This window comes from Lithobates pipiens, unplaced genomic scaffold, assembly GCF_037356315.1.
Source record: "Lithobates pipiens isolate NorthernLeopardFrog02 unplaced genomic scaffold, aLitPip1_a1.2 Scaffold_23, whole genome shotgun sequence".
NCBI lineage: Eukaryota > Metazoa > Chordata > Amphibia > Anura > Ranidae > Lithobates > Lithobates pipiens.
Window position 1 is genome coordinate 80,174,787 of NW_027507785.1, and position 576,716 is coordinate 80,751,502.

The window sequence follows — 576,716 nt, forward strand, 5'->3', positions numbered from 1 at the left end:
TGTGAATCGGTTCCCGAGAACTTTTGTTACAAGCTGGAACACTGAGTTTTTAGTGTCATTACATTTGAATAAACAGATTTACAGTTTTAGACTATGTTGGCGTTCTTTATATCTTTCCTATGGGCCTTGAGAGGGAGCGATCTTCACCGCCAGTCATCAGTATAACAGAGGGAGAGGTCCTTTAGTCTCATAGGACAGTCAGAAAACTTCTCCTACAACCTTTAACCAGTGCTTGGCTAGACACTGGTAGAAGTTAGAAGACTGCTCTAACTGCTGATGAGAAATGGTATTTAGCAGTTTATATTTATTAAACTATTGCATTTCCATGTTCTGTGTACTGTGGGAGACCAGATATAGTGAATGCAGGGTGCTGGGTTTAGTAGCACTTTAAATCATTAAAGTTTGCTACCTTATGTCCAAATAACCATGACTGTATGGCTCATTCATTCCACACAGTGTGCGTTATTGTGCGTATAATGCGTATGAGCTTGTGCCGTGTAAACGCACGCTGCCGCCCACAGCAATGTGTTTATAAAACACTTTGCAGTGATTTCTTCTTTTCCCTTTTTAACTCTTACATATATGCGCCACCTGAATCACATTGTAACACATTATCGTGCGCTGTATTGCGTGTTTGTTATTACATTTCCCCAAGTGTACAACAATAATGCTCTGACTCTATAGACAATAGCGATAGCATTGGCTTGCGTTGAGCCTGTGTTGATTAACACAGATTTGAACACGCTGAACCTGATTATTCCAATACTTTTGTTTATGATACAAATTTGTTTCTGCTCATCCGGGCAGAATTATATCTTTCCTGGTACAGTACATTGTAAATGTGAAATGGGAACATGAAGGACATAAAAACTGAGAAAATTCATTTCAGTCTGCACAAGCAATTATTTTTCAAGTGAAAGAGATTGAGCACCCTCTTGTGACAGAATTCATGAATTACAATTAGCTGTTTTCTAAATTATTAGCCTGGTACAAGCCTGCAAATTAGAAAGTCAGAAGGAAGTCAGGCTCATCTGAATTGCTCATCGGTCCAGGTAAGTAATTCTAGAAAATACTGAAGCAATTGGATCAGCATAGCAGCCAGAGAACCAGTATTTTAACCTTGTCCCACTATATACATTGGCACTGACAGTATGCATACCTCCAAACTGTCCCTGATTTGTCCCTCTGTCCCTCATTCCTCCTCATTTGTCCCTCATTTTGGTCTGATCTATATAGTTTTATATAAAATACACTTTTTATCTTTCAAAAAGTATTTCCCAGTGCTAAACCTTCCGTCCAAACTCTAAAATTGCTGCATTTGTCAACTTTAAAAACCAATATAAAGGAATATTAGTTGTAAAAAAATGCCCTTGTGGATTTAATTAACCTTTTTTTTTTTTTTTTGGTTATGTCCCCTTTAAGTTGTGTGGCAGGGGGCATGTCCTATGCCTGCATACATTTGCTAGTAGGTGTCCCTCGTTCCCATCTCAAAATGTTGGGAGGTATGTATATGCATTGACACTGACAGTATGCATACCTCCCAACTGTCCCTGATTTCGAGGGACTGTTCCTGATTTGGAGCAATGTCCCTCTGTCCCTCTTTCCTCCTCATTTGTCCCTCATTTTGGTCTCATATATATAGTTGTATATAAAATACACTTTTTATCTTTGAAAAAGTGTTTCCCAGTGCTAAACCTTTCATCCAATTTCTAAATTGCTGCATTTGTACATTTTAAAAGCCAATATAAAGGAATAGTAGTGGTAAAAAAAAAGCACTTGTGGATTTAATTAACTTTTTTTTTTTTTTTAGTTATTTCTCCTTTAAGGGGGTGTGGCGGGGGTGTGTCCTGTGCCTACATACATTTGCTAGTAGGTGTCTCTCATTTCCATCTCAAAATGTTGGGAGGTATGAGTATATGTGTTTAAGGGGGTCCAAGGTTGTGTGCGCTCCCAGCACACTGACTGAGCCAACAGCTTTAAGAGACAGTTGGGAGATTTCCTAATCATGTGACTAGTGTTTGATCCAATCACGGTGATCATGTGATATTGCACAGCACGTATGAACTTTCTGAACCCCCCGATTAGTAGGGTGTCGGTCCTCGGGCCTGCCCTGAAAGTCTTGGAGAGGAGGGAGCATTGTCTTCTGGTCAGGTTCTCCCCCTCCCATAGGGTCTCCCATCGGGGGAGTCCCAACTAGAACTTGGTCTGTTTTAACAGACCTCCCAGAGAATGGGGTCCGCCTGGTTTCAGTGGGTCAGTGAGTGCCCCAGTCCCTGTCCGGAGTCTTGCACCCCAGGAGATCAGGGCAAAGGTCCTTTCTCTTTGGAGAAGGACCATGTGTACACCCCGTGCACTTTTTTGCATTCTTGCTTTTTGTGTGCACACTTTTTTTTTGTTGCACCGGGTGTTAAAGTGATTGTAAGGGTTTTTTTTTTGTTTTTTTTTTAATAACAAACATGTTTTATTTCCCTGCTCTGTGCAAGGGTTTGGCACAGAATGGTCCCGATCCTCCTTTTCTGGGGGTCCCCGGCAGTGCTCTTGGCTCCCCCTCTTCATCTAGTGCCCCCCATGGAGAGACGATCTTCATGGGGGCACAGAAAGCAGGACTTGGGTCCCGCCCCCCGACTCCTGTGTCACTGGATTTGATCCACAGTAGCGGGAGCCAATGGCTCCTGCTGCTATCAGTCTGTCCAATGAAGACACAAGACAGCTACTAAAGCTGCTGGGCTTTGTGCTCGTCACTGGAACGATCAGGTTCAGGCAAGAAAAAGGGGGGCTCTGGGGGGACAGCTGCAGCACAGAAGGTTTTTCACCTTAATGTTTAGAATGCATTGGGGTGAAAAACCTTGAGCGTTTGCAACTCCTTTAAGTTGTTGAGTGTGTTTCATGACACCACGGGACTTCAAACGAAACAAAATGTGATAGAGACACCAAGTAAAACTTTATTTATCAGTTTTGGATAGAGTTAAGATGGATTAGAACCCCAGCCAGGCTGTTGTCTGCGGCCCCGGTAGGGAGATTCACCTTTTCTATTTGTTCACATTACTTTTATTACTGGGAGGTAGACATGTGCACACTGCAAATGTTCATTTCATTTCAGATGCATTTGCTAATTGAAGAATTTTGTTTCGAATGGATTCCTTAATTGAACCAATTTGTTTTCTTAATTCATTTCGTATCTTCATCATTTGTTACATTTCATTTGGAAAAGCTGGTTGTTAAGGAGCAGGAGGCTGCCGAGTCCATAACAACGATGATGATAAAAGGCAGTGCAGCACTAAAACATATGTACATAATTAAAACAAATAAAATATGGTTCATAAACTTCATAGGCAGCAGAACACGAGCACCAAGAGAGAGTGTCCAAAAAGTGCTTCTATGTATGATCATAAAGGTGAATGTGTGCCGAGCCTCCATCACCACTAAAGATACTAGCAGCTCACTTCAATGAGTGGACCCCTGAATGAACGTTCACTCAACTGAGCAGACAGGAAGGATCCCTCGATCTGCGCAGTGGCGGCTGGTGCTTTTTGGGGGGGTGAAAACAAACTGAAAAATTCTGGAAAAAAACCCCATCAATTGCAGCCTCACTGTACCATCAATCGCAGCCACTGTGCCCATCAAATGCAGCCACTGTGCCCCATAAAATGCAGCCACTGTGCCCATCAATTGCTGCCACTGTGCCCATCAAATGCAGCCACTATGCCATCAAATGCAGCCACTGTGCACCATAAAATGCAGGCACTGTGCCATCAAACATAGCCACTGTGCCCATCAATTGCCACCACTGTGCCATCAAACACAGCCACTGTGCACCATAAAATGCAGCCACTGTGCCCCATAAAATGCATCCATTCTGACATCAATTGCTCTCAATGTACCCATCAATTGCTCCCACTGTGCCCATCAATTGCCGCCACTGTGTCCATTAATTGCTCCCACTGTGCCCATCAATTGCCGCCACTGTGCTCCATCAAACGCAGCCACTGTGCCATATCAAATGCTGCCAGTGTGCCCCCCCATCTGCCGTCTGCACTTACCTGTCTCGGTGGGACAGCTCCTTGATGTCTTCTCCCGTCCTCTGCTATGATTGGATGCCTGACATCCAATCACAGTGCATGTCGTTTCAGCCAATCAGGTGACAGGTAACAGATCCGAGCACCTGATTGGCAGAGAGGAGGTTTAGTGTTAGGAAAGCGAATATTCATTCACTTTTCTAACACAGCTGAGTGCAGCCACTGTGCCCATCAATTGCCGCCACTGTGCCCATCAAATGCAACCACTGTGCCATCAAATGCAGCCACTGTGTCCCATAAAATGCAGCCACTGTGCGCATCAATTGCCACCACTGTGCCTTCAAACACAGCCACTGTGCCCATCAATTGCCGCCATTGTGCACATCAAATGCAGCCACTGTGCCATCAAATGCAGCCACTGTGTCCCATAAAATGCAGCCACTGTGCCCATCAATTGCCACCACTGTGCCATCAAACGCAGCCACTGTGCACCATAAAATGCAGCCACTGTGCACCATAAAATGCAGCCACTGTACCATCAATTGCTCTCACTGTACCCATCAATTGCTCCCACTGTGCCCATCAATTTCCGCCACTATGTCCATCAATTGCTCCCACTGTGCCCATCAAATGCCACCACTGTGCCCCATCAAACGCAGCCACTGTGCCATATCAAATGCTGCCAGTGTGCCCCCCATCTGCCGTCTGCACTTACCTGTCTTGGTGGGACAGCTCCTTGATGTCTTCTCCTGTCCTCTCTTCCCATCCTCTGCTATGATTGGATGCCTGGCATCCAATCACAGTGCATGTCGTTTCAGCCAATCAGGTGACAGGTAACAGATCCGAGCACCTGATTTGCAGAGAGGAGGTTTAGTGTTAGGAAAGCGAATATTCATTCACTTTTCTAACACAGCTGAGTGCAGCCACTGTGCCCATCAATTGCCGCCACTGTGCCAATCAAATGCAGCCACTGTGCCATCAAATGCAGCCACTGTGTCCCATAAAATGCAGCCACTGTGCCCATCAATTGCCACCACTGTGCCTTCAAACACAGCCACTGTGCCCATCAATTGCCGCCACTGTAACAATGTCGGCTCCACGAGCGGAGCGGGGAACGAGGGGGGGTTCGTTCCCCCACATCGCTGGACCCTGGGACAGGTAAGTGTCCGATTATTAAAAGTCAGCAGCTGCAGTATTTGTAGCTGCTGACTTTAAATTTTTTTTTTTTAGGGGCACCCCACTTTAAGTCAAAGTGTAACTTTTTAATTTTTAATTTTTTTTGCTCTTAACCCTTTAAAGTCCACATTTTTCAATGAGTTAGCGTGACTCAAAATGTGCGCTACCAAACGGAGGAGCAGAACGTTAAAGGGTTAAGGGTAAAGGAGAGATTTGGGGTCTTTTTGACCCCAGGTCTCTCAATAAGGAGAACCTGTCATCCTTTTTTCTATTGAAAGGGATGTTTACATTCCTTGTAATAGGAATAAAAGTGATAAAAAAATAAATAAATAAAGGGACAGTAAAAATAAAAAGTAAAGTAAAGAAGAAAGATTTTTTTTTTTTAAAGTGCCCCATCCCTCTGTGCTCTAACGCAGAATGGAACGCATACCATACATAAGACGCGCATATGCGGATATGCAAACGGTGTTCAAACCACACATGTAAGGTATCACCGCGATCATTAGAGCGAGAGCAATAATTCTAACATAAGACCTCCTCTGTAATGCTAAAGAGGTAACCTGTAAAATTTTTAAAGCACCGCCTATGGAGATTTTTAAGTACCGTAGTATGTCGCCATTCCATGAGCCTGCACGATTTTAAAGCATGACATGTTAGGTATCTATTTACTCGGCACCATCTTTACATTAAACTAAAAAATTGGGCTAACTTTACTGTTTTGGTTTATTTTTCATTCATGAAAGTGTATTTTTTCCAAAAAACATTGCGCTTCAAAGACCGCTGCGCAAACACAGTGTGACATAAAATATAGCAACAACCACCAATTTATTCTCTAGGGTCTCTGCTAAAAAATATATATATATATGTAATGTTTGTGGGTCTAAGTAATTTTATAGAAAAAAATACAGATTTTTACTTGTAAACAACAAACATCATTCTAAGACCCCTTTCACATTGGGGCATTTTTCAGGTGTTTTTGAGGCACTTTAGCGTTAAAAAAAGCGCCTGTAAAGCGCTTAAAAGAAGCCTCATCTGCAATCCCAATGTGAAAGCCCGAGTGCTTTCACACTGAGCCGCTGTGCTGGCAGGGCGTCCAAAAAAGTCCTGCAAGCAGCTTCTTTGCAGCGCTTTTTTAGCAGTGAATACACCGCTCCTAAGGCCCCTTTCACACTGGGGCGGGTTTGAGGCGCTACAGCGCTAAAAATAGCGCATTTGTTGCGCCTGAAAAAAACGGCCCCTTTCACTCCAGTGTGAAATACGGTTACAAGCATTCTCCTGGAACGGATTATGCTTGTAATTCAAGGTTCCACTGTATTCTGTTTATTATTTTTCATCTGCTGTATAGAAAGCCATCCAGGTGGGTGGAGTTTGACATATAAGTGGGTGGGGCTTACCTTCATTGAAATTTTATACACTGCATTATGACATTGGAATGTTCTGCTTATATGAATATAAACTATAGAATACATAATAATAAAAGTAATAATTATAATAGTAGAGCGTGTTTTACAGGCTGACTGAGTTTCTTCGACTCATAAAACATCTCCAGCAGAGCCTGTGATAGGGAATGAGAAGTAGAGCATGAAAATTATCTCCTTCATATCATTGCTAGATTTTAGTTTCTTCTCCTCCGCTCTTCCTGCGAGGCAAATCTTCGAGGTCTTGCTGAATATTTTGCTGTATTTTCAGGATGAATGTGGAGCAGTTAGCTGCAGACAGTAGGTCACTATTAAAGGGAAACTTCAGTTTTGCAGAGAAAAACAAACCTCAGAGGCGGCTACGTTTATGGCAAAGATTTTATTACCAGTTTTAGCGCAGACTTTACCTGATGGGATTCAGTAAGTGCCAGAAGGGTTCATTCACACTGTTATTGCCGTCCCTTGAAAAGCGATCTGTGGTGGATTGCTTTTTAGAGGGGGTTTGACAGGCAGTGAGGAGGCGATATGTCACCCACTGAGTGCCTTTTTTAACCTTCAGAATGCCCACCAACCGTGCATTGTACACAGTGGAAAAACACAAACAGGAGGGCGAAAAATGAACAGAAAAGCCAAATCCATCTTCACACAGGAGAAAAAGATGTAAGAATTGTATCACACCGATAAAAGATTGTGATGATGTCACTCCATCCAATGCACCACAATGCTAGGAAGCTAATGCGTTTCGGGGGACGCATCACCTTCCAAGCTAATCCCAGCAAAAATGAACATCCTCATATTTCGAAGGGGAAAACCAAAAACATTATATATGATATAATAAATATTATATACGTATATCCTGAAAGCTGAGGACCTGTAGAATAAAATGTAGACTAACATGGTGATGGCTGGAATTTTGTGTGTCACACGATATTAGCACAACTGTTTATTAAACCCATATTTTCAGTAAGAAACTACACTTTAACCAAGTGGAGGGCCCCCCTGAAAAACAAAAGTACATTAAAAATGAGCAAAAAATCAGAAAAAAAAATGAAAAAAATATTTTTTTTAAATTTACCAGAAATGCCTGTTGCTAGGCATATCATCCTAATCTGCCTTTTCCTCCTCCGCAGTGATGTTCTGTCTTCTCTCCTCTGTGCAGTGTCTTCTGGGTAATGGGTTGCGCTGTGTTCTGGGAACTGTGTGTCCCAGAACACAGCGCGCCCCTTTCACAAAGCGCTGCGTGACTCGCGCATGCGCAGTAGGAAATGGGCAGTGAAGCCGCAAGGCTCCACTGCCTGTTTCCCTTAGTTGAAATGGCGGCGCCGGGACCCAAGAGCCGAGGGACGGGTCAGCCTCGGGCGGCCAACATCATGGGCGCCCTGGACAGGTAAGTCTGCTTATTAAAAGTCAGCAGCTACAGTGTTTGCAGCTGCTGACTTTAAATTTTTTTTTTTTAAAGCTGGCTCTCCTCTTAAGCCCCGGACCAATTTGCAGCCAAAGGACCAGGCCCCTTTTTGTGATTCAGCACTGCGTCGTTTTAACTGACAATTGCGCGGTCGTGCGACGTGGCTCCCAAACAAAATCGGCGTCCTTTTTTCCCACAAATAGAGCTTTCTTTTGGTGGTATTTGATCACCTCTGCGGTTTTTATTTTTTGCGCTATAAACAAAAATAGAGCGACAATTTTGAAAAAAATACAATATTTTTTACTTTTTGCTATAATAAATATCCCCTAGAAATATATAAAAAAAAAAAATTTCCTCAGTTTAGGCCGATACGTATTCTTCTACATATTTTTGGTAAAAAAAATCGCAATTAGCGATTATTGATTGGTTTGCGCAAAAGTTATAGCGTTTACAAAATAGGGGATCGTTTTATAGCATTTTTATAAAAAATTTTTTTTACTAGTAATGGCGGCAATCAGCGATTTTTATTGTGACTGCGACATTATGGCGGACACATCGGACATTTTTGACACATTTTTGGAACCATTGTCATTTATACAGCATTCAGTGCTATTTAAATGCAGTGATTCCTGTGTAAATGTCACTGGCAGTGAAGGGGTTAACCACTAGTGGGCAGTGTAGGGATTTTGTATGACGTTATGTGTTTTTTTATTGTAGGGGGGCGTGGCCTGGCATGTGACGTCACTGATCGTCCTTCCCTATTAAAGGGAAGAGACGATCGGTGACAGCCACACAGGGAAGCACGGGGAGAGGTTTGTTTACACAGACCTCTCCTCATTCTTCAGCTCTGTGACCCGATAGCGGGACACCAGTGGTGATCGGGTCCACTGGTCCCAAGGTCACGGAGCACAGGACCAGGTCCTGAGCGCGCCGCCGGCGGCGCGCTCCCGACCCACGGCTGGGCACTTAAAAAGCAACGTACAGGGACGTGCTTGTGCCCAGCCGTCCCATTCTGCCAACGTACATCGGCGTGAGGCGGTCCTTAAGTGGTTAAAGAAGAAGTAAACCCTGATGGGGTTTCTTGCTTCTCATATGAAGCCATAAATGTTTAATAAGGTGCAATGGGGGTTATTTACTAAAGGAAAATCCACTTTGCACTACAAGTGCAAACTACAAGTGCAAAGTGCACTTGAAATTGCACTGAAAGTGCACTTAGAAGTGCAGTCGCTGTAGATCTGAGGGGGACATGCAAGGAAAATAAAAAACAGCATTTTAGCTTGCACATGATTGGATGATAAAATCAGCAGAGCTTCCACTCATTTCGGATCTACTAGATTTACAACTGCATTTCAATTGCACTTTCAGTGCAATTTCAAGTGTACTTTGCTAAGTGGATTTGCCTTTCGTAAATAACCTCCAATGTGTGTATATTTGATGCTTTAATTTGTATCTTTCTTAGTTTTTTTGTTGCACAACTAAAGTTGTCAGATTATAGGTTCTCATACTTAAATAAACAAACCATCACGTTCTTTCCCGAAGAAGCCATATGGCGAAACATGTAGAAAAAAATATGGACGTGACTACAGTAAATCACAGTCATTTATAGGATGTTTTGCACACATCTTTGGCTATGATTATATTGTATGTACTGTTTTTATGACATTGTTCATTTACTAAAAATTGTATATATCTATTTATTCATTTTTTATTCATATTTTGTCGTTTTTGCACCTTTAAAGTCCCACATCTCCGAAATGTTTCCATTTAACCTGTTAACGTTTACAAAACTGTAATGCCCTATACACACGGTGGGACATTCTGACCACCAAATCCGTCGGATTTTTTCCGACCACAAAATCCGTCTGATTTTTTCCGACGGATTTTGGCCGAAACTTGTCTTGCATGCACACAGTCACACAAACTTGTCAGAAAATCTGATTGTTCGGAAACGAGGTGATGCTATACACGTACGACGGGACTACGTAGAGGCCAGTAGCCAATAGCTTTCGTCTCCAAATTTTTTCTGAGCATACGTGGCACTTCCCAATTCGTGGCAATTCCCAACACATGATCTGAAAAAGTCTGATCGGATTTTGTTGTCGGGAAAATTTTAGATCCAGCTCTTAAACTTTTCCCGTTGGAAATTCGGACAGAAAAAATCCAATAGAGCCCACACACGATCAGATTTTCCGACAACATAATCCGATCAGACTTTTTCCGTCGGAATTTCCGACCGTGTGCATTTGGCATAATAGTAATTTAGTGTGGATTAAAGCGGAGGTCCACCCTAAAGTGAACCTTCCGCTCATCGGAACCCTCCCCCCCTCCGGCGCCACAATTGGCACCTTTCAGGGGGGAGGGGGGTGCAGGTACCTGTACAGTACAGGTATCTGCACCCACTTCCGGGATAGCTCTCTGCGGAAAGGGGTGTAGAATACGCCCCTTTCCGAAAGTCCCCCCGCTGCCTGCTGGGAAACACACAGATCCCAGAGGCAGCGGGTCCATCCTTATTGCGCAGCGCGACTCGCGCATGCGCAGTAGGGAACCGGGAAATGAAGCCGAAAGGCTCCACTTCCTGATTCCCATACCCAAGATGGCGGCGGCAGCACCCGAGAGACGATCGAGAGATCGGCTTCGGGTGCCGACATTGCGGGCGGGCTGGACAGGTAAGTGTCATTATTTTAAAAGTCAGCAGCTGCAGTATTTGTAGCTGCTGGCTTTTAAAAAAAAAAAAAACCCCGGAGTCCCGGCGGACTCCCGCTTTAATGTTAGATTGCATTCATGTATGGTTTGGAAAGAGCTGTTTGTAGTTGTGCCTCTGCTCAAAGATGGAACAGGTGCAATAAATGTTCCAATATTTGTTCACAAGCTATGGCTTCCAGACATCGCTATGAATACACGCCGCATTTCGCGCTCATCGTGCCATTGTTAACGTACATTTTAAAGTGCTTTTCTCCTATGAAGTGCTCTTATGGTACAATGCGCAGATTACCATGTTTATGTCAAGATTTCTTCCCCTCGCCGTACATTAAACTTGAGCTCTCCGAATGTTTTTGTTACTCTGTAATGAAAGCCCGGGCCCGTGTCATTTTAAGGCAATATGCTTTTGCAGCTTGAGTGTGCTGTAAAGGAGCAATGCACTGCGGCCTTCACACTGGGGTGAACCGAGACGGTTTTACATAATTGCACATTCCATATGGGCTCAGCTATACTTAATGCACGCTGAGAATGACTCCGCTCGCTGACATACACAAACCTGTAAATGATACGAATGGAAGATCACAAGTGCCGTCTAGTGTTCAAAAATAGAAACGATGTTTAGAAAAAAGATTTTGATGAAAACTGTACTGAAAGAAATGCAGAGGCTGACAATGATGATACATAGCTCCCAACTGTTCCTGATTTCGAGGGACTGTCCCTGATTTGGAGCAATGTCCCTCTGTCCCTCTTTTCCCCTCATTTGTCCCTCATTTTGGTCTGATCTATATAGTTGTATATAAAATGCGCTTTTTATCTTTCGAAAAGTGTTTCCCAGCGCTAAACCTTTCATCCAGTTTCTAAATTGCTGCATTTGTACATTTTGAAAGCCAATATAAAAGGAATAGTAGTGGTACAAAAAAGCCCTTGTGGATTTAAAGCGGTAGTAAACCCGCACATTTATTTATTTATTTTTTTAAACCTGCAAAGCAAAAGGCATAATGAGCTAGTATGCACCGCATACTAGCTCATTATGAAATACTTACCTTAGAATGAGGCCCCGACATCTGGCCCGATCCACGTCGAGGGAGCTGACATGCTCCCTCGGCGTTTCTTCCGGGTATCGCGGCTCCGGCGCTGTGAGTGGCCAGAGCCGCGATATCGTCACTCCCGCGCATGCGCGCGGGAGATTTCATTCCGGCCGGCCGACCACTGCCGGATTTTCAGGCCGAGAATCCCCTTGTGCGCATGCGCCGCTGCGGCGCATACCGAGGGGAATATCTCCTAAACCGTACAGGTTTAGGAGATATTTTTTTTACCCACAGGTAAGCCTTATTATAGGCTTTCCTTTAGGTAAAAGTTTAAAAATTGAGTATACAACCACTTTAATTAACTTTTTTGTTTGTTAATTCTCCTTTAAGGGGGTGTGGCGGGGGCGTTTCCTATGCCTACATACGTTTGTTAATAGGTGTCCCTCATTCCCATCTCAAAATGTTGGGAGGTATGGATGATGTCCTCCTGAAAATGTCAACAAGCTGGCTGCCTCTGGGATTGATACATCGTTACTAGGACTGTTACTGATTAAAATTTTCATGTTTGATTAATCGATTTTTTTTAATCGATTAATCAACTAATTTCGATTAATTATAATGCACATACGGATCCAACTACTTTTAGCTGATCTCCTTGCATTGCAACTCTGCATTAGTCAGTGGTAAATGTGGTATACACTATATACAATCACAATCCATGACTTAAAGAGGAGGTAAACTCTCCCACCCTGAAGCTTCTTTTCATTTAGTCCATTATAATAAGTAATTATCATACTATAGCCACTGTCACCCAGCCCAAATTGCATATTACTTACTGTTTAAAGAAACTTTAAAAAAAACTTGTTTCCAGGGGTTAGGCAGCGCCTTAAGTATTGTTTTCTGAGTCCACAGTGGAGTGTATTTCCGCCGTTACATTGAGCACTTCCTGTACTCTTAACCATGCCTCATTCTCAATCCAACATTTCTATGGCAACCCTGCTTCCCTGTTCATAGCTGACTTGTTTTATTTCATAGTATTTACTTGTGCTGATTACCTAGTGTTTGCCGGTATGAGTCCTATCAGCTTCAGCTGATAAGACTGCAGTACTGCTGTCCCATTCCCTGGTTTACACTGTATGTGAGGTCACATGGTGTGTAGGAGGAAGCTCTGAGTGATTTTGAAGTCTCCTGGGATATCAGTGGTGTGCCGTAGGAAGTCCTGATAACAGATAGATAAGACATAGAGAATGTGCTGTAAATCAGGGGAGATCTGGGCATGCTCAGTGACATTTTTCTAAAGAACAAAAAGGATTACAACAATACTAATCAAGTAAGGAGATATCTACAAGCAGTGTTCATTGGGGTTTTTTATGCTGATTTACATGGGACAAAGTTGTGGGGGAGGGTTTACAACCACTTTAACTTCACAGTTCACACAAATGCATTTTAAATTCAAACTGTAGCACTGAGGTAAGTCTTTTTTTTTTATTAAACTTTAAGAAAAATGAAGATGGTGAAAGTCATTGGGTGCCAGACACTTCTTGGATGTAAAAGAGGTTTTATTTCTTTTGACAGTCCATTTTATATATTTTGGGGGAAAGAGGGTTAGGGCCAGGACACCCTTAGATAGTTGCAAACTCCAATTGGCAGACTCTGAGACTTCAATAGGAGAACAGCTGTAGAGGGGAAGGCCCCAAAAAGGCACCACTTCTCCATGTGCAGATTGCTGTCTCCTAAGGTAACAGACCTTTAACAAATCCTAACTCAAACATATCAGTTTCTTCAGCTCTACTACAACTGCTCCTTGCAGTTCTTCAATACTGAGCTCCTGGTCTCTCACTAGACCCACCAATTTACTGAATATGAATCCCTTGAGCTACTCCAAGGTTTCTAGTGGTATCCCCTCAAGCATCACCCCCGCTTCTCTGCTGGGTCCCTAGCTTGGCCCTCCAGATACTCTTCAAGCTTTGCTTGCTTCAGTTACTCACTGTGGTCCCTGGTAAAGGTGATTGGTTCCTGCATGGCAACAGCTTCCCTTCTACCTCCGACCACTGACAGGTTGTCCGGCCGGCAGAGCCACCACTTTTGGTTGGACCGTAAAGCAGTCCCAACCCTGCGCTGCCCTCTTATTTCTGTATAGGCCCTCACACAGCCTGACAGCCAGATGCCCCTGGGATAGGCCCAATCTTGGCCCTAGCAGCCCAAGGCAGATGACACATGTCCACCCAGACAACAGTCCGGGTGGCACAGAACACAGATCACCTGACCTCACCCGAATATATAGGCTCTCCCAGCAGGCCAAGGGATTAAAGAAAACCCCTGCCCATTGGCTGGCACACCCACATACCCATAACCTGACCTTGGGTTACCCTTCTCATATCTAGTACCCCCACGTACCCGGCCACCTAGTGGTAGAAGAGAAAAATGCAATTGACCAAGATAACTACTCTTGACAAGTATGTTTGTGAGGAGCTGCCTGACTAAACGCCAGGGCGCTACACACAGTGGGGTTGATTTATTAAAGGCAGAGACTGAACTTTGCAAAGTGCAGTTGCTCCAGAGTTTAGTAACTAGACTAGAAAAAGGAAGTTCAATACCCAGTAGCTAATAGCTTCCATCTCCTAGTTGAATCTGAGCATGTGTGAGTTTTTGCGCGTCGGACTTGCATACACACGATCGGAATTATCCTTTGGAAAAATTGAGAACATGCTCTCAAATTTTTGCTGGCGGGATTTCGGGGCAGCTAAATTCCGATGGAGCATACACACAGTCGCTGTCTCATTGGTCTTTTGCTGGCCAAAATTCCGATCGTGTCTATGCTGCATTAGAAGTTGCTAAGCCATTGGTTGAACCTGTAGATTCACTAATTAGGGCCAATTTAAAAAAGCAGCAGTATGACCATACCCTAGAAAAAAAGTCACAGAACCAGATTTCCCCCAACCACTGAGGTCTTTCTGCTGCATTAGGCAGAAAACTTTCAGTGGACTACCTTAAACTCCACGAAATTTTATGAATGGGCCGTAAAATGTACCCACAGTGGTTATAAATGGAATCCTTACAGAACATGTTCCAAAACAATATAAACAAGGAGCCAGTTCAATGTCTTTCAGACTTTAGATGGACCAGATTGTGTAGGAATTGCGTGTGTAGGAAATGCTCCACTGGCAGTGATCATTGGGACTTGGGAGTAAAAAACATCCTAGGCTTGGTGGCCAGTGGGAGAAAAAGTGCCTTTCTCAGGTATTTGGTCAGTAGAAGTACAAAAAAATTAGCAAACAACTATTCTGAGTGTGAACATGCACCATTGTTGGTGTCAGTAGGAGCAATAACGCCCATTGTTGTCAGTGTGAAAAATAGTGCCCATTGTTGGTTTTATGGGGAGGAATTGTAGCCAATGTTGATGTCAGTGGGAGGAATTTTATATATTGTTGGAGTCAGTAGGAGGGATTATGCCCTATTTTTTATGTCAGCAGGTAAAATGATGCCCCATCTTCAGTATCAATAGAGAGAACATTAATGATGTCAGTGGGAGGAGTTGTATCTAGCCTTGGTACCAGTGGAGAGAATTGTGCCCAATCAATGGTGTCAGTGAGAGGAATAATGCCCAACATTGTGCTGGTGTAAGAAATGGTGCCTATTGTTGGCATCAGTGAGCGGAATTAAAAACGTTGTTGTCAGTGGGAGGAATTGTGCCCATCAATGATGTCAATAGGAGCAGTTGTACCCATTGTTGGTATCAGTGAAAGGAATTGCAGCCATCATTGGTGCCAGTTGGAAGAAGACAGATACCATCATGTTATAGCCATGGTGGACCACTTTTCTGGGGCAGCAATGACCTGCAACCAGTCCACCGAGATGGAGTGGAAGCACTTATGCCTTTCTTATGGCTGTCAGCAGAACATGTTTTCATACCAGGGATTCTGTTTTTTGAAAGTGTCCTTCCAAGAATTGTTCCACGTACTAGCCATTAGGAAGTCACACACTACCCCGTACCACCCACAAGGTAATGGGGCATGTGGCAGGATCAGTCGCACCCTACTACAGCTGCCTAGAGGCTTAGCTCATGAGAAACAATTGAAATAAACCCATTACTTAGCCAAGTGGTCTGGAAATACAAACATTCAATACATTACTTGACAGGCCACCTGCCCTGTCATGTTATATTTGGCTATACTGTTGGGAGAGCCACAGTACAATGGTTTATAGTTGACCTAAAAAACATTTGATCGCACTCCGACTTGCTGGATTCAGGAGTAGAAATGACACCTGTCCAACAGTTTGTAATGACTGGAGAAAGAAGAGTTGGAAGCATCAGACTTTGCTGAGGAAGAAGTGTTAACCCAACTTAGACGTGCACACCAGCAAAGGAGATTGCAAACGCCATGGGATGCCATGCAACAAAGTGGCATGTTATACAAAGCCAAGGGTTATCATTATGCACCATTATGACTTTCTAGACACTGGCATCCTAACAACGAATGAGGTCATTAGTTGAAGTGGAAGTAAAGTCCACTATACATTTTTTTTTTTTTTTTTGGAAGGCCCCTGAGGTGGGTTATGCCATAATGTACTAGTATGCACGGCATTATAATGTACTAGTATGACCGACTTACCTGTCATATGATGTCCTCCAGCACAGCGCTGGGACCGATCCGGTGGACCCCTGGCGCTTCCATCTTTGCCTGCTCTCCCTTCTGGGTCCCATGCCTTTGGCCATAGGATAGGCCAGGCCACGATGATTCCACTCATGCCCATGCGTAGGGGCACGGATTGGGGCCATAAATGTACGCTGAGCTGCGCATGAGTGCAGCTCAGTGAACATGACAGCTGACAGACGGAAGGATGCATTTATGGCAGAAGAGACCAATAGGGTCTCTTCTGTCATAAATACCCCGCCTGTCAGCCATTTGATTCAACAACTTTTGATTCAAACACTTCAATGAGGAGGATGTCTGTTGCCTCCACAGCATTCTTGTTTGACCCTCCTGTACCCCTCTCCCTCAGCACTGGGGGACATTAGCTGACTGATGGAGAGAAATTGAAGGAGAAGAGAAACATTGGAATACTAGTCAGTACCAGTGTGCAAAAGTGTGTTTGCTGTGGAAGAATAAATCACCTCTAATGTTGGGTGTCCTACGTGTATGGATATTACTGCATTATGTAAAGCTATTAGAATAGTTTTTTACATTTTAGAATGGGGCGCCTCGAGACTGTTCATAATTTTAAAGGGTGCATTGAGATTGTCTATAAATGTAAAGGTTGAGAAACACTGGTTTAACCACTTCAGCCCTGGAAGATTTGGCTGCTGAATGACCGGGCCATTTTTTGCGATTCGGCACTGCGTTACTTTAACTGACAATTGCGTGGTCGCGCGACGTTGCACCCAAACAAAATTGACATCCTTTTTTCCCACTAATAGAGCTTTCTTTTGGTGGTAACAACTTCTGCATTTTTTATTTTTTGTGCTATAAACAAAAAAAAGCGACCATTAACCCCCCTGACGGTATTCCCGAGTCTGGCTCGGGGTGGAATTTTTATACCAAAAGCGGTAACCCCGAGCCAGACTCGGGACCGCATCGCTGGATCCAGGAGGACGCTTACTCACCTTCTCCCTCGGATCCAGCGATGTCCCCCCGCTGTACGAGCGAGCCGTGTCTCGCTCGATCTATCACAGAGCTGATCTCCGTTCCCTGCGAGCGTTGCGACGCACAGGGACGGAGATCGGCGCCAAATTCAAAAAGTGAAACACACAGTATACATACAGTATAATGTAATCTTACAGATTACATTGCTGTATGTAATAATTTCACATCCCCTTTGTCCCTAGTGGTCTGCCCAGTGTCCTACATGCAGTTTTATATAATAAAAACTGTTCTTTATGCCTGGAAACTGGAGATTGTCCATAGAAACCAAAACTGTCCCTTTACATCAAAAATGGTTTTAGACCAGCTAAAAAACAGCGATAATAAATTGTAATTACTCGCAGAATTGAGCGATAGCGATTTGTGGGGAGATCCGTCATCAAATATTGAAAAGTAATGACAGTGACAATTCTGCAACTGAGCAAATTTCAGTGTTTTTGATTTTATTACATTATTGAATAATTTCTATTATTGTTATATTATTATTTGGTACAATTATTTATAATTATTTATTATATTATAATTTATGATTTAATTTTTCAAACTTTATCATACCCGGGATGTCTGCTAGACTCTGGTTTGGACAGATTTAAGTGAGTTATTGCTAAGAATTACAGGACTACAATATAAAACGCTAAATTTTCATGCAAAATAATTGTACCGCTTTTAGCACCTAAAATCCGAAATAATCATACCGCCAGGGAGGTTAAAGAAAAAAAAATGTTGTACATTTTGCTATAATATCCTCCAAAAATATATAAAAAAAAAGAATATTTTCCTCAGTTTAGGCCAATATGTATTCTTCTACATATTTGTGGTTCAAAAAATTGCAATAAGCGTATATTGATTGGTTTGCGCAAAAGTTATCACGTCTACAAAATAGGGGATAGTTTTATGCCATTTCTATTATAAATTTTCTTTTTTTACTAGTAATGGCAGAGAGCTGCGATTTTTATCGGGACTGTGACATTATGGCGGACACATCGGACACTTTTCACAAATTTTTGGGACCATTGGCATTCATATAGCGATCAGAGCTATGCAAATGCACTGATTACTGTGTAAATGACACTGGCAGGGAAGGGGCTAACCACTGGGGGTGATGAAGGGGTTAAGTGTGTCCTAGGGAGTGATTCTAACTGTGGGGGGAGGGGCTACCTAGGATATGACAGCGATCACCGATCCCGATAACAGGGAGCAGTGGATCTCTGTCATTACGCAAGGCAGAACAGGGAAATCCCTTGTTTACATCTCCCCATTCTTCCTCTCCACACCGCACTCACGGGCCGCCAGAGAACATCGAGTTCCCGGGACCCGCGGGCGCATGCACGAAAGGCGGCAAATTTAAAGGGATGTACCTGTACACCCATTTGCCTGCCTGTGTCATTCTGCCGAAGTACATCTGTGTGCGGCAGTCGACAAGCGCTTAAAGCCTCTTAAAAAAAAATAAAAAAATACACCCTGCAAGGCAAAGGCATAATGAGCTAGTATGCATAGCATACTATCTCATTATGAATTACTTACCTGAGATTGAAGTCCCAGCATCGGCCCTCGTTCACCTCCTCTGATGCCGCCATCTATCCCGGAGTGACTTCCGGGTATCATGGCTCTGGCGCTGTGACTGGCCGGAGCCGTGATAACGTCACTCCCCGCATGCGCGTTGGTGCCGCCACTAACTACATGATCGCTGTTAGAAACGGCATGCTCAGTGCGCCTGCACCCGATGTGCTACAGAGCATGCACCATAGACATCTGTGCTGCTATTCCTGCAGGTTTGGGAGATATTTCTTGCTCCTACAGGTAAGCCTTAATCTAGGCTTACCTGTAGGTTAAAGTGGTTGTAATGGGTTTACAACCACTTTAACCAGTAGAGACCCGTGTTATAGCCAAATGACGGCTACAGCACGGACCTCCTTTGCCGGGACAACGTCTATTGACGTCGTCCCTTGCACGAGCGGCGCGCTCTGTGATCGGCGAGTCTACGAGACTTGCCTGATCACGGATCCGAGCAAGGGGTCGATCCGGACCCCTTACCACCTGATCAGCTGTCAGCCAATGACAGCTGATCATGTGATACAACGGAGCCGGTAATCGGCTATAAAAAAAAGAGCCGATCACCGGCGGCCGTAATCGGGACATCAGTCCCGATCACGGCCAGCTTACCAGTGCCCACCTGCCCCCTGCCAGGGCCACCTCTGTAATAAAAAAGTGCCCCCCATCAGTGCCACCCATCAGTGCCCATAGTGCCACCCAGCAGTGTCCATAGTGCCATCTAGCAGTGCCCACAGTGCCACACATCAGTGCCCACAGTGCCACACATCAGTGCCCACAGTGCCACCCATCAGTGCCCACAATCTGCCTCAACAACGGTGCTGCACCCCAGTGCCACATATCCGTGCCCATCAGTGTCATCTACCAGTGCCCATCAGTGCCGCCCATCAGTGCCCATCAGTCCCATCTATTAGTGCCACCCATCCGTGCCATCTTATCTGTGCCCATCTTTGCCCATCAGTGCCACCTTATCTGTGCCCATCAGTACTGCCTTATCTGTGCCTATCGGTGCCACTTTATGTGCCTATCGGTGCCACTTTATCTGTGCCTATTAGTGCCGCCTTAACTATGCCTATCAGTGCCCACCAGTGCAGCCTATCAGTGCCCACCAGTGCAGCCTATCAGTGCCCACCAGTGCCGCCTGATCAGTGCACTTCAATGAAGGAGAAAAATTACCTGTTTGCAAAATTTTATAACTATCTTTTTTTGTTTGTTTAGCAAAAAATAAAACTCCCAGCTGTAATTAAATACCACCAAAAGAAAGCTCTATTTGTGGGAAAGAAATGATAAAAATTTCATTTGGGTACAGTGTTGTATGCCCGCGCAATTGTCATTCAAAGTGCATCAGTGCTGAAAGCTGAAAATTGGTCTGGGCAGGAGGGGGGTTTAAGTGCCCAGTAAGCAAGTGGTTAAAGACTATGCTACGCACCCACAAGCCCTGCTTAAGTCACAGAGACATTTTTGTGAAGAATCCATGTTTGTTCAGCTTTTATTATCAGTTTTGTAGTATTCTGCACCCATAGGTCTGCGCAGCCTATTGCATTAGGGTGTGCACCCCAAATTTCAAACCTACATGTGTGTATGTATGTGTGTGTGTGTGTATATATATGTGTATATATATATATATGTATATACACACACAGACACACACACATATATATATATAAATGTAACTAAATATTTTAAAATGTATTACAAAATGTATAGTGTCAGTAGAGCAGTTGATGTGTCAGTAGGGCACAGGATGATGTCAGTCGTAGGATCAGGGGTTGGTATCAGTTAGGCTGGATTCACATCTATGCAGTTTTAGCGTTTTTTGCATTTCGCAGATTTGTACTACAGTCCATTTAACATGGTTTCCTATGGAACACGATCTGTAGTGCAAATCTTCAAAATGCAAAGCACTAAAACTGCATAGGTGTGAATTCAGCCAAAGACAGTGGATGGGGTCAGTCAGTAGGGAAGAGGACAGTGTCAGTAGGGCAGTGGACGGTGTCAGTCGTTTTTTAAATTTTTTTATTTTTTTACTTCTTTTTTTTTTTCAAATTTGTTTAACCACTTAGCAGAGATCAGTGTCACTAGTTGCTAGGCAGAACAGGGAGATACTGTTTACTTCCTCATCTCCCCGTTCAGCCTCCCCGTGAGACGATCGCGGGTATTCCCACGGCGATCGAGTCCGCGGGACCCGCGACCGGACTCACGGCGGGTCCCGACCGGCACGCGCAAGCAATGGCAGGGTGGCAATTTCAAATGGACGTACCCGTATGTCAATTTGCCTGCCCGTGTCATTCTGCCGACGTACATCGTGTGCCGGTCGGGAAGTGGTTAAGGAGCCCCATTGGGCAGCTTTGGTAAATATCAGTATCAGACAGAAGGGGGAACCTGCACCACACAGGGTGATTAGGGTGTGCCCAGGCACACCCCCCTGCACATGCCTATGTCTGCACCGTATGCATGAACTGCTTTTGCATTATTGCTTCTAGCTTTGCACCTCTTTAGTAAACTGCAAATTACAGTTACAGTCCAATCATTTGGCTGATTACCTATTCTGTTGAATAACTACAGCAGAGAAAGATTAGCTCTCCTGCTCTGTGATGGGTGGCAGAGCTATGTAAATCTCAGAACTGGATAAACCTGAATACAAATCCTTGGCAAATCGGTAAAACGGTTCTCATATACAGTATGTATTTAATCTTTGTATTTAGCTGTTGGCCTGAAGTTCAGCTTTAATGCAACCCCGTCCACTTTTTTTATTCCAGCCATATTCATCTGGACCTAACAAAATATTTATTTGCTATAATGGGCTGGGAATGTATAGTCTTTAGCTGCAGGCTGATTATCGGTGCTGGCTGTGATGCAGATCCTTGGCACATTGCAGTAACACTTCATCATCACTCTAATTTTTACCTCTCTGTAGTGATTAGAGGCAGCCCGTTACTGAGAATAACAGCTTTGGAGCGTTCCGCAAGACGCACAGTCACACCGCACGACCTTGCCAAGAGGAAGGACACTCCATATAATCCACACTGACCCATTTTCACAAGCGCTCTTTTCCTTCCTTTGCTCTTCCTAACGTACGTTTAGCTTTGCGCTCGTCTCGGAGTTGATATGTTAAAATGTCAGTGATTTGATTAGCGCTCTTTTGGTATGGGGGGAGCGGCGCGGCCGGCTTCTGCATGACTCTTTGCACATTTAAGCAGTTTGCTATCTTTTGCTTTCATAATTAGAGCATCTTGAATATTCATTAAGTACCGTCTTGATTAAATGCAGATACTGGATGATTAAGCACCAGTGGATAATTTTGGGAAACAACTACTTGGCAGGATTATTATTTTTTTATTCTTTAAGATGTTATGTGTACAATTAGGAGGCAGGAATTAATAAAATAAATAGATTGATGTCTGATTAGCGCCCAAGAATTCTGCAGATAAATGTGGGGCACTTTTGCTCTCATATTTGCTGAAGTAAAACCTATTTATTTTCAAAAGCTGTGTATTTGCAAAGAAGATTTGGGGATCAGCTTTATAAATAGAACTCTACATAGTTAGTAAGATTGAATAAAGACACCAGTCCATCCAGTTCAACCTGAGTGAGTGTGTACAATAGTCCCTATCCCTGTACATTGCACACACGCATCGGTCCCTACCCTCAAGCAGCCCACAATCCAAGGTCCCCATTCATATACTAGGGCCAATTTTGGACAGAAGCCAATTAACCTACCTGCATGTCTTTGGAGTGTGGAAGGAAACCAGAGTACCCGGAGGAAACCCACGCAGGCACAGGGAGAACATGCAAACTCCAGGCAGGTAGTGTCATGGTTGGGATTCAAACCAGCGACCCTTTTTACTGCTAGGTGAGAGTGCTAAACACTACACCACTGTGCCGCCCATATTGGGGTCAGTTCACTAAGCCCCTGCCCTCCAATCACCTTGTCCCCGGAGGCCCTCAAGCCATATATTTTAGCTTTATTTTTTTTTAGATTTACCCTTTTCTTCAGGCAGGTCATGTGATAGACAGGGTTTTTTTACCACTTTTCTGCACGGCAGCGGGGGTTTTTTTTTGAAGCACCTGATTAGAGCCATAGGCTCTAATAAGCTTAAAAAAAAGTGAATTGCTAGCGCCATGCTGGGCGCTCACAGGTCACTCAGCTGTGTTAGACAAGCGAATGACTATTCGCTTTGCTAACACTAAACCGCTTCTCCGCCAATCACGTGCTTGGGTCTGTTACCTGTCACCTGATTAGCTGAAATGGCAGGCGCCGCTATTGGGCGCCTAACAGGAGGAGTGGACAGGAGATGAGGATGGCAGGAGGTGCATGGAAGACTCCGCTCGTCGCCGTCACCCGCTGCCCCACCGTGACAAGGTAAGTGCCGGGCAGATGGCGAGCAGTCGGGGATCACACTGGGGGGCATTCAAAGGCACACTGGCAGCATTTAATGGGCACACTGGCAGCATATGATGGGCACACTGGCAGCATTTGATGGGCACATTGGCAGCATATGATGGGCACACTGCCAACATATGATGGACCCACTGTCAACATTTGATGGGCACATGGGCAGCATTTGATGGGAACACTGGCAGTGTTTGGCACAGTGGCAGCATTTGATGCGCAGTTTGCGCACAGTGGCAGCATTTGATGGGCACAGTGGCAGTGTTTGGCACAGTGGCAGCGTTTAATGGGCACAGTGGCAGCGTTTGGCACAGTGACAGTGTTTGATGGCACAGTGGCAGTGCTTGAAGGGCACAGTGGCAGCATTTGGCACAGTGGAAACATTTGATAGTACAGTGGCAGTGTTTAATGGGAACAGTGGCAGCATTTAACTGGCACAGTGGCAGCGTTTGATGTCACAGTGGCAGCGTTTGATGTCACAGTGGCAGCGTTTGAAGGGCACAGTGGCTGCGTTTGATGGGCACAGTGGCTGCGTTTGATGGGCACAGTGGCAGCATTTGATGGAACAGTGGCAGCGTTTAATGGGCACAGTGGCAGCATTTAATTGGCACAGTGGTTTCAATTGATGGCATAGTGGAAGTGTTTGGCACAGTGGCTGCAATTGATGGCATAGTGGCAGCATTTAATTGGCACAGTGGTTTCAATTGATGGCATAGAGGAAGTGTTTGGCACAGTGGCTGCAACTGATGGCATAGTGGCAGCGTTTGATGGCACTGTGGCAACGTTTGATGGGCACAGTGGCAGCAAATGATGATTTTTTAAGAAAAAAATTGTGCCCCCCCTCCAAAAAATTTGGAGCACCAGCCGCCACTGTTTCTTACCCAGCTGGGGCACCATTTTTTTATTATTTATTATAGTGTAGGGTTTTAACTGTGCTTTATCACATAGTTGTTTTTTCATTTGCATGTGAAATCCTTATCTTTTTGTATGAAACAGCTGTTCACCCGCTGCAGGAACTTATTTCTCATGAATTTTTATTTTCTCACATGAATAATTTGTCTTTCCTGTTCAAATGGCTCCTTCTTTTGCTCTCCTTAGTAGAATATTCCCTAGAAATTAAATGGCTGTTGATGGAGTGGGGAAGGGTTAAGCCCCGTACACACGAGAGGACTTATGTCCGACAGACTTCCGAAGGAGTTCCGACGGAGTTCTGATGGACTTTTCGGCGGAGCGGACTTGGCCACACACAATCACACTAAACTCCGACGGATTCGAACGTGATGACGTACGACTGGATTCGAATACGGAAGTTCATAGCCAGTAGCCAATAGCTGCCCTAGCGTCGGTTTTAGTCCGTCGGAATAGCACACACACGAGCGGAGTTTTCGAAGGGACCCGGGTCCGGCGGAGTTCCGTCGGGAAAATTTGAAGCATGTTCCATATTCTAAAGTCCTTCGGACTTTGGCGAGTCAAAAGTCCGTTGCAGCCCACACACGATCGAATAGTCTGACGGACTCAGTCCGTCGGACTTTGGACGTTGAAAAGTCCGCTCGTGTGTACGCGGCTTTAGACCCTTGGCCAAAGTTTTATTACCATCTGTGTCCCCCCTGGAGAGATTCAGCTTTATTTGTCCTGGTGACCATTGCCACCTAAAGTCTTACATTCAGGGATCATTCACACCATCGGGTTGCAGGAATATGCGCAAACTCAGGCTTCCCCTTTGCAGACACGTGGCAGTGCCATTCATTTTTAATGGCTCCCCGTGCATTTTTCAAAGGCACTTTCCAAACGCATGGTACTGCTGTCATTTTTTGCACACTTCCAAATAGGGCAGCCCATTGAATGAAAGTGGAATTAAAGCCTTGTTTTACTTGTTATACTTACCTGCTCTGTGTTAGCCCTTGTACACACGGTCCGACATTCCGATTGAAAATGTCTGTGTTGTTAATCCAACTGTCTGTCGTCTGTGGGCTCCATCGGACTGTTTCCGTCAGAATATCCGACCGACAAAGTTTTAGAGCTGGGCTATAAAATTTTACGACAACATGTAGAGAATTTCGATTGGACAAAGTGCCACGCATGCTCAGATCAAATTACGAGACCAAAGATATTGGCTACTAGCCTGAACGTAGTCCCGTCTTAACGAAATAACGTCATCACGTTACGAACAATCGTAAACTTTGTCCAACCGTGTTTATGCAACACCAGTTTCGGACAAAATCCGTCGGACAAAATTCGACGAATTTTGTTGTCGGAATGTCCGACCGCACTGAGCAGCCAGCATCTGTCTCTTCTTGGATCCTAGGCTGGCGCTCCTGGCCCCGCCCTCCTGCTGGATGCCCCTACAGCAAGCAGCTTGCTGTGAGGGCACCCAAGCAGGCGTTTTACTGAGCCGTGGCTCTGTGTGTCTGTTTACCTTCATAGAATGCATGAAGGTAACAGTAATTTTATTTGGGTACAACGTTGCACGCCTGTGCAGTTGTCAGCTAAAATAATGCAGTGTTGTATCGCAAAAAAAATGGCCTGGTCATTCAGGGGGTAAATCCGTCTGGTCCTTAAGTGGTTAATGTGCCCCACAATTTAAAAAAAAACCTTGTGGCTTTACAACCACTTTAATGAGTGAAGGAAGATCTTCCAATGGGGACACTTGTTCCAGTGACATCTGTTAAAGGGGTTGTAAAGGTAATTTTTTTATTTTCTACAGAGGTTCCTTTAAAGAGGAAGTAAACCCTTCCAAACAACTTGGACCTACAGGTAAGCCTAGATTAAGGCTTACCTGTAGGTCCAAGCAATATCTCCTAAACCTATATGGTTTAGGAGATATTTGCCCGAAAATGGGCACCGCTGTCTACGGCGCATGCGCCGTAGACAGCGGCGCGCAGGCGCACTAAATGCGGCAAATCCATGAATGGATTTGCCAAATTTGTCGACTCCCGTGCGCATGCGCGGGAGTGACGTCATCGCGGCTTCGCCGAGTGGCAGCGGCGGAGCTGCGAGACGCGACTCCCGTGCGCATGCGCGGGAGTGACGTCATCGCGGCTTCGCCGCTGTGATTCGTCGGAGCTGCGAGACGCCACCAGCAACATGGATGCGGCGGACTACAGGGATCAGCGGCGACTTCGCTGGCTCCTGTGTCAGGTAAGTGACACATAATGAGCTACTATGCGATGCATAGTAGTCCATTATACTTTACCTTTGCAGGGAAAAAAAGAGGAAGTAAACCCATCAGGGTTTACTTCCTCTTTAAGCTAGTGCATTGTTGGTTCACTTACCTTTTCCTTTGATTTCCCTTCTAAATGTTTTTTTGCTTTGTCTGAATATCTCACTTCCTGTTTCTCCTCAGTAAACTTCTCACCATCATCCGAGCTGGTGGTTAGTCAGCCAGAACAGCTTACTGAACAGCTTACTGAGGAGGAACAGGAAGTGAGAAATTCAGACAAAGAAAACAAAGAAAAAAAAACATTTAGAAGGGAAATCGAAGGAAAAGATAAGTGAACCAACAATGCATTAGCTTAAAGGAACCTATGTAGAAAATAAAAAATGTACCTTTACAACCCCTTTAAGGATGTAAATTCTGCTCATTTTGGGGAAATTTCCTCTAACTTCCTGTTTGTTGCATCTCTAAAACAAAAAGTAAAGGGAAATCTCTCTGGCAGGACCTAGACAACATAAAATAACCTGGAAGGGAAAGGGCACTTATTCTCAAACGCCAAACCACATGGTGCCACAGCACCATGCAGTTCTGTGTGGCACGATTTCAAAAAAGGGTCAGGGACTTCCAGCGGGTAGGGCAGCCCATTGAAGTAAATGGGCTGCTCCACCTGTGCAAACATGCATGTACACACAGTATCTCACAAAAGTGAGTACACCCCTCACAATTTTGTAAATATTTATTTTCATGTGACAACACTGAAGAAATGACACTTTGCTACAATGTAAAGTAGTGAGTGTACCGCTTGTATAACAGTGTACATTTTCTGTCCCCATAAAATAACTCAACATACAGCCATTAATGTCTAAACCGCTGGATACAAAAGTGAGTACACCCCTAAGTGAAAATGTCCAAATTCGGCCTAATTAGCCATTTTCCCTCCCCCATGTCATGTGACTCCTTAGTGTTACAAGGTCTCAGGTGTGAATGGGGAGCAGGTGTGTTAAATTTGGTGTTATTGCTCTCACTCTCTAATACTGGTCACTGGAAGTTCAACATGGCACCTCATGGCAAAGAACTCTCTGAGGATCTGAAAAAAAGAATTGTTCCTCTACATAAAGATGGCCTAGGTGATGGCGAACCTTGGCACCCCAGATGTTTTGGAACTACATTTCCCATGATGCTCAACTACACTGTAGAGTGCATGAGCATCATGGGAAATGTAGTTCCAAAACATCTGGGGTGCCAAGGTTCACCATCACTGGCCTAGGCTATAAGAAGATTGCCAAGACCCAGAAACTGAGCTGCAGGATGGTGGCCAAGACCATACAGCAGTTTAACAGGACAGGTTCCACTCAGAACAGGCCTCACCATAGTCGACCAAAGAAGCTGAGTACACATGCTCAGCATCATATCCAGAGGTTGTCTTTGGGAAATAGACGTATGAGCTTCAGATCTGCGCTTTGCCAGGAGTACGTCTATTGATGTCCTCCTGTGCCTGAGCGGACTGCGCACCCCCTGCAGGGCGCGCGCAGCATGCTTTGTGACCAGCAAGTCCATAAGACTCGGCTGATCACAGATTGGAGTAAGGGGTTGATCCTGACTCCTTACCACGTGATCAGCTGTCAGCCAATGACAGCTGATCACATGATGTAAACAGAGCCGGTAATTGACTATTTTTTCTCCTCGTGCTGACAGTATGAGGAGAAAAAAAAGCCAATCACTGGCAGGTGTGAGAGGGACATTGGTTCCGATCCAGGAGATTGCTCCAAGCTCATCTGTGCCCCCCTGTGCCACTTGCCAGTGTCACCTAGCAGTACACAACAGTGCCACCTACCAGTACCCACAGTGCCACCCATCAGTGCCCACAGTGCCACCTATCAGTGCCTCATCAACAGTGCTGCCCATCAATGCCACCTATCAATGCCATCTATCAGTGGTACCTATCAGTAACACCCATCAGTGCCACCCACCAGTGCCACCCATTAGGACCCATCAGTGCCATCATATCAATGGCCACCAGTGCCGCCTTATCTATCCCCATCAGTGCAGCCTTATCTGTGCCTATTAGTGCCGCCTTAACTGAGCCTATCAGTGCAACCTATCAGTGCCCACCAGTTCCGCCTCATCTGCGCATATCATATGCAAAATTTTATAACAAACTATGAAACGTGATTTTTTTTTCAAAATGTTCCATTTTTTTTGTTTGTTTAGCAAAAAATAAAACCCCAGCTGTGATTAAATACCAGCAAAAGAAAGCTCTATTTGTGTGAAAAAAATTATAAAGATTGAATTTGGGTACAGTGTTTTATGACCCGCGCAATTATCATTCAAAGTGCATCAGCGCTGAAAGCTGAAAATTGGTCTGGGCAGGAGGGGGAGTTTAAGTGCCCAGTAAGAAAGCTGTTAAATTAGTTGCAAAGGCACAAAGGTTTTTTACCTTCATGCATGTAAAAATCTAGAAGCCCCAAAAATTATATATATTTTTTTAGCAGAGACCCTAGGGAATAAAATAGCGGTTGTTGCAATATTTTATGTGACGCGGTATTTGCGCAGAGGTCTTTCAAACGCAAGTTAGCCCTTTATCACGGTGCTGGTGTCATTGCTGTATGTCACGCTGCTGATGTCACTGCTCCCTAGAGGTCGACCGAAAAAAAAAGGGCTAACTTGCGTTTGAAAGACCTACTGGATTTTTACTTGTAAGCAACAAGTGTCAGAAAAGATTTAGTCTTTAAATGGTTAAACTGAGAACTTCTACACATGGAGTTCAGCTCATTGAAGAAGAAGCATTGTATAATTTTGTTCTTTTCTTGGCAGTCTGCCCAGAGAGGATGAAAGTCCTTCACTGATGTCTTCAGGCAATTTACATTGACTTCTATTACAGAAGTCTTCTGCAAGTCATAATAAGCATAATGAGCAATGTTTTTGCCTTTAAATTCATCGTAAAGAACGTTCGTACACGTTAACGACAATTCATATTTCGTACGAAACAGAACGGAATTTCGGACACGAAATACGAAGTACGAATTAATTTTATTACGAATCGAAACGGAACAGAACGGAACGAATTTATTGACGGCGCCCATGTCTAGATTTCACCCTGACTTCTCTCTCATACTTTCACAGGGTCAGGAATGTTAGACCCAGGGGACTGCCATGTAGGCAGCTAGGATTTTCCAAAGTAGACCATCAATGGCAGTAGACATATTTCTCACAGGACAGGTTCCTTTTAGGTGATCTAACCCCCGTTTATGCCATTCTAGTCAGCCTGTGTTTTAAAGCTTGCCTAAAAAAATGGGGATTACTATAAACAGCTACAATATCGCACAAAGAACCGAAATACGCAGTGAGCAGTAAATTGCTGAAGAGCGTGGTGGACGTTAACCCTTTCCGCAGGAGCGATCGCCAACAACGGAGCCACGGGGACTCCACCTTTCTATAGGAAGGGAACACTTCATTAGCTTTTCCTTCTGCCTGATATCTGCTCACGCTAATTACACTGCCCCAGAGAGACATGATGATTCTGCTATCTCAACCTCACAGATGGCACATTAGAATGGGTCTAGTCATTTCATTCTCATGGAAATGAATGGACGAAATAAATTGCAGCCTTATGTTCTAAATGTACTGTATGGAGCCTGGAAATATACTGTACGGGGAACGTCCATTACCACACTTAAAGCGCTTTGTCAGATTTGAGATGGCAGCCAATGTTTACAGCCATGCGGGTTATCATTCATAGCTCCCAGCACAGGCAGTGTGCCATGAATGCAAAGTGAGCTGTGGGTACATAGGTTTGTCACCTGTCCGGGTCTGGAATCATGTGTCCGGGTTTCAAACTGTCTGAAACCCGAACACATTATTCAGACTAGACTATGGCTTCCCAGCAGGGTTGCTGGCTGCAGTTTTCTAAGCCGAGAGTGTCTGTTATGCCCCGTACATACAAGCGGATTTTCCGTTCTAAAAAAACTTGGATGGTTTTTCCAACCGAATTCCGCTCAAGCTTGGCTTGCATACACACGGTCACACAAAGTTCTCTGAACTTTCAACCGCCAAGAACACGGTGACGTACAACACTACAACGAGCCGAGAAAATGAAGTTCAATGCTTCCGAGCGTGCGCCGAATTGTTTCCGAGCATGGTTAGGAATCTGTACAGACGATCTGAATTTCCAATCAGAACTTTTTCCGACCGGGAAAATAGAGAACCTGCTCTCAATCTTTTGCTGGCTGGAATTCCGATGGAGCATATACACGGTCAGAATTTCTGATCAACAGCTCTCATCAGACTTTTGCTGGCGGGATTTCCGATCGTGTGTATGGAGCTTTACACTCAATTTCACACTGCCCATACCAAGCACTAACAATCCACCCCGCCCATACACATAGACAGGAGAGGAGAGAGGGCTCTATTTGCTCCTCTTCCTCCCATCCCTACCCTTCTGTGTCTGCCCACACTCCAATCCCCGACACAGTGCTTCAGAAAAGGAAAGCGGAGGCTGGAAATTTGAAGTCCAGCAGCTTCAGATACATCTGGATGAGAGGTGCTGACTGCCAAGGGGTGAGTAACTCACCATCCATCTCTGTCTGTGACTGGACTCTCCCCCCTTCTCTTTCCTGCCTCTGAGTGAGTACACTAATGCCGCGTGCACACGATCGGACTTTGCAGTGGAGGTCCACCGGACTTTCTGAACGAGCGGACCTGCCCACACACGACCATACTATGGCGGGAGTCTGCCGGAGTTTTGAAATGAACGGACTTGCCCACACATGGAGAAAAGTCCGTTCATTTTGAACGTGGCTCCAGGTAGATGGAACTAGCGAAGGAAGTGAATGTCGCTGCCTCCATCGGCAAGATTGACACCTCGCTAGCCCCATCACCTGTTATGGATTTAAAGGGGAAGCCCTATGCCCTACACCGAAAAAACAGCGTGGGGGTCCCCCCAAAGTCCATAGCAGACCCTTATCCGAGCACCTAGCCGGCCAGGAAAGGGGGTGGGGACGAGCGAGTACCCCCCCCCCCCGAACCAGGTTGCGTGCCCTCAACATGGGGGGGTACTTTGGGGAAGGGGGCGCCCTGCGGCCCCCCACCCCAAAGCACCTTGTCCCCATGTTGATGAAGACAAGGGCCTCTTCCCGACAATCCTGGCCGTTGGTTGTCGGGGTCTGCGGGCGGGGGGCTTATCAGAATCTGGGAGCCCCCTTTGATAAGGGGGCCCTCAGATTCCAGCCCCCTACCCTATGTGAATGAGTATGGGGTACATTGTACCCCTACCCATTCACCCGGGGAAAAAATTTACATAAAAAAAACACAACACAGGTTTTTAAAATACTTTATTAGACAGCGCCGGGGGTCTTCTCTTCTTCGTCTCGGGGGTCTTCTCGGACTCCTCTGCTATCTTCTGCTAGCTCCTTTACTAGTGGAGGAGCCTGGCTTTCTCCTTCGTCGCTACCACCATCCGGGGGTCTTCTTCTGACTTTGGGGGTCTTGTCCTGCTCTTCGGGGGTCTTTTCCCGCTCTTCGGTTCTTCTTGCCGGGCCTCCGCTTTCTTCTTCCAGCTCTTTTACTAGCGCTGGCTCGGTCTTCTGTTGCCGTCGCCACCGCCGCCTTCTGTTTCTTCTTCCTTCTTCCAATGTTGACACGACGCTCTCTCCAGCTTTAATGGCAGGGATGCGTTGTGCGGTGACTTATATAGGGACAAGGGACGGGGTCACTGGGTGATGTCACATGGTGAACCCGCCCCTTATGATGTCACAGTCCCAGAATCCTCCGGCCACAGCTACAGCCTTCCCACTTATATCAGAGTACTCTCCATGCATCAGAGTTCTCAGTGTTCCCCCTTAAATGAGGGTTTCCAGAGCATCCCTAATGTTAGCATCCCCAGAGTTCTCCCTTACAGAGTCTGAAGAGTCCGCCCTTACAGTGTAAGGGAACTCTGCGGATTCAGATGTAAAAAGGGAACTCTGTGGACTCTGATGTAAAGGGGGACTCTTGTGATTAACTTCATATGATTAGATATGCTATTTAACCGCTTCCCGACCACCTCACGCAGATATACTGCGGCAGAAGGGCACGTACAGGCAGATTAACATATCTGTATGTTGCCCTTTAAGAGGCAGCTTGTGGGCGCACAACAGGAGCTCCGTGACCGCGATCGTCTCACAGTGAGGAAGAACGGGGAGATGCTAATGTAAACAAGCATCTCCCCGTTCTGCCTTGTGATAGTGTCACTGATCTCTGCTCCCTGTAATCGGGAGCAGTGATCAGTGTTGTGTCACACACAGCCCCTCCCCCCCGCAGTTAGAATCACTCCCTAGGACACACTTAACCCCTACAGTTCCACCTAATGGTTAACCCCTTCACTGACAGTCACATTTACACAGTAAGCAATGCATTTTTAATCGCACTGATCACTGTATAAATGTGAATGGTCCCAAAATCACGGCAAAAGTGTCAGATGTGTCCACCATAATGTTGCAGTCACAATAAAAATCCCTGATCGTCACCATTACTAGTAAAAAATTATCAATAAAAATGCCATAAAACTATCCCCTATTTTGTAGACGGCATAACTTTTGCGCAAACCAATCAATAAACGCTTATTGCGATTTTTTTTACCTGAGGAAAAAAAATGTTTTTTTTATATATTTTTTGGGGGATATTTATTATAGCAAAAAGTAAAAAATAATGAATTTTTTTTCAAAATTGTCGCTATTTTTTTGTTTATAGCGCAAAAAAATAAAAACCGCAGAGGTGATCAAATACCACCAAAAGAAAGGTCTATTTGTGGGAAAAAAGGGACGTCAATTTTGTTTGGAGCACGTCGCACATCTGCGCAATTGTCAGTTAAAGCGACGCAGTGCCAAATCGCAAAAAGTGTTATGGTCAGGAAGGGGGTAAATTCTTCCGGGGCTGAAGTGGTTTATTGCAAAATTTAGGTATAGTTTTGTACCATAAAAAAGATTGCTGTGCGCCGCTAAAGTGTTCAGGTTTGACTGAAGAAAAGATGGCAACCCTACGGATACATGAGTGACATCATTGGCTTAAGCCGCCATATAAATCTTGATAACGGTGCAGTTTTAGAAGATTTTCAAGATACTAACAAGAAACACAAAATGTTTCAATATATGTAAAAGAAAAACTGTTGGGTTTAAGGCTAGGTTCACATATCTACATATTGCAATGAGTGCAAAATCGCACACTTTCCCGACACTAAAGCCGCGTACACACGGGCAGACTGTCTGGCCAACTTAGTCCGTCGAAACACATTTCAGCGGACAGTCCGCTCGTGTGTGGGCTTCAGCGGACTTTTTCAGCGTGCAGTCTGGCGGACTAAGTATTTCGGAATTTCCGTAATACTGTCCGTCATACTTTGGTTTCAGCGGACAATCCGCTCGTCAGTAGGCTAGTTCGACGGACTAAGTATGGCGCATGCTCAGAAAGGATTTACACGGCGAAAGGTTGCATTGCTGTGTATTGGACTTCCTATTTCTAGTCCCGTCGTACGTGCTGTACACGTCATCGCGCAAGCTTTCAACGGACTGTTTGTGGATCCGTGTGTGGTCAAGTCCGTTCATTCGAAAGTATGACGGACTGTCCGTCGGATTGTCTGACGGACTAAGTTGGCCAGACAGTCCGCCCGTGTGTACGCGGCTTCAGAGAAACGCACTGCACTTTAGCAGATGCACAGGGGTGACATTAATTCTTAAACTGCCAGTGGTAGACATATATGCAGCCTCTTGGCAGGTGAGCCTTAACACAGAGAGGTCGCATATACAGCATCTCACAAAAGTAAGTACACCCCTCACATTTTTGTAAATATTTTATTATATCTTTTCATGTGACAACACTGAAGAAATTATACTTTGCTACAATGTAAAGTAGTGAGTGTACAACTTGTATAACAGTGTAAATTTAATGTCCCCTCAAATTAACTCAACACACAGCCATTAATGTATAAACCACTGGCAACAAAAGTGAGTACACCCCTAAGTAAAAATGTCCAAAATATCACGGCCGTCCGCGATTGTTCCTCGCAGTGACAGAACGGCATAGCTCCCAACTGTCCCTGATTTCGAGGGACTGTCCCTGATTTGGAACAATGTCCCTCTGTCCCTCTTTCCTCCTCATTTGTCCCTCATTTTGGTCTGATCTATATAGTTGTATATAAAATGCACTTTTTATCTTTAAAAAAGTGTTTTCCAGTGCTAAACCTTTCATCCAATTTCTAAATTGCTGCATTTGTAAATTTTAGAAGCCAATATAAAGGAATAATAGTGGTAAAAAAAGTCCCTTGTGGATTTAATTAACCTTTTTTTGGTTAATTCATAGCATACAAGCTCATTATGAATTACTTACCTGAGATCGAAGCCCGTGCAGCAGTCCTCGTTCACCGCTCCGGTGGCCGACATCGCTCCCGGGGCTTACTTACGCAGCTCTGGCCAATCACAGCACCGGAGTCATGATGATGTCACTCTTGCGCATGCGCTTGGGACCTGCCGGTAACGGCACAGTCTAACTGAAGCAATGGCATGTATGTGTGCGCATGTGCCAATGATGCAAATACAGGGGATATCTCCTAAACCGTTCAGGTTTAAGAGATATCCAGTGTAGCTACAGGTAAGTCTAATTATATAGGCTTGCCTGTAGTAAAAAGTGGTTGCAAAGGGTTTACAACCATTTTAACAATCGTTGATATTTTATTGTTAACATAAAAAAGTGTTTTGGTCTGACCTCATATTATATGGTTTTGGCAAAACTAAAGGAATATTGTACAAGAGAATTGTTTAACATATGGCCAGACTTATTCTGTTTTTTAGAGAGTGCTTGGTGGACATAGGTATAGAAGGTAGGACCTGACTTATTTCCACATATAGAGGGTCTTCAAAAGTCACACAGCACTGTTAAGTACAGTTGGATATCAATGTAGACTAAGCCTGCCTTCCTTTGGCTGGTAGACATTTATGACAAGTACCGGTACATCAGCCATTTTCTTCAGATTAAATTATTAGATGAAGATGTTGATCTGAAGCTACACTTGGGCATGGCCCTCTAGCTCAGGGACCACTTTTCTCCCACACAAACATTGCAACAACAGCATGAGGATTAGTAGGACCCAACACATTGGTGAAAATTTCTCATTGAGCTTTACTGTATGTTGATGATGAATGCCAAAAAAAACACATTCTCGTTGATGAAAGAAACAATTTGACCTTTCTGCGGTCTTCAAAAGATCATATCTGTCTGATACATTCCACAGCTTTAATCGTCGTACTCCATGTTCTAGTGGCGGGATAGAAAGCTTTGCTAATCCACATCTCGGAGATGCTCAACCTTTTATCATATTCCTGCAGGCAGCACAAAGTGGATACTTATCACATAAAAAGTTTAATTATAGGCGCTCACGTCTTCCTTTTCTGCAGTCAAGGTCCTCATCCTGCTGTTGACAAAGAAAGAACTGCGTTGTCATTTATAAGCACTTCAGCTGCTGCCTATATCCCCTCAGTCTATCCTATTTTTTAAAGTACAAGCTAATTGCCTGGAGATTAAGCAGTGTTTATACTATGTAAGAAGTACATCCACAGTGAAGTTTTTCATCTGAATGTTGAAAGACATTGGCACATAAAGGATATCTAATTTTTAGAGCATTAGAGACTGTGCATGAAGGATTGTACAGGGTATGCGTTCATTCTAAGCCTATTAGAGAGTCACTAAAGTTCCATTTGAAAGGGCTACTAAGCCTCTAAGTACACATAGCAACAAGATGATTGTCTTCAGCTATAGTCAGTTTTGGTCAGTTGGACTACCTGATCGTCCGGTTTTCCCCGATGGATCACAAGTCGGAACTGAGGATGGAAATAATGTATGAAAAGTCTCGTATGACAAAGGCTTTATTTTTTAATTGTTTATTGTTTCTGATCATGTGCAGTCTTTCATATCTGTTCTTGTACGAAAACATTACACATTAAACAAAAGTCATTCGTTCTCAAGAAACATTTTGGAATTTGTCCCTTTGGAAATTTTAGTTTGAAAAGTCTAATTTGGATGTCGAAAGATGTGTACACACAGGGCTGGTGCAAGGATTTTTGACACCCTAGGCGAAACCTAATTTAGCGGCAACCCCATGGCTCTGCCCCTGGCTCCATCCCCTTTGCCCTGCCCATGTGACAGGAGACGGCGCTATACAGGAAGCATCGGCTCTACTTCCTCTAGTGCCGGCTCCGTTCTTCACTAGGGATAAGCTGAACACCCCCCGTTTCGGTTCACACCAAAACCTTCGAACGGACCTAAAATTCCATGAACTTTAGAACCCTATTAAAGTCTATGGGACTCGAACGTTTGAAATCAAAAGTGCTAATTTTAAAGGCTAATATGCAAGATATGCACCAAACAACACCAGCAATAAGGGGTATATTCAGGTGTATACTGTGCTGGAGGCACACAACACCCACTTTAACTCCTGCAGATGCCTGTATTGCAGAACACCAGCAATAAAGGGTAGATACAGGTGTATACTGTGCTGTGCTGGAGGCACACAACACCCACTAACTCCTGCAGATGCCTGTATTAGAGAACACCAGCAATAAAGGGTAGATACAGGTGTATATTGTGCTGGAGGCACACAACACCCACTAACTCCTGCAGATGCCTAAACAGCAATAAAGGGTAGATACAGGTGTATACTGTGCTGGAGGCACACAACACCACTTTAACGTTAAGATGCCTGAGAAAAGAACACACTGTCCCTGCCTATCTTGCTCTTTCCCGACACACCGGAACACACTACACAAGGCTGCCACGCTGGCAGCCTTATATAGTGTTGGGCGTGTACTAAACCCCCTGAGCTATAATTGGCCACAGGCATCCTGCCTGTGGGCAATTATGGCTCTCCTCGCTGGCGGCGCTGTGATTGGCCAAGCATGTGGGGTCATAGTGCATGCTTGGCCAATCATGAGCCAGCAATGCACTGTGATGACGTAGTGCATTGTGGGCCGTTCGTGCCACATGAATTTGGTGCGAACAGTCCACAAAGTTCTGAATTCGCCGAACATGCGAACGGCCGATGTTCGAGTCGAACATGCGTTCGAGTCAAACACCGAGCTCATCCCTATTCTTCACACTGATGCTCGGGGATGCCGATTCGAGAACCCGCAATCTGGGCTTGCCGACCCACCATCCCAGAGTAGGAGGTGGCAAGCCACATCAGAGGGCCAGTGGTTGGGCACCCCTGCATAAGGAATGAATTGTGTGTAAGGCAGAACTGGCTGTACTGGGACGATCACCAGAGAGTCTCTGAGAGAGACAGATAGGTCAGTCACTGATGATCATAGATGCATGCAGCGGCAGGGAATGTTTTCTTCCATTCTGTTTTGGAGACTCGGGGAACAGGTCCTCCAGGCTCCAGTGCTGTGCTGTGCTGCTCCTCTAAATACACTACATAGGATGCACTAAGGTGAAAAAACACAAGGGTTTACAACCCCTTAAAGAGGAAATCACCGGCTGCAAATTTTGATATCGGGATGATGCTTGTAGCTGCAGGCATCATCCTGGTATAACCAATCCATGGACGTCCTATGGGCAGGAAGTGGTTTAGCTCAGCATTTAGAGACAGAAAAAAAAAAACCTTCTGGTTTGTGTTTTTGAGAGCTTTTCTGGCGAGTTTTCTGGCAAAAACAAAACGCTAAACGCTCCTAAGCGTCTTTTTCTGCTAAGGAAACTGGCTCAGTGTGCATGGACACTGAATATTACTTTTGTGCTACTTTTTATTCATACGGATGCGAGGGAACATTTTTCTTACAAAATAAAAATGAAAGAATTGGTAAGTTCTTATGCCTTGTAAACACGACCAGTTTTTCAGTCGGAATAAACTCTGAAGGTTTCTACGACAGAGTTCCGACGGAATTCCACTGACGCTGTCTTGTGTACACACCAAAGTCCGACCGTCAAGAACACGGTGATGTACAACACGTACGACGGGACTAGAAAAAGGAAGTTCAATAGCCAGTAGCCAATAGCTTCCATCTCGTACTTTCTTCAGAGCATGTGCCATTTTTGGTCCGTCGGAACAGCATACATAGAAGCGGTTTTCCCAACAGGAATTGGTTCCGTCTGAAAAATTTAGTCCGTCAGAATTTTGGACATAAAAAGATGAAGTATACACACGATCAGAATATACAATGAAAAGCTCCAATCGTACTTTTTCTGTCAGACATTCCGCTCGTGTGTACACTTCAAAGTTTTTCTTTTACCTTAATGCACCGATATGCAATTAGCGGACCTCCAGCTGTTGCAAAACTACACGTCCCATCATGCCTCTGTCTCTGGTGTCATACTTGTGGCTGCCAGAGTCTTGAAATGCCTCATGGGACTTATGATTATTATTATTATTATTATTCAGGATTTATATAGCGCCAACAGTTTGCGCAGCGCTTTACAATATGAGGGCAGACAGTACACTTACAATACAAATCAATACAGGAGGGATCAGAGGGCCCTGCTCGTTAGAGCTTACAATCTAGAAGGGAGGGTCAAGTTGAAACAAAAGGTATTAACTGTGGGGGGATGAGCTGATGGAGAAAATTAAAATACAGTTAGGTGTGGGTGGGGTAGGCTTCTCTGAAGAGAAGTGTTTTCAGGGATCGTCTAAAAGCTAATAAAGTAGGAGATAAGCGGACAGATTGGGGTAGGGCATTCCATAGGATTGGGGAGGCTTTGGAAAAGTCCTGGAGGCGAGTATGGGAGGAGGGGATGAGGGAGCTAGAGAGCAGGAGGTCTTGCGAGGAACGAAGAGGACGAGTAGACTTATTGTTCTGAAACAGCTGGAAGTCCGCTAATTGCATATCTCGGCCTTAATGCATTAAGGTGAAAAGCCTTCTGTGCTTCAGTTGCCCCCAGACCCCTCCCCTTTTTCTTACCTGAACCCAGCGACAAACATGAGCCCAGCGGCTCCAGATGCTGCCTCGGGTCCTCATTGGACAGATTGATAGCAGCAGGAGCCATTGGGAAATCCAGAGTCCTGTGTCAATGGACACAGCAGCGGGACTTGTAAGCGTGCCCACACGGGTGCCCCCATGGAAAGCGGCTCTCCAAGGAGGCACCCGATGAAGGAGGAGCCAGGAGCGACGCCGGCGCACCCCAGAAGAGGAGGATTGGGGCCGCTCTGTGCAAAACCCTTGCACAGAGCAAGTAAGTATGACATGTTTGTAAAGGTTTTTTTTTTTTTTTTTTTTAAATAACAATCACTTTAAGTTGAGCTTTAGATTGAATTAAAATGCCCCATTGCCATTTCTCCTGCTATCCAATATAACAGTACCCATTTATAAAGGCTGTAGAAAGCTCTCCCTGTAGAAATTTCTCCCTGTCTCACAGTGACGTCAGTAGTGGGTGGATTTTGGGGCTATAGCTCTGAATCTGGGGCCCATAGCCCCCAGTCTCTGCAGAGGTCTCCAAGGGGAGGGGGACGCTCTGGGGACCCTGATATAAGGGGGGCTCTCTGGGGATATATATATATATATATATATATATACACACACATATACACACACTCTCTCACACACACACGTATATTATATACATGAGTATGCCCACCCAAGCGTATGACTTTCTTTACTACGCTGCTATGGGCTCTAGCCCCAGATCTTTTGTAGACCTAGCAACGCCCCTGCTGTCTCATATCACAGCTCTCTAGTAATCTCAGATCAAGGGAAATCTTACCTATACATATACAGTACTGTGCAAACGTTTTAGGCAAGTGTGAAGAAATGCTGTAAAATAAGAATGGTTTCAAAAAGGTATATGTTATAATTGTTTATTTTTAATAATTTACCAAATGCAAAGTGAGCGAATAGAGGAAAAATATAGATCAAATCAATATTTGGTGTGACTACCCTTTGGATTCAAACCAGCATCAGTTCTTACACTTGCACACTTTGTACACTTGCACAAAGTCAGAGATTTTTAAGGATTAGTCAGGTGTATGATTGAAGAATATGTAAACCCAACATTTCTTATTCCTGATATGTGCCTGCTGTACCATGTAGTTTTATGAGAAAGTATCCTGTGCTCTTTGTCTTGCTTCCTTTGTGTGATATCTTTGGTGACAGTCTCTCTGCTCTCCTAACAAAAAGTGACCACACTAAGCAGGAGTACACATCATGGTCAGTTTTCTAGCCGTGTGCGGAGCTCTGCTACTCTCCTCCAATGTTCAGACTTTTCCAGATTCTACCCCCCCCCCCCCCCCCACCTTTCACTGGAAGATCTGTGTGCTGCTGTTTCTCCTTCCTCAGCTTTTATGTTCTCAGCTTTTTTTAGCTGAGAACAGAGGGAATGTAATAAAAAAAAAGGAAAAAGGTATTTATAATGATTTTATATATATATATATATATATATATATATATATATATATATATATATACAGTGCCTTGTGAAAGTATTCGGCCCCCTTGAACTTTTCAACCTTTTGCCACATTTCAGGCTTCAAACATAAAGATATAAAATTTAAATTTTTTGTGAAGAATCCCCAACAAGTGGGACACAATTGTGAAGTGGAACGAAATCTATTGGATTTTTGAAACTTTTTTAACTAATAGAAAAATGAAAAGTGGGGCGTGCAAAATTATTCGGCCCCCTTGCGTTAATACTTTGTAGAGCCACCTTTTGCTGCGATTACAGCTGCAAGTCGCTTGGGGTATGTCTCTATCAGTTTTGCACATCGAGAGACTGAAATTCTTGCCCATTCTTCCTTGCAAAACAGCTGGAGCTCAGTGAGGTTGGATGGAGAGCATTTGTGAACAGCAGTTTTCAGCTCTTTCCACAGATTCTCGATTGGATTCAGGTCTGGACTTTGACTTGGCCATTCTAACACCTAGATACGTTTATTTGTGAACTATTCCTTTGTAGATTTTGCTGTATGTTTGGGATCATTGTCTTGTTGGAAGATAAATCTCCGTCCCAGTTTCAGGTCTTTTGCAGACTCCAACAGGTTTTCATCCAGAATGGTCCTGTATTTGGCTGCATCCATCTTCCCCTCAATTTTAACCATCTTCCCTGTCCCTGCTGAAGAAAAGCAGGCCCAAACCATGATGCTGCCACCACCATGTTTGACAGTGGGGATGGTGTGTTGAGGGTGATGAGCTGTGTTGCTTTTACGCCAAACATATCGTTTTGCATTGTGGGCAAAAAGTTAGATTTTGGTTTCATCTGACCAGAGCACCTTCTTCCACATGTTTGGTGTGTCTCCCAGGTGGCTTGTGGCAAACTTTAGACGAGACTTTTTATGGATATCTTTGAGAAATGGCTTTCTTCTTGCCACTCTTCCATAAAGGCCAGATTTGTGCAGTGTACGACTGATTATTGTCCTATGGAGAGACTCTCCCACCTCAGCTGTAGTTCTCTGCAGTTCATCCAGAGTGATCATGGGCCTCTTGGCTGCATCTCTGATCAGTCTTCTCCTTGTCTGAGCTGAAAGTTTAGAGGGACGGCCAGGTCTTGGTAGATTTGCAGTGGTCTGATACTCCTTCCATTTCAAAATGATCGCTTGCACAGTGCTCCTTGGGATGTGTAAAGCTTGGGAAATCTTTTTGTATCCAAATCCGGCTTTAAACTTCTCCACAACAGTATTACGGACCTGCCTGGTGTGTTCCTTGGTCTTCATGATGCTCTCTGCGCTTTCAACAGAACCCTGAGACTATCACAGAGCAGGTGCATTTATACAGAGACTTGATTACACACAGGTGGATTCTATTTATCACCATCAGTCATTTAGGACAACATTGGATCATTCAGAGATCCTCGCTGAACTTCTGGAGTGAGTTTGCTGCACTGAAAGTAAAGGGGCCGAATAATTTTGCACGCACCACTTTTCAGTTTTTTATTTGCTAAAAAAGTTTAAAATATCTAATAGATTTCGTTCCACTTCACAATTGTGTCCCACTTGTTGGTGATTCTTCACAAAAAATTTATATTTTATATCTTTATGTTTGAAGCCTGAAATGTGGCAAAAGGTTGAAAAGTTCAAGGGGGCCAAATACTTTCGCAAGGCACTGTATATATGTATATATATATATATATATATATATATATATCTATACACAAATGATTTGCTATTTCTATTTTGAAGGGAATGGGTTGTTTTTACAAGGTGAGGATTTACAATCACTTTTATCAATTATACCAAGCAAGTGGGTGCTAATCATTCACTCAGAAGTGTGGATGAACTGAGGAAAAGATCCAGCTTAAACTGACCTGATATAGTCATGGTGTATTGCTGCTCCAGTCACGCCCCTGATGTGTTTGCCCCGCCCACTGGGGCTTAGTCACAAAGGACTCTCTGTGACCAAGCCCCAGGGGGTGGGGCAAAACCCAATGTAGGGGACGCCACTAAAGTGCAGGGTGTCTCTTTTTTTGTTGTACATAACTGTGTATATTAAATCTGAGAGGCAGGAAGAAGCAGGTATGACAGAAGAGACCAATAGGGGCAGTTCTGTGATAAAAATCTCACCTGTCTGCAGATTTATTTTTGAAGAGTTTAAGTTCATTTTTAAGAGGAGAGAGGCATGCTGGCAAATGAGAGGAAAAATAGGCCTGCCTTTCAGGAAAACAATTTCAACATGCTCTCAGACTCAGGTATAAATGAAAAAAATATTTGATGTGAAATTTAGTCAATGTACGTAATTTTGTATGCATTCTGTATGAGTATGGAGCATTAATATTTAGCTAAATACTAAGAACTGTTTTTCCAAAAACATGTTACTGTTTTTATATTGTTGTAAGTAAGCTTTTTAAAAGTGTTGTTTTAGACATTTTACACATATTGTACATTTCTTCTGCTCTACTGTTCCCCTTCAATGCCTGTTAATAGGTGTCTTATCTGGAAACTTATTTTATCTTAGCAGTCATGTCTAGTAATGGCCGCACTGTTCAAAATAGCCACTAGAGGGAGACTTTATAACTGTGTCTACATGGCACCCCATTATGAAAAGAGCAATGGAGAAGAAACAATTTAGCCTAAACTTTGTTTTATTTTTATTTTTTTTATAGGAAATGGATAAAACCCCAGTCGTTATTTTATTTCTAATCTAAATCTCATTGGGAAAACTTACCTTATTTTCCTGTGTTGTAGACACAACAGAAAGAGAGATGATATCTCTCCAAAGTAAGACAGATCTCAGCAGTATTGGTGTCCCCTCTGGAAGATTTCCCCTCAAATTGGAAGATCTCCCCTTAATTCTGTGAAAATGTTGGATTTTTCCTTCAACTTCAGTCTTAGTGGCAATGATCAGGCCTAAAAATAGACAGGGTGATTTTTCCCTAATGGTGACACAGCAATAGAAACTTGACAGGGTTATAACCCTCCCCTTTTCTATCCAAAACTAGAAAAAGCGTCTTCTTTTTCCTACTTAAAGAGGCAATTTGGTCTGGGCATAAAAAATTAAGACACCAGCTTCAAAAGCTCTAGCTGCTGACTTTTAACATAAGGACACTTACCTGTCTGGGGATCCAACTATGTCCTCATCCGGGATAGTTCTTCACTAGCCTTTGGGTTCCCGGCGCATCCTAACTGTGGGCAGCCGGCTATGCAGTTTTCGGCTTCACAGCTGGCTGCCCACTGCGTATGCGTGAGCCATACTGAGCTTTGTGAATGGTCCCGCAGTCTTCTGGGACCTCTGACATGTCCCAAGAGTCTGTGGGGAGGGAGGGAGGAGGGAGAACTTCCACCCAGATCGCCAAGGCAATTTAAGTGGTACTGGGAGCAGGTACCTGTCAAAGCTAGGTACCCCTCCCCCCCACGCCAAACAAAAAATAAAATGGAAAATATGGTTTGTAGATAGGGATGAGCCGAACACCCCCCGGTTCGGTTCGCACCAGAACTTTCGAACGGACCCCAAATTCGTACGAACGTTAGAACCCCATTGAAGTCTATGGGACTCGAACGTTCAAAATTAAAAGTGCTAATTTTAACGGCTAATATGCAAGATACTGTCCTAAAAAGGGTTTGGGGACCTGGCTCCTGCCCCAGGGGACATGGGTCAATGCATAAAATGTTTTTAAAAATGGCCGTTTTGGCGGGAGCACTGATTTTAATGACGATTAAAGTGAAAAAAAAAAGTGAAATATTCCTTTAAATATGGTGCCTGGGGGGTGTCTGTAGTATGCCTATGAAGTGCCACGTGTTTCCCGTGTTTAGAACAGTCCCTGCACAAAATGACATTAAACGGAAATAACACCATTTAAAACTGCTTGCGGTTTTAATGTTATATCTGGTTCCTGCAATATGGTTGAAAATCATTGAGAAAAATGGCATGGGTAGCCCTCCCTGTCCATTACCAGCCTATTTGGGTCTTGTACGCATATTAAGGGGAACCCCGTACCCATATTAAAAAAAGGAAATGCGTGTGGCCCCCAGGCCCTATATACTCAGAACAGCAGTATACAGGCGGTGCAAACAAGACAGGGACTGTGTAGGTTTGTTGTGTTAAGTTGAATCTGTTTGTAATTTTCAACTGGTACATTTTTAAAGTGTAGCTCCAGTCAAAAAAACTATTTTTAAGCTTTTTGGAAAACATAGGGAAGGGTTATCACCCCTGTATAATTTGTTTTGTCGTCCGTCTTTTTTCATCTCACTTGCTGTTGTCTCCTTCCGTTTGCAAGTAGGAGATGTTTGTAAATTGGATGTTTGAAAGTAGGGGCCTGCCCTATATGCTCTGCAGAAATGGCGGAACAAGGTGTTGGTTTTGCCACAACATTGTAAGCCCTCAAAGTGACTCTTGGTGGGCGCTGGAGCGCCCTGCTGTGAACGATTATATCAAGAATTGTAATTACATGCCATTGTTGAACAGTGGTAGAAAAATTGACCTTTGGTGGTTGTGGTGCTGGTGCCACAACACTATAAGTCCTCACCGTTACTCTGGGTGGGCACAGGAAGGGGCCTTCCTGTGAAATATTATATCAAGAATTGTAATTACATGTCCCTGTTAAACAGGGGCAGAAAAATTTGGCCTTAGGCACTGGTGCTGGTGCCACCACACTGCAACCTCTGCCATATACTCTAGTTTTATTGCAGGAATTAGCCCTGCTGCAAAGCATTGCATCAAAAATTGTAATTAAACGCCCCTGTTAAACAGGGGCAGAAAATTTGGGCCTTAGGCACTGGTGCTGGTGCCACCACACTGCAACCTCTTCCATATTCTCTAGTTTTATTGCAGGAATTAGCCCTGCTGCAAAGCATTGCATCAAAAATTGTACTTAAACGCCCCTGTTAAACAGGGGCAGAAAAATTGGGCCTTAGGCACTGGTGCTGGTGCCACCACACTGCAACCTCTTCCATATACTCTAGTTTTATTGCAGGAATTAGCCCTGCTGCAAAGCATTGCATCAAAAATTTTAATTAAACGCCCCTGTTAAACAGGGGCAGAAAAATTGGGCCTTAGGCACTGGTGCTGGTGCCACCACACTGCAACCTCTGCCATATACTCTTGTTTTATTGCAGGAATTAGCCCTGCTGCAAAGCATTGCATCAAAAATTGTAATTAAACGCCCCTGTTAAACAGGGGCAGAAAATTTGGGCCTTAGGCACTGGTGCTGGTGCCACCACACTGCAACCTCTCCCATATACTCTTGTTTGATTGCAGGAATTAGCCCTGCTGCAAAGCATTGCATCAAAATTTGTACTTAAACGCCCCTGTTAAACAGGGGCAGAAAAATTGGGCCTTAGGCATCACCCAGAACCAGAAATGTTCTTCCAACATATCAGCGGAGGAGGAAGAGGATAGACAATCAACATAACAGGACAGTCACTCAGCATCAGCATAGGCAGTCTTGAAGGGATGTGATATTTCAAAAAAAATTATTCTGTTACATCAGCTTCAGGTGCTTGGTAGCTGTGGGTGATCCAAGACTGATTCATCTTGATGAAGGTCAGTCGATCAACTGATTCGGTGGACAGGCGCACCCTGTGATCGGTAACAAAGCCACCAGCAGCACTGAAGGTGCGTTCCGAAAGAACGCTGGATGCAGGACAGGCCAGTAGCTCAATTGCATACTGTGCAAGCTCTGGCCAGTGATCCATCCTCAAGACCCAGTAAACCAGAGGATTTTCGGTGGGAAAGGTGTCCAAGTCTGACCTTGCCCCTAGGTATTCCTGAACCATGTAAATCAGACGCTGGCGATGGGTGCTGGAACCGATCATACCTTGGGGCTGCGGACTAAAAAATTGTCTGAAAGCATCAGTCAGACGGCCACCTTCTCCACCGCTCCTTCTGACCGATGCCATAGCAACACGTTGTCCAGGACCAGGAGTTTGTAACCTCCCAGTCTCTGGGAACGCGTTGCACAGACCTTTCTGCAAGGCCTCCTGGAGATGTCTCATCCTCTGCTCCCTCTCCGATGGCAAGATAAGGTCGGCAACCTTACCCTTGTACCATGGATCAAGGAGAGTGGCTAGCCAGTAATGGTCCCTCTCCTTGATCCGAAGAATACGAGGATCCTTCCGCAGGCTTTGCAGGATCAGGGAGGCCATGCAGCGTAGGTTAGCTGAGGCATTCGGTCCGGAGTCCTCTGGGTCACTAAGGACAACATGATCCGCAGCTACCTCCTCCCAGCCACGTACAAGTCCACGTGTTTCTTGGGACTGTAAATCATCCCTACAAGACTGCTGCTGCTGCTGCTGCTGATGCTGAGTTCCAGCCTCCACCTCCATGCTGACACAATCATCCTCCTCCTCCTCTTCCTCCTCCTCATCCTCTTCCTGTGTGATGGGTGGCACAGCAGGAACACTGTCTGGATAAAGGGGGCCTTGAGAGGCAAGGAAGTCCTCCTCTTCCTGCCTCTGTTCTGCCTCAAGTGCCCTGTCCATTATTCCACGCAGCGTATGCTCCAAGAGGTGGACAAGAGGTACAGTGTCACTGATGCATGCACTGTCACTGCTCACCATCCTTGTGGCCTCCTCAAACGGTGACAGGACAGTGCATGCATCCCTGATCATGCCCCACTGGCGTGGTGAGAAAAAACCGAGCTCCCCTGACCCTGTCCTGGTGCCGTAGTCGCACAGGTACTCATTGATGGCCCTCTGCTGCGTGTGCAGCCACTGCAGCATGGCCAACGTTGAGTTCCACCTGGTGGGCATGTCACATATAAGGCGGTTCTTGGGCAGGTTCAACTCCTTTTGGAGCTCAGCCAGCCGAGCACAGGCATTAAATGATCGGCGGAAATGCACACAGACTTTCCTGGCCTGCTTCAGGACATCCTGTAAGCCGGGGTACCTGCCCAAGAACCACTGCACCACCAGGTTAAGGACGTGAGCTACACAGGGCACATGGGTCAGTTGTCCCTGTCGGAGGGCGGAGAGGAGGTTGGTGCCATTGTCACAAACCACCATTCCTGGCTTAAGCTGGCGTGGCGTCAACCACCTCTCGGCCTGCCCCTGCAGAGCTGACAAAACATCCGCCCCAGTGTGGCTCCTGTCCCCCAAACAAACCAGCGCAAGCACGGCATGGCATCGTTTTGCCTGCGTACTTGCGTAGCCCCTGGAGCGCCTACGAAGCACCACTGGTTCTGAGGACAGAGCACTGGAAGAGGCCATGGAGGAAGAAGAAGAGGAGGGGGTGGAGGAGAGAGGTGTGTCACAACCAATAGTAGCATTTTGGAGGCGTGGTGGCGGAACAACCTCCAACACTACTGCACCTTGTGCTGCATCCTTCCCAGCTGCCAGAAGAGTGACCCAATGGGCCGTGAAAGACAGGTAACGTCCCTGTCCATGCCTGCTGGACCATGAGTCAGCGGTAATATGCACCTTACCGCTGACCGCCCTGTCCAGCGAGGCAAGGACATTGCCTTCCACATGCCGGTAGAGAGCCGGAATCGCCTTCCGTGAGAAAAAGTGGCGTTTGGGGACCTGCCACTGAGGAACCGCACATTGTACAAACTCACGGAAGGGGGCCGAGTCTACCAACTGAAAAGGCAGCAGTTGAAGTGCTAGCAATTTAGCCAAGCTAGCATTCAACCGCTGGGCATGTGGATGGCTGGGAGTGAACTTCTTTCGCCGGTCCAGCAGCTGGGGCAGGGACATTTGCCTGCTATAATCGGACGTGGGTGTACCGCTAGCAGAGTTCCCGGAAGCACTTGGCTGTGACACACCTAATTCTACACCTTCATTCCTCTCAGAGCAGGTTTCAGAGAGGACTGAAGGTCTAGTGGGGTTGGAGATGCCAGCTGATGAGGAGCAAGGAGAGGTCCGCTTTGTTCTTTGGTGTGGGTCTTTGAGGTACGCTTGCCAACGAGCTGCATGGCAGGTCAACATATGTCTGGTCAAGCATGTGGTGCCCAAGCGGCTGATGTTTTGGCCACGCGAGATACGCTTGAGACATATGTTGCAAATAGCAGCGGTGCGATCTGATGCACTCGTCTCAAAAAAGGCCCACACCAAAGAACTTTTAGAATAACGCGCAGAGGCAGCGCCCTGCACAGGCGGAGCTCTGCGGTGTGATTCAGTCGGTGTGCTGCCCCTAAGCTGGCCCCCGGAGGGCATCCTGCCTCGTTGGACATGTGCCTCCTCCTCCTCCTCCTCCTCTCTCCTTCCAGGCACCCACCCCACATGGAGTCAGTGCCCTCATCATCCCCTCCCTCTTCATCGCTGTAGCAAACCTGGCAGTATGCTGCAGCTTGTGGAACATGACTGCCAGATTGCTGTCCTTCTTGAGCATCCCCTCTCTCTGCGCTCACGCTACTGCCTTCCTGTAGCTGAGTGTCATCATCAGAGCCCACAAAACACTGGGCATCCTCCTGGAGCATGTACCCAACACTGTGCTCAAAGAGTTCAGGAGACTCCTCAGGAGGACGTGGTGGGTCTAGGGAAGGAGTCACTGATGATGACATTGAGAGGAGGGAAGACGATGCGTTGGCAGCTGCTTTGCTAGTACCCTGAGACTGGGTGAGAGAGGATGAGGAGGATGAAGAGGGCTTGGTCATATATAGCGGTGTATACTGTGGTCAGGGCACACAGACAACAACCACTACACAACAGCAAGATCGAAAATCGGCCGAAAACGATCGGTGTGTACTGTGTTGAGGGTACACAGAACACCCACTAACTGCTTCAGACGCCAACACACTACACTAGGCCGCCGCGCTGGCGGCCTTATATAGTGGGGGGCGTGTACTACACAGCCTGAGCTATGATTGGCCACAGGCATCCTGCCTGTGGCCAATCATGGCTCTCCTCGCTGCTGGCGCTGTGATTGGCCAAGCATGCGGGGTCACAGTGCATGCTTGGCCAATCATGAGCCAGCAATGCACTGCGATGACGCAGTGCATTGTGGGGCGTGAGCGCCACACGAATTTGGCGCAAACGGCCCATAACGTTCGCAATTCGCCGAACGGGCGAACAGCCGATGTTCGAGTCGAACGTATGTTCGACTCGAACACGAAGCTCATCCCTATTTGTAGATTTCCCCACATCCAATTTGCATGTCAGGAGATTATGACCAGCTCTTTATGGAGCGGGTTCACACAGGGGTCCTGTGCGTCTTCTGGTCCGTTTCAGGTCTCAATTCAGACAAAAATTCGGCTGAAATCGGACCTAAAACAGTGAACAGGGATGCACCGGACCCCTGCTGTGATTCGCTTCATGTGGCAGTGTGAACCCAGCCATAAAGTGGAACTCCTAGAACTGTAGAGGGATTATGCCGCATTCACACAACCGGACTTTCCGGCAGACTAGGTCCGACGGTCTTCCCAACAGACTTTCGGCAGGTTCCAATGGACTTTCCGAATGAACGGACTTGGCCACATACAATCACACCAAAGTCCGACGGATTCAAACGTGATGCCGTACGACTGGACTAGAATAAAGAAGTTCATAGCCAGTATCCAATAGCTGCCCTAGCATCGGTTTTCGTCCGTTGGACTAGCATACAGACGAGCGGATTTCTCCATAGGAACTGGGTCCGGCGGAGTTCCGGCAGAAAAATTTGAAACATGTTCTATTTCTAAAGTCCATCAGATTTTTGGACAGCAAAGGTCTGATGAAGCCCACACACGATCGAATTGTCCGACAGATTTGTTCCGTCAGACCTTTGCTGATGAAAAGTCTGGTCGTGTGTACGCGGCATTAGAATACCTGTCAGGTTTTCACCCTTCCCATTTGTCCTATTTACCGTTATCTTTGAAGGTGAAAGTAAAATAAAATCCCAAATTTTGGGTTGACATCAGAACACTAATAAAGGGGAAATCTTCCAATGGTGACACACCAGGATTCCTTTACTTTGTGGGGATTACCTCTCATTTCCCAAGACAGGAAGTGAAGGAAAATCTCCCAAATGGGACACAAAAAAAACCCTGATTGGGGATAGAAGTCTCCCTTTCTCTATCCAAGACGTTTGGCTTTTGGTTACACTTTAAGGCCCAATTCCACTCTCCATCCCCCCAAGTCCTCCACCCTGGAAAATAGAAAAAAACATTTATTTATGTACCAAGGTCTCCATCCTGCTTCGGTCTAATGAGAACCTTCAGGGCCAGAGATAGATGACATCCTTCTGTTTGTAGTGGGTTGTGAGGCATAGTGGGTGAAAAGATGGTGCAAGTCATTGGGTGCAATGTGTGTGACAGGCCCTCTTTATAAGGAGATATGGGGTCTATTAGACCCCACATCTCTCCTTCAGGCTGGAAAACATAAGATCAAAAGAAAAAATTAACGATCCCATGCTTTCCAGCTGCCATCACGGCTTTGTTTACAACCGCTGCCCGGACGTGACGTCATAACTTCGCACCCGGGCCTCCGACAGTCATAGAGATGACTGGTGATGATCTGGTCACCGGAAATCTCTTTGCTCGTCATCCAGCAGCGGAGGATCCTTTCCCTGGGTCCCCGATAGCACGGGAGAGCCCGGAGAGGCGGCAGGAGGGGGGGGGGATCTCCCTTCCCATCGCCTGCAAGAACGATCAAGCGGTGCAACTGCCACTATGATCGTTCTTACGGTGCACAGAATCGCTGGCCCTAAAAGATGATGCCTGTAGCTACAGGCATAATTCAGATATCCCCACTGAAATTCAAAGACGTTATATAACTAATCTGTCAGATTTTATTGTTGTCTGTGCCCCCATTATAGAGATTTCCCCTCTCTATTTGCCCTGTTTACCATTATCATTAAAAGTGAAAGTAAAAGAAAATCCCAAAAAACATTGCTGCCCTGACCTGTGGAGAGGTGAAAGGGGCACAGGAGGAGGACACAGCACACTGATGATGTGGAGAAGTAATATGATGGTGGACAGAGGAGGAGGCTACGGTGAGGAGGACACTATCATGTCTGCAACCTCTGTCCCCCTCCTGCAGTATGTCCGCAACCTCTGTCCCCCTCCTGTAGTATGTCCACAACCTCTGTCCCCCTCCTGTAGTATGTCCGCAACCTCTGTCCCCCTTCTGCAGTATGTCTGCAACCGCTGTCCCCCTCCTGTAGTATGTCTGCAACCTCTGTCCCCCTCCTGTAGTATGTCCACAACCTCTGTCCCTCTGTCCACCTCCTGTACTGCCTACCTCCTGTAGTATGTCCGCAACCTCTGTCCACCTCTTGTAATATGTCCGCAACCTCTGTCCACCTCCTGCAGTATGTCCGCAACCTCTGTCCACCTCCTGTAATATGTCCGCAACCTCTGTCCACCTCCTGTAGTATGTCCGCAACCTCTGTCCACCTCCTGCAGTATGTCCACAACCTCTATCCACCTCCTGTATTATGTCCGCAACCTCTGTCCACTTCCTGTAGTATGTCCACAACCTCTGTCCACCTCCTGTATTATGTCTGCAACCTCTGTCCACCTCCTGTAGTATGTCCGCAGCCTCTGCCCACCTCCGGCAGTATGTCCGCAGCCTTTGTCCTCCTCCTGCAGTATGTCCGCAGCCTCTGTCATCTTCCTGCAGTATGTCTGCAACCTCTGTCCACCTCCTGTAATATGTCCGCAACCTCTGTCCACCACCTGTAATATGTCCTTGGCTTGCTCTGCAAAGGTTGTGCAACCTTATCCAGTACAGCAACCAAGTGGCTAAAGCAGGTTATAAGGAGGCGTTGTATTGCCTCATCACATAACCTGCTTTAACCCCTTGGAGCCCTAGACCTTCTCTGTAACTCAAAACATGCAACCTGTATAATTTTTTAAACATTGCATATAGAGATTTTGAAGGGTAAAAGTTTGTCGCCATTCCACGAGTGGGCGCAACTTTGAAATGTAACATGTTGGGTATCAATTTACTCAGCGTAACATCATCTTTCATACTTTAAAAAAAAACAGGCTAACTTTACTGTTGTTTTATTCTTTAATTCAAAAAGTGTATTTTTTCCCAAAAAAGTGAGCCCTTGTACACACGGTCGGAGAATCTGTCGGAATGAGTCTTATCGGACCGTGTCGTCAGATAATCCGACTGTGTGTGGTATGCATCGGACTGATTCCGTCCGAATCTCCTTCCGACCCAATTTTCCAACATGTTGGAAAGATTTCCCGACCAACTGGGCTGGACGGACCTAATCCGATCATGTGTAGAGCATTTTCATCGGACCAAGTGCCACGTATGCTCATATCAAATTCCTACATCAAAGCTATTGGCTACTAGCCTGAATGTAGTCCCATCGTAACGAAATTACGTCATCACGTTCTGAAAGATCGGATTTTTCGCCAACTTGGCCCGATCGTGTGTATGCAACAGTTTCGGACACAATCCGTCTGACTAAATCCGACGGGCAAAATCCGACGGATTTGGTTGGCAAAATCTCTGAATGTGTGTACGTGGGCTAAGACTTCTGCGCAAATACAGTGTGACAGAAAGTATTGCAACGACCGCCATTTTATTCTCTAGGGTGTTAGAAAAAAATATATATAATGTTTGGGGGTTCTAAGCAATTTTCTAGCAAAAAAATAAAATAATGATTTTAACATGTAAACAAGTTTGAAAAATAGACCCGGTCTTAAAGTGGTTAATCATGCTCCTGTAAGCCAAGCCTAATATTTAGCACATTTCAGCCATGTCCTTTATCAGTGCAGAACGCACTGCATGCCTTCTCCATTCCAAAGTGTCTTTCTCAATTTCCAGAGTTAGAATTCATGGTGGTTAGTGTATTGGTTGCACAATGCAGCAAACTGGAGAGGTATAAATGGGCCCAGAATCCTTTGTGTCAGTATGACAGCCAGACAACTAGTATTGAAAGGTTAAGCAATAGCGCCCCCTATGCCAGACTAGAAATATTAAGTTTTCAATTGATGATTGTTTTTGGAAGGTGCATGTTGCAAGACTACCATCCTGAACATTCCTTCTGTATGTAGACAGTCAAGGACAAGAAAAAAGCCTGGGCATATCAAACACCCGATATGCTTGAGCCAGGTCTGTGACACACCAGGTTAGCCAAGGGTCAAGATGATGGCCTTGGAACTTGCACCTACAAAACAAGTGTCCAAAGGCAAGTCCTATTTTAGTATTACATTTTTCTTCTCAGCTGAGAAATACCCCAGTACTTAATTATGTGACTAAATAGGCTTGCTTTTTCTGCTTTTAAAAATCTGCAGAGAAAGCTTTGCCCGTGAAATTCTCAGTCCGATTCCCCTTCCTCGGTGCTCCTTTGTAAGCTTCTACTTGGCACTAAAACCATCAGCTTGCTGCTACTGGTCTGGGATAAGCTGATTTCGTGGCAGCCACTGCAGAGACAAAGCAAAATTTTCAAAATGGTTCTATAAAGAGGAAAAATAAACCGAACAAAGCAAATATGTTATATATGGAAATTAAACAAAGCCTTCCAAGAAATACAGGAGGACTTTTAGATTGGGATCAAAGAGCGTGGATGGTGATGGGAGCTCAGCAACACATTGGAGACAGTCATGGAAGAGCAATGATTGTGTTGTCTGGGTGTTTAACAAATCAGCCTTGTGGGCAGCACTGGGTTTCTCTAGTGTACTGCAGTGTAAATTAAGCTGGCATGTTCTTCCAGAGTTAATATGTTTTATCCTGCAAATTAAAATCATCAAAGAAAACCCCTAATCAGACTTGCTCAACCATGGTTCCTTCAGAGGCAGCTACAGTAGGGTGACCAGACGTCCCCGGTTTTCGGGGACAGTCCCCGGATTGAGGACACTGTCCCTAGAGCCCATCTGTTCGGTTTTGTCCCTGGATTCAGGGACGATCCTGGGCAGGTGCACCACAAACTGGTGCAGGGGGGGGGGGGCGCCCAAGGCTGGCCCTATCATGGGTCCCGCTGGCCTGTCTCGGACAGGGAGGGGTTAAGCGCCACTGGATTATACAGAGCGGGAATCTCCCGCTTACTTGGCTGTCGGACGAGGTCCTGCCTCCTATGATATCCTATCATATGAGGCGTTACTTCATCTGAGGACAGCGGTCGTGCGGGCTATGCACTATCACAGGTAAGGCTGGGCTGCTGGGTACTGAACAGCCTGGACACTCTTCAAATGTTCTTTAAAATGCATGGTTTTCCCTTTTATGTACAAGAAAATATTGACTTAATGCGGTTGGGCTGGTATAATATTGCTATGGGGCTGGTATGAAATGATTTTCAGAAATAAGGTATATATCATACAATCATTCCATAAACACATACCACATACATAAAATAGTTTACCATTTGAAAAAAAAAAAAAGTCCCCGGATTTAATTTTTAAAAATCTGGTCACCTTAAGCTACAGGTCCCTTGAGCAATGACAGTTTGAGTTCCCACCTGATGGTACCTATATAATTCCGTCACATATCACTCAGCAGGGTCAGTGGCAAAGAACCAGTAGAGACTCTCCTCTCAGGTAAGTAGCCAAAGCACACTTTCACACTGACCACTAATGTAAAGAATCCTTTTACCACTGACCACCAATGTAGTAGGGTCCTTCACTAACCACCAAACGAGGGGGGCGCTTTTCCCACTGACCGCCAATGTAAGGAAGTGCTTCTCCACTGACTACCAATGTAACAAACCCAGCCTCAGCTAACTACCATTGGTATGAGGACCCTTCTCCACCCAACATAAATGTAAGTGGGAACTTTTCCATCAGTCACCAAGGAGTAAGGAGGCACTTTGACATTGACCACCAAAGTAAAGACGCTTGTTTTCCACTTACTACCAATGCAAAGAAGCGCTTTTCCAGTGGTCATCAATATAAAGTGGCCCTTCTTCCACTAACCACTAATGTCAGTGGGGTATTAGGGTCCTAGGTACCTGTATAATCCTGGACTCTGACATTTCCTTTCAGCCCGACATCCAATGACTTTCCAAATCTTGCCACCTTACATTTCCAAAACAAGTGACTTCCAAACCAACTACCCCACCTAATTCACTTACTTGTTATCTCTTGTGTTAACTAGTGCAACTCCCTCTTCATGGGCACTACATAAATTATCCCCCCTTCAGTCTCATGAATGCTACTGCCAGACTCATCCACCTTACCAACTGCTCAGCATCTACCACCCCTTTCTGCCAATGCCTCCACTGGTTTCACATCACCCAATGAATAAAGTTCAAAATAGGAGCCATGACAAAGCCATCCACAACTCTGCCCCCCGTTACTTTACCAACCTCATCTCCAAATATCAACCAAACTCTTCACTCCTCCCAAGACCTGCTGTTCTCTAACTACTCACACAGTCCACTGATGTAGGGTGGCATTTCTCCACTGACCACCAATGTAAGGGGACCCTTATTTCACTGACCATCAATCTTAAGGGGCATTTTTCACATAACCCACTGATGTAAGGTGACATTCCTCCACTGACCATTATAAAGAGACCCTTCTTTCATTGACCATCAATGTTAAGGGGTATTCTTCACACTGACCACTAGTGTAAGAAGGCATTCCTTCAATGACCATCAGTGTAAGATGGCATTCCTTCAATGACCACCAGTGTAAAGGGTCACTGCAATTTTCAGAGTCTGCTCGTCATTATTTTTTTTTTGTTGTATTCCATGGTTATTACTTGAAAGAAAGTTGTCATTTAGAGCAGAGGGGTGTTAAAGAATGATCCCTGCTGGGTATTATAAATCCTGGCTACTCAACGCTGCCTATCCTTTTATTCATTGCTAAATCTAAAACTTATTGTACCACAGGCTGTAGCTTTAATAATTTCAGTAAGGATTCCCTGAGACATAAAAAATGATTATACTTCCTTGCTAAAAAGTTCAAGAGAAGCTTCCCCCGGGCCGACCTTGGCTGTGCCTACAAGCTGTAGTGGGTGTGAATATTGTAGTTTTTCCTTACAACATTGCAGAATACGGTGAAGCTACATGAAGTTCTAACAACCATTTTCCATCCTTCACAAAGCAGCATGTCACTTCATTCATGTCTACTTCAATGTGAATCTGTCACATGGAAAGCACAATCCCAGTGTCAGGTTGAAAACTATTTTGAAATTTTTTATTTTTTTTCCTTAACAGATTAAAACCCCTTCACTCTGTCGTAATGGAAATATACGGCCTCGGCTTGAAGGCATCACCCCGGGACCGCTTTTCAGAGCCGATGGTCGGCTTTCTGGACATAACAACCGATGCAGCTAAGAAGCCGCTCGGCTGTTATTCCAAGCAGCAGGGGGGACATTGCCTTCCGCCGCTCGCCCAGGCTCTCCCGCGCCACCGTGAGGCTCGGACGACCATCTGACAAGTCCGTCGGCTGGCGGGAGACCTAAACGGGGCCAGAATTGGCTTTGATCGTGTCTCGGATCTAGTAACCCAGAAGTGATGTCATGACACTTAGCCCTTGTACACACGGTCGGAGAATCCGTCGGAATGTGTCCTGTCGGACCGTGTTGTCGGATAATCCGACTGTGTGTGGTATGCATCGGACTGATTCCGTCGGAATATCCGTCGGACCCAATTTTCCAACTTGTTGGAAATATTTTCCGACCAACTGGTTCAATCGGACATACTCCGATCATGTGTAGAGAATTTTGATCGGACCAAGTGCCACGCATGCTCAGATCAAATTCCTACATCAAAGCTATTGGCTACTAGCCTGAACGTAGTCCCATCGTAACGAAATTACATCATCACGTTCTGAATGATCGGATTTTTCGACAACTTTGTCCGACCGTGTGTATGCAACAGTTTCGGACAAGATCCGACGGACAAAATCCGACGGACAGAATCCGACGGATTTGGTTGTCGAAATGTCCAACCGTGTGTACAAGGGCTTAAAGGTGCCAGATAAAAAAAATTACAGCATTCAAAACAGCCAAACTTGGAGGGTGCAAATCTAGCACCCTTTTTGTTGGCAGGGTTGCTAACAAATTTAGTTTTCTAGGTGGTAACTAGCCTGGCTAATTGTTAGGGGGATCCATTGACTTTTTTTCTAACTCTGGATTTGATGCACCTCTCTCTTTTGTCACTAGGTGGCATTGTTGCCTGTGGCGTTAGAATGACAAGGGCATAGTGAATTCAGACTAGGAGTGGATGGGTTGTCTCAGCCAATTGGCAGGGGTTTCTTTGGCCCCTTGGCCTGCTGGGAGAGCCTATTCATTCGGGAGGAGTCAGATGATCGGGGTTCTTTGCCACCTGTATGGCTGCCTGGGTGGACGTGTGTTTAAAGGCTCCAGGTTGCTAGGCCAGAAGCCCTAGGCCTATCCCAGGAGAACCTGGCTGCTAGGCTGTCTGAGGCCTATCCATATTTGAGAAATGCAGCACAGGGTTGGGGCTTCAGGCCGGATGCCCAACCAAGTTGCAGAGGTTCCGCCAGACAGGGAACTGAATTTATGCCAGCGGTGAGGGAGAAACAGTTGCCATAAGGGACAACCATTCCTGTCACCAGGGGCAAGTAAGGATCAAGGCCAGAGGTAAAGGGGAAACAGTCACCACCAAGGGACAACCACTTGTGTTATCAGAGGCCAGTGTATGGAAGTCTGCCAGAGCAACATTTTTCACCAGTCGGGGACGGTGAAGAAGTGGGAAAACTTCAGTAGAGCATGTAGCCAGGGACCCAGCAGGTTAGCAGGGGTGAAGCTTGAGGGGTATACAGTGGGTTAGCTGTGGAAGAACTCAGGGGATCCAGTGACTTCTTGGATCTTGAAGTCTAGTTTGAGATCGGGAGCTCAGTGAGTGAAGATCTACAGTGGGATACTGTGCGATGTGAGAGAAGATCTGTAATGGGTTACCGTGAGTTATCTGTAAAGATCTCTATTGACCGTTGAAAGTTCATTTGCCATAGATGACAACAGTTGCTGCATCCAGCTCAAAGGCCTGCCACCTGTATAACTGTCTGCCTATTATTTTTGCCTCTGAGTCTGTCAATTGCTATTGTATCTGCCTAAGGGTGCCCTGGCCCTAACCCTCTCTCCACCAGCTCTGTTTAAGAGACAATAAATCTCTTTTTCTTGCATTCAAAAAGTGACCGGCGCCCATGTTTCCAACTTGCATTACACCCACCATGCCTAATAACCCACACTTTGAGGAAGGATTTCATCAGCTCTCCCTGACTCTGGGGGTCACCATTAGGCCTTTAGGGGTCGGGGACACTGCTACACAAAGAAGGGATTTGGGGTCTTATAGCCCCCAGATCTCTCCATAAACAGTACCTGTCACTGCCTATTACTGTCACAAGGGGTGTTTACATTCCTTGTGACAGCAATAAAAGTGATCAGATTTTTTTTAAAGGGACAGTGTAAAAATAAATTAAATAAAATAAATAAGAAAAAAAGAACAATTAAAGCGCCCCATCACTCCGTGCTCATGCTCAGAAGCGAACACACACATAGGTCAGGCCCGCAAATGTAAACGGTGTTCAAACCACATGTGCATCGCCGCGATTGCTAGATTGAGAGCAATAATTCTAGTGCAAGACCTCCTCTGTAACACTAAACTGGTAGCCTGTAGACATTTTTAAATTGTCACCTATGAAGATTTTTAAGTACCGTAGTTTGTTACCGGTGCAATTTTAAAACATGACAAGTAAGGTATCTATTTGCTCAGCATAACATCATCTTTCACATTAAACAAAATTGAGCTAACTTTACTGTTCTTTTTTTTAAATTCATGAATGTGTATTTCTTCCAAAAAAATGCATTTGAAATACAGTGTGACATAAAAAAATATTGCAATGCAATATATCGCCATTTTATTCTCTGGAGTCTCTGATAAATAAATATATATATATATATATATGTTTGGGGGTTCTAAGTAATTTTCTAGTAAAAAATATGAATTTCATCTTGTAAGCAACAAATGTCAGAAAAAGGCTTAGGCCTGAAGGGGTTTAAGGAAATTTCTTCTTAACCACCCCTGCGCAAAATCACGTACCTGTATGTGATTTCGTGCATGGGGTCTGGGGCGTGTGCACGTGCGCTGCCAGCGACCTGCTTCCGCTGTGATTGGACACAGTGGGAGACAATCAGCGAGTCCAGTGGAAGCAATGTCTGAGGAGAAATGTAAAAAAGGCAGATCACCATTCTGCCAGAGGGGAAAATGGAGATCTTGTGTTTCTGCTAAGCAGCGAAACGACGGGGAGGGGGGGGGGGTTCCTTGTCTGGGTTGGCTGTGGGAGATTGCCTTGGAGCCATTGCTGGATGGATCAGAAGGTCGGTGAGTGAGGCCACATGGGCGGCATATACCAAGGTATGGTGGGAATGGTTGGAGTTGGTGCAGAACACAGAAGGGGTTCAGCAGGAGTCGGAGGTAGGGCTGATTGTCCTTTGCTATCTTGCAGGCCATTTTTGTGCAATGGGCACCATCTGTACTTCCAGGTATGAGGTATCCTTGTTTAACCACTTCCCGACCAGCGCACGACGATGTACGTCGACAGAATGGCACGGGCAGGCATATTGGCGTACAGGTACGTCCAATATTCAATGCCGCCCTGCCATCGGGAGCGCGCCGGCGGCGGCGCGCTCCCGCGCTGGTCGGGACCCCCGTGAGTCCGGTCGCGGGACCCGCGGACTCGATCGCCGCGGGCATCCCTGCGATCGTCTCACGGATCGGCCGAATGGAGGAAATGCTGTGTAAACAACATTTCTCCATTCTGCCTAGCAACTAGTGACGCTGATCTCTGCTCCATGTGATTGGAGCAGAGATCAGTGTTCACTAAATGAAAGCCCAACCCCCCCACAGTTAGTAACACACCCCTAGGAACACTTAACCCCTACACTGCCACCCACTGGTTAACCCTTTCACTGCCAGTGTCATTTACACAGGAATCACTGCATTTATATAGCAGTGATTACTGTATAAATGACAATGGTCCCAAAAATGTCCGATGGGTCCCCCACAATGTCGCAGTCACAATAAAAATCGCTGATCGCCGCCATTACTAGTAAAAAAAAATAATAAAAAATTATTAATAAAAATGCTATAAAACTACCCCTATTTTGTAAACGCTATAACTTTTGCGCAAACCAATCAATAATCGCTTATTGCGATTTTTTTTTTACCAAAAATATGTAGAAGAATACGTATTTTTTGGGGGATATTTATTATAACAAAAAGTAAAAAATAATGAGTTTTTTTCAAAATTGTCGCTCTATTTTTGGTTATAGCGCAAAAAATAAAAACCGCAGGGGTGATCAAATACCACCAAAAGAAAGCTCTATTTGTGGGAAAAAAAGGACGTCAATTTTGTTTGGGAGCACGACCGCGCAATTGTCAGTTAAAGCGACGCAGTGCCGAATCGCAAAAAGTGGTCTGGTCTTTGACCAGCAAAATGGTCCAGTCTGCAAGTGGTTAAGGGGCTTTTTCTTTGGCATTTTTGGGGCGTTCTGGATCAGGGTGCAGGTATTGCTACACAGGTCAAAGACAGACCAGGTGGGCAAGGGCGCATGGGTACAACCATTTCAAATGGCAGGTTCCATGGTGTGTCCGGTGGGGGTTGTAAGGTAATTCTTGGATGTGCGTCCGGGTGTGGTGCGGCCCTTTCTGTTACAGGAAAAGTCATTGGGCGGCGGATTTGGAAGAAAAACGGTGTGCCTTGCACTCCTTCCGTATCAGGGAGGCTACAGAGGCTGCTCATGTGGGCTGTACGAGGTGGCTGTGAGGAGGATTGGTAGGTGGGACTCAAGGAGATTTCCTACCTACATTCTTGGGGGTGGCCGATAAAGGATAGGTCACTGTGGTTCTTGCATGTGGGTGAGTCAGTCATGGTGGTCTTGGTGCTATCCTGTGGTTCTCGTTTCTTTTCATTTAGATGGAGTGCAGATACGCCTCATCTGGATTTTGGGCCACTCATACTTATTTTGGGGGGCTAGGTGAGCTGATGTTAAGTCGGATGGCAGGCAGCTAGGTATTTCAAGGAGGGAGGCGTGTATTCGCTGGCTAGGCGTGCCAGGGATGATGTGGAACAGGGTGGTGCTGGAGGGGCATCGTTTTGCGTGCCTTGACAGGTCACCTGACATTGTAGTGCTCCATGTTGGAGGTAACGATCTGGGGATTCATTCCAGAAGGGAGCTTATCATGGATATCAAGATAGATTTCCTGCGGCTCCGTAAGGCCTTCCCCGATATGCTGGTCTTGTGGTCTGACATGGTGGCTCGGACGAGTCGGATACCAGGCTGTATCTAAGGGGGGATAGTGCCCATCTATCAGCGGTGGGGATAGATATGTGGTCCCTGGGGTTTCAGGATGGGATTCAACGTAAGGGTGTGGAGGGCCCCTTAAGGGTATGGTATCACCCTTACGAGTGGTAGCGGTAGTTTAGTCTGTGACGGTTTAAGAAATTACTTACGAGATGGAAGTGTGGGGGACTCATCAGTGGTATGTGCCCCTCTGGTGGATTCCAGTTAACATGGTTTAGCTGGAATAGGGTAATGGTTGCACTGCAGGTAGTGAGGTTGTCTCTGAGCTGGTGTGTCACGGCTGGAGGTCATGACACGGCTGGAGGTCCCGCAGTGTAGCAGTGGAACATGTTTTGGAATTTTGGGGTTGCCATCATAGACCAACAGGTCTAAATGTTATTTAAATAAGTGTTTGTTAATAAAAAGGCTGCTATGGCCTGGTTTCGTTGATTTAGGTAATGAGAAGGAGTGGGGTGAGTATTTATGGTCGGGCAGGAAAAAGGAAAGTTGGGGACATCTGATCTACACTGATCATGTAAAAACACTACAAATGTTCCACAAACATGTCACAAACACCCCTTTGGCATTTACAGTGAATTTGAGATGCATTTATAAAGTGTTATAACTGAAATGATACATGCAATCAAACACCAACACAGTGGAGGCGTCTGGAATGTTTTATTGAACGCAACGCAAACATGTCAGAAACACGTGCAAAACACATCAATAACATATCTTAACATGATAGGGGCATTAATGGACGTCTATGATATCTAAAATTTCAAAGTGCATCTAAATGAGGCCTTAGTACATTGCTGCACTAACAAACACTCTTTAGGGGCTCATTCACAGCTGCTTTGCTCTCTGAAGAGCGACCTGAAGGTAGGCATTTGACAAGCGCTAAGGAGGCATTGTCACCTCAATGCCTGTGTTAACCACCTAAATACCAGACAACCACACCGGAACCACTCGCCAAGCACGACGTGGGGTATCATTTCTACCCCGATAACCAAGCGAAGCTCCGCCGCTGCAGCATGTTTCCACCCCTGGCTGTTGTCTCTGCAGTAAAAACGGGAGCAGTTTAGGGGTGGTAAAAATGCAACTCAACTGCTGGGTGTTAACGACCCCCAAATTGCAAGTGTAAACGAGTCCTAAGCTTAGGCTAGGTTCACACCAACGTGGTGTGGAAAACTCAGAGATCCGTGCGCAATTACTGCACCACAATCAGATCATACCATCCTTGCGATCTGACGTGGGTGTTAGTGCAATCTATACAACACCCCAAACGCAGTGCCTTTGCTGGCACCGGATCGCATGATCGATTTATAACATGCGATCTGCAGTGTGGTTCCAGTGCGGCTGCGTGCGCGATGCGGGGCAATTTGAGCCCATTCAAGATGAATGAGCTCAAATCACACCGCACTAAAGTGCATGTGAATTGAACAGGAATGCAGTACCGTTCCTGTGCGATTCACATGCGTTTCATAGTGTGAACCGAGCCTTAAGCCTCGTACACGTGATCAGATTTTCCGGCAGGAATTGTGTTGACAGACTGTTGGCCTAAAATCCAGTAATTTGTACTCTCCATCGGACAATTGTTGAATGGGAAGCTTATAAATTTTCCGCGGACAAATGTGTGTTGTAGGGTTTTCCGATTGTGTGTACACAAGTCCGTCAGACTAAAGTCCAAAGTACAAACATGCATGCTCAGAATCAATGCTCACCAAACACAACATTAGCAGAAGGTGCCCAAAGGGTGGCGCTAATGAGATGAAAAGCCGCATAGTACATCACTATGTTTGTGTTTGTTGGCCAACAGTTGTATGCCGTTTGTATGCAAGACAAGTTCCTGGCCAACGCGCTTCGGACAAAAGTCTGACGTCTTGTCTGCAAAAAATTAGATCGTGTGTATGAGGCTTAAGGCTGGATTCACACCCATGCATTTTTTGTGCTTTTTGTATTTTGCATATTTGCCCTACAGATTGTGTTCCATAGGAAACCATGTTAAATGGACTGTAGTGCAAATCTGCAAAATGCAAAAAGCACTAAAACTGCATATATGTGAATCCAGCCTAACTGAACTGCTGCACCAACAAACACCCTTTAAGGCCTGGTTCACACCTATGCATTTTTTAGTGCGTTTTCATTTTTGCAGAAACACATTACAGTCCATTTAACATGGATGTAGTTCACATCTGTGCATTTTAAGGACCAGGGACTTTTTTCTGGTTTTTGGTTCCAAAGACTTCACAGGATCAAATACGTGTATTGAAAAACGCAAAATGCACTTGGGATATACAAACATAGGTGTGAACCCAGCCTAAGTCTAGGTTCACATCTATGTGGCTGCACTTGATGCATTTTTCAGGCACGTTTTGCAGTGCGTTTTACGTTTTTAAACCCTCGTTTTTTTAAATGCGTTTTTGCATGCAGTTTTCATGCATTTTGCATTTCACAGTTTTTTTTTTTTCCTCTTGCAAAATGCATAGATGTGAACACGTACCGTAGGAAACCATGTTAAATGGACTGTGCTGGGTTTCTACAAACTTTAGATATGCTTTGAAATTTTAGATATTGCGGATGCCCAATAATTTGCACACCGTGCTTGTTTAGGTGCCGTTCATTTTCAATGGCACCTAAACGAGGGTGCAGTTCTGCTCGTTTTGAAATGTTAGATATTGTGGACGCCCATTAATGTGTCCATGATAATGGGCACAATAAAATAAAATCTTGGTCAAATTGCGGTAACATCTCTGTAAAATCTCTGCAAAATTGCATGCGTTTTCGTCACCATTATCGCTACCTTTTTCTGCCAACACCATTTTCAGCCGATATGTTTCGGCCGCATCTCTATTTATTATTGCTTTGTTTTTCACTCTAGTGCTAAATGACGCTTTCCAGGCGCTTCCTCTGTGCTGGCTTTCTAAACGCATCTCAAACGCACTGTCAAAAAAGCCATAGAGGTGTTTTGTGGCACGTTCGCAGCACGTTTACATTGACATGAATGGAGGTGTTTGGGGAGCAGTAGAGCCAACAAAATGCTACATGCCGGGTACATTTTGGCGTGACGCAAACACAATCGTGTGAACAATGCTCTCCACATAATTGAAACAGAGCGTCGACCGGCGTTCCCGAGGCTTCACTTAGCCAGTGAGCGCCTTTCAACTAATCAATTATTTGTGGCCCAGCCAAGTATCTCTTCTTTTTTCAGGAACGCTGAGCCGGGGCGACATGCAGCTCCCGTAAGCTCTGCGCCTGACACCGCTTCCTCTAGGACCCAGAGGGATGTTGGACTTTCTCCGTTCGCTCTGGCTGTCTTGCTGGCTGTGTTGGAATAAAAGTGTACTATCAGCGCAGCCTTTCATTGAGTGTATTGTTGAAGCAACTGAGTGGGTGCCTTTGTATTAGGAACATTTAAACTTATTTGCCGGGAGTTTGGCGAGGATGGACATCTTCGATCAGGTAAGGGTCCCTTCCTTCCTTTTAAATCTGTTGTGTCTTTTTTTTTGGAACCTATAATGTGTGTTAAGATGTCAACAAATGGTGTCTGTTTTTGTCCCCTTTTTTCCCCTAGCTTGTAGCATCTGGCTCTTTTCGGATAATTAAAGAACCCCTGGCTTTCCTTCGGACCTTGGAATGGGTGAGTTACCGGTTAGACCCCCCCCCCCCCTCCTTTATTTTTTTACATTTGCAGCCCGTTGAACGCCTGGGGTGATATTTGGTAGCTCCTGCTGTCATCATTGAATAGTGTTCCTCTCCGTTGAAGAAGGTGCTGTAGATGGTGACATCTTACATCCATCTAGGCTATAGACCATGATGGACCATCCTGTTGACCATCCATGGTGGAGGTATATAGGGGTTGTGTTGTGTACATCTTACTATGAGCCCCACCAGTGTTGACCATCCGTGGTGGAGGTATATAGGCTGTGTTGTGTACATCTTACTATGAGCCCCACCAGTGTTGACCATCCCTGGTGGAGGTATATAGGCTGTGTTATGTACATCTTACTATGAGCCCCACCAGTGTTGACCATCCATGGTGGAGGTATATAGGCTGTGTTATGTACATCTTACTATGAGCCCCACCAGTGTTGACCATCCATGGTGGAGGTATATAGGTTGTGTTGTGTACATCTTACTATGAGCCCCACCGGTGTTGACCATCCATGGTGGAGGTATATAGGTTGTGTTGTGTAAATCTTACTATGTGCTCCACCAGTGTTGGCCATCCATGGTGGAGGTATATAGGTTGTGTGGTGTACATCTTACTATGAGCCCCACCAGTGTTGACCATCCATGGTGGAGGTATATAGGTTGTGTTGTGTACATCTTACTATGAGCCCCACCGGTGTTGACCATCCATGGTGGAGGTATATAGGTTGTGTTGTGTAAATCTTACTATGTGCTCCACCAGTGTTGGCCATCCATGGTGGAGGTATATAGGTTGTGTGGTGTACATCTTACTATGAGCCCCACCAGTGTTGACCATCCATGGTGGAGGTATATAGGTTGTGTGGTGTACATCTTACTATGAGCCCCACCAGTGTTGACCATCCATGGTGGAGGTATATAGGTTGTGTGGTGTACATCTTACTATGAGCCCCACCAGTGTTGACCATCCATGGTGGAGGTATATAGGTTGTGTTGTGCACATCTTACTATGAGCCCCACCGGTGTTGACCATCCATGGTGGAAGTATATAGGTTGTGTGGTATATATCTTACTATGAGCCCCACTGGTGTTGACCATCCATGGTGGAGGTATATAGGTTGTGTTGTGTACATCTTACTATGAGCCCCTGTTTGTTAGCATGTGTGCCCACTTCTCAGTAGCTTTTGTTGAACATCAAAGCCCCCCTGATCCGTCACGTATGGTATGGTACACATAGATAGCGTCAGCTACTTTTATCTCTAGCCAAGCAGGCACTTTCTGCTGGAAATAGGTTAGGAGAACATATAAAGAATCCGAGAGATGCTCAGCGGTTCACTATATACATTCACATGACGTCATCCCAGCTGAGCTTCAGCAGCACAGACAGGTGTCGTTGGGGGGTATAGAGAATGCTAACAGAGCAAGAGGCTGTGTTGTGAAGAGTGCAGATGCTGCAGAACCTCTTTGAAGGCTGTTGGCAGCAGATTACGGTCAGGTAATAGAAAATGATCAGCTAGTCGTTGAGTGAGGTTCTCCTACTTCTGACATACACATGTGCAATGTATAGCAAAGTAGAGTATGATATGGAAAAATCACACAGTCTCGAATTTGATTATTTTTGTTAAACCAATTAGCCCCGGTTCACACCAATACGGTGCAAATTGGGTGCGACTAGATCTCAATGTGAATTCTGCTTAGCATGTGCGGTTTCCATGCGAACTTAAGCCTCGTACACACGATCAGATTTTCTGAGGGGAATTGTGTGTTGACAGACTGTTGGCCTAAAATCCGACCGTTTGTACGTTCCATCGGACAATTGTTGTCAGATTTTCCAAGAACAAATGTTGGATGGTAGGCTTTTAAATTTTGTGATTGTGTCTGTCAGACAAAAGTCCAAAGTTCAAACACGCATGCTCGAAATTAATGCTCACCAAACACAACATTAGCAGAAGGTGCCCAGAGGGTGGAGCTAAAGAGCTGAAAAGCCATGTAGTACATCACTACGTTCGTGTTTGTTGGCCGACAATTGCGTACCGTCTGTATGCAAGACAAGTTCATAGTCAAGTCTAACACCAAAAAATTTGATTGTGTGTATGAGGCTTAAGTGTGATTTTTTGAGCGTAGTGGTCACATCTGCAATTTTATTTTCTATAAAATCTAGGCAAAAAATAAAACTATTCGCAGTGATGTGAACAAAGGACTGCGATTTCTATCCGGTCCCATAGAAGTCTATGGAGCTGAAATTCGCACTAAACTCGCATTATTTATTTATTATTGAACTGGATGAAATTGGCCTTGCATATATGTGAACAGCCTTCAATGGAAACAATGCTTTCTTTTATATGAAAAATGTGAATTTATGCTTTTCGAAACGCATCTGATCCGCATAGAATTCGTTATAGGCATGCGCACAGGGTCACCTAATAACCCAGTATTGCGCAGATTCCCCCTAGTTAGACCCTTGTTTTTTCACCAAAGCCACCTAAGAGGGCTCCTAAAAACAATTGTAAAAAAAATAAAAATAAAATAATAAAATTGTAAAAAAAATTAAATAAAATAATAAAATTGTAAAAAAATTTTTAATAAAATAATAAAATTGGAAAAAAAATAAAAACGACTAACACCGTCCACTGCTCTACTAACACCAATCCCTGCTCTACTGACACCGGCAGTATACACATGCGTGCGTGCGCTCACACACACGCATGTGTGTTTGAGCTTTAGGGCGCCCGCCCTAATGCAATAGGCTGCGCACACCTTTGGAATTCCTGTGAACCAGGGCTGAATCTACACAGGCAGATGTATCATCTAAAACTGCCGGTGGGAAGATCTGTATCACAAATAGGGGGAGATTTACTAAAACTGGAGCACACAGAATATGGTGCGGCTGTGCATGGTAGCCAATCAGCTTCTAGCTTCAGCTTGTTCAATTACGTTTTGACAATAAAACCTGGAAGCTGATTGGTTGCTCTGCACAACTGCACCAGATTCTGTGTACACCAGTTTTAGTAAATCTCCCCCATTGTGTGTTAATTGCTGATATAGATAAAGGATGGTAATGGGGAGCAAGCAACAGAGGACACATGTGTGGAGTAATGCTGGTTATAGATGGATCAACATTTGACTGGTTCAGTGGGGACCGGACTAATTTTTGATCCATCTATAGCCGTTCCCGCTCGACAGAAGACAATCTGACGGACGACTTTCGTTGAATATGATGTTGGAAATGTTTTATTTGATCAGCAGCTTCAGTGCTGATCAGTGTATTCTGACAGCGGAGGAGTCCCTGCTGTCAGAATACAATAAACACAGCAGGGGGGGATACCTCTATCCACTTCACTTGTGTAGATCTGGGGAATTCGATCCATCTATGGTCAGCCTAAGTTTTGTTCCCTTTTTTGCGCTGGAAGGAAACGGTTGGCTATCGCTTAGGTTGGCCACTTCTAATGACTACTGGCAGTAAGCTATAAAACAAATAGCGTGACATTTACTGATATAGGTAAAGGATGGCAATGGGGAGCAAGCAACAGAGGGCGCCTCATCTAAGTGCAAATTATATATACAAGTGAGATTATAAATGGAAATATTGTAAGGGTCAGTTCACACCATAGAAACGCAGTTCGGATGCATTCCAGAGAATTGTGTCTGCATGCGTGTTTTTGATGCAGTCCAATGCCTTTTTCCTCCTTTTTTTCTTAACCTTAAATAAGAACATGTGCGTTCCAATGCATTTTTGATGCATTTTACAGTGTACCAGTACAGTCCAGTCCAGGAAAAATGCAGCATGTTCTACTTTTTTTTCTGGAACTGGAAGCACTGGTGTGAACTATGCCATTAAAAACCATACGACCTACTTTCCAATGTGTTTTTGATGCAGAAAAAAAACACACTGGACTGCATGTGGTGTGAACTGGCCCTCAATGTTGGTAGTATTGATATCATCCCTAAACCTCCAAGGAGCTGCACACATCAGCAGGTGAGCGCCTGGTGTAGACAGAGTTGTGCTGGATGTCAGACTGCATAGGCGTGCGCAAAGGGTGTGTCGTATGTACATTAGCACACCCTAATCAGCCCATGCAGCACAGATTCCCCTTGCTGGACCCCCCCCCCCCCCCCCAGCTCTGCTGGCTTCCCTCCTTTCCTCTTCCGCAAGCTGCTGCTGCTACTGATCGCTCACTGTGTTCATCCAGAACTGAAGCCCAGTAAACTGTGATTACTATACTTCAGTTTGTGAATGATCAGGAACCCGCTCAGCACAGTACTGTCCAGTGCAGATGAAGCTGGGGGGGGGGGCTTCAAATCTAAAAAAAAAAAAAAAAAAAATTATAAAAATTAATAAAAATAAAAAAGATATTGCAAAAAAGAATGAAGAAAAAGAAATTTGTAAAAAATTATTAAAAGTAAAATAATAAAAATAAAAAACACTGACACTAACCATGTTTTAATACATTTTAAAATGTGTGTGTGTATATATTTTGGGGGTTATTTACTAAAGGAAAATCCACTTTGCACTGCAACTGCACTTGAAAATAAAGTAAGTAAAGTCGCTGTAGATCCGAGGGGGACATGCAAGGTAAATAAAAAACAGCATTTTAGCTTGCACATGATTGGATGATAAAATCAGCAGAGCTTCCCATCATTTCAGATCTACTCCTTAGATTTAGAGCGACTGCACTTCTAAGTGCATTTCCAGTGCAAAGTGGATTTGCCTTTCATAAATAACCCCCTTTGTGTATATATATTTTATTTATATATATATATATATATATATATATATATATATATATATATATATATATATATATATATATAAACACACAAACACCCATGTGTGTCTGAGATTTGGGGTGAACACCCTAATGCAAATAGGCTGCACACACTTTTTATCAGACTGTCGGTATGTCATGTGGATAGCAATGAACATATGTGGTGTCATTTTTATTCCCAGCTGAATAGAAAACAATTGGCTATCGGCTGCCCAGAGATTTTCCAGCATGCTGGGAAAATCTCATTGTGTGACAGCAATCACTTCCAACAATTACTAGTGGTAAGATCAACATCACAGACATAGGCATGCACACAGGGTGTGCCGGATGTGCCCAGGCACACCCTAATCACCCCATGTGCATTAGTGTTATGGCTCTGTGTAGCAGCAGGAACATGGGAAAGATCTCCCTCTTACCGGCTCTACCATAAGAGATGTGTCTACGCTCTTCTCTTTCACTGTGCCGGCAGGGAGACCAATGTGCCGGGGTCATATATATATATAATCACACACATACATGTATGTTTGAGGTTTAGGGTGCACACACTAATCCAATAGGCTGTGCACACCTATGATCACAAGTAGTGCGCTATTTGCTGATATAGGTAATGGACGGTGATGCATACGAGTGGTGTAAGTTTTTTTTTTTTCTTTTAAATTAAAGAATTGTCTGCATAAAGATTCTCCAGCATGCTGGGAAATCTCATTGTGGGAGAGCAATTACTTCTGATTGCTGCCAGCACATCTAGACCAGATCCGCATGTGCAAAAGGGCTTAAAGTGTTTGTTACCCCAACATTTCATATTCCTGATATGTGACTGCTGTACCATGCAGTTGTATGAGAACGTTTCCTGTTCTCTTTGTATTGCTTCCTTTGTGTGAAATCCCAGGTGATCCGGCCAGTCCCTCTGCTTTCCTACTATAAACTGACCACACTAAGCAGGAGAGAACACCGTGGTCAGTTCTCTAGTTATGTTCAGATTTTTCCTGACACCCCCCCCCTGCTGCACAGCCATTCACTGGGAAGCACAGTGTGCTGCTGTTTCTCCTCCCCCAGCTCTTATGCAGCTGAGAACAGGGTATGTGATCACTTATAAAAAAAGAGAAAACACGGTATTTATAATTAATTTTTTATTTATTTATATCTATACAAAAAAGTTTTGCCTTTCATTTCAATTTTAAACTGAATGGGTTGTTTTACAAGGTGATTGTTTACAATTGCTTGCTTTTATTAGTTTGTGTATATAACCATCTCTGTGATGTGGAGTGAAATGGGAGGCCATTTTTTTATTGTTTTAAAGGAAACTTGTTATAAATGAAAATATCTTCTTTAGAAAAGGCCAGTTTTCTGGCTGTCAGGCTGATCGAATGGCTTCAAGTGCTTCTGGGCCAGTTCACACCACACGCAGTCCTGTGCGTGACTGGTCTCAGGTGATAGAGAGGAAATAAATCCTCCTACATAAGTTGTACCTGTCTATCTGCCACCATCTCTTCTCTATATCCAGTCTGAATTATAAAGCTTGTCTGAGAGTTCAGAAAAAGTGGGTGGAGAGCTGGTTACACTCTAAGGTGCTCAGTGAGGAGAGCTCTGAGAGCTGATTGGAGGGAAGGGACCCCCCCCCTTCACACAGGAACAGAGAAATCAGCTATAGATCCCTCCCCTATCACCTTTTTTCTCTTGGTGTCAGGAAAATTTGTCAGAAGTGATTCCTATTGATAACAGCAGACAGAAATTACACTTTGTGCTCTTAATAGTACACACTATAGAGAGATATGCTTTATTCATATTTAATGTCTGAGGTTTACATATACCGGTACATAGCCTTTCCAGATTTAATGCTATTTATTCATAAAAAAAAAGTTTTTCTGGAGAATACCCCATAACGGGCACTAGATGGAGCTTGTGACAGGAAATGAATACATATTTGCTATGACTGTCAGCTCCATCTAGTGGCCATAATGAGGTATTTTCTTGAACCACTTTTTTTAATGAATGAATGTCATTCAACCTGCAGAGGAGATAGCCTGAGAACATTTGATCAAGCTGGGTATAGGAACACAGTGGCTTTATATTTTGTTATATTAAGGATTAAACATCACATATATTGCAATATTAGGCAGATTGTATTCTTCTTTTAATTGTTATTTTTATATTAGTGTTATGTATTGATGTTGTGCCCTATAATATTTTTGGCTTTTCATGCTTTTCTACTGTTTTTATTAGGGTTTTGTAGCAGATGTATAATTCTGAGCCCTCTGTACACAAGGAATATTTCACCCACTTACATCCCTGAGAAGTTGCTACTCCTATGACACCATAGCCAAATGAATGCCCAATACTCTTCTGACCTCTGCTAAGCTGGCTGCTATTATTTTATGGAGTGCATGGACAGTAAGGGCTTGTTCATACGTGTGATCTGGGGTGGTAAAAGGAGGTGGTTGAGCCACATTTTTACCAACCCTAACCACCTACCTATGAAATACAGCCACTCAGGGCTGTACCCATGACAAACACTAGTTGGAGCTGATAATAGCAAATAAATGCATATTTGCTATGACTATCAGCTCCATCTAGTGGCCATAATGAGGTATTTCCCTGAACCATACTTTTTTGTGAATGAATAACATTTAACCCGTAGAGGTGTAATCGCACACAACAGTTGTACGTACAGTTTGAAAAAAGTCCTTAAGATGGCTATTCATGTTAGTTCAGGTTTATGCATGTGTTATTTTGCTGCACCTCTGAAAAACAATCCGCGTTTGGGTTGCTTTTCAGAAGAGTTTGACAGATGGTAAGGAAGCAATATGATGCATTGCACATGGTTGTGGAGTGTTTATAGCACATCCCTTTGGGGGGACAGGCAGGATCATTTTTTCTGCAGCTGCAAAGGAACCTGACTGCGGCATGTAAACACCCCTATCCGCTGTCTTTGCTGCTTAAGGGGGCACTAAAAATGTGGCTCAATTGTGTGTGTGTGTTTTTTTTTTTTTTAACATCCCCAATTACAAGTTTAAATTAGCCCTTATAATTTTCTGCCGGCTGAACAAGAAAAATCTTTTGATTCCCCCATCCACACTAAACGGCGTGGATGGACGACCCTACAGTGCCAACTATTGTATTCTGACAGCCACAGCAACCATGGCTGCCTGAATACCCAAAAAAGAGTGCCTGCATCTGATTGGGCGCAGCCGAGAAATTTCCAACCGGCTTGTTTTCCAAAAGTTTCTTTGATAAATTTTACTTTTGTGAAGTCGGGGGTGGCCAATAGGGCCACCCACAGAAATAATTGTGGGCAATTCAGCAGGAATCATCTGAAAATCCATCCGTATAATAGCCAGCTTTAGGCTGGCCATACATTATACAATTTTCTTGTACAATTTTACTTCAGATTTACCAAAATCATATAATATGAGGTCAGACCTAAACACTTTCAATTGGTATATAATCAGGCAGGACCTGGTACTACATAGTTGAAGGTAAATCTAAAAAAAATTGAACAAGAAAATGGTATAATGTATGGCCAGCTTTATTAGTGTGATGAATTTGATGATAGATTCATACATATGAGATAGATAGATAGATAGATAGATAGATAGATAGATAGATAGATAGATAGATAGATAGATAGATACAAAGAGATAGATAGATAGATAGATAGATAGATAGATAGATAGATAGATAGATAGATAGATAGATAGATAGATAGATAGATAGATTGATAGATAGATAGATAGATAGATAGATAGATTGATAGATTGATAGATAGATAGATAGATAGATACAAAGAGATAGATAGATAGATAGATAGATAGATAGATAGATAGATAGATAGATACAAAGAGATAGACAGATAGATAGATAGATAGATAGATAGATAGATAGATAGATAGATAGATAGATAGATACAAAGAGATAGATAGATAGATAGATAGATAGATAGATACAAAGAGATAGATAGATAGATAGATAGATAGATAGATAGATAGATAGATAGATAGATAGATAGATAGATAGATACAAAGAGATAGATACAAAGAGATAGCGCTGATCGATAGAGAACGCCGGTAGATTTTTATGAGAAAGATATAAGGATTAGATTGATAGAAAATCTTTTCTTATTCCTATAATTACAGAGGGATTTGTTGGTAGACCTCCCTATAATTATTTGGTGTGGTGCGTCTATTACGGCAGAACAATGAAGAAGATATGTAATTGGCTGGCTGAACAATGTCACTGTTTATTTCTCTGATCTTTATCCGTGGTGATATCTGCAGGTCACATGACTTCCATCGCCAGTAGGGCTGAAGTCCCGCAGAATGCAGCTGAACGGAAAGTTCAGAGCACGTCATATGGCATTAATCAGACTTTCTTAGCTAGGGACATACTGGATATCTACAGGGTGGGATGTGGAAATAGAGCAAAGCTGTGTATAGGAGCAAAGTGGTTTTATTTATCTTATTATTTTATTGGAGATTACACATCACATTTATTGCAAGATTAGACAGATTTTATTCTTCTTTTAATTATTATTTTTATATTGGTGTTAGTTTTTATATTAGTATTATTATGTATTTAAGTTGTGACTTATGATATTTTTGTTATACTATGTTATGCTGTTTTATTAGGATTTGGCAGCAGATGTATAATTCTGAACCCTCTGTACACAAGGGATATTTCACCCACATGAAAACTATGAAACCATGGCCAAATTAATGCCCAATACTCTTCTCACCTCTGCTAAGCTTGCTGCTATTATTTTAGGGGGTGCTCGGACAGTAATCGCTTGTTCATACATGCAGTCAGGGGTGGTATAAGGAGGTGGCTGAGCCACAGTTTTACCACCCCCAACCACCTACCTAGGAAATACAGCCACCTAATGTGGCTCATTCATGTAAATGGGGGCCACACTGCAACTGCCCAACAGCCATGCACATGGTTGCAGCGTGGTGGGTCAATAGTTTGAGGGTTGAAGTACGCAGTGGGGGGCCCTGCAATAAATGCTTAGAGGCCCCAGCTCAGTCTGACAAGGTCGGATGAATATAATGCTGCTGACTGGTGGAGAAAGGTTTGTCCAGACCCAAAGCACGCAGTAGAAGAGATAGCCCAGTCATCGCACACCTCACCCAGCCCGAGTGGTTAGCAGATAAAAGCAGCCTCAGCTCAATTCATCCAGGCCATGTCCTCAACATGTTTCACCCTGCCCCCATGATTAAGTCTAAGGGCGGGGTGAAACATGTTGGAGGCGTGGTCTGGATAAATCAAGCTGAGACTGCTTATAACTGCTAACCACTTGGGCCGGGCAAAACCCACGTGAGGAGGCAACATATCGCCTCCTCACCACCTGTCAAACACCTTCTGAAAAGCGTTCCATCATAGATACATTTTTAGAGGGGCAGAAGTATAGCCACACATAGTAACAAGCCCTAAAGAGGACTACATTAAAGTGGTTGTATACTCATTTTTTTTACTTTTACCTACAGGAAAGCCTATAGTAAGTCTTACATGTAGGTAAAAAAAATATCTCCTAAACCTGTACGGTTTAGGAGATATTCCCCTCGGTTTGCGCCGCTGACTGCAGCGGCGCATGCGCACAAGGGGATTCTCGGCTGAAAGTCCGGCAGTGGCCGGACCCGGCCGGGATGAAATCTCCCGCGCACAGCGATATCCGGCGCTGTGAGTGGCCGGAGCCGCGATACCCGGAAGAAATGCATGTCAGCTCCCTCGGCGTGGATCGGGCCAGATGTCTGGGCCTCGTTCTAAGGTAAGTATTTCATAATGAGCTAGTATGCGGTGCATACTAGCTCATTATGCCTTTTGCTTTGCAGGTGGTAAAAAAAGAAATAAAAAATTAGTGGGTTTACTACCGCTTTAAAGGATATTCAACCATAAAAGGTCAAAAGAGGGACATTTTTTGTGTTTTGAAGGCATCTCTGCAACCTTGGTCTTATTTCTAAATGCACACCTCCCAGTTTTAGAACTTAAAAAAGATGGACACCTTGGGACAGTGAAGACAGGCAGCACACCGCATCAAAAATGGGCCTGATTGAATTGCTCTTTATCATGTGGTATTTTGACAGTGACAAATGGCTATTCTTAAGGACATTCACCCATAAAGTTGTTGGAAGATGGAACGTGCGAGCGCGAATTTAGAAATTGTTAGAAAATAAAGAAACCAAACAAAACGAAACTAATCTTTCCATTCTGCACACGTCTAGCGACTTTGTAGAGCACAAACAAAACAATCACATTTGTCAAAGCCAAAGTTGTAACAAACTCACATTAAAATCACATCAAAGTCGCATGGTAAAGTCGCAATAGAAATTTCATGATATTTAATTCGTACAAGTGTGAATGGACACTTATAAAGACTACAAAGTTGTTTTAGAGGGCTGTCAGAAAATTTAGGCTTTTGCAGAGAACTGTTAGCCCTTGTACACACGGTCGGAAATTCCGACAGAAAATGTCCGATCAGACCGTGTTGTCGGATAATCCAACCGTGTGTGGGCTCCATCGGACATTTTCCCTCGGAATGTCCAACCAACAAAGTTTGAGAGCTGGATATTAAATTTTCCGACAACATGATCCGATAGGACTTTGTCCGATCGTTTGTAGAGAATTCCGATCGGACAAAGTGCGAAAGTGGATTTTCCGACAACTTTGTCCGACCGTGTGCATGCAACACCAGTTTCGGACAAGATCCGTCGGAAAAAATCAGTCGGATTTTGTTGTCGGAATGTCCGGCATGTGTACAAGGGCTAAGAGATTCTGGGCATGCTGCAGACAGCCCTGGAGATTTTCTGGGCCACTAAGGCAGTCATTAACAAGGAAAGGTACATAGGCCATCACATCAGTCTAAGAAATGAATCAAATCCTATATGTTCTCAGGTGTTTCTGTGACTTCCTTTGACTTGCTTCGGAGTTGCTTCAATTCAACTCTGCAGTATTCAAGTCATTGCTTTATATCGCTTCTGAATTGTTTTTGTAATCACATTGACTTATATGGTAAATGTTAAGTTCGAAAGCCCTTAGGTGCCTGCCTTCACTTCCTGCGAACGGTACCAAGGCTTTGGTTTAAAAACCCCATTTGTGTTTAGTGGGTATTTTCTATAAAGTCTAGTGCAGCACTAAAATTAAAGAACAAGTGCATCAAACAAAAGAACCATAATGAATATGGTGCAAAATAAAAACCTATAAATAAAAATTATGAACAAAAAAAACACTGTAAGCAATTCAAAGGTATGAAAAGTGATTCACACAAAAAATATCTCAATATTCCAGTACAAAAAAATGGACATAAGTGAAAGATTTAATAATTGGATAACCCAGTAAGCTGTAATATTGCTGTACAGAATGAGTCCCAAAAAGTATCAAATTGGTATCACTCGTAAAAGAATATCAAAGAGACTACACCACCAAAGTGTAAGGCTAGTGCCCTACTGCCCATCTGGTGTCCTATTAGACACCAGATGGTGTCTAATAGGACGAAACGTGTTGGTTAGAGTTTGTGTATATGATGTCACTGTGATTTGCTTGTTTCTTTTTTTTTTTCAAATTCTTTATTTATACAAAAATGGAAGCAGTAATAACATTATTACATCACATTCCAACAGGTACATACATAAATCGTTTCTTATAACCTCATTGTTTTAGGGCGGGATTAATATTCCTCAGGTTGTAAAACTATACCTTTTTATCTTTGTTTATCCCTGCCTGTATATCCCTGTTCCTCCCCTATATTTTTTATTTTTTTTACCTAATACCCCTAAAACAAAAACAAATCCTTGTTTATATTGATATTCCATGGTACATGTGGATTAACAGCAAGCACATAGTGTAAAACTGTTTAAAACATTTTATTTAAAAAAACAGGTGTACATTTACACAGGTTCACTTGTAAACAGTGCTGAGAATGTATACCAAATCCAAGGAATATCAATAGAAACCAGCAAATCGCAGTGATGTCATTTACACAAACTTTACCCAATGCGTTTCGTCCTATTGGATATCATCTGGGGTGTCACACCCCAGATGATATCTAGTTTTTTTATACTTGTGAATTGGGAACTTTTCTGATGAGGGTATCCAAATGCGGGGAGCCTGTCCTTTGAGAGGTGGTATCTTCCAACTTGATCTGACATCCATACCAGCCATCACAAGTGTTTTTGATCCTGTTGGAGTGATTTAGATCCTCCACAACACTTGACTCAATACTTTGGTATATGAGTCCACTAATTCTGGTAAGCACATTAGCCTTACACTTTGGTGGTGGATTTTCTTTGATATTCCTTTCACGAGTGATACCAATTTGATTCTTTTTGGGACTCATTCTCTAAAACAGTCCTCAAGGCGCACCAACAGGTCATGTTTTCAGGATTTCCCTCAGATGAAAAGGCTGTGGTAATTACTAAGGCAGTTAAAGTTGATCAAATCACCTGTGCAAAATAATTCAAAGCCTGAACACCTGACCTGTTAGTGCGCCTTGAATACTGGAATTCAGAAACACTACTCTACAGCAAGATTAATGCTTACTTTTCACTTATGTCCATTGTTTTGTACTGGAATATTGAGATATTATTGTGTGGATCACTTTTCACATCTTTGAATGGTTTACAGTGTTTTTTTTTTTTTTTTTGTTTTTACAATTTTCATTTATTGAATTTCCTTTGCCTTTCCATATTCATTATAGTTCTTTTGTTTGATGCACTCATTCTTTAATTTTAGTCCTGCATTATATTGTATATTTATGTTTGATGCACTATTTGTCTAGTGATGTGCTAGCAGCTATGTATATTCTCTAAGCACAGTTTCTGCACAATTTCCAGTGGGTATCGCCTATAGCAAGCAGAATGCTGCTGTATTTATTTGCCTGTATTTATATTTAAGTAATTCTCCCACGATTGTAAAGTCTCTGCTCAAATGTGATTGGGTGCTGTGATGTTCACCATCATGGTGGTCTTAACAAGGATAGATAGTTATGTAGAATCTTCTTCAAGGTCTGGAATTGGGTGTGTCAGAAATGTCTTATTGACTTATGTAAACATGAAATTGCAGACCACTCTATAATCCTCACTCACTGAACCTCTCTTCCTATGAAAGCCATCTTTCTGAAACCTGCTAAATCAGCATTTCCGAAGTGAGAAGGATTTTTACTCTCATCCGGTTATTTTATATGGACACAAAGCTGTACCCAGATGAACATTTCATTGCTGCTTGTTCACTTATTTAGACCAAAGTAAAAAATCCACCTGGCTACTGAAAAAAATCTAAACAAACCCCACTTAAAGAGGAAGTAAACCCATCCATTTCAAAAAGCGTTACATTTCCGGCACGTGCCAGAAACGTAGCACTCCCATTGGTTGGGCTCTCAACCAAACTGTCAAACCATCCAATGGCTGGTGTCATAACTGATCACATGTGCAGCATCATGGTAATTATAAATTGCAACAGAGTCCAAGATGGCAGCTTCCTTGGCTGAAACCGATAGGAGAGTTTACTTCCACTTTAAGTCTTCATTTTGTTTAAACTGTATTCACAGACAGTTTAACTCTTTAATACGACACATAAGTTTATTCCAGTTTAGTTTTATATCAAATAAATGCAGTACAGGGGATGTTTATCCAGTGTAGGAGGACAATGACTTTCTTAAATTATGCTTGGAAAGTGCAATTGGAGTGAGAGGTAAGGCGTGTTTAGCGAAAGACTAAACTAATTTGCCTCAAACAGGAGGGCAAACAAGGGAACATACCAAGTGCACAAAAGTAAACAGGCTTTGTCATAGCTTTGCTATGACTATGGTAGCTGTGACTGCACTACTTACCTTGTTCCCAGCACTGCACACCCCATAGTAGCTCCTTGAATAAGGGATGTGCATAATTCTGAGGTTACCGTCCTAAAACCGTACACCCTTTTACTTCCTTACCAACCTTTGACCAGACAACACAAATTTTTGGAGTCGAATGGCCATAGCAGCCCTTTTTTATTACAACAAATAGAAATACAAAATTCACATTAACAAATAACTTAATGCATATAATACATTCTTACATAACCATATAATCAAATACAAATCAGTTTATTAAACCTTCCTGATCTAGAGGTCTTTGAAGGCAAATTATATATACAACCAAATCATAGTTACATAGTTACATAGTTAGTAAGGTTGAATAAAGACACCAGTCCATCCAGTTCAACCTGAGTGAGTGTCTACAATTGTCCCTATCTCTGTACATTACACACTCACATTGGTCCCTACCCTCAAGGAGCCCACAATCCAAGGTCCCCATTCATATACTAGGGCCAATTTTGGACAGAAGCCAATTAGCCTACCTGCATGTCTTTGGAGTGTGGGAGGAAACCGGAGTACCCGGAGGAAACTCACGCAGTCACAGGGAGAACATGCAAACTCCAAGCAGGTGAAAAAAAAAATTGTTGTATCGGTACACTCCATAAAGGCCCCACGCCGTGTATTACGCAAACTCAGGGACCACCAGTTACTTCCTTCCAGATACAACCAACTACCACCATTGTTACCCCTTTAAGGGGAAGGAAGCCCATAGCTCCACCCCCCCTAAACCTCCATTATTTCCAGCATCGCCTTCAAAGACCCCACAGACCTACTGCTGCTACAACAATATAACAAACCCACAAAATACACCAAGAACCCAAAACACCACCTGTATCAACCACCCCAGGACCCCCATCTCAACCCAACACCACGTCCATAAAATTAGGGAGGGAGGGTGGGAAAAAAACTCCGGCCGGTATGTCCCTGCTCCCGCGACTGCCCGCCGCCTAATGCTACCGCCCCCCTAGCATACTTTTGAAACTTCCCCCACCTGGCCGACCCACCAATCCCCGCTCACCATTGCTCACCCGTGACCACTCCCCACTCCTGACTCCACCTCAATGCCAAACCCCAGTCATGCTGGCCCTCCTCCAATCGTCCCTCTCGCTCCGGGCCACTACCTTCCAAACCTAGATGTTTAGTCTTTCAGGTCAAAGGATATTCAGTATTTTTCAACTCAGAAAACTTAGGACATCCTGTGAGTATGTAATATTATGAATCCAGCCCTAGTTGCTTTGCACTTGCATAAATGTCACCAGGCTTTGGACTCGTGTCACTGGGCAAATGCAACTTGTTTTCTGGTACATTCTGCTTGTATTTGAAATCAACTTGAGGTTCTTCTGAGGTCATTCAGTGTTCAGTGACTGGTGTAGTAATGCCAGTGTTGATATGCTTTGAGCTGCAAATGCAGCATTCTTTAACATCACTTCGCAAAGCTTGAAAGAACATTCAGAATTCACTACAGGTGCATTACCTGAGTGCAATTGCTGGGCAGCATTTAAATTGTTCATCCATGCAGAGAGTTCTAAACAAGCACTACATTTATTCTTGCTGGAGAGGAGACGCTTGAGAGGGGATATGATAGCCATCTACAAATACCTCAATGGTGATCCCAGCATAGGAAAAAAACTTTTCAGGACACGAGGCCACACAATGAGATTGGAGGAGAAACGGTTTAACCATCTTGAACTGCTGTAATATTGGGGGACGTCTAGCTCAATGATGAATGCATTTTCAGTGAGTTCACAGCCAACAGAAACTTCAGTTTAAGGGCATGGTAGCCCACTTTTATTGAAAGTAACAAAAAATAAAAGTTCATACATGCACGGGTTGCCCACACAGGGGTTCTTCTCCCAAAAATGACAACAAAAACAAAATCGCCAAGCCACCTGGCTCTCAAGGCTCACTCAGCCTTGGCCGCAGTACAAAGCTGCGCAGGCCCACTCCTGGCCTCTAGGAAGGGGCTCTCCTGACACTCCAGGCTTTCACACTCCTCCAAGACTCACGGTCCCCTCTGGTCCCCAAGACTCTCTCATCCAGTTGTCTCAGCTATGGTCTCCCCGACTCTCTCAGCTGGCCCAACTCTCTCAATCCACTGACCTGGAACCTCTTCGATATAGCGTGCCATCTCAAGGGTATTGCCTAGGTCAGGGGTCTCCAAACTATGGCCCTCCAGTTGTTCAGGAACTACAATTCCCATCATGCCTAGTCATGTCTGTGGATGTCAGAGTTTTACATTGACCCATGGGATGTGTAGTTCCGCAACAGCTGGAGGGCCGTAGTTTGGAAATCCCTGGCCTAGGTTCTTAAATAGTAGCACACCTCCCTCCTGGCCGCAGCAACTGCTCCAACACCAACTCCTTTCCCACCACCTCTGAGCTATGCTCAGCTCTGCCTTATAATGCGTGTGTGCACCTGGACACACACAAACCTGCAGAACTTCTGGAAAGCCCGGACACATGACTGAAGACCCCCTCTCTCCCAATGCTCTCTGAAGTCTTCAAGTTTTCAGCCCCAATGCAGATTTACAAAATCCAGAGAAAACTTAAAGCATAGCTTTCTCTGCTCACAAATCATCTGCTGGAACTTCTCAAATTGCCTCTTTGAGAGTCCTATGTCCATTTTACCCTCATTTTCACCGAGACAGGGGCTCTCACTCTCACACCGAGTAGGGCGGTTTTTCACTGTCAGGGCAATAAGGATGTGGAACTCTCTTCCACAATTGGTGGTGGCAGCGGGGAGTATGGATATTTCTAAAAGACTCTTGGATGTGCATCTGAAAGAACACAATGTACAGGGATATGGGAATAATTATAGACACAGACACAAGTACACCTAAACAGGTTGAACTGGATGGACTGTTGTCTTTTTTCGACCTTACCTACTATGTAAAATGTAATGCATTGCCACAGTGCTATAGCGTGAATGTGCCCTAAGTGAGGTTTCTGTTCCTTTAGGAAATCAAGGTTTGAAAGGGGCTAAGATGACATCAGTGTATTCACCTTAACCACCTGGCGTGGTGTCTGTTTAGATTTCATCATTCTGTTTTGTGGCCGCTGTAACATTTGTCTTCCTAATATAAAAGCTGCATCATCTGAATGTTCCAGGAGTCAGTCTCCTCTGTAAGTCATTCATGTGTGAGTGTGTTGCTGCACATAGATCATCGCCTATGATGAGTCAGTGGGAATTCTGTCTGTTCAGGGCAGCACTGAGGTGTGATGTGTGCGAATATCAACAGCTCGATGATTCAAGCGGCTGTAACCTCAGATACTTCCTTTACTGAATTCATTCTAGCAGAGGGAAGCATATCTGTAGAGTTGTGTGCAAATTAAAGGGTCATTCCACCCAATGATTTTTTTATTTTTATTGGTAGATGCTTGACCCCTCGCTCCAGCCAAAATATATATATTTTTTTGCTTTGAATAGCTTTTTATTTTTGTCTGTGATTAAACTGGGGAGATTTTTCCCTTACTTCCTGTACCTGTGACACCAGGATGAGAAATGGAAACATTTTCAGAGGTTTAACTCGTTTCCACATTACTTATGTAGCACCCTCTAGTGTGTGCTACTAGTAGTGAAAGTAAGAAAAACAAAAACAAAGCTGGCTCTGGCTTAGACTTGAGTCTTAAATCTGGGTCAGGATCGCTAGAGGCCAGGGCTGGATGACTCATCCTGGCAGCTCTCTGGTGCCCCCCCCTGTTATCTGGAAAATTGGAGAATGTTCTGGAACTAGTGGGCGAAGGTATGGAGGAGCTGCTCTGGATATTTATATGGGCCCTTAGCCAATCCCCAGGTGTGGGCCTGGTAGGTAACTAAGGAAGCCCATTAATAGACATGAGCCATGCCAGCAGGGCAGTCTAGTGAAAGATGGAGAAGCAGTGCTGAGCAGAGGCTGTCGGATGCCCTTGAGGGACCCCTCCCTTGGAGGGACCCCTGCCGGGCTGCAGCTTGGAAGGATCTCACCACAGGAGTCAGTGGGAGGGATTCATGCCATGGAGGCAGTAGAAGAGAACAAAGAAATAGTAGCACACCTCCCTCCTGGCCGCAGCAACTGCTCCAACAGATCAGCATGATGCAGGGACACAATGGGAGAAACTTCAGCTGTAATAGTGCTCTTTTGAAAACTGTATAAAATAAATACTGTCCCGCGATGTCCATTCATCTTGGAACACAGCATCCAAAGACCCGATTAAAAAACAAAAACAAAAAAATGTAAAAAAACTCTGCCTTCTTGGGAGGCTCCCGCTGACTGAAGCCTCTTTGGATGACAAAGATGACCTGGAGTGCCTGGTATAGATTTTGGGGGGACCCCTACACAATTTTATTTTAAAATTTGGGTGCGATTCTCCTTAATATCCATACCAGACCCAAAGGGCCTGGTAATGGACTGGGGGGAACCCATTCCATTTTTTGCAGTGATTTTTATCTATATTGCAGAGACCCGACAATTGATTAGTAGGTTGAAATTACATTTTTTTCCTTTAGAAATGTCATTTTGCTGTGGTACTGTTATAAACACAGGAAAGATGCGCTACTTTACAGGCATACTAAGGACTGCCCCCAGCCATGATATTTAAAAGAATATTTCATTTTTATTGTTTCACTTTAAGCATTATTAAAATCACTGCTTCTGAAAAAAACTTCAGTTTTCAAAACTTTTTTTTTGCATTGATACATGCCCCCTGGGGGACCAGGTCCCCAAACACTTTTTTTATGGCAAGAACTTGCATATAATCCTTTAAAGTTAGCACTTTTGATTTTTCATGTTTGTGTCCCATAGACTTTGACAGTGTTCGTACAATTTTTTTGCCTGTTCGCAAGTTCTGGTGCAAACTGAACCGGGGGGTGTTCGGCTCCTCCCTAGTGGTTTAGAGCCATGGTCTCCAAACCATGTCCCTGGGGCCGGTAGTGGCCATTTGCTTGCCTTTATCCAGCCCTTGAAGCATTATGCTTGCCACTGACGCCAACAATGGAGCCCTAATTCTTCTACTGACACCCACAATGGGGCATAATGTCTTCCACTGACTACAAAAACAGGGCACTATTCCTCCCAAGGACACCTCCTCCTAATACCAAAGATCAGGCATTGTTTACTCCCACTGGGCACACTCTGGCCCCCCTAAAATCTGAATGACCTTAAACTCGCCCTTTCTTAAGAAATTTTGGAGACCCCTAGTTTAGAGGTTACTAATTCCCTTCAACAATTGCTGCCTAGTGGTTCCGAGAAGCAAAGCAGTTGTTGACCTGGGTAGTGCCAGTGACCTGCCAGCTGTCCCTGTGCAGCAGGTCATGGCAACCCCTGGTGCACCCTGGTGGCATTTAGGATGCATGCATAATTTGCTCTAAGACATTTTGTCTGAGAACAAGAGATCGGGGGATCAAGTAGCTCTAAGCCCTTGTACACACGGTCGGAGATTCCGTCGAAATGTGTCCTATCGGACCGTTTTGTCGGATATTCTGACTGTGTGTGGTATGCATGGGACTGTTTCCGTCGGAATATCCGTCGGACCAAATTTTCCAACTTGCTGGAAATATTTTCCGACAACCTGCTCCGATCGGACATACTCCGATCATGTGTAGAGAATTCCGATCGGACAAAGTGCCACGCATGCTCAGATCAAATTCCTACATCAAAGCTATTGGCTAATAGCCTGAACGTAGTCCCATCGTAACGAAATTACGTCATCACGTTCTGAAAGATCGGATTTTCCGACAACTTTGTCCGACCGTGTGTATGCAACAGTTTCGGACAAGATCCGTCGGACAAAATCCAACGGATTTGGTTGTCGGAATCTCCGACCGTGTGTACAAGGGCTTAATCTGTTGGGCCTGGGACAACTGAGCGCCCAGGACATAAATGATGAAAACACTGAACAAGAATAGGTTGCTTATTAGTGATCAGCAACTCATACGAATCACGAATGGGGTGACGTGCCCTTCATGTTCCCTCCCATTTAAACAGAAACCAAATCACTCAATTTGTTGGGTGTTGGGCTGGTGAAGTAACATTGTCACTTTTGCCATTCTATTTGAAGCCAAGAATACAGTGATGAAACAATAAAATGGGATGTGGTCTCCAGTGTGTCCTTCAATGTGTGGTGTGTAATCAAGAACAATCTTTACAGTTCCATTTTCTTTTAAATCTTTTAGAAAATTACACCATATTATCTTCGTTATCACACCTGTGTCCCCAATTACGGATCATTTAGGGAATTTGATGTTTGGATGAAGATCTTATCAGTTTATGAAGCCTTCAGGGCATGTTGGAGCACCGCTGCCAGGAATATGTGAATTTTTAAGACATCTTGGATCTCCTGTGTCTAAAAATGATGCAGCTTAATTAAACTGCTTATGTTTTTTTTGGTGTAGTTTTTAGAATTATTAGTTATGGTAGTTAGCAATTTTTATTTGTTATATGTAGTCTTCTGGAAGCATGGTGTGTAGGAAGGTGTAATTTAGTAAGAGGATCCCCAACATATATATATCAAAATAGATAACATTTCATAGTCTTGACAAATCACAAAAGACTTCAATTGATAACATAAATTACATGGAGCAGAAACACCAACCATATTGGCATGGGTCAGCGAGGCAAAGACCAAATGGTGTTCAATGATAAATTTCCTAAAACCTGACACAGTCGCTGATAGCCCTTCGGACCGTCTTGTCGGATAATCCGACCGTGTGTGTTGGCTCCATCGGACTGTTTCTGTCGGAATATCCGACCGACAAAGTTTTAGAGCCGGGCTATAAAATTTTACGACAACATGATCCGATCGTTTGTAGAGAATTCCGATCGGACAAAGTGCCACGCATGCTCGGATCAAATTTCTAGACCAAAGCTATTGGCTACTAGCCTGAACGTAGTCCCGTCGTAACGAAATAACTTCATCACGTTCCGAATGATCGGATTTTCTGACAACTTTGTCCGACTGTGTGTATGCAACACCAGTTTCGGACAAAATCCGTCGGACAAAATCCGACGGATTTTGTTGTCGGAATGTCTGACCGTGTGTACAAGGGCTTAGAGATATTTGGCAACCATAAATGTCATTTTATGTTATTTCTCTGTACTTGTTAAATTGTGTCTGCTTTGTGTCTGCTTTCTTGCAGTTGATAAACAAATAAAAGCATGGACATACCCATAGACGTCTTGTACGTCACCACGTCCCCACGTTCGTAATTTTTGGCCAACATTTGTGTGTATGCAAAATAAGTTGGAGCAAACATCCTTCGAACAGAATTTCACGGTTTTGTTGTCGGAAAGTCTGTGCGTATGGGGAATTAGAGTAACTTTTATATTTTAGAATGGGGTGCCTTGAGATTGTCCATCATTTTTAAAATGTGCCTTGAGTGAAAAAAGGTTGAAAAACACTGCCCTAAAGTAATGATTAGGGTAGCTTCAATACAACAGCCCCTGAAAGAGTAATAACAGACATTTCTGAATGGATTCCCTGTTGTTAAAGCGATGTTGCCATTTAAAAAAAAAAAATTAAAAGTCAGCAGCTACAAATACTGCAGCTGCTGACTTTTAATAATCAGACACTTACCTGTCTAAGTGTCCAGCGATGCGGGGGATTGAAGCCCTGCTCGTCTCCCCCTCCGTTCGGCGGCGCCAGCATTGTAACTGTGGGCGCCCAGCTGTGGCTTCACAGCTGGGCACCCACTGCGCATGCGCGAGCCGCAGCACTTGCCGTGAGTGGCTGCGCAATCACCTGGGACCTGTCACGAATCCCAGGTGACTGACAGGAGGGAGGGGGCAGAGCTGAGCCCTTCCTGCGCCGAGAGGAATTGATGTCACCAGCCCAGGCACTGAAGGAGGCAGACTACGAGGGACCCGCTAGCAACAGCCATTTAGAGGTGAGTTAAAAAAAATTCCAAATGTTTTTTTTTCTTTTTTTTTTTTTTAGGAACATTCATGATTTTTTTTTTTCTTGGGTGCAACTCTACTTTAAAGATGACCACTTTATGGGCTTTGCAACATTATACCCATCCCCTCCTTCGCAATAAAAAAACCTTTTGGTTTGTATATTTACCTTTTTTTTCCTTTCGCCTTCCTCCTGCTGCTATTCTTGCCTAGGCTTCCCTAAACCATATCTCCCAACTTTTTGAGACGTGGACGAGGAACACCTATTAGCAAACGTATGTAGGCATAATTCTAAAAAATTTTTTTACCACTACTATTCCTTAAGTCTCCTTTTACACTGCTAGACGTGGCGGTGTTTGTGGTAAAGTGCCTCTAGTTTTAGCGCCGCTTTACCGCTGTTATATCGCCACTTTTCTGCCGCTAGAGGGGTACTTTTAACCCTACTAGCAGCCGAGGAAAGGGTTAAAACCGCCCGCGAAGCTTCGGCAGCGCCTCCTGTTGATTTCAATGGCAGGGGCGGTTTAAGAGCGGTGTATACAGCACTCCCACACCGTCCCAAATCTGCTGCTTGCAGGACTTTTTTTTGTGAAATAAAAAGGTTATGGCGCTAAACCCTATTAGTGATGAGGTGAGTTGACTTATCAAATCCTAGTGTTTGATTTTTTTATATAAAAAGAGAAATAAAAAGAAAAGAGCTGTTGGTGATACCGTGAAAAAAAAATATATATCCTAAAGCAATTTCATCCAAAACAAATTGTGTGTGATTAATGTGGAGTCAGCATTCATGTTCCATTATATAAAAAAACAGAAAATGAGTATTAAATTATCATATACGTATCAGCCTGCTAAAAACATGTAAACCTTCATTAAATGTGCAAATTAGTGGAAATAATGTTAATATTCAACAGTATGTTAGTGTAAAACAGATTGTGCAAACATGTGCAAAAAATGTACAAAAAAGCAACTAAAGGTCAGAACAACCAAGGATCAGAAATAATTTAACCATAAAATCGCATGAAGTCGCTAAATGTGCGAATAGACAATATTTTCAACCAATAATCGCATGAAGACGCATCTGTGTCCAATATAAGTCCAAAATTAATATTTGGCTTGGTAGTGCTGCCTCTTCAGACTATTTTTGTAATTGTTACAAAAAGTCAATGGGGGGTATTTGATTTATTCGTGCAAATAGTGCGGGCTTTCAATTAGAGAACTTCATCCCCGGTGCGCCACTCTGTGCTATAGTATGTGAATGCTCTCACCAGAGTTAATGCCCCTGTGGGGCTGGATGGACCTTCACAATGTAAGCCACTGTGTCGCTCTCTGGCTGCTGCTGGTGCACTGGGTGAAGCTTCGTTGTTCCGTCCGTATGGTATCCAACGTTAATTATATAAGGGAAGACATATCCATAGTGTAATACGTTCTTAACCAAATCGTTCGTTTATTAATATTAAAATCTACTCACATTTTACATTAAAAGCATGTGCATATAGGAAAAAACTCCGCCGTTCGTCTCAAACGAGTGCACACAACGTGGCCACGCCCTACGCGTTTCGTCACTACGACGTCCTCTGGAGCGGCCATATTGGTGCACCTTATTGCTTAAATAGGGTGCAGTGCTCCACTACGCCTGCGCTAAAATAACAGCGCCATTTTGGGTGTGGGATGCCCTTACTCTACTGGGGATGAATGCCATTACTCCCCCTAGTGTCCTTAGGGAAGACTGATATACTTAGCCTTGGAGCACTGCAGCCTACCCATAAACCATACTCAGTTTAGATGACATTCTTTAGTATTTCCCATTTAACCGGACGTTTATAATTAAGAGAATAAAAATAAAAATAAAATTAAATGATACTAAAAATACATTGAATAAATGTATGTATAGGAATACATACATAAAATTCACGTATATAAAATTCATACATATAAAGAATTCTTACATAAAAATTCATGCATAAGAAGGGGGGTATACATTAATACTGAAAAAACGCATAAATTTGTAAAGATTATAAAAATTATAAAAATTATTTAAGAGGTTTTTTAATATTATTTGATTATTTAAGGGGTTTTTTATGTTTAAAAAAGTTTTTTATGCATACTAATATGTGAATGTAAATGGAGAAATTATTCCAAAGGAAAGTTTTCCAAGAGGAAAGTTTTTTTGGGAAGGAATTAAAAAAAATGAAATTCTTAGGAAATAGATATATATGAAGGTGCTAAGAAGGTCTGTTTAACATCGTCCTATAGGTGATTGTAGTGTTTGTGACTGTATGTTTGATTCCTACAGGGGAACTTTTAGATAATTTTGATCAGTCTTGTTGTAATTCCGACACGTCCAATGTATTTTGAATGAATAACATTCGACCTGAACCCGAAGGTGTGGGCCATGTGATGTTAATATTGGGGTAGATAGGTTACTTATATATGTGGTTAGATCTTATCGGGATCCTGTAGTGTTATGTATGTGTATGGGTAACATTCGACTGCGGAATGTTCGTCCAGCATTATCTAATGCTGAGGCAAACAGTTGACTGTTAAAAGTTAGTTAAGAAGCAATTGACTATTAAAAGTTAGTTAAGAAGCAATTGAGGTCTAATTCTATGTTCATTCCCCTTGGCTGGAGGGTGTCTAAATTAAAAATCCATTTCGTTTCGTTCCTGGATATTTTGATCGTTTTGTCTTCCCCTCTCCAGTGGCCTCTTATTTTGTCTATTCCGTAGAAAATCATTAGTCCAGGGTCCCGATTGTGGAAATCCCTAAAGTGTTTGGAGACACTGTGTTTCTGGAAGCCTTTTTTGATATTTGCAATATGTTCCCTTATCCTGACTTTTAACTCCCTGGTGGTCCTTCCCACATATTGCTTATGGCAAGGACATTCAATGACGTAAGTAACGTGGGAGCTGTTACAAGTAATCAATTCTTTGATTTTATATTCTTTCCCATTAGAGGTGGAATTAAAAGTAGTTTTCTTCTTTTCTGTCTTTTTACTATTTCTGCATGGGAGGCAATTTCCGCACTTGTAGAATCCTTTTAGGGTTTCGGAAATCTTTATTTGTTTTGGTGGGTCCACCACATTTTTTACTAGTTTGTTTCGGAGTGTTGGAGCCCTCCTGTAGATGAACCGTGGTTTGTTCGGCAACATGGCCTGGAGTGAGCTGTCTGCTTGTAAAATCGGCCAGTGTTTTTTGATGATACGCTCTACATCTTTATGTTGTCTGTTATACCCTGTAAGGAACGCGATGTCATGGAGATTTTGTTTTGGTTTTACTTTCTTGCCTTCAATTAGTTTTTTCCTATCCATATGTTTTACTTCATTTTTTAATTTACGGAGATTTTCTTCTTTATATCCTTTCTTCCTAAACCTTTCGATGACTATATCCGCCTGCTTATCAAAGTCGTCAATTTTGCTACAGTTCCTGTATAGCCGTAGAAGCTGGCCTTTGGGTATGTTCCCTAGCCACCTGGAATGGTGGCAGCTGTTTGTGGGGATGTACCCATTGCGATCCGTGGTCTTGAAGAAGGTGCGGGTGCCAAGATTTCCTTCATGTTTGTAAATTTGGAGGTCCAGATAATCTACAGTCTGGGTGTTAAACTTTCCTGTGAATTTGATGTGATATATATTGTCATTGATTTCTCCAAAAAAGTCTTGCAGTTGTTCTACCGTGCCTCCCCATACCAATATAATATCGTCTATATATCGACGGTAAAATTTCAAATTTTGCCTATGCACTCCATAGATTTGTTCTTCCTCCCATCGGTTCAAAAACAAGTTCGCCACACTTGGAGCGTACTTTGCCCCCATTGCCACGCCTTTCGTCTGTGTATAGAAAGTTCCATTGTACCAGAAATAGTTCGAAGTCATTGCCATCCTTAGGCCTTCAATGATGTATCTTATTTGTTCCTGTTTTAAATCCGATAGTCGTTGTAATGCCCACTCGACACTACTGATGCCATCCTCTTGTTTTATATTTGTATATAGCGATTCTACGTCTATTGTCACCAATATGTCACTTTCACTAATGGGGATTCCATTCAAGTCCTCTAGTAATTGCTTACTGTCCCTTAAGTATGACCTTCCTTTTGTCACCAGGGGCTGTAGGAAACCATCCACATATGCCCCCAACCTGGAAAACAAAGAATCGATTCCACTTATTATGGGTCTCCCAGGTGGGTGAGTTTGATTTTTGTGGATCTTAGGGACGTGATAAATAACTGGGGTCTTTGCCGCCTTTGGAAATAGGTATTTCACCTCTTTTTTATTCAAAATTCCTTGGTCTTTGCCTTTTTTGATATATTTCTTAAGTTTAGTTTCATATTCTGATTTCGGGTTTTTCTTCAGCTTTTTATATGTGTCAGGTATATTTAACAAGTTCTCCATTTCTTTCTCATAGTCTTGTTTATCCAAAATGACAAGGCCGCCTCCCTTGTCTGCGGGTCTGATGATAATCCCCTTTCTCTTTTCAATTGATTTAATGGTGTCCCATATTCCTTTTCCTTTGGTTTTTCTCACCTCTATATTCCTTAGGTCATATTCGACCATCTTTTTGAAGACCTTAATGTTTTCATCCTGCTGGACTTTGGGATTGAAGGTTGAATTGTTTCTTAATTGCGAGTGCTGGTAAAATGTGTTAGTGTCTTCCTTCATATGTGGATTCTTGGTTGCAAAGAATTTTTTGATGTTAAGTTTTCTCACAAATCTTTGGAGGTCTATATATGTTTCAAATTTATCTAGTCCCTTATCTGGGGCAAACTTTAAGCCCATGTCCAGCACCCTGAGTTCTTCCTCCGTAAAAACCGCCTTACTTAAATTATAAATGCCCTCCCCTATTGTTCCCTTCTTCTTTTTCTGGAGGCCTCCTCTCTTTCCTCGTATGCGTTTTCTGCTCTTCTGTCTTGTATCCAGTGTATTTCTTCCCCTCTTTGATTCCGATGATGGCCGTTTCCCCCGTAGTTCCTCCTCGTATTGTCTTCTCTGGTCCATCTCGGGTTCCATCCACCATTTCTTCTGGGGGGCCCGTACTGTTGATTCCTTATTGGATATCGAAATGGTCTCCAATCTCTCTGGGGACCATGTCTCATATCTCTCGGGCCTGGTGGTCTGTGTTCCTGTCCCCTGGGAAAAAAATCTCTTTCAAACCTCCGGTTTCTAAATGGGGTGTATTGGGGGTATTCCCTTAGAGGAGAGTATCTGTTGTGATGTCTCGGAATATTTGGTGTATAGGGAGTATGATTCCCCCTATATCCGTCTTGCTCATATTCCCCTACTGTCCTCCCTTCGGGTCTCCTATACCCTGGTGTGTGTGGAATGTCATTTCTTACTGTTCCATCTTGTGTGTGTGTGGGTTGGTTCCACTCCTGTTCTGTGTTTTGGGTTGGGTTTTCCCTGGATTCTTCCATTATGGATAGTTCATTGTCTTCCTCGTTATAGTTACCCTCTATTTGCCATTTGTAAACCTGCTGGTTTTTGTAATCCAGCACATCCCTCTTGAATTTTTTTTGCTTCTTTTGTTGTATTTCCTTATCATACTTTTTTATGTGTTCTTGTAAAATCTTTTCCCTATCTATATATTCTGCTGTTTCTTTAAATGGTATGAGTTGATCCCTGAGTTGTGATATCTCTGTTTCTATGTTTTTCAATTTATGTTGGCGTCTGATCACTATTTTTTGTAGGAGTGCTCTTTCACTCTGATTGAAAAACTGATACCACTCTTCCATAAGGTGCCTATCGCTTATTGCATCATTTGGGGAGACATCCCATCTTAATCTCCTGGGTGTAATTTGTTCCGCTATATACTTTTCAAGAATGGCCACATCCCACCATACCCTCAATTGCTTCTCAAGGCTATGTTTCAGGTGTTTGAATAAACTATCCAAGTCCTGCTTAATGACCACATGTTCTTGATTAAATACCTCCACAAGGTTTACCATTCTGCTATTAACATATTTAAAAATATCCATTGCTGCAACTTTGAATTAGGGTCCGATAGGTCCCTTATATATAGATGAATAAATAAATAAAGTCGCGCTATGGAAAAAAAACAAATCTCCTAAGTGATAGAAATATGTGAAATAAATTGAAAATAAAAATATACTGGGTTAGAGCTGCCTAGAGCTGAAGTGAGGGCTTCAGGCAAAGGCAGCTCTAACCCAGTATATTTTTATTTTCAATTTATTTCACATATTTCTATCACTTAGGAGATTTGTTTTTTTTCCATAGCGCGACTTTATTTATTTATTCATCTATATATAAGGGACCTATCGGACCCTAATTCAAAGTTGCAGCAATGGATATTTTTAAATATGTTAATAGCAGAATGGTAAACCTTGTGGAGGTATTTAATCAAGAACATGTGGTCATTAAGCAGGACTTGGATAGTTTATTCAAACACCTGAAACATAGCCTTGAGAAGCAATTGAGGGTATGGTGGGATGTGGCCATTCTTGAAAAGTATATAGCGGAACAAATTACACCCAGGAGATTAAGATGGGATGTCTCCCCAAATGATGCAATAAGCGATAGGCACCTTATGGAAGAGTGGTATCAGTTTTTCAATCAGAGTGAAAGAGCACTCCTACAAAAAATAGTGATCAGACGCCAACATAAATTGAAAAACATAGAAACAGAGATATCACAACTCAGGGATCAACTCATACCATTTAAAGAAACAGCAGAATATATAGATAGGGAAAAGATTTTACAAGAACACATAAAAAAGTATGATAAGGAAATACAACAAAAGAAGCAAAAAAAATTCAAGAGGGATGTGCTGGATTACAAAAACCAGCAGGTTTACAAATGGCAAATAGAGGGTAACTATAACGAGGAAGACAATGAACTATCCATAATGGAAGAATCCAGGGAAAACCCAACCCAAAACACAGAACAGGAGTGGAACCAACCCACACACACACAAGATGGAACAGTAAGAAATGACATTCCACACACACCAGGGTATAGGAGACCCGAAGGGAGGACAGTAGGGGAATATGAGCAAGACGGATATAGGGGGAATCATACTCCCTATACACCAAATATTCCGAGACATCACAACAGATACTCTCCTCTAAGGGAATACCCCCAATACACCCCATTTAGAAACCGGAGGTTTGAAAGAGATTTTTTTCCCAGGGGACAGGAACACAGACCACCAGGCCCGAGAGATATGAGACATGGTCCCCAGAGAGATTGGAGACCATTTCGATATCCAATAAGGAATCAACAGTACGGGCCCCCCAGAAGAAATGGTGGATGGAACCCGAGATGGACCAGAGAAGACAATACGAGGAGGAACTACGGGGGAAACGGCCATCATCGGAATCAAAGAGGGGAAGAAATACACTGGATACAAGACAGAAGAGCAGAAAACGCATACGAGGAAAGAGAGGAGGCCTCCAGAAAAAGAAGAAGGGAACAATAGGGGAGGGCATTTATAATTTAAGTAAGGCGGTTTTTACGGAGGAAGAACTCAGGGTGCTGGACATGGGCTTAAAGTTTGCCCCAGATAAGGGACTAGATAAATTTGAAACATATATAGACCTCCAAAGATTTGTGAGAAAACTTAACATCAAAAAATTCTTTGCAACCAAGAATCCACATATGAAGGAAGACACTAACACATTTTACCAGCACTCGCAATTAAGAAACAATTCAACCTTCAATCCCAAAGTCCAGCAGGATGAAAACATTAAGGTCTTCAAAAAGATGGTCGAATATGACCTAAGGAATATAGAGGTGAGAAAAACCAAAGGAAAAGGAATATGGGACACCATTAAATCAATTGAAAAGAGAAAGGGGATTATCATCAGACCCGCAGACAAGGGAGGCGGCCTTGTCATTTTGGATAAACAAGACTATGAGAAAGAAATGGAGAACTTGTTAAATATACCTGACACATATAAAAAGCTGAAGAAAAACCCGAAATCAGAATATGAAACTAAACTTAAGAAATATATCAAAAAAGGCAAAGACCAAGGAATTTTGAATAAAAAAGAGGTGAAATACCTATTTCCAAAGGCGGCAAAGACCCCAGTTATTTATCACGTCCCTAAGATCCACAAAAATCAAACTCACCCACCTGGGAGACCCATAATAAGTGGAATCGATTCTTTGTTTTCCAGGTTGGGGGCATATGTGGATGGTTTCCTACAGCCCCTGGTGACAAAAGGAAGGTCATACTTAAGGGACAGTAAGCAATTACTAGAGGACTTGAATGGAATCCCCATTAGTGAAAGTGACATATTGGTGACAATAGACGTAGAATCGCTATATACAAATATAAAACAAGAGGATGGCATCAGTAGTGTCGAGTGGGCATTACAACGACTATCGGATTTAAAACAGGAACAAATAAGATACATCATTGAAGGCCTAAGGATGGCAATGACTTCGAACTATTTCTGGTACAATGGAACTTTCTATACACAGACGAAAGGCGTGGCAATGGGGGCAAAGTACGCTCCAAGTGTGGCGAACTTGTTTTTGAACCGATGGGAGGAAGAACAAATCTATGGAGTGCATAGGCAAAATTTGAAATTTTACCGTCGATATATAGACGATATTATATTGGTATGGGGAGGCACGGTAGAACAACTGCAAGACTTTTTTGGAGAAATCAATGACAATATATATCACATCAAATTCACAGGAAAGTTTAACACCCAGACTGTAGATTATCTGGACCTCCAAATTTACAAACATGAAGGAAATCTTGGCACCCGCACCTTCTTCAAGACCACGGATCGCAATGGGTACATCCCCACAAACAGCTGCCACCATTCTAGGTGGCTAGGGAACATACCCAAAGGCCAGCTTCTACGGCTATACAGGAACTGTAGCAAAATTGACGACTTTGATAAGCAGGCGGATATAGTCATCGAAAGGTTTAGGAAGAAAGGATATAAAGAAGAAAATCTCCGTAAATTAAAAAATGAAGTAAAACATATGGATAGGAAAAAACTAATTGAAGGCAAGAAAGTAAAACCAAAACAAAATCTCCATGACATCGCGTTCCTTACAGGGTATAACAGACAACATAAAGATGTAGAGCGTATCATCAAAAAACACTGGCCGATTTTACAAGCAGACAGCTCACTCCAGGCCATGTTGCCGAACAAACCACGGTTCATCTACAGGAGGGCTCCAACACTCCGAAACAAACTAGTAAAAAATGTGGTGGACCCACCAAAACAAATAAAGATTTCCGAAACCCTAAAAGGATTCTACAAGTGCGGAAATTGCCTCCCATGCAGAAATAGTAAAAAGACAGAAAAGAAGAAAACTACTTTTAATTCCACCTCTAATGGGAAAGAATATAAAATCAAAGAATTGATTACTTGTAACAGCTCCCACGTTACTTACGTCATTGAATGTCCTTGCCATAAGCAATATGTGGGAAGGACCACCAGGGAGTTAAAAGTCAGGATAAGGGAACATATTGCAAATATCAAAAAAGGCTTCCAGAAACACAGTGTCTCCAAACACTTTAGGGATTTCCACAATCGGGACCCTGGACAAATGATTTTCTACGGAATAGACAAAATAAGAGGCCACTGGAGAGGGGAAGACAAAACGATCAAAATATCCAGGAACGAAACGAAATGGATTTTTAATTTAGACACCCTCCAGCCAAGGGGAATGAACATAGAATTAGACCTCAATTGCTTCTTAACTAACTTTTAATAGTCAATTGCTTCTTAACTAACTTTTAACAGTCAACTGTTTGCCTCAGCATTAGATAATGCTGGACGAACATTCCGCAGTCGAATGTTACCCATACACATACATAACACTACAGGATCCCGATAAGATCTAACCACATATATAAGTAACCTATCTACCCCAATATTAACATCACATGGCCCACACCTTCGGGTTCAGGTCGAATGTTATTCATTCAAAATACATTGGACGTGTCGGAATTACAACAAGACTGATCAAAATTATCTAAAAGTTCCCCTGTAGGAATCAAACATACAGTCACAAACACTACAATCACCTATAGGACGATGTTAAACAGACCTTCTTAGCACCTTCATATATATCTATTTCCTAAGAATTTCATTTTTTTTAATTCCTTCCCAAAAAAACTTTCCTCTTGGAAAACTTTCCTTTGGAATAATTTCTCCATTTACATTCACATATTAGTATGCATAAAAAACTTTTTTAAACATAAAAAACCCCTTAAATAATCAAATAATATTAAAAAACCTCTTAAATAATTTTTATAATTTTTATAATCTTTACAAATTTATGCGTTTTTTCAGTATTAATGTATACCCCCCTTCTTATGCATGAATTTTTATGTAAGAATTCTTTATATGTATGAATTTTATATACGTGAATTTTATGTATGTATTCCTATACATACATTTATTCAATGTATTTTTAGTATCATTTAATTTTATTTTTATTTTTATTCTCTTAATTATAAACGTCCGGTTAAATGGGAAATACTAAAGAATGTCATCTAAACTGAGTATGGTTTATGGGTAGGCTGCAGTGCTCCAAGGCTAAGTATATCAGTCTTCCCTAAGGACACTAGGGGGAGTAATGGCATTCATCCCCAGTAGAGTAAGGGCATCCCACACCCAAAATGGCGCTGTTATTTTAGCGCAGGCGTAGTGGAGCACTGCACCCTATTTAAGCAATAAGGTGCACCAATATGGCCGCTCCAGAGGACGTCGTAGTGACGAAACGCGTAGGGCGTGGCCACGTTGTGTGCACTCGTTTGAGACGAACGGCGGAGTTTTTTCCTATATGCACATGCTTTTAATGTAAAATGTGAGTAGATTTTAATATTAATAAACAAACGATTTGGTTAAGAACGTATTACACTATGGATATGTCTTCCCTTATATAATTAACGTTGGATACCATACGGACGGAACAACGAAGCTTCACCCAGTGCACCAGCAGCAGCCAGAGAGCGACACAGTGGCTTACATTGTGAAGGTCCATCCAGCCCCACAGGGGCATTAACTCTGGTGAGAGCATTCACATACTATAGCACAGAGTGGCGCACCGGGGATGAAGTTCTCTAATTGAAAGCCCGCACTATTTGCACGAATAAATCAAATACCCCCCATTGACTTTTTGTAACAATTACAAAAATAGTCTGAAGAGGCAGCACTACCAAGCCAAATATTAATTTTGGACTTATATTGGACACAGATGCGTCTTCATGCGATTATTGGTTGAAAATATTGTCTATTCGCACATTTAGCGACTTCATGCGATTTTATGGTTAAATTATTTCTGATCCTTGGTTGTTCTGACCTTTAGTTGCTTTTTTGTACATTTTTTGCACATGTTTGCACAATCTGTTTTACACTAACATACTGTTGAATATTAACATTATTTCCACTAATTTGCACATTTAATGAAGGTTTACATGTTTTTAGCAGGCTGATACGTATATGATAATTTAATACTCATTTTCTGTTTTTTTATATAATGGAACATGAATGCTGACTCCACATTAATCACACACAATTTGTTTTGGATGAAATTGCTTTAGGATATATATATTTTTTTCACGGTATCACCAACAGCTCTTTTCTTTTTCTTTCTCTTTTTATATAAAAAAATCAAACACTAGGATTTGATAAGTCAACTCACCTCATCACTAATAGGGTTTAGCGCCATAACCTTTTTATTTCACATTTTCATTTCCCTCTCCTCCCCAATAAGGAAGTGAGGGCTTCAGGCAAAGGCAGCTCTAACCCAGTATATTTTTATTTTCAATTTATTTCACATATTTCTATCACTTAGGAGATTTGTTTTTTTTCCATAGCGCGACTTTATTTATTTATTCAGGACTTTTTTTTGGTCTTGCAAGCGCACCGCCCCAGTGTGGAAACACTCACGCTTTCACACTGGGGGGGGGGGGGGCTTTAGAGGCACTTTTCAGGTGCTTTACAGGCACAATTTTTAGCACTACAATGCCTGAAAGACGCCTTCAAAGTGAAAGGGGTCTTATTTTGGCTTTTGGAATTTACAAATGCAGACATTTAGAATTTGGATGAAAAGTTTAGCACTGGGAGACTCTTTTTTTTAAGAGATAAGTAGTGCATTTTATATAAAACTGTATAGATCAGACCAAAATGAGGGACAAATGAGGAGGAAAGAGGGACTTTGTTCCAAATCAGGGACAGTTGGGAGCTGTGCCTAAACTACATATATTGCAGTATTGGGACGTCTGCCTTGACATGCACATGAACTTTGGGATCACAAATGGGCTTCTGGAAGAATGGTCAAACATTCCCATAGACACACTCCTAAACCTTGTGGACAGCCTTCCCAGAAGAGTTGAAGGTGTTATAGCTGCAAAGGGTGGGCCAACTCAATATAGAACCCTACGGACTAAGACTGGGGTGCCATTAAAATCTATATAGTGTATGTAGGCACAATCAAATGGAAAGCAATTCAGCCACAGCTCAAGGAACGCTCACAACCTCTGGAAGAATCCTATGGTGCTACGGAATCCTGGTTGATTATGGCTGCCTCAGAATGTTCCTAATTCATATCCCCCCACCCCCCCCCCCCCCAACACACACTTTCATTTTCCCTTTCTCTTTCCTCTTCTACTTTTTTTTCTCTCCCTTTGCCTATCTTGCTTTTTCATTCTTCTGTCCTCCATCATCTGCCTATCTCTGAGTGAGGTGATAACAGAATCCCCAGATCTCTCATGTTCCGGGACGGCTCTGATCAGAGTCGAGCGAAAAGCCAAGAAAAATATCAACAGACTAATTATTGCATCTAAATGTAGGAAAATTAGTGAATGTACCCGGTTTCTCCAGGGAGGATTCATCTATGTATGCTCTATTTCAGAAGTCTTCTGCAAAAAAAAATTAAAAGCTTATCACCTTGGAAACATATGGCTCTGGCACACGCCGGCTTTATTGTAAAGGCAAAAACTTGCACTGGATCTCTAGACTGTTTTCTGTGCCCAGGAAAAGTGTGTTTATGAGTAGCTGAGTCTTTGGAAAAACACAATTTATACCAAGAAGCAACTGAAGGATACAGTCCTGTGCTCTTAATAAAGGGAGACTACACTAGTAGTTATTCTAAAGCCCATCTCCAGGCAAAATTTTAAGTTTGCTACCGTCTGATTCCCCCAAGTTTATTTCCAGCTGTAATGTGAACCACCGCAGCTCCTCTTTCAGGACTGATTACCATTGACCCAGTCTTGGGTCTTAACCAGTCTTGTTGCCGCCCCTCTTTGTGAGATCATCACAGCACCCCTGGAGTCTTCAGGAGCTGTGAGCACACTGTCAATGGACAATCTATGGGAGATGTTCTCCATGCAGTGACGGGGCACTGTGACAGACCTAACCAAGACAGGGGCTTTTGAAGGGAACTGCAGGGTAACCTCTTGCTTACTGACTATAGGCCCTGGCTTTTGATAGGGCTCTATTCTAGGAAGGTGTGTGCCTGGCGGACCCTTGGAGTGGTCTTGCTTTGGCTTCAGGTCCATGTCTCCCTGAAACACACAGACTCTGGGAATCTAAGACCTGGATACAGATGTGGGGTATTTGTGCCCAAACCAACAATGATTTCTTTGGACTGTGAGATATTAAAGTGGTTGTAAACCCTCCCCCACAACTTTGTCCCATGTAAATCAGCATAAAAAACCAGAATGAACACTGCTTGTAGATATCTCCTTACTTGCTTAGTATTGTTGTAATCCTTTTTGTTCTTTAGAAAAACATCACTGAGCATGCCCAGATCTCCCCTGGTTTACAGCACACTCTCTATGTCTTATCTATCTGTTATCAGGACTTCCTACGGCACACAACACTGAACTCCCAGGAGGCTGCATAATCACTCAGTGCTTCCTCCTACACACCATGTGACCATGTGACATGACATACAGTGTAAAGCAGGGAATGGGACAGCAGTACTGCAGTCTTATCAGCTGAAGCTGATAGGACTCATACAGGCAAACACTAGGTAATCAGCATAAGTAAATAATATGAAATAAAACATCAGCTATGAACAGGGAAGCAGGGTTGCCATAGAAACGTTGGATTGAGAAGGAGGCTTGGTTAACAGTATAGGAAGTGATCAATGTAAGGGCGGAAATACACTCCACTGTGGACTCAGAAAACAATAGTTACAAGGGTGCTGCCTAACCCCTGGAAACAAGTTTTTTAAAGTTTCTTTAACCACTTCCCACCCGGCCAATGCATATATACGGCCGGGTGGGAGCCGTCTACTCCTGATAGGCCGTTCAGGAACGTCCTTCAGGAGTAGCGGCGCGATCCCGATGTGCTCGTGTCACCCGGACACGGCACATCTCAGATCGGCAGGAGGGCTCTGTGATTGGCCCTCCTGATCACATGACGGCCGTGTCCAATCACGGCCGTCATGTGATGTAAACAAACAGCCGGTTGCTAGGCAATCGGCTCTCCTCTCCTCACACGGAAGTCACCGCTGAGGAGAGGAGAGCAGAACGCTGCAGCCGGCTGATGATCAGTGAGTATGGGCTGCTTTTTACAGCTTTTTACTCACTGATCATCAGTGTAGTGTAAACACACAACACACCACACAGTACAAACACAGTCCCCACATATGTCCCCAAAACACACATGTCCCCAAAACATACATGTCCCCAAATAATAAAAACACATGTCCCTAATAATAAAAACATGTCCCCCACATATGTCCCACTAAAATCACATGTCCCAATGATTATCTGCACACATATGTACGTGATCACCTGCACACATATGTACATGATCATTTGCGTACATATGTCCGTGATCACACAAACCAATTATTATACACTTAACGGAATTTTTTTTACCAAAAACATGTAGCAGAATACATTTTGGCTTAAATTTATGACAAAATTTGATTTTATTGGATTTCTTTTCAAATAGAAAAAAGAAAATATTGTTTTTTTTCCAAATTTCCGCTATTTTTGCGCTTATATCGCAAAAAAAAAAAAAAACGGAGTCGTGAATAAATAACACCAAAATAAAGCTCTATTTGTGCGAACAAAATGATAACAATTTCATTTGGGTACAGTGTAGCATGACCGCGCAATTGTCACTGAAAGCGCTAGAGCGCTGAAAGCTGAAAATTGGGCTGGGAAGGAAGGGGGTGAAAGTGCCCTGTATTGTAGTGGTTAAACAGTAAGTAATATGCAATTTGGGCTGGATTACAGTGGCTATACTTTGATAATTACTTATTATAATGGACTAAATGAAAAGAAGCATCAGGGTGGGAGAGTTTACTTCTTCTTTAAAGCAGATATTAAAGTGGAGTTCTGCCCCCCCCAGCAAAAAAATTAAAAGTCAGCTGCTACACATACTGTAGCTACTGCCTTTTAACAATAGGACACTTATCTGTCCTGGAATCCAGCAATGTCGGCACCCCAGCTGATGTTTCCATCGGCTCTCAGGTACTGTAGCTGCCATTCGTGGTAAGGGAAACTGGCAGTGAAGCCTTTCAGGTTCACAGCTGGTTCCCTACTGCACATGCGTGAAGCGTGCTGAATGGGGGGAAGGAGGAGGTGGAGCAAAACTTCTGCGTGATCTCACCGCAGAGAGATCTCTCAGAAATGGGGATGGATACCTGTCAAAAATACCTCCAAAGGTGACAAATGTGCCACCAGAGGGGGGCCTTAGATAGATCAGCGGAGCTTTCACTTTTGGGTGGAATATAATCAGCTCAAAACAACCTGATGCTTTAGTCTCCTGCTATAATGCTATAATCTTTAAGGTGTCTTCCCCCCATGGTATAATTTCCCCATTGTGTACCTCTGTGGCATGTATTCTAATTGGTAATTGAGGCACCTATTGTTTCTGTCTGTCTGCTAATCCTTTATAGCAGGGGTCTCCAAACTATGGCCCTCCAGTTGTTCAGGAACTTTAATTCCCATCATACCTAGCCATGTCTGTGAATGTTAGAGTTTTACAATGCCTCATAGGATGTGTAGTTCCGCAAAAGCTGGAGGGCCTGAGTTTGGAGATCCCTGCTTTAGAGATTTGGACAGCCTGAGATCTTCTTACTGAGTAACTGGTGCCAAACGGTCTGGGTGGGAACTGGGTCGACTAGGCTTGTCTAGGTGACTAGGTAGCTTACTGTTTAATTAGGTATGTTAATTTTCTTACTGTTTGCATAATGTGATCAGGCTCTTATCATCTGATTTTGTGTGGTGTATATAGTCTGTGTGAGTTTACAACAAAGTGAGTTCCAGTTTGCACCTAAGCTAGTGTAGTTTAGTCTTTGGGTGCTCGGTTATAATAACTGGTTCCAGAGTGGAGGAAACTTTACCTTGAAGGATGCACCCAAGCCGAGTACCGGATGGTCCATCACAGGCACCAAAAAAGGAACCTCACAATTTGCAATCAAGGAAAAAGGCTAATGGAATCCATTAACGCTTGATGCACCTAAATGCATGTGTAATATGCAGATTTAGTGCATTTTTTAGCACCATTTTCCTGCTAGGAGTTCTGGTGTTCAGAGGAGCTTTTACAGATGCCCCATGATGCATGAGGCCTAACTGTGAATGTGTTTTTTGTTTTGGAAAAATACATCTCGGATTCCATTCAAATGGGTCTCGATGAAATGTTAAGGGCTCTGAAATTAAATTAGTGGTGGCAAGAAAGAACATATAAGAATGTTCTGATGAGAATTTTTGTATGAATGTCCGTACAGAATTTTTCCTAGTGTATGGCCAGCTTTAGGCAGCCCACAGATATGTCAATTTTTTTCGTTCAAACAGTGGATTGGACACAAAAAACAGACCCAATTCCCCCATCCACACATTTGAGGTGGATAAGGGAATCCTCCCTGGTATGTCTTTGTATGCTGACAGCATGGAGACATCCCCGATGTCAGAATACACTGTGTCCTGCTGTAGGCAGTGGCGTCGCTAGGGGTTGCTTCTGGGGCTATAGCCCTGAATCTTGGGTCCATATCCCCGAGTCTCTTACCGGGTGTAGAGGTGCGCTCTGGGATTTTTTCTTTTTTTTCTTTACAAGAGCAGCATCCGGCGTTGCCCACTCGATTAGAACTGGTGCCTGGTGGAGTGATATGCTTTGGAGTGCAGCGCCCACACTCAGAGGGTGAGGCTATCCAGCGTGGGCAAAGTGAAGGCTGAAGAAGTGAACTAATCCCTGCCTGCAGCCGCTGCCGAGCCTTACACTATGCTTCACTTGCTGCAGTATGTAGGCACCTGCTAGCTAGTAAAAAAAAACAAGGCATGCTTCTCTCTCTCTCTCCACAGCTCATGATCTCCTGTACCATGTCCACAGCCCATGTCATCTCCTGTACCATGTCCACAGCCCATGTCATCTCCTGTACCATGTCCACAGCCCATGTCATCTCCTGTACCATGTCCACAACCCATGTCATCTCCTGTACCATGTCCGCAGCCCATGTCATCTCCTGTACCACGTCAGCGGCCCATGTCATCTCCTGTGCCATGTCCGCAGCCCCTGCCATCTTCTGTACCATGTCCGCAGCCCCTGCCATCTCCTGTACCATGTCCGCAGCCCCTGCCATCTCCTGTACCATGTCCGCAGCCCATGTCATCTCCTGTACCATGTCCGCACAGCCCATGTCATCTCCTCATCTCCTGTACAATGTCCACAGCCCATGTCATCTCCTGTACCATGTCCGCACAGCCCATGTCATCTCCTGTACCATGTCAGCAGCCCATGTCATCTCCTGTGCCATGTTCGCAGCCCCTGTCATCTCCTGTGTCATGTCCACAGCCCATGTCATCTCCTTTACCATGTCCGCAGCCCATGTCATCTCTTGTACCATGTCCGCGGCCCATGTCATCTCTTGTATCATGTCCGCACAGCCCATGTCATCTCTTGTATCATGTCTGCAGCCCATGATCTTCTGTACCATGTCCGCAGCCCAGTACCATATCCACAGCCCATGATCTCCTGTACCATATCCACAGCCAGTCCACATGTCCTCTAGGACAGTGGTCATCAACCCTGTCCTCAGGGCCCACTAACAGGCCAGGTTTTCAATGCTAGAGGAGGGGCAACTCTGTGGACCCTGATGTAAGGGGGGGGGGGGCTCTCTGGGGACACTGAAGTAAGGGGAGGCTCTCTGGGCACCCTGATGTGAGGGGGGGTCTCTGGGGACCTGATGTAATGAGGGGGGTTCTGTGGACCCAATCAATAATAACAACCCATGGGATGCGCTCTCAGATATGTAACATCATATTATATTTTATATATATATATATATATATATACACACGTGTATATTATATATATGTGTATGCCCACCCAAGCGTATGACTTTCTTTACTTCACTGCTATCGGCTCTGGCCCCAGGTCTTTTGTAGGCCTAGCAACGCCCCTGGCTACAGGCTAAAGCCTGCAATGCTGATTGAGCGGCTAAAATCCAACAAGGTAGTTGAACAGAAGTCAGTGAGTAGATCAACTTCTGTTCAACCACAGCAGCCATGCATAGATCGGCTGCAGAACTGTCTGGATTTCGATCCACAGATGGCCAGCTTAAGTAGACTTCCCAAATTGATTCTAAAAGAAAAATATTACAAACATGTTATACTTACCTGCTCTGTGCAATCATTTTGCACAGAGTAGCCCCAATCCTCCTCTTCCTTGGTCTCCTGCTACTGCTCTTGGCTTCTCCCCCTGAGTGGCCACCATGGGGGCATTTGTGCGTGCTCGCTCCCAAAGCGGCTCTGTGCATCCATTGACAAGTTACAAGCTATTTCTGAAAACATTATAACATATAACATTTATTAACATCAGTATAGGGGTTAGTTCACTAAGAGATAAATATCTCATGAATTTTTGAGTTAAAATAACTTATTTCGTGTTTATCTCAATTGAGGAACAAATATGCGTTTTTTTAACAAATGCTTTCAATATTTATGTTTTGTGATATTTAGCTCCTAAAATTTGTGTTATGTTGATGTTGTTTATTTGACAACTTTTTTTAACATACTAACACTGCACCATATGATAATTCTGTAAATAAATGCACACAAAAATATTGTGAAACTGTGAAAATATTCTAGAATGCTTTCATTCCTGAGCTCAGGGTAGAATATTTCCACACTGACAGATTGTATACTTTTAGCCCTGGTTCACACCAGTGCGATTTGTCATGCGATTTGACAGTTCAAAATTACATGATAAGCAATGGAACTGTTCAAATTGTTGGGACTCAAGTCGCAGCAACTTTGGAAAAGGTTCCTGCACTACATCTTTGCGATTTCATTGCGACTTGCATTGAGTTCTGTTAAATAAAGTCGCAAACCACAATAAAAATTGTAGATCCAAGTCTCAACGATCGGGCAGCTTTGAAATCGCGCTGAAGCAGCCTGATTTTAAAGCCGCACTGGTGTGAACCAGGGCTTAATTTACAAGCCAGTGCAGAGTTCCCTTCATGGTTTTGTGCATTACTAAAATACCGGCTGCTTACTCCAGGTGATAAATATTGAATGTAAGTGTTTTTTTAGGCTCCATTCACCCTTCACATTTTGGAATCGCATGCCGATCGCTGCACAATTATCCCTTAATGGCACACCAAGTGTAATGCAATTCTGCCACAATTGCCATGTGACAGGAACATGTGGCAATTGCAGCATACCGTGCCTTTAAAAATTGCATGAAGCTTGTCGCCCCAAAAAGGAGCTGGAGCTTCTTTTCGGGTGACAAACATAGATAGCAAAATCGCGTGCAAATAGCTTAAACAAAATTGCATGTGGGATTGCTTGTTTCCACTATGCAAAAGTGTGAATACAGCCTTAAAGTGGTTGTAAACCCTTATAACCAACTTTGAACCTACAGGTAAACCTAAATTAAGGCTTACCTGTAGGTACAAGAAATATCTCCTAAACCTAAACGGTTTAGGAGATAGTTACCGAAAGACAGGCACCGCTGTCTACGGTGCATGCGCCGTAGACAGCGGCGCACAGGCGCACTGAGCATGCCGCGGTCAACGGCGATATGGCGCGAGTGGAGGCTCATGCGCGGGAGTGACGTCATCGCGGCTTCGCCGAATGACAGCGGCGGAGCAGGAGACCCACCGAGAAGATGGATGCGCCGGACTACAGGGGACAGAGGTGACTTCGCTGGCTCCTGTGTCAGGTAAGTGACACATAATGGGATACTATGCGATGCATAGTAGTCCATTATGCTTTACCTTTGCAGGGAATGAAAGAAGAAGTAAACTCATCAGGGTTTACTTCCTCTTTAATGATTTCTCTTTTCTTGCTAGAGAGGTTGTGTTTTTTTTTTGGGAGGGTGCATGTGATCAGCACAGGGCCAATCAGCACTGTCCAGGCAGAGGGTCAGGGGTCATGCAGCCTCACAGGACAATCAGAGGAGAATAAAGACTCCTTCTACAAGTGTTAACCAGTGTTCAGCTGGACACTAATAGAATTCACAAGACTGCTACATACTGCTGATGAGAAAAGAAATGTATCCCGTTATATTTACTAAGATAATTGCATTTCTATGTTCTGTGTACTGTGGGAGACCAGATATAGTGAATGCAGGGTCCTTGGTTTAGTAAACCTTTAACTTCTTGACATCCGCACTATAGCCGAATGACTGCCCCCCTGTGCACGCTCCCTGCGCGTGCCCTATAGGGCGCGCGCGGAGCACACTGTGATCACTGAGTCACTGAGACTCGGGTGATCACCAATCCGAGGAAGGGGCCAGCTCCAGCCCCTTACCATGTGATAAGCAGTCAGCCAATGACAGCTGATCACATGATCAAAACAAAAGCTCAGTGATCGTTTTCTTTTTCTCCTCACGCTGACAGCGAAGGAGAAAAAAAAGCCAATCACTGGCAAAAATGCCTCATCTATGCCACCTGCCATTGCCACCTGACAGTGCCCACAAGTGCCACCTATCAATGCCCACCAGTGGTGCTAATCAGTGGCACTTAGAAGCGCTGCCTATCAGTGTAACCGATCAGTTCCCATCACTGCCACCTATCAGTGCCCATCAGTGCTGCCTCATCAGTGTACATCAATGATGGACAAAAATTGCCTGTTTTAAAAAAACATTTTATAACAAAATTATTTTTTTATTTTTTTAAATTCGGTCTTTTTACATTTTGTTAACAAAAAATGTGGGGACAGTGTAGTATGACTGCGCAATTTTCATTCAAAGTGCAACAGCTCTGAAAGCTGAAAATTGGTCTGGATAGGAGGGGGGTTTAAATGCCCAGTAAGGAAGTGGTTAAAGAAAACTTGCCAACCTCCTTCTGAAAATGTGAGTTACCTGGAGGTCTGTAACCTCAATATTTTCTAAACCAGTGGTCCTGGGCAGAAAGTGAATTCAGAGCAAATCCAATACTGCTTAACCAGCACTCCGCCACCTACCATTACCTAAGTAAGGACACAAGACACAGGCTGGAGTTTAATAGCCACAGCAGCCCTTTATAATTAAAATAAAACAACATATTAAAGTGGTTGTAAATGCTGAAGGTTGCATGAAGGTTAAAACCGTCTGTGTGCAGACCCCCACCCAGCCCCCACTAATACTTACGTAAGCCCCATTGCGATACAGCGATGTGCACAAGAGCCTCCGGTCTCTGCAGACTCTCCCTCCTCATTGGCTGGGACAGCAGAATCATTGGCTCCCGCTGCTGTCAATCACAGCCAATGTGGAGAGAGAGGGGGTGGGGCAGATCAGCAGCTCTGTGTGTGAATGGACATGCAGAGCAGTGGCTTGGGAGCACGCCTGCAAGCTGCTTGCTCTGGGGGCACTCAGAAGGAGAAAGAACCAGGAGCGTCGTCATCGGACCCGAGAAGAGGAGCATCGGGGCTGCTCTGTGTAAAACCATTGCACAGAGCAGGCATAAATAACATGTTTGTTTGTTTTTGTTTTTTATTGCCTTTAATATCACTTTAACATTCAGTACAGTATGATGGGAGCCCCAAGGTCCTTGTGGGCATGTACTTCAAGTACTTGTATAACAAGCAAAAATTAGGCCTCTAGTCGCAAAAACATTGACTCAGAGACAAACCAATACTCGCAGGTACCTCCAAGTAGAATAATGGGAGCCTTATCCAAGACATGACCCTACAAATCTACATATTTTACCTATAATAAGACACATAGAGGGACCTTGCACCCTGCCAGCTACCATGACATGACCACACAAAAATGTCCGACGCAACATACCAAAAGGCAACACAAATAACAAAGAATGGAGGGAGTCTTCTAACAAAAGACCCACTTCTGAAGCTCCACCAATCCGGTAAGCACCATTTTAATCCTGTTTACTTTTAAACCCCCAGAAGACCCCCCCCCCCACCCCCATTGCCAAACCCCTATAACTCAGTCATGTTGGCCCTGAGTCTAGGCTTCCCCCTCTCTTACTTTAGGTCTTACTTTATATACTGTGTGATGGACCATCCAGCACCCAGCTTGGGTGCCTCCGTCAAGATAGAGCTTCCTCCAGTCTGCACCAGGTAACCAGGTATTATAGCTGAGCACCCAAAATCTAGATGAGACTAGCTTAGGTGCAAACTGTAATTGGAACTGGCTTTATTGTAAATTCACACAGAATATATACCATGCAAGATCAGGTAAGAGCTTGATCATATTATCCTACACAATTAGCACATCTAAGGAACAGCCAACACAAATATACACAGTATGCTAAATAACCACAAGCTTTTATTAGTCAGGGGGTGCCCAGACAATCCAGCAACAAGCCCACAACCCTGGATACACAAGTGTAGCGAAGTCCCTTTAGCTTAATGAACACCTCCAGAGCCAGGGGAGGCTGACATCCTTCTATATAGTGTGGATTACCAGGCATGGTGGGTGTAATGCAAGATAGATTCATAGGCGCTAGACACCTCTTGAATGCAAAGAGATTTATTTTTCTATTGAACAGAACTGTGGGAGAGAGGGTTAGGGCCAGGACACCCTTAGGTAGTTGCAATATTAATTGGTAGATTCTGAGATTTATATAGGTAGACAGCCATGCAGGGAAATGCATCCAGCAAGACACCACATCTGCATGTGTAGGAGCGCTGTCTCCTATGGCAACAGTCTTATAACAGTTTCCAACAGGAGTTGTAACGAGCTCCTTTACTCCTCCTGCAATCACCTCTTGTAGATTCTTAGCCCACTGAGCTCCCAGTTCACTGCCACTGAATTCCGTGAGCTCTTCCAATCTTCTTACTTAGTAAGCATCACCCCCACTTCCCTGCTGGGTCCCTGGCTTGGCACTTCATATACTCCTCAAGCGTCACCCACTGGCTGGGTCCCTGGCTTGGCACCTGCTGCAGTTTCCCCATTTTTCACTGTCTCTGGCTGGCGAGAATACTGCTCTGGTACTTGCTTTAGCTACTCACTGTGGTCCCTGGTAATAAGGTGGATGGTCCCTTAGTGGTGACAGGTTCTCCGGCTAGCAGAACCGTCACTTCTGGTTGGACTGCAAGCCACAGTCCCAACCCTATGCTGCTCTCTTGCTTCTGGATAGGCCCTCAGACAGCCTGGCAGCCAGATTTATCTGGGATAGGCCCAAGCTCTGGCCTACCAGCCCGGGCAGCCAACAACACGTCCACCCAGACAGCTGTCCAGGTGGCACAGAACAGTGATCACCTGACTCCACCCAAATATATAGGTTCTCCCAGCAAGCTAAGGGGCCCAAGAAAACCCCTGCCCATTGGCTGAGACACCCCATATACTCCTAATCTGTCCTTGGATCGCCCTTGTCCTATCTAATGTCACCAGGCACCGGGCCACCCAGTGACAGAAGAGAGAAGTGCAGCAAATCCAGACTTAGAGGGAAATCAATTGATCCCTAACAATTGGTCAAGGCAACTATACCTGGCAGGTAAGTTTAGGAGCAACCCTGCCTATGCTTTAGGATGCTACACAAAGTACCTTTAGTATTACCATAAACATAAACACATAACATCCCACAATGGTTTGATAACCAGATAAAGTGGACACAATACTAATCACATCTCCAAGAGATGAGCAGACAGACAGAAGCAATAGGTGACTCAATTAACAAAGGGAATTCACACCGCGCCTTCCTTTTTTTGTTTTTCCTTTACTAATAAAAATATGCACATAATGCGTGTGAATTGACCTCATTGTATTACATGGTGGCTATCGTAATGGGCCCAATTCATAGAAATATAAAGATTATAATGTATTAATAATTTCCTGGGTTTTGTAGCTTTTTGTCCCTCGCAGAGATGAGTCGGTTTTATCTCGGTTTATTATTTTATTTGCTTTGGACTGTATAAACGGAATCGTTGCTGTCACATTTGTTTAAGCTTAAATGGAAAAGCCTTAGAGAAAAATGCATTAATAGGGCATTGAAACAGAGGGATCTGACAGCCCCGCTGCAGATGCTGTGTGTAGTGTAATACAAAACAGAATCACCTTAGTGTTTGAACTATGACTGATTCCAACACTGTCTGTTAGTTAATTACTTTTGTGAAGGCATGTCAGCTCACATTAGCAATGTTTATCCAATCAAACATTACAGGACAGCGGCCTTCACTCCCATGCAGATGTGACTGTGCAATGAGAGGTTGGGTTTTTGTTTTGTTTTTTGTTGATGAAATTTATCAAGCTGCTCTAGTGGACATAACATCAGATATATTTTTTGAGGCTAAGTGTATGTATGCTAAATAATGTCCCTGGGGTCAATTTATAAAAAATCTTAAGTCATCACAAATATTCCCTGTAATTTGCTTTATATGTTTTTTCCTATGATCACCAGCTCCATCTAGTGGCCATAATGCTGTATTTTCCTATATATATATATATATATATATATATATATATATATATATATATATATATATACACATATATATATTGTAAGCATGCTATGTAATGTCCAAATCTATTGATAAAAAGTGTCCCAAGCATTCACGCAGTCATCATGAGCAATCCCTGTAATTTTTTTTATATGTATATTCCAATGATCATCAGCTCCATCTAGTGGACTTAGTGATGTATTTTCCTGATTGAGTTATTTCAGGATAATGCTGCATTAGGGCCACTAGATGGAGCAGACGATCAGCTTCATCTAATGGTCAATAAAACATTACAGGACAGCGGCCTTCAGTTCCATGCAGATGTGACTATGCAATTAGCGATCAGGTTTATTTTGTTGATGAAATGTATCAAGCTCCTTTTAGTGGATCTTGCATCAGATTTTATATATATATATATATATATATATATATATATATATATATATATATAATTTTTATTTATTTTTTTCATTAGTTTTTATTGTATTAAAGATTGTAAAAAAATACAACAGATACAGTGAGGTGGATGTACTCCCAAGGACCTACCATTGATATTAACAACAGTGACAGACATATGGCCATAAGCAGTTTGTCAATACAAAGTGCTCAGGTTTCTATGTTATCAAAGACATTTGGGAGTGCCAGCTTAAGAAAAAGAGAGCGAACAAAGAGGAACGTAAAGGGAAGCCTACGTTTTGCAATGGATTTTGTAACAGGTTGTGGTCTGATCAAATATATGATACCAAAAATTTCCAGGTGTATATAGTAGTTAACTGAATAAATAACAAAACAGTTATAGTTGTAAGGGGTGACATATGCAGTGACATAACAAAATGTGTTTAGTGGTTCTTAGTCCGCATATTCCATAGGTTCCATCGATAATCAAATCTTTGTTTGCCGCCATGTTTGTAGGCCAGCCAGCTTCCATAAGTGTAATTTTGTTTCTTTTCCAATAGTATTTATTGGTTTTAACAGGTTTTGAAAATACAAGATACATTCTGAAAACACTGAAAATAGAAACATATCTTGGCCAACATGGCCTACGAGGTATTAGGAAATTATTATGCAAACTCAAATATCACAATAGTTAGTGTACCATGGGTGATTAAGAAACTACATCCAACTTTGACTTAACTCAACCCAAACATGGGTAGGCATTATTGAGAAAATCATAACTTGGAATTATAACTATTTAGGAATATATTGTCCCTAGGATTGTCACAGCATAGCATGCAGGACAAAAGAGGGTAGGTGAGAGTCCCACCAGCCACCCCCTATGGCAGGGATATGCAATTAGCGGACCTCCAGCTGTTGCAAAACTACAAGTCCCATCATGCCTCTGCCTCTGGGTGTCATGCTTGTGGCTGTCAGAGTCTTGCTATGCCTCATGGGACTTGTAGTTCTGCAACAGCTGGAGGTCCGCTAATTGCTTATGCCTGCCCTATGGGATCACGCTGTGGCCACCTCACTTATCTCTTTTCCAATAGTTTTTATTAACATTTAAACTGGACAAATTTTCAAGGCAAAATATTGTTTGCATGGGATCAGCCTTTCCGTATACACAATGTCTTAAGACACTAAATATGTGAACAGTTAGGTATACTCTACCATAGATGATTGTTATGTCTCTTATCGGTCTATACTTCAACTTGACAAACTACATGTCATGTTCTTCCCTCCTTTCCTTAGTAAGTTCTCTCCTCCAGAATCCTGTATAAGAGATCAGTAAGCGGAAAGAGCCCACATGGTCACATGGTACGGAGGTCCCCCTTCTTTAACTTAACGAAGCCTAAAGAAAGGACAGGGACCGAAGAAAGAGATAACCCAGTCCCCCCCCCCCTTTTTTTATTCCTTTTTTGAGGTTCTCTTCCTTGTTCTATGCCGGTTACTTTTCCTTGTCTCTCATTACAAGCTACAAGTATACCAGTCAAGCCGCGGTTTCCACGTTTTGTCAAAGGCTGATAATGCACCAGAGTGCATAGCCAGTGCCCTCTCATGAGAATAATGCATGTATGTGGTACGCATAGCTTTTGAAGGATTAAGGGCTAGGTTTTTTTCCTGGTGATGGGTGATAGCTAGTCTTGCTGATAGAAATGGACTGGCATCAGATATATTTTTTGAGGCTAAGCATATGCATGCTAAATAATGTCAATGAGGTCTATTTATATAAAATGTCTCAAACATTCACACAGTCCTTATGAACAATCCCTGTAATTTGCCTAATATTTTTATTCCTATGATCATCAGCTCCATCTAGTGGCCATAATGCTGTATTTTCATGATTGAGTTACTTCAGAAAAATACCAAATTATGGCCACGATATTCGGTATTCAATCATAGTATATAAACATAATAGACAAATTACAGAGATTATTCATGGCGGCCATGTGGAGCGACAGTCACACAATGATTTTTTTCAAATGTATTTATCTATAATATATATTATATATTTATAGTTATATTAATTTCTTTCTCCTGTGCTTGATTAATTGTAGTGGAGTGCAGAGGTTACATCAGGGGGTCTAATAGATGTCTCCAAGTAGAGTACCTGTCACTTGCCCATCCATCACACAAGGGGGCTTGCTAGCCTTCTTCTAATAGCAATAAAGTAAAAAAAAAGTGTATAAAAAAATTCAAAAAAACATAAAAATAAATAAATAAAGCAATCCCTTTACCCCGTGTACACATGCGAATGACTGCAAACGTGCCCATACAGCGCATGCGTGTATGTAAACAGCTAGTCTGAGTGAAAGCAATCCTTCATAGGGCCATTATTTGCTGTTAACTCCAAACTGATAACTTGTAGTGGCTTTTGAAATGTTTCTATGGATAATTTCTGGGTACTGTAGTTTTTCACCATTAACATGCACAAGTGTCATTCATCTCAGCTTGGAAGTAGGGGACATTATTTTAAGCAATGCATACAATAAGTTTTTTTTTTAGGTTCATACCTAAGCATGACAAAAAATGCAGAAAAGAGTATTATTAAGACAGGAAAACACACACTACAATAAAAATCTTAGACCCCTTTCACACCAGGGCGTTTTGCAGGCGCTATAGCGTTAGAAATAGCGCCTGCAATCTGCCTTAAAAAAGCTGCACCATTGTCTGTAGTGTGAAAACCCCGAGGGCTTTCACACTACAGCGGTGCGCTGGCAGGACGTCAGGGAAAAAAGGGCCCGTTTATGAATAGTGAATGAATGAAATACTTGTATAGCGCACAATGCGAACTGAACCGTCCTTAAAATTTTAGAGGGGCCAGACTGTGGCCAGTGGGAGAAGAAATGCCCTGGCATCAGTGGGATTAAACAAGGCCGCATGATTGGTATTAGGGGGAGTAATAGTGCCCCATCATTGGTATCAATGGTAGGAATAGTGACTTCGTTGGTATCAGTGGGAGGAATAGTGCCCCATTGTTGGCATCGATGGGAGGAATAGTGCCCCATTGTTGGTATCAATGGAAGGAATAGTGCTCCATTGTTGGTATCAGTGGAAGGAATAGTGCCCCATTGTTGGTATCAGTGGAAGGAATAGTGCCCCATTGTTGGTATCAGTGGAAGGAATAGTGCTCCATTGTTGTGTAGCGCATGTAAATTTAGTTTTTGTCTCAGAACAGTAGGGGTTCTGAGGGTTAATTATGTAGGTTAGGCCTTAAAACCAGTCTGGCCAGGCTGTGTTTGGAAGTTCTGCCTGGTCATGTGAACGGTGAGGTGCACATGACAGGCCAGAACCAGGTCTGGTTGGATGTTTAGGTATCAGCCTTCTCTGAGCCAATCAGTGGGAGTTCCGGGGCCCGCTGAGGAGTCTGGGAAGGGGTACTTAAGAGGTGTGGGTCACGTGTTCAGAGAGAGGTGTTCGTGGGGCCCGTGTGGTCTGTTCTGGTTCCAGGACCAGGGTAGCCCCGTGAGGGGTCCCGGTCATGGGGTGTTCGACATCCCGCAACATGTTCCTGTTAGTGGCCCCTGATAGACCTGCCTGGTCTGGGGTAGAGATCGGAACTTGCTGGTCTGAGGAGCAGTAACCAAGGGAGGATTCAAGGTGTCCGGGTGTTCTCTCGGCTTGGAGAGGCACCACAGCTCGTGGAAGTAACTCTGGGCTCTTCAGAGGAGGGCCGGCAAGTGGCATCCTGGGAAGTGCCTGGTTACCGAGTTGGGAAGAACATTGACAAATTCATGTTTTTCTAGTACCATTGAGGAGACAGGAAACATTCCAGGTACAGAGCAAAAAGGTTCCTGTTCACCCTTAGTTACAACTTGTACATGTTCATAGGATTGTTCTGAGTCAACGTGCTGACTGCCATGATCTCTGGCTAGAGATCTATTCAGCCTTGAAGTACCGAGCTGCGAGTGGCTACTCACTGGGTGGAAATAGAGACTTTGCTAGACCTGCAGTTCAAGGTGCCTGAGTTCTTCACCCGTGCCCTCTGTTCCCTAAGAGACTGTGTTATTTGAAAGCTCTTACTGCAAAATAAAACCTTTTAAAGAGGACTTCATCTGTGTCAGCATTCAAGTTGTTGGGTATCAACCCTGGGAACCCCTAGACGTGGAAGAGCAGGCCAAAAGAAAGTAACTGGTAAGCCCAATAAGTCAAGGCCGCCCTGCAAGGGTTGTGACCGCTACAGTTGGTATCAGTGGGAGGAATAATGACCCATCATTGGTGTCAGTGGGAGGAATTGTGCCCCATCATTGGTATCAATCAGGAGAATAGTGCTTCATCGGTTCATTACTCCCATCGGTGTCAATGCGAGTAAAAGTGCCCCATCTTTAGTGTCAGTGGGAGAAATAGTGTGCCATAGTTGGTATCAATGGGAGAAATAGTGCCCAATCATTGGTATTAATGGGAGGAATAGTGCCCCTGTTTCATCATACATGGCGACCCATCACAGTTGGCTACCCGCTGGACTGCACATGCGTGACGACGCTGCATGCGTTCCACCTTTGAGTCCTGGTTCAAGCCCCACCATCCAAGTGGACATAGAGCTTGATTATATTTATGCTGAGCGAAGCGAGGCTGTGCCCAAAGCATGGCGACTGAAGCGAGCCCGCGAGAGGCCCTGTGTTGGAACGCATATGGCAGTGTCGCACATTCGCTCTCCAGCGGGTAGCAAAATGTGATGGGTAGCCGAATGTGACGTGACACCCCATTGTCAGTGTCAGTGTCAGTGACAGAAACTATACCCCACTGACTAGAGATCTGTTCAGCCTTGAAGTACCGAGCTGCGAGTGGCTACTCTCTGGGTGGAAATAGAGACTTTGCTAGACCTGCAGTTCAAGGTGCCTGAGTTCTTCACCCGTGCCCTCTGTTCCCTAAGAGACTGTGTTATTTGAAAGCTCTTACTGCAAAATAAAACCTTTTAAAGAGGACTTCATCTGTGTCAGCATTCAAGTTGTTGGGTATCAACCCTGGGAACCCCTAGACGTGGAAGAGCAGGCCAAAAGAAAGTAACTGGTAAGCCCAATAAGTCAAGGCCGCCCTGCAAGGGTTGTGACCGCTACAGTTGGTATCAGTGGGAGGAATAATGACCCATCATTGGTGTCAGTGGGAGGAATTGTGCCCCATCATTGGTATCAATCAGGAGAATAGTGCTTCATCAGTTCATTACTCCCATCAGTGTCAATGCGAGTAAAAGTGCCCCATCTTTAGTGTCAGTGAGAGAAATAGTGTGCCATAGTTGGTATCAATGGGAGAAATAGTGCCCAATCATTGGTATTAATGGGAGGAATAGTGCCCCTGTTTCATCATACATGGCGACCCATCACAGTTGGCTACCCGCTGGACTGCACATGCGTGACGACGCTGCATGCGTTCCACCTTTGAGTCCTGGTTCAAGCCCCACCATCGAAGTGGACATAGAGCTTGATTATATTTATGCTGAGCGAAGCGAGGCTGTGCCCAAAGCATGGCGACTGAAGCGAGCCCGCGAGAGGCCCTGTGTTGGAACGCATATGGCAGTGTCGCACATTCGCTCTCCAGCGGGTAGCAAAATGTGATGGGTAGCCGAATGTGACGTGACACCCCATTGTCAGTGTCAGTGACAGAAACTATACCCCACTGTTGCTGACAGTGGGGAGAATTATGCCCCAAGGGCCGGATAAAAGCAAGCAAGGAGCCACATCCCGCCCAGAAGCCATAGTTTGGAGACCACTCTCCTAGGCTGACAACACTCCATACAGTACAGATAGCGAGTGTTGTCACCTCAGGAAATATATTAATGACAGAAGCACCAGGTGAAATAGACTTTTTGTTCTTGGATTTAGGTACACTTTAACTGTAGTTGGGCTTTCAAGAAAATTGCAGCAAACATGCCCAGACCATTACAAATGAAGCTCAAATCATTCACATTGCTTCTTAAGTTCCACCAATCTAAAGACAACATAAACCATCCTATATTATAAAAAAATATATATATATATGTATTTACTATTAATATGTAAGAACGTTTCTTATATATGTTCCTAAAGCTATACCGAAGGTAATTTCTCCATACAGCAGTGAAAATGAAGATTGTAAGTGGAATATGAATTATTTCTCACCCAGTTAGGATGTAAGCTGGCATTGCACAATGACTTACAATAAGCCGTACAGAATTCCAGGGGAAAATGATCTCCGTAGGGATACAAAAGGAGGAGATTGAAAGATGTCTGGAAGAATTAGCTGCAGACTGAAACAAAAGGGAAACTGATAGGGAGAAAAGTAAAGTGAATATATGATGTCGGATGGCCGGTCATGTAGAAAGTGGCCATAGTGGAACGGCAGTATGATATGTGCATAGTCAGTAACTATGTCTAGGGAGACCAGGCAGTGATAGATGGATACATTACAGCTGGATGTGGGTGTCCTTCTCACACTAGACCTCATGATCAAGTTGCCTGAGGGAAAAACTCTTCTTATGGTCACGGAAAACCAATTAGGCTATCATATTCATGTTTCTAATGCACCATGGTGATGGTAAAGCAGCCATTCTCAACAAGGGTTACGTGGAATCCCTCCGAGGTCACTAGAGTTTCCTTGAGTTGTGGCTGATTGATCTCTCCCCTTTGATGGTGCCGGTGTTCTGGCAGATAGTGTCCTGCCATCATATAGTGTCCGCCCCGTACTGCGCATGCGCAGTACGGAGCAGAAGAAACTTCGGAAAATCTCCGAAGATGAACGGCGCCTGCGCCGTGAGTGGAGGTGGTAGCCCCACCATCCAAGCGGATATAGGGTTGGGAAAATTAGAGGGCCCCTCGTGGGCTTGCTTCGCTCGCCACGCTTCGGGCTCGGCCTCGCTGCGCTCGGCTCTTTTATATTCCAACTCTATGTCCACTTGGATGGTGGGGATAGAACCTGGACTCACGGCGCAGGCGTCGTTCATTTTTGGGTATTTTCGGAATCTGTGTGTGCTGTGTACTGCTCATGCGCAGTACACAGCGGACACTATCCGATGGGGGACAGTATATGATAGGACACCGGTATAGTTTTGCAGAGCCAACAACATGACACCAATGATCTTTTTTGCTGTACATCTGGGGCAATTTTGACATTTTTCACATACATGTTAAATGTTGTTGTTAGAAAATTACTTAGAATGCCCAAACATGATATATTTTCTGAAAGGAGGAAGTCAGGGACCCAACCAGCAGAGGAGACGCTCGCAGAGCAGCCTTGTGTGTCAAGCCAGGGACCGAGCCGGTCAGCAGGGGTGAAGCTTGAGAAGTATCTGGAGTGCCAAGCCAGGGACCCAGCAGGGAAGCGTGGGTGATGCTTGAGGGTGATACCACCGCAAAGATTGAAGGAGCTCAAAGGATTCAGAGTCAGTGACTCATAGGGTCTAGTGAGAGACTAGGAGCTCAGTGTTGAAGAACTACAAGAGGCAGTTGTATCGAAGCTGAAGGAACTGTTACTTTTTAGTTAGGAACTGTTAAAGACTGTTGCCAAAGGAGACAGCATTCCTGCATGTGTAGATGTGGCGCCTTGTTGGGGGCTTTCTTTGCACGACTGTCCGCCTATTGAAGTCTCAGAGTCTGCCAATTGAAAATAACCACTACTTAAGGGTGTCCTGGCCCTAACCCTTTACCCCCAAAAGTATAACAAAGGACTGTTACGAGAAATAAAACCTTCTTTTACATCCAACAAGAGTCTGGCGCCCAATAACTTTGTCCACCTTGCACCCACTATGCCTCACAACCCACCACATACAGAAGGATGTCAGCTATCTTTGGCCTGGAAAGTTCTCATTAGATTGGACAAGGTCAGAGACCTTACATAGTTACATAGTAGGTGAGGTTGAAAAAAGACACAAGTCCATCAAGTCCATGTCCGTGTGTGATTATAGGTCAGTATTACATTGTATATCCCTGTATTTTGTGGTCGTTCTGGTGATTATCTAATAGTTTTTTAAACTATCGATGCTCCCCGCTGAAACCACCACCTGTGAAAGGGAATTCCACATCCATGCCTTACCCTCTATGCAGTTTAAGGTTAAACCTCCTTTCTTCTAATTTTGTAAGTGGCCATGAGTCTAGTTAAACTCCCTTCCGCAAAAAAGTTTTATCCCTATTGTGGGGTCACCAGTACGGTATTTGTAAATTGAAATCATATCCCCTCTCAGCAACTTTTGCCCTCTCTCTGGTGACCCTGCGGTAAGGAGGGGCTCTCTGGGGACCCTGATGTACAGTATCTCACAAAAGTGAGTACACCCCTCACATTTTTGTAAATATTTTCTTCTATCTTTTCATGTGACAACACTGAAGAAATGACATTTTGCTACAATGTAAAGTAGTGAGTGTACAGCTTGTATAACAGTGTACATTTGCTGTCCCCTCAAAATAACTCAACACACAGCCATTGATGTCTAAATCGCTGGCAACAAAAGTGAGTACACCCCTAAGTGAGCACATAAAAAGATATAATAAAATATTTACAAAAATGTGAGGAATGTACTCTCTTTTGTGAGATACTGTAAGTGGGGGGCTCTCTGGGAACCATGATATAAGGGGGAGGCTCTCTGGGAACCCTGATGTAAGGAGGGGCTCTCTGGGGACCCTGATATAAGGGGGTTTCTCTGGGGACTCTGAGATAAGGAGGGGCTCCCTGTGGACCCTGATGTAAATGGGGAGGCTCTCTGTAGACCCTGATGCAAGTGAGGGCTCTCTGGGTCCCTGATGTAAAGGGGGGGCTCTCTGTGGACCCTGATGCAAGGGGGCTCCCTGGGGACTCTGAGGTAAGGAGTGGCTCTCTGGGGACCCTGGTGTAAGTGGAGAGGCTCTCTGTGGACCCTGATGCAAGGGGGAGGCTCTCTGGGGACTCTGATGTAAGGGGGGTTCTCTGGGGACCCTGATGTAAGAGGGAGGCTCTCAGGGGACCCTGTTGTAAGGGGGGGGGGGTCTCTCTGGGGACTCTGATGTAAGTACTGTAAATAATAAAAGAGGTGAGTGAAGACTCCTTATGTTATGCTACTTATATTTTTTGCGCAATTGCGAATAGTTTATATACTGTTTTTATGCGTGTTTGCAAAGTTAAAGTGGACCGTCTGGATTAAGTCCAGGGCCAAATTTTTGTCCCAGTCCAACCTTGCTTCTGTCCTAGGTTGACAATGCTCACTCACCTACTGCATCTATTGAGAAGCAGCACTCTCAGAATAGTACAGGACTGCAAACACCTCCGCCTCTCTCCTTTATCATAACATAGAAGGAAGGGGGTCTGTCACCATAGATAGCTGGGAACAATGTAACTGATAAAGGCGCATTATAGGCAGAGATCACAGAGGTTATCAGCTAACGAGATTTCTGGCAGACTCAACAATATCTTTTGAACTTACCGTAAAAGAGAAGTATGGCCAAAGCTTTTTTGAGTCACAGGAGTACAACAATTTTTGTCCTTTTGTGACCCAGAGTCGGTCTATTACCCCTTATCACCTGACGGAGCAGAGCCGCTCCAGGCTTGGGAAGCATCCCGACAATATTAAACCCAAGATAATATTTGTCCGCTTGCAAAAAAAAACTGTAAAGAGAAGCCTCATATCCCCAGACGATGCTGGTTACAAAGAAACGCGCACGTTGGGAGGGGCCTCACACGTGACGTTATTCCGCAAGTTGACCTGACTGCTTAGACCTGCTGGTTGTTTGTATTACATGCTGTGTAATTCTTTCAAAACTGTAAGTGTGATTTTATAATTTTATTAAAATTATGGTGAAAATACTACACTATGTGGATTTTCCTCTGTATTTTAACTTCCTCCATGGAGTCTATCTTGGCCTAGGAGATCATGGAACCTTTGCATGCAAAATCGTGGTGTATATGGCTGTAGTGCAGCAAGGCTTCTGATGGTATCCATGTGGGATCAGAGCAGCTGGTAAGGAGCTAATTGAATTGCTTGTGAGCAACTATCGAAGTTTACAAATTCTGAGCACCGTTTTGCACCATATATACATATTTCTAAGCCCTTGTACACACGGTCGGAGATTCCGACAACCAAATCCGTCGGAGTAATTCCTGCGGATTAATTCCGGAAGAGGTCCGGAAGTGATGTTGTGTACACACGGTCGGACTAAGTTGTCGGAAAATCCTTGTGTACATAACGTGATGATGTTATTTCGTTACGACGGGACTACGTTCAGGCTAGTAGCCAATAGCTTTGGTCTAGGAATTTGATCTGAGCATGCGTGGCACTTTGTCCTTCGGAATAGGTTACACATGATCGGAGTTTGTCCGATAGGAGCATTTAGTCGGAAAATTTTACCCGCAAGTTGGAAAAATTGGTCCGATGCAGACCACACACAGTCGGAATATCCGACAAAACGGTCCGATAGGAAACATTCCGACGGAATCTCCAACCGCGTGTACAAGGGCTTAGAATATATTTTTTGTACACTTTATATGGACTTTGCACAGGTATGCCACTTTAGTATTTAGGAGTTCATCATATATTTAATGCACTTTTATTGTGTCTCTTATGTGATTTATTAACTTATCCCTAGCACAAGAATCCCTTTTTGAAAAAGCCCATGGCGTGCAAAACACACCCAAGGGGCGTGGCCTAGGCATGCAGGAGTGAGGACGCTTTCTCCCGGAGCTCCCGGTCCGTGACCCCTCCGCACGTCCATACCGCAGGTCGATCGCATATTTCGGCATCGCCGACATCCCCGCACGACGGCGGACCTCTGCCAGCCGAGTGACACCCTCCGCTATTGCGATGGACAAGTATCTCGTCCCGATGCAGCCCCCGGTCTCCACGCCGGATCCATCCAAGATGGCGCCCGCGGCCTCCGGCGCTACAGGACATGCAGCACAGAGAGAAGGTGAGCGGATGGCTGTGCAGGGACACGACCTGCCCCCGTTCTCCCCGCCGAGTGACCTGTCCCCATGTCTCCCCCGCTCACTATCCATGGCCTCACTAGACAGCCCAGACCGCAGCAGCCTGCCACCCTGGTTCCCCCATAATTCACAGCTGTCTCAGAGACCCTCTCATAGTGGATGCCTCACCCCCGGACCGCATGATCAGGCTGCTCATGCCCCAGCCACACAGGGGGCCATTCAGATACCTGCTGCACAGGCATTCTTAGGGGACAGGGCCATTTTGACTTTGCTGCAAAACCTCCCCACTAAAGATGATTTTAGTTGTATGGCAGCCCGGATTGAAACAACTCTGCGACATGAAATCGCAGGGGTCAAACGTGATGTGTCGGCTACGAACGAGCGGGTGACCACCTTGGTTACGGATGTAACCTCCCTGACCACCAATGTTTCTGACCTGAAAGTCGCTCATGATATCCTTGCTGACAGAGTCGCACAGTTGCAACTACTAGTGAATGACCTTGAGAATCGCAACCGCAGGCGTAACATCAGGATAAGAGACTTGCCCGAAGCCACGGGCCAAGCAGACCTCAAAGCCACAGTTACTGCTATATTTAACGCCTGTCTGGACCGCGCTGCTGACACAGTAATAACCATTGATAGAGTCCACAGAACCCTGGGCCCCAGGAACCCCACGGAGAACCGGCCACGTGACGTTTTATGCTGTCTCCACAATTACTCGGTTAGGGAGGACATCCTGCAAGCGGCGTGGCACAAAGGCAGCATTGATTTTGACGGGGCCCAAGTCACCCTTCTGCCGGATATTTCTCGCAAGACCCTCCAGATGAGACGCTGTCTGCGACCCCTCTTGGAGCACCTAACTGAACGGAGGATACCGTACAAGTGGGGTCATCCGTTCCACCTCATAGTGCGCAGAAATGGGAGACCCCTTGCGCTACGACACCCTTCTGAGGTCCCGTCCTTCCTGGAGGCTTTGGACCTGCCCTCGGTTCCGATCCCCGACTGGTTGGCTCCAGTTGTTCCCCAGGGAGCCGCAGCCCAGACGAGCAACCCCTCTAACAGGCCACAGAGAATGAGACGCCACCGTAGATCCCAACGTCAAAGATCGCAGGCCCCTCAAGATCATGAACCGTGAAAGGAGCACAGTAATCTCCCGCTGTACCTGTGTTGCACCCCTTTTTCCTTGTTGTTCTCTTTTTCTCTATCAATATAGGTAGTTGGAGCGTCCAGCTTAGTGTTATACACCTTGCAGCGGGTCATCGCCCTCCGACGACCCCACACGGGGAGGGGCGGGACATTGCACGGCCAGTGATGGACACGGTGCTTGCTGGACAGGGCCCTGGGATGCTGGCGGTACTGTTTAACATTCTAGACACTGTTTCTCTATGTTTCTCTACAGGAGCCCAGGTCTCGGAGTTCTTTTTGTTCTTTTTTTTTGGACTACCGGGGGATGTCCCCCGGATGCCCCTGGCCGGTGTTCCTGCTCCCTCCCCTTCTCCTCCCCCCCCCCCTTTTTTTTTTTTTTTTGGGGGGGGGGGGGGGGGCGGGTAACCTGGGTGGTGTAGTGTTATCTCTACTCTGTGTTGCAAGGTTAAATATGATGGTCTAATTATACACTGTTCTACTGTTGTTGACCTCCTGATACTAGCTAATAGATAATGTTATCTATACTCTGTGTTGCAAAGTTAAATATTTTGGTCTAATTCTGCACTGTTCTACTGTTGTTGACTGCCTGATACTAACTGCAAAAATGTACTATGATGTGTTTGATGTCGAAGTTACGATGCCAAAGAAGCTCCGTGCACGCCCAACTGTGGCTGCATGGACCATGGACTGCTGGAGGGGTACTGCACCGACGAGTTCCTCCCTCTGCAGTGCCTTACCTCTTCCCCCACTAGGCCTTTCTGCCCTAACCGGCAGGTTCTCTCCGATAGGAGCATTAGCAACTCCCCGACCTACCCTCCCCCTTTATACCTTCTCCATCCCCACTAACTACTGCTTTTCCTCTTTCTTCTTTTCTTCCCTGGTGCTTGACCCCTATTTCTACTTCTGACTTTGGTGGGGTCCTCCGGCCGGGTACCGCTGCCGTCATGGCCCTGAAGCTGGTTTCCTGGAATGTGAAAGGGCTGAATGTACCTGAAAAAAGGTCCAGCTGTCTCACTGAATTGTGGCGGCTGAAGCCCCAAATAGCTTTCCTTCAGGAGACCCATTTAAAGACAGGCCAAATACCCCGGCTTTATAGTAAGCACTTCCCCCTGGCTTATCACAGTACGTCGCCTACCTCCAAATCGAGAGGAGTATGTGTTCTTCTTGCTAAAAATCTGCCGTGGCGCCTGCTGGCTGTCCAAGCTGATAGTGAGGGGAGATATCTCTTCATTAAGGGAACTCTTCATTCGCAAACCTTTACTCTGGCCAATCTGTATATGCCGAATGTGGACCAGCTGCCGGCCTTGGAAGCATGCTTGGATGCTCTGGCTGCATTTTCAGAGGGTACTCTGGTCGTGGGGGGAGACTTTAACCTCACCCTAGACCCCCGCAGAGACTCCTCTTCGGGCACTTCTGCGATATCTGCGCGAACGCGTTCGCACATAAGAGACCTGCTACATTCTTACCGACTGATTGATGTGTGGCGTACGCTCCACCCACAAGATAGAGACTATACGTTCTTTTCCTCAGCTCATGGTTCTTACTCACGTATCGATATGTTCCTAGTCGCTCACGACGCTATCCCGGCGGTCACAGACGCTCAGATAGGCCACATAGCCCTGTCTGATCATGCTCCGATCTCTTTGATGCTGCAGCTGCAACAGGAGTCCCGTAGTCAGTCCTGGTGGAGACTGAACGAGTCTCTCCTGAAAGACCCTGAGACCCATGCAGACCTACTTAGGGAATTAGAAAGTTACTTTGAGCATAACCGTGATTCCGTTTCCAACCCCCTCATGTTATGGGCAGCTCATAAATGCTACATTAGGGGCATTCTTATTAAACATGGTCATAGACTTAAAGTGGCCAAAACTGAGGCTCTCTCCAACCTTATTGCCAAACTACATGCATGTGAACGACGACACAAATCCCAGCCGACTGCTGCATTGGAAGGAGAGGTGAGGGATCTTAGAGAGCAAGTCAGGGATTTCTCTCTCTTTCAGGCTAGAACCAGACTTATGTGGGTCCGCAGGACGTACTATGAATATGGAGACAAGTGTAGTAGGTCCCTAGCGAACTCTCTGCGCACCCAACGCAACGCGTCCTTCGTTCCGACCATAGCTTCCCCTACGGGGGTTAAGCTACATGATTCCAGAAAGATAGCGGAGTGCTTCCGATCTTTCTATGAAGCCCTTTATAACTTACACCCCCGGGACTCAGGGGACGCTCCCCAGGCAAGCACGACGGCCATTGACGAATACCTAGCTTCGGCAAACCTCCCGTCACTGACTCAGGAAGAGATGGAGCTTCTCTCGCAACCAATCTCACCGGAGGAATTGTCGGCAGCGTTAAAAGGCTCTCCCAAGGGCAAGGCACCAGGCCCGGATGGGTTTACGGTCCCTTACTATAGGGCCTTCCTCTCTCTGTTGTCCGCGCCGTTTGTGTCAGCTTTTAAAGCCCTATTGGAGGCCCAGACCTTCCCGCCAGAGCTGTTACAGGCCAGCATATCGGTCATACCCAAACCGGAGAAGGATCCTCTTCTCTGCGCAAACTACAGGCCCATTTCCTTATTGAACTGCGACCTCAAGCTCTTCACTAAGATATTGGCGGAGCGGTTGGCGCCCATTCTCCAACATCTGATACCTCTGGACCAGGTGGGGTTTGTCCGCAACAGGGAAGCCCGTGACAACACGACCAGGACAATCAATGTTATAGAACGCGCCAGACGCCTTAAACTGCCAATTATGCTGCTCTCTGTGGACGCCGAAAAGGCGTTCGACAGGGTGAGCTGGCCTTTTTTGCTAGCCACCCTGCGAAGTCTGGGTGTGCCTCCCCCCATGCTTTCATGGATTACAGCCCTCTACTCGTCTCCGACGGCGGTGGTTAGGGTCAATGGATTTGCCTCGTCGCGTTTCACTATTGGCAATGGAACGAGGCAGGGGTGCCCGTTGTCCCCCCTTTTGTTTGTCCTGTCGCTTGAACCCTTACTAAATCATATCAGACAGAACACAGACATCAAGGGATTGGACACACCCTCACATCACCACAAGGTCGCAGCTTTTGCTGATGACCTCTTGTTTTATGTCTCAGAGCCTCACATTACATTGCCGAATCTTTTAGCGGAAATAAGACGGTATGGCACCCTGTCAAATTTTAAAATTAACTTACAGAAATCGGAGGCAGTCAATGTCTCCCTGTCTACGGACGCCCAGACGCGTTTAAGCTCTAACTTTCCCTTTCGTTGGGCTACCGAAGCCATACAATATCTAGGTACCAAGATTCCCCCGGATCCACATCTGATTTTTCAGTTGAATTTTCAGCCGCTCCAAAATTTTTTTGCCATAGATCTAGAGAGGTGGTCAAAGTTGGCGACCTCCTGGTTTGGGAGATGTAACGTGCTCAAAATGAATGTAATGCCCAGACTCTTGTACCTATTACAAGCCCTACCGATAAAAATCCCCCAATCATTTTTTAAAGTCATGCGCACCGTCTTTATTCGCTACGTATGGCAGGGCAGGCCTCCAAGACTCAGCAGAACTTTACTGCTTAGACCAAAAGACAAGGGAGGGATTGGCCTCCCAGACCCGGCGTGGTATTATACGGCGGTGCACATGAACAGAGTAGTCGACTGGTGCAGACATCTGAGGGATAAGCTATGGGTTCGACTGGAACGTGAATCCGTACCATTTCCACTTGAGGGTCTGCCCTGGAGTGGTCCGAGCTGGTCGGGAGCAGCACGAGCGCACCCTCTCATTGAGCCAACGCTACAAGAGTTGGACAGATACTTTAAGCTGACGGGCGTACCCAGTTTCCCTTCGCCCATGACCCCCATTATTGGACACCCACGCTTGAACCAGGCATGACAGAAAAATCGTTCCGCCTCGATCTTGGCCAGGACTTGGTGCGGGCCTCTTCTTTTCTTGGCCCTGGGACGTGGACAGCAGTCTCCACTATGTACGAAGTGTTAGCAACCACGGCCCTGGGACAGTGGAAACTTGCCCAACTCTCCCACTTCTTGAAATCCCTGCCGAACAGTGGTGAATTCCGCAGACCCCTAACATCATTTGAGGAGCTGTGCTCGGGGGAGGGACCGACCCGAGGGTCTCTTTCCCTGTCATATTGCATCCTACTGGATCAACTCTCCCAGGGGACTCTGGTTTTCTTGGACAAATGGGAGCGGGACCTTCGTATCCGGCTTTGGCCGGACCAGAGGTGTCGCGCACTTCTATTTGCGCACAAATCATCCCTATGTAGTAAATACCAGGAAATAGCTTATAAGATTCTGACCCGATGGTACAGGACCCCCACTGTCCTGGCAGCTATGTTTCCCGGTCACAGCCCTTTGTGCTGGAGATGCGGTGAACAGACTGGCACGTTACTACATATCTTTTGGGAATGCTCACAACTGACCCATTTCTGGAGACAGGTTCTCGCTATCATTTTTGACCTCACAGCTGTCGATCTTCAGAACAACCCGGCGGCAATTTTCCTCAATCTGACCCCACTCTCGAGCAGGAGGTACCACAAGTCTCTCTTAAAACATCTTCTGAGTGCAGCCAGGGCATGCATACCTAGCGTGTGGAAGCAGCAAGCCGCTCCAATGGTGTCTCACTGGTTTGCGAGAGTTTGCGACATCTGCCGTATGGAACAGCTCACTTCGGCACTGGGCGATAGGGAGGAAGAACACACTGCTCGATGGTTGCCCTGGAGCATGTTCAGGTTTTCCGACGCTTACAGATCCTATCTGTAGGCTCTGGCACGTATACGGGGGGGGGGGCCCCGGCCGTGGGAGTCCATCGGAGTCCTCCTTCTTTCTATCCCTTCTCGTACTCCACTCTGATTCACTTTCTCCTATCTGATCCGTAACACTCTTAACCCCCCATAACTTTCACTCTTTCTACCCCCATCCTCTTCTCCTCACTTCTTGCTCCCCCCCCCCTTTTTTTTTCCTTTTTTTTTTTTCCCTGTCCCCTAATTCCCCCATATAGTTAAAATACCAGGTGATTGCACGAACCTGCCCTTTTTGTTTCCTCGATTTCCCAGCCAGGAGTTGGTGACCCTCGGTGGGGTCCCGGCTGAGTTTTTTATTTTTTGTTTTTTGCCGGACAAACTGGAAGGGACTGATGTCAGAAGCCCCTCGGCCTGGGCCTGGAGGGGCATCGCCCCAGGGTTTGCCCTGATTTCTAAGTGGTCACTGGGGTGCCAGAACATTTGACTAAGTAAACGTGATGGTTTAGCCACGGCTGGGGCCACGGCTGTCGCAAGCTGATAGGTTTCCCCTGACCCCCCTCAAAGTGTTGGTTGACTATGTACGTTTGTTAAACTGGAAAACTGAGTGATCTATGTCTTTTATAGTTTATCTTTGTATTACGTGCAATCCGTAAATAAAGAATTAAAAAAAAAAAAAAAAAACACACCCAAAAAACTTTCACCCGGTGCATAAAAAAAGTGCACACAAATAAAGAGTGAGACACTAAAAAGTGCAGACGGGTGTCTGATGTCCTCCACTAGGAAGGACCATACCCTGATCCCCCGGGGCGTTAGGCTCCAGACAGGGACTGAGGTACCAGACTCATCAGTGGTCGTCTAGCCGAAGCCAGACAACCTCCTTTCCCCGGGAGGACTGCCGAAACAGAACCTCCTAGGTACTTGGTACTATGGGGGCTTCCCCGAAGGTAGGCCCCCCCAATGGAGATTGGACCAAGCCAAAAGGCATATGTCCGCTCTCCCAAAGACTTTCAGGATTGGTCCGAGGACCGACACCCTACTCATCACACGTGCAGTGACAAACGTGACAAAACACACACAAATAAAATAAATAAAAAGTGAGGAAGGGATAGTGGAGAGGAGAGTGAAAGTGTGACCATTGTGTAATACTGTGTAATAGTGCACTTTTTATTGTTTGGTTGGATCCCAACAATATTGTAGGGATCTACCCCATTGCCTGATTGACAGCTGGCTCAGTCTTTCAGCTTCTAACTGAGAGCCAGAGCTGTCTTTCTGGCCCCCTCTCTAGTCTGGTGCTCTACTGAGCGCTGGAGGGGCAGAGAGGAGAGTGGTGACTGTTAAATAGCTTGCTGAGTAGTTAGAATGGCTGTGCATTAAATGCAGAGTAGTTAGGATGGCTGTGCACTAAATGCTGAGTAGTTGGGATTTCTCTGCATTAAATGCTGAGTAGTTAGGATGGCTGTGCATTAAATGCTGAGTAGTTAGGATGGCTGTGCATTAAATGCTGAGTAGTTAGGATGGCTGTGCATTAAATGCTGAGTAGTTAGGATGGCTGTGCATTAAATGCTGAGTAGTTAGGGTGGCTGTACATTAAATGCTGAGTAGTTAGGATGGCTGTGCATTATATGCTGAGTAGTTGGGATAGCTGTGCATTCATATGCTGATTAGTTGGGATTACTGTGCATTATTTTCTGCACATTCGGTATATCAAACTACAGTTTTCTTCAAGTAAGGCACATTTTCCAGTATGGTGTATCTACTGACAGCAGGAGTTTTGCCATGTTACTTAATTACACAGTGAAGATGATTATTAATGGAATTAGCATAAGGCATGTAGCTACATAAAACGAGACTGATAGGCCTCATCTGATAACAAATATTTATTGCCTACTTCAAAGGAATCCAGGAAATCAGATCAGGATTGCAATTAACTTCTCTCTCATAATAATTTTACACTGAAGTCGGTCTGAAATGTTAACTGCTGAAGAGTGATACTTGATGCAAACAGATTTTTACAATGGTCTAAAAACACAACATATGGCTATTGGAACATAGGGACACAATTCTTCTAGACCTATGTTAGTGGGCAGTGCTGCCTACCATCCGGAAAAGTAATGTATGTTTATTGATAAAAAGAAACCTAAAAAGTTCATATATGTAATTCATAGGTTGAAGCAGCGCTTAAAGGTGATATAAATAACCACCGAATGGTGATAAACAGCCCTATGAAGGGCAAGTTCAGCAAAGACTTCACGGAATCCTAAAGAGTGTTCATATGGGATCTCATCAAAAAGGGTGACAGGCCTTCACCGCACCACGTGACACCGCTCCCCTCAAATTTGACGCTCACCCGAAGGATCTGATAACACAGCTTTAGTATATAAAGGGATCTTTAGCCAACTCCACTTCCTTGAGTCCGTATTTGTAGTCACAAGGGGTTAGTGCATCATTCCCAATAGGTACGATCAATCATCAAGGATTTCCACATACAGGTTAATTGCTGGCTTATTGGCTCATAAGGAAAAATAAACAATCCTCATAGCGTGAACCTGTTATAGAAGTTTTATTTCCAGAAAAACAAACCCCTCTTTAAGAATTACACTTACAAACTGTTAGATATAAGAAAGCATTTCATGGTATAACCATCTGGTCTGTGCAGCACAGCACGATACTCTCTCACCGTTCATGAGATTTCTCGTCCACATTGATGCCTGGGTGGAGATCGTAGCTGCTGACAGATACAACCAGCCGTTTGGTCACGCCTAGACGCGTTTCGTCATTACGTCTTGCTCAATTGATGCCTATTGAGAAAGACGTAATGGCGATAAACGTCTAGACGTGACTAGGCAGCTTTTTGTATCTGTCAGCTGCTACGATCTCCACCTGGGCATCACCATGGATGAGACATCTCCTGAACTGTGAGAGAGTATCATGCTGTGCTGCACAGACCAGATGGTTATACCATGAAATACTTTTTTTTATATCTAACCATTTGTAAGTGTAATTCTTAAAGAGGGGTTTGTTTTGCTGAAAATATAACTTTTAAAACAGGTTCACGCTATGAGGATTGTTTCCTTATGAGCCAATAAGCCAGCAATTAACCTGTATATGGAAATCCTTGATGATTGATCGTACCTATTGGGAATGATGCACTTACCCCTTGTGACTACAAATAACGACTCAAGGAAGTGGAGTCACTGCTGGCTAAAGATCCCTTTATATACTAAAGCTGTTATCAGATCCTTCCAGTGAGTGTTACATTTGAGGGGAGCGGTGTCACGTGGTGCGGTGAAGGCCTGTCATCCTTTTTGACGAGATCCCATATGAACACTCTTTAGGATTCCTTGAAGTCTTTGCTGGACTTGCCCTTCATAGGGCTGTTTATCACCATTCAGTGGTTATTTATATCATCTTTAAGCGCTGCTTCAACCTGTGAATTACATATATGAACTTTTTTAGGTTGCCTTTTATCAGTAATAGTTTATTATAGCAGCAGCTCACATATTAATTTATTTCCTGTTTTAAAGTGTCATTTGTCTAGAAGCTAGACATGTGCAAAAGGAAAAAATTTGTTTAGTTTCGTTTCGTTTTAATTCCTTAATTCATTAATTTCGTTTAGTTATATTCGTTAACTTCCTTAAATTCGTTTTCGGATTTCGTTTAGTTTTCTACCGAATTCGAAAAATCGGCCACATTCGAAAATATTTCAACCAAATTCGAAAATATTTCTACCGGATTCAAAATGATTTCAACATGATTCAACATTATTTCAACCGCATTCGAAATGATTTCAACATGATTCGACATTATTTCAACCACATTCGAAAATATTTTGTGACCCGACTTTAGGGCCATGTATCTCGGGGTCACTTAGTGCTAGAAACTCCAAATTTGGATATGTTGTAGTGCTAGTACTATTGTGTTTGCATACCAAAATCGGGTTGCAAAATGTCATTCTCTGCTCTAATAACATTTTGCAACCCGATTTTGGGGCCACATATCTCGGGGTCCCTTATAGTTAGAAACCCCAAATTTGGTATGCAAACACAATAATACTAGCACTACAACATATCCAAATTGTCTAGCACCAAGTGACCCCGAGATACATGGCCCTAAAGTCGGGTCACAAAATATTTTCGAATGCGGTTGAAATAATGTCGAATCATGTTGAAATCATTTCGAATGCAGTTGAAATAATGTCGAATCATGTTGAAATCATTTCGAATGCAGTTAAAATAATGTCGAATCATGTTGAAATCATTTCGAATGCAGTTAAAATAATGTCGAATCATGTTGAAATCATTTCGAATGCAGTTAAAATAATGTCGAATCATGTTGAAATCATTTCGAATGTGGTTGAAATCATTTTGAATCATGTCGAATTTATTCGAATTCATTAGTTATATTTCTTTCGTATTCGTTGTAATTTGTTATTTTTTTTATTCGGACATTCGGATGCATCCGAATGTCTGAAAGATGCAAAATTCGGCCGAATTTCGATTCGTTACGAAACGAATTGCACAAGCCTACTAGAAGCACTAGATCGGCTGATTATGTTTGCTTTTAATTGATAATGTATGTTTATTGAGAGCTGCAGACAGGATACAAATGGCCAAAATTAAAAATCTCTTAAAGACCAACTCTGAGCATCATTTTAATATCTTTAAGTGGAACTTCACCCCAAAAGCGAAATTCAACCTTAACACCACCTTCCCCCCTCCTCTCCCACTTTTGGAGTTTTTTTGGGGGGAGGGGGAAATCAGGTACACAGTTCTAGCAGGTACCCACTTCTGCTCTACCACCTAGCAGAAGTTCTCTTCCCCCCCCCCCCCCCCTGCCTACAATCTTCTAGGACATGTCAGGGGTCCCAGGAGGCTGTAGGATCAATCACAAAGCGCAGTAGGAAGTCACAGCTGGCTTCCCTTCCCTTAAAGCGGTTCTTCACCCTAAAGGGAAAGTTCCGCTAGTATTATCCCTCCCCCCTCCGGTGCCACAATCGGCACCTTTCGGGGGGAGGGGGGTGCAGTTACCTGGATAATCCAGGTATCTGCACCCACTTCCGGCCAGACCGCCGCATGGCTCCGCCCACCCCCGCATGGCTCCGCCCCCCCCCCCGTTGTGTTCTGGGAAACACACAGTTCCCAGAGACACAGCGGGGGACCATAAGAGAAGCGCAGCGCAACTCGCGCATGCGCAGTAGGGAACCGGGCAGTGAAGCCCTCATGCTTCACTTCCCGATTCCCTGACAGAGGATGGCGGCGGTGGCTGCAGCGAGACGAGCGATCGCTCGTTATCTGCCGCCGACATCGCTGGAACCTGGGACAGGTAAGTGTGATATTATTAAAAGTCAGCAGCTGCAATATTAGTAGCTGCTGGCTTTTAATATTTTTTTTTTAGGTGCAGCTCCTCTTTAAGTTTAACACAAACAGCTCCTGTAATGGACAGCAGGATACACAGGTTCCCACATCACCTTCTCTTATCAGCAGTGTCACCTGACTCACCTAACACGTGTCATCACGGTCACATGACTTCCTCAGGGGTATCCATTCAGTTGGGATTTTTTTTCACAGTACACAGTGGGGGTTATTTACTAAAGGTAAATCCACATTGCACTACAAGTGCAAATTACACTTGAAAATGCTCTGAAAGTACACTTGGAAGTGCAATTTCAACTTGTAGTTTACACTTGTAGTGCAAAGTGGATTTGCTTTTCGTAAATAACCCCCATTGTGTTTCTCATTTATAATCACTGCATTAAAGTATATCTAGGAACCAGTGTTTGATTTTATGATATAGATATTTATATATGATCCACTTTTATTTGTGTGTAGTACTGACTCCCGAAGGAGAGGCTGGTTTGATTTGGGCCTGCACTCTTATAATAACACCCCACTAACTTGGCTCTCTATCCCCTTGACACAGCTGTGGTGCAATACAATACAGTACAATATAATACAATGCAAGGTACTTGTATTATAACCTCAGGATCCACTGGCTCCACCTGCTGGGAGAAAACAGTGCGCCACACAACTGGATGCGTAAACAACAGTGTATTTTTCTGTGAAAATATTCAAAGGGGTGATTACAGTAATTGCGCTGTCATCCCAACATAGGACAGAAAAAATAGAAAAAATCTGCGCTGAACACCATAACCAGGATACTGGGCACAGAGAAAACAAAAGAAACAAAGTGCAGCGCTTGGCCACTAAATGTGAATGTGACCTGATAAAATGTGCAAAAAAAAATATATTAAAAAAAAGCTGTGAAACCAAATACACAAATACTGTGAAAAAATATTGTGAAAAAAATCAGTGGTGTTTAGAGGTGAAGGGTCCACATGGTCAAGTACTATTTCATTGAATAACCAAGCTTTAGTTATTTCTACTTTATATATACACTGGACATGACATTTGAACTCACAACTTGTTGTTTTATTATCTCAGTTTAATAAGATTTTTTTCACAATATTTTTTCACTTTGCACTTTGTTTCTTTTGATCCCAACATAGGACGACAGTACAATGGAATTCAATATAAACAATATCAAACAATATACATATAGATAAATACCCGGGAGCTCCCCTTACTTTTTAAGCTAAGCGTGAGATCTCACTTAAAGTACTTGGTCTTTGGTCTTCTTGTCTTCGCTAGCTAAAATAATTCCATGTGATTTATAATCCACAGGTTAAAGTGAATTAAGTTGAGGTAAAGGTGCTCCTGATATAACTTCAGTACTTATACTACAATGATTGGGATATCAGAGTAGGTAGGCCTTAAGCCTGCTCAGTGTCAATTGCTCTGCTGCTCCTCCGCGGAACTATAAATCCCAGTGAGGCCTGTGTATGAGGCTAACTGCATGTGAAAGTTAATAAACTGTGGGCCGTAACCCGCTCACCAACTGGATCGGAGCTCCGTGTAGTAGCTTTGGTCCGGTGACTGCAGCTTGATTCTCCGTCAGCTGGGCCCGTCGCTCCGTTCCGCTCCGCTGGATGAGCTCGGTCCTCCAATGCTCAAATGAGTGTCTCTGGATCTCTTCAATCTGGTCACTGTCTCTCTGGCACCATCAGATCACTCGCACAAACAAGCGAGATTTGCTTTCCGCAAAGGCTGTGGGCCCTGTCTCCGGGAGGACCTTCACACAGATCCTCACAGGCTGGCCATGCGATCAAAAGAGACCTAAAATGGGCGCTCGGGTTCATTTTATGTCCTACCCAGCATGCACTGCTGTAGAAAGTGTTCATGGGTAGGTCATCAAGCCTCCTGCGTAAAAGGGTCAATCTTCTGATCAAAACAACAGTCACTTCCTGTATAAGTCTTTTGTGCTGTCTTCAAAACAATAAACATCCAAGTTCAGTACCAGTATTTGGCCGCTAGATGGTGCCAAATACTAAACCAAAGAAATGTCCATAGGCTTATGTTTATAGCCTGCAAACACACATTAATAAGCAAGGATATCAGCGCTACATGTGTATTCACCAATACTAGTTACCAAGGACACTAAGGAGGAAGATTTTAGACTTTGTTTTCACTTTATAATTAAATACAATTCTTTTACTGACACTACTAAGCACACTAGGCGCAACAACACACGCTCTTATTAATTGATCAGTGGATGTTGAACAGCATGTAAACAGCTTACCTAAGTTTTAATATAAGAAGGAGAGATGAGGCAGGTTTTATCTCAAAATAAACATTTGAGTGTATTATCTGAGATACAATAGCCACAAATATTGCATAGTGGCTGGACAATGCCGCTCCAGATAGCAGTGGACATCAGATGCTATCTGGATCAGAATAAACAAAGCTACACTATAACCACCTCCAAGTGGATGAGGGGCACAGAGGAAAGCGGTGGAAGAGCAGTGCTTGACTGTACTACTGAAAATTGCACTCTGTACAGTGGGATGTATGTTACATATTTTTGAGCCCTTCTGTGCTTCATTTTACATACTCTTTATCACTGCATTCTGCAGGCTGGGATGTATGTTACATTATTCTGACCACTGCATTCTGAGCACAGAACCGTACATTACATAATCCTGACTACTTCACTCTGTTTGCAGGTCTATATATTAATATTCCTCACAATTCTTTGTTAGGAGTAGGTAATGCAGCACAGCTTACAGAGTATAGTGGTCGCAAGTATGTAGCACACAGCCTAGTGTGAAGAGAGCAGGGGTCATGATTAAAAAAATGTATAGAACAGTATAAAGGGGTAATGGTCAGGAGTATGAAATGTGGAACACATACAGTTTGCAACCATCAGGATTGTGCAATATACAATGTAGAATACATACTCCTGATTATAATCTGAATGCTGTGCGGTGTGCTACACACCTTTTTTTTTTATTGTTGAATTTTACATACTTATAGCCACTGCACTCTGTACTCTGGACTATAAATTATATAAATTAAAGTTAGATAAATTGTATCATCACAGGGTGGTATATAGATAGACGTGTGCCAAAGTCCTAGCTATTGTGAATTTTTTGTACATTTATTGAAAATGGACTTTATAGGCACACCCATACACATCATATCACCTAAAATAGCTATTTAATAGCTTGAAAACAAACAAGCCTTTGCAGACTCTGTATGGCAATATTGGTTACTTGATAACTATAACTTCTTATGGATCATCTACCTTTAAACCTATATCATCTTTGGATTTTTTTGTTTGGGTGGTTGTTTCCACCGTCGTCCTAAAGGCTAAACATACTGGCTGTATACTTTTGACACTAGTGTACAATGTTTTGGTAAGTGTATACATCATTATTACATCTTATGATATGTTCATGGCATAAGCTATTGTCTACAGAGATACTAGCTGTGCTGTATACATATAATATACACAGAGATACATTCTATTTCTCTTATAGCTGTATTCTATAATTATCTCTTAAGACATTTGGACAGCTGTGGGATCGTGGTCCTGTGCTATCTGTTTTTATCCCTTACTGTTGACGTTATTGCATTGATTGCATTGTAAGTGTCACTTTTTATTCTACATTACCTATATCATTTATGGGTTTAAATTGGGAGAATAATGTTACATATGCACCCATAACTAGGTTGTGCTTCTTTCTGCGATCGGGCCCTTTACACATTGGGTTATGGACAATCATCATACAACTTACTGGTTTTATTTATTGTTTGTTTTCTTATGCTCTAATAAATGTTAAACTCATTACCTGTTTTTATACATGATAGATTCTCAAGCTCCTGAAGAAGCGCTGATGCGCGCAACATGTAGAGCAAACCTACAATATGCCTCAACCATAATCGCATCAAAATACTTGGAACACCATTTGTCCATTCTTAGGACACTTCATTTCTGTATATAGTACTAATTGATGTAATTGGTGGCATGAGTGCTATGTAGGAAAATTGTCATATGATGATTTTCTAATTATATGTATACATATGTTGTTTTTAACAATAATTGAATAAATTATATTTTAAGTATAATGATGTGTACAGGCAGGGCTTTTTTTCTTAGACAATAGGTGCAGGAACTCCCCCTTTTCTGAGTCACCCCTTTTCGCTGCCCCTACCCACCTCCAAGCACCATCCCTTGGTTCCATCCCCTACCCGCCTCCTGGTACCATCCCTTTTAGACAATACAGAACCAAGTATCATTTTGTGGTGCTAAGTAATTTGTATAGAATTTGGTAATGATATCAAGAAAAGCAGTAAAATAGATCCCCTTCAGCCAGCAACAATAGATCCAGCAATGTACCAGCCACAACAAAATTCCCCCCCAGCAACAATAGACTCCCCGCAGCATCAACAGATCTCTGCACAGCCAGCATTAATAGACTCTCTGGCAGCCATCAACAATAGACCCCACCCCAAACAGTAGATCTCCTTCAGCAACAACTGACCCCCTAGCAATACAGAACCAAGTATCATTTTGTGGTGCTAAGTAATTTGTATGGAATTTGGTAATGATATCAAGAAAAGCAGTAAAAATAGACCCCCTTCAGCCAGCAACAATAGATACAGCAATGTACCAACCACAACAAAATCCCCCCCCCCCCCCCAGCAACAATAGATACAGCAATGTACCAACCACAACAAAATCCCCCCCCCCCCCCCCAGCAACAATAGACTCCCAGCAGCATCAACAGATCTCCGCACAGCCAGCATTAGAAGACTCTCTGGCAGCCATCAACAATAGACCCCTCCCCCAACAGTAGATCTCCTTCAGCAACAACTGACCCCCCAGCAACATAAGACCCATCCCTAGCAACAATAGGTCCCCCACCAGCAACAATAGACCTCCTCAGCAACAATAGACCCCCCTGCAAAAATAGATCCCCTCCAGCTAGAATAGATCCCCCAGCAGTGAGCATCAATACCCTGCAGCACACCCCAGCACCCCTTGCAATTATATATAGTCAGTTCCCCCGCTTTCCCACTGAAAAAAAGCCCTTTGTACAGGAATGCATTATATACCCCTGACCACTGCAGTCTGTATGCTGGGCAGTATATTACATACTGTACTTCAAACCACTACACGGTGTACATTATAAACTCCCAACTCCGCACTCTATATGGTGTGTTGTAGTTACTCCTGACCAGTGTTCTTTGTCTCAACAGTTGCTGGTTGCTAGTTAGTTCTCAACTATTTTAATAAAGTCCTTCCTTTAGGTCGGTTCTGCAAACGTTTTAATTCTATGTCTGTATTGTATGTGCAATACAATATGTAATAGAACGTTTCAGTTTTTTTTTTTAATTATTGTGCTGAAGTTTATGTGCGTGGTTTATGTGGTTTATTGTGCTGAGGTTTATGTGCGTCTTGCTTGTGGCAAAATATTTAAAGTATATTTTGAAGGTATAAGGTATAACTGTGGCATATGTATTCTGTGCATTCAGTGAGTAGGTTCAAGCTCTATTTAAGTATGCCCCTTGAAGACCCTACCAAATGAATGAGGAAATGCATGTCTCTGCACCACGGAGTTCAGTGAGAGCAGCACATGTTGTAAGACAAGTCAGCAGCAAAAGGCCCAGACTCCTCCTCCTCGTTTCTCACTGTGCGCATCCACCCCTCCTCCAAAACCTTTGCTTGCTGCATTTGCCTCTAGTGACAGGGAAGAAAATCTTACAAGGAATTTCAGAGACTTACAATATCCCATGTCAAGCAGGGACGATTGTCATGGACCATGTTCAGGAAGGTCATGCGAAGGCTTGAACCTCATCAGAATGCTCCTACACCCATCCAGTCATCTCCAGCAGCATGCTTCCCAAGGCATGATGACGCTGGTTCCTCTCTCCCCTCTGTGTACAGATCTGTACAGTGGAGGGGAGAGATCGGATGGCAGCGCTGCTCTGTGACAAGTGCAGTCACAGCCATCCCTCCATACCCTGCCAATACTCTGCAATACTCTGCCATACCCTGCCAATACTCTGCAATACCCTGCCAATACTCTGCCATACCCTGCCAATACTCTGCCATACCCTGCCAATATTCTGCAATACCCTGCCAATACTCTGCCAATACTCTGCCATACCCTGCCAATACTCTGCAATACCCTGCCAATACACTGCCATACCCTGCCAATACTCTGCCAATACTCTGCAATACCCTGCCAATATTTTCTATGGTAATGGTCACTCTGCATTTACTATGGTAATGGTCACTCTGCATTTTATGGAAAATATTTTAGTACAGCATTTGGTTCAGAATATTTTTTTTCTTGTTTTCAACCTCTAAAACCTAGGTGCGTCTTATGATCAGGTGCGCCTTATGGAGCCAAAAATACGGTATATATCATGAAGACCTTAATAAAAGATTTCTGAGACTTTATGTAAAGTCCTAAATTATTGAATCTCAGCTGAAGACAAGCAAATCCTGGAATACAGTTTAAAAACCTGGTTTGAGAAAAACTTGGTTTGAGAGCGTTTTGCAAGACAAGCTAATTTTTTTAAATAAATTTTGACTTGATATTCAAGAGATGTCTTGATCTACAAGTAGCGTCAAGTCACAAATGAGTATAAAAGAGAAGAGGGGTGCCTCTAAGTGTGGCAATATGGTTACATTTAACGAAGGTACAACATTTAGCAACTCACATCCTCTCAACTCATCCCATGCACCACCATCAACATCATCCCTTCCAAGCTGTGCCACAAGCTCTTCAAGCCTTACTTTCAGATCGCTCTACTGCAGGGTAGTCTTCCCAGTCACCCCTGCAGATTGACAACGTTGAGAGCTGGCGGTGCGGAGGACGGTCTATGTGGACAGCTTTACCCCAGATGCCTGCATACTTGGATGTGCCAGTTTTAATCATCAACCATGTGAGTTGCTAAATGTTGTACCTTCATTAAATGTAACCATATTGCTACACTTAAAGGTGCCTCTCTCCTCTTTTATACTCTAGCTCCTGCTGTATTTTGTGTCTAATCCCCTTGTGGAGGCTTCCATTTGTAAATGGACATTTTATGGTTACACAACCTATCACATTGTTATGATCTTTTTATATGGACTATAAACTGAAAGACCTATGAATAAATCATTGTGGAATGAATCATCTTGCTAGAGTTTCCATTATTTCTTATAGGGAAATTTGATATACGAGTGCTTTGGATTATAAACATGTTTCTGGAACAAATTATGCTTGCAATCCAAGGTTTTACTGTACTTCTCAAAGCAGTTCTCAAACAAGAGAAATATGCATTTCTGCTACTGGGAGGAAAGGTTCCAGTTTAGTTTGCTTGTGGGCTCCATCTTGTACCTCTTAGGCCTCTTTCACACTGATGTCCCGTTCAGGCCCGCCTGTCAGTTTTTCAGGCGGACCTGAACGGGTGCTCCATAGAGGTCTATGGAGCGTCGGATGTCAGCGGTGACATGTCCGCTGACATCCGACCCGCTCAGATCCGAAAAAGTGTAACGGAGGAAAAAGCTATTTTTCCATCCGTCTGCGGATCGGATCGGATGACGACGGGCACTGCGGTCCGTCGTCATCCGATCTCCCATAGGGGAGAGCGGCGCTGTGACAGGTCCGTCCCTGCGCAGTGTGCAGAGACGGAGCTGTCATCTCCCTGCTCAGCGGGGATCGGCGGAGTGATCCCCGCTGAGCAAACGGATATCCACGGGGCGGATCAGAACTGATCCGCCCCGTGTGAAAGGACCCTTACAGTTGGGTGATTGTTGGGATACAGTAGATGATAGTTTCCGTCCTCCCAGGCCCTAATAGATAGGTAAGAGGGAAAATTTGTCAGACAAATTAATTTTTTCTTTATAACCTTATAAATTAATCCTAATCATGTTCTCCACCATCAGAGCAAAATGTTTCCCTATAGTTTGGTAAGTAAATTGGTTTTTCATCTACTCTTCTCAGTAAAATGGAGAAACCAACATCTAGAGTTTGGAAACATTTCCACAGTGCACTTTCTACTGAGAGGAAAGCTGCAATTTGCAAATATTGTAAGAAGGAATATTCTTTTCCAAATGCTACAAAGATTACAAAACACATCCTTGCATGCCAGAGGTGTCCTAAAGACATAAAAAATACTTTATGGAGATCTCAGTCCAGAAACGCTACTTTTGCTGCTTTTGGATCATCACAAAGTGTTTCTTCACCGGCAGCATCTTCTCAAGTAAGGATTTGTTGCAAGCCACGGTCTCCCAAAAATACACAATCTCTTAATTTATAGATAAAATGACACCTAAAAATCATAAAAACATTGATCAAGCTCTTGCAAGAGCAATATATGCTTTTGAAACAGCAGTGTCAATAACTGCAAATGCATATTGGCTGTAAGCTTTTACATTATGTGGGGAATGGGGGGGGGGGGGGGGGGGTACCTGTTCTCATATATAGGGGAAATGTTCTTAAAGGGGAGGGCCAACGGATTTTTTTTTTTTAAACTCAGCAGCTACAAACACTGTAGCTGCTGACTTTTAATCAGCAGACTTACCTGTTCAGGGCGCCTGAATGTGCGATGTTGGCCACCTGAGCCCAAAACATTCCTTGGCTCTCGTGTCCCAGTGCCGCCATTCTATCTAACGGAAACAGGCAGTGGAGTCTTGCGGCTTCACTGCCCGTTTCCTACTGCGCATGCGCGAGTCACGCAGCGTTTTGTGAATGAGGTGCGCTGTGTTCTGGGACACACAGTTCCCAGAAGACATAGCGCCCCATTACCCAGAATACAACGTGAGGAGGAGAGAAGACTGAAGATCACCGCGGAGTAGGAAGAAACAGATTAGGATGATCTGCCTAGCAACAGGCATTTCTGGTAAGTTTAAAAAGATTTTTGCAACATTTTACTTTTATTTCAAGTATAATACTTTTATATACACTACATTTCACAATCCCAGTGTAACAAAATTACTTTCTGGTATAATAACTTTTATTGGGTGAAACAAAGCCAAATTGCAGGCTTGAGGAGAAAGATGGCAAAAATTATCCCACGCAGGGGAACAAACATCAAATTGCTTGTGAATACAAACAAAGCACATTTGCAATGTTTGCATCCGGCACTAGTGTCAGAGGTGGTAATGAGTAACTGGCACGGGGCCCCAAGACATGGTGAGGCAGCTGGGGTGGAATTGTCGTCCTATGGTGGAGGAGAGGGGGGTAAGGGAAGGATAAGAAAAGAGGGGGGGTGGGATGGGGAATAGGGAAGTAGAGGGTGAAGCAGGGTGAAGAAGGAGCAAAGTTGCGAATCAAGTGGAATAAGGAAAGAGATATGGGTCTAGGCAGGGGGAGACAAAGAGATGGTTAAGACAGAAATAGAAAAGGATGTAGGCTTAGGCTGAAAGAAAGAGTGATGTCTGCGGGTTAGATGGTATAATAACACGGTCTGGAATACCCAAACTGCCCAGGGGCAAAGTGGGGAGAGCATATGACCACCAGGGATTCCACACTTTAAGGAACTTAGCACGAGAGTCATGATGAAGTACACTGGTCACCTTCTCATGCAACATGAGGGTAGTCAGAATGTTTTTCACCTCTCCACCATCAGAGCAAAATGTTTCCCTATAGTTTGGTAAGTAAATTGGTTTTTCATCTACTCTTCTCAGTAAAATGGAGAAACCAACATCTAGAGTTTGGAAACATTTCCACAGTGCACTTTCTACTGAGAGGAAAGCTGCAATTTGCAAATATTGTAAGAAGGAATATTCTTTTCCAAATGCTACAAAGATTACAAAACACATCCTTGCATGCCAGAGGTGTCCTAAAGACATAAAAAATACTTTATGGAGATCTCAGTCCAGAAACGCTACTTTTGCTGCTTCTGGATCATCACAAAGTGTTTCTTCACCGGCAGCATCTTCTCAAGTAAGGATTTGTTGCAAGCCACGGTCTCCCAAAAATACACAATCTCTTAATTTATAGATAAAATGACACCTAAAAATCATAAAAACATTGATCAAGCTCTTGCAAGAGCAATATATGCTTTTGAAACAGCAGTGTCAATAACTGCAAATGCATATTGGCTGTAAGCTTTTACATTATGTGGGGAATGGGGGGGGGGGGGGGGGGTACCTGTTCTCATATATAGGGGAAATGTTCTTAAAGGGGAGGGCCAACGGATTTTTTTTTTTTAAACTCAGCAGCTACAAACACTGTAGCTGCTGACTTTTAATCAGCAGACTTACCTGTTCAGGGCGCCTGAATGTGCGATGTTGGCCACCTGAGCCCAAAACATTCCTTGGCTCTCGTGTCCCAGTGCCGCCATTCTATCTAACGGAAACAGGCAGTGGAGTCTTGCGGCTTCACTGCCCGTTTCCTACTGCGCATGCGCGAGTCACGCAGCGTTTTGTGAATGAGGTGCGCTGTGTTCTGGGACACACAGTTCCCAGAAGACATAGCGCCCCATTACCCAGAATACAACGTGAGGAGGAGAGAAGACTGAAGATCACCGCGGAGTAGGAAGAAACAGATTAGGATGATCTGCCTAGCAACAGGCATTTCTGGTAAGTTTAAAAAGATTTTTGCAACATTTTACTTTTATTTCAAGTATAATACTTTTATATACACTACATTTCACAATCCCAGTGTAACAAAATTACTTTCTGGTATAATAACTTTTATTGGGTGAAACAAAGCCAAATTGCAGGCTTGAGGAGAAAGATGGCAAAAATTATCCCACGCAGGGGAACAAACATCAAATTGCTTGTGAATACAAACAAAGCACATTTGCAATGTTTGCATCCGGCACTAGTGTCAGAGGTGGTAATGAGTAACTGGCACGGGGCCCCAAGACATGGTGAGGCAGCTGGGGTGGAATTGTCGTCCTATGGTGGAGGAGAGGGGGGTAAGGGAAGGATAAGAAAAGAGGGGGGGTGGGATGGGGAATAGGGAAGTAGAGGGTGAAGCAGGGTGAAGAAGGAGCAAAGTTGCGAATCAAGTGGAATAAGGAAAGAGATATGGGTCTAGGCAGGGGGAGACAAAGAGATGGTTAAGACAGAAATAGAAAAGGATGTAGGCTTAGGCTGAAAGAAAGAGTGATGTCTGCGGGTTAGATGGTATAATAACACGGTCTGGAATACCCAAACTGCCCAGGGGCAAAGTGGGGAGAGCATATGACCACCAGGGATTCCACACTTTAAGGAACTTAGCACGAGAGTCATGATGAAGTACACTGGTCACCTTCTCATGCAACATGAGGGTAGTCAGAATGTTTTTCACCTCTGCAAACCAAACTGAGGGCTTCCTCCAGGGTTTGGCAATAGCACACTTTGCAGCAATGAAGAGGTAGGTGGCCAATTTTTGTTGATATGAGAAAAGGACTGGGAGGGGGCAGTGAAGAAGTTCATGCTGGGTTTCCTTATGGAAGGATACATGAAAAAGTGTCGAAAGTAGGCCATAGACTCTGTACCAAAATCCCACCAAACGTGGGTATGACCACCAGATATGGATCTCGTCTCCCCATTGGCCACATCCCCTAAAACATCTATCATTGTATGACAAAATTACTTTCAATTTGTAGAACTACTCCACACTGTATTTTTTATTTCAATTTTTCAGAAAATTTCAATTTTTCTTGGAACGTTTTTTTTTTTTTTTCCCATGGCTTTAAAATATACAGAAATTTTACATCTCTAGGAGGGGACACTGTTTGTTAGTGTAGCTTGTGATAGACCAGGCTCTAATTTAATCAATGTTTCATGCTTTCTCTTCCTTCTTGAAGAAAGTTGTAGGAAATAGCAATACATCACAGATTTGTGAATTAGTGATGGGAATGTACTAATTGCAGCAGTGCTAGGGTGTAAGTATTCATCATATTGCAGTTTAATGGTGTCTACAATTTCAGCTAAAGAGAATCATTAAGCATCTATGCCCCTTCACATTTCTTTTGGCCCATCGCTATAATGGATGACCTCATTGGCCAATAGAAATGTGCAGAAGATAGGAAGAAGTGACCAAATTTCAGCAAACCAACAGACTGGCACTTAGCCATATCAGTCTGTTTTTTAAGCTCCTGCAGATACTTATAGGCATACTTTATATCTATCTCTGTACACAGTCTCTTTAATTTGTATGATTGTTTTTGCAATTGAAATCTAGTTGCAAGTGGTGAAAATGCTATAAAATGTTTTGTGTAAGATATGAACATCATTAGGGACCTCGTAAGGAGCCTGTCCAATCTCCTCCTGCAAGTCAAGAAAAATGTATATATCTTCCCTTTAGAAGGCTGCTGTTCTGTGTTTGGGACTCACATTTCTTTCAGATGACATCTCGCCAAAAAGAGCCGTCAGATCTTTTGCAGCAGTTTCCTGCTTTCTGGCCTGTTTTAGCTCCCAGCAGGTGCATTGTTTTAACCACACAGAGATGTGCAATTATCACTCAATTATCCCACGATGATGGAGCCACTTGCTCGAGAGCCAAATCAGAGGAAACCATTATGAAGGCCGATGCCTACTAATTACGTCTTCTGCTGTTAAAAATAACTATTGATCCCTTGGATGTGTTCACATGTTGGCAGAGGTTTAAAGGGAAACTGGGGGGGTGTTTTTATTACACATTTGAGTTGTTGTTCAACCTATCGGAAATGCATTTGTCTACTGCAATGGTTCCCAATCTGATTCTTCAAGTACCCCCAGCAGGTTATGTTTTCAGGATTCCCTTTAGCTTGCATCTTTAATTGCCTGTTAATAATTTGGCATTGGACATATATGTATCACTAACCTTGTAGGGGTTGCAAATGGCAGGGTTCCCCACTGCTGCGCAGCCAGGCACACAACAGCTTCAGCTTTCATCCAAACACGTGAACAGTCTAGAACTTTTGTTTTTGTGTTTTTATTAGGGTTAATAACTTGGATGGGGATAGGAATTACCAACTTGATAGTAACAAAACCAGGGACAACATCCTCCCTATTTACAGCTCCAATCGATTCTTCTCCGTTACTCTGTACAACTCCAACGGATTCCTCCTCCTTGGTCTATATGGCTCTGATTGATTCCTCATTTAGTAGCTAACAGTCTCTGTTAGATCAGCAACCGCTCCTTACAGGCTAGGAACTCTCAGTCCCTTAGAAAGTAGCACAATATGTTATGAACTGCATCCTGGAGCCCCTCACTTGTGGACACTGGTCCCAGCTCTACCACTGCAGGAATTGCTAGCCCACCTGGCTGCTTCTCCACCAGTCCACCTGGCTCCTTCCAGTCTCTGGAAATCTCTCAGGGCAAGGTAGGGAAGAGTTAAGCACACCACTGTCTTCCAAAGAGACCTGCTACATGTGGCAGTCTCTCCCCTTGTAGGTCCATGCACTGTGCTGTAGTACTCACACTATCCTCCTGGCTCCTGCTGCCTCTCAGGAAAGACTCCTTCCAAACTTCAAAATTAAAAAAGACGGAGTGCTAGTGCAATATGAAAATAGTTCCAAAGTCCAGGTGTGCCAGTAGGCAAAGTTCATTTATTGCTGAGACCAGACCAGGGTTTAGGGGTTCTGGTTTGTATCAGTGTGGACAGCCAGCTGTAAAGAGCAGAATCGACTCTGTGGATATGGGTTAGAGAGAGAGAGGAGCGGCGCCACTCTGAGTGCAGTATGTCAGTTAAAATGCAATGTTTATTAAAAGTAAAATCAAGTCACAGTTTGGTGAGATATATGAACATGAACTTTAATGGCATCCCAGTCTTAGTCTGCAGGGTTCAATATTGAGTTGGCCCACCATTTGCAGCTATAACAGCTTCAGCTCTTCTGGGAAGGCTGTCCACAAGGTTTTGTAGTGTGTCTATGGGAATGTTTGATCATTATTCCAGAAGCACATTTGTGAGGTCAGGCACTGATGTTGGACAAGAAGGCTTGGGTTCCAGTCTCCGCTCTAATTCATCTCAAAGGTGTTCTATCGGATTGAGGTTGCAGGCCAGTCAAGTTCCTCCACACCAAACTCGCTTATCCATGTCTTTATGGACCTTGCTTTGTGCACTGGTCCAAATCATTTGGTGGAGGGGGGATTATGGTGTGGGGTTGTTTTTTTAGGGGTTGGGCTTAGCCCCTTGGTTCCAGTGAAGGGAACACTTCAGGTGTCAGCATACCAAGACATTTTGGACAACTTCATGCTCCCAACTTTATAGGAACAGTTGGGGATGGCCCCTTCCTGTTCCAACATGACTGTGCATCAGTGCACAAAGCAAGGTCCATAAAGACATGGATAAGGGAGTTAATCTTTTTGGACAGCCTTCCCAGAAGAGTTGAAGCTGTAAGCCCCTGTACACATGGTCGGACATTCCGACAACAAAATCCGTCGGATTTTGTCTGACGGATTTTGTCCGAAACATGTGTTGCATACACATGGTCGGACAAAGTTGTCGGAAAATCCGATCGTACGTAACGTGATGACGTTATTTTGTTATGACTACCTTCAGACTAGTAACCAATAGCTTTGGTCTAGGAATTTGATCTGAGCATGCGTGGCACTTTGTCCGATCGGAATTCTCTACACACAATCGGACAAAGTCCGATCGGATCATGTTGTCGGAAAGTTTTATAGCCCAGCTCTAAAATTTTGTCCGTCGGATATTCCGACGGAAACAGTCCGATGGAGCCCACACACAGTCGGATTATCCGACAACACGGTCCGATCGGACATTTTCTGTCGGAATGTCCGACCGTGTGTCCAAGGGCTTATAGCTGCAAAGGGTGGGCCAACTCAATATTGAACCCTATGGACTAAAGCTGGCCATACATTATACAATTTTCTTATTCAATTTCCTTTAGATTTACGTTCAACTATGTAGTGCAAGGACCTGTGCCTGCTTGCATACAAATTGAAAGCGTTTAGGTGTGACCTCATATTATATGGTTTTGGTAAATGTAAAGGAAATTTGTATAATGTATGGCCACCCTAAGACTGGGATGCGCGTGTAAAGGCAGGTGTCCCAATACTTTTGGTTACATAGTTGTAGCAAGGTCCTGGGCCTCCAGAAGCCTAATGGTGACCTCCAGAGTCAGGGAGAGCTGACATCCTTCTATGCAGAGTGGGTTACGAGGCATGGTGGGTGTAATGCAAGGTAGATTCATGGGTGCGTGACACTTCTTGAATGCAAATAGATTTATTGTCTCTTAAACAGAACTGTGGGAGAGAGTGTTTAGGGCCAGGACACCCTTTAGTAGTTGCAATGTTAATTGGCAGACTCTGAGACTTCTATAGGTAGACAGCCATGCAGGGAAAGGGACCCAGCCAGGCACCACATCTGTATGTGTATATATGCTGTCTCCTATGGCAAAAATCGTGAACAGTTTCTAACCAATCTCCTATTGTAGATCTTCACTCAACTGAGCTCCCAGTCTCTCTCACTAGACTTGCTGATCCACTGCCACTGGATCTCCTGAGCTCTTCCAACCTTCTCTCTCAGTATCTTCCTCAAGCGTCACCCCTGCTTCCCTGCTGGGTCCCTAGCTTGGCATCCAAGATTCTCCTCAAGCGTCACCTCACTGGCCTGCTCGGTCCCTGGCTTGGCACACAAGGCTGCTCTGCAAGAGTCACCTCTGCTGGCTGGGTCCCTGGCTTGACACCTGCTGAAGTTTCCCAATTTTTCACCATCCTCGGTTGGCAAGAATACTGCTCTGGTACTTGCTTCAGCTGCTCCCTGTGGTCCTTGGTAATAAGGTGGATGGTCCCTTAGTGGCGACAGTGTCCCTCTACCTCCGACCATGACAGGTTCTCCGGCTAGCAGAACCATCACTTCTGGTTGGACTGCAGGCCGCAGTCCCAAACCTACGCTGCTCTCTTGCTTCTGGATAGGCTCTCAGACAGCCCAGCCAGTATGGGCCTCAGGCTCTGGCCTAGCAGCCCGGAGCAGCATAACACACGTCCACCCAGACAGCCATCCAGGTGGCACAAAACCCGATCACCTGACCTCACCCAAATAAGTAGGCTCTCCCAGCAGGCCACAGGACCAAAGAAGATCCCTGCCCATTGGCTGAGATGCCCCATCTATTCCTAATCTGTCCTTGCAATGCCCTTGTCTTAGCCAATGCCACCAGATAGCCGGCCATCTAGTGATAGAAGAGAGAAGTGCAGCAATTCCAGAATTAGGGTGGAATCAACTGATCTATCAATTGGCCAAGGCGACTATACCTGACAGGTGAATTTACTAGCAACCCTGCCTAAACATCATGGTGCTACATCGCGTATATGCAAATTACACTCGTAAACAAGGTTTTAAAACATTAGCACAACCTGATATTATCATTTAGATCAAGCTGATCTCAATTTACATGTATCTCTAAAAAACATTTAAAAAAAACAACGTATTCCCCTTTAATAAAATACATCTGGAATAGGATTACATCATTTTTTCAAACCCTGAAATAGCATTGTTTGTCTTGCACTGATGGTTTCCAAGTCTCCCTGTCACAAACGCTGAGATCATTCTGGAGAAGACCTGCAATAATTGTGCCCTATGATGTGCCTGGAGGCTGCAGGCTGTGATTCAGATAACAGATTCATGAAAAGTTTCTCCTGGTGCTAAGTACAATTGCCTCTTTTAAGGGCTGCTTCAGCTTTAATGGGAAATGTCTGCTTCACTGTGTTATTTTCCAGCTTCCTCACAATACAAAAAAAGACAGTGCTAAAATAAAAAGAACATTTCTCACTGCAATACTCACCTCCTCTCTGGCACTGTCATCTGCAGACTTACCGCCACCCATGATGTAAGCTGCGCTTTTGCATTAATTCACAGTGAGTGCAGGGTGCCATAGTGATGCCCTCTCAAGTGTAGGGTCCATAATGGGATGCTGGGATTATAGCTCTGGAGAGGAAGTGAGTGTGGCAGCCAGAGCTCGGGACCTTTCAGAGGAAAAAAATAAATAAAATAAAATAGCTCAAAGTTGGGCTTCAAACCACCGCAATACGTATATATACGTTGTGGTTTGCAAGAAGCTATCAGCCATAACCCTGGTATTGTTTTTTACAGCTGGCTCGCCGGTGTTTCTCTGGCTTACAGTTTCTGCTGGTTTGCCCAAGAAACAATCCGAAGGTGCCACCAGCTGGTCACAGAGGCGATCAAAGAGAACATCTACTTTGATCGCCTCTATAGCCTTGGAGGACCGGAGCGACATCTTCAGGGTCCTCATCAGAGTCTCCCTGACATCAGAGTCCCCCGTTACATGGGGGGATTTGAAGCAGAGACCATAGGCAGCCTATGCCCACCTTCATCCTCAATCTGTGTGTAGGGTACACCACTGACCCTAGCTGAGATTAGGCAGGGCCTAGGAAAAATGTACCCTACTTGGGAGAAACCACCACAAAGTCACATGGACACTGAATTCATCTTGTATTGCTTTGAACAGGATTACAACAGTATTAATAATGCACTGATGAGAGGGGCACAATAGAACAACTATAACAGAATGCCCGTTTGCTTGGATTGTTCCAGTTACAATTACCAGAGTTCTTTCACTGGAGGGTAGGTAATATCAGACTATGTGGCTGACAACACAACTCCGTGATGTATGAGGCTGTCCACTTTTAATGTCTCATTGTCCAGAGTGTAATATACACATCAAAAGGCCCTGTCCTGTCCCTGTCCGCAACCTCTCCCTACTCTATCAATCCTGACCCTAGGGCTCCATTCCTATCCTCACACACGCTCCAGGAGCGACCACTGACATGGAGGCTTCCTTTTATCAGGTCTCCATGTCAAGATGGCCACCAAAGATCTTGCAGGATTTTAGCATAGAGTCTGTCAACCATCCCCCCCAAGATGGCTGCTGGAGCCCACAAGGGGAGAAAAATCACTTATTGAAGCCCTCTTCACCTCAGGAAGAGGCGCAATGCCACCTGCAGCCTGTACCCGCCTGTACCTGCCTTCATGTGGGCCATGGGCCATAGTTTGGAGACCCCTGCCTTAGACCACTTAACCAGTTCTAGAATGAACCAGCCCCCCAAAAATACCCAAACTTATGTTTGTAAATGCTGATTTCTGCAATCTGATTTGCTGTTCTAAAAAAAAGAAATAATGTGATTTGGTAATGCTGAAGTTTGTGAGGATTTTAGTTTTAGCCCATTTTGACTTCCTCTTTCACAGCATTGCTAGCAAAATGGATACTAAATGCCATATTTTTGCTACTATAGTGCAGCTGTTTTAAGGGCTGCATCTCGGAGACCCTCTCCATTCACTGATGTGCAGTCATTGCCTCACAGCAGGCGTCTTTCTCCAAATCTCTCTGTGTATTCCACAAGAAGCTGATCGCCGTTTGCCGTGGATCAAACTGTCTGAGAGCACCATGTGTCTGCCTTCAGCACTTCTGTGAAACAATTCCCCTAATTGCATTTAGTGTATTTTTTTGTTACAGTTGCAGATGTTCATATTGAAAGAAGTATCAAACTATCAATTTATTCTAGATTGGCACAAGATGCCGACAGAGGCTGCATTTTTTTTTTCATTATTCTGTGATTTTAAAGAAACAGAATATCCTGTTTTATAAGTTCTAGAAAAGTAGTTGTTAAGGCATGAATGCATGAAGCAAAAAAAAAAAGAAACTCAGTATGCAGCTCCCCACCCATACTTACCTGAGCCCCATCTCAATCCAGCAATGTGCACGAGAGCGGCTACTGTCCCAGCTCTCTGCCTCCTCAATGGCTCAGAGACAGCGGCCCCTGCTCCTATCAATCACAACAAGTGAAGGAGGAGCAGGGGGCAGGACCGAGCCCCGCTCTGTGTGTCTTATGGACCCACAGTGCGGCTTGCTATGGGGGTGCTCGGCAGTGGGAAGAAGCCAGGAGCATTGGAGGGGGACCCAAGAAGAGGAGGATCAAAACCAGTGCACAGAGCAGGTAAGTATAACATGTTTGTTATCTTTTTTTTTTTAATGTGCAGTTCCAAAGCCAGCCTGGTTTAGGAAAACTTGTCCGAACTCAGCTCAGCTCGGCTGTGTTTGCAGTGGCGTGTGCCTTTTTATGAACAGCAGCCAGGGTAGGAATGGAGGGGAAGGAGCCAGGATTTCGGAGTGGGAGTCATCTGGGCTGACTGTGATCAGGTCAATGGTTACGGTGCGTGGGGACTGGAGAAGCAACTTGGAGCAAACATGGCATAAGAAGTACAGTGCCTTGAAAAAGTATTCATACCCCCTGAAATTTTACATATTTTGTCATGTTACCACCAAAAATGTAAATGTAATTAGGAGTATCAGAATAAAGGGGGTTGGATACAAATGCACGCCACACTTTTTTCAGATATTTATTTGTAAAAAATTCTGAAAACCATTTATTATTTTCCTTCCACTTCACAATTATGTGCCACTTTGTGTTGGTCTATCACAGAATATCAAAAGAAAATACATTTATGTCTTTGGTTGTAACATGACAACATTTATGTTTTTGGTTGTGACATGATAAAATATAAATGGGGTATAAGTACTTTTGCAAGGCACTGTAGGTGGACAAAGAGGACAAGGGATGGCTAGGCATATCTGTCTGCAAGATGACAGATATGTTTTTTTTTCGGTATTTCATGCAGCTCCAGCCTCCAGTGGCCACACAAGGTCTGTGGGGTGGTTGATGGGTAACTGATGTAAGGGGGAATGAATACACCAAGGTAAGGGGGGACAACAATGGAACAAGAGTCATTGCTTCCTTAGACGCAGAGAAGGTGTTTGACTTGGTCGAGTGGGGATACCTTTAGGAGGTGATGCGTAGATTTGGGTTTGGGCCTAGTTTTCTCAGATGATTGCGTGTGCTTTAACGGGCACTCTGCATTCATATACATACAAATAGTAGAGTTTTTGAGGCCTTTCCTTTGCAATGGGGGACTCATAAGGGTTGTCCCCTGTCTACCTTCCTTTTCACTCTGGTTTTGGAGCCTTTGGTCATCTTGGTTCGGAGCTCCCAGCTTGTTGAGGGGCTGTAGGTTGGTCCTGTGGAGGAAAAGATTTCACTTTATGCCAATGATGCCTTTTTATACCTAAATGATGCAAATTCCTCCTTATGGGCTACACTTGCACTCTTCGATGAGGTTTTTGGACGTCCAAAACAGCTGGTTGAAGTCCGTTCTTTTCCTTCTCGATCTCTAGGTGCAGGAAACTGTGGCAGCCACACCGCTTATGTGGGTTGATGGGTTTAAATACCTAGGTTTCTGGGTTAAATGGGATCCAATGATCGCATAGTCTGTGGGATGCATCCGGGGAGGGGAAATTGGGAGGGGGTGGGTTTTTTTTTTCCTCCTTCTACTCTCTTCCCCCTGGGGGGGGGCATAGTGGAGAGATGATTGATGTCATTAAAGCAAGAGGATAATTTATAATGGCAAATTAGGCACAGGATAGGTAACATGTAATGAAAACCAGACAAAGAAGGGTGGATTGGAATATTGAAATGAAAAGGGGAGAGATATATGAAGTAGCAGGGGGAGGTCATACTAAATAAAAACACCAAATATAATAAAACACGATAATGGTAATATGAAATGATATACTTTTTTTTGTGTCTGTTTGTTTTTTGTAGATTGATTGATACATGTAATAGGGTGCTCCTTCTTAAATTATATTTTGAATAATGTGTTGCACGAAATTAGTTTTGGTTCTGAATAGATAAATGGGTGTGGGATCACTGTTGGGAGTTACTGTGGTTTGTGTTCATGAAAGGATTTATATAGATACCTTGTACAATGTGTACCTTTATGTAATATGTTGGAATTTGTCTTAATAAAGAAAAAGTGATTACAGTATTTATCGGGGTATAACACGCACCGGCGTATAACACGCACCCCAAGTTTAGGAGGGCATTTTAAGGAAAAACGTTTTAGGAGGGAAGTTTAAGGAAAAAAACTTACATTTAAATGCCCATCAATGCAGCCTTATCAGTGTGCATCTGCAGCCTTGTCCATCATTGCAGAATGATCAGTGTCATTTGCAGCTTGCCCAGCGCTGTTTGCAGCTTTGCAGTCATTTGCAGCTTGGCCAGCGCCGTTTGCAGCCTTGCCCATGTTTAAATTTCCCGCCGCCGAGACAGACCGAGCGAGCTCTGCTGAAAAATACCGAGCGCCGCCGAAAAAGACAGAGCCGACTTGCTCGGCTCCGCTCGTAGTCCCGCCTCCCTGCTGTTTCTCTAGCGAGCGCTGCCGAAAAAGACCGAGCCTGTGTATTGTGAGTACTGTGTATTCGGCTGGGCTCCGCTCGCATTCCCGCCCTGTATGTGCGGGACTGCAGGCCGAGCCGAGCCGAGTACACAGTACAGTTGGCTCGGTCTTTTTCGGCAGCGCTCGCTCCAGAAACAGCAGGGAGACGGGACTACGAGCGGAGCCGAGCAATCAGCTCTGTCTTTTTCGACCGCGCTCGGTATTTTTCGGCGGCGCTCGGTATTTTAGACTCACAGACAGTGGGGATCGGCGTATAACACGCACCCACGACTTTCCCCCGATAAATACGGTATAAAAAAAGGGAAAAGAATCCCGCATTCAACAAATTTCTATGACCTTAAACTGCAACTATTACTTCTGCAGTTATGTTACAGATGCTCCTCTTGGTGTATTTTTCCAATGAACCTGATGGGACTTATAGTCTCCTCAAAATGGTCTTTCTCCCCAAATTTAATCAAGATAGATCATTGTATCAGCTTTTTCATCTGGTGGGGGGCATTCTCCCTCACCTGGCTAAATCTACCTTATGTCTTCCTGTGCAATGTGGGGGGTTGGTGTTGCCTATTTACCTGGTATATCACTGGTCTGGTTGGTTATTTTGGTCTGAGTTTGCTGGCAGTTCATGGGCTCCCAGGTCTTATCGGAATCTGGAAGCCCACTTTAACAAGGGGGCCCCCAGATCCCGGCCCCCCACCCTTATGTGAATAAGTATGGGGTACATTTTAACCCTACCTATTCACATAAAAAAAAGTATCAAAAATAAAAACAGTACACAGGTTTTTGACAAAGTAATTTAATTTATTAAAGCAGCTCCGGCGTCTCTTCTTCTGATTTCTTTTCCCTCCGGCGGTGTCTTCATCCTCTGATTCTTCTCCATTCACTTATGACATCTTCCTCTGGGTCGTCTCCCTCCGCTGATGTCTTTTTTCACTGCCAGGTCTCCTCTCTCTGCTGTCTTCCCCCTCTGTTCTTCCTTCGATCTTCTCCCGACGCCTCGCTCCCCCTGTAATGCTAGGTCCACCGTGCCATTACTTATATAGCCATGGGGCGTGGCCACCTGGTGATATCATCCCGATGGCCCCTCTCCCTTGTGACGTCACCGCCCCATCATGTCTGGTATTGTCAGGATCAAAATCGGATCATGTTCATTGAAATCAGATGGAAGTCGGACTTCAAGTCGCAGGACAAAGTCGGATCCACAGTCGTACGACTGTCATGTCGTAACAGTGTGAACCCAGCCTTAGCCCTTGTACACACGGTTGGACATTCCGACAACCAAATTCGTCGGATTTTGTCTGACGGATTTTGTCCGAAACTGTTGCATACACACAGTCGGACAAAGTTGTCAGAAAATCCGATCGTACTTAACGTGATGATGTTATTTCGTTAGGACGGGACTACGTTCAGGCTAGTAGCCAATAGCTTTGGTCTAGGAATTTGATCTGAGCATGCGTGGCACTTTGTCCGATCGGAATTCTCTACACATGATCGGACAAAGTCCGATCAGATCATGTTGTCGGAAAATTTTATAGCCCGGCTGGAAAACTTGGTCCATCGGATACTCCGACGGAAACAGTCCGATGGAGCCCACACACTGTCGGATTACCTGACAACACGGTCCGATCGGACACTGTCCATCGGAATGTCCGACCGTGTGTAAAAGGGCTTAGGGTCACATGTGTAATTTTGTGTTGGGGGGGGGGGGGTGAATATCGTCAAGAGCATTTTTTGAGGTTTAGGGTACAAGTTATATGTTCAGGTAATGGTCAACACTCTTGCCTTACAGCAATAGAGTCCTTGGTTCAGATCCCAAGGGCACTATCCAAAAGGAGTTTGTGTGTTCTCATGGTGTTTGTGTGCATTTCCTCTGGGTACTCCAGTTTTCTCCCACACTCCAAGGACATGTTGGAGGGTAATTGGCTCTTGTCTTGGTCCCAGTTTGTTATGTATGTATGTGAGGTATATTGTAAGCTCCTTGGGGGGAAAGGACTGATGTGAATGTACAACATGTAAAGCTGTCAAATGTTAGAGGAACACTTTAGTGCAGGAGATACTTTTACTATTAGATAGTAGGGTTGTCCTGATACCGAGCATTTGCCCGAGTACTTGTAATGCTCTGATGCTTCACCCGATACCTTGACAATCAGCGGTGATCTGTGCGTGGTGGGAGTTACAAGCACCAATCACCGCTGTATAGATATCAATAAAACCGTTTCTCCCTTCCGTGGCTTTCAGCTGCTCTAGTGAAATCTATACAGGGTGATCAGTGGTTGTAACTCCCCCCATGCACTGATCACCGCTGACTGTCCCCGCATCCTCCTCCAGTCCCCCACTGTGTCCCCCTCTGTTCTGCTGTCCCGCTCCGTTCTTCCTCCATGTCCCCCTCCGTTCTTCCTCCGTGTCCCCCTCCGTTCTTCCTCCGTGTCCCCCTTCGTTCTTCCTCTGTGTCCCCCTCCATTCTTCCTCCGTATCCCCCTCCATTCTTCCTCCGTGTCCCCCTCCGTTCTGCTGCTGTCCCCCTGCAGTTTTCCTCCATGTCCCCTTCTGTTCTGCTGTCGCCCTCCATGTGCTCCTCCTTCGTTTTTCAAATAAATGAGTCAGTAATCACTGACACTGTTCATTCACATAACTGAAACATTGTAACCTGTGATTACGATGCTTCCGTTTATGAATGAACAGGAGCCACTGTCTCCTCTCCATTAATTTTCAGTGCAGCTGAGGCTGCTGGGAAAGGGAGTGGGGACTCTCTATCCTCAGTCTCTTTCTCTGTTTCAAGGGGGAGATATCATCGGCTGATAAAACAAAAGCAGGGCTGATAAAAAAAAAAAAAGAAAGAAGAATTGCAATAAATAATATAATTAAAAAAATGAATTGTAAAATATAATAAAAATTAAAATTAAAAACACACAGACACCCCCCCCCCCCAAAAAAAAGCAAAAAAGCAAAAAAGCATTGTACAGAAAAAAAAAGAAACTGTAACAAAAAAAAAAATTATAAAAAAAAATTAAAACTACTGATACATGTGCCACTGTCACATGACATTAAAAAGAAGTATCGGTAATCGGAATCGGTGAGTACTTGAAAAAAAGTATCAGTACTTGGTCTTAAAAAAGTGGTATCAGGACAACCCTATTAGATAGTAAAGCGCTGTAGTCTTGTGCTGAAAACTACCAGCACTGTACTGCCGGCTCTGAGAACCCATCCATACAGCAGATGATAACAAATCGCATGACTCATTTTAAACCATGCTTCTGGATATTTTCCAGTTGCTGCACATCAGCAGTTGATTGAAGGAAGACACATTTCATACACTTTAATAAATAATTTCTAAAAACCTGCCTTCTCTATTACTCATCTGAGAAGTTCAGCTTTCAGCCGTGGTAATGTCCTACAGATTGTTGGCACGGCACATCTTTTCTATAGACCGCTGTTGCTTCGCCTTTTGACATTCCATGTGAAAGGTGCTCATTACCCAGAGACTGTGTTTGTCTGGGGCAATGCATTAAGAATTCCTGTTATTGTCTACCAGAGTTCTCCCAGGCTCTCTGGTATCCATTAGGAGTTAGCACTGTGGCACCAATAATTCTGTCACTCGTGTCACCTCTTTTAAAAGCTTTCCATTAGTAGCTCAATAAGTGCAGCCTCCTGTCTGCCCCCCATTCTTGGTAAATTTAAATGCTGCATGGAGCACCGAAGCTGATTTTATTATGTATTTTTTTTAAATTAAGGTTTATTGTAAATTTGCGCGTAAATAGGACCAGCTTGATAATCTGATATGCATGTAGCACCGTGGTCCTAAACAGGTCTGCTAATAAATCTAGTTGTGCAAGGTGGTAACTAGCCTGGATAATTGATAGGTTGATCCACTGATTCCTGTCCTAAGTCTGAGTTTGGGGTAGTCTCTCTCTTCTGTCAATAGGTGGAACTGTTGCTTTTGGCATTAGAATGATGGATTACCATAAATTCAGGTAATAGGTAACTATGTTGTTTCAACCAATCAGCAGGTGTTTCTTTGACCGCTGTGTATGCTGGGATAGACTATATATTTGGGAGGAGTCAGGTGATCGGTGTTCTTCCTGCCCAAGGCTGCAGCCTGGGTGGGTGTGTCTTGAGAAGCTCCTGGTTGCTAGGCTTGAAGATGGAGGCTTATCCAGGAGATATGCTGTCTGCTAGGTGCACTTGAGGCCTATCCAGCACTTCAGGGTTCCACAAAAGAGTAGAAGCCAAGGTTAAGCCTGAAGCTTGGGGCGGAACTGGGTGTGTTAGAGGCTCAGCCTGTTGTTGGAGGTAAAGGAGAAGCAGTTGCCACAAAGGGACGACAACACAGCCATAATCTTCCAGTGCCCTGTGGATTAATGCGAGCCATAGGGCCTGTCATATGCTATTCAAGAGTTGCAACTATACTCACCCTCCATTCACAGAAAACGTACTATCAAGAGGAGGCGGACCTTTCATTCATCCATTCATAGAGCACTTTTCAATTAAAGAGGAAGTAAACCCCGGATTTGTTTTAAATAATATCATGCAACGATGTATAAAGATGTGTTCAACATTAAAACGTCACAAAAACGCAAATTCCTTTCTTTACTACTGATTTCTGGCTCTTTTGTGGCTGTCATCTCCGCCCTTCTTTTCTTTCCTTGTCTAAATCTAGCGCGTGCGCGTTCACGTGTAGCCAGGAAGGTGAGGCGGAGGGGACACTATTGCGAGGCCTCCTTTCTGCGCCGTTTTCAGTGAGAGGTAGTAACCCGGCATGCTGAGTGAGTATATAGAAACGGGACACATAGCATGCAGTTAACGAAAGTATGGACTGTGCATGCGCCATCATTAAACATTCCTGGACGGATTCTGAAGAGACTGTAGCAGTAAGTAAAAATTCACACCCAGCAATCAGCAGCTTTATCTATGTAGATTAGAATGAGCTTACAACCACTTTAAAGCGGTGTTCCGCCACAAAAAAAAATATTAAAAGCTAGCAGCTACACATACTGCAGCTGCTAGCTTTTAACAATAGGACACTTACCTGTCCTAGAGTCTGGCAATATTGGCACCGCAGCTGATGTTTTCATTAGCTGTCAGGTGCTGCTGCCACCATTGCGGGTAAGGGCACCCAGCACTGTAGCCTTACGGCTTCACGCCGGGTACCCTACTGCACATGCGCCAGGACCGTTCCTCTCTCCTACTGCTCCGGCGACAAGGAGAGGAGGAGGAGGGAGGAGGAGGAGGGAGGAGGAGGGAGCCCCGCGGTAATGTCATGGTCCACTTTAACCCCCATTTACTCTTCTGGACTTCCTGAGAAGCCATTGACACTGTTAGCTTGAAAGGATTGGGCAGGCATTTCACCTGAACGCTGCATGGCGTCCGCCAGCAGATGTGTGACACCGTGCTATAGATCAGCACCGTGCTATAGATCGGGACATACATACGAATGCACAAAAATTATTCATTTGATTGATTTGTTCTACAGCAGATATATAGGCTTATTCACTAAGACCATGCAAAAAGCAAAGACGGTGTACAAAGTGCTTTAACCCATAGGCAAGCAATCATGTATTACTACACACCTCATTTCAATTGGCACTTATTAATTGAATAATCTGATGGCATTTATACCTGAGATACCATGCCTTGTCCTGTACAGGGCAGCTGTTAGAAATCTTGGGGCCCCATACAGCGAAATGTCATGAAAATGAAGAGTCACGAAAGTGACTGAGGACATAGATTTATCAGTCCATTTCTCCACAGCCTCCGCTGCACAGATGAATGAATAGGAAGCACTCTGAGGCTTTCTGCTCATTCACAAACTGAAGCATAGAAAACACAGTTTACTATGCTTTGGTGATGAATAGACACAGGGGTGATTGGTACCAATTGCTCACTGTGTTCATTCAGGAAAGGAAGGGGCCAGTAAATTACACCTCCCTGTAAAGTGTAATATCTTCAGTGTTGTCACATGAAAAGATATAATAAAATATTTACAAAAATGTGAGGGGTGTACTCACTTTTGTGAGATACTGTGAATATGAATCTAAAAACAAAACAAAAAAACATATATGAGGAGTATAAAAAACAGGTGTGTCTTGCCTACAGTCAAGCATGGTGGTGGGAGTGTCATGGTCTGGGGTTGCATGAGTGCTGCCAGCACTGCGGAGCTACAGTTCATTGAGGGAACCATGAATGCCAACATGTACTGTGACATACTGAAGCAGAGCATGATCCCCTCCCTTCGGAGACTGGGCTGCAGGGCAGTATTCCAACATAACGACCCCAAACACACCTCCAAGATGACCACTGCCTTGCTAAAGAAGCTGAGGGTAAAGGTGATGGACTGGCCAAGCATGTCTCCAGACCTAAACCCTATTGAGCACCTGTGGGGCATCCTCAAAGGGAAGGTGGAGGAGCGCAAGGTCTCTAACATCCACCAGCTTTTTGATGTCTTAATGGAGAAGTGGAAGAGGACTCCAGTGGCAACCTGTGAAGCTCTGGTGAATGCCATGCCCAAGAGGGTTAAGGCAGTGCTGGAAAATAATGGGCCACACAAAATATTGACACTTTGGACCCAACTTGGACATTTTCACTTAGGGGTGTGCTCACTTTTTTTGCCAGCAGTTTAGGCATTAATGGCTGTGTGTTGAGTTATTTTGAGGGGACAGCAAATTTACACTGTTATACAAGCTGTACACTCACTACTTTACATTGTAGCAAAGTGTCATTTATTCAGTGTTGTCACATGAAAAGATAGAATAAAATATTTACAAAAATGTGAGGGGTGTACTCACTTTTGTCAGATACTGTATATATGTGGATGCAGTATCATCCGATGCTGCATCTGTCCCCCGCTGACTCTACACTGAGAACCGAGCGATCGAACACTGTTGAGTGCTTGGTTCTCACAGCTTTGTGAGGAGAGAGCTGTTGACAGCGGCTCTCTGCTCTACACCCCTGCTCTCACTGGAGTACTGCGCTTTGGATGGGGCGGGAGCAGCTGGCTCAGGCTCTCAGCAGCTGAGATGGTCTTGATGACTCGCTAGTCTGGACTGACACTGTGACGCCAGCAGAGAGTGGACTTCAGTTCGCTCTCTGCTGAAAACGGGTCACAGGAGTGCAAAACTAATTTCACTCCTGTGATCCACAGGAGAAGTACAGCCAAACAAGCTTTGGCTGTACTTCTCCTTTAACATCAACTAGATGGCACAGGCAAACACCTAAGACAAGCACTCATGGCTAGGAATTAGGGCCAACTGAGAGTTGGTCATAAAATTGAGGAAGCATCCCTCGTTCACATGGGGCATGTGAATCTGTGCCCCATTTTGACAGTTGTGTTCTGTGCATCACCGTAAATGCAGTCCTATTGCTGCTGCACAAACAGCCGATGCTCCCAATCTGACATCTGTGCGGGTACATGGCCCCAGATGCACACTGGGTGCATCCCAATTGATAGCGGAGCCTCTGGGTTCAGTCCTAGTTGGATGGGAGAGCCCGGGAAGGTGGCACGAGATGGGGGAACCCCCTGCCGCCACATCTAAATGCAATCCAGCTGCTTTTTAGCCACTAGGATTTCTTTTACATGAAAACGCATCGCCAGCAGAAAAAAATGACTGCAGCTACAGCCATGGCCACAGTATAAACGCTTTAACCAGAGGATGTACGGGCATGTCCTTTTTGAGGAAGTGGTTAATCTGGTTCAGTGTAGTATAAGAAGAGCACAGATAGGACTGGGCTGGCATGTTATTATACATAGCTCTCTAATGTCCATTATTTGGAGGGACTGTCCCTCCTAAGCCACGTACACACGGGCGGATTGTATGGCCTACTTAGTCCGCCGAAACACATTTCAGCGGACAGTCCGCTCGTGTGTGGGCTTCAGCTGACTTTTTCAGCGTGCAGTCTGGCGTACTAAGTATTTCGGAATTTCCGTAATATTGTCCGTCATACTTTGGTTTCAGCGGACAATCCGCTTGTCAGTAGGCTAGTTCGACGGACTAAGAATGGCGCATGCTCAGAAAGGATTTACACGGCGGAAGGTTGCATTGCTGTGTATTGGACTTCCTATTTCTAGTCCCGTCGTCCGTGCTGTACACGTCATCGCGCAAGCTTTCGACGGACTGTCTGTGCATCCGTGTGTGGTCAAGTCCGTTCATTCGAAAGTATGACGGACTGTCCGTCGGATTGTATGACGGACTAAGTAGGCCATACAATCCGCCCGTGTGTACGCGGCTCTACTTCTTAAGTTGTCCCTCTTACTGCCCTGATGTTTAGCCCTCTATAAAAAGCAACTATTTAAAGGGTAAGTTCGCCTTTTCATGAAATACAAATAGATGAAATACCTGCAAATATTCTGGACACCCCTCTGGGCCCCGCTGCAAAAAGTGACCACAATAGTCCATACTGCCGATGTAGCGGTCCGTACACCATCACATCACCATCATCAAGTATCCATCACAAAGCTCACAATGGCATGCACTCTTTGGTCAGCGACCATGTGGCCTTGTTGACCAATGCAATGTCTTGCCATTGACATTTTTTTATGAAAGGTGAACTTACCCTTTACCTACCATATAAAAACTTAACCTTTACCTATCATGATGGTTATATTACAGTAAACATTTTTTTCCAACCTCTAAATTATTATATTTACTATTTTAAAAAGTTTACATAAAGTAAAATGTGGGGTAAAAAAAAGCAATTGTGGGTTTAACAAATCGTATTTTGCATACTTATTTGTCATCGTTTTTATAAATAGGGTGTAGCAGGGGTGTGTCCTTTGCTTTATACTTTGTGCTACAAGGGGTATTTTTTTTCCCATCTCAGAACATTGGGAGGTACACGTTACCCCCATGGACCCCACGGTACAACTGTAACAGTTGCAACCCCCATTCATTAGACATGTGCGGGTTTTCGTTTCGTACGAATCAAAAATTTGCACGAATTTCCGAAAATTTGTATATTCAGAAGCATCCGAAATACGAATTTCTATGCTTTCCGAACTGTATACGAAAAATACGAAATTTTGTTGACGAATTTCGGATCCAAATTCCGTTACAGCGGAAACATGACTGGTGTTTTGTTGACCAATCAGAGGTTTTCTTCTGCTGCCAAGTGAGGGTTGGGAAAATTACCTTTTTTAATATGGGTGTGGGAGACTGGTACTGGAGTAGATTCAGGATCGGACAAAATAAGAATGTTTGTTAAAGTGGTTGTATAGTCATAAAAATGACTTTTACCTACAGGAAAGCCTCGTTCTAAGGTAAGTATTTCATAATGAGCTAGTATGCGGTGCATACTAGCTCATTATGCCTTTTCCTTTGCAGGTCAGAAAAAAAAACGTCAGCGGGTATGCAACCGCTTTAATATCATTTTATTTTTGTCATAATAATTAGGATTAGTCGTTATGATGAAGTTAAAATCCCAGGAAGTCAGCACAGTACAGGGATGGTGGAAGCCCCTCATAATGAGCACAGTACAGGGATGGAGGGAGCCCCTCATAATGAGCACAGTACAGGGATGGGGGAGCCCCTCATAATGAGCACAGCACAGGGATGGGGGGAGCCCCTCATAATGAGCACAGCACAGGGATGGTGGGAGCCCCTCATAATGAGCACTGCACAGGGATGGTGGGAGCCCCTCATAATGAGCACTGCACAGGGATGGTGGGAGCCCCTCATAATGAGCACAGCACAGGGATGGTGGGAGCCCCTCATAATGAGCACTGCACAGGGATGGTGGGAGCCCCTCATAATGAGCACTGCACAGGGATGGTGGGAGCCCCTCATAATGAGCACAGCACAGGGATGGTGGAAGCTCCTCATAATGAGCACAGCACAGGGAGGGTGGGAGTCCCTCATTATGAGCACAGCACAGGGATGGTGGGAGACCCTCATAATAAGCACAGCACAGGGATGGTGGGAGCCCCTCATAATGAGCACAAGGATGGTGGGAGCCCCTCATAATGAACATAATGAGTCGACAACTGCCATATGAAAGGTATTTTTTGCTTTTTAAATTCATCATAACGAACGTTCATAATTGTTACGAAAAGTTAACGAACTTAACAAAAATTTTGCATTTCGTACGAATCCAAATTGAATTTTGGACACAAATTACGAAATACGAATTAACGGCTAATACAAAACGGAATGGATCTAAGCAAAAAAATGTATTGACAGCGCACATGTCTACCATTCATGCCCCATTGGAGTATTTGGCTACCATTATCCCTAACGTTGTCCCAATAAGTGGCATCTAACTAAAACAAAAGACAGGAATGGCTTCACGTCTCGGTGTTGACTTGCTGTATATCTGCATATTTTTTGACATTGTCATAATAAAATCATCTCTCATGATGTACAATGTACTGCTGTGATTGCTGCAATTAGTGCAAGCAAGTTTAATTGTTGCTCGAGCATCTACAAACGTCAGATTCTTTTTAGTGGAGACATATTAGCTATTGTTTAAAATAAATCCTTAACTCTCTAGCTGAAGTGTACAGGCACATTTCTTATAATTTATCTACTGTCTATGGCACCCACTGATTCTGTAGCGCTGTACAGGATACGTCAACCATTCACTGCAGACCGTGTCTCGCCTTCTGTGTCCATTAACTTTTGACATTTTTAGGCAGTGAAATAGGAAGTAATGCTGTTTTATAATGACAAATATATAGATATAATATATCTTGAAAAAGTGCATGAGCGCAAAGCCCGGTTGCATTGCTTTATTGTGATATGCAAATGTGTGTACTTGGATATACAAGTAAAGAGAACATTCCCTATATCTGTACTGTTATGCCACGTACACACGACCGGACTTTCCGGCAGACTAGGTCTGATGGAATCAATCTGTCGGACAATCCGATCGTGTGCGGGCTAATCATTTTTCGTTGGAAAAATCTGACAGACCTAGAAATAGAACATGTATCAAATCTGTCCGACGGACTCAATTCCCCATCAGGAAAACCGTTTGTCTGTATGCTGGTCCGTCGGACCAAATACGACGCAAGGGAAGCTATTGGCTACTGGCTATTGAACTTTCTTTTTTAGTCCCGTCTTACGTCATCATGTTCAAAACTAACTGACTTTCGAACGGACTGTAGTCCGTTCGTGTGTGGCCAAGTCCGTTCATTCGGAAAGTCCGCCGAAAGTCCGTCGGGAAGACCGTCAGACCTAGTCTGCCGGAAAGTCCAGTCATGTGTACGTGGCATAAGGGGTTGATTTACTATCTAAAGGATACCCAATCACATGCAAGGAATCATTATCATTATGTTCATTACATTCCTTCACAGAAGCAGTAAGAATGGAGCCTGCTTGATTTGGAAGTCCAATTCTGTTACTTGAATTACACTTTTTTTATACCGTTTTTATGTGTATCCTAATAAACAGACATTTATTATCTCAATATTTTAAAAAAATATTTCATTCTTTATCAGTAAAAAAAAAAGAATTAATTGTTGTTTTGTATTTACCATTTGCAGCCACCAGGTGGCAGGAAAGGCATCCTATACTGACGGAATCTGCCCTCTACTTTCGCCTCTTGTCATGTGTATCCGATTGGCTTCATTCAACATTTTGATTTACTAACTCAAACAAGATTTCAGACCAGGATTTCTGACTTTACGCCGCGTCTTGCATAACAATTCAATGCAAAATTGCTGGTACATTCCTTTGGTGCAAATGGGGAAACATCAAATGTTTAATACTACTTAAGGGCCTTGTTCACACCTATGCATTTTTTTTTTTTTTGTGCATTTTCAGTTTTGCAGAAACACACTACAGTCCATTTAAAGAGGAAGTAAACACTAATGGGTTTTACTTCCTCTTTTGCTCGCTGAAAAGCCTGCAAATGAAAAGCATAAGGAAAAGCATAATGGGCTAGTATGCATTGCATACTAGCCCATTATGTGGCACTTACCTGTAAAAGAATCCTGCGATGTCCCCTGTTTAGGCAGCATCCATCTGCTGTGCGCGGGAGCTGCGATTAACGGGCTAGGGAAGAAACTTCACTTAGTTTCTTCCCCGCGCATGCACCCTTGGAATTTTCGGCAGACTTCAAGTGAAATATCTCCTAAACGGGGCACGTTTAGGAGATATTTCCACTACCTTTAGGTATCTATAGATAAGCCTTATTCTAGGCTTACCTATAGGTAGAAGTCCAGAAAGTGGGTTTACAACCACTTTAACATGGTTTCCTATAGGTCACGTTCACATCGGTGCATTTTATGGAAAGGGCCAGGGACTTTTTTCTGGTCTTTGGCTCCATAGACTTCAATGGATCAAAAGCATGTATTAAAAAACGCAAAATGTACCTGGAATATGCAAACTACAACCTGCATAGGTGTGAACCAGGCCTAAAGCAGTACAGTTTGGGCCAGGCCACTCCCCCAAACTGATCATTGGTCAACAAAAGATCAGCGGTATACTGCTGAGGTCAGGGGCGAACTGACCATTCGGCCACTCGGGCACTGCCCGAGGGCCCCGTGCCATTGGGGGCCCCATCAGGTTTGCTAGCCTCAATAAAACCAGGGACAGTATGTAAAAATCTTAGTTTTTTTCTACATCTGTCTCTGAAATGTCCCTTAGGCCCCTTTCACACTACCGATCCGTTCAGATCCGCCTGTCAGTTTTTCAGGCGGACCTGAGCAGATGCTCCATAGAGCTCTATGGAGCGTCGGATGTCAGCAGTGACATGTTCGCTGACATCCGACCCGCTCCGATCCGAAAAAGTGTGATAGAGGAAAAAGCTATTTTTCCATCCGTCATCGGATCGGGTGACGACGGACACTGTGGTCCGTCGTCATCCGATCTCCCATAGGGGAGAGCCGCGTTCTGACAGGTCCGTCCCTGTGCAATGAGCAGAGATGGACCTGTCATCTTCCTGCTCAGCGGAGATCGCTCCGGTGATCCCCGCTGTGCAAGCGGATATACACGGGGCGGATCATCACTGATCCGCCCCGTGTGAAAGGACCCTTACCGACATCCTTTTGGTCTAAAAATCCTGAGATTATAGCTGCCCCATTTCTCCAGTACCTTCTCAGCCAATAGAAACATGCCTGTGTATACTGTGTGATTGTATACTGTGTGTGTGTCTACTGTGTGGCCCCATAATCTCTGATTGCTGGGGGCCCCATGATCTCCTATTGCCCGGGGGCCCCATGAGTTGTCAGTCCGCCCCTGGCTGAGGTTCACTCTCTGTTCTCATGCTGTATTGAAAAAAAAAAATGATTTAATTAATAAATAGTTGCTCTTTTATTACTATTATTTTTGCTCTACAGCAGCCCTGTAGGTTGGAAGTGCTCTGTCTACAGTTTTATACCTATCCCAGCCCCCCCCCCCTCCCCCATCCCATCCCCCATCATTCCACTCACTACATGCCAGTCTGTATTAGTTTCTACTCTTACGGTCAGGATAGCAATAAACCAGCAGGTGAGGATTTTTCACATTTGTAGGGAACAAATATTCTCTGTAACACAGTTATTATAACACAGCGGGGGTGGATTACTGACCTCAGGACAAGACCGGACATGTTACATTAATCCACTTGGTCTGCTTGTTAGTGTTGTCCAATGACCTTCTGAATACATATTTTGTAAGTACAATGCATGTCTGTTCTGCAGACACTCAGCAGAAGGCCTGAAGATTACCTAAAACTCCCCAAAAGTATATTTTATCTGAAAGCAGACTCCCTAGAGAATAAAATAGTGGTAGTTTCATTTTTTTTAAGTCACATGATATTAGTGCAACAGTTTATGAAATGCAAAATTTCTGTATAAAAAAAACAGTAAGGTGAATTTTAGGGCACATAAACGCAGCACAGTACCCGATTTTCTGGTAAAACATGAAAGATAAGTAAATAGGTACCAAACATGTTAAGAGCACTTTCACACCACACCGCCCATAGCGTCAGCGGTAAAACGCTGCTATTTTTACAGCGTTATTAGAGCGTTTTTACAGCGTTTTTGGGGCGCTAGCGTTAAAATTACTGCAACGCTGTGGGCGTTTTTACAGCGTTTTACAAGCGTTTTACAAGCGTTGGGCGTCAAAGAGCCACCTCACCTCCCTACATCACTTCCTGTTTACTTCCTGGGATCTTGTGAGGTGACAGAGGATACAGAAAGAAGATGGAGTTCATGGAGCTGTTCTTGATGTTTGTGCTACTGTATTGGGAAAATATCCACCAACAGAGGCAGCAACGTCGGTATTGGGTTCATCCCATCCTACAAACACACAGCTCTATCGGGCAATTTGTGTTGCTATATGAGCACCTAAGAGTGCACCCAGACAAATTCCGAAACTATACTCGAATGAGCATTGGAACGTAAGTATCTATATCCTAATCCCGCTCCCACTGCTCCCAAATCTCCAACCATAATCCCACTCCCACTGGTCCCAAATCCCAAATCTAGAACCATAATCCCGCTCCCACTGGTCCCAAAACCCAAATCTAGAACCATAATCCCACTCCCACTGGTCCCAAAACCCAAATCTAGAACCATAATCCCACTCCCACTGGTCCCAAATCCCTGGTCTCTTTCAACCTCCATCTTCTCTTAGCTCCTATCCACCTCTACAAACAGGATTTCCTGATTTACCAGCATCCTACGCTTCAGTGAGATCATGTTACCCCCCCCACAGCTAGTCCTGTTGCTGTGGATGCTATCTTTTTGTTTGCATGTTTATCTTTTGTTTGTGAGATCATGTAAAAACAAGCGGTTTATATAAAGTACATGCAGTGTCTTGTTTTACTTCAAATCTACATTTTTCTACGATTTCTTTGGCACTTTGATGGCTTGGAAATCATTGTGACCTTTCCACAATTTCAGTCCTGTTGTTGTAGATGCTCTCTTTCTACTTGCATGTTTACTTTTTTTGAGATCATGTGACTTTTTCTACAGCTCAGGGCGGATTATAGGCGTTTTTAGGGCGTTTTTACAGCGCTTTCAATTCATTCCAATGGAGAGGAGCGTTTTTGAAGCGCTTTTTTTAACGCCCAAAAGCTGCTCCAAAGATGCTGCTTGCAGGACTTTTCTCAACGCTCAGCCAGCGCAACGCCTTGGTGTGAAAGGGTCCATTGAGATGCATGGAGAGCGTTTTATGAGCGTTTTAATAGCGTTATTTTTAACGCTAAAACGCTGCAAAAACGCCCTGGTGTGAAAGGGGTCTAAACCTTAAAACTGCATTTGCCCATGAAACATACCCTATAGTTATTTTCCATAGGTGATGCTTTAAAAGCCCCTACAGGTCATCAGTTTAGAGTGAACTGTAAATAATGGGTCTAGTGCAGTGCAACTGACCCCAGATGTCTCACCTGTCCTTCAATGACTCTAATGCAGTGCGATCTGCACTGCATTTAGATTTCTTCCCTAGCTATATTGGCTGGGGAAAGTGACACGGGGACCCAGAAGCGACATTTTACACTCATTCCAAGCTTGACGATTGGGCGTGTGGAACCCGGGATATATGGTGGGGGTGGGGTGATGGGCAATTGTTGCTAGGGTGTGGCAGTAAAATAGTTGAAGTTGAAGTGGCCCAAAATAGAAAGCTTACTTGGTATATAAATTTTTTTTTATTTTTTTTTGCTTAAAGTGGTTCTAAAGGCAGAAGATTTTTTTCCTCTGAAGGGAAGTTGGGGGCGAGCAATGATGGACGTCACACTGGTTCAATTCCTGGACAAGTGGAGTCCATCATAGGAGCCGGTCCAGGAGGCGGGACTTTGTGTGACTGCAAGTGGTGGGTAAGCTGGAGTTCCCTGCTCTGTGTAAACCAGTGGTTCTCCTCTTCCCATGCACTGATGGGCAATGGCAAGGCTGCGCTGATGGGCACTGGTCAGGCTGCATTGATGGTCACTGATCAGGCTGCATTGATGGGCACTGGTCAGGCTGCATTGATGGGCACTGGTAAGGCTGCATTAATGGTCTCTGATCAGGCTGCATTGATGGGCACTGGTAAGGCTGCATTGATGGGCACTGGTGAGGCTGCATTGATGGGCACTGGTGAGGCTGTATTGATGGGTAATGATCAGGCTGCATTAGTGGGCACTGATCAGGCCGCATTGATGGGCACTGGTTAGGCTGCATTGAAGGGCACTGGTGAGGCTGCGCTGATGGGCACTGATCAGGCTGCACTGATAGGCACCAATCAGGCTGCATTGATGGGCACTGATATTGCTTCATTGATGGGCACAGGTAAACATACCTCCCAACTTTATGAGATGGGAATGAGGGACACCTATCGGAAAAAAGTATGCAGGCATAGGGCACACCCCTTGCCACACCCCTAAAAGGAGAATTGCACAAAAAAACAAGATTGGTTAAACCCACAAGTGCCTTTTTACCACTACTATTCTTTTACATTGGCTTTTGGAATTTAGAAATGCAGCAATTTAGGAATCTAATAAAAGGTTTAGCACTGGAAAACACTTTTTGATAGATAAAAAAGTGCATTTTTATATACATCTATATAGATAAGACCAAAATGATGGACAAATGAGGAGGAATGAGGGACAGAGGGACATTGCTCCAAATCAGGGACAGACCCTCAAAATCAGAGACAGTTGGGAGCTATGGGTAAGACTGAGCTGATGGGCACTCATCAGGCTGCATTGATGGGCACTGGGGAGGCTGCGTTAATGGGCAATGATCAGGGTGCATTGATGGGCACTGGTGAGGCAGCATTGATGGTCATTGGTGAGGCTGAGCTGATGGGCACAGATAAGGCTAAATTTGTGGGCACTGATGAGGCTGAGCTGATGGGCACTGAGCAGGCTGCATTGATGGGCACAGGTAAGGCTGCACTGATGAGCACCGATCAGGCTGCATTGATGGGCACTAATAGGGCTGCATTGATGGGCACAGGTAAGGCTGAGCTGATAGGCACTGATCAGGCTGCATTGATGAGCACAGGTAAGGCTGAGCTGATGGGCCCTGATCAGGCTGCATTGATGGGCACTGGTGGGGCTGAGCTGATGGACACTGATGAGGCTGCATTGAAGGGCACTGATGGGGCTGCATTGATGGGCACAGGTAAGGCTACACTGATGGGCACTGGTGAGGCTGCACTGATGGGCACTGGTGAGGCTGCACTGATTTATCGGCACTGGTGAGGCTGCATTGATGGGCACTGGTGAGTCAGGCAGCAACCAGCAAGTGAGCCTAAACACTCCCCCACCCCCCCCCCCATGATGCCAGGCTTTAAAATGGGGAAGGGGTTATCAAATTCACCTTTGGGCTGAAGCCCCTGGTCGTTTTCCCACCTAGCAATAACTCTGCCTGACAGGGGTTCTAACCTTTCCTCAGTGTATCCATATTGAAATGCACTTTAACTAAAGTAGAATTATATTTTTCAATTTGTTAAATAACATCAGAACCATCACAATAAAGGGCATAAATGTCATAAAGGTCAGAGGAAACCTGCTGATCCTGCCAATGACTGGGACTTCCTTCAACAGGATGACAACATAAATTTCCTTGTAATGAAATAGTGTTGTCACCCTGTCTAGTGCTATGCTATCATGAACATACAGGAGGAGGAGCCCCAGTCCTCCACAAAGCCAATCATTGCTGACCATGCCTGTCCCCCACCCAAACTCAATGGGCCAGAAAGGCACAAGGCCTATGGACAGGGTCTCCAGTGTCCCTGTGCTACAATGCTGCAGGCATCAAATGGTTCAGGGTGAACAGTCTAATAAAAATATTTTTGACTATACTTGGACTTAAAGGAACTTTAAAAAAAAAAATGAAAGGCAGCAGCTACACATACTGCAGCTGCTGACTTAAAAATCAGGTACTTACCTGTATATGGAGCCCATTGCTGTCTTCCTGCAGCCAGCCCTTCTCACTAATAAATAATAATAGTCAACTGCGCTAGTCTCTTATATATACCAATTAGGGATGAGCTCAGGCGTGTTCGCATGGACCACGTGCAGAGCCCGCCAAGAAGTCAGTGCAGCGCTGCGCTAATCACAGGCAGTGAGACATTGCCGATCTCTGCAGCCACGCATCGGGGCAATGTCTCACTGCCTGTGATTAGCGCAGCGCTGCGCCGACTTCTTGGCGGGCTCTGCACGTGGTCCATGCGAACACACCTGAGCTCATCCCTAATGCCAATAACTACCTAAATTAGCATAAGAGAAATTTCATATGAGGTGCTTAGAAGCTCTTAAATATCACAATACAAAGGGCAAAAATACATAAATTGGTGTCCACACTTAATAATATCAGAAAAGATTATTGTCCAATAAAACGTCCCAAATGGTTTAAAAAGCCCACTGTGCAAGTACAGGAGCTCTGTAACATAAGTGACTTTGGTGCTTGATCCACTTTGTGCATATGGTGCCCCATACCAAATTGCACCCACCAGAATCTGTTGACCAACTATCTCTAGTTTGGCCATGCTTGCTTGTCGGGCATGTCCCCTTTAAATTCATTGTCTATGTGTGCTGGGTTAGGGCTGCCACCTTTTCTTCAAGTCAAACCTGAACACTTTAGCAGCTTGCAGCAATTTTTTTTTTTATAGTATAAACTATACATATGTTTTGCAATTAAATTAAATTTCTAATCATATGAAGTTATTAATAACAGTCCCCCTATACATCTGAATCCTCAGAGTTCCCCTTTTAGATCTGAACTCGAATAGTTCCCTAAGGCTTCTTTCTCACAGGACGGATCCATGATGACCTGCCTTGTGAACATTCGATTGCTCAGCGGGGATCGCTCCGTCGTTCCCCGCTGAGCAGGAAGATGACAGGTCCGTCTCTACACACTGCGCAGGGGCGGACCTGTCAGAGTGCTGCTCTCCCCTATGGGGGATCGGATGAGGACGGCCCGTCACCCGATCCGATCCTCAGACAGATGGAAAAGTAAGTTTTGTCCTCCGTCACACTGTTTTGGATCGGAGCGGGTCAAATGTCAGCAGACATGTCACCGTTTAGGTCCACCTAAAAAACTGACAGGCGGACCTGAATGGATCGTTCGTGTGAAAGAGGCCTTACACTGTAATGGGGAAATCTGCAGACTCTGATGTAAGGAAGAACTCTGGGGACTATAACATAAGGTATGCTCTGGGAACCCTTATATAAGGGGGAACACTGAGAACTCTGATGTAAGGGGGAACACTGTGGCCTCTGGTGTATAGGGGAACACTGATGTAAGGGGTGCTCTGAGAACCCTGATTTACCTTAGTGTACTCACTCAGAGGCAGGCGAGAGAAGGGGGGAGACTTCAGTCACAGAGAGGGACGGATGGTGAGCTCACTCACCCCTTGGCAGTCAGCACCTCTCATTTAGATGTATCTGAGGTTGCTGGACTTCAAATTCCCAGCCCCCACTTTCCTTTTCTGAGGCACAGTGCTGGGGATTGGAGTGTGGGTAGACAGAGGGGTAGGGGTGAGAGGGAGAGGAGCAGATTGAACCCTCTCTCCTCTCCCATCTGTGTGTGTGGGGGGGGGGGGGGGGAATTGTTAGTGCTGGCTTTAGGCAGACACTCTCAGCTTAGACAACTGCAGCCAGCAACCCTATGGGAAGCCATAGTCCAGTCTGAATAATGTGTCCGGGTTTCAGGCAGTTTGAAATCTGGACACAATTCCAAATTCGAACTGTCTGGGTGAATCCCAGACAGGTGGCAACCCTATGCTGGGTTCATCTGATACTGGAGATCCAATAGTACCACTCAGAGGGAAATTATAAAAGGAAGCCCATAGTGGAAAACAATTTGAAGTGTATTTTTAAAAGGGCAAATATTACACTCCCCTTTATGGTGCCGGTTAGAACTTGGTACCCGGTGTCTGCAGCATTGGTTGTTTTGCGGGGCCCACCGTATTGCTCTTGCACTTAGGAGAGAGGCTCGGGTCCCTGTTCAAAGACTATGCCTGGTGGATTTTACGTCACAATGATGGAGGCAAAGCTCTGTTCTTCTCACTGCTGAGGGTCCCTGGAGCCACCTTCTTGGATTTGGTTGCTGGCTTTGACTTTATGAGGAATTACAGCTGACTGCCCGCTGTGCATGCGCAAGATCGGCATGAGTGCTGTGAGACTGGTCCTGCAGCCTCCTAGAAGGTGTGAAGTGTACCTGGAGGCTGCGGATGGGGCACGTGGGCATGGGGAGTCCAAAGCCAATGTCATTCTCACCTTGGCAAGAGCTGAGCAAGTGGGAGCAAGTACCTGGCAAAAGAAAAAGGTCCCTATATAAAAAAAAGGAAAAAATCAGAATTGTTAAGGGCAGGGGTGGGGAGAAGAACAACGGCACTTTCAATTTAAGGTTTAAGGTTTTCCTTGTGTGGTGAACTTGTAATTCAAAATGTCAGTTTGCGGTTGGCAAGAGGATAATGAACACCTCTCTGCACCCATCAGATATGCACAAGCATTTTTTTTATTATTATTTTATTATAAATGTGTTTGTATTTTGTTAAAAAGATTAATTATTATGTTTTTATTTTTATTTTACCTTGTATTCGTTCACAGTTTGCATGGATAGAGAAATACATGCTTGCTAGCTGCAGTTATGATTATGTCCAGCAGATGTCAGTAATGTCTTATAAATGTTCAGCTAGTTCTCTGTGAAGTCTTCTAATGGTACATTTAGGATCAGACAGAAAGATGAGAAGATGAGTGTGACACATTTGTGACATCAGCCCCCGTACACACGGTCAGACATTCCGACAACAAAATCCGATGGATTTTGTCTGAAACTGGTGTTGCATACACACGGTCGGACAAAGTTGTTGGAAAATCCGATTGTTTGGAACGTGATGACGTTCCTTCGTTGCGACGGAACTATGCTGCAGCTAGTAGCCAATAGCTTTGGTCTCGTAATTTGATCTGCAAATGGGTGGCACTTTGTCCGATTGGAATTCTCTACAAACGATCGGAAAAAGTCAGATCGGATTTTGTTGTTGGAAAATTTGAGGTCCTGCCCTCAAATTTTTTCCGTCGGAATTTCCGACGGAAAAAGTCCAATAGGTCCCACACACGATCGCATTTTCCGACAATATAATCCGATTGGATCTTTTCCGTCTGAATTTCCAACCGTGTGTACAGGGCATAAAAGTTTAAAGCCGTAATAAACCCAAAACCAAACATTAAATATATTGCAGCTTACCAGTCATTAGATGTAGTGGCTGCATTGAACACTCCCCTTCCCTAAGATAGACAATGCTGCTCTCCAAAGGTCCCCCCTGTGCTCCTTCATCCAGAGTAGGGGCACACAATAGGTAAGCTACTGACCAGATCACCAGATGAAAACAGAGGGGAAACAAGCCTAAAAAACTAAAAACTAATGCAGCCACCACATCTAATGATTGGTAAGCTGCAATATATTACATTTTAGGTTTTGGGTTTTTAATACCGCTTCAAAGCTTTGTGGAGCAGACCTTGTATTGGGGGCATTAGACTGTAAGCTTCTTTGAGGACAGCAAATTCAGTTTATATTCTGTGTACTTTCTAATACAAGAAAAGAAAGGAAAGGCGCACCTACCATTTTGTGGATGCAGAACTGTGTGCTCATCTTTGGGTGGCCCGCATAGGGCAGAACATTCATTTCATTGGGCTGCCCTACATGTAACAAGTGCACCAAAGTCGCTCACGTACCTTTTGTGGGCATTGAGCATGCTGCATTTTTTTTATCCTGGAATTTTGCAGAGTTTGATACGCGGTTTGGCACATGTAAAAACACACATCTGCTTACCGTGTTTGGGGTGCCAATAACAATGAATGGCAATGACAAGTGCGGCACATATTTTCCGTGCAGTTTGTGAACACGAGCAAAAACATAAGTAAAATAAAATAAATAAGTGCAAAAAACACCTGTTGATCCTGCCAGAAATCTTGTGAGTTGATAACTTCCTGTGCTCTTTGCCTGAGCTGCACCCAAGCCCCCCCCCCCCCCCCCCGCCCCCGAGAAAGTGGAGAGGGTCCTAAATCGCTTCCTAGGGTGACAATATTGCTTCCCCATAGGCTAAGTTAATTGATCATTGTTACCCTAGGACTAGACATGTGCGTTTCGTTTCGTTCCAAATTAATATTCGGCTAAATTTTTTGACAATATAAACACATTTTGCTCTGAATAACTAAATTAAATTTGTCCGAATTTCGGAAATTCAGACTGAAATTCTAATCCAATTTTACATCAAACTCCAGTCGAATTTTAACTGTAACTCTAATATTTGGACAAATTGTCACCCTAGAACTAGACATGTGGGGTTCGTTTGGTTCCGAATTAATATTCGGACAAATTTTTGGACAATATAAACAAATTTTACCGAATGCTCCGAATAACAAAATTAAATTTTTCCAAATTTTGGAAATTTAGGCTGACTGTCCTATGCCATGCTGACCCCATGCTCTGCCCTATTGACCCCTGTCCTATACCCTGCTGACCCCATCCTGTGCCCTGCCGACCCCATCCCCTGCCCCATTGACCCCATGCTCTGCCCTATTGACCCCTGTCCTATACCCTGCTGACCCCATGCTCTGCCCTGCTGACTCCATCCCCTGCTGCCCCACTGACCCCCTGCTCTGCCCTACTGACCCCTGACCTATACCCTGCTGACCCCATCCTGTGCCCTGCTGATCCAATCCCCAACCCCACTGACCCTATGCTCTGCCCTACTGACCCCTGTCCTATACCCTGCTGACCCAATGCTCTGCCCTGCTGACTCCATCCCCCGCTGCCCCACTGACCCCATGCTCTGCCCTACTGACCTCTGACCTATACCCTGCTGACCCCATCCTGTGCCCTGCTGATCCAATCCCCTGCCCCACTGACCCCATGCTCTGCCCTACTGATCCCTGTCCTATACCCTGCTGAACCCATGCTCTGCCCTGCTGACCCCATCCCCTGCCCCAGTGACCCCATGCTCTGCCCTACTGATCCCTGTCCTATACTCTGCTGACCCCATCCTCTGCCCTTCTGACCCCATCCCCTGCTCCGCTGACCCCATGTTCTGCCCTACTGACCCCTGTCCTATACCGTGCTGACCCCATACTTTGCCCCGTTGACCACATGTATGTCCCTTGGATGAATCATGCCTCAAGTTCTGATGAGAAAGCCACTGCTGTTTACTGTGAATGGATGCAGCTTCCTCATCAGACCTTGAGATGAGAACGGTATACTGCAGCTGGGGTAGGACAAATTTAGATGGAGGCGCCCGATTTTAGTGTTGCCTAGGGCAGCACAGAACCAAAATACACTGCCTTACATGTGTTTTATAAAAGAAAATAGTCAGTTGTGCATTAGCTAGTCAGCTTATAAAATGCTTTTGCACTGGAAACATGGACTCAAGATACATGATCATAATAATTCAGTTTGTTTAGTAATTTGCACTTTGACTTAGCATTACTGTGACTTTGCAATGGTGTTGTGCACAACATCACCACAAGAGGGCAGTGAAGAGCTGTATTTGTGCCTTCATAGGTTATCACTGCTTCAATTCAGCATAATTCATTTTGCAAATAAAATGGGAAAAAGATGAAATACCACAGACAGAATGCCATTTAGAAAAAGAACAGGTTACAGTATTAAGCCATTTTTTCTGAGTATATTTCTTATTTATTTTAGGAATGTCAAACTTCTAATGTCGCATACACACAATCGGACTATCCGGCTGACTTTTTCGCCTGTGTGTGGGCTCCGGCTGACTTTTTCTTCCCAAAAGTCCAGCGGACTTAGAAAGAAGTCTTGACTCAAAATTGTCCGCCGGACTCGGAAGTCATTGCGCCGCCTCCATCGGCAAGATTGACACCTTGCTAGCCCCGTCGCCTGGTATGGATTTAAATGGGAACCCCTACGCAAAAAAACAGCGTGGGGTCCCCCAAAGTCCATACCAGACCCTTATCTGAACATGCAGCCCGGCTGGTCAGGAAAGGGGGTGGGGAAGAGCGAGTGCCCCCCCCGAACCGTACCAGGCCGCGTGCCCTCAACATGGGGGGAGTTTTATGAAAGGGGGTGCACCCCCCAAACCCCCTTTTTCCCATATTGATGAGGACAAGGGCCTCTTCCCGACAACCTTGGCCGTTGGTTGTCGGGGTCTGTGGGCGGGGGGGCTTATTAGAATCCGGGAGCCCCCTTTAATAAGGGGGCCCCCAGATCCCAACCCCCCACCCTATGTGAATGAGTATGGGGTACATGGTACCCCTACCCATTCACCTGGGGGAAAAAGTGTTGATAAAAAATAACAACACAGGTTTTTAAAGTAGTTTATTAGACAGCTCCAGGGGTCTTCTTCTGACTTCAGGGGTCTTCTCGCCGGGCTCCTCCGCTATCTTCTGCTCTTTTACCACTCTTTTACCAGTGGAGGAGCCCAGCTTTCTTCTTCGTCGTCGCCGCTGTCCGGGGGTCTTCTTCCGACTTCGGGGGTCTTGTCCCGCTCTTCGTTTCTTCTGCCAGGCCTCCGCTATCTTCTTCCAGCTCTTTTACTAACGTTGGCCCGGTCTTCTGTCGTCGCCTTCTTCTTCTTCTGCTCTTATTCTTCTTCCTTCCAATGTTGACACAACGCTCTCTCCGGCCGCAATGCTAGGGATGCGTTGAGCGGCAACTTATATAGGCATAAGGGCGGTGTCACCTGGTGATGTCACATGGTGACCCCGCCCATTATGATGTCACAGTCCCAGCATCCCTCTGGGCTGTGGCATCATAAGGGGCGGGGTCACCATGTGACATCACCTGTTGACCCCACCCGGTGTCAGCTGGTGTCTGCTGGAAAAGTCCGGTCCTGTGTGGGTGTGTGTGGGCAAGTCCACTCCTTCGTAAAGTGTCAGCTGGTGTCTGCCGGATAGTCTGATCGTGTGTACGTGGCATAAGATGCAGAGTGCCAGATGGGATAATAGTAATGCCCAAGGAAATTCGACAATTCCACTGGGAGCTGAACCCACTAGGGGCACCATCAGCTTTCTGGGCACTCCTGATGGGCAGGACAAATGCAAAATCCACTGCAATTTGGCAATTGAATTCATTTTGTGGTTAAATCAATTTTTCCAAATGTATTCCCTAATTTAAAAAAAATAACGGCACGTGTAGCTAAAATGAAGCATTGATCAATGAATGCTGTTTTGCTGCTCCAAAGGTAGATTAGAGCTCAGTAGGTTGCTGTATAAGGTCATACGGTCGTTGAGTAGTTGAGTAGTTGTACTGCCCGATCGAATCTCAGCCTGTTCAACAGGGACTGGCTGAGATTCAATCCATCTATGGGCAGGCTGGTTGTACTGAAGTCAGTCCCAGACTGTGCCATAAAAGTGCTTCCGCAGTTTTCTTTCACTGTGCCGGTGAGGAGATCAATGTGTCAGCACCTTTAATATATTATATATATATATATATATATATATATATATATATATATATATATATATATATATATATATATATATATACACATACATACATATGTGTGTGTGTGTGTGTATATATATATATATATATATATATATATATATATATATGTATATGTAAATATGCATGTGTAGCTTGCAATAGGGTGCCTCCTTTGGGGATCCCCGACCTACAGTGCCACACTTTTATTATATAGTTAACCTTGTAAGTATGGTAGAGAGTGGGTTTTTATACTTGGTTTTATTTTATTTAATTTTTTATGAAATTTATTTTTTCCTTGGGTAGGATCAGACCATACAGCAACTCCTATTCTTTTTATCATTTTTATTGAACTCACGGGAATGCTCCTGAAGATTGGATCAATCCACTAAATGCATAGAGCTGTTATATGCCGTGCCCCTATTGCCGCGTACACACGTAGCCAACTATCCGGCGGACTTAGTCTGACGGACTTTCCGCCGGACTGTCCGCCGGACTTTCCAAACGTTCTACTTACCCACACACGGCACTTTTTCAGTGGACTAATATCCGGAGTGCGTATCCAGGTAGCCGGGGCCAGCAAAGGAGGCGTCGCTGGCCCCGTCACCTGGTATGGACTTAAAGGGGAATCCCTACACCGAAAAATCGGCGTGGGGGTCCCCCCCTAGGTCCACATCAGGCCCTTGTCCGAGCACGCTACCCAGCCGGCCAAGAAAGGGGGTGGGGACGAGCGAGCGCCCCCCCCTCCTGAGCCATACAAGGCCGCGTGCCCTCAACATGGGGGGTGCCTTGGGGAAGGGGGGACTGCGGCCCCCCCACCCCAAAGCACCTTGTCCCCATGTTGATGAGGACAAGGGCCTCTTCCCGACAACCCTGGCCGTTGGTTGTCGGGGTCTGCGGGCAGGGGGCTTATCGGAATCAGGGAGCCCCCTTTAATAAAGGGGCCCCCAGATATCGGCCCCCCACCCTATGTGAATGAGTATGGGGTACAATGTACCCCTACCCATTCACCTGTGAAAAAAAGTAAAAAAAAACACAACACACAAGGGTTAAAATAGTTTATTGCACAGCTCCGGGGGTCTTCTGTCCGTCTTTGGGGGGTCTTCTCGCCGGACTCCTCCGCTATCTTTTGCTAGCTCTTTTACTAGCGGAGGAGCCCGGCTTTCTTCTTCGCCGCCGCCGCCCTCTTCTTCCGACTTCGGGGGTCTTGTCCCCCTCTTCGGGGGTCTTGTCCCCCTCTTCGGTTCTTCTTGCCGGGCCACCGCGCCTTCTTCTAGCTCCTTTACTGGCGGTGGCCCGGTCTTCTGTCGACGCTGTCGCCGTCTTCTGTTCTTCTCTTCAGATGTTGCCTCGTCGCATCCTCTGCTCACAATGGCAGGGACGCGGCGTGTGGCGACTTATATAGGGACATCACCGGATGATGTCCCTGCCTATTATGTTGTCACAGTCCCAGCATCCTCTGCGGCGTAGGGGTTCCCCTTTAAGTCCATACCAGGTGATGGGGCCAGCGACGCCTCCTTCACTGGCCCCGCCTACCTGGAGACGCGCTCAAAATGAGCGGACTTTTCTCCGAGCGGGAAAAGTCAGTTCATTTCAAAAGTACGGCGGACTGGCACACACACACACGGCCGGATTGTCCGCCGAAATGCGAGTCCGAAGATTGGAGTGCAAAACTACTTTCTAAGTCCGCCGGACTTTTGGGTAAAAAAAGTCCGCCGGAGCCTACACACGGGGGGATTGTCTTTTGACTTTTCCACTGGATTGTTTGATCGTGTGTACGCGGCATATGATTCAATTCATATCTGTCAGTATGTATAATTTTTTATATTAATCGTTAATAATCATGTGGTAACCCATCTATAGTGTATGTATAGATATACATTTTTATGAATTGTACCAGTTATTATAACTGTATTGGATATACACTTATGCCCCGTACACACGAGCGGATTTTCTGTCGGAAAAAGCGTTTTTTTCCGACGGAATTCCGCTCAAGCTTGGCTTGCATACACACGTTCACACAAAAGTTCTCTAAACTTTCGACCGTCAAGAACGCGGTGACGTACAACACTACGACGAGCCAAGAAAATGAAGTTCAATTCTTCAGAGCATGCGTTGGATTGTTTCCAAGCATGCGTAGGAATTTTGTGCGTCGGAATTAGTACAGATGGTCCGAATTTCCGATCGGAACTTTTTCTGACCCAAAAATTTACAACCTGCTCTCATTCTTTTCCTGGTGGGAATTCAAGTCTGATGGAGCATACACTGGTCAGAATTTATGACCAAAAGCTCACATCGGACTTTTGCTCGTGGAATTTCTGATCGTGTGTACGGGGCATCACTCATGATTATGTGTTTGTATGTTAATTTATATAATAAACTGAATTCTTTATACCTGCGTGCGCCATTCAAAGTCCCAATCCCCTTTCCTCTCCTTTTTGACCTATAGATAGGGATTACCAGGTCACTGCTTCATATAAATTCCCAACTGTTCTCCCCTTTCCTATTGTGCGGGCTTTGCAGGGTTAAAACAGGCTGTGAGGAGGCAGTATATCACCTCCGTCTAATAAAGGTATTTTGCTCCCCCTTCTGGGCATACATACCCATGCCACCCGAGGGTATCTACGCCACTTTCCGCCCCCTCCCCCCCCCCCTGTCTTCTGGGATATACATCACATGGGTCCCAGAACACAGCAGGGACTAGTGGGATAGCACAGTGCGAGTCACGCATGCACAGTAGGGAAGCATAAAGTGAAGCCACAAGGCTTCACTTCCTGATTCCCTTAAAGAGAATGGCGGTGGCAGCACCCGACAGCCGAGGAACAGATCAGCTTCTGGCGCCGACATCACTGCTCCCCACCCTGGACAGGTAAGTGTCCTTATTTTAAAAGTCAGCTGCTGCAGTATTTGCAGCTGCTGACTTAAAAAAATAAAAAGAGGCGAAACTCCGCTTTAAAGGGATTGTAAAGGCTCGTTATTTGTTTACTTTTAAATAACAAACATGTTATACTTACCTCCTCTGTGCAGTTGGTTTTGCACAGAGCAGCCTGGATCCTCTTCTCAGGTGCCTCTTTGCTGTACCTAGTCCCTCCCTCCTTTGAGTGCCCCTTAGCCAGCAGCTTGCTACAGGGGTCACCCAAGCTCAGAGCTCTGTGTATCCATTTAGCCACGGAGCCCCGGCCTGGCGCCAATAGTGCCGCTGCTCTGTCTCTGCCATTCAGGAGGAGTGTACTGGATGGCTGAAGGGATCATGGACATCGCTGGAGAGAGAAGGAGCTCAGGTAGGTAATTGGGGGATGCTGGGGGGGCTGCTACACACAGAAAGTTTTTTTATCTTAATGCATAGAATGCATTAAGATAAAAAAATTCTGCCTTTACAACTCCTTTAACCTCCCTGGCGGTATGATTAGTTCTGGTTTTAGGTGCTGAAAGCGGTACAATTATTTTGCATGGAAATTTGGCGTTTTATATTGTAATCCTGTAATTCTTAGGAATAACTCTCTTAAATCTGTTCAAACCAGAGTCTAGCAGACATCCCGGGTATGATAAAGTTTATAATGTAATAAATAATAATAAAAATGATTCAATAATGTATTCAAATCCTAAAACACTGAAAAAGGGACACTTTCTGGTTGCTATGGACAATCTCCAAATTCCAGGCAGAAAAAACAGTATCTATAATATAAAAGTGCATGCAGGGCACTGCACAGACCACTAGGGACAAAGGGGGTGTGTAATTTTTTTTATACAGTGCTGTAATCTGTAAGATTACAGTACTGTGTGTGTTTTCTGTACTTTTACTTTTTTGAATTTGGCGCTGATCTCCGCTCCCGTGCGTCGTAACGTCTCAGGGAACAGAGATCAGCGGCATTCGGGCACTGTGTGAATTGAGCGGAGGACAGCTTGCTCACACAGCATGGAGGACATCGCTGGATCGAGGGGACAAGGTAGGTAACTCTCCCTGTGCCCTCCCTGTATCCAGCGATGCGATCCCGAGTCTGACTCGGGGTTACCGCTCGTGGAACTAAAATCCCAACCCGAGCCAGACTCAGGATCACAGCTAGGGAGGTTAAATGTCACGTAACGCACTGAAATATATGGCGTTAAATGGCATGTAACGCACAAAAATATACTGCGTTAAATGGCACGTAACACACAGAAACATACTATGTTAAACAGCACGTAATGCACTGAAATATACTCCATTAAACAGTACTTAACGCACCGAATTATACAGCGTTAAAGGGCACATATTCTACATTGACAATAGAATCAGAATAGCACACTATAGCACACTAACTGCCTAATAGCACTGAATAGAGCCCTGTTGTATCTCTCTCCATGCTGATATCACACAAAAAATGTCCGCTATTGAAAGAATACTTTTATAGTGTGGGGCGGGACTAAGAGCAATGAGCCATGATTGGATCATCATGATAGTGTCCAATCATGGCTCTTACATTGCTCTGTGCCCTGATTGGGCAAAGCTTTCATTGCTTCAGGTAATCAGGGATTCCAATGCACTGTGCGTCGGCGCAGTGCATGGTGGTCATTCAGCGGGCCGAACAAACAGTCAAACGCCCCGATAATTTGGGTATTCGTTGAATGGGCGAACAGCCAATGTTCTCCCGAACTCAAGCTCGGGCCGAACCGTTCGCTTATTCCTACACAGCACATTCCTACTTGGCAGGATGGGGGACCTGATCTTTTTCTGTTGCTGTTTTACTTTCATTTACATTTTTTCATTTTCCTTTCCTGTGATTGGACAATGAAAGGGAAGCAGCACCCTGCTTTATTTTCCTGTCCGCATGTTTCTTTCACTGCAGAACAATTCAATTGCTCCTTGTGCTGCTTCTCGCTTGCCAATCTGAGTTCTGCTGTACAAGTGCATTTATATAATACATATATAGAAAGGCCCGGAGTCAGAAAAGAAAGAGAATGAAAGCAGGGCCAGCATGACAGGGTTAAAAAGGGGTTTGGTATGGGGAAGGTGTTTTTGGGCAGTTTAGCATTATTAAAACAGCCCTTACATGATTGGTGGAGTGGGCGGTAACAAGTGGGGCTGCAGAAAGGGGAGATCTGTAGGAGGTCTTCAGTCGGAGAGCATACTTGAGACAAATGCCCACCCTCCGCCCCCTTACTGTGTTCATTGGTTTGGGTCAGAGGTTGGACGGCGATCTGGCGCCATTGTCGTGGCAGCAGGCGGGGTGCAAGGTACTTATATGGGTTTGATTATGGAAAATATATTTTTATGTATTTGTAGGGACCCATCCTCAGTACTGCTCCCATTATTATGGTTGGGACCCGTCCACAGTATGGCTTCTATAATTATGATTGGGACCCGTCCTCGGTACGGCTCCCATTATTATGGTTGGGACCCATCCTTAATACGGCTCCTATTATTATGGTTGAGACCCGTCCTCGGTGTGGCTTCCATAATTATGGTTGGGACTCGTCCTCGGTACGGCTCCCATTATTATGGTTAGGACCCATCCTCTGTACGGCTCCCATTATTATGGTTGGGACCCATCCTTGGTACGGCTTCTATTATTATGGTTGGGACACATCCTTGATACAGCTCCCATTATTATGGTTGGGACCCGTACTCTGTACGGCTCCCATTATTATGGTTGGGACTCATCTTCGGTACGGCTCCCATTACTATGGTTGGGACCCGTCCTCGGTACGGCTTCCATTATTATGGTTGGGACCTGTCCTTGGTATGGCTCCCATTATTATGTTTGGGACCCATCCTTGATATGGCTCCCATTATTATGGTTGGGACCCGTACTCGGTACGGCTTCCATTATTATGGTTGGGACCCGTCCTTGGTATGGCTCCCATTATTATGGTTGGGACCCATCCTCTGTACGGCTCCCATTATTATGGTTGGGACTCATCTTCGGTATGGCTCCCATTACTATGGTTGGGACCCGTCCTCGGTACGTCTTCCATTATTATGGTTGTGACCCGTCCTCTGTACGGCTCCCATTACTATGGTTGGGACCCGTCCTCGGTACGGCTTCCATTATTATGGTTGGGCCCCGTCCTTGATATGGCTCCCATTATTATGTTTGGGACCCATCCTTGATATGGCTCCCATTATTATTATGGTTGGGACCCGTCCTTGGTACAGCTCCCATTATTATGGTTGAGACCCGTCCTCGGTACGGCTTCTATTAATATGGTTGGGACTCGTCCTCGATACAGCTCCCATTATTATGGTCGGGACCCGTCCTCGGTACTGCTCCCATTATTATGGTTGGGACCCATCCTCAATATGGCTCCCATTATTATGGTTGGGACCCATCCTCAGTACGGCTTCTATTATTATGGTTGGGACCCATCCTCGATACAGCTCCCATTATTATGGTTGGGACCCGTACTCAATACGGCTCCCATTATTATGGTTGGGACCTATCCGCAGTATGGCTCCCATTACTATGGCTGGGACCTGTCCTCGGTACGGCTTCCATTATTATGGTTGGGACCTGTCCTTGGTATGGCTCCCATTATTATGGTTGTGACCCGTCCTCTGTACGGCTCCCATTATTATGGTTGGGACCCATCCTCGGTACGGCTCCCATTATTATGGTTGATGGTATCTGCGAGTGGTTGTTTGTCTCCGAGTCAGTTTGTTGCAGCTGGCAGCCTAAACATTTACAGTGGTTACACATGCCTAGAAGTAGATGCCCATAAGGACCTTGTGACTCCTATCTGGATGTTCATATGTTGCATATGTTTATAGGTTCATATGCTTATATGTTGATATGTTATTTTTTATGATGTTAATAAAAGTCTGCTACAGCCATTAAACTCCATCTTGAGTTTAATGTGTTTTTCTTAAGCAAAGGTTAGTGGTGGAGTGGTAGTCCAGCAGTCAGTAGAACAAAGAATCTTTTCTACCCTAGTCATGGTGTATTAATAATGTGTGCTGTATTATCTTGTACCATTTATATCTGCCTGGAGTTCAGCTTTAATATTTATATACTACATTCTAATATATTTTTTGACTAGCAACATCTGTTGTGGTTCTTGATGAAGGCAGGTAATTTACAGGGCTGGTAAATGCTATGGCTGGAGCAATTAAAAGAGCTGCTTTTGATCTTCCCAGCAAATGTAGGTCATGTTTTCTGTCATGTCGGAGGTGTAAGGAGATCTCCGGTTATATATAATTTAACATGTAGATGTTGATAACACCTAACAGAAGATCTTGTAATGCCTTGTTTGTGTATGTTATGAATGGCGGAGCTCCGTGTGTGTCCAGTTCACTCAGATTACCTCCCTAATACCAGGCTGGAAAGAGTTGCCAATGGCATTGCAAGTGTGTGCAGAGCTTGTTTTGTTGCTTTGATTAAGTTTATAGCATGCCAACCAATGCCAGTCCATTGACATTTACTTCTTGGTAGGCTCCCCTTGGGGAAAACTGTTTTATATCTGGGTAGAACACCGTCCAAAGAAACACAATGCAATGGATGCCAATCTGCGTTCATTGTGCAGTTCATGTTAGTGTATAAGGGGAAGCCAATCATTTATAGGAAAAATGTACAAAAACAAAGGATTTTTTTCTAGCGTGAACGACTATTGAAAGTGAACTCAACTTCATCTTATCCACTAACATTTATTTTGCATATTGAACACAATACTGTTTTAGTAAATCCACCCCGATGTGTCTAAAGGAAGAACTGTATTATGGTCCTTTTTTGCAATCGTTCAGTTTTGTTCTTAATTCAATTCTTTGGTTCTTTGGTACAGTTATTGACTGCTATGATATATACAAAATGTGTGTGTATTTCAACTGTGTCATATTCTTTAGGGTCGGTTCACACAGGGGCGACCCGTCAGGCGACTTAGCCGCCTGACAAGTCGCGTCCCGCTCTATGCTCCGACTTAGAAAAAGGTTCCTGTACGACTTTTGGGGCGACTTGCATTGACTTCTATACAGAAGTCATTTCACAAGCCGCCGCTAAAGTCGGATCCCGGTCGCCTGAGGCAGTCGCGCTGCAAGTCGTGCTGCCTCAGTGTGAACGGGCTCTTAGTGCAGATGTTGACTGTAAAGGCCGGTACACACAATCAGACTTTTTGACAACAAACATGTAAATTAGCTATTTTAAGGCAACATCCGACCGTGTGTACGGGCCTTTACAGTCTGCACTAAGAGCCCGTTCACACTGAGGCAGCACGACTTGGGTTTACAGAGAATGGTCCAAAAAAGAGAAAATATCCAGTGAGCGGCAGTTATGTGGACAAAAATGGCTTGTTGTTGTCAGAGGAGAATGGGCAGACTGGTTTGGGATGATAGAAAGGCAACAGTAACTCAACAAGCACTCGTTACAACCAAGGTATGCAGAATACCGTCTCTGAATGCACAACACATCAAACCTTGAAGTAGAAGGGCTACAGCAGCAGAACACCACACCGGGTGCCACTCCTGTCAGCTAAGAAAAGGAAACTGAGGCTAAAATTCACACTGGCTCATCAAAATTGGACAATAGATGATTGGAAAAACATTGTCTGTCTCAATTTCAACTGTGACATTCAGATGGAAGAGTCAGAATTTGGTGTAAACAACATGATGCCTGGGTCCATCCTGCCTTGTATCAATGGTTCAGGCTGGTGGTGGTGGTATAATGGTGGTGGGGGATATTTTCTCGGCACACTTTGGGCCTCTTAGTACCAATTGAGCATTGTTTAAACACCACGGCCTACCTGAGCATTGTTACTGACCATGTCCGTCCCTTGGGTACATCTTCAGATGGCTACTTTCAGAAAAATAATGCACCATGTTACAAAGCTCAAGACATCTCACCACTGGTTTCTTGAACATGACAATGAGATCCCTGTACTCCAATGACCTTCACAGTCACCAGATCTCAATCCAATAGAGCACCTTTGGGGTGTGATTGAAGAGTTGCATCATGGAGGCACAGCTGACAAATCTGCAGTAACTGCGTGATGCTATCATGTTAATAGGGACCAAAACCTCTGAGGAATGTTTCCAACACCTTGTTTAATCTATGCTAAGAAGAATTAAGGCAGTTCTGAAGGCAAAAGGGGGTCCGACCTGGTACTAACAAGGTGTACCTAATAAAGTGGCCGGTGAGTGTATATAGCCATACATACTGTATATATTATTCATTTGTTTTTTTATCAAGCAGTAAAGTTTCACTTTAACACACTGGAGAGGTGAAGGCTAAAATAAAATGAGTGGGCCTGTTCTATAAACCCAGGTGACATTTTGTTTAAGAAGCACATGTCAGCTTTCTCCGACAGATAATAGTATGTTGAGATGTTCGGATGACACGGGGTGTTGGTTGGGTTTTTCAGATTTGTGGGGGAAGACAATCCCTTAATTAGCACTGTAAAGGTTTTAGACTGGTAAAAATAAGATTTTTATTTTATGTGTGCAGCCCACAGATAATGCAACCAATTGCTCTAACAAGTTTTAGATAAGAGTATATGTTTGCATCGGGAAATGTGCGTACTGCTAGAGTGGAAGGAATGCTGCAGACAACGGTCACATATAAAGTATACTTGATTACCAGCCATTGAGCAGGATGGAAGCCAATGTCCGAACAAGTCCTGTCAGGCCGCGTACACACGCGGGGACTGTTCGCCCAACTTTGTCCGCTGAACAGTGTTTCGGCGGACAGTCCGCTCGTGTGTGGGCTTTCAGCGGACAGTTTCAGCGAACAGTCCGCTGAACAAGGTTTTTCGGAATTTCCGAAAAACTGTCCGCTGAAACTTTGTTTCCGCGAACAGTCCCCTCGTGTGTAGGCTTGTTCGTCAAACTAAGTTCCGCGCATGCTCAGAAAGGATTTACACGCCGAAAGTTGTAATGCAGTGTATAGGACGTCGTATTTTTCGTCCCGTCGTACGTGCCGTTCACGTCATCGCGCACGGTTTCAGCAAACTGTTCGTTCGTCGTGTGTGGCCATGTCCGTCCATGCTAATTTTGAGCGGACTGTTTGCTGAAACTGTTTGACGGACAAAGTTGGGCGAACAGTCCCCGCGTGTGTACGCGGCCTCACTAAACTCAAAATATTTGCAGTTCATACAGTATTGCAGATGACATTGCTCCTGTGCATTCACCAGTTATCTTGGCATTCAGAGATCAGCACAGCGCTGAAAGCAGAGCAGTGCATGTGCAGCTCAGTTTACCAGGCTGGAGAAGACTAACAGGCAGATAGGGGCATTTTATTGCATGTCTTCTGTAATAAAAGGCTGTCTGTTCTCTGTTATTTACAGTGAAACTTAAGTTCTGCTTTAACCACTTCAGCCCCGGAAGATTTTACTCCCTTCCTGGCCAGAGCACTTTTTGCGATTCGGCACTGTGTCGCTTTAACTGGCAATTGTGCGGTCAAGCGACGTTACGCCCAAAGAAAATGGATGTCCTTTTTTTCCCACAAAGAGAGCTTTCTTTTGGTGGTATTTGATCACAATTACAAGCGACAATTTTGAACAAAAACGCATTATTTTTTACGTTTTTGCTATAATAAATGTCCCCCCAAAATATATATATATAAAAAAATGATTTTTTCCTCAGTTTAGGCCAATAATATTCTTCTACATATTTGTGGTAAAAAATCACAATAAGCGTATATTGTTTGGTCTGGGCAAAAGTTATAGTGTCTACGAAATAGGGGATAGTTTTATGGCATTTTTATTTTTTATTTTTTTTATTAGTAATGGCGGTGTGATCTGCGATTTTTAGCGGGACTGCGACATTATGGTGGACACATCGGACAATTTTGACACTATTTAGGGACCATTGTCATTTATACAGCGATCATAAAAATGCACTGACAACTGTGTAAATGACACTGACACTAGGGGACGATGAAGGGGTTAAGTGAGTCCTAGGGAGTGATTCTAACTGTTCCCACAAAGTTGGGGGCATGAAATTGTCTTCACTGGAAATAAGGGGCCAAGCCCAACCCCTGAAAAAAAACGCTACACCATAATCCCCCCGCAACCAAAAGATTTTGACCAGTACACAAAGCAAGGTCCATAAAGACATGAATTAGCTAGTTTGAGGTGAAGGAACTTGACTGGCCAGCACAGGGTCCTGACTTCAACCCGATAGAACATCTTTGGGATGAATTAGAGCAGAGACTGTGAGCCAGGCCTTCTCATTTAACATCAGTGCCTGACCTCACAAATGCGCTTCTGGAAGAATGGTCAGCCATTCCCATAGAGACACTCCTAAACCTTGTGGACAGCCTTCCCAGAAGAGTTGACGCTGTTATAGCTGTAAAGGGTGGGCCAACTCCATATTGAACGCTACGGACTTATGCCCCATACACACGGTCGGAAATTCCGACGGAAAAAGTCCGATCGGATTATGTTGTCGGAAAATTTGCTCGTGTGTGGGCTCTATCGGACTTTTTCCGTCAGAATTTCAGACGGAAAAAGTTTGAGAGCTGGATCTAAAATTTTCCGACAACAAAATCCAATCGGACTTTATCCGATCGTGTGTATGAATGCCGACGCACAACTCCATATTGAACTCTACGGACTTATGCCCCATACACACGGTCGGAAATTCAGACGGAAAAAGTTCGATCGGATTATGTTGTGGGGAAAATTCGCTTGTGTATGGGCTCTATCGGACTTTTTCTGTCGGAATTTCAGATGGAAAAAGTTTGAGAGCTGGATCTAAAATTTTCCGACAACAAAATCCGATCGGACTTTTGGCTACTGGCCTCTACGTAGTCCAGTCGTACGTGTATAACGTCACCTCGTTCAGAACGATCGGCTTTTCTGACAACTTTGTGCTACCATGTGTATGCAAGACAAATTTTGGCCAAAATCCGTCTGAAAAAATCCGACGTATTTTGTGGTCGGAATGTCCGACCGTGTGTATGGGGCATAAGACTGGGATGTCATTAAATTTTATGTGGGTGTAAAGGCAGGCGTTCCAATACTTTTGGCAATATAGTGTATGTTTAGTCTGGAGTTCAGTTTTGTGTTTCTATTATATTGAGTAGGGTTCAGGGCTGGACTGGGACAGAAATTTGGCCCTGGACTTCATCCAGACCGGCCCACTTACATTATGAGAATCCCATCAGCACTCCCTTACATCAGAGTGTCCCATCACCAGCCCCCTTACAACAGAGTGTCCCATCAGCACCCCTTACATCAGAGTGTCCCATCAGCACCCCCTTACATCAGAGTGTCCCGTCAGCACCCCCTTACATCAGAGTGTCCCATCAGAACCCCTTACATCAGAGTGTCCTATTACCAGCCCCCTTACATCAGAGTGTCCTATCAGCACCCCCTTACATCAGAGTGTCCTATCAACACCCCCTTACATCAGAGTGTCCTATTACCAGCCCCCTTACATCAGAGTGTCCCATCAGCAGCCCCCTTACATCAGAGTGTCCCATCACCAGCCCCCTTACATCAGAGTGTCCCATCACCAGCCCCCTTACATCAGAGTGGCCCACTGAGCCATCGGCCCACCGGGAAACTCCCGGTAGTCCCAATGGCCAGTACATGCCTGGTAGGGTTCCTCCAAAGGTTGGAGGGGTTCCATGAGCAATTTCTGCCTCTTTATTAAGTTCCCACTGACACCATTGATCTTTTTATCTCTAAGAGGGTAATTTTTCCCAATGACCACAAGTGTTATGCCGCGTACACACAACTAGTGATGGCCGAACGGTTCGCCCGGCGGTCGTTTCGCGGCGAATTTTGGCTATTTGCGGTCCGCCCCTTTCGGCGGACTATTGGCGCCGTTCGCCTGCCGGACTTCCGAGTTTACTGTGTAAAAGAACTTTGACCTATGATGACACATCCATCATGGGGTACAGGACAGCCAATTGAGACATTACAGCACATGGACACTTGGACATTCCCCCTAACCTATAAATACACCCGATCCGGCGGCCATTTTACATTCTTTCTTCTGTCACTATAGGGAGAGGTTGCTGTGTGGAGCAGGGAGAGATTACAGTGACCCAAATCGCTAGCTATTATAATATTCTTTCTTCCAAATATAGCAAGAATATTATACTTGACTGCTGCCCTTCTGCTGCAGTCTGCTAATCATTCACAACCCACTTGTTCCACAAAGCTCCTTATAAGGACTGGTAACTTGGTCTGGGTGCTACAGTACATAGGGTTGAGTGAAGTACAGTCTGCCATTCTATAAGGACTGGTATCGGTCCACAATACATAGGGTTGAGGTGCACTACTGCTGACCGCTGCCCTATACTGCAGCAGTCCTTCATCGGTATAGGGACTGACATACAGTCTGCTAATCACTCACACACAACCTACTTGGTCCACAAAAGTCCTTATAAGGACTGGTAAGGTATAGGGTGCTACAGTACATAGGGTTGAGTGAGGTACAGTCTGCCATTCTATAAGGACTGGTATAGGTCCACAATACATAGGTTTGAGGTGCACTACTGCTGACCGCTGCCCTATACTGCAGCAGTCCTTCATCGGTATAGGGACTGACGTACAGTCTGCTAATCACTCACACACAACCTACTTGGTCCACAAAAGTCCTTATAAGGACTGGTAAGGTATAGGGTGCTACAGTACATAGGGTTGAGTGAGGTACAGTCTGCCATTCTATAAGGACTGGTATAGGTCCACAATACATAGGGTTGAGGTGCACTACTGCTGACCGCTGCCCTATACTGTAGCAGTCCTTCATCGGTATAGGGACTGACGTACAGTCTGCTAATCACTCACACACAAGCTACTTGGTCCACAAAAGTCCTTATAAGGACTGGTAAGGTATAGGGTGCTACAGTACATAGGGTTGAGTGAGGTACAGTCTGCCATTCTATAAGGACTGGTATAGGTCCACAATACATAGGGTTGAGGTGCACTACTGCTGACCGCTGCCCTATACTGCAGCAGTCCTTCATCGGTATAGGGACTGACGTACAGTCTGCTAATCACTCACACACAACCTACTTGGTCCACAAAAGTCCTTATAAGGACTGGTAAGGTATAGGGTGCTACAGTACATAGGGTTGAGTGAGGTACAGTCTGCTACTCTATAAGGACTGGTATAGGTCCACAATACATAGGGTTGATGTGCACTACTGCTGACCGCTGCCCTATACTGCAGCAGTCCCTCATTGGTATAGGGACTGACATACAGTCTGCTAATCACTCACACACAACCTATTTGGTCCACAAAAGTCCTTATAATGACTGGTAAGGTATAGGGTGCTACAGTACATAGGGTTGAGTGAGGTACAGTCTGCTATTCTATAAGGACTGGTATCGGTCCACAATACATAGGGTTGAGGTGCACTACTACTGACCGCTGCCCTATACTGCAGCAGTCCTTCATTGGTATAGGGACTGACGTACAGTCTGCTAATCACTCACACACAACCTACTTGGTCCACAAAGGTCCTTATAAGGACTGGTAAGGTATAGGGTACTACAGTACATAGCGTTGAGTGAGGTACAGTCTGCCATTCTATAAGGACTGGTATCGGTCCACAATACATAGGGTTGAGGTGCACTACTGCTGACCACTGCCCTATACTGCAGCAGTCCTTTATCGGTATAGGGAGTGAGAGTTTTGTCACAGGGTCATTTAAAAAATGACAGGCAGAGGAAGAGGCAGGCCCTTCCGCAGGGGATCTGCACCCTCTTCTTCACTCTCTGCTATGTGCACCCCCAAAGACACTACCACCAACAACACCACCACCACCACATACCTTCCGCTTGAGTCACAGGAATTATTTTACGATCCATATCAAGAGGACATTTCTGATGCGCAACCACTCTTGGTATTGGATCAGGAAGAGGAGGTAGCAACAACCGCTACTCAGCAGTCTGACGACAGTACCCAGATCAGCCCAAGGAGGAGGTTGGTCCCCGGTGTTGCTGCCTACTCCGAGATCTCTACTTATAGCGATGGGGAAGGTGACGTTGATGATGACATGTCTAGTGATGTCACGTGGGTGCCCACAAGAGAGGAAGAGGAGGGGAGTTCAGAGGGAGATATGGACCAGCAGATAGGGAGGAGAAGCAGGAATAACTTACATTGCACAGGAGGGACAAAGCAGACTGCAAATGTATCAGGAGCGAGTCATCGACCATGTACGGTCACATCTGGCGCTCCCAGGACACCGGCATATGGCTCCGCAGTGTGGGCTTTTTTTAACGTGTCCGCTGCTGACAATAGCGTTGCCATCTGCAATCTTTGCAGTCAACGCATTAGGAAGGCACATGAGCAGCCATCACCGAGCCGAGTGGGAGCAACGGAACACACAAAGCCACACTGCAGGCTTTCACCGTCCAGCCTCGTCTTCTACTTCTCATTCTCCTCTCTCCTCACAGTTGTCCTCCACTCCACCTTCCATCACGCCAAGCTCACATTTTTCTGCAAAAAGGCAGGCTTCCGTGGGCCTAATGTTCGAGCGTAAAAAAATGATGACGCCGGATAACCCTCTTGCCCAACGGTTGATGGCTGGCTTGTCAGAACTCATAGCCCGCCAACTACTGCCATATAAACTGGTGGACTCGGAGGCCTTTCGCAAATTTGTGGCCATTGGAACACCACAATGGAAGGTCCCAGGAAGGAAGTATTTCTCAGAGAAGGGCATCCCAGAGCTATATGGCCATGTTCAGAGGCAAGTGAATGTATGTCTGGCACACAGTGTCGGTGCCAAGATACATCTGACCACAGACACGTGGTCTGGAAAACACGGGCAGGGAAGGTATATCACTTTTACTGCCCACTGGGTGAACCTTCTGACGGCCGTCAAGCATGTAACCCGTGGTACCCGTGTAGATTTGGTTTTACCGCTACGGATTGAATGCAGGCCTGACTCTTCTTCTCCTCCTCCTCCTACTCCATCCTCCTCCCTCTCCTCCTCAGCTGACTCCTCCTTTTCCGCTGCTAGCGTCTCTTCCGCTGCGCCGCCCAAGCTCCCCAGAACCTATTCGACATGCCAGGTGAGACGTTGCCATGCCGTGCTGCGTCTGTTGTGCCTGGAAGCCAAGAGCCACACTGGCCCGGCACTCCTTTCAGCTTTGCGTTCACAGGCAGATCAGTGGCTAACACCCCTCAATTTGACAGTTGGTAAAGTGGTGTGTGACAACGGTGCCAATCTGCTTAGCGCATTGAAACAGGGCAAAATCACGCACGTGCCATGCATGGCACACGTCTTAAACTTGGTCGTGCAGCGATTCCTTGTCAAATACCCTGGGGTCCAGGACATATTGCGGCAGGCAAGGAAAATCTCGGCCCATTTCAGAAGATCTTACACGGCCATGGCTCGCCTTGCTGACATTCAGCAGCGACACAATCTGCCGGTCAGACGTCTTATTTGCGATTGCCCGACGCGATGGAACTCAACCTTCTATATTCTTGATAGGCTGCTCCAGCAGAAACGTGCAGTTAACGTCTACCTGTATGAACTCTGCGGCAGAACCGGTTCTGGGGAGCTGGGTTTTTTTTCACCGCACCAGTGGCTGCTCATGCACGACGCATGCAGACTTCTGCGCCCATTTGAGGAGATCACCAAACTGGTCAATTGCAGCCATGGCGCCATCAGTGACATGGTTCCTTATGCCTTCTTTATGGAGCATGCATTGCGTTGTGTCATTGATCAAGCTGTGGAGGAGCAGGAGCGGGAAGATGAGGAAGTCGCAATGCTGGATGAATTCCCAGGGGGGGCTACTCTATCTGAGACAAGTCAACAACAGGAGTCTGAAGAGGAGTCAGAGGAGGATGGTGCCGGGGCGGATGAGGAGGAGCAAGAAGAGCATGCTTTAAACCTTTCTGGGATCCCTGTTGTGCGTGGATGGGGAGAGGAGAATGAAGAGGACGACATTATCCTGGATGATGAGCAGGAGCCAGGCCACCACACCGCTTCCACTTTAGTGCAAATGGGGGCCTTCATGCTCCAGTGTTTTAATAGGGACCCCCGTATAAAAAGCATAAGGGTCAAGGACCAGTACTGGGTGGCAACGTACTTAGACCCCCGGTACAAACACAAAATGGCGGAAATGTTACCGCCATCACAGAGGGCTGTCAGAATGCAGCACTTCCAGGCCTTGCTTCGAGAAATGCTGCATTCGGCTTTTGCGTGCGCTGGCAGAGGAGCAATTCCCACTCCCAGAGAAGGAGTTGCGGGTACCAATCCAACAGCGCCTGCAAGAAGAGGCCGGTTTGAAGATGTGTTGGTGACTTCGGATATGAGGTCATTCTTTCAGCTGACCCATCGACAGGTGTCATCCGGATCCAGCATCAGGGAACGCCTAGACCGTCAGGTGTCCGACTACATCGGGTTAATGGCCGATGTGGACGCTCTGAGGAGTAATGAACCCCTGGACTACTGGGTGGGCAGGCTTGACCTCTGGCCAGAGCTTGCCCAATTTGCAATCGAACTGTTGGCTTGCCCCTCATCCAGTGTCCTGTCCGAAAGGACGTTCAGCGCAGCAGGGGGGATCGTGACCGATAAGCGTACTCGCCTAGCTCACGACAATGTTAACTACCTCACATTTCTAAAAATGAATGAGGCATGGATCTCGGAGGAATTCAACACATGTGACCAGTAGACCATGTATATGTCTATAAACAATTTTTTTAATCGAGCACAGAGACCTTATTTCTTCATTTGGCTCACTTCCTTGTCCACAAAAAGCACACTGTACTAAATGCCCGTACCCTCCTCTTTGAAGAGGTTGAGCGGTGTCATATTTCTACTGGGGGCTGCTTATTATGAGGGGCTCCCACCATCCCTGTGCTGTGCTGACTTCCTCCTGGGGCTGTACCTCTGCTGTGCATATTTTGAGGTGCTCCCACCATCCCTGTGCTATGCTCATTATGAGGGGCTCCCACCATCCCTGTGCTGTGCTGACTTCCTCCTGGGGCTGCTTATTATGAGGGGCTCCCACCATCCCTGTGCTATGCTGACATCCTCCTGGGGCTGCTTATTATGAGGGGCTCCCACCATCCCTGTGCTACGCTGACATCCTCCTGGAGCTGCTTATTATTAGGGGCTCCCACCATCCCTGTGCTATGCTCATTATGAGGGGCTCCCACCATCCCTGTGCTATGCTCATTATGAGGGGCTCCCACCATCCCTGTGCTATGCTGACTTCCTCCTGGGGCTGCTTACGGTGCAGGTGTCAGTGCTGTATATCACGGTGCTGGTGTGAGTGCTTTATTTCACGCTGCTGATGTCAGTGCTCTCTATCACGGTGCTGCTGTCAGTGCTGTATATCACGGTGCTGGTGTGAGTGCTTTATGTCACGCTGCTGATGTCAGTGCTCTATATCACGGTGCTGCTGTCAGTGCTGTATATCACGGTGCTGGTGTGAGTGCTTTATGTCACACTGCTGATGTCAGTGCTCTCTATCACGGTGCTGCTGTCAGTGCTGTATATCACGGTGCTGGTGTGAGTGCTTTATGTCACGCTGCTGATGTCAGTGCTCTCTATCACGGTGCTGTTGTCAGATCACTCTATCACGGTGCAGGTGTCATTGCTGTATGTCACGCTGCTGATGTCAGTGCTCTCTATCACGGTGCTGCTGTCAGATGACTCTATCACGGTGCAGGTGTCATTGCTGTATGTCACGCTGCTGATGTCAGTGCTCTCTATCACGGTGCTGCTGTCAGATGACTCTATCACGGTGCAGGTGTCATTGCTGTATGTCACACTGCTGGTGATCATCTCCTGCACCCTCTTCTTTGCCTACCCTGGTCCCTGACCTTCCCTCTCCTCCATTGCCTTCATGCGCTCCACAGTCCTGAATTGTCACAACAATTTCCCATATAAAAAAAGAATGCTTGTAGTTGTCGATCCCAGATTCACCTCATACATGTGTTATGTCATTGGCCATGTGGTGGGACTATGTTTGCATAGCTATTAATTATTTTGTGGCTGCAAACAGACTTTTCGAGGGACTAGGTCCGACGGTCTTTCAAACGGACTTTTGGCGGAGTTCCGACGGACTTTCCGAATGAACGGACTTGGCCACACACAATCACACCAAAGTCTGACGGATTCGAACGTGATGACGCACGACCGGACTATATTAAGGAAGTTCATAGCCAATAGCTGCCCTAGCATCGGTTTTTGTCCGTCGGACTAGCATACATACGAACGGATTTCTCGGTCCGGCGGAGTTCCGGTGGGAAAAACATGTTCTATTTCTAAAGTCCGCCAGATTTTTGGTAAGCAAAGGTCCGATGGAGCCCACACACGCTTGAATTGTCCGACGGACTCGTTCCGTCAGACCTTTGCTGTCAAAAGGTCTGGTCGTGTGTACGTGGCATAAGAAACACTCTTCCCACTGACCATCAGACTAATGTATCATGAGTTGTAGATATAGTCATTTTTAGAAGGGGTTCCCTAAGACTGGAAGGGTATTTCAAGGGTTCCTCTGTGTTGAAACACTAATGCCCCGTACACACGAGAGGAATTAAGTCTGATGCCCCGTACACACGAGCGGACTTAAGTCCGACAGACTTCCAAAGGAGTTCCGTCAGAGTTCTGCTGGAATTCCGACGGAGTTCTGACAGACTTTTCGGCCGAACGGACTTGGCCACACACAATCACACTAAACTCCGACGGATTCGAACGTGATGACGTACGACCGGACTCGAATAAGGAAGTTCATAGCCAGTAGCCAATAGCTGCCCTAGCGTCGGTTTTAGTCCGTCGGAGTAGCATACACACGAGCGGAGTTTTCGAAGGGGACCGGGTCCGGCGGAGTTCCGTCGGGAAAATTTGAAGCATGCTTCATTTCTAAAGTCCGTCAGACTTTGGTGAATCAAAAGTCCGTTGCAGCCCACACACGATCGGATAGTCTGACGGACTCGGTCCTTCGGACTTTGGATGTTGAAAAGTCCGCTCGTGTGTACGGGGCATGACAGACCTCCAAAGGAGTTCCGCCGGAGTTCCGCTGGAGTTCCGACGGAGTTCTGGCGGACTTTTCGACCGAACGGACTTGACCACACACCATCACACCAAACTCCGACGGAGTCGAACGTGATGACGTACGACTGGATTCGACGTAGGAAGTTCATAGACAGTAGCCAATAGCTGCCCTAGCGTCGGTTTTAGTCCGTCGGAGTAGCACACACACGAGCGGATTTTTCAAAGGGGACCGGGTCCGGCGGAGTTCCGTCGGGAAAATTTAAAGCATGCTTCATTTCTAAAGTCCGTCAGACTTTAGCTTTGCTAAAGTCCGTTGCAGCCCACACACGATCGGATAGTCCGCCGGACTCAGTCCGTCGGAGTTTGGATGTCGAAAAGTCCGCTCGTGTGTACGGGGCATAACACTTCACAAAGGAAACACTTGAAAAAAGCCGATCTAGTTGGTAATATATTTTTTATTTGGCACTGTTTAGGTAATATTTGATATGAGCCCCAGCCAAGTTCATATGATAAATAAGAATTATGTTGCTATCCTATTATTCTCTAAGCTGCTATATAGGAGATATACACAGGACAATTGGATAGCATGCAGCCTCCAGCTCAGTTCAAAGGATTTTATCCCCCACTTGTACATTTTATAGGAAGTTGATCATCGCTCATTATCACTGCTAGGCTGATTCACCATAATTCCAAGTGAAAACCTATTATGTGCCACAGATCACTTAGCTATAAAATGGTAGACTTTATCACTGCAATTATTAGTATTAAGTGGAGCTGACAGCTTGTAAAGGACTGTGAGCATTAAAATATCTCAGAGCACCATCAGACTTTTAAAATAATCACATATTCAACTTCATCCTCTTAAAATATGATTCCCTGATCCCTTAAAACATAATGATAAAAGATAGACACGTTTTAGTACGTGTAGTAGAATAAAATGTATAGATCACTCAAAATAATGCAGTTTTAATTTCTTAGAAGTGTGCAGGGTTATCTATGCAGGTTTTATATTTTTTCTATTATGACTCCAGGCTCTGGAAGACAGAGGTGTGCAGTCATGTGTGAAGTATAGAAGTATCGCTCTGCCAGATGTTTGACTCCATGCTGATTACTGATTATACTCACCATATCACATAAAAGAGCCCTTTAATTAAAGCCGATCTCAAGATTCTTTTTTTTTTTTTTGCCTCCTCCACCACTGGTTACCATTCCTCTTCTGGTTTAAATGACACTGAGCATCGTTCAACCACTTCCAGTGAGCCCATGCTTTCATGGACACATCCTCTGGGGACTATTATCATGCAGCCTGGACACATGCAGGAAAATGCTGCATAGAATGGCGCTCATACATCACATAGGCTGAAGGTAAAGAGGAAGTCTCATGATGGCCAGAAGACATCAAGAATTTAGGTGTCTATGTATTAGAAAGTCTGTATACAGAATAGCCCTACAGAACAGACAGTGCACAGTCCACATGAACTTTGCTGCTTAACTGCAGACAGGAAACTTTTTATTCAGGAAAAAAAGACATAGAGCATACCGAAGAGGCAGCTACAAATTTATTAGCACTGCCATCTATTGGTTTAAGTATATATCTCTACTAAATATTGATGTACAGTAGTTGTTGCACAAAATACAATTCTGTACTCCAACACTATGGTTAAAAATGGTAGAACAATGCTAAAATAATTTTAGGATTTTATATATGCTCCCAAGGAAATCCAAGGAACCCCTGAAAAATATTTTACAATAAAATCTAATTTCCTGACAGACTACATGACAGTCTATGGGTGGGTTAACCCTGCCTCCTCTCCAATGCTATAGGACCCCACTCCCATAAATTTGAGCTCACAGCCTGCGTTTTTTGTCCTCCTCTTTGGACTTACAAATGATGCACTTACATTTACGGATGTTCAAAAATTGATCAAGTGGTGGGCATATGCTTCCAGCCATGACGCTATAGCTCAGGGTCCAGCCACTGCACAGGTGCAGATGTGGGCACGGTGGTGATGTCATTACGGCGGGGGATTTAAACCCCTGCTAGGACCCATCAACAGAGGAGATGTTCCCATTCCTCCTGCAGACACCGCACCTACTGTCACAACAGATGCTCTGATCACAGAGCCTGCTGGTGATGTGGGACCTGAGGCCGAAAGGCAATTCCTTGTGTGATCCATGTTATGCCCTGGTGGTTGGGGAAAAAGAGACCGAAAGCCGACAGATAGAGTCACTAGTTAAGCGTGTGGTGCAGCAATCTCTGAAGGAGTGGGGCACATCTATCTGGCTCCCTGGCTGACAAGGCCCAGGAGGATCCAGGCCCATCCCAGCCTTATGACGCATCTCCCGGGTCTTCAGAGAGTGAGCTAGAGGAAGACAAATTTGTCGGAGGATTAGCCAAACATGTCACTCTTCCTTTAGAGGACGCTGTATCCTTTAAGGACAGGCTTGAAAGGAGAATAGATCAAGACCTCAAGAGGATATATGTGCTGGCCAGTATGGCTTGTAAAACCACTTTGGCCCTTGCCCTTGCGGTCATGTCGAAGGCAATGGAAGCCCGGATAGAAAATGTGGACTCTGTGCTCAACAGCATTTCAGAAGAACTGGCCTGGACTCGGCAGTCCAGGAATTGAAGCTGGCAGTGGCCCTGATCCACCTGTTTGCCCGGACTATGCTATCCTCGGTCACGGCTAAGTGGGCCTTATGGTTACACCCTTGGCTCCCTGATCCAGCATCTAAGCACGCCTGGTGTAGGATCCCTTTTGAGGGGCTCTCTTTGGTAACAGGCTGGATAGTGCCATAGCCTGGGCCACAGGTGGGAAGTCAGGCTTCTTTCCTAGGATAGGAGTCTGCTCAGCTAGAAGAGGCCCCAGCAGAGAAGATGCAGTACTGAGCGTTCAAGGGAAGCACACACTTACAGGCTCTGCCGAGACTTCAGAAAGAATTGGAGCAGAGGGCAGATATCCTTCCAAAAGCCTGCCAAAAGCCAGACGTCCAGTGGATGTGAGCTAAGTCGTTTTGAGATTGGGCCCACCCAGTGGAGTCGGGTTGGGGCGCGTCTGCTTCTCTTCTGGCACGTCTGGGTGGCCTCAATCTTGGACTACTGGACCATCAAGATGGTCTCCACCTTCACCAGTACTCTTCCCCCCATATTTATTTCTACCCCGCTACTATGGTCAGAAGAAAAGAAGCAGGTGTTACTGTCCTACGTGGATTCGCTATTAGCACAGGGAGCCGTGGTGCAGGTCCCAAAAAGGAGAAGAGTTCCATGGTGTATACTCCCCTCTCTTCTTAGTGCAGAAGAAAAACTGTTCATGGCGCCCTGTGATACACCTAACTTATCTAAACAAGAAAGATTCAAAATGGAGACTCTGTCTACCATCCAGCAAGCCATGCAGCCAGGCGATTGGCTAATCTCAATCGACTTAAAAGATGACTACTTCCACGTGCCTGTGGCAGAAGAACTCTGCAAATACCTCCACCTGAGGTTCGGACAAGAACATCTACCATTCACCTGCCTCCCTTTCGGGATGACAACCTCACCCGAGTCTTTTAGGAGGTTCTTCTGGACGTGATGGCCCTCATCAGAACCAAGGGATAAGCTTGTACCACTATCTCGATGACCTCCTGCTACTATCCCTAGACAAGGAGCAGCTGCTGATCCACAGGGAGCAGGTTATCCCCCCACTGCTCAAATTCCACTCCTAAACCTGGAGAAAAGCTATCTGGAACCAGTCCAGCGCCTAATATACTTAGGGGCCCAGTTCAACACGGTGGAAAGTACCATCTCTCTCCCAGTGGAGAAGATCCCGGTCATTTGAGAGAGAATTTCACGGGCCTTGCGCTCCTCACACCTGAGGCCCTCACAATGCCTAAAATTTATCGGCACAATGGTCTCTATGACCCCCATGGTCAAATGGTCTCCATGGAGGTTACACCCTTTCCAGACAGGGTTTCTCCAGCAATGGACCTCAGGGGACAGTAATCAATCCAGTCACATAACATCAGTGATGAGGAACAGCCTCTTTTGGGGGCTTCAGTGCATAAATCTGCTCACCTGCCACACCATTGCCCCGTCTCATGGGTCACGGTCATGACCGAAGCCAACGGTGCTTGATGGGAGCCCTTTGCAGGTCAGAGCTCGCACAAGGCAGGTGGGATGCCCATCTTCACAACCTGGGCTCAAACATCCTGGAATTTCTGGGGCCTGGTATGCCCTTCAAACCTTCGCTCATCTCCTGTATGGAGAATCCGTTTTATTGAGAATGGACAACACCACAGTGGTCTCCTATGTTAAGAGGCAAGGGGGCACCCGGAGCTCCACCTTGCTCCAAGAAGTCGAGCCTATCCTGGGCTCAGAAAAACCTTGCCAATATCTCTAAAGTCTTCATTCCCAGAATCCAGAATGTCCAAGTGGACTTCCTGTCTCGCACACAGATAGACAACAGTGAGTGGTCCCTTCATGTGGGGATGTTCCAGTGGATCCTGTCCTTAAGAGTCGATCACGAAGTAGATATATTTGCATCCCCCTAACTTCAAATACAGGAAGTATTACACTCTGGGCCATTGCAGCCAGGCCTTTGGAATAGATGCCCTAACAGATTGTGGAACTTCAATAGGGCATATGCCTTTCCCCTGTTCCTGATCATCCTCAGATTTTTACGGAGACTAAGCGGTTGAGGTGGTGGTGGTGATAGCACCTTACTGGCCAACCAGGCCATGGTTTCCCCTCCTGACCCAGCTCAGCTACTGTGACCCGGTTCATTTTCCTCTCAGGCTGGTGTTGCTTTCTCAGGGGTCATTCCTGCACCCTTGCCCGGCATTACTAAGACTGATGGTCTGGTTCTTGAGAGGGAGAGGCTGGAAACTCTCGGGTGTACGTCAGGGGTGATTTCAACCCTCATGAGCTAGAGAAAGACAAGCACGAATAAGGTCTATGGGAGAATATGAGCCAAGTTTGTTGAATTGTCATCCTCTATGGGTAGATCATCCAGAGATCCAGGAAACCAGGATATAATCGGCTTCCTTCAATCCTGTCTAGATGTGTCTCTATCCATCAGCTCTCATGGGGTCCAAGTCTCAGCCTTGTCGGCTTTCTCCGGAATATTGTGGGCCGTTCACCCCCTAATCTGGCAGTTCTTCCACGGGGCAGAAAGACTCAGGCCCCAAAGAAGGCCAGGATTCCCCAAATGGGATCTTCCCCTTGTTCTTGACTCACTGACTGGACTCAGTACAGCAGAATTTGCTCTGCTCTCTATCAAAGACCCTTCTGCAAAAGTCGCCTTCCTAGTAGCCATCACTTCGGCCAAAAGGGTTTTCTTGGGTCATGAAGAACCATTCGTGACTTTCTTCCCAGACCGGGGTGGTTCTCATCCCTATGCTCGGCTCAAACCCGAAAGTTACTTCAGTGTTCAATGAGAACAAAGAAATTGTCCTACCTACATTCAGGGCCCCAGGGTCCACTGAGCTCACCCTCTGGATGTAGGGGAAATACTGAAGGAAGTTACTTCCTCCTTTAAGACGTTCTGACTATCTGTTTATCTTGCACTCAAGGAATAACAAAGGAAAGCGAGCATTGACCAGAGCAATAGTGGCCTGGATCGTTCAAGCCATCCAGCAGGCTTTATAGGGCTAAGGGCTTGGCTGCTCCAGAGGCGATGATGGCAAATTCCACCAGGGGTATGGTGGCTTCATGGGCGGCAGCCGGGCATGTGGCTCCAGATGTCATCTGCAGAGCGACCTCGTGGGCCTCCATTAATACCTTTATGTCACATTATTGCATAGGGCCTGCTTCACTATCTTCTGTGAACTTTGGTTGATGGGGCAAATTACATTTATTTTTGATCAGCATACCCACCCGTGTGGTTTGGCTAGTTATTTCCCACATGTAGACTGCCATGGAGTCTGTCAGGAAAACTGAAAATGTATTATCAAATACTTACCGTAATTTTCCTTTCCTAATGGGCTCCATGGCAGAGGGAGTTCCCACCCATTGGTCAAGAGTTGGCTGGTTACAGAATGCAGTCTCTGACTGTGAGCTCAAATTTATGGGAGTGGGGTCCTATAGCATTACGGTAAAATACGGTAAGTATTTGATAATAAATATTCAGTTTTTCATTAAATAGAAATCTGTAAGCTTCGTAAGGATTTACCCCCTTAAAGACCAGACCATTTATTGCGATATGGCACTGTGTTGCTTTAACTGACAATTGCAGGATCATGTGACGTTGTACCCAAACAAAACTGATTTCCCTTTTTCCCACAAATGGAGCTTTGTTTTGGTGGTATTTGATCACTTCTGTGGTTTTTATTTTTTGTGCTATAAACAAAAAGAGACCGACAATTTTGAAAAAAAAAATTTTTTTTTTACTTTTTGCTATAATAAATATCCCCCCAAAAATAAAAAAATAATAATTTCTTCATCAGTTCAAGCCAATATGTATTCTTCTACATTTTTTTGGTAAAAGAATCGCAATAACCGTATATTATAGGGGATAGATTTATGACATTTTTATTATTTTTTTTTTTACTAGTAATGGCAGTGATCTGTGATTTTTTTAGTGGGACTGCGCCATTGCGGGGGGCAGATCAGATACTTTTTGACACTTTTTTGGGACCAGTGACATCATTACAGTTATCAGAGCTAAAAATATCCACTGATCACTGTATAGGTGACACTGACAGGGAAGGGGTTAACACTAGGGGGCGATCAAGGGGTTAAGTTGTGTCGTAGGGAGGTGTTTCTAACCGTGGGGGGAGTGGACTGACTGAGACCACTGTTCCTAATCACAAGGAACAGACAATCACACTGTACTCCCCTGACAGAACAGGGATCTACTTTGTTTACATTGGCAGATCCCCATTCTGCCTCTCTGGGGAGCGATCGCGGGTGGCCAGTGGATATCATGGCCGCTGGTCACGTGCATCAGCTCCGGCACCACGCTTCTATTACATGAAGCGCCACACCGGTACGGGGATTCGCGCAATTGACTCGCCCTGCCACAGTATAACTGCGGCAGCTGGTTGGCAAGTATTTGTACCTGGTTTACTAAATTATTTTTCTATATATATAGATTATTGAATTGTAGATTTTGAGATCATTATTGTATGTCCTAGTCCTGAGGAAGTGGCAAGCCCATGAAACACATCAACAAATTTTAATGCATATTTGTATACAGTCCACAGAACAGTGTTCATATACATGTCTGACATATATTTTTTATTTGTGCAGGACCTTCTCCTTGGCTGTTTTTATTATTTATTAATTATTTAAGATTTTACTGTAAGGAATATTTTTGGGGGGTTATTTGGATTTTCCTGAGAGTACATATAAATACATATAAAGTCCTAAAGTTGGTCGAAGTGGATTCACTAGTGTCCTTTTTTTTAACCAGACTGACTATTTAAAGGTATTTTAGCATTGTTCTACTTGTGAGTTTTGATGGGCTAGTGCCAATAGGGAAAGAATTCTGCTAAAGGTCAGAATCAGAATGTTTCAAATTTACCACAGGAGGGGTTCTGGGAGGGAGGACCTACATAAGGTAGAGCCTAAACCTAGAGAGGAGGATGACTTGGGCTTTATTGAACTGTTATGGCTACTTGGGAGCTAAAAGACAATCCAAGGAATTCAATAAGGCACTTTTCTGGTAGTGTTTTCCATTAGAACTACCTGTGCTTAATTTAGGCAAGTATTTGCACTAGTTTTGGTAACACATGCACCAGATTCAGGCAGTCCTATGATGGCAATGACAGCTTCTTCAAAAGAAAAAAATAAAGAAATGGATTTTTAAGGCTTCAAATATTTAAATAAAATTTTTTTATAAATTCCTCTGGATATGGCAAGCAAGTCAGGAGTCTACATTTGCCAACCTACATATGCTGTTACTCAGATTAGACATGGGGAAGTGTGACGGATAAAGTTTGCAGCCCGCTGGAGGCATTAAATTGGCGGTCACACTCAATCCGGAAGAATTTCTCTTTATGTTACAAAAGTATCTTAGATGACCATATATAATCTTGGGTCGCTTCTACTTATGTATGGATATTTGATTTCAATGTTGCTTTCCTAATTTGTACTGAACTATTATTATTTCAATAAACTCTTTAATACAAAAAAAAAAAATTTGAATAAAATAATCTTTTATTATATATACAGTATCTACTAAAAAGATCAGCTTCCCCATATGTAAACCATATGACCCTAACGGTATCCACGCTATCCAGACACCAGCACAAGGGCCACATCTTCAACAGCCATGTGACCAGCTCTGAGCTCCCTCTGGGAGGGGCATGTCTGTGATGGAAAGTTGTCATGAATGTGGCAGCTTCCAGGAGCAGGCTCTATCTCTCGCACAATTTGTTAGTTGGCCAGGGAAGCTATATGTGAACAAAGGGACTGGGGATAGTGGACAATGCCCATATTTAGAAAATTACTTGAGTCACCGGCTGGGAGGAGCCTGATGCTGAATTGAGGTGATGCTTATTTCCCATTAGGTCTGCCTTACTTTAGATTAACAGTGTTTCAAAAACTGCTATTGGACTGAATAGCGGTGAGGGATCCACCCATTGCCATGTGCTTGTAGGTTGCCTACTATATTTAGTTAACCAGCTTGACTGCCCAAGCCAGGGGGAAGAGGTTCATGTTTTTGCCGCCTCTTTTGGGTCCCCAGGGCGTAGATGGGATGAGAACAATTGAAGGAGGTTGCTGGGACCTGTAGTCCACATCATTGGGACCCCGTGGTAATGGACACGTCCATCCTGGATTCTCCAATTATATTCTTTACCCATAAGGACTTCACCTGTGCAGGTACACTTGGGCAGCCACAATTAGAGATAGCTTGGAAAAGGACGTTTTACCCTGTTGTATTGGGTTATTTCAATTGCCTGGTCTGAAGTTATTCAAGGAGTGCATGTTGGGTCTTGGAATAGTCCTAAAGAACCTGGGTCTGTAATAGCACTATGGGGTATGTGTAACACTTCTACAACCGAAGGCAAAGGTAGTTGCCATGGGTAACCGAAGGGAAGAACAGCTACAGCAACCAGTCCTTTGGCGTGGTACCTGGTTAGGTGACAGGTCCTCTGGTGGCGAGGGTATCAGTGTCCTTACTCCCTCCCTAGCTGTCTGTTTACTCCAGTCACTGAACAGACTAGCATTATGGAGATCTAAGGCCTGACCACTAGATACAGGAAGGAAAGAATTTATGAGCATATATGGGGCCCACTATGTGCCTGCCGTGACTACTTTCTGTTACTGAGAGTGAGATAACAGAGGTATGCTGGACTGGTGGAGTGGCCAAAGCCTCTGCAACTCCTCCTAATGCAACATACTATACATTAGTTACAAGTGCGTAGTGTCATGGGATAAAATATCTCACTGAAGAACTCTATATATTATTGCTGCACACAAATGGCTCATCTTTGAATCAGGGACTGCCTTAATGTCTGATTTCTCACATGACCGCAGCCTCCACTTGGTTCGGGGCATTGGTGAGCATGCCTTGGGGCAAGGTGTTACCTCACCTGCACGGGTGCACATGTAGGCAATCATCAGCAAGGAGGACCTTATGGGGAATAGTTCTTTCAGTTCGCCATCAGGCTTCATCCACTACAGTACAAAATGAATTGGTCACACACCAGTTTGTACGAAGGGAGCAGTAGGCGATGAGGCAGCACACTAAAGGAGTGGCCAAGAAGGATACTCCAATATGTGTGCTGGCCTCCTACAGATTCAAGAATCTGGCACAAGCACTGACAATTTTTTGGGTGAAGGCCTCAAGGAATTCTAAAGAGTGTCCAAGACACTGCTTATGAATTCCCCCAGTATGCATTATCAGCAGGAGGACAGACGGTTGACTGGAAAAATTAGCCAGACCTTTAGTAGTTCCCATCTGCATCTAAGGACTGGAAGGGGTGAAAAGGACTAAGCGGGGGCTTACATATCAGTAATACAGTAATGTGTTCTACATCTAAAGGACTGTTGGTGGAGCAAGGCATTTTTATTCACTGATGGAACTATCGATGATCCCAACATCTAAACAGCTATAAGAGCAGCAAAGATGATAACGCTGCAGTCATTTCACTGCAGAAGGAAGAGTGTTGTCACTCTAGTAGGTGCCTCTCCAGTGATGCTAATAGCAGGAACACTAGGTCTTTACGAGTGTTCCAGGGAGTATTTAGAAAAACAAAGATCCCAGTCTTACTAGTCAGCCTACATCGATTTTATAGTCCCAATAGGTCTACCTTAAAGAGGACCTATTTTCTATAGAGACAGGGTGAATAAATACTCTCAAGCTCAAGCCATTTAAAAAAAAACAAAACAAGCCTAAGCAGTCTAATAAAAAGAGTGCATCCTACAATTTTCCACACTATTCTGTAAAATATTTAGTGCCTTTTACCATGTTTCTCTAATGTTGGGGTCACTGACAACCAGTGAATAATGGCGCGATTTGTACGTAATGGGATGGAGATTGCACAATTAGCAATGATGCAGAGACAGGCGAGGGAGATGCATGGTAAAAATCACTAACTATTGTACAGCGCCAATGTGTCCCTTCATCAGCAGCCAGCGGCACCCGCTGTTCACATGACCCAGCTGCCACCATGACCATCCAGCTGGCTTCTTCCTATATTGTTCCTGGAACGATGCGAAGGCAGGAATAAGCTGTATAATCCGATGCTCACAGGCGGAAGCACAGTCAGTTCAAAAAGAGGGAAGGGAGTGTGGGGGGGGGGGGGGCAGTGAATCATACTAATTAAAGCAGAGCTCCAGTCATGATCATGAACATTTTTAAGTCAGCAGCTACAAAGACTGTACCTGATGACTTTTAATAAACAGAAACTCACCTGCCCAGCGTTGTGCCCACCTGAGTGGATGCCGGAGAACCCTTTTAGATCCCAGACGCCCAACCTGCAGCCATTTGACAGCCCCTGCAGATACTAATCTGTGGTTTGCTATTGGCCTGTATTAGTAATGATTTCCAGCAGCATCATGTAATATGTCTCCAGTCTATGACTGTGTACTGAAGCATGTCCCCAGTCTCCAGCCACTCCTATAGCATAGGTGTGCGCACAGGGTGCCTGGGCACACCCTGATCACACCCTAATCACCCTCAGCTCAGATTCCCTTGCTGCCCAACCTATTTACCGGCCCCTTCCTTTTATGAATGAACACAGTGAGTGACCAGTACTGGTCACTCGCTGTGTTCATTCTGTTATATTCTTAATATCTAAATTTTAATTGGCTTATTATACTTTATTCAGAATATAATATTTTTCATACTGTGTGAAAGAACTTTGAGACAATAATTTCTATGTTATGACTTGCGATAATTGAAGAAGTAAATATTTAAAATCTGTCAGGATTTTGAGGAATAGTGTATATTTTATATAAGCTTTTCTTAAGTGTAATGGAGGTTTGCATAGACTCTGAAATTCCCTTCCCCCCTTATATCCGGTCATGGTAGACTGTGGAGCTGCGCTTTAAGTGGTAACATATGTCAGCTCTGTTGTAACAACCACTCTCAGCCCTCCCACCTTTGGAAAGGAGGAGTTATCTTTCGGGCGGAAGATTTGAGCCTGTTAATATAGTAGGAAGTTTCAGGAGACGTTCTCTTGAATCTTACACACAGAAGGAGGCAGATGTCTCTTGGAAAGCTCAGAAACATCTCAGCTGCTTCCAGCATACAAAGGGTTATTCGGCCATTTTAGATAGGCCACATGGCATAACCTTAAATCTTTCTAAGACAATTTTTAAAGATACAAATGATATATTGAATAAGAAAGAAAGATACTAATTATTATTACTGTACTATTTTTGTAAGCATCCTTTTGTATTTAAATGTGTACAAATAAATACACATTTTTGAATTACGCTGACTCAGATCTAATTAAGGAAATTCGTCTCACAAGAATTGATTGATTTCAACATATACTTAAGACTTTGAAATATCGTAATTATTTCATATTTCATATATTACAATTGGCGAATTCCAGCCAGTTCAATCATAAGTCGGAAGTTTTTTTTTCCAAACTTCATCCTTTGATCAGAGGGGAATGAATTGATGAACAGAGATTAAACTTCGCAAAGATTGAAAAAGAACCTAGAAGAAAAATCGATCGATTGATTGTGAAAGACCGGAGAATTTCCAGGAAAAAACTGACGGGTTTTTTATTTGGTGAGTAGAAACGTAATTATGGAATTTGTAGCTGTTTTAGCTGATGAAAGTACATTAGAATTTAAAGGTTTATCGAAACAGGTCTCTGATGCTGTTTTATGGAAATTAATGTATGATCAATGCTTTCAGGCAAATGCTGACATTGAGAAGGATAGATTCTCATTAGTTAAAACAAAGAAAAAAGTACGTAATGTAATGAAACTTGTTAAAAGTTATAATGATATGGTGTTTGATATGCCAGGAAAACAAAGTCAAAGTGTAACTGAAAATGTACTTTTTGAATCTAGTTGTTCAAGTTGTGAGACTTTTTGTACATATATTGAAAATTTAGAGAATGAAATAGAAATTGCAGCAAAGCAGGAGAAGAAATATACTGAACAATTATTGACTGAAAAAATTGAATTGGAACATAGAATTGATGCATTATTGCAATCTCTGAAAGAAAATGAAAATCAAATTGTTTTATTGACCCAGGAAAAATTTGAACATGAAAATATTCTAAATATACTTAAGACCCAATTACTGCAAGCTGAGGTTTTTGCACATGTTCAGTGCTCAAGGATGGAGGATGGTGAACATGTTACAAAGGCAGATGTGAACGTCATATCCTGTAAAGAGTCAAATGTTAATATTTCCTCAGACAATGAGAGTGGGAAGTCAGTTGACTTCAATAATACTGATATTAAGCAGAAATGTAGATTTTCATCGCCATATGCTCAGAGGAAAGTCTATAAAAAGTTGAATAATAATAATACACAAAAGAGGTTGTATTATCCGAAAATTTTGCCCAGGCGTCAAGAAGTTTATTCTGTACGTTGGCACAGTAATCTGAGGTATAGAGGTCATAATAAGCAAATTCATTTTTCTTCTAAGAACCAAAGACAAAGATTGCAAACTGAAAATAGTCCATTAAGACAGGAAAGGTTTAATTATGTAGCATATAACACTCTGAAAACAGTCAGCAGTCCTTAAATTAACTGCAGATATGGTAAGAATTTTCTGGTTGACGTTTAATGGCTATGAATAAGGATTGATATGAGTTTAAAAAATTTTTTGGTTTTGACGTTTGGAATATTATTGAGGACTTTGATATAATTTTAATATTTTCAAGTATAATCTATTGGATTATTATTTTTTATCTATGTTTCATTGTCATGAGTATTAAGTTTTTATTTTTGTTTTGTTCTGGCTGAACATTGAAAGGACTTGAAAAAATGGTTTTAAGAATAGTTGTGTATTCAGTAACTGAAGACCTTTTCAGCATGGTACTCAATTAGCAATTGAATGAATAGATAACAAGGAGAGACAGAGAAAAGTGATGAGCTTGTATTTGTTGATTTAAACCGCATTGAGTATTGACAAGGAAGAGAAGTAAGGTTCACTAATGATTTAGAGTGATAGTTCATATGTTGTATGTTATCTATGTAGAGGTTTTGTGGATTCATCCAATAAGACTCTTGTGCAGAAAGAGACATTAGAAGTAGTTTTTGACCTTGCAGAGAGTAATTCTTTTGCATATGTTATTGTAAAAATTCCATCACATAAAAAGATAGTGAGTTATCTGTAGGTAACAGAACAGCAGAATTCATTGGCAAAGGAAGCAGCTTTTGCATGGAGAGTTAGTAATTCAACCTGGAATGGTATCTATTAATGTTGTGAAAAAATGGACACACAGATTCCTTTAATTTCAGAGGGAAAAAAGGTCACAATCTTTTTTATCCTCATAGGGTGCCACAGAGTTATTATTTGGGTCATTAGACCATAAGTTTGTGTCATGACAAAAAAGGATTTTCGTGTTTTTATATAAATCACAACACCTTCAGGTGGGATTCACTAATGATGATGCTTTAACTATTGTTTAGAGGTTGAATAATCATGTTTTTCTAGTTTGGGATATATCAGCAAACTTCAGTTGTGACAGAGGATGTGTAATATCAGGGAATAAAAACAGAGATTTCATGTATGATAACATTCACAGTTTGTAGGTATTATTGTGAGGATGTATCGGATAATTAAATCTAGGATTGATAAATGTTGTTGGACAAAGGAAATATTTGGGTTGATGTTGTTCCAGTTATTTTTAATGGATGTAAGAAGCACAATTTCTGATGCTACAAAGTATTCTCCTTTTGAGTTTAAAAGAAAAAGTAAAATGGCGTTTGTATCGCCTCGTGGAGTCATAATTGGTTGAAGAAGAGATACAAAATGGTTTCTCTAAAAATTTTCAGTTGAGAAAATAAAATGGAGTTTGTGTTGCCTCGTGGAGTAAGAAGGTATACAAAATGGTTCCTCCTCATATTTCTAAGTTTGAAAAAGAAAGTTAATTCATGATAAAAAGTGTCTTTGTTAGTTAAAAATATAAGTTTTTATATTACAATGTTTCTTGATTAAGAGATTAAGAAATAATTTGTATATATATTGATAAGGTAAAAAGGTTTGTGTATGTTTAAAATGATTTTTTACAAAGGGTTATTCATAGCAACCCTTAGGAATTTAGAATGAGACACCCATTGTTTTAGAAAGGTGGGAGGGAAAATACTCATTCTGTGGAACAATATAGCCCAGCTGAACTTTTAAGCTAGTCTTAAAAAGAAAAAAGGTGGGAGTTGGTGTTTAGGAGTAGAATTTTGTAACAAGAGAGGAGACAGTCAATTACTGGAGGGCATACATTCCAGGGAGATTTTTTCTCCAGCACACACAAGACACATATATATCATGAAGGATTGTTATTAAATCCATGCACATATCGGATTTAATCTTCAGAATAATCTATTTTTTGATATTTTACAATTGATATTGTTTTTTGTAACATTGTGTTATTTTGTTGTTAAACCAAAATTATCTTTTGTATAAGATAAGTGGTCTATTAAGTAGACCAGGAACAGAAAGGTTTATTTAAGATAAAATTAGATATTGTTGACACAAGTCTAACACAGAAAAGATAAAAAAATGATTAAAGAATTGTTACATGTGAGGCCACACCCAGAAATGCACCTCACAGAGTTTCAGGAGTTGAAACATGGAAAAGTAATTGGGAAAGTCTATGGACATTTTGGGATGTTCAAGGGGTACAAATACTTTCTTAGTTCAGTGAAACAAGTATGCAGAAAGAAAAATGTGGGTATAACAAATTTTATATTCCAAGATAATGATGCTGCCTTTATTTTTTCAGGAATTAAAAATAAAAATCGAACTTGAAGAAAGTGCGTATTCCAAAAGAAAAAGATGTCAGCACAACAAATGAAAAGTTTTAAAGAGAGGAAGTGTATCATCACTACAGGATGCATCTTTTCCCTAGTGACAATTTTATTTGTGATAAGATATATCAAGAATTGCTCAAGTTATATAAAGACTAACAGGAATGAAGAATTACACAACAAAGATCATATGTTATTCAGAAATAAGAGAGATGTAGACATTGATATCAATGCAGATGAACTGAAAAATAAGAACATTGATATCATTACAAAGGACAAAAATGATAGAGTTATTGATATTAGTGCATATGATAAAAATCATAATTTTAGAGATGTTGATATTAATACAGCAGAAGATTTGTATGGATTTTTGTGTATTGGAGATGGATATCTTTGTTGTTTACAATTGTATTTCATTCACAGCAATGATATTGACATCAAAGTTAAAATAGAATCCAAAACAAAGTTTGTTAAAATGCAGGGATCTTATAGACTAAATAACAAAACCGGAACTTTTGAGTGTAATATATTGTTGAGGAGTTTCTGGTCTATATTTTTAAAGGGTAATGAGTCAACAATTTGGTCTGGAGATGTTACTAATATTATGACAAGATCTGGGAAAATACTTTATTCCTTTGATCAATTTTATTATCTTTTTCAAAGTTTTGTAAAGATATTAAATCCAAAATATTTAAACATCATTGGAGATGAAAAAGGAGACGTTGTAAGAACATGGGATTTTAAAGTTATAAGAAAATTTACTGAAATAAGGGTCAAAATCGATATCTTTATAGTTGATAAGATTGTTCCAGAAATTAATATTTTCCCACAATCTTTGAAAATTATGGAAGATAAAGATAATTTGCATTTGATATGTGATACAAAAATATCTTTACCTCAAAATTCATTGTTGACTTGGAAAAGGAATGGTGAGTTTTTGGGTAGTTTTCTTTATAGTTCAACTATCATAATTCATAAAGGAATTTTTGGTAGTGTGAATTGGATCAATGATACATTTGTTTATCAACAAATGAGAGTATCTTTGAATGATACTGGTATATATGAATGTTGCATATCAATAGAAAATTATCCGGTGAAATGTGCAAAGGCAAGTGTTGTTGTTATGTCTCCAAGGAAAACTCCATGTGTCAATAAGAAAAGTTTCTCTGCAAGTCCTTTTCAGATTAACCATTTCCAATCCAGAACTCTTTTGAGAGAGGGAAAGTTTGTCATTGTTTTGTGGAACTTTAATGTTTCAGAATGGAAAATTTCTACAAGGTTTCCACAATGTCAAGGACATCTGGTTAATATGGAATTGGGTATTGAGAGATGGTTTGGAATTAATAATAGAAATTATAACAGGAATAAGCGTGGTATTGTTGAAGGTATTTTAGGAGGGATTGGCACAATCGGGAGTATAACAAATAGTATGGATATTAGTACTTTAAAGTCTGATCTAGAAACCGCTGGTTTAGTGGGAAGTAATGGTATTAAAATACAAAGACATTTAAATCAGATTTTAGAAAATATGGTAATTAAAACTGCTAATATAATGGGTCCATCTATTTTACATCTTCAAAATATTACTCTTGATCTGATGAGAAGTGAACAACATTCTCATATAGCCAGAGCATGTTTAGAAATTCAAACGGAATATTCCACTAATTTTAAAATAATTGCGCAAGCATTTCAGAGTGGAATAACTCCTCTTGGCATTTTACAGTATTTGCCCAAAGAATATTTATATGCGATAAATCATACAGATTTATGGGTAAATAAATGGATAGGATGCAAGCAGGACATATGTTATAGTTCTTCTATGATTCCAATAGCCGGAAAAGAACAAATTTTGGTTCCAATCACTGTTTTGGGATTACCTGTCAGTAATACACAATTATTATACTATAAATTACAGTATACAGATTTTGTATTTAACAATGAAAATTCTGAATTAGAACAATTAGATTTGTCATCATGTTTACAATTCCAGTCTAAAATTATATGTTTACCTAATCAAGATAAAAGCATATTTCATTCTTGTTATCATAATCATACATTATGTTCAGCAAGAATTGAAAATAAAATTAATTCTGAATTAGTTACTCGTGTAGATAAAAAGAAGGTTTGTTTTCAAATTATGTCAGATACAGAAAGGGTTAAAACTTTTTTCTCTTCTTGTACAAATACAGAAAACCTAAATCAAGGGTTGTATTGTATAGAAGGAGATATTGTTGCAATAAGTATTAATGGATTGAGAACAAATTTAACAAATATGTTTATGAAAAATATTAGCGCTCTACCTACACAGTATAATATTTCCCAAATAGATGAATTTCCATGGGAAAAATGGGCAAATATAATTCAAAAGGATCAAGGTTTATTAATAGCTTTGGCTAAGGAATTGCAGAATGCAAAAGTATTGTTTAAACATGAACAAGGTAATTTGCAAGAAATATCACATCAATGGTCAGAATTTTCAGGAAGTAATTGGTGGAAAAGATTTAGTAATAGTGTATCCATGTGGGGAAAAACTTCGATAACTTTAGCGACAGGAAATATTTTATCACATCCTATTGTAATTATTTTTATTATTATCATGTTATTCCTTATATTCCAGTTATGTTTAATGTTTAGAATGAAAAAATTATATAATCGAATTAGAAGTGATATTAAGAAAGGAGATGATTTGTTACAAAGTAAATTAAAGAGGAAAATTAGGTTTTGAAGGTATGAATCCAATTGTGCAGGACAAAACATTTGGAGTTATTGAATCAAAGTTTGTTTGAATGTGACATGAATGATGATGGATGAATTTTTAATCTGAAAAATATGATTGGTATTCATATTTCAGAGGGGAATGTTATATTCTTAATATCTAAATTTTAATTGGCTTATTATACTTTATTCAGAATATAATATTTTTCATACTGTGTGAAAGAACTTTGAGACAATAATTTCTATGTTATGACTTGCGATAATTGAAGAAGTAAATATTTAAAATCTGTCAGGATTTTGAGGAATAGTGTATATTTTATATAAGCTTTTCTTAAGTGTAATGGAGGTTTGCATAGACTCTGAAATTCCCTTCCCCCCTTATATCCGGTCATGGTAGACTGTGGAGCTGCGCTTTAAGTGGTAACATATGTCAGCTCTGTTGTAACAACCACTCTCAGCCCTCCCACCTTTGGAAAGGAGGAGTTATCTTTCGGGCGGAAGATTTGAGCCTGTTAATATAGTAGGAAGTTTCAGGAGACGTTCTCTTGAATCTTACACACAGAAGGAGGCAGATGTCTCTTGGAAAGCTCAGAAACATCTCAGCTGCTTCCAGCATACAAAGGGTTATTCGGCCATTTTAGATAGGCCACATGGCATAACCTTAAATCTTTCTAAGACAATTTTTAAAGATACAAATGATATATTGAATAAGAAAGAAAGATACTAATTATTATTACTGTACTATTTTTGTAAGCATCCTTTTGTATTTAAATGTGTACAAATAAATACACATTTTTGAATTACGCTGACTCAGATCTAATTAAGGAAATTCGTCTCACAAGAATTGATTGATTTCAACATATACTTAAGACTTTGAAATATCGTAATTATTTCATATTTCATATATTACACATTCAAACCTGAAGCATACTGTGTTTACTTTGCTTCAGTTGAATGAACAGGATGCCGCTCAGCACAGAGCACTTCCCATTCATTCATTGTCCAATGGAGCTGAGGCTGCAGAGAAAGGGACTCGAATATCTCTATCCCTTTCTCTGTCTCAAAAAAAAAAATGTAAAAAAAATTGTAAACAATAATAAACAAATAGGATGACAAAACTCTACCGACACCGTCCACTGCCCTACTGACACCAATCTCTGCTTTGACATCCACTGCCCTACTGACACCATCCACTGCCCTACCTTTATAAGAATGTGTTTGTGTGTATGTGTGTATACACACACACAGACACACACACACACACACGTATGTTTGATCTTTGGGGTGCACATCATCAACTATGTCCTATAGCATGTATGTAATAAGGATCTCCCACGCTCCAAATAACAAAGAAAAATTTACAACCAATGAGTCCAATAGCAGTCCTCTTTATAGAACAAAAAAATAAATTTGATGATATTCCCAGTGATGTCCTAATAAAGAAAAAAACACTGTAAAGTATCCATCACCATAGTGTCGCATTAGACCAGCTCCCATCAGGTGGAAACTCACCAAATATATTTGCCTACCACTCTCATGGTTCAGCCAGAAAGCCATAAGAATCAGTTGTTTAAAGATTCCTTAATAAGCCAATCCACTTCTCCACAGTTCGTAGTAAAAAGGTGCATATCCATGGGTACATGAAAAAGAAAGGCTCCACAAGTTTGTATCCAGGGAAACGCCAGTCGCTCTCACAATGTTAATGTACTGATTCCGGTTGCCGTCCAACATTGTGAGAACCATTGGCGTTTCCCTGGATAGTCGCCAGCCAGCGTGGAGGTGGTGAGAGCGAAGAGGATCGTTCAATCATGTTATGAGCTATACAATGTTTGATATAAGATGTTTTAAATGTGAGTGGACTGCGTATTGTTTTTAGATTACAGATTGAGCTTTACAATATTACACTAGTGTAGCCTTTCTTTTTCATGTACCCATGCATATGCACCTTTTTACAAGGAACTTCGGAGAAGTAGATTGGCTTATTATGGAATCTTTGAACAACTGATTCTTATGGCTTACTAGCCTAACCATGAATGGTAGGCAATTTTATTTGGAGAGTTTACACCCGATGGGAGTAGGTCTGATGCGACACTACGGTGGTGAAAACTTTACGGTGTTTTTTCTTTGTTAGGGAATTATCACTGGGAATATCATCACATTTTTTTGTTGTATAAAGAGGACTGCTATTGGACTAGTTTTTTTGTTTTTATGCCATTTTAATTTTATTATCTTTTAGATAATTTTTAATATTTTCTTTGCACGTGGAATATTATATATGTCTGTAGCAGCCATAACCCTTGGCAGGGCGGCCTTGACTTTTGGGCTTACTGGTTACCTCCGCTTGGTTTGTTCTTCCACATCTAGGGGTTCCCAGGGTTAGTACCCAACACTTTGGACGCTGACACCATAAAAGTCCTTTAGAAAGGTTTTTTATTTGCAGGGGTAACATCCAACAAACACAATCTCGTATGGGAACAGAGGGCAAGGTTGAAGAAACTCAGGCACCTCGAACTGCTAATTATCAGAAAGTCTCTAATACCACCTGGAGAGTAGCCGCTCGCAGCTGGGCACTTCAAAGCTGAACAAATCTCTAGCCAGAGATTATGGCAGTCAGCACTTTGATCCAACACTTGCGAAATCTTTGACCTTGAGTAACTTGTAACAAAAAGTGAACAGGAACCTTTTCCTCAGTACCTGGAACCTTCTCTGTCTCCTTGGCAGTACTGGAAAAGCGTGGATTTGCTGAGGTCCTTCACAACTCAGCAACCAGGCACTTCTCGGGATGCCAGCTTGTTGGCCCTCCTCCGAAGAGTCCTCCCCCGGTCACTTACACGAGCTGCGGTGCCCCTCCAAGCCAAGAGCACACCCGGACGCCTTGAATCCTCCCTCAGTTACTGCGCCTCAGACCAGCCGATTTCGAGACTCGGGAACGAACGGATCCTTACCACAGACCAGACGGGTCTATTGGGGTTAAGCATGTTGCGGAGCGACGATCGCTCCCGTGACCGGGACCCCTCGCGGGGCTACCCCGGTCCAGAATCAGGAACAGGCAGCTATGGCCTCACGAACAAACCCCGAACACGTGACTTCAACATCTTAAGTACCCTTACCCAGACTCCTCAGCAGGGCCAGGCGCACCCACTGATTGGCTCTGGGGAACGCTGATACCCAAAGCGTCCAACCAGGCCTGGTTCTAGCCTGTCATGTGCACCTAACTGTACACATGACCAGGCAGAACTCTAACACAGCCCAGCCAAACTGATGTCAAAGTTCAACCTACACAATTAACCCTCAGAACCCCTTTACTGTTCTGAGGCAAAAAACTAAATTTGTACATGACAGACACCTTGTCCAAAGTGTCATCGCTACATGTCTGATCATTACATTTTTGTGTTGAACACTGAATTAATTAGATGTTTTTTTATTGCACTGTGAATTTTGCTATATATATACACTTTGGTATATATTTCATTTTTACTGGTTTTCATATGTCCTATAGCATGTCCGCAGTCTCTATCGTTCTGCAGTTTCTGACCATCTCTCGTAGGGATGAGCTTGATGTTCAAGTCGAACATAAGTTCGACCCGAACATCAGGTGTTCGCCCGTTCAACGAAGAGCAAACATTATGCGGCATTCGCGGGAAATTCAATTGCCGCGGAACGCCCCATAATGCACGCCGATATCGCCGTGCATTGCTGTATGATGATAGGCCAAAGCACACACCTGATCTGCATGCTTTGGCCAATTCCAGCGTTCTGTGATAAGAGAGCCATAATTGGCTGAAGGCAGGGTTATTTGGTTCAGATGATGTAAAGAGTGTGTGGTGGCAACAAGGTGAGGAGTACAAAGACAAGTGTGTCTTGCCTACAGTCAAGCATGGTGGTGGGAGTGCCATGGTCTGGCTCTGCGTGAGTGCTACCAGCACCGGGGAGCTACAGTTCATTGAGGGAACCATGAATGCCAACATGTACTGTGACATACTCAAGCAGAACATGATCCCCTCCCTTCGGAGACTGGGCCACAGGGCAGTATTTAAACATAACAACCCCAAACACACTTCCAAGACGACCACTGCCTTGGTCTCTAACATCCACCATCTCCGTGATGTTGTCATGGAGGACTAGAAGAGGACTCCAGTGGCAAACTGTGAAGTTCTGGTGAACTCCATGCCCAAGAGGGTTAAGGCAGTGCTGGAAAATAATGGTGGCCACACAAAATATTAACACTTTGGGCCAAATTTGAACATTTTCACTTGGCTTGTACTCACTTTTGTTGTCAGCAGTTTAGACCTTAATGGCTGCGTGTTGTGTTATTTTGAGGGGACAGCAAATTTACACTGTTATACAAGCTGTACACTCACTACTTTACATTGTAGCAAAGAGTCATTTCTTAACTGTTGTCACATGAAAAGATGTAATAAAATATTTACAAAAGTGTGAGGGGTGTACTCGTGAGGGGTGTACTTATGTCCAATGTCTTTCCTGACAAAGAATTTGTATTTATGTTCTTCCCCTTCCTGATATTTATACAGTCATCCCACATCGTGCAGCCAAACTGGTGACCTGACTTTAAGTCACTTCCCTATACTCCCCATACACTTCGCCAAATAGCCTGTGATTGAACTAAAAAGCAACAGCAAGAGGCAGATGAGGTCATCTCTCTGCTCCCTCCTATTGTCAGCCTATTCCTTTTCAGCACGTGTCTGCTGAACACCTGATTGGCCACAAGGGTTCCCCTCAAGTCTAAGTGCTACTACAGGGAATTGTAAAAGGCTGATTCCAAATAAGACTCAGTGAACCAGTTACAGGAGGAGGCGGATAATGCTTCAAAAATCAACCATAGCATGCTGTGGACCAGGGCCTTTTTTCTCAGATAATAGGCGCAGGAACTCCCCTCTTCTAAGTCACTTCATATCTCTGCCCCCTACCCACCTCCAAGTACCGACCCTTGGTTTTGCCCCTACCCACTTCTGAGCACCAGCCCTTGGTTCCACACCCTACCCAGCACCCAGTATGGTCCCTTTTAGAGAATATAGAGACAAGTATAATTTTTTTTGTAGTGCTAAGTAATTTGTATAGATGTTGGTAATGATAACAAGAAAAGCAAAAAAATAGATCCCCTGCAGCCAGAAGCAACAGACCCCCAGCAGCAACAAGAGATCTCCTAGCAGCCATTATCGATAGACTCTCCAGCAGCCAGCAACCGTAGACCCCTCCCTAAACAGCAGCTCCCTTCCAGCAACAATTTACTCCCCACTAATAAAATATCCCCCACCAGCAACAATAGATTGTCACGCAAATATAGATCCCCTTCAACAACAATAGAACCCCCAGCAGCCAGCATCAGTGGACGCTCGATCACACCCCAACAGCCCGGCACCCCTTGCCGTTGCATACATTCCGTGCTGGAGGTGCTGGAACTGCGTTCCCGCTGAAAAAAAGCCCTGCTGTGGACAAAACCAGTTATGTATGATATATTAATTTAAAACAAAACTAAAACTTTCCTTCAAAGCCAGATGCAAGTGTGATATTCCATCATTTGGTCATAGGTCATTCAGTTTGAACATCCAGCACAAAGCATAGGCTGTGTTATTGATTACCGTATATACTCGAGTATAAGCCGAGATTTTCAGCCTCTTTTTTGAGGCTGAAAGTGCCCCCCTCGGCTTATACTCGAGTCATCGCTGTCTGCCTGCTCGATCAGCGTGTCGAGCAGACAGACAGCGGCCATTCTATAATTCAAAAGCCGCGCCTCCGGCTCCGCCTTCGCCTGTGATAGGCGGAACACTGAATTTCCCAGCAGCCTGTGTTCCGCCTATCACGGACATCGTCTCATCCTCGTACTACGGACGAGGATGAGACGATGTCCGTGATAGGCGGAACACAGGCTGCTGGGAAATTCAGTGTTCCGCCTATCACAGGCGAAGGCGGAGGCGCGGCTTTTGAATTTTACAATGGCCGCCGAGGCGCCGACGAAGAGCGGCGATCCTGGCAAGGCACGGGACGGAGGCAAGGCAAGGCAAGGCACGGCACGGCACGGCACGGGACGGGACGGAGGCAAGGCACGACACGGGACGGAGGCAAGGCACGGCACGGGACGGAGGCAAGGCACGGCACGGGACGGAGGCAAGGAGGCAAGGCACGGGACGGAGGCTCGGGACACAGGTAGGCTGGACACACACACACACACACACACACACACACACACACACACACACACACACACACACACACACGGACACACACACACAGGGATGGATGGATGGAGACACACACACACAGGGATGGATGGATGGATGGATGGAGACACACACACACAGGGATGGATGGATGGATGGAGACACACACACACAGGGATGGATGGATGGATGGAGACACACACACACAGGGATGGATGGATGGATGGAGACACACACACACAGGGATGGATGGATGGATGGAGACACACACACACAGGGATGGATGGATGGATGGAGACACACACACACAGGGATGGATGGATGGATGGACACACACACACACAGGGATGGATGGATGGATGGACACACACACACACAGGGATGGATGGACGGACACACAGGGATGGACGGACACACAGGGATGGACGGACACACACACAGGGATGGACGGACACACACACAGGGATGGACGGACACACACACAGGGATGGACAGGCATGTCTTACCCTCGGCTTATACACGAGTCAATAAGTTTGCCAGTTTTTTTGGGGGTAAATTGGGGGCCTCGGCTTATATTCGGGTCGGCCTATACTCGAGTATATACGGTAGTATGTTGAACATTTTGAACACCCTGAATGGCGAGGCCTCATTATGGTCCAGAATTCTGGTTGTTAATGAATTTCTTCCTTCTCAGCGGTCCAAGGAGGGGAGAGGCACATGAGAACTGAGCATTGTCATGTAGACTGTTCTTATTTACGGCTGGAACTCTCTGGACAGCTTCAGACTGATAGAATGTCAGGCGGTTCACCAATCTGTCTCAATTTGATCAACTTTCTTACCTCCACTGAGAAAACCTCGACCTATCTCCTCTCCTCCCAGCATAAAACTGAACAAGCCATGCAGAAAGAGTGGAACTAAAATGTCATTCAGTGTCAGCAATCATTTTAAGCAGAATTATAGTTCAATAACCATCCAAGACAAAGCTGACACATCGCTACAACTCAGTCAGCTGTATGTACATTGTATAGTGAGAAAAGTGCACGTCTTCCAGTAAAATAATTGACCCCCTACTGCCGAGGGCAAAGCTGGTGGGCAAGTGGCCTTTTGAGGCCGACGTTTTTCATTTGACTGTGTGATATGAATATTAAACTCCCACTCCAGAGGAAACTTTTCTTTTTTTTTTTGTTTTGGATAGAATGGAGATGAATAGGGCACATAGGTGGACTATATTTACTAACTATGTGACTTCTGAAGGCCATTGTGCTCCATAGATTTTAGTTAGGGCAGGGGTATCAGAGTAAAGGGAGCTGAATACAAATGCACGCCACACTTTTCAGATATTTATTTGTGAAAAAATGTGAAAACCATTTATCATTCCACTTCACAATTATGTGCGACTTTGTGTTGGCCTATCAAAGAAAAAAAAACACAAAACTACATTTACGTTTTTTGGCTGTAACATGAAAAAATGTGGAAAACTTCAATGGGTATGAATACTTTTTCAGTGCAGTCTGTCACATCCATTTTAGCAAGGGAGGAACCCTTCCTAAAACAAATTAATTGGGAGTCAATTGGAAAATAGTCCCGTACATTGGGAAGAATGCAACCTTTAAGCTGCGTACACACAATCAGAGTTTCCGAAGGGAAGTGTTCGATGACAGGCTGTTGGCTGTAAATCCGACCGTGTGCATGCTCCATCGGACAATTGTTGTCGGACTTTCCACCAACAAATGTTGGCTAGCAGGTTTTCAAAATTTCCGCGGACAAATGTGTGTTGTCGGATTTTGTGTACACAAGTCCGTCAGACAAAAGTCCAAAGTACAAAAACGCATGCTCGAAAGCAAGGACGAGCCGGAAGCGGTCGGTCTTGTAAACTAGCGTTCGTAATGGAGAATTAACATTTGTGATGTGGCAAATTATGAAATCTCCAAATGCAGCGCACAATTCTCTTCTTCTTTAATGGGATAATAATGAAGCTGCTTTGCTGGTGATACTGATGGAGTTATTGCAAACACATTTTCAAAGGCTTTTTTTTCTAGTGATAGCAAGAATAATATTATTATGCTTTTTATTTTTTTTATTTACCACAACACCATTATCCCATAGTTTTTAAGATCAAAGATACAACTCCCGTTTTCTTTGGAGGTCCCCCAAGGTTCTGTCCTTGGACCTCTACTATTCTCGATCTACACGTCCTCCCTGGGTCAGCTGCTAGCCTCCCATGGCTTTCACTACCATTTATATGCTGATGACACCCAAATCTATCTCTCTGCCCCTCAGCTCACCCCATCAATCTCCTCACACATTACTGATCTACTAACAGACGTATCAGCCTGGATGTCAAACCACTTCCTCAAACTGAATCTATTTAAATCTGTGCTCTTAATATTTCCTCCCTCAAATGCCCCTTCGCCTGACTTCTCTGTCAAGATCAATGGCACATCTATCAGTCCGTCCCCACATGCCAGGGTGCTAGGGGTAACCTTAGACTCCGAACTGTCCTTTCAGGTCCACATACAAGCCCTGTCCAAATCATGCCGCCTTAGCCTCCGCAACATTTCCAGAATACGCCCCTTTTTAGCTAATGACACCACCAAGCTCCTAATTCACTCCCTGGTTATCTCTCGCCTCAACTACTGCAACTCCCTCCTCATTGGATTACCTTTACATAGACTATGCCCCCTTCAGTCCATAATGAATGCCACTCCACCCCTCTCTGCCAATCCCTCCACTGGCTTCCACTCACCCAACGAATAAAATTCAAAGTACTAACAATAATTTACAAAGCCACCCATAACTCTGCCCCTAGTTACATCACTAACCTGGTCCCAAAATATCAACCAAGCCGCTCTCTTCAGTCATCCCAAGACCTCCTGCTCTCTAGCTCCCTTGTCACCTCCTCCCATGCTCGCCTTCAGGATTTCTCCAGAGCTTCTCCCATCCTTTGGAACTCCCTACCCCAATCTGTCCGACTGTCCCCTGATCTATCCATCTTTAGACGATCCCTGAAAACCCTTCTCTTGAAAGAAGCCTATCCTGCTTCTAACTAACACTGTTTTACTTCCTCCATTAGCTCATCCCCCACAGCTATTACCTTTTGTATCAATTGACCCTTCCTTTTTAGATTGTAAGCTCTAACGAGCAGGGCCCTCTGATTCCTCTTGTACCAAATTGTAATGTAACTGTAATGCCTGCCCTCATGTTGTAAAGTGCTGCGCAAACTGTTGGCGCTATATATAACCTGTATAATAATAATAATAATAACTATGTTGGTGTCCCTTGTCAATTTTACATTGCATTTTTTTAAAAATGTAACTGCCTACTCCCAAACTGTCATTTGAAGTATATTCTCCACACTTTTTTTATTGTGCATTAAAAAAATAAAAAAATAAAATTAGACATGCTACCTGCCAATAGAACTTAACCAAAAAGTGCATTCTATGCATCCAAAAATATAGAAAATATACCAAATCAAATCATTATCCAATCAAAAAAAGGGCAATAATAAATAACATGTTATCTCTTCTGATTCCACATGTCTGATTGACGAACGGCAGTTCAGAAACTAACTGAAAAGCTCGAACTGAAAAGCACTAAATGAAAAGAAAAGCGCGAATCAACACTCACCAAACTTCTACTAACACGAAATTAGCAGAAGGAGCCCAAAGGGTGGCGCTCAAGATTTCATAAACCATGTAGTACAGTACGTCTAGTATGTCACTAAGTTTGTAATTGTTGGCCAACAATTGTGTGGCCATGTGTATGCAAGACAAGTTTGGGCCAACGCCCTTCGGACAAGATTCAACTATTTTGTTGGCCAATAATCTGATCGTGTGTACAAGGCATTACAGTGCTGGTCAGGATTTCACCCTTACAGGCAGATTAGAAGATAATTAGTGATATGCAGCTTTTTTTGCCAAGTAGGGTGGGTCTGGACCTATGCTAGCACCACCAAATGGGAAGTCAGTTAACCACGGCTCAAGGAACCCCTAGCAACCTGTGGAAGAACCCTAGGTTGTGAATGACTAGTCAAGGATAGAGGGTGGTCATGTTATGTTCCTCACCTAGGAAGTCTGTTTAAGCAAAATGGCTAATTGGTCAGCTCTGCCTCTCAGGGGCTTTGTAATTTCCAACAAGGTTACTCAACCATTTTCACAGTCAGGGCTCCATGGAGTGGTTGGTCCATGGTGGAGAATGGCTGGTCTAAGGTGGAGAATGGCTGATCCACGGTGGAGAATTGCTGGTCCATGGTTGAGAATGACTGGTCCATGGTTGAGAATGACTGGTCTAGTGTGACTAGGGTGGGGTGGTCAAATTAACCTCTCCATCCAGGAAGTCTGTTCAGGTAAAGCTACTGATTGGTTGGCTCTTCCTGGTCAGCAAATAAGTGGCTTTGCCTGAACTCACCGTATGGATTGCAACAGTGCTCAAGTAAACCTGTGGCTAAGGCCAACATTTACTTCCTCATTGGAAGATTTGCTGCTGTTCCTGTTATTTTTGCATTTTCCATCACTTTTTATCTTGGTGACAATGGACTCCAGTACAATAGAGAAGGTAAGTGTGTCCAGTGAAAACACAGACAGCAAAAAAAAAAACACTGCACCGGTTCTAATCCTTTCCTAATCCATTGAAAATTGAAAACAAAATGTGGTTTTAATTGCACTTTAATACTCCCAAAATACAAGATAATTTCCCCTTAAATAATACTAAAATCCAGCCTGCAAAGTTCACCCGTAACACTGTCACTGTGAAAACGAGCAGCACGGTGCATTAGCTTTATAGCGAAATACTGGAGGTTTCTTCAGCTGAAGTTGCTGCGGGAAGGAAGCTGAATGTTAATTAGATGTCAACAGTAATTACAGTGATTATGTCGTTGGGAATAGCTTGTGAATGACATGGTAATAGTGTTATAAAGCAGAAGAATGGTCTGTCTGAGAAAATTATAGTGAGAATATAGAACAATGTGAGGGCTTTCGTAACAAAAGAAGAGACAAAATCACTATGTTATAGAAGTCCACTCTTCACTGTAATACAAAAATGTCATCAGCATGAGCAAATGAACTCCGCCATCTAAATATTGGTATTATGTCACAGAGTGATGGCTGCTGAGGACTTTGTGTTGCACTCTTTAACCCTTGATTAATAACGGCAGAAGGCACCTATCTCACAGTACTAGTCATTTCGGAAGCCACCAGCTGGTTTAAAGGCATATGAGGGCAACTATTGAAATATTTATTGGGGCATGAAAAGGTAACCCAAATGTAAATGTCCTTTTTTTGACACAAAGGTTGGGATAAAAATGGCCGTTTAATGGCCCCTTTATTAAAGTAAACAAATAATTAACAATGTAAACAAAAAACAAAAAAAAACAAGGCATAATCTTTTTGTTTGCTGATCCTTGGAGGCACTACATATCCATATCTTTTCCTTATATCTGCTTAAACACTTAACATGGTATCTGCCGCATTGCACCGACTTGGGGACTAACCACCTTCAGCAGATACACCATTCTCACTCCCAGTTAAATCACCATAACTGGCATTCACCGGGGATCCATACCCCAGATGTGTCCCATCAAATTCCAGAAGGTTATTTACCAATGCCTCCAAAGACCCAACCACACCTCCTAGGAGAAAACAAAAAAGGGGGAAAAAACCAAACCATACAACCAAAAAACAACAATTCTATAAAACGTACCCAAGCTTAAAAACCAGTAGGTGGGAACTTTTTCTCTCCTCATGTGCTGACCGGATGTCTGCACCGTGACCTATATGCCGCGTACACACGACCGGACTTTTCGGCAGACTAGGTCCGACGGGACTAAAAATCGGGAAAACCATTCGTCTGTGTGCTAGGCCGTCGGACCAAATACGACGTAAGGGCAGCTATTGGCTACTGGCTATTGAACTTCCTTGTTTAGTCCTGTTTAAGTCATCTCGTTCAAAACAAACAGACTTTCGAATGGACTTAGTCCAGTTGTGTGTGGCCAAGTCCGCTTGTTCACAAAGTCCGTCGGACCTCCGCCGAAGGTCCATCGGGAAGACCGTCAGATCTATACACTGCAATGCCTTCCCCTACTGACTGCTCTGGCCAATCCCCTACCTTCACAACTTACACTGCCATACTGTTAACCCTAACTAGCCCAGCCTACCTGGGTACACTTATCATGTAGCTCTGCGCTTCTTTTTATTTTTTGCTATGCGCTTTGCTAAACAGGGGGCTGATCCCTTACTTAGGGCCTTTTTACACAATGTGTTGAGCGGTGTTGGCCAAAGCAGTCCCAATGCATAGACATGACAATTTGAATCGGTTCAGTTCATGTAAAAAAGTAGGACATGCTGCATTTCTATGGAACTACACCACATCGCGACTTGTTAGTCAAGTCTAATCTAAATCTGAAAGTGCATCTAACACTCCCCTCCCCCTAGACTGACAACGCTGTCATCCAAAAGTTTCTCTACTGATCCTTCATCCAGAGTGGAGGCACCCTAAGGATAAATGTATATGAGTGTAATATTTTTACTGATCTTATTATGCAGCGATGGCCCATCCAGTAGGGGTGCGTGGGCGCCGCCCCCTCTATCCATGCGTCTGACCCCCTGATCTACATGTAGGGCGCCAGACCATGGATTTCAATGTTGGGGGGGTTGAAGCACATGATTAGAGCCTGAGGCTTCAAAAAAAGGGTGGGCTTGGGCGCAGAGCACTGTGCTGTGCTCCTAGCCCACCCAGGTATGACAATAGCGAATGGCCAATCATGAAGCGCGATTCACCCGATTGGCTGAAATAACAGGCAATCCTATTGGATGCCTAGGAGGAGGAAGGAAGCTGTTGTGATGCAGAAGAGGAGGAGAAGACACAGGAGCTGATGCCCTCCGCCGTAGGAACACCCGCAACATGTCCGCGGCCCTCTGCCTAGATGGGGTAAGTGCCGGGCTTGGTGACCGATCGTCCGAGGGGGGGGGATGCAAGTCACCCAACCACCGACCAACCTACCTACCTAGACGGGGGGGGGGAGGTTTACCCCCCCAAAAAAAAAATACCCTGTAGGCAAGTGGTTAAGGCAGGAGTTGTGTTACTGGCTGGATCACCATGTGAAACTAAAAGAAAAATTCTGAAAAAAAAGAAGCCTAATGCAGCCACCGTATTTAATTACTAATTCGATTATGTTTCTTTAAACTAAAAAAATGATATAACTCGAGTTACCCGGGACATCTGCCTAGAGGACATTGTTTGGATCGATGTACTAAATTTAGAAAGGATAAGATAACGCAAAAATGATGGAAAATCTTTTCTGTCTGGAGTTTGTTAAAGGGAATGCAAAGAAAAACAGTACATAGATTGTGACTTTGTAATGAGCTTTAGATTGACCAGTACTGCTTATTGGCATAGGCTGTAAGACACTTTGAAGGCATGTGCCATGCAAGATTACATGCACTCAGGGCTGGGCTGAGGTATAACAGACACCTCCTCCGGGCGCCATTCTGTAGAGGGCGCAACTGAGTTGGGATCCTCGCCCGCCTCTGCATTGCCATCCTGTACTGTGCAGGACTGAGCTGTCAAACTGACAACCCTGTCCTGCAATTTACACTGGGAGATTGCGGCTCTCCCTGTGTAATCTGTGTGACACCCCCTTGCTCTGCATCAGAGTTGCTCTGTTGTCCGAAATCGCGTACCTGTACGTCATTTCATGCAATAGCCTTTAGGGGGCACACGCGTCACCAGAGACCCGATTGGACAGAGTGGGAGCCAATCAGATGTCTGCCAACCAACCATGATCATTCTTGAAAGAGGCAAAATGGCAATCTGTAAACAAGGCAGATCGCCGGTCTGACAGGGGAGAAGATAGAGATCTTGTGTTTCTGCTAAGCAGGAACACCAATCTCTGTCTTTCCCCAGTCAGAGCCCCTCCCCCCAGTTAGCAAGCACTCCAAGGGAACACAGTTAACCCTTTGATCGCCCCTGATGTTAACCGCTTCCCTGCTAGTGTCATTAGTACAGTCATAGTGCATTTTTTTTTTTTAGCACTGATCACTGTATTAGTGTCACTGGTCCCCCAAAAAGTGTCACTTAGTGTGAGATTCTTCGGCCGCCATGTCACAGTACTGCTAAATAGTGATGGACGAACTTCCGACGGGACGTTTCGCGAACGCGAAACGCGAACGGGCACAAACGTTCGCGAAAACGACCGTTCGCCGCGGGCTCCATTGACTTCAATGGGAGGCGAATTTCGCAAACCTTTAGGTCGAATTTGCGGCCACGGGGTAATTATTAGGGGGTAGCACGTAGTCCCACCACCTGGACAATAGCATAATACATGTATGAGGTGAATTTGGGATCGATAACTACAAGCATTTTTTTTTTATTTGGGAAATTGTTCTGACAATTCAGGACTATGGAGCTAATGAAGGCAATGGAGGAGAGGGAAGGTCAGGGACCAGGGTAGGCAAACAAGAGGGTGCAGGAGATACAGAGCACTGACAGCAGCACCGTAATACAGAGCACTGACATCAGCACCGTGACATACAGCGCTGACAGCAGCTCCGTGACATACAGCGCTGACAGCAGCTCCGTGACATACAGCGCTGACAGCAGCTCCGTGACATACAGCGCTGACAGCAGCTCCGTGACATACAGCGCTGACAGCAGCTCCGTGACATACAGCGCTGACAGCAGCTCCGTGACATACAGCGCTGACAGCAGCTCCGTGACATACAGCGCTGACAGCAGCTCCGTGACATACAGCGCTGACAGCAGCACCGTGACATACAGCGCTGACAGCAGCTCCGTGACATACAGCGCTGACAGCAGCTCCGTGACATACAGCGCTGACAGCAGCTCCGTGACATACAGCACTGACAGCAGCTCCGTGACATACAGCGCTGACAGCAGCTCCGTGACATACAGCGCTGACAGCAGCACCGTGACATACAGCGCTGACAGCAGCTCCGTGACATACAGCGCTGACAGCAGCTCCGTGACATACAGCGCTGACAGCAGCTCCGTGACATACAGCGCTGACAGCAGCTCCGTGACATACAGCGCTGACAGCAGCTCCGTGACATACAGCGCTGACAGCAGCTCCGTGACATACAGCGCTGACAGCAGCTCCGTGACATACAGCGCTGACAGCAGCTCCGTGACATACAGCGCTGACAGCAGCTCCGTGACATACAGCGCTGACAGCAGCTCCGTGACATACAGCGCTGACAGCAGCTCCGTGACATACAGCGCTGACAGCAGCACCGTAAGCAGCCCCAGGAGGAAGTCAGCACAGCACAGGGATGGTGTGATCCCCTCATAATAAGAACCCCCAGGAGGAAGTCAGCACAGCACAGGGATGGTGTGATCCCCTCATAATAAGAACACCCAGGAGGAAGTCAGCACAGCACAGGGATGGTGGGAACCCCTCATAATAAGCAGCCCCAGTAGAAATATGACACCGCTCAACCTCTTCAAAGAGGAGGGTAGGGGCATATAGTACGGTGTGCTTTTTTGGGTCAGGGAAGTGAGCCAAATGAATTAAGAAGGTCTGTGTGCTTGATTCCAAAAATTGTTTATAGACATATACATGGTCTACTGATCACATGTGTTGAATTCCTCCGAGATCCATGCCTCATTCATTTTTAGAAATGTGAGGTAGTTAACACTGTGGTGAGCTAGGCGAGTACGCTTATCGGTCACAATCCCCCCTGCTGCGCTGAACGTCCTTTCGGACAGGACACTGGATGAGGGGCAAGCCAACAGTTCGATTGCAAATTGGGCAAGCTCTGGCCAGAGGTCAAGCCTGCCCACCCAGTAGTCTAGGGGTTCATCACTCCTCAGAGCGTCCACATCGGCCGTTAACCCAATGTAGTCGGACACCTGACGGTCTAGGCGTTCCCTGATGCTGGATCCGGATGACACCTGTCGATGGGTCGGCTGAAAGAATGACCTCATATCCGAAGTCACCAACACATCTTCAAACCGGCCTCTTCTTGCAGGCGCTGTTGGATTGGTACCCGCAAATCCTTCTCTGGGAGTGGGAATTGCTCCTCTGCCAGCGCACGCAAAAGCAGAATGCAGCATTTCTCGAAGCAAGGCCTGGAAGTGCTGCATTCTGACAGCCCTCTGCGACGGCGGTAACATTTCCGCCATTTTGTGTTTGTACCGGGGGTCTAAGTACGTTGCCACCCAGTACTGGTCCTTGACCCTCATGCTTTTTATACGGGGGTCCCTATTAAAACACTGGAGCATGAAGGCCCCCATTTGCACTAAAGTGGAAGCGGTGTGGTGGCCTGGCTCCTGCTCATCATCCAGGATAATGTCGTCCTCTTCATTCTCCTCTCCCCATCCTCGCACAACAGGGATCCCAGAAAGGTTTAAAGCATGCTCTTCTTGCTCCTGCTCATCCGCCCCGGCACCATCCTCCTCTGACTCCTCATCAGACTCCTGTTGTTGACTTGTCTCAGATAGAGTAGCCCCCCCTGGGAATTCATCCAGCATTGCGACTTCCTCATCTTCCCGCTCCTGCTCCTCCACAGCCTGATCAATGACACGACGCAATGCACGCTCCAGAAAGAAGGCATAAGGTACCATGTCACTGATGGCGCCATGGCTGCGACTGACCAGTTTGGTGATCTCCTCAAATGGCCGCAGAAGTCTGCATGTGTCGCGCATGAGCAGCCACTGGCGCGGTGAAAAAAAACCCAGCTCCCCAGAACCGTTTCTTTCGCAGAGTTCATACAGGTAGACGTTAACTGCACGTTTCTGCTGGAGCAGCCTATCAAGCATATAGAAGGTTGAGTTCCATCGCGTCGGGCAATCGCAAATAAGACGTCTGACCGGCAGATGGTGTCGCCGCTGAATGTCAGCAAGGCGAGCCATGGCCGTGTAAGATCTTCTGAAATGGGCCGAGATTTTCCTTGCCTGCCGCAAGATGTCCTGGACCCCAGGGTATTTGACAAGGAATCGCTGCACGACCAAGTTTAAGACGTGTGCCATGCACGGCACGTGCGTGATTTTGCCCTGTTTCAATGCGCTAAGCAGATTGGCACTGTTGTCACACACCACTTTACCAACTGTCAAATTGAGCGGTGTTAGCCACTCATCTGCCTGTGAACGCAAAGCTGAAAGGAGTGCCGGGCCAGTGTGGCTCTTTGCTTCCAGGCACAACAGACGCAGCACGGCATGGCAACGTCTCACCTGGCATGTGGAATAGGTTCTGGGGAGCTTGGGCGGTGCAGTGGAAGAGACGCTAGCAGCGGAAAAGGAGGAGGCAGCTGAGGAGGAGAGGGAGGAGGATGGAGTAGGAGGAGGAGAAGAAGAGTCAGGCCTGCATGCAATCCGTGGCGGTAAAACCAAATCTACACGGGTGCCACGGGTTACATGCTTGACGGCCGTCAGAAGGTTCACCCAGTGGGCAGTAAAACTGATATACCTTCCCTGCCCGTGTTTGCTAGACCACGTGTCTGTGGTCAGATGTATCTTGGCACCGACACTGTGTGCCAGAGATACATTCACTTGCCGCTGAACATGGCCATATAGCTCTGGGATGCCCTTCTCTGAGAAATACTTCCTTCCTGGGACCTTCCATTGTGGTGTTCCAATGGCCACAAATTTGCGAAAGGCCTCCGAGTCCACCAGTTTATATGGCAGTAGTTGGCGGGCTATGAGTTCTGACAAGCCAGCCGCCAACCGTTGGGCAAGAGGGTTATCCGGCGTCATCATTTTTTTACGCTCAAACATTAGGCCCACGGAAGCCTGCCTTTTTGCAGAAAAATGTGAGCTTGGCGTGATGGAAGGTGGAGTGGAGGACAATTGTGAGGAGAGAGGAGAAGGAGAAGTAGAAGACGAGGCTGGACGGTGAGAGCCTGCAGTGTGGCTTTGTGTGTTCCGTTGCTCCCACTGGGCTCGGTGATGGCTGCTCATGTGCCTTCTTAAGGCGGTCGTCCCTAGGTGAGTATTGGGCTTACCGCGACTAACGCGTTGACTGCAAAGATTGCAGATGGCAACGCTATTGTCAGCAGCGGACACGTTAAAAAAAGCCCACACTGCGGAGCCATGTGCCGGTGTCCTGGGAGCGCCAGATGTGACCGTACATGGTCGATGACTCGCTCCTGATACATTTGCAGTCTGCTTTGTCCCTGCTGTGCAATGTAAGTCATTGCTGCTTCTCCTCCCTATCTGCTGGTCCATATCTCCCTCTGAACTCCCCTCCTCTTCCTCTCTTGTGGGCACCCACGTGACATCACTAGACACGTCATCATCAACGTCACCTTCCCCACCGCTATAAGTAGAGTAGGCAGCAACACCGGGGACCAACCTCCTCCTTGGGCTGATCTGGGTACTGGCGTCAGACTGCTGAGTAGCGCTTGTTGCTACCTCCTCTTCCTGATCCAATACCAAGAGTGGCTGCGCATCAGAAATGTCCTCTTGATATGGATCGGAAAATAATTCCAGTGACTCAAGCGGAAGGTATGTGGTGGTGGTGGTGGTGGTCGTGTTGTTGGTGGTAGTGTCTTTGGGGGTGCACATAGCAGAGAGTGAAGAAGAGGGTGCAGATCGAGAGGATGAGGAGGGTGCAGAAGAGTAAGGCTGAGCGAGCCACTCAACCAAGTCTGGTGCATCCTTTAAAGTAATTGAACGCACCTTCTGCAACTTCCCACTTTGGCTCAAGCCTGTTGCTCCTGCCCTACCCCTACCACCCCTGCGGAAGGGCCTGCCTCTTCCTCTGCATGTCATTTTTTAAATGACCCTGTGACAAAACTCTTAGTCCCTATACCGCTGAAGGACTGCTGCAGTATAGGTGAGCGGTCAGCAGTGGTGCACGTCAACCCTATCTATTGTGGACCTATAGCGGTCCTTACAGAACAGCAGACTGTACCGCACTCAAGCCTATGTACCGTAGCACCCTATACCAAGTTACCAGTCCTTATAAGAACTTTTGTGGACCAAGCAGGTTGTGTGTTAGTGATTAGCAGACTGTACGTCAGTCCCTATACCAATGAAGGACTGCTGCAGTATAGGGCAGCGGTCAGCAGTAGTGCACGGCAACCCTATGTATTGTGGACCGATAGCGGTCCTTACAGAACAGCAGACTGTACCGCACTCAAGCCTATGTACCGTAGCACCCTATACCAAGTTACCAGTCCTTATAAGAACTTTTGTGGACCAAGCAGGTTGTGTATTAGTGTTTAGCAGACTGTACGTCAGTCCCTATACCGCTGAAGGACTGCTGCAGTATAGGGCAGCGGTCAGCAGTAGTGCACGGCAACCCTATGTATTGTGGACCGATAGCGGTCCTTACAGAACAGCAGACTGTAACGCACTCAGGCCTATGTACCGTAGCACCCTATACCAAGTTACCAGTCCTTATAAGAACTTTTGTGGACCAAGCAGGTTGTGTGTTAGTGATTAGCAGACTGTACGTCAGTCCCTATACCAATGAAGGACTGCTGCAGTATAGGGCAGCGGTCAGCAGTAGTGCACGGCAACCCTATGTATTGTGGACCGATAGCGGTCCTTACAGAACAGCAGACTGTACTGCACTCAGGCCTATGTACCGTAGCACCCTATACCAAGTTACCAGTCCTTATAAGAACTTTTGTGGACCAAGCAGGTTGTGTGTTAGTGATTAGCAGACTGTACGTCAGTCCCTATACCAATGAAGGACTGCTGCAGTATAGGGCAGCGGTCAGCAGTAGTGCACGGCAACCCTATGTATTGTGGACCGATAGCGGTCCTTACAGAACAGCAGACTGTACCGCACTCAAGCCTATGTACCGTAGCACCCTATACCAAGTTACCAGTCCTTATAAGAACTTTTGTGGACCAAGCAGGTTGTGTATTAGTGTTTAGCAGACTGTACGTCAGTCCCTATACCGCTGAAGGACTGCTGCAGTATAGGGCAGCGGTCAGCAGTAGTGCACGGCAACCCTATGTATTGTGGACCGATAGCGGTCCTTACAGAACAGCAGACTGTAACGCACTCAGGCCTATGTACCGTAGCACCCTATACCAAGTTACCAGTCCTTATAAGAACTTTTGTGGACCAAGCAGGTTGTGTGTTAGTGATTAGCAGACTGTACGTCAGTCCCTATACCAATGAAGGACTGCTGCAGTATAGGGCAGCGGTCAGCAGTAGTGCACGGCAACCCTATGTATTGTGGACCGATAGCGGTCCTTACAGAACAGCAGACTGTACTGCACTCAGGCCTATGTACCGTAGCACCCTATACCAAGTTACCAGTCCTTATAAGAACTTTTGTGGACCAAGCAGGTTGTGTGTTAGTGATTAGCAGACTGTACGTCAGTCCCTATACCAATGAAGGACTGCTGCAGTATAGGGCAGCGGTCAGCAGTAGTGCACGGCAACCCTATGTATTGTGGACCGATAGCGGTCCTTACAGAACAGCAGACTGTACTGCACTCAGGCCTATGTACCGTAGCACCCTATACCAAGTTACCAGTCCTTATAAAAACTTTTGTGGACCAAGCAGGTTGTGTATTAGTGTTTAGCAGACTGTACGTCAGTCCCTATACCGCTGAAGGACTGCTGCAGTATAGGGCAGCGGTCAGCAGTAGTGCACGGCAACCCTATGTATTGTGGACCGATAGCGGTCCTTACAGAACAGCAGACTGTAACGCACTCAGGCCTATGTACCGTAGCACCCTATACCAAGTTACCAGTCCTTATAAGAACTTTTGTGGACCAAGCAGGTTGTGTGTTAGTGATTAGCAGACTGTACGTCAGTCCCTATACCAATGAAGGACTGCTGCAGTATAGGGCAGCGGTCAGCAGTAGTGCACGGCAACCCTATGTATTGTGGACCGATAGCGGTCCTTACAGAACAGCAGACTGTACTGCACTCAGGCCTATGTACCGTAGCACCCTATACCAAGTTACCAGTCCTTATAAGAACTTTTGTGGAACAAGCAGGTTGTGTGTTAGTGATTAGCAGACTGTACGTCAGTCCCTATACCGCTGAAGGACTGCTGCAGTATAGGTGAGCGGTCAGCAGTGGTGCACGTCAACCCTATCTATTGTGGACCGATAGCGGTCCTTACAGAACAGCAGACTGTAACGCACTCAGGCCTATGTACCGTAGCACCCTATACCAAGTTACCAGTCCTTATAAGAACTTTTGTGGACCAAGCAGGTTGTGTGTTAGTGATTAGCAGACTGTACGTCAGTCCCTATACCAATGAAGGACTGCTGCAGTATAGGGCAGCGGTCAGCAGTAGTGCACGGCAACCCTATGTATTGTGGACCGATAGCGGTCCTTACAGAACAGCAGACTGTACTGCACTCAGGCCTATGTACCGTAGCACCCTATACCAAGTTACCAGTCCTTATAAGAACTTTTGTGGAACAAGCAGGTTGTGTGTTAGTGATTAGCAGACTGTACGTCAGTCCCTATACCGCTGAAGGACTGCTGCAGTATAGGTGAGCGGTCAGCAGTGGTGCACGTCAACCCTATCTATTGTGGACCGATAGCGGTCCTTACAGAACAGCAGACTGTAACGCACTCAGGCCTATGTACCGTAGCACCCTATACCAAGTTACCAGTCCTTATAAGAACTTTTGTGGACCAAGCAGGTTGTGTGTTAGTGATTAGCAGACTGTACGTCAGTCCCTATACCAATGAAGGACTGCTGCAGTATAGGGCAGCGGTCAGCAGTAGTGCACGGCAACCCTATGTATTGTGGACCGATAGCGGTCCTTACAGAACAGCAGACTGTAACGCACTCAGGCCTATGTACCGTAGCACCCTATACCAAGTTACCAGTCCTTATAAGAACTTTTGTGGACCAAGCAGGTTGTGTGTTAGTGATTAGCAGACTGTACGTCAGTCCCTATACCAATGAAGGACTGCTGCAGTATAGGGCAGCGGTCAGCAGTAGTGCACGGCAACCCTATGTATTGTGGACCGATAGCGGTCCTTACAGAACAGCAGACTGTAACGCACTCAGGCCTATGTACCGTAGCACCCTATACCAAGTTACCAGTCCTTATAAGAACTTTTGTGGACCAAGCAGGTTGTGTGTTAGTGATTAGCAGACTGTACGTCAGTCCCTATACCAATGAAGGACTGCTGCAGTATAGGGCAGCGGTCAGCAGTAGTGCACGGCAACCCTATGTATTGTGGACCGATAGCGGTCCTTACAGAACAGCAGACTGTACTGCACTCAGGCCTATGTACCGTAGCACCCTATACCAAGTTACCAGTCCTTATAAGAACTTTTGTGGACCAAGCAGGTTGTGTGTTAGTGATTAGCAGACTGTACGTCAGTCCCTATACCAATGAAGGACTGCTGCAGTATAGGGCAGCGGTCAGCAGTAGTGCACGGCAACCCTATGTATTGTGGACCGATAGCGGTCCTTACAGAACAGCAGACTGTACTGCACTCAGGCCTATGTACCGTAGCACCCTATACCAAGTTACCAGTCCTTATAAGAACTTTTGTGGACCAAGCAGGTTGTGTGTTAGTGATTAGCAGACTGTACGTCAGTCCCTATACCAATGAAGGACTGCTGCAGTATAGGGCAGCGGTCAGCAGTAGTGCACGGCAACCCTATGTATTGTGGACCGATAGCGGTCCTTACAGAACAGCAGACTGTAACGCACTCAGGCCTATGTACCGTAGCACCCTATACCAAGTTACCAGTCCTTATAAGAACTTTTGTGGAACAAGCAGGTTGTGTGTTAGTGATTAGCAGACTGTACGTCAGTCCCTATACCGCTGAAGGACTGCTGCAGTATAGGTGAGCGGTCAGCAGTGGTGCACGTCAACCCTATCTATTGTGGACCGATAGTGGTCCTTACAGAACAGCAGACTGTACCGCACTCAAGCCTATGTACCGTAGCACCCTATACCAAGTTACCAGTCCTTATAAGAACTTTTGTGGACCAAGCAGGTTGTGTATTAGTGTTTAGCAGACTGTACGTCAGTCCCTATACCGCTGAAGGACTGCTGCAGTATAGGGCAGCGGTCAGCAGTAGTGCACGGCAACCCTATGTATTGTGGACCGATAGCGGTCCTTACAGAACAGCAGACTGTAACGCACTCAGGCCTATGTACCGTAGCACCCTATACCAAGTTACCAGTCCTTATAAGAACTTTTGTGGACCAAGCAGGTTGTGTGTTAGTGATTAGCAGACTGTACGTCAGTCCCTATACCAATGAAGGACTGCTGCAGTATAGGGCAGCGGTCAGCAGTAGTGCACGGCAACCCTATGTATTGTGGACCGATAGCGGTCCTTACAGAACAGCAGACTGTAACGCACTCAGGCCTATGTACCGTAGCACCCTATACCAAGTTACCAGTCCTTATAAGAACTTTTGTGGACCAAGCAGGTTGTGTGTTAGTGATTAGCAGACTGTACGTCAGTCCCTATACCAATGAAGGACTGCTGCAGTATAGGGCAGCGGTCAGCAGTAGTGCACGGCAACCCTATGTATTGTGGACCGATAGCGGTCCTTACAGAACAGCAGACTGTACTGCACTCAGGCCTATGTACCGTAGCACCCTATACCAAGTTACCAGTCCTTATAAGAACTTTTGTGGACCAAGCAGGTTGTGTATTAGTGTTTAGCAGACTGTGCGTCAGTCCCTATACCGCTGAAGGACTGCTGCAGTATAGGGCAGCGGTCAGCAGTAGTGCACGGCAACCCTATGTATTGTGGACCGATAGCGGTCCTTACAGAACAGCAGACTGTACCGCACCCAAGCCTATGTACCGTAGCACCCTAGACAGACCAAGTTACCAGTCCTGATAAAGAGCTTTGTGGAACAAGTGAGTTGTGAATGATTAGCAGACTGCAGCAGAAGGGCAGCAGTCAAGTATAATATTCTTTCTATATTTGGAAGAAAGAATATTATACGTGTACAAGCCTATTACCGTACCACTGATACCAGTCCTGAAAAGAACCTTTGTGGAACTAATAGTAACAGCAAGTCTTTAAAATTATCCTCACTGCCTGACACACTGCTTCCTGCCTGTCCCTATACAAATTGGCAAAAAAGAGTAGGCTGGAACGATTAGCTGGAACAGCTCTTTTGTGGACCTGATAGTAACAGCTAATGATGATGATGATGATGATGATGAAGAAAGACTAATCTGGCTGAGCTGTCCCTAAAATAGCAGCATACAGCGCTCTGTCCCTTTATCTAAACTGACAAAAGAAACTCAGGCTGCTGACCTAACACCTATACCAGTCCTGAAAAGAACTTTTGTGTACCAAATAGCTAGCGTTTTCTCTGTCCCTACTCCACACAGGATCCTTTCCCTACAGTGACAGAAGAAAGAATGTAAAATGGCCACCGGATCGGGTGTATTTATAGGTTAGGGGGAATGTCCAAGTGTCCATGAGCTGTCATGTCTCAATTGGTTGTCCTGTAACACATGATAAACGTGTCACGAAAGGTTAAAGTTCTTGTATACATTAAACACGTAAGTCCGCCGGGGCGAACGACGGAAAAAGGCGTTCGAACCCGCGGACGGCGAAAGTCGGAAATTCGCCGCGAAACGACCGCCGGGCGAACCGTTCGGCCATCACTACTGCTAAAAATTGCTGATCGCATTACTAGTACAAACATTTTTTTTTTTAATTCCATAAATTTACCCCATGGTTTGTAGACATGATAACTTTTGAGCAAACCAATCAATATATACGTTTATTGTTTTTTTTTTTTGTTTTTTTACCAAAAATATGTAGCAGAATACATATTAGCCTAATTTGATGAAGCAATTAGATTTTTAACTTTTTTTTTTGGATGTGTTTTTTTTAGCAGAAAGTAAAAAATATTGTTTTTTTTTTTCAAAATTGTCACTCTTTTGTTGTTTGTTTATAGGGGGAAAAAATAAAACGTCAGGGGTGATCAAACACCACCAAGAAAGCTCTATGTGTGGGGGGAAAGGACATACATTTTATTTGGGTACAGCATCGCAAGACCGCACAATTGTCAGTTAAAATAATGCAGCGCCGTATTGCAAAAAATGGCCTGGTCAATAAGGGGGTAAATCTTCTGGGGCTGATGTGGTTAAATAATCCATGACTAGATTTTGGTATATCTAGGGCCAACTGTCTAATCCAGCCGTGACAACTGTCTGAAGGGGGGTTTCCCCTTACATTGGAGAAATTTCCTTTTGCTTCCCACTGTAGCTCAGGGACAAGAAATGTGAACCTCTCTCATATGAGATATATATATATATATATATATATATATATATATATATATATATATATATAAAAAAATCCCAGAGGTTTTAAAGCAATATTAAACCCAAAAGCAAAATGTTATTATATAGCAGCTTATCAATTATTAGATGTAATGGCTCGAATATTTCATTTATTAGGCTTTTATTCTATTTTCATCTGGTGATCCAGCCAGTAAGTCCTTTGTTGTTTTTTCTTCTTCTTTTTTTTTCTTTTTTACAAGCTCGAGTTCTCCAACAAAATATATCAGTTTACCTGGATGAGACAAACAATTTAATACTGTCAGGGGTGTATAAAATGATCAGCTGGTACCTTTTCATGCAAAACCTTTATCCCAAAAGGAAAATTGAACTATTTGCTATAACTGATTATAAAGTGTTAGCTGGAGTATACAGTCCCTTGCAAAAGTATTCACCCCCCTTGACATTTTTCGTGTTTTGTTGCCTCACAACCTCAAATTAACATGGATTGTTTGAGGATTTGCATCATTTAATTTGCAGAACATGCTCACAACTTTGAAGATGTTTTTTTAATTTTGAAGCAAACAACAAATAGGGCAAAATAACAGAAAAAGTCAATATGCATAGCTATTCACCCCCCTAAAGTCAATACTTTGTAGAGCCACCTTTTGTGGCTATCACAGCTCCAAGTCCCTTTGGATAAGTTTCTATGAGCTTGCCACATCTCACCACTGGGATTTTTGCCCATTCCTCCTTGCAAAACTGCTCCAGCTCCTTCAAGTTGGATGGTTTGTGCTTGTGAATCGCAATCTTTAAGTCTGACCACCGATTTTCTATTGGATTGAGGTCTGGGATTTGACTAGGCCATTCCAACACATTTACGTTTCCACTTAAACCACTCAAGTGTTGATTTAGCAGTGTGTTTGGGGTCATTGTCCTGCTGGAAGGTGAACCTCCATCCTAGCCTCAAATTACACACAGAGTGAGAGGTTTTGCTCAAGAATATCCCTGTATTTATCCCCATCCATCTTTCCTTCAACTCTGACTGCTCAACTCAACTCTGACTGCTGAAAAATATCCCCACAGCATGATGCTGCCACCACCATGTTTCACCGGGTGGGATGGTGTTCTTTGGGCGATGTGATGTGTTGGGGTTGCGCCAGACATAGCGTTTTCTTTGATGGCCAAAAAGTTCAATTTTAGTCTCATCAGACCAGAGCACCTTCCTCCATACATTTTGGGAGTCTCCCACAAGCCTTTTTGCAAGCTCAAAACTTGCCATTTTGTTTTTTGCTGAAAGTAATGTCTTTCTTCTGGCCACTCTGCCATAAAGCCCAACTCTATGGACCATACGGCTTATTGCCGTCCTATGTACAGATACTCCAGTCTCTGCTGTGGAACTCTGCAGCTCCTCCAGTGTTACCTTAGGTCTCTGTGCTGCCTCTCTGATTAATGCCATCCTTGCCCAGTCCGTGAGTTTTGGTGTGCGGCCGTCTCTTTGCAGGTTTGCTGTTGTGCCATGTTCTTTCCATTTGGGTATGATAGATTTGATGGTGCTCCTAGGGGTCTTCAAAGATTTGGATATTTTTTTTATAACCTAACCCTGATTTGTATTTCTCAACAACATTGTTGTTTGGAGAGTTCCCTGGTCTTCATGTCAGTCTTTGGTTAGTGGTGCCTCTTGCTTAGGTGTTGCAGCCTCTGGGGCCTTTCAAAAAGGTGTGTATATATAATAACAGATCATGTGACACTTAGATTGCAGACAGGTGGACATCATTTCACTAATTATGTGACTTCTGAAGGTAATTGGTTGCACCAGAGCTTTTTATGGGCTTCATAACAAATGAGGTTAATACATATGCAGATGCCAATTATCCGTTTTTTATTTCTGAAAAATTGTTATTTATATATATATATATATATATATATATATATATATATATATATATATATATATATATATATATTGTAGACATGTCACTGGAGAAGTGATCGAGGGGGTGTACATCTCACCTAGGTTGCTACACAGTGTGAGATGGTAAATCCAGGATGGATCAGTTTCTCAGCAGCGATATGCTGCTGAGTTGTTATTTAATTTTGCCGGGCCTGGGTTTATATGGAATGGCAGGTAGGTTTGGTAGAGGGACCTGTCATTCCACATCCCCCGATCCAGTTCTGGGTTTGGGATCAGGTGAGCTTTGATCCTAATTAGCCTGGGAAGCTAAAGGCTCTGTAGGGTCTGCAGGTGATTGCTCTCAGCCAGGGAATGAACAATCTGTGTGTTGAAGGAAGCTGCAAGCACAGCCACTGCTGGAGCTAAAACTCACCCTGCGATATCCAGGCGAAAGACGCTGTGTTTGTAAGTGTCAGATAGGTGAGCAGAACCTGTTAGTAAGCGCCCAGCCGGGCTAGGACTTTTATTTTTGTTGTACTTAGAAAGCACGGTGTTGCTGTATATTTTGTTTGCTGGACTGTTTGTACCACGAATAAACGCCAAGATCTGCTTTATAAATTCCAAGTCTGCTGTGAACTGTGTCCAAACACACCCTACCCCGGGAAGATCCCTTACAATTGGTGTTCGAATGCGGGCAAAGTCGGTTGCTAGGGGCAACGGTGTGGACAGACTTGGCTACAGCTGCTTATGTCTTGGGTGAAAGCTGCAACGACACTCCAAGAACAGTCCAGCAACATGGAGGAGATGCTGAAGCAGTTTATGCAAGTGAGTTTGCAACAACAGCAACGACATGAACAGTCCATGGCTGCACAACAGCAGGCTCAGATAGAGGCCAATAGACGACATGAACAGTCCATGGCTGCACAACAGCAGGCTCAGACAGAGGTCAATAGACGACATGAACAGTCCATGGCTGCACAACAACAACTTATCGAGCACCTGATAGCAAATCGAGAGGCGCCTGTGGTGATGGGAGCCGCTCCAGAGATTTTTTCTGGGAGAAGGACTGTGCAGAAAGCGCTGCAAAAGATGACTGCTGAGGACGATGTTGAGGCCTATCTAACAGTATTTGAGCGCGTGGCTGAGCGAGAGAAGTTACCAGCCGCTGAGTGGGCAGAGGTAATTGCACCCTATTTAACAGGTGAACCTCAAAAAGCCTACTATGACCTCAGTGAGCAAGAGGTTAAGGACTATACTCGGCTAAAAGAGGAGATGCTTGCCCGACTAGGAGTTACTACTGCAGTCCGTGCCCGGAGGGTACGCAACTGGAGCTACAGTCTGGACAAATCAGCAAGGTCCCAGATGTATGACCTAATCCATTTGGCAAGAAAGTGGTTGGAGCCAGACACTTCTACTCCTGCACAAATCCTAGAGAAGGTCGTGATGGATCGCTACCTCCGAGCCCTTCCTACTGACTTGCAACGCTGGGTGGGACAAGGTGATCCTAAGAATGCAAATGAACTTGTCAACCTTGTGGAGAGGTTCCAGGCGACTGAGGACTACCTCCGTGATGTTCCTGCAGCATCTTCACCTCCCCGGAGCGCCAGATCTGTGCCGTCAGCTGGTAAGAGACTTCCATCTATTGGGGGAGTGTGGAGGGGTGCTGATGGAGGGAAAAGGGCTCAAGTGGTGTCTCAGGGACAAAAGACTGGTGATGGTCCCGGGTGGCTAAGGGGCTCTGAAAAGGACTCCTTGCCAAAGAGACCAGGCCCTATCCAGTGTTGGAGATGCCATGAGGCGGGACACGTGTCGGCCCATTGCCCTCTTACCTCTGAACCCATGGAATGTGACGCTAGCCGGCGTCAGTCGCTATTTGCGGAACCATCTTGTGCTGCAGTTCCTGGATTAGAGACTGAACCGCAAATCTGCGATATTACAATCAATGACTTTCCTGTTAAGGCGTTAATGGACTCGGGAAGCCTTGTAACCTTGGTGCATGCTAGCCTGGTGGCTGGGGACTTAGAGTCTAAAAAGCATATGAGTGTTGTGTGCATACATGGTGATACAAAAGTGTACCCTATAGTGCTGGCTAAAGTCGGGACTGAACAAGGCACCGTACAATATGAAGTGGGTGTGGTTAAAAACCTCATGCATAATGTAATATTGGGGCGCGATTTTCCATTATTCTGGGCTCTCTGGGAAAAAAGAAAAATCCCCAAAAGGAGTGAGGATACCTCTAAGGGGGTTGCCTTGTCCACTGTGAATGATAAAAGTATGCAGGATGAAAATGATTGTTTTCCTTTACAGGTCCTGGCTGGGGAGGAGGAGGCTCCTCCCACTGAGCAAAATATACTAGACTTAGAGGTGTCTAGGGATAATTTTGGGGCTGCACAATTACAGGACCCCACTCTCAAAAATGCGAGAGAGCAGGTCGCTGTAATGAATGGGGTACCTCAGGAACCAGATGCTGAAAAAAGATTTCCACATTTTTCGGTGACTAATGATCTTTTCTATAGAGTCAATAAGATTAAGGATGAGATTGTGGAACAGCTTCTGGTACCTAAGCCGTACCGGCGTCAGGTGCTTGACATGGCACATAACCATGTTCTTGGGGGACACTTGGGGACTGACAAAACGCGAGAGAGGGTTCTCCAGAGGTTTTTTTGGCCGGCGATATATGATGACATTAAAAAATACTGCGAGTCGTGCCCCACATGTCAGGTTAGTGCCCCAGTGTCACATTTTCGCAGTCCTTTGGTTTCGCTCCCTATTATAGAGGTGCCTTTTGAGCGTATTGCCATGGATTTAGTGGGTCCCATTGTAAAGTCAGCTAGAGGACACCAGTATATTTTGGTAGTCCTGGATTATGCGACCCGCTATCCTGAGGCTGTACCCTTAAGAAACACTGCATCTAAAACAATTGCACGTGAGTTGTTTTATATGTTCTCTAGGACTGGGATCCCCAAAGAAATCCTAACTGACCAAGGTACGCCATTTATGTCGAAAGTAATGAAGGAATTATGCAGACTATTTAAAATCTCACACATCCGTACCTCTGTATACCACCCCCAGACGGACGGATTGGTGGAGAGATTTAATAAAACTTTGAAACATATGTTGAAGAAAGTGGTGGCAAAAGATGGTCGTGACTGGGATCATTTATTACCCTACCTCATGTTTGCTATTAGGGAAGTGCCCCAAGCGTCCACAGGGTTCTCACCATTCGAGTTGGTCTATGGTCGTCACCCTAGGGGTCTACTGGACATTGCAAAAGAAACATGGGAGAGTGAGTCCACCCCATACAAGAGTGTTATTGAGCATGTAGCACAAATGCAGGACCGTATAGCCACTGTAATGCCCCTGGTAAGGGAACACCTCCAGAGGGCTCAAGAGGCCCAGAGTAGAATTTACAACCGGTCCGCAAGAATCAGGACATTCAACCCAGGCGATAGGGTCCTTATACTAGTCCCCACTGTTGAGAGTAAATTCTTGGCGAAGTGGCAAGGTCCCTATGAAATTGTTGAAAAGGTCAGTGAGGTGAACTACAAGGTGCATCAACCAGGTAGAAGGAAGCCTTTCCAAGTTTATCACATAAACTTGATCAAGCCCTGGAAAGACAGGGAATCCTTGGTGGCGACAAATACTGTTAATAATTTGTCACCACCAATCCCTCCAGTCAAGGTAGGTGATACTCTATCAGTGTCACAGAAACAGGAGGCTCAGGAATTTTTACAGAAAAACAAAAACAAGTTCTCTGACCTCCCAGGGCGTACACACCTCATCCATCATCACATTGAAACTGAGCCTAGAAGCAGAGTAAACCTTAAGCCCTATAGGATACCCGAGGCACGTAGGGAAGCCGTATCTGCCGAGGTAAAACGTATGCTTGCTCTGGGGGTAATTGAGGTGTCACAGAGTGAATGGTCCAGCCCAATTGTGCTAATCCCAAAGCCCAATGGAACTTGGAGGTTCTGTAACGATTTCAGAAAGTTGAATGAGATCTCCAAGTTCGATGCGTATCCTATGCCCAGGGTAGATGAGTTGATTGAGAAGTTGGGTAACGCCAGGTACATAACCACCCTCGATCTCACAAAGGGCTACTGGCAGATTCCACTTTCTGGTGAGGCTAAAGAGAAAACTGCATTCTCCACCCCTGATGGGCTATTCCAGTATGTAGTGATGCCATTCGGGTTACATGGAGCGCCTGCAACTTTCCAGAGGTTGATGGACTTGATTCTGCGACCACATCGTGATTACTCAGCTGCCTACCTCGATGATGTGGTCATTTTTAGCCCTGATTGGGAAAGTCACCTCTGTAAGGTACAGGCCGTGTTGGATGCCATAAGTGATGCGGGGTTGACCATAAATGCCGAGAAGTGTGCTCTAGCCCTAGAAGAGGCCAAATATCTAGGCTACATTATTGGGAGAGGGTTGATTAAGCCACAGCTAAATAAAATTGAGGCAATACAGAATTGGCCTAGACCCCTGACAAGGAAACAGGTTAGAGCTTTCCTGGGTATTACGGGGTATTACCGTAGATTTGTGCCGAACTTTGCCTCAGTTGCTGCTCCACTAACTGACTTGACAAAGGGCGGAAAGACAGCAATGGTAACGTGGACCCCAGAGGCCGAGAAGGCTTTCCAAAGCCTTAAGTCTGCCTTGTGCCAACCACCTGTGTTAGTTACCCCCGATTTCAGGCGAGAATTTCTGGTCCAGACAGATGCCTCTAACACAGGCTTAGGTGCAGTACTCTCACAAGTAGTGAATGGTGAGGAGCATCCAGTGACGTACTTGAGTAGAAAACTAACCCCGGCCGAGAAAAATTATGCCATTGTGGAGCGAGAATGTTTGGCAGTAAAGTGGGCCCTAGAATCGTTAAAGTATTACTTGCTAGGCAGGAAATTCAAGTTGGTGACAGACCATGCCCCCCTAACATGGATGAAGTTAAACAAGGAGAGAAATGCAAGAGTGACTAGATGGTTTCTCTCCCTACAAAACTTTAATTTCACTGTGGAACACAGGCCAGGGAAATTACAGGCAAATGCTGACGCATTGTCAAGGGTAAGTTGTCTGTGGGGACAAAAGGCTCAGCCCTCCGGTCTGAAAAAGAGGGGGGGGATATGTAGACATGTCACTGGAGAAGTGATCGAGGGGGTGTACATCTCACCTAGGTTGCTACACAGTGTGAGATGGTAAATCCAGGATGGATCAGTTTCTCAGCAGCGATATGCTGCTGAGTTGTTATTTAATTTTGCCGGGCCTGGGTTTATATGGAATGGCAGGTAGGTTTGGTAGAGGGACCTGTCATTCCACATCCCCCGATCCAGTTCTGGGTTTGGGATCAGGTGAGCTTTGATCCTAATTAGCCTGGGAAGCTAAAGGCTCTGTAGGGTCTGCAGGTGATTGCTCTCAGCCAGGGAATGAACAATCTGTGTGTTGAAGGAAGCTGCAAGCACAGCCACTGCTGGAGCTAAAACTCACCCTGCGATATCCAGGCGAAAGACGCTGTGTTTGTAAGTGTCAGATAGGTGAGCAGAACCTGTTAGTAAGCGCCCAGCCGGGCTAGGACTTTTATTTTTGTTGTACTTAGAAAGCACGGTGTTGCTGTATATTTTGTTTGCTGGACTGTTTGTACCACGAATAAACGCCAAGATCTGCTTTATAAATTCCAAGTCTGCTGTGAACTGTGTCCAAACACACCCTACCCCGGGAAGATCCCTTACAATATATATCTTTCTAATTTTACTTAAAAAAACTTAGACAATTGTGTTCTGATCCATCACATATAATTCAGGTTAAAAAAAAATTGAACTAAGGGCTGTAATGTAACAAAATAGGTAAAAAGCCAAGGGGGGTGAATACTTTTGCAAGGCACTTTAGCTGCAATTTCCTAGTAGCTACTGCCTCCTGTGTCTTCTGTGTACAGTTGTGTCTTAATAATACAGGAGGTGTATCACTGGCCAGATCACCAGGTAAAAACAGAGGGGGACAAGCCAAAGAAAAGAAAACTGATGCAGATAACGCATCTTATGTTTGGTTAGCTGCAAAATACTGAAATACATTTTTGGTTTTGAGTTTAATACCGCTTTAACCATTCTTTTTTCCATATAATATTGGCTATCGATTATAACTGGCTAGCGTTAAAGTGTTACTAAACCCACAACAGTAAAGACTACAAGCCTGCAGTCCTAACCCTATGCTGCTTTCCTGCTTCTGGATCGACCCTCAGACAGTCTAGCAGCCAGATGCCCCCGGGATAGGCTTTAGGTTTCTGGCGAAATTAGGGCAAAATCAATTGACCTCCTAATAATTGGCCAAGACAACTATCACTTGGCAAATAAATTTTATAGCAACCCTGCCTAAACATCAAGGGGCTACACATGTAAGAGAAACAAATCCAGCTGCTCCAAGGGAGTAGGCAAGGCTGAAATCCAAATGAACAACTTGTAGGATGGGCTTGTAGGATGTCACTGCAGCAGAAATGTGTGAGCAAAATCGAAGGATGGTCGCACTCCCATAAACGATGCAACTACAGTTTATTCTGGAGACAAATAAAAAAAAAGCACTCAATTGTGTACAGGCAGGGGGAAGTAGGTGACGCATTTCACGTGACTGAAACGCGTCACCTGGTTCCCTTTGCCTGTACATCATTGAGTTCTGTTGTTTTTCTTTGTCTCTAGAATAAACTGTAATTGCATCATTTATGGGAGTGCGGCCATCCTTCGTTTTTATCTCACACAATTGCATTTCCATGTTCTGTGTACTGTGGGAGACCAGATATAGTGAATGCAGGCTGCTGGTCTAAGGCCGCGTACACACGCGGGGACTGTTCGCTCAACTTTGTCTGCTGAACAGTGTTTCGGCGGACAGTCCGCTCGTGTGTGGGCTTTCAGCGGACAGTTTCAGCGGACAGTCTGCTGAACAAAGTTTTTCGGAAATTCCGAAAAACTGTCCGCTGAAACTTTGTTTCAGCGAACAGTCCCCTCGTGTGTAGGCTTGTTCGTCAAACTAAGTTCCGCGCATGCTCAGAAAGGATTTACACGCCGAAGTTTGCATTGCAGTGTATAGGACGTCGTTTTCTAGTCCCGTCGTACGTGCCGTTCACGTCATCGCGCACGGTTTCAGCGGACTGTTCATTCGTCGTGTGTGGGCAAGTCCGTCCATGCTAATTTTGAGCGGACTGTCCGCTGAAACTGTTTGACGGACAAAGTTGGGCGAACAGTCCCCGCGTGTGTACGCGGCCTTAGTGACACTTTAAGCTTTCAAGTTGAACTCCAGAAACAGCTAAATACACTGATGATCTACATATATTTGGCAGCTTCTTTCCTGATATTTACACAGCTCTGTCACATAGTACAGTCCTGTCTAGCAGGACAGGGGACCTTATTTTGGGACTGGACAGTGAAGCTGCAAACTGATGAGCTCATCAATGTCACTCTGCTCTCTTCTCCTATCGGCATGCACATTAACTGATTGGCTCCTTGTATTGTAGCACATCTAAAATTGGCTCATTATGCTGCTTCTTCCTCCTCTAGTCTTAGTTGTCCTATATATGGACTGCAAGATACCGATGTCAACTCAAATTCAGGTACTTACGCTGCTTGCATTTAAAAAAATTTTTAGGATGTAATAATGAATACAGAGCTACATTATTTTGTGTCTTTTATATCTGCCTATAGTTCAGCTTTGATGCAAGATAAAAGTGATCAAAGATAGTTCCAAGACATAAATAACCAGTGGTAAAGTCTAATAATAGACTATTATGTGACACTTGATAATTTTAAGTAGATTTCTTTGTATAGAGCAAAAAAATGAAAAGACCATTGAAAGCCTAGAGAATAAAGCTTTTTTTTTGTAGTATAAAGTAATTAGATATTTCTTTTGTAATACAACTTAATTTCAGCGATATTATGGAAAATGCTGTGTCTGCTTTCTATTGGTGGATCCCCTGTGTCAGCAGAAGTCCATGTTCTGACCGAGAAGCCATTGGCTAAGACTCAGAGGGCTGATAAATTAGTGGCGTTACATTGAAGTTTCTTCTCTAAACCATTAGAAGCTAATCACAGCGAATTCATTTACTGCCTTGAAGGCCAGAGGAGAGGAAGACAATGGCATCTTTTGATTTGGATTGACAGATGGCAGTTGTTAGTGCTCCTGGAGGCCTCTGGGATATTTTGAGTATAGAAGCTGGTTTGAATGGTCATTAGATTGATGATTCTTGACTTTTTGAGGACCAAAGATATTATACCTAAAGCGGTGGTCCGCCTCCCCCAAAAAAAACATTAAAAGCCAGCAGCTACACATACTGCTGCTGCTGGATATTAATAATAGGACACTTACCTGTCCTGGAGTCCAGCGATGTCAGCGCCGCAGCTGATGTTTCCATCAGCTGTCAGGTGCTGCTGCCGCCATTGCTGGTAAGGGAACCTGGTAGTGTAGCCATACAGCTGGGAACCCTACAGGCCCCGCTCCTCTCTCCTACTGGCCCGGCGACAGGGGGAGGAGGAGGGAGCCCCGCTGTGATGTCACAGGCTGCGGCGTGGACTCCCGGAAGTGGGAACAGGATACCTGTCAAGGACAGATATCCTGTCCCCCCCCCCTGAAAGGTGCCAATTGTGGCACCGGAGGGGGAGAGGAGACAAATGAGCGGAAGTTTCACTTTTGGGTGGAACTATGCTTTAATACAGAGCAATACAGATGCTGCAAACACAAGTGAATGCCCATAATGCTGAGCGTTTAATATTACTTAAAAGCCTAACCTGTATGTAAATCTAAAAGTCTACTTTTCAGTATGTTGGGCATAGTGCTGCACGATTAATCATTAAAGAATCGAGATCACGATTCTACTCCCCCCATCTTAAAAAAGCATTTCCTCAATTCAGTGCAGAGAGTTCTCTGCTCAAGCCGACAGCTGTCAAAAAAAAAAATCAGGCAGCCTGCCAAGTTTCTCACAACATTTCTAAAGAGAAACATTGTAACATTTAGTTCTTTTAGATCAAAGGGATGAACTTCTTTGGTCTGTAAATGAAGTCAGTTTAACCACTTAAAGACTAAACCTTTTTGACACTTGTTGCTTACAAGTTAAAGCCAGTATTTTTTGCTAGAAATTTACTTAGAACCCCCAAACATTATATATTTTTTTCAGAGACCCCAGAGAATAAAATGGTGGTTGTTGCAATATTTTAGGTCACACTGTATTTGCGCAGCGGTCTATCAAACGCAATGTTTTGGGGAATAAATACACTTTAATGAATTTAAAAAAAATGAAACAGTAAAGTTAGCCCAATTTTTTTGTATAATGTGAAAGATGATGTTACGTCACGGGAATTGTGATCTTTATTCTGAGGGAACTATAATGGTGATTCTCATTTTAGCCAGAATCGTGCAGCTATAGTTTGGCATCATGCCTTACTGTATATGGTTTTCCTAAACCATGTGTTAAAGTGGTTGTATACTCAATTTTTTAACTTTTACCTACAGGAAAGCCTATAATAAGGCTTACCTGTAGGTAAAAATAATATCTCCTAAACCTGTACGGTTTAGGAGTAGTGATGGACGAACTTCCGACGGGACGTTTCGCGAACGCGAAACGCGAACGGGCACAAACGTTCGCGAAAACGACCGTTCGCCGCGGGCTCCATTGACTTCAATGGGAGGCGAATTTCGCAAACCTTTAGGTCGAATTTGCGGCCACGGGGTAATTATTAGGGGGTAGCACGTAGTCCCACCACCTGGACAATAGCATAATACATGTATGAGGTGAATTTGGGATCGATAACTACAAGCATTTTTTTTTTATTTGGGAAATTGTTCTGACAATTCAGGACTATGGAGCTAATGAAGGCAATGGAGGAGAGGGAAGGTCAGGGACCAGGGTAGGCAAACAAGAGGGTGCAGGAGATACAGAGCACTGACAGCAGCACCGTAATACAGAGCACTGACATCAGCACCGTGACATACAGCGCTGACAGCAGCTCCGTGACATACAGCGCTGACAGCAGCTCCGTGACATACAGCGCTGACAGCAGCTCCGTGACATACAGCGCTGACAGCAGCTCCGTGACATACAGCGCTGACAGCAGCTCCGTGACATACAGCGCTGACAGCAGCACCGTGACATACAGCGCTGACAGCAGCTCCGTGACATACAGCGCTGACAGCAGCTCCGTGACATACAGCGCTGACAGCAGCTCCGTGACATACAGCGCTGACAGCAGCTCCGTGACATACAGCGCTGACAGCAGCTCCGTGACATACAGCGCTGACAGCAGCACCGTGACATACAGCGCTGACAGCAGCTCCGTGACATACAGCGCTGACAGCAGCTCCGTGACATACAGCGCTGACAGCAGCTCCGTGACATACAGCGCTGACAGCAGCTCCGTGACATACAGCGCTGACAGCAGCTCCGTGACATACAGCGCTGACAGCAGCTCCGTGACATACAGCGCTGACAGCAGCTCCGTGACATACAGCGCTGACAGCAGCTCCGTGACATACAGCGCTGACAGCAGCTCCGTGACATACAGCGCTGACAGCAGCTCCGTGACATACAGCGCTGACAGCAGCTCCGTGACATACAGCGCTGACAGCAGCTCCGTGACATACAGCGCTGACAGCAGCACCGTAAGCAGCCCCAGGAGGAAGTCAGCACAGCACAGGGATGGTGTGATCCCCTCATAATAAGAACCCCCAGGAGGAAGTCAGCACAGCACAGGGATGGTGGGAGCCCCTCATAATAAGAACACCCAGGAGGAAGTCAGCACAGCACAGGGATGGTGGGAACCCCTCATAATAAGCAGCCCCAGTAGAAATATGACACCGCTCAACCTCTTCAAAGAGGAGGGTAGGGGCATATAGTACGGTGTGCTTTTTTGGGTCAGGGAAGTGAGCCAAATGAATTAAGAAGGTCTGTGTGCTTGATTCCAAAAATTGTTTATAGACATATACATGGTCTACTGATCACATGTGTTGAATTCCTCCGAGATCCATGCCTCATTCATTTTTAGAAATGTGAGGTAGTTAACACTGTGGTGAGCTAGGCGAGTACGCTTATCGGTCACAATCCCCCCTGCTGCGCTGAACGTCCTTTCGGACAGGACACTGGATGAGGGGCAAGCCAACAGTTCGATTGCAAATTGGGCAAGCTCTGGCCAGAGGTCAAGCCTGCCCACCCAGTAGTCTAGGGGTTCATCACTCCTCAGAGCGTCCACATCGGCCGTTAACCCAATGTAGTCGGACACCTGACGGTCTAGGCGTTCCCTGATGCTGGATCCGGATGACACCTGTCGATGGGTCGGCTGAAAGAATGACCTCATATCCGAAGTCACCAACACATCTTCAAACCGGCCTCTTCTTGCAGGCGCTGTTGGATTGGTACCCGCAAATCCTTCTCTGGGAGTGGGAATTGCTCCTCTGCCAGCGCACGCAAAAGCAGAATGCAGCATTTCTCGAAGCAAGGCCTGGAAGTGCTGCATTCTGACAGCCCTCTGCGACGGCGGTAACATTTCCGCCATTTTGTGTTTGTACCGGGGGTCTAAGTACGTTGCCACCCAGTACTGGTCCTTGACCCTCATGCTTTTTATACGGGGGTCCCTATTAAAACACTGGAGCATGAAGGCCCCCATTTGCACTAAAGTGGAAGCGGTGTGGTGGCCTGGCTCCTGCTCATCATCCAGGATAATGTCGTCCTCTTCATTCTCCTCTCCCCATCCTCGCACAACAGGGATCCCAGAAAGGTTTAAAGCATGCTCTTCTTGCTCCTGCTCATCCGCCCCGGCACCATCCTCCTCTGACTCCTCATCAGACTCCTGTTGTTGACTTGTCTCAGATAGAGTAGCCCCCCCTGGGAATTCATCCAGCATTGCGACTTCCTCATCTTCCCGCTCCTGCTCCTCCACAGCCTGATCAATGACACGACGCAATGCACGCTCCAGAAAGAAGGCATAAGGTACCATGTCACTGATGGCGCCATGGCTGCGACTGACCAGTTTGGTGATCTCCTCAAATGGCCGCAGAAGTCTGCATGTGTCGCGCATGAGCAGCCACTGGCGCGGTGAAAAAAAACCCAGCTCCCCAGAACCGTTTCTTTCGCAGAGTTCATACAGGTAGACGTTAACTGCACGTTTCTGCTGGAGCAGCCTATCAAGCATATAGAAGGTTGAGTTCCATCGCGTCGGGCAATCGCAAATAAGACGTCTGACCGGCAGATGGTGTCGCCGCTGAATGTCAGCAAGGCGAGCCATGGCCGTGTAAGATCTTCTGAAATGGGCCGAGATTTTCCTTGCCTGCCGCAAGATGTCCTGGACCCCAGGGTATTTGACAAGGAATCGCTGCACGACCAAGTTTAAGACGTGTGCCATGCACGGCACGTGCGTGATTTTGCCCTGTTTCAATGCGCTAAGCAGATTGGCACCGTTGTCACACACCACTTTACCAACTGTCAAATTGAGCGGTGTTAGCCACTCATCTGCCTGTGAACGCAAAGCTGAAAGGAGTGCCGGGCCAGTGTGGCTCTTTGCTTCCAGGCACAACAGACGCAGCACGGCATGGCAACGTCTCACCTGGCATGTGGAATAGGTTCTGGGGAGCTTGGGCGGTGCAGTGGAAGAGACGCTAGCAGCGGAAAAGGAGGAGGCAGCTGAGGAGGAGAGGGAGGAGGATGGAGTAGGAGGAGGAGAAGAAGAGTCAGGCCTGCATGCAATCCGTGGCGGTAAAACCAAATCTACACGGGTGCCACGGGTTACATGCTTGACGGCCGTCAGAAGGTTCACCCAGTGGGCAGTAAAACTGATATACCTTCCCTGCCCGTGTTTGCTAGACCACGTGTCTGTGGTCAGATGTATCTTGGCACCGACACTGTGTGCCAGAGATACATTCACTTGCCGCTGAACATGGCCATATAGCTCTGGGATGCCCTTCTCTGAGAAATACTTCCTTCCTGGGACCTTCCATTGTGGTGTTCCAATGGCCACAAATTTGCGAAAGGCCTCCGAGTCCACCAGTTTATATGGCAGTAGTTGGCGGGCTATGAGTTCTGACAAGCCAGCCGCCAACCGTTGGGCAAGAGGGTTATCCGGCGTCATCATTTTTTTACGCTCAAACATTAGGCCCACGGAAGCCTGCCTTTTTGCAGAAAAATGTGAGCTTGGCGTGATGGAAGGTGGAGTGGAGGACAATTGTGAGGAGAGAGGAGAAGGAGAAGTAGAAGACGAGGCTGGACGGTGAGAGCCTGCAGTGTGGCTTTGTGTGTTCCGTTGCTCCCACTGGGCTCGGTGATGGCTGCTCATGTGCCTTCTTAAGGCGGTCGTCCCTAGGTGAGTATTGGGCTTACCGCGACTAACGCGTTGACTGCAAAGATTGCAGATGGCAACGCTATTGTCAGCAGCGGACACGTTAAAAAAAGCCCACACTGCGGAGCCATGTGCCGGTGTCCTGGGAGCGCCAGATGTGACCGTACATGGTCGATGACTCGCTCCTGATACATTTGCAGTCTGCTTTGTCCCTGCTGTGCAATGTAAGTCATTGCTGCTTCTCCTCCCTATCTGCTGGTCCATATCTCCCTCTGAACTCCCCTCCTCTTCCTCTCTTGTGGGCACCCACGTGACATCACTAGACACGTCATCATCAACGTCACCTTCCCCACCGCTATAAGTAGAGTAGGCAGCAACACCGGGGACCAACCTCCTCCTTGGGCTGATCTGGGTACTGGCGTCAGACTGCTGAGTAGCGCTTGTTGCTACCTCCTCTTCCTGATCCAATACCAAGAGTGGCTGCGCATCAGAAATGTCCTCTTGATATGGATCGGAAAATAATTCCAGTGACTCAAGCGGAAGGTATGTGGTGGTGGTGGTGGTGGTCGTGTTGTTGGTGGTAGTGTCTTTGGGGGTGCACATAGCAGAGAGTGAAGAAGAGGGTGCAGATCGAGAGGATGAGGAGGGTGCAGAAGAGTAAGGCTGAGCGAGCCACTCAACCAAGTCTGGTGCATCCTTTAAAGTAATTGAACGCACCTTCTGCAACTTCCCACTTTGGCTCAAGCCTGTTGCTCCTGCCCTACCCCTACCACCCCTGCGGAAGGGCCTGCCTCTTCCTCTGCATGTCATTTTTTAAATGACCCTGTGACAAAACTCTTAGTCCCTATACCGCTGAAGGACTGCTGCAGTATAGGTGAGCGGTCAGCAGTGGTGCACGTCAACCCTATCTATTGTGGACCTATAGCGGTCCTTACAGAACAGCAGACTGTACCGCACTCAAGCCTATGTACCGTAGCACCCTATACCAAGTTACCAGTCCTTATAAGAACTTTTGTGGACCAAGCAGGTTGTGTATTAGTGTTTAGCAGACTGTACGTCAGTCCCTATACCGCTGAAGGACTGCTGCAGTATAGGGCAGCGGTCAGCAGTGGTGCACGTCAACCCTATCTATTGTGGACCTATAGCGGTCCTTACAGAACAGCAGACTGTACCGCACTCAAGCCTATGTACCGTAGCACCCTATACCAAGTTACCAGTCCTTATAAGAACTTTTGTGGACCAAGCAGGTTGTGTATTAGTGTTTAGCAGACTGTACGTCAGTCCCTATACCGCTGAAGGACTGCTGCAGTATAGGGCAGCGGTCAGCAGTGGTGCACGTCAACCCTATCTATTGTGGACCGATAGCGGTCCTTACAGAACAGCAGACTGTACCGCACTCAAGCCTATGTACCGTAGCACCCTATACCAAGTTACCAGTCCTTATAAGAACTTTTGTGGAACAAGCAGGTTGTGTGTTAGTGATTAGCAGACTGTACGTCAGTCCCTATACCAATGAAGGACTGCTGCAGTATAGGGCAGCGGTCAGCAGTAGTGCACGGCAACCCTATGTATTGTGGACCGATAGCGGTCCTTACAGAACAGCAGACTGTAACGCACTCAGGCCTATGTACCGTAGCACCCTATACCAAGTTACCAGTCCTTATAAGAACTTTTGTGGAACAAGCAGGTTGTGTGTTAGTGATTAGCAGACTGTACGTCAGTCCCTATACCAATGAAGGACTGCTGCAGTATAGGGCAGCGGTCAGCAGTAGTGCACGGCAACCCTATGTATTGTGGACCGATAGCGGTCCTTACAGAACAGCAGACTGTAACGCACTCAGGCCTATGTACCGTAGCACCCTATACCAAGTTACCAGTCCTTATAAGAACTTTTGTGGACCAAGCAGGTTGTGTGTTAGTGATTAGCAGACTGTACGTCAGTCCCTATACCAATGAAGGACTGCTGCAGTATAGGGCAGCGGTCAGCAGTAGTGCACGGCAACCCTATGTATTGTGGACCGATAGCGGTCCTTACAGAACAGCAGACTGTAACGCACTCAGGCCTATGTACCGTAGCACCCTATACCAAGTTACCAGTCCTTATAAGAACTTTTGTGGACCAAGCAGGTTGTGTGTTAGTGATTAGCAGACTGTACGTCAGTCCCTATACCAATGAAGGACTGCTGCAGTATAGGGCAGCGGTCAGCAGTAGTGCACGGCAACCCTATGTATTGTGGACCGATAGCGGTCCTTACAGAACAGCAGACTGTACTGCACTCAGGCCTATGTACCGTAGCACCCTATACCAAGTTACCAGTCCTTATAAAAACTTTTGTGGACCAAGCAGGTTGTGTGTTAGTGTTTAGCAGACTGTGCGTCAGTCCCTATACCGCTGAAGGACTGCTGCAGTATAGGGCAGCGGTCAGCAGTAGTGCACGGCAACCCTATGTATTGTGGACCGATAGCGGTCCTTACAGAACAGCAGACTGTAACGCACTCAGGCCTATGTACCGTAGCACCCTATACCAAGTTACCAGTCCTTATAAGAACTTTTGTGGACCAAGCAGGTTGTGTGTTAGTGATTAGCAGACTGTACGTCAGTCCCTATACCAATGAAGGACTGCTGCAGTATAGGGCAGCGGTCAGCAGTAGTGCACGGCAACCCTATGTATTGTGGACCGATAGCGGTCCTTACAGAACAGCAGACTGTAACGCACTCAGGCCTATGTACCGTAGCACCCTATACCAAGTTACCAGTCCTTATAAGAACTTTTGTGGACCAAGCAGGTTGTGTGTTAGTGATTAGCAGACTGTACGTCAGTCCCTATACCAATGAAGGACTGCTGCAGTATAGGGCAGCGGTCAGCAGTAGTGCACGGCAACCCTATGTATTGTGGACCGATAGCGGTCCTTACAGAACAGCAGACTGTAACGCACTCAGGCCTATGTACCGTAGCACCCTATACCAAGTTACCAGTCCTTATAAGAACTTTTGTGGACCAAGCAGGTTGTGTGTTAGTGATTAGCAGACTGTACGTCAGTCCCTATACCAATGAAGGACTGCTGCAGTATAGGGCAGCGGTCAGCAGTAGTGCACGGCAACCCTATGTATTGTGGACCGATAGCGGTCCTTACAGAACAGCAGACTGTACTGCACTCAGGCCTATGTACCGTAGCACCCTATACCAAGTTACCAGTCCTTATAAAAACTTTTGTGGACCAAGCAGGTTGTGTGTTAGTGTTTAGCAGACTGTGCGTCAGTCCCTATACCGCTGAAGGACTGCTGCAGTATAGGGCAGCGGTCAGCAGTAGTGCACGGCAACCCTATGTATTGTGGACCGATAGCGGTCCTTACAGAACAGCAGACTGTAACGCACTCAGGCCTATGTACCGTAGCACCCTATACCAAGTTACCAGTCCTTATAAGAACTTTTGTGGACCAAGCAGGTTGTGTGTTAGTGATTAGCAGACTGTACGTCAGTCCCTATACCAATGAAGGACTGCTGCAGTATAGGGCAGCGGTCAGCAGTAGTGCACGGCAACCCTATGTATTGTGGACCGATAGCGGTCCTTACAGAACAGCAGACTGTAACGCACTCAGGCCTATGTACCGTAGCACCCTATACCAAGTTACCAGTCCTTATAAGAACTTTTGTGGACCAAGCAGGTTGTGTGTTAGTGATTAGCAGACTGTACGTCAGTCCCTATACCAATGAAGGACTGCTGCAGTATAGGGCAGCGGTCAGCAGTAGTGCACGGCAACCCTATGTATTGTGGACCGATAGCGGTCCTTACAGAACAGCAGACTGTAACGCACTCAGGCCTATGTACCGTAGCACCCTATACCAAGTTACCAGTCCTTATAAGAACTTTTGTGGACCAAGCAGGTTGTGTGTTAGTGATTAGCAGACTGTACGTCAGTCCCTATACCAATGAAGGACTGCTGCAGTATAGGGCAGCGGTCAGCAGTAGTGCACGGCAACCCTATGTATTGTGGACCGATAGCGGTCCTTACAGAACAGCAGACTGTACTGCACTCAGGCCTATGTACCGTAGCACCCTATACCAAGTTACCAGTCCTTATAAAAACTTTTGTGGACCAAGCAGGTTGTGTGTTAGTGTTTAGCAGACTGTGCGTCAGTCCCTATACCGCTGAAGGACTGCTGCAGTATAGGGCAGCGGTCAGCAGTAGTGCACGGCAACCCTATGTATTGTGGACCGATAGCGGTCCTTACAGAACAGCAGACTGTAACGCACTCAGGCCTATGTACCGTAGCACCCTATACCAAGTTACCAGTCCTTATAAGAACTTTTGTGGACCAAGCAGGTTGTGTGTTAGTGATTAGCAGACTGTACGTCAGTCCCTATACCAATGAAGGACTGCTGCAGTATAGGGCAGCGGTCAGCAGTAGTGCACGGCAACCCTATGTATTGTGGACCGATAGCGGTCCTTACAGAACAGCAGACTGTAACGCACTCAGGCCTATGTACCGTAGCACCCTATACCAAGTTACCAGTCCTTATAAGAACTTTTGTGGACCAAGCAGGTTGTGTGTTAGTGATTAGCAGACTGTACGTCAGTCCCTATACCAATGAAGGACTGCTGCAGTATAGGGCAGCGGTCAGCAGTAGTGCACGGCAACCCTATGTATTGTGGACCGATAGCGGTCCTTACAGAACAGCAGACTGTAACGCACTCAGGCCTATGTACCGTAGCACCCTATACCAAGTTACCAGTCCTTATAAGAACTTTTGTGGACCAAGCAGGTTGTGTGTTAGTGATTAGCAGACTGTACGTCAGTCCCTATACCAATGAAGGACTGCTGCAGTATAGGGCAGCGGTCAGCAGTAGTGCACGGCAACCCTATGTATTGTGGACCGATAGCGGTCCTTACAGAACAGCAGACTGTACTGCACTCAGGCCTATGTACCGTAGCACCCTATACCAAGTTACCAGTCCTTATAAGAACTTTTGTGGAACAAGCAGGTTGTGTGTTAGTGATTAGCAGACTGTACGTCAGTCCCTATACCAATGAAGGACTGCTGCAGTATAGGGCAGCGGTCAGCAGTAGTGCACGGCAACCCTATGTATTGTGGACCGATAGCGGTCCTTACAGAACAGCAGACTGTAACGCACTCAGGCCTATGTACCGTAGCACCCTATACCAAGTTACCAGTCCTTATAAGAACTTTTGTGGACCAAGCAGGTTGTGTGTTAGTGATTAGCAGACTGTACGTCAGTCCCTATACCAATGAAGGACTGCTGCAGTATAGGGCAGCGGTCAGCAGTAGTGCACGGCAACCCTATGTATTGTGGACCGATAGCGGTCCTTACAGAACAGCAGACTGTAACGCACTCAGGCCTATGTACCGTAGCACCCTATACCAAGTTACCAGTCCTTATAAGAACTTTTGTGGACCAAGCAGGTTGTGTGTTAGTGATTAGCAGACTGTACGTCAGTCCCTATACCAATGAAGGACTGCTGCAGTATAGGGCAGCGGTCAGCAGTAGTGCACGGCAACCCTATGTATTGTGGACCGATAGCGGTCCTTACAGAACAGCAGACTGTACTGCACTCAGGCCTATGTACCGTAGCACCCTATACCAAGTTACCAGTCCTTATAAAAACTTTTGTGGACCAAGCAGGTTGTGTGTTAGTGTTTAGCAGACTGTGCGTCAGTCCCTATACCGCTGAAGGACTGCTGCAGTATAGGGCAGCGGTCAGCAGTAGTGCACGGCAACCCTATGTATTGTGGACCGATAGCGGTCCTTACAGAACAGCAGACTGTAACGCACTCAGGCCTATGTACCGTAGCACCCTATACCAAGTTACCAGTCCTTATAAGAACTTTTGTGGACCAAGCAGGTTGTGTGTTAGTGATTAGCAGACTGTACGTCAGTCCCTATACCAATGAAGGACTGCTGCAGTATAGGGCAGCGGTCAGCAGTAGTGCACGGCAACCCTATGTATTGTGGACCGATAGCGGTCCTTACAGAACAGCAGACTGTAACGCACTCAGGCCTATGTACCGTAGCACCCTATACCAAGTTACCAGTCCTTATAAGAACTTTTGTGGACCAAGCAGGTTGTGTGTTAGTGATTAGCAGACTGTACGTCAGTCCCTATACCAATGAAGGACTGCTGCAGTATAGGGCAGCGGTCAGCAGTAGTGCACGGCAACCCTATGTATTGTGGACCGATAGCGGTCCTTACAGAACAGCAGACTGTACCGCACCCAAGCCTATGTACCGTAGCACCCTAGACAGACCAAGTTACCAGTCCTGATAAAGAGCTTTGTGGAACAAGTGAGTTGTGAATGATTAGCAGACTGCAGCAGAAGGGCAGCAGTCAAGTATAATATTCTTTCTATATTTGGAAGAAAGAATATTATACGTGTACAAGCCTATTACCGTACCACTGATACCAGTCCTGAAAAGAACCTTTGTGGAACTAATAGTAACAGCAAGTCTTTAAAATTATCCTCACTGCCTGACACACTGCTTCCTGCCTGTCCCTATACAAATTGGCAAAAAAGAGTAGGCTGGAACGATTAGCTGGAACAGCTCTTTTGTGGACCTGATAGTAACAGCTAATGATGATGATGATGATGATGATGAAGAAAGACTAATCTGGCTGAGCTGTCCCTAAAATAGCAGCATACAGCGCTCTGTCCCTTTATCTAAACTGACAAAAGAAACTCAGGCTGCTGACCTAACACCTATACCAGTCCTGAAAAGAACTTTTGTGTACCAAATAGCTAGCGTTTTCTCTGTCCCTACTCCACACAGGATCCTTTCCCTACAGTGACAGAAGAAAGAATGTAAAATGGCCACCGGATCGGGTGTATTTATAGGTTAGGGGGAATGTCCAAGTGTCCATGAGCTGTCATGTCTCAATTGGTTGTCCTGTAACACATGATAAACGTGTCACGAAAGGTTAAAGTTCTTGTATACATTAAACACGTAAGTCCGCCGGGGCGAACGACGGAAAAAGGCGTTCGAACCCGCGGACGGCGAAAGTCGGAAATTCGCCGCGAAACGACCGCCGGGCGAACCGTTCGGCCATCACTATTTAGGAGATATTCCCCTCGGTATGCGCCGCTGACTGCAGCAGCGCATGCGCACAAGGGGATTCTCGGCCTGAAAATCCGGCAGTGGCCGGCCGGCCGGAATGAAATCTCCCGCGCGCATGCACGGGAGTGACGATATCACGGCTCCGGCCACTCACAGCGCCAGAGCCGCGATACCCAGAAGAAACGCCGAGGGAGCATGTCAGCTCCCTCGGCGTGGATCGGGCCAGATGTCGGGGCCTCGTTCTAAGGTAAGTATTTCATAATGAGCTAGTATGCGGTGCATACTAGCTCATTATGCCTTTTGCTTTGCAGGTGTTAAAAAAAAAAAATTGTGGGTTTACTACTGCTTTAAGGCAACATATAAAAAAAAGAAAATAAAGTTAAAAAAAACTTGCTACATCTCTGTAATATATGCTTTTTTTTTCGTTTGTTTAAAATATATATAAATGCACAGATAAAAACCTTACTGTGTACAGAATCACAAATTCCTAGGTATAATTGTATAATTGGCTAAACAGTATATACATTCACATAAGTGGTAAACCCCCTAGATCAGACTTAAAACATATAACAACTACCGTATATACTCGAGTATAAGCCGAGATTTTCAGCCTCTTTTTTGAGGCTGAAAGTGCCCCCTCGGCTTATACTCGAGTCACCGCTGTCTGACTGCTCGATCAGCGTATCGAGCAGACAGACGGCGGACATTAAAATTCAAAAGCCGCGCCTCCTTCTCCGCCTCCGCCTGTGATAGGCGGAACACTGAATTTCCCAGCAGTCAGTGTTCCGCCTATCACGGACATCCGTTCATTCTCATACTACGGACGAGTATGAGAGGATGTCCGTGATAGGCGGAACACAGGCTGCTGGGAAATTGAGTGTTCCGCCTATCACAGGCGGAGGAGGAGGCGCGGCTTTTGAATTGTAGAATGGCCGCCGAGAAGAGCGGCGATCCATCGGCACGACACGGGACGGAGGAGGCACGGAACGGAGGAGGCACGGGACAGAGGAGGCACGGGACAGAGGAGGCACGGGACAGAGGAGGCACGGGACAGAGGAGGCTCGGGACAGAGGCGGCTCGGGACGGAGGCTTGGGGACACAGGTAGGCTGGACACACACACAAGGCTGCACGGACACACACACACACACACACACACACACACACACACACACACACACACACACACACACACACACACGGATGGATGGATGGATGGATACACACACACACACACACAGGGATGGATGGATGAATACACACACACACACACACAGGGATGGATGGATGGATGGATACACACACAGGGATGGATGGACGGACACACACACAGGGATGGATGGATGGATGGATGGATGGACACACACACAGGGATGGATGGACGGACACACACACAGGGATGGACGGACACACAGGGATGGACAGCCATGTCTCACCCTCGGCTTATACACGAGTCAATAAGTTTTCCAGTTTTTTGGGGGTAAATTGGGGGCCTCGGCTTATATTCGGGTCGGCCTATACTCGAGTATATACGGTATCTTTGTGGTCATCAATAAGTCAGTTTACTGGGTAACCCAACGCGTTTCAGATCTTCTTATTCTTCCTCAGGAGTAAAGGCGTAACTCTGAAACAGAAAAAAATGAATTCAAAATCAAATAACATAACTTGTAATAGAACTCAGGATCATCTACTGTATAACACTTACATCATTGTACATGTGTGATTATAGCAGTCATGATAAAAAGAAATACCATATGTCTTCTCCTTAACTGACAAGGGCCTACACCTCTCCAGCAAGCTACATCTTCGTCACACAGGGACCACATGGCCCAACACGCTGTAAATAACATGATATGAAATAATATAGAATAATATCAAAAGCCACAATTACTCCTGGACCACCCCCATAAGGAGCTTTATAATTATCAAATCGTTATATATTTTTCCATCCAATGATACACTATATTACCAAAAGTATTGGGACACCTGCCTTCACATGCAGATGAACTTTAATGACATCCAAGTCTTAGTCCGTAGGGTTCAATATTGAGTTGACCCACTCTTTGCAGCTATAACAGCTTCAACCCTTCTGGGAAGGCTGACCATTCTTCCAGGAGTGCATTTGTGAGGTCAGGCCAGGTTCGCAGTCTCTACTCTAATTAATTCCAAAGGTGTTCTATCGGGTTTAGGTCAGGAGTTTGTGCAGTCCAGTCAAGTTCCTTCACCCCAAAATTGCTCATCCGTGTCTTTATGAACCTTGATTTGTGCGATTGGTGCACAGTCATGTTGGAACAGGAAGGGGTCATCCCCAAACTGTTCCCACAAAGTTGGGAGCATGAACCAAAATGCCTTGGTATGCTGACTCCTTAAAAGTTATCTTCACTGGAACTAAGGGGCCAAGCCCAACCCCTGAAAAACAACCCCACACCATAATCCCCACTCCACCAAATCATTTGGACCAGTGTACAAAGCAAGGTCCATAAAGACATGGATGGGCAAGTTTGGGGTGGAGGGACTTGACTGGCCTGCACAGAGTCCTGACCTTGAGTTCTGACCTCAACCACTAATACTGGGAACTCAGTCTGCTCTCCTCCAATGATCAGACTTGTTCTGACATGCCCTCCCTGCAAGCCTTTCACCGTGAAGCTCAGTGTAATGCTGTTTCTCTTCCCCCAGCTCTTATGCAGCTGAAAACAGAGGGAATGTGATCACTTAAGATAAGAAAGGTGAAAAAAAAAGTTTTTTATAAGGATTTTTATGTCTATACACAAATGTTTTGCCTTTCATTTCTATTTTAAAATGAATGGGTTGTTTTACAAGGTGATCATTTACAATCACTTTAACTGGAGATCCAGTAACAGCACTTTCTGTTACAGGATGACAGCACTAAGCCACTGCCTCACAATTAGCAGTAGCTGTACAGACTCCTTCAGTTGGCAATTGAACTACCTATAAAGTCTACCAATAAAGCAGCCCAGTGGCCAACTGAAGGGCCTATAGCAAAGAGGGGATTTCACCATGCCAGACAGGTGTGTTGTTGCCACATCCCTGTTGTATAACAAGAGAAGAAAATCTCCCTTTGTTGGGACTTTATAGGCAACAACCACACATGAATAGATTAGAAAATATATTTATTGTGTATACATAAAATCGTTTGATTATGAAGTGATCGTTAGTTTAAAAAGACATATCAAAAAATATACAAAAAATATACAAAGTCAAAAAAGAAAAGACAAAAAACACGACTGGTTACATCATTTGCATGACATGAAAAATAAATTTTACTCTCCAGTACAGAGTAATCGCCGGTACCCAACGTGTTTCTGGTTCAAGCACCTTCGTCAGGGGTATTTGGTAAGAGTATATGCAGTCATAGTTTTGTCTTACTAGAAAATAGAAAAACATATCATAGCAATAAAACATGGATATTGACAACTATGGGAGACAAGTGGACGACAGTTACTGTAAGTGACACCTACCATGCAAAATAAATGAAGGGCTTAGTACGGCCAGTTGCCAATGCTTCTGCTTATTTCAAGACAGTGGCTAAGCATTGCCTGGCTGCAATAGGAAGTACTGTTACTAGCAGGATCTACAGCTAGGGGGGTCCAACCTGTAGCCCACCTGGTAGAATCCTGTGCAAAAAAAGGCGCTACGGCGGGTAACATGTATGGAGGGCTGCTGGGGATGCCGTGTATACCTATTTGCACAGAAGCCACAGCTAGATGGATGCTGGGGGTGCTGGTTTTGTGAAAGCACCAGCAACATATAAAGAAGGGATTCTACAGAGTGCCAGAAAAGTAAATGCCACCTGGCTGTATGGAGGGGGTGTAGAGTTGGGCTGCTCCCCCTGATGCCCCCACACAGGAAATACCACTGTTGGATACTGCCATTAAATTCAAGAACAGTTTGTAAAATCCACGATTTTTACATCTGTCCATGAATGTCTGTTACGGATATTCACAGACAGATGTAAAAATCATGGATTTTATAAACTGTCCATTAATTCAGGCTAGTGCTAGAATGTAGGCGCCGGTGTGCGTTAAGATGACAGAGATGCTGATGCACCATTTGCAAAGCACAAAGTGTCATCTTATTAAGTTCTATTGGCCACAGTGTGCTTTGAGGCAGTGGATTGCGTTGCACTGCGCTGTGCTGACAAAAACACACGCCAAATGTTTTTTCAGTGCACACCACCGCAATAAAGTGGTGTAAACTGGCCTTTTGGAAGACAAAACATTTTACCTTGTCTTGCAGTGGGCCAGTGTAGTCCTACCGCACCTGGTGTGAATAGGCCCTAAGAGGTATTTAACCATTAGGGAGCATCTCCACAAAACTGAAATTCCTATTGCAGAGAACGCCTAAAACCCAACTTGTATCTTAGCACAGACTTCTGGGAAAATCAGTGAGCCAATCACACAAGCAGGAAACAACATATCTGGGGGCCGTTCTGTACGCCATCTGTGTGCAGAACACCCCCAGGTAGCCATATTGCTTTGTATTTTACCGAAAATTACAGCAGCTGCAGACTGAAAAGGAAAGGTAATTTTTTAAAACATTAACCACTTGCCGACCGCGCCATAGCCGAAAGACGGTTACAGCGCGGTCATGTTTTTCTGGGTGGGCGTCCATGGACGTCCTCCCAGAATGTTGCTCTTGCACGCTCCCGCAAACATCCGTGACCTCACAGATCGCGTTAAACAGCCGCTGGTAGTGGCCGTTTACCACGTGATCGCTCTGTCAAATGACAGAACGATCACTTGTAAACAAACCAGCATCATGTCATAACGCTGGTTCCCCCCCCCCCCTCTGTACCGATCGATACAGTGCGAGGGGAGAGGCGGAGAGATGACAGCAGCTCTGTGGGCTGGATATGTAATGCCCGCAGCGCTGCTCAGTGCCAATCCTCACCCAATACTGTGTAATACTCTGCCAATACTCTGCCAATACTCTACCAATACTCTGCAACACTGTGCAATACTCTGCCAATACAGTGCAATACTCTGCAACACTGCAATACTCTGCCAATACTCTGCCAATACTCTGCAACACTGCAATACTCTGCCAATACTCTGCCAATACTCTGCAACACTGCAATACTCTGCCAATACTCTGCAACTCTGCAATACTCTGCCAATACTCTGCCAATGCTCTGCCAATACTCGCCAATACTCTGCCAGTTTTATTTTTTTACGAATTTTCATTTTTTTTTTATTTATAGCGCAAAAAATTAAAAACCCAGCAGTGATTAAATACCACCTAAAGAAAGCTCTATTTGTGTGAAAAAAGGATAAAAATTTCATACAGGTACAGTGTTGCATGACTGAGTAATTGTCATTCAAAGTGTGAGAGCACCGAAAGCTGAAAATTGCTCTGGTTAGGGAGGGGGTTTAAGTGCCCAGTTGTCAAGTGCTTAAATTACAATATGCTTGTCTAAAAAGTGTTAATGCTATATTGATTTTTATTTTTTATTTGCTATATTATTTTCCACTAAAGTGAAGTCAGCCTATTAATAATTCCGGAGTTGCAGTAATTTGTGTCTTTTATATCTGCCTAGAGCTTAGTTTAAAGCGGTACTTTTTTATTTGTTTTTTTATATTTGCCTGGCGTTTTGATTTTAACTAGAGGACTACGTGCGAATCTGACTTCCAATCCTGTTATAGGTTTATTAAGGCTAACCGGGGCCTGGGGTAGGAAGGGGCGACGTAATTGAGTTGGCCTAAAATATCATTTTTTTTTTCTTGCAACGGGAAGGAAGGTGCAGAGAAACTTTTCCCTGAAATAAATTATATTAAAGTGAGTCTGAGCAATCCTCATCGCTGTCAGGCGGGTATGTGCAGGGAATGTTCTTGTGATTGACATGCTTTCTTTAGAAGCCAATAATGTGCGTGTAAAATAATGATTTTCATGTGGGAGGCAGGATGGAGAATGCATTATTCACTTATTCCTAACAACTTTCTGAAGGCCAGTTATCTGCACAGGTTTAAACACTGGTGACAGTAATTAGGCTTTCTGAGTAGTGATGGACGAACTTCCGACGGGACGTTTCGCGAACGCGAAACGCGAACGGGCACAAACGTTCGCGAAAACGACCGTTCGCCGCGGGCTCCATTGACTTCAATGGGAGGCGAATTTCGCAAACCTTTAGGTCGAATTTGCGGCCACGGGGTAATTATTAGGGGGTAGCACGTAGTCCCACCACCTGGACAATAGCATAATACATGTATGAGGTGAATTTGGGATCGATAACTACAAGCATTTTTTTTTTATTTGGGAAATTGTTCTGACAATTCAGGACTATGGAGCTAATGAAGGCAATGGAGGAGAGGGAAGGTCAGGGACCAGGGTAGGCAAACAAGAGGGTGCAGGAGATACAGAGCACTGACAGCAGCACCGTAATACAGAGCACTGACATCAGCACCGTGACATACAGCGCTGACAGCAGCTCCGTGACATACAGCGCTGACAGCAGCTCCGTGACATACAGCGCTGACAGCAGCTCCGTGACATACAGCGCTGACAGCAGCTCCGTGACATACAGCGCTGACAGCAGCTCCGTGACATACAGCGCTGACAGCAGCACCGTGACATACAGCGCTGACAGCAGCTCCGTGACATACAGCGCTGACAGCAGCTCCGTGACATACAGCGCTGACAGCAGCTCCGTGACATACAGCACTGACAGCAGCTCCGTGACATACAGCGCTGACAGCAGCTCCGTGACATACAGCGCTGACAGCAGCACCGTGACATACAGCGCTGACAGCAGCTCCGTGACATACAGCGCTGACAGCAGCTCCGTGACATACAGCGCTGACAGCAGCTCCGTGACATACAGCACTGACAGCAGCTCCGTGACATACAGCGCTGACAGCAGCTCCGTGACATACAGCGCTGACAGCAGCACCGTGACATACAGCGCTGACAGCAGCTCCGTGACATACAGCGCTGACAGCAGCTCCGTGACATACAGCGCTGACAGCAGCTCCGTGACATACAGCGCTGACAGCAGCTCCGTGACATACAGCGCTGACAGCAGCTCCGTGACATACAGCGCTGACAGCAGCTCCGTGACATACAGCGCTGACAGCAGCACCGTAAGCAGCCCCAGGAGGAAGTCAGCACAGCACAGGGATGGTGTGATCCCCTCATAATAAGAACCCCCAGGAGGAAGTCAGCACAGCACAGGGATGGTGGGAGCCCCTCATAATAAGAACACCCAGGAGGAAGTCAGCACAGCACAGGGATGGTGGGAACCCCTCATAATAAGCAGCCCCAGTAGAAATATGACACCGCTCAACCTCTTCAAAGAGGAGGGTAGGGGCATATAGTACGGTGTGCTTTTTTGGGTCAGGGAAGTGAGCCAAATGAATTAAGAAGGTCTGTGTGCTTGATTCCAAAAATTGTTTATAGACATATACATGGTCTACTGATCACATGTGTTGAATTCCTCCGAGATCCATGCCTCATTCATTTTTAGAAATGTGAGGTAGTTAACACTGTGGTGAGCTAGGCGAGTACGCTTATCGGTCACAATCCCCCCTGCTGCGCTGAACGTCCTTTCGGACAGGACACTGGATGAGGGGCAAGCCAACAGTTCGATTGCAAATTGGGCAAGCTCTGGCCAGAGGTCAAGCCTGCCCACCCAGTAGTCTAGGGGTTCATCACTCCTCAGAGCGTCCACATCGGCCGTTAACCCAATGTAGTCGGACACCTGACGGTCTAGGCGTTCCCTGATGCTGGATCCGGATGACACCTGTCGATGGGTCGGCTGAAAGAATGACCTCATATCCGAAGTCACCAACACATCTTCAAACCGGCCTCTTCTTGCAGGCGCTGTTGGATTGGTACCCGCAAATCCTTCTCTGGGAGTGGGAATTGCTCCTCTGCCAGCGCACGCAAAAGCAGAATGCAGCATTTCTCGAAGCAAGGCCTGGAAGTGCTGCATTCTGACAGCCCTCTGCGACGGCGGTAACATTTCCGCCATTTTGTGTTTGTACCGGGGGTCTAAGTACGTTGCCACCCAGTACTGGTCCTTGACCCTCATGCTTTTTATACGGGGGTCCCTATTAAAACACTGGAGCATGAAGGCCCCCATTTGCACTAAAGTGGAAGCGGTGTGGTGGCCTGGCTCCTGCTCATCATCCAGGATAATGTCGTCCTCTTCATTCTCCTCTCCCCATCCTCGCACAACAGGGATCCCAGAAAGGTTTAAAGCATGCTCTTCTTGCTCCTGCTCATCCGCCCCGGCACCATCCTCCTCTGACTCCTCATCAGACTCCTGTTGTTGACTTGTCTCAGATAGAGTAGCCCCCCCTGGGAATTCATCCAGCATTGCGACTTCCTCATCTTCCCGCTCCTGCTCCTCCACAGCCTGATCAATGACACGACGCAATGCACGCTCCAGAAAGAAGGCATAAGGTACCATGTCACTGATGGCGCCATGGCTGCGACTGACCAGTTTGGTGATCTCCTCAAATGGCCGCAGAAGTCTGCATGTGTCGCGCATGAGCAGCCACTGGCGCGGTGAAAAAAAACCCAGCTCCCCAGAACCGTTTCTTTCGCAGAGTTCATACAGGTAGACGTTAACTGCACGTTTCTGCTGGAGCAGCCTATCAAGCATATAGAAGGTTGAGTTCCATCGCGTCGGGCAATCGCAAATAAGACGTCTGACCGGCAGATGGTGTCGCCGCTGAATGTCAGCAAGGCGAGCCATGGCCGTGTAAGATCTTCTGAAATGGGCCGAGATTTTCCTTGCCTGCCGCAAGATGTCCTGGACCCCAGGGTATTTGACAAGGAATCGCTGCACGACCAAGTTTAAGACGTGTGCCATGCACGGCACGTGCGTGATTTTGCCCTGTTTCAATGCGCTAAGCAGATTGGCACCGTTGTCACACACCACTTTACCAACTGTCAAATTGAGCGGTGTTAGCCACTCATCTGCCTGTGAACGCAAAGCTGAAAGGAGTGCCGGGCCAGTGTGGCTCTTTGCTTCCAGGCACAACAGACGCAGCACGGCATGGCAACGTCTCACCTGGCATGTGGAATAGGTTCTGGGGAGCTTGGGCGGTGCAGTGGAAGAGACGCTAGCAGCGGAAAAGGAGGAGGCAGCTGAGGAGGAGAGGGAGGAGGATGGAGTAGGAGGAGGAGAAGAAGAGTCAGGCCTGCATGCAATCCGTGGCGGTAAAACCAAATCTACACGGGTGCCACGGGTTACATGCTTGACGGCCGTCAGAAGGTTCACCCAGTGGGCAGTAAAACTGATATACCTTCCCTGCCCGTGTTTGCTAGACCACGTGTCTGTGGTCAGATGTATCTTGGCACCGACACTGTGTGCCAGAGATACATTCACTTGCCGCTGAACATGGCCATATAGCTCTGGGATGCCCTTCTCTGAGAAATACTTCCTTCCTGGGACCTTCCATTGTGGTGTTCCAATGGCCACAAATTTGCGAAAGGCCTCCGAGTCCACCAGTTTATATGGCAGTAGTTGGCGGGCTATGAGTTCTGACAAGCCAGCCGCCAACCGTTGGGCAAGAGGGTTATCCGGCGTCATCATTTTTTTATGCTCAAACATTAGGCCCACGGAAGCCTGCCTTTTTGCAGAAAAATGTGAGCTTGGCGTGATGGAAGGTGGAGTGGAGGACAATTGTGAGGAGAGAGGAGAAGGAGAAGTAGAAGACGAGGCTGGACGGTGAGAGCCTGCAGTGTGGCTTTGTGTGTTCCGTTGCTCCCACTGGGCTCGGTGATGGCTGCTCATGTGCCTTCTTAAGGCGGTCGTCCCTAGGTGAGTATTGGGCTTACCGCGACTAACGCGTTGACTGCAAAGATTGCAGATGGCAACGCTATTGTCAGCAGCGGACACGTTAAAAAAAGCCCACACTGCGGAGCCATGTGCCGGTGTCCTGGGAGCGCCAGATGTGACCGTACATGGTCGATGACTCGCTCCTGATACATTTGCAGTCTGCTTTGTCCCTGCTGTGCAATGTAAGTCATTGCTGCTTCTCCTCCCTATCTGCTGGTCCATATCTCCCTCTGAACTCCCCTCCTCTTCCTCTCTTGTGGGCACCCACGTGACATCACTAGACACGTCATCATCAACGTCACCTTCCCCACCGCTATAAGTAGAGATCTCGGAGTAGGCAGCAACACCGGGGACCAACCTCCTCCTTGGGCTGATCTGGGTACTGGCGTCAGACTGCTGAGTAGCGCTTGTTGCTACCTCCTCTTCCTGATCCAATACCAAGAGTGGCTGCGCATCAGAAATGTCCTCTTGATATGGATCGGAAAATAATTCCAGTGACTCAAGCGGAAGGTATGTGGTGGTGGTGGTGGTGGTCGTGTTGTTGGTGGTAGTGTCTTTGGGGGTGCACATAGCAGAGAGTGAAGAAGAGGGTGCAGATCGAGAGGATGAGGAGGGTGCAGAAGAGTAAGGCTGAGCGAGCCACTCAACCAAGTCTGGTGCATCCTTTAAAGTAATTGAACGCACCTTCTGCAACTTCCCACTTTGGCTCAAGCCTGTTGCTCCTGCCCTACCCCTACCACCCCTGCGGAAGGGCCTGCCTCTTCCTCTGCATGTCATTTTTTAAATGACCCTGTGACAAAACTCTTAGTCCCTATACCGCTGAAGGACTGCTGCAGTATAGGTGAGCGGTCAGCAGTGGTGCACGTCAACCCTATCTATTGTGGACCTATAGCGGTCCTTACAGAACAGCAGACTGTACCGCACTCAAGCCTATGTACCGTAGCACCCTATACCAAGTTACCAGTCCTTATAAGAACTTTTGTGGACCAAGCAGGTTGTGTATTAGTGTTTAGCAGACTGTACGTCAGTCCCTATACCGCTGAAGGACTGCTGCAGTATAGGGCAGCGGTCAGCAGTGGTGCACGTCAACCCTATCTATTGTGGACCGATAGCGGTCCTTACAGAACAGCAGACTGTACCGCACTCAAGCCTATGTACCGTAGCACCCTATACCAAGTTACCAGTCCTTATAAGAACTTTTGTGGAACAAGCAGGTTGTGTGTTAGTGATTAGCAGACTGTACGTCAGTCCCTATACCAATGAAGGACTGCTGCAGTATAGGGCAGCGGTCAGCAGTAGTGCACGGCAACCCTATGTATTGTGGACCGATAGCGGTCCTTACAGAACAGCAGACTGTAACGCACTCAGGCCTATGTACCGTAGCACCCTATACCAAGTTACCAGTCCTTATAAGAACTTTTGTGGACCAAGCAGGTTGTGTGTTAGTGATTAGCAGACTGTACGTCAGTCCCTATACCAATGAAGGACTGCTGCAGTATAGGGCAGCGGTCAGCAGTAGTGCACGGCAACCCTATGTATTGTGGACCGATAGCGGTCCTTACAGAACAGCAGACTGTAACGCACTCAGGCCTATGTACCGTAGCACCCTATACCAAGTTACCAGTCCTTATAAGAACTTTTGTGGACCAAGCAGGTTGTGTGTTAGTGATTAGCAGACTGTACGTCAGTCCCTATACCAATGAAGGACTGCTGCAGTATAGGGCAGCGGTCAGCAGTAGTGCACGGCAACCCTATGTATTGTGGACCGATAGCGGTCCTTACAGAACAGCAGACTGTAACGCACTCAGGCCTATGTACCGTAGCACCCTATACCAAGTTACCAGTCCTTATAAGAACTTTTGTGGACCAAGCAGGTTGTGTGTTAGTGATTAGCAGACTGTACGTCAGTCCCTATACCAATGAAGGACTGCTGCAGTATAGGGCAGCGGTCAGCAGTAGTGCACGGCAACCCTATGTATTGTGGACCGATAGCGGTCCTTACAGAACAGCAGACTGTACTGCACTCAGGCCTATGTACCGTAGCACCCTATACCAAGTTACCAGTCCTTATAAAAACTTTTGTGGACCAAGCAGGTTGTGTGTTAGTGTTTAGCAGACTGTGCGTCAGTCCCTATACCGCTGAAGGACTGCTGCAGTATAGGGCAGCGGTCAGCAGTAGTGCACGGCAACCCTATGTATTGTGGACCGATAGCGGTCCTTACAGAACAGCAGACTGTAACGCACTCAGGCCTATGTACCGTAGCACCCTATACCAAGTTACCAGTCCTTATAAGAACTTTTGTGGACCAAGCAAGTTGTGTGTTAGTGATTAGCAGACTGTGCGTCAGTCCCTATACCGCTGAAGGACTGCTGCAGTATAGGGCAGCGGTCAGCAGTAGTGCACGTCAACCCTATGTATTGTGGACCGATAGCGGTCCTTACAGAACAGCAGACTGTACTGCACTCAGGCCTATGTACCGTAGCACCCTATACCAAGTTACCAGTCCTTATAAAAACTTTTGTGGACCAAGCAGGTTGTGTGTTAGTGATTAGCAGACTGTACGTCAGTCCCTATACCAATGAAGGACTGCTGCAGTATAGGGCAGCGGTCAGCAGTAGTGCACGGCAACCCTATGTATTGTGGACCGATAGCGGTCCTTACAGAACAGCAGACTGTACTGCACTCAGGCCTATGTACCGTAGCACCCTATACCAAGTTACCAGTCCTTATAAGAACTTTTGTGGACCAAGCAGGTTGTGTGTTAGTGATTAGCAGACTGTACGTCAGTCCCTATACCAATGAAGGACTGCTGCAGTATAGGGCAGCGGTCAGCAGTAGTGCACGTCAACCCTATGTATTGTGGACCGATAGCGGTCCTTACAGAACAGCAGACTGTACTGCACTCAGGCCTATGTACCGTAGCACCCTATACCAAGTTACCAGTCCTTATAAGAACTTTTGTGGACCAAGCAGGTTGTGTGTTAGTGATTAGCAGACTGTACGTCAGTCCCTATACCAATGAAGGACTGCTGCAGTATAGGGCAGCGGTCAGCAGTAGTGCACGTCAACCCTATGTATTGTGGACCGATAGCGGTCCTTACAGAACAGCAGACTGTACTGCACTCAGGCCTATGTACCGTAGCACCCTATACCAAGTTACCAGTCCTTATAAGAACTTTTGTGGACCAAGCAGGTTGTGTGTTAGTGTTTAGCAGACTGTGCGTCAGTCCCTATACCGCTGAAGGACTGCTGCAGTATAGGGCAGCGGTCAGCAGTAGTGCACGGCAACCCTATGTATTGTGGACCGATAGCGGTCCTTACAGAACAGCAGACTGTACTGCACTCAGGCCTATGTACCGTAGCACCCTATACCAAGTTACCAGTCCTTATAAGAACTTTTGTGGACCAAGCAGGTTGTGTGTTAGTGTTTAGCAGACTGTGCGTCAGTCCCTATACCGCTGAAGGACTGCTGCAGTATAGGGCAGCGGTCAGCAGTAGTGCACGGCAACCCTATGTATTGTGGACCGATAGCGGTCCTTACAGAACAGCAGACTGTACTGCACTCAGGCCTATGTACCGTAGCACCCTATACCAAGTTACCAGTCCTTATAAGAACTTTTGTGGACCAAGCAGGTTGTGTGTTAGTGTTTAGCAGACTGTGCGTCAGTCCCTATACCGCTGAAGGACTGCTGCAGTATAGGGCAGCGGTCAGCAGTAGTGCACGTCAACCCTATGTATTGTGGACCGATAGCGGTCCTTACAGAACAGCAGACTGTAACGCACTCAGGCCTATGTACCGTAGCACCCTATACCAAGTTACCAGTCCTTATAAGAACTTTTGTGGACCAAGCAGGTTGTGTATTAGTGTTTAGCAGACTGTGCGTCAGTCCCTATACCGCTGAAGGACTGCTGCAGTATAGGGCAGCGGTCAGCAGTAGTGCACGGCAACCCTATCTATTGTGGACCGATAGCGGTCCTTACAGAACAGCAGACTGTACCGCACCCAAGCCTATGTACCGTAGCACCCTAGACAGACCAAGTTACCAGTCCTTATAAGAACTTTTGTGGAACAAGTGAGTTGTGAATGATTAGCAGACTGCAGCAGAAGGGCAGCAGTCAAGTATAATATTCTTTCTATATTTGGAAGAAAGAATATTATACGTGTACAAGCCTATTACCGTACCACTGATACCAGTCCTGAAAAGAACCTTTGTGGAACTAATAGTAACAGCAAGTCTTTAAAATTATCCTCACTGCCTGACACACTGCTTCCTGCCTGTCCCTATACAAATTGGCAAAAAAGAGTAGGCTGGAACGATTAGCTGGAACAGCTCTTTTGTGGACCTGATAGTAACAGCTAATGATGATGATGATGATGATGATGAAGAAAGACTAATCTGGCTGAGCTGTCCCTAAAATAGCAGCATACAGCGCTCTGTCCCTTTATCTAAACTGACAAAAGAAACTCAGGCTGCTGACCTAACACCTATACCAGTCCTGAAAAGAACTTTTGTGTACCAAATAGCTAGCGTTTTCTCTGTCCCTACTCCACACAGGATCCTTTCCCTACAGTGACAGAAGAAAGAATGTAAAATGGCCACCGGATCGGGTGTATTTATAGGTTAGGGGGAATGTCCAAGTGTCCATGAGCTGTCATGTCTCAATTGGTTGTCCTGTAACACATGATAAACGTGTCACGAAAGGTTAAAGTTCTTGTATACATTAAACACGTAAGTCCGCCGGGGCGAACGACGGAAAAAGGCGTTCGAACCCGCGGACGGCGAAAGTCGGAAATTCGCCGCGAAACGACCGCCGGGCGAACCGTTCGGCCATCACTATTTCTGAGCTCCGGCAAAAGGTTGCAAACAAATGCTGATAATTAGTCTCTCGCCGAGTGCGTGTTTACCTACGAATTGGAAAGGCAAAACTGTGTTGGACCTTTTTGAAGTACTTACAATACCAGTATATTTACTAAATTATTATTATTATACAGGATTTATATTATAGAGCCAACAGTTTGCACAACACTTTACAATATGAAGGGAGACAGTACAGTTAGGGTGACCACATTTCAAAATGGCCATTCAGGGACACCCCCCCCCCCCCCCGCACCCTCCCAAAAAATATGGTTTTTGATACTTTTTTTTGCCAATTTTTAGGGAAAAAAGCAAACAGTGGTAACCAGTTTAGACAGGTGGTATGCAATGTGTAGAGGGGGACACGGAGGAAGAACAAGAGGGGGGGGGACACAGAGGAAGAACAAGAGGGGGGGGACATGGAGGAAGAACAAGAGGGGGGACACGGAGGAAGAACAATAGGGGGGGACATGGAGGAAGAACAAGAGGGGGGACACGGAGGGAGAACAAGAGGGGGGGCACGGAGGAAGAACAAGAGGGGGGGACACGGAGGAAGAACAAGAGGAGGGGGACACAGAGGAAGAACAAGAGGGGGGGGACACGGAGGAAGAACAAGAGGGGGGGACACAGAGGAAGAACAAGAGGGGGGACACGGAGGAAGAACAAGAGGGGGGGGACACAGAGGAAGAACAAGAGGGGGGACACGGAGGAAAAACAAGAGGGGGGGGACACGGAGGAAGAACAAGAGGGGGGGACACGGAGGAAGAACAAGAGGGGGGGACACGGAGGAAGAACAAGAGGGGGGGACACGGAGGAAGAACAAGAGGGGGGGGCACGGAGGAAGAACAAGAAGGAGGGGACACGGAGGAAGAACAAGAGGGGGGACACGGAGGAAGAACAAGAGGGGGGGACACGGAGGAAGAACAAGAGGGGGGGACACGGAGGAAGAACAGAGGGGGGGACGCGGAGGAAGAACAGAGGGGGACGCGGAGGAAGAACAGAGGGGGACATGGAGGAAGCACAGAGGGGGACACGGAGGAAGAACAGAGGGGGACACGGAGGAAGAACGGAGGGGGGGACACGGAGGAAGAACGGAGGGGGGACACGGAGGAAGAACGGAGGGGGACGCGGAGGAAGAACGGAGGGGGATGCGGAGGAAGAACGGAGGGGGACGCGGAGGAAGAACGGAGGGGGACAGCAGCAGAACGGAGGGGGGCACAGAGGAAGAACAGAGGGGGACAGCAGCAGAACAGAGGGGGACACAGAGGAAGAACAGAGGGGGACACAGAGGAAGAAAGGAGGGGGACAGTCAGCAGCAGAATGGAGGGGGAGGGGGACAGCAGCAGAATAGTACACTAACCTAGACTCCTGGACGTTTGTCAATCTCTCTTAAATCACTGCAGGCAAACTTGGGGACCTCGTGGGCGGGAGGAGCCTGGACTCTGGAGGAGGACTCTGAGACAAGGAGACTCAAGCTGGCTGGCTGCTCAGGAGACAAATATAAGTGTGGCGCTCTGTCCCTGAGTCGTCAGTGGCGTCACTCTGGCTGGGGTACGTACGTACTGTGCGGGCGGCCTGTCACATGTCACATGTCTGTGTATACTGTGTGTACATGTATGTGTATACTGTGTGATTGTATATTGTGTGTGTGTATACTGTGTTGCCCCATAATATCTGATTGCCTGGGGGCCCCATAATCTCCTATTGCCCGGGGGCCCCATGAGTTGTCAGTCCGCCCCTGGTGACCTCTGATGTGATTGGGGACCTTTGATATGTCAGGGGGACTCTGATGTGAAAGGGGGACTCTGAAGTAAAGGGGGGACCTCTGACGTGAGGGGGGACCCCTCATTTGAAGGGGCTTTTGATGTGAAGCTAATTTCATCAAGGTGGTTGTGTGCATTGTGTCAGGCTCAGGTTTCCCCATTGATAAGTAACATTTGTTTTGTTTTTTTTTACATTTGAGACTGCGGTGCTTTGAAATTTTGTATAGTTTTAAAGAGTTTCACGACCAAAGACTGAGAAACGCTGCCCTGGATCATCAATCTCTGGTCATCATGCAATTCTATAAACGCACACTTCTCCTGCATTGTAGGTTTGTTTTTATATGGAGCATTTACCAGTCATCAGTCAGCTTGATAGAACTGGTAATGCATCACAACATTCAAATGATGCATGTTCTACAAATGTGCTGCTAAGACTCTATGGACCTCACAATGCTGTAGAATGGGAACAAAATTTAACAGGTTTTCCTGATTGCAGTATGAAATTGGTAGAGATATGAGCAACACATATTTGTTAAATTTGGACTATGTGTAAACCCGGTGTAGTGCAATACTAGGGTACAGTGGGAACGGGCCGTTTATGTGACACCGAAGTTCTGGATTTAAAAAAAAATGACATTCAAGTATGTATGAATAACTCAAAAATGTTCCTTCTGAACATGCTTGTCTAAGGCAGCCTTTCTCAACCTTTTCAACACCAAGGAACCCTTGAAATAGTTCTCCAGTCTCGGGGAACCCCTGCTAAAAATTTGAAATCTACAACTCATGATACATTAGTGTAATGGTCAGTGGGAAGAATGGTCCTTACAGTTGTGTTCATTGGGAAGAATTACCTCCTTACAGATAGTTAAAAAGGTCAATGGTATCAGTGGGAACTTATCTGAGAGGCAGAAATTGCCCAATGCTGAAGGAACCCTTAGCAACCTCTGGAGGAACCCCAGGGTTCCACGGGACCCTGGTTGAGAATCACTGGTCTAAGGCCCTTTTTGAGGCAGGCCCACCGGCTGAAGGTGCTGGTGGATCTCTCCGTGCGGACATCCCAACTCCCCAGCTTCCTTCACCTTTTTTTTTTCTCTCTCTCTTCCCGCCCCACTTTCCTTTTTTATACCTACTTGTTAACTGTTTCTTCTTTTCCCCCATTTTACTATAAAATTTTAAAACCCAGGTGGTTCTCCTCTGTACCTTTACATATGCACCGTTTCTTTTCCAATATGTGGTTCATATTGCCTTTATTGAATTTGATCCATCTCTGGTTTTCATTAGATTTTTTGTACTATTGCAGATAGTCCAAACCTACATATATTTTGGATTTCATACTACTATGTTGTACTGTAAGCTTACCTTTTATTGTTTTCTGGCTGTACTCTGTACATTGGTGTATCTCTACTTTTATATTGTTCTCTAGAAGTATTGAATGTGGCCTTTTTGATAAATACAGAATTTGCAAAAAAAAGAAAAAGAAAAGTTCCTTATGTTGGTCTCAGCCTCCTCAAAATCCCCCTTATCCTTCCTTTATCTTTGCTGTCTTTTATCTGACTTCCTGTTAGAGGGTGGTTACTTTCATTCTCCATGTTCCTACTATATGTAAGAATGTAGATGTCCTCCTCCATGTTCCTACTGTATGTAAGAATGTAGATGCCCTCTCTTGGTTGCTCCTGACATGGGCTAGGGGCTATGGGATTTGTAGTGTGCATAGAGCAGAACACAAAACTGGAACTAACATGTACTGCTCATTTCCAAACAATGTAAGGGGAAAAGGAGAAGTCCGGGAGCTCAATGAGGAGGTTATAAGGAGGCAGAGAAACACAGTAAGAAACCATTTCATGAACAATAGATTACAAGGCCAATAAGTAGTGCAGGCATCCCTAAATGGCAGGTCCCGAACTGGACCGAATCTTTGTCCCATCTGGACAGCTATGGTCGCTCCACCAGGAGCGTATTCTTCTCCCAGCCTCCACTGTTATCACTCTTACAGCAGTGCAGAGAGCAGGAGGCCGGCCAGTTCTGGATGGAGGACAGAGACTGAAGCTGCTCGAGTAAGCTTCTTACGTTAACCAGCAGGTGATTGGTGATTTGGTGCTATGTATGAAAAAATGGACAATATGCAACTTACTTGAGGAAAATTGAAAAATAGTGCTGGACCTATAAGGTTATTTTATTGGTATTTCTATCTTAAATTATTGATGCTGATGTAGAAAATCTGGTTCCCCAGCAGGGGGTTTCCACGGTCTCCTTAGCTTGTAGTGTAGTGTAAGGTAACAAAAATGTAAACTGTAGCGGCACACCACTGCTAAAAGTTCCAGATGCAAGTTTATTCTAAAAAAAGTCTGGGGGACAAAGAGTCTCAAAGAGTAATAAACACGTTTCAGGGATCCAAAAAAACCTTCATCAGGGCTTTATTAAAGCAATGTGAATGGACTAGCAATTACCTGGACCTTTATTGGTATTTCTTCCATTGTGATTATAAGCACGGGTCTTGTCAGCAGCTGGTTTAACCCTATTCTCTATTCCAGCAGCTTCCAGCACTGTCCCCCTTTCCCAAAGATCCGACCTGTGGAAGGTCCCTTGACATCATCACATACAATGCAGGGCTACTGACCCTTCATTTTATGTGGAAGGGACAAGTGTCAGCCATCAACAGCTTAATAGGAAGGCAGCGCTGGACTAGTCACATAGATAGAGGTAGCTTGCTGGGGCCCAGAATAAGGTAAGTAGCACCCCTAGACATATTAAACATTAAACCTTGCAAATTAGTGGGGACACGCTGCATATTTTTTGTTCTAGCCTGGATATAAGCTTTAAAAACAAACAACAAAAACATTTCTATTCATTTATAGCCTATAATAAAAAAAAACATGAGGAGGGCATTAAGAAAGGTGTACCAAATAAAAGCCTTATACACTCATCAGCCACTTTATTAGGTACACCTTGCTAGTACCAGGTTGGACCCCCTTTTGCCTTCAGAATTGCCTTAATTGTTCATCACATAGATTTAACAAGGTTTTGGAAACATTCCTCAGGGATTTTGGTCCATTTTGACATGATAGCATCACGCAGTTGCTGCAGATTTGTCAGCTGCAAATCCATGATGTGAATCTCCCATTCTACCACACCCCAAATGTGCCCTATTGCAGTGGTCATCAACCCTTGTCCTCAGGGCCCACTAACAGGCCAGGTTTGCAAGATAACTGAAATACATCACAGGTGATATCATTTGTTGCTCAGTGATTTCAGTATTCTAGTTTGCATCTCCCCAAAGTAATACATAAAACCTGGCCTGTTAGTGGGCCCTGAGGACAAGGTTGATGACCACTGCCCTATTGGATTGAGATCTGGTGACTGTGGAGGCCATTGGAGTACAGTGACCTCATTGTCATGTTCAAGACACCAGTGGTGAGGTGATTTGAGCTTTGTGACATGGTGCATTATCCTACTGGAATGAGTACACTGTAGTCATAAAGGGGTGGACATGGTCAGCAACAATACTCAGGTAGGCCAAGGCATTTAAACGATGCTCAATTGGTACTAAGGGGCCCAAAGTGTGCCAAGAAGATATCCCCCCCACACCATTACATCACCAGACTGAACCATTGATACAGGACAGGATGCATCCATGCTTTCATGTTATTTACTCCAAATTCTAATTGCATTGAGTTGCTGCTATGTGATTGGCTGATTAGTGTGTTACCAAGCAATAGACCAGGTGTACTTATTAAAGTGGCCGGTGAGTGCACATCCTTATAGGTAGGAAAATGTGTTATTTTGTCTAACACATAATGACCCTGATGATAATTTGGTCTGGTCATCTATAATATCATGAACCTCTGGCCATGAAAGGGTTAACCAGAGTACTCACAAATGATAATGTCTGTGAGTATTGATGGCCCGCAGGCCAAGTGGAGAAATCTTTTGCTCACTGGGGAATGACCAAAGAAGTTCAGTGGTCCAAAAAGTGATAATCGATGAGGGCAACCACATATGGTCATGAATAATAGCTAATACATTTTATGGCCCATACCATGGATGTCTTTGATGCAGATTATAGACCCCATTATGCAGTACAAACTAAACCTGCAACCTTAACAGATGTCACAAAGCGTGAAGCCTTTTGTAGAACGCTGAATGTAACTTCTTTTGATTTACCGAGAGGGCAAGCAACCTAACAAGTCAAATGATATAACTTCAAATGATGAATACCAAGAGGACAAGGAACCTGAAGACTCAAAATAAATGTATCCCAACTTTTATCACTCACTCTATGCATTGGCCAAAGGGAAAGTGTCAGGGATAAAATCACGGATGTTTATTACAAGACCTCAAATCTCTGCTATTTATGGTACATTGTGGAGTGATCATTGATGTGGAATAGTTAGAAGGTGAACCACTCATCTAACAGACTATGCATGGTGCACAACTTGCCTTATTTATTTAACCAGTTAACATCCACATTTGCTGTGCACACAGAAAGAAATACCATTACTTTGAGTGTTATTTACGAAAAGGCAAATCCACTTTGCACTGAAAGTGCACTTGGAAGTGCAGTCGCTCTAAATCTAAGGGGCAGATCTGAAACGAGTGGAAGCTCTGCTGATTTTATCATCCACACATGCAAGCTAAAATGGCTGTTTTTTATTTTCCTTGCATATCCCCCTCGGATCTACAGCGACTTTACTTCCAAATGCACTTGCAGTGCAAAGTGGATTTTCCTTACGTAAATAACCCCCTTTGTCTCCAAAAAAATGTATATTTTTGCCCATGCTATGACAAGGGATGTTGTTCATCCCTTGCCATAGCAATAAAAGTGATAAAAAAAAAATGTACAGTTTAAAATAAATAAATAAAATATTATTAGAAAAAAAAATGAAAGCACCCCCTGTCCCACCATACTTACGTACAAAGACAAACGCACACGTCAGTCCCGCACGCATATGTAAACGGCGATCGCACCACATGTAAGGTACCGTATATACTCGAGTATAAGCCGAGATTTTCAGCCTCTTTTTTGAGGCTGAAAGTGCCCCCCTCGGCTTATACTCGAGTCATCGCTGTCTGCCCGCTCGATCAGCGTGTCGAGCAGACAGACAGCGGCCATTCTGATTCAAAAGCCGCGCCTCCGGCTCCCCCTTCGCCTGTGATAGGCGGAACACTGAATTTCCCAGCAGCCTGTGTTCCGCCTATCACGGACTTCGTATCATCCTCGTACTACGGACGAGGATGATACGACGTCTGTGATAGGCGGAACACAGGCTGCTGGGAAATTCAGTGTTCCGCCTATCACAGGCGAAGGCGGCGGCGCAGCTTTTGAATTTTACAATGGCCGCCGACGAACGAAGAGGGCACGGGACGGAGGCAAGGCACAGGACGGCACGGCACGGGACGGGACGGGACGGGACCGGAGGCAAGGCATGGCGGCGAGGCACGGCGGCGAGGCACGGAGGCAAGGAGGCTCGGCACGGGACGGAGGCTCGGGACAAAGGCTCAGGACACAGGTAGGCTGGACACACACACACACACACACACACACACACACACACACACACACACACACACACACACACACACACACAGGGATGGATGGATGGATGGAGACACACACACACAGGGATGGATGGACGGACACACAGGGATGGACGGACACACAGGGATGGACGGACACACAGGGATGGACGGACACACACACAGGGATGGACAGGCATGTCTTACCCTCGGCTTATACACGAGTCAATAAGTTTGCCAGTTTTTTTGGGGGTAAATTGGGGGCCTCGGCTTATATTCGGGTCGGCCTATACTCGAGTATATACGGTATCACCACGAACATTATAGCAGCAGCAATAGTTCTATCACTGGACTTCTTGTGCAACTCTAAACTGGTAACCTGTAAAGGCTTATAAAATGTTGACTATGGAGAAATACAGTAGTTTGGTATCGTTCCATGGGCGTGTGCAATTTTAAATCGTGACATGTTGTGTATTTATTTACTCTGAATAACATCTTGTTTTATATTTTACCAAAAATTGGGTATTATATTGTGTTCTTTATGCATTAAAATTTATTACAGTGTGTTTTTCCCCCAAAAAATTATATTTGAAAAACCACTGTGCAAATACTGTGTGACATAAAGAATTGCAACACCCACCATTTTATTATCTAGGGCCTGTGCTAAAAATAAAATAAAAATATATATGTATATATAATATATATATATATATATATATATATATATATATATATATATATATATATATATGTGTGTATGTATGTTTGGGGGTTCTATGTCCTTTTCTAAGAATTTTATTTTTTTTATTTTTTTTACATGTATATGTTAGGAGTGTCAGAATTGGTGCGAAGCTGAAGTGAGTAAACTGTGCAGTTCACTGCCATAAAAACGCATTACCTCCTTGTCAAATATAAACATATGCATACTAAACACTATCTCTATTCAGCATTATATGGATTCATACAGTTTTTTTTGTTGTAGTCCATTTTTTTTCCGCCTGATATTGTTGAAGCAGGTATAATCTTTAATGCTATATTGTGTTTTCTACCCTTAACCCTGCTTTCGCTCTTGCTTTTTGCACATCGTCAAAAAATTCTGCACATCTGCAGACCAAAGAGAGGCAAGCCAAGTAAGGAGGTTTCAGGAGACTTGTGGGATTGAATCCCTATGCTGGAGACAGAGAATTATGTCACCACAGCAAGATGTCACCACAGCAAGATGCTCTGCAGATCACGGCACAGCTTGTGTGTCATGAGTAATAAAGCAGGCATGCACATATAACATCACAAAAATTAAACTGAACTGCAAGGCTTTGGAGAATTTATAAGGTGCACACGAGTATTTTAATAAAAAAAAAATAGCATAGCTGTTTGTCCATTGAATCTGCATATAAATGTATTTTGTGTGAATGGGGCAATATCAAAGTTTTTCAGGCTATATTCTCTGCAAATTGACTGTGTGAATGGGAAAAATACAGCATTATGGCCACTAGATGGCGATGACTATATAGGAAGTGGAACAGAGTATGCTCCTCAGCACATCTAGTGGCAACAAAGAAGTATTTTCCCCATTCACACAATCGATCTTCAGAGAATATAGCCTGAGAACATTCAACGTTACCCCATACGGGTAACACAAACCAAATTTACATGCAGGTTGAACAGCTATGCAAATTTTATAGGAGTGTGTAAGACATCATTGCACATAGGGAATAGTCACATGCTGAGTTTAGGTCGACTTTAATGTAATTTTAATTCTGCATTAAAAACATTGGCAAGTCCTATTTTACTGGCAAGACTGTTAAAATACCAGACAGGTGGCAACTCTGCTCTCAGCACAGGTTTCCATTAATATTAGATGTAAAACACAATAGTTATGTGCAACCACCGGATCTCAGCTAATAGTTATCAGATCATTAAATCATGCCATGGCAACACTTTTCAGTATGCTGTTTGCCTTACTGAGTAAGGGCAGCCATAGACAGCAGATGGATATTGACAGATAAGAAGATTTAGTCTAGATTGTGAAGACATCTGCATGTTTATAATGCATGAACAACCCCAACAGATGACCATCAATTGGCATCTAAATAGGATGTGCTTGAACATTTTGGCCAGCTTTCTGCTTTTCAAAGGTAAACCTTGAAATATGTGTGGGAATTGGGCAAAGGTAAACATTCATCACGAGCGTGTCAGAGAAAAATAAACAGAAGAAAAGGAACGTAATCTTTCAGATTTATTTTTAATGCGATGGTCATCCCAAATGTGATTAAGCCAGCAAATTCTCTTTGCAATGTCTAAAGAGTGGTTGGAATTGCAATACTTTCGGATTTTTTTTTGTGCTTAGCGTTTTGACAGGCAGGGAGTTGGAATTGTGCTTGGTGTATGTAATCTTTATCATCTTTATTTTCAGTATCGAATAGTATAACAAGCTGCAGCTACACCTTTTCTAAAGTGTATCTAAAGCCACAAATGTCTCATTTATTTTTGGATACAGTAGGAAAATATTAGAACCCCTATCAGGTGTTTATTGACCCCCCAGAGATTCTCTCTCTCTCTCCCTTTGGCCTGGTGACCAAATAGCGCAGTTTTTTTTAACTATCTTTTTCTGAAGGCGTGTTCACTAATGCGTCCTCCCATTGTCACCTATCAGCCTGAAGGTGTTAATGTATGGGTCCCTTATTAGACTGACATTCTTGTAATGCCGCGTACACACGATCAAACAATCGGGTGGAAAAGTCCGGCAAACTGAAGTCCGCCGGACAATCCCCCCGTGTGTAGCCTCCGGCATACTTTTTTGACCCGAAAGTACGGCGGACTTATGCCGCGTACACACGTAGCCGACTATCCGACGGACTTAGTCTGGCGGACTTCCCGCCAGACTGTCCGTCGGACTTTCCGAACGGGCTACTTGCCCACACACTGCACTTTTTCAGCGGACTAATACAGCGTACTAAGTCCGCTGTACTATCCGCCCTACTTTTGAAATGAACGGACTCGCCCACGCACGCGGAGGAATGTCCGCTCATTTCGAGCGCGTCTCCAGATAGGCGGGGCCCACGAAGGAGACGTCGCTGGCCCCGCCACCTGGTATGGACTTAAAGGGGAACCCCAATGCCGAAAAAAATCGGCGTGGGGGTCCCCCCAGGTCCACATCAGACCCTTGTCCGAGCACACTACCCAGCCAGCCAGGAAAGTGGCCCGGCAGAAGAACCGAAGAGGGGGACAAGACCCCCGAAGTCGGAAGAAGAGGGCGGCGGCGAGGAAGAAAGCCGGGCTCCTCCGCTAGTAAAAGAGCTACAAGAAGATAGCGGAGGAGTCCGGCGAGAAGACCCCCGAAGACGGAAGACCCCCGGAGCTGTGCAATAAACTATTTTATCTTGTGTGTTGTGTTTTTTTTGTACTTTATTTTACACTTTTTTGTACTTTATTTTTTTTGTACTTTATTGTACTAATTAAAGGGGTCTCCCGGATTCCGATAAGCCCCTCGCCCGCATACCCCGACAACCAACGGCCAGGGTTGTCGGGATGAGGCCCTTGTCCTCATCAACATGGGGACAAGGTGCTTTGGGGTGGGTAGGCCGCGCGGCCCCCCCTTCCCCAAGGCACCCCCCATGTTGAGGGTACGCGGCCTGGTACGGCTCAGGAGGGGGGTGCTCGCTCGTCCCCCCCTTTCCTGGCCGGCCGGGTAGCGTGCTCGGACAAGGATCTGATGTGGACCTGGGGGGACCCCCACGCCGATTTTTTTTTGGCGTTGGGGTTCCCCTTTAAGTCCATACCAGGTGGCGGGGCCAGCGACGTCTCCTTCGCGGGCCCGCCTACCTGGAGACGCGCTCGAAATGAGTGGACTTTCCTCCGCGTGTGTGGGCGAGTCCGTTCATTTCAAAAGTAGGGTGGATAGTACGGCGGACTTAGTCGCCGTATTAGTCTGCTAAAAGGGCCGTGTGTGGGCAAGTAGCTTGTTCGGAAAGTCCGACGGACAGTCTGGCGGGAAGTCCGCCAGACTAAGTCCGTCGAATAGTCGGCTACGTGTGTACGCAGCATAAGTGTAACTTGTTCCATTTTCAATTCGGCTATTGCAGAATCTTTTAGGTCATACACATGACCTTCTGATGTTTATGAACAGACTTTTGTTGCTGATCTCATTTGAACTCCATCTGCCTTGACCTTGCCGTGATCCTAGATTACATGTTTGCTTCTGACTTCGGTTTTGGCTCTAGTTTCCCATGGCAATGACTTCTGGCTTTTCAAACTACGATTCTATTTTTTTTTTGCCACTGCTTTTTCTCTTTTTCAAGGCTTTGACCCTTGCTAGTTCATTGTCTATTGTGGCACAATTACCTTGTCCTATCTACTCTATGAAATGTTGGTCCACACCAACATTAGCCAAAACGTATCCCAGTGGGGCCACTCTACCCAGCATTTAAAGCCCACCACATTTTGTAGGTTATAGTTCAAATTCTCTAGACTGGAGATACTGAAGCCATTTGTAGTATTGTAAGCCATTGCCAGTATGAAAACGAGGCTAGCTGCTGCCATAACCCCGATATCGCCCTGTCAAAGTCAGAACATATAGGCGTGTGGTGATCCGGGAAGTGGTTAAATGGTTAACATAACTAAACTTTTCAGATATTGTGGACTGCATTGAATATAATTTTCATTTGTACATTTGCAGCTTTTCTTAAAATAATGTCTGGTGATGTCATGAAGGTCCTTGTTCAGGCACTTCCTGTTATAGCTTGACAGTTCTCTGTCCCTGTCCCCCAACTGTGTCCTTGCATTGTCAGATTCTCATAACGTTCAATTGACACTACAAGTGGCGATTTTGACATATAAGATACAGGCATGGTCCCACCAACAGGAAACCTGCCCCTAACAAAGAATGAAAAATGTTGAATGTAAGTATTCTACCTAAATTGTAACTTCTCTTTTGTTGAGAACAGAACAACCCCTTCTGGGGGATCTGTGCACACTGCCTGCTTTTTAACAAACGTTGTAGCAGATTCTTACCTTTTTCTGTTCTGAAGAAACAGCTGTATATTTCACCATGCCCTTTGCCAACTGGTTTGCGAATGGTAGGGTTCATTATAACCACCTGACAGAATCTCAGTTTTCTGATGAGGAAGGCCGCAGGGTCAGCATCCCTTTAAAAGTAGTTAACCGCGTGCCGACCACCTTGCGCGATATATATAAGCAGAATATATAAGCGCGATATACAGGCAGAATCACATACCTGTACGTGGCCCTTAAAGAGGCAGCCAGCGCGCACGAGCCCACGGAAAGCTCCGTGAGTCAGGTCGTGGGTCCCACGGACTCAATCTCTGCAGGGATACCCGCACTCGCCTCATGGGGAGGAAGAACAGGGAGATGCTAATGTAAACAAGCATCTCCCAATTCTGCCTAGTGACACTGTCACTGATCTCTGCTCCCTGTGATCGTGAGCAGAGATCAGTGACATGTCAAACGTAGCCACGCCCCCTCCACAGATAGAAACATGCCCCAGGACACACTTAACCCCATACACTGCCCCCTAGTGATTAACCCCTTCACTGCCAGTGTCATTTACACAGGAATCAGTGCATTTGTATAGCACTGATTACTGTATAAAAGACAATGGTCCCAAAAATGTGTCAAAAATGTGTCAAAAATGTCTGATGTGTCCTCCATAATGTCGCAGTCATGATAAAAATTGCTGATCGCCGCCATTACTACCATTATCTACTATTATTACTATTATTTAGTAAAATTAATAGAAATGCCATAAAACTATCCCCTATTTTGGAAATGCTATAACTTTTGCACAAACCAATCAATAAATGTTTATTGCAAAAAAATTTTTACCAGAAGAATACATATCAGCCTAAACTGAGGAAAAACATTTTTTTATATATATTTTTGGGGGATATTTATTATAGCAAAATGTAAAAAAGAATAATGCGTTTTTTTTCAAAATTGTTGCTCTTTTTTTGTCTATAGCGCAAAAAATAAAAACCGCAGAGGTGATCAAATACCACTAAAAGAAAGCTTTATTTGTGAGAAAAATAAATTATATTTGAGTACAGCACCGCACAACTGCCCAATTGTCAGTTAAAGTAACGCAATGCCGTATCGCAAAAAATGTCCTGGTCATGAAGAGGTAAACCTTCTGGAGCTTATTATTAACATTAAAATACCAAATGGGCTGTGTAATAGTTTTAAATGCTATATTATTTTTGAAAATTGAAGCCTTATGAAAAAAACAAAAAAACAATGCCTCTTCTTCTTTAAACTATTCATAGCTGACTATTTGCAATGTTCACCAAGGTGCTCACACACAGCTCAGTGTATAATTTTGGCATCTGCCCGTGGAGAGGAGAACAGGGAGAGTAAAGTGATGGTGTTTGGGCATCTTTTTTTTTCATTTTGAGCAACACATAATATTATCATTGCTACATTGTGTCACCATTGGTATTGGAAGGCAACGTGGTTTATTATCATATATTTCTGGAGTTTTACTGTCTGGTTGAAACAGCCTTTTGGCTTATATTGGAAATTGTCGTCTTGGAATGCCAGTATAGCAAGTTTACACAGCATGGTGTTTGGAACAAGGAATCATAAATGTTCTCGCATAGGCCTCCTGATGTGATGTATGGGGGTAGAAGTAGGGTGACCAGATGTCCCCGGTTTCAGGGGACAGTCCCCGGATTGAGGACACTGTCCCCGGCTTTGTCCCCGTATTTGACTTCAACAGGAGCTGGGGCAATTTTCAAATACAGTCAGTGCAGAATAAAAAAAAAAATCTGAATTACACCCCCCGCTCCTACTAGCTTAGGGGGGTGTATTTTTTCCATTATCTGTGTCCCTTTCTGATGATGATGTGCTGGTCGGAGCGGATGGACTATTTCTTCAGTTTCCGGCACAGTCATTTTCCTCCGCTCCCCACCCAGTAGTAGCCGGGGGCCCGGAGAATGAGACCTGCGAGGCTGTGAGGCAGGCGGTGGCGGCAACGGGCATTAGTGTCCGATTTGTCCACCGCAATATCGCAGTCCCGCTATGAGTCGCTGATTGCTGCCATTACTAGTAAAAGAAAAAGTATGTCCCTGGATTTCATTTGAAAAATCTGGTCACCTTAGGTAGAGGAGCATCAGATAAGACCTCCTGGGAAGGTCCGAATTAAAATGACTGATTTCCTGAGTTACAGCAACATCAGAGGCCAGCTGTTACTGAAAGATGACCCGGGTCAAAAGTAGCGGTTCATGAACTAAGGGTGCCCCTAGAGAAGACTACAGCATGCTTCCTGGAAGACGGGCAGGAGAAGAATATACTCCCTGGTGATGAGGAAGGCCTCTTTTGAATTTTCATTGGACAGAGGACTAGACAGGCGGGCAGAGGGTGTTTGTGTGGTTGATGTCTGAGTGCGAATTACAAGGTAATGTCTAGAGTTCTTCCTTTTTTCCATTGAGCATAACCGAGACAGCATCTTGAGGACAACCATATGTAAAGCATACCTCCCAACCTTTTGAGATGTGAATGAGTGCCACCTATCAGCAAAAGTATGCAGGCAAAGGGCACACCCCCGGCCACGCCCCCTTAAAGGAGAACTATACAAAAAAATTGCAAAGATTGGTTAAACTCACAAGTGTTTTTTTTATCACTACTATTCCTTTATATTGACTTTTGAAATTTTCAAATGCAGCAATTTAGAAATCAGATGAAAGGTTTAGCACTGGGAAACACTTTTTTATAGATAAAAAAGTGCATTTTATATACATCTATATAGATCAGACCAAAATGAAGGACAAATGAGGAGGAATGGGGGACAGAGGGACATTGCTTCAAATCAGGGATAGTCCCTCGAAATCAGGGACAGTTGGGAGCTATGGGTAAAGTATCATCTATGTTTTTGTTTTTTATGCTCTGTATTATTCTTTTACCATTTTTGTGTTTGTTTTCTACTTGTTTTTAGAATAAATGAGATCCTTGCTTATTTAAAGTGGTTGTTAACTTTTACCTACAGGCAAGCCTATAATAAGGCTTACCTGTAGGTAAAATGAATATCTCCTAAACCTGTACGGTTTGGATGCAGACGCTGCCGGACCTTGCCGGGAAGAAAACTCCCACGTTGTGATTGGCCGGAGTAGCAACACCGGAAGATACACCAAGGGCAAAATGTAAGCTCCCTCGGCGTGACCAGGAGAGATACCGACGCCCCGTTCTAATGTAAGTATTTCATTTTGCAACCCAGATGGGACACAAACCCACAATCTCTGGTTTAGTCGGGTTGCAATGTTTATCTCCTGGATTTTTCACCAGATTAAAGCAAGCTTCACTCTCTGCAACATTGACTATTTTAATCCTAAGGCCCCTTTCACACTGTCGGACCGTTCAGGTCCACCTGTCAGTTTTGACGGCGGACCTGAATGTTCACTTCATGCTGGTCTATGGAGCGTGTCTTCAGGAGGTGAGGGGTTTTCTCCACAGCGGTACCTCAGGTATGAGATGTACATACTTACAATTGGTCCAAGCTGGACCAATTTAACTATGCAATTAAAATCAGACTTGGAGTTCAGCAAACTAAACTTATGTAGAAAAAAAAATGTGAGCAGACAGTGCTTGCTGCGTCTCTTCTGCAATAGACACCTACCTGCCTTCTACTCTATGCACAGCTCAGTGTAGATTCCCGGCTCCCTCCAGCTGGGCTGAAATGACTGACTCCCACAGGCGTGCAAGGGATGATGTCTTTCACTCACCAGCCAATCAAGACACCAAAATGGCAGGACCTGGAAATAGCTGGGGAGAAGATGACAATGGCAGTGTTGTCAATCTTCAGTATGTTTACTATCAGCAAAAAACGGGCACTTGTCTCCTGCCAGTAAATGCCAGTGACAGCAAAAGGTTGCCAGTAAAAAAAATATGGTTGTGAAGCTCGGCTCAGAGCTGTGGATGCAGCTCGTTGAGACCACCCAAGTGCCTGTTGTAGTGTGTTCGGGTAGCAGCTACCGGGGTCAGGTCTGGCAGAGGCGGTGCCTGAGTGTGTTGTGTGATGTCATGGTGCAAGGGAGCCGAGACAAGCGTCCAGAGCCTCATGTATGGTTCTTTGGGACGGGAGCAAGGCAACCAGGGAGTGGAACTGTCAGTGCTGTGTGGACTGAAGGGACCATCTGGCATGGAGAGAGACTGTCACTGTGACTCAGGAGGGGACGTGTCGTGATGGTGAGGTGTCATCATCATCTGTGCTGCTGCACACTGCTGTCAGTGTCACTGTGAGAATCAATTTCATGTGTGTGCCGCTCATTCTAATTTCTTGCCCTCCTGAGTCTTGTCCCTGAGATACTTACTTAGTATATCAAAAATAAAATAAGAAAAATATGTTTTTGCCTTAACCACTTGCCAACCAGCCGCCATCATTTTACTGCAGCAGGTCGGCTCATTCCTACAAATCGTTGTAGCTGTACATCAATCCCTTTAACAGACAAACACTGCATGGTGGGGGAGCTGATGCGCGTGGCTGGCAGACGCAATCACTCCACAGAGAGCCAGAACGGGGATCTGTCAATGTAAACAAACAGATCTCCATTCTGACAGGGAAGTAGAGAGAGATTGTCTGTTCCTAGTGATTGGGGACAGCGATCTCTCTGAACTCCCAGTCAGTCCCCTCCGCCCACAGTTAGAAACACCTCCCATGGAACACATTTAACCCCTTGATCGCCCCCTAGTGTTAAACCTTTCCCTGGCAGTGTCATTTATACAGTAATCAATGCATTCGTATAGCACTGATCACTGTATAAATGTCACTGGTACCACAAAAAGAGTCAAAAGTTCCCGATCTGTCTGCCACACTGTCGCAGTCCCGCTAAAAATCGATGATCACTGCCATTACTAGTAAAAAATAAATAAAAAATTTATAGTAAAAATACCATAAATCTATCCTCTATTTTGTAGACACTATTTTGCACAAACCAATCAATTTAAGCTTATTGCAATTTATGTTTTACCAAAAATATGTAGTAGAATACATATTGGCCTAAACTGATGAAGAAATTCATTTTGTAAAAAAAAATTGGGGGATTTTTATTATAGCAAAAAGTAAAAAATATAGTTTTTTTTCAAAACAGTCTTTTTTTGTTTAAAAACCGCGGAGGTGATCAAATACCATCAAAAGAAAGCTCTATTTGTGGGGAAAAAAGGACATCAATATTTGTATGACGCAGTGCCATATCGCAAAAAATGGCCTGGTCATTAAGGGGAAAATTCTTCCATTGCTGAAGTGGTTAATGGCTACAGTCGTGGCCAAAAGTTTTGAGAATGGCACAAAAATTACTTTTCACAAAGTCTGTTGCTTCCATTTTCATGATGGTAATTTACATATACTCCAGAATGTTATGAAGAGTGATCAGATGAATTGCAATTAATTGCAAAGTCCCTCTTTGCCATGAAATGAACTTAATCCCATAAAAAAACATTTCCACTGCATTTGTGAAGAAGGCTTCAGGGCGCCCAAAAAAGTCCAGCAAGCACCAGGACCATCTCCTACAGTTGATTCAGCTGTGGGATTGGGGCACCACCAGTGCAGAGCTTGCTTAGGAATGGCAGCAGACAGGTGTGAGTACATCGGCACACACAGTGAGGAGAAGACTTTTGGAGGATGGCCTGGTGTCAAGAAAGGCTGCAAAGCAACTTCTCTCCAGGAAAAACATCAGGGACAGACTGATATTCTGCAAAAGGTAAAGGAATTGGACTGCTGAGGACGGGGTAAAGTCATTTTCTCTGATGTATCCCCTTTGCGATTGTTTGGGGCATCCAAAAGAAACCTTGTCCGGAGAAGAAAGGGAGAACGCTACCATCAGCCCTCTGTCATGCTAACAATAAAGCATCCTGAGACCATTCATGTGGGGGGTTGCTTCTCAGCCAAGGGAGTGGGCTCACTCACAAAGAACACAGCCATAAATAAAGAATGGTACAAAAACATCCTCCAAGAGCAAATTCTCCCAACCATCCAAGAACAGTTAGGTGACGGACAATGCCTTTTCCAGCATGATGGACCACCTTGCCAAGGGAAAAGTGATACCTAAGTGGCTTGGGGAACAAAACATCAAAATTTTGGGTCCATGCCGAGGAAACTCCCCATTGAGAGCTTATAGTCAATTCACCCGAGACGGGTGAACAAACCCCCCCCCCCCCCCCACAAATTCTGACAAAATCCAAGCATTGATTATGCAAGAATGGGCTGCCATCAGGCAGGATGTGGCCTTGAAGTTGATTGACAGCAAGTCGGGGCGAATTTCAGAGGTCTTGAAAAAGAAGGTTTAACACTGCAAATATTGACTCTTTGCATAAACTTAATGTAATTGTCAATAAAAGCCTTTGACACTTATGAAATGCTTGTAATTATACTTTAATATACCAGAGTAACATCTGACAAAAAGATCTGAAAACACTGAAGCAGCAGACTTAGTGAAAATTAATATTTGTGTCATTCTCAAAACTTTTGGCCACGGCTGTACTTTAACCACTTCAGCCCCGGGAAAGATTTGTCTGCTCAATGACCAGAGCATTTTTTGCGTTACGGCACTGTGTCACGTTAGCTGACAATTTCGTGGTCATGCAATGCTGTACCCAAACATAATTGACGTCCCTTTTTTCCCACAAATAGAGCTTTCTTTTGGTGGTATTTGATCATCTCTGTGTTTTAAAAAAAAAAAGCTAATTATTTCCTCAGTTTAGACCAATATGTATTCTTCTACATATTTTTGGAAATAAAAATCGCAATAAGCGTATATTGATTGGCTTGCGCAAAAGTTATAGTGTCTACAAAAAAGAGGATAGATTTATGGCATTTTTATTATAATTTTTTTTTTTTTACTAGTAATAGTGGCGATATGTGAGTTTTATCATGACTGCGACATTATGGCGGACACATCGGACACTTTTGACACATTTTGGGACGATTGACAACTATACAGCGATCAGTGCTATAAACATGCACTGATTACTGTATAAATGTCAGGGCAGGGAAGGGGTTAACACCAGGGGGTGATCAAGGGGTTAAATGGGTTCCCTGACACTGTGTTCTAATTGTAGAGGGAGGGTACTGACCTAGAGGAAGTGACGGATCGTGGCTCCTAGCTATTGGGAACTCACAATCTGTCTCTCCTCAAAGAACAGGGATTTGCGTATTTGCACACATGAGTCCTTGTTCTGCCTCTCATGCCCACGATCGCTCGTGGCCGGCGGTCATCGCGACCATCTGCCACGAGCATCGGCACCCCCGCAGTGCAGCGGGTGCGTGCTGATGCAAATTGTTCTTGTTTGTAGACTAAATACTGAAATTTGCACTTAAAACTGTAATTTTGGAACTTTTGAAAATTCCAGTAAAAACTTACATTTTGGGTGTCGTGTCAGTAAATTTCAATCTGGTAGGTTGGCAACACTGGACAGCGGTCAGCGAGGGATGTAACCGCTGCATCGCTGTAAGGTGGAGGTAAGTATTTCTGGAGGTTTAGTCCTGCTTTAAGTAATCGCTGTTATCAGTTGTTAATAAAAGTTAGAGATCAGCCACCATTTTGCCCAAATCCTATTTACTCCTAAATTTAATAGGTCTTATTTAGCACATTTTACCTTATTAATAATATGGCAGCACTTCTTTTTTTTCAATGTGTCGCAACTATAGAGACCAGGGGCAGACTGACAACTCATGGGGCCCCCGGGCAATAGGAGATTATGGGGCCCCCAGGCAATCAGAGAATATGGGGCCACACAGTAGACACAAACACACACACAGTATACAATCGCACAGTATACACAGACATGTTTCTATTGGCTGAGAAGGTACTGGAGAAGTGGGGAAGCTATAATCTCAGAATTTTTAGACCAAAAGGATTTCGGTAAGGGACATTTCAGAGACAGATGTAAAAAAAAAAACACACATTTTTACATACTGTCCCTGGTTTTACTGAGGCTGGCAACCCTGATGGGGCCCCCTAGTGGCATGGTGCCCTCGGGCAGTGCCAGAGTGGCCCAATGGTCAGTCCTCCCCTGATAGAGACACAAATGTTAAACTGTCACACTTGAGAACAACCTAAATTTGTTGAACGTGGCAGAAGCAGTAACGGAAATGTTGAAAGCGTATTATGAATTTGGCGTGGGACTTTGTAATAAGGCCATACAACCAGAAAAGGGTTGCAACTGCTTCATTGAACTGTCCTGCCAGTTGTTTTAACTAACTAAATTTTGTTTACTGAAGGTTTACATCTATTTCAAGAAAATGAATAAAAGGTACAGCTTGTTGATATCACTGCCCCTTTAACTCCACAGAACATGCTTTTCAAAGCTTACAAGACTTGTCAGTCCAGCATGCAAATTATGAATGGGTTCAAAGGCTTTGATTGGCACCTCTGAAGTCTCACATCGCAGATGTACATAAGGTCTAGCTTGGGAAATATTCAGTAAACTCAATCATGCAGATCCTAAATTATAACATATTAGCAAAGTGTAATGCCACGTACACACGACCAGACTTTTTGACAGCAAATCCGTCAGACAATTCGATCGTGTGTGGGCTCCATCAGACCTTTGCTTGCCAAAAATCCGGCGGACTTTAGAAATAGAACATGTTTTCAATTTTTCCACCAGAACTCTGCCGGACCGAGAAATCCGTCCGTGTGTATGCTAATCCGACGGACAAAAAACGACGCTAGGGCAGCTATTGGCTACTGGCTATGAACTTCCTTATTCTAGTTCGGTCGTACGTCATCACGTTGGATTCTGTCGGACTTTGGTGTGATTGTGTGTGGCCAAGTCCGTTCATTCAGAAAGTCCACCGGAACTCCGCCGAAAGTCCGTCGGGAAGACTGTGGGACCTGGTCCGTCGAAAAGTCCAGTTGTGTGTGTACACGGCATAAGAGATATCGGGCATCGCGCAATAATAGGGAATCACTGCGTGCCCACATAACTGAACGAGAACTGGCAGAATGTTTGCAAAGAAAGTTGATATGGGGTCATGCATTGCACACTAGGTTACCACCTTTTCTTAAAGTCAAACCTGAACACTTTAGCAGCGTACAGCAATTTTGTTTTATACATAGATTTTGCTAATAAATAAAATGTCTAATCATATTAGGTTAAGTTAATAACAAGAGCCCCCCTTTACATCAGAGTCCACAGAGTTCCCCTTTTACATCTGAACTCGCAGAGTTTCCTTTCACTGTAAGGGAGGACTCTGCAGACTCTGATGTAAGTGAGAACTCAGGGGATACTAACTTAAGGGATGCTCTGGGAATCCTGATTTAAGGGGGAACACTGAGAACTTTTATGTACAGAAAGAACTCTGATGTAACAGGGAACACTGTGGCCTCTGGTGTATAGGGGAACTCTGATCTAAGGGGTTCTCTGAGAACCATGATTTACCTTAGTGTACTCACTCAGAGGCAGGAGAGAGAAGGGGGGAGACTTCAGTCACAGACAGGGATGGATAGTGAGCTCACTCACCCCTTGGCAGTCAGCACCTCTCATCCAGATGTATCTGTGGCTGCTGGACTTCACCCCCACTTTTCTTTTCTGAGGCACAGCCCTGGGGATGGGAGTGTGGGCAGACACAGAGGGGTAGGGGCAGGAAAGGGTGAAGATCGAGCCCTCTCTCCTTTCCCATCTGTGTGTGTGTGGGAAGGGTGGGGGGGATTGTTAGTGCTGGCTTTGGGCAGCATAAAAGAGAGTGTAACAGACACTCTCAGCTTAGACAACTACAGCCAGCAACCCTGCTGGGAAGCCCAGTCTGAATAATGTGTCCGGGTTTCAAGCAGTCTGAAACCCGGATGCATGATTCTAAACCCAAACTGTCCAGGTGAATCCCAGACAGGTGGCACCCCTAAATGCGGACTTTCTGCAATTGTACAACAAACTTGTGAAGCCTGGCAAGTCTAGCAATAGCTTTACAAGTAATTTCCAAATTTGCAGCACAAGTGGGAAGTAGTTATAGTGGTTGTACACCCTGTACAACCACTTTTACCTACAGGTAAGCCTATCTTAAGGCTTACCTGTAGGTGCTGGAAATATCTCCTAAACCTCTACGGTTTAGGAGGTATTTAACAAAAAGCGGAGCGCCGATGACTACGTTGTGCCGTTTCTAATAGGGGTCATGCTGTGACTGGCGGCTCTTACGGGCACACGCGGGAGTGACGTCACGCAACTCCGGTCAGTCACAGAGCCGGAGTTCGCGGCCCCGGAAGGAAGAGGGGTTGAACTGCTAGTGGGGACAATGGTGACATACATTACGGGCTTTGGTTTCAGGTAAGTGACACATAATGGGCTACTATGCGATGCATAGTAGCCCATTATGCTTTACCTTTGCAGGGAGACAAAGAAGAAGTAAAACCCACCAGGGTTTACTTCCTCTTTAAACCCCACCACACTTTGCAGGGGCATTCAAATACACGATCGTGCAGAGAAAAATGCCTGCTAGCGGCGAAGAGCAGCGTAGCAGAGATAGTGCCCATAAATCACAATTACTATGTGAGAGATGTAATAAAGCATATTACAGTGGTAACAACATTACCATCATTTAAAGTCATTTTTTTATTTTTTTAATCATTTCATAAACTGTAACTAGAAAATCCAATCTAGCTCATTGGAAGAAAAGTTCTTTCTTTACAGCATGATGCTGAAGCCACCCAGTAAATGTCTCCTCCTCTTCGGATGTATTTGTGAATCTATACATAGAGAATTCAGTTCTTGGCTTGTGCTATGAACCTGGAGTACAGCTAAGCTTCCAAAGGCAGAAGAGGTTTTCTGCAGCAAGTTTAAGTATCTCGCAGATCTCACAGCCTTACAAAGGGCTTTGCACAGTAATCTCTAATGTTATGACAATTCTTGCCAAGAGGAGAGCGGGGATTTTTTTTTTTTCTTGGTTGGTCTAACATCTCACTTTCTCCGCATCAATTACACTCCTGCTTCCCTTGAGTTACTGTACTTTATGCAAAGGACAGGCAAGCGCATTTTTCTGCAAGAGAGCTTTTGGAAACATTGCTCGTTTTAGCATGCAACAACCTTTGCTTAATTTCCAGAGGAAAGAGTCGGAATATAAATTTATTTGTAAATGTGTATGGTGATATTTGCTCCGGTAAGTGATATCATAGCACTGATACTGTCTTTGCTTTTATTTATTTTTTAAACTACTATGCTTTATATTAGAGTTATGTTTCTTTTGCATTGCACAGTTTTTTTTATTTTTTATTTTAACCATTTTTATATATATTATAATTTTTATTTATTTATACATTATAATTCTTACATACATTGTAAACATATTTTGTAAAGTGATATAGTATGTATCATAATATATAAAATATGATATTGTATATTATGAAAAAATACAAATATGTGCTATGAAATTAACTGTGTCTATTGATTAAGAATTTTTTAAACAATGCAAGATAGTGTTTGCAATTTTCAATATCATCATTCATCCAAATGACTTGCAGCTCTTGCATAAAGTCGCGGATTTTTTAATTAGACAAAAGAGGAATAAGCAACAAGGATGTAAAAAGCGCCATCACCTATAGCAACCAATTGGAATCCTTCTTTCACCAATTAGAACAAGAAGACACTTGACTATTGATTGGCTGCTATGGGTTTTGGCACTCTTGAATTTTTACATTAGTAGCTTGCATGTAATATTTAACTAATAGTTATTATATTTATTTACACAATATTTATTTACCCAAATAAAAATAAAATAAAAAAATAATATTTATTTACCCAAATAAAAATACAATAAAAAATTAATATTTATTTACCCAAATTACTTTGTATTTTCAGTGTTATACAATTAGTATAAAGTGCAATGATACAAATCAGCCAATCACATTCAGCTTACAATGGCTCAGAACAACCAGAGCAATGAAAGACAATTGCTGATTGGTGGCAAAGGAATATGACTTTTTTTGCTCCTTGTCTTAGGTAAACCTGAAAATGTAATTATGGATTGGTAGCCCAATTGGATAGTTATTAAAACCAGGATTACAAAAGAAGATTCAATAGTAGTTGTATATTTTTCATACATCTGCTATATTTAATTAGTGTCCAATTTCTTCATTTCTGCCTTATAGTTTATAACTAGAACATGTCGAGTTGAATTTCCTTGGACTGTGGGGATTCCTTCAGAGATTGCTTTGAAGCTTTGTCTAAAAATAATCTAATTCTTTAATCCTTTGTGACAAAATGAGAGTAAACCCTTGTGCTTTGTATAAGATTCTTGGACATTTATTATATGGAATAAATACGTCACTGGAACCATAATTCTGTATTATTGTCATAACCTTTTAGTTCTGATCCTATTAATTCTTTATAAATGATATTGATTGAAATAATATATTAACAAATTGTATAACTGTTCTTCTAGGATTTGTTTAAAGCTATTTTATTTATGGAGATCTTAAGTTTAGAGACTGATGTTAAAGGAGTCCTCCATTCAAAAATGTAGCTGTGAGGTTAATCAGAACACTTCAGGTGGTACTTACCCAGTAGCCTTGTGAGGTGCTCTGTGGATTCTTGCTACATGGGATTAGAGGGATTATATTTTAAGACAAACTGAATGGACAGCCTGATTTTTAGCACCTTCTTATGTTGATACTGCTATCACTGCACAAACTGTAGTTGAACATTAGTGATTTTGGTAATCCTCTATGTAAATCTCTGACTGTACAATGGAGAGTCTTTGATGTATGCTCAGGCACTGCAAATAATATTTCAAAATGGCAATGCCTACACTGAATTCGTTGTTGCATTGTAGCATTAATCTGGGTACTAACAGACAAAATTGGTGATGCTACATGTCATACCTTTTGTTTGTAGGATGCAAATTACTTTTGCAATATCTTGGAGAGATCCGTAATGTGTAGTACTGTATAAAATTACCCCACAAGCTGCCTTTAATTAGTTAAAGGTAATGTTTCTTGAGGGAAATATGGAGTTGCTTTCCTGTCATAATTATCTTCTGCCTTTATTATATTGAGTGATCAACAAGATAAAATTAGGTGTACACCAAAATTCATGCGCCGTACACACAAGCAGAATTTCCATCTGAAAAATCTTGGAAGCCTGGAATCCCGCTGAAGCTTGGCTTGCATACACACGGTCACACAAGTTCTCGGAACTTTTGACCGCGAAGAACCTGTTGACGTACAACACTAAGACGAGCCAAGAAAATTATGTGATAAACTAACGCATCAATATCTGGATGAATGTAGTAGCAAATCTCAATGAATTCTCAAGGTGCCCATCAGATATTTTGGTTCTAATTTTTCTCTTGTGCTTCATCATTGACAATAGTTTCTCACAATTATAGATGCTGCCAAAAACTCACAAATAAGGTCATAAATGAAGAGTGGGATATTTTTCTTTGCAAATATAAAACTTATAAAAGTCCAGTAAAGAGACACTGTCCAATATTTATTTGGCTGCATGTGCTCGCTAAGTGTAAATGCATTTTTACAAATAATTAAAAAATAATCAACGTCTGTAAATTTACAATTTTGTGTTGGGCCGCACTTTTAGCCATATTGGACTGCAGGTTGGACACCCCTGCTCTAGTTGGAGAGGATTCCATGAACTGCATATCCTTTAGCCCTTGTACACACGGTCGGATATTCCGATGGAAAATGTCCAATCGGACCGTGTTGTCGGATAATCTGACCGTGTGTGGGCTCCATCAGACTTTTTCTGTCGGAATATCCGACCGACAAAGTTTGAGAGCTGGGTTATAAAATTTTCCGACAACATGATCCGATCGGACTTTGTCCGATTGTTTCTAGAGAATTCTGATCGGACAAAGTTCCGTCGCAAGGCACGAACGTCACCACGTTCTGAACGATCGGATTTTCAGACAACTTTGTCTGACGGTGTGTATGCAACACCACTTTTGGACAAAATTAGTCGGAAAAAATCAGACGGAATTTTGTTGTCGGAATGTCCGACTGTGTGTACAAGGGCTAAGAGGCCGGCACTATTTTGTCTTAAAGTTTTATCACTGTTCAGCTACTCAAGGTGGGAATCTGATTTTCTGTGAGCCTTGTAAAGGACTGGGCCATATCAGGATTAGGACCAAACAGGGAGCCTGGCAGGTAGTGTCTTTCCCATCCAACGCCACCTTTCTTACCTACAATTCAGTTCTGAATTAAGATCAATTTAAGCCTTAGTAGAAGTCAATGTTTAGGGTTCCTTTGCATTCATGTTCATTTCTCTTTTTGGCCCCTTTCACACATGCGGACAGTATGTCCGTATTTCATCTATCCATTTGCGGATGAAATACGGACATGCATGCATTCCTATGGGATAGCGGGTGTCTGCGGATGAACATCCGCAGACACCCGCTATTGTCCGCCTCCGTTACTGTCCGATTCTGCAGACGGAGGAAAATCCTATTTTTCTATCTGTCTGCAGAGCGGATCGGATGAACACGGACAGACGGTCCGTGCTCATCCGATCCCCACAGAGGAGAGCGGAGAGCTGACAGGGCGGTCCCTGCACAGTGTGCGGAGACCGCCTTGTCCGCCGTCGGCTCAGCGGGGACAACGGAGCGATCCCCGCTGAGCGAGCGGATCATCACGGGGCGGATCATTACTGATTCGCCCCGTGTGAAAGGGGCCTTTCTCTTTTTTCTTGCTACTTTCAATTCTTTAAACTGACTAAAATGTAATCATGTTTGAAAAAAAGTCTAAAGATATGAACTCTACCAGATAACAAAATTCCACATATTTAATTATAGCATATAACCTGACACTGTGGTGATTTCTCATTCATGCATGTTCCAACTGATATAATGAAACATTCATTTTCTTTATATAATATACATTGTATATGTGATTTTTTTTCTTACATTTTATTCTGGCCTAGGTCCCAGAGCCTGGAGGCTTTGTAGAGCTTTGGATGGGATACAACCTCAATTCTTAGATCAACATCTTAACTGTTAGCCAGTCCTCATTAACTAGGCTCAACCTTCCACTGGCATGTTTATATGTGAGCATCTGACTGATGCTTGGGGCCTCTCTTTCTTTCACTCTCTGCTTTGAGAGCTTGCTGCTGGCTGAAAAGGCTGACTGCTGACAGAACACTAAGGCCGCGTACACACGCGGGGACTGTTCGCTCAACTTTGTCCGTCAAACAGTTTCAGCGGACAGTCCGCTCAAAATTAGCATGGACGGACTTGCCCACACACGACGAACGAACAGTCCGCTGAAACCGTGCGCGTTGACGTGAACGGCACGTACGACGGGACTAGAAAACGACGTCCTATACACTGCAATGCAACCTTCGGCGTGTAAATTCTTTCTGAGCATGCGCGAGACTTAGTTTGACGAACAAGCCTACACACGGGCGGACTGTCCGCTCAAACCAAGTTTCAGCGGACAGTTTTTCGGAATTTCCGAAAAACTTTGTTCGTCAGACTGTCCGCTGAAACTGTCCGCTGAAAGCCCACACACGAGCGGACTGTCCGCCGAAACACTGTTCAGCGGACAAAGTTGAGCGAACAGTCCCCGCGTGTGTACGCGGCCTAAAAGGACATGCATTGCCTGTTTGTTTTGGGGAAGTCAATAGGGGGCATCCTGTCAGTCAGGAACTGATCTAGGTTTAATTTGTGGCTTCTCATATGAGCAGATGTTTTGTTTTTTTGTTTTTTATGCTATGGGCTTGCTGTACATAGTCCTCCTGCACTGAACCTGTGTTTGTTTCTGCAAGGTTAACTGCTAATACTACCAGTTGAGCCTGTCCTCCCTACAGTATATACAGTGTATATATATATAAATTACAATATCATCATAAAAAGTAAATTTACTTTCAGTAATTCAATTCAAAAAATTAAACTCATTTATTATATAGATGTGTTATATTTCAAGCATATCTTTATTTTAATTTTTATGATTATGGCTTACAGCTAGTGAAAACCCAAAATTCAGTATCTCGTAAAATTTGAATATTACATAAGACCAATATAAAAATATAATTTTTAATACAGAAATGTTGGTTTAGTGAAGCGTATGTCCATGTACAGTATATTATGCACTCAATACTTGTTCAGGGCTCCTTTTGCATGAATTACTGCACCAATGCAGCGTGGCACAGAGGCGATCAGCCTGTGGCACTGCTGAGGTGTTATGGAAGCCCAGTTTGCTTTGATAGCGGCCCTCAGCTCATCTCCATTGTTGGGTCTGGTGGCTCTCATCTATTTCTTGACAGTATCTCACAGATTCTCTATGGGGTTCATGTCAGGCAAATTTGCTAGCCAATCAAGCACAGTGATACTATGATCATTAAACCAGGTATTGGTACGTTTAGCAGTGTGGGAAGGTGCCAAGTCCTGCTGGAAAATTAAATCAGCATCTCAGCAATGCTGGTCAGCAGAGGAAAGCATGAAGTGCTCTAGATTTTCCTGGTATAGGGCTGCTCTGACTTTGGACTTTATAAAACACAGTGGACCAACACCAGCAGATGACATGGCTGCCCAAATCATCACTGACTGTGGAAACTTCATACTGGACCTCATGCAACTTGGATTCTGCGCCTTTCCAATCTTCCTCCAGACTCTGGGACCTTCATTTCCAAATGAAATGCAAACTTTTTCACAGTCAGTGATGATTTGGGAAGCCACCTGGCTCTCTGGAGGCCTCAAATCCTTCTTTCTCTTTATGTAATCCCAGACAGACTCAAAGATGTTGAGGTTAGGGCTCTGCGGGGGCCACATTGGCTATATATTTACATAGGCAGATCGCCATTCTGCCTCTCTGGGGAACGATCACAGGTGACCAGCGGACATCGGGTCCGCTGGACCTACTGACTGGCTCCCCCTCTGTCCAATGGGCACACACGGTGTCTATTGCACAGTATCTATTGCACAAAATCACGTACAGGTAGGTGATTTTGTGCAATAGAGCCATCCTGCCGCAGTATATATGTGGTTGGCGGTCTTTAAGTGGTTAAAGAATCCCCATACACACCTATGGATGCGGGTTTCCAACTGTGGGTAACCATAAAGCTGGCCATAGATGTTTTGAATCTCAACCAGTTCAGCAAGTACTTGCCAAGATATGAATCCTCTATGGGCAAGCTCAATGTACCCAAATCGATCCATCGATTGACTTGGGTACAACCAGCATTTCAGATTTCTAGCATACTATTACTGCCAGCAGCTATAGCCATTAGCAATAATCATTGTGTTCTCCTGGCAGAGACATCTACCTGCGTGCCTCCGGCCATGGGAGAAATTACCCCACCATCACTGACGGACCCATGGTTGCAGGAAAAAAATCCCATCATCCTATGGCCTACCTAACTCACAGCATGTCTGTATCATAAAATTGGGGGCTTCTAACCTTTAAGGAAACACATTTCCTCTGCATTAAATAGGGACTTCCTGTAAAAACAGCAAACTCTTTAGGTAAACGAACTCTCAGTATTCATAGCAGGTCATTGCTCGCTAATGAAACTCAGTTTGTTCTAACGGAGCTTGGTTTGCAGCTACATGTATATTCTAACACAGTCCCAGAAACAGCTAGTATTGTCATTTTTTAAGGTTCATTATCTCTTCATCATAGTGTTATTGCAAATATTTATCTAATTCGACTGACAAGAGAAACATGTATGGTTCAGTGATCTTTAATTTTGCAAAAGGGCAAATCTTAAATAATGCTGTTTTGCCTAAATGTGCCCAGCCGTTTCTTTTCCTTCAAGTACAATGGGTGGAAAAAAATCCCCTAAACATCTGTCTTCAAATATGCTAAGTGTGCAATAAAATGAGAGTGAAGGTCCGCCTTATTTTGGCTTGTTTAATAAGGCAGAGCAAAGAGCAATGAACCTGCAAAGCCCAGTGCAACTCTTACTGTGAAAATGGTATACAGTTTATAATGCATTAGACCACCAGACTTAAATATATGAATCCAATTTTTTTCTCAGTTGTGGCTATTTTCCCTTAGTTGGTCTAAGCCGGGGTGTTAAAACTCTCTAAACAAAGGGCTTGTTTATGCTCTTTCAGACTTTAGGGTGGCCGAAATGTGACCAGTGGGGGCAAAACATGTCCCAGCATCAGTGAGAGTAAGCAATATCTCCGGTTTGGTGGTCAGTGGGAGTAAAAAAAATTGCATAGCACTCGTGATCAGTAGGAGGAGAAATAGTGCCTCATCATTGGTATCAGTGATAAGAAATTCCCCCATTGTTGGTGTCAGTGGCAGGAATTATGCCTTGCTGTTTGTCACGTACCTGGTGGTAGAGCCCGACTTGCAGGAGGAGACCTCTCTTGCGGCTCCGACTCAAGGGCCCTGGTAGTGTATACAGGTAACACAAGAGTCAAGAGTGGCACGAGTGCCTGGCAGGATCAACAGCTGGATCAGGGGATGGCTGGAACCGGAAAGGAACAGGATCAGCAGGCAGGTGCAGGAAGCTGAAGCAGAGCGGCAGGCGGAGAGGCTGGACCAGGACACCAATGCAGGAACTCTGGCAGAGGCAGGACTTCAGGTAGGTGCTGGAACCACTACTGGAGGTAGAGAAGCAGACGGCACCGGAACAGGAGGCTGGAAGCAGAGCAATCAGACAAGCCGGGTCGGAGGTCAGGCAGTAAGCGGAGGTACCAAGGATCAAGCAGGTGGATGGTCGGACGAGCCGGGTCGGTAAATGGGCAGGCAGCAGAAGTACCAAAGGATCAAGCAGAGGGGAAGTCAGACAGGCCGGGGTCAGATGCAGGCGGATAGCAGGAGTAGTAGGTAAACAAGCCGGGTCAACAGGTCACAGAAGGCAGGTTCTCAGAATCAAGGTACTCGCACGCTGTAGATCAGACAGCAAGAACTGGATGTGACCAACTGAGTTAAATAGCCCGCCTGGCGCCAACAGGTGCACCCACGCGCGCGCACACGCGCAACCGCGCGCACCCGCGGACGCGTGGAGGAAGGTCCGAACTGACCATTGCTGGCAGGATCCTCGTGACACTGTTGGTGTCAGTAGGAGGAATGGATACAAGGTGCTGCTCTCCAATCACCCAAGTGCTGATCCAGCACAACTCCAGTGAGCTCCCAACTTCCATAGCGCTCTAATTGTGTTGTACGGAAATGCCAAGTAGTGTTGCCAACCCTGTCCAGTTCTCCTTTACTGGACTACATAACTCCTCCTTCTCTTTTGTAGACCACAGAACACTCTTCTTATGCTATGGAGATGAGTAGAGTGGGAGGTGTTTCTTAGTCCTTTAGAAGATTCATTGGCAGGTCTGACAATACTGCTTGGGCTTTCAGTGAAGCAGAGACAAAGTTGTCAGCTCAAACTGGAAGTTAGGAATATGCTGGATTTCTGGCAGATCAAAAGATGTTTTTTGTACTTGCAGCATTTCTAAATGACATAAAACATGGGGAATTGTTCATGTCACGTGGGCGTTGCAATCCTTCTCTCTTTCTCTGTTTACTTCCTGGGTGTCTACCTGCTTTGGGTGTCCACATCGCTGCGTGATGTGGACACTTACTATTGGTGGAGATGACACTTTCAGCATTCAGGTCCTCTATCATAGGCAGGAAAACTCCCGGGAGTAGTAAGGAGACCATTGCCCAAGAAGATAATGAGCAGAGAGGATAGAGGAATCTGTGGCTTTAATCCAGCAGTCCCCAACCAGTGATCCGTGGACCACTGATGGTTCGTTAGAAAATGTTGGAGGTCCTCAGGTTTTCTGCCACAAATCAACATGGTGGCTGTATACCGCCCAATGTTATTTCCAATGTTGTTCTCAATGCATGCTGACAGTCAATACTGTCAGCGTGCATTGATACCCAATCCCTCCTCTGTAGTTCCGGCTCTTGTGAACTCAGAGGGAGGAGACGGGAGTAGTGCAGAGAGCGAGAGGTGAAGAAGAAGAGGACTTCCAATGGCAGCGCTGATCACAGACTGTGGGAAGGAGCACTGAGATCGAACACATGGCTGGATAAGAAGGTGAGACCATCATGTTAGTGGTCTGCGGGGTTCAAAACTATAACTTTAGTGGTCCATGAGGCCCAGGAGGTTGGCGACCACTGCTTTAATCCATACATTGCAGGGTTGCTTGTGAACAGGTATTAAAAGTCAAGACTGAGGTGTAAAGTAGTTGAAGCACAATGCTCTCTTTAGATTTCCTTTTTGCCTGGAGCTTTAAATAGCTAAAGGCCTTTTGTCATTTAAATTCTTTACTGAGTAAAAAATATGTGCAAAGAAGCACAATCAATAGCAGCCATAAAAGTGAAATATGAATTCTGATCAGCTGTTATAGATCCTGTGCTTTGTACATTGAGCTCTATCAACTAATGAATAATCCTAGAGTGAGATTTAGTGGGATAAGAGAGTTGAGCCTGCTTTGCTGTTGGTGGTAATGCAAATAATCATTCCCGCGCCCTGCAAAGTGCCTCTGGTCTGTCAATGATCTCAGGTTTATTTATGAATCTGGTCAAGTCCTTCGGCAAACGCATTGTTGTTTTATTAAAGAAGCTTTCAAGAAGGACATGAATAAGATATTTTTCAAACATGGATTTATTAAAATCAATAAATATAATCCATTAACATTTAAACATAGTTCCCTTACAGCGGGAGGGTAACTGTGTTTAGCTTAACATCTAACATTATAAAAAATGTTGCGCCTGCCCTATTACCATGCTGTTTGACATTCCTCAGGAGCTTAACCTGCCATACAGAAAGGTACCAAGAGACATTAAACAAAATGTTTGGCTGGATTAAGCAATATTCTTAAGTCCATCAATGTCTGCTGATGTCATTGGCCAGCAGCTTTCGAGAAGAGCCAGAAATGCCCCCCCTCGTTCCTCCGCTCCACTCGTGGCGCCGTCATTCTTACTGTGGGCATCCGGCTGTGAAGCCATGATACGCCGCACAGTCATCATCTGGGAGACGTTACAGGTCCCAGATGACTGTGCGGCGTGAGGGGATGTGATGTGATCACCAGCCCGGGTAATGAAGAAGGCAGACTACGAGGGACTCCCTAGCAATAGGCATTTAGAGGTGAGTAAAAAAAAATTTTAAGAATTTTAAACTATTTTTTATTTTTTGGTGGCAAAACCCCTTTAATTTTATATTTATATATTATATATATTATAAATTATAATTTTAACATTGGAACTTCTGTCGAGACGTATTAGATATAACGAAGATATAACCAAAATATATTAGCTGTACAGGTTGGGAAGACACTCATTTGCAGATGACCTACTGTTTTTTATTACCAACCCAGAAATATCCTTACCAAACTTGATCAGAGAATTTGATTGTTACTTACAACTATCAAACTATAAAATTAATCTAGCAAAATCTGAGGCAATGAATCTAATGATCCAAGAAGCTAGAATTCCTGTTTTAGAACTCAATTTCCAGTTTAAATGGGCAACAGAAAGACTTAAGTATCTGGGAATATACCTCACATGCTTTATAACAAACACGTTCCAATATAATTTTCCCCCAATTGCTCGCTAATATTAGGAATGACTTTAGGTAAAGGTGAAAGTTGACACATACGTGGTTTGGCAAAATTTGCATTCTAAAAATTAATGTACTACCCCGGTGTCAGAAACCATGAATCAGACCGAGACAGAAGTACAATTAAATCACACTTGTTTATTAAATAAAAAGGTAAATAGAAAAAGCATAGTCAAAGCATAGCCAGAGTCCAGTAACCGGATAGAGTAGTCAGCCAGGCCAGAGTTCAATAACCAGATCGGGTTAATCAGCCAGGCTAGAAGTCAGGGAGGCCAGGCCAGAAGTCAGGGATCCAAGTAGAGCAACAGCAAGCAGGTTAAGGAGCCAGAAGGGATGTCAGCAAGCCAGTCTTTAAACAGAACCGCAGGAGATGGTTTCTAGTGATGCGACGAAGGCAAAGGCAGAGGTGAAGTGAGCTGGACAGCTTTAAGTAGACAGGTCGGACGAGCATGATCAGGAACAGCTGGTAACTGTGGAGAGAGATGAGAGATGGCAATTAGCCGACAGCTGAGCAGCCAGCCCTGAGAAGGAAGGGCTAAGCCAGCCCTGACACCCGTTTACTGTATATTTTCCAAGCTCTTCCAATGACAGTTCCAATAATTTTTTTAAGACAAATTAGGAGAGAATTCATACAATTTCTATGGGTGAATTGCCCACGTAGCATCAAGGCAGATATACTTATCATGCCAAAAAAGAGTGGGGGTATAGGATTCCCAGACCTAATTCGATACTACCAGGCAGTACAACTATTCTGGATTGGTGTAATCTTATGAGAGTAAAGAACTGGATATCTATCAAACAATCTATTACGCCCATCCCCCTCAAGGGAATCCCGTGGTTGAGCAAAAAATGTCCAAACCAAGTAAAGGAACATCCTATTGTAGGCACTACATATGAAATTGCCCATTCGATTAAATGGAGAATAATAAATTATCTGCAGATGGCAGATATGACCAGTGATTGGGAACCCACATTTTTTACCAAGGATATTGGATCCTAAACTCCTCCAATTTATTAAAATCAGCAAGTTTCGAATACAAGACTTTAGGCACCCGGGAGGATGGAAATCTATAACTCATATCAAATTAATGCTTACACCAGTCCTCCCACTATGGCAGCCAATCCAAATAAGACAATACCTTATTCACTATCATTTGACCCAATGATGGCAGACATGCCCACTACTTTTGAGAAACTATGTATGTCTGGACAAACTAGTAGGCGGTGTCTCTCCAGGGCATATGCAGAACTGACTGCACTTTCAGAAGTTGATGACTAGGTGGCATTCCAAATGCAGACCCTGCCTTCTGGCTTTGTGGAAAAGATAGGGGAACGCTCTTTAATATAATATGGACATGCCAAGAAATACGCCCTTACTGGCAAAATATATGTACTATAATTAAAGATCTTACTGGCCTGACACTTGACCAAAATTCAGCAGCCTGTCTACTACATCTTAGTTTTCTCTAAAAAAGTAAATATCAACAATTAATGGTGAGGCAACTTTTGAATGCGGCTAAGGCTTGTGTGCCAACACATTGAAAATCCCAAACTCCTCCTACTATAGGCCAATGGATCAGAGCGGGTAATGAAATCATGAGAATGGATGAACTTACTGCATTTTTAAATTACGCAAGAAGCCCGCTTTCTTAAAACATGGTCGCAATGGACTTTGTCAACAAAATATCAGGTACTGGTTCACCATTGATCTGTTTGGGTACAGCAGCTCTGGGAAGTATGGCATTTTAGTAGATGCGATATGAGAGAGGAGACTGAAAATGGGGGGGGGGGTTTCCTTTTTTTCCCCCCCATCCCGCTTTTGAGGGGGGGTGGGGTGGGAGGAGGATGTAGGTAGGTAGTGGAGGGGGAAGAGAGATGGCATACCAATGGGATTCTGTTGTGTGTCACCACAAGCAATACGAACCTATTGAGGCATGGACCCTAAGATCATAAGCTCTGATTTTCTAAGTTAGATAGAACAAAGGTAACTAACTTTAAAACCTTTTTCTTTTTGGTTGACTAGGTAAAGAAGGAAATTATTGTTTATTAGGATATATAGTCTGTTTTTTTACTTTAATTTAATCAAGAGAATTTTTTTTTTTTTTAAATAGTCAAAAATTAAAAACGCCTGTAAATGAAATGAGGCTAAACATGAGTTACCGCGGTTACAAGCTATAACAGGCATTTGGCATTTCAAATGCCTCTGAACATCCTTCCTCAACGCATTTCTTTGCTATCCAAAAAATTTATCTAAACTCAACTGCCCAGAAATTACTATAAACGACCCTGTGTACATGCACTGATAAGATAACATAGAGGAGAGTTCAGGGGCATCTGAAAAAAACACCCAACTGCTCCTAAACGTTAGTATACCAGCAGCAGTTTACATGAAGCCTAAAAGTTGGGACTTATGGTTTAATACACTATATTGTCAAAAGTATTGGGATGCATGCCTTTACGCATCCCAGTCTAATGCCTCGTACACACGGTCAGATTTTCTGACGGAAAATGTTCGATGGAAGCTTTTGTCAGAAATTCCGACCATGTGTAGGCACCATCAGACAGTTTCCATCAGAATTTCTGACACATAAAATTTGAGATCTGGTTCTCAAATTTTCTGACAACAAAATCCGTTTGCGCAAATTCCGATCGTGTGTACACAATTCCGATGCACAAAGTGCCACGTATACTCGGAATCAAGCAAAAGAGCAGCACTGGCTATTGAACTTTTTTTCAGCTCATCGTATGTGTTGTACGTCACCACATTTTTGACTTTCGAAATTTCCAACCAACTTTGTGTGACCGTATGTATGCAAAACAAGTTTGTGCCAACATCCGTTGGAAAAAAACCATGGGATTTTGTTGTCAGAATGTCCAATGGTGTGTACATGGCATTAGTCCGTAGGGTTCAATATGGAGTTGGTCCCCCTTTGCAGCTATAGCAGCTTCAACTCTTCTGGGAAGGCTGCCCACAAGGTTTAGGAGTGTGTCTATGGGAATGTTTGACCATTCTTCCAGAAGCACATTTGTGAGGTCAGGCATTACTGTAGACGAGAAGTCCTGGCTCGCAGTCTCCGCTCTAATTCATCCCAAAGGTATTCTATCGGGTTGAGGTCAGGACTCTGTTCAGGTTGGTCAAGTTCCTCCATCCCAAACTCGGTCATCCATGTCTTTAAGGACTTTGCTGTGTGTAAAGACAGGCGTCCCAATACTTTTGGTAATATTGGGGGTTATTTACGAAAAGGCAAATCCACTTTGCACTGAAAGTGCACTTGGAAGTGCAGTCACTCTACATCTAAGGGGTAGATCTGAAATTAGGGGAAGCTCTGCTGATTTTACCATCTAATCATGTGCAAGCTAAAATGCTGTTTTTTATCTTCCTTGCATGTCCCCCTCGGATCTACAGCGACTTTACTTCCAAGTGCACTTGCAGTGCAAAGTAGATTTTCCTTTAGTAAATAACCCCCATAGTGTATATGGACATATGGTGCCATTATGGAGAGTAGAAAACTGTGCAGAGGGTTAATTGAGGAAGCATTTAGGAATCATTAGGAATATGTTATGTGCACCTGATTTTGATTTCTATGTGTATAGTCCCCAAAGCAGTCATATTTCCCAGGGGGCAATTATGAAACCAAGAATGGCCCACACAGAAGATTGTTACAGCTGCTCACTGTCCATTATAATGATTTAATGTGTTTTGGTGGCCAAATACACTCCCCCTTCATCAGGGCTGTGATTTACTACAAGTTACACCAGTGTTAGTGATTGCTGCATTTACTAACACTGGTGTTACTTGCCCTTCTGCATCTTTCCAAGCAGTACATCACAGTTCCGATGAAGGGACTTTGTTTTACTGAAAAAAAAAAAACATGTTTAAAAAAATTGCTGCACAAATACCATGTGACATTAAAAGTTGCAACAATCATCACCATTTTATTCCCTAGGGTGTCTGCTAAAACAATATATATAATGTTTGGGGGTTCTGAGTAATTTTCTAGAAAAAAAATTAAAATTTTTACATGTAGGAGAGAAGTGTCAGAATTGGCCTGGGTGGCAAGGGGATAATTACCATAAGTAATGTACAAATAATTATTAGATATTGTTTTTAAGGTAATTTACTATATTTTCAAAATCTGTTCTCAAGCAGGTGGCTTAACGGACAAATTAATGAAGTTTAAAGTTATAACTTCCAACCAGTAACGTATATACTCGAGTATAGGCCGACCCGAATATAAGCCGAGGCCCCCAATTTACCCCCAAAAAAACTGGCAAACTTATTGACTCGTGTATAAGCCGAGGGTAAGACATGCCTGTCCATCCCTGTGTGTGTGTCCGTCCATCCCTGTGTGTCCGTCCATCCCTGTGTGTCCGTCCATCCCTGTGTGTCCGTCCATCCATCCCTGTGTGTGTGTGTCTCCATCCATCCATCCATCCCTGTGTGTGTGTGTGTGTGTGTGTGTGTGTGTGTGTGTGTGTGTCCAGCCTACCTGTGTCCTGAGCCTTTGTCCCGAGCCTCCGTCCCGTGCCGAGCCTCCTTGCCTCCGTGCCTCGCCGCCGTGCCTCGCCGCCATGCCTTGCCTCCGGTCCCGTCCCGTCCCGTCCCGTGCCGTGCCGTCCTGTGCCTTGCCTCCGTCCCGTGCCCTCTTCGTTCGTCGGCGGCCATTGTAAAATTCAAAAGCTGCGCCGCCGCCTTCGCCTGTGATAGGCGGAACACTGAATTTCCCAGCAGCCTGTGTTCCGCCTATCACAGACGTCGTATCATCCTCGTCCGTAGTACGAGGATGATACGAAGTCCGTGATAGGCGGAACACAGGCTGCTGGGAAATTCAGTGTTCCGCCTATCACAGGCGAAGGGGGAGCCGGAGGCGCGGCTTTTGAATCAGAATGGCCGCTGTCTGTCTGCTCGACACGCTGATCGAGCGGGCAGACAGCGATGACTCGAGTATAAGCCGAGGGGGGCACTTTCAGCCTCAAAAAAGAGGCTGAAAATCTCGGCTTATACTCGAGTATATACGGTAAATAGATACATAATAAATCATTAACTGCATCTATTACCTTTTGTACCCCCTCCCTTTTAGAATGTAAGCTCTACGAGCAGGGCCCTCCTGTCCCTTCTGTATTGAACTGTATTGTAATTGTGCTGTCCCCCCTCTACATTGTAAATTGCTGCGTAAACTTTTGGCGCAATATAAATCGTGTATTATAATAATAATTATAAATTATGTTATAACATATAGCATATAAATATATGATTTTTAGCTTGAATATAACAGTACCTTTACAGTAGGTAGCAGATTCTCATTCTCCCTCATAACTGTGTGAGAAAAACATGGGATTGTGGGTAAATCTCATACACATAAATACATGTTGTTTTCCTTGTAGTTAAGAGGGCTGGGCTGGAAGGGAGCATTTGTCTTTTAGACACATGCCCCTTCAATGACACTGCAGTGAGAGGCGTGCCTCCACTGTAGCATTTTTATTGGAAAGCTTTGGCCAATGGTGCTTTATCATTGGTCCAAGGCTCCAAGCTATCCATTGAGCTCAGTGCCTCTGACAAGAAGTAAGAGGCACTGCGAGCTCAATCCTCTCAGCTTGTATTTAAAGTGGCCGCTCTGTATTTAGTTTCTGAAAGGCTGTGCAAGGAGCCCCATATCTCCGGAACCATAGGTCCTAGGAGCCCGAATTTCTACCAGTGGTGGAGTAGGACTTAGGCTACATACCCTCAATGCTCAATTTTTTTTTTATGTTCATGCTGACTGCACATCCCTGTTATGAATAGACAGTGTCCATTCACAGGAGCAAGGCTCGGGAGCAAATCTGCTTGAATGCTCCCTTAACAAGAGGCTTCCTATTGGGGAAACTCAGTAGGGTGAAGGAGCCAATACCGTGGCAGGGGATCCACAAAAGAAGAGGATCAGGGCTGCTCTTCACAACCCTATTGCACAGAGCAGGTAAGTATAAGATGTTTGTAATTGAAAAAAAAAAATTTAAGCTGTCTATAAGGGGGGCATTGTTCAATGCAAGAGGGCACTTCTACCGCTGACCCCCAATGTAAGTGGGTCCTACACTTCTACTTTTTTTGCACTGACCAGCAATGAACTCCACAGTCTTTATTTCTTTCTTGGCCACTATTATTATTTGTTTTACTTCTGTGAGTCATATATGCTAGGTATTCCAACATTCCTTATTCTTTTATGTATTACATTTACAACATACAACTGATAATGCTAATATCCACTTCAGCCCCGGAAGAATTTAACCCCTTCCTGACCAGGCCATTTTTTGCGATACAGCACTGCGTCGATTTAACTGACAATTGCGCGGCCATGCAATGTTGTACCCAAACAAAATTGACATACTTTTTTCCCCACAAATAGAGCTTTCTTTTGGTGGTATTTGATCACCTCTGGGGTTTTTATTTTTTGCGCTATAAACAAAAGAAGAGCAACAATTTTGAAAAAAACACAATATTTTTTTACTTTTTTGCTATAATAAATATCCCCAATAAAAAAATAAAAAATTCTTCATCAGTTTAGGCCAATATGTATTCTTCTACATAGTTTTGGTAAAAAAAATCACAATATGCGTATATTGAGTGGTTTGCGCAAAAGTTATAGCGTCTAAAAAATAAGGGATGGATTTATGGCAGTTTTATTTATTTAACTAGAAATGGCAGTGATCAGTAATTTTTATCGGGGTTGCAACATTGTAGCGGACAGATCAGATGCTTTTGACACTTTTTTGGGACCACTGAAATTTATACTGCGATCAGAGCTAAAAATAGCCACTGATTACAGTAAAAATGCCACAGACAGGGAAGGGGTTAACACTAGGGGGCAATCAAGGGGTTAAATATGTGTTCCCTAGGTGTTTTCTAACTGTGAAGGAATTGGACTGAATAGAGGAGGAGACATATCGTTATTCCTTCTTGGTAGGACACACAATCTGTTTCTCCTCCCCCTGACATTCTTGGTCTAGTGCCCGCAATCGCGGGCGGGGCAGCGGGGATGGCGCCTTTTAGTCACTCGCATCGGGTCCCCCACTGTGCAGCACCTGCTATGGCTCTTAAGGGAGCTGCATTACATATACAGGTCCACTGGACATCTGTATAACCTCCACTGGTCATATGTATGACCTCCACTCGTCATGGAGAATTAATATTCATGACATGGCAAATTATGAATATCGAAATGTAGCACATATTCTCTTTCTCATTAAAGGGATAATAATGAAGCTGCTTTGCTGGTTGTACTGATGGAGTTCTGCCAAACATAGTTTCAAAGGCTTTTTTCTTCTAGTGATATCAAGAATATTATTATGTTTTTTTATTTTTTATGGTCAAGTTACCACAACACCATTATCCCATAGTTTTTTAGATCAAAGATACAACTATGTTGGTGTCCCTTGTTAATTTTACATTGTATTTTTTAAAATGTAACTGCCTATTCCCAAACCGTTTTTTGAAGTAAAACACATAACCAAGTATTATTCTACACAATCTTTCTATTGTGCATTAAAAAAAGAAAACAAATAAAATTAGACATGCAATCTGCCAATAGAACGTAACCAAAAAGTGCATTCTATGCATCCAAAAATATAGAAAATATACCAAATCAAACCATGATTTAACCCAAAAATAAAATAAAAGCTTCATGCATGTGTCCTGCTTCTTAATAAAGGGGGTCAACAGTGCCAAGAGTTGGTGAAAGCAGGGGTACCTTATTCCGGAGATAATTCCCAAAATCATCTTAATTATTCTCCTGAAGCTCCCGCAGCAAAGGCATATGGCACAATTGGTCACGATTATTAAAGCAACCAATTTTTGGTCCAAGAAATATTCCTCCTCCTGTTCCTGGACTGAACTTGGGTCAAAGCAATAACTCCAAAGCCAATAATAAATAACGTGTTATCTCCTCCGATTCCACAACAAGGCTGGTTTATGGTTATGGGCAGCACAGTAGTGTAGTGGGTAGCACTCTCACCTAGCAGTAAAAAAGGGGTTGCTGGTTAGAATCCCAGCCATGACACTGTCTGCCTGGAGTTTGCGTGTTCTCCCTGTGCCTGCGTGGGTTTCCTCTGGGTACTCCAGTTTCCTCCCACACTCCAAAGACATGCTGGTAGGTTAATTGGCTTCTGTCCAAAATTGGCCCTAGTATATAAATGTGAGTTGGGGACCTTGGATTGTGCTCCTTGAGGGTAGAGACTGATGTGAGTGTGTGATTTATGTGTGGAGCACTGCGTAAATTGATGGTGCTATATGGGTACCTTAAATAAATAATAATATAATAGATGAGCATCTTAATGAGACAATTGTAGACAAACATCCACACTCACTCAGGATGGACTGGTGTCATTATTCAACCTTACTAACTATGTAACTATGAAAGGCCATTCAGAAACTACCTGAAAAGCGCAAAATGAATAACACGAAATTAAAAGTGCGAATCAACACTCACCAAGCTTCTATTAACATGAAATTAGCAGAAGGGTGACGCATGACTTGAAGGAATTGAACTTCCTTTTTGTAGTTGTAGTATGTCTAATATGTCACTACGTTGTGTTTGTTGGCCAATAATTCCTTGCTGTTTGTATGCAAGACAAGTACCTGGCCAATGCCCTTTGGACAAAAGTCTGACATTTTGTCTGTGGAAAATCCAATTGTGTGTATGAGGCTTTACTCTTTAATTCCTAAAATACACATGCTCTTCTTCTCTTTTTTTTTACAATTCTAGTAATGTGTAATGTTTTCCTGTTTTTGGAACAGATATTATTTTCTCTCTCTCTACATATACACACACACCCACACACATACACACACACACACACATATATATATATATATATATATATATATATATATATATATATATATATATATATAAACAACAACGGGTATATTTTAAAATGGCCTATCATATACCTCTCTGCGCCAAACTATGACCTTCACACACCTCCCAAAATTATATATATATACTCACGTATATGAGCCCTCCTAAAAAGTGAACGCACACACGTGAATAAAAGAGTATATATACATATATATATACACATATACACTTCCTTTTAAGCGGATACCTGCATATGTAATCAATGCTAGAACCACACTATACTTGATAGTAACTGCTGAGTATATTAAAACACAGCAGTGCGGACAATAGTAGCAGCCATTAAAAATTTTTATAATAAAAATATATAAAAAAAGTTATACGAACAATTCATCAATAAATATGAGAATATCAGTATAAAAACAGCGCTTATATAAAAAAGTCCTTTGTAGAAGTCGTAATATACGAAAAACTCATAAGACAGTTCCAAATGTGCAGATAAAGTGCCTATAGTGATCTAATCAGCGTTGTAAGGTGATCAAAGTGCTGCCAAACTTTCTTCCACCATAAACCGGGAGTGCTTCACCACATGCGATGCATACCCCCCTCGGGGGTTAAACTCACCAGACACTGCTGATAAGGTAAGCCTTAAGGAGTAGTCACTTCATTGGATATAGTAATATTCATATATATCCCCCTTTAGCGTTGCAATCACAAGTAGTCCTCCAAGTATATCATAAAAATGAAACAGAATGTGTACATAGCATAATACTGTTTTATTTTTAAAAGGTTTGACACATATCAACAAAGTCACCCACTTCAATATATGCGTACATTAACAAAAAGTAACATCAGCGTTAAAATCGTGTACTTCACCGAATTTTCGATCCCAGAACCATTCACCAGTGTTCCCCTGTATACACTGGGTATCACTTCCTGGTCCATGGACGCCCTCGGTTGAAGTCGGAAGTGACGAAACGCGTCAGCGCGTGGCCTACACGACGCTACCGGAAGTGAGGTGTGCGCTCCACCGCTAACCACGGACCAGGAAGTGATACCCAGTGTAGATAGATAGATAGATAGATAGATAGATAGATAGATAGATAGAAATTCTATATGCATTCTCTGCAGTATATATATTTGTGTATATATTGCCATGTGCAGTGTGTATGCCCAGGAACTTTGCTATTTGTGAAATATCTTTTGTTGCACTGAACATGCTCAGCCACTTTGCCATTTGAGCCATATCTCTGGCTAATCATGGCAATGTTTCCTCTCACTGATGCCAGGAAATATTCCAATCCCGCTTGCCACAGTTTGGCCCCTCTTAAGTCTGAAGGATAATAAACTGGCCCTTTATTTAGAAAGTTTGGAGATCCCTGGGTAGCACTCCTACCTAGAAAGACTCAGACCATGGGTTCAAATCCCAAGCATGGTATCACCTGCTTAAATTTTAAACAGCATAGAATGCTGAAAATGAAATGAAAAAATTTGAAAAAATGCAAATGCCTAATTGCCACTGCCACATCAGCTCAATTGCATACAATAGTATATTATTTAGTAAAAATATTATTGTGCGGAAATAATCAAACGCTAGTGAACACACAGGGTGTTAGCATAGTTGGAATTTGAACATGTGACCTAAGTGCTTTTTGTTCATGAGTGCAGACCACTAGGCCAATGTGCTGAGTACAATTTGACTTGCATAATAGTTTAGTATGATTAAAGAATGAACATAAATAATTTGAACTCTAAAGTCTCCTAAAAAAAGAAACATAAATTGAAAAAAAAATTGACATATAACAGATATGTAACTGTAAATGATAAATATATGTAACCTCATGGAATAGCAGACATTACTCTGTAATAATCATTCAGAGCAGCATTTGTTAGCAAAATAAAACAAACTATGTACAATAATTGTAATATAAATAATAAGCCACAACGAGGTAGAGCACACCCCATATTTATTGCCATACATGTACACACATGATCATAGCTAAATACTGCAGTGCAGTTCCATATAGGAAACTCGTTGGCAATTGCCAGTTATGGAACCGCGACTATGCCGAATTGGAATTTACTAATGCTCACTCACTTTTCCGCTCGCATGTTCACCTAGCTAAGGTCTTAATTGGCTTAACTGGGAGTAACTAAATGTAGAGTGACTACTTTTTCTCTTTATTCTTAGTGAATTAGGCCCCTTGTAAACTTGTGCAATTCACATGCGATCCGGGCTTAGTGTGATTGCTCCACACCGCACCAAAAGTAGTAAATGCATTACTTTATAAAATGCTTTATAAAATGCACAGCAAATGGCTCGCATGCAACTTCTGTATATAGAATAGATAGATAGATAGATAGATAGATAGATAGATAGATAGATAGATAGATAGATAGATAGATAGATAGATAGATAGATAGATAGATAGATAGATAGATAGATAGATGAATGGATAGAGGGGTAGAGACATTCATTTATCTTTTCTTTTTTGACGAACCTGTCTTTTCAGTTTTTGGTTTCTTTTGTTGTATTTTTACTACAAACTCAGTGAAAATTTGAGTGGGATTGGATAAACCCTTTGCTAAGAAAATCAAAATTTGATCTAATCTATTATTTACAGCCCCTGGAAAGCCAGCCATTTCCTTGGTTTTCAATTCTTATTTTTAAATGTTTAAGTGCTCAGTGTTACACTGAATATTTATACCCAGAGAGCTGTATTCTTCATCCATAATTGATAACAGTGCTGAAGTGTTGTTAAATCACTCAGAGATAAATGGCTGGACCATTACTAGGTATTGTTCGGCATCTGCCGTGTGTCTGAGGCTCGCTCACTGACAAACAGAGGCAGCCGACCGTACAATTACCCAGAAAGTGTAACCTGGGCTAATTAACCCACAGAATGTTTGTTTATGGTGTGTGTACAGAAAAAAATATTAATTGTTCACTGGAGAACTATGGGAATTCTATGAGCTTTCTTATTAAAGCTTATTATGCATTAAATTAGAATACCACCCGAAGTGTGAAGAAATATGCAAGCAACTGCACAGCCATAAAGATTTGGGGAGATAAGAAATGTTTAGTAAAAAGTGGTTCAGGCATGTCTAATTTCAAGTCTCCCTTGATAGCACCAGCATATACCCAAGTTCTTTACAGAGAACATGGAAACCTTTGCATCATTCCATGGCCCTGGAACTTACATTCTAATTCCCCTACAATGGTGACAGGGTCATGCACAACGCATGCTAAAGTCACTTGGTGGGTTTTACTTCCTCTTTATTTCCCTGCAAAGGTAAAGCATAATGAGCTACTATGCATCGCATAGTAGCCCATTATGTGTCACTTACTTGACACGGAAGCCTGCGATGTCACCACTGTCCCCGCTAGCAGCGAGTGTCCATCTTCGCCCCTCTTCCTTCTGGGGCCACAAACTCCGAACTGTGACTGGCCAGAGTCGTGGGACGTCACTGCATGACCCCTATTAGAACCGTCACGATCTTCCCTTTCTAACGTGTGCATGTGCCGTAGACATCGGCGCCTGCGTCGTAGTCATCAGCGCATGGCTTTTTGTAAATATCTCCTAAGTCGTGGAGGTTCAGGAGATATTTCCAGCACCTACAGGTAAGCTTTAATATATGCTTACCTGTAGGTAAAAGTGGTTGTACAGGGTGCACAACCACTTTAAGACCGAACTCCAAGCTTGTAGATAAAATATATGCAAGGGAGTAGTTTTTCCTGCCAAAACATAGATTTGCATAGATTTTCCATACAGCTTAGCCTTGACTGGCAGGGCAGGTTACCGGATTTTTCCCTGTGGCAGTTCAGTAGTTTTTACAGATCTCTTTGTTTAAAGATGAATTTCAAGCATGGTATATTTTTACATAATTACATTGATCCAACTTGGCCCAATGTAACTATGTGTATACCATACCAGGCTAATGCCCCATGGAAACTCAGACGCTCAGAGGTCAGACGCTCAGCATGGTTACCATTCAGAGAATGCATTTGTAAGGTAAACCAGGTTCCTTGAACCAGAAAACCAGTGTGGGTTTATTCTCATATTCATGCGCGTGCGCTTTTCTCACATGCTAATACTTCTAGGCAAAGAGGCAATAATATTATTCCAGTTCATCGTGCTTGCATTCATGCACGCACTCGTACATGTACGTGTGCATGTGCGCATACAAATTAGCATGCATACCTGGTGCCTAGTTACCTATTTAACTGGCCTGTCATCATGAGCAGTTGCTGAATGGTCTTCAGCTTGTACCTGTATTGCTGTGACCTAATCCATTGAACCTGCTTATCTGTGTATGACCTGGCTTTCTCCTGCACTTTGCCTTTGCTCCTGCATTAACCTTGTTCACCTGATCTTTCTGACCTCAGTCTGTTTACTGGACTCATCTTTGCCTGCTGATTTTGTACTGCACTGCTTGGCTGTTACTGACCTTGGCATGCTCAAAAGACTTGCTCTGTCTGCTTAATGGGTCCCTTGTTACTTGGCTGCCTCTGGTCACTGCCTGCATACTGGCTCTGCTACCATCTCCTGCTCTGGTGCCAAGCTGCTTTAATATACTGTTCTTAGGACTGTGACCCCAACTTCATCCACCTAAGAGCAGACTTCACCAGCCAGCTACTCTGGCACTCATGCCACTCCGTGCCCTCACACTCTTCTCCACCTTCAGGAGTGTTGGGCAGGAGGTACAAGAGAGGCCTCCATAACATTTCAGTCATCAATGGGTTCATGATAGCTTTGCATTTTCCAAATTAATACAAAGTGTTGTTTGTTTGGACAAGTTGCAGAAATGAGGCGGTGACTTCAGTCTCCACCTCGTTCAGAGAACGTTTTCTATTCATTAAAGAAAATTGAATGCATGCTCTGAATGGCATCCATGCTGACCTCCTGTATTCACAATGAATTAGGCTGTACACTGTGTGGGACGTGGAAGCAAGTTGAGATCACTGAAGTAGCTGTGTCTACTTCATGATAGCTTCCAGGGGCATCAGTCAAATAGGGTATCCAAGCTGGACCAACGTAACTATGTAAAAAGATACCATATAAAAAATACCTCAAATTATTCTTTAATTCTGTGACTTTTTTTTTTTTTTTTTTTTTTTGTGAAGACTGGAGTACATGGGGGGGGGGGGGGGGGGGGGGTTGAAAACCCAAATAAACACTAATGACAGAAAGAACTTTACAATTCGTATAGTATAATATAGTAAGAGTGAAACTAGCAGAGAAAAACATGGAGCTGTCTTGGTTGATCTCTTCTTCTGAAATGTTCGGTGTTTTACTGATCCACTGGCTTCAATCTATGGAATATTAAAATATCATGGTTTATAACAAATACAAATATTATCCACACATCTTGAGTACCCCTTCCCAGACTCCCCAGCGGGGCCCGGCACTCCCACTGATTGGTTCCGAGAAGGTTGATACTCAAAATGTCCAACCAGGCCTGGTTCTGGCCTGTCATGTGCACCTCACTGCTCACATGACCAGGTAGAACTTCCAACACAGCCCGGCCAGACTGATGTCAAGGCCAGAAGAAATAAGAGCAAGATATTAGAAAACTAAAAATCCTACTCCCTCACCGCTCACGGTAAAACATAAGTTGTAGCTGCTGCTATATTAATCACAAAGAACTCAAAAGATGGAGCCCAAGACAGTCACCGAATGGTGAACCGCACTAAGACCCTTATGTCAAGGCCAACCTACGTAATTAACCCTCAGAACCCCTACTGTTCTGAAGCAAAAACTAAATTTACATGGGTATGACATTTTGTTGAAAATGTCATCCGCTACATAAATTATGATAACAGCATGTGGGTAACCCTAGTAATGATGGTTTTTAGTATATGTATATCTTTTTTTTATTACACAGGCTTTTGTTTAGGTTTTTCTCTACATTTGCATGCAGACCCAGCTGTCCAGCAGCATTGATAAGAATGGGACAAACTATAACACTGACAGCAGTGCTTACAATGGTTATTTTTTATTGTTATGGTTTAACCTTTTTTTTTCTTAAAAAGAAAACATGGTTGCATTTGTTTGTTAATGTGGAGAAAATGTAAACAAAGCAATGCAAAATAAAATTAATTGTAGGGTAGGGCATATAAGTGACCTATTGCCGTTCCCCTTGTTGGCCACTAGATGCTCATAACTGGAGTGGGGAGATTCAGCGTAGGAGCTGTTTGAGTTAAGCGCCAGCCATGCCCCCGCTAGGAGAGGGGCACCCTAGGTGGTGTTATAGTAAGAAAGGCAGAGATACCAGCTGTAGTTGCCACAAGCAGAGTGGTAACCGTTTATTCCTGTGGGTGAATCAGTATGGATTAGCATGTAGGTGGGAGACCTTTATCGTTAGCTTCCCCCTAGGGAGGGAACCAAGGGTAGCTGGAGGACTTGTATTTAATGGGACTATTTGCATTCCCCTTGGAGGGATGCCAGACTCTATAGGTACAAGCCTCTTCCCTTGACTGTCTCTGATTTGCATAGCTGCATTACTCTCTATGTATATTGCTAACATCCTGCTTTGAAGGATAGAAGATTGACCTGTACATTGAACTTAGTTAGATATTAGTAAATATTGTACATATTTGAAAAGAGACCTATTTTGTGGACTACCCCATCCTCTAACCTATATGTGGATGTTTCGTGGAAATTACCTTGTTCACAGGGGCCTAGCAGGGTCTGTTGCTGAGCAAAGCCAGTAGCGGGTTGGAATACAGCACTAAAGTTCCGGTAAGGCCAGAGGGAGATGGTGTCTCTTGTAATGTGGAGTCTTGGGAACCCGGGGAACTCTAAGCCAGTGTTTCTCAACTCCAGTCCTCAAGGCGCCCCAACAGGTCATGTTTTCAGGCTTACCATTATTTTGCACAGTTGATTTGATCAGTTTCCTTGCCTTAGTAATTACCACAGCCATTTCATCTGAGGGAAGTCTTGAAAACATGACCTGTTGGGGCGCCTTAAGGACTGGAGTTAAGCAACACTGCTCTAAGCTAGGGTAGATAAAATCATGAGTTCATTTTAAGTATTTTCTGCAAACAGTTATCAAAATACAAGAGTATTCATTCCCCATTTTCCACATTTTGTCATGTTACAACTAAAAACATAAATGTATTCTATTGGGATTTTATTTAATAGACCAACACAAAGTGGCACATAATTGTGAAGTGGAGGGAAAATGATAAATGGTTTTTCCAAATTTGGTTTTGTGGATGTTTCGTGGAAATTACCTTGTTCACAGGGGCCTAGCAGGGTCTGTTGCTGGGCAAAGCCAGTAGCAGGTTGGAATACAGCACTAAAGTCCCGGTAAGGCCAGAGTGAGATGGTATCTCTTGTAAGGTGGAGTCTTGGGAACCCGGGGAACTCTAAGCTAGGGTAGATAAAATCATGTGTTCATTTTAAGTATTTTCTGCAAACAGTTATCAAAATACAATTTTTTTTTATATAGTGACTATTAGGAATGAGCATGCGTTCAGTCCAAACATAGAAAGAAGCTGTCAGTCCCGGGGTCATCTTCTGCTGTTGGGGAATTCCTCTTACTGCAGCTACACATACACAAAGGGGTGGGGAAGCTCATGACATTATTGACCTAATATGGCCATATTAGGTCAATGATACTGACTTAAAACAGGACTTCACCATAAGGGGGATGCCTCCCCCCCCCCTTCTGTTTTTGGCATTTTTTAGAGGGGGGACAGGCACCTGTCATTTGTCACCTAAGTTTTGCTATATATGCATCAAATTTTTTATTCTTATCATGTTTTAACCTATTCTAATAAAACTATTTTGATATAATATTACTGTTTTAAGACTCTCTGCCTCTCAAAGTCTCACAGAGGAAAAAAATTCCCTATCTAAATTAGGGATCAGGGGAAAAATCAGGGGAAAATCATGGGTGCGTGTTATATGCCGATCCACGCCGATCCCCCACTGATTGTGAGGAAAGGAGCGAGCGGAGCCGAGATACACAAAGCCGAAGCACACTCGGCTTTACTCGGCTCCTCTCGCAGTCACGCCCACCTCCACTGTTTGCGAGAGGAGCGGGCACCGCTGACATACAGAAAGCTGAGTGTACTTCGGCTAGACTCGGCTCCTCTCGCATTCCCACCCTGCCTGTGAGTATAGCCGAAGTACACTCGGCTTTGAATATCTCGGCTCTGCTCGCTCCTCTCCGCTCACAGCCAGCGGAGATCGGCGCCAAATTTAAATCAGGGCAATGCTGCAAAGAGACTGGCAATGCTGCAAAGGCACTGGGCAAGGCTGCAAAGGCACTGGAAAATGCTGCAAAGGCTCGTGGCAAGGCTGCAAAGTGACTTGGCAATGCTGCAAAGGCACTGGGCAAGGCTACAAAGGCACTGGGCAAGGCTGCAGATGGACTCTGGGCAAGGCTGCAATGATGGACAAGGCTGCAGATGGACACTGATAATGCTGCATTGATGGGCATTTATATGTAAGTTTTTTTCCTTAAACTTCCCTCCTAAAAGTTTTTTTCCTTAAAATTCTCCTAAACTTGGGGTGCGTGTTATATGCCGGCGCGTGTTATACGCCGATAAATACGGTATTTAAAATTTTTAAATAAATAATAATAAAAAAAATTATATCAGTTCACAAACAGGAGTGTAATACTGTACACCTCTGAAACAAAAAGCACGCTATTCTTTTTTTATATAGGTTTCATTACAGAATATCATTTATTGAAATAAATGCAGCTAGTGAAATACATCAATAGTCCATTAGTGTTAATGCAGTTAGTGGTAGCTTCGGGAGAGGCCCTTAAAAAAGCTCAGAAATCTTTCATGTATTTTTAATAAGTAATCTGGAATCTTTCTTACAAAGGGCTAGAGGCTGGGTGGATAATACAGAATATTGTCTCTCCAGGTTAAAGATTCAGTGTAGAAATAAGTAAATCACATATTTGTCATGTAGTAATATATATAATATATATAATACCATGAAATGCGATGGAGGACCTTTCTGCTTCCAATATTTAAGTTTTTTTGTGTATTTTTGGAATATCATGTTTAAAGCGTACATAAAGTGATCTAACTTTTTTTAGATGTTGTTAGTTCGATGTCTGCCATGTTCATTGTACACATCCACTATGAAATGAATCCCTGACGAGGGACTCTAAACCCGTTCCAAAAAAGCTTTTTTCATTTTATTTCAACTAATTTTCTAAGATTGTAGGCAGGTGCCATTACTGCCATTTTTATTTTTCATTCAAGCTACCGTGTGGTAATGTAAGAGTTACCTTGCTATGGTGGCCTTCTGAGCAGGGGCGTCGGGAGGGGCTGGCTGAAGCCCCGAATGTGTCCCCCTATAAACCCGAGTGTCAGCTCTGCAGGGTAGGCGAGAGCGCCGGGACCAATCTGATCCTGAGCGCCGCTGAGCGTGGCCGAGCGTGGCCGAGTGTGGCCGAGTGCCAGAGCAGGTCCCGCCTTCTGGAGCCTGCACATCTATGATGGACGTCCCACTGATCCAATGCCGGGACCGCGGGACATGTGACATCCATTATAGGCGCTGTTGGCTCCAGAAGGCAGGAATTACAAAAAGGCTGCTGCGCCACATCCCCGCTTGGCGCTCGGGTGAGCTGCTCTCCTCTCCTCCTCGGCTCCTCCTCTGAGGACTGGCTGCTGTGACACCATGGCTCAGACAGGTCAGTGTATGTTAATGTCAGTGTAGGTTAATGTCAGTTGTAGGTAGGTCAGTGTGTGTTAAATGTCAGCGTAGGTAGGTCAGTGTATGTAAATGTCAGTGTAGGTAGGTCAGTGTGTGTTAATGTCAGTGTATGTAAATGTCAGTGTAGGTAGGTCAGTGTGTGTTAATGTCAGTGTAGATATGTCAGTGTATGTAAATGTCAGTGTAGGTAGGTCAGTGTATGTAAATGTCAGTGTGTGTTAATGTCATTGTAGGTAGGTCAGTGTAGGTAGGTCAGTGTATGTCAATGTCAGTGTATGTAAATGTCAGTGTAGGTAGGTCAGGCAAGTCAGTGTAGGTAGGTCACTACCATTAGTGTATGTATAGGTCCAGTGTATGTAGGTCAGGCAGGTGAGTGTAGGTAGGTCATTATCATCAGTGTAGGTAGGTAGGTCACTGCCATCAGTGTAGGTAGGTTAGTGTATGTAAGTCACTACCGTCAGTGTCACAACCCAGCCCAAAAAAACCTGCGTCGTGTACAACACCCCCCCCCCCCCCCCCCTGTTTCTGGCTTGGACTCTCGGCTGAAGCCCCTGGTCCTTTTGCCACCTAGCAACGCTCCTGCTTCTGAGGTTCCCGTAGCTGGGACATTTAAGTGGGTGGAGAAAGGTGGATTCGATATTTGAAGAGTTAGAAGTCGGAAATTGGTCATGGGTCAGAGAGGGACCATACACAGGGAGATGTAATGTTGTATCGGGATAGGGTCACCCCTTGATGGGACCCTGAAGTAGGACCATTATCAAACTTTATTTGGGATCTATTACAAGCTAAAGGTAGCCCAACAAAATCATACAAAAGTTAGATGAGCAATATCAGTTTGAGACTAACGTTGCCATGTAATTATTGGCAAGTGAAAATCCTACCGTGTATGGGAATGAAGAACAAAGTTTGTGCCTAAATGTTAACTTTCTCAGTAAGGCAGAGAGAGATGAGTAAAAGAAGTCAGCCAGTCTGGGCAAGGAGGAGGTTGTACCCAGCGATGGAGGTTCTTTTAGAGGGGTGTATTGGTGGACTATATGGTCTAACCTTCTCAGTGACAGGGACCCTATGTTAGGGCCAGCTGCGTAGTAGAACTATCCTATAGACTGGAACTGGACCATGAGTATGTGAGGCCTCACAAAGTATACAGCTATTTTCTCTCCATGTCTCCTGATGAAGCAAGTAAAGTGTAATGTGTATTAAGAACTGTGGGAGGTAAATATCAGTGTTTTACGCTATTTTCATCCAAATAGCATTGTAGTCAGTGCCACGACAAATATCAATGGCAGGTGAAAAGGCGTTATCCTGGTGTGGGGCCCACTGTAACAGGGTGGCCTATGGCTATGAGAGGGCGCTAAAGCTTTTCATACATGGCTCAAAACTGAAACCATTCCCCATACCACTCTTTTGAGACGGATGGCTAAATCATCCCCACTCCACTATTGTATTATGACAGCGGAGGAAGTCCTCAGACTTCTGCAGCTATTGACTGCAGCTGCTGATTAAGCAGTTTTTTTTCCCACCAAGTTCATTCAACAGAAGTCAAACAACAAATGTACTTCTGTTTGAGTGGCAGAGGCCACAAATGGATCTAAATTTGGCTGATCCCTGCTGATCCGGTTGAATTTCGATATATCTATGGCCCCCTTAACATATACATCAAGTATTACCATCATGAAAGCATTCATTTAAACAATTATTGACCATCAATATCATGCGGTTCCCCCATGCTAGTGACCAACACAATAAGTGAAAACTTTCTGTTGAAAGTGATATTAATCCTTTAGTAAATCAGAGTTAATGACCCTGATTTTCAAAATGAGCAGATAAAGTTCTTAGTGAATAAGGTAAAATAAAATAAATATTCACTTTGCAAAGAATACATAATCATGTTTATAAGAGAAGTATGACCAAAGCTTTTTTGCAAAGTAAAAATTCACTTTGAAAGTGAACATACAGCACTACCCCAATGCATTATCCTAATCTCTTTATATAATCACAGATGCATTAAATTTTCAGTGATCACAGGAATATTTGAGTTTATAGTGGTCACTGAAAATGAAAACGATTAAGCCTAATTGCTGGGTGAAACCAGGGCTGGTGCAAGGATTTTTGATACCCTAGGCGAAACCTCATTTTGCCGCCCCCATTGGCTTCACCCCTGACTTCACCCCCTTTGCCCTGCCCATGTGACAGAAGGCGCCACTATACAAGAAGCCTCTGCTTTGCTTCCTTTAGCACTGGCTCCAGTGCTGTGCTGCACCTCTAGTTACAGTACCGGTCGGACTGAGTTAGTTACATGCTGCAGCCTGTAGAGCATGCAGATGCGGAGAAGAACCAGCGGCTGGGCGCACCTAGGCAGCAGTGCACCCTAGGTGGCTGCCTAGTTTGCCTCGTGGTAGCGCCGGCCCTGGGTAAAACATGCCGCGCGGGGGGGGGAATCCAGACAACATTTTGTTTGCATGTTCATAGGTCAATAAAGTTTATTTAATGCAAAGTTGGTTGACTGGAACATGGCTGTCTACTTTCTAACACTTACAATTTGGGGAGCAGACAAGCACTGACAGCCAGGTGGAAGGATTTGGTAGAAGTGTCAGTTTGTCATTATTGCATAGCTCCCAACTGTCCCTGATTTTGAGGGAATGTCCTTGATTCGGAGCAATGTCCCTCTGTCCCTCATTCCTCCTCATTTGTCCCTCATTTTGGTCTCATCACTATACTGTATTTATCGGCGTATAACATGCGTCGGAGTATAACACGCACCCCAAGTTTAGGTGGGAATTTTAAAGAAAATTTTTTTTAGGAGGGAAGTTTAAGGAAAAAAAACTTACTTTTAAATGCCCATCAATGCAACCTTATCAATGTCCATCTGAAGCCTTGTCAGTGTCATATGCAGCTTTGTCATGCAGCCTGTCTATCATTGCAGCCTTGTCATGCAGCCTTGTCCATCGTTGTCCCCTTGTCAGTGTCATTTTCAGCCTTGTCAGTTTTATATTCAGCTTTTATCTTTAAAAATGTTGCCGCCGAGATGTCCTTTGTATCTCGGCGGCGCTCGGTAGTTCTCGGCCACCTTCGGCCCTTCTCGGCGGCTTTCGGCCGCCTTCGGCCCTTCTCGTCGGGTTTCGGCCACTCTCAGCCATTCTCGGCGGTTTTCGGCCGCCGAGCAAGGGCCGAAAGCCGCCAAGAAGGGCTAAAGGTGGCTGAAAGCCGCCCAGAAGGGCCGAAGGTGGCCGAAACCCGACGAGAAGGGCCGAAGGCGGCCGAAAGCCGCCGAGAAGGGCCGAAGGTGGCTAAAAGCCGACCCAGAGGCTCCAAAATAGTGGAGGATCGGCGTATAACACGCACCGCAAATTTTCCCCTGATCTTAAGGGGGAAAAAGTGCGTGTTATACACTGATAAATACGGTAGTTGTATATAAAATGCACTTTTTATCTTTCAAAAAGTGTTTCCCACTGCTAAACCTTTCATCTGAATTCTAAATCGCTGTATTTGTAAATTTTAAAAGCCAATATAAAGGAATAGTAGTGGTAAAAAAAAGTCCTTGCGGTTTCTCATTCCCATCTCAAAATGTTGGGAGGTATATTATTGTACAAAGTCAAAAACAAAAAGATCTGGTCAAGAAGGTTTCAATTGGCTCCAGATATGACAGGGTTAAAAGAACTTGTCAGATAATACATTTACATTTGCAATCTGCCTATACTGAACAGTAATTATAGAACATCAATGTATGTGTGTCTTCAGCCATGGGATGGTATTACTGCTTTAATGCTCCCAGTGACAGGAGTTCAATGACTGTAGATTTATTGCTGTAACTAAATGTATACTTTGAGCCTATTATATGCTTCGAAACATACATCAGAATCAGATTTACTACCTAATAAATCTCATATGTTTGTCCTGCAATTAATGAGTGAATATTACTTTTGCTGTCTAGCCCAGTATAAAGATCTCTGCCATCCCATGCCAAGGAGACGCGTGTGACATCTCTGGTATTAATATCACCCATTCTGGATATTGATATTTTCATTGATGTTTGGTCACTAAGATCATGAAAAGGAAGTGTGTTGGCAGCTTATATTACACAAGCCGAGATAGTTTCTGGTGTTAACACTTACCTGCAATTAGACAGAGTAAACTGTGGTCAGCAACATTGATGGGTAAGTATTGATTAGAGATCTTTTCTCTGCTAGTGGCCTGTTTGTATTCATGTATTTTCATAATGTGTGTAAAGACAGATAGATCGAGATAGATAGATAGAAAGATAGATAGATAGATAGATAGATAGATAGATAGATAGATAGATAGATAGATAGATAGATAGATAGATAGATAGATAGATAGATAGATAGATAGATAGATAGAGTGCCTTGAAAAAGTATTCCTACCCCTTGAATTTTTCCACATTTTCTCATGTTACAACAAAAAAACATAAATGTATTCTATTGGAATTTTATGTAATAGACCAACACAAAGTGGCACATAAATGGTTCTCAAATTTTTTTTACAAATAAATATCTGAAAAGTGTGACGTGCATTTGTATTCAGCCCCCTCTGATACCCCTAACTAAAATCTAATGGAACCAATTGCCTTCAGAAGTCACCTAATTACTAAATAGAGTGTACACTTGTGTGTTATTTAACCACTACAATACAGGGCACTTTCACCCCCTTCCTTCCCAGCCCAATTTTCAGCTTTCAGCGCTCTAGCGCTTTCAGTGACAATTGCGCGGTCATGCTACGCTGTACCCAAATGAAATTGTTATCATTTTGTTCGCACAAATAGAGCTTTATTTGGGTGTTATTTATTCACGACTCCGTTTTTTTTTTTTTGCGATATAAGCGCAAAAAAAGCGGAAATTTGGAAAAAAAACAATATTTTCTTTTTTCTATTTGAAAAGAAATCCAATAAAATCAAATTTTGTCATAAATTTAAGCCAAATTGTATTCTGCTACATGTTTTTGGTAAAAAAAATTCCGTTAAGTGTATAATAATTGGTTTGTGTGATCACGGACATATGTACGCAAATGATCATGTACATATGTGTGCAGGTGATCACGTACATATGTGTGCAGATAATCATTGGGACATGTGATTTTAGTGGGACATATGTGGGGGACATGTTTTTATTATTAGGGACATGTGTTTTTATTATTTGGGGACATGTATGTTTTGGGGACATGTGTGTTTTGGGGACATATGTGGGGACTGTGTTTGTACTGTGTGGTGTGTTGTGTGTTGACACTAGACTGATGATCAGTGAGTAAAAAGCTGTAAAAAGCAGCCCATACTCACTGATCATCAGCCGGCTGCAGCGTTCTGCTTTCCTCTCCTCAGCGGTGACTTCCGTGTGAGGAGAGGAGAGCCGATTGCCTAGCAACCCGGCTGTTTGTTTACATCACATGACGGCCGTGATTGGACACGGCCGTCATGTGATCAGGAGGGCCAATCACAGAGCCCTCCTGCCGATCTGAGATGTGCCGTGTCTGGGTGACACGAGCACATCGGGATCGCGCCGCTGCGCGGGCACGCGCGCGCGCGATCCCGCTACTCCTGAATGATGTTCCTGAACGTCCTATCAGAAGTAGACGGCTCCCACCCGGCCGTATATATGCATTGGCCGGGTGGGAAGTGGTTAATCTCAATATAAATACAGCTGTTCTGTGAAGCCCTCTGAGGTTTGTTATATAACCTTAGTGAACAAACCGCATCATGTAGGCCAAGCACTGTTTCATCCATCATCTGAAAATGGAAAGAGTATGGCACAACTGCAAACCTACCAAGACATGGCCGCCCACCTAAACTAACAGGCCGGGCAAGGAGAGCATTAACCACTTGCCGACCAGCGCACGACGATGTACTTCGACAGAATGGCACGGGCAGGCAAATGGGCGTACATGTACGTCCCTTTAAATTTGCCGCCCTGCCATCAGGAGCGTGCCGCCGGCGGCTCGCTCCTGCGCTGGTCGGGACCCCCGTGAGTCCGGTCGCGGGACCCGCGGACTCGATCGCCGCGGGCATCCCCGCGATCGTCTCACGGAGCGGCCGAATGGAGAAGTGCCGTTGTAAACAACCTTTCTCCATTCTGCCTAGCAACTAGTGACGCTGATCTCTGCTCCATGTGATTGGAGCAGAGATCAGTGTTCACTAAATGAAAGCCCAACCCCCCCACAGTTAGTAACACACCCCTAGGAACACTTAACCCCTACACTGCCACCCACTGGTTAACCCCTTCACTGCCAGTGTCATTTACACAGGAATTACTGCATTTAGCAGTGATTACTGTATAAATGACAATGGTCCCAAAAATGTGTCAAAAATGTCCGATGGGTCCCCCACAATGTCGCAGTCACAATAAAAATCACTGATCGCCGCCATTACTAGTAAAAAAAAAAAATAATAAAAAATAATTAATAAAATTGCTATAAAACTATCCCTATTTTGTAAACGCTATAACTTTTGCGCAAACCAATCAATAATCGCTTATTGCGATTTTTTCTACCAAAAATATGTAGAAGAATACGTATCGGCCTAAACTGAGGGAAAAAAAGTTTTTTTATATATTTTTGGGGGATATTTATTATAACAAAAAGTAAAAAATAATGCGTTTTTTTCAAAATTGTCGCTCTATTTTTGTTTATAGCGCAAAAAATAAAAACCGCAGGGGTGATCAAATACCACCAAAAGAAAGTTCTATTTGTGGGAAAAAAAGGACGTCAATTTTGTTTGGGAGCCACGTCGCACGACCGCGCAATTGTCAGTTAAACCGACGCAGTGCAGAATCGCAAAAAGTGGTCTGGTCTTTGACCAGCAAATTGGTCCGGTCTGAAAGTGGTTAATCAGAGAAGCAGCCAAGGTAATTCTGGGGGAGCTGCGGAGATCCACAGTTCAGGTGGGAGAATCTGTCCACAGGACAACTATAAGCCCTTGTACACACGGTCGAACATTCCGAAATTGTCAGATCGGACCGTGTTGTCGGATAATCCGACTGTGTGTGGGACTGTGTGTGGGCTCCATCTGACTTTTTCCGTCGGAATGTCCGACCAAAAAAGTTTGAGAGCTGGATATAAAATTTTCCGACAGCGTGATCCCATCGGACTTTGTCCGATCGTTTGTAGAGAATTCCGATCGGACAAAGTGCCACACAAGCTCAGATCAAATTACGAGACCAAAGCTATTGGCTACTAGCCACAATGTAGTCCCGTCGTAATGAACTAACGTCATCACGTTCCGAACAATCGGATTTTCCGACAACTTTGTCCGACCGTGTGTATGCAACACCAGTTTCGGACAAAATCCGTCGGAAAAAATCTGACGGATTTTGCTGTTGGAATGTCCGACCGTGTGTACGGGGGCTTAGTCATGTACTTCACAAACCTGGCCTTTATGGAAGAGTGGCAAGAATAAACCCATTGTTGAACGAAAGCCATAAGGAGTCTCGATTGCAGTTTGCGAGAAGCCATGTTAGGGACACAGCAAACATGAGGAAGAAGGTGATCTGGTCAGATGAGACCAAAATTTAACTTTTTGGACTAAAAGCAAAACACTATGTGTGGCAGAAAACCATTCTGCACATAACCCTGAACACACGCTCCACCGTGAAACATGGTGGTGGCAGCATCATGTTGTGGGGATGCTTTTCTTCAGCAGGGACAGGGAAGCTGGTCAGAGTTGATGGGAAGATGAATGGAGCCAAATACAGGGCAATCTTAGAAGAAAACTTGTTAGCCCCTGTACACACGGTCTGAGATTTCCACAACCAAATCCGTCGGATTTTGTCCGTCGGATCTTGTCCGAAACTGTTGCATACACACGGTCGGACAAAGTTGGCGAAAAATCCAATCTTTCAGAACGTGATGACGTTATTTCGTTACGATGGGACTACATTCAGGCTAGTAGCCAATAGCTTTGATGTAGGAATTTGATCTGAGCATGCGTGGCACTTGGTCCGATCAAAATTCTCTACACATGATCGGAGTATGTCCAACCGGCCCAGTTGGTCGGGAAATATTTCCAACATGTTGGAAAATTGGGTCCGACGGAATCAATCCAATGCATACCACACACAGTCGGATTATCCGACGACACGGTCCGATAGGACACATTCCGACGGATTCTCCGACCGTGTGTACAAGGGCTTAGTCTGCAGAAAGAATTGAGACTGGGGTGGAAGTTCAGCTTCCAGCAGGACAACAACCCTAAACATACAGCCAGAGCTACAATGGAATGGTTTAGATCAAAGCATATTCATGTATTAGAATGGCCCAGTCAAAGCCCGGACCTATATCCAATTGAGAATCTGTGGCAAAACTTGATCTACATTGCTCGAACTATTTTGCAAAGAAGAATGGGCAAACTTTTCATTCTCTAGATGTGCAAAGCTGGTAGAGACACATATCCAAAAAGACTTGCAGCTGTAATTGCAGTGAAAGGTGGTTCTACAAAGTATTGATTCAGGGGGGCTGAATACAAATACACACCACACTTTTCACATATTTATTTGTAAAAAACAATTGAAAACCATTTATCATTTTCCTTCCAATTCACAATTATGTGCCACTTTGTGTTGGTCTATCACATAAAATCCTAATAAAATACATTTACGTTCTTGGTTGTAACATGACAAAATGCAGAAATTGCAAGGGGTGTGAATACTTTTTCAAGGCACTGTAGATAGATTGCATACTCTATTAAGCGAATTTTACCTAAGAAGTCTTCACTTTGGCACATCTCCCATGTTTCACTTTGGGCCCATCATTATAGTCCTACAATTACATGAGTAGATAGAATATATTGCCCCACAGCGCTTGCTGTTACAGAGGTCAGTGAGGGCTTGTTTTAAAGCCTGTTTACCAATATTAGCATGTCGATACTTTAAGTGATTGAAACCGATCACCTTGTAAAACAACTCATTCAGTTTAAAATAGAAATGAAAGGCAAAACATTTTTGTAGAGATATAAAAATACATTATAAATACCTTTTTTTCCCTTTTTTATAAGTGATCACATCCCCTGTTCTCAGCTGCATAAGAGCTGCGAGGAGGAAAAGAAGCAGCAGTACACTGAACTTCCCAGTAAATGACCGTCAGGAGGGGCGTATCAGGACAAGTCTGATGATTGGAGGAGAGCACACTGAGTTCCCAGCATAACTAGAGAACTGATCACAGTGTGCTCTCTTGCTTAGTGTGGTCAGTTTTTAATAGGAAAGCAGAGGGACTGTGAGGAAAACACGGGATTTCACATAAAGGAAGCATATCAGGAATATGAAGTGTTGAGTGTTGGGGTAACAAACGCTTTAAATGTCTATTGCCTGGCCACAAGTTCACTTTGTGATAGTTTTATAAAGCTGTAAATGTGTCACTCACCAAACATTTACTCCAGTCAAATCAATCACTGTAGTTTTAAGACACATTTACCAGGAAGATTCCCCTGCAGTGAATGTTTGATGATTGTCACATTCATTGCTTTATGAATATGCCCCTTTAAATCTGAGGAGTTATTGAATATTCTACTGAATTATGTGTTAGTGCTACAGAATTGAGAAGGTGCTGTCTGTAATTGTGAAGGGTTCCCCCTTTTTCCTTACATTTCTGGGAGGACTCCCCCTCTTTAGGACCACTATCATTAAGTTCATCTAAGGTTCTTTTAACAAGTATGATTAATTAAATTGTTCATTCTATTCTCAGCTTTTTGCAATCTTTGCATTTGCAACATGTGGTGGTTACTCCGGAGAACTAAGAGTCAGCGTGGACTGCGCCAACAGAACCCAGAGCGACCGCCGCATTGACATCCAAGTGGCTTACCCATTCAGGTAACACTTTCCAGCCATTTATTATTAATAGATGACCTGTAAGCCCACTGCTGAAGATAAACTCAGTGAGACAATGGAGAACTTTGCAAGAGCAAATTATAATCAAAATTTCTTGCTGTGCCTTACTAACATAATGTATACGTGAAGATATTGTTTTAGGCAGGGGTATGACTAGAAATCACTGAGTATTACAATATTTTTAAGTCTCCCTATCTTTATCTATTTTTTAGTCTCCTTATCTTTATCTACACTCTGTTGCAAAAAGTATTGGGACGCCTGCCTTTACACGCACATGAACTTTAATGGCATCCCAGTCTTAGTCCATAGGTCAATATTGAGTTGGCCCAACCTTTGCAGCTATAACAGCTTCAACTCTTCTGGGAAGGCCGTCTACAAGGTTAAGGAGTGTGTCTATGGGAATGTTTGACCGTTCTTCCAGAAGCGCATTTCTGAGGTCAGGGACTGTTGTTAAATGAGAAGGCCTGGCTCACAGTCTCGCATTCATCCCAAAGGTGTTCTATCATGTTGAGGTCAGGACTCTGTGCAGGCCTGTCAAGTTCCTCCACCTCAAACTCGCTCATCCATGTCTTTATGGACCTTGCTTTATGCACTGGTGCGCAGTCATGTTGGATCAGGAAGGGGCCATCCCCAAACTGTTCCCACATAGTTGGGAGCATGACATTTTTCAAAGTGTCTTGGTATGCTGACACCTTAAGAGTTCCCTTCATTGGAACTAAGGGGCCAAGCCCAACCCCTGAAAAACAATTCCACATCATAATCCCCCCTCCACAAATGATTTGGAGGCGTGGCATGTCAGCTCCCTCGGCGTGGATTGGGCCAGATGGTGGGGCCTCGTTCTAAGGTAAGTATTTCATAATGAGCTAGTATGCGGTGCATACTAGCTCATTATGCCTTTTCCTTTGCAGGTGGCAAAAAAAACAAAAACACATTAGCGGGTATACAACCGCTTTAAAAGTGGGGTATGTCTGTATCATTTTATGGTGCTAAGTAATTTGTATGGAATTTGGTATGATAAGAAAAGCGGTAAAATAGATCCCCTACAGACAGTAACAATATACCCCCCCCCCCAACAACCATGGACCACCTGCAACAATAGACTCCCAGCAGCAACAACAGATAGTAGATAAGCATAGTAGATCTCTCCCAGCAACAACTGACCCCCCAGCAATATAAGAACCACCCCCAGTAACAGTAGGTCCCCCACCAGCAACAATAGACCTTCTCAGCAACAGTGGACTCCCTTGAAAAAATAGATCCCCCTCCAGCTAGAATAAATCCTCTGGCAGCCATCATCATTAGACCCTGCAGCACATCCCAGCATCCCTTCCCATTACATACAGTCAGTGCTGGAGGTGCAGAGAAGGGTTCCCCCACGTTCCCGCTGAAAAAACCCTGGATATACCTGCTATGGTGAGGAGCAGGATGACATCATCAAAATGGCAGTATGAAGACATCACCATACTGTGCTGGAAATGCCATCATGAGCCTCCATATGCAATTACCAATCCAAACACAAAAACATTGCAGAAAGTCATTATGTATGGGTGATAGTTTTGGGTAATAGAAAATAATTCTGAAATGTACATTTGTTCTCAATAGTGAAATGTTCCAGCCCAAATCTTCTGCACAAGGTTATGGGTGCTCAAAGTAGTGACTTGACTTTATGTACAGTATAGAAGGGATGAGTATAAATGTATGGTTTCTGAGATTGTTACATAACAAGCCAAGGTTTTAATTGCTTACATTTTGTGATTTCACCAGCCCCCTCATTTCAAAACCAACTTCCACTTTTTAATTAGAATGCGGTTCTTTAGGAGGTCAGTGATGTATTCATGTCCCTTAAACACTTCCTAACCTCTGCTAACCATGAGTCCTGAACTTTCTCCATTTGATGAATGGTTCACATTAGAGTCATGCGGTGATTAAGCTTGGGCTATAATTAATATCTCCACAACAGGTTGGAACTGACTTGCAGGACTCTGATCAGCTCATATTATTTTTGAAGGATCTCAGCGAGGGCTGTTGGATTCAGTTTATCTTGTGTCCTTGGCTAATTGTGATATTTATTGGTGACTGATGATAGGAGAGATCACAGCCATCTGCAGCTGAAAACTCTGCAATACACAGAGTATTGGTTGTGTATAGGCAGAAATGAAAGCTAAAGTGATGTGTTCAAAAAGTTTATGGATTTTAATTAAACTTTGTGAAATAATTATCTTTTTAATGTAAATTGGACGCTAGTGAGAGCAAACGAAATTGCTTCCAAATTAGAACATAACTCCAGGAGCCAATGGGGAGCATAAGTAGCCAACAGGAAGGTTTCCCCTCACTTTATGTAAGGGGTATGGACAGATAATAATATATATTATATATGTATAAATCAAAAACAAGGAAGGGAAATAGGAATTTTCACGGTGCAAATAATAACTACATCATAATAGACATTATTAAACTGATTACAGAATTATGTTACAAAATATTTATTAAATTCAAAACCATAATAATAATGTCTATTATGATGTAGTTATTATTTGCACCGTGAAAATCCCTATTTCCCTTCCTTGTTTTTGATTTATGCTTCAATTCTTAGCCCTTGTACACACGGTCGGACATTCTGCCAACCAAATCCATTGGATTTTGTCCGACGGATTTTGTCCGACGGATTTTGTCCGACGGATTGTGTCCGAAACTGTTGCATACACGCGGTCGGACCAAGTTGTCGGAAAATCCGATCATTAAGAACGTGATGGCGCTATTTCGTTACGACGGGACTACGTTCATGCTAGTAGCCAATAGCTTTGGTGTAGGAATTTGATCTGAGCATGCGTGGCACTTTGTCCGAGCAAAATTCTCTACACATGATCGGAGTATGTCCGATCGGACCAGTTTGTCGGAAAATATTTCCAACAAGTTGGAAAATTGGGTCCGACGGATATTCCGACGGAAACAGTCCGATGCATACCACACACAGTCGGATTATCCGACAAAACGGTCTGATAGGACACATTCCGTCAGAATCTGTGTACAAGGGCTTAGGGATGTGGTGCCTTATCTATTAGGTGTTTTGCGATGTTGATGTTCATATTATATATTTGTTTAATAGAGTGGAAAAAACTTCTTTCTGTTGCTCAAAGTAGAAGAGGAAGTGAATTTCGTAAAGTAGTTGGTGGTCTCCAGGTCTTTAGCCGTGTAGATGGTATGATTATCCAAGGATAACTCTGGTGGTCTAAGATCGACTCTTTGCTTGAGTAGGGGCTGGGTGTGCAAGCAAGAAAATGGCAAAACACAACAGACAAAGCCCAGGTTTAAAGGAGAAGTTTGGGGTTAGTTAAAAAAAAAAAAAAAAAACATACATACCCACCTCCTTGCTGCAACATTGGTCTGATGTTGCCTGCCGACTCCAAGTTTGAGAACTGAGTGATCACATGATCACTGATTTAAGTCACTGTTCTCTGCTCTGTTCTGGACATTACACATTCTGTTATTGGTAACTTGGCATTTTTTAATGCTGTTTATTTTTAGTGGGGACTGAGGAAATACTCTAACTTTTTCTTTGGTCACCAGGGCAAAAACTGAGATAAAATGCAAGTGGGACATTTTCCTTGATATCCTATAATATTGGAGGTATACGAAGGATCACCCAGTAAACGTTCATTTCACTTTTTTCAACATTTATTAGTAAAAAGCATCAAATATAGCCAACATGTTTCATGTTGGCTGTATTTTTCATGTTTCATGTTTCATGTTTCGTTTGGGCAGCACAGTGGTGTAGTGGTTAGCACTCTCACCTAGCAGTAAAAAGGGTCGCTGGTTCAAATCTCAACCACAACACTACATGCCTGGACTTTGCATGTTCTCCCTGTGCCTGCATGGGTTTCCTCCCACACTCCAAAGACATGCAGGTAGGTTAATTGGCCTCTGTCCAAAATTGGCCCTAGTATATGAATAGGGACCTTGGATTGTGGGCTCCTTGAGGGTAGGGACCAATGTGAGTGTGCAATGTACATGGATAGGGACAATTGTAGACATTCACTAAGGTTGCACTGGTGTCTTTATTCAACCTTACTAACTATGTAATAAAGTATATTTTTCAGGTCTTGAGCAGTTGATATTAAGAGAATCGTGACAGTATGCAATAAGTGACCTATGTTAGGGCTTGATGAAGAATAGCATCTTCTAATAGCACTAAAGGTGGCCTGATTGGCATCCTATTGGACCTGTGTTGCCAACCAGTATGATGTGGGACAGGGACCTTTAGGCACCATAATGCTGCTGTTAGCGACAGATTTACTTTGCTATCCATATCCAGGCTGGGAAGACACTTCTTCTTTGGTCATCAAGACAGGAAGTGAGATAAAATTTCACAAATATGGACAGTAATAAAACCTTTCCTCACTACCACCAAAACCAAAACTTTAATTATGAATAGAGTTGATATTTATCTCTTTAGATCAACCCACCTTCAAAAAATACAGAATTCTAGGGTAGATGAAAAAATTGGATGGGACCATTCAGAGAAAAGGCTTTGTGGCCTATGCAGCAAAGCAAACATGGATACAGCCTGCATTGTTTAAGGAAAACATTGTCTTTGGACAGGTCTTCAATACATTTTGAGAGAGTCCCTACTTCCTGATCTGGAGCTCTTACCACATGAAGACCAAACCAAGAGAGGGGTGCAAAGTGTCTGCTGCTACTGTCTGCTGTTGATGTTCTTGTTGGGAAGAATCTTTTTTATGAAGTCATTGGACAGAATAATACAAGGATCCTGCTGACAGGCAGCATGGACCTCTTTTTGTCTAGGCAACCTCATTATTGTCATAGAAGATGGCAGGATTGGTCAGGCTGGTACTTACATGAACCTGATCTGAAAATGGCAGGGCCTAGCGGACCTAATTAAAATTTATGTGGCAAAGAAGGAGATTCTAAATGAAAAGCCTTCAAATCTTACAAACAAAATTCCAAAATCACAAGCTCCAAGGCCACTAACCACCAGTAATAGGAGACTTGAAGTGAGATATGGTGTTGTTACTAAACTGCTACTCGCTGTTCTACCTGCTGAGTATTCTGATACCATACACCAGGGCACCAGGGAAAGTAGGGTCAGATGTCCTAAAGTCCCTGTCGGACAATTTTACATATCAACCCACCCACTGTTAATGAACACCATCACAGGACAATAGACATCAACAGACACTGCTCACTGCTGCAGTGAAAGGAGAGAAAAGCTGCATAGGGACCTGGTGTGTTGTGTAATAAATGTCCACTGCATTAAGACAGTGCCTTGAAAAAGTATTCATACCCCTTGACATTTTCCCAATTTTTTCATGTTACAACCAAAAAACGTAAATGTATTTTATTGGTATTTTTTGTGATAGACCAACACAAAGTGAAGTGGAAGGAAAACGATAAATGTTTTTCAAAATTATTTACAAATACATATTTAAAAAGTGTGGCATGGATTTGTATTTAGCCCCCTTTACTCAAATACCCCTAACTAAAATTTAGTGGAACCGATTGCCTTCAAAAGTCACCTAATTAGTAAATAGAGTCCACCTGTGTGTAATTCAATCACTATAAACACTGCTGTTTGGTAAAGCCCTCAGAGGTTTGTTAGAGAACCTTAGTAAACAAACAGCACCATGAAGGCCAGGGAACACACCAGACAGGTCAAGGATAAAGTTGTGGAGAAGTTTAAAGCAGGGTTAGGTTATAAAAAAATATTCCAAGCTTTGAACATCTCACAGAGCACTGTTCAATCCATTATCAGAAAATGGAAAGAGTATAGCACAACTGCAAACCTACTAAGACATGTCTGTCCACCTAAACGAACAGGCCGGGCAAGGAGAGCATTAATCAGAGAAGCAGCCCATGGTAACTCCAGAGGAGCTGCAGAGAATCCACAACCCAGTTGGGAGAATCTGTCCACAGGACAACTATTAGCCGTGCACTTTACAAATCTGGCCTTTATCCATTAGGCATAGAAAAGATATTTGATGGCTTCCTAATTAATGATTTTACAGGCCTGGATGTCCTCTTGCAGTAACGGCTTTCCCAGTCACAGTCCAAGTGTGCTAAACCATTGACAAATCAGCAGGCCTGGCCCAAGGCTGGGTTCACACTAATGCGAATTGGATTTCCCCCCATCCAATTCATATGACAGGAGATTTCTTTATGGAGCCAGTTCATATATCTCTGTGGCAGCTGCAGAGCAGCTTGCACAGGAGTCCTGTGCGTCTTCAGCTCCATTTAAAAATAAATTATTTTCTCCGTAATAGACAAAGTAACAGGTTTGCTTAAGTGGGCAAGTCAAAAGTAAAATAACCCCATCCTGTATAAGAACATACTTTATGCTTACACCTATTTAGCGCTCATGTATTCAAACTCAGGACGTTGCTGAGTCAAGGCCACTGCAGGTATTCAGCAGTTTGCATTATGTTGAATACATGCTACCCCTGTCACATGCTGTGGTTTCTTCCCCCAGCTCATATGTACTGTAGTAACATTTAAGCCAGTGAGAGAAACCACAGAGAGTGGCAGGGGTAGCAGATATTTACAATGTTGGATACTTTCAGTGGCCAGGATCAGCAATATGGCAGAGTTTTAACATGTGGGTCTTTGGAAAGGTAGGTGTAGAGCAGTGATGGCGAACCTTGGCACCCAAGATGTTTTGGAACTACATTACACATGATGCTCCACTACACTGCAGTGTGCATGAGCATCAGGGGAAATTTAGTTCCAAAACATCTGGGGTGCCAAGGTTCACCATCACTGGTGTAGAGGATCTTCTTCTACAGACTGGGAGTATAAGGGAGTACAATGAGTGGTGACATGAGGGCGGTACAAGGTAGTATGTTATAGGGTAACCTAGGAGCAGTATATAGGGTGCAGTATATGATTACACTGTGAAAATATATTTGGAAACAATTTATGATGATATGGGGTAAGAATATGATGGCGCACTATATGAGAGTACATTGTCTGTTCTTATTTGGTAAGTATGGTCATAGTAGCATTTTTAATGTCTATATGCTTGTAGGCAGGTTGCCTTCAGTAAGATAATTAGTTTTGGCTGCCCTAGCCAAGGGGAAGGGGGTCAATGATTTTACTGCCTCCCCTGGGCTAAGTTCAGAGGATTCTTTTGGCTCTGGCCTCCCATCTTGTGTGTTATATAAGGGAGAAGGGTCCGGGTCAGCAGAGAGGGGGAACTGGATTTGTTGTTGAAGTTGCTGACGAAGAGAGAGAGAAAGGGGGCCATGGGGACTTGTAGTCTGCCCCACACTGACTCGTCTGGATACAGTTATCATGGACACTGCCATTCTGGACTCACTATTTATGGACTCTTCCTATGCAGGTATGCTGGGGCAGCTACAGTGGGTTACTTAGTTAGTTAGTTTCCCGGGGGGGGTCACAGTTTTTTGGAGTGCTGATGAATCAATGTGCCCAGACACAGTTTTAGTAATGAAAGGAAAGTAAGCTAATTTCTCCAACAAAAAGGGAGACAGGGGACACCTACTAAGTGAAGCATATAAAATCAATAAATTATTTTATTAAAATACAGTTAGCACCACACAGGGTTTCATTACAGAGGCTGCTTTCTACTCTGGGGTGGCTGCCCTAAGTGAGCCTGTGGATAGCATTACAGGACTAATTGTTTTAGTTGTACTTTTATGGACTTGTGCTGCTTGCCCTATTAGTGCCATTTATCTCTTCTTTCTTGTTCATTTCTCTTATCCCCTGTACACACGACCGGGTTTCCCGTCGGAATAAACGCTGAAGGTTTTTCTGACGGAATTCCAACGGAATTCCGCTCAAGCGTACACACGATTACACCAAATTCCAACTGTCAAGAACGCAGTGACGTACAACACATACGACGGGACTAGAAAAAGGAAGTTTAATAGCCAGTAGCCAATAGCTTCCGTCTCGTACTTACTTCAGAGCATGCATCATTTTTGGTCCGTCGGAACAGCATACAGACGAGCAGTTTTCCCAATAGGAATTTGTTCCGTCAGGGAAATATAGAACATGTTCTCTTTCTAGGTCCGTCAGAATTTTCAACGTAAAAAGTCCAATGCAGCATACACACGATCAGAATATGAAAAGCTCCCATCTGACTTTTTTCTGTCGGAAATTCCGACCGTGTGTACGGGGCATAACACTGCGCTCTCCTCCTATCAGCATGCTTCTTGTTAATACATGAACGGAATTGAACTTGTACTGCTTCTTCTGCTCACACTGCAGCCCTGTTGTACAGGGACTGCTGGAAGCTGATACTCACATACACATGTTCATGCTTGCATTACAAAATACATTTAATGATGTCTTACTGAATACAGAGCTGCATGAATTTGTATTTTATATCTGCCCAGAGTTTACCTTTAAACAATGTGTCACATTAACATTTCAGCACAGCACAGGGTGTTCTCTTCTACTAGAATGACATTTTTAAATTAAGCAGCATTGTTAGTTTGGCCACCTTTTTTTTTTTTTTTTTTGAGTGTTTTATTTTAATCTGAATTACAAAATTACAAAAATAAAAAACACATATATTGCAAAGATGCAGTACACCTAAAGATGAATTGAATGCAAAGCACCTTGCTCATGATGTATTGCTGCAATAAGTGATGTTTTAACCTCATACGCTTATATTTTATAGTCAAACCAATTGCCTCTTCTAGTGCTCACCGTTTTGCCCACAATAAAAGTAATTTAGCTAAAAGCGATGCACAAATTGCGCATTGTTTTCCTTGTCAGCCATCCCAACGCAGGCAAGATATATGGTGATGAGGTGACATATTACAGGCTTTTATTTCCTGAATACTGAGCAGGGCCATACATCTTAAATCAGGATAAAGAGAAAAGATCCGTTCTAGCTCGGAAAATGAGTCCAGGAATAGGAGCACAGAATTTGTGAGAGCGTGCAGTGTTTTCTGTTGTTTGGTAAATGAGCTCAGGTTGCCATGTTCTGTCACAACAAGAGAATTATTTATCATACTTTTCCAGCTATAACGAAAGGCCACAACCCCAGTAAAAATAGCAATAGATTTATGAGACACAATTATAGTACGAGTCGGAGATCTCATTGTATTTGATGGGCAATTCTTTCACATTTGGAGTTGACATAAGCTACAAGAGAACACCAAGGGCATCAGTCAACATATAGAAGAATTCAGGCCAAAAATAAGATATAAATGAATACGCATATTAAAGATAAATAACAAAACTGATATTTGCTGCAATATTCACCTTCAATCCAGAGATTTCCCCTGCAAAATGTTTTTCTGCCACTGGATGCCTTAAGTCTGATGGTCACATTATTTAACCCATATCTTCTAAACTCAGGTCATCCAGACCTACCCCAGCCTGGGACTATTCCATGGAAAAAAAAGCAGCAGAGTGATGAGCTCATTGATATGTCACTCTGCTCTCTCCTCCTATCAGCATGCTCCTTGTCAGCACACAAACGTATTGGCTACTTGTGCAGCATCTCCCTCTCACACTCCAGCCTTGCTGGAGGCTGATATCGAGCCCCTGCCAGCTTGGATGAGCTCAGCAGGCTGTAACAGGAAAGAAAAGGAACACTGTACATGTGCAGCCCTTAGGAAAAGTTCAGTGCTGCATCCTGTTTGGCTAGGGAGCACTAGTCCTAATAGCTTGTCTGCCCTAGTAAGGAGACAGAATAGAGCCATGAAAAGCATTTGCAATTTTCCCAGCAGGTTTTTGCAAAAGTGGACTATAGTTTAGTTAGCAGAACAGAGGCTAAAGTTGGCCATACATTAGTAGATTTCCAAATAAATGCTTGCTGACTCTGCATCGATACTAGCCAGTACTCTGCCAAACTACAGTCCAAATTTTAGGACCCACTTTGGAGCCCACCACCATCAATAAACATGCACAAACAGCCCTGAAGAAGGCAGAGGCAATTCCCCTGAAATGTGTTGGCTTAATCTGTGTTTTTATACTTTTGTAGCACCCTCTAGTTGTCAGTGTAGCTGTTAGTGTAGGAAAATTTAAGTTCAGCTCAGGGCTAAGCCTGGGCTGTGAATCTGGGCCAGGGTTCATTGACTCGGGGCTAGATGACTCATTCTAGCATCCACTTTGGTGTCTCCCACTGTTTTCTGGGACAATGTTGGAGAATGCTCTAGACATAGTGGGTGGAGGCTAGGAGGAACTGCTTGTAATATTATGAGGACATCAGCCAAACCCCAGTGAAGGGCTGGCAGGGGGCAGGCCATCTCATAAATAGGCAAACTATTATATTCTCCCATCAAGAGTCACATTATTCCTGACACCAAATGCTCCTTTTTCCACATTCGCATTAAAGAGGAAGTAAAGGCACTTAAAAAAAATGCAACCTGCAAGGCAAAGGCATAATGAGCTAGTATGCATAGCATACTAGCTCATTATGAATAACTTACCTAAGAACGAAGCCCCCGAAGTGGTCGTCCGTCTTCAGTTTGCCGCTGCCATGTATCCCGGAGTGACTTCCGGGTCTTGCTGCTCCGGCGCTGTGATTCGCCGGAGCCACAATGATGTCCCTCTCGTGCATGCGCACGGGAGCCAACACGAGCGGCATATCGTCGCGATCTGCGGCCTGCCCAGTACGCCTGCGTGCCGCTGTCTACGGCGCATGCACTGTAGACAGCGGTGGCTGTCTTTTTGTAAATATATCCTAAACCGTATAGGTTTAGGAGATATTTCTTGGACCTACGGGTAAGCCTTAATCTAGGCTTACTTGTAGGTCAAAGTGGTTTGTAAGGGTTTACAAACATTTGATTTGAATGAAAATTCAGTGACTTAGAGCCGGTTCACACAGGGGCGACACGACTTCTAGGACGACTTTGTGAGGCAACTCGGAGACGACTTAAACACGACTTAGACACGACCTGGGGCGACTTGCAACACGACTTTAAGTCGCCCCGGGCCAGGCGACTTTTGCCGTGGCCAATTAGAGAATGAGCTCTGAAGAGGAAACGCCACTCCAAATTTATAAAAAAAAAATTGGCGTGGGTTCCCCCTCCGAGAGCATACCAGGCCCTTAGGTCTGGTATGGATTCTAAGGGGAACCCCCTATGCCGAAAAAACAACGTGGGGGTCCCACCAGATCCATACCAGACCCTTATCCGAGCACCCTGCCCGACCAGCCAGGAAAGGGGGTGGGGACGGGCGAGCGCCCCCCCACCCCCTGAGCCGTACCAGGCCGCGTGCCCTCAACATGGGGGGGTGCCTTGGGGAAGGGGGGGCCGCGCGCCCCCCACCCCAAAGCACCTTGTCCCCATGTTGATGAGGACAAGGGCCTCTTTCCGACAACCCTGGCCGTTGGCGGGGGATTATCGGAATCTGGGAGCCCCTTTAATAAGGGGGCCCTCAGATCCTGGCCCCCCACCCTATGTGAATGAGTATGGGGTGGCCCGGCAAGAAGAACTGAAGAGAGGGACAAGACCCCCGAAGAGGGGGACAAGACCCCCGAAGTCGGAAGAAGAAGGCGGCGGCGAAGACGAAAGCCAGGCTCCTCCGCTAGTAAAAGATCTAGCAGAAGATAGCGGAGGAGTCCAGCGAGAAGACCCCCGAAGATGGACAGAAGACCCCCGGAGCTGTGCAATAAACTATTTTAACCCTTGTGTGTTGTGTTTTTTGTACATTTTTTTTCACGGGTGAATGGGTAGGGGTACATTGTACCCCATACTCATTCACATAGGGTGGGGGGCCAGGATCTGGGGGCCCCCTTATTAAAGGGGGCTCCCGGATTCCGATAAGGACCCCGCCGCAGACCCCGACAACTAACGGCCAGGGGTTGTCGGGAAGAGGCCCTTGTCCTCATTAACATGGGGACAAGGTGCTTTGAGGTGGGGGGGCACGGCCCCCCCCTTCCCCAAGGCACCCCCCCATGTCCCCATGTTGAGGGCACGCGGCCTGGTACAGCTCAGGAGGGGGGGGGCGCTCGCTCATCCCCCACCCCCTTTCCTGGCCGGCCGGGTAGTGTGCTCGGATAAGGATCTGGTATGGATCTGGGGGGACCCCCACGCCGTTTTTTTCGGCGTAGGGGGTTCCCCTTAGAATCCATACCAGACCTAAGGGCCTGATATGCTCTCAGAGGGGGAACCCACGCCAAATTTTTTTCATAAATTTGCCGTGGAGTTCCCTCTTGAGAGCTGATAATTCTGTCAGAGTCGCCTCCGTATAGACGGAGATCCGACTTGGAGACGACCTCCATTGAAATCAATGGGTACCAGTCGCCTACAAGTCGGATTGAAGTAGTAAAGGAACCTTTTCTGAAGTCGGAGCGACTTCAGTAATGTGCATTAAGACGGCTCTCATTCACTTACATTGATTTTTACGTGTTGTCCGACCTGAGGCGACCTGAAGTCGGATCTGAGTCGCCCCTGTGTGAACCGGCTCTAAGTAAATGTAATTTGAAAGTATTTAAAATTGTTATTTACTTTTAACTTTCAATTTTGGGACAAATGGATTTAACTGAACAAAAACAATATGCACTTTTAGAAATTGGTTTGTTCAAGAAAAATGTTCCATCTTGAGCCATCAGATTTTCTGATCACTGCAGTTAAAAATGAATAGTGAGTTGACCCAACTAATGATTAGAGAACCTAACTAGTGTCCTGAAAACAAAGATTTTTTAAAGAAATTCTACTAGTGTATGACCAGCTATGTTTTTAATATGTGATTAGTAAATGGTGGTGCTATAGTGTATAATGAATGTACATATCATTTTTAAAAAGGTGAATTTGCTCCTTAGGTGAAATATTGCGTTTGATTATCTTCTCTAACAATGTTCTCCAAACTGTGGCCTGTGGGCTTTATGCAACCATTTGCTTGCCCTTATCTGGCCCCAGGGGCACTATTCTTCCCACTCGACACCAACAATGGGGCATAGTTTGTGCCACTGATACCAACAATAGGGCACTTTCCATCCCATTGATACCAAAGATGGGACACTATTCTTTCAACTAATACAAATGATGGGGCAAAAGTCCTTCAGCTAATACCAATGGAGGGCACTATTCCTCTAACCAATATCAATAATAGGACATTCTTTATTCAATACCATAAATGGAGCACTATTCCTTCAACTTATACCAATGATAGGGCACCGTTCCTCTAACTAATACCAATGATGGGGCACTATTCTTCAAACGAATATCAATAATGGGGCACTATTCCTCAAACTAATACCAATAATGGGGCACTATTCTTCAAACTAATACCAATGATGGGGCACCATTCCTTCAACTAATACCAGCAGGGGGCCTATATTCTTTCAACTAATACCAGTGATGGGGAACTATTCCTTCAACTAATACCAATGGTGGAGCACTATTCCTCCAACTATTACCAATGATAACTAGTACCAATGATGGGGCACTAATACTCCAACTAATACCAATGATGGGGAACTATTCCTTCAACTAATACCAATTATGGAGCACTATTCCTCCAATTATTACCAATGATAACTAGTACCAATGATGGGGCGCTAATACTCCAACTAATACCAATGATGGAGCACTATTCCTCCAATTATTACCAATTATAACTAGTACCAATGATGGGGTGCTAATACTCCAACTAATACCAATGATGGTGAACTATTCCTGCAACTAGTGCCAATGATAAATAATGCCAATGTCAGGGCAATAAAACTCAAACTAATACTAATGATGGGGCACTATTCCTCCAACTAATACTAATGAAGGGGCACTATTACTTCAACTAATATGAATGATGGGGCACTATTGCTTCAACTATTACCAATGGTGGAGCACTATTCCTTCAACTATAACCAATGATGCGGAAATGATATCACCAACCAGCTTTAGTGGATGCCATTCTGGCCTCCAGCAGATGCCTGTTATCGGTTGTTCGTTACATTAATGAGCCAATATTACAGGGCACGGATAGAAGACAATCCGCAACTCCATACATGCTCTTCAATAGGTCCAAATTTATTGTAACTCCATAAAAGATAAATATGTACAGCAGAAGTTAACGCGTTTCAGCCATAATGGCCTTGTTAACAACAAGTATTAGGGGACATATATTTGCTTTAAATATAGTCAGCTACAGTTAACGATTTATTTCTGATCTAGAACTGCAGCAATGCATTTACTAAACCTTACAAATTAAGGTTTTTGATTTAACATATTTTTGTTTTAGTAATGAGTTTAAAATCTTAACTTTTTTTTAAATGGTAAATTATTAATATATTAGATATGATTGTTTCAAATGTACCACTTGCAGCAACAGCTTTGGTTAGCTCATTTTATAGATCTCTTGTGAAAAAGACCTAGAGAGCAGGAAAGTTTAGATTACAAACACTGACGAGTGAATCACTCTAAAGGGACAGTTTCCCTCCCTCTTTCGAAGAGACCAGGACATCTTGCCTAGTTTGTTATATGGAGGGTGGCTGTGTGCTTTGCAAACTGGGGGGGGGGGGGGGTTATTTCCCAAAGACAAATCCACTTTGCCCTACAAGTGCAAACTACAAGTGCAAAGTGCACTTGAAATTGCACTGAAGGTGCACTTGGTAGTGCAGTCTCTGTAAATCTGATGGGTAGATCTGAAATGAGGGGAAGCTCTGGTGATTTTATTATCCAATCATGTGCAAGCTAAAATGCTGATTTTTATTTTCCCCGGATCCACAGCGACTGCACTTCCAAGTGCACTTTCAGTGCAATATCAAGTGTACTTTGCACGTATAGTTTGCACTTGTAGTGAAAAGTGAACTTACCGGGGGAGGGGGGGGGGGGGGCGGACGCTGTGTGGAGAGGACATGCTGCGGCTGAGCTCCGCCGGCCGAGCCAGAATCCTCAGCCATCCGCTTACAACAAACCGGATTTTGCCCGGTGAATGACTCAGCTCGCTGCTCCAACGTCCCCGGGGCCTAATCCGCTGCCTCTAAACACTCTTGGACATCCGCGGGACCCGCGAGCGGGCCCGAGGCCTACTCCGTCCGCTGGACACCGGCCGCCATCTTGTGGCCTACAGAGGAGCCAGAGCCTCCACTCTCGAGTCACGCGATCCGCGGGGAGAACGGGGAGAACACCGCTGATCAATTGCGACCCTGGGAGCTGAGATACGGAAGCAGCAGCTTGGCCCAGCATTGCCAAAACACACGCTATGGAGGAGCACACCCAGAGGCTGAGGTAGGAGGCGGCCATCTTGGTACACCCAATATACAGTAACAGGGCCCCACGCTTCCAGGATTAGAACCCGCCCCCCCCAATACCTTACAGCGCCCACTTAATGTCTGTGGCCCTGGAGGGCCCTGACATGGACATGTGACTCAAGTGGGGGTGTATGCACGGACGCTGGGAGGATGACAGCATAGTTTCCTAGCGCCGCGCCTTCGGAATACACCACTTGATAAATAAGGCATATCCTGATAAAATCCACTGTCACAAACTACCCCGGTCGGGCAACCAGCGGGTATGTATAATACGCCCCGGAACCGTCCCCACAACAGGTCGCAACAGAAATCCTCTCCGGTCCGAGGGAAGGCGAAGGGGAAAGGCAAGATGGCGCCCGAACCGCCAGAACCTGATGATGCCACTCAGCACTCAGACGATAGCCTGTCACAGTTCCCCTCTAATCTAGCAAGCCCTGTGGACACTGGCTCTGAGGTTTTGCTTCAGAAATTCCGCACTATAGTGAGGGATTAGATCAACGCAGCCTCCCGCAAATTGTCAGCGGAACTGGTGAAGGGTCTTAAGGAGCTAGGACACCACACTAACCAGTTGGAAGAGAGGATGGACCTGACAACCACGGTACTCGAGCGAGATGAGGAAGAGGTGGAAAAACTGAACGCTGAACTTATTAATCTCCAGGACAAACTTGAGGACTCAGAAAATAGGGCCCGCAGAGACAACCTGCGCATACGCGGCCTTCCAGAGACCATTACAGACCTCCAGGGAACAGCTACAGCACTCTTCCAGGAACTTGCACCTGACATCCCGACGGAACGACTAGAATTTGACCGTATACACAGGTCCCTCACCCCCAAGCCCACTGAGGGTCCTCCCAGAGATGTAATCATAAAATTTCATTTCTACAGAACTAAGGAGCGGCTTCTCCAAGCGGCCAGGGAATTGCCTGACATATCGTTCCAGGGAAACTCCCTCCAACTATTTGCAGACCTTTCCCCGGTTACTATTGCTAAAAGGCGGAATATGAAGCTGTATCTGCAGATCTTGCAAGCCAGGAACATTCGTTAAAGGTGGGGGTTCCCCTTTAAACTTTCCTTTTACCACCTGGGACGTCAATTTCACGCTTCTTCCTTGCCAGATCTGTGACGGCAATTCCAAGAGCTGCAGTTCGACCTTCCCCCTTCTCAACCTGAAGCCTCCCGGGCCCCGCAGAGATCTTCTCAATCCTTTCAGCATGGATCCCAAGCCCTCCGTTCTCTCAAGGCCCAGAAGTTTCAGGAGGTTCCAACAGGCGGACATCACTAGAAGACAGCAAATTCCCCCCTCTTTGTTTTGTTTGCCTGCCTTTTTATCCCTGCCGCCATGCACCTAGCTGGCCTACAGTTCTTGAGTCTGCAGCAATTACTGCGGTCAGGCAAGTAGACTGAAGCACACCTGTGCCCCATCTGCGACCCTGGTAAGCAGCACACCGGTCCCCCTTTGAATTCCAGATGGACTATGCAGAGCCACAATCCCGGTCTACAGCAGCCTATTTTAGGCACTGGTGATGGCGAACTGGGGAACTACCCTGAACTTTCCCTGGACAATGGTCACACTCAGGTATCGACTGCCTTCTCCCCCCCCCCCCAGATACAAACACTTTATCCTATTTTTTAATTTTTTAATTTTTTTAAGAATTTTTATTTTTATTTTTTTAAGATTTTTCCCCATAAGATATATTATAATATGCTCTGGTTTAATCATTATTTTGAATTTATTTTATTTCTCTTTTTTTGTATTTTTCCTCTCCCCCCCCCCCCTCCCTTTTTTTTTTTTTTTTTTTTTTGTGTCCCTTGGGGGCATGTTTGGGTGCAAACCATGACACACAATGTCTGGTTTCCCATTGACAGCCAGGCACTTGTGGTGCAGGGGGCCTTCTAGCATGGCCATCTAGGGACTATTGAAGTTACCTTTTTGTACATACGATATGGGCTTAGACCCTGATTGTCAATGCCCTGACGGGGTGAGGCCTTAGGCCCACCCCACGGTTTACTGGTTCATTTGTTCTTTGTTTGTCCGGTGCTGATTGTCTGCCATTCCATCCTGGATAGACCCCGATTTTCTCCTTGGGTGATAAACGATTCGCTTCTTTCTCATGTAGAGGTAACAGAAGAAATTATAAAGGCTTCGGAAGACTACTTCCGTGAAAATCTGGGCTCGGTGGCGTCGCCGGTGGTCCTATGGGAGGCTTATAAAGCGGTATTGCGTGGGCGAAAATTTGGCCTGGCGTCGGTCCGTAAGAGAGCTAGAGAAACAAAGCAGAAGGAGCTCGAATCCCGATTGGCGTCACTATCTGAGCAGTTTAACCACTTCCCGACCAGCGCACGACGATGTACGTCGACAGAATGGCACGGGCAGGCATATTGGCGTACAGGTACGTCCAATATTCGATGCCGCCCTGCCATCGGGAGCGCGCCGCCGGCGGCACGCTCCCGCGCTGGTCGGAACCCCCGTGAGTCCGGTCGCGGGACCCGCGGACTCGATCGCCGCGGGCATCCCCGCGATCGTCTCACGGAGCGGCCGAATGGAGGAAATGCTGTGTAAACAACATTTTTCCATTCTGCCTAGCAACTAGTGACGCTGATCTCTGCTCCATGTGATTGGAGCAGAGATCAGTGTACACTAAATGAAAGCCCAACCCCCCCACAGTTAGTAACACACCCCTAGGAACACTTAACCCCTACACTGCCACCCACTGGTTAACCCTTTCACTGCCAGTGTCATTTACACAGGAATCACTGCATTTATATAGCAGTGATTACTGTATAAATGACAATGGTCCCAAAAATGTGTCAAAAATGTCCGATGGGTCCCCGACAATGTCGCAGTCACAATAAAAATCGCAGATCGCCGCCATTACTAGTAAAAAAAAAAATAATAAAAAATTATTAATAAAAATGCTATAAAACTATCCCTATTTTGTAAACGCTATAACTTTTGCGCAAACCAATCAATAATCGCTTATTGCGATTTTTGTTACCAAAAATATGTAGAAGAATACGTATCGGCCTAAACTGAGGGAAAAAAACATTTTTTTATATATTTTTGGGGGATATTTATTATAACAAAAAGTAAAAAATAATGCGTTTTTTTCAAAATTGTCGCTCTATTTTTGTTTATAGCGCAAAAAATAAAAACCGCAGGGGTGATCAAATACCACCAAAAGAAAGCTCTATTTGTGTGAAAAAAAGGACGTCAATTTTGTTTGGGAGCCACGTCGCACGACCGCGCAATTGTCAATTAAAGCGACGCAGTGCCGAATCGCAAAAAGTGGTCTGGTCTTTGACCAGCAAATTGGTCCGGTCTGAAAGTGGTTAAGCAATTTCCTACCCCGGGTAACCGTAAATTGCTAGAACAAGCCAGATCGGAGCTCGACCTGTGCCTCACTGAGGGGGCTGAGCGTGTGACCGCTCATCTTGGGCCAATTACAGGCCTATCTCGCTCATTAATGTCGATATGAAGCTCCTGACAAAAATCTTGGCGACAAGCCTGAACTCTTTCCTTCCTCGCTTGATAAAAAAAGATCAGGTTGGTTTTGTGCCCCAGAGGCAGGCTGGCGATGCAATCTGACGTATAGTGCAACTTCAGCATATAGCTCATACTCGCTCTATTGAATCCATGCTTCTCTCCCTCGATATGAATAAGGCCTTTGACACCTTATCTTGGCCCTACCTCATGTCTGTTCTGCGGCATTATGGCTTCGGGTCCTCATTCATGAATTGGATATCCGCGCTATACGATTCCCCCCGAGCAAAAATTAAATATTATGGGTTTGAATCCCCCATTTTTGACATCCGAAGGGGAACCCGCCAGGGATGTCAGCTGTCGCCCCTTCTTTTTGTGTTGGCATTGGAACCCCTGGCGGAAGCAATAAGATCTCATCCAGATATTAAGGGCATTGAAATAGCAAGTTGTCCCCATAAGATTTCCTTGTTCGCTGATGACATTCTTCTATCTGTCACTTCTCCTAGAACTTCCCTACCAAACCTACACACACTGTTGCAGGCCTTTGCATCGCTTTCAGGACTTCAGATTAACCCATCAAAGTCGAAGGCTCTGTCGACTAACCTTTCTCTGGGGTTATTGCAGGACTTGAAGTCGGCCTTTCCTTACCAATGGGTTTCCTCCTTGCCCTATTTGGGAATCCGTATCACTTCCACGTATCAGGCTCTATATCAGGCGAATTATCCACCACTGTTCAAAATATTAACGGATATGTTGTCTTCGTGGTCCTCTTTACCTCTTTCATGGTTCGGGAGAATAACAGCCATCAGAATGGCTTATCTCCCGAAGCTACTATACTACTTTCGGGTCCTTCCTATTCCAGTTCCTTCACATGTCCTCAATACTCATCAGCGTAGGATCCTACAATTTATATGGGGATCGTCTCATCCCCGTATTAACAGACAAGTCATGTTTGCCAAAAGAGAGAATGGGGGCCTCTCGGTCCCAAACCTAAGAGACTACTATGTGGCAGCCACCATTGCTCCACTCTCCCACCTTCATGAGACATATCAGCTCCCATTGTGGGCTACTATCGATCTGCTGGAAGTGGACCCCACCCCGATTTCCTCCTTACCCTGGCTCCCACCAACACACCGCCCTACGATTACGGGTCCTTGCATGATTCATACGTTGCAAGCCTGGGACTCGGTGAAGTACTCTGCAGGGTTGGCTTCTCCCCATCTCCCACTGCTGCGGCTCTTACGTTGTCCTCTCTTCCCCCCGGGTCTTGAAAACTCAGCACAATTCAACTGGTGGACCATAAATGGATTTTCTGACGTTCATTCATTGCTTACGCCCACTAGGATCTTGTCATTCGAAGCTCTGCGCTCGTCGAATGATATACCTTTAAGAGAGCACTTCAGGTATCTACAGATCCGTCATTTCCTCCACAGTCTTATTAAATCTCAGGACGCCCCATACAGGTTGACACCGTTCGAGAGCATCTGTAGGTCTAGGCCTCACTCTCCTGGACTGATATCTCTAATATACTCAGCCTTGATCTCTATGAAGAAACCTCTGGTGCGGTCCTATCATCTGCAGTGGGAGAGGGAGCTGGGAAGGAGGTTAGATCCAGAGGACTGGCAGGCAATGACCCTGGCCTTATCCAAATGCTCGCTCAACGTAACTATTTTGGAAAATGCCTACAGGGTCCTGTATCGGTGGTATTATACCCGATACGCTTGGCCCGCTTTGTCCCCACCTACTCCCCTCTCTGCTTCAGAGGGTGTGATCGGGAGGGCACTATGACCCATATATGGTGGACGTGCCTGCGGGTGTGCAGACTATGGGTCAGAGTTTACGCGTTACTCCGTAGTCTACTTCGAGTAAACATTAAAAAAGATCAGTTTGAGGCACTTCTTGGTAAATCAGTCACAGCATTACTACGCCCAGAACGGCAACTAGCGCAACATCTCTTTACTGCGACTAAACTGACAATAGCGAGAGCATGGAGAACCCCAACCCTGAGTTTTGAGGCAGTCAAAAACCGACCGAACGATGTGATGGTCAATGAAAAATTGTCTTCTGTTCTTTCCGACACTCATACCAAATTTCTTAGGGTCTGGCAACCTTGGATTGAATATCACCACTCTCCTAGATTCAATGTCACTCTACTGTAGCTGTAGGAGCTCGACTGGGCACACCCCGTGAACCCGTTCCCTTCTTCCTTCTCCCCCTTCTTTCTCTGACTTCTTTTTCTTCTCTTCTGATCCTCGCTACTCCTCCCCTGCTTTCCAATCTCAACATCTCATCTAATCTATTCTTGACCCTTTGTACATCTCCTTCTTCCTTTCTCCTCCTCTCGTTTTACTAACTTTCTGGATATGATTACTATGGGCTTCCTGCATATTGAATGCCACGTTTGTGTTGCAATTGTGCGACACCCAGGGTCTGCTCGGATCCGGGAATTGTATACATGGTTAGGTGACAGCCAGCTTGGATTATACTATACTGCGCAACACCTGTACTGAAATCTTAATGTAAGCCTATTGTATTGGATTACTTTATAATAAAAACCTTTGTAAAAGAAAAGTGAATTTACCTTTAGTATATAACCCCCTGAGTGTCATGAATGTAATTTGTATTTTTTTTCCAATAATTTTAAAGCAGAATACAAAACAATTTACAAACCTGTAAATGTTAAAATGATAACATACAGTTAACCAAAAAATGTAGTAAATTAAATTTAGTAAGTGAATTTTCAGGTTGCAGAGGAAATTGTCACTTAGCTTTGTTAATGAGATGAAAACTCAATTAGCAAAGAATACACAATCAGGTGCAAGGGAAAAACATAAACAGTATTTTTGCTTGTAAATGATTGGATAATGATTGGATAATGGCAATTAACAGAACTTCACATCATTCATTAAAGTGGTTGTAAACCCTTACAACACACTTTGACCTACAGGTAAGCCTAGATTAAGGCTTACCTGTAGGTCCAAGAAATATCTCCTAAACCTATACGGTTTAGGAGATATTTGCCGAAGACAGGCACCGCTGTCTACGGCACATGCGCAGGCGCACTGAGCGCGGCACCGTCAACGACGGAGATGCCGTGCGCATCGGCTCCCGTGCGCATGCGCGGGAGTGACGTCATTGCGGCTTCACCAGAGCTGCGAGACCTCACCGAGAAGATGGATGCGCCAGACTACAGGGGACAACGGTGACATCGCTGGCTCCTGTGTCAGGTAAGTGACACATAATGGACTACTATGCGATGCATAGTAGTCCATTATGCTTTGCCTTTGCAGGGAATGAAAGAGGAAGTAAACTCATCATGGTTTACTTCCTCTTTAAGCTATGTGAAAGTTCCCTTGTGCAGTAAAAATTCACTTTGAACAGTCTATAGTAAATCAGCAGCATTGTAACCAAGATAGGAGGTTGCAACCCTTCCCTCCTCTATCCAAAATTGATAAAAACGGAAAATTGTATACTCACCTTTCCGTAATTTTCCTTTCCTGACGCATCCCATGGCAGCACACACAGTGGGTTGTGACTCCGCCTCCACAACCTGATAGGACTGGTTAGCTATAAGATTTGAAGAGGAGTCCACCGTTGCATTCTCAGTAACTATCATCTTAGAGGCGTGGGATCCTGTGTGCTGCCATGGGATGCGTCAGGAAAGGAAAATTACGGAAAGGTGAGTATACAATTTTCCGTTTTCCTGACGCATCATGGCAGCACACACAGTGGGAAATAACTCGCTACATGGGAGGGTGCGTTTTAGAAGTTTTTTTATTTACTCAAGTACAGGATATAGATGAGTTTGATTGAATAATTGATCTCCCGAACTCAACCGTGGTTAATTGAGCCGGATCTATTCTATAGTGAGACATGAATGTGGTTTTTGATGACCAAGTTGCTGCCTTGCAAATAGTCTCTGGTGATACTCTGCTGTATGCTGCCCATGAGGTCGCCATCGCTCTCGTCGAATGCGCTTTCAGGTTTTCCGGTATTGGAAGATGTTGAACTAGATATGCCTTTTTGATGGCTTTAATCAACCATGAAGATATTGTTCTTGAGGAAGCCGCTTGACCTTTTTTGGCGCCATGCGGAATGACTAGGAGGTTTTCTGACTTCCTGAATGGAGCGGTAGCCTCCAGGTAGGCGGATATTGCAGACTTCACGTCCAGAGGGTGTGGATTTCCATCTGTGTTGAGAAATACGGGAAGATTGATCTCCGGATTAAAGTGGAAGCTAGATGCTACCTTTGGCACAAACCGTTCCGAAGGTCTGAGTACGACCCTGTCTGGGAAGAAAACTAGGTGTGGTTCTTTGATTAGTAGAGCTTGCAGCTCGGAGACCCTTTTGGCCGATGTGATTGCAACTAGAAACGATAGTTTCAGTGTCAAGTCCCATAGGGATATTGATCCCCCCGTCGAGAAAGGTTCTTTGGTTAAAGCTTCCAGGACAATCGATAGGTCCCAGGTCGGAAAAATTGGTTTTCTAGGAGGCCTTATTTTTAGGCATGCTTTCTGAAATTGGATGATGAGGGGGTTTAAGGCCCACTTGATTCCTGTCATTGCGGATATGGCAGAGACATGAACTTTTAAAGTGCTTGATCTTAAGCCCTTCTCTAGGCCTAGTTGTAGGAATTCTAACACCTGAGAGACTGAAGGAGAAAGGGGATTCCAGGACTGTAGTTGGGCTATTGCAGAAAATCTTTTCCAAATCTTATTATATATGTCGTTTGTCGATTTCTTCCTTGCTTGTTGTAAGGTGGATATTACTCTTAATGAACAACCCTGATCTAGTAACCTTTCCCTTTCAGTTTCCAAGCCGTCAGGTGTAGTCGTTCTGGTGACGGGTGTAGAAATTTCCCCTGTGAGAGCAAGTCTGGGGACAGTGGAAGTGGGAGAGGCTCTTCTGTGCTCAATTGCAGGATGGCCGGAAACCACGGTCTTCTGGGCCAGAAGGGCAACACTGCTATTACCGTGGAAGACAAAGTCCTCAGTCTGGCCAGAAACCTGGCTATCAAGGGCACCGGAGGGAATATGTAACCAAGGCGAAACTCCCAAGGATGGTGGAGACAGTCGATCCCTGTTGCTGCTGGATAGGCGGTCCTTGCTAAGAAGCGAGTGCATTTGCGATTCGCTGGAGTCGCTGCCAGATCTATATCGGGAACACCCCATTTGTGTGTCAGAAGAGTAAAGGCCTTGTGACTGAGAGACCACTCGTTGTTTGAAATAAATATTCGACTTAGATCGTCCGCGAGTTGGTTGTGAATTGCGGGTACGTATACTGCCTTCAGATCCGTCAGGTAGACTTGGGCCCACTCGATTATAGGTCGTACTTCCCGCATTAGGACTTTGCTTCTTGTGCCCCCTTGCCTGTGGACATAATTCACAGCCACTGTGTTGTCCATACGCAGGAGGACATTCTTCCCTGAAAGGAGAGGACTGAAAGTTAGAAGTGCTTGCCATGCAGCCCTGAGTTCCAGAACATTCGAGACTATCCCCTGTGGACAGAAGGGCCAGCGGCCCTGTGCTCCCCGATCTAGATGATACGCACCCCAGCCAAGGTAACTGGCATCTGACGTTACTATTTCTGGGAGTGGATGAACGATAGGACGACGGCGAGTTAGATTGTTGGTTTGAGTCCACCAACGTACTGACTCCTTGACTGCTCTGGTGATTGTTATTTGTTGTGACATGGACACCCCGTTCCATTGTTTTAGGAACGAATTCTGAAATACCCTGGAGTTCCATTGAGACCACTGAACCATTAGAAAGGTTGATGACATTGAGCCCAGAATACTTAAGCATTTTCTTGCAGATAGGTGTTCTACTGATAGTAGTTTTCTCACTTTGCGGATAAGAGGACGAATTTTCTCCTGGGGAAGCCCCACCGTGTTGGATCTGGTGTCCAATTCGGCTCCTAGGAAGACCATCTTCTGCACTGGGACCAGGCTGCTCTTCCTCCAATTCACTATCCACCCGAATTGCTGGAGTGTGGAAATCAGAATTGAACGATGTCGTAGAAGTATTTCTCGGGTGTCTGCTAGAAGAAGAATATCGTCAAGGTAGTGTAGGACTCTTAGACCTCTTTCTCTCAGTAGTGCTATAACCGGAAGTAACACCTTTGTGAAGGTCCTGGGTGCCGTTGATATCCCAAATGGGAGGCTTTTGAATTGAAAGTGTTGTTTGCCTATCGCAAAGCGTAGGTACTTTTGAAAGGTTTGATGCACTGGAATGTGTAGATAAGCGTCGGATAAATCGACCGAGAGCATCCAATCTTTCTCCCCTATTGCTAGTAATATTGAATGGAGACTCTCCATCTTGAATGATTCGACTAGAATCATTTGGTTTAACTTTTTTTAAATCCAACACGGGCCTCAGGTCGCCTGTTTTCTTTGACACCAAGAAAAGGGGGGAGTAGAACCCCTCTCCTCTCTGCTCCTGTGGAACTTCTATAATTGCTTGCTTCTGGAGCAACTCCATAATGTATCTGACTAAAAGCTTTCGCTTCAGGCGCGAAAGGGGTAGCTTGGTGGATTTGTAGTGGTTTCTTGGCGGTTTTTGCTTGAATTTCCACCTGTGACCTTGCTGAATGGTGGATATCGCCCAGGGTTCTTTTATTTTGTCTATCCAAGTTTGGGCAAATAGCCTCAGCCTCGCACCAACTATTGCGGGCTGGGCATGCGTGGCATCAAAAAGATTTTTGTTGGTCTCCCGGCGCGGTTGTCTTCGATTTTTGGACTCTTACAAAAGAGGGTTGTGTGCTTCGCCAATTCCGTTTGAATTCTTTGCCGGGTCTATAGGACCTTACGTCCCGGTACCTTTCCGGAAGGTGACGTCTGAAAGGCGGATTTTTCTGCTGCTTGGATTTCTGTCCGATGGTATTAGACCCGATTTTCCCCCCGTGACCTTTGATATTGCGGAATCTAATTTTGAGCCAAAAAGGTTAGTGCCATCATAAGGGATCTTACACCAGCTGGATTTGGAAGTCGCATCAGCAACCCAAGGTTTTAGCCAAAGAGCCCTTCTGGAAGTTACTGAGGCCAGCATTGCTCTTGCTGATGACCGAATAACGTCCACCGCCGCCTCCGCTACGAAATCACCCGCAAGGCTAAGTTCCTGCAGAGCTGAAATAATTTTGTCTTGGTCCGCCGTTTCTGCGATTAATTTTTCAACTCCAGATGTCCAGGAGGTGATGGCTCTACCGACCGCTGCTAGGGCGATTGCGGGCCTACAGGCCCCCCCCGCTGCTGAGTAGGCCTTCTTAAGGTCGAGATCGATTTTGCGATCCATCACATCTCTAAAGGTTACGGCGTCTTCTATTGGTAGGGTTACATGGCGCGCTAAGCGCATCAGTGAGGAGTCTACCATGGGAGCGGAGATAAGAGGGTTCACTGCTGGCTCTTTTAGGGGATAGAGCTTCGCTAATCTGTTATTTAAGCCGGATTTCTTTTCTGGTTTTTGCCATTCATCTCTTATGAGCTCCTCTAGCTCTTCGATAAAGGGGAAGACCTCAGGGTCTTTTTTTAGGTTAGGGAAGTATTTCCTTAACTTAGGCGGAACGTCTCTCTCTTCCTCCCAACCGATCGCCTCCTTAACCGATTTCGCAAAGGGGTTTATTAACGCAAAGTCAAAAACTGTAGGGGTCAGAGGATCCTCATCCTCTGGGGAGTCATCTGGATCCTGAGGAGAATGAGAGGTTGAGGCTGAGTTAGATGACCTGATTGGGTCATAAGCTGTCACCTGCAGGATCGTTTCCTTAACTGAGTCTCTTATAATATTGGAGGCTTCTCTAGCGTCCGCTTCCTTGTCCCGGGTTGCTTCCTCCAGACAGACTTGGCAGACAAGCTTACTAGGTAATGCTTGCGCTCCGCAGACCCAGCAGGTATTAACCGTAGGACGGGTATGGTGTTCCTCTCGATGTGAGGATGGCGATTCTCTGTGATGACGGGAAGACCTTGACCGACTTCGCCGAGAGTGAGAGTGTCTTGAGGGGGAACGTTCCTTTCTTTTAGAATGGGATGACCCCGAAGACCTGCCAGAGCTACCAAAATGAAAGGTATTAGTGGCAGAGCTCTCTTTTTCTCCTCTTCGCTACTTACCAATCCATACGCCCCCTTACCTTATGGTTCTAGGATGGTCTACTAAGACAGCGGTCTCCATGAGGAAGAATAGAGTACACCTGTGACCAGAGGTTTTCAGTATAAGAGCCAATGCAGAGTATGGGCAGAAGGTGCAGCAAATAAATGAATGGCAAAGTGCATAAGGATGAAAGAAAAGCAGCTTACCAGAGTTCAGGAGGACTTGTCTTGCAAGGCAGCAGGCTGTGTGCAGAGATCAGGCTGGTAGATGGTGTGGAAGGCACAAGCAGCACTTCAAAACGAAAATGACATTTTTTAAATAGCCCGCCGTCGCTGGAGGAATGACGTCACCGCCGCGCATGCGCACTGGCCGCCTGCGCCGCCCTGCGCCATCTTGGATGCTGGCAAATGCAGAGGGCAAGGGAAAGTGTCACTTCCTGAGCGCCGAACGTCCAGACGGAACCGCCATGATGGAAGGGACACAGCGCCGTGGGACTACAGGGCTCAGCATGCCCAGAGTGGAAAAAGGAAGGAAAAAAAAAAGGAAAGAAAACTGAGGACTGAAACAGAAGGTAGGCAGAGAAAGGAGACATGTTGGGGAGCTCAACAGATAGGAAAGGGGGGAGACCGCTGCAGTTATTATAACCTTTTTAAGGTTGTTTTTTTTTTTTAAAAGGCTTGCTGCTTAGTAATTTTTTTGCCCCTGAGACCACCAGAGTGGGGCTCCCTGCGTTATGGCTCATTTAGAGACCGTACGGACAGGGACTTCCAAGTAGGAGAGGCTGAACCTAGCTGGGGTGGTGCGGTAAGGGGTTCCTTGCTAACCGAACTCGAACGTAATGTCCCATACAGGTGAGGAAAAAAAGGAGAATGCAACGGTGGACTCCTCTTCAAATCTTATAGCTAACCAGTCCTATCAGGTTGTGGAGGCGGAGTCACAACCCACTGTGTGTGCTGCCATGATGCGTCAGGAAACAAGTTTTATGCTTTTATGCACTTTTGCATTTTATGTCTTGCTTGTGTTAGACCCAGACCCTGCAAAACCAGTGTATCTCTACTCATCTAATAATCAACCCCATTGTGTCAACTGTTGCTTGCTATTCTGTCTATGAAAGACATGGGTTCTCAGCCTTCTTTACTCAATCCAAAACCAAAAAATATTCTTTTAGGTTTTTACTTCTCAGTACAGAATAGCTTTTATATAATATTATATAATGGGCACTAGCTGAAAAAAGTTGATTTATCTTTGAATGAAAAGAAGGATATTTTTAGGGACTTTAAGGAAGCCAAGACCTGGTAAGGTCACGTATTTCCATCCCTATGGGACTTTATATGAAAACATGAGCTGGTAAGGTCATGCATTTCCATCCCTTTAAATTCAAAGGAGAGGGGGACAAGGAAGGTGGGACTTTATATGAGGCACATGATAGCAAAACATAATACCAGTTGAACAGGGGAATTTTATTCACATAGCAGTATAATACATTGTTATTATCGAATAAAATGTATAACATGATAACTATAATAGCAACAATGACAACAGGGACATCGGAAGACATAACCACTGGTATTAATGGTAGATAAATAAACATAATAGTAAACATTAAACAATTTAATAACAATGGTATCTCAGAATATAGTCATTGTAAAATTCCATAGTTCAACATGGACAATCTTGGATAAAATCAATGTTGCACATTAATATCTGCAGGATCTACGGCCTCGCTGAGCCAGATAGGGTAGGGGTCAAATAATAACTCGACAAAAGTAAAAATAGGTAAACGCACGGCAACAAATAGCTCTACGCGTTTCGTGGCTGATGCACCACTCGTCAGGAGCATGCACGTGAGTATCTAGAAAGGAACAAAACGAAAAGAAAAATATAGTAATATAAGGTAATCAAATGAAACCCATAAACAGGGGTAGGATAGTACCCCCGACAGCACAAGAGTGCGAACTTACTGATTAGAACAACTGGCTAATGATACGGCGGGAAGGCGCCAAAGGCATCCGGAATGGCCTCCAACCGGGGGCCGTGGCAGACAGCCCAACAGTGGCGACCCAGGCAGGCTACAATCAGGGCGGGCAAGGGACCACAAGGATACTCTGTAAAGAAAACAGTCAAGATTGAAATAAGAAATCACTCGGGGTGACTAAAGTGAAGATGTGAAATAAAGCACCTGTGCTAGTGGAGAATAAGGTGATGAATTAGCAGCTGGCAGTAATAGACTGCCTAAAAATTAGTGACAGAACCCAAATTGTGAATAGTGATGGATACAGAGGCTGGTTGGCCAGACAAAGAAGACATGTACGTAGCTGTAGTGGCTTACGCAGGGTAATGGTACGAGGGGTTAAGAAAGTTACAAGGCTTACCTGATTGGAGGATGGTGTAAGAGGGGGTGGAGTAGAGTTGATGTGAAGGCACGTGAGTCTAGGAGGGTCAGCAGTCTGGAGCAGCAGGTCAGGAGGAACGTTCAGGATCAGCTACCTGGAAGAGATGAGTGGGTTAGAGCAGCTTTGGGCCCAGCTTAGATCAGCCGCAGAACAGCATGGCGCAGACTGGTTACAAAGCCAAATTGCGGCCACCCTTCAGGGGGTAGGGCAGGGACCTTCCACAGATGGGGTACCCCCGACACGGGCAAGGAGGTCTCGGCCCCCTGTGCGCCTTAGCCCTGACATTGCCCCCCGTACTCAGCGCCGGCTTGGGAGCCCCAGTTGGGCCCCTTCAGGCCCCCCTGCTAAGCAGACACCCCGGGCGTCTAGTGGGGGGCCTGGGAGGAATCCCCGTCCACGGCTGAGTCCCAGAGGGAGGGGGGTCACTCACCGGATCCTGCCTCAGGCCACCTCCAGGACTGCGCGATCGGTGGTGGTTCCAGTGGTTCCCCCTGGCGATGCTCCGGTCGGGGGGGCCGCTCGACGGGGGAGAGTGGGGTCCTCGGGCGCCGGCCTTGTCCCGGAGGCGGCCGTCGGCCTGCCACGTGTGGGCGCCATCTTAGCTTCGGGGGGGGGCCCATTAGAAGATGCAGAGCGGCAGTCGGGTGGCCACGCCTCCGGGCATGTTTCTGTGCCTGGGAGGGAGGGCCAGCGGAGGAGCAGCGCGCGCGCGCTCGGCGCGGCGCACGCTGATGACGTCGGCGGAAGTGAGGTCGGCGCGACCGGAAGTGATGCACTAGTAAACAAAAAACATGGCGGCCGCCATGCACAACGACAGGAAAACGGTCGGGAGCGGCCTGGGCCGTCTGGCACGCCAGCGCAGAGGCCCCCGAGGGTCAGAACACTGACGGAGGACAGCAGCATGGAAGAGGGAGAGCTGCAGGAGGACGAGTGCAATCCGGCGGCGGCAGTAGGGGCAGCGGCTGGAGAGCCTTCCAGGCAACAGCAGCCCGGTAAGTCCTTGGGGTCTGTGGGGGGGTTTCTTGCGGGGGTGGGTGGGGGGGATGCAGGGGTGGGGGGGGCGGAGGGGGGGGGGAGTTGTTGGTGGTGTTTAAAGAGCTGCTGCGCCGCCTGCAGGGCGACTCGGTGCCGGTGCACGCCCCGATTACTCCATGGGTAGGGCCGCCCGCCGCGGCTCGGGTAGAGCTGGGGACGGCTGTCCCCTCCGGGTTGGGGTTGGCGGTGGGTGGGGTGGCAGCGGAGACGCAGACGGAGAGGGAGGTGCTGGCGCGGAAGGACGGCGAGGGACCAAGTGGGGCTGCGGTGGACAAAGACAAGGATGCTGAGAAAATTCGCTTGGCGGATGCGGCGAGGAGCGAAGTTTATGTGTGCTTCGAGGGACCGTTAGGTGCGCATTTGAAGAAAGAGGTGAGGGAGAAGATTTGGAAGGACGAGTTTGTGGAGATCTTCTCGTTGTTGCCGTTGGAGAAGTTTAATTTAGACAGGGTCAAGCCTGATGAGAGCAAGAAAGAAGAGGAGGAGAAGAGGAGATATAGGCTTATTCCACGCACGTTTGCGAATTGGCTGCAAGCGTTTGCGATTTTAGCTAGCGTGATTGGGAAAAAGGCGCCGGAGAATTGTTCGGCATTGTTCTGTTACCTGGAGGCCATTAGTGAGGCGCACAGGGTTTATGGGGGCTTGGCCTGGCTACGTTATGATGAACAGTTTCGTCAACGCAAAGCGGTACGGACGTCCATTAGGTGGGACCACAAGGACATCAGCCTGTGGATGAGGTTGATGACTTCGGCCCGGGCCCCGGGACAGTTTTTTCCAGGGGGGGCCGGCGCCGCCGCCTCAGCGGGATCGCTGGCCCCAAAAAAGAAGGGGGTCTGCTGGCAATTTAATGACGGGACGTGCAAGTTTGGTAACGCCTGTCGTTACAAGCACGAGTGTTCGGGATGCAGTGGAGGGCACCCCTTCGCACGTTGTTTCAGACAGGGCAAAGGTCGTACTGGAGATTTCGCTGGAAAAAGGGATGACGCCGGTGAGGCTGGAAAGGATGCTTCCTTTCCTAAGTAGGTATCCTGATCGTGCGGCGGCGGGGTTGTTGGAGGCTGGTTTTAGGGATGGGTTTAGGATTCCGAGTGCGTTGAGGGAGGTTCCCCCGCTGGCCAAGAATTTAAAGTCGGCTTTGCTGCATGAACACGTGGTGTCAGCAAAATTGGCTAAGGAGGTGGCGTTGGGCCGGATGGCTGGCCCATTTCTTACCCCTCCGATGGCGGATCTGGTGGTCTCGCCTTTGGGGGTTGTTCCGAAGAAGGAATCGGGGCAATTCAGGATGATTCACCACCTGTCTTACCCCAGGGGCGGATCGGTAAATGATGGTATTGACCCGCAAGCTTGTGCGGTTACTTATACATCATTTGATGCAGCCATAGCGTGGGTGAGAAATTATGGCAGGGGGGCTCTTTTGGCTAAAACAGATGTAGAGGCGGCGTTTCGTTTGTTGCCGGTACATCCAGGGAGTATGCGCTTGTTGGGTTGTTGCTGGCAGGGGTCGTATTTTGTCGATCGCTGCTTGCCCATGGGATGTTCTATCTCGTGTGCACTTTTTGAGCTGTTCAGTTCGTTTTTTGAATGGGCTGTGCGGGAGACGGCGGGAGTCAACTCGGTCATACATTACCTGGATGACTTCCTGTGTGTAGGCCCGCCAGGATCCCGCGGCTGCGGGATACTGCTGGGGACGTTGCAGCATTTGGCCGAACGGTTTGGGGTTCCCTTGGCGAGGGAGAAGACGGAGGGTCCCAGGTCGGAGATAGTGTTTTTGGGAATCACGATTGATTCCATGGCCATGGAATGTAGGTTGCCTGAGGAGAAGGTGGTGGCGCTGCGGCAGGAGGTGGTCGCGGCGCGGGGGAAACGAAAACTCAGGTTGAAGGAATTGCAATCGCTCCTGGGCAAATTGAATTTTGCTTGCAGGATTATGCCTATGGGGAGAATTTTTTGCAGGAGACTGGCGGCAGCCACAGCAGGGGTGAAGGTGCCCACTCATTTTGTGCGGTTGTCCAGAGAATTACGGGATGATCTGGGTGTATGGGGGGTGTTCCTGGTGGAGTTTAATGGGAGAGCGATTGTGCAGGAGGGACCGGTCAGCAACGCTGATTTGGTTTTGTTTACTGACGCAGCGGGTTCGGCAGGTTATGGAGCTTATTGCCAGGGGCAATGGAGTGCCGAACCATGGCCGGACTCTTGGAGGGAGGCGGGGTTTTTAACTAACCTGGCGTTACTGGAGCTTTTTCCCATAGTTCTGGCGGTGGAATTGTGGGGGGACAAGCTCCGGGATAAAAAAAGTGCGCTTCCATTGTGATAACATGGGAGTGGTGGTGGCCATAAATAATGTTTCGGCCTCCTCCCCCCCGGTGGTTAGGTTGTTAAGGAGGTTGGTACTCAGTTGTTTACGGATTAATGCATTTGTTTATGCGGTGCATATCCCTGGGATTGAGAATAAGTTGGCGGATGCTCTGTCTCGTTTCCAGTGGGAGGACTTTCGCAGACTGGCTCCGGACGCAAACAGACGCGGGGACCCGTGCCCTCCAGAGATGTGGGGGATTGCGTTGGAATCATCGGAGGACTGATTCAGCAGTCGTTGAGTGAAGGTACTCGAGCGGCTTATAATGCAGTGTGGCGGCTGAGCTGCTGCGGTGGGTATTGGGTTTTATCTGTTACAATTATGTGTCTGGGGTGTCGGGCTCGGCAGTCAGCAAGAAAATGTCGGCTTTGGCCTTTTTGTTTCAATGTAAGGGGTTGGCGGATGTGACTAAGAATTTTTTAGTTAAAAAGGCGTTGAGGGGTTTTAGAAAAGGGGCGGCAAAAAGGGATTTGCGGCGCCCGATTTCTTTTGAAGTTTTGGGTATTTTGTTGAGCCACGTCCGGGAAGTGTGTTCTCTGGTTTTTGAACAACTACTTTTCCGAGCTGCTTTCCTGGTGGCATTTTTTGGGGCGTTTCGGATAGGAGAATTGGTGTCGCCATCTAAAACAGCTCCGGGGGGTTTGGGGAGGGGTGACGTTTCATGGGCCCCTTCTTCGGTGGTAATTTTGGTCAGGAAGTCCAAAACGGACCAGTTGGGTAGAGGGGTGCGGGTAACATTGTTTCGGGGGACGGACCCTAGTTTTTGTCCGGTGGAGGCTTTAAGGGTTTATTTGGAGGTTCGCCCGGACCGGGACGGGGTGTTATTCATGCATGCGGATGGTTCGTGCCTTTCGCGTTTTCAATTTACGGCGGTGTTGAGGAAGTGTTTGCGGAGCGGGGGTTTGTCTCCGGGAGAGTATGCTGCTCATTCCTTCCGGATAGGGGCGGCCACGGAGGCAGCTAGATGGGGATTGCCGGAAGAGGTTATTAAGCAAATTGGGAGGTGGGAGTCTCGGAGGTATCGGCTTTATGTGCGACCGCACCTTGTGTAAAAGGGGTGGGAGTACGGTTCATTGGCGTGGTCGACTATATGTTTTGGTTGTTTTGGGTTGGGTTGGTTAATTTTTGGTTATGTCATTTCAGAGCCGGGATGTCTCATTTGGATTTTGGGACATTCTTTTGTGTTCTGGGGGGCTAGACGGGCGGATGTACGGCCGGACGGCAGACAACTCAGACTGTCCAGGGATGAAGGCCGGGTTCGATGGATTGGCATCCCGGGACTGATGTGGCACAAGGTGGTGCCAGAGGTTCATCGCTATGCGGGCCTGGATCGGGCACCGGACGTACTGGTCATACATGTGGGAGGTAACGACTTGGTTGTTAGGCCGATGCGCAACATCATAAAAGACATAAGGTGGGACTTCCTCAGGCTTCGTACTGCCTTCCCGGACATGATTATTGTGTGGTCCGATATTGTGGCCCGCATGTCTTGGAGGGGGGCCCGGTCTTGTGAGAAGATTAATAAGGCCCGGATAAAGGTGAACAAAGAGGTGGGGAGGTTTGTTGCCCGGAATGGTGGTATTGTGGTGAGGCATTGGGAGTTGGAAGTGGAGACGTGGAGGTATTCACGGGGGGATGGTGTCCACCTTAACCCAGTCGGGATTGACCTGTGGGCTTTGGGTTTGGAAGATGGCATTGGCAGGGCTCTGCAGGTGTGGCGGCAGGCACAAGGGTGAGGTGTCACTCTTGTGCTGCTGTGGCGTTAGGGTCCTTGACGGCTGGTATGCAATTTATCTGTTCCAAATTAGGTTTTGGAAAAGTTAGGACCCATCATGGGTATGGAGTCCTCCCGGGTGGTCTGGCGGCTGGCCAGACTGACGGGCTAATAAGTTGGGGGTCTGTGGTCAATTGGTAAGTCCCCGAGGCAAGTTGGCGGCTGGGGACGAATGCCATAAAAAGTTGGGATTACAGGCTCAAGTTGAAATGGGGTCGTCAGGGATCAACAACTGTTTATCTGATGAGCTGGTTTTGGTTACAAGAAAATATATGGTAAAATAAAATGGTTACAGAAGTTTTAAAGAAAAAGTTTTAGTTTGGTTTATTGTTTAAATAAAGGCCTGGAAAGGCCATTTACATCCAGCAGGTGTCTGTGTCATTTTTTATAAGAAAAGGTATAAAAGGGGTGTACATGTATGGATTGGCGTAGTAAGGTATCTGGCTACCTTGTCAAGAGAAAGTAAAAGAAAAGTGAATTTACCTTTAGTATATAACCCCCTGAGTGCCATGAATGTAATTTGTATTTTTTTTCCAATAATTTTAAAGCAGAATACAAAACAATTTACAAACCTGTAAATGTTAAAATGTTAACATACAGTTAACCAAAAAATGTAGTAAATTAAATTTATCTTTGAGTTATATATTCATATCAACATTAACATTTCATTCTGATGTTTTCACACTTAATCTGCATTTCTGGTATTTTTTGTGCAAACTTCTGAAATCCTATTTATTATTTAAACATCATGCTCAAGCAGGCTCCATGTGCAATTTACATAACATTTTATAAAAACCAATAGCATTTTCAAGCCGATTCATATATTTCATTAAATAAACATGAATTGTAGCATTTAAATAAACACACCAAAAAAGATTATATATGAGCATCTCTATTACAAGTCTCAGCTATACGTGCTGTGCTGCTAGCGGTCTAAACTACAAGTCTCAGGAGGTGTAGTAGCTGAGCAGGTTTTGGTAGACAGGGTGGTGAGGAAGAAATTTTAGTATTCATATTTTCACAGTACTGAGCTTTCCTAAACTGACACAACTTACGTGCTGAATATTATCCACGAATGTATGGTGTTTTTATAGTTTATCTGTTATGTTTGGACTTAAATGATTAAATTATTATTATTTTTTTTAATCTGGTAATTAAATCTGGTATATGATTTTTTTTTTTTTTTTTTTTTTTATATTCACCAAATTAAGCCATCAGGGGGAGAGTAGCCATTAGCTTTCTGAGGTCTCAAATGACAACTTTTGCTGGGAAATAGACCTGTAGAGCAGGGCAATCAGATTGCACACCTTGCAGAGTTGGTCACAGCTTCGGAACACACTCCTGCTCCCCACTGACAGATTGAATCCTCATGGTTTGCTGTCCTCTAGTGCTGACAGTTGCAGGCTCCGTGTCATGTTCTACTCAACGCTGTATCCTGGCCTAGGCCGACAGGGCCTAGGGCAGCACTTTGCAGGGGGGGCAGCACAGACAGAGTCCCGCTGACTTCAGCTACACTGTTAGTGTAGCACCAGTCTTATGGGGCGGACTGGGATGAGAGGCAGATTAGTCTAGCGCCACCATAAAGCGCCCACACCGCTTCCAGTATGCAGGCGGCTGGCATTCCGCAAACTGGCGGGGGGGGGGACGCTGCTTCTAATTTTGACTGTCCTATCATCCTGGACCTTCCTCACTGTGCTATATGTTCTCTGCTGCACCATTGACATGCTTATATCTTCTTAGTCTTCTCCATAAATTTATCAGAAATTTGTGCTTAAAGTAGAACAATAACGCTTTTTTTTCATTATAGATATAATAAGGGAGGGTTATATCCCCTGCCAGTTTATTTTTTACCATCCCTGTCCCATTGCAGAGATTTCCCTTCACTTCCTGCCCCATAGCCAAACAGGAAATGAGAGGAAATCTATGCAAATTAAAGGAATCCATTGCCGCCCCCACTCGAAAATTTCAGGGAGGGTCTTAAAAAGCAAGGGGTGTGGCCTTGACAGGAAGAGGTGGTTTATATTTACATAAGGGGTACACAAGTATAGTCAGGCCTAGGGCAGCACAAAACCTAAATACATAATTTCTCCTGTGCCAACTCTTCTTGCTTCAGCAACTGATTATGTAACACCTGCACACCTGCACATGTGTGTTGAAGTTAAATGATCCTAGCACCCAACTTCATTCTCTGCATATTGTAGGTGGTCAAAGTGGGCCAAAAGTGTATGTGCTGAAGGCACTGTCTGCAGAAAAAAATATTGCAGGAGATGGGTAAAGGAATTTTTTGGCATAAGAGACATACAAAGTCTATTCTATTAAAAAGATAACTCCTGTTTGATTGAATTACACACAAGGTGTTCCTAAACATGCAAATTGTGCTGAAGTTTCTTCTTTAACCACTTTAATACAGGGTACTTTCACCCCCTTTCTGCCCAGACCAATTCTCAGCTTTCAGTGCTCTCACACTTTGCATGACAATTACTCAGTCAAACAACGCTGTACCCAAACAAAATCTTTATTTCACACAAATGGAGCTTTCTTTTGGTGGTATTTAATCACCACTGGGTTGTTTGAAAAAAAAAAACACTTTGTTTTTCCTTTCTATTATAAAATTTTGTAATTTTGTCAAATTGTTATTTAATTTATAATGCTACATATATTTTGTAAAAATAACCCAAATTAGTGTATATTATATATATATATATTTTAGTCTGTGTAAACGTTATAGAGTCTACAAGCTATGGTGCCAATCATTGAAAATGTATCACACCTGATGTACTGACGGGCTATCTCATTTCTTGAGGCCTTGAAATGTCAGGACAGTACAAATACCCCCCAAATGTGTGGAAAGTAGACAGTCCAAGTTATTTAGTAAGAGGCATGGTGAGTTTTTTGAAGTTATCATTTTTTCCCACAATACTTGGAAAAATTATAAAATGTATTTTCTTTTTCTTTTTATTTTTTTTACACAAAATTGTCATAATAACAAGCTATTTCTCTCACACAGTGCAGACATACTTGCAATTACATCCTAAAATACATTCTGCTATTCCTCCTGAGTATGGCGATACCACATGTGGGAGACTTTTACACAGCCTGACCACATACAGAGGCCCAACATACAGGGAGCACACAAAATGAGATTATCGGACGAATGATCGTCGTCTTTTTATTTTTTTTTTGCATGCCAATCTTATATCAAAAATTAAACGTTTACTAAAATTAGGAAAATTCTCGTACAACAGAATAAAAATTCGGAAGTGATGTAATGTGTTGTACTGTATTTGTATTGTATTTTTGAACAACAACTGTGCAGATTAATCTGATCTGGTATTGTACGGGAAAATTTTTCTTGCTTGATAATTTTGCATGAATTGTCGTGATTAGCTCTTGAATGCTGTGTACTGATGATCAGAATATTGTTTGATCACTTCGACAGCAGTATTTTTTGTATGATTTTCTGATCATGTGTAAGGGCCCTACACTCTCCCTGCATTGAGTATAATAAACCATATGGCTGTGTCTGAAATTAATATGGGCACAATTTATAAATATAAAAAATTATATTATTATTATTATACAGGATTTATATAGCACCAACAGTTTGCACAGTGCTTTACAACATGAGGGCAGACAGTACAGTTACAATACAATTCAATACAGAAGGAATCAGAGAGTCCTGCTTGCTTCGTTAGAGCTTTCAATCTAAGAGGGAGGGTCAAGTGATACAAAAGGTAATAACTGTGGGGAGATGAGCGGATGGCAAAAATAAAAGTGCAGTTGTTAGGTGGAGGCAGGATAGGCTTCTCTGAAGAGGATGGTTTTCAGGGATTGTCTAAAAGCAAACAGAGTAGGAGAAAATTGGACAAATTGAGGTAGGGAGTTTGAGACTGGGCTAGTGATGTAGATGGGGCAGAGTTGTGGATGGCTTTGTAAGTTGTTAGTATTTTGAATGCAATTTGTTGGGTGAGCGCAAGCCAATGTAGGGATTGACAGAGAGGGGTAGCAGACATAGAGCGGTTGGTAAGGAGGATGGGCCTGGTGGTAGCAGAATTCATGATAGTCTGAAGGGGGTTAGCCTATATAAAGGTAAACCAATGAAGAGGAAGCTTTAGTAGTCAAGGCGAGACTTGACCAGGGAGTGCCCATCATTGATTAGAAAGGTGCGTATTTTGGAGATGTTGTGGAGGTTGCGGGGCAAGATTTGGACAGTGATTGAGCGTGGGGCCTAAAGGATAGATCAGAGGCCAGGATTACACCTAGAACCTTGGAATGCGGAGATGGGCTGATAGTTGTGCCATCGATCTTGACAGAGAGATCATGGTAAGGGGCACATGGGGAGGGAAAATTATGAGCTCAGCTTTGGATAGATTGAGTTTGAGGAAGTGGTGTGACATCCAGGCTGATATGTCTGTTAGTAAATTATTGATACGTGAGAAGACTGAGGGAGTGAGCTGAGCAGTAGAGTGATACATTTGGGTGTCGTTGGCATAGAATATAAATATAAATACAGCAACCAATAAATAATATGAACTACTGAGCAGGTAGCCCAACACCTAGATGCACAACTACTACACACTAGGAGGAGTGCTGTTATGATCGGCAAGAGGGAACTCCACATTTGAAGGCAAAAGTAGGAGAAGGGAGAAAACAGTGCACTCCTCTGATGTAGTAAAAAGATCAAAGAGCTTTATTGAAAAAAAAAAAACATATTATATACCCATAAAATAATAGTCACAAGGAAAGGGTGAATGAGAAGCCACAGTATTCAAATCACTGTGTGGCCAGCTGACAGGTGAAGAGCTGGGCTGATTTTCAGAAGTCTCTGCTGCTCCCATTAAGCTTGCACATTCCCAAGGACAGCACTCAGTGGACGGAAGTCTTCTGTAAAATTAGGATCACAGGATGCATTTTGAGGATTTTGTGATTATATATGTTGTTTTTAAGAAAGCTCTTTGAACTTTTTACTATAGGTCTGTGCTATTTTCTCCCTTCCCTAACTCTCTGACATGGAAGGGCCTTAGAAGCAAATTGGATTAACACAGAAAAGATAAGGAAACATAAAAATACCAATCCAAAGGTTTAGAACAGGGGTCCCTAAACATTTAAGTTTGGCAACCACATCATATATTTCACAAATACATGTGGGCGGTAAAAAAGACCCATGAAAGTCCCCTTTAGACCAGGTCCCCCATCAGACTCCCCCCTTACATTAGTTGTCATCAGAATTCTCCCTTACATTAGAGACACTTCAGAGTCCCCCTTTACATCAGAGGCAGAAACCATAGGCAACCTCTGCTGACCCTCATCCTAAAGTCAGTGTGTAGCTGGATGATGTGGAATTTAATTTGGCCCACAGGCTTTAGTTTGGAGATCCCTGGTTTAGAAGCATCTGTTTCGTTATATAAACCCAAAGGGTAACAAGCCAACATGTTTCAGAGGCTACAGCATTCTCCCTTCATCGGAGCCAAAACATATATAAATGATCAGTATGTAAATAATAACAAATCAAATAGGATGTAAAAAGTAGAGAACATAAAAACCATGAATAGGCATGCACAGACAATATAAAAATACAGAAATATAATCAGTGAAGTAAACCCAAAAGGTATCAAGTCAATGTAAGCTCTAATGAGCAGGGCCCTCTAGTCCCTCCTGTATTGATTTGTATTGTAAGTGTACTGTCTGCCCTCATGTTGTAAAGCGCTGCACAAACTGTTGGCGCTATATAAATCCTGAATAATAATAATAATAATGTGTTTCAGCTGCTACAGCATTCTCCCTTCTTCAGGGGTAAAAGGGACATAAATGATCAGTATGCAAATAATAACAAATGCAATCAAATGTAAAAAATAGAAAATGTAAATCTGGGAGTGCTGTAGGTATAGATGATATAAAAATACAGAAATAAATCAATAAAATAAATGTGTTAATTGCTTATAAAAATCTATGTTTTAAAACATAAGTTTGGCGCAATAGAAACTGTAAAAAAAAAATAAAAAAAAAATAAAGTGCAAGTAAGTTAAAAAAAAAAAATGTTTACACCATGTTATTGCAACAGGTACAGGATATTGATGTGTGAATACTTCGACATATGTGACAATATTCTACTGATATATTGTGAACAGGAAGGATTTTGTGAACATATTGATGTAGTAAAACACTGTATTAGGCAGCTGGTGTCCTTATAAATCAGTGTAATAGTGGAAACAAAGCTAAAAACTTGGAAACGGCATGAAATATAGCTAATCTGTATGCCACAGTTGTTATTGATGTGTTTGAAATAGAGAAGTAAAGGTAATGTGTCAGACATTAGAACAATAAAACACAGAGGAGTTCCGACAGAACACTACTTTTACTTCTCTGTTTCAAACACAATAACTACCGTGGAATACAGATTAGCTATATTTCATGCTGCTTAGTCCAGTTCTTGGTTTTAACTTTGTATTTGCTTATTCATTTGTATCACTACCCCCATAGATGCCACTAAGATGGGCCCTCTGTTGCTGGCCTTGACCTTCTCAAAGACCATCAAGCTGAGTACTCAAACAGTAAATTTCACAGAGAAATGACTGGCAGTAACATAGTACTCAGCTAATATGCTATTTTAAAGAACCCAAGTATCATACCAATTAGTAAGACAAACTTAATATAAATACTTATATTTAATAAAATAAAGTGAGTAAAGGCAGACAAGAATAAAAGCAGTGGCGGCTGGTGGGGGTTTTTTACTTTTGGGGGGCGGGGGGCAAACAACCCCCGTCCCCCCCAGGCCACCACCCGCTGTCCTTACCTTGGATGCGGGCAGTGAGAGTGTGGCAGGCTCGGAGGGAAAGCTGCTCCGGTGACGGGTGTCCTCTCCTGGAGCAGCTTCCGCGGTGTCTCCTCCTCCCGGCGCTAAGCGTCCAATAGAATCTCCTGGCGTTTTGGTCAATTGGGAAATAGTTTTCATACCTGCTTCCCGATTGGCCGGAGGAGGATCAGTATTGCAATTCGCTGTTGCAACACACCTGTGTGGGCTCCAGACACAATGCTCTGCTTTCTGAATCCACCATATTTTAAAGCCTATTAGAGCCTACGGATATCGGTCTGTTGTCGGATTTTCTGATTGTGTGTACACAAGTCCATCAGACAAAAGTCCAATGCATGCTCACCAAACACAATATTAGCAGAAGGTGACCAAAGGGTGATGCTAAAGAGCTGAAATTCTACGTAGTACGTCGCTACGTTCATGTTTGTTGCCGCTGACAATTGTATGCAAGACAGGTTCCTGGCCAATACCCTTTGGACAAAAGTCTGACGCATTGTCTGCGGAAAATCCGATTGTGTGTGCGAGGCTTAAGACTCAAAGTCTATCTGGATTTGTAGTTCAGAAAGTAAATTCCTGTAGTATAGAGATGCCGTTTTGGACTACATCTCTCATAATCCCAAGAGCTCTGTATTACAGTCTATGAGATTGCTTGGCTAACCCTGATAGGTCCTTTGCTCTGCTGCCAGGAAAGGAGAAGTCTCACACAAAGACGCTCACAGCCAGCACGAGAAGAGGATTTTTCACAGGCTGCCCTGGCTTTCAGATGTACACAGGGAAGGGGATGACAGAAGAATCTGCATCTACATCTAACAGCCAGCAGGTGGCTACACATTGTTTGTATTCGGGATACCAGACCAGACTTGGGTATACGAGACTGCTTGCAAAGTCATGACATTGTTTACCTTAATGCATTCCCTTTATTAAGGTAAAAAATGTCCAAGTATTTGTATCACCTCCTCCAAATACTTACCCGAATCTTCATTCAATCCAGAGCTGTAGCAGCCCTCTCCTTTCTTCCTATATTCCCAGGACAGAGAGGCAGCAACAGAAGCCATTGACTCCTGCTGCTTTCAATCAAATCCTGTGGGCAGGGATCTGAAGTTGAGGCTTCAGCTTCTATTAACGCACACAGCCCAGCTCAGGAGCAAGCTTGCATGAGCACCACCATAGGAGATGGCTTCCTATGGTGGCACATGGAGAAGAGGAGAAGCCAAGGGTGCCTGCAGGGGACCCCAGAAAAGGGTGTTTGGGACATTTAAAATGTGTGTTACTTTAACCTGTTGCCAACCACCCCACATACATGTAGTGCGGGGCGGCATCTCCTACAGGTGAAATCACATACCTGTACATTATCACCACTTCTGGCTTCTGCTGTGACTGGAAAATTGTGTGTGTATGTGTATATATATATATATATATATATATATATATATATATATATATATATATACATACACATATATATATATATACACATATATATACACTATATATATATATATATATATATATATATATATATATATATATATATATATATATTATATATATATTTATTTAACCATGCACAAGATAGGGAGATCTAGGAACAGTCCAAGCAAGTTTGTCCTGCACTTTTATTGAGCAAGGTAGCAAACACAGTTTCAGTGCAGATGGGCATAATACAAACCAAATATCTGCTCATCCAAGCCACTAACAAAACTCAGTTAAGTTCCTGAATAATAGGGTGTCCTTTAAAGGGTTCTCCAAACATACAGGCTGCTCCTGTACCTTTTTAGTCAGCAGTCAACCTTTTCACCCAGCAGAAGGCTCCCACAGCAAAGCCCCTCCCCCCTCCTGTAGTCACAGAAATAAAAAGTTAAAAAAACAAAAGTAAAAAAAAAAAACGGCCCCTTTAAGACATAAAAAAAAAAAGAAAGTAATTTAACATAGTGCACTGTGGCGCCGGTCGCAGTGCACTATGGGAAGCGCTACGTCGATGCAATCACAAGATTGCATCCATGGTGCTTAATTTGCAGGTATTTAACCCGCCTTGCGGCGCAATGCAGAATGCCGACTAGCTTCCGCCCGTAAAATCACTGTGATTCTAAGGGCGGGAGCATTGTTGTTCAAACCTAGCCAGGTCACTTCCGGGTTTCGTGAAGCAGCCGAAAGCCAGAAGTGATGTCGGCGGCTCTGTTCCTCAGCCCGAGCGGAGCTGCAGTAAGGCGAGGGAATGTAAATGTTCTCTCTAAGGAAAAAAACGATTTAATTACGCTCAATTACTCAGAGTCTGAGTCACATTGTGCAGGAATATGTGAGCCATTTTAAAATGTTTTAGAATATAAAATTAAGCAGGAATAACATAACAATGCTTGCAGTTGCAGGAGGAGATGTAATGTACACGCCATGCAGTATTCTTATCAGCAAAGTGCAAACAAAGTAAATGGTCTGCTGCTTGTTACTCAAAGTAATTTGCTGGCAAAGACTAAATGATTTTGCTTGGTATAATATGTGTGGCTTGTTGGGTGATCTGTGCTAATAACATACAGGGGAGTGTGGAGCATTTTTACATTTACATTTTTTCTTTAACAGTTGGTTTAAACATTAACATTTTCAATATTTTATCCAGATATATAATCTGTCATGTGATGCTGGGACTGTATACTCTGTCCTGTGATCTGAGCTGTATACTCCTGACACTATGGGTGGAAGGAAGTGGAATACAGGGGACGGATTGGGTTGATTATATAAGGGGTGTGGTTTATGAGAAGTGGGATGGGTCAAAATGATGGGCGGAGTCTGGCACACCCCCATCCAAAAACCTCACCAGCCGTCACTGATAAAGGCCAGTGGACAGCCAAGATTAATAATGAGGTCTGGCTACTAGGTAGGATGTGGACCTTGGAATGCAGGCTTTATCCCACTCAGAGCTTAAAGTCTTTGCACTCCAGGACCAACATAACTTAATAAGATTCTGATAAAACAAAAAATGTGTTTCTTCCACATCAGTGATAAACCCTGGATCCCCTCGACATTCTTTATATGTGATTTAGCCCTGATGACGGAGGAGTGTTGCAGCCCCGGAAACACATTGGCTTGTTACCTTTGGTCTTCTATAATTAAATATATATTCGTGGACTTCTAAACCCTAGGTTTGGACAAAATGCAAGCAGCATTTACTGGACAGGGTTCTTTATCGGTTTTGTGAAAACTCAGGGCTCAGGCTTGGTGGCTTGCTGCTGGATGCTTAATAGGACCTTGACAGGGTATGGTTCCTCAAGTTAGAAACTTGTATGTGTGTGTTTTGAGGATCACCATCTCAGGATCACCTCAAGTAAAGAGTCTCTGTCTTGAGAAAGGGATCCTGCGAGGTTCTGAAATGTCGGCTTTTGTTGCCTGTACAGGTATGTTATAAATTACTAGACATGTGCATTCGTTTTCGTCCGAATGCATTTTCGTCCGAATTTCAGGTATTTTCGTTTTCATTTTGACAAACGATAACGAAAGTGCAGATTCCGAAAAACGAAAGATCCGACATAAATAAATGCTTTTTTTCGTTTTCGTTGTTACAACAGTTCGATATAGAATAGGAGATTCGAAGTGACCGTTCGATATAGAATAGGAGATTCGACGTGACTCCATATGTCTATTGAACCTGTGGTCGAATGTGCCTAAGTTTCGTTTACCTCTATTAGTCCTATTATATAGAAAAGCTTTGACAGTGAGTAAATATTCGACATAGAGAGAACAGAATCGACAGAGAGAAACGATACTGGAATTGGGTGGGGGAAGTAAATTAAAAAAAAAATGATAATATTCGACGGGATCGTTGCACGTTTATAATAATATTCGACGGGATCGTTGCACGTTTATAATAATATTCGACGGGATCGTTGCACGTTTATAATAATATTCGACGGGATCGTCGCAACTATACGACACTGCAATCGTACATTTCGGCAATCGAATGCTCCGCCTATAGGCTATATAGTTTAGCAGCTCCATCGAATCTTCTTTATCCATTCGACAGATACCATAAGCCTTCCAAGACAGATTCGACCGTAATTCATGTGGATTTTCGGACGAATGCAATTTTTGCACGAAAAACGAAATAAATAAAAACAAATTTCGGGAGTAACTAAATAAATAAAATTTACGGACGAAAACGAAAAAACGAAACAAAATATTCTAGTCTGCACATGTCTATAAATTACAAGATTATCATTATACCAAGGTGTACTAGTGATGATTTATTTTCTTATGATTGTATGGTGGTACCGTACACACTACAGCACCCTACATGAACTATGGGCAAACATTTTAAGGTGTGCAACAGATACAACTTCTAGAGTAAGGAGTTATACACCGAAAGCATTTGGTTCTAAGCGTTATTTGGTAAATAGAATAAAGTCAATTCATTTCAGGAAATTTAGAGATAAGATATTCAATAAGAATAATAAATATTTGTTTGTGGTATATTCATTAGGTTGGTACAATGTTTTAAAATTTGTTACACATTTTCTCATATTTCCTATCCATACTCAGTACTGCCAGTTTCGGCATTATGCACCATAAGGTCCCTGCTATTAGCCTGCCACAGCTTAATGGAAGGCCCAGATAGTCCTAGAAACATTTTAATTTTGTGGAAGTCATACCTTGCTCAGACTCTGCATTCTCTCCATTGTGACAATTCCTGGGTCTAGGTATTGGCCAATCCGGAGTACTCTATTGAGGGTTGTAGGAGAAACTGGTCACTGATTCCCCGTAATGGCACATAATAAGATGAGGCACCTGGTTGTGCTTGTTTGGTGAGGAAAGCACCAGACATGTTTGTAAAGTCCATAAGTTGATTATAAAAATTGAGAGCGTTTTGTGGGTTCTGAAGGCCTTCCATCAGTGCTAGACAAGTCAAAGTAATCATGTCAGATTGCACACCACTCACATCTTTACTACTCAAAGAGTAAAAGCAGGATGGGGTGTCTCTGCTACTTTTCAATCAAACTTTTCATAAAACTATACAAATAAAGAAGGTGTGCAGTGTGCAGTGTGCAGCCTGACATCATTATTTTGACCACTATTGTTAGGGCCCAGAGTGGGATCGGTTCCTGTGGCTGGAGAATAGAGCTATGAAGGGATGGAGGAGCAGTAGAGTTTGGAGCACCTGTCACTTTCAGTAGGCTTCCAACTCCTCTGTGGAATTACTTCACTATTACAAAGTTCATCTTCTGCTTTCTACCTGAAGTTAAGCCCTGATAAATGAGGACCTTCAAAACTCCCAAAACACATTGGCTCTTTATTAAGCTCAACCTTACATTAAAGTATAACTAAAGGCAAAACTTTTTTTTACAGAGTGGGGAGGGATTAGAACCCTTGTCAGTTTTTGTTGTTGTCTGTGCAACTGTTAAGGAGATTCCACCTCTCAATTTGTCCATACCTCCCAACATTTTGAGATGGCACTGAGGGACACCTACTAGCAAATGTATGTAGGCATCGGACATGTCCCCCCAGACACACTACCTTAAAGGAGAGTTAACACAAAATAAAGTTAATTAAATCCATAAGGGCTTTTTTTTTACCACTACTATTCCTTTATATTGGCTTTTAAAATTTACAAATACAGCAATTTAGAATATGGATGAAAGGTTTAGCACTAGGAAAACCTTTTTGAAATATAAAAAGTGAATTTTATATACAGCTTTATAGAGCAGACCAAAATGAGGGACAAATGAGGGGGGGGGGGGAGGGGGGGGGGAGGGACTTTGCTCCAAATCAGGGACAGTCCCTCAAAATCACGGACAGTTGGGAGCTATGTTTGTCCTGTTTACCATTATCATTGAAAGTAACAGTAAGAAATCTTATAGTCTGGACAATAGTTCTGGTGACCTAGGGGGCCCCAAGGAATTCCCTTAGTTTGCAGGGATTTCTTCTCACTGTCTATGGCTCACTTCCTAGCTTTGGGAATGGAAAATCCGCAATGGGACCCAGATGGCGAAAAAAAAAAATCTGATAGGGGTTATAACCCTCCCTTGCTCTATGAAAAATGAAAAAAAAATGCCTATATTTCTACTTTCAATAGGAAGTAAACCCTAATGGGTTTACTTCTTCTTTGTCTCCCTGCAAAGATAAAGTATAATGGGCTACTATGCATCGTATAGTAGAACATTATGTGTCACTTACCTGACACAGGAGCCAGCAATGTCACCGCTGTCCCCTGTAGTACGGAGCGTCCATCTTCTTCCGGGTATCGCTGCTCCGCCCACTCACATCACCACAGCAGCGATGACGTCACTCCCACGCATGCACACGGAGGCCGCCACTAACGGCATATTGCCATTAGCAACGGCATGCTGCTAATGGCGATAGTGCGCCTGCGTGCCACTGTCTATGGCGCATGCGCCGTTGATAGCAGTGATTGTCTTTTGGTAAATATCTCCTAAACCGTGTAGGTTTAGGAGATATTTCTTGGACCTACAGGTAAGAATTAATCTAGGCTTACCTGTAGGTCAAAGTGGTTTGTAAGGGTTTACAACGATTTTAACTTCTGGACTATATAAATGTGTCTGGTGCTTCGCTCTTTAAGAACTGTCTACATAGGGAAAACCCATTACTTCTACCACAACATAATATATGTGACAAGATTTTGCTACACATCCGAAAAGTTGGGTAAGTTAACCAATACTGAGAAGGGGTTTATTTTAAAGTCCATGCAAAAAAAAAAAAAGCCATACATTTCACAAGACCAGTTTGTTTATCTTTACATTTGATATCTTTTGTATTTATTCTAGGTTGTATCAGGTGAATTTTGATGCACCCACATGCGAGGGGAAACGAAGGGAAAATCTCTCGCTGAGCGGAGACTTTTCATCTTCTGCTGAGTTCTTTGTCACAATTGCTGTGTTTGCCTTCCTCTACTCTCTGGCCGCCACAGTAGTCTACATCTTCTTCCAGAACAAGTATCGGGAGAACAACAGGGGGCCCCTAATTGTAAGTCTTGCAGTCACTTTATTGGTTATTAACACTGTATAATGTGCGTGCAAATGCCACTCTATTGTTCCCAAAATAGTAAAGCAATGCCATGGAACGCTGTATACAGCAGTGCACCACAACCTCAATGAAAACTCTACTTATGCTTAAAGAACGCTTATAATTGCTACACTATCCTTATTGCAATTTAATGTTATTAAAATGAAATTTTCATGTCAGTCTTCCCACAGCTGTAATTTACAACTGCCAAAAAAAAAAAAATCGGATTTTTATTCTGTTGAATCCATGACAGTGATAGTAGAATTCTGTGCAAAGTTTCTGTACAGAGTGTTCACAGAATTTCTTTTATAATTGGCTTCTTATTTTCCACAAAAGTGTGCACAAAGCTTGTGGTAAAATTTCAGGCATCCCCTGCACTGTTCCAAGGTTTACTGCAGAATACCTTTCATCTCTGGTGATAATTTAGTTATATATTGGCAGGGGTTTTGGGGATGCAGTGTTTCTATTATTACGGTAATGGGAATTGAGCAAACAGATGCCCCCACTTCCGTCTAAGGAAGATGGTCTTTTTCAGTATCTGTAGAACAGAAGCAGATAAGAATCTGTAATCAGTTTTGCTATAAATCCTTCCAAATTATATAATCAGGCTGAAGTGGTTTGTTGAGTTTTTTTTTTTTTCCGCAGCAAAGTTTTCAATTTCCCATAAAACGAGAACATCAGTAGGATACATCATACCAATTTAACATACATAGTATTTGTGTACTTGCACTTCTTTCTCCTTTTTTTATACCTGCAGTCATACCTTTTTCGAGAAAAAGTCACAATAGGGGTCATTTAGCAATTTGATTTTCATTTATTTGGATTCTATCACCTCTGTGGTGTGTTTATTTTATTTAATGTAGCACTTTGCACTTTTTGATATTATTCAGTAGACATTTATATATATATATTTTTATATTACACTATTGATTTGTGTAACTAGGCATTATACTTATCACCCTCGGAGGGTTATTTAATATAGGGGCAGCGCAATACCAACATATCTTTAGTTTCATTTAGCAATTCTGTCACATGGTAAAGCAATGCTGAACAGAAGCAATGAGATGGACCATGAGGCAAGTTACAAGTAGGGTTGTCCTGATACCACTTTTTTAAGACTGAGTACAAGTATCAATACCTTTTTTTCAAGTACTCGCCAATACTGATTACCAATACTTTTTTTTAATGTCATGTGACAGTTTTCAAAGCACAATACAGATTAGGTGGCAGTGACATGCAGTACTGATGAGCACTGATAGGATTAGGTGACACTGATGAGCACTGACAGATGGTGGGCACTGACAGATGACACTGATGGTGGGCACTGACAGATGACATTGATGGTGGGCACTGACAGATGGTGGGCATAAATGGTAGGCACTGACAGGTGGGGGGCACTGACAGATGGCACTGATGGCAGGCACTGACAGGTGGCTGCCACTGACAGATGGTGGGCACAGACAGGTGGATGGCACTGACAGATGGCTGGCACCGACAGATGGCTGGCACTGACAGATAGCGGGCACTGACAGATGCCACTGATGGCGGGCACTGACAGGTGGCACAGGCAGGTCGCTGGCACTGACAAGTGGCACAGGCAGGTGGCTGGCACTGACAGGTGGCTGGCACTGATGAGCGACACTTATGGACATTGGGCACTGATAGGTGGCATTTATGAGCACTGATGGGCTGCCTGTGATGGCCCATCTAGATACACCTTGTACTCGGGTGCATAAAAGCAGCAGCGGCCATCTTGTTACACCCAGCTTGAACTATATGGGCTGGGTGTAACAAGATGTCCACTGCTGGCTTACTTCGGCCGAGTGCAGGGTGTACCAAGATGGGAGTCAGGATGTCCAACCGCCGACATCGTCACGGAGCGTCACTTCCACTGTTCTGCCCGCTGACCTCCGGTCGCACCAGGTCGCTTTCCCGGGTATCAGATCTGGCATCGGGAGCATTTGTACAAGTACTCGCACAAATGCTCGGTATCGGTCCTGATACCGATAATAGTATCTCTACTAGTATCGTTATCAGGACAACCCTAGTTACAAGTTTATATCCTTATGGGGTTGATTTACTAAAGGCAAATCGACTTTGCAATTTGAAAAGTGCAGTTGCTCCAGAGCTTAGTAAATGAACAGAAACGCTGCTGATTTCCATCATCCAATCGTGTGCAAGCAAAAATGCATTTTTTTTTTTTCCTTGCATGTAATTGGGTATTCTTGGCAAAGTGAAGCTTTACCTCATTTACCAAGCTCTGGTGCAACTGCATTTGCAAACTGCACAGTCTATTTGCCTTTAGGTAAACCATCCCCCATGGCTCTTTCACACTGGTGGATCTGCCTGCTCAGTGGGGAATCTGTTGGCTGATCCCGCTCAGCAGGCGGATGACAGGTCCATGTTTGCTCCGCTTATGCAAATGCCCTCCTAAACTTGGGGTGCGTGTTATACGCCGGTGCGTGTTATACCCCGATAAATACGGTAGGTCTTTTTGACTACAGATCTCATATTTAAGAGGTCCTGTAATGCTTTTTTTTTGTATTATAAGGGATGTTTACAAAAGTGACACATGTGACACAAGGAAGGGGTGGTACTGGGAGGTACTTAGGGGGTGTAACCAAGGGACGGTGCTCAGAAGTGGGTAGGGGGTGGAGACAAGGTGTTACTCAGAAAAAGGGGCTTCCTGCACCTATTCTCTGAGAAAAAAGCCCTGCCTGTAAAAAATAAATAATAAGGGCAAAGCAGAGGGAGCCTGTCAATGATCCGAATAATGCCGAGTGTGAAGGTGCACTTTGCATGTAGCTGTTTAATGCTTACAAGGCCCCCCAGGGCAGTCTGAGGCTGGAGTAAGGTTTCCCATCATTTTGTACAGTATACTTTAAGAAGCATGGGAGGGTTGATGACACAACCATACCGAAATAATCCTACAATTCAATCTTCTCCTCTTTTGTTGAGGCGACCATGTAAGAGCCACCAGCAGACAGTGGAAATGTCATTATGTTTCAAGCTTGCCTGTGCGATGATCACTTAATATTTGATGTTTCATCAAGTTCAGTGCACAGAGCACTTCTCCGAACAGTCGGTGACAAGGATTATGGACAGGATTAAAAGGTTTGGACAGGAGGAGCCTTTGGGCAACACAGAAAGCAAGTTTCCAAGGAAACAGACAGCTGAAGAAGCTTTTTGGAAACATTTCCTCATCAGAAGTAACCTTTTCAAAAATACCTCTTCCTGCGCTCTATCTTTAGTCGTAGAACACAACAGAAAAGAGATGATAGAAGTCATTTTCTGAGAAAGGCCAGGCAAATGAGACACAAAGTAGATGTGGAAGTTAAAGTGTACTGTATGTCCAACCAAACTGTTTTCTTTGTGTTGGATGGAGTGGGAAAGGATTATTAATGCTATCTTGGCAGTAACAATTTCAGAGGGCACTACCCTAAAGACTACTTTAGGGGCGTATTGTCCGAAGGTATAAACACATCACACATATGAAGCATTTTTCATTGGTCACATATATTCAAGTAGACGCTTTTCGTTTAATGATTACAATGAGGTTGAAGTCAACTTGGATGTAGTACATCACTGCTGTCTGCAATATAGTTTTCAATCTTCTATTTTAACCAAAGAGGAAACTGTTGTGTAATTGAAATATTATTTTAAACTTTACCTAAAAGGTCATTTTTATTGGACGACTTTCTTGCTTGTACTAAATTTTATAAAGTTTTTTTTATGAAAGCTTTTTTTAATGCTCAAATGTGTACTTTTTATAAAAAGTAGCTGCCTGTGGGGTTGAGTTACTAAAACTGGAGAATGTCAAATCTGGTGCATCTGTGCATGGTAGCCAATCAACTTCTAACTCTTCAGCTTGTTCAGTTAAGCTTTGACAAAAAAAAAAAAATGGAAGCTCGTTGGGTTCTGTGCAGATCTGCGCCAAATTTTTCCCTTTTCATTTTTAGTAACTCAACCCTTGTATGTCCAACACATGTAATTTTATATGCAGCCTTTAGAAGTGATCTTTGTCTTTCTTGCTTTTCCCTATATATAACAGAATAGTGGTTGTGCAGCGTGATTTGTCCCTTTTCTGTGCTGTAAAATACCTGGTTGATTCTGCCTGTTCCTGTGTCCCCCTGTGTGCAGACCACAGTAATCATGGCTTCTGATCCATGATACCGTGGTCAGTTTACGTGTCTCTGTCATCCTGCTGTGTTTGGAGTCTATACCCTCTTCCCCTCCCTTCATGCCTGTCAGTTCTTAGTGTGTGAGCCATCTATTCGGCTCCCCTCCTGCCACTATTACATGTGTCTGTAAAGTTAGTGATTACAATTACTAGCAGCCCCCTGTAATAACAGGATATACTGTGCAGCGTCTGTTTTTTATAAATCATGCAGCTAAATACCTTCTTTCACTGATGTATGGTCACGTGACCCCCCAGCTGATGTCAGAGTGGAATCTCAGCCCCTCCCACTGTAGATCAGGAAAGAAGAGCGGCGGCCGGTCATGTGACCATTGATGTGAGAGGAGATATTTAGCTACATGATTTTTTTTTTTAAAACAGACACTGCACAGTACATCTTTTTATTACAGAGGGGCTGCCAATAATTGTAATCACTAACCACATATAAAGTGGTTATGGTGCACTATTATAGAATCAGTTGATGCTCATATGTATAATAGTGAATAGAGCAGGAAAAGCGTAAAGTCCTTAAATGGAAACTCCAGGGTCTTGCTGATCTCTAAACACTGTGCAGAACCTCTATGAGACTGAAGGATCTCTAGGAGCACTAATCATTCATCCATATTTAGGTTGTAACATAAAACGTGGCCACAGTGCACTCCCCCCCCCCCCCCACCCCAAACTGCCCTATCATGCAAAATTGGTGGTTCTTCTCCCTGCAGGGTCCTGTCTTTTTTTTGTATTTGGCATTACTCTGAATGGCATCGCATGCATAGCTGTATCATTCATTCACTGGAAAGTCCCATCTACCACTACAGCAGAGGCACTCATGGTTTTCAATGGACTGAGGAATGATGAGTGCTGCCAATTAACCGACAGCTGAGCTCTGACAAGGGAGGGCTAAGCCCAGCCCTGAAAAATGGATATGGCCACAATTGCAGGAAGAGGTGCAGGGGACCCAACGCATTTCGCAACATGATTGCTTTATTGTGAGTTAATGTAAAAACATCTGTAAACTATGTGTGAATAGAGTTGCATCCAATAGTAAAGTACCCCAAACAGCCCAGGCAGAAGAGGAAGAAAAAAATATAGACTTGTGGTGGAACAGTGGAGGCTTCTTTATGGATGGCCTCAATCATACAATGAATCCAAAAGGTCCAAACAATTGGAATAGGAAAATAGGAATCATAGAACAAAAAACAGAGCCACCTTCTTGAAAAAACACTCTAGGAATATACCAAACTGACAATATGGCCAATTTTCTTTATCTACTGAACTGGGATGTTGTGCCAAATATAGTGAACCGTGTTCTCTATTTTTTTGCCCAACCTCAGAACAGACCTGTGGCTGAAGGAATAGTCTGAAGGAACCTAAACATTGCACCTGGTCCACTGATCACGGTTGCAATGCTTTGCTAGCTCCAGTGCAAACAAATTTTAAAAAATGCACATTTCTTTTTTTTTATGAATTTCCATGGGTGCATTTATTGATTTGTTTATTTTCAAAAGGTTTAGTTAGCCAAAGTCCAAATTTAGCATTTTTGGGAGTTTTGGATAAGGTGGGAAGGGGGTAGAACTATTCTTTTTTTTAATTGATGTTGTTGCTGCTTATGTTTCTAATCTGGAGAATTCTCCTCACTTCCTGGCTATCTGAGTAAGAGGCTCAGAGGCTCTGTTCGCACCTATGCGGTTTTTATTGCTTTTTGCAGAAACGCACTATAGTCCATTTAACATGGTTTCCTATGGGACACGTTCACATCTATCCTTTTTTTGGAAATAGTCAGGGACTTTTTTTTTTAAAGCATAACAGTGCATTTTTGTTCAATAGATTTCAATGGAGAGGCTGCAGAAAAGTATGTAGTGCATTTTTATCACAATTTGCGTTTTGCTTTTTTTAATCCGCCCAACAACACACTGGCCAAAAAACCATAAAGAATGAAAAATGCAGTCCCCCTATGGGTGGCGTTAGAATCAGTCAATTGTGACCCACTTTTGGTGGCTAACTTACTTTGGCTACATCCAAATGACCACAAAACAATAAATACCCAGTGGCACGCCATTCCCTGCAGATGTGGGACACTCTTAAATTCAAATACAAACTGCAATCCCTCCCACAACCCCCTTCCTCTTTTTGCAATTTGTCTAAGGCTGGCCTCATTCGTGCCCACTCATTCACCAATGGTTTTAAGGTGTTTCCTCTGTTATGCAAGTCATATGGTCTCCCTAGTGCCAAAATATTCCGCTTCCTCCAGCTCAAACACTTCTTTACCCCGTGCTTACGTCGGCACACATCTCTACCTGACATGACTTCTTTTGTGCATGCGTGTAAAAATGAACCCCATGCGCGAGGACTGATCTCCCTTCTTTACGCCCGTCTACTATACCCTCCCACTCATATTTCCCTCCGCTATGTCACTAAGTGGGAATCAGAATTGGACCTCCACTTAGAGGCGAAGGACTGGTTGGATATTTAGTTAGCTACGAAGTCTGCTTCTCAGAATGGCCTCTGAATGAATTATAAAGTGGTAATGCACTGGTACTGGGTCCCTGCTTGGATTTCTAAATTCTTGTCTTCTTACCCACCTACATGCTTTCGAGGCTGCAACGGAAAGGGGTGCCTAATGGCTCAAGCATTCTGGGCCAAAATTATTCAAATCATCTCTACCTTGGAAGGTGTGCCTCTCCAGGCTTATCCCTCTACCGCCCGGCTTAACATGAATCCCTCTGAGGTATCCCACCTGCAGTTCAATTTGCTCTCGCAGGTTATCACTGCTGCTAAGGAAATTATTGCAAAGGCCTGGAAAACCCAAAGTCTGCATACCCTTGAAGTCAAACATAGAATCACCAGGGCAATGATTGATGCCAAGGTTGAAGCTGTTGTCCTTGATAGAGTCTCAAAATATGAGCGACTCTGGCAAAGCTGAGTGGACCATTTCCTTCCACCCGATTTTGACACTACCCTCCTCCCCCCGTCCTCCCCTTTCCCTCCCGGCGACCCTCTCCCTTCTCTTCCACTCTCTCTCTCTTTATCCCTCTTCTCTTTTCTCCTTACTATCATTTCCTTTCCTTTTCTCTTTTCAATAAAATATTTGAACGAGAGAAAAATATACAAACTGCAAAACGCAAAAAAATGCGCAAAAAAAAGTGGGCAAAAATGCAGCACAAAAAGCACGTCAGAAACTGATCGAAAGCAAACTGCATAGGTGTGAACCAAGCCTGAGAGAGGTTATGAACCTTTGTCTAGATTTTATTGTGATCTGTGTGCCCATAAGGGGGATTTCCCCTCAATTCCTTTTTGCCATAACAGGAAGTGAAGAGAAATTGATTCTATAAAGACACGGACAGCAATAAAAAAGCTAAAAGAGGTTCAATCCCTTCTGTACATATCTAAATTGAAAAACTTTTTACTGGAGTTTTAAACAAAGTTTCTGCTTTGTTTGTTGTTTAAATGGCTTTCTGCAGTGTGACATCCGTGCATGCACTCATCTGATTGTGTAAACTGTAATTATCGTTTCCTATTATCTAGTAACATGCAAGCAAAATGTCCCTATACAAGCAAAAAATGGTGCTAAGGATATATTAAATGTTCAAAGGCAAGTTCTATTTTAGCATTTTGAAGCAAAGCCTTTAATTACCAGTGAGGATGTCCTGGAATAACTGTGGCTTGTCTTTAGCGTTCTTCTCTTTTGTCTGTTACTTGCAGACACAGTTGCTAACTGCTATCATAATTCTTATGTTGCAGATGTTATAGCATTTTATTAATGGGCTATTGTGGGTCATTACAGGATACTGCTTTGTAGTCACAATATATCATTCTCAGTTCATATTGAAACTTCCCCTGTGTCATGGAGGAAAATTGCAATGTAAGAGTGAGAGTCTATTGCAATTAAAGTATATATAAACTCTCACCATTTAAAATAGGAATGGAAGGCAAAGTGTGTGTGTGTGTGCTGTATATATATATATATATATTTATATATTTATTTATATATATTTATATATATATCTATATTTATATATATATTTATATATATATATTTTATATATATCTGTAGTCAGAGTCTTCACTTGGAAAATACAGTAACCCTAACTACCAAGACCTGAGATATGCCCTGGTCTTGCTGGTCAGAACGCCTAAAAGAGGGCATACCCTGAATGAGTATAGAAAAATGTATGATGTATATGGGTTTGGGGAACGGGAGAGTGGGAACGAGGAAGACGAGCCAATGTCAGAGGAGGAGGGATATATACCCTCTCCAGACTCCTCCTACAAATCCAGGCTGGCCTCTGGCCAGCCTTCTAACTTGTAGTCGGAGTCTTCACTTGGAAAATCCAGTAACCCTAACTGCCAAGACCTGAGATGTGCCCTGGTCTAGCTGGTCGGTAGCGAGTAAGGGGGAACTGGCTGGCCCGTTCGTTCTGCTACAGGATGCTATAAGAAAAATTGGGGCATATTGAGATGAGATAAAGCATCAGCCACACCATTGCGATCTCCACTATAAACTCACCCTGAAAATGAAACTTGTACATCAGTCCCAGACATGTCAACCTATGCATAAAGGAAATGATTAGAAGGGATCCTGATCTACCTTTATTGACAATTTTGGCTGTGGCCAAATTATCCGTATAGAAGATGACCGAGTTGCCGGACCAAACAGGACCCCATGGGGGCGGCAAATGCATCCACCACCACAACCCTCCGCATCCGGTCAGTCGGAACAAACCATATCACCAAGAACACCCCTACGTGCCTTAATAAGACCCCTTTCACACTGGAGGCATTTTTCAGCCACTACAGCGCTAAAAATAGCACCTGGATAACACCTAAAAAAAAGCCTCAGTTACAAAGCTGGGGCGCTGCACTGGCAGGGCGTCACAAAAAGTCCTGCCAACAGCTTCTTTGCAGTGGTGGAGGAGCGGGGAATACACCGCTCCTCCATTGTTTTTTAAGGCTCCACACATTGTTTTTTAAGGCTCCATCGGAATTGAGACCTGCAGAGCGGTATTAATCGTTGCCACTATTGACCCCTAATGGTGGAGCTTCCGGCATCTCCACGTGAGGTGGGTTAAATCATCCACTTCCCTCTCACATCTACCACAAAGAGAAGTTGGACGTAGTCCCATGCGGTGGAGCTTAACCGGTTCCTGACCAGCGCACGCCGATGTACGTCAACAGAATGGCACGGGCAGGCATATTGGTGTACATGTACGTCCAATCTTCAATGCCGCCCTGCCATTGGGCCCGTGCTGGTTGGGACCCCCGTGAGTCCGGTCGCGGGACCCGCGGACTCGATCGCCGCGGGCATACCCGCGATCGTCTCACGGGACGGCTGAATGGAGGAAATGCCGTGTAAACAGCATTTCTCCATTCTGCCTAGCAACTAGTGACGCTGATCTCTGCTCCATGTGATTGGAGCAGAGATCAGTGTTCACTAAATGAAAGCCCAACCCCCCCACAGTTAGTAACACACCCCTAGGAACACTTAACCCCTACACTGCCACCCACTGGTTAACCCTTTCACTGCCAGTGTCATTTACACAGGAATCACTGCATTTATATAGCAGTGATTACTGTATAAATGACAATGGTCCCAAAAATGTGTCAAAAATGTCCGATGGGTCCCCCACAATGTCGCAGTCACAATAAAAATCGCTGATCGCTGCCATTACTAGTAAAAAAAAAAATAATAAAAAATTATTAATAAAAATGCTATAAAACTATCCCTATTTTGTAAATGCTATAACTTTTGCGCAAACCAATCAATAATCGCTTATTGTGATTTTTTTTACCAAAAATATGTAGAAGAATACGTATCAGCCTAAACTGAGGGAAAAAAATGTTTTTTTATATATTTTTGGGGGATATTTATTATAACAAAAAGTAAAAAATAATGCGTTTTTTTCAAAATTGTCGCTCTATTTTTGTTTATAGCGCAAAAAATAAAAACCGCAGGGGTGATCAAATACCACCAAAAGAAAGCTCTATTTGTGGGGAAAAAAGGACGTCAATTTTGTTTGGGAGCCACGTCGCATGACCGCGCAATTGTCAGTTAAAGCGACGCAGTGCTGAATCGCAAAAAGTGGTCTGGTCTTTGACCAGCAAAATGGTCCGGTCTGTAAGTGGTTAAGTGGGGTGTGGTGTGTCTGCAATAGGGTGTAGAACTGGGATATGCACTGTGATATATTCAATAAGCTTTTCCGAACATTTTCTAGGACCTCCTCCCACTGTTCCCCCGGTATCTCTCCGACATCAGTTACCCATCTATCACAGGTTGAACTAGGGTATTTGTCCAGGTACATCCCCATTAGGGAGGCGTAGCAACTGGAAATAAAGCCTTTGGTGGAAGAGGCCTGCTGCAAAAGGGCAAACACCGGTGTGGGTGAGAACGCAAGGTTATCCATAGACCTCTGGGATTTAATGGCATGTTTCAGCTGTATATAATAAAATCGAATATTCTGCGGAATTTTGAATCTAGACTGTAGTTCAGCAAATGGTAGCAATACACCATTGTCAAAAATGTGTTTTAGATGTGTTATACCCACCAAGCGCCATCTATTAGCATGTTGTAATCTTAAAAGTTCAGGATATGTGTGATTGTCCCAGGTTGGGCTATAACTGGTATAACCCTGTACCCCTTGTAATTGTTTAGTTTTCTCCCATACTTTCTGAAGTAGCCTGTAGATTGGGAACGGTTTATTGCATTTGGAGAATAATTGTGTCTCCAAACCATCCAGGAATGAGGGAGCCCCACTAAATTGCAGCATTATGGCTAGCATAGAAAAACCTGGCATCTGTAACAGCCCCCCTGCCATTTGTTGGAGCTGGGTGACCAAATAATATACCCATGTGTTCAGGAGTGCCAACCCCCCTACATCTTTGGGTTTTTGTAACTGCTCCAGTTTAATCCTAGCTGCCCCATCTTTCCAGAGCAGGGACCTAAAAATAGAATTGACTACCCAAAATATTTTCAGGGGAACTACTACCGGGGAGTTATGGAGATGGTATAATAATTGTGGCATCAATATAACATGAACTTTAATGGCACCCCAGTCTGTAGGGTTCAATATTGAGTTGGCCCACCTTTTGCAGCTATAACAGCTTCAACTCTCCTGGAAAGGCTGTCCACAAAGTTAAGGAGTGTGTATATGGGAATGTTTGACCATTCTTCCAGAAGAGCATTTGTAAGGCCAGGCACTGATGTTGGACGAGAAGGCCTGGCTCGCAGTCTCCACTCTAATTCATCCCAAAGGTGTTCTGTCTGGTTGAGGTTAGGGCTCTGTGTAGGCCAGCCAAGTTCCCCCACCCAAAACTCGCTCATCTATGTCTTTATGGGCCTTGCTTAATGCACTGGTTCACAGTCATGTTGGAACAGGAATAGGCCATCCCCAAATTGTTCCCACAAAGTTGGAAGCATGAAATTGTGCAAAATGTCTTGGTATGCTGACGCCTTAAGAGTTCCCATCACTTGGACTAAGGGGCCAAGCCCAACCCCTAAAGAACAACCCCACACCATAATACCCCCTCCACCAAATGATTTGGACCAGTGCACAAAGCAAGGTCTATAAAAGACATGGATGAGCAAGTTTGGGGTGGAGGAACTTGACTGGCCTGCACAGAGTCCTGACCTCAACTCAATAGAATAACTTTGGGATGAATTAGAGTGATGACTGCGAGCCAGGCCTTCTTGTCCAACATCAGTGCCTGACCTCACAACTGGGCTTCTGGTACACAATGAAAACATGTGGCTTTGTGTAACTAAAAGGCAGGCTTGATCCATCTGCTGTCTTGTATAAAAAAAATGTAGGCAATTTGTAGGCATTTTGCCAAGGCACCCCTGAAGAAATCTGAAGGTACCCCAGGGTGCCTGGGCACCCTGGTAGAAAAAGGTTGCAATGGAGAGTATATGCTGGTTTCTAGTGACCTGCTGACTTAAACATTTTGAAGACCCGACATGCTCTCTTTATTGTGAAACCCCAGACATATTAAAAGAACACCTGTTGATCTTGCAATGAGGTTCCTTCCTAAAGTCCTTCCTATTATTCCAATAATCAACAATAATAATCCATGACAACTAAGCCTAGGTTCACGTTGCTGCAGGTTAGAAATCGTGTGCATTCAGCTGAACTCGCACAATTTCAAACCGGCAATGCAGTCAGACTTCAGGGGTGAGTTGAAAGACATCTGTGCGGGTTCCTACACAGATGTCTATACAAATCGCCCCCCAAAGTCACCAAAAGTAGTACAGGAACTACTTTTGGGAGTCGGTGCCACAACGATAGGGGGGGTGCCATTGATGGCAATAGCCGCCGATTTGGTATGCGATTTAACATGCCAAATTGGACGTGGGCTAACTCTGAGTTGTACTTCCGCATCACTCAGGGCCGTCTTTAAGGCAGGGCAAAAGGGGCAGCTGCCCTGGGCCCTGTCATTGTTGTGAGGCCCAAAGCTGCTGCCTCATACTTGCCAACTATCCCAGTGTAAATTCCCTTGTCCCTTGAAGTTTTAGTCCCAATATCTCAGTGTGAAGTGATGGTACTAATGCTGCCCAGCTCTGCCCTATTGTTGTGTACAGATAACTCACCTGCAGACCCTGTGTTTACATGTAAATAACCAACATTCATATGTAAATAGATGCGGCTGGCAGCATTGATATGTAAATAAAGGTGGCATTCATATGTGTATCATGCTCCCCTGCAGTGAGGAGATGATGCTGTAACCTCAAGCAACTAATCAGTGAGCCGTAATGTGTGCTGTAACCTCTAGCAGCCAGTCATTAAGCAGTAATGATATGCTGCGATTGCTGCCTGATCTGATACAGTAAACTGATTTTAAGTCTAGCTGCTATTTATTGTATGTCTCAGAGAGGGTGGAGAGCAAAACTGCATGGTAGGGGCCCCCAAGAAATTTTTTGCCCAGGGTCCAATCAGTATTAAAGACGGCCCTGGCATCACTGATGTGATGCAGCCATGTTGATGCATATTACACAGGTATTGTCCACTGTTGTCACTATAAGGAAGCCAGTCCTGTATAAACATGTGTAGTCAACGCTGAAGCAAGTGCCTCCAAACAGGGAGTAACTGAACGAGGCTGGAGGACATCAGCAGCACCTAGATGCAAAAAAGGATATAAAAAATTCAAAACAGTATAGACATAGTGATTTATCAATCTAAATGTCATCTAGTTAGGGTTTAGATTTACTTCAGTAAAACCAGACCAAGCCAACAAAAATTCCACATCTTAAAATTCAGTTGACATTTTCCTCTGTTATTTCAGAGTTGGGAAACATCTACTTTAAAAGATGGAATGCCAAAAAGAAAAAAACAATGCAGACTAATAATACACAACACTCTTTGCTCTAAAGGCTGTTGTTTTGCACCAGAGCCCACGCTGCAAAAAGGTTAGGCTGAAATAATCAGAGGAGTATCTTTAAGTATTAAGCTTTATTTCATATCTTATCTCGGTCCCAGCAGAGCTGCAGTACAAAATTCATGAATTCATTAATGGTAGCTTCACGCTGTACTCCAAAGAGTCTGATTTCATTCTGATGTCAGAGGATTGGAATAAGCCCAGCACCGTAATTAAAGTCCTCCGTCGGTGGTGTGAACAACAGCGAATGCTTGCACACGTGAATAAATATTTAATTTGTTTTATCAGGTTAAGGGACTGATAGGGAAGTGGAGGAGCAAAACATCTATGCTAATAACGGGAGAAGAATACAAGAACTAAAGTGATACCTTTATTGGATAATTGAACAGGCTTATGTTCCATGTTTTCAAGTGACGGAGGAAGTGTCAGGCTTTGGATGCTCTCCTCGGTATATTTGGTTCTATGACTTAATTTTAAATCTAATTTATATAAAAAAAAAAAAAATACTCTCCGAAAATAGGACAGAATACCCAGAGATATTCAGTAATTTAACCATTTAAATGTTATTGGCTGGATCAGGCAACAATTTCCTTGTGTCTATGGGTAATAGTGCGCCTTGCATCAAAATGCAAGACCCACATATTAGTTAGACCGGTGGCTGTCAGCTTATGGACTAAAGGGGCCCTCAAATACGGTCCTTGACATCACTAAAGTGCCACGCATAATGTTAAATATATGTAATGCTTGAGATGACTGTCAGAAAATGCAGATCTAACAGAGGAAATGAGAGTCAGAAAGTGTGGACATGCTACATTTTTGTCTGGAGACACATTACAGAAGACAAGATGATGATGGGAATATGTTACACAGGGCTAGTAGAGATAAATGCTATTACCCTAATCAATGTTCCCACTACGGCAGCACATCACATAATAAAGGTCTGCATGCCGCCCTCGGCCCCAGGTTGGGCACCAGGGAGTTAGACCCTCCCATGTAAAAACACTACATGAAAGAAAAACACAAATAAGGAGAAAAGGTGACTTCACATATAAGAAGCTTACACCTAACTCCATATATAAGTAAAGTGGCCTTTAAATTAAAGTGATGTCAAATGTTCAGAAACCTCTAATATAGCAACAGACAGTTGGCCTACCAGAGCATGAATTATGTAATGTGCAAATGTGGCCTCCTCCTTGTTCAAATACCATTACAAACTATACATACAGACATTTTTTTTTGAGCCAACACAGCCCCTCCTCTCTGCCTTGGTCCAATCAAAGAAGGCCTTTTTCACTGAAAAAAATAAAAGGTATTCTATGAATGGTGGCAGTGCCAAGCAAACAATCCCCTGTGGTTAGTGTGCAGATCAGCTTTAATAGGGAAATAGTGAGACTCAAGACCTCGTCTGGCATCACTGTTGTCAGAAACCATGAATCAGACCAAGACAGAAGTACAGTTAAATCACACTTGTTTAATAATAAAAGTAAATAGAACAAATGTAGTCAAAACATAGCCAAAGTTCGGTAACTGGAATGGATAGTCAGACAAGCCAGAAAGTCAGGAAGCCAGGAATCAGCGTAGTGGAACAGCAAGCAGGATCTGGAGCCAGATGGAATTTCAGCCAAGCAAGTCTTTAACAGAAGCGCTGGAGAAAGTCTCTGTGATGTTGACCAAGGCAACGGCAGAGATCATCTGGGCTGGACGGTTTAAGTAAGCAGGAATGACCAGCAGGATATAATTAACAGGTGAATCACTGTGGAAAGATAGGAGCTGGAAAATAGCCAACAGCTGAGCGGCCAGCTCAGAGAAGGAAGGGCTGAGCCCAGCCCTGACAACTGCCTTGCCTTTCCAGCTCATTCAATATCGGTACTTGTGTAAATGCACCGATACTAAGGACTGGTACCTTCAGGCTCATTTTTTTCAGCTGTCAGCTGGAACCCCCCCGCTGACAGCCTAAATGTAAACAAAAGAATGGTGGCAATTATTGCTTATTAAGGAGGGGGCCGCTGTGTCCTTAACAACCAATGACGTATTCAGCTGTCAATGGGGTTCTCTGTCTGCTGACAGCTGAAGTGTAAATAAAATCAAGGGTGGACTGACCATTCGGGCACTTGGGCATTGCCCGAGGGCCTGGGGCCAGTAGGGGGAATCAATGATAGAAAATGTCAGCGCCCATGGATGCAGTGGCCAAGGTGTGGTATGACGGATTCCGCCCCCCCTCCCCCCACTCCCTGGTAAGTGTAGATCTCGGGCCTCTCCCTAACCTACACTGACAGTGTAACAGTGAGTGATGGGCACTCCTCCTCTCTGCTGACAGCCAAAAGAAAACAAGGCCAATCCCCATGCATTACAGCCACCTACCGCCATCCACCTGGGACATGAGCAGTCAGATGGTATCAGTGCCCAAGAGGAGAAGAAGGGGGGAGCCGGCATGCACATTGAACAGTGAAGTCGTCCTGATGTGGGATGAAGGTGAGGATCTGTAGATAACCATGATCGGTGCTTGGCTCAGGGGCAGGAGGAGAGAGGCTTCAATTAACACAAATAAGGACAATGGTAATGTTGGAAGAATAGGAGAAGAATGGGGCGGTAGATCAGTGGGGATGCCAGCATAGTCCTCCTAGCTGTGGGGCCGGCAGTGCTGAGTGTTGGGAGTGCTGCGCTTCTTCATCACTTGGTCTCAGCCAGATGGCAATATTACACAGCACATTGATAGATGATGGAGACTCCCTTTCCTGCTCCTCCTTTTCATCTTCATTTTGATCTCCGTAACTGCCAGCAATCGGTATCAGTAAATATTGGTACGTGTTGCTCAAAAAAGTAGTATCGGATCATCCCTAGTTATAAATAATCCCTGATGAATTCAGGAATTTTTTTTTCAGGTGACCATGTTAATAAATGTAGCAGTGTTACAGAAAAGCTACAGTTAATGTATTGTATATACTGATTTTTCCTTCTAGTGTTTGGCACTTTTAAGATTCGAGTTGCCATACCTTTATTTCTATAGTGACATCTGCAAGCCTAAAAATAGTCATGTCTCCGCTTTTTTACCGCTGTCCAGCTGTGCCAGGAAGGTAAATGGGAACCCCCCAGCACAGATAACGAACATCAGACACAGCAAGAAGACAGCACAAGACATCTATCAGTGAAGCTTGCAAAGTGCTGGAGGCTTCACACCTCATCATTACGCCAAGTGGCTTTGCATTTGTTCATCTGGCACCGTGTAGCACAGATGACTGGTTGTCATCACTGGTAGGAACTGCTGAGAATATAGATACTACGCGATCTACATTTATATGTTTTCACACAACATTCACACATTTTTGTAAATGGATTACATTAGAAAAATGTGTGAATCCTAGGTAAAAAGTTGCATGGATCTTGTGTGATAATTTATAAATAGGCTGCTAGTGCAGAATTCGAAAAAATCATGTGTGTTATACTTAGCAACCAATGACATTGATTTATTTTTTACTTTGGTTTTCTTTCTTTTTTTTTTTTAAGCATCATTAAATCCATTTAAATTATTTGATATTTTTCACCTGGTTACATAATAATAGAAGCAATAGTCTAAAGATCAGATTTTGGCTAAATGCCCTTCTTGCATTGCTATTTTTTGCGGTCTTGTGTACTTGGTTTGTGCCACACTGTAGATCGGTGGGCATGACAAGCAAGAAATTTCTTAAGAAAAAGCCCCCGCTTTACCAGCCTGATCTGTATTAGTATATATATATGTGGTGGCCTCAGCCAGCACCACTCCGCAAACTGCAACCTATGATGCATTTTGCCCCACCCATCGGGGCTTAGTCATAGAGGTAAAGGGCAGAAGGAGGACGGAAGAACTGACACATCATTGCACGTGAAGACCAATTTAATTTCAACTGATTTAAATGGCCAATTACCCTGGAATTTGGAAATCACTGAAGTAGACACTACTACTCCAGTGATCTACATGCTCCTGGGTCCTGTGCTGAGCGGCGGGCCTGATGAATTGTGAAAACAGGAGGTATGCCCCATGGCAGGACACCATTTAGAGAAAGCTCTGCATTTTCTGAGTGATTGCAAATTGTTCTGTCGTTGGACAAGGTGTCATGCTCTCCACCTCATCCAGGCAGAGAACATTTTGCATTAATTTAGAAAATTCAAAGCATTTTTTGAATGGTGCCCATGCCAAGTGGTGTACTTCCTGTTTTCACATTGCAGGAGAGCTTGGTGTGTGAAATCACTGGAGTAGCAATGTCCAAGGTTCAGGGACATCAGCTAGGTATGGTACAATATATACATGGTCCAAACAGTATAACTATGCATAACATGCGTAACAGGCACAGTGGTGTAGTGGTTAGCACTCCCACCTAGCAGTAAGGAGGTTCGCTGGTTAGAATCCCAACCACGACACTATCTGCCTGGAGTTTGCATGCCCTCCCTGTGCCTGCGTGGGTTTCCTCCCACAATCCAAAAGGCATGCAGGTAGGTTAATTGGCTTCTGTCCAAAATTGGCCCTAGTATATGAATGGGGACTTGGATTGTGGGCTCCTTGAGAGTAAGGACTGATGTGAGTGTGCAATGTACAGGGACAATTGTAGACACTCACTCAGGTTGAACTGGATGGACTGGTGTCTTTATTCAACCTTACTAACTATGAAACTATGAAACATACCCATGCCTCTATCTTTTTTTTATAAAATAGGACAAAAACCTCAAACAGCTCATACACCGTAATACTTTCTTTCTGCAATCTTTGGAGGCTTATTTCTTTTGTTGTGTCTTTGTATCAGTTACATGGGGTACTTTGAATATAGTTTTATATATTTTAATAAATCTTTTTTTTTTGTTGTCCTAGGACTTTATCGTAACCGTGGTCTTCTCCTTTATGTGGCTTGTAAGCTCATCGGCCTGGGCTAAAGCACTTTCTGATGTAAAAGTGGCCACAGATCCCGATGAAGTTCTGTTACTGATATCAGCTTGTAAACAGCCGTCGAACAAGTGTGCGTCGGTTCGGAGTCCTGTCATGTCAAGCCTGAATACTTCAGTGGTAAGTTGGTTTCAGATGGCAGGAGGGTGGAGGGGGAAGACTGTAAGCATTATGTTACCACCTTGTCGTGCCATGACTCGTGGATATGACTTTAAAGGTCAAGTTGGCTTATAAGTAAACATAAAGTTAGCTGTAAAGATTAGAGTTTCAGAACTGAGGTCAGTAGGAACACAAATCGTTATATTTTTTTATTAGCAAAGAATAAAATAATTTGGCATTTTGATTTTTTCTTGGAACATATCTGACCAACGATAGCTAAGGGGGTCCATTTTTACACAACTAGAGCAGGCAGGGCTGCTGTTAAAACTCATGGGGCACCATGCAGCTTACCTGCCCCTGTCTGAAGGTGACTGACATAGATTTATCAGTCCTTTTCTCTGTAGCCTCATCTGCACAGATGAATGAATAGGTAGCACTCCAAGGCTTTCACAAACTCAAGGAGTGTAAATACAGTTTACTGTACTTCGATGATGAATGGTCACAGGAATGATTGGTACCAATCGCTCACTGTGTTCATTTAGGAAAGGAAGGGGCCGGTAAAGGACCGGTATATTTACTGGCCCCTTCCCCTGCTCTCTATTTTGAAACATCCTCCTCTGTGTCCCCAGCAGCTGCCGGCAGGGGAGAGGAAAGGAGGAAAGCCGGAAGAGCTGGGGGGGGGGTACACAAAGGGAGTCCGGATAGCAGATGGAAGGGGCGCATGTACTGCAATCAATCCCCCTGCAGTGCAGCCAGAGTAGGAAAGAAAAGAAGAAGCTGGCAGTGCTGCAGGAGGAGACAGAAGAGGATCAGTGTCTGCAATAAGATAGTAGGATGGGCAAATGGTTTGGCCCGAGCATAAGTTCAGGCCGAACTTTGGTTGTCCGGACATTCGGCGAACAATGAACATTATGCGGTGTTCACGGCAAATTCGAAAGTGGCAGAACCCCGACTCCAAAGCATTCTCCCCATGTTGAGGGCATGTGGCCTGGTACGGTTCAGGAGGGGGGGCCCTCTCTTTTCCCCCCTCTTTTCCTGCCGCCTACCAGGTTGTGTTTTTGGATAAGGGTATGGTATGGCTTTTAGGGGGGCCCCTATGCAATTTTTTTTTAAATTGGCGCAGGGTTCCCCTTAATATCCATACCAGAGAAATTTTTTTTAATTTTGGTTCGGGGTTCCGCTTAATATTCATACCAGACTCAAAGGGCCTGACAATGGACTGGGGGGGGGGGTGACCCATGCCGTTTGGTTTAACGAGTTTTATCTATATTGAAGCGATCCGACATTACAGCCGCAATCAGTTTTAAATTACATTTTTTCCTTTAGAGATGTAATTTTACTGTGATACTGTTCTAAACACTGGAAAACTGCGCCACTTTGCAGGCATATTATAGACACCTCCCAGGCATGATATTTAAAGGAATATTTCATTTTTATTGTTTCACTTAAAGCATTATTAAAATCACTGCTCCTGAAAAAAGAGGTATTTTTAAAACTTTTTATTGCATTGATACATGTCCCCTGGGGTACAATAACTTGCATATAAGCCTTTAAAATTAGCACTTTTGATTTTTCATGTTTGTGTCTCATAGATTTTATGTTCGTGTGTTCGTCCAAATTTTTTTGCCTGCTCGCAAGTTCTGGTGCGAACCTAACCGGGAGGTTGTTTGGCTCATCCCTATAAGACAGTACAACTGGACCTCCTGCTCAACAAGTGCAGAGTGCACTGAGCTGCCAGACTGACATCCCAATACTACAGGTTTCATTTGGAGAGAATGTTATCCTGACAAAGCTGTAGGCATAGGTTTTTCCAACTTTAGAGGAAATCTGGACCTCTGCTTCAAGACCCTATTTATTGGCCAGTGGTATACTGTATATAGGCCAAGTGATGTTACTCTACAATTAATCAACCCATGTATAAGAAGCAGGGTACTCCCCTGTCATAACTGTTAGAAATGGAAAAAAAAGGAGGTCATGTGGTGACCAAATATATCATGATACACTTTGTAGGAGTTGGGTTTTAAGCATGGCAAATCTAAGATAAAGTAGATCCATGGTTTGCAGTGCTGACATCTTGGTGTTGTGTCTGGTATGAGCCGGGTTACTTTTGGAGCTGCTTCTTCAAGCACAGAACAAGGTAATTATTGCTGTGGGCTAATCTTATGTTAGCGATTAGGTTAAATTGGTGTCAAAGGTAGGGGGTTTCATTGATAGTTTATCTGTGCTATGCTCATGTAGGGCAAGGCAATACTTGTACTTTTAAATGAGCATATAACTCGCTCCCCTTCCTCCCATAGGACAATATTGAAGCTTGGTAATTGGTTGCTCGGGGATGCAGTGTGTAATCAGGGCCGGATTAACATAGGGGCTATTGGAGCTGCAGCTCCAGGCCCCTTTCTCAAGATAGGCCCATTTGCCCCCAAAAAAAAAAAAAATGGAAAGAAAAAAAGATTGACTTTGAGGATTGTAGCTCGGCGATCAGGAGTCACAGAGACCCCACATTTGGGGGGTCTGTAGCTAAAGACCCACTCCAGCACTGGTTAAAATATGGGGCTACTATCATCTATGGTTCCGGAGATACGGGGCTCCTTGCGCAGCCTGTCAGAAGCTACATACAGAGCGGCCAGTTTAAATACAAGCTGGAACACTCTGCAGCAGACTGAGAGGAGGAACTCACAGTACTTATAATAATTATCTGTATATTACTTATGATAATTAACCCCTTGCCACCCAGGCCCATTCTGAGACTTCTCTCCTACATGTAAAAATCATCATTTTTTATGCTAGAAAATTACTCAGAACCCTTAAGCATTATATATTGTTTTAGCAGACACCCTATGGAATAAAATGGTGGTCTTTGCAACTTTTTATGTTACACGATATTTGCGCAGCAATTTTTCAAACGTTTTTGTTTATAGTTGCAGAGTAGTGCTAGAATTATTGCTCTCGCCTAACGATCGTGGTGTATGTAACCTGTGTGTATTTGGCTCTGATACTAACCAGTGCCTACCCAGGGACTGACTAGTATCTCTCCCCAGCCTGTCCCCACACACCCTCTCACCTGCTGACCTGTGAATGGGGCAATCACTCCCGCAATGTTATTGTGTTCTGCCAGTGAATACAATGATTAGTGTTGCCAACTATAGCTGGCAGCACTGATTGTTTTGGGGAAAACCTGACAGGCTGGTTGTACTCAAGTCGGTTAATAGGTTGACTTGTGTAAAACCAGCTAGCCCATACATAGATCGACTATGGTTGGTCTCTGCTTAATTGGTGTAATTTCAATCCATGTCTGGCCCGCTTAACCACTACGCAGTCCCTAAACATCCTTCCACAAACCTTTAAATTTTTCCTTCCCAGATTACTTTATCCTCCTCTCCTATACATAGTGCCCACTGTCATACACTTCTCTCCTGTACATAGTGCCCACTGTCGCACCCTCCAAACTCCTCTCCTGTACATACTACTCACCGTCATACCCTCCATACTCCTCTCCTACCCTCCATACTCCTCTCCTATACATAGTGCCCACTGTCATACCTCCAACACTTCTCTCCTATGCATAGTGCCCACTGTCATACCCTCCACACTCCTCTCCTGTACACACTACTCACTGTCATACCCTCCATACTCCTCTCCTATACATAGTGCCCACCGTCATACCCTCCCTCTGCATTCATCTCCTGTAATTACTGCTTACTGTCCTACTCTCCACACTTCTCTCCTGTACATATTGCCCACTGTCATACCCTCCACACTCCTCTCTTGTACATAGTGCCCACTGTCACACCCTCCACACTCCTCTCCTGTACATAATACTCACTGTCATACCCTCCATACTCCTCTCCTATACATAGTGCCCACTGTCATACCTCCAACACTTCTCTCCTATACATAGTGCCCACTGTCATACCCTCCACACTCCTCTCCTGTACATACTACTCACTGTCATACCCTCCATACTCCTCTCCTATACATAGTGCCCACCGTCATACCCTCCCTCCGCATTCATCTCCTGTAATTACTGCTTACTGTCCTACTCTCCACACTTCTCTCCTGTACATATTGCCCACTGTCATACCCTCCACACTCCTCTACATATTGCTCACTGTCATACCCTCCACACTCTTCTCTTATACATAGTGCCCAATGTAATACCCTTTACACTTCTCTGCTGTGCATACTGTCCACTGTCATACCCTCCACACTCCTCTCCTGTACATAGTGCCTTCTGTTATACCCTCTGCACTCCTCTCATGTACATAGTGCCCACTGTTAGACCCTCCACATTCCTCTCCCTCACCTGCACATACTTCACACTTTTATACCATCCATACTCCTCCCCTATGCCTCTTACCCACAAAAACTGTTCTTTAAAATTATACTGAATATCCTCAATGTTACCAGCTCTAGGAAATCTCACAGGCCTCATATTTGTTCTGTCCCATTATTAGTAATTATTTAATTTTGTAATTACTATTGTGATGTATAGAGGAACACGGGGGATGTCAGCTAATCTAAATATAGCACTTGTAAAAAAAAAGCGTCCCTGAAAATATTTTTGAAATGTTGACAACTATGCACTTAGGCACTGCCCAAGGGCCACAGGGTCAGTAGGGGGCCCCATGAGAGGCTCCTGTGATATTAAAGCGGTAGTAAACTTTTCTAACATTACTACTTTTTAGAGGCCCTGGGGTAGGTTATGCCATAATGTACAAGTATGCCCAGCATATTAGCACATTAGGGTACACTTACCTGTCAGACTGAGCCCTCCAGTGCTGTGATCAATCCGGCGGGGCCCCGGCACTTCCATCTTCACCCTGTCTTCCTTCTGGGTTCTGTGCCTTCGGTCACTTGCCTTGGCCAGGCTGCGTTGATGTCATTCCCACACATGCTCATGTGCATCCTCTCTCTCTCCCATCACCCCCCTTTCTCTCTCACCCTCCCTTCCTTACCCCTCACACCTCTTTCATCCCCTCTCTCTTTCTCATCCTCCCTCTCTCTTTAATTTATTATAACAAAAAATAGTTTGCATTTTTATTTATTTATTGTTTTATGTATAAAAGGCCCCACCAAAATCCTCAGCACCAGGCCCATGATGTTCTTAATCTGGCCCTGTGTGTAATGAGGTGTAAGTCCCCTTTTACAGCATAGTTCCACTTAGGGGTTCTAGAGTATCCTCCTTTCAATTATCCATGCTCACTAAGGGGGGATTAAAAGCCTTCTATGGGTGGGATCAGGAAGAGAGTTTCTGTCAAAAACAGAAAAGACCCACCCTCTTGGACCTCATGTGCTACTCCTGCACCAAGAATATGTAGCTGAATTGCTTTCCTCTTGGGGAAAAGTTCAAAATTACCCCAGTTGGGAATAGATGCCTTTATGAACTACTTCTTTGATGAGAAAGAGGACTGGAGACTGAACACAGGGACTCTCCTGCCACTGAGAATGCCATTTGAGCAGTCAGATAAATGTGCCCTGAACCTTGCTATTGGAATTGTTGTGCTTAGCGCTGTTAATAACTGTTCTTTACTGCTATGAGAAGCCATTGAAGATGTACGGTTTCAACAAATTTGAAAGGAAAAGTTTGCTGCAGCCAAGTATGATGGATTAGTCTCTCATTATTTATGAGAAGGCAATGCTGTAGACATTGGCTGGCTGAAGAAGCTGTTGATGGGACCGGTGGGGAACAGGTAGTTGGCCTACCAAGGAGGACACTAGGGTTGATTTACTAAAACTGGAGAATGCAAAATCTGGTGCAGCTTCTGTTTTTTTTTTTGTCAAAGCTTAATTGAACAAGCTGCAGTTAGAAGCCAATTGGTTTCTATGCACAGCTGCACCAGATGTTGCACTCTCCAGTTTTAGTAAATCAACCCCACTGTGTTGGAGTTAAGCTTGGTTTGCAATTAACTGAAGCTGACCACTCATCCCGGTGGTCAGGGTGGACAGTTGCCCAGTGCCTGGAGCTACCAGGAATAGAGAAGCCTCTCAAGACTAGCGTATCCCCTAATGGGATTGGAACGGGACGTAGTGTGCCGCAAAAAAATGGACCTGGGTTTCTCACCCCCCTATAACTGGAGTATCTGTAAGTTGAATTTCAACTTCCAAGCCTTGGATAAACCTGTGGAAAGTGGGTGGGAAGAATTGTTGTCACACAAAAGCAGGGTGAAAATCTTCAGCCATGCCTAAGCTCATGGTCATGACTTTCCTCCCAGTGGGCAACTAGTAGGTAAATATTTCACCTCTTAGGTTGTGTAGAAGAAAGAAAACAAAAACTCCTGCACTGCCATATAGGGACTACCTTTTAAAAATGTTGTGCATAAACCCCTTGAGAGATGTACACTCAGCCGTCATTTACTGCTGCTTGTTTTGCGAAACGCTCCTATCCTGAACGCGATTCTTCCACATTCAGGAGGGAAGAGGTTGAGGGAGCTTGAACCTCACCTATCCGCAGCAGCTCCTAAATTCTGCTAAAAGCCTATGTGTACATGGACACACAGGCTTTTATGGAGTTGAGTTTCGAAGCTTTGGCAAAAAAAAACACCAAAAGCTCCTAAACTCAAATTTAGGAGCTGCTAGTGTACATGAAGCCTTAAACCTCACCATTGAGCAACTTGGTAATGACCTTTAGAACCTACCTATAAAGCCCAGTGCAAACAGCACAGCGATGAGCTAATTTCTCTGCTTTCTCCGACTATCAGCATGCTTCTTGTCAGTACATGAACTGATTGGCTCCTTGTGCTGCTTCACCCTCTTCCACTCCAGCCCTGCTGCAATAGGCTAAAAACAGGTCACATCCAGGTTCTTACAGTGATTGCAATTTTAAATGCAATGTGCGTTCATTTGTGTCTCTTATATCCGCCTTGAATTCAGATTTACAGTAAATGAGCACAGCATTTATTGCTGTATACTGTATAGAACAACAAATATAACTCTAATATTTTTTTTTTATATAATTTCTTTATTTTTATTTTTTTGTAACAAGAGAAAATGAACAATCTTTCTATAATTAACATTTAATTTCTGTATATGTAGCCAAACAAAAGGACAAAAATAAGTAATTACATTCAATTCCATCTATTCCTGTCTATTTCTAATATGCTGTCCAATGAAGATGGAAAAAGAAATAAGCCAAGATGGAAAAAAGGAGGAGAAAAAAAAAGAGAAGAAGAGTGAACGTCCCCTCTAAATTCCATGTTGTTGCTCCCTTCTGGATTGGGGGGGTGACGCTTTCCCCAAACCAGTTAAAATCAGCAGCTGCTATGGGGCGTAGCGCTATATGTGTAAATCCCAGGACTGTATGGATAGAAATACAAATCCTTTGGTAGGTAAAACATCCCCTTAGTCAACATTCACACTGGGCATTTAGCTCCTGTGTGCCAAATCACAGCTTTTTAAGCACCCGGGAGACACAGGTGCAGCATCCAACCCCTGCTGCCTGCAGCCTGTCAAAGTTTATGCTGCACTGAGTGGTGCCTGTGCTTAGGGTCCTATGTGATCCAGGAACTATGTCCAGAATGCAGAATACCTGTGTTCCTGGCGTACGTCCCTTACTGCATATGGCCCTAAATGCAAGTACAACTTGGTACAGCGTCCAGCCACATCCAGTCACAGCATATTTAATCGCGTCATAGACTTTGACAGGCAATGGGACTAAACGCTCAGAAAAGCATTTTAGATGTTTGCCAGAAATGTATTTACTGAGTTATTTGGTTCATGTCCCAAACATCATTACTACACAAATATTTCAGCGCCTTTAAACAAAATGTTTTACCCAGATATAGAAACATTTTACACTTCTGGAGTCGTTGAATTGGGTTAGGCACAATAAATCACGCGGTGTCAAGGTTAACTAATTATAATCCCCCCTAGAACACATACAGTCTAGAAATTTAATCTAAAAAGCATTTAAGATTGCATTTTCCTGTGACACTCAATAATTTGAATATAAATGCCAGGCGTGTGACAGATGTACCAGGGAGATGAATAATAGATGAGGGAGTCACTCACATCTTCATTCATCACCAAATTCAATTTGAACTTGAAAGGTGACACTATACACCATCTCCGCAGGACAGCACAAAGCCGATAAACGCTTTATTTTATTGGGGTGCTCTCTGGCGGAGATAAAACATCCTTTCTCTGTAGGAGCGCCGATCCCAATGCTAACCAGGTGTTCTCTGTATAGGTTTATTATTATTTATTTAAGGGTCATTAAGGAGCATCTGATATGACCTTAAAATCATTTAGAATTAGTGGAAGAATGAAGTGCCCATCTTGGCAACCAGATTCCAGTTTTTCTTGAAGCGCCATAAAAAAAATTACAGATTTTGTGTGTGGTTGCTACGTCACCATTTTCGCCAAATCCGCCCAATGATTTAGAAAGGGTAAAAGAAGTTTGTCTCTCTCTTTACAAACCTTTTGTACATTTATATTATACTATATTTCGTTTATAATATATTAAAATAGTTGACGCTTCATAAAGTCCTTACAGTTCTTAGTCTGATGCTGTTGATCCAGAAATAAGGAAAATCAAAAAAAACGACATTGCTGCTGACAGTTTATCCTCCCAGAGGGAAAAACGTTCCTTAACTTCGTCAACGGCAGTCAGAATAATTCCCATTAGTGAGCTGATGCATTCTTATAATTAGAGCTGGAAATGCTGTTAGTTGTAAGAGAAAGGATTCCAGTCCAATTTAAAGAATTCTTGCCACAAACTAAGCCAAAGATTTGATGAGTAGAGATTTCCTTTTAGGCCTCGCTGGCACGGGGAGCAAAGAAACAGTGAAAATAGGTGGTTGATCTTCAATTTCCTGCCCCCTGACCACCTACCTACAATCATGCATTGTCTAAGCATGCTCAGATCTGCACACATTTTCGCAGCTGCATTGCAGTTCGGCAAATTGTATACAGAGTGTTGCATTTGGCATGTGGGGCTGCTTGTCAATGCTTGCCATGCGTGTTAATTGAAGTCAACGGGACCCTTCTGTAACAGCTTGCCTGATTCTTGCCATTTCCATGTGGTATTTTAATGTAAACTCCCCCTTCTTTTGAGCTGTGTTTAGAATCATAGCTGTAGATCCTACATATAAACATGAGTAAATTATTACATCCACGTGGAAGAGTCATTGTGCTTCTGATGCAAGGTATGGTTGCAATATGGTTTCTACTCTATGGCTAAAGGTTTTTGGAAACCTGACCATCACACATACTATATGACCATAGGTATGTGGACATTTCTCAAAATTTTTGAGTTCATGTGTTTCCTGTGAATGGTAGAGGTAATGGCATAGCATACAACAATATTTTAGGCAATTGTACAGACTTTGTGACCTAGCTTTGGGAAGGCCGATTTCTATTCCAGCATAACTGTGCTACTTTGGACAAAGCCAGCTCCATAAGGATGTGGTTTGATGAGTTTGGTGTGGAGGAACTCGAGTGGCTTGCACAGAGGCCAGACCTCATCCTTACTCAACACCTGTGGGATAAATTGGATTAAAAATTTTGTTGAAAGCCACCCCAAAAGATTGGAGGCTGTTATAGACACATAGGGGGAGGGAAAACTTATATACATATTGATGGCCATGGATTTGAAATGGGATGTTCAACAAGCTCATATAGTTTATGATGGCCAGTTGTCAAAAAAATATCAACTGGTCATTATGGAGATTTTCAACAAACTTCATTAGATCTTTAATTTCTTTACAATAGTAAAAATACTGGCAATATATTCACAAAATATGAGATGCTTCAAAATAATAATCATGGTTCTGAATTTCTGGTTCAATTCCTCTTTATATGTGTATACATTGTCATATTTATAGTTTCTTTTTTTTACTTTCAGGTGTTTGGATTCCTGAATTTTATTCTGTGGGCTGGAAACATATGGTTTGTCTTTAAGGAGACAGGCTGGCATGCTTCTGGGAATAGATATCCACAAGAGCCAGTAGAGAAACAGTCTGGTAGCCAATCTTTAAGCCAGGGTGGATACAATCAAGACCCCTATGGACCAACTCCACCATATAATCAACCACAAGGAGGCTTCGGCCAGCAGCCAAGTTTTGGACAGCCTGTTGGACTTGGACAACAAAACTATAACCAGTCACGGTACAACCAAACTGGTCCAACATCTTTTGCCAATCAGATTTAATATATTCCTCTGTGCCGACCACAGACACCTTGACAAAATCTAATTCCAGGAGGAATGATACAGTGTTTTTCAAATTCGGTGCAGTTTCTTGAACCTGCCACAGTACAAATGGTGAATCATGGTATTCTAGTACGTATAGGAAACGGTGAAGATCAGTAATGTAGAAAATACCAGTTCTTTGTGTTTTACCTAGACATCCTAATATGTGACAAAAAATGCTAATTTTATTGTGCTAATAATAGTACCTTTCCCTCGACTCCCGCATGCTACATTATTCTCAGAAGTTGCGTGTTTGATGTTACTCCTATTTTGCCTGCATTTTTTTTTTCCGCATGATCCTGTACACAGTATGGTTGGATACTGTTACTATAACTTTTTTAACAGTTAAATGAAACAGATGCTGTACTGTAACCATATATGCCGTATCATTGTGCAGAGTTGAACTATTCGTTGTAGATTTGGGTATTTCTATATGCGAAACTCACAATGTTTTTCACCCAGCGTAAATGGGGACCTGTGTTAATGGAATTACTTACCTTGGGACATTTGAGAGCCTTTCCAGACTCCAATTCTAGTCCACCAAACTGAAATTTGTGCATGTGAACCCAATAACATCCATGTCAATATGGATCTTTTTTTCTGGTAGGTTAGGAACACTTGTGAAGTCTTTGTACTTTTACCAATCTTTCAGAAGCAGACATCATCATCACCCAATGTATATCCGATGAGTTGTGATTTCCACTGTATGTGTGAATTGAGGACCAAGTTACTGTGGTATATGTTTACAGTCTATGGTATACTGTAGCTACTCTCCAGGGAATATAAATCCAGATATATAAATATATGTATGCATTAAGAGCACAAAAAATATTTGTGTATAACTAAAGCACAATAAAAGTACAACACCTAATCAGAGGAGGAAGAAGACAAGCCAATGTTCATGGCAGAGTGTGCGGCTTATTTATGAGGGCTAGAAATCAGAGATTAAATAGGACCTTGGATTTTAAAATTTTGATTTATGTGGGCCCAGGTAGGTATATCACTGATACCTAAGGAGAACGTGCCATTGGTGCAAACTGTGCATCTGCACAAGGAAGCCCTGGGAGGTGGGGTCCATTTATAACAGGTGTGGTCCAGGTGGGTGCTTGGTTATGAGTAGTGTTCTGTCTGACCCCAGCTAGAGAATTCAGGCAATAAAAAAGGCTGCTCTTTACCTGCATGTGTGTAAAAGTGAATAAGTGTTTTCGCTTGGGGAAAAGTTTAATAGGGGGACCCCAAAAATTCTACATGCACAATGGGGCCTTTGATAACTATGAACGCCACTGTTGGCATCTGTATACTATGATATGTTAAAGTGGGCCTATTCTTAACACTCACATTATACATGAATCTGTAAGGCACATATCAACATTACCAAATAACAATATCATTCATAGGCATGTGCACATAGGCGTGTGCACATAGGCGTGTGCACATGGTGTGCACAGGCTGTGTCGGTTGCACCGGCACACCCTAATAACCTAGTGCGCATTAGCATTATCACTCTGTGTAGCAGTGGGGAGATGGGAAAGTTTTTCCTCTTACCGACTCTGCCAAAAGAGAAGTGCTTATGCACGCCTCTTTCACTGTGCCAGCAGGGGAGAGCAATGTGCCAGGGCCAAATATATAGACACACACACACATGTGTGTTTGAGCTTTGGGGTGCAAATCCAAATAATAATAATAATTACTAATAAGTAATAGGCTGCACACACCTATGATATCATAAAATATGCCAAGTAGGCAAAATTCTTTTGTATATGAGTAGAAAAAAACACTGCTCTGGAGCTACTGCAATTAAAATAAGGTCAGGGCAGATATCAAATGGTCTCTGGTTACCATGAGCATTTGGATGTTACATGTCAAACTGTCTATTGTGTTGAGCCAGATACACCTTGTCTGATAGACTTGCAGATGTAAGAGGATCAGAAAGGCACAGCACTGTTCTGCACTGATAAGATAGAAGCAGAGCTTTCTGCTTAATAAAACAGGGTTTTTGTTAAAACAGTGTACCAAAGGCCTTATATGCCTTTATAAAAATATATAAAAATTATTTAGGTATGCAAGTTTGTCATAAAAATATTGTCAAAGTAACCAACGCATGCTAACACTGTCAAATTTGGCCAGAGTCTCTGGGTATTACTGACCTATGGTCGTGAAAGAGGGCCAACATAGAGTACTGCAGGGGAGAGTCTGCATCTGATTACCAAAGCCATAGCCAACGTGACCTTTCCACAGACCTAGAACTTAACAGAGGGCATTCTTACCAAGGCCTATCTCCACTATAATTGTGGAGCTGTAGATCAGAAGTTCTGGATCCTGTGTTGGGTTCCTTTTTAGTAGAGATTGTCTATGGAAGGAAGTACAATATCCCCAGCAAAACAGCACCAAACGCAAAAAAGAGGCCACCACGGTGGCAGCCAAAACATCTGTTATAAGTGTAAAACAAGACATTTATTTACTAATATAATGAATGGCAGTGTGCTTCAGGATCATATAAATGCCCCTTTCATCTGGGCTAAAACTACAATAAGGGTTTATAGTTTATTGTTATTTTAGCCCTGATGAAGAGGGCATTTGTAGGCCCATGAAAGGTGTGGGCATACAATAAATTATGTATTTTATTGTCCATATATTTTTCCTTTACTATAAACTCAGCAAAAAGTGTAACATGCCCAATGAGCTTAAACAATAAGTGTCCTTATTGGCAGGAAGAGCCATTGTGGGATAGGCTGATTTAGTATTCACAGAGCAGGCCTGGTTAAGTTTGGTGTGAGGTGAACTAAACCTGTTTACACTTCAAACATCTGGTGGAAAGAAGCTAATTTTTTCTATATTCCTCTACACATGATTGGATGTTTGAGTGCAAACAGGTTCACTTGACCTCCATACTGTGGTAAATCAGACGCAGGTTCCCTTAATTTCATCTTATCCAATATTACCTGAGCCTTTAATAAGTCAAGCCCCAACATAATATAACATAACCAACCAAGTAATAAATGGGCATCCACCTTCCACTTGGGCCCAATACCTCATAGTTCCTTGGACAGCTGAACCCCTCTTTATTCTCGATTACAATTTTATCAAAGAAATATTGTCCTATATCTCCAAAAAATTCCCTGTTTTAGGGAATCCCTGTGTCCTTCCCTTCTCTTTTGTCCCTATATTTCAGTTTTTGTCATGTTTTTACCGCAGAGGAACCCTTGAAATAATTTTCAGGCCTCTGGGAACTCTTGAAAAAAACAATTTATTGGTGGACAGTGAGAAAAATGCCCCCTACAGAGATGGTCAGAATGCCACTCTTACAGACAGTTAAAAAGCTCATGCACCTGGCTCTGCCAAGTGCTACTGATTCTGGAATGATGCCGACACCATCAGATGGGGGGACCATCAGCATCTGGTGAATCCCTGCCAACCTCTGGAGGAAAACTGGGGTTCAATGGAACCCTCTGACAATGGCTGCTCTAATTGATCTCAAAGAAACATCAGTATAGGTGGAACAAATCATCAGTGGGTTTTGGAGATGAACTCAAACAGCTAAATGCAGATTAAACACATATATGTAAGCTGTTTTGATTTGTATTTTTTGATCCAGTCTTGTGGTTTACACAGCTCCGCCACATAGCACAGTCCTGGCTGGGCAGGAGACCTGTTTTTTCTGTGCAGCAGTTAAGTAACACTTACAAGTCTTGTCCTTTCCCCAGCCTGTGACTGGCCAATGAAAGAGAAGCAATAGACTGATGAGCTCATCTTTATTATTCTGCTCTCTCTTCCCAGCAGCATGCTCTTTGATATGACACACTGCAGCACAGCTGAGTGCTTCTCCTCTCCCAATCTGAGCTTTTTTGTACAGGGAATTGCAAAAAAGAGATACCAGGTTGATTTCAGATACTTACTCTGCTTGCATTCAAAAATACATTTCATGATATAATAACAACCAGCATCATTTAACCCACCCTGTGGGCCCAACCCATCATGAACGTCACCTGCGTTCAAAGTGCTCTAGGACAGCACAGTGCTCACATGTCATTATGCCAGAGCTACACTGTACAGGACCACCCAACCACCATTAGAGGAACCTGTGAATATCACGAAAAGACTACAAGATTTAAGGTATGTATAAAGTGAGATTTTTAGCATGGAAGATGCTTAAAGGAGGGCAGGGGCTTAAAAAACATGAATTTGGGCTTTAACCAATCTTTTTTTTTTTTTTGCATCTGAATTCCCATTGATCCTCGTAACTAGGGTTGTAGTAGTGGAGTGTGCTTTTGATCTATGAAGTTTGAACAAGAAGCTGTGTACCTCTAACCCTTCTAAGAAGGCTGGGAGATTTGTTCTTGCAGCTGTCCATAATAAATGAATAGGTCACATTCTCACATTTTTTTAGCCAGCTTCCAAAATGGCTGCCTCTGTTGTTTAACTTCTTCATCTTTTTAACCGTGCTCCCATTAGACGTTAGCTGTCTGTTTTACTGTAAGCTGGTGCAATATGATCTTATTGCTGTATCTTGGAACTGGGTCTTTTAGTGTCTGGATCACAGAATAATGAAATTGTCATGTCCAGAGACCATGTGAGGTATTTATACAGAAATAAAGAGGTTTTGTTGTATTTTCATCAACAATGTGGTTTTTAATCTGGCCATGTGGCGACTGGCTGCCATTGATTTGGTGGTCCGTGTTTTTGATTTTTTTTAAATGAAAACATCAATAATGAAGAATTTATAAGTAATGAATCTACTAATTCTTAATACTAACCCAGGGCATCGTAGATGATGTGATCTACCTAGTCCATTGATTTGTTGTACATTTTGCTGTACTTTTGGCTAAATCCAAGCACAAATGGTGTAGTTACTATTAAATGCATATTATGTTAACAATGTATTGATCTAAGTGGACAATCTATATTGTAATTGCATTATGACCCAAATAAAGTTGTTGCATAAAATGTACACAAAAGGTTTACTTGGTGTGTTTATTGAAAAACGCCTGGGCTGTGGAAGGTATGCTGAAAAAAGGCAAGCTGTGGGAAAAGGTCTTGTCGGCAGTATTGCCTATGGCCTCTGTACAGCTGATCTATTTCCCAATACTGATTTGCCATGTCTTATTCTGTACCATGTCTCTGTGTCAAGGTGACTTTGTTTCCTTTTGTTGGGGCTGAACCCCAAAGACCGGTGGGGTAATATTCAAGAAGAGACAGGATTGGTGTAGAAAGCACAGATCCACACAAAGGATAAAGAAGAAGCAGGGAGATTCTTGCACTGCAGGTCCAAGGTACAGCTGCCTCTCCAGCAAAGAGAACAGCAAACAACACAGTAGTGACATCAACCAAATCTCACTGTAAACTTCATGATACTAGCAGCTTTACCACAGCAGGTATACAGCTATAAGGCTGAAAACACAGGAGTGTTTACACAGAGGAAGTGCACTGTTATTTTTCTGTTTCAATGATATTTATTGAGGTTTTATAACATACAAAATGGTTGTACAATGTATAAAGAGGTAAGGTGAATCAGAAGGCATGTGGGGCACTGTTATTTTTCATGAGGAATTTCATACTAAGGTAGACCATAGATGATTCAATTTCCACCACAGGAAGGAACTGACTGCGCCTCCTGCAGCAATACTGTGTTCTGCCAGCGGGGGGGGGGCACGGGGAGCCCTCCTGGCTGACAGAGCACAATGATTACTGCTGGCGGCTATATCAGTAATTGTAAACCAGGCAAATTACTTGTTATGGGCATTGTCACTGTTTCCATATTGTGTTTATACTGTTTAAATATCGGTCATCTTAGTTTTAATAGGTGTTCTGTCATTTTTCAGGTTGCCAGTAAAAAATGTGCTCTGTCAGTAAATCTTCCATGTTTTGTTGGCAACAATGTTAAGGAAAAAGTCATGGACAGGAGACATATTACCAATCCGACAATCTACCTGCTCAGGGTTTCTCTTTTGTTTCACCCAGACACACCACTTCCAGTAAAGAGAACCTGCCAAGACAGTAATATGGAGGCAGACAGTGAAGTCCAAACCCCTGCAAACCTGCTCAGTAACTCTGATTGATGAAGGATGAGAATGGCAGCTCCCATATTTCTATCCTAACAGCATCATACAGTGCCGGGACAGGGTCATCTAGAGCCCCTCCCCCCCCCAAAAAGATGTATGAGCTTTATGTGTCAGCAAAAATCCCCACACAAAAACACGGAGCACTAATCTGCACGCTTACCCCCCCAAGTATAAATTTCCCCCCATCCCCTTCTGACATCCCCCACTCAGCACCAGTCTTTGTCCCCACCATCCCCCAAATTCCCCCCAGTTTAAATGCCTCCTCCTCCCCAAAAAAATCTACTCGTCCTAGCACAAATCTTCTATCACAAAAATGTCCCCTCTTAGTACACATCTTCTCCTCCACACTTCAAATCCCCCTCCCTCACAGCACAAATTCCCCCAAGTCCCCCCTCCTAGCACAAATCTTCTTTCTCCCATCCCCCTACCAACTCAAATCTCCCCCTCCCCAATTTCCCCTCTTAGAACAATACTTACCCACTGCCACCCCTTAAATTTATAAATGTGATTGGTCACAGTGATAACATGGTACAGACTGGGCCAATCACCGCTAATCACAACAAAACAAACTGAATCAATCAATTTCATTCATTAAAATGCTTGCTTATAGCAATGTATTTCATTGTTATATGCAAACATAATGTGTAAAAAAAAACAAAAAAAAACATACTGATTACTTCCCTAATACAATGTTACTATGGTATCATTATATCGCTCTGGTCCAAGTGTGTTAAAAAAAAACATAAAATATATATAATAATAATATATATAATATATATAATAAAAATAAAAAATGTTTTAAAAAATTTGATTTTTTTTCCACGGGTGACAGTATGTATTTATTATATTACAACTTCAGAAAAGTCGCCATGCCTCTTACTAAATACCTTGGACTGTCTACATTCCACAAAGGGCTCATTTCGGGGATATCTGTGATTGCTGACATTTTTTGGGCCTCAGGAAATGAGATAGGCCATCAGTACATCAAGACTGATCAATTTTCAAATTTGATACATTTTCAAATATATACCATAGTTTGTGGACTCTAACGTTCTTACAGACTAAATAATATACACTAATTATACATTAAACTTTATATTCAAATTCTAATTCATTCTATTCAAAAATCGAACCCTTCTGCTCATTGTCTCCAATAAACAGTCTTAGGGATCCCTTTAGGGGGTCTGTGCTCACAAAATGTCCAGGGACAGCTGGTAGCATCCTTCCAACCTCCAAGCAAAACTCTATACCAGTGATACCAGACTGTATCTGTGGACATCCTCCCTGTATCAGCATGCAAGAGAACCATGGGTTGTAGCTTCAGTATTTATGGCCTTCAGGTCTCCCACCTGAGGCCGCATGGCAGCCTGTGCTGGGGAGAGGCAGAAGCCCAACATCCACCTGGACCTCCCTCTAAGGCAGACTGGACAGAAACTGGACCAGGAGCCCATATGCTCTTCAGTAAGGATGAGCTTCAGCGTGTTCGCACAGCCCACCTCCCCACCTGGACCTCCCTCTAAGGCAGACTGGGCGGGAACTGGACCAGGAGCCCATATGCTCTTCAGTAAGGATTAGCTCCAGCGTGTTCGCACAGCCCACCTCTCCACCTGGACCTTCCTCTGAGGTAGACTGGTCAGGAACTGGACCAGGAGCCCATATGCTCTTCAGATATTGTAACAGGTACCCAGCATTCTTTGAGGCACATCCCCTTCTAATTGGCCAGGGCTGTATGGACATCCATGCTCTCATCTGCCAGATTTCCACCTACTATCTACTATCTACCTACTACTATCATTGCTATTGTATCAGTGTAGAAATCAAGACAGCTTGAATCAGCATCAGAGCACACTGAATAGACACTATCAAACAATCACAGCTCTCTGTTAACCTTCAGCCCTGGAAGATTTGGCTGGTCAACGACCAGGCCATTTTTTTGCAATACGGCACTTCGTTGCTTTAACAGACAATTGCGCAGTCGTGCGACGCTGTACCAAAACAAATAGAGCTTTCTTTTGGTGGTATTTGATCACCTGTGTTTTTTTTTTTTTTTTTTTTGTGCTGTAAACAAAAGAAGAGCGACAATTTTGAAAAAAACACAATAGCTTCTACTTTTTGCTATAATAAATATCCCAATTTTAAAAAAAAACACATTTTTTTCCTCGGTTTAGGCCGATATGTATTCTACATTTTTGGTAAAAAAAAAAAAAAATCGCAAAAAGCGTAGATTGATGGGTTTGCGCAAAAGTTATAGTGTCTACAAAATAGGAGATAGATTTATGGCATTTTTATTTATTTTTTACTAGTAACGGCGGTGATCTACGATTTTTATCAGGATTTTGATATTGCGGCAGATAAATCGGACACTTTTGATACATTTTTGGGACCATTGACAATAAAAATGCACTGATTACTGTATTAATGTCACTGGCAGGGAAGGGGTTCACACTAGGGGGCGATCAAAGGGTTAACTGTGTTCCCTAGGTGCGTTCTAACTGTGGGGGGAGGGACTGACTAGAGGAGGAGAGAGATCGGTGTTTATACTTAGTATGAACACACAATCTGTCTCCTCTCCCCTGAGAGAACCAGGATTTGTGTTTTTACACACACAAATCCCGGTTCTCGCTCTGTCATGCGCGATCGCGGGTGCCTGGTGAATGCACTCGTATCAGCTCTGGGCACACTCTGCAGGCGCGGGCTCGCGCCTCCTACAGCGTCTTAAAGGGCTGTTGATGGGTGGGGGATAAGAGAGGGAGGGGTGAGAGGTGAGGATGAGAGAGAGAGAGAGAGAGAGACCCTAGCTCTATCTTCAGACCCTTCTGTGCACCCCCTGTTCCAATCCTGTCTATGGGTAGGTGTGTGTGATGCCCGATACCCTCCTTAGGACGTTAACGCTGGCCAGCAGCAGGCAGGGAACTTTTTCTTCTGAGTGAGGATGAGGGGGCTCTGCTCCTTCCAGCAGATAAATTTTTATTTTTATGTGATAGACCACTGATTGTCCCGAGTAGCAGTTCCTGGCTGCCTTCGCCTCCCACTGGTCCTTGGTGCCCCTGACCAACCTGTGCTCCGGGCGGCTCCAGCCTCTGGGTGGTACCGCCTTGTCGGGGTTGCTGCACCTGCTGCTCCCCAACTGTCTGGTGGTCAGAGAACTCTGCTCCGTCCCAGGCTCTTGCTTCTCCCTGCTCCCGCTGTCACCAGTCCAAGACACCCCATGACAAGGGGCAGCTGTTTTGGGTCCCTCAACAATGACTGGGTCCTGGGTAGCTGCCCCTTTTGCCCCGCGGTAAAGATGGCCCTGCCTCCCATAGATTTTCAAATAGAGATTATCCTAGTATGCCTTAGCTCTTCAATGTTTTCACAGACCCATAACAGCAGCCATCCTAAAGCTAGCCATATACTAGAAGATTATGTACAGTAGTAGTGCAAGGACCTGCTTAATTTAGTACCAATGCAATTAATTGTTTAGGTACCGTATGCTCTCAGTTTGCATACTTTTGGTAAGTCTAAATGAGATTGTGCAGAGACTAGAAAAGTTCAGAATGTCATTGGAAGGAGCAGCAATGGGGTGACACCTCTCTGGTTTTGACCAGGAAGGGAGACACAAGGTTTTTAGCAATCCTGAAGTTGGTAAGGTGCTGCCAATGATAGGATCGCCAGTGTGACATAAGCCTAAAGCTCCCCACACACTTTTCAATCTGGTTGTACAAACTTCTTTAGTTCTACCAAGAAGCATGTAGTGCAAGGGCATGCCTGATTGGATAAAATTGTATTAGATAGGTGCGTGTAGGTGGTAAATCTAAAGTAGATTGTACAGAGGTTGTATGGCCAGCTTGTAATGTGTATGGTGACCCTAATAGTGGCCATACATGCTTTGATTTTAACATTCAATCGAAAGGATTGAATCTACAAAATCTACTCTTGATTTCGATGAGATCAGATTGGATCAAACTGAGTCTATCGGTGAGGATGGAAAATGATTGGTGGTTTTGTATTGATCAACAGCACTGAGATACTTTGTTCATGAGTACAGTCGTATTTCAGTAGATTATGAGATCACATGATGGAAACAGATGATACGTTTTGACTGTATCTTAACTATTCGTCGAAAATTAAATTTGGTAAATTAGTTCACATAAATGTATTTCAAATGGGGGGAGGGGACTGACCATTCAGGCATATCAGGCGCTGCTCGAAGGCCCGGGGCCATTAGGGGGCCCACCTGACTGTGTTGCCAAACATGTGTTGGACACATGGAGAGAGAGCTCAGCTGGCCCGATCTGCAGGTTTCCCGGGAGCTGCACACGGCTGACTCTGCTCTCTCTCCCGCACTCCTTTGGGCATAACTACAATTAGAAATGCAGTGAGTACACTTGATATCACACTGATCCAGCCTGTCACTCAGCCACAGAACAGATGCCTTGGTGATCCTTCCTGCACGACCCCCCTCCCCCCTTCCTCTCCTTGTGCTTGATAATGGAGGTCCGCTCTGGCCAGCTACTGTCTCTGCTGGTCTTCCAGCCACTGCACTGTGACTCTCTGATCCTTCCCGTGCTCTCCTCCTCCTCTGCTCAGGCTTGATAAGAGAGGTCAGCGAGGAATCCGCTGATCCCCGCTGAGCAGGCGGATGACAGGTCTGTTTCTGCTTACTGCGCTGAGACAAACCTGTCAAAGTTTCATTCTCCTCTATGGGGAGATCGGGTGAAAACAGACCGCCTGTCCGATCCGATCTGACAGATGGATGGAAAATAGGGTCTCCATCCGTCTGGATTTCACGGACAGGATCGCACAGCAGTGGGTGTCAGCAGACATGTCTCAGCTGACATCTGCCACTCCATAGGGTTGAATGGAAGGTTTGATTTTAACAGGCGGACCTGATCGGAAAGGCCGTGTGAAAGGGATCTTACCCTCACTCTGCTGCACCTGCGATTTCTGCAGGCAAGACAAAGGGGAAGCGCCGAGCGGCAAGTACATCTGGCTCCCTTGCTGGCCTGGCCAACCACAACTCACAAGTGGCTGGCGGTAAAACATTTTTGAAAAAAAAAATCCTTGTCTGTGATTGTGAACTGTGCATGCGCAGTCTGAAGCCAGCCGATTAGAGAACTGCTAGGCTCATATACCACATCCCACTATCCCAGATCAGGCAGTGGGATGTGGCTTAAATTCACACACCCCCACCACACAAGTAGAGACCAAGCTCAGCAGTTCACTAATCGTCTGGCTCCAGACTGCGCATGCACAGTTCAGAATCACAGACAAGGATTTTTTTAAACTGAGGCCAGGAGGTATTTAACCACTTGCCGACTGTGCTAAAGCCGAATGACAGCTACAGCGCAGAAGGCCAGTTATAGGAGGCCGTCATATGACATTCTTTAGTGATCGCACTCGCAGTGCTCTGTGCACTGCTGATCACAGATTGAGGTAAAAAGCCAATCAGTGTTACCACGTGAACAGCTGTGTCCAATCACAGCTGATCATAGGTGTGCATGGCCTATTGCATTAGGGTGTGCACCCCAAAGCTCAAGAAATAGATGGTGTTAGTAGGGCAGAGATTGGTGTCAATAGGGCAGTGGATTGGTGCCAGTAGGGCAGATATTGGTGTCAGTAGGGCAGAGACTGGTGTCAGTAGGGCAGAGATTGGTGTCAGTAGATTAGTGGATGATGTCAGTAGGGCAGAGATTGGGGTCAGTAGGGCAGAGACTGATTTCAGTAGGGCAGAGATTGATGTCAGTGGGGCAGAAATTGGTGTCAGTAGGGCAGAGATTGATGTCAGTGGGGCAGAAATTGGTGTCAGTAGGGCAGAGATTGGTGTCAGTAGGGCAGTGGATGGCATCAGTAGGGCAGTGGATGGCGTCAGTAGGGCAGAGATTTGTGTCAGTAGGGCAGAGACTGGTGTCAATAGGGCAGAGATTGGTGTCAGTAGGGAAGAGACTGGTGTCAGTAGGGCAGAGATTGGTGTCAGTAGGGCAGTGGATGGTGTCAGTAGGGCAGAGATTGGTGTCAGTAGGGCAGTGGATGGTGTCAGTAGTTTTTATTATTTTATTTTTTATAATTTGTTACAATTTTATTTATTTATTTATTTTACAATTTTCTTAGGAGCCCCATTAGGGGCCTTTGGTAAAATATCAGAGGTCTACATAGGGGGAATCTGCGCCACACTGGGTGATTAGGGTTTGCCCAGGCACATCTGGCACACCCTGTGCGCACGCTTATGCAGCTGATCATGATGTAAACAGAAGGCAATTATCGACTTCCCTTTCCTCACGCTGACAGCATGAGGAAGGGAGAAGAGAGCCGATAACAGGCTTATATAAAAGGGACATCTACACTGATAATCACGGCACTGATTATCAGTGCAGTCCCAACAGTGCCCACCAGTGCGGCCAATCTGTGCCACCTACCAGTGCCGTCTCATCAGTGCCCATCAGTGAAGGAGAAAAATTACCTGTTTGCAAAATTGGAGAGACACAAACTTGTGTATTCTGTCCACTAGAAAAGTCATCATAAGACAAACAATGTCCCAGCAGTCTAATTCAGTAGCATTAATTTATCTTCATAGATCTCTTAAGGATTATGGTTGATTATTATTTCTGTCCCAAGTCTCTCCAACCCAGTCTGCAGGAGGGCCATCATATTCCCTCTGACTTTTAGCCTTCCACTCCAGGAGGGAAGCTCTATTGTTCTTATTCAGAGAAACAATCCAGGCCTTGCTCACAGCGTCCATTACATTGGTGTCCATCATTGTAGAATGATCTGCTCTCTCCATGGGCCATAATCAGTGGGTAGGAGGCTTGCCCCTAGTCCTCTCCAAAACCCCCTGTCCTGGTTGGGTCTGTCACAAAAAGCTAAAGGGCAGGACCACCTGACGCCATCATCACTTTAGGTTACATCTACCATACGAGAACATTTAGCAGTTAAGTATTTTACAATGTCTCCAGCTGTGTGTTACTTCCAAAGCATTGTTACAGTCAGTTCTTCTGAGGAACCACCCGAGCAAAGAATTGCACCTTGCCTTATGCCCCGATGTAAAATCTGACTACTAAATACATGTTAACTCCAGGGTTTAAGTCCTGCTGGAACGCATGGGAACGGAGTTCCTGTACTTTTTCCAGAACAGGAACTCAGTTCCCGTTAGCAGCCGTGTCCTGCAAGACTTTGAAATATGTGAGCTGTGTGGCAGGTGCTGCACCAGCAGCTGCCGACACAGCTCGCAATAGTAAGTGCCGCACACCTGACCATTCAGGCATTGCCAGTAGGGGGCCCCCTGACAGCTTCCGCTTCGATCTACCGGTCAATCACAGCTAGCTGACGGGTAGATCAGGTCTAGGTCTAGCTGACGGGTAGATCAGCTATTCTGCTCACAGGACATGCAGGGAGAGAGGTGAGCTGAGGGAGGAACATCAGTTTGGGGTGGTAAGCTGAGCACAATACCTGGCAAAGTTTAATACCAGGAGGGAAGTTTATGTGGAAATATGTGAAGGGTTGGAATAGCAGCGAGGGTGTGTTGGAGCCCTGCAGAGTTTGCAGCCCCCCAAGCTAACATACATCTCCTAAGCAGGAACACATCACTATCTCCCCAAGCATTCTGTCCAGATAATGTGCATTTAATTTATGACCTTTCCGTTTAACCCTGTGTTATCCAAACTCTGTTCAATAAAAAGTGTAAACTCACCACATAAACACTCTATATACAAAATAAAATTCCCCAATAAAGATCAGAACATGATGTTCACATTTGCATGGAAGCACAATTGAATGAATGCTGATTATTCAGAGAATTACCGTATTTATGTTTATTGAGGATTGTTTTTCTTTTAATGTACTAACAGTTAAGCTTCATACACACAATACGAAAATTGAATGAAAAATACCACTTTTGAAGTGTTTGTGCATATGAGCGTATCATTTTTATTTTTTTTGGTGGGCGAGTGGATCTTGGGTGGGAGCTCCCACACTTTTTTCCCCAGGACTTGACCCCTGGTTATCTCATAAGCCCATTAGCACCAACTTTTTTCCATCTTGACTGTCCGTAGCATTATCCTGACCACTCTACAGGCTGGATGTGAAACAGATGCAGAAAATATTTTTAACCAAAAGGAAAACAATTTATTTTGTCCTGTCAGATGAGTGCTTAAGAAAATAACAATGCTTTGTTTCATCAGTAATTAAGGTCTTGCTTCTGATGGACACCAGTAATATGTACGTGTTTGTCTTGTCTCTAAAATAGCATGTAATTTAGCATTCTGCTGAAGCAAGAACGGGAAATGTACAGTTTAAACATCGAGTAATGCTTCTCAATTATCCGGGTAATGACACTGTCAGATGGCAAATTAAAGGAGAAGATGTGAGAAGGTAATCCTCCCTGTTCATTAATACCCACCAGTGCCAGCCAGCTTCATTCTGGAAACATTTAGACCCGCCAACCATCTGTGTGACAGTTCATTGTTGTAGAACAGAAAAAGAGATTACCTAATAAAAGAACCATATACCAGCTTATTCTTTATGACAAAGCTTTAATGAACTGCCACTTAAAGAAGGACCCTTATAAAAATCATTAAGCTTTTATTTCATCCCCCAGGGGACCAAGAGCTTGGCCCTGTTATAATTAATGGTCTTATTGCAGATTAAAAGCACCATTTGCTGGCACTATCTACATTCCATTCTCAAGACCAATTTATGGGTGTTCCTGTGAGGGGAGGTTCAGCCAGCACTGAGCCTCCGCCCTATCTCTAAACTGACTGTTCTTTTCCTTTAATGAATGCTGCCGTTACAGCGCTAATTGTTTATTCCAAATGAAAAAAGATCACTTAGTGCCTGTGGTGCAGATAGTACGTCATATTCCCATCGCACACGTTCCTGGATGCGCTCTCAGATTTTGGTGCTGTAGCAACAACCAGCTGGATACTGGTTCAAGTCATGGTGATATTTGCCAGCACACCATGGAATGACACAAGTAGCGTCCAAACGGGTGATTTATTGCATGATCACAACACAAAGATAGTGCAACGTTTCGGAGCCACGCAGGGCCCCTTCGTCAGGCATGTGTGGTGCAGGTAGACACACAGGGGTTGATTTACTAGAGGCAAATAGACTGTGCACTGCAGTTGCTCCAGGACTTAGTAAATGAGAAAAGCTTCACTTTGAAAAGAATAATGTCTTTGTTGAAGATAATCCAGCAGAACGACTTGATTATATGGCAATTTGTTAATCACACGGACACCCCGTGGACCCTAAGCACGATCCTTCTTTATTTAATCAAATTTGTATTTGGACTGGTGCCCGCTAGGATTCAGTCTAGTGCTGCAATCATTAGGCTGAGCTCTTTTTTCCAGCCAGGCTTTTGCCTCTGTCTCCCTCTTTGCGCAAGTTGCCGCAATTGCTGCGCTGTTTTGGGTGTTTACACCCAGTGGCGCTTGCAATGTGCTGGCAGCCCATATCCAAGTTGGGGGACCCGCTGATTGCGCTTGCGCGATGTGTCGTTCCTGCATCTTGGATTGCGCATGTGCACTAGTACCTTGGAAAAGATGTCCGCGTTCCGGAAGTGATGTTAGATGCTTCCAGAACAGGGAGCTATGAATGCGGCGTCGGCCGCCATTCTCTGTCAGGGGATTGGAACGAGAGAGAGTGTTTCCTCTCTCCTCTCCCTCCGCATTTTTCATTTTGACATTGCCGGCAGGTAAGCTTAATATTCGGTTTACTTTTCTTGAAGTAACAAACTTCTAACTATGGATAAACTACCACCCTCTGTCTGGCTTCTTTTATTTTTAGGCAAGCCATTCCTGATGCCACTTCCATTTGGGATAATCAAATTCCTGGGGATCTATTGGTGGAGTGATTTTCAAAATATATCTGGATCCTGCTCCCCTGTATCTATACCCAACAAATTCGCTTCTGCTTTCAGGTGAATGATAATCGTTTTTTCAATCTTTTTTGATCCTACCAACATTAACTCAGGTAATTATTGTATTTTCCCTTTCTGTTGGGACTTTTCTACCCAACACAGAGTTTAAAGATTGTATAACTACATGAGGATAGAGGGGTCAAGTCTCCATACACTTCCCATATATATATACCTTATTTACTGATACATATGTTTTCTTTTTTAGGATTCAGTTACTCTATGTACATTGTTCCCCTGTGGTTATTGTGCTCATGACATAGAGTCGTCTGCTGAAAATATTCAATGATCAAAACGCCTAGGCGTCATATTATGTAAAGTTTGCATACTCGGCAGGTCCTTTAATGCTTCAACAAATAATGTTTTATTGTAAAACTTATTTTTTGGAAATATTTAACACAAATTACAAGTGTGTGCTTTTGTGCACCTCTATTTTTGTATAGAGGTTTTATAAATGACAAATTATACATTTTGCAATAATTAATCCCAACTTTGTTGTTGTTTTACTTCTTATAGTAATCATTTCATACAGCACGCTAGGATCTCCTGAAGAAGCTCACTTGAAGCAAAACATGTAGAGTGGTAGTGTTTGTATACATTTATGAACTGAACGTGATATGCAGATAAGGGATTTTTTATGAAAATGTTTTTATTGACATTAATAAAATATATTTTTTAAAAATACTATATTTCTTCTTTATTGACTCCTTAAAAGTCTCACAGTTTTCTCCTTTTTTTCATGTATTCTTCATAAGAAATTGGGATGTGGTGTCCTCTATGACCAGGCAACCCTCAATCTTTTTGGTTTACTTTTAAACACTGTCAGTTAGTAACTGTTGAGGAAGAACACATGTTCTTTATATTGTATATGTAATAAATATTACATAGATGGAGATGTTCAAATTGTGGATCAATACCTGATTAAAAATGCAGTTTGAATTATCTTTTCAGTTTATGTTTTGGACAGTGTTATCCAGGGATATATTGAACCCATGTTTTCTTGAGTTCTTCACTGCAATGCAAAAGTTTCTATCTACTGGAATTTGGAAACCTGTACCTTGCAAATTAAGGTTTGGGTTTGACAACAATGGTGAGAGATGTTTAATCTGGATTTTTGAAAAATAATTTAAATTCAGCAAGAATTCTCTAAGAAATCCATGATGAGCTTGTGCTATGGTAGCCCGGGTATGTCTAAGTCTCTTTTTGGTTGTCCTATCTGCATCTCGTAAAACATTTTGCAATTTCCCACTATATGTTCAATGTCTCTAGACATATCAATTCAGCACATTACAATTCACACACATGCTTTGGAGTGCTGAATGCTTTGATGAGCTCTGTGTATCATCTTTAGCATTTCAGATCTTCATCCTTTTGGGATTACATTTCAATCCCTTGACATAAGTGGGTTATTAGTAATTGAGACTGAATGATGCAGGGGCCAAATTTCCTATCAGTTGACTGGTACTTGTTTTCTTCCATGTAGGCAATCATTTCTAATCCTTTATAATTCAACTTCTTATCTGCTTTCAGAATTACATCATTCTCTGTTTTTTCTTTTAGAAATTTAAAACACGGGCCATTTTGATTCCAGCCTTTGCTTAGAGTAAACCACCATTTCTTTAAAATAATCCTTCTCCCACGTCCATTATTTTTTCCAGCAAACTCACAATTTTGTAAGTTCTGTAATGTGCTTTGCAGTGCTATAGAGTAGACGTTTGAACAATATTCTTTTTTAGTTTTTTTTTTAGATTTTGTGTTTTGTTAATGCTCTTATACAGCTTGAACTGACCAATTGAGCACTTCAACACCCAAAAAAATCACCATATCTTGCATACAATACTTCAGTCAGTTCACAGTTAGTCAATTCAGAAAACAGGCAGTGCATGTCTCTTTGTGGGAAAGAAAGGTAATTTGGAGGTTCTGGAAATGGGAGGGGAGCTGTACAAGTTACCCTCCTTATACCAATTCACAGACCAAAATACCAAAAAAGAAATGTTGGACTATACCGGTACTAAGTTTGATACATAAAAATCAGAAAATATAAAGTAAAATTTCATATAAATTTTAATACAAAAAATAGAGAAAATTTACACAACAAAAATAAAAAATTATTGCACGAAGAAATATCATGTTAAAAGCTAGTACACCCCAGTTTCGTATGTACAGTTACTCATGGTGGAGTTCCATTCTAGGGGTACAGGTGGAGGGTTCCTCGACTAGTTTCGCAGAATTTTCCACTTCATCCGGAGGAGGTCTAAAAATTAGATATACATTAGACAATGCGTACCTATTAATAGTTCATATAGTTATACAATCGTATGAGTATATACAGAGAAACAACATAATTATAGAATTATATTTGCAAAGAAGGGATTATAGGAGAAATTTATTACATCAAAAGGTACCAAAAAAAAAAAAGGGGGAAAAGGGAGGGACAGACATACCGAACATAAAACAAGAGTCGAGTCCACTCCATATTTCCCCACTGGCGGACATGGGGCATGTGATGAAAAAAAAAAAAGGGGGGAACTTATAATTGTATTTATAGTCTTATAATGGGGTACAATGATAGTCCCCCTAGATGGGTACAAAATATAAAGGTCAGATAATGACATAAGTTAACATAAATGTTACCTGCTAAAGACTGTACATCAGGCAAATAACGTTGGCAATTGCATGTTTGGAGACTTTGACCCGATAGGTTATGTATGTGCTTTAGCTAACCACGCTAACTGTAAAACAGGGAGGAAAGGGGAGGGGACAGGGAAAAAGGAAGAAAATAAAAAATCCAAATAATATGATAAGGTGTGTTATAAAGCCATAGGTTAACTTATGAATCTCATTAGGACAAAAATTGTACCTGACTAGAGGGTATCCCAATGGTAAGATTGGTGGTATAAATTTAGCCACAATATTCAAAAGGAATTACTACCAGTAATTGCTAAAAAAGGAAACCAGGATACCCCACACCCATCCAAAGATGGTTAAGAGGGGTGAGGACTTCTCAAGTTCAGTGGTTCCAAAGGGAGGTAGAATGTTCCTGTAAATAAATATATATAGAGAATTGGGTCTTGTCCTCTCTGATATCCTTGGTAACTCTTTATGCCATTATGTAATATTGTAATAATATTGTAAATTTAATCTATTATGTATATATTTTGGTATATATTTTTGTCTATTACCATGTCAATTGTATCTCCTTCTATTATAAATGTGTATTATTGGAGACTTTTTTACTTAGACCTACTGGGTTTTTTTTCTCCCTTCCCCTCCCCCCTCCCTCCTCTCCCCCTCTCCCTCTGTTTTCTGGATCCGTTTATTTCATTTCACCTTATCTCTATGTGGATGATTGTATTACATTGTTTGTCTTTTTTGTTCTTGGAGTTGTTTGGTTCTCTCCCCTTTTTTCCCCTGGCGGACATGTACACCTCCTGGCCAGGAGGGGGAGTTAACTCCTTTCTCTCCCCCTCCCTTTTAGACTTGCAGGTTCTTTTGGGCTGGACATCGTTGTATCTGATGTCTTCCGCCCTTCCCTAGCGCACTTCCGGTGTGACGCCTTTTGGCGTCCTCCTGGCTAGTGTGGAGGTGTTGACGGTGTGATGACGGGCTTCCCGCCGGCGGGAACGGCGGCGGCGTCTGACGTCACATCCGTTGGGGATCCCATATAACAGCGGTCTTGATTGACCGCTGTTTTGGGCTTGCATTCCATGTGATGGATGGGAACTTTTTGTCTCTCAGCTTTACCTATGCTATCTACGCTATCAGGTATGTTGTCAATTGCTGGACCGTTTCATTACTCACTTTATTATTTATTTATATTATTTATGGCCATATGAGGCACCTCTTTATACAAGACCCAATTCTCTATATATATTTATTTACAGGAACATTCTACCTCCCTTTGGAACCACTGAACTTGAGAAGTCCTCACCCCTCTTAACCATCTTTGGATGGGTGTGGGGTATCCTGGTTTCCTTATTTAGCAATTACTGGTAGTAATTCCTTTTGAATATTGTGGCTAAATTTATACCACCAATCTTACCATTGGGATACCCTCTAGTCAGGTACAATTTTTGTCCTAATGAGATTCATAAGTTAACCTATGGCTTTATAACACACCTTATCATATTATTTGGATTTTTTATTTTCTTCCTTTTTCTCTGTCCCCTCCCCTTTTCTCCCTGTTTTACAGTTAGCGTGGTTAGCTAAAGCACATACATAACCTATCGGGTCAAAGTCTCCAAACATGCAATTGCCAACGTTATTTGCCTGATGTACAGTCTTTAGCAGGTAACATTTATATTAACTTATGTCATTATCTGACCTTCATATTTTGTACCCATCTAGGGGGACTATCATTGTACCTCATTATAAGACTATAAATACAATTATAAGTTCCCCCCCCTTTTTTTTTTTCATCACATGCACCATATCCCCCATGTCCACCGGTGGGGAAATATGGAGTGGACTCGACTCTTGTTTTATGTTCGGTATGTCTGTCCCTCCCTTTTCCCCCCTTTTTTTTTTTTGGTACCTTTTGATGTAATACATTTCTCCTATAATCCCTTCTTTGCAAATATAATTCTATAATTATGTTGTTTCTCTGTATATACTCATACGATTGTATAACTATATGAACTATTAATAGGTACGCATTGTCTAATGTATATCTAATTTTTAGACCTCCTCCGGATGAAGCGGAAAATTCCACGAAACTAGTCGAGGAACCCTCCACCTGTACCCCTAGAATGGAACTCCACCATGAGTAACTGTACATACGAAACTGGGGTGTACTAGCTTTTAACATGATATTTCTTCGTGCAATAATTTTTTATTTTTGTTGTGTAAATTTTCTCTATTTTTTGTATTAAAATGTATATGAAATTTTACTTTATATTTTCTGATTTTTATGTATCAAACTTAGTACCGGTATAGTCCAACATTTCTTTTTTGGTATTTTGGTCTGTGAATTGATATAAGGAGATTAACTTGTACAGCTCCCCTCCCATTTCCAGAACCTCCAAATTACCTTTCTTTCCCTTGAATTACTACTGGATGATGGTACACTTTGTATTTACAGTTATCTTTTGTATTGAGGCTATACTTCACAATTTCTCCTGCATGTCTCTTTGTGGTTTATTTTCTTGTTTATTTGGTAGGGTGTGTGTGAGCCTTGGGATACTTCAAATGAACAGAAATGTGATGGAAGACACCTCTAAATGTTCTGTCTCCTCAGGGTGCAACCACCCTCTTGTATCTTGTCTCTGTTGAAATACAACTCAGGGGACTTCTTTTTGAGAAGGTATAACCTGAGTCAGGAACAGAAGTGAGCTCTCCCAAAGATGACAAGGACAGTCTCTAGGATCCTTAAGGCTTTTACTCAGTGTGTCCTGTTTACTTTAATACTCTCTTGTAGTACCAGCCAGCCTCTATACTGGATACCTCCAAGTCAGGTCCTCTGTGGACTTCCTGCACTGCTTTTAGAGACTCCAGACAGAGGTTTCCGAGCTATAGCTGGAGCTGGGACCCAGATTAATTTCTTCTAATATGCAGCTAGCAGCCCAGACGGCCCTAGCCCTCAGGTTGGGTCTTCTCCCATAGGAATAAGGCCCTGCATTTCTAGGCCCCATACTATGTATGCACACCTTAGCCACTTGCCAGTCACCCCCTCGATCAGGTACTAGCTGAGGCTGCATAAATATACAGCCTAGGGTCTGCTTCTCCCAGAAACTATGTTCCAGAGCGTACTGGAATGCAGGGGGAAGTAGTTGAACCTGTACTAGCAGAACCTAGAACAGTCAAAACCAACTGAACTCTGTTTCTCTTTTACAGAGGAGCCAAAAACGTTATTTGCCTCAACTATAGCAACCTAGCTAGGAGGGTGCTACACTACAATTAATAAACGTATTCTATCCAATCTTGTATGAAGGTAAAAAACAGTGTACAATGTGCAGCAGTTGGGGTTATGTAATGCATAGCACAGCATGCAAAATCTGGGTTATGAAACATATAGCACAGCATTAAGAGTGCCACAAACCAGAGTATGTAATGTACAGTAGAGTATGAATAGCAGATTTTAAGTGTAATGTGCAAGATAATGTACAGCAGTCTGCAGTACATACTAGGTATAGAATGGACATGCATGCTCAATTCTTCCACCAAAATTCAATGCTTGGTTTATGACTGGCAAAAACAAAAAACAAACTGGCAAAAACAAAACTTGGTGGTGTCAGTGGTGGGTAAGGTTGTATGCATTGCAGAGTGCAAGAATCAATTTCCACAAAATAATATTTTTGGTAGACAAAGAGGCTGGAGCAAAGGAAATGACTGCTATGTACTGTGGACCACTTTACTCTGTACACTGTCTTGTTCATTACATATTCTGGACTTCTGCAAGCTATGCATTGTACTACATTTTACATATTCTGGAGCGCTGTGCTCCATAATCTTTACTGTATATTACATAATCTGGACCACTGTACAATGAACTGTGTATTACATAATCAACACCTAAACTGTACTTTATATTGCATATATCGCATCTGGAACGCTGTGCTGTATACATGGCACTGCACACTGCATACATAGAATACTGTATGTAGAGGACACAGTATGCAATGTTACATAGTCTGGGCGACTGCAATCTCAATGATTAATTATATGCTACATACCCCATTGTGCTCTACCCTGGCATAAACCGAACACCTAGAGAGTTTTTGGTATTACATGGAGAATAGTGGATCTCACTCCCATTGAAGACTCCCATGGAAATGAAAAGTGTAAATTATTTGTTACAGAGATCAGACTAATAATGTGTATCAAATCATGTTTATTTTAAGTAAATTCCAATAGCATTACAACAATATTGCATGTATACACTATGTGACAGAAGGGTGCCTGAAAATTAAAGTGTATGTAAACCCTAAACAAATTAAAGTGTATGTAAACCCTAATCATTTGCTCCCTTGGTCTGTTAGCTCTCCTCTCCACAGATTCATAAAATTATGCACCTGGCCCATGTTTCCTCCATTAGTACACACATTCAAGAATCCACGTATACATTTTTGAATAGGTAGTACATCTTCTCGTCTTAGATATTTACAGGGATGAATCTTAGTTGTTGGCAGGGCTGCTCCCAATGTGGTACATTCCTTCACCTTTGGTGGGATTGTCCAAAGATTAGGGCTTTCTGGGAATCAATTACACCCTGGATCCAGAAAATGATCCTTCGGCCACTTCCACTTACCCCTCTTCAGTTTCTTTTTCATGGCGTAAGGTCCTTGGGCCAGCATTGCAAAAAGAGTGTATCTGCTTATTTGTTGAATGCTGTTAAGTGCCTGATGCCAAGGTACTGGAAATAGGCTGTGTACCCAACAGTAAACTATGTTATAGAGGCAGAACGCTGGGTGCATACTGTTAAAGACCAGCTGGTGACCTGTTACAATGCAAACTACTTCACAAATGACACTAGAAGTTATACTTGAAGAGAACCTGGCAAGATAGAAATATCGTAGCTGCCATTTGCAGGCCCCAGAAGGGTCATCCTTAACTCTATTTAACTAACTATTGAATTACTGACTTACAAGCATGTAACATGAGAATCTTCGGGACACGAACTCTCTATGCTTTCTGTGGGACACTGACTAAATTAAACTGAATTAAAATAAATACAACAAATGACAACACAATACGATTCCCCCATCCTTACATTCTAAGTGGATGAAGGCCGATTGACTGCAAGTACAGACTGAGCAAAAATATACCAACAGTCCAGTTTGAGAGGAGCTGATCATTAGATTGACTCCTCTCTAATGTAAATCGCTAAAGATGAACAAAATTTGACACGTCTCTGATCAACTGGCCAAATTTTAGTCCATCTATGGCCAGCTTAAGATGCAGACAGATTTAACCAGGTCTGACTGTGGAAACACAAAAAAAAGTGAAATATTAGGCAGCAAGATTTTGGGAGGACAGCGTTTATTTTAACCAATAGGTAAGAGGGGCCTCTTCCTGCCACCCCCAGATGCCATCAAAAGCCATTATTGAAGCTTAAAAAGGTGGAATGCGCAAACAGTTTGTATCTTAGTCCCAAGGAAAGCTGCAGTTCATAGAACCTGGGATATAAAGGACCATCTAACTTACAACGAGTGAATTTTCCTGTTAATAAACTGCTTTATCATTATGAAGGGAAAACAAATACAGTTTCTATGGCAAAAATGAACTACAGAGACTCACACCAGTCACACTATAAAGTTTAATCAAAGTAGTTGGTTTCTCATACAGCCCTGGCCCTAAGCCACACCCCCCTATGGGGGCATGGCTCAGGGAACAGACACTGTTGAAAGTCAACTACTTTAAACATATGGATGTGACTCTAAGGAGTACGACTTTGTCCCTTTTCCCCCCATTTTTGCTATATATTCTGAGCAGGATGAGCTTCTAAAGGCCAGCAGCCAAAGTAGAGGGGGACCTGAGGAAACACGGGGGACTTGAAGCTGTGCAGTCCTCTTTTTGCTTATACTAAAGCTACTCAGTTTAAAAATCAGGGCTTTTCAGTATGTTGTTACTGCCTAGGTGGTAGTGGTGGCCGTGTGTGAGACAACATCATGGGACACTGTGCGAATATGTTCTGTTGCACCAATAACTACATGAAATGGTGCACGGCTTGGGCTATTCATATCTGATGCCAAAATTCAGACTACTTTACTTGCGAAGAAACTCACTAATGCTTTCTATGGAGGAGACAGACATATTTGACACTGCTTAACTCAGAGAAATACATTAGTGACTGGTTATGGAAATAGGAGCATCCTTCCTAAACTCTTTCAAAGGAAAAAAAGGATCAGTTTGGATGTATCTGCTGAGGTCAGAGAGTGTCCACAGATATTCAGCTATTTTCACATTTTCACAGATCCAGTAAAGATTATTTTAGTTTAGTGGACACCATGGGTTTTTTTTTTTGTCAAAGCTTAACTGCACAAGCTGAAGTTAGAAGCTGATTGGCTACCATGCAGAGCTGCGCCAGATTTTGCACTCTCCAATTTTAGTAAAGCAACCTCCATAAGAAGCAGAATCATTGGAAGACTAACATTTCACTACACATGTTTTATTATTATTTCAAGTCTATGGATTTGATTTGCTCTGAAGGGACCTGAACTATAACAGATATCTGAAGGTTATTGGTGAGTTCCGTCACGACCAAATTACCAAATTGCAGCTTTCCGTGTTTTATAAAGCACATTAGAAATGATAGCTTGAATATAATTGGATGCCGTTGGCTAAGCAGACTCTTAGTTCCCCTGTACTTACTGAAACATAGGTAGGGACAGAGTCACAGCTGGCCTCTCTACTTCAAGAAATTGGCAAGATCACCAGCTAGAACTTTCCCGCTCTGCACCCTTGGCACGAAGATAGAAAGACAAATATTCTTCAGGTACGTTACAGCCTAAAGAAAACAAACACTAGTCTAAAAAGGTTTCATTAGATTGCCAACAGTCCATTCCAGCCTCTCTCAACCAGAGTTCCATGGAACCCAAGGCTTTCTCCCAATGTTGCTAGGGGTTCTATGAGCAATGGGCAATTTGTACCGCTTAGATATGGAATGACTACCACCACAAACCATGTTAGCTAACTATAATGTATATTTCCCCCCACTAACGTAAGAAGCATTCTTTTCATTAACTAACGCAAGAACCAATGACCATGACGCTAGCACTATGGATGACACAATTAGATCTGTATGACTAAACTCAGATCAAATACAGTTGGTAGAAAAGGATGGGGAAATTAGCAGTCAACAGGAGGGGCCAGGAAGGCAAAAACTTTTTTTGTGGTCATTTGGGATAACATCAACATTTTTATCTATTAAAGTAATTAATCAGAAAAAGAAAAAAGCCTGTAAAATAATGATGCAAAAACCCCTTCTTCCACACCTAATCAATTATCCCCTATAACTTCCTTCACTTTGCACCGTATGCCCCTCATTGACTTATCTGTACTATATGAAAAGAACAATTGGAAACAGATAGGGAGAACCAACATCAAGCTTTGGATTTCCATCATCTATTTTCTGAATATAAATATTGAGGAGACACCATAGTTACAGTTATGTCCATATATATTTGGACACTGGCATAATTTTTTTTTCAGGTATTTACCAAAACATATTCAAGCTATAGTTATATAATGGATATTGAATGAAAGTGCACACTCTCAGGTTTAGTTTGAGGGTATGTACATCCAAATCAGAGGAAAGGTTTAGGAATTACAGCTCTTAAGAATAGCCACCTCCCTATTTCAATGGACCAAATGTAATTTAATTTAATCAATGCTATTTTAAGGCCAGGTGTGGGCTACTCCATCATTATTTTGAAATCAATTAAACAGGTAAAAGGTCTGGAGTGTGGTATTTGCATTTGGAATCTATTGCTGTGAACTTACATCATGCGTGCAAAGGAGCTGTCCAAGAAAGTGAAACAGGCCATTGTAAGGCTTTAAAAATTAAACAAATCCATCAGAGAGATAGCAGCAATATTAGAAGTGGCCAAATCAACACTTTGGTACATACTAAAGGAAAAAAGAACACACTGGTGATCTCAGCAACATAAAAAAAACTTTCTCACAGTGATATGTCCACAGAAGACAACAGTGGTGGATGATTGCAGGATCCTCTCTATGGTAAAGAAAAACCCATTCACAAAGTCCAGACATGTAAAAGACACTCTTCAGAAGATGGGCATATCATTGTCAAAGTCTACAATTAAGAGAAGACTTCATTAGAGCAAATACAGGGGGTTTATCACAAGGTGCAAACCATTCATAAGCATGAAGAATAGAAAAGCCAGATCAGACTTTGCCAAAAAAAAAAAAACATCCAAAAAAGCCAGACCAGTTCTGGAAAAGCATTCTGTGGACGGATGAAACTAAGATAAATCTCTAACAGAATGACGGGAAGAAAAAATTGTGGAGAAGACTTAGCACAGCTCATGATCCAATGCACACAACATCATCTGTAAAACATGGTGGAGGCAGTGTGATGGCATGGGCATGCATGGCTTCCAGTGGCACTGGGTCATTGGTTTTTATTGATGATGTGACAGAAGTAGCCGGATGAATTCTGCAGTGTTTAGAGGCATACTGTTAGCCCAGATTCAGCCAAATGCAGCAAAGTTGATTGGATGGCGCTTCACAGTGCAGATGGACAATGATCCATAACACACTGCAAAAGCAACCCAGGAGCTTTTGAAAGAAAAGAAGTGGAATATTCTACAATGGCCAAGTCAATCACCTGATCTCAACCCAATTGAGCATGCATTTCACTTGCTGAAAGCAAAACTAAAGGCAGAAAGACCCACAAAGAAAAACTAAATACAGCTGCAGTTAGAGCCTGGCAAAGCATCAGAAAGGAGGAAACCTAGCCTTTGTTAATGTCCATGGGTTCCAGACTTCAGGCAGTCACTGCTAGTAAAGGATTCTCAACAAAATATAAAAAATAACATTTTATTTATGATTATATTCATTTGTCTAATTACATTGAAGCCCCTGAAAATGGGAGGACTGTGTATACAAATGGTTGCAGTTCTTAAAATTTGTACTTGATATTTATGTTCAAACCCTTGAATTAAATCTGAAACTGCACTTCAAATTAGTTTGGATTGTTTCATTTTAATTTTATTCTGATGGCATACAGAGCCAAAAGTATGAAAATTGTGCTGGAGTCCAAATATATAAGGACCCAACTGTATATCATGAAAGTTGCAAGAAATACACAATGACTGATGGTTTTGGCCTAACAATTTTTCTCACTGTCAGTTCTGTAAAGTGCAGTTCATGTTTCACAAAAGAAATAGTATCTGATTTTCTTAACCAGTTAACAACCGCTCCATAGCAGATTTACGGCTACAGAGTAGCCGTTCTGTGTAGAATATGTGATTCTGCACTTCCTGGTATGGGTAACGCCATGACCCATGATTAGTCACAGCAGAAGCAGATCAGTGGATGCCGTCGTGATTACATTTTTTTGTGTAGAAGGTGGACTTAGCCTTTAAAGAAGAAAACTTTAACCACTTGCCGACTGCCTGCCGTTGTTTGACAGCAGCAGTATGACCTCCCTGCATGAATCACCGTAGCTGTACGGCGGCCGCTTTAAGGGGTATAGGGGGCATGCGCGCACCTCATTGCTGAGGTGCCGATACGCATGCCTGGCGGCCGCGATGTCCCCCTGACATGCTACGATCACTCCTGACATAGCAGGAATGGGGATCTGCATGTGTAAACCACGTTTAAAAATCCACATTCTGTCAGGGTAGAGGAGACAGATTGTGTGTTCCTAGTATATAGGAACAGTGATTGGTCTTCTCCTCTAGTCAATCCCATCCCCCCACAGTTAGAACACACACTGAGGGAACACATTTAACCCCTTGATCGCTCCCTAGTATTAACCCCTTCCCTGCCAGTGACATTTACACTGTAATCAGTGGATATTTATAGCACTGATCACTGTATAAATGTCGAAGGGTCCCAAAAAAGTATCAAAGTGTTGATCTGTCCTCCGCAATGTCCCAGTCCCGACAAAAATCTCAGATCCCTGCCTTTACTAGTAAAAAAATAAAATAATAAAAATGCCATAAATCAAGAACCTATTTTGTAGGCACTATAACTTTTGCACAAACCAATCAATATAAGATTTTTGCGATTTTTTTATAAGAAATATGTAGAAGAATACATATCGGCCTAAACTGAGGAAAAAATGTTTGTTAAAAAAAATTGGGTTGTTTACTATAGCAAAAAGTGGAAAATATTGTGTTTTTTTCAAAATTGTCACTGTTTTTTGTTTATAGCTCAAAAAATAAAACCGCAGAGGTGATCAAATACCACCAAAAGAAAGCTCTATTTGTGGAAAAAAAAGGACGTCGACTTTGTTTGGGAGCCACGTTGCACGACTGCGCAATTGTCAGTTAAAGCGACGCAGTGCCGAATCGCAAAAAATGGCCTGGTCATTAAGGGGGTAAATCCTTCCGGGTCTGAAGTGGTTAAAAGAGTCACTTCCATTCTTTATTTAGCAGGGATTCTGCTCTTCATGCTATCATGTAGTCAGTTCCACATGTACTATATAATGGGTGGACTAATCCATAGTGCCACATAACCATTATGTGATGCATAACTTTCTCACAGTGAGATGAAAAATAATGCATCCATAGGATTTTCAACGTGGAAGGAATACAATTAGTGAGGGATTAATAAACACACAGACATATACACAAACTACAAACAAAGAAATCCATGATAATTCAATAAGTGGTTATTTAACTGCAGTGAAATTTTACTGGTTATTCTGGGTTAGTGGACATCATTGTTGTTGACTTTGCCGTGTATCAGATAAGCCACATTATTGAAAAAAACAAAAATGGCCACCTCTGAATCGCTTATACATTTATCAGTATTGATGCATTTTTTTTTACCAACCAGGGACGTGACCCTGAACATTTTCATTAGGTCTAAGCCTGGGTTCAGACATTGCATGGGATTCGCACAGGAATCGCAGCACATTGCCATGTGAATTACATGCGGTGTCTCTGGGGTGCGATTTGAGCCACTGATGCAGGATCTTTTTTTGGCCGCACCAGAATCGGATCGCATGGGTGTTCACACCCATGCGATCTGATTTTGCAAATCATGCAGCATTTTGAAAACCGATTGCGGGGTGTCGTTAATATATATGCAACATACACTCCCCAGTCGGTTTGCATCGCATCTAGTGTGAACTGAGGCTCAAGCTGAACTGGCAAATCTATAAACAGATGAGATACACCTACCAAAGGAACATGTAAAGGGATACATGTCCTAAATTGCACATGTATCGCTAGCACTACTCTGGCAGATTATATTGTTGCTCTGGTGGTACATCTGAATGTTAGCAAAAAAAAGAAAAGCTTATTTACATGGGTGCAGAGATCGGTACCATGTACCATGCCCGGGAGTGACATCATACCTATACAACAAAAGGTATGCACACACCGCCCCCCCGTGCACATTGCCCCCTCTGTATAAACACTGCCCTCCTGTGTACACTGGGGGGGGGGGGGTTAGGGTGATGGAAGGGGGACATTGTGACTTGTCACCTCTCTCCCATACCTAGAGAACATTACCACCCCCCCTACATATATGAGTAGGCTCTATATACACAGGATATAGGTAGGTATACAGAAGCAGTGTTTATATATACAGTATACAGGAAGGTAGACATGTGAGGGCTCTATACACACAGTATACAGGTAGGTATATATGTTTTAGGGGGCTCTATACACACACACAGGGTTATGTAGTACACATAGGGATGAAGTGTATACACTGTTGCTATGGTTACCACTCAGCTCTCTCTCAGACATGGAAGGGCTCAGTCACCACACAATATGAAAGCCAAGCCTGCCTGTGCACAGAAGTGACCCGGGTCCCCTCCATACACAGTACTACATACACAGAACACAGATATATGTACTGGTTGGATCAACATTCAGCCCAACTCCATTCATAACCCATTTTCTGGTTCCCCTAAAGGCCCTCAGGACCCCACAAAGATCCCCAGTCTGTCCTTCTCACTGCCTGATACCAGAGCAACTGTCACAGTTCCTTTAAACATTTAAAATATAAACCCCAACATTTATTAAATACTAAAGTAATATTTAAATTGTATTTGTCTAATAAAAATGGTACCAGTTCATCAGGGTACTGTGTTGTATGACACAATAACTGTCAGGCAAATGATCAGGGCAGCTGTTGTGAGGTGAGAGGGCCCAGTGTTGTTTACATATTCATCATTCTCTCTCTAGACAGACACAGAGAAAGAGGACCTCCCCCGAGCAGTCTCTGAAGCTCAACCCCAGCGATTTCCAGCGATTATATACTATTATAATACTTTTTTCTGCCTTATAATAGATTAGAGTGTTTTCTAGGTACACCAGTGACTCAGCTCCATCAGCATCTTATACCATCAGGATGCCACGTCCAAGGCGCAGCAACCGTGAAAGACCATCATGTGCAGAGGACCCAACAGGTATGACATTTATACCATAATAACCCCTTCATGACCGTATTAAACATATATGTGTCCAGGAAGTGGGCTTTGAACCTGGGCACTGCATATATATGTGTTCATGTATCTATATTGTATCTATACTGAGATGGGACTGGGAGCTTGGAGGGGGGGGGCTGGATCCCGATAACATGATTGGTGTAATAGCCTCTCATCTCTAATTGGCTATCACAGCGATCATTCAATCTGCAGCCTGCTCCTTTGTGCTTTTCTTCTGTGAACAGGATAAACACCACATTTTCTCTCTAGCAAGGAGAAGATGATACAATGCAACTTTTCCTCCTGGCTAGATGACTTGTCTGCAATTCAAAAAATATAAAATCTATCTGTTAATAAAGAAATTAATTTGTTTAGGGCTTGACCTAGTGTAGAGAGTGTTGGTGTCAATGTAGGTTTCAGTAGCAGTGTTATGATCAGTGTGTTAGGGCCAGTTCACACCAGATGCACTTCCATGCAGTTACCTGCAGTTACGTTTTTTTCTGCACCAATACAGTCAGTTCCGGTCAGTTTCCACACAAGAAACTGACGGTAAATTGACCAGAAACTGACTGCATGGTGTGAACTAAAGTAGGGTGACCAGATGTCCCCGGTTTCAGGGGACAGTCCCCGAATTGAGGACACTGTCCCCGGACCAATTCTGTCCCGGTTTTGTCCCCCGATTTGACTTCAATAGGAACTGGGGCAATTTTCAAAGACAGTCAGTGCAGAATAAAAAAAAAAAAATCTGAATTACACCCCTGCTCCTACTAGCTTAGGGGGTGTATTTTTTCCATTATCTGTGTCCCTTTCTGATGATGATGTGCTGGTCGGAGCGGATGGACTATTTCATCAGTTTTCGGCACATGTCCATTCAGCTCCACTCACATGTTCTTCTGCCTTGGCTCAAAGCCAGCCAGCCGCCTGCCTGCTTATCTCCTTGCCTTCCCCGGCAGAGTCCTTTTCCTCCGCTCCCCACCCAGTAGTAGCCGGGGGGCTCAGAGAAAGAGACCTGAGAGGCTGTGAGGCCGGCGGAGGTGACAGGCAGAGAGATGCAGCTGAGCTCAGCTGACAATGTCCAGCAGCAGGAATAGAGGGGAAGCAGATCCAATCGTGGGGCTGTCAGTGCCTTCAAGGCTTCAACACAGGTGTGCTTTGGGGGTGTCTGTGAATAGACTACATTGCACTGTGTCTGTCTCTCTGGCATAATGGATGGTATCAGAACTCACAGGCAGCGGGGGGCACTTATTGGTCAGAAGTTAACAAAATCAGCACCCAGTAGCCATGGTATGTGACACACTGTGACAGAGCCAGCCAGAGCCATGATAGAGTGCCTGCTGCCTGTGTGTTTTAATAAAGCTGATCTTAACCAGTTGCCGATCACTTGATTTACTGCTACAGGGCAGTCGCACTGCACAGGATCACTTATATACATGATCCTGCATTTTTGGGTATCAGAGCCAATCAGCGGATCCGGCGGACTCGCCTAGTGGTCTGCCTATGTGAACAAGGCAGTTAGCTATTCTGTCAGTGTGGAAGACATTGATCCTGTGTTCCTGCAAAGCAAGTACTGGGATCTATGTCTTCCCTTAGTAAAATCACCTGCCCCACAGTGATAAAACACTTGTTAGGCACACATTTAACCCAGTGATTGTCCTAGATGTTATCCGCATCCCAGCCAGTTTCATTAGTACAGTGACAGTACATATTTTTAGCACTGATCACTGTATTAGTGTCACTGGTTCCCACAAAGTGTCAAAAGTATCATTAATGCCACATACACATGAGCGTAATGTCCGACAGAAAAAGTCAGACGGAATCTTTTCATCATATATTCCGATCGTGTGTGGGCCTCATCTGACTTTTTTTTTTAAATTCTGACGGACCTAGAAATAGAACATGTTTTCAATATTACCGACAGAACCAATTCCTATCGGGAAAACCGCTTGTCTGTATACTGTTCAGATGGACCAAAAAACGATGCATGCTCTGAAGCAAGTACGAGATGGCAGCTATTGGCTACTGGCTATTGAACTTCCCTTTTCTAGTCCTGTCGTACGTGTTGTACGTCACCGCGTTCTTGACGGTCGGACTTTGGTGTGATCATGTTTAGGCAAGACAGTTTCAGCGGAACTTCGTCGGAACTCCGTCTGAAAAACCTTTGAAGTTTATTCTGACGGGAAAACCGGTCGTGTGTACAGGGCATTAGTGTCCGATTTGTCCCCCGCAATATCACAGTCCCGCTATGAGTTGCTGATTGCTGCCATTACTAGTAAAAAAAATTAAATATGTCCCCGGATTTTATTTTAAAAATATGGTCACCTTAAACTAGAGCCATTGGAATACATGGAAAACACTGTGCATGCATTTTTAGTGCAGAAAAAAAGCACACGGAACTGAATGGAACTGCGTCTGGTGTGAACTGGCCCTTATAGGAAAGAAAAAAAATGTTTTATATTTAGGCCTGATTCACACCTGTTTTTTTAGTGCTTTTTGCATTTTGCAGAATTGCACTACAGCCCATTTAACATGGTTTCCTATGGAACACGTTCTGTAGAGCAAATCTGCAAAATGCATCAAGCACTAAAAATGCATAGGTGTGAATCCAGCCTATGTGTCAGTATGTTTAGCTAGGACAAAAAAAAAGAAAAGGAAAAAGTACTATTGTTTCTAGGCCCTACTATGGCCACAAAAAACAAATAACACACATATGTGGTATCGCCGCAATTGTCAGGAATAGGAGAAATGTATTGTGCAGGTTTTTTTTGGTGGTGGTACATAAGGTTTTAAAAATATACAGTTAAACTTACAAATTAACTTTTCTTTTTTTTTTCAACCCTTGTAAAAAAAATTACTATCTTTTAAAGTGTTTTTTTTTCTTTACCTGCAAGGCATAATTCCTTAAGCGCGCACGTGCCAGTGATGTCACTGGCTGCATGTACAGTAAATATCTCTTAAATACACACTCAGATTTTCTGCTGATTTTTGTCTTAAGATTTACCAAAACCATGTAGTGCAAGGGCCTGCCTGATTGCATACACATTGAAACTCCTAAGGTTTGACCTCATATTGTATGGTTTTGGTAAATCTGAAGACAAAAATCAGCAGAAAATCTGATAGTGTGTATGGGGCTTTAGGAGATATTTACAATACTTATAGCTAAGCCTTATTATAGGCTTACCTATAGGTAAAATCCTCTTTAATGGGTGTAACAGTAACCATGATACAAGTATTACATTTTACAACTGCGCATTCACTTTTGTTTATTTATAAAATAAAAGGAAACAAATTTCAACCACCTCTGCCCCCCATGCAAATGCGCATGTAGGTCTGACATGCATATGTAAACAATGATTGTATTACACATGAGGGAGTGACGCAAACATCAAAGAATAATAATTCTATATCTAGAGCTCACGTTAAACTGTAATCTGATAACCTGTAAAGGCTCTTAACCACTTCAGCCCCGGACCATTTTGCTGGCCAAAGACCAGTCCACTTTTTGCGATTCGGCACTGCGTCGCTTTAACTGACAATTGCGCGGTCATGCGACGTGACTCCCAAACAAAATTGACGTCCTTTTTTTCCCACAAATAGAGCTTTCTTTTGGTGGTATTTGATCACCCCTGCGGTTTTTATTTTTTGCGCTATAAACAAAAATAGAGCGACAATTTTAGAAAAAACATATTATTTTTTACTTTTTGTTATAATAAATATCCCCCAAAAATATATATATATATAAAAAAAAATTCCCTCAGTTTAGGCCGATACGTATTCTTCTACATATTTTTGGTAAAAAAAATCGCAATAAGCGATTATTGATTGGTTTGCGCAAAAGTTATAGCGTTTACAAAATAGGGGATAGTTTTGTGGCATTTTATTAATAATTTTTTTTTTTTTTACTAGTAATGGCGGCGATCAGCGATTTTTATTGTGACTGTGACATTATGGTGGACACATCGGACATTTTTGACACATTTTTGGGACCATTGTCATTTATACATCAATCACTGCTATATAAATGCAGTGATTCCTGTGTAAATTACACTGGCAGTGAAGGGGTTAACCAGTGGGTGGCAGTGTTAAGTGGGGTTAAGTGTTCCTAGGGGTGTGTTACTAACTGTTGGGGGCTGGGCTTTCATTTAGTGAACACTGATCTCTGCTCCAATCACATGGAGCAGAGATCAGCGTCACTTGTTGCTAGGCAGAACGGGGAGATGCTGTTTACAACGGCATCTCTCCGTTCAGCCGCCCCATGAGAAAATCGCAGGTATGCCCGCGGCGATCGAGTCTGCGGGACCCGTGACCGGACTCACGGGGGTCCCGACCGTCAGGACGACAAATTTAAAGGGACGTACAGGTACGCCCATTTGCCTGCCCGTGCCATTCTGCCGACGTACATAGGCGTGCGCTGGTCGGGAATCGGTTAAAGCATTGCCTATGGCCAATTTTAGGTACCATAGATGTCACCATTTCATAGGCATACACAATTTTAAATCATAAAAAGGGTTTTGTTATTGATTTATTCAACACAGCATAATCTTTTGGATTAGGTATTATATTGTGTTTCTGTGTACTAAATTCAAACCTCTATTTCTGGGATATGCAATTAGTGGACCTCCAGCTGTTGCAGAACTACAAGTCCCATGAAGCATAGCAAGACTCTGACAGCCACAAGCATGACACCCAGAGGCAGAGGCATGATGGGACTTGTAGTTTTGCAACAGCTGGAGGTTCGCTAATTGCTCTATTTGATCAGCTGTCTTGGAGAGCAGAGGAGGCCTCCCTGATATCTCTATGAAGAATACCTGTCACTGCTCAAAGCTATCACAAGGGGTCTTGTCTACGTGCTTGTAATAAAGTTGGATGGGAAAAAGACAATTTTAAAGTGTAAAACAAAACAAACAAACAAAACACAAAAAAATTAAAGCACCCTCCTCAATGCAAATGCAATCACACATATAGTTTGGCAAGCATATGTAAACTGTGATTGCATCACACGTGTATACAGGTATCACTGTGAACCTCATAGTGAGAGCAATAATTCTAGAGGCAGAGCTCCCACGTAACTCTAAATGGATAAACTGTAAAGGCTTTTCAAGTGTTGCCTATTGAACATTTCAGGTACTGTAGTTCATTGCCATCTCACAGGAGTACGCACTTCTAAATTTTGACGTTTGATATCGATTTACTTGAAAAAACATATTTTATATTATTAAAAAAAGGAGCCTCTGATCTAGTGCACAAAGCTGCATTGAGATCAAGCTCAGGTAAATATAAGGGGAAGAGCTGCATTCAGAAGTTTTTTTTTACCTAAGTGCAGAGGACATATTAAGGTAAAAAAAACTGCCCTCAGAACCACTTTGAGTCCTAAATAATATCGAATTCTCTGGTTTAGCTATGAGCAGGGGTGGAGTAGCAGCTCATGGGGCCTAGGGCAAAAGGTAATCGGTAGCGCTGATCAGTGACATGTCACACACAGCCCCTCACCCCACAGTTAGAATCACTCCCTAGGACACACTTAACCCCTACAGCGCCACCTAGTGGTTAACCCCATCACTGCCAGTGACATTTTACAGTAATCAATGCAATTTTTTAGCATTGATCGCTGTATTAATGCCAATGGTCCCAAAATATCTAAAAATTGCCTGATGTGTCAGCCATAATGTCACAGTCACAATAAAAATAGCTGATCGCTGCCATTACTAGTAAAAAAGAATTATCAATAAAAATGCCATAAAACTATCCCCTATTTTGTAGACGCTATAACTTTTGCGCAAACCAATCAATAAATGCTTATTGTGATTTTTTTTTTTACCAAAAATATTTAGAAGAATATGCATCAGCCTAAACTGAGGAAAAAAATGTTTTTTAAATATTATTTGGGGATATTTATTATAGCAAAAAGTATTAAATAATGTGTTTTTTTCAAAATTGTCGCAATTTTTTGGTTAAAGTGCAAAAAATAAAAACCGCAGAGCTGATCAAATACCAGCAGAAGAAAGCTCTATTTGTGGGAAAAAATTATGTCAATTTTGTTTGGGAGCCACGTCACATGCCCGCGCAATTGTCAGTTAAAGCGACGCAGTGCCGAATCTCAAAAAGTGCTCTGATCAAGAAGGGGGTAAATTCTTACGGGGCTGAAGTGGTTAAAGAAAGTGCAACAATGGTACATTTTCAAAATTAAGGTTTTCATAAATGAACACAATATAACAGGAGCAAATAATGTCTTCTTAGCTGAACAGTTTAATAAAAAATATATACAAAAAATAAAAATTTGACCAGCATGTTACAAAAGCAGTAAAGAGCTAAGTTCAAGTGACGTCTTCGCAAATCTGTCGATGATTTTATCTTTGTCACTCTTTATGTTTAGTGAAACTTGCTTTTCTACTTCAATGAGCATCAATGACTCCAGGTTTTGTTGTGACAATGATGATCTTAATCTTGACTTTAAGATTTTTAACATGGAAAAGCATCTTTCACATGTACACTGTGTAGTGCTCAATGTAATTATATATTTATGTGCCAAAAAGAGATTCTTAAAGGCAACTGAACACAGTCGGTACTGATAAAGAAGTTTGAAAGCACAGGACACAGGTCTTGCAGGAGTCCTTCTTTACAGCAGCTGTAGAAGTGGCTAGCTCCGCGCTAGAGCTGGTGTGTTGCTTTTCCAAATCTGAATCCAATTCTTCACTCTCTTCATCATCACTGTCATTCAACAGGCCTTTATGAATATTTTTGTAGCTGGACCCAAAAGAGATTACTGTATTTATTGATGTATAACACGCACTTTTTCACCCTGAAAATCGGGTTCAAATATTGTGTGCATGTTATACGCTGATATTGCAATTTGGGCTGCCTAGGAGGGAACGGGGAAGGGGCAGGACGAGCGTCCTCAGATTACATAGAGCGAGAATATCCTGTTTACTCAGCGGCCTCTTTAATAGGAAGTCCCGTCTCCTGGACCAGCTTTGGACCAGTGTTCTGTCTATCATAGAAGCCGGTCCAGGAGGCGGGACTATGTATTAAAGAGGCCGCCGAGTAAACAGGAGATTCTCGCTGTATGTAATCTGATGGCGCTTGTCTCGCCCCCCTCCTTATCCCCTCCGCGGCAGCAGTAATCTGAGGTGAGACTGCAGATGGTCATTGATTAGGCTGCATTCATGGCAATGGTGAGGCTGCATATAGCCATTGATCAGGCGGCAGATGGGCATTGATCAGGCTGCATTCATGGCAATGGTGAGGCTGCATATGGGCATTGATCAGGCTGCAGATGGGCATTGATCAAGCTACATTGAGGGGCAATTGTGAGGCTGTAGATGGGCATTGATCAGGCTCCATTGATAGGCAATTGTGAGGCTGCAGATGGGCATCGATCAAGCTGCATTGATGGGCAATTGTGAGGCTGCAGATGGCATTGATCAGGCTGCATTGATGGGCACTGACCCTTATTTTGTTTAAAAGTTCTTTATTCAAAATTAGATTTTTTTTTCCTGAAACTTCTTAAATGAAGGTGCCTATTATACGCCTGTGTGTTATATGCGGATAAATATGGTAGTTCCTCATGTGGAGCAACTGGGTCTATCTCTGGTATTGCTTCTGATATAAAATTCAACTGAATTTTGTCTGAAGAGGCCAGTATTTATTGAAACCTATTTGGATCCAAGCAAGAAATTTGCTTATAACGTTTTTTATGAATAGAGATGGCCTTGCGGTTCGCCCGGCGGTCGGTTTGCGGCGAACTTTGCACGTTCGCCATTCACCAAACCGGCGGACTTATGGCGCAGTTCATGGCAGACATATTCGTTTACATTGTGAAGAACTTTGACCCATGACACATCCATCATGGGGTACAGGACAGCCAATTGAGACATTTCAGCACATGGACATAACCCCTACCTTATAAATAGACCTGATCTGGTGGTCATTTTACATTCTGTCTTTTGTCAGTGTAGGGAAAGGACGCTGTGTGGAGCAGGGACCGTCTGTAATCACTAGCTATTACTATTAGGTCCACAAAAGTCCTTTTAAGGACTGGTATAGGTGTACAGTATATAGGGTTGTAATACACTTATAATATACTTTCATTCAAATATAGAAAGCATATTATAGTGCACTGCAGTGCTGACCAATTCTGCAGCTGCCTGTTCTCAGTGTAGGGATAGAGTTTGCTGTTTGGAGCAGGGACAGTCTGTAATTCACTAGCTAGCTACTATTAGGTCCGCAAACGTCTTTTTAAGGACTGGTATTGATGTACAGTATATAGGGTTTCAATACACTTATAATATACTTTCTTTCAAATATAGAAAGCATATTATAGTGCACTGAAGTGCTGACCGATTCTGCAGCTGTCTGTTCTCAGTGTAGGGATAGAGTTTGCTGTTTGGAGCAGGGACAGTTTGTAATTCGCTAGCTACTATTAGGTCCGCAACGTCCTTTTAAGGACTGGTACAGGTGTACAGTATATAGGGTTGTAATACACTTATACTTTATTTCAAACATAGAAAGCATATTATAGTGCACTGCAGTGCTGACCGATTCTGCAGCTGTATTTTCTCAGTGTAGGGATAGAGTTTGCTATTTGGCGCAGGGACAGTCTATAATTCACTAGCTAGCTACTATCACATGGTCATTTAGAAGGTGCATTTGATTATGTCAAAGGACGCACCAGACTTGGTTGAGTGGCTCACAAAGCCTTACTCTTCTGCACCCTCCTCATCCTCTCGATCTGCACCCTCTTCACTCTCTGCTGTGTGCACCCCCAAAGACACTACCACCAACACCACCACCACCATATACTCTCCGCTTGAGTCACAGGAATTATTTTCCAATCCATCACAAGACATTTCTGATGCGCAGCCATTCTTGACATTGGATCAGGAAGAGGAGATGGCAACAACCGCCACTCAGCAGTCTGACGACAGTACCCAGATCAGCCCAAGGAGGTTAGTCCCCGCTGTTGCTGCCTTCTCCGAGATCTCTAATTATAGCGGTGGGGAAGATGACGTAGATGATGGTGTGTCTAGGGATGTCACGTGAGTGCCCACAAGAGAGGAAGAGGAGGGGAGTTCAGAGGGAGATATGGACCAGCAGATAGGGAGGAGAAGCAGGCGGACCTTACATTGCACAGGAGGGACAAACCAGACTGCTAATGTATCAGAAACGAGGCATCAACCATGTACGGTCACATCTGGCGCTCCCAGGATGCCGGCACATGGCTCCGTGGTGTGGGCTTTTTTTAACGTGTCCGCTGCTGACAATAGTGTTTCCATCTGCAGCCTTTGCAGTCATCGCATAAGTCACGGTAAGCCCAACACTCACCTAGGGACGACCGCCTTAAGAAGGCACATGAGCTGCCATCACCGAGCCCAGTGGGAGCAACGGAACCCACAAAGCCACACTCCAGGCTCTCACCATCCTGCCTCTTCTACTTTTCCTTCTCCTCTCTCCTCTCCAACTACTGCCATATAAACTGGTGGACTCGGAGGCCTTTCAAAAATTTGTGGCCATTGGAACACCACAATGGAAGGTCCCAGGAAGGAAGTATTTCTCACAGAAGGGCATCCCAAAGCTATATGGCCATGTTCAGCGACAAGTGAATGTATCTCTGGCACACAGTATCGGTGCCAAGATACATCTGACCACAGACACGTGGTCTAGCAAACACGGGCAGGGAAGGTATATAACTTTTGCTGCCCACTGGGTGAACCTTCTGACGGCCGTCAAGCATGTAACCCGTGGCACAGGTGTAGATTTGGTTTTACCGCCACGGATTGCATGCAGGCCTGCCTCTTCTTCTCCTCCTCCTACTCCATCCTCCCTCTCCTCCTCGGCTGACTCCTCCTTTTCCATTGCTAGCGTCTCTTCCACTGCGCCGCCCAAGATCCCCAGAACCTATTCGACATGCCAGGTGAGACGTTGCCATGCTGTGCTGCGTCTGTTGTGCCTGGAAGCCAAGAGCCACACTGGCCCTGCACTCCTTTCAGCTTTGCATTCACAGGCAGATCAGTGGCTAACACCACTCAATTTGACAGTTGGTAAAGTGGTGTATGACAACGGTGCCAATCTGCTTAGCGCATTGAAACATTGCAAAATTACACATGTGCCATGCATGGCACACGTCTTAAACTTGGTCGTGCAGCGATTCGTTGTCAAATACCCTGGGGTCCAGGACATCTTGAGGCAGGCAAGGAAAATCTCGGCCCATTTCAGAAGATCTTACACGGCTATGGCTCGCCTTGCTGACATTCAGCGGCGACACAATCTGACGGTCAGACGTCTTATTTGTGATTTCCTGATGCGATGGAACTCAACCTTCTATATGCTTGATAGGCTGCTCCAGCAGAAACGTGCAGTTAATGACGATCTGTACGAACTCTGCGGCAGAACAGGTTCTGAGGAGCTTGGTTTTTTTCACCATGCCAGTGGCTGCTCATGCGCGACGCATGCAGACTTCTGCAGCCATTTGATGAGATCACCAAACTGGTCAGTCACAGCCATGGTACCATCAGTGACATTGTACCTTACGCCTTCTTTATGGAGCGTGCATTGCGTCGTGTCATTGATCAAGCCATGGAGGAGCAGGAAGATGAGGAAGTCGCAATGCTGGATGAATTCCCAGGGGGGCTACTCTATCTGAGACAAGTCAACAACAGGAGTCTAAAGAGGAGTCAGAGGAGGATGGTGCTGGGGCGGATGAGGAACAGCAAGGAGAGTATGCTTTAAACCTTTCTGGGATCCCTTTTGTTGTCCGTGGATGTAGGGAGGAGAACGAGGAGGACGACATTATCCTGGAAGATGAGCAGGAGCCAGGCCACCACACCGCTTCCAGTTTAGTGCAAATGGGGGCCTTAATGCTCCAGTGTTTTAACAGGGACCCCCCTATAAAAAGCATAGAGGTCAAGGACCAGTACTGGGTGGCAACATACTTAGACCCCCGGTACAAACACAAAATGGCGGAAATGTTACCACCATCACAGAGGGCTGTCAGAATGGAGCACTTACAGGCCTTGCTTAGAGAAATGCTGCATTCTGCTTTTGCGTGTGCTGGCAGAGGAATTCCCACTCCCAGAGAAAAAGTTGCGGGTACCAATCCAACAGCGCCTGGCGGTTTGAAGATGTGTTAGTCACTTCTGATATGAGATCATTCTTTCAGCCGGCCCATCGACAGGTGTCATCCGGATCCAGCATCAGGGAACGCCTAGACCGACAGGTGTCCGACTACATCGGGTTAACGGCCGATGTGGATGCTCTGAGAAGTGGTGAACCCCTGGACTACAGGGTGGGCAGGCTTGACCTCTGGCCAGAGCTTGCACAATTTGCAATGGAACTGTTGGCTTGCCCCTCGTCCAGTGTCCTGTCCGAAAGGATGTTCAGCGCAGCAGGGGGATCGTGACCGATAAGCGTACTCGCCTAGCTCACGACAGTGTTGACTACCTCACATTTATAAAAATGAATGAGGCATGGATCTCGGAGGAATTAAACACATGTGACCAGTAGACCATGTATATGCATAACTCTATAAACGATTTATATCATCTAACCCATGGACCTTTTTCCTACCTTTGGCTCACTTGTACAAAAAAAGCACACCGTACTAAATACCAATACCCTCCTGTTTGAAGAGGTTGAGCGGTGTCATATTTTTGGGTCCCACAGCGAGTTGCTGGTGTCAGTGCTCTCTATCTCGGTGCTAGTGTCAGTGCTCTCTATCACGGTACTGGTGTCAGTGCTCTCTATTTCGGTACTGGTGTCAGTGCTCTTTATCTCTGTGCTGGTGTCAGTGCTCTTTATCTCTGTGCTGGTGTCAGTGCTCTCTATCTCAGTGCTGGTGTCAGTGCTCTCAATCTCGGTGCTGGTGTCAGTGCTCTCTATCTCGGTGCTGGTGTCAGTGCTCTCTATCTCGGTGCTGGTGTTAGTGCTCTCTATCACGGTGCTGGTGTCAGTGCTCTCTATCACGGTGCTGGTGTCAGTGCTCTCTATCTCGGTGCTGGTGTCAGTGCTCAGTCTCTATCGCGGTGCTGGTGTCAGTGTTCTATCTCAGTGCTGGTGTCAGTGAGGGAGATAGCAGCGGAGAAGCCAATCAACAGGCAGTGCCAGCACCATGGCTGAGTATCAGCACTGGACTGGCACCTCCGGACCACCGCAGTGGAGCCCTGCATAGGTAGGGGTAAGGGCCGGGCAGAGGGAGGGGTCAGGGGCTCAAGTACAGGTTGGCACACTGGGACACTGGTACAGGACTGCGCTGCCTTGACTGTGGCACTGATCATCTCCTGCACCCCCCTCATAGCCTGGCCTGACCTTGCCTCTCCTCCATGGCCTTCATGCGCTCCTGAATTGAGAAAATTTGACAGATAAAAAAAGAATGCTTGTCGTTGTCGATCCCAGATTCACTTAATACTTCTGGTATATCAGTGTCCATGTTGTGGGACTATGTGTGCACAGCTAGTAAGTATTTTTTATTCTTTAGATAGCTCTGTAACAGTGAGTGTAGTGTTCAGGGAAAGAGCAGGATAGGCAGAGACAGTGTCAGCTTTGCTTTGCTTCCTAACCTAGTGCTGTTACAGTGGGTGTAGTGTGCCTCCTGCACAGCATACACCTGAATCTACCCCCCCCCCCTCATTGCTGGTGTTGTGTAGTTGATTAGTGCAACACAGGCATCTGCCCAATATTCAGTCAGTGTAGTGTGCCTCCTGCACAGCATACACCTGAATCTACCCCCCCCCCCCTCATTGCTGGTGTTGTGTAGTTGATTAGTGCAACACAGGCATCTGCCCAATATTCAGTCAGTCTAGTGTGCCTCCTGCACAGCATACACCTGAATCTACCCCCTCGTTGCTGGTGTTGTGTAGTTGATTTGTGCAACACAGGCATCTGCCTAATATTCAGTCAGTGTAGTGTGCCTCCTGCACAGCATGCACCTGAATCTACCCCCTCGTTGCTGGTGTTGTGTAGTTCATTTGTGCAACACAGGCATCTGCCTAACATTAACATAACATATTTTGGGTGTGGGGTTCCCCTTAATATCCATACAAGACCCAAAGGGGCCGGTAATGGGCTGGGGTAGGGGGGCTGATGTAGTAGCCATGCCATTTTTCTCAAAGATTTTCATCCATATTGCAAGGACAAGACATAACATTAAAGCCGCAAGCAGTTTTAAATGGCTTTTTTTCCTTTACAAATGTCATTTTGTGCAGGGACTGTTCTAAACATGGGAAACACATGCTACTTCACAGGCATGAATTAGACAACCCCTAGGTATGATATTTAAAGGAATATTTAACTTTTTTTTCACTTTATGCATCATTAAAATGACTGCTCCAGAAAAAAACGTCAGTTTTTAAAACTTCTTTTTGCATTGATACATGTCCCCTGGGGAAGGACCCGGGTCCTCAAACCCTTTTTAGGACAATAACATGCATATTGGCTGTTATAATTAGGAATTTAGATTTCGAACGTTCACGTCCATTGTAATTAATAGGGTCCGTTCGCAGGTTCTGGTGCGAACCGAACCGGGGGCTGTTCGGCTCATCCCTAGTCTCCAGTCATTGCAACCTTGTATTAACTGAGTCTGCTTGTACTTTTCCTGGCCATAATGTAAGCAAATGGAACAATGTAGTTTTTTTCTCATTAAGAGTGGCCCATTTTCTTTGAACGCTGGAACCGTGTATGCCTTTTCGGTAATAAACAACATTACGATTAAATGGTATGTTTTCTGTGGGCTGGTTAGGATGGAAGTCCCAAAACATTTCCATGGAAATTCCTGCTTTATGCAAGTCTTGGAAAAAAAGAAAGTAGTCTTCTTTTAATGGCGATTTCTCTACTCCAGATGGCATTTTGACAAGCAAAGATCCCTGTGTATTTTCTCCAGTCGCTAGAACAATTTCAACATTTGACTCTGTTTCAAGATCTACAACCAGTGGTGGAACTACCGCCATAGCGACACATGCAGCTTCTATGGGGCCCGCAGCCAAGAGGGGCCTGTGGGGAGGATGAAGAATGCATACTGCGGGGGGGGGGAGCGAGCACCACCTGCACGGTCCCCCAGCGAGGGTAAGTGAGAAGAGGAATAGGCAAGCTGTCCGTACGAGCAGAGAGCTGTAATAGCTTACATTAGAATTTCCTGTGCTCCCGTGGTTCACATCATATAGCCCCACCTCTTGGCCCAGCGCCTTTGATAGACAGAACACCGGTCCAATGCGGGAGTGCCTGGGCTGGTGACATCACTTCCCTTTGGCACAGGAAGGGCTCAGCTCTGCCCCCTCACTCCTGTCAGTTATCTGGGACACGTGACAGGTCCTAGATGACTGCGCGGCCAATCACGCCTTGCGGCGCCGCTCGCGCATACACAGTGGGTGCACGGGTGTGAAGCCACAGCCAGGCGCTCACAGTTGCAATGCCGGTGCCACCGAGCGGAGGGGCGGACGAACGGAACTTTGACCCCCCCGCATCGCTGGATCCTGGAACAGGTAAGTGTCCGATTATTAAAAGTCAGCAGCTGCTGTATTTGTAGCTGCTGACTTTTAATTTTTTTTTTTAATGGAAACTCCTCTTTCATTTTCTTTTTGTATCACCACTTTTATGTTTAGAAGTTCAAGACATTGCCAATTAATTTTTTTATACCTGATGATAAAATAAGGAACAAGCATCCCTTGTCATGGACAGTTGTGAAAAAATATTAACTACAACATGCTTTAACCATCCGCTGACCAGGCTTTTTTTGGCACTTTTTGTTTATATCAATATTTGTTAGAAAATTACTTAGAACCCCTAAACATTATAATTTTTTTTAGCAGAGAACCTAGGGAATAATGGAGATTGTTGTAATTTTTTATGTCATGCTTTGTTTATTATGCTATTTGAGTAGCAGTTTTTTAAATACAATTTTTTTGGGAAAGAAATAATTTTCACAAATAAAAAAAAAAACACAATATATACCCCATTTTGTTTGTAAAATATGAAAGATGTTACACCAAGCAAATAGATAGATGTCATATTTTAAGATTGTGCAAAATCGTGGATGGCGACAAACTGTGGTACTTAACCACTTACCAACCAGCCGCCACAGTTTTACTGCAGCAGAATGGCTTGGCTGGGCGAAACAAAGTTATGTTACCTTCCCAATCAAATGCAGCCTGACCAGTGGCCATCAAATGCAGCCTGACCATTTTCAATGTTCCCCTAGTCTGCCTCTGCTTCCTCCCCCCTTTTTTTGCATTGTTGGGATGAATTGGGGGCCGAATGGTCAGTCTGCCCCTGCCTATAAGACAGCCACCTGCGCACTTGAAATTGGTGAAACATTGCCTTAGTCATTTAATGATTAAAACTGTGATAGGATGGGTTAGATGACAGAAATGCTGAAATCTCTGCCATTGTTATTACAGGTATGGATTCACCCATTGCACACCGCACACGGTCTAGGACAGCTCGCCGACAGCAACAGGAGAACACCAGGTCCAATAGAAGTCGATCTCCAAGAGACCGCATCATTGCTGAGGACCAGCCAGCACCAGCCAGACCACCGGCCAGGGAGTATTCGGCATTTCCCACATGTACCATCTGTTTAAGTGAAATTGATGTGGGAGAGGACACTACCTTACCCTGCTCCCACCAATTTCATTCAAACTGCATCAATACATGGAGGGCACAAAGCAATTCCTGCCCTCTTTGCAGAGCAGTAATGGATTTTTTTCCTCCGCAGAATGTCGACAGAAGAGAAATCCGGAGGATCGACTTCTGGGATATACCCTTCCTCCGTGGAGAAGACGCCATCAACTTTGGTTTTTTCTATGAAATTGATGAATTTGGCAATTTCAACATAGTTTTCTATGTGTAACATCTCTTCTCTTTGTTTAGATACCGGAAATCAGATGACACTTGCTAAGACCGGTATAAAGAGGAAAACAGGACCACCAACTACCTTGCTCCTGTGGTGTAGTACTGTGTACTATATAAAATGTTTTTTTTATATTTGCTGTTATCACTAAAAATGTATATTTGTGGGGAGGGTGGGGCACAGAGCCGGTGGGACACAGAGTATGGCCCAGTGGGGCACTAGGTGTATGGAGCCAAGCCCACGGAGTACTAGGTTTATGGAGCTAGGACCGGCGGGGCACAAGGCGTATGGAGCCAGGCCCGCGGAGTACTAGGTGTATGGAGCTAGGCCCAGCGGGGCACAAGGCGTATGGTGCAAGGACTGAGGAGGCACTAGGTGGATGAAGCCAGGCCCAGCGGGGCACTAGGCGGATGGATGCAGGCCTGGCAGGAAACTAGGCAGATGGAGCTAGGCCCGGCTGGGCACTATGTGAATGGAGTCAGGCCCATATAGGCAAAAGGCAGATGGACCCAGGCCCGTAGAGGCACTAGGCGGATAGAGCAAGGCTCGGTGGGGCACTAGGCGAATGGAGCCAGGCCCGGCGGGGCACTAGGCAAATGGAGCCAGGCCCGTGGAGGCACTAGGCATATTGAACCAGGCCCCTGGAAGCACTAGACAGATGGAGCCAGGCCCGTAGAGGCACGAGGCAGATGGACCCAGGCCCGTAGAGGCACTATGCAGATGGACCAAAGCCCATAGAGGCACTAGGCGGATGGAGTCAGGCCCGTAGAGGCACTAGGATGGAACCAGGCCTGTAGAGGCACTAGGCAGATGGAACCAGGCCCGTAGAGGCACTAGGCAGATGGAGCCAGGCCCGGCAGGGCACTAGGCAAATGGAGCCAGGCCCATAGAGGCATGAGGCAGATGGTCCTAGGCCCGTGGAGGCACTAGGCAGATTGAACCAGGCCCCTGGAAGCACTAGACGGATGGAGCCAGGCCCATAGAGGCACTAGGTGGATGGAGCCAGGCCCGGCGGGGCACTAGGCAGATGGATCCAGGCCTGGTGGGGCACTAGGTGGATTGAACCAGGCCAGGCTGGGCACTAGGCGAATGGAGTTAGGCCCATAAAGGCACAAGGAAGATGGACCCAGGCCCATAGAGGCACTAGGTGGAGCCAAGCATGTAGAGGCACTAGGCGGAGCCAGGCCCATAGAGGCACTAGGTGAACAAGGCCCGGCAGGGCACTAAGCAAAAGGATGCAGGCCCGGTGAGGCACTAGGAGGATGGAGCCATGCCCATAGAGGCACAAGGCAGATGGACCCAGGCCCATAGAGGCACTATGCGGATGGACCAAAGCCCATAGAGGCACTAGGCAGATGGAGTCAGGCCTGTAGAGGCACTAGGATGGAACCAGGCCCGTAGAGGCACTAGGCAGATGGAACCAGGCCCATAGAGGCACTAGGCAGATGGAGCCAGGCCCGTAGAGGCACTAGGTGGATGGAGCCAGGCCCAGCGGGGCACTAGGCAGATGGAGCCACGCCCATAGAGGTACGAGGCAGATGGACCCAGGCCCGTAGAGGCACTATGTGGATGGACCAAAGCCCGTAGAGGCACTAGGCAGATGGAGTCAGGCCCGTAGAGGCACTAGGATGGAACCAGGCCCGTAGAGGCACTAGGCAGATGGAATCAGGCCCGTAGAGGCACTAGGCAGTGGGAGCCAGGCCCGTAGAGGCACTAAGTGGATGGAGCCAGGCCCAGTGGGGCACTAGGTGGATGGAGCCACACCCATAGAGGCACGAGGCAGATGTACACAGGCCCGTAGAGGCACTAGACGGATTGAGCCAGACATGTAGAGGCACTAGGCGGAGCCAGGAAAGTAGAGGCACTAGGCGGATGGAGGCAGGCCTGGCTGGGCTCTAGGCGAATGGAGCCAGGCCCGTAGAGTCACTAGGTGGTTATGACTAAGGCCTTGTAGGCTGAAACGCATCAACAGACTTAATCTGCATTTGTTCACTGTTGCTATTCAATAAAATTAAGACATTTTAAGAGCAACAACCGGAGTGCGGATCATTTTTTTTACACTAGGTGGATGGAGCCAGGCCCATAGAGGCACTAGGCGGATTTGTCAGGCTTCTAGAGGCACTAAGTGGATGAGTCAGGCCCGTAGAGGCACAAGGTGGATGGAGCCAGGCCCATAGAGGCACAAGGCAGATAGAGCCAGGCCCGTAGAGGCACAAGGCGCACAGAGCCAGGCCCATAGAGGCACAATGCAGATGGACCCAGGCCCGTAGAGGCACTAGACTGATGGAGCCAGACATGTAGAGGCACTAGGTGGATGGACCAAGGCCCGTAGAGGCACTAGGCAGATGGAGTCAGGCCCGTAGAGGCACTAGGCAGATGGACCAAGGCCCGTAGAGGCACTAGGCGGATAGAGTCAGGCCCGTAGAGGCACTAGGATGGAACCAGGCCCATAGAGGCACTAGGCAGATGGAACCAGCCCGTAGAGGCACTAGGCAGATGGAGCCAGGTCTGTAGAGGCACTAGGTGGATGAAGCCAGGCCGAGCGAGGCACTAGGCGGATGGAGCCAGGCCCGTAGAGGCACTATGCGGATTGACGAAAGCCCGTAGAGGCACTAGGCGGATGGAGTCAGGCCCGTAGAGGCACTAGGATGGAACCAGGCCCATAGAGGCACTAGGCAGATGGAACCAGGCCCATAGAGGCACTAGGCAGATGGAACCAGGCCCGTAGAGTCGCTAGGTGGATGGAGCCAGGCCCAGCGGGGCACTAGGAGGATGGAGCCACGCCCATAGAGGCACGAGGCAGATGGACTCAGGCCCGTAGAGGCACTAGACTGATTGAGCCAGACATGTAGAGGCACTAGGTGGCGCCAGGAAAGTAGAGGCACTAGGCGGATGGAGGCAGGCCTGGCTGGACTCTAGGCGAATGGAGCCAGGCCCGTAGAGTCACTAGGTGGTTATGACTAAGGCCTTGTAGGCTGAAACGCATCAACAGACTTAATCTGCATTTGTTCACTGTTGCTATTCAATAAAATTAAGACATTTTAAGAGCAACAACCGGAGTGCGGATCATTTTTTTTACACTAGGCAGATGGAGCCAGGCCCGTAGAGGCAGTATGCAGATGGAGCCAGGCCTGTAGAGGTACAAGGCAGATAGCTCCAGGCCCGTAGAGGCACAACGGAGATAAAGCAAGGCAGATAGAGCAGGGCCCGTGGAGACACTAGGATGGAGCCAGGCCCATAGAGGCACTAGGCGGATGAAGCCCGGCCCATAGAGGCAGTATGCAGATGGAACCAGGCCCGTAGAGGCACAAGGCAGATAGAGCCATGCCTGATGAGGCAAGACAGAGGGAGCCAGGCCCATAGGGGCACAAGGCGGATAGAGCCAGGCCCGTAGAGGCACAAGGCAGATAGAGCCAGGCCCGTAGAGGCACAAGGCAGTCAGAGCCAGGCCCATAGAGGCACAATGCAGATGGACCCAGGCCTGTAGAGGCACTAGACAGATGGAGCCAGGCCCAGCGGGGCACTAGGAGGATGGAGCCACGCCCATAGAGGCACGAGGCAGATGGACTCAGGCTCTAGAGGCTCTAGACTCTAGAGGCACTAGACTGATTGAGCCAGACATGTAGAGGCACTAGACGGATGGAGGCAGGCCCGGCTGGGCTCTAGGCGAATGGACCCAGGCCCGTTGAGTCACTAGGTGATTATGACTAAGGCCTTGTAGGCTGAAACGCGTCAACAGACTTAATTTGCATTTGTTCACTGTTGCTATTTAATAAAATTAAGACATTTTAAGAGCAACAACCGGAGTGTGGATCAATTTTTTTACACTAGGCAGATGGAGCCAGGCCCATAGAGGCACTAAGCGGATGTGTCAATCCCGTAGAGGCACTAAGTGGATGAGTCAGGCCCGTAGAGGCACCAGGCGGATGAGCGCGGTCTGTAAAAGACACTAGGTGGATGGAGCGCAGCCCAGAAGGGCACTAGGCAGATGGAGCGCGGCCCATAGAGTCAGTAGGCAGGTGGAGCACAGCCCAGAGGGGCACTAGGCGGATGAGTGCACCCTGGAGGGGCACTAGGCGGATGGTTATCCTAAATGAACCAAAGGCGCATGTGCAGGTTTATCTGGTGAGTGGCCATTGCAGCAGGTGGTGGTGTGGTCACTCATTTGGTGGATTAAAAAAGCACTTTTCTATAATATATATTTCTATAACACTGTATATTTATTAAGATTAAGGCAGGGTGGAGGGCATTAGGGCAGGGTGGAATTGGTCTGGGTTATAGGGCAGGGTGGAGGGGATTAAAGCTGGGTGAATTTGAACTGTTATAGGGCAGGGTGGAGGGAATTAAAGCAGGGTAAATTTGGGCTGGGTTATAGGGCAGGGTGGAGGGGATTAAGGCAGGGTGGATTAGGTCTGGGTTATAGGGCAGGGTGGAGTGGATTAAGGCAGGGTGGATTGGGGCAGGGTTAAAGGGCAGAGTGGATTAGGGCAGGTTTGTAGGGCAGGGTGGAGGGGATTAAGGCAGGGTGGATTTGGGCTGGGTTATAGGGCAGGGTGGAGCGGACTATTGCTGGGTTATAGGGCAAGGTGGAGTGGATAAGGGCTGGGTTATAGGGCAGGGTGGAGTGAATTATGGCAGGGTGGAGAGGGTTAGGGCTTGGTGGAGCAGATTAGGGTAGAGTAAATTAGTATAATGTAGTGTAGTGTAGCTTAGTATAGTGTAGTGTAGGGCCTGGCCAGAGAGGGATTACTTTGACGCAGTTGGCCAGCTTAAGCATGCATTGCAATGCATGTGAACTAAAAATCCCTATTTTTATGTAAAGTTTGCTAGAAGTGTATATAGCTGTGTGCAGAAGGTTCACCATTAGTGAGAACTTACTTTTAACTTCGTAGTAGTGTATTTTTACTGAAAATTGGTAAAACAGTTGTGCTAATATTGTGTGCCTTGTTGCTAGAACGTTACTAGGGTGATCCCTGGCATTACTACTTAAAAATTCCTGCACATGTGTACTCCCTCTTCTGGGTCACAGTAGCTCTGAGCTCAGTGCTCCTCTGACTGAGAGCACAAACAACACATGCACAGGAATTATCTTAGTATTATACTAGCATTAAGGCAGGACAGGATAGGCGTCATCTCTGAGAGGTACGTAAATGGCCTACACCAGGGGTAGACAACCTAGGGCCCTCCAGCTGTTGTAGAACTCCAAGTCCCATCATGCCTCTGGCAGAAATTGTAACTGCCAGCCTTGTAATGCCTCATGGGAAATGTAGTTCCACAAAAGCTGGAGGGCCCCAGGTTGCCTACCCCTGGCCTAAACCAACAGAAGGGGCATAATTCAACTTTAATCACAGTACACAGTTGGTTTCATCAGATTCTGGGAAAGGTGAACTAAAGTAGGCCAAAGATTTTGCAACTTTCTTTCCTTCAACCACTATTGCTCTTTTTTCCCATCAACAATGTCCAAAACTTTTCTTAGTTTTGAGTGGGGAGGGATTAGGACACCTGACAGCTGGACCATTTTCGTGATATTTGGTCAGGATGGATGTACTACTCTAATGACATCCTTGATGTGTAATTATATCCTTTTTGGATTCAATAGTAGCCCCTCTAGGTCCACATCTTAATCCCCATCTGAATTTTAGTCCTCTATGCAGTTTTAGGTCTTGCTGAAATTCCTGATACTTCACAGCCATTCCTGGTTTTGTTCTTCTGTTATATATTTCGAGGTGCTCATCCCCTCTACATCTGTGTTCTTCCAGAGCTGGTTAATCCCCGGTGGTTGCTATTGGGTGTACCCCTATTGAGATCATAGTTGTTTTTTTTAAATTATTATTATTATTATTTTCTTTTTCACTTCTTTTTCCCTTTATCAACCATATGTTAGTGATGGTCCTGTATGGCACATTTTAATATGGATGACGGTACCCACTATATATATGATATCCTTTATCTGGGTATGTCCTTCCAGTTTACAGGTTGGATTTTGGGTAAGTATATCAATTGATGTACTTTATTTGGCCTATGGGCAAAATCTGTTGATATGCACTCTACCCTGTTGTTCTGTCTTATCGTATATTGTCAGGACTTATACTTCAAATGTTGTTCCTTTTTTATCTTTATTTGATACATGTGTGTTTTCTTTTTGTACTATTGTCTCGTACAAACTTTCAATAAACAATGATTATTAAAAAAATATATACACCTGAAATCTTTTTGTTATACAGTAGGTATACATTTGATAAGAGCAAAAAATACCTGTTGATCCTGACAGAGTCCAGTAGACTCCTAACATCCTGTATTCGCTGCCTGTGATGCATTGCCCAGTTTACTTCTGTAGACTAGAGAACATTTCCCCCCTTTGTTAGAATGATAAGAAAAGGGGGTGATGTTCCGTAAAAAAAAAACTATTGCTGGTAGGATAACCAGTTGAAAGAAGAAGGGAAAAAGTCTAAAAAAAACACACAGGTAAGCTGTCATGTATTCATTTTTTCTTCTGTTTAGATACACAATGAGGTTGATTTACTGAAACTGGAGAGTGCAAAATCTGGTGCAGCTCTGCATAGAAACCCATCAGCTTCCAGGTTTTTTGTCAAAGCTTAACTGAACAAGCTGAAGTTAGAAGCTGATTAGCTACCATGTACAATTGCACCAGATTTTCCACTCTTTAATTTCAGTGAATCATCCCTATTGAGTTTGTCGCTTTTTAGTTTAACACATTAAGCACAACAAAATAAACATTCCCCAGCAAACAATTTATTCAAATTTTTCACCCCAGCAACTGTAATTCGCAACTTTCAATGCAGATGGCTTCTGCTCTACCAGTGCTGCTTTCATGAACTTCTAGTCTTCAGTGTAAAGAGTTAACAGTAGGCAGTGTAGTCTCCAGCCAGTCTGTTAGCTAGGAGGAAGGAGGAGCAGTAGAGTGCCTTGCTATTCTAGGCTATGGAGCTGTGTGTTTCTATTGATGCACACAGTGCGGGGGCACATAACTCTAGTCTCTACATGCAAGGGTGGCTCCACAAGATGCTGCAAGAGAAAGGACCGACTGTGAAACAGGAATTCTGGGGAAGCAGTCATCATGACACCAACTTAACCACTTGCCGACCACTGCACGCCGATATACGTCGGCACAATGGCAGCAGTGGGCAAATGGGCGTACATGTACATCCCCTTTAATTGGCGGGGCTATTGGGCGCGCACTCGCGCCCGCTGCATACAGCATGACCGTGCCAGTGGGACCCATGGACTCAATGTCCGCCGATGTCCTGGCAATTGTGTCACAGAGCCGCAGAACGGGGCATTTCCCCGTTCTGCCTTGTGACATGACAGAGGTCACTGCTCCCTGTCATCAGGAGCAGTGATCGCTGTCATGTGATTGGTAGGCCACCCCCCACAGATAGAATCCCTCTCTAGGACACACTTAACCCCTTGATCGCCCCCTAGTGTTTAACCCCTTCCTTACCAGTGTCATTTACACAGTAATCACATCCCACATCCATCATGGGGTACAGGATAGCCAATTGAGACATTTCAGCACATGGAAAATTGGACATTCCCCCTACCTTATAAATAGACCTGATCTGGTGGCCATTTTACATTCTGTCTTATGTCAGTATAGGGACAGGACGCTGTGTGGAGCAGAGACAGTCAGTTTAATCACTAGCTATCACTATTAGGCCAGGGACGTGATCCTGAACATTTTCATTAGGTCTAAGCCTGGGTTCAGACATTGCATGGGATTCGCACAGGAATCGCAGCACATTGCCATGTGAAATACATGCGGTGTCTCTGGGGTGTGATTTGAGCCACCGGTACAGGTTCTTTTTTTTCAGAATCAGATCGCATGGGTGTTCTCACTCATGCGATCTGATTTTGAAAATTATACTGCATTTTGAAAACCGATTGCGGGGTGTCGTTAATATACATGCAAAATACACTCCCCAGTCGGTTTGCATCGCATCTAGTGTGAACCGAGGCTCAAGCTGAACTGGCAAATCTATAAACAGATGAGATACACCTACCAAAGGAACATGTAAAGGGATACGTGTCCTAAATTGCACATGTATCCCTAGCACTACTCTGGCAGATTATATTGTTGCTCTGGTGGTACATCTGAATGTTAGCAAAAAAAAAAGAAAAGCTTATTTACATGGGTGCAGAGATTGTGCCATGCCCGGGAGTGACATCATACCTATACAACAAAAGGTATGCACACACCGGCCCCCTCTGTATAAACACTGCCCTCTTGTGTACACTGGGGGGGGGGGGGTTAGGGTGATGGAAGGGGGATATTGTGACCTGTCACCTCTCTCCCATCCCTAGAGAATATCACCGCCTCCCCCCTACATATATGAGTAGGCTCTATATACACAGGATACAGGTAGGTATACAGAAGCAGTGTTTATATATATACAGTATACAGGAAGGTAGACATGTGAGGGCTCTATACACACAGTATAAAGGTAGGTATATATGTTTTAGGGGGCTCTATACACACACACAGGGTTATGTAGTACACATAGGGATGAAGTGTATACCCTGTTGCTATGGTTACCACTCAGCCCTCTCTCAGACATGGAAGGGCTCAGTCACCACACAATATGAAAGCCAAGCCTGCCTGTGTACAGAAGTGACCCGGGTCCCCTCCATACACAGTACTACATACACAGAATACAGATATATGTACTGGTTGGATCAACATTCAGCCCAACTCCATTCATAACCCACTTCCTGGTTCCCCTAATGGCCCTCAGGACCCCACAAAGATCCCCAGTATGTCCTTCTCACTGCCTGATACCAGAGCAACTGTCACAGTTCCTTTAAACAGTGAAAATATAAACCCCAACGTTTACTAAATAATAAAGTAATATTTAAATTGTATTTGTCTAATAAAAATGGTGCCAGTTCATCAGGGTACTGTGTTGTATGACACAATAACTGTCAGGCAAATGATCAGGGCAGCTGTTGTGAGGTGAGAGGGCCCAGTGTTGTTTACATATTCATCATTCTCTCTCTAGACAGGCACAGAGAAAGAGGACCTCCCCCGAGCAGTCTCTGAAGCTCAACCCCAGCAATTTCCAGCGATTATATACTATTATAATACTTTTTTCTGCCTTATAATAGATTAGAGTGTTTTCTAGGTACACCAGTGACTCAGCTCCATCAGCATCTTATACCATCAGGATGCCACGTCCAAGGCGCAGCAACCGTGAAAGACCACCATGTGCAGAGGACCCAACAGGTATGACATTTATACCATAATAACCCCTTCATGACCGTATTAGACATACATGTGTCCAGGAAGTGGGCTTTGAACCTGGGCACTGCATATATATGTGTTCATGTATCTATATTGTATCTATACTGAGACGGGGCTGGGAGCTGGGGGGCTGGATCCCGATAACATGATTGGTGTAATAGCCTCTCATCTCTAATTGGCTATCACAGCGATCATTCAATCTGCAGCCTGCTCCTTTGTGGTTTTCTTCTGTGAACAGGATAAACACCACATTTTCCCTCTAGCAAGGAGATGATACAATGCAACTTTTCCTCCTGGCTAGATGACTTGTCTGCAATTCAAAAAATCTAAAATCTATCTGTTAATAAAGAAATTAATTTGTTTAGGGCTTGACCTAATGTAGAGAGTGTTGGTGTCAATGTAGGTTTCAGTAGCAGTGTTATGATCAGTGTCTTAGGGCCAGTTCACACCAGATGAACTTCCATGCAGTTACCTGCAGTTACGTTTTTTTCTGCACCAATACAGTCAGTTCCGGTCACCCGAAACTGACTGGAAATTGACCAGAAACTGACTGCATGGTGTGAACTAGAGTAGGGTGACCAGATGTCCCCGGTTTCAGGGAATAGTCCCCAGATTGAGGACACTGTCCCCGGACCAATTCTGTCCCCGGTTTTGTCCCCGGATTTGACTTCAACATGAGCTGGGGCAATTTTCAAAGACAGTCAGTGCAGAATAAAAAAATAAAATCTGAATTACACCCCCTGCTCCTACTAGCTTAGGGGGTGTATTTTTTCCATTATCTGTGTCCCTTTCTGATGATGATGTGCTGGTCGAAGTGGATGGACTATTTCTTCAGTTTCCGGCACATGCCCATTCAGCTCCGCTCACATGTTCTTCTGCCTTGGCTCAAATCCCAGCCAGCCGTCTGCCTGCTTATCTCCTTGCCTTCCCCAGCAGAGTCATTTTCCTCCGCTCCCCACCCAGTAGTAGCCGGGGGCTCTGAGAAAGAGACCTGAGAGGCTGTGAGGCCGGCGGAGGGGACAGGCAGAGAGAGGCAGCTGAGCTCAGCTGACGATGTCCAGCAGCAGGAATAGAGGGGAAGCAGATCCAATCGTGGGGCTGTCAGTGCCTTCAAGGCTTCAACACAAGTGTGCTTTGGGGGTGTCTGTGAATAGACTACATTGCACTGTGTCTGTCTCTCTGGCATAATGGATGGTATCAGAACTCAGAGGCAGAGGGGGGCACTTATTGGTCAGAAGTTAACAAAATCAGCACCCAGCAGCCATGGTATGTGACACACTGTGACAGAGCCAGCCAGAGCCATGATAGAGTGCCTGCTGCCTGTGTGTTTTAATAAAGCTGATCTTAACCAGTTGCTGATCGCTTGATTTACTGCTACAGGGCAGTCGCACTGCACAGGATCACTTATATACGTGATCCTGCATTTCTGGGTATCAGAGCCAATCAGCGGATCCGGCAGACTCACCTAGTGGTCTGCCTATGTAAACAAGGCAGTTAGCTATTCTGTCAGTGTGAAAGACTTTGATCCTGTGTTCCTGCGAAGCAAGTACTGGGATCTATGTCTTCCCTTAGTAAAATCACCTGCCCCACAGTGATAAAACACTTGTTAGGCACACATTTAACCCAGTGATTGTCCTAGATGTTATTCCATTCCCAGCCAGTTTCTTTTTTTTTTTACTAGTAATGGCGGCGATCAGCGATTTTTATTGTGACTGCGACATTATGGTGGACACATCGGACATTTATGGCACATTTTTGGGACCATTGTCATTTATACAGCAATCACTGCTATATGAATGTAATGATTCCTGTGTAAATGACACTAGCAGTGAAGGGGTTAACCAGTGGGTGGCAGTGTAGGGGTTAAGTGTTCCTAGGGGTGTGTTACTAACTTTTGGGGGCTGGTCTTTCATTTAGTGAACTCTGATCTCTGCTCCAATCACATGGAGCAGAGATCAGCGTCACTAGTTGCTAGACAGAATGGGGAGATTCTGTTTACAACGGCATCTCTCCGTTCAGCCGCCCCGTGAGACGATTGCGGGTATGCCCGCGGCGATTGAGTCTGCGGGACCCGCGACTGGACTCACGGGGGTCCCGATCGGCACGCGAGCGCGCCGCCAGCGGCAGGCTCACAATGGCAGGACGGCAAATTTAAAGGGACGTACAGGTACGCCCATTTGCTTGCCCGTGCCATTCTGCCGATGTACATCGGCGTGCGCTGGTTGGGAACCGGTTAAAGCATTGAATATGGCCAATTTTAGGTACCATAGATGTCACCATTTCATAGGCATACGCAATTTTAAATCATAAAAAAGGTTTTGTTATTGATTTATTCAACACAGCATAATCTTTTGGATTGGGTATTATATAGTGTTTCTGTGTATATGCAATCACGCATATAGTTTGGCAAGCATATGTAAACCGTGATTGCATCACACGTGTATACAGGTATCACTGTGAACCTCATAGTGAGAGCAATAATTCTAGAGGCAGAGCTCCCACGTAACTCTAAATGGATAAACTGTAAAGGCTTTTCAAGTGTTGCCTATTGAACATTTCAGGTACTGTAGTTCATTGCCATCTCACAGGAGTACGCACTTCTAAATTTTGACGTTTGATATCGATTTACATGAAAAAACATAATTTATATTATTAAAAAAAATAAAAAATACTAAAGTTAACTTACAGGAGCCTCTGATCTAGCGCACAAAGTTGCATTGAGATCAAGATCAGGAAAGGGGAAGAGCTGCATGCAGAAGTTTTTTTTTTTACCTAAGTGCAGAGGACATATTAAGGTAAAAAAAAAAACTGCCTTCAGAACCACTTTGAGTCCTAAATAATATTGAATTCTCTGGTTTACCTATGAGCAGGGGTGGAGTGGCAGCTCATGGGGCCTAGGGCAAAAGGTATTTGGTAGCGCTGATCAGTGACATGTCACACACAGCCCCTCACCCCACAGTTAGAATCACTCCCTAGGACACACTTAACCCCTACAGCGCCACCTAGTGGTTAACCCCATCACTGCCAGTGACATTTTACAGTAATCAATGCAATTTTTTAGCATTGATCGCTGTATTAATGCCAATGGTCCCAAAATGTCTAAAAATTGCCTGATGTGTCAGCCATAATGTCACAGCCACAATAAAAATAGCTGATCGCTGCCATTACTCGTAAAAAAAAATTATCAATAAAAATGCCATAAAACTATCCCCTATTTTGTAGACGCTATAACTTTTGCGCAAACCAATCAATAAACGCTTATTGTGATTTTTTTTTTTTTACCAAAAATATTTAGAAGACTATGCATCAGCCTAAACTGAGGAAAAAAAGGTTTTTTAAATATTTTTTGGGGATATTTATTATAGCAAAAAGTATTAAATAATGCGTTTTTTTCAAAATTTTCGCAATTTTTTTGGTTTATAGTGCAAAAAATAAAAACCGCAGAGCTGATCAAATACCAACAGAAGAAAGCTCTATTTGTGGGAAAAAATGACGTCAATTTTGTTTGGGAGCCACGTCACATGCCCGCGCAATTGTCAGTTAAAGCGACGCAGTGCCGAATCTCAAAAAGTGCTCTGATCAGGAAGGGGGTAAATTCTTACGGGGCTGAAGTGGTTAAAGAAAGTGCAACAATGGTACATTTTCAAAATTAAGGTTTTCATAAATGAACACAATATAACAGGTGCAAATAATGTCTTCTTAGCTGAACAGTTTAATAAAAAATATATACAAAAAATAAAAATCTGACCAGCATGTTACAAAAGCAGTAAAGAGCTAAGTTCAAGAGACGTCTTCGCAAATCTGTCGATGATTTTATCTTTGTCACTCTTTATGTTTAGTGAAACTTGCTTTTCTACTTCAATGAGCATCAATGACTCCAGGTTTTGTTGTGACAATGATGATCTTAATCTTGACTTTAAGATTTTTAACTTGGAAAAGCATCTTTCACATGTACACTGTGTAGTGCTCAATGTAATTATATATTTATGTGCCAAAAAGAGATTCTTAAAGGCAACTGAACACAGTCGGTACTGATAAAGAAGTTTGAAAGCACAGGACACAGGTCTTGCAGGAGTCCTTCTTTACAGCAGCTGTAGAAGTGGCTAGCTCCGCGCTAGAGCTGGTGTGTTGCTTTTCCAAATCTGAATCCAATTCTTCACTCTCTTCATCATCACTGTCATTCAACAGGCCTTTATGAATATTTTCGTAGCTGGACCCAAAAGAGATTACTGTATTTATTGGTGTATAACACGCACTTTTTCACCCTGAAAATCGGGTGCAAATATTGTGTGCATGTTATACGCTGATACTGCAATTTGGGCTGCCTAGGAGGGAACGGGGAAGGGGCAGGACGAGCGTCCTCAGATTACATAGAGCGAGAATATCCTGTTTACTCAGCGGCCTCTTTAATAGGAAGTCCCGTCTCCTGGACCAGCTTTGGACCAGTGTTCTGTCTATCATAGAAGCCGGTCCAGGAGGCGGGACTATGTATTAAAGAGGCCGCCGAGTAAACAGGAGATTCTCGCTGTATGTAATCTGATGGCGCTTGTCCCGCCCCCTCCTTATCCCCTCCGCGGCAGCAGTAATCTGAGGTGAGACTGCAGATGGTCATTGATCAGGCTGCATTCATGGCAATGGTGAGGCTGCATATAGCCATTGATCAGGCGGCAGATGGGCATTGATCAGGCTGCATTCATGGCAATGGTGAGGCTGCATATGGGCATTGATCAGTCTGCAGATGGGCATTGATCAAGCTACATTGAGGGGCAATTGTGAGGCTGCAGATGGGCATTGATCAGGCTCTATTGATAGGCAATTGTGAGGCTGCAGATGGGCATCGATCAAGCTGCATTGATGGACAATTGTGAGGCTGCAGATGGCATTGATCAGGCTGCATTGATGGGCACTGACCCTTATTTTGTTTAAAAGTTCTTTATTCAAAATTTGATTTTTTTTTCCTGAAACTTCTTAAATGAAGGTGCCTATTATACGCCTGTGTGTTATATGCGGATAAATATGGTAGTTCCTCATGTGAAGCAACTGGGTCTATCTCTGGTATTGCTTCTGATATAAAATTCAACTGAATTTTGTCTGAAGAGGCCAGTATTTATTGAAACCTATTTGGATCCAAACAAGAAATTTGCTTATAAAGTTTTTTATGAATAGAGATGGCCTTGCGGTTCGCCCGGCGGTCGGTTCGCGGCGAACTTTGCACGTTCGCCATTCACCAAACCGGCGGACTTATGGCGCAGTTCGTGGCAGACATATTCGTTTACATTGTGAAGAACTTTGACCCATGACACATCCATCATGGGGTACAGGACAGCCAATTGAGACATTTCAGCACATGGACATACCCCCTACCTTATAAATAGACCTGATCTGGTGGTCATTTTACATTCTGTCTTTTGTCAGTGTATTGAAAGGACGCTGTGTGGAGCAGGGACCGTCTGTAATCACTAGCTATTACTATTAGGTCCACAAAAGTCCTTTTAAGGACTGGTATAGGTGTACAGTATATAGGGTTGTAATACACTTATAATATACTTTCTTTCAAATATAGAAAGCATATTATAGTGCACTGAAGTGCTGACCGATTCTGCAGCTGTCTGTTCTCAGTGTAGGGATAGAGTTTGCTGTTTGGAGCAGGGACAGTCTGTAATTCGCTAGCTACTATTAGGTCCACAAACGTCCTTTTAAGGACTGGTACAGGTGTACAGTATATAGGGTTGTAATACACTTATACTTTATTTCAAACATAGAAAGCATATTATAGTGCACTGCAGTGCTGACCGATTCTGCAGCTGTATTTTCTCAGTGTAGGGATAGAGTTTGCTGTTTGGAGCAGGGACAGTCTATAATTCACTAGCTAGCTACTATAACATGGTCATTTAAAAAATGACAGGCAGAGGAAGAGGCAGGCCCTTCCGCAGGGGTGGTAGGGGTAGGGCAGGAGCAACAGGCTTGAGCCAAAGTGGGAAATTGCAGAAGGTGCATTTGATTATGTCAAAGGACGCACCAGACTTGGTTGAGTGGCTCACAAAGCCTTACTCTTCTGCACCCTCTTCATCCTCTCGATCTGCACCCTCTTCACTCTCTGCTGTGTGCACCCCCAAAGACACTACCACCAACACCACCACCACCATATACTCTCCGCTTGAGTCACAGGAATTATTTTCCAATCCATCACAAGACATTTCTGATGCGCAGCCATTCTTGACATTGGATCAGGAAGAGGAGATGGCAACAACCGCCACTCAGCAGTCTGACGACAGTACCCAGATCAGCCCAAGGAGGTTAGTCCCCGCTGTTACTGCCTTCTCCGAGATCTCTAATTATAGCGGTGGGGAAGATGACGTAGATGATGGTGTGTCTAGGGATGTCACGTGAGTGCCCACAAGAGAGGAAGAGGAGGGGAGTTCAGAGGGAGATATGGACCAGCAGATAGGGAGGAGAAGCAGGCGGACCTTACATTGCACAGGAGGGACAAACCAGACTGCTAATGTATCAGGAACGAGGCATCAACCATGTACGGTCACATCTGGCGCTCCCAGGATGCTGGCACATGGCTCCGTGGTGTGGGCTTTTTTTAACGTGTCCGCTGCTGACAATAGTGTTGCCATCTGCAGCCTTTGCAGTCAACGCATAAGTCGCGGTAAGCCCAACACTCACCTAGGGACGACCGCCTTAAGAAGGCACATGAGCTGCCATCACCGAGCCCAGTGGGAGCAACGGAACCCACAAAGCCACACTCCAGGCTCTCACCATCCTGCCTCTTCTAATTTTCCTTCTCCTCTCTCCTCTCCAACTACTGCCATATAAACTGGTGGACTCGGAGGCCTTTCAAAAATTTGTGGCCATTGGAACACCACAATTGAAGGTCCCAGGAAGGAAGTATTTCTCACAGAAGGGCATCCCAGAGCTATATGGCCATGTTCAGCGACAAGTGAATGTATCTCTGGCACACAGTATCGGTGCCAAGATACATCTGACCACAGACACGTGGTCTAGCAAACACGGGCAGGGAAGGTATATAACTTTTACTGCCCACTGGGTGAACCTTCTGACGGCCTTCAAGCATGTAACCCGTGGCACAGGTGTAGATTTGGTTTTACCGCCACGGATTGCATGCAGGCCTGCCTCTTCTTCTCCTCCTCCTACTCCATCCTCCCTCTCCTCCTCGGCTGACTCCTCCTTTTCCATTGCTAGCGCCTCTTCCACTGCGCCGCCCAAGATCCCCAGAACCTATTCGACATGCCAGGTGAGACGTTGCCATGCTGTGCTGCGTCTGTTGTGCCTGGAAGCCAAGAGCCACACTGGCCCTGCACTCCTTTCAGCTTTGCATTCACAGGCAGATCAGTGGCTAACACCACTCAATTTGACAGTTGGTAAAGTGGTGTGTGACAACGGTGCCAATCTGCTTAGCGCATTGAAACATTGCAAAATTACACATGTGCCATGCATGGCACACGTCTTAAACTTGGTCGTGCAGCGATTCGTTGTCAAATACCCTGGGGTCCAGGACATCTTGAGGCAGGCAAGGAAAATCTCGGCCCATTTCAGAAGATCTTACACGGCCATGGCTCGCCTTGCTGACATTCAGCGGCGACACAATCTGACGGTCAGACGTCTTATTTGTGATTTCCTGATGCGATGGAACTCAACCTTCTATATGCTTGATAGGCTGCTCCAGCAGAAACGTGCAGTTAATGACGATCTGTACGAACTCTGCGGCAGAACAGGTTCTGAGAAGCTTGGTTTTTTTCACCATGCCAGTGGCTGCTCATGCGCGACGCATGCAGACTTCTGCAGCCATTTGATGAGATCACCAAACTGGTCAGTCACAGCCATGGCACCATCAGTGACATTGTACCTTACGCCTTCTTTATGGAGCGTGCATTGCGTCGTGTCATTGATCAAGCCGTGGAGGAGCAGGAAGATGAGGAAGTCGCAATGCTGGATGAATTCCCAGGGGGGCTACTCTATCTGAGACAAGTCAACAACAGGAGTCTAAAGAGGAGTCAGAGGAGAATGGTGCTGGGGCGGATGAGGAACAGCAAGAAGAGCATGCTTTAAACCTTTCTGGGATCCCTTTTGTTGTCCGTGGATGTAGGGAGGAGAACGAGGAGGACGACATTATCCTGGAAGATGAGCAGGAGCCAGGCCACCACACCGCTTCCAGTTTAGTGCAAATGGGGGCCTTAATGCTCCAGTGTTTTAACAGGGACCCCCCTATAAAAAGCATAAAGGTCAAGGACCAGTACTGGGTGGCAACATACTTAGACCCCCGGTACAAACACAAAATGGCGGAAATGTTACCACCATCACAGAGGGCTGTCAGAATGGAGCACTTACAGGCCTTGCTTAGAGAAATGCTGCATTCTGCTTTTGCGTGCGCTTGCAGAGGAATTCCCACTCCCAGAGAAAAAGTTGCGGGTACCAATCCAACAGCACCTGGCGGTTTGAAGATGTGTTAGTCACTTCTGATATGAGATCATTCTTTCAGCCGGCCCATCGACAGGTGTCATCCGGATCCAGCATCAGGGAACGCCTAGACCGACAGGTGTCCGACTACATCGGGTTAACGGCCGATGTGGACGCTCTGAGAAGTGGTGAACCCCTGGACTACAGGGTGGGCAGGCTTGACCTCTGGCCAGAGCTTGCACAATTTGCAATGGAACTGTTGGCTTGCCCCTCGTCCAGTGTCCGGTCCGAAAGGACGTTCAGCGCAGCAGGGGGGATCGTGACCGATAAGCGTACTCGCCTAGCTCACGACAGTGTTGACTACCTCACATTTATAAAAATGAATGAGGCATGGATCTCGGAGGAATTAAACACATGTGACCAGTAGACCATGTATATGCATAACTCTATAAACGATTTATATCATCTAACCCATGGACCTTTTTTCCTACCTTTGGCTCACTTGTACAAAAAAAGCACACCGTACTAAATACCAATACCCTCCTGTTTGAAGAGGTTGAGCGGTGTCATATTTTTGGGTCCCACAGCGAGTTGCTGGTGTCAGTGCTGGTGTCAGTGCTCTCTATCTCGGTGCTAGTGTCAGTGCTCTCTATCACGGTACTGGTGTCAGTGCTCTCTATTATGGTGCTGGTGTCAGTGCTCTTTATCTCTGTGCTGGTGTCAGTGCTCTTTATAGCGGTGCTGGTGTCAGTGCTCTCTATCTCAGTGCTGGTGTCAGTGCTCTCAATCTCGGTGCTGGTGTCAGTGCTCTCTATCTCGGTGCTGGTGTCAGTGCTCTCTATCTCGGTGCTGGTGTCAGTGCTCTCTATCACGGTGCTGGTGTCAGTGCTCTCTATCACGGTGCTGGTGTCAGTGCTCTCTATCTCGGTGCTGGTGTCAGTGCTCAGTCTCTATCGCGGTGCTGGTGTCAGTGTTCTATCTCAGTGCTGGTGTCAGTGAGGGAGATAGCAGCGGAGAAGCCAATCAACAGGCCGTGCCAGCACCATGGCTGAGTATCAGCACTGGACTGGCACCTCCGGACCACCGCAGTGGAGCCCTGCATAGGTAGGGGTAAGGGCCGGGCAGAGGGAGGGGTCAGGGGCTCAAGCACAGGTTGGCACACTGGGACACTGGTACAGGACTGCGCTGCCTTGACTGTGGCACTGATCATCTCCTGCACCCCCTCATAGCCTGGCCTGACCTTGCCTCTCCTCCATGGCCTTCATGCGCTCCGGAATTGAGAAAATTTCACAGATAAAAAAAGAATGCTTGTCGTTGTCGATCCCAGATTCACTTAATACTTCTGGTATATCAGTGTCCATGTTGTGGGACTATGTGTGCACAGCTAGTAAGTATTTTTTATTCTTTAGATAGCTCTGTAACAGTGAGTGTAGTGTTCAGGGAAAGAGCAGGATAGGCAGAGACAGTGTCAGCTTTGCTTTGCTTCCTAACCTAGTGCTGTTACAGTGGGAGTAGTGTGCCTCCTGCACAGCATACACCTGAATCTACCCCCCCCCCCCTCATTGCTGGTGTTGTGTAGTTGATTAGTGCAACACAGGCATCTGCCCAATATTCAGTCAGTGTAGTGTGCCTCCTGCACAGCATACACCTGAATCTACCCCCTCGTTGCTGGTGTTGTGTAGTTGATTTGTGCAACACAGGCATCTGCCTAATATTCAGTCAGTGTAGTGTGCCTCCTGCACAGCATGCACCTGAATCTACCCCCTCGTTGCTGGTGTTGTGTAGTTCATTTGTGCAACACAGGCATCTGCCTAACATTAACATAACATATTTTGGGTGTGGGGTTCCCCTTAATATCCATACAAGACCCAAAGGGGCCGGTAATGGGCTGGGGTAGGGGGGCTGATGGAGTAGCCATGCCATTTTTCTCAAAGATTTTCATCCATATTGCAAGGACAAGACATAACATTAAAGCCGCAAGCAGTTTTAAATGGCTTTTTTTCCTTTACAAATGTCATTTTGTGCAGGGACTGTTCTAAACATGGGAAACACATGCTACTTCACAGGCATAAATTAGATAACCCCTAGGTATGATATTTAAAAGAATATTTAACTTTTTTTTCACTTTATGCATCATTAAAATGACTGCTCCAGAAAAAAACGTCAGTTTTTAAAACTTCTTTTTGCATTGATACATGTCCCCTGGGGAAGGACCCGGGTCCTCAAACCCTTTTTAGGACAATAACATGCATATTGGCTGTTATAATTAGGAATTTAGATTTCGAACGTTCACGTCCATTGTAATTAATAGGGTCCGTTCGCAGGTTCTGGTGCGAACCGAACCGGGGGCTGTTCGGCTCATCCCTAGTCTCCAGTCATTGCAACCTTGTATTAACTGAGTCTGCTTGTACTTTTCCTGGCCATAATGTAAGCAAATGGAACAATGTAGTTTTTTTCTCATTAAGAGTGGCCCATTTTCTTTGAACGCTGGAACCGTGTATGCCTTTTCGGTAATAAACAACATTACGATTAAATGGTATGTTTTCTGTGGGCTGGTTAGGATGGAAGTCCCAAAACATTTCCATGGAAATTCCTGCTTTATGCAAGTCTTGGAAAAAAAGAAAGTAGTCTTCTTTTAATGGCGATTTCTCTACTCCAGATGGCATTTTGACAAGCAAAGATCCCTGTGTATTTTCTCCAGTCGCTAGAACAATTTCAACATTTGACTCTGTTTCAAGATCTACAACCAGTGGTGGAACTACCGCCATAGCGACACATGCAGCTTCTATGGGGCCCGCAGCCAAGAGGGGCCTGTGGGGAGGATGAAGAATGCATACTGCGGGGGGGGGGGGAGCGAGCACCGCCTGCACGGTCCCCCAGCGAGGGTAAGTGAGAAGAGGAATAGGCAAGCTGTCCGTACGAGCAGAGAGCTGTAATAGCTTACATTAGAATTTCCTGTGTTCCCGTGGTTCACATCATATAGCCCCACCTCTTGGCCCAGCGCCTTTGATAGACAGAACACCGGTCCAATGCGGGAGTGCCTGGGCTGGTGACATCACTTCCCTTTGGCACAGGAAGGGCTCAGCTCTGCCCCCTCCCTCCTGTGAGTTATCTGGGACACGTGACAGGTCCTAGATGACTGCGCGGCCAATCACGCCTTGCGGCGCCGCTCGGGCATACACAGTGGGTGCTTGGGTGTGAAGCCACAGCCAGGCGCTCACAGTTGCAATGCCGGTGCCACCGAGCGGAGGGGGGGACGAACGGAACTTTGACCCCCCCGCATCGCTGGATCCTGGAACAGGTAAGTGTCCGATTATTAAAAGTCAGCAGCTGCTGTATTTGTAGCTGCTGACTTTAATTTTTTTTTTTTTCAAATGGAAACTCCTCTTTCATTTTTTTTTGTATCACCACTTTTATGTTTAGAAGTTCCAGACATTGCCAATTAATTTTTTTATACCTGATGATAAAATAAGGAACAAGCATCCCTTGTCATGGACAGTTGTGAAAAAATATTAACTACAACATGCTTTAACCAGCCGCTGACCAGGCTTTTTTTGGCACTTTTTGTTTATATCAATATTTGTTAGAAAATTACTTAGAACCCCTAAACATTATAATTTTTTTTTAGCAGAGAACCTAGGGAATAATGGAGATTGTTGTAATTTTTTATGTCATGCTTTGTTTATTATGCTATTTGAGTAGCAGTTTTTTAAATACAATTTTTTTGGGAAAGAAATAATTTTCACAAATAAAAAAAAAACACAATATATACCCCATTTTGTTTGTAAAATATGAAAGATGTTACACCAAGCAAATAGATATATGTCATATTTTAAGATTGTGCAAAATCGTGGATGGCGACAAACTGCGGTACTTAACCACTTACCAACCAGCCGCCACAGTTTTACTGCAGCAGAATGGCTTGGCTGGGCGAAACAAAGTTATGTTACCTTCCCAATCAAATGCAGCCTGACCAGTGGCCATCAAATGCAGCCTGACCATTTTCAATGTTCCCCTAGTCTGCCTCTGCTTCCTCCCCCCTTTTTTTGCATTGTTGGGATGAATTGGGGGCCGAATGGTCAGTCTGCCCCTGCCTATAAGACAGCCACCTGCGCACTTGAAATTGGTGAAACATTGCCTTAGTCATTTAATGATTAAAACTGTGATAGGATGGGTTAGATGACAGAAATGCTGAAATCTCTGCCATTGTTATTACAGGTATGGATTCACCCATTGCACACCGCACACGGTCTAGAACAGCTCGCCGACAGCAACAGGAGAACGCCAGGTCCAATAGAAGTCGATCTCCAAGAGACCGCATCATTGCTGAGGACCAGCCAGCACCAGCCAGACCACCGGCCAGGGAGTATTCGGCATTTCCCACATGTACCATCTGTTTAAGTGAAATTGATGTGGGAGAGGACACTACCTTACCCTGCTCCCACCAATTTCATTCAAACTGCATCAATACATGGAGGGCACAAAGCAATTCCTGCCCTCTTTGCAGAGCAGTAATGGATTTTTTTCCTCCGCAGAATGTCGACAGAAGAGAAATCCGGAGGATCGACTTCTGGGATATACCCTTCCTCCGTGGAGAAGACGCCATCAACTTTGGTTTTTTCTATGAAATTGATGAATTTGGCAATTTCAACATAGTTTTCTATGTGTAACATCTCTTCTCTTTGTTTAGATACCGGAAATCAGATGACACTTGCTAAGACCGGTATAAAGAGGAAAACAGGACCACCAACTACCTTGCTCCTGTGGTGTAGTACTGTGTACTATATAAAATGTTTTTTTTATATTTACTGTTATCATATATTTGTGGGGAGGGTGGGGCACAGAGCCGGTGGGGCACAGAGTATGGCCCAGTGGGGCACTAGGTGTATGGAGCCAAGCCCACGGAGTACTAGGTTTATGGAGCTAGGACCGGCGGGGCACAAGGCGTATGGAGCCAGGCCCGCGGAGTACTAGGTGTAAGGAGCTAGGCCCAGCGGGGCACAAGGCGTATGGTGCAAGGCCTGAAGAGGCACTAGGTGGATGACGCCAGGCCCAGCGGGGCACTAGGCGGATGGATGCAGGCCTGGCAGGGAACTAGGCAGATGGAGCTAGGCCCGGCTGGGCACTATGTGAATGGAGTCAGGCCCATATAGGCAAAAGGCAGATGGACCCAGGCCCGTAGAGGCACTAGGCGGATAGAGCAAGGCTCGGTGGGGCACTAGGCAAATGGAGCCAGGCCCGGCGGGGCACTAGGCAAATGGAGCCAGGCCCGTGGAGGCACTAGGCAGATTGAACCAGGCCCCTGGAAGCACTAGACAGATGGAGCCAGGCCCGTAGAGGCACGAGGCAGATGGACCCAGGCCCGTAGAGGCACTATGCGGATGGACCAAAGCCCGTAGAGGCACTAGGCGGATGGAGTCAGGCCCGTAGAGGCACTAGGATGGAACCAGGCCTGTAGAGGCACTAGGCAGATGGAACCAGGCCCGTAGAGGCACTAGGCAGATGGAGCCAGGCCCGGCAGGGCACTAGGCAAATGGAGCCAGGCCCATAGAGGCATGAGGCAGATGGTCCTAGGCCCGTGGAGGCACTAGGCAGATTGAACCAGGCCCCTGGAAGCACTAGACAGATGGAGCCAGGCCCATAGAGGCACTAGGTGGATGGAGCCAGGCCCGGCGGGGCACTAGGCAGATGGATCCAGGCCTGGTGGGGCACTAGGTGGATTGAACCAGGCCAGGCTGGGCACTAGGCGAATGGAGTTAGGCCCATAAAGGCACAAGGAAGATGGACCCAGGCCCATAGAGGCACTAGGTGGAGCCAGGCATGTAGAGGCACTAGGCGGAGCCAGGCCCATAGAGGCACTAGGTGAGCAAGGCCCGGCAGGGCACTAAGCAAAAGGATGCAGGCCCGGTGAGGCACTAGGAGGATGGAGCCATGCCCATAGAGGCACGAGGCAGATGGACCCAGGCCCATAGAGGCACTATGCGGATGGACCAAAGCCCATAGAGGCACTAGGCGGATGGAGTCAGGCCCGTAGAGGCACTAGGATGGAACCAGGCCCGTAGAGGCACTAGGCAGATGGAACCAGGCCCATAGAGGCACTAGACAGATGGAGCCAGGCCCGTAGAGGCACTAGGTGGAGGGAGCCAGGCCCAGCGGGGCACTAGGCAGATGGAGCCACGCCCATAGAGGTACGAGGCAGATGGACCCAGGCCCGTAGAGGCACTATGTGGATGGACCAAAGCCCGTAGAGGCACTAGGCAGATGGAGTCAGGCCCGTAGAGGCACTAGGATGGAACCAGGCCCGTAGAGGCACTAGGCAGATGGAATCAGGCCCGTAGAGGCACTAGGCAGTGGGAGCCAGGCCCGTAGAGGCACTAAGTGGACGGAGCCAGGCCCAGTGGGGCACTAGGCGGATGGAGCCACACCCATAGAGGCACGAGGCAGATGTACACAGGCCCGTAGAGGCACTGACGGATTGAGCCAGACATGTAGAGGCACTAGGCGGAGCCAGGAAAGTAGAGGCACTAGGCGGATGGAGGCAGGCCTGGCTGGGCTCTAGGCGAATGGAGCCAGGCCTGTAGAGTCACTAGGTGGTTATGACTAAGGCCTTGTAGGCTGAAACGCATCAACAGACTTAATCTGCATTTGTTCACTGTTGCTATTCAATAAAATTAAGACATTTTAAGAGCAACAACCGGAGTGCGGATCATTTTTTTTACACTAGGCAGATGGAGCCAGGCCCATAGAGGCACTAGGCGGATTTGTCAGGCTTCTAGAGGCACTAAGTGGATGAGTCAGGCCCGTAGAGGCACAAGGTGGATGGGGCCAGGCCCATAGAGGCACAAGGCAGATAGAGCCAGGCCCGTAGAGGCACAAGGCGCACAGAGCCAGGCCCATAGAGGCACAATGCAGATGGACCCAGGCCCGTAGAGGCACTAGACTGATGGAGCCAGACATGTAGAGGCACTAGGTGGATGGACCAAGGCCCGTAGAGGCACTAGGCAGATGGAGTCAGGCCCGTAGAGGCACTACGCAGATGGACCAAGGCCCGTAGAGGCACTAGGCGGATAGAGTCAGGACCGTAGAGGCACTAGGATGGAACCAGGCCCATAGAGGCACTAGGCAGATGGAACCAGCCCGTAGAGGCACTAGGCAGATGGAGCCAGGTCTGTAGAGGCACTAAGTGGATGAAGCCAGGCCGAGCGAGGCACTAGGCGGATGGAGCCACGCCCATAGAGGCACGATGCAGATGGACCCAGGCCCGTAGAGGCACTATGCGGATTGACGAAAGCCCGTAGAGGCACTAGGCGGATGGAGTCAGGCCCGTAGAGGCACTAGGATGGAACCAGGCCCATAGAGGCACTAGGCAGATGGAACCAGGCCCATAGAGGCACTAGGCAGATGGAGCCAGGCCCGTAGAGGCACTAGGTGGATGGAGCCAGGCCCAGCGGGGCACTAGGAGGATGGAGCCACGCCCATAGAGGCACGAGGCAGATGGACTCAGGCCCGTAGAGGCACTAGACTGATTGAGCCAGACATGTAGAGGCACTAGGTGGAGCCAGGAAAGTAGAGGCACTAGGCGGATGGAGGCAGGCCTGGCTGGACTCTAGGCGAATGGAGCCAGGCCCGTAGAGTCACTAGGTGGTTATGACTAAGGCCTTGTAGGCTGAAACGCATCAACAGACTTAATCTGCATTTGTTCACTGTTGCTATTCAATAAAATTAAGACATTTTAAGAGCAACAACCGGAGTGCGGATCATTTTTTTTACACTAGGCAGATGGAGCCAGGCCCGTAGAGGCAGTATGCAGATGGAGCCAGGCCTGTAGAGGTACAAGGCAGATAGCTCCAGGCCCGTAGAGGCACAACGGAGATAAAGCAAGGCAGATAGAGCAGGGCCCGTGGAGACACTAGGATGGAGCCAGGCCCATAGAGGCACTAGGCGGATGAAGCCCGGCCCATAGAGGCAGTATGCAGATGGAACCAGGCCCGTAGAGGCACAAGGCAGATAGAGCCATGCCTGCAGAGGCAAGACAGAGGGAGCCAGGCCCATAGGGGCACAAGGCGGATAGAGCCAGGCCCGTAGAGGCACAAGGCAGATAGAGCCAGGCCCGTAGAGGCACAAGGCAGTCAGAGCCAGGCCCATAGAGGCACAATGCAGATGGACCCAGGCCTGTAGAGGCACTAGACTGATGGAGCCAGACATGTAGAGGCACTAGGTGGAGCCAGAAAAGTAGAGGCACTAGATGGATGGAGGCAGGCCCGGCTGGGCTCTAGGCGAATGGACCCAGGCCCGTTGAGTCACTAGGTGATTATGACTAAGGCCTTGTAGGCTGAAACGCATCAACAGACTTAATTTGCATTTGTTCACTGTTGCTATTCAATAAAATTAAGACATTTTAAGAGCAACAACCGGAGTGTGGATCATTTTTTTTACACTAGGCGGATGGAGCCAGGCCCATAGAGGCACTAAGCGGATGTGTCAATCCCGTAGAGGCACTAAGTGGATGAGTCAGGCCCGTAGAGGCGCCAGGCGGATGAGCGCGGTCTGTAAAAGACACTAGGTGGATGGAGCACAGCCCGTCGGGGCACTAGGCAGATGGAGCACGGCCTGTAGAGGTACTTGGTGGATGGAGCATGGTCCGTAGAGGCAGTAAGCGGATGGAGCGCAGCCCAGAAGGGCACTAGGCGGATGGAGCGCGGCCCATAGAGTCAGTAGGCAGGTGGAGCACAGCAAAGAGGGACACTAGGCGGATGAGTGCACCCTGGAGGGGCACTAGGCGGATGGTTATCCTAAATGAACCAAAGGCGCATGTGCAGGTTTATCTGGTGAGTGGCCATTGCAGCAGGTGGTGGTGTGGTCACTCATTTGGTGGATTAAAGAAGCACTTTTCTTTAATATATTTTTCTATAACACTGTATATTTATTAAGATTAAGGCAGGGTGGAGGGCATTAGGGCAGGGTGGAATTGGTCTGGGATATAGGGCAGGGTGGAGGGGATTAAAGCTGGGTGAATTTGAACTGTTATAGGGCAGGGTGGAGGGAATTAAAGCAGGGTAAATTTGGGCTGGGTTATAGGGCAGGGTGGAGGGGATTAAGGCAGGGTGGATTAGGTCTGGGTTAGAGGGCAGGGTAGAGGGGATTATGGCAGGGTGAATTTGGGCTGGGTTATAGGGCAGAGGGGAGGGGATTAAGGCAGGGTGAATTTGGGCTGGGTTATAGGGCAGGGTGGAGGGGATTAAGGCAGGGTGGATTGGGGCAGGGTTAAAGGGCAGAGTGGATTAGGGCAGGTTTGTAGGGCAGGGTGGAGGGGATTAAGGCAGGGTGGATTTGGGCTGGGTTATAGGGCAGGGTGGAGCGGACTATTGCTGGGTTATAGGGCAAGGTGGAGTGGATAAGGGCTGGGTTATAGGGCAGGGTGGAGTGAATTATGGCAGGGTGGAGAGGGTTAGGGCTTGGTGGAGCAGATTAGGGTAGAGTAAATTAGTATAATGTAGTGTAGTGTAGCTTAGTATAGTGTAGTGTAGGGCCTGGCCAGAGAGGGATTACTTTGACGCAGTTGGCCAGCTTAAGCATGCATTGCAATGCATGTGAACTAAAAATCCCTATTTTTATGTAAAGTTTGCTAGAAGTGTATATAGCTATGTGCAGAAGGTTCACCATTAGTGAGAACTTACTTTTAACTTCGTAGTAGTGTATTTTTACTGAAAATTGGTAAAACAGTTGTGCTAATATTGTGTGCCTTGTTGCTAGAACGTTACTAGGGTGATCCCTGGCATTACTACTTAAAAATTCCTGCACATGTGTACTCCCTCTTCTGGGTCACAGTAGCTCTGAGCTCAGTGCTCCTCTGACTGAGAGCACAAACAACACATGCACAGGAATTATCTTAGTATTATACTAGCATTAAGGCAGGACAGGATAGGCGTAATCTCTGAGAGGTACGTAAATGGCCTACACCAGGGGTAGACAACCTAGGGCCCTCCAGCTGTTGTAGAACTCCAAGTCCCATCATGCCTCTGGCAGAAATTGTAACTGCCAGCCTTGTAATGCCTCATGGGAAATGTAGTTCCACAAAAGCTGGAGGGCCCCAGGTTGCCTACCCCTGGCCTAAACCAACAGAAGGGGCATAATTCAACTTTAATCACAGTACACAGTTGGTTTCATCAGATTCTGGGAAAGGTGAACTAAAGTAGGCCAAAGATTTTGCAACTTTCTTTCCTTCAACCACTATTGCTCTTTTTTCCCATCAACAATGTCCAAAACTTTTCTTAGTTTTGAGTGGGGAGGGATTAGGACACCTGACAGCTGGACCATTTTCGTGATATTTGGTCAGGATGGATGTACTACTCTAATGACATCCTTGATGTGTAATTATATCCTTTTTGGATTCAATAGTAGCCCCTCTAGGTCCACATCTTAATCCCCATCTGAATTTTAGTCCTCTATGCAGTTTTAGGTCTTGCTGAAATTCCTGATACTTCACAGCCATTCCTGGTTTTGTTCTTCTGTTATATATTTCGAGGTGCTCATCCCCTCTACATCTGTGTTCTTCCGGAGCTGGTTAATCCCCAGTGGTTGCTATTGGGTGTACCCCTATTGAGATCATAGTTGTTTTTTTAAAATTATTATTATTATTTTCTTTTTCACTTCTTTTTCCCTTTATCAACCATATGTTAGTGATGGTCCTGTATGGCACATTTTAATATGGATGACGGTACCCACTATATATATGATATCCTTTATCTGGGTATGTCCTTCCAGTTTACAGGTTGGATTTTGGGTAAGTATATCAATTGATGTACTTTATTTGGCCTATGGGCAAAATCTGTTGATATGCACTCTACCCTGTTGTTCTGTCTTATCGTATATTGTCAGGACTTATACTTCAAATGTTGTTCCTTTTTTATCTTTATTTGATACATGTGTGTTTTCTTTTTGTACTATTGTCTCGTACAAACTTTCAATAAACAATGATTATTGAAAAAATATATACACCTGAAATCTTTTTGTTATACAGTAGGTATACATTTGATAAGAGCAAAAAATACCTGTTGATCCTGACAGAGTCCAGTAGACTCCTAACATCCTGTATTCGCTGCCTGTGATGCATTGCCCAGTTTACTTCTGTAGACTAGAGAACATTTCCCCCCTTTGTTAGAATGATAAGAAAAGGGGGTGATGTTCCGTAAAAAAAAAACTATTGCTGGTAGGATAACCAGTTGAAAGAAGAAGGGAAAAAGTCTAAAAAAAACACACAGGTAAGCTGTCATGTATTCATTTTTTCTTCTGTTTAGATACACAATGAGGTTGATTTACTGAAACTGGAGAGTGCAAAATCTGGTGCAGCTCTGCATAGAAACCCATCAGCTTCCAGGTTTTTTGTCAAAGCTTAACTGAACAAGCTGAAGTTAGAAGCTGATTAGCTACCATGTACAATTGCACCAGATTTTCCACTCTTTAATTTCAGTGAATCATCCCTATTGAGTTTGTCGCTTTTTAGTTTAACACATTAAGCACAACAAAATAAACATTCCCCAGCAAACAATTTATTCAAATTTTTCACCCCAGCAACTGTAATTCGCAACTTTCAATGCAGATGGCTTCTGCTCTACCAGTGCTGCTTTCATGAACTTCTAGTCTTCAGTGTAAAGAGTTAACAGTAGGCAGTGTAGTCTCCAGCCAGTCTGTTAGCTAGGAGGAAGGAGGAGCAGTAGAGTGCCTTGCTATTCTAGGCTATGGAGCTGTGTGTTTCTATTGATGCACACAGTGCGGGGGCACATAACTCTAGTCTCTACATGCAAGGGTGGCTCCACAAGATGCTGCAAGAGAAAGGACCGACTGTGAAACAGGAATTCTGGGGAAGCAGTCATCATGACACCAACTTAACCACTTGCCGACCACTGCACGCCGATATACGTCGGCACAATGGCAGCAGTGGGCAAATGGGCGTACATGTACATCCCCTTTAATTGGCGGGGCTATTGGGCGCGCACTCGCGCCCGCTGCATACAGCATGACCGTGCCAGTGGGACCCATGGACTCAATGTCCGCCGATGTCCTGGCAATTGTGTCACAGAGCCGCAGAACGGGGCATTTCCCCGTTCTGCCTTGTGACATGACAGAGGTCACTGCTCCCTGTCATCAGGAGCAGTGATCGCTGTCATGTGATTGGTAGGCCACCCCCCACAGATAGAATCCCTCTCTAGGACACACTTAACCCCTTGATCGCCCCCTAGTGTTTAACCCCTTCCTTACCAGTGTCATTTACACAGTAATCACATCCCACATCCATCATGGGGTACAGGATAGCCAATTGAGACATTTCAGCACATGGAAAATTGGACATTCCCCCTACCTTATAAATAGACCTGATCTGGTGGCCATTTTACATTCTGTCTTATGTCAGTATAGGGACAGGACGCTGTGTGGAGCAGAGACAGTCAGTTTAATCACTAGCTATCACTATTAGGCCAGGGACGTGATCCTGAACATTTTCATTAGGTCTAAGCCTGGGTTCAGACATTGCATGGGATTCGCACAGGAATCGCAGCACATTGCCATGTGAAATACATGCGGTGTCTCTGGGGTGTGATTTGAGCCACCGGTACAGGTTCTTTTTTTTCAGAATCGGATCGCATGGGTGTTCTCACTCATGCGATCTGATTTTGAAAATTACACTGCATTTTGAAAACCGATTGCGGGGTGTCGTTAATATACATGCAAAATACACTCCCCAGTCGGTTTGCATCGCATCTAGTGTGAACCGAGGCTCAAGCTGAACTGGCAAATCTATAAACAGATGAGATACACCTACCAAAGGAACATGTAAAGGGATACATGTCCTAAATTGCACATGTATCCCTAGCACTACTCTGGCAGATTATATTGTTGCTCTGGTGGTACATCTGAATGTTAGCAAAAAAAAAAGAAAAGCTTATTTACATGGGTGCAGAGATCGTGCCATGCCCGGGAGTGACATCATACCTATACAACAAAAGGTATGCACACACCGGCCCCCTCTGTATAAACACTGCCCTCTTGTGTACACTGGGGGGGGGGGGGGGTAGGGTGATGGAAGGGGGACATTGTGACCTGTCACCTCTCTCCCATCCCTAGAGAATATCACCGCCTCCCCCCTACATATATGAGTAGGCTCTATATACACAGGATACAGGTAGGTATACAGAAGCAGTGTTTATATATACAGTATACAGGAAGGTAGACATGTGAGGGCTCTATACACACAGTATAAAGGTAGGTATATATGTTTTAGGGGGCTCTATACACACACACAGGGTTATGTAGTACACATAGGGATGAAGTGTATACCCTGTTGCTATGGTTACCACTCAGCCCTCTCTCAGACATGGAAGGGCTCAGTCACCACACAATATGAAAGCCAAGCCTGCCTGTGTACAGAAGTGACCCGGGTCCCCTCCATACACAGTACTACATACACAGAATACAGATATATGTACTGGTTGGATCAACATTCAGCCCAACTCCATTCATAACCCACTTCCTGGTTCCCCTAAAGGCCCTCAGGACCCCACAAAGATCCCCAGTATGTCCTTCTCACTGCCTGATACCAGAGCAACTGTCACAGTTCCTTTAAACAGTGAAAATATAAACCCCAACGTTTACTAAATAATAAAGTAATATTTAAATTGTATTTGTCTAATAAAAATGGTGCCAGTTCATCAGGGTACTGTGTTGTATGACACAATAACTGTCAGGCAAATGATCAGGGCAGCTGTTGTGAGGTGAGAGGGCCCAGTGTTGTTTACATATTCATCATTCTCTCTCTAGACAGGCACAGAGAAAGAGGACCTCCCCCGAGCAGTCTCTGAAGCTCAACCCCAGCAATTTCCAGCGATTATATACTATTATAATACTTTTTTCTGCCTTATAATAGATTAGAGTGTTTTCTAGGTACACCAGTGACTCAGCTCCATCAGCATCTTATACCATCAGGATGCCACGTCCAAGGCGCAGCAACCGTGAAAGACCACCATGTGCAGAGGACCCAACAGGTATGACATTTATACCATAATAACCCCTTCATGACCGTATTAGACATACATGTGTCCAGGAAGTGGGCTTTGAACCTGGGCACTGCATATATATGTGTTCATGTATCTATATTGTATCTATACTGAGACGGGGCTGGGAGCTGGGGGGCTGGATCCCGATAACATGATTGGTGTAATAGCCTCTCATCTCTAATTGGCTATCACAGCGATCATTCAATCTGCAGCCTGCTCCTTTGTGGTTTTCTTCTGTGAACAGGATAAACACCACATTTTCCCTCTAGCAAGGAGATGATACAATGCAACTTTTCCTCCTGGCTAGATGACTTGTCTGCAATTCAAAAAATCTAAAATCTATCTGTTAATAAAGAAATTAATTTGTTTAGGGCTTGACCTAATGTAGAGAGTGTTGGTGTCAATGTAGGTTTCAGTAGCAGTGTTATGATCAGTGTCTTAGGGCCAGTTCACACCAGATGAACTTCCATGCAGTTACCTGCAGTTACGTTTTTTTCTGCACCAATACAGTCAGTTCCGGTCACCCGAAACTGACTGGAAATTGACCAGAAACTGACTGCATGGTGTGAACTAGAGTAGGGTGACCAGATGTCCCCGGTTTCAGGGAATAGTCCCCAGATTGAGGACACTGTCCCCGGACCAATTCTGTCCCCGGTTTTGTCCCCGGATTTGACTTCAACATGAGCTGGGGCAATTTTCAAAGACAGTCAGTGCAGAATAAAAAAATAAAATCTGAATTACACCCCTGCTCCTACTAGCTTAGGGGGTGTATTTTTTCCATTATCTGTGTCCCTTTCTGATGATGATGTGCTGGTCGAAGTGGATGGACTATTTCTTCAGTTTCCGGCACATGCCCATTCAGCTCCGCTCACATGTTCTTCTGCCTTGGCTCAAATCCCAGCCAGCCGTCTGCCTGCTTATCTCCTTGCCTTCCCCAGCAGAGTCATTTTCCTCCGCTCCCCACCCAGTAGTAGCCGGGGGCTCTGAGAAAGAGACCTGAGAGGCTGTGAGGCCGGCGGAGGGGACAGGCAGAGAGAGGCAGCTGAGCTCAGCTGACGATGTCCAGCAGCAGGAATAGAGGGGAAGCAGATCCAATCGTGGGGCTGTCAGTGCCTTCAAGGCTTCAACACAAGTGTGCTTTGGGGGTGTCTGTGAATAGACTACATTGCACTGTGTCTGTCTCTCTGGCATAATGGATGGTATCAGAACTCAGAGGCAGAGGGGGGCACTTATTGGTCAGAAGTTAACAAAATCAGCACCCAGCAGCCATGGTATGTGACACACTGTGACAGAGCCAGCCAGAGCCATGATAGAGTGCCTGCTGCCTGTGTGTTTTAATAAAGCTGATCTTAACCAGTTGCTGATCGCTTGATTTACTGCTACAGGGCAGTCGCACTGCACAGGATCACTTATATACGTGATCCTGCATTTCTGGGTATCAGAGCCAATCAGCGGATCCGGCAGACTCACCTAGTGGTCTGCCTATGTAAACAAGGCAGTTAGCTATTCTGTCAGTGTGGAAGACTTTGATCCTGTGTTCCTGCGAAGCAAGTACTGGGATCTATGTCTTCCCTTAGTAAAATCACCTGCCCCACAGTGATAAAACACTTGTTAGGCACACATTTAACCCAGTGATTGTCCTAGATGTTATTCCATTCCCAGCCAGTTTCTTTTTTTTTTACTAGTAATGGCGGCGATCAGCGATTTTTATTGTGACTGCGACATTATGGTGGACACATCGGACATTTATGGCACATTTTTGGGACCATTGTCATTTATACAGCAATCACTGCTATATGAATGTAATGATTCCTGTGTAAATGACACTAGCAGTGAAGGGGTTAACCAGTGGGTGGCAGTGTAGGGGTTAAGTGTTCCTAGGGGTGTGTTACTAACTTTTGGGGGCTGGTCTTTCATTTAGTAAACTCTGATCTCTGCTCCAATCACATGGAGCAGAGATCAGCGTCACTAGTTGCTAGGCAGAATGGGGAGATTCTGTTTACAACGGCATCTCTCCGTTCAGCCGCCCCGTGAGACGATTGCGGGTATGCCCGCGGCGATTGAGTCTGCGGGACCCGCGACTGGACTCACGGGGGTCCCGATCGGCACGCGAGCGCGCCGCCAGCGGCGCGCTCACAATGGCAGGACGGCAAATTTAAAGGGACGTACAGGTACGCCCATTTGCTTGCCCGTGCCATTCTGCCGATGTACATCGGCGTGCGCTGGTTGGGAACCGGTTAAAGCATTGAATATGGCCAATTTTAGGTACCATAGATGTCACCATTTCATAGGCATACGCAATTTTAAATCATAAAAAAGGTTTTGTTATTGATTTATTCAACACAGCATAATCTTTTGGATTGGGTATTATAAAGTGTTTCTGTGTATATGCAATCACGCATATAGTTTGGCAAGCATATGTAAACCGTGATTGCATCACACGTGTATACAGGTATCACTGTGAACCTCATAGTGAGAGCAATAATTCTAGAGGCAGAGCTCCCACGTAACTCTAAATGGATAAACTGTAAAGGCTTTTCAAGTGTTGCCTATTGAACATTTCAGGTACTGTAGTTCATTGCCATCTCACAGGAGTACGCACTTCTAAATTTTGACGTTTGATATCGATTTACATGAAAAAACATAATTTATATTATTAAAAAAAATAAAAAATACTAAAGTTAACTTACAGGAGCCTCTGATCTAGCGCACAAAGTTGCATTGAGATCAAGATCAGGAAAGGGGAAGAGCTGCATGCAGAAGTTTTTTTTTTTTACCTAAGTGCAGAGGACATATTAAGGTAAAAAAAAAAACTGCCTTCAGAACCACTTTGAGTCCTAAATAATATCGAATTCTCTGGTTTACCTATGAGCAGGGGTGGAGTGGCAGCTCATGGGGCCTAGGGCAAAAGGTATTTGGTAGCGCTGATCAGTGACATGTCACACACAGCCCCTCACCCCACAGTTAGAATCACTCCCTAGGACACACTTAACCCCTACAGCGCCACCTAGTGGTTAACCCCATCACTGCCAGTGACATTTTACAGTAATCAATGCAATTTTTTAGCATTGATCGCTGTATTAATGCCAATGGTCCCAAAATGTCTAAAAATTGCCTGATGTGTCAGCCATAATGTCACAGCCACAATAAAAATAGCTGATCGCTGCCATTACTCGTAAAAAAAAATTATCAATAAAAATGCCATAAAACTATCCCCTATTTTGTAGACGCTATAACTTTTGCGCAAACCAATCAATAAACGCTTATTGTGATTTTTTTTTTTTTTTTACCAAAAATATTTAGAAGACTATGCATCAGCCTAAACTGAGGAAAAAAAGGTTTTTTAAATATTTTTTGGGGATATTTATTATAGCAAAAAGTATTAAATAATGCGTTTTTTTCAAAATTTTTTTGGTTTATAGTGCAAAAAATAAAAACCGCAGAGCTGATCAAATACCAGCAGAAGAAAGCTCTATTTGTGGGAAAAAATGACGTCAATTTTGTTTGGGAGCCACGTCACATGCCCGCGCAATTGTCAGTTAAAGCGACGCAGTGCCGAATCTCAAAAAGTACTCTGATCAGGAAGGGGGTAAATTCTTACGGGGCTGAAGTGGTTAAAGAAAGTGCAACAATGGTACATTTTCAAAATTAAGGTTTTCATAAATGAACACAATATAACAGGTGCAAATAATGTCTTCTTAGCTGAACAGTTTAATAAAAAATATATACAAAAAATAAAAATCTGACCAGCATGTTACAAAAGCAGTAAAGAGCTAAGTTCAAGAGACGTCTTCGCAAATCTGTCGATGATTTTATCTTTGTCACTCTTTATGTTTAGTGAAACTTGCTTTTCTACTTCAATGAGCATCAATGACTCCAGGTTTTGTTGTGACAATGATGATCTTAATCTTGACTTTAAGATTTTTAACTTGGAAAAGCATCTTTCACATGTACACTGTGTGTAGTGCTCAATGTAATTATATATTTATGTGCCAAAAAGAGATTCTTAAAGGCAACTGAACACAGTCGGTACTGATAAAGAAGTTTGAAAGCACAGGACACAGGTCTTGCAGGAGTCCTTCTTTACAGCAGCTGTAGAAGTGGCTAGCTCCGCGCTAGAGCTGGTGTGTTGCTTTTCCAAATCTGAATCCAATTCTTCACTCTCTTCATCATCACTGTCATTCAACAGGCCTTTATGAATATTTTCGTAGCTGGACCCAAAAGAGATTACTGTATTTATTGGTGTATAACACGCACTTTTTCACCCTGAAAATCGGGTGCAAATATTGTGTGCATGTTATACGCTGATACTGCAATTTGGGCTGCCTAGGAGGGAACGGGGAAGGGGCAGGACGAGCGTCCTCAGATTACATAGAGCGAGAATATCCTGTTTACTCAGGGGCCTCTTTAATAGGAAGTCCCGTCTCCTGGACCAGCTTTGGACCAGTGTTCTGTCTATCATAGAAGCCGGTCCAGGAGGCGGGACTATGTATTAAAGAGGCCGCCGAGTAAACAGGAGATTCTCGCTGTATGTAATCTGATGGCGCTTGTCCCGCCCCCCTCCTTATCCCCTCCGCGGCAGCAGTAATCTGAGGTGAGACTGCAGATGGTCATTGATCAGGCTGCATTCATGGCAATGGTGAGGCTGCATATAGCCATTGATCAGGCGGCAGATGGGCATTGATCAGGCTGCATTCATGGCAATGGTGAGGCTGCATATGGGCATTGATCAGTCTGCAGATGGGCATTGATCAAGCTACATTGAGGGGCAATTGTGAGGCTGCAGATGGGCATTGATCAGGCTCTATTGATAGGCAAATGTGAGGCTGCAGATGGGCATCGATCACGCTGCATTGATGGGCAATTGTGAGGCTGCAGATGGCATTGATCAGGCTGCATTGATGGGCACTGACCCTTATTTTGTTTAAAAGTTCTTTATTCAAAATTAGATTTTTTTTTCCTGAAACTTCTTAAATGAAGGTGCCTATTATACGCCTGTGTGTTATATGCGGATAAATATGGTAGTTCCTCATGTGAAGCAACTGGGTCTATCTCTGGTATTGCTTCTGATATAAAATTCAACTGAATTTTGTCTGAAGAGGCCAGTATTTATTGAAACCTATTTGGATCCAAACAAGAAATTTGCTTATAAAGTTTTTTATGAATAGAGATGGCCTTGCGGTTCGCCCAGCGGTCGGTTCGCGGCGAACTTTGCACGTTCGCCATTCACCAAACCGGCGGACTTATGGCGCAGTTCGTGGCAGACATATTCGTTTACATTGTGAAGAACTTTGACCCATGACACATCCATCATGGGGTACAGGACAGCCAATTGAGACATTTCAGCACATGGACATACCCCCTACCTTATAAATAGACCTGATCTGGTGGTCATTTTACATTCTGTCTTTTGTCAGTGTAGGGAAAGGACGCTGTGTGGAGCAGGGACCGTCTGTAATCACTAGCTATTACTATTAGGTCCACAAAAGTCCTTTTAAGGACTGGTATAGGTGTACAGTATATAGGGTTGTAATACACTTATAATATACTTTCTTTCAAATATAGAAAGCATATTATAGTGCACTGAAGTGCTGACCGATTCTGCAGCTGTCTGTTCTCAGTGTAGGGATAGAGTTTGCTGTTTGGAGCAGGGACAGTCTGTAATTCGCTAGCTACTATTAGGTCCACAAACGTCCTTTTAAGGACTGGTACAGGTGTACAGTATATAGGGTTGTAATACACTTATAATATACTTTCTTTCAAATATAGAAAGCATATTATAGTGCACTGAAGTGCTGACCGATTCTGCAGCTGTATTTTCTCAGTGTAGGGATAGAGTTTGCTGTTTGGAGCAGGGACAGTCTATAATTCACTAGCTAGCTACTATAACATGGTCATTTAAAAAATGACAGGCAGAGGAAGAGGCAGGCCCTTCCGCAGGGGTGGTAGGGGTAGGGCAGGAGCAACAGGCTTGAGCCAAAGTGGGAAATTGCAGAAGGTGCATTTGATTATGTCAAAGGACGCACCAGACTTGGTTGAGTGGCTCACAAAGCCTTACTCTTCTGCACCCTCCTCATCCTCTCGATCTGCACCCTCTTCACTCTCTGCTGTGTGCACCCCCAAAGACACTACCACCAACACCACCACCACCATATACTCTCCGCTTGAGTCACAGGAATTATTTTCCAATCCATCACAAGACATTTCTGATGCGCAGCCATTCTTGACATTGGATCAGGAAGAGGAGATGGCAACAACCGCCACTCAGCAGTCTGACGACAGTACCCAGATCAGCCCAAGGAGGTTAGTCCCCGCTGTTGCTGCCTTCTCCGAGATCTCTAATTAACGCGGTGGGGAAGATGACGTAGATGATGGTGTGTCTAGGGATGTCACGTGAGTGCCCACAAGAGAGGAAGAGGAGGGGAGTTCAGAGGGAGATATGGACCAGCAGATAGGGAGAAGAAGCAGGCGGACCTTACATTGCACAGGAGGGACAAACCAGACTGCTAATGTATCAGGAACGAGGCATCAACCATGTACGGTCACATCTGGCGCTCCCAGGATGCTGGCACATGGCTCCGTGGTGTGGGCTTTTTTTAACGTGTCCGCTGCTGACAATAGTGTTGCCATCTGCAGCCTTTGCAGTCAACGCATAAGTCGCGGTAAGCCCAACACTCACCTAGGGACGACCGCCTTAAGAAGGCACATGAGCTGCCATCACCGAGCCCAGTGGGAGCAACGGAACCCACAAAGCCACACTCCAGGCTCTCACCATCCTGCCTCTTCTACTTTTCCTTCTCCTCTCTCCTCTCCAACTACTGCCATATAAACTGGTGGACTCGGAGGCCTTTCAAAAATTTGTGGCCATTGGAACACCACAATTGAAGGTCCCAGGAAGGAAGTATTTCTCACAGAAGGGCATCCCAGAGCTATATGGCCATGTTCAGCGACAAGTGAATGTATCTCTGGCACACAGTATCGGTGCCAAGATACATCTGACCACAGACACGTGGTCTAGCAAACACGGGCAGGGAAGGTATATAACTTTTACTGCCCACTGGGTGAACCTTCTGACGGCCTTCAAGCATGTAACCCGTGGCACAGGTGTAGATTTGGTTTTACCGCCACGGATTGCATGCAGGCCTGCCTCTTCTTCTCCTCCTCCTACTCCATCCTCCCTCTCCTCCTCGGCTGACTCCTCCTTTTCCATTGCTAGCGTCTCTTCCACTGCGCCGCCCAAGATCCCCAGAACCTATTCGACATGCCAGGTGAGACGTTGCCATGCTGTGCTGCGTCTGTTGTGCCTGGAAGCCAAGAGCCACACTGGCCCTGCACTCCTTTCAGCTTTGCATTCACAGGCAGATCAGTGGCTAACACCACTCAATTTGACAGTTGGTAAAGTGGTGTGTGACAACGGTGCCAATCTGCTTAGCGCATTGAAACATTGCAAAATTACACATGTGCCATGCATGGCACACGTCTTAAACTTGGTCGTGCAGCGATTCGTTGTCAAATACCCTGGGGTCCAGGACATCTTGAGGCAGGCAAGGAAAATCTCGGCCCATTTCAGAAGATCTTACACGGCCATGGCTCGCCTTGCTGACATTCAGCGGCGACACAATCTGACGGTCAGACGTCTTATTTGTGATTTCCTGATGCGATGGAACTCAACCTTCTATATGCTTGATAGGCTGCTCCAGCAGAAACGTGCAGTTAATGACGATCTGTACGAACTCTGCGGCAGAACAGGTTCTGAGAAGCTTGGTTTTTTTCACCATGCCAGTGGCTGCTCATGCGCGACGCATGCAGACTTCTGCAGCCATTTGATGAGATCACCAAACTGGTCAGTCACAGCCATGGCACCATCAGTGACATTGTACCTTACGCCTTCTTTATGGAGCGTGCATTGCATCGTGTCATTGATCAAGCCGTGGAGGAGCAGGAAGATGAGGAAGTCGCAATGCTGGATGAATTCCCAGGGGGGCTACTCTATCTGAGACAAGTCAACAACAGGAGTCTAAAGAGGAGTCAGAGGAGAATGGTGCTGGGGCGGATGAGGAACAGCAAGAAGAGCATGCTTTAAACCTTTCTGGGATCCCTTTTGTTGTCCGTGGATGTAGGGAGGAGAACGAGGAGGACGACATTATCCTGGAAGATGAGCAGGAGCCAGGCCACCACACCGCTTCCAGTTTAGTGCAAATGGGGGCCTTAATGCTCCAGTGTTTTAACAGGGACCCCCCTATAAAAAGCATAAAGGTCAAGGACCAGTACTGGGTGGCAACATACTTAGACCCCCGGTACAAACACAAAATGGCGGAAATGTTACCACCATCACAGAGGGCTGTCAGAATGGAGCACTTACAGGCCTTGCTTAGAGAAATGCTGCATTCTGCTTTTGCGTGCGCTTGCAGAGGAATTCCCACTCCCAGAGAAAAAGTTGCGGGTACCAATCCAACAGCACCTGGCGGTTTGAAGATGTGTTAGTCACTTCTGATATGAGATCATTCTTTCAGCCGGCCCATCGACAGGTGTCATCCGGATCCAGCATCAGGGAACGCCTAGACTGACAGGTGTCCGACTACATCGGGTTAACGGCCGATGTGGACGCTCTGAGAAGTGGTGAACCCCTGGACTACAGGGTGGGCAGGCTTGACCTCTGGCCAGAGCTTGCACAATTTGCAATGGAACTGTTGGCTTGCCCCTCGTCCAGTGTCCTGTCCGAAAGGACGTTCAGCGCAGCAGGGGGGATCGTGACCGATAAGCGTACTCGCCTAGCTCACGACAGTGTTGACTACCTCACATTTATAAAAATGAATGAGGCATGGATCTCGGAGGAATTAAACACATGTGACCAGTAGACCATGTATATGCATAACTCTATAAACGATTTATATCATCTAACCCATGGACCTTTTTTCCTACCTTTGGCTCACTTGTACAAAAAAAGCACACCGTACTAAATACCAATACCCTCCTGTTTGAAGAGGTTGAGCGGTGTCATATTTTTGGGTCCCACAGCGAGTTGCTGGTGTCAGTGCTGGTGTCAGTGCTCTCTATCTCGGTGCTAGTGTCAGTGCTCTCTATCACGGTACTGGTGTCAGTGCTCTCTATTATGGTGCTGGTGTCAGTGCTCTTTATCTCTGTGCTGGTGTCAGTGCTCTTTATAGCGGTGCTGGTGTCAGTGCTCTCTATCTCAGTGCTGGTGTCAGTGCTCTCAATCTCGGTGCTGGTGTCAGTGCTCTCTATCTCGGTGCTGGTGTCAGTGCTCTCTATCTCGGTGCTGGTGTCAGTGCTCTCTATCACGGTGCTGGTGTCAGTGCTCTCTATCACGGTGCTGGTGTCAGTGCTCTCTATCTCGGTGCTGGTGTCAGTGCTCAGTCTCTATCGCGGTGCTGGTGTCAGTGTTCTATCTCAGTGCTGGTGTCAGTGAGGGAGATAGCAGCGGAGAAGCCAATCAACAGGCCGTGCCAGCACCATGGCTGAGTATCAGCACTGGACTGGCACCTCCGGACCACCGCAGTGGAGCCCTGCATAGGTAGGGGTAAGGGCCGGGCAGAGGGAGGGGTCAGGGGCTCAAGCACAGGTTGGCACACTGGGACACTGGTACAGGACTGCGCTGCCTTGACTGTGGCACTGATCATCTCCTGCACCCCCTCATAGCCTGGCCTGACCTTGCCTCTCCTCCATGGCCTTCATGCGCTCCTGAATTGAGAAAATTTCACAGATAAAAAAAGAATGCTTGTCGTTGTCGATCCCAGATTCACTTAATACTTCTGGTATATCAGTGTCCATGTTGTGGGACTATGTGTGCACAGCTAGTAAGTATTTTTTATTGTTTAGATAGCTCTGTAACAGTGAGTGTAGTGTTCAGGGAAAGAGCAGGATAGGCAGATACAGTGTCAGCTTTGCTTTGCTTCCTAACCTAGTGCTGTTACAGTGGGAGTAGTGTGCCTCCTGCACAGCATACACCTGAATCTACCCCCCCCCCCCCCCCCCTCATTGCTGGTGTTGTGTAGTTGATTAGTGCAACACAGGCATCTGCCCAATATTCAGTCAGTGTAGTGTGCCTCCTGCACAGCATACACCTGAATCTACCCCCTCGTTGCTGGTGTTGTGTAGTTGATTTGTGCAACACAGGCATCTGCCTAATATTCAGTCAGTGTAGTGTGCCTCCTGCACAGCATGCACCTGAATCTACCCCCTCGTTGCTGGTGTTGTGTAGTTCATTTGTGCAACACAGGCATCTGCCTAACATTAACATAACATATTTTGGGTGTGGGGTTCCCCTTAATATCCATACAAGACCCAAAGGGGCCGGTAATGGGCTGGGGTAGGGGGGCTGATGGAGTAGCCATGCCATTTTTCTCAAAGATTTTCATCCATATTGCAAGGACAAGACATAACATTAAAGCCGCAAGCAGTTTTAAATGGCTTTTTTTCCTTTACAAATGTCATTTTGTGCAGGGACTGTTCTAAACATGGGAAACACATGCTACTTCACAGGCATAAATTAGATAACCCCTAGGTATGATATTTAAAAGAATATTTAACTTTTTTTTCACTTTATGCATCATTAAAATGACTGCTCCAGAAAAAAACGTCAGTTTTTAAAACTTCTTTTTGCATTGATACATGTCCCCTGGGGAAGGACCCGGGTCCTCAAACCCTTTTTAGGACAATAACATGCATATTGGCTGTTATAATTAGGAATTTAGATTTCGAACGTTCACGTCCATTGTAATTAATAGGGTCCGTTCGCAGGTTCTGGTGCGAACCGAACCGGGGGCTGTTCGGCTCATCCCTAGTCTCCAGTCATTGCAACCTTGTATTAACTGAGTCTGCTTGTACTTTTCCTGGCCATAATGTAAGCAAATGGAACAATGTAGTTTTTTTCTCATTAAGAGTGGCCCATTTTCTTTGAACGCTGGAACCGTGTATGCCTTTTCGGTAATAAACAACATTACGATTAAATGGTATGTTTTCTGTGGGCTGGTTAGGATGGAAGTCCCAAAACATTTCCATGGAAATTCCTGCTTTATGCAAGTCTTGGAAAAAAAGAAAGTAGTCTTCTTTTAATGGCGATTTCTCTACTCCAGATGGCATTTTGACAAGCAAAGATCCCTGTGTATTTTCTCCAGTCGCTAGAACAATTTCAACATTTGACTCTGTTTCAAGATCTACAACCAGTGGTGGAACTACCGCCATAGCGACACATGCAGCTTCTATGGGGCCCGCAGCCAAGAGGGGCCTGTGGGGAGGATGAAGAATGCATACTGCGGGGGGGGGGGGGGGGGGCGAGCACCGCCTGCACGGTCCCCCAGCGAGGGTAAGTGAGAAGAGGAATAGGCAAGCTGTCCGTACGAGCAGAGAGCTGTAATAGCTTACATTAGAATTTCCTGTGTTCCCGTGGTTCACATCATATAGCCCCACCTCTTGGCCCAGCGCCTTTGATAGACAGAACACCGGTCCAATGCGGGAGTGCCTGGGCTGGTGACATCACTTCCCTTTGGCACAGGAAGGGCTCAGCTCTGCCCCCTCCCTCCTGTCAGTTATCTGGGACACGTGACAGGTCCTAGATGACTGCGCGGCCAATCACGCCTTGCGGCGCCGCTCGCGCATACACAGTGGGTGCTTGGGTGTGAAGCCACAGCCAGGCGCTCACAGTTGCAATGCCGGTGCCACCGAGCGGAGGGGGGGACGAACGGAACTTTGACCCCCCCGCATCGCTGGATCCTGGAACAGGTAAGTGTCCGATTATTAAAAGTCAGCAGCTGCTGTATTTGTAGCTGCTGACTTTAAATTTTTTTTTTTTCAAATGGAAACTCCTCTTTCATTTTTTTTTGTATCACCACTTTTATGTTTAGAAGTTCCAGACATTGCCAATAAATTTTTTTATACCTGATGATAAAATAAGGAACAAGCATCCCTTGTCATGGACAGTTGTGAAAAAATATTAACTACAACATGCTTTAACCATCCGCTGACCAGGCTTTTTTTGGCACTTTTTGTTTATATCAATATTTGTTAGAAAATTACTTAGAACCCCTAAACATTATAATTTTTTTTAGCAGAGAACCTAGGGAATAATGGAGATTGTTGTAATTTTTTATGTCATGCTTTGTTTATTATGCTATTTGAGTAGCAGTTTTTTAAATACAATTTTTTTGGGAAAGAAATAATTTTCACAAATAAAAAAAAAACACAATATATACCCCATTTTGTTTGTAAAATATGAAAGATGTTACACCAAGCAAATAGATATATGTCATATTTTAAGATTGTGCAAAATCGTGGATGGCGACAAACTGCGGTACTTAACCACTTACCAACCAGCCGCCACAGTTTTACTGCAGCAGAATGGCTTGGCTGGGCGAAACAAAGTTATGTTACCTTCCCAATCAAATGCAGCCTGACCAGTGGCCATCAAATGCAGCCTGACCATTTTCAATGTTCCCCTAGTCTGCCTCTGCTTCCTCCCCCCTTTTTTTGCATTGTTGGGATGAATTGGGGGCCGAATGGTCAGTCTGCCCCTGCCTATAAGACAGCCACCTGCGCACTTGAAATTGGTGAAACATTGCCTTAGTCATTTAATGATTAAAACTGTGATAGGATGGGTTAGATGACAGAAATGCTGAAATCTCTGCCATTGTTATTACAGGTATGGATTCACCCATTGCACACCGCACACGGTCTAGAACAGCTCGCCGACAGCAACAGGAGAACGCCAGGTCCAATAGAAGTCGATCTCCAAGAGACCGCATCATTGCTGAGGACCAGCCAGCACCAGCCAGACCACCGGCCAGGGAGTATTCGGCATTTCCCACATGTACCATCTGTTTAAGTGAAATTGATGTGGGAGAGGACACTACCTTACCCTGCTCCCACCAATTTCATTCAAACTGCATCAATACATGGAGGGCACAAAGCAATTCCTGCCCTCTTTGCAGAGCAGTAATGGATTTTTTTCCTCCGCAGAATGTCGACAGAAGAGAAATCCGGAGGATCGACTTCTGGGATATACCCTTCCTCCGTGGAGAAGACGCCATCAACTTTGGTTTTTTCTATGAAATTGATGAATTTGGCAATTTCAACATAGTTTTCTATGTGTAACATCTCTTCTCTTTGTTTAGATACCGGAAATCAGATGACACTTGCTAAGACCGGTATAAAGAGGAAAACAGGACCACCAACTACCTTGCTCCTGTGGTGTAGTACTGTGTACTATATAAAATGTTTTTTTTATATTTACTGTTATCACTAAAAATGTATATTTGTGGGGAGGGTGGGGCACAGAGCCGGTGGGGCACAGAGTATGGCCCAGTGGGACACTAGGTGTATGGAGCCAAGCCCACGGAGTACTAGGTTTATGGAGCTAGGACCGGCGGGGCACAAGGCGTATGGAGCCAGGCCCGCGGAGTACTAGGTGTATGGAGCTAGGCCCAGCGGGGCACAAGGCGTATGGTGCAAGGCCTGAAGAGGCACTAGGTGGATGACGCCAGGCCCAGCGGGGCACTAGGCGGATGGATGCAGGCCTGGCAGGGAACTAGGCAGATGGAGCTAGGCCCGGCTGGGCACTATGTGAATGGAGTCAGGCCCATATAGGCAAAAGGCAGATGGACCCAGGCCCGTAGAGGCACTAGGCGGATAGAGCAAGGCTCGGTGGGGCACTAGGCAAATGGAGCCAGGCCCGGCGGGGCACTAGGCAAATGGAGCCAGGCCCGTGGAGGCACTAGGCAGATTGAACCAGGCCCCTGGAAGCACTAGACAGATGGAGCCAGGCCCGTAGAGGCACGAGGCAGATGGACCCAGGCCCGTAGAGGCACTATGCGGATGGACCAAAGCCCGTAGAGGCACTAGGCGGATGGAGTCAGGCCCGTAGAGGCACTAGGATGGAACCAGGCCTGTAGAGGCACTAGGCAGATGGAACCAGGCCCGTAGAGGCACTAGGCAGATGGAGCCAGGCCCGGCAGGGCACTAGGCAAATGGAGCCAGGCCCATAGAGGCATGAGGCAGATGGTCCTAGGCCCGTGGAGGCACTAGGCAGATTGAACCAGGCCCCTGGAAGCACTAGACGGATGGAGCCAGGCCCATAGAGGCACTAGGTGGATGGAGCCAGGCCCGGCGGGGCACTAGGCAGATGGATCCAGGCCTGGTGGGGCACTAGGTGGATTGAACCAGGCCAGGCTGGGCACTAGGCGAATGGAGTTAGGCCCATAAAGGCACAAGGAAGATGGACCCAGGCCCATAGAGGCACTAGGTGGAGCCAGGCATGTAGAGGCACTAGGCGGAGCCAGGCCCATAGAGGCACTAGGTGAGCAAGGCCCGGCAGGGCACTAAGCAAAAGGATGCAGGCCCGGTGAGGCACTAGGAGGATGGAGCCACGCCCATAGAGGCACGAGGCAGATGGACCCAGGCCCATAGAGGCACTATGCGGATGGACCAAAGCCCATAGAGGCACTAGGCGGATGGAGTCAGGCCCGTAGAGGCACTAGGATGGAACCAGGCCCGTAGAGGCACTAGGCAGATGGAACCAGGCCCATAGAGGCACTAGACAGATGGAGCCAGGCCCGTAGAGGCACTAGGTGGAGGGAGCCAGGCCCAGCGGGGCACTAGGCAGATGGAGCCACGCCCATAGAGGTACGAGGCAGATGGACCCAGGCCCGTAGAGGCACTATGTGGATGGACCAAAGCCCGTAGAGGCACTAGGCAGATGGAGTCAGGCCCGTAGAGGCACTAGGATGGAACCAGGCCCGTAGAGGCACTAGGCAGATGGAATCAGGCCCGTAGAGGCACTAGGCAGTGGGAGCCAGGCCCGTAGAGGCACTAAGTGGACGGAGCCAGGCCCAGTGGGGCACTAGGCGGATGGAGCCACACCCATAGAGGCACGAGGCAGATGTACACAGGCCCGTAGAGGCACTGACGGATTGAGCCAGACATGTAGAGGCACTAGGCGGAGCCAGGAAAGTAGAGGCACTAGGCGGATGGAGGCAGGCCTGGCTGGGCTCTAGGCGAATGGAGCCAGGCCCGTAGAGTCACTAGGTGGTTATGACTAAGGCCTTGTAGGCTGAAACGCATCAACAGACTTAATCTGCATTTGTTCACTGTTGCTATTCAATAAAATTAAGACATTTTAAGAGCAACAACCGGAGTGCGGATCATTTTTTTTACACTAGGCAGATGGAGCCAGGCCCATAGAGGCACTAGGCGGATTTGTCAGGCTTCTAGAGGCACTAAGTGGATGAGTCAGGCCCGTAGAGGCACAAGGTGGATGGGGCCAGGCCCATAGAGGCACAAGGCAGATAGAGCCAGGCCCGTAGAGGCACAAGGCGCACAGAGCCAGGCCCATAGAGGCACAATGCAGATGGACCCAGGCCCGTAGAGGCACTAGACTGATGGAGCCAGACATGTAGAGGCACTAGGTGGATGGACCAAGGCCCGTAGAGGCACTAGGCAGATGGAGTCAGGCCCGTAGAGGCACTACGCAGATGGACCAAGGCCCGTAGAGGCACTAGGCGGATAGAGTCAGGACCGTAGAGGCACTAGGATGGAACCAGGCCCATAGAGGCACTAGGCAGATGGAACCAGCCCGTAGAGGCACTAGGCAGATGGAGCCAGGTCTGTAGAGGCACTAAGTGGATGAAGCCAGGCCGAGCGAGGCACTAGGCGGATGGAGCCACGCCCATAGAGGCACGATGCAGATGGACCCAGGCCCGTAGAGGCACTATGCGGATTGACGAAAGCCCGTAGAGGCACTAGGCGGATGGAGTCAGGCCCGTAGAGGCACTAGGATGGAACCAGGCCCATAGAGGCACTAGGTAGATGGAACCAGGCCCATAGAGGCACTAGGCAGATGGAGCCAGGCCCGTAGAGGCACTAGGTGGATGGAGCCAGGCCCAGCGGGGCACTAGGAGGATGGAGCCACGCCCATAGAGGCACGAGGCAGATGGACTCAGGCCCGTAGAGGCACTAGACTGATTGAGCCAGACATGTAGAGGCACTAGGTGGAGCCAGGAAAGTAGAGGCACTAGGCGGATGGAGGCAGGCCTGGCTGGACTCTAGGCGAATGGAGCCAGGCCCGTAGAGTCACTAGGTGGTTATGACTAAGGCCTTGTAGGCTGAAACGCATCAACAGACTTAATCTGCATTTGTTCACTGTTGCTATTCAATAAAATTAAGACATTTTAAGAGCAACAACCGGAGTGCGGATCATTTTTTTTACACTAGGCAGATGGAGCCAGGCCCGTAGAGGCAGTATGCAGATGGAGCCAGGCCTGTAGAGGTACAAGGTAGATAGCTCCAGGCCCGTAGAGGCACAACGGAGATAAAGCAAGGCAGATAGAGCAGGGCCCGTGGAGACACTAGGATGGAGCCAGGCCCATAGAGGCACTAGGCGGATGAAGCCCGGCCCATAGAGGCAGTATGCAGATGGAACCAGGCCCGTAGAGGCACAAGGCAGATAGAGCCATGCCTGCAGAGGCAAGACAGAGGGAGCCAGGCCCATAGGGGCACAAGGCGGATAGAGCCAGGCCCGTAGAGGCACAAGGCAGATAGAGCCAGGCCCGTAGAGGCACAAGGCAGTCAGAGCCAGGCCCATAGAGGCACAATGCAGATGGACCCAGGCCTGTAGAGGCACTAGACTGATGGAGCCAGACATGTAGAGGCACTAGGTGGAGCCAGAAAAGTAGAGGCACTAGACGGATGGAGGCAGGCCCGGCTGGGCTCTAGGCGAATGGACCCAGGCCCGTTGAGTCACTAGGTGATTATGACTAAGGCCTTGTAGGCTGAAACGCATCAACAGACTTAATTTGCATTTGTTCACTGTTGCTATTCAATAAAATTAAGACATTTTAAGAGCAACAACCGGAGTGTGGATCATTTTTTTTACACTAGGCGGATGGAGCCAGGCCCATAGAGGCACTAAGCGGATGTGTCAATCCCGTAGAGGCACTAAGTGGATGAGTCAGGCCCGTAGAGGCGCCAGGCGGATGAGCGCGGTCTGTAAAAGACACTAGGTGGATGGAGCACAGCCCGTCGGGGCACTAGGCAGATGGAGCACGGCCTGTAGAGGTACTTGGTGGATGGAGCATGGTCCGTAGAGGCAGTAAGCGGATGGAGCGCAGCCCAGAAGGGCACTAGGCGGATGGAGCGCGGCCCATAGAGTCAGTAGGCAGGTGGAGCACAGCAAAGAGGGACACTAGGCGGATGAGTGCACCCTGGAGGGGCACTAGGCGGATGGTTATCCTAAATGAACCAAAGGCGCATGTGCAGGTTTATCTGGTGAGTGGCCATTGCAGCAGGTGGTGGTGTGGTCACTCATTTGGTGGATTAAAGAAGCACTTTTCTTTAATATATATTTCTATAACACTGTATATTTATTAAGATTAAGGCAGGGTGGAGGGCATTAGGGCAGGGTGGAATTGGTCTGGGATATAGGGCAGGGTGGAGGGGATTAAAGCTGGGTGAATTTGAACTGTTATAGGGCAGGGTGGAGGGAATTAAAGCAGGGTAAATTTGGGCTGGGTTATAGGGCAGGGTGGAGGGGATTAAGGCAGGGTGGATTAGGTCTGGGTTAGAGGGCAGGGTAGAGGGGATTATGGCAGGGTGAATTTGGGCTGGGTTATAGGGCAGAGGGGAGGGGATTAAGGCAGGGTGAATTTGGGCTGGGTTATAGGGCAGGGTGGAGGGGATTAAGGCAGGGTGGATTGGGGCAGGGTTAAAGGGCAGAGTGGATTAGGGCAGGTTTGTAGGGCAGGGTGGAGGGGATTAAGGCAGGGTGGATTTGGGCTGGGTTATAGGGCAGGGTGGAGCGGACTATTGCTGGGTTATAGGGCAAGGTGGAGTGGATAAGGGCTGGGTTATAGGGCAGGGTGGAGTGAATTATGGCAGGGTGGAGAGGGTTAGGGCTTGGTGGAGCAGATTAGGGTAGAGTAAATTAGTATAATGTAGTGTAGTGTAGCTTAGTATAGTGTAGTGTAGGGCCTGGCCAGAGAGGGATTACTTTGACGCAGTTGGCCAGCTTAAGCATGCATTGCAATGCATGTGAACTAAAAATCCCTATTTTTATGTAAAGTTTGCTAGAAGTGTATATAGCTATGTGCAGAAGGTTCACCATTAGTGAGAACTTACTTTTAACTTCGTAGTAGTGTATTTTTACTGAAAATTGGTAAAACAGTTGTGCTAATATTGTGTGCCTTGTTGCTAGAACGTTACTAGGGTGATCCCTGGCATTACTACTTAAAAATTCCTGCACATGTGTACTCCCTCTTCTGGGTCACAGTAGCTCTGAGCTCAGTGCTCCTCTGACTGAGAGCACAAACAACACATGCACAGGAATTATCTTAGTATTATACTAGCATTAAGGCAGGACAGGATAGGCGTCATCTCTGAGAGGTACGTAAATGGCCTACACCAGGGGTAGACAACCTAGGGCCCTCCAGCTGTTGTAGAACTCCAAGTCCCATCATGCCTCTGGCAGAAATTGTAACTGCCAGCCTTGTAATGCCTCATGGGAAATGTAGTTCCACAAAAGCTGGAGGGCCCCAGGTTGCCTACCCCTGGCCTAAACCAACAGAAGGGGCATAATTCAACTTTAATCACAGTACACAGTTGGTTTCATCAGATTCTGGGAAAGGTGAACTAAAGTAGGCCAAAGATTTTGCAACTTTCTTTCCTTCAACCACTATTGCTCTTTTTTCCCATCAACAATGTCCAAAACTTTTCTTAGTTTTGAGTGGGGAGGGATTAGGACACCTGACAGCTGGACCATTTTCGTGATATTTGGTCAGGATGGATGTACTACTCTAATGACATCCTTGATGTGTAATTATATCCTTTTTGGATTCAATAGTAGCCCCTCTAGGTCCACATCTTAATCCCCATCTGAATTTTAGTCCTCTATGCAGTTTTAGGTCTTGCTGAAATTCCTGATACTTCACAGCCATTCCTGGTTTTGTTCTTCTGTTATATATTTCGAGGTGCTCATCCCCTCTACATCTGTGTTCTTCCGGAGCTGGTTAATCCCCGGTGGTTGCTATTGGGTGTACCCCTATTGAGATCATAGTTGTTTTTTTTAAATTATTATTATTATTTTCTTTTTCACTTCTTTTTCCCTTTATCAACCATATGTTAGTGATGGTCCTGTATGGCACATTTTAATATGGATGACGGTACCCACTATATATATGATATCCTTTATCTGGGTATGTCCTTCCAGTTTACAGGTTGGATTTTGGGTAAGTATATCAATTGATGTACTTTATTTGGCCTATGGGCAAAATCTGTTGATATGCACTCTACCCTGTTGTTCTGTCTTATCGTATATTGTCAGGACTTATACTTCAAATGTTGTTCTTTTTTATCTTTATTTGATACATGTGTGTTTTCTTTTTGTACTATTGTCTCGTACAAACTTTCAATAAACAATGATTATTGAAAAAATATATACACCTGAAATCTTTTTGTTATACAGTAGGTATACATTTGATAAGAGCAAAAAATACCTGTTGATCCTGACAGAGTCCAGTAGACTCCTAACATCCTGTATTCGCTGCCTGTGATGCATTGCCCAGTTTACTTCTGTAGACTAGAGAACATTTCCCCCCTTTGTTAGAATGATAAGAAAAGGGGGTGATGTTCCGTAAAAAAAAAACTATTGCTGGTAGGATAACCAGTTGAAAGAAGAAGGGAAAAAGTCTAAAAAAAACACACAGGTAAGCTGTCATGTATTCATTTTTTCTTCTGTTTAGATACACAATGAGGTTGATTTACTGAAACTGGAGAGTGCAAAATCTGGTGCAGCTCTGCATAGAAACCCATCAGCTTCCAGGTTTTTTGTCAAAGCTTAACTGAACAAGCTGAAGTTAGAAGCTGATTAGCTACCATGTACAATTGCACCAGATTTTCCACTCTTTAATTTCAGTGAATCATCCCTATTGAGTTTGTCGCTTTTTAGTTTAACACATTAAGCACAACAAAATAAACATTCCCCAGCAAACAATTTATTCAAATTTTTCACCCCAGCAACTGTAATTCACAACTTTCAATGCAGATGGCTTCTGCTCTACCAGTGCTGCTTTCATGAACTTCTAGTCTTCAGTGTAAAGAGTTAACAGTAGGCAGTGTAGTCTCCAGCCAGTCTGTTAGCTAGGAGGAAGGAGGAGCAGTAGAGTGCCTTGCTATTCTAGGCTATGGAGCTGTGTGTTTCTATTGATGCACACAGTGCGGGGGCACATAACTCTAGTCTCTACATGCAAGGGTGGCTCCACAAGATGCTGCAAGAGAAAGGACCGACTGTGAAACAGGAATTCTGGGGAAGCAGTCATCATGACACCAACTTAACCACTTGCCGACCACTGCACGCCGATATACGTCGGCACAATGGCAGCAGTGGGCAAATGGGCGTACATGTACATCCCCTTTAATTGGCGGGGCTATTGGGCGCGCACTCGCGCCCGCTGCATACAGCATGACCGTGCCAGTGGGACCCATGGACTCAATGTCCGCCGATGTCCTGGCAATTGTGTCACAGAGCCGCAGAACGGGGCATTTCCCCGTTCTGCCTTGTGACATGACAGAGGTCACTGCTCCCTGTCATCAGGAGCAGTGATCGCTGTCATGTGATTGGTAGGCCACCCCCCACAGATAGAATCCCTCTCTAGGACACACTTAACCCCTTGATCGCCCCCTAGTGTTTAACCCCTTCCTTACCAGTGTCATTTACACAGTAATCACATCCCAGATCCATCATGGGGTACAGGATAGCCAATTGAGACATTTCAGCACATGGAAAATTGGACATTCCCCCTACCTTATAAATAGACCTGATCTGGTGGCCATTTTACATTCTGTCTTATGTCAGTATAGGGACAGGACGCTGTGTGGAGCAGAGACAGTCAGTTTAATCACTAGCTATCACTATTAGGCCAGGGACGTGATCCTGAACATTTTCATTAGGTCTAAGCCTGGGTTCAGACATTGCATGGGATTCGCACAGGAATCGCAGCACATTGCCATGTGAAATACATGCGGTGTCTCTGGGGTGTGATTTGAGCCACCGGTACAGGTTCTTTTTTTTCAGAATCGGATCGCATGGGTGTTCTCACTCATGCGATCTGATTTTGAAAATTATACTGCATTTTGAAAACCGATTGCGGGGTGTCGTTAATATACATGCAAAATACACTCCCCAGTCGGTTTGCATCGCATCTAGTGTGAACCGAGGCTCAAGCTGAACTGGCAAATCTATAAACAGATGAGATACACCTACCAAAGGAACATGTAAAGGGATACATGTCCTAAATTGCACATGTATCCCTAGCACTACTCTGGCAGATTATATTGTTGCTCTGGTGGTACATCTGAATGTTAGCAAAAAAAAAAGAAAAGCTTATTTACATGGGTGCAGAGATCGTGCCATGCCCGGGAGTGACATCATACCTATACAACAAAAGGTATGCACACACCGGCCCCCTCTGTATAAACACTGCCCTCTTGTGTACACTGGGGGGGGGGGGGGGGGGTTAGGGTGATGGAAGGGGGACATTGTGACCTGTCACCTCTCTCCCATCCCTAGAGAATATCACCGCCTCCCCCCTACATATATGAGTAGGCTCTATATACACAGGATACAGGTAGGTATACAGAAGCAGTGTTTATATATACAGTATACAGGAAGGTAGACATGTGAGGGCTCTATACACACAGTATAAAGGTAGGTATATATGTTTTAGGGGGCTCTATACACACACACAGGGTTATGTAGTACACATAGGGATGAAGTGTATACCCTGTTGCTATGGTTACCACTCAGCCCTCTCTCAGACATGGAAGGGCTCAGTCACCACACAATATGAAAGCCAAGCCTGCCTGTGTACAGAAGTGACCCGGGTCCCCTCCATACACAGTACTATATACACAGAATACAGATATATGTACTGGTTGGATCAACATTCAGCCCAACTCCATTCATAACCCACTTCCTGGTTCCCCTAAAGGCCCTCAGGACCCCACAAAGATCCCCAGTATGTCCTTCTCACTGCCTGATACCAGAGCAACTGTCACAGTTCCTTTAAACAGTGAAAATATAAACCCCAACGTTTACTAAATAATAAAGTAATATTTAAATTGTATTTGTCTAATAAAAATGGTGCCAGTTCATCAGGGTACTGTGTTGTATGACACAATAACTGTCAGGCAAATGATCAGGGCAGCTGTTGTGAGGTGAGAGGGCCCAGTGTTGTTTACATATTCATCATTCTCTCTCTAGACAGGCACAGAGAAAGAGGACCTCCCCCGAGCAGTCTCTGAAGCTCAACCCCAGCAATTTCCAGCGATTATATACTATTATAATACTTTTTTCTGCATTATAATAGATTAGAGTGTTTTCTAGGTACACCAGTGACTCAGCTCCATCAGCATCTTATACCATCAGGATGCCACGTCCAAGGCGCAGCAACCGTGAAAGACCACCATGTGCAGAGGACCCAACAGGTATGACATTTATACCATAATAACCCCTTCATGACCGTATTAGACATACATGTGTCCAGGAAGTGGGCTTTGAACCTGGGCACTGCATATATATGTGTTCATGTATCTATATTGTATCTATACTGAGACGGGGCTGGGAGCTGGGGGGCTGGATCCCGATAACATGATTGGTGTAATAGCCTCTCATCTCTAATTGGCTATCACAGCGATCATTCAATCTGCAGCCTGCTCCTTTGTGGTTTTCTTCTGTGAACAGGATAAACACCACATTTTCCCTCTAGCAAGGAGATGATACAATGCAACTTTTCCTCCTGGCTAGATGACTTGTCTGCAATTCAAAAAATCTAAAATCTATCTGTTAATAAAGAAATTAATTTGTTTAGGGCTTGACCTAATGTAGAGAGTGTTGGTGTCAATGTAGGTTTCAGTAGCAGTGTTATGATCAGTGTCTTAGGGCCAGTTCACACCAGATGAACTTCCATGCAGTTACCTGCAGTTAAGTTTTTTTCTGCACCAATACAGTCAGTTCCGGTCACCCGAAACTGACTGGAAATTGACCAGAAACTGACTGCATGGTGTGAACTAGAGTAGGGTGACCAGATGTCCCCGGTTTCAGGGAATAGTCCCCAGATTGAGGACACTGTCCCCGGACCAATTCTGTCCCCGGTTTTGTCCCCGGATTTGACTTCAACATGAGCTGGGGCAATTTTCAAAGACAGTCAGTGCAGAATAAAAAAATAAAATCTGAATTACACCCCCTGCTCCTACTAGCTTAGGGGGTGTATTTTTTCCATTATCTGTGTCCCTTTCTGATAAAGATGTGCTGGTCGAAGTGGATGGACTATTTCTTCAGTTTCCGGCACATGCCCATTCAGCTCCGCTTACATGTTCTTCTGCCTTGGCTCAAATCCCAGCCAGCCGTCTGCCTGCTTATCTCCTTGCCTTCCCCAGCAGAGTCATTTTCCTCCGCTCCCCACCCAGTAGTAGCCGGGGGCTCTGAGAAAGAGACCTGAGAGGCTGTGAGGCCGGCGGAGGGGACAGGCAGAGAGAGGCAGCTGAGCTCAGCTGACGATGTCCAGCAGCAGGAATAGAGGGGAAGCAGATCCAATCGTGGGGCTGTCAGTGCCTTCAAGGCTTCAACACAAGTGTGCTTTGGGGGTGTCTGTGAATAGACTACATTGCACTGTGTCTGTCTCTCTGGCATAATGGATGGTATCAGAACTCAGTTGCAGAGGGGGGCACTTATTGGTCAGAAGTTAACAAAATCAGCACCCAGCAGCCATGGTATGTGACACACTGTGACAGAGCCAGCCAGAGCCATGATAGAGTGCCTGCTGCCTGTGTGTTTTAATAAAGCTGATCTTAACCAGTTGCTGATCGCTTGATTTACTGCTACAGGGCAGTCGCACTGCACAGGATCACTTATATACGTGATCCTGCATTTCTGGGTATCAGAGCCAATCAGCGGATCCGGCAGACTCACCTAGTGGTCTGCCTATGTAAACAAGGCAGTTAGCTATTCTGTCAGTGTGGAAGACTTTGATCCTGTGTTCCTGCGAAGCAAGTACTGGGATCTATGTCTTCCCTTAGTAAAATCACCTGCCCCACAGTGATAAAACACTTGTTAGGCACACATTTAACCCAGTGATTGTCCTAGATGTTATTCCATTCCCAGCCAGTTTCTTTTTTTTTTACTAGTAATGGCGGCGATCAGCGATTTTTATTGTGACTGCGACATTATGGTGGACACATCGGACATTTATGGCACATTTTTGGGACCATTGTCATTTATACAGCAATCACTGCTATATGAATGTAATGATTCCTGTGTAAATGACACTAGCAGTGAAGGGGTTAACCAGTGGGTGGCAGTGTAGGGGTTAAGTGTTCCTAGGGGTGTGTTACTAACTTTTGGGGGCTGGTCTTTCATTTAGTGAACTCTGATCTCTGCTCCAATCACATGGAGCAGAGATCAGCGTCACTAGTTGCTAGGCAGAATGGGGAGATTCTGTTTACAACGGCATCTCTCCGTTCAGCCGCCCCGTGAGACGATTGCGGGTATGCCCGCGGCGATTGAGTCTGCGGGACCCGCGACTGGACTCACGGGGGTTCCGATCGGCACGCGAGCGCGCCGCCAGCGGCGCGCTCACAATGGCAGGACGGCAAATTTAAAGGGACGTACAGGTACGCCCATTTGCTTGCCCGTGCCATTCTGCCGATGTACATCGGCGTGCGCTGGTTGGGAACCGGTTAAAGCATTGAATATGGCCAATTTTAGGTACCATAGATGTCACCATTTCATAGGCATACGCAATTTTAAATCATAAAAAAGGTTTTGTTATTGATTTATTCAACACAGCATAATCTTTTGGATTGGGTATTATATAGTGTTTCTGTGTATATGCAATCACGCATATAGTTTGGCAAGCATATGTAAACCGTGATTGCATCACACGTGTATACAGGTATCACAGTGAACCTCATAGTGAGAGCAATAATTCTAGAGGCAGAGCTCCCACGTAACTCTAAATGGATAAACTGTAAAGGCTTTTCAAGTGTTGCCTATTGAACATTTCAGGTACTGTAGTTCATTGCCATCTCACAGGAGTACGCACTTCTAAATTTTGACGTTTGATATCGATTTACATGAAAAAACATAATTTATATTATTTAAAAAAATAAAAAATACTAAAGTTAACTTACAGGAGCCTCTGATCTAGCGCACAAAGTTGCATTGAGATCAAGATCAGGAAAGGGGAAGAGCTGCATGCAGAAGTTTTTTTTTTTTACCTAAGTGCAGAGGACATATTAAGGTAAAAAAAAAAACTGCCTTCAGAACCACTTTGAGTCCTAAATAATATCGAATTCTCTGGTTTACCTATGAGCAGGGGTGGAGTGGCAGCTCATGGGGCCTAGGGCAAAAGGTATTTGGTAGCGCTGATCAGTGACATGTCACACACAGCCCCTCACCCCACAGTTAGAATCACTCCCTAGGACACACTTAACCCCTACAGCGCCACCTAGTGGTTAACCCCATCACTGCCAGTGACATTTTACAGTAATCAATGCAATTTTTTAGCATTGATCGCTGTATTAATGCCAATGGTCCCAAAATGTCTAAAAATTGCCTGATGTGTCAGCCATAATGTCACAGCCACAATAAAAATAGCTGATCGCTGCCATTACTAGTAAAAAAAAATTATCAATAAAAATGCCATAAAACTATCCCCTATTTTGTAGACGCTATAACTTTTGCGCAAACCAATCAATAAACGCTTATTGTGATTTTTTTTTTTTTTACCAAAAATATTTAGAAGACTATGCATCAGCCTAAACTGAGGAATAAAAGGTTTTTTAAATATTTTTTGGGGATATTTATTATAGCAAAAAGTATTAAATAATGCGTTTTTTTCAAAATTTTCGCAATTTTTTGGGTTTATAGTGCAAAAAATAAAAACCGCAGAGCTGATCAAATACCAGCAGAAGAAAGCTCTATTTGTGGGAAAAAATGACGTCAATTTTGTTTGGGAGCCACGTCACATGCCCGCGCAATTATCAGTTAAAGCGACGCAGTGCCGAATCTCAAAAAGTGCTCTGATCAGGAAGGGGGTAAATTCTTACGGGGCTGAAGTGGTTAAAGAAAGTGCAACAATGGTACATTTTCAAAATTAAGGTTTTCATAAATGAACACAATATAACAGGTGCAAATAATGTCTTCTTAGCTGAACAGTTTAATAAAAAATATATTCCAAAAATAAAAATCTGACCAGCATGTTACAAAAGCAGTAAAGAGCTAAGTTCAAGAGACGTCTTCGCAAATCTGTCGATGATTTTATCTTTGTCACTCTTTATGTTTAGTGAAACTTGCTTTTCTACTTCAATGAGCATCAATGACTCCAGGTTTTGTTGTGACAATGATGATCTTAATCTTGACTTTAAGATTTTTAACTTGGAAAAGCATCTTTCACATGTACACTGTGTAGTGCTCAATGTAATTATATATTTATGTGCCAAAAAGAGATTCTTAAAGGCAACTGAACACAGTCGGTACTGATAAAGAAGTTTGAAAGCACAGGACACAGGTCTTGCAGGAGTCCTTCTTTACAGCAGCTGTAGAAGTGGCTAGCTCCGCGCTAGAGCTGGTGTGTTGCTTTTCCAAATCTGAATCCAATTCTTCACTCTCTTCATCATCACTGTCATTCAACAGGCCTTTATGAATATTTTCGTAGCTGGACCCAAAAGAGATTACTGTATTTATTGATGTATAACACGCACTTTTTCACCCTGAAAATCGGGTGCAAATATTGTGTGCATGTTATACGCTGATACTGCAATTTGGGCTGCCTAGGAGGGAACGGGGAAGGGGCAGGACGAGCGTCCTCAGATTACATAGAGCGAGAATATCCTGTTTACTCAGCGGCCTCTTTAATAGGAAGTCCCGTCTCCTGGACCAGCTTTGGACCAGTGTTCTGTCTATCATAGAAGCCGGTCCAGGAGGCGGGACTATGTATTAAAGAGGCCGCCGAGTAAACAGGAGATTCTCGCTGTATGTAATCTGATGGCGCTTGTCCCGCCCCCCTCCTTATCCCCTCCGCGGCAGCAGTAATCTGAGGTGAGACTGCAGATGGTCATTGATCAGGCTGCATTCATGGCAATGGTGAGGCTGCATATGGGCATTGATCAGTCTGCAGATGGGCATTGATCAAGCTACATTGAGGGGCAATTGTGAGGCTGCAGATGGGCATTGATCAGGCTCTATTGATAGGCAATTGTGAGGCTGCAGATGGGCATCGATCAAGCTGCATTGATGGGCAATTGTGAGGCTGCAGATGGCATTGATCAGGCTGCATTGATGGGCACTGACCCTTATTTTGTTTAAAAGTTCTTTATTCAAAATTTGATTTTTTTTTCCTGAAACTTCTTAAATGAAGGTGCCTATTATACGCCTGTGTGTTATATGCGGATAAATATGGTAGTTCCTCATGTGAAGCAACTGGGTCTATCTCTGGTATTGCTTCTGATATAAAATTCAACTGAATTTTGTCTGAAGAGGCCAGTATTTATTGAAACCTATTTGGATCCAAACAAGAAATTTGCTTATAAAGTTTTTTATGAATAGAGATGGCCTTGCGGTTCGCCCGGCGGTCGGTTGGCGGCGAACTTTGCACGTTCGCCATTCACCAAACCGGCGGACTTATGGCGCAGTTCGTGGCAGACATATTCGTTTACATTGTGAAGAACTTTGACCCATGACACATCCATCATGGGGTACAGGACAGCCAATTGAGACATTTCAGCACATGGACATACCCCCTACCTTATAAATAGACCTGATCTGGTGGTCATTTTACATTCTGTCTTTTGTCAGTGTAGGGAAAGGACGCTGTGTGGAGCAGGGACCGTCTGTAATCACTAGCTATTACTATTAGGTCCACAAAAGTCCTTTTAAGGACTGGTATAGGTGTACAGTATATAGGGTTGTAATACACTTATAATATACTTTCTTTCAAATATAGAAAGCATATTATAGTGCACTGAAGTGCTGACCGATTCTGCAGCTGTCTGTTCTCAGTGTAGGGATAGAGTTTGCTGTTTGGAGCAGGGACAGTCTGTAATTCGCTAGCTACTATTAGGTCCACAAACGTCCTTTTAAGGACTGGTACAGGTGTACAGTATATAGGGTTGTAATACACTTATACTTTATTTCAAACATAGAAAGCATATTATAGTGCACTGCAGTGCTGACCGATTCTGCAGCTGTATTTTCTCAGTGTAGGGATAGAGTTTGCTGTTTGGAGCAGGGACAGTCTATAATTCACTAGCTAGCTACTATAACATGGTCATTTAAAAAATGACAGGCAGAGGAAGAGGCAGGCCCTTCCGCAGGGGTGGTAGGGGTAGGGCAGGAGCAACAGGCTTGAGCCAAAGTGGGAAATTGCAGAAGGTGCATTTGATTATGTCAAAGGACGCACCAGACTTGGTTGAGTGGCTCACAAAGCCTTACTCTTCTGCACCCTCCTCATCCTCTCGATCTGCACCCTCTTCACTCTCTGCTGTGTGCACCCCCAAAGACACTACCACCAACACATCCACCATCATATACTCTCCGCTTGAGTCACAGGAATTATTTTCCAATCCATCACAAGACATTTCTGATGCGCAGCCATTCTTGACATTGGATCAGGAAGAGGAGATGGCAACAACCGCCACTCAGCAGTCTGACGACAGTACCCAGATCAGCCCAAGGAGGTTAGTCCCCGCTGTTGCTGCCTTCTCCGAGATCTCTAATTATAGCGGTGGGGAAGATGACGTAGATGATGGTGTGTCTAGGGATGTCACGTGAGTGCCCACAAGAGAGGAAGAGGAGGGGAGTTCAGAGGGAGATATGGACCAGCAGATAGGGAGGAGAAGCAGGCGGACCTTACATTGCACAGGAGGGACAAACCAGACTGCTAATGTATCAGGAACGAGGCATCAACCATGTACGGTCACATCTGGCGCTCCCAGGATGCTGGCACATGGCTCCGTGGTGTGGGCTTTTTTTAACGTGTCCGCTGCTGACAATAGTGTTGCCATCTGCAGCCTTTGCAGTCAACGCATAAGTCGCGGTAAGCCCAACACTCACCTAGGGACGACCGCCTTAAGAAGGCACATGAACTGCCATCACCGAGCCCAGTGGGAGCAACGGAACCCACAAAGCCACACTCCAGGCTCTCACCATCCTGCCTCTTCTACTTTTCCTTCTCCTCTCTCCTCTCCAACTACTGCCATATAAACTGGTGGACTCGGAGGCCTTTCAAAAATTTGTGGCCATTGGAACACCACAATTGAAGGTCCCAGGAAGGAAGTATTTCTCACAGAAGGGCATCCCAGAGCTATATGGCCATGTTCAGCGACAAGTGAATGTATCTCTGGCACACAGTATCGGTGCCAAGATACATCTGACCACAGACACGTGGTCTAGCAAACACGGGCAGGGAAGGTATATAACTTTTACTGCCCACTGGGTGAACCTTCTGACGGCCTTCAAGCATGTAACCCGTGGCACAGGTGTAGATTTGGTTTTACCGCCACGGATTGCATGCAGGCCTGCCTCTTCTTCTCCTCCTCCTACTCCATCCTCCCTCTCCTCCTCGGCTGACTCCTCCTTTTCCATTGCTAGCGTCTCTTCCACTGCGCCGCCCAAGATCCCCAGAACCTATTCGACATGCCAGGTGAGACGTTGCCATCCTTTCAGCTTTGCATTCACAGGCAGATCAGTGGCTAACACCACTCAATTTGACAGTTGGTAAAGTGGTGTGTGACAACGGTGCCAATCTGCTTAGCGCATTGAAACATTGCAAAATTACACATGTGCCATGCATGGCACACGTCTTAAACTTGGTCGTGCAGCGATTCGTTGTCAAATACCCTGGGGTCCAGGACATCTTGAGGCAGGCAAGGAAAATCTCGGCCCATTTCAGAAGATCTTACACGGCCATGGCTCGCCTTGCTGACATTCAGCGGCGACACAATCTGACGGTCAGACGTCTTATTTGTGATTTCCTGATGCGATGGAACTCAACCTTCTATATGCTTGATAGGCTGCTCCAGCAGAAACGTGCAGTTAATGACGATCTGTACGAACTCTGCGGCAGAACAGGTTCTGAGAAGCTTGGTTTTTTTCACCATGCCAGTGGCTGCTCATGCGCGACGCATGCAGACTTCTGCAGCCATTTGATGAGATCACCAAACTGGTCAGTCACAGCCATGGCACCATCAGTGACATTGTACCTTACCCCTTTCTTAATGGAGCGTGCATTGCGTCGTGTCATTGATCAAGCCATGGAGGAGCAGGAAGATGAGGAAGTCGCAATGCTGGATGAATTCCCAGGGGGGCTACTCTATCTGAGACAAGTCAACAACAGGAGTCTAAAGAGGAGTCAGAGGAGAATGGTGCTGGGGCGGATGAGGAACAGCAAGAAGAGCATGCTTTAAACCTTTCTGGGATCCCTTTTGTTGTCCGTGGATGTAGGGAGGAGAACGAGGAGGACGACATTATCCTGGAAGATGAGCAGGAGCCAGGCCACCACACCGCTTCCAGTTTAGTGCAAATGGGGGCCTTAATGCTCCAGTGTTTTAACAGGGACCCCCCTATAAAAAGCATAAAGGTCAAGGACCAGTACTGGGTGGCAACATACTTAGACCCCCGGTACAAACACAAAATGGCGGAAATGTTACCACCATCACAGAGGGCTGTCAGAATGGAGCACTTACAGGCCTTGCTTAGAGAAATGCTGCATTCTGCTTTTGCGTGCGCTTGCAGAGGAATTCCCACTCCCAGAGAAAAAGTTGCGGGTACCAATCCAACAGCACCTGGCGGTTTGAAGATGTGTTAGTCACTTCTGATATGAGATCATTCTTTCAGCCGGCCCATCGACAGGTGTCATCCGGATCCAGCATCAGGGAACGCCTAGACCGACAGGTGTCCGACTACATCGGGTTAACGGCCGATGTGGACGCTCTGAGAAGTGGTGAACCCCTGGACTACAGGGTGGGCAGGCTTGACCTCTGGCCAGAGCTTGCACAATTTGCAATGGAACTGTTGGCTTGCCCCTCGTCCAGTGTCCTGTCCGAAAGGACGTTCAGCGCAGCAGGGGGGATCGTGACCGATAAGCGTACTCGCCTAGCTCACGACAGTGTTGACTACCTCACATTTATAAAAATGAATGAGGCATGGATCTCGGAGGAATTAAACACATGTGACCAGTAGACCATGTATATGCATAACTCTATAAACGATTTATATCATCTAACCCATGGACCTTTTTTCCTACCTTTGGCTCACTTGTACAAAAAAAGCACACCGTACTAAATACCAATACCCTCCTGTTTGAAGAGGTTGAGCGGTGTCATATTTTTGGGTCCCACAGCGAGTTGCTGGTGTCAGTGCTGGTGTCAGTGCTCTCTATCTCGGTGCTAGTGTCAGTGCTCTCTATCACGGTACTGGTGTCAGTGCTCTCTATTATGGTGCTGGTGTCAGTGCTCTTTATCTCTGTGCTGGTGTCAGTGCTCTTTATAGCGGTGCTGGTGTCAGTGCTCTCTATCTCAGTGCTGGTGTCAGTGCTCTCAATCTCGGTGCTGGTGTCAGTGCTCTCTATCTCGGTGCTGGTGTCAGTGCTCTCTATCTCGGTGCTGGTGTCAGTGCTCTCTATCACGGTGCTGGTGTCAGTGCTCTCTATCACGGTGCTGGTGTCAGTGCTCTCTATCTCGGTGCTGGTGTCAGTGCTCAGTCTCTATCGCGGTGCTGGTGTCAGTGTTCTATCTCAGTGCTGGTGTCAGTGAGGGAGATAGCAGCGGAGAAGCCAATCAACAGGCCGTGCCAGCACCATGGCTGAGTATCAGCACTGGACTGGCACCTCCGGACCACCGCAGTGGAGCCCTGCATAGGTAGGGGTAAGGGCCGGGCAGAGGGAGGGGTCAGGGGCTCAAGCACAGGTTGGCACACTGGGACACTGGTACAGGACTGCGCTGCCTTGACTGTGGCACTGATCATCTCCTGCACCCCCTCATAGCCTGGCCTGACCTTGCCTCTCCTCCATGGCCTTCATGCGCTCCTGAATTGAGAAAATTTCACAGATAAAAAAAAGAATGCTTGTCGTTGTCGATCCCAGATTCACTTAATACTTCTGGTATATCAGTGTTCATGTTGTGGGACTATGTGTGCACAGCTAGTAAGTATTTTTTATTCTTTAGATAGCTCTGTAACAGTGAGTGTAGTGTTCAGGGAAAGAGCAGGATAGGCAGAGACAGTGTCAGCTTTGCTTTGCTTCCTAACCTAGTGCTGTTACAGTGGGAGTAGTGTGCCTCCTGCACAGCATACACCTGAATCTACCCCCCCCCCCCCCCTCATTGCTGGTGTTGTGTAGTTGATTAGTGCAACACAGGCATCTGCCCAATATTCAGTCAGTGTAGTGTGCCTCCTGCACAGCATACACCTGAATCTACCCCCTCGTTGCTGGTGTTGTGTAGTTGATTTGTGCAACACAGGCATCTGCCTAATATTCAGTCAGTGTAGTGTGCCTCCTGCACAGCATGCACCTGAATCTACCCCCTCGTTGCTGGTGTTGTGTAGTTCATTTGTGCAACACAGGCATCTGCCTAACATTAACATAACATATTTTGGGTGTGGGGTTCCCCTTAATATCCATACAAGACCCAAAGGGGCCGGTAATGGGCTGGGGTAGGGGGGCTGATGGAGTAGCCATGCCATTTTTCTCAAAGATTTTCATCCATATTGCAAGGACAAGACATAACATTAAAGCCGCAAGCAGTTTTAAATGGCTTTTTTTCCTTTACAAATGTCATTTTGTGCAGGGACTGTTCTAAACATGGGAAACACATGCTACTTCACAGGCATAAATTAGATAACCCCTAGGTATGATATTTAAAAGAATGTTTAACTTTTTTTTTCACTTTATGCATCATTAAAATGACTGCTCCAGAAAAAAACGTCAGTTTTTAAAACTTCTTTTTGCATTGATACATGTCCCCTGGGGAAGGACCCGGGTCCTCAAACCCTTTTTAGGACAATAACATGCATATTGGCTGTTATAATTAGGAATTTAGATTTCGAACGTTCACGTCCATTGTAATTAATAGGGTCCGTTCGCAGGTTCTGGTGCGAACCGAACCGGGGGCTGTTCGGCTCATCCCTAGTCTCCAGTCATTGCAACCTTGTATTAACTGAGTCTGCTTGTACTTTTCCTGGCCATAATGTAAGCAAATGGAACAATGTAGTTTTTTTCTCATTAAGAGTGGCCCATTTTCTTTGAACGCTGGAACCGTGTATGCCTTTTCGGTAATAAACAACATTACGATTAAATGGTATGTTTTCTGTGGGCTGGTTAGGATGGAAGTCCCAAAACATTTCCATGGAAATTCCTGCTTTATGCAAGTCTTGGAAAAAAAGAAAGTAGTCTTCTTTTAATGGCGATTTCTCTACTCCAGATGGCATTTTGACAAGCAAAGATCCCTGTGTATTTTCTCCAGTCGCTAGAACAATTTCAACATTTGACTCTGTTTCAAGATCTACAACCAGTGGTGGAACTACCGCCATAGCGACACATGCAGCTTCTATGGGGCCCGCAGCCAAGAGGGGCCTGTGGGGAGGATGAAGAATGCATACTGCGGGGGGGGGCGAGCACCGCCTGCACGGTCCCCCAGCGAGGGTAAGTGAGAAGAGGAATAGGCAAGCTGTCCGTACGAGCAGAGAGCTGTAATAGCTTACATTAGAATTTCCTGTGTTCCCGTGGTTCACATCATATAGCCCCACCTCTTGGCCCAGCGCCTTTGATAGACAGAACACCGGTCCAATGCGGGAGTGCCTGGGCTGGTGACATCACTTCCCTTTGGCACAGGAAGGGCTCAGCTCTGCCCCCTCCCTCCTGTCAGTTATCTGGGACACGTGACAGGTCCTAGATGACTGCGCGGCCAATCACGCCTTGCGGCGCCGCTCGCGCATACACAGTGGGTGCTTGGGTGTGAAGCCACAGCCAGGCGCTCACAGTTGCAATGCCGGTGCCACCGAGCGGAGGGGGGGACGAACGGAACTTTGACCCCCCCGCATCGCTGGATCCTGGAACAGGTAAGTGTCCGATTATTAAAAGTCAGCAGCTGCTGTATTTGTAGCTGCTGACTTTAATTTCTTTTTTTTTCAAATGGAAACTCCTCTTTCATTTTTTTTTGTATCACCACTTTTATGTTTAGAAGTTCCAGACATTGCCAATTAATTTTTTTATACCTGATGATAAAATAAGGAACAAGCATCCCTTGTCATGGACAGTTGTGAAAAAATATTAACTACAACATGCTTTAACCATCCGCTGACCAGGCTTTTTTTGGCACTTTTTGTTTATATCAATATTTGTTAGAAAATTACTTAGAACCCCTAAACATTATAATTTTTTTTAGCAGAGAACCTAGGGAATAATGGAGATTGTTGTAATTTTTTATGTCATGCTTTGTTTATTATGCTATTTGAGTAGCAGTTTTTTAAATACAATTTTTTTGGGAAAGAAATAATTTTCACAAATAAAAAAAAAACACAATATATACCCCATTTTGTTTGTAAAATATGAAAGATGTTACACCAAGCAAATAGATATATGTCATATTTTAAGATTGTGCAAAATCGTGGATGGCGACAAACTGCGGTACTTAACCACTTACCAACCAGCCGCCACAGTTTTACTGCAGCAGAATGGCTTGGCTGGGCGAAACAAAGTTATGTTACCTTCCCAACCAAATATAGAAAAAAGAAGAACTGCGCTAGCCCCAAAATACCCAATATGATTAGGGTATATGAAAGTACCAGACCCACACTGTGGGTCTTAGTATCTAGTGTCTCAAAAGACCACCTCCAAATTGTGGTATAGACCATATACGAATAAGTGCAATTAAATTCAAAAAAACAAAAAAGTAAATGCGTATCAATAATGTGAATTCCCCAAACACAATATATGTGTATCAGACTCTGTGTATAAACCCCTAAACCATAAAGGTAAGAATATGAAAAATGTATATTCGCTATTAAGCATAAATGACCTATCGAGAAAATGATAAATCTGTGTTCAAAGACACTCTATGTAATGTCCATACAGTCATATATCAAAAAATGAAAAAATAAAAATAAAAATAAATGTCCATATAGTGAATGAACACCAGTGAACCAAAACCTCAAATGAGGTACGGCAGTGAAGAAAAGTTCCAAACGGCTAGATTGCAAATACACAAATTGACAATCTTCTCCAAAGATGTGGTGTGCTTATCCCATCACCGAAATAAATGAATCAGCTCCTTACCAGATCCAAGCGACCCCCCGTTACAGAGGGTCACCACAAGCAGCAGCAGTCAAAGGGTATCCGGATAGCGCCTCCTCCTCAGATGGTCACGAATCTTCCACGCGATGGGGTTATGGCTGTTACTCACTCCCAACTCGACGTGGTGTCACATAAGGGAAAACATAGGCTCCAGATAGTGTAAAACCAAATGACTTTAATTCTTAAAAGCGAACGTAAACACTTACATAAAAGACTTTAAAAGCAGGTTCAAAACAAAGACGTGCACCGGCCGGATACACGCCAAAGCAGAGACCAACCCGTCCTTCCTGGTCCACAGAAACGAACACGACTGGGGTGACGTCGACACGTTCGCACCGCCCTACGCGTTTCGTAATAATTTACGTCGTCCAGGGGCCCCTGGACGACGTAAATTACCGGCCGGATACACGCCAAAGCAGAGACCAACCCGTCCTTCCTGGTCCACAGAAACGAACACGACTGGGGTGACGTCGACACGTTCGCACCGCCCTACGCGTTTCGTAATAATTTACGTCGTCCAGGGGCCCCTGGACGACGTAAATTATTACGAAACGCGTAGGGCGGTGCGAACGTGTCGACGTCACCCCAGTCGTGTTCGTTTCTGTGGACCAGGAAGGACGGGTTGGTCTCTGCTTTGGCGTGTATCCGGCCGGTGCACGTCTTTGTTTTGAACCTGCTTTTAAAGTCTTTTATGTAAGTGTTTACGTTCGCTTTTAAGAATTAAAGTCATTTGGTTTTACACTATCTGGAGCCTATGTTTTCCCTTATGTGACACCACGTCGAGTTGGGAGTGAGTAACAGCCATAACCCCATCGCGTGGAAGATTCGTGACCATCTGAGGAGGAGGCGCTATCCGGATACCCTTTGACTGCTGCTGCTTGTGGTGACCCTCTGTAACGGGGGGTCGCTTGGATCTGGTAAGGAGCTGATTCATTTATTTCGGTGATGGGATAAGCACACCACATCTTTGGAGAAGATTGTCAATTTGTGTATTTGCAATCTAGCCGTTTGGAACTTTTCTTCACTGCCGTACCTCATTTGAGGTTTTGGTTCACTGGTGTTCATTCACTATATGGACATTTATTTTTATTTTTATTTTTTCATTTTTTGATATATGACTGTATGGACATTACATAGAGTGTCTTTGAACACAGATTTATCATTTTCTCGATAGGTCATTTATGCTTAATAGCGAATATACATTTTTCATATTCTTACCTTTATGGTTTAGGGGTTTATACACAGAGTCTGATACACATATATTGTGTTTGGGGAATTCACATTATTGATACGCATTTACTTTTTTGTTTTTTTGAATTTAATTGCACTTATTCGTATATGGTCTATACCACACTTTGGAGGTGGTCTTTTGAGACACTAGATACTAAGACCCACAGTGTGGGTCTGGTACTTTCATATACCCTAATCATATTGGGTATTTTGGGGCTAGCGCAGTTCTTCTTTTTTCTATTTTTGTTTGGTGTATTTTTGGTATACATTTGAATTGCAGCTTCCGTTCAACACTATTTGTTTTTTCCCGTAGCGCAGTTTTTCCCCTCTTTTCCCTTCCCAATCAAATGCAGCCTGACCAGTGGCCATCAAATGCAGCCTCACCATTTTCAATGTTCCCCTAGTCTGCCTCTGCTTCCTCCCCCCTTTTTTTGCATTGTTGGGATGAATTGGGGGCCGAATGGTCAGTCTGCCCCTGCCTATAAGACAGCCACCTGCGCACTTGAAATTGGTGAAACATTGCCTTAGTCATTTAATGATTAAAACTGTGATAGGATGGGTTAGATGACAGAAATGCTGAAATCTCTGCCATTGTTATTACAGGTATGGATTCACCCATTGCACACCGCACACGGTCTAGAACAGCTCGCCGACAGCAACAGGAGAACGCCAGGTCCAATAGAAGTCGATCTCCAAGAGACCGCATCATTGCTGAGGACCAGCCAGCACCAGCCAGACCACCGGCCAGGGAGTATTCGGCATTTCCCACATGTACCATCTGTTTAAGTGAAATTGATGTGGGAGAGGACACTACCTTACCCTGCTCCCACCAATTTCATTCAAACTGCATCAATACATGGAGGGCACAAAGCAATTCCTGCCCTCTTTGCAGAGCAGTAATGGATTTTTTTCCTCCGCAGAATGTCGACAGAAGAGAAATCCGGAGGATCGACTTCTGGGATATACCCTTCCTCCGTGGAGAAGACGCCATCAACTTTGGTTTTTTCTATGAAATTGATGAATTTGGCAATTTCAACATAGTTTTCTATGTGTAACATCTCTTCTCTTTGTTTAGATACCGGAAATCAGATGACACTTGCTAAGACCGGTATAAAGAGGAAAACAGGACCACCAACTACCTTGCTCCTGTGGTGTAGTACTGTGTACTATATAAAATGTTTTTTTTATATTTACTGTTATCACTAAAAATGTATATTTGTGGGGAGGGTGGGGCACAGAGCCGGTGGGGCACAGAGTATGGCCCAGTGGGGCACTAGGTGTATGGAGCCAAGCCCACGGAGTACTAGGTTTATGGAGCTAGGACCGGCGGGGCACAAGGCGTATGGAGCCAGGCCCGCGGAGTACTAGGTGTATGGAGCTAGGCCCAGCGGGGCACAAGGCGTATGGTGCAAGGCCTGAAGAGGCACTAGGTGGATGACGCCAGGCCCAGCGGGGCACTAGGCGGATGGATGCAGGCCTGGCAGGGAACTAGGCAGATGGAGCTAGGCCCGGCTGGGCACTATGTGAATGGAGTCAGGCCCATATAGGCAAAAGGCAGATGGACCCAGGCCCGTAGAGGCACTAGGCGGATAGAGCAAGGCTCGGTGGGGCACTAGGCGAATGGAGCCAGGCCCGGCGGGGCACTAGGCAAATGGAGCCAGGCCCGTGGAGGCACTAGGCAGATTGAACCAGGCCCCTGGAAGCACTAGACAGATGGAGCCAGGCCCGTAGAGGCACGAGGCAGATGGACCCAGGCCCGTAGAGGCACTATGCGGATGGACCAAAGCCCGTAGAGGCACTAGGCGGATGGAGTCAGGCCCGTAGAGGCACTAGGATGGAACCAGGCCTGTAGAGGCACTAGGCAGATGGAACCAGGCCCGTAGAGGCACTAGGCAGATGGAGCCAGGCCCGGCAGGGCACTAGGCAAATGGAGCCAGGCCCATAGAGGCATGAGGCAGATGGTCCTAGGCCCGTGGAGGCACTAGGCAGATTGAACCAGGCCCCTGGAAGCACTAGACGGATGGAGCCAGGCCCATAGAGGCACTAGGTGGATGGAGCCAGGCCCGGCGGGGCACTAGGCAGATGGATCCAGGCCTGGTGGGGCACTAGGTGGATTGAACCAGGCCAGGCTGGGCACTAGGCGAATGGAGTTAGGCCCATAAAGGCACAAGGAAGATGGACCCAGGCCCATAGAGGCACTAGGTGGAGCCAGGCATGTAGAGGCACTAGGCGGAGCCAGGCCCATAGAGGCACTAGGTGAGCAAGGCCCGGCAGGGCACTAAGCAAAAGGATGCAGGCCCGGTGAGGCACTAGGAGGATGGAGCCATGCCCATAGAGGCACGAGGCAGATGGACCCAGGCCCATAGAGGCACTATGCGGATGGACCAAAGCCCATAGAGGCACTAGGCGGATGGAGTCAGGCCCGTAGAGGCACTAGGATGGAACCAGGCCCGTAGAGGCACTAGGCAGATGGAACCAGGCCCATAGAGGCACTAGACAGATGGAACCAGGCCCGTAGAGGCACTAGGTGGAGGGAGCCAGGCCCAGCGGGGCACTAGGCAGATGGAGCCACGCCCATAGAGGTACGAGGCAGATGGACCCAGGCCCGTAGAGGCACTATGTGGATGGACCAAAGCCCGTAGAGGCACTAGGCAGATGGAGTCAGGCCCGTAGAGGCACTAGGATGGAACCAGGCCCGTAGAGGCACTAGGCAGATGGAATCAGGCCCGTAGAGGCACTAGGCAGTGGGAGCCAGGCCCGTAGAGGCACTAAGTGGACGGAGCCAGGCCCAGTGGGGCACTAGGCGGATGGAGCCACACCCATAGAGGCACGAGGCAGATGTACACAGGCCCGTAGAGGCACTGACGGATTGAGCCAGACATGTAGAGGCACTAGGCGGAGCCAGGAAAGTAGAGGCACTAGGCGGATGGAGGCAGGCCTGGCTGGGCTCTAGGCGAATGGAGCCAGGCCCGTAGAGTCACTAGGTGGTTATGACTAAGGCCTTGTAGGCTGAAACGCATCAACAGACTTAATCTGCATTTGTTCACTGTTGCTATTCAATAAAATTAAGACATTTTAAGAGCAACAACCGGAGTGCGGATCATTTTTTTTACACTAGGCAGATGGAGCCAGGCCCATAGAGGCACTAGGCGGATTTGTCAGGCTTCTAGAGGCACTAAGTGGATGAGTCAGGCCCGTAGAGGCACAAGGTGGATGGGGCCAGGCCCATAGAGGCACAAGGCAGATAGAGCCAGGCCCGTAGAGGCACAAGGCGCACAGAGCCAGGCCCATAGAGGCACAATGCAGATGGACCCAGGCCCGTAGAGGCACTAGACTGATGGAGCCAGACATGTAGAGGCACTAGGTGGATGGACCAAGGCCCGTAGAGGCACTAGGCAGATGGAGTCAGGCCCGTAGAGGCACTACGCAGATGGACCAAGGCCCGTAGAGGCACTAGGCGGATAGAGTCAGGACCGTAGAGGCACTAGGATGGAACCAGGCCCATAGAGGCACTAGGCAGATGGAACCAGCCCGTAGAGGCACTAGGCAGATGGAGCCAGGTCTGTAGAGGCACTAAGTGGATGAAGCCAGGCCGAGCGAGGCACTAGGCGGATGGAGCCACGCCCATAGAGGCACGATGCAGATGGACCCAGGCCCGTAGAGGCACTATGCGGATTGACGAAAGCCCGTAGAGGCACTAGGCGGATGGAGTCAGGCCCGTAGAGGCACTAGGATGGAACCAGGCCCATAGAGGCACTAGGCAGATGGAACCAGGCCCATAGAGGCACTAGGCAGATGGAGCCAGGCCCGTAGAGGCACTAGGTGGATGGAGCCAGGCCCAGCGGGGCACTAGGAGGATGGAGCCACGCCCATAGAGGCACGAGGCAGATGGACTCAGGCCCGTAGAGGCACTAGACTGATTGAGCCAGACATGTAGAGGCACTAGGTGGAGCCAGGAAAGTAGAGGCACTAGGCGGATGGAGGCAGGCCTGGCTGGACTCTAGGCGAATGGAGCCAGGCCCGTAGAGTCACTAGGTGGTTATGACTAAGGCCTTGTAGGCTGAAACGCATCAACAGACTTAATCTGCATTTGTTCACTGTTGCTATTCAATAAAATTAAGACATTTTAAGAGCAACAACCGGAGTGCGGATCATTTTTTTTACACTAGGCAGATGGAGCCAGGCCCGTAGAGGCAGTATGCAGATGGAGCCAGGCCTGTAGAGGTACAAGGCAGATAGCTCCAGGCCCGTAGAGGCACAACGGAGATAAAGCAAGGCAGATAGAGCAGGGCCCGTGGAGACACTAGGATGGAGCCAGGCCCATAGAGGCACTAGGCGGATGAAGCCCGGCCCATAGAGGCAGTATGCAGATGGAACCAGGCCCGTAGAGGCACAAGGCAGATAGAGCCATGCCTGCAGAGGCAAGACAGAGGGAGCCAGGCCCATAGGGGCACAAGGCGGATAGAGCCAGGCCCGTAGAGGCACAAGGCAGATAGAGCCAGGCCCGTAGAGGCACAAGGCAGTCAGAGCCAGGCCCATAGAGGCACAATGCAGATGGACCCAGGCCTGTAGAGGCACTAGACTGATGGAGCCAGACATGTAGAGGCACTAGGTGGAGCCAGAAAAGTAGAGGCACTAGACGGATGGAGGCAGGCCCGGCTGGGCTCTAGGCGAATGGACCCAGGCCCGTTGAGTCACTAGGTGATTATGACTAAGGCCTTGTAGGCTGAAACACATCAACAGACTTAATTTGCATTTGTTCACTGTTGCTATTCAATAAAATTAAGACATTTTAAGAGCAACAACCGGAGTGTGGATCATTTTTTTTACACTAGGCGGATGGAGCCAGGCCCATAGAGGCACTAAGCGGATGTGTCAATCCCGTAGAGGCACTAAGTGGATGAGTCAGGCCCGTAGAGGCGCCAGGCGGATGAGCGCGGTCTGTAAAAGACACTAGGTGGATGGAGCACAGCCCGTCGGGGCAATAGGCAGATGGAGCACGGCCTGTAGAGGTACTTGGTGGATGGAGCATGGTCCGTAGAGGCAGTAAGCGGATGGAGCGCAGCCCAGAAGGGCACTAGGCGGATGGAGCGCGGCCCATAGAGTCAGTAGGCAGGTGGAGCACAGCAAAGAGGGACACTAGGCGGATGAGTGCACCCTGGAGGGGCACTAGGCGGATGGTTATCCTAAATGAACCAAAGGCGCATGTGCAGGTTTATCTGGTGAGTGGCCATTGCAGCAGGTGGTGGTGTGGTCACTCATTTGGTGGATTAAAGAAGCACTTTTCTTTAATATATATTTCTATAACACTGTATATTTATTAAGATTAAGGCAGGGTGGAGGGCATTAGGGCAGGGTGGAATTGGTCTGGGATATAGGGCAGGGTGGAGGGGATTAAAGCTGGGTGAATTTGAACTGTTATAGGGCAGGGTGGAGGGAATTAAAGCAGGGTAAATTTGGGCTGGGTTATAGGGCAGGGTGGAGGGGATTAAGGCAGGGTGGATTAGGTCTGGGTTAGAGGGCAGGGTAGAGGGGATTATGGCAGGGTGAATTTGGGCTGGGTTATAGGGCAGAGGGGAGGGGATTAAGGCAGGGTGAATTTGGGCTGGGTTATAGGGCAGGGTGGAGGGGATTAAGGCAGGGTGGATTGGGGCAGGGTTAAAGGGCAGAGTGGATTAGGGCAGGTTTGTAGGGCAGGGTGGAGGGGATTAAGGCAGGGTGGATTTGGGCTGGGTTATAGGGCAGGGTGGAGCGGACTATTGCTGGGTTATAGGGCAAGGTGGAGTGGATAAGGGCTGGGTTATAGGGCAGGGTGGAGTGAATTATGGCAGGGTGGAGAGGGTTAGGGCTTGGTGGAGCAGATTAGGGTAGAGTAAATTAGTATAATGTAGTGTAGTGTAGCTTAGTATAGTGTAGTGTAGGGCCTGGCCAGAGAGGGATTACTTTGACGCAGTTGGCCAGCTTAAGCATGCATTGCAATGCATGTGAACTAAAAATCCCTATTTTTATGTAAAGTTTGCTAGAAGTGTATATAGCTATGTGCAGAAGGTTCACCATTAGTGAGAACTTACTTTTAACTTCGTAGTAGTGTATTTTTACTGAAAATTGGTAAAACAGTTGTGCTAATATTGTGTGCCTTGTTGCTAGAACGTTACTAGGGTGATCCCTGGCATTACTACTTAAAAATTCCTGCACATGTGTACTCCCTCTTCTGGGTCACAGTAGCTCTGAGCTCAGTGCTCCTCTGACTGAGAGCACAAACAACACATGCACAGGAATTATCTTAGTATTATACTAGCATTAAGGCAGGACAGGATAGGCGTAATCTCTGAGAGGTACGTAAATGGCCTACACCAGGGGTAGACAACCTAGGGCCCTCCAGCTGTTGTAGAACTCCAAGTCCCATCATGCCTCTGGCAGAAATTGTAACTGCCAGCCTTGTAATGCCTCATGGGAAATGTAGTTCCACAAAAGCTGGAGGGCCCCAGGTTGCCTACCCCTGGCCTAAACCAACAGAAGGGGCATAATTCAACTTTAATCACAGTACACAGTTGGTTTCATCAGATTCTGGGAAAGGTGAACTAAAGTAGGCCAAAGATTTTGCAACTTTCTTTCCTTCAACCACTATTGCTCTTTTTTCCCATCAACAATGTCCAAAACTTTTCTTAGTTTTGAGTGGGGAGGGATTAGGACACCTGACAGCTGGACCATTTTCGTGATATTTGGTCAGGATGGATGTACTACTCTAATGACATCCTTGATGTGTAATTATATCCTTTTTGGATTCAATAGTAGCCCCTCTAGGTCCACATCTTAATCCCCATCTGAATTTTAGTCCTCTATGCAGTTTTAGGTCTTGCTGAAATTCCTGATACTTCACAGCCATTCCTGGTTTTGTTCTTCTGTTATATATTTCGAGGTGCTCATCCCCTCTACATCTGTGTTCTTCCAGAGCTGGTTAATCCCCGGTGGTTGCTATTGGGTGTACCCCTATTGAGATCATAGTTGTTTTTTTTAAATTATTATTATTATTATTTTCTTTTTCACTTCTTTTTCCCTTTATCAACCATATGTTAGTGATGGTCCTGTATGGCACATTTTAATATGGATGACGGTACCCACTATATATATGATATCCTTTATCTGGGTATGTCCTTCCAGTTTACAGGTTGGATTTTGGGTAAGTATATCAATTGATGTACTTTATTTGGCCTATGGGCAAAATCTGTTGATATGCACTCTACCCTGTTGTTCTGTCTTATCGTATATTGTCAGGACTTATACTTCAAATGTTGTTCCTTTTTTATCTTTATTTGATACATGTGTGTTTTCTTTTTGTACTATTGTCTCGTACAAACTTTCAATAAACAATGATTATTAAAAAAATATATACACCTGAAATCTTTTTGTTATACAGTAGGTATACATTTGATAAGAGCAAAAAATACCTGTTGATCCTGACAGAGTCCAGTAGACTCCTAACATCCTGTATTCGCTGCCTGTGATGCATTGCCCAGTTTACTTCTGTAGACTAGAGAACATTTCCCCCCTTTGTTAGAATGATAAGAAAAGGGGGTGATGTTCCGTAAAAAAAAAACTATTGCTGGTAGGATAACCAGTTGAAAGAAGAAGGGAAAAAGTCTAAAAAAAACACACAGGTAAGCTGTCATGTATTCATTTTTTCTTCTGTTTAGATACACAATGAGGTTGATTTACTGAAACTGGAGAGTGCAAAATCTGGTGCAGCTCTGCATAGAAACCCATCAGCTTCCAGGTTTTTTGTCAAAGCTTAACTGAACAAGCTGAAGTTAGAAGCTGATTAGCTACCATGTACAATTGCACCAGATTTTCCACTCTTTAATTTCAGTGAATCATCCCTATTGAGTTTGTCGCTTTTTAGTTTAACACATTAAGCACAACAAAATAAACATTCCCCAGCAAACAATTTATTCAAATTTTTCACCCCAGCAACTGTAATTCGCAACTTTCAATGCAGATGGCTTCTGCTCTACCAGTGCTGCTTTCATGAACTTCTAGTCTTCAGTGTAAAGAGTTAACAGTAGGCAGTGTAGTCTCCAGCCAGTCTGTTAGCTAGGAGGAAGGAGGAGCAGTAGAGTGCCTTGCTATTCTAGGCTATGGAGCTGTGTGTTTCTATTGATGCACACAGTGCGGGGGCACATAACTCTAGTCTCTACATGCAAGGGTGGCTCCACAAGATGCTGCAAGAGAAAGGACCGACTGTGAAACAGGAATTCTGGGGAAGCAGTCATCATGACACCAACTTAACCACTTGCCGACCACTGCACGCCGATATACGTCGGCACAATGGCAGCAGTGGGCAAATGGGCGTACATGTACATCCCCTTTAATTGGCGGGGCTATTGGGCGCGCACTCGCGCCCGCTGCATACAGCATGACCGTGCCAGTGGGACCCATGGACTCAATGTCCGCCGATGTCCTGGCAATTGTGTCACAGAGCCGCAGAACGGGGCATTTCCCCGTTCTGCCTTGTGACATGACAGAGGTCACTGCTCCCTGTCATCAGGAGCAGTGATCGCTGTCATGTGATTGGTAGGCCACCCCCCACAGATAGAATCCCTCTCTAGGACACACTTAACCCCTTGATCGCCCCCTAGTGTTTAACCCCTTCCTTACCAGTGTCATTTACACAGTAATCACATCCCACATCCATCATGGGGTACAGGATAGCCAATTGAGACATTTCAGCACATGGAAAATTGGACATTCCCCCTACCTTATAAATAGACCTGATCTGGTGGCCATTTTACATTCTGTCTTATGTCAGTATAGGGACAGGACGCTGTGTGGAGCAGAGACAGTCAGTTTAATCACTAGCTATCACTATTAGGCCAGGGACGTGATCCTGAACATTTTCATTAGGTCTAAGCCTGGGTTCAGACATTGCATGGGATTCGCACAGGAATCGCAGCACATTGCCATGTGAAATACATGCGGTGTCTCTGGGGTGTGATTTGAGCCACCGGTACAGGTTCTTTTTTTTCAGAATCAGATCGCATGGGTGTTCTCACTCATGCGATCTGATTTTGAAAATTATACTGCATTTTGAAAACCGATTGCGGGGTGTCGTTAATATACATGCAAAATACACTCCCCAGTCGGTTTGCATCGCATCTAGTGTGAACCGAGGCTCAAGCTGAACTGGCAAATCTATAAACAGATGAGATACACCTACCAAAGGAACATGTAAAGGGATACGTGTCCTAAATTGCACATGTATCCCTAGCACTACTCTGGCAGATTATATTGTTGCTCTGGTGGTACATCTGAATGTTAGCAAAAAAAAAAGAAAAGCTTATTTACATGGGTGCAGAGATTGTGCCATGCCCGGGAGTGACATCATACCTATACAACAAAAGGTATGCACACACCGGCCCCCTCTGTATAAACACTGCCCTCTTGTGTACACTGGGGGGGGGGGGGTTAGGGTGATGGAAGGGGGATATTGTGACCTGTCACCTCTCTCCCATCCCTAGAGAATATCACCGCCTCCCCCCTACATATATGAGTAGGCTCTATATACACAGGATACAGGTAGGTATACAGAAGCAGTGTTTATATATATACAGTATACAGGAAGGTAGACATGTGAGGGCTCTATACACACAGTATAAAGGTAGGTATATATGTTTTAGGGGGCTCTATACACACACACAGGGTTATGTAGTACACATAGGGATGAAGTGTATACCCTGTTGCTATGGTTACCACTCAGCCCTCTCTCAGACATGGAAGGGCTCAGTCACCACACAATATGAAAGCCAAGCCTGCCTGTGTACAGAAGTGACCCGGGTCCCCTCCATACACAGTACTACATACACAGAATACAGATATATGTACTGGTTGGATCAACATTCAGCCCAACTCCATTCATAACCCACTTCCTGGTTCCCCTAATGGCCCTCAGGACCCCACAAAGATCCCCAGTATGTCCTTCTCACTGCCTGATACCAGAGCAACTGTCACAGTTCCTTTAAACAGTGAAAATATAAACCCCAACGTTTACTAAATAATAAAGTAATATTTAAATTGTATTTGTCTAATAAAAATGGTGCCAGTTCATCAGGGTACTGTGTTGTATGACACAATAACTGTCAGGCAAATGATCAGGGCAGCTGTTGTGAGGTGAGAGGGCCCAGTGTTGTTTACATATTCATCATTCTCTCTCTAGACAGGCACAGAGAAAGAGGACCTCCCCCGAGCAGTCTCTGAAGCTCAACCCCAGCAATTTCCAGCGATTATATACTATTATAATACTTTTTTCTGCCTTATAATAGATTAGAGTGTTTTCTAGGTACACCAGTGACTCAGCTCCATCAGCATCTTATACCATCAGGATGCCACGTCCAAGGCGCAGCAACCGTGAAAGACCACCATGTGCAGAGGACCCAACAGGTATGACATTTATACCATAATAACCCCTTCATGACCGTATTAGACATACATGTGTCCAGGAAGTGGGCTTTGAACCTGGGCACTGCATATATATGTGTTCATGTATCTATATTGTATCTATACTGAGACGGGGCTGGGAGCTGGGGGGCTGGATCCCGATAACATGATTGGTGTAATAGCCTCTCATCTCTAATTGGCTATCACAGCGATCATTCAATCTGCAGCCTGCTCCTTTGTGGTTTTCTTCTGTGAACAGGATAAACACCACATTTTCCCTCTAGCAAGGAGATGATACAATGCAACTTTTCCTCCTGGCTAGATGACTTGTCTGCAATTCAAAAAATCTAAAATCTATCTGTTAATAAAGAAATTAATTTGTTTAGGGCTTGACCTAATGTAGAGAGTGTTGGTGTCAATGTAGGTTTCAGTAGCAGTGTTATGATCAGTGTCTTAGGGCCAGTTCACACCAGATGAACTTCCATGCAGTTACCTGCAGTTACGTTTTTTTCTGCACCAATACAGTCAGTTCCGGTCACCCGAAACTGACTGGAAATTGACCAGAAACTGACTGCATGGTGTGAACTAGAGTAGGGTGACCAGATGTCCCCGGTTTCAGGGAATAGTCCCCAGATTGAGGACACTGTCCCCGGACCAATTCTGTCCCCGGTTTTGTCCCCGGATTTGACTTCAACATGAGCTGGGGCAATTTTCAAAGACAGTCAGTGCAGAATAAAAAAATAAAATCTGAATTACACCCCCTGCTCCTACTAGCTTAGGGGGTGTATTTTTTCCATTATCTGTGTCCCTTTCTGATGATGATGTGCTGGTCGAAGTGGATGGACTATTTCTTCAGTTTCCGGCACATGCCCATTCAGCTCCGCTCACATGTTCTTCTGCCTTGGCTCAAATCCCAGCCAGCCGTCTGCCTGCTTATCTCCTTGCCTTCCCCAGCAGAGTCATTTTCCTCCGCTCCCCACCCAGTAGTAGCCGGGGGCTCTGAGAAAGAGACCTGAGAGGCTGTGAGGCCGGCGGAGGGGACAGGCAGAGAGAGGCAGCTGAGCTCAGCTGACGATGTCCAGCAGCAGGAATAGAGGGGAAGCAGATCCAATCGTGGGGCTGTCAGTGCCTTCAAGGCTTCAACACAAGTGTGCTTTGGGGGTGTCTGTGAATAGACTACATTGCACTGTGTCTGTCTCTCTGGCATAATGGATGGTATCAGAACTCAGAGGCAGAGGGGGGCACTTATTGGTCAGAAGTTAACAAAATCAGCACCCAGCAGCCATGGTATGTGACACACTGTGACAGAGCCAGCCAGAGCCATGATAGAGTGCCTGCTGCCTGTGTGTTTTAATAAAGCTGATCTTAACCAGTTGCTGATCGCTTGATTTACTGCTACAGGGCAGTCGCACTGCACAGGATCACTTATATACGTGATCCTGCATTTCTGGGTATCAGAGCCAATCAGCGGATCCGGCAGACTCACCTAGTGGTCTGCCTATGTAAACAAGGCAGTTAGCTATTCTGTCAGTGTGAAAGACTTTGATCCTGTGTTCCTGCGAAGCAAGTACTGGGATCTATGTCTTCCCTTAGTAAAATCACCTGCCCCACAGTGATAAAACACTTGTTAGGCACACATTTAACCCAGTGATTGTCCTAGATGTTATTCCATTCCCAGCCAGTTTCTTTTTTTTTTTACTAGTAATGGCGGCGATCAGCGATTTTTATTGTGACTGCGACATTATGGTGGACACATCGGACATTTATGGCACATTTTTGGGACCATTGTCATTTATACAGCAATCACTGCTATATGAATGTAATGATTCCTGTGTAAATGACACTAGCAGTGAAGGGGTTAACCAGTGGGTGGCAGTGTAGGGGTTAAGTGTTCCTAGGGGTGTGTTACTAACTTTTGGGGGCTGGTCTTTCATTTAGTGAACTCTGATCTCTGCTCCAATCACATGGAGCAGAGATCAGCGTCACTAGTTGCTAGACAGAATGGGGAGATTCTGTTTACAACGGCATCTCTCCGTTCAGCCGCCCCGTGAGACGATTGCGGGTATGCCCGCGGCGATTGAGTCTGCGGGACCCGCGACTGGACTCACGGGGGTCCCGATCGGCACGCGAGCGCGCCGCCAGCGGCAGGCTCACAATGGCAGGACGGCAAATTTAAAGGGACGTACAGGTACGCCCATTTGCTTGCCCGTGCCATTCTGCCGATGTACATCGGCGTGCGCTGGTTGGGAACCGGTTAAAGCATTGAATATGGCCAATTTTAGGTACCATAGATGTCACCATTTCATAGGCATACGCAATTTTAAATCATAAAAAAGGTTTTGTTATTGATTTATTCAACACAGCATAATCTTTTGGATTGGGTATTATATAGTGTTTCTGTGTATATGCAATCACGCATATAGTTTGGCAAGCATATGTAAACCGTGATTGCATCACACGTGTATACAGGTATCACTGTGAACCTCATAGTGAGAGCAATAATTCTAGAGGCAGAGCTCCCACGTAACTCTAAATGGATAAACTGTAAAGGCTTTTCAAGTGTTGCCTATTGAACATTTCAGGTACTGTAGTTCATTGCCATCTCACAGGAGTACGCACTTCTAAATTTTGACGTTTGATATCGATTTACATGAAAAAACATAATTTATATTATTAAAAAAAATAAAAAATACTAAAGTTAACTTACAGGAGCCTCTGATCTAGCGCACAAAGTTGCATTGAGATCAAGATCAGGAAAGGGGAAGAGCTGCATGCAGAAGTTTTTTTTTTTACCTAAGTGCAGAGGACATATTAAGGTAAAAAAAAAAACTGCCTTCAGAACCACTTTGAGTCCTAAATAATATTGAATTCTCTGGTTTACCTATGAGCAGGGGTGGAGTGGCAGCTCATGGGGCCTAGGGCAAAAGGTATTTGGTAGCGCTGATCAGTGACATGTCACACACAGCCCCTCACCCCACAGTTAGAATCACTCCCTAGGACACACTTAACCCCTACAGCGCCACCTAGTGGTTAACCCCATCACTGCCAGTGACATTTTACAGTAATCAATGCAATTTTTTAGCATTGATCGCTGTATTAATGCCAATGGTCCCAAAATGTCTAAAAATTGCCTGATGTGTCAGCCATAATGTCACAGCCACAATAAAAATAGCTGATCGCTGCCATTACTCGTAAAAAAAAATTATCAATAAAAATGCCATAAAACTATCCCCTATTTTGTAGACGCTATAACTTTTGCGCAAACCAATCAATAAACGCTTATTGTGATTTTTTTTTTTTTACCAAAAATATTTAGAAGACTATGCATCAGCCTAAACTGAGGAAAAAAAGGTTTTTTAAATATTTTTTGGGGATATTTATTATAGCAAAAAGTATTAAATAATGCGTTTTTTTCAAAATTTTCGCAATTTTTTTGGTTTATAGTGCAAAAAATAAAAACCGCAGAGCTGATCAAATACCAACAGAAGAAAGCTCTATTTGTGGGAAAAAATGACGTCAATTTTGTTTGGGAGCCACGTCACATGCCCGCGCAATTGTCAGTTAAAGCGACGCAGTGCCGAATCTCAAAAAGTGCTCTGATCAGGAAGGGGGTAAATTCTTACGGGGCTGAAGTGGTTAAAGAAAGTGCAACAATGGTACATTTTCAAAATTAAGGTTTTCATAAATGAACACAATATAACAGGTGCAAATAATGTCTTCTTAGCTGAACAGTTTAATAAAAAATATATACAAAAAATAAAAATCTGACCAGCATGTTACAAAAGCAGTAAAGAGCTAAGTTCAAGAGACGTCTTCGCAAATCTGTCGATGATTTTATCTTTGTCACTCTTTATGTTTAGTGAAACTTGCTTTTCTACTTCAATGAGCATCAATGACTCCAGGTTTTGTTGTGACAATGATGATCTTAATCTTGACTTTAAGATTTTTAACTTGGAAAAGCATCTTTCACATGTACACTGTGTAGTGCTCAATGTAATTATATATTTATGTGCCAAAAAGAGATTCTTAAAGGCAACTGAACACAGTCGGTACTGATAAAGAAGTTTGAAAGCACAGGACACAGGTCTTGCAGGAGTCCTTCTTTACAGCAGCTGTAGAAGTGGCTAGCTCCGCGCTAGAGCTGGTGTGTTGCTTTTCCAAATCTGAATCCAATTCTTCACTCTCTTCATCATCACTGTCATTCAACAGGCCTTTATGAATATTTTCGTAGCTGGACCCAAAAGAGATTACTGTATTTATTGGTGTATAACACGCACTTTTTCACCCTGAAAATCGGGTGCAAATATTGTGTGCATGTTATACGCTGATACTGCAATTTGGGCTGCCTAGGAGGGAACGGGGAAGGGGCAGGACGAGCGTCCTCAGATTACATAGAGCGAGAATATCCTGTTTACTCAGCGGCCTCTTTAATAGGAAGTCCCGTCTCCTGGACCAGCTTTGGACCAGTGTTCTGTCTATCATAGAAGCCGGTCCAGGAGGCGGGACTATGTATTAAAGAGGCCGCCGAGTAAACAGGAGATTCTCGCTGTATGTAATCTGATGGCGCTTGTCCCGCCCCCTCCTTATCCCCTCCGCGGCAGCAGTAATCTGAGGTGAGACTGCAGATGGTCATTGATCAGGCTGCATTCATGGCAATGGTGAGGCTGCATATAGCCATTGATCAGGCGGCAGATGGGCATTGATCAGGCTGCATTCATGGCAATGGTGAGGCTGCATATGGGCATTGATCAGTCTGCAGATGGGCATTGATCAAGCTACATTGAGGGGCAATTGTGAGGCTGCAGATGGGCATTGATCAGGCTCTATTGATAGGCAATTGTGAGGCTGCAGATGGGCATCGATCAAGCTGCATTGATGGACAATTGTGAGGCTGCAGATGGCATTGATCAGGCTGCATTGATGGGCACTGACCCTTATTTTGTTTAAAAGTTCTTTATTCAAAATTTGATTTTTTTTTCCTGAAACTTCTTAAATGAAGGTGCCTATTATACGCCTGTGTGTTATATGCGGATAAATATGGTAGTTCCTCATGTGAAGCAACTGGGTCTATCTCTGGTATTGCTTCTGATATAAAATTCAACTGAATTTTGTCTGAAGAGGCCAGTATTTATTGAAACCTATTTGGATCCAAACAAGAAATTTGCTTATAAAGTTTTTTATGAATAGAGATGGCCTTGCGGTTCGCCCGGCGGTCGGTTCGCGGCGAACTTTGCACGTTCGCCATTCACCAAACCGGCGGACTTATGGCGCAGTTCGTGGCAGACATATTCGTTTACATTGTGAAGAACTTTGACCCATGACACATCCATCATGGGGTACAGGACAGCCAATTGAGACATTTCAGCACATGGACATACCCCCTACCTTATAAATAGACCTGATCTGGTGGTCATTTTACATTCTGTCTTTTGTCAGTGTATTGAAAGGACGCTGTGTGGAGCAGGGACCGTCTGTAATCACTAGCTATTACTATTAGGTCCACAAAAGTCCTTTTAAGGACTGGTATAGGTGTACAGTATATAGGGTTGTAATACACTTATAATATACTTTCTTTCAAATATAGAAAGCATATTATAGTGCACTGAAGTGCTGACCGATTCTGCAGCTGTCTGTTCTCAGTGTAGGGATAGAGTTTGCTGTTTGGAGCAGGGACAGTCTGTAATTCGCTAGCTACTATTAGGTCCACAAACGTCCTTTTAAGGACTGGTACAGGTGTACAGTATATAGGGTTGTAATACACTTATACTTTATTTCAAACATAGAAAGCATATTATAGTGCACTGCAGTGCTGACCGATTCTGCAGCTGTATTTTCTCAGTGTAGGGATAGAGTTTGCTGTTTGGAGCAGGGACAGTCTATAATTCACTAGCTAGCTACTATAACATGGTCATTTAAAAAATGACAGGCAGAGGAAGAGGCAGGCCCTTCCGCAGGGGTGGTAGGGGTAGGGCAGGAGCAACAGGCTTGAGCCAAAGTGGGAAATTGCAGAAGGTGCATTTGATTATGTCAAAGGACGCACCAGACTTGGTTGAGTGGCTCACAAAGCCTTACTCTTCTGCACCCTCTTCATCCTCTCGATCTGCACCCTCTTCACTCTCTGCTGTGTGCACCCCCAAAGACACTACCACCAACACCACCACCACCATATACTCTCCGCTTGAGTCACAGGAATTATTTTCCAATCCATCACAAGACATTTCTGATGCGCAGCCATTCTTGACATTGGATCAGGAAGAGGAGATGGCAACAACCGCCACTCAGCAGTCTGACGACAGTACCCAGATCAGCCCAAGGAGGTTAGTCCCCGCTGTTACTGCCTTCTCCGAGATCTCTAATTATAGCGGTGGGGAAGATGACGTAGATGATGGTGTGTCTAGGGATGTCACGTGAGTGCCCACAAGAGAGGAAGAGGAGGGGAGTTCAGAGGGAGATATGGACCAGCAGATAGGGAGGAGAAGCAGGCGGACCTTACATTGCACAGGAGGGACAAACCAGACTGCTAATGTATCAGGAACGAGGCATCAACCATGTACGGTCACATCTGGCGCTCCCAGGATGCTGGCACATGGCTCCGTGGTGTGGGCTTTTTTTAACGTGTCCGCTGCTGACAATAGTGTTGCCATCTGCAGCCTTTGCAGTCAACGCATAAGTCGCGGTAAGCCCAACACTCACCTAGGGACGACCGCCTTAAGAAGGCACATGAGCTGCCATCACCGAGCCCAGTGGGAGCAACGGAACCCACAAAGCCACACTCCAGGCTCTCACCATCCTGCCTCTTCTAATTTTCCTTCTCCTCTCTCCTCTCCAACTACTGCCATATAAACTGGTGGACTCGGAGGCCTTTCAAAAATTTGTGGCCATTGGAACACCACAATTGAAGGTCCCAGGAAGGAAGTATTTCTCACAGAAGGGCATCCCAGAGCTATATGGCCATGTTCAGCGACAAGTGAATGTATCTCTGGCACACAGTATCGGTGCCAAGATACATCTGACCACAGACACGTGGTCTAGCAAACACGGGCAGGGAAGGTATATAACTTTTACTGCCCACTGGGTGAACCTTCTGACGGCCTTCAAGCATGTAACCCGTGGCACAGGTGTAGATTTGGTTTTACCGCCACGGATTGCATGCAGGCCTGCCTCTTCTTCTCCTCCTCCTACTCCATCCTCCCTCTCCTCCTCGGCTGACTCCTCCTTTTCCATTGCTAGCGCCTCTTCCACTGCGCCGCCCAAGATCCCCAGAACCTATTCGACATGCCAGGTGAGACGTTGCCATGCTGTGCTGCGTCTGTTGTGCCTGGAAGCCAAGAGCCACACTGGCCCTGCACTCCTTTCAGCTTTGCATTCACAGGCAGATCAGTGGCTAACACCACTCAATTTGACAGTTGGTAAAGTGGTGTGTGACAACGGTGCCAATCTGCTTAGCGCATTGAAACATTGCAAAATTACACATGTGCCATGCATGGCACACGTCTTAAACTTGGTCGTGCAGCGATTCGTTGTCAAATACCCTGGGGTCCAGGACATCTTGAGGCAGGCAAGGAAAATCTCGGCCCATTTCAGAAGATCTTACACGGCCATGGCTCGCCTTGCTGACATTCAGCGGCGACACAATCTGACGGTCAGACGTCTTATTTGTGATTTCCTGATGCGATGGAACTCAACCTTCTATATGCTTGATAGGCTGCTCCAGCAGAAACGTGCAGTTAATGACGATCTGTACGAACTCTGCGGCAGAACAGGTTCTGAGAAGCTTGGTTTTTTTCACCATGCCAGTGGCTGCTCATGCGCGACGCATGCAGACTTCTGCAGCCATTTGATGAGATCACCAAACTGGTCAGTCACAGCCATGGCACCATCAGTGACATTGTACCTTACGCCTTCTTTATGGAGCGTGCATTGCGTCGTGTCATTGATCAAGCCGTGGAGGAGCAGGAAGATGAGGAAGTCGCAATGCTGGATGAATTCCCAGGGGGGCTACTCTATCTGAGACAAGTCAACAACAGGAGTCTAAAGAGGAGTCAGAGGAGAATGGTGCTGGGGCGGATGAGGAACAGCAAGAAGAGCATGCTTTAAACCTTTCTGGGATCCCTTTTGTTGTCCGTGGATGTAGGGAGGAGAACGAGGAGGACGACATTATCCTGGAAGATGAGCAGGAGCCAGGCCACCACACCGCTTCCAGTTTAGTGCAAATGGGGGCCTTAATGCTCCAGTGTTTTAACAGGGACCCCCCTATAAAAAGCATAAAGGTCAAGGACCAGTACTGGGTGGCAACATACTTAGACCCCCGGTACAAACACAAAATGGCGGAAATGTTACCACCATCACAGAGGGCTGTCAGAATGGAGCACTTACAGGCCTTGCTTAGAGAAATGCTGCATTCTGCTTTTGCGTGCGCTTGCAGAGGAATTCCCACTCCCAGAGAAAAAGTTGCGGGTACCAATCCAACAGCACCTGGCGGTTTGAAGATGTGTTAGTCACTTCTGATATGAGATCATTCTTTCAGCCGGCCCATCGACAGGTGTCATCCGGATCCAGCATCAGGGAACGCCTAGACCGACAGGTGTCCGACTACATCGGGTTAACGGCCGATGTGGACGCTCTGAGAAGTGGTGAACCCCTGGACTACAGGGTGGGCAGGCTTGACCTCTGGCCAGAGCTTGCACAATTTGCAATGGAACTGTTGGCTTGCCCCTCGTCCAGTGTCCGGTCCGAAAGGACGTTCAGCGCAGCAGGGGGGATCGTGACCGATAAGCGTACTCGCCTAGCTCACGACAGTGTTGACTACCTCACATTTATAAAAATGAATGAGGCATGGATCTCGGAGGAATTAAACACATGTGACCAGTAGACCATGTATATGCATAACTCTATAAACGATTTATATCATCTAACCCATGGACCTTTTTTCCTACCTTTGGCTCACTTGTACAAAAAAAGCACACCGTACTAAATACCAATACCCTCCTGTTTGAAGAGGTTGAGCGGTGTCATATTTTTGGGTCCCACAGCGAGTTGCTGGTGTCAGTGCTGGTGTCAGTGCTCTCTATCTCGGTGCTAGTGTCAGTGCTCTCTATCACGGTACTGGTGTCAGTGCTCTCTATTATGGTGCTGGTGTCAGTGCTCTTTATCTCTGTGCTGGTGTCAGTGCTCTTTATAGCGGTGCTGGTGTCAGTGCTCTCTATCTCAGTGCTGGTGTCAGTGCTCTCAATCTCGGTGCTGGTGTCAGTGCTCTCTATCTCGGTGCTGGTGTCAGTGCTCTCTATCTCGGTGCTGGTGTCAGTGCTCTCTATCACGGTGCTGGTGTCAGTGCTCTCTATCACGGTGCTGGTGTCAGTGCTCTCTATCTCGGTGCTGGTGTCAGTGCTCAGTCTCTATCGCGGTGCTGGTGTCAGTGTTCTATCTCAGTGCTGGTGTCAGTGAGGGAGATAGCAGCGGAGAAGCCAATCAACAGGCCGTGCCAGCACCATGGCTGAGTATCAGCACTGGACTGGCACCTCCGGACCACCGCAGTGGAGCCCTGCATAGGTAGGGGTAAGGGCCGGGCAGAGGGAGGGGTCAGGGGCTCAAGCACAGGTTGGCACACTGGGACACTGGTACAGGACTGCGCTGCCTTGACTGTGGCACTGATCATCTCCTGCACCCCCTCATAGCCTGGCCTGACCTTGCCTCTCCTCCATGGCCTTCATGCGCTCCGGAATTGAGAAAATTTCACAGATAAAAAAAGAATGCTTGTCGTTGTCGATCCCAGATTCACTTAATACTTCTGGTATATCAGTGTCCATGTTGTGGGACTATGTGTGCACAGCTAGTAAGTATTTTTTATTCTTTAGATAGCTCTGTAACAGTGAGTGTAGTGTTCAGGGAAAGAGCAGGATAGGCAGAGACAGTGTCAGCTTTGCTTTGCTTCCTAACCTAGTGCTGTTACAGTGGGAGTAGTGTGCCTCCTGCACAGCATACACCTGAATCTACCCCCCCCCCCCTCATTGCTGGTGTTGTGTAGTTGATTAGTGCAACACAGGCATCTGCCCAATATTCAGTCAGTGTAGTGTGCCTCCTGCACAGCATACACCTGAATCTACCCCCTCGTTGCTGGTGTTGTGTAGTTGATTTGTGCAACACAGGCATCTGCCTAATATTCAGTCAGTGTAGTGTGCCTCCTGCACAGCATGCACCTGAATCTACCCCCTCGTTGCTGGTGTTGTGTAGTTCATTTGTGCAACACAGGCATCTGCCTAACATTAACATAACATATTTTGGGTGTGGGGTTCCCCTTAATATCCATACAAGACCCAAAGGGGCCGGTAATGGGCTGGGGTAGGGGGGCTGATGGAGTAGCCATGCCATTTTTCTCAAAGATTTTCATCCATATTGCAAGGACAAGACATAACATTAAAGCCGCAAGCAGTTTTAAATGGCTTTTTTTCCTTTACAAATGTCATTTTGTGCAGGGACTGTTCTAAACATGGGAAACACATGCTACTTCACAGGCATAAATTAGATAACCCCTAGGTATGATATTTAAAAGAATATTTAACTTTTTTTTCACTTTATGCATCATTAAAATGACTGCTCCAGAAAAAAACGTCAGTTTTTAAAACTTCTTTTTGCATTGATACATGTCCCCTGGGGAAGGACCCGGGTCCTCAAACCCTTTTTAGGACAATAACATGCATATTGGCTGTTATAATTAGGAATTTAGATTTCGAACGTTCACGTCCATTGTAATTAATAGGGTCCGTTCGCAGGTTCTGGTGCGAACCGAACCGGGGGCTGTTCGGCTCATCCCTAGTCTCCAGTCATTGCAACCTTGTATTAACTGAGTCTGCTTGTACTTTTCCTGGCCATAATGTAAGCAAATGGAACAATGTAGTTTTTTTCTCATTAAGAGTGGCCCATTTTCTTTGAACGCTGGAACCGTGTATGCCTTTTCGGTAATAAACAACATTACGATTAAATGGTATGTTTTCTGTGGGCTGGTTAGGATGGAAGTCCCAAAACATTTCCATGGAAATTCCTGCTTTATGCAAGTCTTGGAAAAAAAGAAAGTAGTCTTCTTTTAATGGCGATTTCTCTACTCCAGATGGCATTTTGACAAGCAAAGATCCCTGTGTATTTTCTCCAGTCGCTAGAACAATTTCAACATTTGACTCTGTTTCAAGATCTACAACCAGTGGTGGAACTACCGCCATAGCGACACATGCAGCTTCTATGGGGCCCGCAGCCAAGAGGGGCCTGTGGGGAGGATGAAGAATGCATACTGCGGGGGGGGGGGGAGCGAGCACCGCCTGCACGGTCCCCCAGCGAGGGTAAGTGAGAAGAGGAATAGGCAAGCTGTCCGTACGAGCAGAGAGCTGTAATAGCTTACATTAGAATTTCCTGTGTTCCCGTGGTTCACATCATATAGCCCCACCTCTTGGCCCAGCGCCTTTGATAGACAGAACACCGGTCCAATGCGGGAGTGCCTGGGCTGGTGACATCACTTCCCTTTGGCACAGGAAGGGCTCAGCTCTGCCCCCTCCCTCCTGTGAGTTATCTGGGACACGTGACAGGTCCTAGATGACTGCGCGGCCAATCACGCCTTGCGGCGCCGCTCGGGCATACACAGTGGGTGCTTGGGTGTGAAGCCACAGCCAGGCGCTCACAGTTGCAATGCCGGTGCCACCGAGCGGAGGGGGGGACGAACGGAACTTTGACCCCCCCGCATCGCTGGATCCTGGAACAGGTAAGTGTCCGATTATTAAAAGTCAGCAGCTGCTGTATTTGTAGCTGCTGACTTTAATTTTTTTTTTTTTCAAATGGAAACTCCTCTTTCATTTTTTTTTGTATCACCACTTTTATGTTTAGAAGTTCCAGACATTGCCAATTAATTTTTTTATACCTGATGATAAAATAAGGAACAAGCATCCCTTGTCATGGACAGTTGTGAAAAAATATTAACTACAACATGCTTTAACCAGCCGCTGACCAGGCTTTTTTTGGCACTTTTTGTTTATATCAATATTTGTTAGAAAATTACTTAGAACCCCTAAACATTATAATTTTTTTTTAGCAGAGAACCTAGGGAATAATGGAGATTGTTGTAATTTTTTATGTCATGCTTTGTTTATTATGCTATTTGAGTAGCAGTTTTTTAAATACAATTTTTTTGGGAAAGAAATAATTTTCACAAATAAAAAAAAAACACAATATATACCCCATTTTGTTTGTAAAATATGAAAGATGTTACACCAAGCAAATAGATATATGTCATATTTTAAGATTGTGCAAAATCGTGGATGGCGACAAACTGCGGTACTTAACCACTTACCAACCAGCCGCCACAGTTTTACTGCAGCAGAATGGCTTGGCTGGGCGAAACAAAGTTATGTTACCTTCCCAATCAAATGCAGCCTGACCAGTGGCCATCAAATGCAGCCTGACCATTTTCAATGTTCCCCTAGTCTGCCTCTGCTTCCTCCCCCCTTTTTTTGCATTGTTGGGATGAATTGGGGGCCGAATGGTCAGTCTGCCCCTGCCTATAAGACAGCCACCTGCGCACTTGAAATTGGTGAAACATTGCCTTAGTCATTTAATGATTAAAACTGTGATAGGATGGGTTAGATGACAGAAATGCTGAAATCTCTGCCATTGTTATTACAGGTATGGATTCACCCATTGCACACCGCACACGGTCTAGAACAGCTCGCCGACAGCAACAGGAGAACGCCAGGTCCAATAGAAGTCGATCTCCAAGAGACCGCATCATTGCTGAGGACCAGCCAGCACCAGCCAGACCACCGGCCAGGGAGTATTCGGCATTTCCCACATGTACCATCTGTTTAAGTGAAATTGATGTGGGAGAGGACACTACCTTACCCTGCTCCCACCAATTTCATTCAAACTGCATCAATACATGGAGGGCACAAAGCAATTCCTGCCCTCTTTGCAGAGCAGTAATGGATTTTTTTCCTCCGCAGAATGTCGACAGAAGAGAAATCCGGAGGATCGACTTCTGGGATATACCCTTCCTCCGTGGAGAAGACGCCATCAACTTTGGTTTTTTCTATGAAATTGATGAATTTGGCAATTTCAACATAGTTTTCTATGTGTAACATCTCTTCTCTTTGTTTAGATACCGGAAATCAGATGACACTTGCTAAGACCGGTATAAAGAGGAAAACAGGACCACCAACTACCTTGCTCCTGTGGTGTAGTACTGTGTACTATATAAAATGTTTTTTTTATATTTACTGTTATCATATATTTGTGGGGAGGGTGGGGCACAGAGCCGGTGGGGCACAGAGTATGGCCCAGTGGGGCACTAGGTGTATGGAGCCAAGCCCACGGAGTACTAGGTTTATGGAGCTAGGACCGGCGGGGCACAAGGCGTATGGAGCCAGGCCCGCGGAGTACTAGGTGTAAGGAGCTAGGCCCAGCGGGGCACAAGGCGTATGGTGCAAGGCCTGAAGAGGCACTAGGTGGATGACGCCAGGCCCAGCGGGGCACTAGGCGGATGGATGCAGGCCTGGCAGGGAACTAGGCAGATGGAGCTAGGCCCGGCTGGGCACTATGTGAATGGAGTCAGGCCCATATAGGCAAAAGGCAGATGGACCCAGGCCCGTAGAGGCACTAGGCGGATAGAGCAAGGCTCGGTGGGGCACTAGGCAAATGGAGCCAGGCCCGGCGGGGCACTAGGCAAATGGAGCCAGGCCCGTGGAGGCACTAGGCAGATTGAACCAGGCCCCTGGAAGCACTAGACAGATGGAGCCAGGCCCGTAGAGGCACGAGGCAGATGGACCCAGGCCCGTAGAGGCACTATGCGGATGGACCAAAGCCCGTAGAGGCACTAGGCGGATGGAGTCAGGCCCGTAGAGGCACTAGGATGGAACCAGGCCTGTAGAGGCACTAGGCAGATGGAACCAGGCCCGTAGAGGCACTAGGCAGATGGAGCCAGGCCCGGCAGGGCACTAGGCAAATGGAGCCAGGCCCATAGAGGCATGAGGCAGATGGTCCTAGGCCCGTGGAGGCACTAGGCAGATTGAACCAGGCCCCTGGAAGCACTAGACAGATGGAGCCAGGCCCATAGAGGCACTAGGTGGATGGAGCCAGGCCCGGCGGGGCACTAGGCAGATGGATCCAGGCCTGGTGGGGCACTAGGTGGATTGAACCAGGCCAGGCTGGGCACTAGGCGAATGGAGTTAGGCCCATAAAGGCACAAGGAAGATGGACCCAGGCCCATAGAGGCACTAGGTGGAGCCAGGCATGTAGAGGCACTAGGCGGAGCCAGGCCCATAGAGGCACTAGGTGAGCAAGGCCCGGCAGGGCACTAAGCAAAAGGATGCAGGCCCGGTGAGGCACTAGGAGGATGGAGCCATGCCCATAGAGGCACGAGGCAGATGGACCCAGGCCCATAGAGGCACTATGCGGATGGACCAAAGCCCATAGAGGCACTAGGCGGATGGAGTCAGGCCCGTAGAGGCACTAGGATGGAACCAGGCCCGTAGAGGCACTAGGCAGATGGAACCAGGCCCATAGAGGCACTAGACAGATGGAGCCAGGCCCGTAGAGGCACTAGGTGGAGGGAGCCAGGCCCAGCGGGGCACTAGGCAGATGGAGCCACGCCCATAGAGGTACGAGGCAGATGGACCCAGGCCCGTAGAGGCACTATGTGGATGGACCAAAGCCCGTAGAGGCACTAGGCAGATGGAGTCAGGCCCGTAGAGGCACTAGGATGGAACCAGGCCCGTAGAGGCACTAGGCAGATGGAATCAGGCCCGTAGAGGCACTAGGCAGTGGGAGCCAGGCCCGTAGAGGCACTAAGTGGACGGAGCCAGGCCCAGTGGGGCACTAGGCGGATGGAGCCACACCCATAGAGGCACGAGGCAGATGTACACAGGCCCGTAGAGGCACTGACGGATTGAGCCAGACATGTAGAGGCACTAGGCGGAGCCAGGAAAGTAGAGGCACTAGGCGGATGGAGGCAGGCCTGGCTGGGCTCTAGGCGAATGGAGCCAGGCCTGTAGAGTCACTAGGTGGTTATGACTAAGGCCTTGTAGGCTGAAACGCATCAACAGACTTAATCTGCATTTGTTCACTGTTGCTATTCAATAAAATTAAGACATTTTAAGAGCAACAACCGGAGTGCGGATCATTTTTTTTACACTAGGCAGATGGAGCCAGGCCCATAGAGGCACTAGGCGGATTTGTCAGGCTTCTAGAGGCACTAAGTGGATGAGTCAGGCCCGTAGAGGCACAAGGTGGATGGGGCCAGGCCCATAGAGGCACAAGGCAGATAGAGCCAGGCCCGTAGAGGCACAAGGCGCACAGAGCCAGGCCCATAGAGGCACAATGCAGATGGACCCAGGCCCGTAGAGGCACTAGACTGATGGAGCCAGACATGTAGAGGCACTAGGTGGATGGACCAAGGCCCGTAGAGGCACTAGGCAGATGGAGTCAGGCCCGTAGAGGCACTACGCAGATGGACCAAGGCCCGTAGAGGCACTAGGCGGATAGAGTCAGGACCGTAGAGGCACTAGGATGGAACCAGGCCCATAGAGGCACTAGGCAGATGGAACCAGCCCGTAGAGGCACTAGGCAGATGGAGCCAGGTCTGTAGAGGCACTAAGTGGATGAAGCCAGGCCGAGCGAGGCACTAGGCGGATGGAGCCACGCCCATAGAGGCACGATGCAGATGGACCCAGGCCCGTAGAGGCACTATGCGGATTGACGAAAGCCCGTAGAGGCACTAGGCGGATGGAGTCAGGCCCGTAGAGGCACTAGGATGGAACCAGGCCCATAGAGGCACTAGGCAGATGGAACCAGGCCCATAGAGGCACTAGGCAGATGGAGCCAGGCCCGTAGAGGCACTAGGTGGATGGAGCCAGGCCCAGCGGGGCACTAGGAGGATGGAGCCACGCCCATAGAGGCACGAGGCAGATGGACTCAGGCCCGTAGAGGCACTAGACTGATTGAGCCAGACATGTAGAGGCACTAGGTGGAGCCAGGAAAGTAGAGGCACTAGGCGGATGGAGGCAGGCCTGGCTGGACTCTAGGCGAATGGAGCCAGGCCCGTAGAGTCACTAGGTGGTTATGACTAAGGCCTTGTAGGCTGAAACGCATCAACAGACTTAATCTGCATTTGTTCACTGTTGCTATTCAATAAAATTAAGACATTTTAAGAGCAACAACCGGAGTGCGGATCATTTTTTTTACACTAGGCAGATGGAGCCAGGCCCGTAGAGGCAGTATGCAGATGGAGCCAGGCCTGTAGAGGTACAAGGCAGATAGCTCCAGGCCCGTAGAGGCACAACGGAGATAAAGCAAGGCAGATAGAGCAGGGCCCGTGGAGACACTAGGATGGAGCCAGGCCCATAGAGGCACTAGGCGGATGAAGCCCGGCCCATAGAGGCAGTATGCAGATGGAACCAGGCCCGTAGAGGCACAAGGCAGATAGAGCCATGCCTGCAGAGGCAAGACAGAGGGAGCCAGGCCCATAGGGGCACAAGGCGGATAGAGCCAGGCCCGTAGAGGCACAAGGCAGATAGAGCCAGGCCCGTAGAGGCACAAGGCAGTCAGAGCCAGGCCCATAGAGGCACAATGCAGATGGACCCAGGCCTGTAGAGGCACTAGACTGATGGAGCCAGACATGTAGAGGCACTAGGTGGAGCCAGAAAAGTAGAGGCACTAGATGGATGGAGGCAGGCCCGGCTGGGCTCTAGGCGAATGGACCCAGGCCCGTTGAGTCACTAGGTGATTATGACTAAGGCCTTGTAGGCTGAAACGCATCAACAGACTTAATTTGCATTTGTTCACTGTTGCTATTCAATAAAATTAAGACATTTTAAGAGCAACAACCGGAGTGTGGATCATTTTTTTTACACTAGGCGGATGGAGCCAGGCCCATAGAGGCACTAAGCGGATGTGTCAATCCCGTAGAGGCACTAAGTGGATGAGTCAGGCCCGTAGAGGCGCCAGGCGGATGAGCGCGGTCTGTAAAAGACACTAGGTGGATGGAGCACAGCCCGTCGGGGCACTAGGCAGATGGAGCACGGCCTGTAGAGGTACTTGGTGGATGGAGCATGGTCCGTAGAGGCAGTAAGCGGATGGAGCGCAGCCCAGAAGGGCACTAGGCGGATGGAGCGCGGCCCATAGAGTCAGTAGGCAGGTGGAGCACAGCAAAGAGGGACACTAGGCGGATGAGTGCACCCTGGAGGGGCACTAGGCGGATGGTTATCCTAAATGAACCAAAGGCGCATGTGCAGGTTTATCTGGTGAGTGGCCATTGCAGCAGGTGGTGGTGTGGTCACTCATTTGGTGGATTAAAGAAGCACTTTTCTTTAATATATTTTTCTATAACACTGTATATTTATTAAGATTAAGGCAGGGTGGAGGGCATTAGGGCAGGGTGGAATTGGTCTGGGATATAGGGCAGGGTGGAGGGGATTAAAGCTGGGTGAATTTGAACTGTTATAGGGCAGGGTGGAGGGAATTAAAGCAGGGTAAATTTGGGCTGGGTTATAGGGCAGGGTGGAGGGGATTAAGGCAGGGTGGATTAGGTCTGGGTTAGAGGGCAGGGTAGAGGGGATTATGGCAGGGTGAATTTGGGCTGGGTTATAGGGCAGAGGGGAGGGGATTAAGGCAGGGTGAATTTGGGCTGGGTTATAGGGCAGGGTGGAGGGGATTAAGGCAGGGTGGATTGGGGCAGGGTTAAAGGGCAGAGTGGATTAGGGCAGGTTTGTAGGGCAGGGTGGAGGGGATTAAGGCAGGGTGGATTTGGGCTGGGTTATAGGGCAGGGTGGAGCGGACTATTGCTGGGTTATAGGGCAAGGTGGAGTGGATAAGGGCTGGGTTATAGGGCAGGGTGGAGTGAATTATGGCAGGGTGGAGAGGGTTAGGGCTTGGTGGAGCAGATTAGGGTAGAGTAAATTAGTATAATGTAGTGTAGTGTAGCTTAGTATAGTGTAGTGTAGGGCCTGGCCAGAGAGGGATTACTTTGACGCAGTTGGCCAGCTTAAGCATGCATTGCAATGCATGTGAACTAAAAATCCCTATTTTTATGTAAAGTTTGCTAGAAGTGTATATAGCTATGTGCAGAAGGTTCACCATTAGTGAGAACTTACTTTTAACTTCGTAGTAGTGTATTTTTACTGAAAATTGGTAAAACAGTTGTGCTAATATTGTGTGCCTTGTTGCTAGAACGTTACTAGGGTGATCCCTGGCATTACTACTTAAAAATTCCTGCACATGTGTACTCCCTCTTCTGGGTCACAGTAGCTCTGAGCTCAGTGCTCCTCTGACTGAGAGCACAAACAACACATGCACAGGAATTATCTTAGTATTATACTAGCATTAAGGCAGGACAGGATAGGCGTAATCTCTGAGAGGTACGTAAATGGCCTACACCAGGGGTAGACAACCTAGGGCCCTCCAGCTGTTGTAGAACTCCAAGTCCCATCATGCCTCTGGCAGAAATTGTAACTGCCAGCCTTGTAATGCCTCATGGGAAATGTAGTTCCACAAAAGCTGGAGGGCCCCAGGTTGCCTACCCCTGGCCTAAACCAACAGAAGGGGCATAATTCAACTTTAATCACAGTACACAGTTGGTTTCATCAGATTCTGGGAAAGGTGAACTAAAGTAGGCCAAAGATTTTGCAACTTTCTTTCCTTCAACCACTATTGCTCTTTTTTCCCATCAACAATGTCCAAAACTTTTCTTAGTTTTGAGTGGGGAGGGATTAGGACACCTGACAGCTGGACCATTTTCGTGATATTTGGTCAGGATGGATGTACTACTCTAATGACATCCTTGATGTGTAATTATATCCTTTTTGGATTCAATAGTAGCCCCTCTAGGTCCACATCTTAATCCCCATCTGAATTTTAGTCCTCTATGCAGTTTTAGGTCTTGCTGAAATTCCTGATACTTCACAGCCATTCCTGGTTTTGTTCTTCTGTTATATATTTCGAGGTGCTCATCCCCTCTACATCTGTGTTCTTCCGGAGCTGGTTAATCCCCAGTGGTTGCTATTGGGTGTACCCCTATTGAGATCATAGTTGTTTTTTTAAAATTATTATTATTATTTTCTTTTTCACTTCTTTTTCCCTTTATCAACCATATGTTAGTGATGGTCCTGTATGGCACATTTTAATATGGATGACGGTACCCACTATATATATGATATCCTTTATCTGGGTATGTCCTTCCAGTTTACAGGTTGGATTTTGGGTAAGTATATCAATTGATGTACTTTATTTGGCCTATGGGCAAAATCTGTTGATATGCACTCTACCCTGTTGTTCTGTCTTATCGTATATTGTCAGGACTTATACTTCAAATGTTGTTCCTTTTTTATCTTTATTTGATACATGTGTGTTTTCTTTTTGTACTATTGTCTCGTACAAACTTTCAATAAACAATGATTATTGAAAAAATATATACACCTGAAATCTTTTTGTTATACAGTAGGTATACATTTGATAAGAGCAAAAAATACCTGTTGATCCTGACAGAGTCCAGTAGACTCCTAACATCCTGTATTCGCTGCCTGTGATGCATTGCCCAGTTTACTTCTGTAGACTAGAGAACATTTCCCCCCTTTGTTAGAATGATAAGAAAAGGGGGTGATGTTCCGTAAAAAAAAAACTATTGCTGGTAGGATAACCAGTTGAAAGAAGAAGGGAAAAAGTCTAAAAAAAACACACAGGTAAGCTGTCATGTATTCATTTTTTCTTCTGTTTAGATACACAATGAGGTTGATTTACTGAAACTGGAGAGTGCAAAATCTGGTGCAGCTCTGCATAGAAACCCATCAGCTTCCAGGTTTTTTGTCAAAGCTTAACTGAACAAGCTGAAGTTAGAAGCTGATTAGCTACCATGTACAATTGCACCAGATTTTCCACTCTTTAATTTCAGTGAATCATCCCTATTGAGTTTGTCGCTTTTTAGTTTAACACATTAAGCACAACAAAATAAACATTCCCCAGCAAACAATTTATTCAAATTTTTCACCCCAGCAACTGTAATTCGCAACTTTCAATGCAGATGGCTTCTGCTCTACCAGTGCTGCTTTCATGAACTTCTAGTCTTCAGTGTAAAGAGTTAACAGTAGGCAGTGTAGTCTCCAGCCAGTCTGTTAGCTAGGAGGAAGGAGGAGCAGTAGAGTGCCTTGCTATTCTAGGCTATGGAGCTGTGTGTTTCTATTGATGCACACAGTGCGGGGGCACATAACTCTAGTCTCTACATGCAAGGGTGGCTCCACAAGATGCTGCAAGAGAAAGGACCGACTGTGAAACAGGAATTCTGGGGAAGCAGTCATCATGACACCAACTTAACCACTTGCCGACCACTGCACGCCGATATACGTCGGCACAATGGCAGCAGTGGGCAAATGGGCGTACATGTACATCCCCTTTAATTGGCGGGGCTATTGGGCGCGCACTCGCGCCCGCTGCATACAGCATGACCGTGCCAGTGGGACCCATGGACTCAATGTCCGCCGATGTCCTGGCAATTGTGTCACAGAGCCGCAGAACGGGGCATTTCCCCGTTCTGCCTTGTGACATGACAGAGGTCACTGCTCCCTGTCATCAGGAGCAGTGATCGCTGTCATGTGATTGGTAGGCCACCCCCCACAGATAGAATCCCTCTCTAGGACACACTTAACCCCTTGATCGCCCCCTAGTGTTTAACCCCTTCCTTACCAGTGTCATTTACACAGTAATCACATCCCACATCCATCATGGGGTACAGGATAGCCAATTGAGACATTTCAGCACATGGAAAATTGGACATTCCCCCTACCTTATAAATAGACCTGATCTGGTGGCCATTTTACATTCTGTCTTATGTCAGTATAGGGACAGGACGCTGTGTGGAGCAGAGACAGTCAGTTTAATCACTAGCTATCACTATTAGGCCAGGGACGTGATCCTGAACATTTTCATTAGGTCTAAGCCTGGGTTCAGACATTGCATGGGATTCGCACAGGAATCGCAGCACATTGCCATGTGAAATACATGCGGTGTCTCTGGGGTGTGATTTGAGCCACCGGTACAGGTTCTTTTTTTTCAGAATCGGATCGCATGGGTGTTCTCACTCATGCGATCTGATTTTGAAAATTATACTGCATTTTGAAAACCGATTGCGGGGTGTCGTTAATATACATGCAAAATACACTCCCCAGTCGGTTTGCATCGCATCTAGTGTGAACCGAGGCTCAAGCTGAACTGGCAAATCTATAAACAGATGAGATACACCTACCAAAGGAACATGTAAAGGGATACATGTCCTAAATTGCACATGTATCCCTAGCACTACTCTGGCAGATTATATTGTTGCTCTGGTGGTACATCTGAATGTTAGCAAAAAAAAAAGAAAAGCTTATTTACATGGGTGCAGAGATCGTGCCATGCCCGGGAGTGACATCATACCTATACAACAAAAGGTATGCACACACCGGCCCCCTCTGTATAAACACTGCCCTCTTGTGTACACTGGGGGGGGGGGGGGGGGGGTAGGGTGATGGAAGGGGGACATTGTGACCTGTCACCTCTCTCCCATCCCTAGAGAATATCACCGCCTCCCCCCTACATATATGAGTAGGCTCTATATACACAGGATACAGGTAGGTATACAGAAGCAGTGTTTATATATACAGTATACAGGAAGGTAGACATGTGAGGGCTCTATACACACAGTATAAAGGTAGGTATATATGTTTTAGGGGGCTCTATACACACACACAGGGTTATGTAGTACACATAGGGATGAAGTGTATACCCTGTTGCTATGGTTACCACTCAGCCCTCTCTCAGACATGGAAGGGCTCAGTCACCACACAATATGAAAGCCAAGCCTGCCTGTGTACAGAAGTGACCCGGGTCCCCTCCATACACAGTACTACATACACAGAATACAGATATATGTACTGGTTGGATCAACATTCAGCCCAACTCCATTCATAACCCACTTCCTGGTTCCCCTAAAGGCCCTCAGGACCCCACAAAGATCCCCAGTATGTCCTTCTCACTGCCTGATACCAGAGCAACTGTCACAGTTCCTTTAAACAGTGAAAATATAAACCCCAACGTTTACTAAATAATAAAGTAATATTTAAATTGTATTTGTCTAATAAAAATGGTGCCAGTTCATCAGGGTACTGTGTTGTATGACACAATAACTGTCAGGCAAATGATCAGGGCAGCTGTTGTGAGGTGAGAGGGCCCAGTGTTGTTTACATATTCATCATTCTCTCTCTAGACAGGCACAGAGAAAGAGGACCTCCCCCGAGCAGTCTCTGAAGCTCAACCCCAGCAATTTCCAGCGATTATATACTATTATAATACTTTTTTCTGCCTTATAATAGATTAGAGTGTTTTCTAGGTACACCAGTGACTCAGCTCCATCAGCATCTTATACCATCAGGATGCCACGTCCAAGGCGCAGCAACCGTGAAAGACCACCATGTGCAGAGGACCCAACAGGTATGACATTTATACCATAATAACCCCTTCATGACCGTATTAGACATACATGTGTCCAGGAAGTGGGCTTTGAACCTGGGCACTGCATATATATGTGTTCATGTATCTATATTGTATCTATACTGAGACGGGGCTGGGAGCTGGGGGGCTGGATCCCGATAACATGATTGGTGTAATAGCCTCTCATCTCTAATTGGCTATCACAGCGATCATTCAATCTGCAGCCTGCTCCTTTGTGGTTTTCTTCTGTGAACAGGATAAACACCACATTTTCCCTCTAGCAAGGAGATGATACAATGCAACTTTTCCTCCTGGCTAGATGACTTGTCTGCAATTCAAAAAATCTAAAATCTATCTGTTAATAAAGAAATTAATTTGTTTAGGGCTTGACCTAATGTAGAGAGTGTTGGTGTCAATGTAGGTTTCAGTAGCAGTGTTATGATCAGTGTCTTAGGGCCAGTTCACACCAGATGAACTTCCATGCAGTTACCTGCAGTTACGTTTTTTTCTGCACCAATACAGTCAGTTCCGGTCACCCGAAACTGACTGGAAATTGACCAGAAACTGACTGCATGGTGTGAACTAGAGTAGGGTGACCAGATGTCCCCGGTTTCAGGGAATAGTCCCCAGATTGAGGACACTGTCCCCGGACCAATTCTGTCCCCGGTTTTGTCCCCGGATTTGACTTCAACATGAGCTGGGGCAATTTTCAAAGACAGTCAGTGCAGAATAAAAAAATAAAATCTGAATTACACCCCTGCTCCTACTAGCTTAGGGGGTGTATTTTTTCCATTATCTGTGTCCCTTTCTGATGATGATGTGCTGGTCGAAGTGGATGGACTATTTCTTCAGTTTCCGGCACATGCCCATTCAGCTCCGCTCACATGTTCTTCTGCCTTGGCTCAAATCCCAGCCAGCCGTCTGCCTGCTTATCTCCTTGCCTTCCCCAGCAGAGTCATTTTCCTCCGCTCCCCACCCAGTAGTAGCCGGGGGCTCTGAGAAAGAGACCTGAGAGGCTGTGAGGCCGGCGGAGGGGACAGGCAGAGAGAGGCAGCTGAGCTCAGCTGACGATGTCCAGCAGCAGGAATAGAGGGGAAGCAGATCCAATCGTGGGGCTGTCAGTGCCTTCAAGGCTTCAACACAAGTGTGCTTTGGGGGTGTCTGTGAATAGACTACATTGCACTGTGTCTGTCTCTCTGGCATAATGGATGGTATCAGAACTCAGAGGCAGAGGGGGGCACTTATTGGTCAGAAGTTAACAAAATCAGCACCCAGCAGCCATGGTATGTGACACACTGTGACAGAGCCAGCCAGAGCCATGATAGAGTGCCTGCTGCCTGTGTGTTTTAATAAAGCTGATCTTAACCAGTTGCTGATCGCTTGATTTACTGCTACAGGGCAGTCGCACTGCACAGGATCACTTATATACGTGATCCTGCATTTCTGGGTATCAGAGCCAATCAGCGGATCCGGCAGACTCACCTAGTGGTCTGCCTATGTAAACAAGGCAGTTAGCTATTCTGTCAGTGTGGAAGACTTTGATCCTGTGTTCCTGCGAAGCAAGTACTGGGATCTATGTCTTCCCTTAGTAAAATCACCTGCCCCACAGTGATAAAACACTTGTTAGGCACACATTTAACCCAGTGATTGTCCTAGATGTTATTCCATTCCCAGCCAGTTTCTTTTTTTTTTACTAGTAATGGCGGCGATCAGCGATTTTTATTGTGACTGCGACATTATGGTGGACACATCGGACATTTATGGCACATTTTTGGGACCATTGTCATTTATACAGCAATCACTGCTATATGAATGTAATGATTCCTGTGTAAATGACACTAGCAGTGAAGGGGTTAACCAGTGGGTGGCAGTGTAGGGGTTAAGTGTTCCTAGGGGTGTGTTACTAACTTTTGGGGGCTGGTCTTTCATTTAGTAAACTCTGATCTCTGCTCCAATCACATGGAGCAGAGATCAGCGTCACTAGTTGCTAGGCAGAATGGGGAGATTCTGTTTACAACGGCATCTCTCCGTTCAGCCGCCCCGTGAGACGATTGCGGGTATGCCCGCGGCGATTGAGTCTGCGGGACCCGCGACTGGACTCACGGGGGTCCCGATCGGCACGCGAGCGCGCCGCCAGCGGCGCGCTCACAATGGCAGGACGGCAAATTTAAAGGGACGTACAGGTACGCCCATTTGCTTGCCCGTGCCATTCTGCCGATGTACATCGGCGTGCGCTGGTTGGGAACCGGTTAAAGCATTGAATATGGCCAATTTTAGGTACCATAGATGTCACCATTTCATAGGCATACGCAATTTTAAATCATAAAAAAGGTTTTGTTATTGATTTATTCAACACAGCATAATCTTTTGGATTGGGTATTATAAAGTGTTTCTGTGTATATGCAATCACGCATATAGTTTGGCAAGCATATGTAAACCGTGATTGCATCACACGTGTATACAGGTATCACTGTGAACCTCATAGTGAGAGCAATAATTCTAGAGGCAGAGCTCCCACGTAACTCTAAATGGATAAACTGTAAAGGCTTTTCAAGTGTTGCCTATTGAACATTTCAGGTACTGTAGTTCATTGCCATCTCACAGGAGTACGCACTTCTAAATTTTGACGTTTGATATCGATTTACATGAAAAAACATAATTTATATTATTAAAAAAAATAAAAAATACTAAAGTTAACTTACAGGAGCCTCTGATCTAGCGCACAAAGTTGCATTGAGATCAAGATCAGGAAAGGGGAAGAGCTGCATGCAGAAGTTTTTTTTTTTTACCTAAGTGCAGAGGACATATTAAGGTAAAAAAAAAAACTGCCTTCAGAACCACTTTGAGTCCTAAATAATATCGAATTCTCTGGTTTACCTATGAGCAGGGGTGGAGTGGCAGCTCATGGGGCCTAGGGCAAAAGGTATTTGGTAGCGCTGATCAGTGACATGTCACACACAGCCCCTCACCCCACAGTTAGAATCACTCCCTAGGACACACTTAACCCCTACAGCGCCACCTAGTGGTTAACCCCATCACTGCCAGTGACATTTTACAGTAATCAATGCAATTTTTTAGCATTGATCGCTGTATTAATGCCAATGGTCCCAAAATGTCTAAAAATTGCCTGATGTGTCAGCCATAATGTCACAGCCACAATAAAAATAGCTGATCGCTGCCATTACTCGTAAAAAAAAATTATCAATAAAAATGCCATAAAACTATCCCCTATTTTGTAGACGCTATAACTTTTGCGCAAACCAATCAATAAACGCTTATTGTGATTTTTTTTTTTTTTTTACCAAAAATATTTAGAAGACTATGCATCAGCCTAAACTGAGGAAAAAAAGGTTTTTTAAATATTTTTTGGGGATATTTATTATAGCAAAAAGTATTAAATAATGCGTTTTTTTCAAAATTTTTTTGGTTTATAGTGCAAAAAATAAAAACCGCAGAGCTGATCAAATACCAGCAGAAGAAAGCTCTATTTGTGGGAAAAAATGACGTCAATTTTGTTTGGGAGCCACGTCACATGCCCGCGCAATTGTCAGTTAAAGCGACGCAGTGCCGAATCTCAAAAAGTACTCTGATCAGGAAGGGGGTAAATTCTTACGGGGCTGAAGTGGTTAAAGAAAGTGCAACAATGGTACATTTTCAAAATTAAGGTTTTCATAAATGAACACAATATAACAGGTGCAAATAATGTCTTCTTAGCTGAACAGTTTAATAAAAAATATATACAAAAAATAAAAATCTGACCAGCATGTTACAAAAGCAGTAAAGAGCTAAGTTCAAGAGACGTCTTCGCAAATCTGTCGATGATTTTATCTTTGTCACTCTTTATGTTTAGTGAAACTTGCTTTTCTACTTCAATGAGCATCAATGACTCCAGGTTTTGTTGTGACAATGATGATCTTAATCTTGACTTTAAGATTTTTAACTTGGAAAAGCATCTTTCACATGTACACTGTGTGTAGTGCTCAATGTAATTATATATTTATGTGCCAAAAAGAGATTCTTAAAGGCAACTGAACACAGTCGGTACTGATAAAGAAGTTTGAAAGCACAGGACACAGGTCTTGCAGGAGTCCTTCTTTACAGCAGCTGTAGAAGTGGCTAGCTCCGCGCTAGAGCTGGTGTGTTGCTTTTCCAAATCTGAATCCAATTCTTCACTCTCTTCATCATCACTGTCATTCAACAGGCCTTTATGAATATTTTCGTAGCTGGACCCAAAAGAGATTACTGTATTTATTGGTGTATAACACGCACTTTTTCACCCTGAAAATCGGGTGCAAATATTGTGTGCATGTTATACGCTGATACTGCAATTTGGGCTGCCTAGGAGGGAACGGGGAAGGGGCAGGACGAGCGTCCTCAGATTACATAGAGCGAGAATATCCTGTTTACTCAGGGGCCTCTTTAATAGGAAGTCCCGTCTCCTGGACCAGCTTTGGACCAGTGTTCTGTCTATCATAGAAGCCGGTCCAGGAGGCGGGACTATGTATTAAAGAGGCCGCCGAGTAAACAGGAGATTCTCGCTGTATGTAATCTGATGGCGCTTGTCCCGCCCCCCTCCTTATCCCCTCCGCGGCAGCAGTAATCTGAGGTGAGACTGCAGATGGTCATTGATCAGGCTGCATTCATGGCAATGGTGAGGCTGCATATAGCCATTGATCAGGCGGCAGATGGGCATTGATCAGGCTGCATTCATGGCAATGGTGAGGCTGCATATGGGCATTGATCAGTCTGCAGATGGGCATTGATCAAGCTACATTGAGGGGCAATTGTGAGGCTGCAGATGGGCATTGATCAGGCTCTATTGATAGGCAAATGTGAGGCTGCAGATGGGCATCGATCACGCTGCATTGATGGGCAATTGTGAGGCTGCAGATGGCATTGATCAGGCTGCATTGATGGGCACTGACCCTTATTTTGTTTAAAAGTTCTTTATTCAAAATTAGATTTTTTTTTCCTGAAACTTCTTAAATGAAGGTGCCTATTATACGCCTGTGTGTTATATGCGGATAAATATGGTAGTTCCTCATGTGAAGCAACTGGGTCTATCTCTGGTATTGCTTCTGATATAAAATTCAACTGAATTTTGTCTGAAGAGGCCAGTATTTATTGAAACCTATTTGGATCCAAACAAGAAATTTGCTTATAAAGTTTTTTATGAATAGAGATGGCCTTGCGGTTCGCCCAGCGGTCGGTTCGCGGCGAACTTTGCACGTTCGCCATTCACCAAACCGGCGGACTTATGGCGCAGTTCGTGGCAGACATATTCGTTTACATTGTGAAGAACTTTGACCCATGACACATCCATCATGGGGTACAGGACAGCCAATTGAGACATTTCAGCACATGGACATACCCCCTACCTTATAAATAGACCTGATCTGGTGGTCATTTTACATTCTGTCTTTTGTCAGTGTAGGGAAAGGACGCTGTGTGGAGCAGGGACCGTCTGTAATCACTAGCTATTACTATTAGGTCCACAAAAGTCCTTTTAAGGACTGGTATAGGTGTACAGTATATAGGGTTGTAATACACTTATAATATACTTTCTTTCAAATATAGAAAGCATATTATAGTGCACTGAAGTGCTGACCGATTCTGCAGCTGTCTGTTCTCAGTGTAGGGATAGAGTTTGCTGTTTGGAGCAGGGACAGTCTGTAATTCGCTAGCTACTATTAGGTCCACAAACGTCCTTTTAAGGACTGGTACAGGTGTACAGTATATAGGGTTGTAATACACTTATAATATACTTTCTTTCAAATATAGAAAGCATATTATAGTGCACTGAAGTGCTGACCGATTCTGCAGCTGTATTTTCTCAGTGTAGGGATAGAGTTTGCTGTTTGGAGCAGGGACAGTCTATAATTCACTAGCTAGCTACTATAACATGGTCATTTAAAAAATGACAGGCAGAGGAAGAGGCAGGCCCTTCCGCAGGGGTGGTAGGGGTAGGGCAGGAGCAACAGGCTTGAGCCAAAGTGGGAAATTGCAGAAGGTGCATTTGATTATGTCAAAGGACGCACCAGACTTGGTTGAGTGGCTCACAAAGCCTTACTCTTCTGCACCCTCCTCATCCTCTCGATCTGCACCCTCTTCACTCTCTGCTGTGTGCACCCCCAAAGACACTACCACCAACACCACCACCACCATATACTCTCCGCTTGAGTCACAGGAATTATTTTCCAATCCATCACAAGACATTTCTGATGCGCAGCCATTCTTGACATTGGATCAGGAAGAGGAGATGGCAACAACCGCCACTCAGCAGTCTGACGACAGTACCCAGATCAGCCCAAGGAGGTTAGTCCCCGCTGTTGCTGCCTTCTCCGAGATCTCTAATTAACGCGGTGGGGAAGATGACGTAGATGATGGTGTGTCTAGGGATGTCACGTGAGTGCCCACAAGAGAGGAAGAGGAGGGGAGTTCAGAGGGAGATATGGACCAGCAGATAGGGAGAAGAAGCAGGCGGACCTTACATTGCACAGGAGGGACAAACCAGACTGCTAATGTATCAGGAACGAGGCATCAACCATGTACGGTCACATCTGGCGCTCCCAGGATGCTGGCACATGGCTCCGTGGTGTGGGCTTTTTTTAACGTGTCCGCTGCTGACAATAGTGTTGCCATCTGCAGCCTTTGCAGTCAACGCATAAGTCGCGGTAAGCCCAACACTCACCTAGGGACGACCGCCTTAAGAAGGCACATGAGCTGCCATCACCGAGCCCAGTGGGAGCAACGGAACCCACAAAGCCACACTCCAGGCTCTCACCATCCTGCCTCTTCTACTTTTCCTTCTCCTCTCTCCTCTCCAACTACTGCCATATAAACTGGTGGACTCGGAGGCCTTTCAAAAATTTGTGGCCATTGGAACACCACAATTGAAGGTCCCAGGAAGGAAGTATTTCTCACAGAAGGGCATCCCAGAGCTATATGGCCATGTTCAGCGACAAGTGAATGTATCTCTGGCACACAGTATCGGTGCCAAGATACATCTGACCACAGACACGTGGTCTAGCAAACACGGGCAGGGAAGGTATATAACTTTTACTGCCCACTGGGTGAACCTTCTGACGGCCTTCAAGCATGTAACCCGTGGCACAGGTGTAGATTTGGTTTTACCGCCACGGATTGCATGCAGGCCTGCCTCTTCTTCTCCTCCTCCTACTCCATCCTCCCTCTCCTCCTCGGCTGACTCCTCCTTTTCCATTGCTAGCGTCTCTTCCACTGCGCCGCCCAAGATCCCCAGAACCTATTCGACATGCCAGGTGAGACGTTGCCATGCTGTGCTGCGTCTGTTGTGCCTGGAAGCCAAGAGCCACACTGGCCCTGCACTCCTTTCAGCTTTGCATTCACAGGCAGATCAGTGGCTAACACCACTCAATTTGACAGTTGGTAAAGTGGTGTGTGACAACGGTGCCAATCTGCTTAGCGCATTGAAACATTGCAAAATTACACATGTGCCATGCATGGCACACGTCTTAAACTTGGTCGTGCAGCGATTCGTTGTCAAATACCCTGGGGTCCAGGACATCTTGAGGCAGGCAAGGAAAATCTCGGCCCATTTCAGAAGATCTTACACGGCCATGGCTCGCCTTGCTGACATTCAGCGGCGACACAATCTGACGGTCAGACGTCT

At 44.8% G+C, this 576,716-nt stretch overlaps 1 protein-coding gene and 1 long non-coding RNA gene across 3 annotated transcripts; both read left to right on the forward strand.

The window, feature by feature from the left end:
- Nucleotides 1-65,272: 65,272 nt before the first annotated feature.
- On the forward strand, nt 65,273-425,942 carry SYNPR (synaptoporin). 2 transcript variants are annotated; one of them, XM_077451936.1, is made up of 6 exons: nt 65,273-65,436; nt 65,549-65,614; nt 343,988-344,112; nt 392,010-392,208; nt 410,631-410,822; nt 420,643-425,942. In XM_077451936.1, exons 1-6 carry the CDS (start codon nt 65,419-65,421, stop codon nt 420,946-420,948), a joined length of 906 nt encoding a protein of 301 aa, XP_077308062.1. In that variant the 5' UTR covers nt 65,273-65,418; the 3' UTR covers nt 420,949-425,942. The 2 variants fall into 2 exon arrangements, with proteins under 2 accessions (XP_077308062.1, XP_077308063.1); XM_077451937.1 differs by lacking the exons at nt 65,273-65,436; nt 65,549-65,614 and adding an exon at nt 305,024-305,431.
- LOC143927682 (uncharacterized) lies at nt 212,926-220,601 on the forward strand. Its single transcript, XR_013262301.1, has 2 exons — nt 212,926-213,886; nt 217,059-220,601. It is a non-coding gene; the product is annotated as an uncharacterized LOC143927682 (long non-coding RNA).
- Nucleotides 425,943-576,716: the final 150,774 nt, after the last annotated feature.

Bases quoted from the DNA above. Each gene is read 5' to 3' on its own strand.
- SYNPR (XM_077451936.1), top strand. The intron at 344,113-392,009 runs GTAACACTTTCC...TATTTATTCTAG, and splicing joins CAAGTGGCTTACCCATTCAG to GTTGTATCAGGTGAATTTTG. The intron at 410,823-420,642 runs GTAAGTTGGTTT...TTTTACTTTCAG, and splicing joins CAAGCCTGAATACTTCAGTG to GTGTTTGGATTCCTGAATTT.